The sequence below is a fragment of the Geotrypetes seraphini genome, chromosome 1 (genome assembly GCF_902459505.1).
Source record: "Geotrypetes seraphini chromosome 1, aGeoSer1.1, whole genome shotgun sequence".
Taxonomy (NCBI): domain Eukaryota; kingdom Metazoa; phylum Chordata; class Amphibia; order Gymnophiona; family Dermophiidae; genus Geotrypetes; species Geotrypetes seraphini.
The window spans coordinates 66,201,975-66,691,422 of NC_047084.1; the positions used below are offsets into that span (position 1 = coordinate 66,201,975).

At 42.4% G+C, this 489,448-nt stretch overlaps 2 protein-coding genes across 7 annotated transcripts; one reads left to right on the plus strand and one right to left on the minus strand.

Moving 5' to 3' along the window:
* Positions 1 to 50,331: 50,331 nt before the first annotated feature.
* Positions 50,332 to 81,212, plus strand: GDNF (glial cell derived neurotrophic factor). Of its 2 annotated transcripts, none has more exons than XM_033932650.1 (3): positions 50,332 to 51,114; positions 64,970 to 65,182; positions 78,764 to 81,212. In XM_033932650.1, the coding sequence occupies exons 2-3, from the start codon at positions 64,996 to 64,998 to the stop codon at positions 79,249 to 79,251; spliced, it is 675 nt and encodes a 224-aa protein (XP_033788541.1). In that variant the 5' UTR covers positions 50,332 to 51,114; positions 64,970 to 64,995; the 3' UTR covers positions 79,252 to 81,212. The 2 variants fall into 2 exon arrangements, with proteins under 2 accessions (XP_033788541.1, XP_033788548.1); XM_033932657.1 differs by lacking the exon at positions 50,332 to 51,114 and adding an exon at positions 53,156 to 53,429.
* Positions 81,213 to 181,191: 99,979 nt separating this feature from the next.
* WDR70 (WD repeat domain 70) lies at positions 181,192 to 486,426 on the minus strand. Of its 5 annotated transcripts, none has more exons than XM_033932685.1 (18): positions 486,305 to 486,426; positions 485,433 to 485,495; positions 479,476 to 479,559; positions 476,571 to 476,694; positions 475,106 to 475,271; positions 436,667 to 436,726; positions 429,990 to 430,123; positions 401,970 to 402,123; positions 391,869 to 391,945; positions 355,894 to 356,068; positions 291,958 to 292,057; positions 288,592 to 288,676; positions 275,238 to 275,376; positions 224,995 to 225,095; positions 218,996 to 219,075; positions 211,395 to 211,511; positions 200,907 to 201,069; positions 181,192 to 182,258 (listed from the first exon to the last, which is right to left on the minus strand). In XM_033932685.1, the coding sequence occupies exons 2-18, from the start codon at positions 485,485 to 485,487 to the stop codon at positions 182,171 to 182,173; spliced, it is 1,902 nt and encodes a 633-aa protein (XP_033788576.1). In that variant the 5' UTR covers positions 485,488 to 485,495; positions 486,305 to 486,426; the 3' UTR covers positions 181,192 to 182,170. The 5 variants fall into 5 exon arrangements, with proteins under 5 accessions (XP_033788576.1, XP_033788569.1, XP_033788561.1 ...); XM_033932678.1 differs by having other exon boundaries at positions 486,191 to 486,327; XM_033932670.1 differs by having other exon boundaries at positions 486,177 to 486,313.
* Positions 486,427 to 489,448: the final 3,022 nt, after the last annotated feature.

The window sequence follows — 489,448 nt, forward strand, 5'->3', positions numbered from 1 at the left end:
GAAACATTTTCCATCTTCATAATTCAGATGGCGTGTAGTTTGCCACATTTTCATGGTGAACGTGATATACACTTCAAGGATATTATCCAAAAATTTGTGATGGTACCAAAAGCTTTCTTACAGTCAATCTATGAGATATTTATTTTTCTTAAATTAACTGATTTTGACTCTCCTCCTCTTATGTGGCAATTCTTTTAAGTGGATGCTAACATTTATGCAGTGATTATGCATAGATATATTTATTTAGAATGCTGGCATACAATCATAAATGGTACACCGTCAAAAGCGCGGAGGACAACATTTGAGCGCAGGACAAATGTGCGCTGCTGCTTCCGCCACTTTGAAGCCTTCTGTTTTACACTCTGAGAGGGGGTAGGGTGGGGGACCCCCCGACTACACTTAGAACTCCTCGCGTCCTGCTGGAGTGGGGGTTTAGGGGAGAACCTCCCCCAGTACACTGAAAACTCTCATTCTCCTTCCCGCTTTCACTCTTCAGGAGTTTTCAGTGTAGAGGGGGGTCCATACCCCTCCCCAACAAAGAGCGGGGATATTAAAATCTCCGCCCATAAGAACATAAGTAATGCCTCTGCTGGTTCAGACCAGAGGTCGATCGTGCCCAGCAGTCTGCTCAAGCGGCGGCCCATCAGGTCCAGGACCTGTATAGTAATCCTCTATCTATACCCTTCTATCCTCTTTTCCTTCAGGAAATCATCCAATCCCTTCTTGAACCCCAAAACCGTACTCTGTCCTATCACGCCCTCTGGAAGCGCATTCCAGGTGTCCACCACCCTCTGGGTGAAGAAGAACTTCCTAGCATTGGTTCTGAATCTGTCCCCTTTTAATTTTTCCGAATGCCCTCTCGTTCTTGTAATTTTCGAAAGTTTGAAGAATCTGTCCCTCTCCACTTTCTCTATGCCCTTCATGATCTTGTAAGTCTCTATCATATACCCTCTAAGTCTCCGCTTCTCCAGGGAAAAGAGCCCCAGTTTCTCCAATCTTTCAGCATAGGAAAGGTTTTCCATACCTTTTATCAAGCGTGTCGTTCTCTTCTGAACCCTCTCGAGTATCGCTATATCCTTCTTTAGGTACGGCAACCAATATTGGACGCAGTACTCCAGATGCGGGTGCACCATCGCATGATACAATGGCAGGATAACTTCTTTCATTCTGATTGTCATACCCTTCTTGATTATACCTAGCATTCTATTCGCTTTCTTAGCGGCCGCTGCGCACTGTGCCGACGGCTTCATTATCTTGTCCACTATTACCCCCAAGTCCCTTTCTTGGGTACTCACAATCAATGACAGCCTTCCCATCGTGTAGCTGTACCTCAGGTTTCTGTGTCCTATGTGCAAGACTTTACATTTCTCTACATTAAGCTTAATTTGCCATCTCGTCGCCCACTCCCCTAGTTTGTTCAGGTCCCTTTGTAAATCTTCGCACTCCTCTATAGTCCTAGCCCCATTAAATAGTTTGGTGTCGTCTGAGAATCTTATTACTTCGCACTTCATCCCTGTTTCTAGATCATTTCTAAATACATTGAATAGCAGCGGTCCAAGCACCGACCCCTGCGGAACACCACTCGTGACCCTCCTCCAGTCAGAGTAGTGGCCCTTCACTCCTACCCTCTGCTTCCTACCTGCCAATCAATTCTTGATCCATCTGTGTACGTCTCCTCCCACCCCATGGTTTTTCAGTTTCCAAAGTAGGCATTCATGGGGTACCTTGTCAAAGACTTTTTGGAAGTCTAAGCATACGATGTCTATGGGGGTCCCCTCTGTCCATCCATTTGTTAATTCCTTCGAAGAAGTGCAATAAGTTTGTCAGGCATGATCTTCCCTTGCAGAAGCCATGTTGGCTTGTTATCATAAGTTTATTCCTTTCTAGATGCTCCTCGATGCTATCCTTTATCAGTGTTTCTGCCATTTTCCCCAGAACCAAGGTCAGACTTACCGGTCTGTAGTTCCCCGGGTCACCTCTTGATCCCTTTTTAAAGATGGGCGTAACATTGGCTATCTTCCAATCCTCCGGGATCACGCCTGTTTTCAGGGATAGATTACAGACTTGCTGTAGTAGTTCCGCTATTTCCTCCTTTAGTTCTTTCAGTACCCTAGGGTGGATTCCGTCTGGGCCCGGTGATTTGTCAGTTTTTAATTTTTCTATCTGCCTGTGTACGTCTTCAAGGCTTGTTTCCATGGATGTTAATTTTTCTGCTTGGTCTCCTTTGAAGATTTGTTCAGGTTCTGATATATTAGATGTGTCCTCTTTTGTAAATACTGACAAAAAGAACATGTTTAGTCTTTCCAACACTTCTTTCTCCTCCTTCACCACTCCTTTCCTAGCTCCGTCATCCAGCGGTCCCACCTCCTTCCTAGCCGGCTGCTTCCCTTTAACATATCTGAAGAACGGTTTGAAATTTCGTGCTTCCCTAGCTAGCCTCTCTTCATATTCTCTTTTTGCTTTTCTAACCACGAGGTGACATTCTTTTTGATACTTCCTTTGTTCTTTCCATTATTCCATAATTAGTTTATACTCAGGGTTAGTGCTGCCTGATTCATGATTCGAATCGATTCACCGATTTATTTTGGGTGATTCGATTCGAATTGATTTACCGCGCCAAAAAATCGGCCTCCCAATTCATTGACTGACCCTCCCCACTCGCCCTCTAAAGCAGGAGTGGCAGCGCTGCCTTTTGCTGGCCTGCCGCTCCTGCTTTAGAGGGCGAGTGGGGAGGGTCAGTTGGGAAGTGGCTTACCCGCTGGCCTCCCGTTGCTGTGCTCTCCGTCTTCCCCACTGGCCTCCCGAATCAATCTTCTTAACTTCAGCAGCCTGCAATAAGATCGCTGGCGCTAGCGATCTTTGCAAGCTGCTGAACGTCTTCGGAGCGTCTTCTCTCTGTGCGGTCCCGCCCCTTCTCTGACCAGGGGAGGGGGCCAAATTCCAGGATGTTTTCAGTGGCAAATGTAGGAAAAATTTGAACATCACCTGCAGCTTCTGGTTAAAGCATAATTGTCAGCAGATCCTGCAGTAATGTCAGCAGGGACTAAGCTGATGAGAACTCAATGGCATGCACAGAAAATAGGATTCTTCATTGAAAAACAGACTGGAAAATAGACCGTTTCTTATTTAGCAATGATTTCCTTCAATTTCACCTCTCCTTACCGGCACTGTAAAGTGACAGCATATATGCAAAGCATTTTTCTTTAATGTATGGAAGCTTTTGAATTTTCAAATTTTGTTCAAGGTATTTAAGAAACCTAAATTATACATGGTACAAAACTTTTAGGAGCTAATATTATAGCAAGTTATCTTTGGCCACCTTTTATCAAGCCACATATACTTTGATTAACATAAACTAATAGGAATTTTATAAGCGTCTGAGCTTTTACTGCAGTGGCCGGCAATAAAAAACCCTAACGCGGCTTGATGAAAGGGAACCTATATGTGAAAGCCAAAATCAGCACCTATTTGAAGCTTATTTTATGAAGACCCAGAGTTGCTTTTGTATCTTTATAAAATACGAAACAAAGTGTCAAAAATCATACCTAGATTTTACATGTAAAGTACATTTGTATTTTATACAGAAAAAAACATAACTTGTGACTCCACCCATGCTTCACCCACATTTTGGCCCTGAACATGCTTACATGTGTTGGCGGATAAAAGTACATGCCTTCTTGGCACCGTGTGTACATTTACACACATAAGTCCTGGGGGTTACCTTATAACTGCCTAAAAGGGGAGTAAGTTTGCCATATTGCATTATGGGATCAAGGAGGGTTTGGAGCCGTAATCAGGGCATGTCAGGTAGTTCAGCTTTGTTATTATGGGGTTATAGGAGGTTGACTGATTGGATGTGAAGAGAGATGGGGATCAGATGTAAAGGGAAGTGGGGGTGGGCAATGCCAGAACAGTGGATATGACCACCATTATTTATTTATATCTACATTATTGTTATTTGTTTTGTGTTTGTCTGTTTGTTGTCGGTCGTATGTTGTTTGTTGTATTGTTAAATGTCTATTGTATGGAAAACAAGCAAGACCTTGACCCTTAGTCCCACAGAAAATGCAAATCCAGTGAAAACAAAAAACTCTGTGGAGATGGTGATGTTCAAGATGTAGGCTTTATTTAAAAATATACAATATACACTTCTCCCTCTGTATTCGCGGTTTCAGCATTCGCGGTTTTGATTATTCACGGTTTTTAGCTTGCTGGTTCTTCCCCCAAATTACATCAGCTTGCATAGAGAAATCGCTGATTCCAAGCGTTTATAGAGAAAATTGCTGATTCCCAGCACTTTGTGCACCGTGTTTTGCCTCTGCTTCAGAAATAGGCCAGGTCTCCCACCATGTTATTCACAGTTTCACCATATTCACAATGGTTTTTAATAGAAAACAGCAAATAACATATAAAAAAGTTATTTGTGGTTTTTCAGTATTTGCGGTTCTGTTAATCCCCTTTCACAGCGAATACGGAGGGAGAAGTGTAAAATATATGTAGGACCCAAACTGTTGGGAAATATGGACCCAACATGGTCTGTGTTTCGACAATGGTGTCTTCCTCAGGGGTCCCTAAAAGCCCTGATATAAAAACATGTGGATTAAAAACGATTCACTACTGTTTTCAATTTTTAATCCATGTATTTTTATATCAGGGCTTTTAGGGACCCCTGAGGAAGATACCATTGTCGAAACATGGACCTTGTTGGGTCCATATTTTCCAACATCACCATCTCCACAGAATATGTCCATTGTATTACATTGTTCTGTTGTTTTATGGAAATTAGTGTTGCATGAGAAGGCTGTGATTTGTTTTGTATGTGGATGTTTTATTGTACTCCGTATAGAATTGCAGGGTAAGCAGAATATCCATTTTTTAAAATAAATAAATAAATACTTGGGACTGCACTGTGGGCAGCCACCTTTTAGACAGGTCATAGAAGTGGGAACCGATATGTGCAAGTACGTGCATCTCAAGTTTCACGAGCATTTTAGAACAGAGTCTGCTGACCTGGGGGGCCGCCGCGGAAGCGGACTGCCGGGCACGATGGACCCCTGGTCTGACCCGGCAGGGGCAATGCTTATGTTCTTATGTTCTAAGAAGGCAAGGGGTGTGCGCACACGGCATGGAGAGGAGCAGGGGGCAGAGAGGAGGAGGGGTGCCATGCCCTTAGGAAGACCACTCCCGTAGGAAGACCACATCTGGGGCAGACCGCATCCCCCTTGCTGCACTACTAATCATGTACATTGATTAAAATAAAGTAATAACTTTAGTTAGAGATAGATTAAAGCCATTATCACCAATAACAACCAAGTTGAACGATATGGGAACTAGTGTAGGTAATTTTAACATTGATCTGATGTCCGCCCAAACTGTGCTCCAAAAGGTCTGTATGCTGCACTTACTAATCCTCATAGCCATTAAACATATTCTTTCCAATTGGAAAACGTTAGAGAATGTGAATTATCAAACGTGGTGGAACACTGTATGTTTAACTGCTAAATTTGAACGTATATACGCTGAAAGAACTGGATCTCTGATTCGTTTTGAACAGATGTGGGCTCCTCTCATTGATTCCACCAGCCTATCACTTGGCATAACCCTATGAGTTTCTTGCATACACAATGTCCATGTAGTATTATATGATTCTTTGCATATTATAGCTGTCAGGCTGCGCTCTCTGTTATTGGCTGGCATATTTGTACACATCTATAATGTCGTATTACATAGCATACAGATGTTTTTGATCATTTCTCCATATTTCTTTATCCCACTGACCTTTTGATTGTTGTATCACTGCGCAACAAATTTGTACTGAATATTTCATTTTTGTGTTTTGTAAAAAATTTTCAATAAAAAACTTTTTGAACTGAAAAAAAAAGTAATAACTTTATCAGAGCAAATAGTTCCAGAGGTTCCTAAACCTTGCCAAATTTTCTAGATTTCTCACTTATTTTTGACTCAAAAAAGCATCTGTTTTAGTAAAATAAATGCATATAATATCCATGGGTTCAAAACAGCACAGAATAGGTTATGGGGCTCATAATCAAAAGAGAAAAATGTCCAAAAACCGGCCTAAGTTGGCACTTGGACGAACATTTCTCAAAAACGTCCAAGTGCCGATAATAAAAACGGGTTTTGGACGTATTTCTAAACGACCTAGGCCTTCATAGTGCCGCTGAACGACCAAAGCTAAACGGGGTGTTTCGGGAGGCGTGTCGAGGGCGGGAGTTGGGCGGGATGTGGGCTGGCTTAGACTTAGTCATACAGCATGTATAACCGAAAGTTTTACAACAGAGCGTAGACAGAACTTGGACGTTGTGACTTAGACCATGTAAAACAGTCACAAAAACCCACCTAAAGTCATCAGATAAACACTGCAAACACATAAAACAGACCCCCCCCCACATACTACCTCAGTAATCACCAAGCCCCCCCCCCATAAAAATTTTAATCATAACTTTAAAATTCAGCCTCCAGACCATCATCACCTGGCCGCCTGGCATAGGAAAGCCTAGTCGTCCAGCACAGAAGCAGCTTAAGTCGTCTTGGGGGTGGGTTAGGGATAGAAAGGAGGACCCATGCCCATAAGCCCCTGTAATCATTGCATTGATAAGGAAACATGTGCACTCCCCTATACACCCCCAAAACCCTTTTGTACTGGCATATAAGTGGCTCCTGCAGCCATAAGGGCTATTGGGGTGGTATATAAGTGGGTCTAGGGAATTTGGGGGGGCTCACTGTAACCTATAAGGGAGCTGTAGGGAGGAGAAGCCATGGCACCCTTTTTGTGAAGTTCATAGCAGTGCTCTGTAAGGTACCCCACTGTTTAGGTGGCATGTCTGGGTGTGCAGTCCATCACTTTGCAAACCCCTTCCACATCCAACAGGGCTTGTTCTAGGCGTTTTGGACTTGAACGGAAAGTTGGACGAAAATGTGGTATAAAGATGGACGATTTAGTGGCTTGGACGATCAGATCGGCAGGACGTATAATTAGACGATTTTCGAAACGAAAAAAAAGTTGGACGTATGTTTCGAAAATGTGTCTTAAGCTCTTTTTAACTTTGGATGACTTGCAAGATGGACATAAACGGACTTAGACGTCCCTTTCGATTATGCCCCTCCATGTGTCTGCACATACCCACTTTTTATTGTAGAATGGCAGCATACAACCTAATGAGAAAAGCTGAAAACAATTTCAAAAAAGTCTCTTTTTTTTTTTCAGTTCAAAGATTTTATTGATTTTAATATACAGCAAGAACAGGAAATGTTAACATGGCAAGATACAAAATAAGCTGCACAAAATAAGAAATCTCAAAATGTTGACAAACAATACGATACAGCAGACTGAACTAGGCCTATCCAACAGGAGAGAGTCAGCACAATCTGCAGCCAACATTGTGCGCAGTATTCGAAGCACAAAGGGCTCCTTTTACTAAGCTGCGGTAGCGGTTTTAGAGCACGCTTAGCACGTGCTAGACGCTAACGCCTCCATTGAGATGGCGTTAGTTTTTCTGTGTAGCGCGAGGGTTAGCGCACGCTAAAAATGCTACTGCAGTTTAGGAAAAGGAGCCCAAAGAGACACCGGAGCCATACCCCATAAAATATGAAAGATGAGCCATAATATGATATATACGTTCTAATATTGGTAACTATAGTCTAGCACAGTAACCGAATGACAATAAGAGTTGACCGGACTCCATAATTTGAGGTAGGAGCTTATAGACTTATGCATTTTTCAAAAAAGTCTCTTACTCAAACAGTTATTCAAAATGTCCCAAGGAAGGCCCTGTTCATTAGTGGCTATGGGAATCAACTATTCATAGGAGGAGAAAAAAGCCTCAAATCTCATGTGGCAGCAATTTACATACAGTAAAATAAGGCTACCTTGCTCATATCATAGGCAAAAAAAAAAACCCTCCACTGTTGATTTCACCAACATAGTCCACCCCATGTAACGGACACCATGTGCACATGCAGGTCATTTATCTGAAGTTGTTGGGAAGAAGCGCTTCAAAACACTATCATCCTCTGGCACCAACAACCATAATATCTCCCAGATGGCTCCCACTTAATAGTTGATTCTCATAGCAACTAATGAACGGGCCTTCCATAGGACATATTGAATATATTTTTTGAGTAAAACTGTTTTGAGAATGGCAACATAACCATGTAAGTGCCGGCACTTAACAAATTATCTTTGCAAACTTAGAAACTTTTTTCTCTAACTTTAAAGTTTTATATGAAACAAAGAAATTAATAATGCAATAAAAATAAGGATTTATGTCCAAAGAAAATAAAACTTAGCAAAAATAAAGGAATAAAAAGTGCAAAAAGCACCAAACATAACAACAAAAAAGCACAATAGGCCCTGAGAACTGGAATGTAGGACACTAATTGAAACGACCCAACACAGTCCATGTTTTGGTTGGAAGCTTGTATCAGAGGGGTGGCACTTATTTGGACCCTCTAACATATAACCCCCTCCCCTGAACAAATTTGGCTTTTGCCCTCTGTCCCAGGCTATGTGTGCAGCATTGCATAACATGTTATATCAAATTAAGGTATGTGACACCAAGAAGTCCCATCACCTAAACCCAGTGTCCACCACAAGGCTCGCCTCTGTCCCCCTCCCTATTTAATATATATCTCAGCACCCTATGTAGGACACTCTTAAATCCTCAAATCCACATTTTCCTACACAGATGACATCTTCCTACTGAGCCCAACCAAAGACACTTTTGAAGACACCGCTGCACACACAGGAGGATTGATCAGTGACCTCTGTGCATGGCCAACAACAAATTTTCTCAAACTCAACAAACTAAAGACTAAGATCTTATGCTTCGGAAACTACAATGCACTACATTACACAGACCTGGTGCTACCAACCAGAGAAAAACTCAAACTAGAGAAGTCCTCAAAGGTACTGGGGGTAATCCTAAACTCTGATCTTTCTTACATGGACCAAATTAACACACTAGTCAGGAAATTCTTCATTCAACTCAGGCAACTAAGAGCAATAAGATCGGTGCTGAGCCAGTCGAACTTCAGAACAATCACGCAAACAGTCCTCCTTCCCTACCTTGACTACTGCAATTCCTTATACAGTCACAAAATAAATGCTACCAGCAGATATTCTTCCCTTGAATATTTTACACAGCATGTAATAAATATTATATTATAAAAGTGCTCAGAGAAGATGATGGTTATTTGAGACCATGATATGGATCAAGCCCACTACTAGTCAATGTCTCATATTCTCAACCATTGCACCTTTAGTTCTTTTTCATCCATACAATTGTTCAAAAAAATGTTTTACTTACCTTAAGAAGATGTTTAACACTCCTCTCAGGGTTCTATATTTAACACTCCTGAGAGGAGTGTTAAACATCTTAAGAGAAGTAAAATATTTTTTGAACAATTGCATGGATGAGAAAGAACTAAAGGTGCAATGATTGAGAATATGAGACATTAACAACAATTCTTTGACGTAATCCCCCATCCGAACAAAGTTTAGATCTTCAAGTCTTCACTCAATGTGTAGTTAAACTCTGGAATTTGTTGCCAAAGAATGTGGTGAAAGCAGCTAGCTTAGCAGGTTTAAAAAAAGATTTGGCTACTTTCCTAAAACAAAAGCCCATCATTAACATGGCTTGGGGAAAAGGGAGGTAGGGGAATAAGTTAGAATTTGATGGTAAATGAAGTGATGTTAAAGGATATAATGATTGTATCTTATGTTACACTTGTTGAAAGTTTTAAAAATGAATAAAGATTTATTTTAAAAAAAGACCACACAAGTATTTTAATAGATTTCTGATGCACCATTTGATAAATATATTTACTATTCTTACAACCCTGAAGTAATACAGTTCTTCCATTTGGTATGTGATCTTCAACTTAATGACTTCATCAAAATTAATTAGCCATCAATAATGACCAGGAGCACATCAAAGCTACTTCCTGGTATGGAGACAAGCATGATGTGCCAAGTTTTTACAATATATCAAAATAGATCAGCAAAAAGAGTAAAGTGCACCCACTAGTTATTAAATACACCAATAAAAGCACATATTTAATGAAATAGGTTTGATTGTGACCGATTCTATGACTGTCTTTGCTGATGAATTTTAGCTGCTTACTCATTAAGGTCAATCAAAGGTTAGGTTCAAGTGGGAGGTCTGATTATAAGTAAACAAGAATGTCTTAATCATATGAGCAGAGTATATTTGTGGTCCTGCTTCTCTCAATTTCCTTGCAGTGTGTGGCTTTGCAAAAACAACTGGCAAGAAAAAAGGCCACACCCACAAACCCACAAATCACTGGTTTATTGGTCTGAATGTCAACATAAATGTTCAGAAGAGTCAATAAGGAAATTATGTAATTTAACATGTAAATAGCTAATCTGGAAGTGTTAGTCCACATTTTTCTGAACACTGTTTTCTTTTTAAGATGCTCACCCCTGCTCTGTGCTTAGGGTTACCATATAACTCCAGAATAAGGAGGATGGATTGAGACATCTGGGTTTTACTTCCATTGCATTCAATGGAAGTAAAACCCAGATGTCTCAATCCGTCCTCTTTTTTCTGGAGCCATATAATATAACATAAAACTTACTTCTATATCGCAAATACTGCTAAGTTCTATGCGGATTATGAATACAAAAGAGGAGAAGAAAGACAAGGTATGCCTAATTTTCAAAGTATTCAGTTAAAAGATGCATTTTTAAGAAACATCGAAATTGTAGATAAGAATCAGTTGACATAATTAAGAAATTATTATCCCATAATGCCACTTGAAAGGACAGCAGACATTATTGAAATCTTTTAGATTTCAGATGGAAAAGAAAATAGTGCATGTGATTTCCTGTAATGTTTGGAGTTATTGAATGTAAATGATTCTAAGAGATATTCTGGAATTAAGCCTGCCAATACCTTAAAACAGAAACAACAAAACTTGAACTTAATCTGCACTTCAATCCATAGCCAATATAATTGACGATAGTAAGGTGTAATATGATCATACTTCTTCAGATTATAAATTTGATTTGATTTCTTATATACCGCTATACCTTGAGGTTCAAAGCGGTTTACAATGAAGATAGATTAAAGATACATTAAAATAAAATAAATAAAAATGGTATAAATCAAGCGAACCACTGCATTCTGAATAATGCGCAGTCTCTGCAGATTTTTTGGGGTTCCAGCGAGATGCAGTCAAGTTGACTCAAGACTCGAGCTTGCACTAACAGTCAAAATGAATTTATGTCAAAATAAGATCTTATGGTTCTCAGTTTCTACAGTGTGTGGAAACCCTTACATAAATGTCTTATAAAAAATTATTCATTCTTGAAAACCAAGCACTGGGTCATAGAGCCAGGAAAACAGCATGCAGAAATCAGCCTGATGACATTCTCATAATCGTGTCTTGATTTCCATTTACAAATGATCTGTAAAAGTAAGTTACTAATGCTGGATGGTTTATATGCTGGAATTTCTTTCTCAATAAAATTACATTTCTAAGTAAAAAGTTAAAAACAGAAACAGAACTGTGTATCTGTGTTATGCGGGAGAGGGGGTGGTTTATTTGGTCAATTCTTTTAAAGGTAACTTGGAACCAATTTGGAGCACAAAGACATAACGTAACATAAAAATTAATTTCTGTAGCAAAATATTGTTAAGTTCTATGCAGTTTACAAAAATAGAGTGAGCAGACAATTGAGTAAAATGCATTAGTTACTTAAAAATCTCGTACACAGATATGCTTTCAAGTGTTTCCTAAAATGCTGACAAGAATTAGAGGTCAATATCATAGACTTAAGATCCTTATCTGCATGATAAGAAAAAAAGACGTTGAGGGTACTTTTTATGACTAAAACTTGTCACACAACTTCTCATATTGATTTTTTTATCTTTATGCCATAGAATTTGTTAGCATACCATAGCCCGATACTAAAATAAACCCTAACCAGTCAATATTTAAATTCTGTGGTAGGCAATGTTTTAAAAAAGACCAGCCTCAATATTTAAATAAAATATGGATAGTCAGAACCAGAATATGGGTAGCAGCTGGCATGGAATCCATGTAAAATACAAAAGCATGTGGAGAGTCAAGGACTCGACACGGACCGTGTTTTGGCTACAGTGCCTGCATCAGGAGTCCTGCCTATGGGTAGAGGCTCAAAGAACAAAAAATAAACCCTACAAATGGAGGTGGAAAAATCACAAAATAGAAAAAAAAACCTCCCAAACCCCAAGACTAGAAAATGATTAGGGGAAAGAGACAAAGATCAACTAAAACTTGAACGAATAAAAATAAGCAAGATTAATAAATATTAATGAAAGCAGGAGAGCCCTCAGTCACACAGCCACCGCTGGAAAATCCAGCGTGTAGCTGTCGCGGGGTTACACCCAAAAGAGTGTTAACTGCGGAACATCCCTGGGCTCTCTCCGCGTGAGAAGTGATTAACTAGTGCAACAAAAAAGTGCAATGCGTGTGAAAAATAATCATAAAAAACACACACCTTCTTAAAGTTAAGTTGAAATTTGTCTCTGTCCCCCAAACATGGGGCCAAAAGGAAAAAAGAGTGTCCAGATCACACCAAGCCAAACACAAACTGGAAGAACTTAGCTTCTCCGTGTGTGAGCAGTCCGCGAATGGTAACTTCGTCCTTCGTCCTACGGGACTCCGTTTCGGGGGTGCACACCCCCTTCTTCAGGAACTTGACTGCGCTGGGTCTCTCAGATTGTCCGACACAGCTTGAAAAGCGAGGTAGAAAATTTTATGGGTAGAGGCTGGCATGGAATGTTTGGATACAGCTTTGACTGGGCCACTATCTGGATAGCTTTCATCAGCTTTTGATATTGATCACTCCTATTTGCTCAATTGTCTTAATCAAATAGGATTAAAGAGATACCTCTTTTGAATGTTTCAATAGATCTTTTGAATCGCTCAAATAGATCATATACAATCTTCTCCTCAAGAACTAACTCCACCCCATTTATTCTTTGATTCAGGAGTACCACAGGGTTCTATTCTTTCTCCTCTTCAATCGTATTCTTTCCCTACTGTTAACACTAGGACATCATTTGGGTTTAATATGTTTCTTTATGCTGATGACATTGAGATCTTATATACATTTGAATTGTTTAGTCACAAAGAAATTGCTAAGCTTAATCAAAATCTAATTCCAATTACTGACTGGCTCTTCCGCCACAGACTTAAATGGAACTCTGATAAATCTAAGACCATTATTTTTTCCTCACAGGGCAACTCTGAATTACCTGCTTCAATTTTGCTACAGGGCATGCCTGTTCCTGTTGCCGAATCAATCCAGATGCTTGGGGTTAGTCTGGACTCTAAACTAAACTTTTAGTCTGGACTCTAAACTAAACTTTAATAAACAAATGTCAGGTTGTAAGATGCACTTTTTACAATTTACACATGATAGGTCCATACGTTCTCTTTTTTTTCCCTCTACTTTGAACAACCTCGTCATTCGCTGATAATTCAACAAATAGATTATTGCAATTCCCTTTATGCAGGCTTATATCAAAAAGATCTACATAGATTACAGCTAATTCAAAATACTGCAATCCAGTTGATCCGCAATGTTTCTAAATTTGACTATATCGCTCCATTGTTGGAAAAAGAACACTGGCTTCCACTACCTCATCAAGTCACTTACAAAATACTTTTGTTTGTTTTCAAAGTTCTTTCATCTGGGGAAACCAACATATCTTGCCAGACATCTTATCCCCTACATTCCCCACCAGAACTCTTATATCTATAAATCAAAATCAACTTTAAGGAAGAAACACAACCTGGATTACAGCTAAGTAATCTATGGTATTGTAGTTTGGAATTTATGCCTGCTGGATGTAAAAGCTTCAATTGTACAAGAATGGACTGTTAAACTGAACTTTGTTCCTGCTAAATGAAAGAAGCTTTAAAATTCTGTTCAGGAGTTTCAAATTTGAAGTATAAAACTATAGACTGTTATCAATTGGATTTTGAGTCTGCTGAATGACAGAATCCTAAAAGACCCTGTTCTGGACATGTTTTTGGACATTGATTATATGTGAACTGTTTAATGCTTTGAACAGACATTGAAAAGTGATCTGCAAGCGAAATTGAATAATACAGGGTTCAGGGCAGAACATTGTAATATGGAAATATGATTGAAGTCTGCAAAATCCTGAGTGAAGTAGAATGGGTATAAGTGGATCGATTATTTTTTACTCCGTCAAAAATTGCAAAGACTAGGAGACACTCGATGAAGTTACAGGGAAATACTTTTAAAACCAATAGGAAGAAATATTTTTCATTCAGAGAATAGTAAAGTTCTGGAACAAGTTGCCAGAGGTTGTTGTAACAGTGGTTAATACAGCTGGTTTAAGAAAGGTTTGGACAATTTCCTGGAGGAAAAGTCCATAGAGCTCCTTTTACTAAGCTGCAATAGCGTTTTTAGTGCACGCAGGATTTTAGTGCACGCTACACGGCTAGAACTAGCGCCAGTTCAATGCTAGCATTAAGATCTAGCGTGCACGGCAATTCAGCGCACGCTAAGCGCGTGCTAAAACTGCTATCACAGCTTAGTAAAAGGAGCCCATAGTTTGTTATTGAGACAGACATGGGGAAGCCACTGCTTGCCCTGGGTCGGAAGAATAGAATGTTGCTTATATTTGGGGTTTTGTCCTGGATTGGCCGTCGTGAAGACAGGCTACTGGGCTAGATGGACCATTGGTCTGACTCAGTGGGGTTATTCTTATGGTCTTATGAGAGGTGGAGATATGGACATGGTCTTACACAATCAATTGCATCTAAAGAGCTACATTTAGAAATAGATTATACCTCCGTTTTTATATAAACTATGCATGTATTTTTGTTTTGCAGATATAAAATGGACATTTAGGGATGCTTATTATTTAATTGCCAAATGCCTATGTCCAATTTATTCATGTGACATTACTCCATTTATGATTCTTCTCATATTTATTTTTTTATTAGTTCATTTTGGATCTTTTTATAAGTTATTAACCATTAATATATTTGTGCAAACTACATGGTTCTTGATCTTGTGGCTTATAATTGATTGATTTATTTAAAAATAACTTATCTTCTACTTTCCATTTCATTTTACATTCTAGAATCATTTTTATTCACAAACGGTTTTTGTTTTTTTTAGTCTAGTTTATAATATTCAGTAACTTATCAGGTTCTCAGATCTTTATACATTGCTTGGTGCATTCAAGGATATAGCACATTACTATAAGAGCAGTGCACTACGCACCAAAATGTTCAAGTGCTGATTTTCGAAGCCAACTTTCTAGACATATTGCTAGGCTTCTTAGCCACTGTGCTTCCAAAGTTCAAGGGGGCATGTTGGAGGCATGTTATGGGCTTGGCACTTGGACATCTTGTGGTGTTAATCAAACTTTTCCCAAGATGTCTAGGACAGAACTTAGATGTCCGGACCTAGACCTATTTTAAAAGCATCTAAGTGCCAAAAAGGTATCCAAACTGACCAGATGACCACTAGAGGGATTATGTAATGACCCATACACACTCCCCCAGTGGTCACTAACCCCCTCCCACTCCACAAAGATCTGAATGAAACAATATATGCCTGTCTAGAACAGCAGCACCTGGTCTATAAAAGTCTAGTAGATCTGCACATAGTTGTATAATATGGTGGGTGGACTAGTGAACCATAGAGAGGAGGATCCAGGCCCATAAGCCACTCTAAGCACTATATTGATAGTGGAAAGTGTGAGCCCATGAAAAACCCTACTATACTGCCATATAGGTGCCACCTGCAGCCATAAGACTAATCAGACCATACTTTCACCAACACCACTTTGCCTTAGTTGTACAGCTGATGATACTTCTACAACTTGACTACTGCAATTCCATCTACATGGGAATCAGCACCACTCTGATTCACAAAATGCAACTCATCCAAAACACCGCTGTCAGACTAATCTTCAACCTGAGAAAATATGACTCGATTACAGCCTTCATCAGGCAACTGCACTGGCTATCCATCCCGTCACAAATAACCTTCAAAACTTCATGCATCATTCACCGTATACTTTACGGAAACTCCGCGGCTCCTCTCATCCAGCTCTTCTCCAAGACATGGTCTACTTCCCACAGAACCCTCAACAGAATACTTCTAAATCTCCCTTCTACAAAAAATCTGCAATACAAACATGTTTTCCACTCCATGCTCACTTTTCTAGGCGTAAAAACTTGGAATGCCCTTACTGATATGACCAGGACGGAACCTAACCACACCAAATTCTGGAAGAAACTGAAAACTCATCTATTTGACACCTAATCACTTGTATCCTCTTCTCCTCCTCTTGTCTTCCTGCCCTCCATTGTCCTCCCTACCCTCTTCTAACTCCTTCCTCTGTAATGTCGCCAAGACCTTGTATAGGTATGTGCAACGCACAAATGGAATAAATAAATAAGGGCTATTGAGGTAGTAGACAGGTGGGTATGGTAGGTTTTGGGAGAGTTTTGAAGGGCTCAGCATAAATTATAAGGGGGTTATGGTAAGATGTACATCTGGCACCCTTTATATGAAGTTCACAGCAGTGCTCTCTAAGGTGTCCCACTGCTCAGTTAGCATGTATGTGTGGCCAGTACATTACAGTGCTGGCCCCTCCCATGTACAAATGGTCTGGACCAAAAAAGTTAAATGGGGCATCCTGATGGCCAAGACATCTAAATAGAAGATTGTTTGGTTGTTTTTTTTAATGTAGATGTCTAGCAGTTTTGCCAGTTTCAAAAATGGCCATTTCTCTACCCCACCCCCACCCCTACTTTGGTTATGCCTTGCAGGAAACTTCCAAAGTTGGACTTAGACATCCTATCGAAAATGTCTCTCACACCCACGGCCAACATTATCAATATGTGTTTGGAAATTATTTTTAATTAGGCCGGTAGTGCCCAATACAATTAGGTTAATTTATGTATCTTTATGGGCTCTGATTGCATTTTTTGGTACTTGGGTTATTTTCATTTTATCCACAAGTGGTACAAGTGATACTGGCACTTCTATTAGTAATGCTATTCTTGTGGTTTTCTCTTTTATCATAATATCTGACCATGTTTTTTTATCTATAGGAAAAGGAATGACGTCTTTCTTTTTGAAAATGACCAATTTTTATTTTTTTTTGTAAGTTCTTGTTGTAATACATCTTGGATAATTCTTTTGTAATCTGCCTTGAACTGCAAGGTAATGGCGGAATAGAAATCCCTAATGTAATGTCTTCTTTTTTATTCTGCCTAGGTTGTGATCCCTGTGTTTTTAAGGCACAGCAATGTTGCAGTGTTCACATTATTTCCCGGTGAATGAAACCTTTAGTACGCCTTTCTGTATATAGATTTTTTTACATCAACACTTTATACCCCACTGATTGTGGTGGAAGTGGTGCTTCTCTCTCTATCAAATAAGAACATAATTATTTCAAATCAAAAATGAGGAACCTGCATTATAAGACAGAAGAAGTGAAGGCTTTGGAAACTTTTGTTACGCACTGCAAGAAAGGCTGAATAATGCTTATATTGTAAAGTAATAGTCATCCAGACAGGCTGTCTGCATCATAGGTTTTCTAACAAAGAGCAGCTGTGAAACTGACCAGTGAATAAGCATTCTGTTGTCTTGAGGCATTATAAAAGGTATGTAGTCACTTGAACTCTTAACGCTCTTATGGTACAAAAAAATGGACCAGAGAATCAATGAAGTTTTCTAAATATTATGATAAAGATTACATTACATTAGTGATTTCTATTCCGCCGTTACCTTACGGTTCAAGGCAGATTACACAAGAATTGTCATGATGATACGAAATACATTCAGTGGATTACAAGAGAATTGTCAAGACACTAGTAAGTGTCTAATGAATGGTTTGAATATAAATATATATGTTTATGTATTGATAAATGAATATGCACATATGAGGTCTCTTCAAAAAGTTCCAGGACTGATTTTATAAAAATCTATTAAACAATCTTACAACGTATTCCATTGAGTCCCCTTCAAAGTACTCTCCTTCCCTATATATATACATTTTTTCCAACATCGTTTCCACTTCTGGAAACAGTCCTTAAATGCATCTTCAGGAATCGCCAAAAGTTGCTGCATTTAATTTTTTCTTTATGTCTTCAATGGTGTCAAATCGCATTCCTTTCAGCGTGGATTTAAGTTTAAGAAATAAGAAATCAACAGGGGCCAAGTCAGAAGAGTAAATCGCGTTTTTTGCGCAAAATTCACAAATTTTGACAGTGGCGTGAGCAGGCGTGTTGTCATGATGCAGGAAGCATGAAAGCTCCCTCCAAAGTTCAGGGCGCTTCCTCCTGATTCTCTCACAGAGTCGTTTCAACCAGGAGCAAAAAACCTTTTACATTACTCAAAGGGTCCCAATGCAGACCACACTTCATTAACTTCATCAAAGAACCCTATGGGGTAATTGTTCATCTCATTTTTGATGGTGCAATTACTTCCATGCTGTCTCTCAATGTGTCGATACAGGGAATTCACCACTCTTAATATCACTGTGTCAGTTGTTGGCTTCTAGAGGTACTTCTTTTCCACCTCTGGGGTTGGGAGATGTCAGATACCTAAAGCCTTAGGGATCTGGCCAATTGGAGTCTTAGGCCACTCCTACTGCATCCCAGAATGCACTGGGAAGGAAGCCTAAAACTCCAGTTGGCCCAGGCGCCTAAATCCCCTCCTATGAGAGGGGCTTGAGGCGCCTGGGCCAGTAAGGGCCATAGGCTCCTCCACGGTGGATCCTAGGATGCATTGGGAAGGGATAGGTCTACCATTCTGAAGAGCCGGACCTGCCGGCCAGAGGGAGTAGTTATCCCTCCGGCCAGCCTTGCAGATAAAGGTAAGGTGGGGAGGTTCGGGAGGGTTTTGTGGGGGGAGGGGTTATTCAAAGGGTTATGTGTTGGAGGGGTGCTGGCAGGAAGGAGAGGACATCCCTCCTGTAGGAGAAGTTGTGGGGGGTACCAGCAGGAGGGATTGGGCATCCCTCCTGCTATGGACAATGTAGGGAGGTTCAGGGGTGGTGGTGGGAGGGAGTGGGCATTCTTCTTGCCAGCCAACGTGCAGTGAGGTTCGGGGGATCCCTGCCATGGCCGCTCAGCTGATCACAGGAGGGAGATTTCCTTGCTGTGATCAGTTTAGCAGCTGCGTCTATTTGAAATGTAGGCATTTTGCTGGTCTACATTTCAGGTGCCTATCATGACCCTAGGAAGATGCCTAGGGCTACTTAAGCTCACCTTCCAGGCGAAACCATGCCCACACCCAGCCTTGGGCGAGTTTAAGCATCCCTGCACCTGCAACAGACGCCTACAGTGTAGGTGGCCTGTCTCAGGTTTTTTTGTTTTTTTTAGAAAACGTGCATCCCGATTGGCTGGTTAGATAGTGGTAGGACACCTTCCATCGCCTACAATTGAGACGCCGTTTATAGAATATGTCCCTTTAAGTGTTAGTTACTCTAGGAAGTTCTTTGAAAATGCCTTGAAAATCATTTATATGAGACAAAAGTCTCCATACAATCGGTAAATTACTCAGCATTGCCCCCATTGTGTTCAATGTGTAATTTTAGTTGACCAGGTGCTTTTTATTTACAATCACGGATGTTATTTTATAGGAGTTGGTTCAGTGAGCCATAGCCTTCAGTGTTCATTAAAAAACATAAATCTTGATGGACCGTTCTATCCTCCCATGTAATCAAGAAAAGTGTTCCCACCGTGCCCTGACAAAAAGTTCAAAAGTCCACATCGGGAAGACCTACCATATAGCAATTAAGCATTTTATTTATAAGCTACTATATTTGAAATTCTGTAACCAGCCCTCCTTAGTACTTTTGAAGCCCAGGTGGCTACAGGGTTCAGACCAGTGTCACAAATAACATGACATAGCACTGTATCCAGTTACTAAATGTTTGGATGTGTGATACCATTAATTGTGTTCATTAACAATCCCCAATATACAAGTATTTGCTGATATTAATTCCTTGACTGGAGGACTCAAAAGATCTAAGTGGCAACTTCAACTCCAGCAAGGTTTTAGCCAATGATAGATACCCTCTCCAGAAGGAATATCACTATCAATTGATTGCTTTTAGTTTTTTCAAGGATCTTGTTTATGGCTCTTTTAGAGGGGAAGCGGGAGATACAAACATTCTGAACAGTAATGTTTTAAAAATGTAAGTAGAGAACCATATTGTTAAGAATCAAACTGTTCATACAATCAAACATACTGTAAAATTCAAGTTCAGAATTTAAGTCGCTCTCAAAATCTAATACACTTGTTCTTGTTTCCTAGAGGCTGACTGAATTTCCGTTTCGGTGCCGAAACTAACACAAAATCTCTTTTCTGCCTAGTTTCAGTTGTGGCCAAAAATCTACAGCCATTGTTTCAATTTCAGCCAAAAAACTGACAGTGTGTTTTCTTTGTCTTGTCTCCCTCCCTCCCCATCCCTTCTGAACAGGAGTTGCCTTCTCCCCTGCCTACCTGTAGATGCTCCCCTCAGACATTTTACAATCCCTGGCAATCTAGGGGTGTAGACAAGGCAGTCGTGATCCCCAGATATTTGTGCTCATGCTGGTTCTGCTCTCAAAGTGGCTGCCATGACCTCTAGTGGCAATCTTGCAAGACTGCTGAAAGAGGTCACGGCAGCCATTTGAGAGTAGAACTGACATGGGCACGAGTGACTGGGGATCACTCCTACCCTGAATACAACACTAGACCACAAGGATTGTAAAGTCATGTAAATGTGTTGGGGGGAGGGAAGGTCTACTCTGCATTCATTTTTTTTTTCTGAGTGAAATGCAATTGTAAGTAATGCAGTTATGATCAAGTTTCAAGTTTATTTAAAATTTCTTATACCACCTAATCAGACTTCTAGGTGGTGTACAATAAAAGTGCTATAAAATCAAGCTAAAAATTAGTAATACTAAACAATACCAGGATATATTAGTTCAACAAAGACATGATCGTATGTAGGGCCCCTTTCATTAAGTTGCGCTAGAGGTTTTTAACATGGGCCAGTGAGGTAAGTGCTCCGACACTCATAGGAATTCTATGAGCATCAAAACATTTACCACACCGACTCGTGCTATAAATCTCTAGCACAGCTTGATAAAAGGGGCCCATAGTACGAGCCAGTGAGGTAAGTGCTCAGACACTCAGGAATTCTATGAGCATCAGAGCATTTACTGTGCTGACTTGCAATAAAAGGGGCCCTTTGAGTGACAGATGATCTCATATTTCCACAGAGAGGCTAATTCCTATGGAGTTTATCATCCCATAAACTAGTCTTTAAGCCCGTTACATTAACGGGTGCTAGAATAGATGTGTCTGTCTGTCTTTCTCTCTCTTTCTCTCTCTCTCTCTCCTTGGCTGCTTTCTGTCTGTCTTTCTTTCTTTCTTTCTGTCTCTTTTTCCTCCGCTGTCCACCACCACCCCTTGCTAGCTCCCCCTGTCCAGCAGTAGCCCTTCTCCCTTCCTTTTATGTCCCCTGTGTCCAGCAGCACCTCTTCTGTGCTCCCCCTGTCCCTCTTCCCTGTTCCCCAGTCCATCAGCACCTCTTTTGTGCTCCCCCTGTCCCTCTTCCCTTCCCCCCGGTCCATCAGTACCTCTTCCGTGCTCCCCCTGTCCCTCTTCCCTGCTCCCCGGTCCATCAGCACCTCTTTCGTGCTCCCCCTGTCCCTCTTTCCCATTCCCCCATCCATCAGCACCTCTCCCGTGCTCCCCCTGTCCCTCTTCCCTGCTCCCCAGTCCATCAGCACCTCTTTTGTGCTCCCCATGTCCCTCTTCCCTCCTCCCCCGTCCATCAGCACCTCTTTTGTGCTCCCCGTGTCCCTCTTCCCTTCCCCCCGATCCATCAGTACCTCTTCCGTGCTCTCCCTGTCCCTCTTTCCTGCTCCCCGGTCCATCAGCACCTCTTCCGTGCTCCCCCTGTCCCTCTTCCCTGCTCTCCGGCCCATCAGCGCCCCTTACCTGCTCTCACTGTCCAGCATGTTTGTTTGCAGCCTGGTGAGGATAGCGGCCAGCTGTAGCGAACCTCGCAGGCCGCTATGCACCTCAGTAGCAAGTTCCCTCTGACGCGATCGAGTACGTCAGAGGAAATGTGCTACTGAGGTGCTGAGCGGCCTGCGAAGTTTGCTACAGGCAGCCGCTATCCTCACCAGGCTCCTTTGAAGAGCGGCGTCGGCAGCTGTACTGGGCAGTTTCACAGCAGCGGCAGCCACCACGGCCGGCAATCAGGCGGTGATGATGCGGCTCTGGCACCGCTGGGAGAGAGCTTGCCTGCGCTTTCTCCAGCAGCAGTGGTTGGTGATTGAGGGCGGGAGGAGGGGAGTGGCCAGAGTGTTCCCTGCCGCTGGGTTCTAAAATGGAACACGGCCACGGATCACACACCACGGCGGCAGGGAACACGAAACCCTAAGTGCGCATGCGCTCTTAGGGTTTTATTATATAGGATAAAGTGCTCTAAATAAATGCGTTTAATACAAAAGTTAGGAAGGATTTAAGTCTATAAGGTTTCCTTTTATATAGCAGTGTTAGTAAATAAGATAAAGCCCTTAGGAATTGAATGGGCCTAAACATGGGATGATAAACTCCATAGGAATTAGCCTCTCTGTGGAAATATGAGATCATCTGTCACTCAAAGGGCCCCTTTTATTGCAAGTCAGCACAGTAAATGCTCTGATGCTCATAGAATTCCTGAGTGTCTGAGCACTTACCTCACTGGCTCGTACTAAAAACCTCTTGATAAAAGGGGGAGTAAATGAGGAGCACAGTCAAAATTAAAAAAAATAACCAACTAACCACATTTAGGAAACTATAAGCTCCATTTTGCATAAGGGTTGTATGTGGGAAATGGGATACATCTATTTTGGTATATCCAAGCTTCTTATTTGATAGTACCTTATTCTACATCACAACAGAATCAACTCGTTATTCCCTCCTTCCAACCTGTATTTGTAGACTCTACGCTATACATGACTTGGTCTTCAGTTTAGTGGGCCAAAGCCTTTGAAACTCTTTACCTTTTCATGTAAGACTGGAAAGTTCCTTCCAGCCTTACATGAGGCTCAAAATGTGTCAGAAGCTTTTGGGGACTAAAATAAAATAAATTAAAAACAATTCACTAAATATGGAGAGATGAAGGATGGAGACATCTTGGAGCGTGGAACCTAAGGTATATCACTTTCTTATTACGTCCCCTATAAATTTTAAACCCTATTTCTTTCTCTTGTTCTGACTTAACCTATCTAGATTTAATTGTAAACCACTGTGATGGTGTCACACTAGGCAGTATATCAAAAATAAGTAAGCTTGGCCATCCAGGTTAGGATATTCACATTTCTCAAGTATTTTACAAAAGGCTCTGTACTGGCTATCTGACAATAAGAACATTTTGAGGCTTTTCTTAAATTCTGGAAGGAATTTTCCAGCCTTAAATGAGAAGGTAATGAGTTCTAAAGGGTTCAGACCACTAAACTGAAGACCAAGTCATGTATTAAAATAGGTTATTTTACCACTAACTCATGCTATTTTAGTATTGGTCTCATTTTATGCAATGCCTAGTTAATAACAACTGGGGTGCAGTGATTAAAGCTACAGCCTTAGCACCCTGAGGTTGTGGGTTCAAACCCACGCTGCTCCTTGTGACCCTGGGCAAGTCACTTAATTCCCCCCATTGCCTCAGGTACATTAAATAGATTGTGAGCCCACCAGGACAGACAGGGGAAAATGCTTGACTACTGAATAAATTCAGGTAAACCAACTTGAGCTCCCCTCATTAATAACTCCCCTTTAATTGATCAAAAGACTCAGGTGAAAAGGGGCCTTTGCATGCCCTTACATGGATCATTCTCATATACTAAGGCTATTTTGCTCCAGTCATGGTACATGGGCTTGTCTTGGCACTGGGGCTTATGCACATCTGAGAAGCTGAAAGCTATGCCATCAGTAGTTTCACTACCAGCAGGTCCTCCCAGGGTGAACAGGTTTCAGTAGAGATGTCAAACTAATGATGTATCACCCAGCAGATGGGAAGTTGGAAGTAGAGGATCGTGTCTGATGCGACAATGGCGACAACATCGAATATATACTGCACAGAAGAAAGGTCCAGCAATCTATTATATTCTGCCACAAAAACTTGATGATGGGATCGGGGGCGTGACAAGATGGTGGCGGTGTGAGAATCACTACGAAGCGGTGTGGAAGAACTGACGATTGCAGGCGCTTTCCATTGGAACATTTTACCTGTCTGGCCACTTTCGCTGCCGTCCTGATGCCGCATTCAAAGAGGAAAGGGGTCGTTGCCGGCCCTTTCTTCAACACCCATCCAGCAAACCGTTGACCGCTTCTTCACGGTTCTGCCGACAGCTATTCAAGCATCCGGAGGAAGTGACCCGGCTTTGGGGAAAGGCAGTGGAGAGCCTTTTCCCCTTTCGGGGATCGAAATATCTTTATCCCCTCCGGCTCCAACTACCCCCGTGTGTCCAGCTTCTGTCGGGGCTCAGCTGCGGGAGATCCACGACCCCGGAAGGGAATCAACGGGGCTTCCTGGCGAGGGCGCTGAGCCAGTAATCGCAGGACAGCTGAAGAAACTAACAACAACAGAGAGAGAGGGAACTAATCCTTCTCCCACGGAGGCGTCCTTAGGAGACATTTGGTTGCTACTACAACGGCTGGAGACCACTATGGTCAAAACTACTGAGGAGGTAACAGACATTAACTTTATGATTTCTCAAACCAAACAGATGCAGGATGATATACAGCAGATGCAATTTTTTAAAGTAGCAACAATTAAAGATAATTCCTCTATACATAAAAAATTAGAACAAATTGAAAATTATAATAGGAGATTAAATCTTCGCATCTTGAATTTCCCAATTTTACCTGGAACTCTGCCAATAGATTTTTTCAAATGATACCTAATTGAGAATTTGGGAATTTCCCCCGACAATATTCCTCCTTTAAACAAGATTTTTTATCTGCCGAATAAAAAGATGAAAAAAAAATAATGTTCGAGAGAAACAGACTGACTTTGGTAATATTACTGCTCTTTTGGAACAAACTTTGAACTCAGATACTGAAAGTGCTACGCTTCTAACATCTTTTGTTTTTGAGCAAGATTTAAATATGGTCTTAAGATTATATTTTAAGAATTCTCAAAAACTATTTGGAGAACAATGGATCTGGATTTATCCAGACGTTTCAAAAGTTACAAAAGCGCGAAGGAAAGATTTCCTTTCCCTACGTCAAGAAACTCTTAAATTGGGGGCTACGTTCTTATTAGCTTACCCCTATAAATGTCTGGTGAGGTATTTGGGAATTAAGTATGTATTTTTTTCTCCAGACCATTTAAAGGAGTTCCTAAAAGTCAAAAAGATCATTAAGGACTGATTTAGAATGTATTATAATTAGATAGTAGCCGTGTCACACTAAGCTTTTTTCTTTAAACTTATTTTTAATTTAATGTCTCCAATATTATCTGATTATCACACCCCCTATATTGTGGCCTAAGGAGGGGATAACTTTGTATTTGAATAAGTTTTATATAATTGGTAAAAAATTGTTTCTTTCTTTGTGTTGCATGGAATAAGATTATTCTTGTGAATTGAAGTGAAAATTCAATAAAGAAATAAAGTTAAATAAAAACTTGATGATGGTCATCAAATCACTAGGACTTGAACACGAGTCAATGGCACCTAACAACAAGGCCATTTTTACCGCTGGGGTAAAATTGCTGAAATTCCTATTTTTGGTATTAATTGCCAAACAATAATTTTGCCACTAGCATGTGACCATTAAAACAGATCAATGTGTGAGCCCCTTTACATCACACACTTTAATTTTTAGTGCTTGGGTAGTGTACGTACATAGCAAAATTACCATGGGATGCCTTAGCATCTTGCTGCAATAAGTATGCATTGATTAGTGCTTACTGAAGCTTTGTAAAAGGGTCCCATAATAATCTAAAAAGTAGATCAGAAAGACTCACCAAACATTAAAGATATCTCTGATGTAGTTTTAAAAATAAGATTGTAGTATCATCAAAATATATAATTTACCACATATAAAATAGATGATAGTAGAGTATGAACAGAGTCATAACAACCAATAAAAATATAGCATGCTAAATGGTCATGTGGTAGTCACTTAAAAACAAATTCTGGAGATTGCACCTTCATAAAGATATAAACAGGATGGAGTCAGTCCAGAGGAAGGCTACTAAAATGATCAGTTGTCTACGTCATAAGGCGTACAGGGACAGACTCAAAGATCTCAATATGTATACTTTGGAGGAAAAGCAGTAGAGGGGGGAGATATGATATGAAATGTTTAAATACCTACATGGCATAAATATGCATGAGCCGAGTCTCTTTCAACTGAAAAGAAACTTCAGAGTGAGAAGACATGGGATGAAGTTAAAGAGGTGATATGTTCAGGAGTAATCTACAGATATTCTTTTTTACAGAAAGAGTGGTAGATGTGTAGTATAGTCTCCTGGTAGAGGTGGTGGAGACAAAGAATGTGTGAATTCAAGAAAGTTTTGGAAAGGCACATGGAATCTTTTAGGAAGGAGATAGTGGATGCTGCAGATGGGCAGATTGGATGGGCCATTTGGTCTTTATCTGCCATCATGTTTTTAAGTTTCTATGTTTCTAAATTAGGGTACAGGAAAAAGGAGCAAATGTGCCCCTATGAGTAAAATATGTCAAGTAGAAGAAAGTAAGGGAAGACCAATTTGATTCCAACTTGAAATTTTTTTTCCATGAAATTTTATAGATTTTTTAAAGAATATACAATATAGTAACCATAACATGAATAAAGTATCAATGAGATTCCAACTTGAAAATTTAATGCAATATAAAATCATCAACAGTAATCTAGTAAATTAGTAAATCTAGACTCAAGCAGTACGCCATAAAAATATGTTTAATAGAAATCTTAGTCTGTAGATCCAGATGTTAGGAGCTTAGCACTGATTTTCAGCATTAGGTTCATAAATCTAGGCCAGGGATTCCCAAATCTGTTCTGGGGAAATCCCAGTCAATCAGGTTTTTAGCATATTCACAATGAATATGCATGAGATAGATTTCAATACAAAGGAAACAGTATATGCAAATTGAGCTCATGCATATTCATTGTAGATATCCTGAAAACCTGATTGACTAGGGTTCCCCCAGGTCAGGTTTGGGAATCATTGAATTAGGCAAATGAATAGCAGGCCTAAATTTATGAGCATAACTGTTAAACTCCTAAATTAAGACAAATTTTCAGCTGAGAAGTTATATTCCTAAATTTGGCTGAAAACAGGGCATAAATTTAGGATTTAGGAATATTGAATTTTCTAAATATTGGTCCTTACAAAACAGGGCTATTCAATTCCAGTCCTCAAGGTCCACAGCAGGTCTTCAGGATACTCACAATGAATATGCGCGAGAGAGATTTGCATGCACTGCATATTCATTATAGATATCCTGAAAACCTGACTTGTCTGTGGACCTCAAGGAATGGAATTAAATAGCCCTCTTCTATAGAATGAGAGGGGAAGGGGGGAAATTCTGTAACTGGGTGCCTCCATTTAGGTTCCTCAAGGACACATGGTGAGAGCCTATTCTATAATAGCATTTGGGCCCCCATATTCTGTTGTAGAATATTAGCATAATCTCCTATATAATGAACCTACAATCCTGGGCCCACACTGTGCAAATGAAATTGATCTTGCAGATCACTATATCACCTACACAGCCAGTGTTGCCATACAAGCAGCGAAGGCCTGGGGCAGTAGGAATATGCATTCATTTGGTTTATAAGAGTGCCTTAAAAAAATTGTGTGGTCACTAAATCAATTTAATGCATGTTCACCTAAGCATTAACTTGCACTACTAGTGTCCACTGAAAGCAAGTCTAACATGTATTAGAAATTTTACACCTCTCTCCCCACCCTCCGGAACAGAAAGGATAAAGGGGATGGGACTTGGCTCCAGAAAAAGGAGGGCAGAGTGAGACATCTAGATTCAAGTAATGGAATGGCCAAATAGACATCCCAATTAAAATAGTGCTTATACTTAAATAAACAAAAATATATTATTATAGTGATAAGTGTGCTCAGTACCTCCTCACACATCAGTCACTTTGGAAAAAAAAGACCAATGAATTAGAGAACCATCATGGCAGCACTCCATTCTCCTTAAAGCCTACCCTTTTGATAAACACAACTGTGGTGTAAGTAAGATGTTATAACATTAGCCTATAATATGTCCATTCTTGATAATGAAACGTTAAACAATTGAGAAACCAAAAGGTACTTATCTTGTTGTTGATATCTTGAACAAGGAGCCTCAGCGCCAATAATATCACTGTTGCCACAATTGAAATAATAGATAAGGTTCTTTGGTACCGTCCAATAGCAAATATCCCTCTCCTCACCAAACTGCTCGAGTCTATCATATCTACCCAGCTCTCTTCCTACTTAGAAAGATTCTCCATCCTCTTACCTTACCAATATGGCTTCAGACCCAACTTCTGCACTGAATCCCTATTGGCCTCTCTAATCTCAAAGGTTCAGCAACTTCATTCTCGTAACAAGTTTGCTGTCCTTCTACAATTCGACCTCTCCGCAGCTTTTGACGTTGTCCACCACGACATTCTAATTTTCCAACTCTCCAAGATAGGCATTAGCTCCATAGTTCTTGATTGGTTCTCCAAATTCTTGCGCTCCCGTTCTTACATGGTTAACATGAGCGGCACCTCATCCTCCCCCTGGACCCCGACTTGTGGTGTCCCACAAGGCTCACCCCTCTCCCCAATCCTCTTTAACATTTACATGTCCTCCCTGAAACTACTCCAACTATCCCCCCTTGAAACTCTTTACACTTACGCTGATGACATCCTCGTCCTCCTTGAGACCGACTCGAACCTCACTAACCTCTCCACGAACATATCCTCATGCATAAAGAACCTCCAATCCTGGGCATTCACAATGCAGATGAAACTAAACGAGTCCAAAACAAAACTCCTTTGGCTCGGCCAAAAATTAGACCATCTACCTTCCTCCATCCCATTGTCCACCGGCCCCCCATTATAGCTCGAGTTCTCAAGCAAAGTTCTGGGTGTCACCTTAGACTCTTCTCTATCCTTCAACGAACATCTCCAATCCCTGGTGAAGAAATGCTTCTTCAGCCTTCACATGCTAAGGAAAGTCAGACCCTATTTTCACCAAAAACACTTCGCAGTCCTAGTACAATCCATCATCCTCTCCAGATTGGATTATTGCAATTCTATCTACCTCAGCCTAACCAAGAAAAGCCTCCACAGACTTCATCGGATTCAGAACGCCGCAGCTAAGCTTGTTTTCGCGAAAAGCAAATTTGATCACGTCTCACCACTCCTGTCTAAGCTCCATTGGCTCCCAGTAATCCCCAGGATCCACTTCAAATGTGCGTGTCTGGCCTACAAGATCCTACATGGCATCCTTCCTGCCGTTATCCCTCTATCCTGGAACTCCCCAACCCCTACTTCCTCCAGATCCTCCCAAATTTTTAAACTATCCTTCCCTTCCATAAAAGGTATTTCCCATGTAGGCAAACTTGGGTCATCCCTCCCCTTTAGAATCACTGAGATCTGGAATAACCTCACCTCCCCTCTCCGAACCTCAAGCTCCCTCCAACTCTTCCGCAAACACCTAAAAACCTGGCTATTCTCAAAACTGTAACACTTCCCCCCTCTTAGGCCTCTCACCTTTCCCCTTTACACCTAACTCTTTAATCTCTCCACTGTAGTTCCTCTCTCATCTTTCTTCCTGTAAACCGTGCCGAGCTCCGCATTCGTGGAGATGGTGCGGTATATAAACCCAAGGTTTAGTTTAGTTTAGTTTAGGTAATCTGAAACTCAATATAATAATGTACCAACTCACTTTTTGTCTCTTTAAATATAAATTGTAAACTTGTACCATGTGTTACATTTCAGCAAGGAGGAGAAAAATCTCAGATCCCCATCCTCAGCTAGAACAAATCTTGCTGACAGACTAGATAGGGTAAGAACCTCACTGGCTTAAAAAACAAAAAACCTCCTTGCACACAGTTACTCTTAAATCTCAATTAGGATCGTAGTTGAACTCAGACATAAACTGAGACACAGTTCTATGCTTTAACATGTCAATCCATTCATATGTATAGAGTTATTAGAACAGGCAGCGATAACTTGTCATGTTAAGTAGACACCATTGCTGATCTCGTTTCAAAAAATCAAACTGCCTGTGGGAGCTGTGAGAGGCGTCCTAAGTGCCTTCCTCCTCAGAGTAGTAGGACATGTTCTTTGCTAGACACGCAATTGGCAGCCCCTTTTTAGACAGCCACCAATATCGGCGCCATTTAGAGAATCTGGGCCAAAATATGCATAACTGTTACTATTCTGTAGTGTAAAATATGCAAGGGTCATTTAAATGCAAGTGCACAATTATAGAATTGCCCTTCACAAGTCGATAATTCATTCAAAAACAGAGCTTGATAGCATGATATTTCTCCATACTACGTAAATTGCAAGAGAATGAGACCACTTTCTGTTACCAATATTTTCATATGGCAGCAAACACCATAGATTCGGATAGAAATATGAGAGTGAAGATCAGATTTACAGAGAATTTAGATCTGCCAGTGACACCAGGGTAAAAGAAAATCAGGTTCTAATTTCCATATGGCTGCAGTTCCTGCTGGGTTCCTGTCATTAATTTTACTGTATTAAAAATACACATAACATCCTCTCTCTCTTAAAGCTTTCTGCCCCTCCTCTGCACTTCATGATCCTCATCATAGTAAGAGATCGTCAATGAAGTAGTTCTTGGAGTCTCTATGTTTTGTGTTTCCCTTTTAAGTATTACTGGTCCTCAGGACAGTTCTTGTAGTCAGTGGCATACCTAGCATGTGTGACACCCGGGGCCCATCATTTTTTGCCACCCCCCCCCCCCCATCTGTACGAAAAACATGATTTTTAATAATAAGCCACACGTCACACATGAGTACCTAGGAAAAGGTAGCATCTTACATACTGCAGTGAGAAGTACAACAGCAATACACCCATTGTAAAACTAAACAAGCCAGACTAGTACAGATCAATTCTGCAGTCAATCCTAACAGAAAACCATGTCTTTCGAACACACAGAACACAGAAAACACCTTCGCCTAGTATGGAATGTCATCACAAACTTACCCCTCCCCCTTTTACAAAACTGTAGTGTGTATTTTAGCCAAGGTGGTAACAGCTCTGACGCTCAAAGAATTCTGAGCATCAGAGCAGCTACCACCACGGCTGGCGCTAAAAAACGCTCCACAGTTTTGTAAAAGGGGGATAAAATAGAAATACATAGACAAAGGTTAAATTGAACCAGCAAGAAGCTGGACTCTGCATACAATGCAATACCACAGAAACAGTGACACATGTCTCCTAAAGCAATAAATAAATAAAAAATTTTTGTTCTACCTTTGTCTTCTCTGGTTTCTGCTTTCCTCATCTTCTTGTTACTCTCTTCCTTCCATCCACTGTCTGCCATCTCTCTGCCCCTATATGGCATCTTCTCTCCTTCTATGCCCCTTCCAGAAACTGTATGCCTCCCCCTTCCATCTCTCCTTTCACCCCCATTGGTTTGGTATCTGTCTCCTCTCCTTCCCCCCTGCTCTGGCATCTCTCTCTCCGCTCCCTTCCTCCTGTTCTTCCCTGGTCTTCCTTCTCAATTTATTTTCTGCCTCTGTCTAAATTCTTTTTTACTATTCAGTCCTCAATGTCCCTCTTTCACTGTGTCTACCTATAGCTTGCCACCTCTTTCCCTCACCCCTTCCAGTAACTAACTCTATCCTCAATCCTGCATGTGGCCTTTTTTTTTTTCTCCTCCCCATTTCCTTCCAGCATCTGCTCCCCCTTTCCCTCACACTTCCATTCAGCAGCTGTCCTTCCTCTCCCCCACACTTCCATTCAGGGTCTGTTTCCCTCTCTCTACCCCTTCCATCTACTGTTCACCCTCTATCTCGCCCTTTCCATTCACTGCCCTCTGTGCTCTTTCTATCCAGTGTGTACCCTCTCTCTCTCTCTCTTCCATATGGTATCTTCCCTCTTTCTATGCTCCTTCCATAAACTATCTATCCCGTGCCCCTTCTCTTCTTTGTATCTGATTGATTTCAACTCTGTCACCTCTCCGTTTTTCTCTCTCTGTCACCACCCCCTCCCCTATGCTCTGGCATCTCTCTCTTCTCCTTTCTTTCCTTCCTACCTCACAGTCTGGCATCATCCCTTCCCTGATTCCTGGCATCTCTCTCCTTTCCTCCATCTCGTCCTCCCACTCTATGCTCTGACATCTCCTTCTTCCTTTCCCCCTTCCTTTTCCCTTGATCTGGCATAACTTCCTCCTTCCCTCCTAGCCCTGGCGTCTCTTCTTCTCTCCAAGCCCTGGCATCTCCTTTCATTCCCTCCAGTTGGGTACAGCAACACTCTCCCCAATTATCTTCCCCTCTGCTCCCTTTCCTCCTTCTGTCACCCAAGGCCTGGTGTCCTGAACTTCATCGGGCAGCAGCAGCATTCACAATTCACTGCTGTTGCCCGCTTCAGGCCTTCCTCTCTGTCCGGTCCTGTCTTCATGAAAACAGGAAGTAGGCAGGACCCGGCAGAGAGGAAGGCCTGAAGCCGGCAACAGCAGCGAATTGTAAAAGCTGCTGCTGCCCGAAGAAGGTAATGGCGCCAGGCATTGGAGCACCGAGGTAGCCGCTTCTCCCCCCTCCCAGCCGAACCCCTGCTGACCCTCCTATCTCTCCCCCCCCAAGTGAACCTTTCCGACCCTCCCAGCGAGAGCAGCAAACCTCCTTCCAGTAGCGTCGGCTGCTTCGCGGCTTTCTCCTGCCGGTGAAGCATCACTGATGATGTCATCAATGACGTGGCAGAGGGAGGAGAAAGCCGCGAAGCAGCCAACGCTATTGGAGGGAGGTTTGCTGGTCTCGCTGGGAGGGTGGGAGCATAATAGGGACCGTGCCGGCTATACACCCCCCTAAGGCTGCACCCGGGGTGGACTGCCCCCCCCCCCCGCTCCTCCCTTGGTACGCCACTGCTTGTAGTTCATCAGGAACTAAGGGAAGCAGTTGGCGAAGGAACTTCATGACTATTCTGCCAGAACGATGGCTACTTCTTGGACTCGGTCCAGAGTTTTTTCCTTGGAGGAGTTTTGTCTCGTGGTTACTTGGTCTTCCGAGAGTGTTTTCTCTCAGCATTACTGGTTGGATGTGAGGGCGCATGCGGTAGATGCATTTAGTGCTTCGGTTGTTGCGGAGGCAGCGTTTGCTTCCCACCCAGATTGAGGATTGCTTTGCTACATCCCATTGGTCTCTGGATTCATCTGCTGCTGTTGCTAAGGAAGGAAAAATTATGTTCTTACCTGTTAATTTTCTTTCCTTTAGACGCAGTAGATGAATCCAGAGCCCCACCCTTTCTGGATATTGTCTGTCGGTGTTTTCTTTTCCAACTTTCGAAGTTTGTTATTATTGATGGTTGTATTCTGTATTATTGCCTTTTGAGATTTGTTATGGGAAAGAAGGTTTTTTTACATGCTATGCCTATTGATGGTTATAGATGCTTGGGCAAGGAGCTATACTGGAGATACAGGAGGAGTGCCAGCCAATAGGACCACCTATTAATCAGTTTCTCTATCTCCACCTGCTGGTAGATGTGTGAACAACTTGAAAAGCAAAGCTGGAACGTGATCAAGACTTCTTGCATTGTGTATGGCCTCTGCTAGAGGACAGGGGGTTTGACAGAGTTGCCAAGTTACCCAGTCCCAAGATGGAGCTTTTAGGCTACTTATGGATTTCTGACAATCATATCCTAAAGTAATATGGGATCTGCAACATTGATTTCAGTGGATTGAATTAGAGACTGGAAATATCACATTGCTTTGGGATGCAAGCTTAAAGCCAGGAGTGGCCAAAAATTCTCTCTCCTGTTTCAGAATAGCTTGACAGCTCTGGGGTGAGTGTTAGAATCAATTATTTTGTTTCATGCCTCACTTTATCTCACTTCAGTGCTTTTGCAGTGGTTTGGTACCATGCAAAAAGAGCTGAGGACTTTACTCCCTGGGTCAATCAAACCTAAAAATGTACTCCTCAAATGTAGGTAGGGGATTCTCTTCTGATGTGTTTTTGGTTTTGTTTTTTTCTTAGCTTCCATTTCTGGGCTTTACCATTCATGCATTACTGTCCTTTCTGTGAGGAAAGCTCTGTGAAATTTTGATAGCACACTTTTTGACCCTTTATTGACATCAGACATTAATACAGAATCCTTTACCATAACAAAACATATATGTTAGTTGAATTTACTATCACCTCTAAGGATTCAACCAAGTGCTCATGACCTTGCATGTGAAATTACTAAGTTTAATTGAACATATTGTTTTTTGAATGTGAGTCTACTATATATTGTTAATACTAGCCTAATTAAAGACATACAGAGATCTGTATCCAGAAGCCCGTATTCAGTCAGCTTATGTGCTGGACATATGGAGGGGCTTAATCAAATGAAACATCTAAGTCCAATTTGGACATGGGGTGCTAGTCACCCAAAGTCAGCAGCGGCAAAATGTCCATTCTTGAAAAGTACGTCTAAAATATTTTTTTTCAAAAATTGTCTATCTATAGTAACGTCCAGGCATTTGATCATCCAAACCACCTCTACGTCTATATTTATACCACATTCTCAACCAAAAATTAATTCAAGTCTGAAACATCCAGAACAATTCCATTTGGATGTGGCAGGGGCCAGAATTGTGATGGACTGGCCATCCAGACATGACAACAGTGTAGAGGGGCACCTTAGAGGGCAGTGCTGTGAACTTCACAAAAAGGGTGCCACATAAGCATCTCACCAGAACTCCCTTATAGGTTATGGCACATCTATTGCAAAGTCTAGAAGTAATGTTTTACATTTATGCAGACGACATCTCTATATTGCTGCCTTGTAAGAACATCTCAAATGAATTGATTACTCGAATTTCTATAATCTTAGAAAAGGTAGAATTATGGATGCTACAGGTTAGGTTGAAGCTTAATCCTGATAAAACAAAGTTTTTTTGGCAAGCCCTAATGAGAAAATTCAAGAAAAAAGTATTGAAATTAAGGGCCAAAATTTCAAGATAGCATCTAATTTGAAAATTCTGGGGGTTACTTTGGATCGCACATTAACTTTTAGAAAACACACAGATTTATTAATTTAAAAAAGTTATGCGCTTTTATGGAAATTAAGAACCATTAAAAAGTTTTTTGACAGAGAATCTTTTTGATTGCTGGTTCAATCTATTGTATTATCAACTTTAGACTATTGTTATATAATTTATTTGGGGTTACCTAAAAAAATTATATTAAGACTTTGGTTGGTGCAAAATGCTGCAGTTCGCCTGATTTTTAATCTTAAAAAGTATGATCATGTTAGTCCTTTTTATACCAAGTTGCATTGGTTGCCTTTTGGAGCCACAGTGCTTTTTAAGTTTGGATGCATTTGTTATAAAGTGCTTTTTGGATTATTTCCCTCATATTTGTCCCCCTATCTTACTCAACAAAAGGAACTAGAAATTCTGGAAAGTTCATCTTCCCTACTCCAAAGGCCTGTCGTTCTAAGACCTTTTTAGACAGGACTTTGGAGTATCAAGCTGGGAAGATGAACTCCTGGCTAAGTCCAATGATTGTTCAATCTAATTCTTACTTTACATTCAGGAAATCATTAAGGACCTATTTATTTGATAAAGAAGAATATTAATTTTGATATATTTAAATGAGGTCTTATGTTTTTATTCTTATTGTCACAGTGTGGAAGTAAAGGACTTTGGTTTTGGAGGCATTTAGCTTTAGTTTTTGAGTTGTTGCCCAGCTTTGGATTTTTTCTATGTTATCTGAGATTTTCTTGGTAGTATCAGCTTGGTTTCCAGCCACTGGTAAGAGGAATAGGAGGTCGTCAGCATTTACATGCCTAGAGGGCTCATAAAAAAAAAAAAGTCTACAAAGTGGCCTAAATGGGTACTTGGACAATCAAAAAGCTTGATCATTGAGGGTGTCGAGGGCAGGAGGGCCTGGGATCCCTCCTGCCCGTATCTTAGTGGGGGTGGGGTGTAGGGAGTTTCGGCAGAGCAGGAGGGCCTGGGCTCCCTCCTGCCTCGATCATGTCGGGGGGGTCTCGGGTCGCTGGGGCAGGAAGGGTTGGGCTCCCTCCTGCCCGATTTGATCGGGGGGGGGGGTGGATTGTGGCAGGAGAGATTGGCTATCTCTCCTGCCACGATCGTTGCTGGGGGGGGGTGGATTCTGTAACCGGTGTTCTTTTTGACAGACACCGGTTATAGAATCCAGCTTTTAGGCGAAAGTCTGGCCCCTCTTTCGCCTAAAAGCTCTTGTATTGGGCGTTTGGGACTTAGGCTTTTTTTGGTTGATTATATGTTGTTAGTATAGACGTAGTGGTGGTCTTGGCGTGGTCTATACTTTGCTTCAATTCTTCACATACCTTCTGCTCAATCAGTGTTGAGACACCAGTCCTCAGTTTTAGCTCCAGTTTCCTTCCTTAGTATTATTTCAGGTGTTTCAGTTGGAGAAAAGCAACTTGCACATTAGGAGTAAGGGCCTTCTCTTATCTTGTGATCTGAGCTGGATCTGTACCTAACTCCCTCCTTGACAACAAAAGAAAGTATATCTAGTGACCTGCATCAACTGGACCATCCAAGGATGTCACATCCAGAAAATGCAGAATGACAAAAATATGTGAAGATTCTAATATACTAGTTAAACCAAGAATTCCTTGACATTTTCTGCACTAAACTTACAGAGGAAATTCACGCACAAATGTGAAAGCTTTTGATCTTGCAGGCCTGGTTTGATTTATAACACAGAATGATCTTTGTCCTCACATACCTGTGATTCTTGTGGTGGCCCCAGGGAAAATGTGATTAATAGTACCCAACCCACTGACATGTTACTGATCCACAGAGATTTTTTAGGCCTGTAGTGCCCCATAGTGGAAATTGCTTAAGTAGTATCCTACACCAAGAAACATCATCATGAACGTGCTGTGGCCCAGTAAACCAAGAGGCTTCAGGGATCCCATGGTGTGTGAATATGGAACCTATAATCCCCATTAACCAAAGAGGATACAAAGGTGGAATAGGTCAAAAACCTGCTTAACAGTATGCAAACAAACACCTCAAAACTATACCCAAGCTACCCCCAGATTGTCCTGTGGAACCACAGACATGGTGAACATCAGATCAGCTATTAAGAAATCCCCAATGAACAATGACATCATCTGTGAACAGTATCCAGATATTTTAGCAATAACTGAAACCTGGCTAGTTGAAATGAGGAGATTATCGTTGCCTGAACTAAGCCCAACAGGTTTCAACATCCAACATCAACCAAGACCATGGAGATAGGGGCCCATCATTTTTTGACACCCCCCCCCCATCTATATGAAAAATATGATTTTTAGTAACAATCCACATATCGCACAAGAGTGTACCTTAAACACTGCAGTGAGCACTAGAACACCAACACATACATTGTAAAATTAAACAAGCCAGATCCTGCACAGTCAATTGATCCTGTACAGTCGATGCTATCAGAAAGCCATGTCCCTTTCATATACACAGACAGATACACCCTCGCCCAATATGGAATAATAGACAAAAGTTAAACTGAACTGCCAAGAAACCAGACTCTGCATACAATGCAACACCACACCACAAAAACAGTAATACATGTCCTCTAATACTGTGCAAAATATAAAGACAGTAGATGTAAATTTGAAAAAACTGATATATAACAATCACCACTTTAAAAATTAGCAAATAAAAATAAAACATATAATGAGAAATAAGAAAATACCATTTTATTGGACTAATCCCCGTAAGCTCGGTCCTCATCCCCACAAATCACCTGATTCCATCCACACAAGCCTTGAATTGATTTATATTGAACTTATTATATTAAAGTATAAAAAGAAATAATATTCTGTACAATTATCAATTTATAAATCAGTGTCTTCTCCCCACTCTCTCTTCCCAATTTCCCTTCAGCGTCCTCAGCCCACTCTCTCTTCACTTTCCTTCAGCGCACGCACATAAAAACAAGCAAGTAATTTTATATCATTTTCATTCTATTCATTCATAGAAATTAAAGTCTAAATAATGCCAGTCACATAACAAAACACGATTTTACAAAAAATAATTCCCTGCACAGTCAAGCCTGCAAGGATTACTAGATGTCTTTCAGCAGCTCCCCTCCCTCCCTTCCCCTTACCTTTGGGGCCAAATCAAAATGATCTACCAACAATAAAATTTTAAAAACACAAAGCACACTGTACACAGAGAAAATGTTAATTATCATTTATATTCTGCGGGTTTTCAAAGAGGTCAAGGCAGATGACTTTATGCAATGTCACCTCAGTAACAACTATACAAAAATAGACAAATATACCCCTCCCTTTTACTAAACCGCGATAGCGTTTTTTAGCACAGGGAGCTGCACTGAATGCCCCATGCTGCTCTCGACGCTCATAGGCTCCCTGCGCTAAAAACTGCTATTGCGGTTTAGTAAAAGGGGGCCATAGTACAAAATATAGACAGCATATATAAATTCTCAAAACGGACACATTTTGATCACTAAATTGAAAATAAAATCATTTTTCCTACCTTTGTTTGGTAATTTCATCAGTCTCTGGTTGCACTTTACTCTTCTGACTGTGCATCCAATATTTCTTCCCTTCTTTCAGCCTCCTGTATGCTTCCTCTCCTCCAGACCTCATTCCCTCCCCCAACTTTTTCTTTGTTTAATCCTGTCCCCTTCTTTCTTTCTCGCTCCATGTCCCCTTTCTTTCTGTATGTCTGTCTTTCTCTCTCTCTCTCTCTCCGTGCCCCATTTCTTTCTTTCTTTCACCCTGCCCCCTTCTTTTTTCTCTATCCCCATGCCCCCTTTCTTTCTCTATGTTTGTTTTTCTCTCTCTCTCTCCGTGCCCCATTTCTTTCTTTCACCCTGCCCCCTTCTTTCTCTCTCCATGCCCCCTTTCTTTCTCTGTCTGTCTTTCTCTTTCTCTCTCCGTGCCCCATTTCTTTCTTTCTTTCACCCTGCCCCCTTCTTTCTTTCCCTCTCCATGCCCCCTTTCTTTCTCTATGTCTCTCTTTCTCTCTCTCTCCCCATGCCCCATTTTTTTTCTTTCTTTCTTTGTTTCACCCTGCCCCCTTTCTTTCTTTCTGGATCCCTGTCTCCCCCCCCTTTCTTTCTTTCTCCCTGCCCTCCTCCATGCCACCACCATTGGGAAACATGCTGCTGCCACCGCCGCCGGGGAAAGGCTGCCACTGGCCATCGGAAACAGGCCAGCACTGAATTCGCCTTGCTTCTCTTCCCCGCGGGCCGACCAACTCTCGCTGCCCGACGTCAATTCTAATGTCGGAGAGGACATTCCGGGCCAGCCAGGCAGCGATTGGCTGGCCCAGAACGTCCTCTCCGAAGTCAGAATTGACATCGGATGGCTAGAGTTGGTCGGCCCGCGGGGAAGAGAAGCAGGGAGGGAGAACTCAGCGCCGGCTTGTTCCTGATGACAGCAGTGGCAGCTTTTCCCCGGCGTCAGCCTATTCCCCGGTGAGTGGCCAGCTGTGCACCCCTTTGGGCCGTGCACCCGGGGTGGACCTCCCCCCCCTCACTGCCCCCCCTTGGTACGCCACTGCTCCTGGTTGGCTTGCACATCTTTTTGAAGAGAAGGACTAAATTGTCTGTGATGCATATGGACTGCTAATGTGCTAAGTCCAGTACAAGGAAGAATTCTGCAGTTCATTATTCATAGAAACATGACGGCAAATAAAGGCCAAATAGCCCATCTAGTCTGCCCATCCGCAGTAACCATTATCTCTTTCTCTCTCAGAGATATCACATGTGCCTATCCCAGGCCCTATCCCAGACACAGTCTCTGTTTCCACCACCTCTTCCGGGAGACTGTTGCACGCATCTACCACCTTTTCCGTAAAAAAGTATTTCCTCAGATTACTCTAGAGCTTATCACCTCTTAACTTCATCTTATGCCCTCTCATTGCAGAGTTTCCTTTCAAATGAAAGAGACTTGACTCATGCATTCATTCCATAGGTATTTAAACATTTCTATCATATCTCCCCTCTCCCGCCTTTCCTCCGAAGTATACAGATTGAGATCTTGAAGTCTGTCCCCATACGCCTTATCACGAAGACCACACACCATTCTAGTAGCCTTCCTCTGGACCGACTCCATCCTTTTTATATCTTTTTGAAGGTGCGGACCCCAGAATTATACACAATATTCTAAATGAGGTCTCACCAGAGTCTTATGCAGAGGCATCCATACCTCCTTTTTCCTACTGGCAACCTCTCCCTATGCAACCTAGCATCTTTCTAGCTTTCGCTGTCACCTTTTCAACCTGTTTGACCACCTTAAGATCATCACATACAATCACACCCAAGTCCCGCTCTTCCGTCATGCACATAAGTTCTTCACCCCTAAACTGTACTATTCCCTCGGGTTTTTGCGGCCCAAATGCATGATCTTGCATTTCTTAGCATTAAATTTTAGCTGCCAAATTTCAGACCATTCTTCAAGCTTCGCAGATTTTGGTATCATTCACAAAGAGGCAAACCCCGTTCTGTTCCTTGTGACCCTGGGCAAGTCACTTAATCCTCCACTGCCCCAGGTACGTTAGATAGATTGTGAGCCCACCGAGACAGATAGGGAAAATGCTTGAGTGCCTGATTGTAAAACCACTTAGATAACCTTGATAGGCGGTATATAAAAACTTGAAACTTGAAATCTTACTTGAAAACTCTTCAGCAATATCATTTATAAAAATATTAAAAAGAACAGGCCCAAGAACAGAACCTTGAGGCACACGACTGGTAACATCCCTTTCCTCAGAGCAATCTCCATTGATCACTACCCTCCGTCGCCTTCCACTCAACCAGTTCCTGACCCAGCCCGTCACTTTGTGACCCATCCCAAGGGCACTCAGTTTATTTATTAGACGTCTATGTGGAACACTGTCAAAGGCTTTGCTAAAATCTAAATACACCATATCTAGTGTACATCCTCTATCCAATTCTTTGGTCACCCAGTCATAGAAATTGATCAGATTTGTCTGACAAGTGAATCCATGTTGTCCCCAGTCCTGTAATCCATAGAGTTCTAGAAACTTGACCATTTTCTGTTTTAAAAGCGTTTCCGTTAATTTGCTTACCACCGAAGTCAGACTTACCGGTCTGTAATTCCTTACTTCTTCCTTACTTCTACTTTTGTGGAGAAGGACCACATCCACCCTTCTCCAGTCTTTGGTCACCCAATCATAGAAATTGATCAGATTTGTCTGACAAGTGAATCCATGTTGTCCCCAGTCCTGTAATCCATAGGGTTCTAGAAACTTGACCATTTTCTGTTTTAAAAGCGTTTCCGTTAATTTGCTTACCACCGAAGTCAGACTTACCGGTCTGTAATTCCTTACTTCTTCCTTACTTCTACTTTTGTGGAGAAGGACCACATCCACCCTTCTCCAGTCCTCTGGTACCACTCCCAACTCTAGAGACTCATTGAAAAGGTCAGTCAGCGGAGTTACCAGAATTTCCCTAAGTTCCTTCAGCACCCTCGGATGTACACCATCCGGCCACATCGCTTTGTCTACTTTTATTTTAGCTAGCTCCTCACAAACACAACCCTCTGAAAATCGATCAAGGTCTATTACTCCTCCATCCCTATTCACGTTTGTCTTCTATGGTCCCACTCTCGGCGCTTCAGCCGTGAACACAGAACAGAAATATTTTTAAGCAATTCAGCCTTTTTTTTATCAGCTTCTACATATTCCTCCCCTTCACCTTTGAGTCTCACAATGCCACTTTTGCACTTCTTCCTATCACTAATATATTTTTTACCATGTCAGCTATTTTTTCTTCTATTTGCATCTTTGTTTTCCTGACTACTCAACCAACCTCTCTTAACTTTTCCAGATATTTTTGCTTGTCTTCTTCTTTCTGCGATCTTTTGTAGTTTATGAAAGCTAACCTCTTATTCCTTATCTTCTCAGCTACTACTTTTGATAACCGAAGCAGCCTTCTTTTCTCTTACTTTTACTTACTTGCATAACAAAAAGGTTTGTCGCCCTTACAAGCGCCTTTCAGTTTTGTCCACCGCATTGCCACTCCTTCCAGACGTTCCCATTCAGACAATTCCTTGACGTAAACCCCCATCTGAACAAAGTTATTTTTTTTTTAAATCTAGAGCCTTTACTTTTGAATGAGTCCTATCTATACTTGTCTTAATATTAAACCATACCATGCAGTGATCACTGGATGCCAGATGATCACCCACTGTAACATCAGAAACACTTTCCCCGTTTATAAGCACTAAGGGGTTCATAATCAAAAATCAAACATGTCTAAAAAACCGCATAAGTCAGAGTTTGGACGTTTTACCCGGCAAAACGTACAAGCGACCATAATCAAAAGTCGGCCAGCTGCACATCCTATGCTGCAAAATGTCCAACGTAAGTCGTACAAATGGAGGTGTTCCGGGGGCGTTCCGAGGGTGGGTTTAGGCCCCAAACGTACAAATACGATAACCAAAACTAAATCAGTTTGCTCTGTGCGTTCTAAGTAGCGTTTCCACTTAGACCTACTTCCACAACATCTAAGCTGTTCCTGAGTGTGTGCCGTCCTCTGTACAGGTAATGGAAGGGTGTGTAATTTCGTGTGTGTACCCCCTCACTCTGACCATCTCTATCTGAACCTCCCTACTTATTTTCTCACTGCCGTTTGTCTCCCCACGTTTCATTGACCTCTGCAAAAACCCCTCTCTCATCCCACTTACCTCCTTTCAGCATCACCAGCTCTTTCTCTTCCATCTATTTCATCTTACTTATTCACTGTGGTCTCTATCGTGTGGCAGGAGCTGCACAGGAGTGAGTGCTCTGTTTCACCACCTGGCTTAATTCCTGGGGGGAGGGGGAGTGTCGGGTGACTGCCTGGCTGGGGCCTCTTTAGACTCTAATGAGCTCTGCTTTCTTTGGCAGGTGGTAGTGGCCTGCACCTCTGTGGGCAATGGAAGGGCTCAATGTGTTGGTTGCAGCGGAAATCCTTCTGCAGGAAGAGGAGCGGGAGCATGAGAGGCACCATCACCGAGCCCACCGCAGGAGGGTCTTTAGACCTCGCTCCTGCTTCCTTGAGCTGACAGACCAGCAGTGCCTGGAGTGATACCGCTTCAACAAGGCCACCATACAGGATCTCTGCCTCCAATTGCACCCCCTGATACTGGCCCGCACTCAGCGCAATTACCCAATTCAAGTGCATTTAAAAATAACAGCAGCCCTCACTTTCCTGGCAACTGGGAGCTTCCAGTCTGTTCTGGCAGCCAAAACTGGGCTCACTCAGCTGGCCATTTCAAACTGCCTCACCCAATTTCTTCATGCCTTCCTAACCCACACCCATGACTACATCTCCCTCCCCACCACTCCCCAGGCCCTACAGGGCAGTATGAGGCAGTTCTACAATGTGGCACAATTCCCCTCCATCATCGGGGTGGTAGACTGCACCCATATTGCCCTCAGACCCCCTCGGGCAGATGAGGCCAGTTACAGGAATAGAAAGGCGTGCCACTCAATGAACATGCAGGTGGTGTGCAATGCACAAGGAGAGATTCTGGATGTGTGTGCCAGATACCCTGGCTCAACACACGACGCCTATATCCTCCAGAATTCTGGCCTCCACAGGAGAGCAATCCAGGGGCAATTCAATGGCGCTTGGCTTCTTGGTAAGCACCTCAGGGACACAGCTACCCTGTTCCCTCCCCATCCCAACACTCTCTTCCTGCACTTGCAAATCACTGCCACTCATCATTGTTCCCTCTCTCTCTCTCTCTCTGTTTCTCTATCTCTCATAGGTATCCTCAGCGAGTGTGGCTCATGACCCCAATTGTCCACCCTCACACTGCAGCTGAAGAGGAATACAATCACCATCACAGAGTCACCAGGAGCATCATCGAGCGAACATTTGGCCAGTTAAAAAAACGATTTCGATGCCTGGATTGATCGGGGGGCCAGCTGCTGTACAAGCCTGAGAAGGTGGCTCAGATCTTCGTGGCATGCTGCATGTTGCATAACCTTGCAGTACACAAATGCCAGCCACTGCCAGATCCCCCACAGCAACACCTTCAGCAGCCACCTGATGCCGATGATGAGGAGCCTCCCCCACCCCCACAGCACAGAGCCAAGCAGAGTGCCTTCCAGGAAGGGGTCAACACCAGGCACCGTTTAATACAGACCCACTTCCTGTGAAATGGACGCTGTACCCTAGCCACCTGACAGCTGAGGCTTTAAAACCCCACTAACCCTTCCATCAGTCCAGTGCCACTTAACTGGACTGCAAAAACACCCCATGCTATTGTCAGCTTCAGTGCCATATAACATGCTCCCTGCTCCACAACCACATGCTCATAGTCCACCTCCGCCACCACCTGTGCCTCCACCTCCGCCACCACCTGTGCCGCATCCTCCACCTCTACCACCTGGGCTTTGTCCTCCACATCAGACACCTCTACAACATCCTCAGGTGGCAGACTTTCCTCCGATGCAGAATACCCTTCCACCTCCTGTTCAGCCTCTGCCTCTGCCACTGCCTCCCTGGCTGCCTGTAGGCACATTTCATGGACCACCTCCTGGGCTAGGCCCTCAGCAGCATGCTGTGTGCAACCTGTGTGCAGTAAGAATATGAAGTTAGGGTTACCATAGCGTGCATTGGTTGCATACTACATACACAATTACGTATCAACCCCCTACCCAACCCATTGAGACTAAGTGGGCGTAGGGACACAGGTCAGGCCACTGTGTGAACAAAAATTAATTTCTAGGTACAGTTACACCGGTATACATCTAAACAAAAGGTGGCAGGCATATGCAGGTGACACTGAATGGGCTTGATGTATTTGTTGACACAGTGGACTGACCAGTGTCTCATCACCCACATTTTGGGTGGCAATAGGTTGCATACTAGAACAGCTGCCAAGGAAGAGCACATTCACAAGGAGGTGAGCTTTGAGAGGTGCCAGACATGACATGACATAGGATAGAACTTGGCAGGTGCAACTATGAATCACAGATTATGCTTTGAATCGGATAGTATCTCTCTGAACCCCTTATCTGCAATCAACTGCATTTTCAAGGAGGCATACCTGAACAAGGAAAATATGCCTCAGAAACAGCAGGCCTGACATTGATCTGAAGCTATGAAGGTGAGCTCCAGACCAACATCTGCCCGGCAGCTTCTGAGGCATATTTCCCTTGTTCAGTTATGCCTCCTTGAAAATGCAGTTGATTGCAGATAAGGGGTTCAGAGAATGAGCACTCGGTATGCTACCAGTGCCGATGTCAACTGGAGAGATATTCATTGATCTGAAGATTACCTCCCATTACTCCATTATAGCTTTTTTAGCATCTGATAGTCACCTACATGTTTCAGGGTTTCTGGTATGTCTTACAAGGTAGCTGCTATACCTGTGCTACTGACTGTGTTGGGGGGGGGGGGCTGCCACGTCCAGCTCTGAGGCGGTGTCTGGTGCACCGGATGAGGCCTGGATTGTCCCGGTTGACCCTGCGCCACCTGCGCCTCAGGGACTCAAGGTCACGGTACACACCATAACGCCTGCAAGAAGAACATGGTAGAGAATGGGGTCAGGTGACAGTCCTTTGCATCTCCCTTTTCAAACATGTACAGGGTTATGAGGGCACTGAGCACATCACATCTGTCATGTATATTCTGATGAGGTAGGGACATATCCAGAGATGAAACATCTGCCTGCCAAGATATTGTTATCCTTCTTTATCTATCTATCTATGTTTCCTTTATATCTGTGAGATATATATATATATATATGTATTTATAGAACACACAATAAGCATTAAGTTCCTTGAAAGATGGGGTGGGAGCAATAGGTGACAAGTTTAGAGACTATGATACACTGGCTACATAGTGATAGGTACTGGGTGATTCTCACCTATGCAGGGTGTCACGTATTCTTGACCAGGCCCTCATCGCAACGTTGCGGGGTTGTCTTCTGCCATTGTGGCCAAACACCCTGGCCTCATACTGGAGGCACAGCTCCACAAGGGACTCCATCTCCCCTAGGGAGTAGTTTGGTTCCCTTCTTTCCACTATCAAACCCCACCCACTCACACAAGCTCTCACACACACACTCACACACCCTCTCACACACTCACCCTGGTGGCCACACACTCTTCCTAGCACACCCTTCCTCACTACACAATCTCTCACTCCCACAATCACTCACACTGTCTTTCCTGTCTGTCACCCTTACACTCTCACACTTGCTCTCACACACACAATCACAGAATCACTCTCCAATCACTCAATCCCACTCAGAAATCAAAATAACTAAACTCTCTACCAACTAACTCCTACAACCCTCCTAACTCCTCACACAACGCCTACTATACCCACAAGGGTCGCACTTCCACGTGGAGGTTTATATATGGGCATGCAGGACGTTATTGGGGACAGTGTGACATCAGTAGGACATGTACCAGGACAACTAATAGATAAGGAGCACTATACGACTAGCAAGTCGTCCAGCGGATAGCAGTGAAAATATTTGTACGTCTTGTTTGGATGATCGTCATTTTAGTCGGTAATTTTAGGCGCTTCTGTATACCGTTTGTGGACATGTTTACATTGGACGTCTTTCGTGCCAATAATCGAACGACTTAGACATCTTTCCATTATCGGCACATTTACCTGGATGTCTTACGCCACCAACGCACAGATCTTTTATACGACCTATTGATTATGCCCCTCCACATCTAGTATGACCCCTTCCCGCAAGGGTTCCATTACCAACTGCTGGAACAGTTCTCCTTGTAGAGAATCCAGGATCTCCCTACTTCTAGAAGACCATGCAATAAGGATACCCCAATCAACATGCGGCATGTTTAAAAAATCACCTATTAGTAAAACTTCCCCTTTTTTAGATATACAGTGGAACCTTGGTTTACGAGCATAATTTGTTCCAGAAGCATGCTCATAAACCAAAATACTTGTATATCAAAGCAAGTTTCCCCATAGGAAATAATGGAAACTCGCTTTGATACATTCCCCCCTCCTCCCCCCCGAGGCCAGCGGCGCTGCTCCTCCCCCCCACCCCGCTCGCAAAGGCCCCCCCCCCCCCCCGCACGAACCGGCAACCCCCGCCCGAACAACTTGAACTTACCCCCCACCCACCCCCGTCTGGCTCAAGGCCTTCTAATTCTCCCTCTCGGGGTGCTCGCAAATCGAGTCAACACTTGGTTTGCGAGACTAGTTTTGCGAGAATGTTTTGCTCGGTCTTGCAAAACACTCGCAAACCGAGGTTTGACTGTATTCTGAATGTCTACTATTAAATCTCTGTCCACTTCCGTCTGTGAAGGAGGTCTGTATATTACACCAATAAGAATATAATAGCCTTACTGGGTCAGACCACTGGTCCATCAAGCCCAGTAGCCCGTTCTCACTGTGCCCAATCCAGGTCACTAGTACTTAGCCAAAACCCAAGGTGTATATCACACCAATGTAAATATATTCACCATTCCCTCTTTCGAAATTAATCCACAGTGCCTCTTCCTTGCCCTGCAAATGAGGCACTTGTGTGGCTTTAATATGATCTTTAACATATAACGCTACTCCCTCTCTTCTTCCTACCCTGTCTTTCCTGGGAATGGTGCCGGTGAATTCATATTCCTGGACATCTTGTGGCAGACATCCGACCTACAGGGCATGAGGTCATAGGGCATGAGCCAAAAGTACAAGCATTTCTTCAAGATCAAGTGAATAATTGGGTCAGTTGACCTGGAGTCAAGCGCATGGAGGACCATGCCTTTTTTGCTTAGACCTAACTGGCAAGGCAGGACTGGTGGGGGCTAGGGCTGCTTAGCTGTCACGGTGAGCAGTCTGGTGTTTAAAAAGTTTTCTATTATACAGCTGGGGTGAAGTTATTGTTATGTTGAATTGTTAAAGCTGTGGCCTAATTTATTACCAAAACAGTCAAAAAATGTCTTTATTATTCATTTATGCCATAATTCACAAAACCAGGGAAAGGGAGAGGAAGGGAGGGATACGGTGTGAGGTGGGGCAATTAAGGAAGCCAAGGAGAGTCAGCCCCATCTTCAAAGGTTAATGACGAGGTGCATCAACTCTTTGGGCCAATCTCCTCACAAGGCTTCTTTAGAAATGATCTTACAGCTTGGGAATCGGAACTTTGCATAGGTTGTTAAACTGCACACCAAAGTGGGATGTTATATTACGTTACAGCAGCAATTAAACTGCAGGCTAGGACTGCAGAGAGACAGCCAACCTCAGAAGCCCCTCGTCCTGAAATGCATTGGTATTAGTGCCTGACTTCACCAAAGAGACATTTCAAAACTCTCTCAGATCTAGCATTTGGAGAGCTCACGTGTGTGTGTCTGTGTGTTCAGCCGCGAAAGCGAATCAGATTTGCAGCCTGGCAGAGCGTCAGCAGGGAAGGTACCTATAAATCCACCTCCTGGGCCGCTTCATTTGGTGAAGGCGTTGTTCTTCACATGGGCTGAAACGTGTTGAGCATAGCTCGTATTTCCAAGTATCCGATCCCTGGGACAAGGGTGCAGGAATAAAGAGGCTCTTCTCAGGTTGTAAGGAGTTGGCTGCCCCGACCCAAGTTTCGATTGCAAAAATCATCTATCTTCCTCCACGCATTCCACTTGGATCTAATCTTGCTGCGTGAAGAAATCCTTTTTTTCTGGAGGAAGTCTTTGCTTTGCACCGAGAAAAGTGTCCGTCCCCCCGCCCGATCGCTCTGATCTCAGCCTTGTTTTCGCTTCTCAGCTGTTTTGTCCCCCTATCCTCGTCCTATCTGGACCAGCTGCCGTTCCAGAAGCCCCGATGTCTTCATTTGACCCCTCGCAGTTGTCAATGCCGTGTATTGCTCAGATTTCGAGGAAGAGTCTCCACATCCCGGCTGCTGAGCTGAGCTAGGAGGGAGGGGGAAGAGAGTGCAACGTGAGAGCCCAGGCTCTGCCTTCCCGGGGTAGCTGCCTCTCCCTGGCCACCAGGGGTTTCAGAAGCAACACCCCCCAAAAAAATCCTCTCAGACTCTGCGAAAGCACCGACCTTCGTGCTGCTGCCTTCACCTTTTATTATTATTATTTTCCTTTTTTTTCCCTCTCTCTCTCTTGTTGCTATTGTGTTAACGTACGATCCATGATTGTGAACTTTGAGACGTTGCTACGGAGCAAAGGATACCTGAGCTCGACCCAATTCATACATTTCTCGCCTAGTGGACTGAATCTGGGGATTTCATGTCAATCTTAGGTCTGAAGAGACCAGATAAAAGGTAAGATACTTCTGCAGTTTAGGATTATTTCCCTGCTGGGCACAGCCTCTGAATAGCTTGGGAGATGCACTGGAAAAGGTAAATTCTGTAACTTGTATACAGATGGTTTTGGGGGGGGTATATTGTTTTGGGTAGGGAGGGAGAAGCGCAAGGGGCGCATACTCGGGCATAGTTTTTTTTTCTCTCTCCTGTGTAAAAGTATATTACTTGGAAATATCACAATGAAACTGCAAAGATAATTGTGATTTGTAAGAAATATGGAGGTTTCTCTGTTTTAAAACGGGCCCATTAATTAGAAATCAGTATGATTTTTCTTTGCATGCTTTATTTCAGCAGTGAAAAATGATCCGAGCTCTATGCGCAACTTGGATCGTACCCTGGCAACTTTTGCAAAGTTGACTACCCTGTGGGTCACATTCGCATATTTTATTTTTGCTAAAAAAAAAAAAAAAAAAAAGCTTACAATTTTACTTAAGCGCAGGTACGTTAGCTACAACGATAATGGGTTTAATTCTGCTCAGATTACTGTATAGCAAAACAAAAACAACCCAAAAACAAAAAAAAGTGAGAGGGTATTTAGATCTGCCAGATTCATTAGGAAGCAAGACAGACAAGCAGAGAGACAGCCAACCTCAGAAACCCCTCGCCCTGAAATGCATTGGTATTAGTGCCTGACTTCACCAAAGAGACATTTCAAAACTCTCTCAGATCTAGCATTTGGAGAGCTCACGTGTGTGTGTGTTCAGCCGCGAAAGCGAATCAGATTTGCAGCCTGGCAGAGCGTCAGCAGGGAAGGTGCCTATAAATCCACCTCCTGGGTCGCTTCATTTGGCGAAGGCGTCACTCTTCACATGGGCTGAAGCGCGTTGAGCATAGCTCTTATTTCCAAGTATCCGATCCCCGGGACAAGGGCGCAGGATTAAAGAGGCTCTTCTCAGGTTGTAAGGAGTTGGCTTCCCCGACCCAAGTTTCGATTGCAAAAGTAATCTATCTTCCTCCATGCATTCCACTTGGATCTAATCTTGCTGTGTGACGAGATCCTTTTTTTCTGGAGGAAGTCTTTGCTTTGCACCGAGAAAAGTGCCCCCCCCCAGCCCGAGCGCTCTGATCTCAGCCTTGTTTTCGCTTCTCAGCTGTTTTGCCCCCCTACCCTCGTCCTATCTGGACCAGCTGCTGTTCCAGAAGCCCCGATGTCTTCATTTGACCCCTCGCAGTTGTCGATGCCGTGTATTGCTCAGATTTCGAGGAAGAGTCTCCGCATCCCGGCTGCTGAGCTGAGCTAGGAGGGAGGGAGGGGGAAGAGAGTGCAACGTGAGAGCCCAGGCTCTGCCTTCCCGGGGTCGCTCCCTCTCCCTGGCTGCCAGGGGCTTCAGAAGCTACACCCCCCCAAAAAATCTTCTCAGACTCTGCGAAAGCATCGAGCTTCGTGCTGCTGCCTTCACCTTTTATTATTATTTTCCTTTTTTTTCCTCTCTCTCTCTTGTTGCTATTGTGTTAACGTACGATCCATGATTGTGAACTTTTCGAGACGTTGCTACAGAGCAAAGGATACCTGAGCCCGACCCAATTCATACATTTCTCGCCTGGTGGACTGAATCTGGGGATTTCATGTCAATCTTAGGTCTGAAGAGACCAGATAAAAGGTAAGATACTGCTGCAGTTTAGGATTATTTCCCTGCTGGGCGCAGCCCCTGAAAAGCTTGGGAAGTGCACTGGAAAAGGCAAATTCTGCAACTTATATACAGATGGTTTGGGGGGGATGGGTTATTTTGTTTTGGGTAGGGAGGGGGAAGTACAAAGGATGCATACTCGGGCATAGTTTTTTTCTCTCTCCTGGGTAAAAGTATATTACTTGGAAATACCACAATGAAATTGCAAAGATAATTGTGATTTGTAAGAAATATGAAGGTTTCTCTGTTTTAAAACAGGCCCGTTAATTAGAAATCAGTATGATTTTTCTTTGCATGCTTTATTTCAGCAGTGAAAAATGATCCGAGCTCTATGCGCAACTTGGATCGTACCCTGGCAACTTTTGCAAAGTTGACTACCCTGTGGGTCGCATTCGCATATTTTATTTTTGCTAAAAAAAAAAGCTTACAATTTTACTTAAGCGCAGGTACACTAGCTACAACGATAATGGGTTTAATTCTGCTCAGATTACTGTATAGCAAAACAAAAACAACCCAAAAACAAAAAAAAGTGAGAGGGTATTTAGATCTGTCAGCTTCATTAGGAAGCAAGACAGTTAAGACGGCTTTTGTGACCCAATCCCCACTCTCACGAAAGAAGCTAAACTAGCCTTTAGTTTTGGGTGCCAGCAGTTCGAGTTTAGCTGCCTGGAAACGCACTTTACATAATTCCAAGCACAAAATTATCCCGTAACTTAGCAGAACCGGGCTTAAAAGTTGGCCCCAGGAAAGTGCTTTTTCTTTGGAATGCCATAGTTGGAGAGGCTCTTTTTCATCCTCTACCTTGCTGCTCAAGAAACCGCAGTTGATCCTTTGATCTCTCGCTTCCCCCAAGGCTCTGGTGCCCTTTTGATACGGGTCCCAGAAAGTGTCTCCCTTGCCAGCTGGCAGATTCATTTCTGTCATCACGCAACTTTCTGTCTGTCATGGGCCGACGTCCATTAAAGTTTAAACCGAATCTTGCCTGGGCAATTGGATTCTCTGCGGAACTGAACTGGTCTGTAACCAGTCGGACCAGCGGACTTCTCTGGGGAGCTGAACTAGAGGGTTTGCCAGCAGCCTTGTCATTAATAAGTGCTTACTTGTGACAGGTTCCCTAAAAGTGTGGACAACGGCTACGACAGACTTTTGTGGAGCATTCACAGAATTAAACTTGACCCACTTCCCTCCTATGTCAAAGGATGTTGGGCACAAGGGTTTAGCTAATAAAAGGAAATAGCCAATGCGTGAGAGCCAAAGAACCTCAAATATGACACGGTAATACTTAACATTTTTTTTTTTCTGAAAGATGTCTACAATAAAATTGTGAACAGGAGAGATATTTCCTGTACAGTGGTTGTAAATAGCTGACATTTCTCGGTCCAAAAAAATATTCCATATTAGGACAGTCTATAGGTAATAAAACAGCCTGATCGGGCATCTCTGGACGTCAGAAACTGCTGCATTTCTTTTTTTTAATTCTTTATTGATTTTCTAAACTTCAAAAGGGCAATACACAAATATATATCAAATAATAAGTTAATAAAAACACATTCAACTTACAAATATGCATTAACCAACCATTTTCTCTCCCCCCCCCACCCCACCCAATGATTATTCAATAAAATACAGAAACATAGACTATCCCAAACTGCTGCATTTCAAGAAAAATCAGTCACTGAAGGATTTTTCGTGCAAGAGAAAGGTGTTTCTCTGAAATGTTTCCATTGTGTTGCTATAATGACCAGTTTCCTTAGGCAAACAATGCATTCCATTGCTGTACTATTTTCAAGGGCCTCCAATTTCAAATGAAACCTTTAAGAGAGACATTACTGTTTTTAGAGCCTACACAACGTTCTGGGGAACCAACAACATTTACTGCTTCAAAGTTTTGTTTTGCGGTAGGTTTAAAGGTTTGCCATGCATTGCACGCTGTTTTGTGCCCCCCCGGATGTTAACTGTTTCCTAATTATATTATCTTCAGCCTTTGACAACAGAAAACTCGGGAAGTTCCCGACCCCTTTAGTGTAACAGATGAACTCCTGGCATTTTAGTATTAAAAATGACTAGGCGACACTGCCCTCTAGTGGTTGGAGCAAAAAAAACAGCAGTCAGTGGACAGAAATCTAACGCCAAGAGCTTTCTGTCCGGCATAATCGAACCGGAGATGTCTGGGATTTCCAATGCACTAGTTTCTTATTCGTAATATTTATCCACTTGAATTCGATTAGTGGAAAAACAATCGGCAGTTAACATTTTCCAAACATGTGCCCCACCATATAAAATACAAGGTACTTAGGAGAAGTGTTATCTGTTTAATACCGTCAGCTCGAGCAAAAGTCTTCTGATCGGATGTGTATGGAAGAGGTGGGATTTGTGAGAATGAGGGAATGGGGGGGATCTCTTCGTTCCTTCCACTTCTTCAGTGAGTTTAAAAACCACGCCGGAGGGAAAATAAAAAACATATATCACGTTCGATTAATAACATGCTCGGTGATCGATTAATAACATGCTCGGTGATTTTAGTGTCGGTACGAAACTGGACAGATCATGTCTTTTGGTTTCTACGTGCAAACTGTCAATCCTAGAAACTCCAGCTGGTGGTGGTGGGGGTTAAAAATTCCGAACTGCTGCTGTTTCCATGCCTTTTTCACGTGCGAATATGAGAATAGTTAACACTTCTCACCCGTCACAAAAGGGAGTTATCTGATCAAAATAAAATTATATAGAAACAAAGCCAGCACATCTGCTGGAGATTTTTCGTACCAGGAAAAAAAAAAATACAGTTCAACTTGATTAATGAACAGACGGTATTTTTTCAATATATTACATATGGATGGTGACGGTCCACAGTTAAGTATTCAGTTTAAGTTTGTAGATAAAATGTCTTCTAATCTAATTGAATCCATTATGACTGATTAGGCATTTCTAGAAATATTGTCAATTATGCAGTGGCTTAAATAAGTTATTCTAAAAAAATCTTTTTGCTACTTCAATTGCTGCTTTGTAGAGAATAAGTTCTGAAGGCCTGGTGCATGGTTTGGAAACCTTCTCTGAATTTATTGCCCTTCACAGTTCAATCTGAAACATTGATTTACCAATTGCTAAACTTTCTTGGAGTAAATTAATCCAATTACACTAAATTGCCTGTCTTATTGCTTCTGATTTCCTTTATTTTATTTTCCTTTATTTATTTTCATTTATTCTTTCTGATTTCCTTTATTTTATTTTCAATAGTTCTACTTATTTTAGTAAGAGATGAGCATTTCTATAATGCTGGTCTTTGAAAGAAAATCTTTTCCCCTTCCAAACCTTCATCTTGGTATTCCACAATAAATAAACAAATTAATAACTAAATAGGTGATGCCTGCATTTTTTTCTCCTCAGAGTACATTGGTACTCCCATTCAGATTTAGATTAATATGAGGGACTGCTGAAAAGTTCTCCGCCCAACCAAGAAGAGAATGATGTGGAGTCATGAAATTTACAAATTATTCCACGCTTTTCTTGACATTTTTTTTTGTTTCATTTCATATCATTGGAAGGAATAATGTCAACAAAAAACATGGAATAACTTGTAAATTTCATGAGTCCACATCATTCTCTTTTTGGCTGGGCGGAGAACTTTTCAGTGGCCCCTTGTAAGCCCAAGATAATGAGTTTTGACATTCTAAGGGCTCCCTTTACAAAGCTGCGCTAGTGGTTTTAGCGTGTGCCAAATTGCCTTGCTCGCTAGACACTAACACCAGCATTGAGCTGGCGTTAGTTCTAGCCGCGTAGCGCGGGTTTAGCGTGCGCTAAAAATGCTATCGCAGCTTTGTAGAAGGAGCCCTAAGTAATACGGGTATCGAAATGCTCGAAGGACCTGTATGTAAGCCGCTTTGAGTGTGGTTGAAAAACTACAAAAAGGCGGTATACAAGTCACAATCCTTTTCCCTCATTTTCATGGTATTGTAACCAGCAACATAACATAACAGTTTATTTATATACCGCAGGGCCGTGAAGTTCTATGCGGTTTACAATGATTAAAAAATGCTACAAATTGAATAGAACTAGCAAAGTTAGAGACTGGTGATTAACAGTTCTAGAGATCAATTGTTGTGGGAGATTGTGCAGTTCAGCTATCAAAGTACTTCCGGAACAGATATGTTTTTAAGTGTTTCCTAAATTCCCCATAGTTATTAGCATGCATAAGTAATTTTTCCAGATCTTTTCCCCATAATGCAGCTTGATAAGAGAAAAGATATTGATGATGTTTTTTATGATTAAATCTGTTTATTAGTTTTAAGTGCATAATAATAACAACCAAACATAGTCAGTAAGCACCAACAAAGCCTCCCCCCCAACTCCCCCCCCCCATGGGAACAGTTACACTATAATCCAGCAAGCCAGTATGTCAGTTCAAAAGTCTGCTGCGCACCATTGGCGTTAAAGTAAAGCAAAAGGGTAACCAACACTTGAGGTACAATGCACCACGTCTGGAGTTCATGTCCGTAATGTCCAATCGTTCACACCCTGCAAGTTGGATCATCTGAGTCCGCCAATGCGAAACAGTAGGTGTATGAGGTGAGAGCCAGCGCTGAAGAATAGTTTTGATGCCCATCAAAATGGCCTTTCGAACAAACTCAGCTGCTCCAGGTCGAATCGGTTGCAAAGACAACTTCAAAGTGAAGAGAAAAGTATTCGTAGGCATCCATGTACAGTTCCAGAAAGCTGCAATAGATAGGCAAAGACGTTTCCAAAAGGCCCGAATACCGGGACACAACCAAAACATATGTCCCAAGGACGCTCTAGGAGTCGCACACTTAGAGCAAGCATCAGAAGTACAAATGTGGGCATGAAATGCTCTAACAGGAGCAAAATAAGCCCGAACTACAAATTTATAATAACGTTCCCGTTCAGTCACAGCAACCAAGGATTTTGTCCCTTGTAGAATACTTCTCTTTATCATATCTGCAGAAATGGAAAACTGTAAGTCTGCTGACCACTTGTCAGCCAGGGTTGTATAATCCAACTCTCCAGCCAGCTCCTGCAAAGAACGATGATGAAAGCGCAAGGGAATGCACACCTGAGCAGTAAGACTTAAGGTTTCAGACAATTTTTCCTGGACATCCTCACGTAAAGCTAAACCAGGAAGCGAATGAACATAGTGTTGCAATTGTCCATAAGAAAACCAATCCCCAGCTGCCAAGGCAGAGGAATCACATAGCGTTTGAAAAGGCTGAAGAGTACCATCAGGTTGGAGGACATGAAATAAATAGTGCATGCCCCTCCCCGGCCACCTGGGATAAGCGTCTAGGCCCATACCAGGGAGAAAATTTCCATTGCCAGTAATTGGTAAGCATGGTGTCACATCAAACCGAAGAGATAATTGAGAGCAGATCTGTTTCCAAATTTTTCGTAGGGGAAGGAGAAATAAATCCCCATGTAATTGTTTCCGGCGGGGCATGCACTTCACATGGAGCAAGTAACTAAAATGATAAGGAGAAAAAGAGCTGCATTCCACCCCTGTAGCAGAGAAATAAGATGTAGCACAGAACCAATCATTCAAGTGCCTAAGCTGACAAGCCACATTAAATCTACCTATGTGTAACAGTCCAAGACCCCCCTGAGTTATAGGTAAAAATAATGAGTGTAAGGAAATACGAGACCTCCCACCACCCCATAAAAAAGAACGGAGAGAACGATGATGCCGTCGCAAATGACATCTCTGTAAAAGAATAGGTAAAGTTTGTAAAAGATAAAGCCACTGTGGGACCATCATCATATTATATAAGGCAATTTTCCCCAGAAGAGATAGCGGATAGGAATGCCAAGCTCGCAGTCGGCGTTCTGCGCCTGTCAACATAGGAAGGACATTGATAGAGTAAAGCGTAGTCAGGTCCCTAGGTATAAGAACACCTAAATATCGAATCGAAGAATCAGCCCACACCAAGGGAAAAGGACCCCTCCAAGTTTCGCGGACAGAAAGTTGTAAAGGGAGCACTAAAGACTTCTGCTTATTTAAAGTCAACCCTGAAAACAAATGAAATTCGTCAAAGAGATCCATAGCTCTTGATAAAGAACGATGTGGATGAGCTAGGGTAAGCAATAAATCATCTGCAAAGGCCAGAACACGTAATTGTGAAGAGCCCTCAGGTAATCCAACTAGTTCATCATCCCGTTGGATCGTACGCAACAGGGGTTCTAAATAGAGAAGGAAAAGCAACGGGGAGAGAGGGCAACCCTGACGAGTTCCTCGGCCCACAGCAAAAGAATCAGTCAGAATCCCATTAACCAAGACTGAGGCTGTCGGTGCGGCATATAATGCATGTAAAGCAGAACCAAACCAACCCCCCAAACCTACATAATCTAAAACCTGGAAAAGATACGGCCAACGTACTTGATCAAAAGCCTTGGCTGCATCCAGACTCGCCAAGAGACCAAACGTAGAAGTCGCCTGTGCTCTGGATACAGCCAATAGCACCCTACGTACGTTGACCACAGAGTGTCGGCCCTGTACAAATCCCACCTGCGCCGGGGATATAACATGAGGCAACAGAGGGGTCAGCCGATCCGCCAGCAAACGAGCTAATATTTTCAAATCAACATTGATAAGTGAAATGGGACGATAAGAATCAATTTCGTCTCGCGATTTGCTCGGTTTCGGCAAGAGAGTGATGGTGGCAGAATTAGCATGTAAAGGAAACTCTCCCCGTTCCAGCGCTCTAGTAAAATATCCTAATAAGGGTCCACACACCTGCAAAGAGAGCATCTTATAAAATTCTGAGGAAAACCCGTCGGGGCCCGGAGCTGTACACGAGCGCAAATGTTTAATCGCTTTCTGAAGTTCCGTGCCCCGAAAGGGTCCACCCAAAACAGATCGCTGCAGATCCGTGAACTTAGGCATACCTGCGTCCTCTAGATAATCAAGAATATCAGGACCACAATGAGGTCCTGGACTAGCATAAAAAGTGGAGAAATGTTGATAAAAGGCATCTGCTATATCTGCTGTCTTGGTAGTATAAGCGCCATTTGATAACCGAATTTTTGAAATATAACGATCATCTTGCCAGTTCTTAGTCAAGGTAGCTAACATTTTTCCCGTTCGATTACCATACCGATAGAATCGATATTTTCTGTAAAAAAGTGATCGTTTGGTACGGTCATGCAATAAAGCGTTAAGGGCTACCTGAGCCGCATGAAGTTCCTCCCGCAATATACGAGTAGGATGACGAAGATACTGAGCTTTCAAGTGTGAGTATTGTTTTTCTAGCCGAAGAATACCAGAGTAAATACGTTTACGACGAGCGGCAACGTACGAAATAATGTCCCCCCGAAGTACTGCCTTGGCCGTCTCCCAAAAAAGGTCAGGAGTAGATTGATGTTGACCATTAGTAATCAGTAAGTCATCCCAGCGAGTACTAAGATAGGTTATAAAATCAGGGTCATCTTGCAAGTAAGAAGGAAAGCGCCACCGAAAAGATCCGAAGGGAGGAACACCCCAGGCCACATCAATCCACACCGGACAATGATCAGATACTTCTAGGGGCCCAATGGTAGCCTCAGAGACACGAGAGAAAAGATGCTCTGAGACCAAAAGATAATCTAAGCGAGAAAAGGACCCATGCGCTCTGGACTGGTGAGTATAGTCTCTCTCAAAAGGATGGAGAAGACGCCATGGATCAACCAAACCCAGAGACTTACACAGAAACGACACTCCCTTAGTGGAAACAGTGGCCAGTGAGGGCGAAACAGTAGAGCGATCCAGAGATGGATCCAACACTTGATTGAGGTCCCCAGCTACAATAAGAGGAAAGGAAGAGTCCAAGAGGCCCAACGAAATTAGAGTAGCAAAATAGGTAGAAGAATAGAAGTTAGGCCCATAAGTAATCAGTAATCGAAAGTCCATACCCTGTAAGGATACATGCAACAATAAATTTCTACCCTGAGAATCCTGATGACAGACTGAGACAGCACATTTCAGACCCTTACGAATCAGCAAACAAACCCCAGCCCTTTTACCAGAAGAGGATGCATAAAGCACAGAGCCAACCCAGCCCCTCTGCAGTTTTTTATGTTCCTCAATAGTCAACTTAGTTTCCTGCAAGCACGCTAAATCAGCGCGATGATGTTTCAACTGTTTAAGCAGCTTAGAACGTTTCACCGGGGATGTAATCCCAGACACGTTCCAGGACACAATACGGAGTGTGCTATCACCCAGGATCCATTAACCTAGTCAATATACAGCAAGCAGTAATCAAAATGTACACCCAGGTGCCCAGCCTCACCCAAGTGTTATCCATATGGTACCCTAGAGTACGCCCAGCTAATAACAGTGAAACTAACAGTAGTAACATAAGACAAAGAACCGATAGTGGCAAGAAAATAGCAGTAGCCAGTAAAGAAGTCTTGTAGACTGTTCCCATCCAAACAGCAACCCCTCCCCCCCATTCCCCAAATAACCCACACAGCATATTCCAAGGAATATGCTCAAGGACCGTGAAGACACCTCACGGTGCCCCGATCCACCCAAGCCCAAGAAACAGTGAAATGTAAACTGAACCTCAACACAATAAACAGTAACTAGAAAGGGTCAGCAGAGAGCACCCTGGCCCTAAATGGCCAGAAAGTACTTATAGAGTCAAGGTGGGTCCGCAGGAGAGCCAAGATGTTGATTGATGTAATCTGCTGCTTCTGTGGACACAGAGAAGGAGTGCCACGCTCCATCATGCTGGATCTTTAGTAGAGCAGGGTACACAAAAAGAAATCGCTGTTTAAGTTCCACCAATTTCGTACAGAGCGGATAGAAGGCCTTGCGCCGCTCAGTAAGGGCCGATGAGTAGTCTTGACTGAGACGTATGACAGAGCCCCTTAGTTTAAGAGAGTCCTTCCTGGCCCGGGATTGCCTCAATACGCCCATCTTGTGCCGATAGTTAAGAAATTTTGCAATGACCACACGTGGTCTAGATTCACGAGTAGGTCGCACACCCAAACGATGAGCCCGCTCCAGGCAGAGAGATCCAGGTACCACAGCATCAGGGAACTCCATCTCAAGCCAACCCTCCAACTCAGCCAACAGGCGGGCATCAGGGATTGTCTCGGGTACGCCCAGAAATCGTAAGTTATTTCGACGTGACCGATTCTCCAGATCAATTGATGATGTTTTTTAAATTTACATCCTCTAACTGGTGGTCATTTATGGCCTCAAGAAATCAGACCATGTAAGCCCATATTACAGAAAACTACACTGGCTGCCTGTGGAAGCAAGGGTCATTTTTAAGTTTGCTTGCCTTTGCATCAAAACCATGACAGGTTCATCCCCAACCTATCTGTCTCACCAATTCGAATTCCCAGGCACAACTAATATATGCGGTACCTACTTATTTGCTTTTCCATCCCTAAAGGGCTGCACCTACAAGAGATACCTCGATAGAACACTATCATTCCAAGCAGGCAAATGGAGCAAACATTTAACCAACTTCATCTCAAACGCACTTTTGTACCAAACGTTTAGGAAGTCAATAAAAACTTATCTCTTTGACAAATTTCTCTGACCCCACTTCAACCTGATGTACTTCCAAAACACTTCCAGATAAACCTGACTAAACTTAACACGCCAATGTAATTTCGAAAGTTCGCTGTAATGTCGCTGTCTGTATACAGTCTCTTCCCTTGTAAACCGCTTAGAACTGTTTGTGGTATGGCGGTATATAAAAATAAAGTTGTTATTATTATTATTGATCAAAAAAAGAATAATCTTAATAATGCATGGGGTTCTTTTAATAAGGCGCACTAACTGATTTAGCCCATTCGCGTGCTAATCGTTAGCGTGCGCTAAATCGGTTAGCACGCCTTAGTAAAAGGACCCCATGTTTCTTCAAAATATTTCCAACTTTGATTTTAAGAAGTGAGTTAAAACTGTCTGAGGCAGGCAAAGGGGTGAACATCATGTGGTCCGACTGTTAAAGCAGCTGATATAAAAAGCAGGTTCTCTTTCCAACGTGTCTGCAGATGTAGGCAGCAAGGATCCGGTTCTTTCTTGAAAGAGTCTGTGATCAAGGTCCAGGTTTAAACCCTCCGAGATACTACAGATTATTATATTTCACGAAGGGCAAATTTTGCAGGCCAGCTGTCCTTGAAACATCCGAATGCTATGAATAAACTCCCTTGCATAACAGTTTTACATTCTGAATAAAATATGGCTCACCAGATCCTGGGGCTGCCTCTGTTCCAGGCTAACCCATTGCACTCCAACTTAATGTTTCCTTTCCTTTCTTCGAGAAAAAATATGACACATCCACAGAAGCCGTCTAATTATCGGAAGCCTTTTATGGAAAAAATAAAAAATGTTGTCAAATAAACCTATGTTGTCAAATTGTGATTTTCGAACTGTGGGATCAAAGTAAAATAAAAGCCAACAAGCCATTTAAATAAGCAATGGCTCCAGTTCAACAGCGATTGGTGGTTTATATGAAACGCTCAAAGAAATAATATAGCGTTTTCAAGCTAAGTACCGCTCTATTAAATTGATACCAGAAGCTTTGACGTATATTTTGCACTTAAAGCGTCTGCCGATTTCACATTGAAATAATCTATGTGGTGCATGAAGATTTCTAATGAATAATTAAATGGTGTGTCATTCAGGTGTCCAATATATACAACTGGGAAAAGTTTCAAAAAAAGATTTGTTCCCAAAATATCTGAATAGACAAACAACTAGTAAAGGAACAGGCTACTTTAAATACCTTTTTAAACGAGTAAAGGTGCTCAGAATTAGAGAATGACACGGGGAGCGATCCCCGCAGCGAACCGCTGCGTGGCTGCGGTTTGGCTGCGGGTTATGGTGACCTCATTAGCAAATCGCCGCAGACGCGGGGACAAATCCTTTCACCGCCCGCAAAAACGGTGAATAGATTTGTCCCCGCAGGCCAATGTCCCCCCTTCTAGGAACCGCTATTTACCTGTGTTTCACCGTGCTCCTCATTTGTCAGATCAACCCTTCCTGCCAATAGAACCCGCCCCCCCCCCCCGACGATCGCCCTCAGCCCTTCATGCCGACAGAACTAGCCCTCCCCAACGATCGCGGTAGGAGGGTACCCATCCCCTCCTGCCTACCCCAACAGCCCCCCCCCCCCCCGACGATCGCAGCAGGAGGATATCCAACCCCTCCTGCCAGCTCCCCAACAGCTCCCCTATGATCACTGGTAGGAGGGTACCCATCCCCTCCTGCCTACCCCAACAGCCCCCCCGACGATCGCAGCAGGAGGATATCCAACCCCTCCTGCCAGCTCCCCAACAGCCCCCCTATGATCACTGGTAGGAGGGTGCCCATCCCCTCCTGCCGGCACCCCCAACGGCTCATTATTATATTTTTTGAACTCAAACTCATAGAATTCATATAGTAGTTGGAGAATATTCACTTTATTGGACATTTAAGGACATTTAACTCGAGTGTATCTCAACAAGCACTCTCTATTACCTTTTTACTCAAAATGGTGCAATGATTGATTCTACAAAAAACGCCTTTTAGGGGTTTGTACCCCAAATTGAAGTTTTTTTTCCATCTTGGATTCTGAGCACCTTTACTCGTTTAAAAAGGTATTTAAAGTAGCCTGTTCCTTTACTAGTTGTTTGTCGTGTCATTCAGGTGTACATAGGCAGTAATGAGAGATAGGAGACCCTGCCTTTTTTTTTGTTTGTTTTTTAGAAAAAAACTGTTTTTGAAAGTATTTATTGAATAAAAGGAAAATAATAACATAAAATAAAGTAGTTAGAAGGGTGTTGGAAGCCTTTGACGTGAGCAGGTGAAATATTTTCATGATAAAACTCCAAATTGGGTACAAGGCTCCATTTTCTGAGGCAAACCACCCCGCTTTAGAGTACACCTTCAAAGCTTACCTACACAGCTTTATTTCATTTATTTTTTTAAATTTTTTATACCATTCTCCCAGGGGAGCTCATCAGTTTACATGAATTTATTCAGGTACTCAAGCATTTTTCCCTGCCTGTCCCGGCAGGCTCACAATCTGTCTAATGTACCTGGGGCAATGGGGAGATTAAGTGACTTGCCCAGGGTCACAAAGAGCAGTGGGGATATGAACCCACAACCCCAGGGTGCTGAGGCTGCAGCTTTAACCACTGCGCCACACTCTTCATGTGTTAGTGGGTTTTATGATATGCATGTATTTTAACTTTTTGAACCAGAAGAATTTTCTTTGTTAATGTCATATAAAACATAAAATCAATTTCTAGACCGCATAACCTCACCGTTCTATGCGGTTTACAAAAGATTAGAAAATATAACAATTGGGAATGAGAATGAAATTAATTACCTAAGAACCTAGAAAACAAATAGGTTTTCAAGTGTCTCCTAAATTCCAGATAGAAAAACGAGATAGTGAGCAATTGCTTGAAATCTTTATCCCAAATGGCAGCCTGATAAGAGAGCATGCGTTCATGATTTTGAGCAGGGTAGACTATTGCAATGCATTGTATTTGGGAGTTGCGAAAGTGAAGACAAGGTTGCTGCCGATTCCAATTAACTCTGTAGCAAGGTTGATCACAGGGACCCCCCCCCCCCAGGATGGCACACAACCCCAGTGTTAAAACTGGTTGCCAATCCAACAAAGAGTGCAGTTTAAAATGTTGTCGATAGTACATCAGATATTGTACCACGCACCTCCCACTGTTCTGCAAGGATTTCTTGAGATCTATTAACCCAGAAGGAAAACAGTATGAAATTGTTTGGGTGGCAGGATGACAATTTCTCACTCCGGGATTGGTGATGCTATGATGTCATTGCAGGGGGGGGTAAAGCTTTGGAATGCCTTGCCAGGGGTTCTGCGCTTATGCGCAGTTAGGTTGGATTTCAAGAAAATGTTGAAAACGCAATTGTTTGTAAATGCTTTCTTATGATGCAATATTGTGTACTGTAATTACCTGAAAATGCCTTTTGGATAACTATTCTAGATCTTATAGCAACGTTTTTTATGTATTGAGCCCACTTTTCGTAAAAAGTACTGAAGTCATATTTATTTCAGAAATTTACTAATGATCCTTCTCTTTCAAATAATCTATCATAATAGATAAAATTATGGTCTAAAAGATATAGGGCTCCTTTTACTAAGCTGTGATAGCGTTTTTAGCGCACACAGAATGTTAGTGTGCGCTAAGCGGCTATGCTAGCATTAGGGTCTAGTGTGCGGCAATTCAGCGCTCGCTAAAACCGCTATCACAGCTTAGTAAAATGAGCCCATATATAATTTTAGTAATATTTTGTTAACCGAGTTGAGCCCTCCTGTTGGGATGAATCGGTATAAAAAAATCAAAGATTAGATTGGAAAATAAATAAATAAAAATGTTTAGGGGATGGGAAAGGGAGACTGGTTGTTACCTCTGGTGTCCTCCTTCTGTTCTAGGCTTTGAAGTTTGAGAGGCAGTAGAACACCTTCCTCCCAACTCGGTGCCTTCAAGAGCCAGGGCGCAACGGCGTCCAGAGGCAAGAAAAGTATCACAGCACAGTGGCCCTAGACTAGAGTGATAGCACTGCTTAACTGCCCCACAGAAGAAGGGACAGAGAGCCCACAGCACAGACTATAAAGAGACAGAGCCAGAGCATCCCCTAGTCTTCTTTACAGCATGAGATGTAAGGGATTTATCCATAACTCAGCAGGAGAAAAACAGGCCCAGCTACTACCTATTCTTTAATCGGATTCAGTAGCACTTTGAGAAGTGAAACAGGAAGGAGCCAGGGTAAAGTGAGCTGCCCTGAACTTTCGGTTCTCAGGAACTTAAGGAAGCTATTCGTTGTAATCTGGCATTTTATTCCTTCTCTTTTTGGAATGGACAGGTCCCTCTTCTGGAAGTCCATCTAAGATGATGTTATGGGCTGTTGTGGCTATCTTTGTGTTGCTGCTGAGCTCCATGTCCAGCACTCCGTTGCCCGCAAGCTGGCAGGCTGGTAAGAAGCGCTTCCATGTGCCAGCATCCCTGGAGGAGGAGGAACAGTCCTTGCCAGTGCCTCAGGACCCCGGAGAAGTCATCCCCCATCCGTACCTTCACTGTAAGCAACCGTGCTATATTCTGCTTTGCTGCCACTCACTGGATCCATAATTCCAAGGGCTTAATTCATAGTCATAAAAGAAGGGGAACTGTGAAGTCAAGGCAGAGGGCAGGAACAGGGCTGGCCCAAGGGTACCTACGTCCTAGATGAGCTTTCAATTATGCATCCTTTCCGAGCCAGCTCAAAGTTCTACTCCCGCCCCATAATCCAGCATCTCTTCTCTTCCCTGCCACCATATATGGCCTGCATTTTCCCTTCCCTTTCCTATCTCCCAAAATGGCCAGCATCTCGCATCTCTTCTTCCCCTCATCCAATGCGCAAACCTTTCTACTTCCCTTCCCTACCCACCCTCTAATGTGACCATCTCCCCTTCTCTGCCTTCCATATGTATTTAGCATCTCCCCTTCCTTACTTCTTCACCTCCATCACAATGTCCAACATCTCTTCTTCCATACTGCCTCGCACCAAGGTGTTCAGCATTTTCCCTCCCCCTCTTTTCTTTCCAGCTCCTCTCTACCTCAACCACAGCGAAGTCAGCAAAAATGAAAATAGCATGGCAGCAGAAGTTTGAGCACTGTATGTACTTATGGTCTGCAGGGTTCCATCCCCTCTAATGCAAGCTTCCTGTCAGAAGGGGCAGGATGTGGCAGGTCCTGCCAGTCCAAGCATCCTGCTTTCACACATACTCTTCCCTCCAAAGCCTGCTACCATAGGCAGACAGTCTACCTAGCCTTGGGAGGACTGTCCGGTGTTAGGAGCTACAGGAAAAGACAGGCTGAATTAGCGAGTATAGTGACTGTTCTCTGCTCTTTTCCAGGCTCACTCCCTCCCTCCACTTCCACTACCTGGAAGGAGTGGAAGCAAGGGCTGGAAGAGAACACCCCTGCTGCACTAGAGTCTGAAAACTTTGTTCCATGCCATTCCCCCAGAAATTAAGCCCTCTTTCCTTATAATTTTGTAAGGAACTTTGAGACTTTGGTGCATGTGTTGGAGTCAACTAAGTGTTTTTGATATTTACTATATATATATTTTTCTAGTGATATAGCAGTAGTGTGTATATATATATATATATATATGTATATATATATATATATATATGTGTGTGTGTGTGTGTGTGTGTGTGTATATAATGTGTATATATATATATATATACTACTACTATTAATTATTTCTATAGCACTATCAGACATACACAGTGCTATATAGTCACAAAGAGTATGAATACAGTTAAGGAGAACTATTAGCTGGCTGGGTTGGAGGGCAGAAGAGTAAGGTTAAGGATTGAAAGCTATATCAAAAAGGTGGGTTTTCAGTCTGCTTTTAAACAAGGGAAGGGAAGGGGCTTGACGGACAAACTCGGGTAATTTATTCCAGGCATAGGGGGCAGCTAGTTGAAAGGAACAAAGTCTGAAATTGGCAGTGGAGGAGAAGGGTAACTTTAAGAGTGAGGAACAGAGTTCTCTGGTGTATAAGAAGAGAGAAATGAGGAGAGATATTGAGTGATAGCAGAATGAACACGCTTGTAGGTCATCAATAAGATTTTGAACTGTATGCGATGGTAGATAGGGAGCCAGTGAAGTGACTTAAGGAGAGAGGTGACATGAGCATAGCGAGGTTGGTAGAAGATGATTCATGCAGCAGAGTTTTGCACAGATTGCAAGGGGGGAGAGGTGACACTGAGGAATATCAGTTAGGAGTAGATTGCAGTAATCTAAGCGTGAGGTTACGAGAGCTTGAACAAGGGTCCGGGTAGTGTGCTCAGAGATGAAGGGGTGAATTTTGATGATATTGAAGAGATAGAAGCGACAGGTCTTAGCAGCTTGTTGGATATACATAGAAAATGAGAGGTCAGAATCGAAGACGACTCCAAGATTGTGAGCAGAGGAGACTGGAACAATGACAGTATTATTTACAGAGATGGAGAAAGGAGGAGTAGAGGGTTTAGGAGGAAAGAGCAGCAGCTCAGTCTTGGACATATTTAGTTTCAGATTATGGCAAGACATCCAGGCAGCAATGTCAGCCAAACAAGCAGAGACTTTTTCTTGGACTTTAGGTGAAATTTCAGGTGTAGAGAGGTAGAGTTGGGAGTCATCAGCATAAAGGTGATACTGGAAGCCATGGGAGGCGATCAGGGCACCAAGGGAAGATGTATATAGAGAGAAGAGTTCCTAAGACAGAACCCTGGGGTACTCCAACCGCTAATGCTATATATATATATAAAATAACTAACCACTATACATATTATATATATAATATGCTTTTGTGAAGCTTTGGATCATCTCTGAAAATGGCATCAGTCTGTAAGTGTCAATTCTAGTAGCCTTATTGTGTCGACAACATCTTTCATTAGGCCACCCTAAAAATGATCCAGAGACACTGCAACACTGAATATTTTGAAAGTACAGCTCATGTAATAATTTTCATGATAGCAGTAACAGATAATACAAATTCTTCCTTTTAACAATAGCAAACATGGGTGACCCTCAAACTGCTTATTCTCTCCCAGAACTTTGACTCTATGTCTTAACCATTAGGACTTTTTTTGAAAATGATTTTGAAAAAACATGAAATGAAGGGTCAATGAGAGTTGTGCTGTATGCTTATAGAGTCATATAGATCCATATAAATTTCATGTATGTTCTATGAAGTGGTTATGAATTGGAATCAAATGTATTAAAAGCGAGTGCACTCTCTAAAGTTGAAAGGTGATAGATTCCATAAGGAATGTAAGGAAGTTCTTCTTCACCCAGAGAGTGGTGGAGAGCTGGAACGCTCTTCCAGACTCTGTTGTAGGGGAAAACACCCTCCAGGGTTTCAAGATTAAGCTGGACAAGTTCCTGCTAAACTGGAACGTACGCAGGTGAGGCTGGACTCATTTAGAGCACTGGTCTTTGACCTGGAGGCCACCGCGTGAGTAGACTGCTGGGCAGGATGGACCACTGGTCTGACCCAGCAGCGGCAATTCTTATGTTCTTATGTTCATATATTCTTATGATTAGTATCTCTATATTGATATTGGAATTTACATCAATTAATAGAAGCCTGGCTATATATATATTTTTTCAGTTTTTCAAATTATAAAACCACATAGAGATAGATCATGTCAAGAGAAAACACTTTGATGTAAAAACAAACTACCCATGTTTTCCCTTTTAATAAGACATAAGAATAGCCATACTAGGTCACTCTGATGGTCCATCTAGCCCAGTATCCTGCTTCCAACAGTAGCCAATCCAGGTTATTGTACCCTGCCAGAATTTGAGGCACAGGATTCCAGGGATACTGATCCCAGGGATAAGTAGTGGCTATCCCCAGGTTTATCTTAATAGCAGATTATGGACTTTTCCACCAGGAACTTCTCCAAACCTTTTCTAAACTCAGATACACTGCATTCTACTGTGACCAGACAGGGGACACATTCTTTGTTTTGGTTCTGCAGTCATAGTAGTGCAGACAATATGGGCTCCTTTTACTAAGCTGTGCTAGCAGTTTTAGCGCGCGCTACATTGCCACGCACGCTACACGCTAATGCCTCCATGGAGCTTGCGTTGGTATTTTTTGTGTAGCACGGAGTTAGTGCGTGCTAAAAACGCTAGCGCAGCTTAGTAAAAGGAGCCCTATGTCTTTTCGGAAATCATCAGGGGTCATTAACTCCACATTTCCTTTGCATTCGAAAAGCCCTCTTTCCATCACCAAAGATTAGAAACAATCCCTGTTATTAATCATAACTTTGAGGATTATTCTTTTTACTTGTATGCAAATGATGAAGCAAAAAGATCCATCAGGCTACTTAACACTTCTCCTTGATAAGGGGGCAGGTGATACTCGAACCACTAGCAGTGTGAGCTTCTGTGGGGCTTCTAAGCCAAAGAAACAAATATATATATTTTTTTTCCTCCTCTGGCATGTCAGTGAATAAGGAAATGAACCAGAACAATATTAACCCTTTATTTGGCATTGTTTCTGAGAAGCAACATGTGTTTCTATGGCTCAATATGGGAGAGCTGCATCTCCAAATGCCTATTATCTTGCTCTCGTTCAACATTGTTACATAAAGCAGCCGTTTCACCATCTGCCAATTAAAGGGTTAATCATTAAAAAGATAGCTGACCCTGGCATCATTAATGTCATAATTCTTATTGAATACAGCTGGCAGGTTTCTATATTGTTCTGTTTTTACATCTAGCATCACACATTTTGGTGGAAAATATGAAAGCAAAGCCAGTTCTAAGACAGGTGCACAGTTTATTTCACATTATTGGAAATTCTGTACATAATTTTATCAAGCGTTTTATCGCGGACCGACAAGGTGGATGCTCTGATGCTCATTCAGTTCCTATGAGCGTTGCAGCATTTACCTCGCCGGCCCGGGGTAAAATGCTCAACTGATTCTCAATAAAAGGAGCTCTCAGTTTCTGAGCTACAGATGTGGGGAGTCTCTCCAGCAGAAGGGCATTTTTTTTTTAAAATCAAAACTGAATACAATTGGCAGTAACTTAATAATTGAACATAAAAAAATTCTCCTCAGTCCATCTCTTCCTCTTCCTACTTGCCTAGCACTACATGTCCTGTAACAATTCTAGAGGCTGATCTAACAAAAAAAGTGCCTGCGGATTTGCAAACCCAGAATTGCCTGCAAAATAAATGGCCCAAAACTTGCATAATCGTACATGAATATGTAAGTACAATATTTGTCATTTTTCATACTTAATTTTACATTTGCAAAGGTTGTCACGAAAATTATACAAAATAACTAATGGCTGAATAATCGCGCCCGTCAACTCAACAATGATTTCACCATCACTATGGGCCCCTTTTCCAAAGCCATAGTAGTGATCCCCGTGTGGCAAATGTAATGCAGCCCATTCAGTTCCTATGAGCTGCATCACATTTGCTGCACCAGGACTCACTATTGTGGCTTTGGAAAAGGGGCCCTACATTAAGCATGGAAGAACAGGCAATGTGGTAATTTTCCTTATAATTTATTACACCTCAAGGAAGTGTAGTTTTAAATATTTTCTGATACAATCTGCAATTTCAGGCAAGCTACTGCAAATAAAATTTCTGCAAGTCAATTTGTATAACATTTCAATGAGCTGACTATGGGGTAATTCTATAAAGGTACGCTCAGCGTCCTAACGTTTTAGCGCCACCATATATATTTCTTCACCTAGAGCTGGGCATCAATATTGAAGCCTAATGGCACATAATTCACGAAGAGGCAGAAACAAAACAGAAATAAAACTCAAGAAAATATCTAACTAATTAATGCAGATTTTAAGATTTTTAGTTTCTCTTATTTTATGAATGTTTTTATTAATGTAAACCGTTTAGTTTTTTTGTAAACAGTATAAAAAAGTTTTACATAAATAGCTCAAACATGCCTATGATCTGCCTCCTAACCACGCCCGCTTTTAGCGTAGGCATTATGGGCTTGGCACCTACTTTTGATAGTATTGCGTTTTTTCAGTTACGCGCCTAACTTTCTTTTAAAAAAAAAAAAATTCTTTATTCATTTTCAGGCATACAATAAGTGTGACAATATGTCCAAAAAAATTAACAATAAATATATCACTTAATAATCATCAATGGTACAAATAATATGCTCTTATCTCCTACCCTTCCCACCCTTTCCTATCATATAATCAAATACCTTGTACAATATGTAATAATAAAATTAACCCCCCTCCCCCCTCACAATTGAACTTGTAAATTTAAGGAAAACAATGTCATCTAATCAGTACAATACTTTGTTAATGGCACCCACACATCTTGAAATGTAGAGATTTATTGCAATACAGCGGGAATGTTTTATGCGCTTAACTTTCAATTAAGTCCAATTAAAGCTGATTTCAAGATGCTGAGTGCCAATATTGGCACTGATTAAGCCTGTTGCTCAATTAACCCCCCCTTTTACTAAACCGCAATAGCGGTTATTAGCACAGGGAGCCACGCTGCTGTCGACACTCATAGGAACTCTGAGCGTCAGGAGCAGTGCGGAGCATTCAGTGTGGCTCCCTGTGCTAATAACCGCTATCGCAGTTTAGTAAAATTGGGGGGGGGGGGTTAATGCCTATCCTTTGGCAGACTTTCAATAGAGAAGTAGGTACAGTGGTACCTTGGATTACGAGCATAATCCGTTCCAGGAGCATGCTCGTAATCCAAAATGCTCGTTTATCAAAGCAAAGTTCCCCATAGAAAATAGATGCAACACCAAAGATTCGTTCCAGAACCCGGGGTCTGTACCTGTCGGGTGCCGGGTGCTGCAGCGCTGTCTCCTCCATCTGCCTCCTCTGTCCGTCATACGAAGAAGAACCCCGCAGTGCCGCTTCGGGGGGGGTGCCTCTAATTTCCACCAGCCGCCGGAGAACCCCGCAGTGCTGCTTCAAAGGGATGCCTCCTTCATCCGCCGGCCAGCCCTCCACGTCGGATGCACACCCCCCCCCCCCGCATGCTGGAGAGCCCCTACCCGAGCCCATGCAGCCGAGCTCCACCCCACCCACATGCCGCGCATGACACGCACAATGCCGAAGATTGACGCTGTGCGCGTCACACGCAATGCGCAGGAGGGACTGCACCCGGCCGCACAGACCCAGACAGAGGTCCTCCAACCTGCGGAAGGCACCCGACGTGGAAGGCTGGACGGAAAAGGAATCCCCCGAAGCGGCGCTTCCTGGACTGTAAGTGCTCGTTTATCAGGTCAAAAGTTTGCTGAGTGTTTTGTTCGTCTTGCAAAACACTCACAAACTGGGTTACTCGCAAACCGAGGTTCTACTGTATCTATTTCCTTTTATAGAGCACTAGTATAACGGGTTAGATAAGCTCCTATAATTTTGGTGTGGGCACATATGCCAGCCACAGAGTTGGGGTGAGTCACATGCCTAAATGCTGGAGATACATGCATACACCACAGCAAAGCCTCCCCCGATAAATGATATGATTTAAATATTTTTAATCTCTCAGAAAACTTTCACCAGAGCAAAGGGTTTTTTTTTGTGTGCGCATGAATTGGGGAAGGTGTCAGCACCATATGGTGTCATAGAAACATAGAAGATGACGGCAGAAAAGGGCTACAGCCCATCAAATCTGCCCACTCTACTTACCCACCCCCCTGTCTATGCCCTAATGACCCAATTTCCTTATCTTGACCCTCGTAGGGATCCCACATGGGTATCCCATTTATTCTTAAAGTCTGGCACGCTGTCTGCCTCGATCACCTGCACTGGAAACTTGTTCCAATGATCAACCACTCTCTCTGTGAAGAAATACTTTCTGGTGTCGCCATGAAATTTTCCGCCCCTGAGTTTGAGCGGGTGCCCTCTTGTGGCCGAGGGTCCCTTGAGAAAGAAAATATCATCTTCCTCTTCGACACGTCCCGTGAGGTACTTAAATGTTTCGATCATGTCTCCCCTCTCCCTACGTTCCTCGAGAGTGTAGAGCTGCAATTTGTTCAGTCTCTCTTCATACGCGGCTTCGTAAAAGGAGCCCATAGTCTATGGACGCATTAGCGTTTAGCGCGCACTAAAACAGCTAGCACGCCTTAGTAAGAGAGGGGGATTATTTACATGTGTCAAATGGTAATTATAAAACTGTATGGGTATACATTTAAAAAGTGTAGTAAATGCTCAGCAAAATGTAGTCATCTGCATTTAAGCATTCCCAGGACAGAACTGTCGTAGAGTTGGATTTTCCATACATATACACACATATTTTATAAAATATGCCCAGAAATCCCAATGCCTTCAAAATACAGCCACCAGATTAATTGTTAGATTGAAAACATTTGATCAGGTCTCTCCAGTGTTTAAGAATCTACATTGGTTGCCAATAACTGCACAAATGATATTGCTTTATTTCTAAAATTATTAATGGAGAGGTCTTAATTGAACTTAATTTCCATGTATGAAGTCATTTTGCTCTGAGGTACATTTTATGTTTAGTTTTCGTTCATACAAGAGTTCACTTCAAGAGAATGCTTGAAAGATATTTTTTCTATCAGGCTGCCCAATACTGGAATATGATTCCATTCTGTTAAACAATTCCCTTCATATGCATTGTTTCATACACATCTGAAATCATTCCTTTTTTCAGAAATATTTAAAGTAGGTATTAGGGAGACTTTACTGTCTGCAATATAAGCATGTATTTGACATTTTTATTCTATTACTGTACATTTTTGTCTGATTTATCTTGTATTTTAATCCCTTACTTTTGTTAGCCATATTGAACCAGATTTTCAGGATTAGGCAGTTTTAAGTGCTATGATTACCGTACCTGTCCTCATCAGTTTATGATTTTATAGTGTTCAAAGCTTGTGTAGCTGGGGCAGGGGCAGGAACAGGATGGGGATGGCTGGAGATCCCGCAGGGAAGGGGACAAGTTTGTCCCCGGGCCATTCTCTAATTGTGAGTGCATGCACACATGCGTGCCTTCAGAGTAGATACATTTATGGGAGAGTATTTGTGTGCTACTGGAAGTCACTCTACTTGTATATTTATAAAATTATGTAGGCACCTATTTTGCCTTTATAATATAGGTAATATTAAGAGATGCCTTAATATTTTGCATAAGCTTCCAGTTATGGAATTAATCCTATATTGTGCATGTGTTTCTATCATGTTTCCCTGAAAATAATACTTACCCCAAAAATAAACCCTAGTTCCAGGATTTGCCGGCAGTTCCCATTCCCTCCCTTCCATCCCTTGTGCAGCAGAACCCTTGTGAGAAGAACCCCCCTCCCCCCTCCCACCCTGTTTTACAAAACTGTAGCTCAGTTTTTAGTTCTGGCCGTGGCAGTAACAGCTTCAATGCTCATAGAATTCCTATGAGCATTGGAGGTGTTTACTGCTGTTGAATAATATGATATATCATTTAATTTCTGATACATGAATAACCAGGTACCTGGAGCTCTATAAATCAAAATTAATCCAAGTTACAAATTCTGTGTAAGTTGACATATCTTTATCTCCAACTTTAAATTGTTTCTAAAAAAATATTTCCTCCTATTGGTTATTAAAGTATTTTCCTATAACTCCATTGAGTGTGTCCCCTAGTCTTTGTAATTTTTGACGGAGTGAAAAATCGATCCACTTGAACCCGTTCTACTCCACTCAGGATTTTGTAACTTCAATCATATCGCCCCTGAGCTGTCTGTTTTCCAATTTGAAGGGCCCTAACCTTGTTAGTCTTTCCTCATACGAGAGGAGTTTCATCATTTTGATTGCTCTTCTTTGAACCTTTTCTAGTGCTGCTAAATCTTTCTTGGGATAAGGAGACCAGAATTTAATGCAATACTCCAGGTGAGGTCACACAATGGAGCGATACAGAGGCATTATAACATTCTTAGTCTTGTTAAAATAATTCCTAGCATCTTGTTTGCTTTTTTGGCCTCCACCACACATAAAAATCCTTAAAGATTAAAGTCAAACCACCTCCCCTCCTATCTTTTCTAGGACTATGTAGCATTATATACCCTAAAGGATAAATTTCCAACACTGTTAGGAATCCTGAACTGTAATCCATGTCAAAACTATAAACGTAAAACTTACTTCCAAATCACCAATCAAATCCTTAAGCAGTAATGTTTTGTTACATTTATATATGATCTGGAAACTGGAACGACGAGTGAGGTGATAAAATTTGCAGGTGTCGCTAAACTGTTCAAAGTTGTTAAAACACATGCAGATTGTGAAAAATTGCAGGCAGATCTTTGGAAATTGGAAGACTGGGCATCCAAATGGCAGATGAAATTTAATGTGGACAAATGCAAAGTGATGCACATTGGGAAGAATAACCCAAATCAGTTACTGGATGCTAGGGTCCACCTTGGGGATTAGTGTCCAAGAAAAAGATCCGTGTGTCATTGTAGACAATATGATGAAACCTTCCACCCAATGTGTGGTGGAGGCCAAAAAAGCAAACAAGATGCTAGGAATTATTTTAAAAAGGGATGGCTAATAAGACTAAGAATGTTATAATGCCTCTGTATCGCTCCATTGTGTGACCTCACCTGGAGTATTGCATTCAATTCTGGTCTCCTTATCCCAAGAAAGATTTAGCAGCACTAGAAAAGGTTCAAAGAAGAGCAATCAAAATGATGAAACTCCTCTCGTATGAGGAAAGACTAACAAGGTTAGGGCCCTTCAAATTGGAAAACAGACAGCTCAGGGGCGATATGATTGAAGTTACAAAATCCTGAGTGGAGTAGAACGGGTTCAAGTGGATCGATTTTTCACTCCGTCAAAAATTACAAAGACTAGGGGACACACTCAATGGAGTTACAGGGAAATAATTTTAAAACCAATAGGAGGAAATATTTTTTTCACTCGGAGAATAGTTAAGCTCTGGAATGTGTTGTCAGAGGTTTTGGTAAGAGCGGATAGTGTAGCTGGGTTTAAGAATGGTTTGGACAATTTCCTGGAAACAGACATGGGAGATGCCACTGCATGGAATATTACTACTCCTTAGGTTTTTGCCAGGTACTAGTGACCTAGATTGGCCACCGTGAAAAATAAGGGGCTAGATTAACCATTGGTTTAACCCAGTAAGGTTATATTCTTAACAATGTGCAGTAGTACGCTTTCCTTGGGAAGTGGGAGTGAAACCTGTGGAAATTCACCTTCGGATATTGACTCAGTATGGAAATAGCACCATGAATCACCAAAAGGTTTATGAGTAGATAAAAAGGTTTAAAGCAGGAAGAACAGGTGTAATTGACAAAGGTCGTTCTGGTCACCCAGCAACATCGCGTACACAAGAGCACATTGACAGGGTGGATGCCTTGATTAGAGAAGACCAAAGGATAGTGGTGTCTCAGTTGTCTATGAATTTGGATATCAGCTATGGATCTGCATTTGCCATAATGCATAAAGGACTTGGGATACTGGAAAGTCTGCGCATGATGGGTTCCCAAATAGCTTACTGATCTGCACAAGTAACAGCATGTGGAGGTTGCGACCCAGTTCCTGAGATAGTATGAAGAAGATCTGAGTATTCTGGAGAGAATTGTCACCTGCGATGTGACCTGGAAAACAAAAGACAAAGCATGATGACGTAAAGGAAGCGGTGCTCACCTGGCTTTGGGAGCAACTGAAAAACTTCTCTGCAGGAATGCAGAAGTTAGTTGAATGATACAACAAATGTGTCATCTTGCATGGGGACTATATGGAAAAGTGATAGGTTCAATTACTCACAGTTACTTCTATTAAAGCCGTTAAATGTATTTTGCCTTTACTTTGATTTACCCTCGTATATACAGAATGTAGGTTTGTATAACCACTAATATACTCACACCATAAAATACACTATTAAAACATCCAAAATGTCTTATAGTCGCTGTTCAAGTTGCTTCACAAAGGTGACATGCCAAACAGTGGTTGCCACTAGGCACTCTGTATTTAAAAGTCCTGCATCTGCGGTCAGGAGGTGGGTGGAGCAAGATCCCAAACCATAGCTAGATGAACAGCTGCACTTGGTCAGAGGTCCGACCCAAACCCCAGCACAAATAGCAAGATGGTAAAGTTTCAAATGATATCAAACCAAAAAACTAACAGAATGAGGAAAATACTACTAAAGGATCAGTTTGAAATATTTATTGTATCACTCTATACCAGTGTTTCTCAACTCGGTCCTGGAGTACCCCCTTGCCAGTCAGGTTTTCAGGATACCCACATTAAATTTGCATAAACTTGATTAGCATACACTACCTCCGTTATATGCAAATGTCTTTCGTGCATATTCATTGTGGATATCTTGAAAACCTGACTGGCAAGGGGGTACTCCAGGACCGAGTTGAGAAACACTGCTCTATAATATATAAATATTGGTGTTAATGACACTAGACAATATTTTATTTGGTGTCTAATAATATTTTAAGATAAGAGATTTCAGTACTCAGGCACTGGCAGCTGTTTTGTTTTTTGTTCTTAAAGTTTCACATGAAACAGCACTTCTTCTCAGGTGTTATGACACAGTTTCTGATGCCAAAAAGGGTGGCACAAGCTCCCACACCCTAGCAAGATGAACAACTGTACTTAGAGGCAGGACACAAACCCCAGGACAGATAACAGGATTGGGTTATTTTACCACAAGTCATGCTATGTTAGCACAAGGTTTTTACTGAATGAGACCCTGCACTAAAATAGCACAACGTGTGGTAATATAACCCATCTTAAACACACATTGATAACTCCTCCCCCCCACCCCACAAAGCTCATAATTAAAATTAATTATAAAGTCCCACTGGTCATAACTACCTCCTGATTATATCTACTAATCACTAATAACCCAATCCCCAGATGATCATTTTAATGATTAACCTAGATGGGTTTAAAAAAGGTTTGGACAAGTTCCTGGAGGAAAAGTCAATAGGCTGCTATTGAGACAGACATGGGGGAAGCCACTACATGCCCTGGGATCGATAGCATGGAATGTTGGTACTCCAAGGGTTCTGCCAGATACTTGTGACCTGGTTTGGCCAGTGTGGAAACAGGATACTGGGCCAGATGGACTATTACTATCCAAATCATAGCTACCAGATGCTAGGGGTCAGTGCCCAAGAAAAAGATATAGGTGTCATTGTAGACAATACGCTAAAACGTTCAACCCAATGTGCAGTGGTGGCCAAAAAAACAAAACAGATGCTACGGATTATAAGAAAAGGGATGATAAAAAAAACCAAACTAAGAATGTTATAATACTTCTGTATCACTCCATGGTGCAACCTTAATTTAAGTATTACGTTCAGTTCTGGTTGCCATATCTAAAAAAAAAAAGATATAGCAGAATTAGAAAAGTTTCAAAGAGTGACCAAGATGAAATTCCTCTCGTGTGAGGAAAGACTAAAGAGGTTAGGGATCTTCAGCTTGGAAAAGAGACAGCTGAGGGGAGATATGATTGAAGTACAAATGGATCGATTTTTTTTTTTTTTTTACTCCATCAAAAATTACAAAGATTAGGGGACACTCAATGAAGTTGCAGGGAAATACTTTTAAACCCAATAGGAGGAAACATTTTATCACTCAGAGAATGTGCATTGCCAGAGGATGTGGTAACAATGGTTAACACAGATGGGTTTAAAAAAGATTTGGACAAGTTCCTGAAGGAAAAGTCCATAGTCTGCTATTGAGGCAGACGTAGGGGAAGCTATTGCTTGCCCTGGGATCAGTAGCATGGAATGTTGCTACTATTTGGGTTTATGCCAGGTACTTATGAATTGGATTGGCCTGTGTGAAAACAAGATACTAGACTAAATGGACCATTGTTCTTATAGATTATTATTGGTCCAACCTAGTATGGCTATTCTTATGTTCTAGCTGCTATTAAATACATCGGTGATTCTCAACCCAGTCCTCAAGGATCACCTGGCTAGTTGGGTTTTTCAGGATATCCACAATTAATATGCCTGAGAGAGATTTGCAGGCAACTGATATCCTAGAAATCCTTTTGGCAAGGCAGTGTTTCTGGTCAGGTTTATGAGCACCTGATATACATCTTTCTTATTAAACAGAATTGCTTAAAGTGACTATCATTGAAGTAAAGCTTTGGCATGACCTACTGTCTTTCTTTCTCTGTTTTGAACAGCTAATACACCAGACCGCTATTTAGATCAGTCGGATGATGTTATGGCGTTTATCCAGTCCACCGTGAAACGAATAAGGAGGTCGTCGGACAGACAAACTCCAATTCTTCCTAAACGACAGAGGAATCGACAAATTTCAGCAGCAGCAAGCACACAGAATTCCAGCAGAAAGATGGGTAAGGACAGGAGGCGCAAGAACCGGAATTGTGTCTTAAAAGAAATACACTTAAACGTGACTGATTTGGATCTGGGATACGAAACCAAAGAGGAGCTCATCTTTCGGTACTGTAGTGGCTCCTGTAATACACCAGAGACCAATTATGACCAAATTCTTAAAAACCTAGTCAGGAGCAAAAAGTTGGTCAACGACAAAGTGAAACAGGCTTGCTGCAGACCCATTGCCTTTGACGATGACCTTTCGTTTTTGGATGATAGGTTAGTTTATCATACCCTGAAACAACATTCCGCTAAGAAATGTGGATGCATCTGACCTGTTATTTCTACAGTGTGTTTGCATTCCTGTGGTAATGCAAATGGAGGGAGCAAAGATTCCCAAAAAGGGTTTGCGGAAAATGGAGAAGAGGACCAAGGATGATGGAATCTATAGTGAATACGGAAGCCTGCAGGGGCAATAGGTCAGCCCACAGACCTACGTGGGAGCCACTCAAAGAGCTGAGGCTTCCGAATAAGGTTGGAGCTCCTTCATGGATGGATGAATGGATGTGCTATCGCCACTTCATTGGGCATGATTCACCAGAAAAGATGGCTGGATCTGTGAAAGAATGGGCTTAAAAGCACAACCAGCTTTGTCTCATTCACTGATATTTATTTCTTCAGTTTTTACATGACTAACAGTGAGAGGAAGCAGGCTCTGTAGTTAACTGGGCTTTAGTGATAGATATCTACTGACTTTTCCCTATTAAACAGGTTCCTCCAAAATATACCAAAGGTGCAGCTTTTTGGTTTCACATACACACCCTTATTGGAGAATGAATTTAAAAAGAATTGCCTTTTTACCTGTATATTTCATATTTATATCCTCGTTCTTCTCTAATAAGACTCAGAGCGGCTATTAAGTTTAAAGATTCATTCAACATGGGAAACAAAAAGCAAAACCTGTAGCTGTTTCATCCCATAGATCGGAAGCTTGGAGGAAATTCTGTACAACCATTAAGGGACATTACTTCCCTGCTACCCCCAGCAGCGTGTTTTTAAGCATTCATTAATGGTCGAGTGATGGGATATCAAGCCCGACGACACAACAGGTGTTTCTCTTGGTTTACAAAGAACTCATTTCTCTTACCTAGCAGTACATAGATGATTGGTCCCCCCAGACCAAAACAGACTTGCTCGATGCCATGCATCCATTCAGATATCTAAATATATAAGAGATATTTATTGAGAATTAAGTTATTGTTATTTATTGCAGTCCAGTTATGAAAGTCTCTTTATTTATTAAAAGTTTCTTTTCAAAAGGTGCCAAAGTGGAACATGCTTGCAAGACATGGTTAAAATGGGAACAAATATCCGAGTATCAACCTTTACGGCAGCACAACAAAAATCACTTACTTTACCTTTTTAACAGAACCCTGGTTCAGTTTTCATACTTTGGCTCCAGCTCTGAGCCTTGTTCATGCAGCATTTGTACCTGTTTTGCACATGGCAAAACACCCTGATGTGTCAGAAAATCTGCCATTCATTCTAATTATATTTACTTTTGCAAACCATTGTCTTTATCACAGACCTCTTATTACTGCCATAGCCGGAGCATGGACAAATTTCAGTCCTGTACCTTACCCATTGCCAGAAAAACACTGGGATTAAACGGTGTTTTCCATGGCTGTCATTTTTAACCCTGCACAAGTACTCAGGAAAAGTAATTGTATCTTGCACATTCTATGTGCACAATGAACAGGGTTCAAAAAATATCCAACTCCTGGATTTAATTTAGTCCTGGGATAATACGTATGTTAAAATTATGGGAAATGGCCAAAGATTCCATTGAATTCATCAAAGTATTTCATGATCCACTTGGCACTAGTCCATTAAGATAAAGTCTGAATTTCTGATTTGGCTGGTGTTTCCTTAGGAAGAATATTTCCCCCCAGAAAAAAACTAGCCACTATCACATAAAAATGCTAATTTACTCTCTGATGCTGGCAACTTACTTATTAAGCAATAGTGGGAGTATGCAAAAATGAAATATGTTCAGCTTAAGGGAAGCATTAAATTCCATCTGAGTTTTGTCATGCTACAAATTATTTAGGAATAAGAGGTTTCTAAAGTTAATAATGTTTCTGGCTGTGTATAGTACTGTGTACCCACTATGCACACTAGTGCAGTGGTATTCAACCCAGTCCTCAGGGACCATCGGGCCAGTTGGGTTTAAAGGATAGCCACAATGAATATGGATGACAGAGACTTTAAAAACCCAATTGGCCAGGTGTTCCCTGAGGAACATAAGATTTGCCGTTGCTGGGTTAGACCAGTGGTCCATCGTGCTCTCATGGTGTCCCTTAGGTCAAAGACCAGTGCCCCATTTGAAGTCTAGCCTTACCTGTGTGTGTTCTGTTCCAGAAGGAACTTATACAACCTTGTCTTGAATCACTGAAGGGTGCTTTCCCGTATAACAGCCTCTGGAAGAGCGTTCCAGATTTCTAACACTCTCTGGGTGAAGAAGAACTTCCTTATGTTTGTACGGAATTTATTCCCTTCTAACTTTAGCGAGTGAATACCACTGCAGTAGGGGACATAGAGGTCTTTCTCCTGCCTCTGATATAGAGGGTAGAATATTACTGAGCTTGAAAAGGAATGGCGTGCATTTAAGTTCTGGGAGGCATCAGTCATAATCAAAAGAACTTTGAATTTCATTCTTAGTTGTAAAACTTATAAAGAATAAAACAGCAATAAAGCAAATAAAAAAGACAAAAGAGAGGCAGATCATTTACTTGGCCATTAAAGCAAGCAAACACATTCAATTCCCCTGTACTCCTTCTGATTTGGAAATATTAGAGTTTCAAATTTTTGAAAGCTTCATTCTCTCCACCCCCTTGTCCCCTCCTCCAACAACACAATTATGAATTTAAGCAATCAAAAGTTATGGCTGATGCTTCCCCAACCTGTGTATCACTCAGATATATATACAGGGCAATTATATAATCTAGGCACCCACATTTTCACATGTGTTATGTGCATAAATGTTTAGAATAATTGCATATATGTGTGCAAATACCAAAATTATTCTTATGTGCTATTCTACAAATATGAAACTATTGAAAACCATTTGCACAATATCAAAAATGGACACTACTTCTATAATCCAACTTATAAGTTACTTGCATGCCTTGCTGTATTTAGGTGCTCACACTCAGTGGCGTAGCAAGGGTGGGAGGCACCCTGGACAGTGGTGCACCCCCCCATGCCAACCCCTCACTCCCTCCTTTCAGCCCTCCCCCTCCTTCTGCGCCCCCATGCCACACTCACGCCGTCCCATCCCTGTACCTCTAAATCTTTGCCTGCGTGAGCAACTTCTCCACCTGCTGCTCGTGCTGGCTTTCTCTCTGATGTCACTTCCTGGTCCCATGACCCGGAACTATTTCAGAGGGAGCCAGGCCTGCATGAACAACAGGCAAGAGTAGTTGATCGCGCTGGGGAAGATTTTAAAAAGGTCCGGGGACGGCAAAGGGAGGGCGTGAATATGGTATGGGTTGGCAGAGAGGTATTGATGCCCCCAAGATGGCACCGTGGACGGTCTGCCCCCCTGCCCCCTTTACTATGTCACTGCTCACACTTATACCACACAAATATTGGGTTACATTAGTATTCTGTTACAGAATCTGGGCATTCAGGTGCCATTATAAAATAGGTTTCTATGCATGCTCCTGTTGGAACACCTAATAGAGGTGCCTGGTTATAGAATTGCCCCCATAAAGCCTGACAATGATTAAAGAGTTTAAACAAAGAGACATAGGTGGAAGAGAAGGTGCTTATATGTGTTCTAAAAAGTGTGGTAAAAAAGAAAGGAATTGAATATACCAAGGCACTCGAATCTTCAGTCAATCTAACTTTCTGAGAAACCACAGCCAATAAGCAACTGTTTATAAATTAAAACAGTGACCAGCATGTTTCTCAATACCAATTACTAACAGTCCTCAACGACACCACCAGGGACTCAATACTTTCAGAGTCCGTGGCTTTAAGGGGCAAATTCTATAAGAAGCGCCCAAAAGTTAGGCGCCGACATAGGCACTGTTCAGCGCGATTTAAGTAAAATTGGGTGCTGTGTAATGAATCACGTTGAGCGGCACCTATTTTGGAGGCGCCCAATAAACAGGCCAGCTCTAGGCACAACTAAACGTTAGGCGCCCATGCGAGCGCTTAAGCACGCTTAAGAGCAGCTATTCTGCAACAAGGTGCCTAACACGTAGCCACGCCCACGCCCAACATGCCTAGCACCTAATTTTTTGAAGACCGCCTAAATTTTTAGAGGCGCCTTATTGCAGAATCGCTTTATTTTGATAGACGCCTAAGTTTCAATTAGTGCTGATTAAGAAGCTTAATTGGGCTTGTTAATCAAATTAGATGGGCGCCTCCAAAATAGGTGCCTATCATTGGGCGCCGGTTACAGAATTTGGGCCTAAATGTCAAGTTTCAAGTTTAATAGTTCTCTTGATTAATCGCTTAATCATATTTCAAAGCGATGAACAATTTAAAATACATTCATTATTTTTAAAAAAGAGAGAAAAAAACAACAATACAATACATACTTTAAATAATAACATTGGGTTAGGAACTAAAACATCATTTTGGGAACATAAGGTAAGAAGGGATTGAGAAATACAATTCGAAATAGTAAAGCAAAACAAAGGAAAAGTACAATAGGAAGACAGGTAAAAACATGGTTTAATACAGTATAATCTATAGCTTAGGGATTTGTGTGTTAAGCACTAAAGGCATCTTTAAAAAGAAATGTTTTTAGATTACTTTTAAATTTTCCTAGATCCTGCTCCTTTCGCAAATAAATTGGGAGGGAATTCCAAGTCTGTGGGGCATCTGACTCTTAAACTTTATTTTTGTACTTTTTAAATTTTGGATGATGGCTGTGGTCTTAAATAGTCGTCTTAAGCAGGAAGGGATTACTGCCTTGAGAAAACCGTAATAGGTGAAACGTGTTGGCTTGATATCCCTGAACTCCGACCACTAAGTTAAGTACTTCTATACTTGAACAACTAAAATTAAAATAAATTTAAAAAATACAAAAATGAAGTTTCAAAGAGTCCGATAAAGAGAGGACACTTAAAGCCACGGACTATGAAAGTATTGAGTCCCTGGTGGTGTCGCTGAGGACTGTTAGTAATCGGTATTGAGAAACATAATGGTCGCTGTTTTAATTTATAAACAGTTGCTTATTGGAGGCTAAAAAACAGAAAGGAAACATAAGAATAATACCAATAGAGAATGCAACACAGCCAATAAATACTCAGTGTGATATTTTGAAGCTAGTACTGCTGCTTTAATGACGTGCTGCTTTGCTGTTTGTCTGTTCAGCCCATTTCTCCTACACCACAGTAGGTTTTTTTGGTTACGGCAAAGTACTCTTTTATGTTTTATCTACAAAAGGGTAAAGTTTGTGATTTTTCCTAATAGCATCAAGTAGAGGGGGTGTACTTCTCTGGAGCATTTTACTTCATGTATGATTTTGTCTCAGTCATTTGTGTTATTCAACCAAAGTTCTCTACAGACTTTATTTTTGTACAATATTCATTTTATAACTTTTTATGAAATAAAACTCATTTCTACCATTACCTGCAGTTTACTAGCGTGTCTTTAAGCAGTTGGAGGACTGAGAGGGATTGTGCATGCTGATTACCACTCAGTGCAAGAGAAGGTAGAGGGACGAGGTACTATGAATGATTATGACCTGTCCAACTGTCAGAACATTGAAGATTTGTGAAAGGATGAGATTCCTGGGTGGAGTTAAAAACATAATGGAAATAGAGTAATACCTTTTGTATTGGGCTAACTTAATACATTTTCCCCCTCTTTTACTAAGGCGCACTAGCCATTTTAGTAGGCGCGAAACGTTAACACGTCCATAGATTATAATGGATGCGTTAGCATTTAGGGCTCCTTTTACAAAGGCGCGTTAGGGCCTTAACGTGCGGAATAGCGTGCGCCAAAATGCTGCGCGCGCTAGCCGCTGCCGCCTCCTCTTGAGCAGGCGGTAGTTTTTCAGCTAGCGCACGCTAATCCAGTGCATGCACTAAAAACGCTAGCGCACCTTTGGAAAAGGAGCCCTTAGCGCGCTAAAACGGCTAGCAGGCCTTAGTAAAAGGACCCCTCTAAGATTACTTTTTGAGTGTAACCCCTTCATCAGATCAGAAATAAGCAAATATTGACAAATATCAGTATAAATAACGGAACTATGAAAGCATTTCAGTGATAGTTTCACAGGAAGAGGGATGGATGCATGGGTAGTTAGCTAAGTAGGAGACAGAGAGGAGACAAAGCAGTTTCAATTTCTTTGTAGTGTGAAAGGAAGCCAAGGTCTTTGTTAAGTTCTCTCCAGTAGGTATCAAAATATTTCATTGTTTTAATTTCAGAGGACTTTTTTTTTTTATATAAGTTCTTTATTCATTTTTAAACTTTCAACAAGTGATTAGTAATACATTCATATGCACTTTAATATCACTTATTAATCAAACATATATTATATCATAAAATAATTCCACCCTCCCTCCTTCCCTTCTCCCAAATAAACATTCTAGTTTCATATATTCTAAAAATTAAACCCACCCTCCCCCCACCCATACTTCAATAATTAAAAGGGGTAGAAATAAATTATTAGTTATAATCAATCTTTTCAATAAATTGTTAATGGCTCCCAAACATCATTAAACTTTTTATAACGTCCCTGTTGAATGGCTAATATTCTTTCCATTTTAAAGCTATGGCACAATGAATTCCACCAGAAATTATAACTTAATCTATCACAATTTTTCATAATTTGTTGAATGGCAGCTCCTGTCATTATGAGATCTTATGTTCTTGGATTTTTAAAAAAATTTCCTTATAGTATTCTCACCATAAAATCATTTGTGCAGTGGTCAGTTTTTCCAAAGTGTTGTCCGACAGAGATGACTAAACTAAACTAAACTAAACCTTGGGTTTGTATACCGCACCATCTCCATAGTCGTGGAGCTCGGCACGGTTTACAGGAATTGTAATGGGAAAGGAACTCCAAGGAAGGGCTAGATGAAGATTGGAGGAATGAAGAATGTTAGAGGGCTAGGATGTCAGAAGAGGAGGGAGTGTTAGGTTTTTGAGAAAAACCAGGTTTTCAGATGTTTACGGAAGGGTTGACATCTTGGTGGGTCCCTCTTCTTGTGAAACTATCACTGGAATGCTTTCATGTTTTGTCAACATTTACTTATTTCTAATCTGAAGAGGAAGAGGTTACCTTCGAAAGCTAATCATAACTCCCTCCCCCAGTTTTTAGCACCGGTCAAGGTAGTAACAGCTCCGATACTCATAGGGCTCCTTTTACGAAGGTGCGCTAGCAGTTTTAGCGCGCGCTACAATGCCGCGCATGCAAGACGATAACGCCTCCATAGAGCTGGCGTTAGTATTTTCCATATAGTGTGGGGTTAGAGCATGCGGCATTGTAGCGTACGCTAAAAACGCTAGCACACCTTCGTAAAAGGAGCCCATAGTTTCAGAGATGTTACTGCCATGACTGATGCTAAAAACCACGCTATGGTTTTGTAAAAGGGGGGTAAATCCATTAAGGTATTACTCTATTTTCTTTGGTTTTGTTTTATTTCTATATATTACCTTGAAAAGTGGACTAACAGAACCATCACACCAATTCATTGTGTGGAGTTATACTGAAAATAGATAAAAGATATGAAAGGATAGGATACATTTAAAAAGAGAACTTGATTTTTTTTTTTTAAAGTAATTAATATATATGCCTGATGAAAACTATGAACTGGCAAAAGATAAGCAGCCTTAACAGCTCTGTAAAGCCAACTACTATCTCACTACCTATCAAAATCATAAACATCTCTGTAACGCAGAGAGTCCACTGGAAGTGTAGCAGATTCATTAGCCTACAGGCAGCTGCAAGAAATCCTCAGTAAACATCACAGAGTTTTTACCATGTATGTTCTTAAGAATAGCTCCCTCTTAAAAGTACAGGAACACACACAACAGGTCAGAAGCAAGGAGTGTGTGTGTAAGTCGAGAGGAATCTGCTGTAATGCTGGTAAGGGTAGAGAAATCTTTGGTGCTTTCTTAGTGAGGGACAGGCCCATGCAGAGAATTAAAAAAAGATGAGAACCTTCTGCATGAAAGTAAAATTGAGACTTCCTGAAGACATAGCCATAGGAGATGGTTTTCTCTGGTACTGTCAGTTCGCTTTAATGGGCAATACAAGTTGATATTCATAGACACCGGCAGCAGTCCCAGCACTCATCTCTGAACCTACAGCTCTAGGGACATTCTCTCCTTCTCCATGATACTTACTGATTTATTAACTACCTTTATGAAGTGCTAGTGATTCACCCAAGGTGGTGTACAGCAAGTTTTTAAAATCAGATACTCTAAGTATTTCCCTATCTGTCCCAGCAGGCTCAGAATCAAACTTTGGTACCTGGGGCAATGGAGGCTTAGGTGACTTGCCCAGAGTCACAAGAAGCAGCACTGGGAGCGAACCTACAACCTCAGGATGCTGAGGTAACAGCTCTAACCATTCCCAAACTTTCCCAAATTAATTTTAAATGAATCATTTGTTTGAAAAATCTTTACCCATTTATAGGTAAGTGAAATACCAAATGATCAACAAATCATACATCCATATGCTATATAGATATTTGACGGTAATGCATAATTTATTAGCAATATTAAATGTTATCTTTCAGTCACTTGAAATTTTATTTGGAGGGGTGGGGAGATCAAGTATGATTTGTCATTCTTAGTGACGCTCAGTTCTTTATATCATCACAATGATCTCTTATCTTCAATTAACTGTATCCTCAGAAATGAACACTGAGCAAATGGTACATGGCCATTTCCAGAACACTTTATAAATATGGTATCAGTTCCAAGGTGTGATGGTTGTTAATACACTTTCCAGGTGTCAATGCAATAGTCATTTCTCATCCATGTATTTATGTTTCTGGACTATTATGAGGTTCACCAATAGTTGAAAATTGAATTGGGGGTCCCGTGATTCTACAACAATATAAGCATAATATGGTGCCCATAGTCATTGTAACTGTTTGTTACAGAGATTCCAAAGAATGTGATAAGCAAATAATAGTATGGTAGGGTGAGTAGTCTGAAAGACATATATAAATTGTATGGCTACGTTTGACCTTGTGTCAGCAGCACGTTCGAACAACTGCACACTTTTATCTTCATGTGAACTGTTCAATAGAAATATTTTGGCAAGTATACTAAACATTTTAGTAAAACAGAGCACAAACTTTCTATATATAATCTTGTAAAAAGCATTAATATGAAACAGAACCATAATTAGGAAAATGCGAATCATTCAGTACACAGCTGTGCGTTTGATCTTTTAATTTGAAAAAGTCAGATCACGGGATGCCAAACTGTAGGGAATTGCATTGGCTCCCTGTGGAAGCAAGAGTGATGTTCACGTTTGCCTGCATTTGTTATAAAACACTGCATGGTCCGTCTGTCAGATCACTTTAAATTAGCAGAAAGTAGGCGTCCTTTATGCAGTCTTTATTTCCATTTCCTTCAGCAAAAGGCTGAGATTTTTTCATAGAATCTTATCCTTTCAGACAGGTATATGGGATAAAAGTTTTAGTAGCTTGATTTTAAATTCTACTTCTTACCAGGATTTTAGAAAATTGTTAAAAACTTATCCATTTGATAAATTTTTGTCCTCTCTTTTACTAAACCGTGATAGCGGTTATTAGCATAGGAACTCTATGAGTGTCGGGAGCAGCACGGAGCATTCAGCGCAGCTCCCTGTGCTAATAAACACTATCGCGGTTTAGTAAAAGGGGGGAGGAGGGTTGGTTTGTAATTTGCTGTGTATGTACAGTATCTCATTTTTGTTAACCGCTTTGAATTGAGAGGTACTGTGGTCTATAAATACATTTTTGCTATGTTATGTAAATGCATTTTTAAATATTATTTACATTTTCATTAATTTTCTCATGATTACTACAAAATGTTTTATTTTTAATTTAGTATTTTAGAGCCCCTTTTACAAAACTGCGGTAGAGAGTCGCATTGCGGCAACCGTGGCTTTGTAAATGGGGCCCTTGAGAAGGTATGTACTAGTTTCTTATCGGGGAACAGGACGGTATTGTAACTGACTAAAAAAACAGCAAACATCTGTGCTATTCGTCACAGGATTAAAATCACTGAAACTATCAGTGATTGTTCTCTGAACTTGTTTTGTATACATACATCTAACATCATTGCTATAAATTTCAGCTTTCCAGATATAACATATTTGTGTGACAGATATCATTTAAAAATAATTTGTGAAGTACAAATATACCTCAAAATGGAAGTTCCATTCACTTGGTACTAGAAGCTTTCAGAAAACCCTTAAAAGCACCAAAGTTGTCAAAAGCTGAAAAACAATGAAGATGTGCAAAAAAAATAGATTTTTTAAAAAGTGGTGTGTTTTATCTGTCAAGCACGTAAGTGTACTGTAAAAGATGACCACCAAGGGTTTCTCAATGATATTTTTATAATATTGAGTGACATCTGCTATGAACAATACTTTTTATATTCCTGAATGAGAAACATGTTAAGACTATAGTAGATTTGAACTGTTTGGACTTAATACTTCTACTACATATTTCCATAGTGCCATTAGATACATAGGGCCAGATTCTGTATAGGTAGCTCAGTCTCAGAAGCCGCCTAAATGGCTTTTGAGAATCGCACACGGGCATCCTATATAGAATCGCATCTGTCCTCACGGGCAGACGCCTAAGCCCGCATACCACAATTCTCTAACCAGTATCCATGTCACAGGTTACGGTTACAGAATTGGGTTGCCGCTGAACTGATCGCAGCAAGGGAATCTTCCTGCTGCTAACAGTTTAGCGGCAGCAGCAAGGACCCATCCCCCTCTCCTGCAAAGACTACCGGCAGAATTGTGGTGTTAGACAGGCTTAGGCATCTGTCCGTGAGGACAGACTTGATTTTATATAGGATGCCCGTGTGCGATTCTCAAAAGCCACTTAAGCGGCTTCTGACACTGGGCATCCAATACATTTCAGGCGCCTATCTCAGCCCTAGGGAGATGCCTAGGTCCACCTAAGCTTGCCAAAAGCCACTTCTGAGTGAAACCACAGTCGCACCTAGCCTTCGGCAAGCTTAGGTGGCCCTATGTGCTTCCCTAAGGTTCATGAAGACGTCTACAATATAGGCAGCCTGCCTCGGGATGTTTTTTTTTTGTGTGGTTTTTTTTTAAAACATGCGTCCCAATTGGCTAGTTAGATAGCGGTAGGACACCTTCAGCCACCTACAATCGGGATGCTGTTTATAGAATTTGCCCCACAGGTCCTGATTCTCAGCAGCTTCCTAAGAAGTGTCAATCACGCGTTGGCATCTTTTAGAGAATCAAGTTGGGGGTTTTTTCCTAACAGACTTCTTAAATGTAGGCCAGCATTTTACAGGCGTACATTAAAGGCGTCTGTCTTACGCCTATGGAGACACATAGGGACACTTATGGACGCCCAAAGGCCACCTCCAGTGGAAACCATGCACACGCCGGCCTTGGGTGTTGGTGGGCTTGCCTAGACGCCTCCATAGGCGTGTGTCTGATGCCTATATTGTAGGCATCCTTTGCAGCATGGTTTGTTTTTGTTTTTTTTTTAATAGATGTGTCCCAATTGGCTGGCAAGATTCTACAATCGGGACCTACAATTGGGTCGCCATTTGTAGAATCAGCTCCATACAGCGCTGTACAGTTGCATAAAATGGAGCTCTATTAAGTCTATAATCAACTAAGCAATTTCTACTGTAGTAATTACTTATTACAGTAAAAACATGTTTACCATGAGTAGGCAATATTAGGAAAGTCAGGGGTTTTGAATTTACTGTTTTTTAAAGAGGGACTTGCACACAGCCAAAGAGAGATTGCAGGGCCACAGCCTATCCAACCTTTTTGGGATGAAAATGAGGCCTGAACTAACCCATTATAGATCCCCGATACAAGGCACTCTGGACTTCTGACCACAGCCAAAATTATGCCAAGAATGAATAATGATATTGGGGCCAATATTCAGTGCAATTTAAGCAGGCCAGAGAGAATCTGGCCCACTTAAATTGCCAATTGCCAGCCAACTGTCAGTATTCAGCAGCACTAAGCTGGTCCGCAAAAAGAGATGTCCGCAAAAAGAGATTCATTCATGAAGGCCTCAGCTGAATATTTATTTATTTATTCCATTTGTGCTTTGCACATACCTATACAAGCTCTTGGTCAGGGCCCACATAAGTCGTTTTTTTCTTTAAAAAAAAAAAATTCCTACGCCATCTCCTGCCTTCCCCACCATGCCTCTCAATGTGTAAGTACTTTGTGCAGTACAGCGAGCTGCCATGAGAGGTTGTGTCAACCATTTTGAATGGTCGCAAGGGGGCTGCATATCTGCTCCCAAATACCCCCACTGGACCACCAGGTATACAGGTAAGCCTGGGGGTGGGGGGTGGGCAGGCTGGGGGACTTTGCCATGGGCAGGGAGAAGGAGGTACATGAGATTGAGGGGGGAATAAAAAACTTACTTATGCAGGCCCTGGCCAGATATCAGCCAGGCCTGCATAAGCTCTGGACGGTCAAGCCTCCTGGAATTATGCCCCCCCATACTCAGCATTGGTGCAATTGAATATCAGGGCATAATTTAGCCAGCAATGATCAGCATTAAAAAAAAAAAAAAAAACCGCTGACCACCACTGGATGAATATTGGAGGGATTTACATTGTTCCCTCTGCTAATGTAATACTAAAGGCTTCCTCAGTTTCAAATTTAGCTTAGAAGACCTTGAGCAGCAACAAGGCAGCCTGAGGACCTGTTCTGACTGGTCAAATTTTAGGAAAATATTAAAGACCAAGCTATATGTTGAGGCCTTTTTCTGATTTTGCTCTGCCAGTTAGTCTGGATATTTTGAATTGTGATTGAGATGATTTAATGTAGCATTGTTTGCTAATACTTCTTACCTAGTTTTTGAGGGATACTGTTAATATGATTGTGCTGTAATTGAAGATGTTTATGTATTTTGTATGGAACTATTGTGAATGTTTTTACTGTTAACCACTTAGGAATAGACAGTCTATAACTTTTAGAAATAAATAAATAATGTTGCTGTCAATTTCAACAAACCCTGGTACTACTGGTACCGCTACTAGTCTGTCCCTTATCACTGAAGATAAGGATCATATAACTACCATGTGCTACCATGCATCTGGTTGGGTCTCCCATTGTTGGTGTACTCTGACTCCTCCAATGGGAAAGGCTAATGCTAGTGCTTGGAGATGTTTACTAGAGAATGACACAGGAATGGGTACCTGCGGTTAACTATAGGGCGAAGTTGGGGACAGCCCATGGGGGCGGGGATGGAGACAGCCTGCAGGGATGGGGTAAGGATGAGGACAGAGCCCGTGGGCACGTGGCAGATATGGGAACAGAGGCAGACCCCGCAGGCACAGGGACAAACTTTGTCCCTGTGTCATTCTCTAATGTGTACAGCACTGATAATACTCAGTGAGAACCTAATAAAGGTAAGCTGAGACAAAGAACTGTGCATTTTGCTAACTTTCCTCCCACAGATGCCTAATACCATAAGGGTGAACTATCATTGCACTGCCCTCTGAGGCAACAATCAGAAGACTGCTGGATTTTGGAACGCTCTCTCTCTGAACCTTTGTTCACCTCAATAGCCTCAGATGCTGATACATGGCTTGCTGACAGAGGAAGATCAACTGCAGCCTGTGTGAAGAGAAAGCATTTCATCCCATCATAGAACAGAAGACTGCCTAGATCCTGAGTCTGCCTTGTCTGACACGAAAAAGGTTGGATGGTTGTTTATTACTGTAGAGGTCAGAAGTTAGATCATGTTTTTGTTCTAGGAGGGCAAATCAGACCAAGCTGGGACTCTGGGTTCATTTTTATTCAGGAAACTTTATTTTATTAGGAAAGAATTATTAGCTGCTACATATTATTTTGTAACAAAACTATTGCTAAGAGAAACTGCCATATATTTCTTTCTTCACCATACCTATCACGCTCCAATAAATCATTATATGTATTCAGAATAGTGGTGTATATTGTTCGTAGATTATGACGTTTCCCAGTACATAAGACCATAAAAGCATAAGCAATGCCTCCACTGGGTCAGACCTGAGGTCCATCGTGCCCAGCAGTCCGCTCACGCAGCAGCCCAACAGGTTCAGGACCTGAGCAGTAATCTTCTATCTATACCCCTCTATCCCCTTTTCCAGCAGTAGTTGTCTTTCTATGTAAATATTCTATTTTATTGTAAACCACTCAGACTTTTTTCTGATGAGTGGTATATCAAGAATTAAATAAACTTGAAACGTATAGCCACAAGGAGGTTGCAAGGGTCTGAGTTTCTCCCGCCTTCTCCCACTCCACCCAAGTCCCACCAGTTGAAGAGATTTGCTACCAGAACCCCCTTCCATACTGCCTGAGCCGCAAGGAAGTCAGTGGTGTGCTCCATCTGCTGACACCAGCAACATGTGGACGTGCCAGCTCGTTGGCTAGAACAGCCCACCAACTTCCTAACTGCTCAACCACCATGGGTGGGGGCTTTTGTAGGACATTTCTTTAGCTGGTGGAACTTTAATATCCCCAGCAGCAAAGGTATAATGTGTAACAGTGGGGGGAGGGGGGTGGAGTAAGAGCTGAGAAGAAATTCATGTAGTAGTGATAATGCTGAGAACTCACAGGGATTTCTCCTCAGGAAATAACCAAAGTTGCATAAAAAATTTCCTTCATTCAAATATTTTTTAAAAAATTAGATAAAATTAAATGAAGAAATATAGATTTTGTCAATTGAAATTTTAAATAAAACAAGTATAATATGCATTTAAATAAGTAACTCTATGTTTGCATATGAAAATACACAATTTCAAGTATCTCATAACTTCTTCTCTAACAAAATGCAAACTATTTATTATCTGAACAAATTCTATTTTTTAGTTGAGTTTTAGAAAATGTTGCAAAGAATTTATTCTTTCTGTTTGAATTTCTATTACAGTTTCCAGAGTTTTTCCATCTCTCTCTTGGTAAAGTGTATATTCTTTTTGTTCTTTCTGCGATGGGTACGTAGGCGCGCAGTTGACTGAAGATATTTTCTTGATTGAAGATCCGATGACAAGACTACTACTCTGACTGTACAAACTCCAAAATAAAATTCTATAACCCTAATAAGTTGATATACAGTATACTCCCGCAAATTCGCGGTTCATGAATCATGGACTCAGTCTTTCACGGTATTTTCCAACTGCCTCTTCCTGGTACTAAAGTCAGGCTACACCAAAGCAGCTCCTGATTGGTGTAGCCTGACTTTAGTTCCTGGAAGAGGCGGTTGGAAAATACTAAGTATGATTCCGCACCCAATTTCCAGCACCCGCCGGCACCCCAGCTGCCCTCTCCTGCCTCCGATCCACTCCTAAACTGCATTTGCATTTTTTTTTTTATTTGCGGGTGTTCCAGGAACGGAACCCCTGTGAATTTCGGGGGAGTATTGTACTCGTATATACACTTGCTAACTATGTTAAAACAAAGGATAATTACAATACCCTAATCTAATCCCTCCCACAAGTATGTATAAAAAAAATGTAATAATTCTATTCTATTCTATTTTTAATTATTTTAAATAACAAAGAGCCAGGTGTATATCACCAAGGTTAATATTTTCCTAACAGATAATTTAAACAGACAGTACTCAGACAATTATTGCTTATAGCAAATATTAGCAGTAGAAAATCCTCTACAATTTTAATTCAAAATTCTTTAGAATCAAAACAATCCAGGGGGATCACAGATTGCCAAATATAAGTTTGACAAACTTACTTAAAACATCAACACTCCTCAAGAGTTTCCTTCAGAACTCTTAATACCTCCAAATACTTAAATGCCCAATATTATATCAATACAGACAAAATCAAGCCAAGAAGAAAACTCTGTTTTAACCAAAACAGAACTATTTCTTTTCTCAAAAATACCTGAATTTCACCTCAGTCAACAAGACAGCTTCAAAAACCCAGCTATCTTCTTTAACGCACCACCACAAACTCAACTGACTAACTTGGCAGTTTTAGAACACTAGCACTACTGCTGACTTCCTGGAGAGAGAACTGTGCTGTCCAGAACTCTAGAAGTGACCCGTACAGCTCAGAATTCTTAAAGCTACAGGAATACTTTTTAAAAAAAATTTATTTATAACCTTGGTTACTTTAACTTTAAAATGGATGGCAAGGGAAGTGGTCTCTCTCTAAGATGGCTGATAGGCATTTGCTTGGCATAAATTGGCTGTTTTCTAGACTAGCAGATGCTCTTTGGCCTCCTATCTGATAATAGGCATGACCACTTGTTTAAATTGGACCCAATGGAGCTGATTCATGCGAGAAGAGCCAGGGCTGATGACATGATTATCTGAATGAATGCTAGGAAAACCCAAAATGGGGAAAACTGCAATAAGCAAACACAAAAAAGTCTCCCCTAACCCAAGAGTAGGAAGAAGGGCAGAGGCATCCGAACCAAGAAAGCACCTAAACCAAATAATTTGTGATGTGAATGGAAAACCCTCAGTCTCACAGCTTGCTATGGGAACAAGTCCCTACAGCACCAGCTGCCACAATCAAGAACGGGTGTTACTTGTGAAACATCCCTGGGTTTCCAACTAAATTTACTAGTGCACAAAATGCACTGGTGAAAAATAAAGTGAAATAATAACTGAAAAAATCACTAAACAGTAAAATGGTTCGGGTATCTCTGCCCCTCTTCCAAGGGCAAGGAGCGTCCAAAATCACCCGGGCCGGCTCAAATGCTAACAAAGTCAAAAAAGCAAAACTACTTAGCTTCTTCCAATAAAGTCTAGAAGGCAGAACAACCAGCTGAGAAAGAAACAGTCCAACGGAGTTCCGTTTCGAGGGGAACCACCCCTCTTCCTCAGGAACTAGCTGAGTGGTCCGATTGTGCTCTCAATGCCAGCCGACGAGTAGAAAGTCCGAAATGAAAATGGCGCTGAAGTGATGTGAGGTGCATGGTGACCCGGGCCTGAAAGAGGTTCTGGGAAAGGAGCGTGGCATGTTCAAACCTATCGGCTGCTGGAGAAGGGAGGTAAAGCACAAAACAGCCAATGAAGAGTGGCTGGTATTGTGTATTCTCTCTCCCTCCTCAGAGACTACTCAGTGATGATTGTGCCCTAGGACACGTGTGCATGAAACTTTGGGACTGTCCATGTGGTCACCTGGTATGAACTTTATGGATAAAAGAATATTCAGAGGTGATTAGGGGCGGCTTGGTTTTGTTCCCTTCCTCTGGGAGCACTTTGCTGTGTAGAGAAAGACACTTGAGTAATATATTTTCTTTGACTTAATGTATAGTCTTTAGTTATAGATAAAACATTGAGGAACTGGTGTGCTTTTAAGTTAGAAGAACATAGAATAATAAGATTGAAGAGCTAGTGGGCATAGAAGGGTTTTGATATGTGATCGGGCTTTGCAAATATATCTGTTTGCCTCCAGTTATGTATTAACCAGCTGCACTCATTTCTTTTTCTTTGTAATTTACTGAATTCATTCTTATAATAAACTAATTATTCCAAGTTCACTTCTGGTTTCCTTTGTCATACAGTATAATCTCGTTATAACGGACTCACTTATAACTGAACCTCATCTATAGCGGACGAAGTCTGCTGGTCCCGGCCGAGCGCTTTTATAAATATGCAGAAAATCATCGCATATAGCGGACTTTCAGATATAACGGACAACCAATTTGGTCCCCAGAGCCGCTTTTAGCTGTGGTTTTGTTAGGCTATAACGGACATGTTGGCTCCGCATACAAGGTGTGTGGCGTGCCGGTGATATAGTATCAAAATGCAGCCCAGAAGAAAATAACAGAGCATTTTTCTTTCCAGTACAGTACAACATAATGCTTTAGAACAGTGTTCTTCAACCTTTTTGCACCCGTGGACCGGCAGAAATAAAATAATTATTTTGTAGACCGGCAAACTACTAGGACTAAAATTTAAAAACCCCATTTACGCCCTATCTCAGCGAGCTCGGTCCCCGCAAACCATCTACTCTGATCCCATCTGCACAAGCCGCAATTATGATTTTATATTGAACGTATTTTATTAAAGTATAAAAAGAAACAATATTCTGAACAATTGTAATTTTATAAATACAAATATACAGAGCACGGACCAACAAAACCCCTGTCTCCTCTCCCCTTCACATATATCCCCTCTACTATCAAGAAAACTGAACAAGCCAAGTTATTATAGAATGCTACATAGAAATATCATGCTAACAGAATACTGCAGTCCCCACTTATGTCTCTAGCAGGATATATAATTCAAATCTGATATATTCTAATGACAAAATAGAAATAAAATTATTTTTTTCTACCTTTTGTTGTCTCTGGTTTCTGCTTTCATCTTCTTTTCACTCTTTTCCTTCCACCATCTGCCCGTTCCATCCAATGTCTGCCCTCTCCCCCTTCCATATGTATCTGACTTCTTTCTATGCATCTCTTCCTTGTCCATCCTCCTCTCTCCTTTTTACATCATTCATTCCAGCTTCACTGCCTTCTTCATTTTTATCTCTCTTCACCAGATCTAGCATCTTTATCCCTCTCTCATTTCTCTGCTGACCCCCTTTCCAGCATCAATGTCTCTCTACTTTCTCATTCCTCTCTCCCCTTTCTCTCATCTGATCTCTCCATTCCACCTTGACCCCCTTCCCCTCCTGTAATCTCCCTGCCAGCTTTTTCCTTCCTTTTTTCTTTCTCCCTACCCTCCTTCCTTTTTTTCTTTCTCCTTTCCCTCCTCCCTCTATCCAACATTAACTCTCTTCCCATCCCTTTCCCTCCTCCCCTCCCAGCAGCATCTCTCCTTCTCCCTTCCCTCCTCCCTCTATCCAACATTAACTCTCTTCCCATCCCTTTCCCTCCTCCCCTTCCAGCAGCATCTCTCCTTCTTCTCCCTTCCCTCCTCCCTCTATCCAACATTAACTTTCTTCCCATCCCTTTCCCTCCTCCCCTCCCAGCAGCATCTCTCCTTCTAACTTCCTTCAAGTCCAGTAACAGCTCTCCCTTTTCCAGCACCTTCCCAGCCTCCTACAGTGGCTTCCTCCCCTTCCAGCAGCTCTCGGTACTTGCCTGCAGGAAGTTGCTGGTAAATCACTGCCCTGGCAAATAGGAGAGCTGGTGGGAGGGGAGGAAGTCACTATGAAGGCTCCCCAGGATCTTGTTCGCACATGCTGACCATCTCCCTCCACCTGCACCTGAATCTAAAGCTCTCTCCGGTCTAATCGCAACTTCCCCGCGGCCCTCTTCAGCAACTCGGCAGGGGTGGCGATCAAGACACGCTGCCGACGTCGGGACCTTCACTCTCTGAGTCCCGCCTATTTTGTTTCCGAACTTCCTGTTTCCGAACAGGCGAGACTCACAGAGGGAAGGCCCCGACGTTGGCAGCCTATCTTGATCGCCTGAGGCTGGGAGGAACATTAGTCAGCAGGAACCGCAGTCAGGAGGAACCGCAGTCGGCAGGAAATTTAACTGCCGACTTGATCTCGCCGGCCCTGTGTGGGCCGGCAGAAATTTTCTGCGGACCGACACCGGTCCGCGGACCGGCGGTTGAAGAACTGTGCTTTAGAACATCTTTTAGTGTTCTGGTTTTGCAATCATTTTGTGCCATACCAATGTTTGCTGAGTTTTGTTCTTGATGTTGCTGATATGATTGTGCAGTGACTGTTGTTCATTGATTATACATTGTTTCAAGTTGACCTAAATAAAGTTTTTTTTAAAACGCAACTCTGGATATAACGGACTCTGGATATAACGGACCGTTTCTCAAGGTACTTTGAAGTCCGTTATAACGAGATTATACTGTGTTTGGGGGAGTATTGTTTATGAAGGGTGATTTATGGGACCTAGAAACAGCTTCCTAATAATAACTTTGAAATAAACACAGACCTCTGAGGAAAGCATAGCTAAAGATAACTGTCCACATAGAAAAATAGCCCAGTGCTATGTTACCGTAACAAGGCTATTTCCAACTAAACAGGAAGTCCAAAAGAAGGAAAAGAAAACATCATGGCCAAAAAAGCAGGATGCACACTAAAGCAGGGGTGTCAAAGTCACTCCTCGAGGGCCGCAATCCAATCAAGTTTTTAGGATTTCCCCAATAAATATGTATAAGATCTATTTGCATGCACTGCTTTCATTGTATGCTAATAGATCTCATGCGTATTCATTGAGGAAATCCTGAAAACCCGACTGGATTGCGGCCCTCGAGGAGTGACTTTGACATCCCTGCACTAAAGGATAAAAATTATGAGAAAGCCTGAATAAAGCCAGAGATCCAGGGGTGTAGTAAGGGGAGTGTAGGGGGGGTGATCAACCCGTGCGCGGTCTTCCTCAGGATGTTGGCACCCCTCCTCCTCTCCACCCCCTTCCCTGCACATGCCCCTTCCCTTCCCCTGTACCTTTTTAACTTTGGCCTGAGCAGCCACGAACTTACTGCCCCCGTTGACTTCCGCACTCTCTCTGTCCCATACCTAGGAAGTGATGTCAGAGAGAACGCTGAAGCCGACACGGGCAGCAAGTTCCTGGCTACTTGCGCTGAAGTTAAAAAGGTACGTGGGGGGTGCGGGAGAGAGGCCCCACCGCTCCAGCCACCGCTCACCCTTGCTATGCCATTGCAGAGATCAATTAGAATCTATATGATTGCAATAGATAGGCCATCAATTGTTACACTGCTACAAAGTCTAATATTAAGGGGTCCTTTTACGAAGGTGCGCTAGCATTTTTAACTCATGCACTGGATTAGCACGCTAAAAACTACCTGCCTGCTCAAGAGGAGTTAGTAGCAGCTAGCGCGCGTGGCATTATAGCGCGCGCAATTCCACGCGTTAAGGCCCTAACACGCCTTCGTAAAAGGAGCCTTAAATGTATATGATGACATGCATGAAAGTTGCCTAACAGCGTCGCTAGGTTTTCTACTAGATTGGCTTTATATCTAGAGCTGAGACAGCATCTGGCAGAGTGAGCTCTTATGAGCTGGGCTCCCATAAGGAAATGTAAACTCCCTTAGATATTCCCTTTTTTCTAGTCTACTTTCAGAAGGGTTCTTCGATCATATAGAAACAGAAGATAAAGAACACAAGGCCCATTCAGTCTGCCTATCTACACCATCCACTATCTCTTCCTCTACCTTACAGATACTGTGAGTTGGATTTTCCCCATGCTTTCTTGAATTCAGATATAGGCTCGGTCTCTACTACCTTCACAGCGAGGCAGTTCCATGCATCTCCCACTCTTTCTTTGGAGAAGGGTAAAGGGTCATGGATTTTTTTGTGTGTGTATGTGTGTTTGAAAATGTTTATTGAGAAAGCAAACAGACAGAATAAATGTATACACACAGAGGGGCATAATCGAAAGGGATGTCTAAGTCCGTTTTCGTCTAAGTCGCAAGTCGTCCAAAGTAAAAAACAGCCTAGGATACATTTTCAAAAAATACATCCAAATTTTTTTGGGTTTCAAAAATCGTCTAATTATACGTCCTGCAGATCTGATCGTCCAAGTCGCTAAATCATCCATCTTTATACCACATTTTCGTCCAACTTTTCATCCAAGTCAAGCCCTGTTGGACATGGGAGGGGTCTGCAAAGTGATGGACTGAACACCCCAGACATGGCACCTAAATAGTGGGGTACCTTACAGGGCACTGCTGTGAACTTCACAAAAAGGGTGCCATGTCTTCTTCTCACTACAGCTCTCTTATAGGTCATGGTGAGCCCACCCCCCCAACCACCTCCAGAATCCCCTACACCAGGGATCTCAAAGTCCCTCCTTGAGGGCTGCAATCCATTCGGGTTTTCAGGATTTCCCCAATGAATATGCATTGAAAACAGTGCATGCACATAGATCTCATACATATTCATTGGGGAAATACTGAAAACCCGACTGGATTCCGGCCCTTGAGAAGGGACTTTGAGACCCCTGCCCTAGACCCACTTATCTACCACCCTAATAGCCTTTATGGCTGCAGGAGCCACTTATATACCAGTAAAAAAGGGTTTGGGGGATGTATAGGGGAGTGCACATGTTTCAGTAACAATGCAGTGATTGCAGGGGTTTAGGGGCATGGGGCCTCCTCTCCATGGGTACCTAACCCACCCCCAAGACGGCTTAAGCTGCCTCTGTGCTGGACGACTAGGCTTTCCTATGCCAGGCTGCCAGGTGATGATGGTCTGGAGGCTGAATTTTAAAGGTGTGATTACGATTTTTATGGGGTTGGAGGGGAGTCAGTGATCACTGGGGTAGTGTGTGGGGGTCTGTATTATGTGTTTGCAGTGCTTATCTGGTGACTTTAGGTGGGTTTTTGTGATTTAGACCATGTTTTAAATGGTCTAAGTCACAACGTCCAAATTCCGTCTAGGCTCTGTTGTAAAACTTTTGGTTATACATGGTGTACGACTAAGTCTAAGCCTGCCCACATCCCGCCCAAATCCCGCTCTCGACACTCCTCCTGAAATGCCCCGTTTAGCTATGGTCATTCAGCAGCACTATGAAGGCCTAGGTCATTTAGAAATACGTCCAAAACTCGGTTTGATTATCGGCACTTGGACGTCTTTCGATTATGATTGTCCAAGTGCCGACTTAGGCTAGTTTTTGGACATTTTTCTCTTTCAATTATGAGCCCCACAGCATATAGGAAATGAACAGTGCTGAATAAAGTATACAATGCAACCCAAGAACCTGGACAAAAAGAGTCAGCAAGAGACAGACATTAAGACTAACCCCCCAGTCCAATATATAAAACCAAGAACAAGCAGTGTCCGATTGGAAATTCACTTTTTCATGTTTGTTAAATGCACACATTATGAATTCCTATGATGGTGTGACTCTAACCCCATGGGAATGTTCCCCTTGTTGGATATTATTGGGGTTGTGTATTGCACTGAAGTTGTTCCGTGATGGGATTTTTTTCTCCTGTTCACATCATATCTCATACTGAGGATTCACTCTATAATATAATTTATATGAATGTAAAACCACTTTGAGTGTGGTTGTATAACTACAAAATGGCGGGATACAAGTGACAATCCTTTTCCCTGTCCCTTTCTGTAATGTCTTGAATTATCGAATGACACGGGGACAAAGTTTTCCCTGTCTCCGCGGGAACTACTTTTCCCGTCCCATCCCGGAGAGTTCTTTTCCTGTCCCTGCCCATTCCTGCAAGCTCTGTCCTCATCTGCACAAGCCTCAAATACTTTAAAATCATAAGGTTCGAGGCTTGTGCAGTTAAAGGCAGAGCTTACAGGAATGGGGCAGGGACAGCGACAAAACTCGTGTGGACAGGGAAAAATTTGTTCCCGTGTCATTCTCTATCTTGAAGCTTGGCAACATACAAACAGCATACTACATGGGACATCATGTCTGGTCAACAGATGGGGGCCTCTGTACCCAATAATATATGTGCTGGCTGAAAAAGTGAAAGTATGTGTAGATAAAAGACCTCAGAAAGAGGACTGAGTGCTTTTAAAAACAAAGCCACTTTGTGCCATCACAGATCTTAAAAAAAAAATAGCTCCATATCAAAATACAAACCAAATACTTCTTAATCATCAAAAATATCTATTTTAAGTCAACACATTTCCATGCTCATAACCCTGAACAGAGGGAGAATTCGGTGATACCAATAATTGTAATAGCCACAATCACTTCTCTGTTGAATTAATACTTCGATGCTCCCAAACTGTTTACCGTGTTTGATGTGAAGCCAATCTCTAATCCTGTGGGGGGTTTTAAAGAGTTGTTTCTTTTATATGGGTACGCAAGTCAAAACAGAGAACTTATATAAGTACCGTATTTGCCGGCGTATAAGACGACTTTTCAGTACCTTAAAATCCTCCCCAAAGTCGGGGGTCGTCTTATACGCCAGGTACTGTTTACATGCCCTTACTTTACATGCCCTAACATCTCCTTCCTTACCTCCTTACGGTGCTTACGGTACTAGTAAACCTGCCGGGACATCAGCGGGGCCATGGCGGGACATCAGTGTGACAAGGGTGCCAGCTCCTTCATCCTGCGCAGCGGGAAGCAGCGGCGCTCTGGCCCCACCCCTTTTCTCTTTACTACGTCTCTCGCACATGCGGCCGTGTGTGGAGTCTAGCCCTTAAGGAAGTTGCGGGGGCGAACAGGAGGCTTTTGAAGGCTTTTAAAGGGAAACTGTCATGCCAGCAAACTTGCTAGGGACTTGCCCGGCACTTGCTCTCTCCTTCTATGTGTTATCTTCCTTCTATCATTGACAGTTTCAGTTTGGTTAGCAGTTTAGAAAACAAATAGCATGGCAGCTCCCATGGGTTTATTGTTCTATTCAGCTTTAGTGAATTAATTAAAATTGTTGAAATAAATTCTGATGTTCTTTTAAGTTTTATTTGTTGTGCAGAAGGTGTGCGGAAGAAGGGGTAGTCTTATATGGCGAGTATATAACAAACTCTATATTTTAACTGTAAAAGTTGGGGGGTCGTCTTATACGCCAGCAAATACGGTAGTTGGAAAGCATGGAGTCATGGACTCTGCTTTTATTCCCAGATCCCCCTCCGCCGTGAAAGAAATCTGCTGAAAAAAAAAGGCCCCAGGTACACAGGAGACAAGTATCACAAGTATCGCTCTTTTTACGAAGCTGCGGTAGCGGTTTAACGTGTGTAATAGTGCGCGTTAAACTGCCGGCTGCATTAGCCGCTACCGCCTCCTCTTGAGCAGGTGGTAGTTTTTCGGCTAACGCGGGGGTTAACGCGTGATTAAAAGTCATGCGCGATAAAGCCGCTATTGCGGATCTGTAAAAGGAGCCCTAAATAGCATTGCAGGGCTCATAAGTATCAAATGCTTCAGTTTCAAAGACCTGAACACAGCCCTAGTTATAAGCACTGACTGAGGCTACACAGTCTGGGTTTATTCGAGGTAAGTGCTTTATCACAAAGAACATTATTGTACATTGAATAAGTAGCAGCACTTATAACAATTTATTTTGTGTTTTTTGAGCACATTAAAACATTGTTTTGGGAAAGCTACAACCTCGGGTTGTGGCTTGAATCCCGCACTGCTTCTTGTGACCCTGGGCAAGTCACTTAATCCCCATTGCCCCAGGTACATTAGATAAAGTGGGAGCCCACCAGGACAGTTAGGAAATGATGCTTGAGTACCTGAATAATTTGTAATCCATAAAGAATTGTAGAATATGCGGAATATAAATTATTTTTTTAAAAAAAAATATATATATATACACACGTTAAAATTAAAAAAAGTGCACTGAATTTGCAGCGTTAGTCCTTTTCCATCAATACCAACCAAGTGCAGGTCAAAATGCTTTATTTAAAACTTTTGGGGGATGATATTCAGAGTGATTTAAGTGGGCCAGAGAGGATCTGGCCCACTTATAATGCCACCCAAATGCTGATATTCAGCAACACAAAGCTGGACAATGTCACTGATTATTGGCTCTGACCAGCCCCCTAAAAAGAGGGCTAGTCAGGGGCGGGCCAGGGGGTGGTGCTGTGGAGGAGCCAGTGCTTATGTGGGTGCCAACAATATTCAGCTGTGGCCTGCATAAAAAATCCCCCCTTCGGCACCCCCCCCCTCTAAATATGCCCTCCCTGCTTGCCCCCCTTAGGACATGGGAAGCCTCCTGAAGATTTACTCCATCCCCCCCCATGTAGCTAGACCCTTCAGGCCTACCTAAGTAGCTGGTGGTCCAGCAGGGGGGGTCAATGTTGGCAGGAGTCCAGCTAGAGGTTACAGTAGCCATTTTGCTGAGCTGTGGGAAGGGGCAGAAGCAAGTGGGCTGTGCTCCTGCCCCCACCAACCTCCCACTGGACCAGCAGGTACTTGAGTAGGACTGGAAGGGGTTTACCTAGACAGTACGATGTGAGGGGGGATCTTCTGGAGGCTTCCCAAGGGGGGCAGGTGGGGGGCGCATGTTTAATTTTTTTTTTTAAAGTTTAGTTTACAAAATAAAATCCAACCTTATGCAACAGCCTGATATTCCATCAGGGCTGCATAACTCTTATATATATAGCCCAGCTGACTATTGGCTGGGCTATATAAGCTCCGGGTGGCCAGGCCATCAAAATAATCCAGTAATATTGAGTGCCATTACCGGGATATGGTCCAGCACTGAATATCACCAGATAGTTTAGCCGGCGGCAATCAGCATTTACAAACACACTGACTATCACCAGCTGAATATCAGGTGTGGGGAGGGGGTGGGGAGGGTGCACACATACATGTGTTCGCCACAATAACGTCTGATATCGATATGTAGCAGTCAATTAATTTAACGGGAAAAATTATCCCATTAACTTTAACCAGACATCCAAATGGCTTATTAGGTTACGTCGCCTTGCTGAGTAAACTTAAATTTACCAGACAGCATATCTGGTTAATTTTTAGGACAGCTATTTCAGCAGTATACCTTAAATTTTAATGATATGTTAACCCACCATAGGGCCACTCAACCTGTGTTTAAACTCTGCAGAAAAAACCTAGAGCAAGCCTTGCTCCCAAGGGAACGGCCCCAAGCTCCCTGTCTGTTAATGCAGGTTGGCCAAACAGGCTGCCTCTTGACTACAGAATACTGTCCTCACAGTCTATGTTCTCTGCAGCCAGAGACGTCCAAAAACTGGGATCCTCTACAGCAGTGTTCTTTAACCACCGGTCCAAGGACCAGTGCCGGTCCACAGAAATTTCCTGCCGATCCACAGGGCCAGCACGTGCATCAGGCCCAAAACAGTGTTCTTCAACCGCCGATCCACAGTGCGATCGACGTGGCGTTATCTTCGAGCCAGCTCCCTCTTCCTAACTGATTCGGTGCACAAAGCCACGGGCAGTGGCCCCTACTGGCATACTGCGCCTGAACCGGAAGCCTTCTCTCTGACTTTGCAACGTCAGAGAGAAGGTTTCCAGATGAGGCACGGGACGTGCAAGGTTCAATTAGTACTATTATGGGGGCGGGGTCTGGGGTGGAGATTGAGTAGAGATGGGTGGGGTCTGGCCCACGACTTAGCCCCGTGTTCTTCAACCGCCGGTCCACAGATAATTCTTTTATTTCTGCCGGTCCATAGGTGTAAAAAGGTTAAAAAACACTGCTCTACAGCACCAAAATCCTTTACAACCGGATAAAATCCCACAACTAAATGAAAAATAAACAGGAGCAGAGCAGACAGGCTCCTACCATCTTGCAAGTAGAGAGTAAAACTGAGGATTTACAGGACAGGCCAGAGTGACGGGAGGCAAATCAGAGATATGTAAATGAGGCTTTTTACACCAGATCTCGCAACCTGAGAGTAACAACCCACAGGTTCCACAATGATGTGCATATTGCTCTAGAAGTAAACACAAATCCAGTCATTTCAACCTGTCGTGCTCAGTGGGGTGTTTTTTTTAAACATCTACCACCACATGTAGAATTAGCCTTAGATTTTCAGTGCCAGGCTAATTCGGCATGTGTTAGCTGCCAAGTCTTATGTGGGTCCCAATAGGGTTATCAGATTTTCCAAATGGAAATTCCAGATCCATGGCCCCACCCCCAGGACCGCTCCATTCTGGCCTGCCTTGCCATTCCACCCCCAGACCCGCCCCCTTGACCTGCACAAGCAACGAGCGACGTCGGATGCATGTGACATCGCCACATTGCATCCATACATGCGTGAATGCGGTCCCGACATCATTCGTTGCCAGAAGTTTTTCAAAACCCAGACAAAGTGCCGGGTTTTGAAAAGCTGTCCAGATCCCCGGACATGTTCTCAAAAGGAGGATATGTCCAGGGAAATCTGGACGTCTTGTAGCCCCCCCTCGCCCCCCCCCCTGAAGATCACAAAATTCCCCCATCTCTCCCAAACTTCTAGAACATAATGAAACCCCTTTTTTCAATCCCCACCCCACCCTTCTTCCCACCCTTCTTCCCATCCTTCTGCAATTAGTATTATGGGGGCGGGGTCTGGGGTGGAGATTGGGTAGAGATGGGCGGAGTCTGGCCCACAACTTAGCCCCGTGTTCTTCAACCGCCGGTCCACAGATAATTCTTTTATTTCTGCCAGTCCATAGGTGTAAAAAGGTTGAAAAACACTGATCTAGTTAAGACAGACAAACTGGACAAGAAGATGCATCAATACACAGTGCTCAGGTGGGGGGATGATAAGACAGATATTGGTGCTTAGTAGGTGGGTTGGATTTGTTAGGTGATCCTCCAAAAATAAATATATGCAGTCTAGCAGAGGGGGGTAGGGGCAAAAAATTGAAAGAAGAGGCTTCTTGCTGTTCCTTAAGGAAGGAAAGGAGGGCTTGGGGGATTGGAAGGAGGATTTTCTTGGTGTTCCGGAAGGATGGGAGGAAAGGAAGGTGGCGGGATTGAAAAGAAGGGTTATCAAGAAACCCTTCTTTTCAATCCCGCCACCTTCCTTTCCTCCCATCCTTCCGGAACACCAAGAAAATCCTCCTTCCAATCCCCCAAGCCCTCCTTTCCTTCCTTAAGGAACAGCAAGAAGCCTCTTCTTTCAATTTTTTGCCCCTACCCCCCTCTGCTAGACTGCATATATTTATTTTTGGAGGATCACCTAACAAATCCAACCCACCTACTAAGCACCAATATCTGTCTTATCATCCCCCCACCTGAGCACTGTGTATTGATGCATCTTCTTGTCCAGTTTGTCTGTCTTAACTAGATCAGTGTTTTTCAACCTTTTTACACCTATGGACTGGCAGAAATAAAAGAATTATCTGTGGACCGGCGGTTGAAGAACACGGGGCTAAGTTGTGGGCCAGACTCCGCCCATCTCTACCCAATCTCCACCCCAGACCCCGCCCCCATAATACTAATTGCACCTTGCACGTCCCGTGCCTCATCTGGAAGCCTTCCCTCTGACGTTGCAACGTCAGAGAGAAGGCTTCCGGTTCAGGTGCAGGACGCCCGTAGGAGCCACTGCCCGTGGCTTTGTGCACTGAATCAGTTAGGAAGCGGGAGTTGGCTCAAAGATAACGCCGCATCGATCGCACTGTGGACCGGCGGTTGAAGAACACTGTTTGGGCCTGATGCACGTGCTGGCCCTGTGGACCGGCAGGAAATTTCTGTGGACCGGCACTGGTCCATGGACCGGTGGTTGAAGAACACTGAACTAGATTGTAAGCTCTTTTGAGCAGGGACAGTCTCTTCTATGTTTTGATATGCAGCACTGTGTATGTCTAGTAGCACATAGAAATGATTAGTAACAGTAGTAGTAGTAGTAGTAGTAGTAGTAGTAGTAACAGTGCTTTTACTGAAAAATAAAAGTAAAACTTTGGTCCTTCTTTGCCTATTTACATATTGCATTGTGTTTATATTATATGTAACAATATTGTACTCAGGTAAACAGAGCTAAACCTGAATTTAGCTTATTATAAAAGACAGATTTGTTTCTTAACTTTCACAACTTTAAGTATTTGGATTTGGGATATAAATCTCTCACTTTTCTGAACTCATGCTCAATGCAGTTTACATTTCAGGTACAATAAGTAAGAATCCAGCAGAAGTACGAAAATCTACCAGTTTAACCAGTAGGTCAGGAGTAGTCAGTGTCTAGCACTGTTTTACCTATAGTCTTTTCCAATAGTTAGCACGAGCAACTGGTAAATAAAAGGCCCGTCCTGCTGCTATAATATCTTCTCTGTTCCTAATGAAGATCTCCTCCCTGCATTCAGACTCTGGAGACTAAGCCCTTTTGTAGCCTTGCTCATGTTTTAATTGAAAGGCGGTATATCAAGTTTTTGTTAAACATAAACACTTCTGAGAATGTTGATCTGGAGATTTAGAATTTAATCTAGAAGCTTACATTTGACCTCCAGAACCTCCATTCCATATCTTCCTATGTCATCAGTATTTACATAGAAACATAGAAACACGATGGCAGATAAAGGCCAAATGGCCCATTCAGTCTGCCCATCCGCAGTAACCATTATCTCATCCCCTCTCTAAGAGATTCCACATGACTATCCCCCGCTTTCTGGAATTCAGACACAGTCTCTGTCTCTACCACCTATTCTGGGAGACTGTTCCACACATCTACCCAGGGCAGGATTAATTAATCGAGGGGCCCCTAGGCACACAAGTCCACTAGGCTCCTTGCCCCGCCCCCATTTATTTACCCTTATTTTTTACTTCTTTATTTCCACTTTATTTTTATTTTTCTTTTAAAATTCAAAACAACAAAGATTACCATACCTGTGCCAGTGTATAGTTTTTTTTTTCTATGCAGCCTTCAAATATCTCTGAACAAATCCCCCCTTCCTTTCTAGAGGAAGAGATCTTCAGCTGACAGGGCTTTGGGAAGCCCACCAATTTATATTTTGCATTTGGGTAGGAGGAATGGGGCATGGCAGGAAGAAAATTTAGTGCCTGCCATTTTATTGGACTAATACATTTCTCAATTAGCTTTCAGAGGTTAAAGCCTCTTTCTTCAGGTCAGTAAACTATACTGCTGTTACAGTATCCCTGTCCTAACCTGAGGAAGGGAGTTTTGGTCTCTGAATTAGTAAAAAAAAAAAATGTATTGAAATTAGTCCAATAAAAAGGATCACTTTATTTCCATGTTCTATTAATAAATGATTATCAACACAACTACAATAATACTTTATCCTAAAGCAAAAGGAAATTAATAAAACAAATGGAATTTTTTTTTTTCTACCTTTGTTGTCTGGTTTCTGCTTTCCTCATCTTCTCATTATAATCTTCCTTCCATCCACTGTATGCCCTCTCTCTGCCTCTTCCATATGGCATCTGCTCTCTTTCTATGCCTCTTCCAGAAACTGTCTGCTTCTCCCTTCCATCTATCCCTCCCTCCCCCCCCCCCCCCCCATTAGTCTGGTATCCATCTACTTCTCTCCGCTTTCCCAATGGTGTGGCATCTGTCTTCTTCCCTTCCATCTCTCCCTCCCAGCAGATTTTAGCATTTCTCTCTCTCCTCCTTTCCTCCCCTAAGATCTGATATCTGACCCTTGCTCCTTTCCTCCTCCCAGATCTGGTATCTGTCTCCTCCCACTCTCTTTTATCCCTTCCTCCATTTCTTCCTTCTCAATTTATTTTCTGCCTCTGTCTAAATTCTCTCTTACTATTCAGTCCTCAATTTCCCTCTTTCATTGTGGCTACCTACAGCTTGCCACCTCTTTCCCTCACCCCATCCAGTATCTAACTCTATCCTTTTCCCCCAATCTACCATGTGCCTTTTTTCTTTCTCCTCCCCACTTCCTTCCAGTGTCTGTTCCCCTCTCATCCCCCCTTCCATTCAATGTCTGTCTCCTTCTCATCCCCCCTTCCATTCAATGTCTGTCCCCTCCACACACTTCCATTCAGTGTCTGTCCCCCCTCTCACCCCCCACACTTTCATTCAGCCTCTGTCCCCCTCTCTCACCCCTCTTCCATTCAGTGTCTGTCCCTCCTCTCTCACCCCCCCTCCCCATTTCCATTCAACATCTATCCTCCTAAACTTAAAGCACCGCTCAACCTCTTCCTATTATTGGGCCATCTCCTTCCCTTCCCCTCACCTTTGCGGACGCTTTATAAAAGCAAAGTTCTCTCTCTCAGATGGGCCTTGAAGGGGAAGCTGTTGTCACAAGTTGCACGCAAACAGCTCCCCCAAAGCTTTTCCTCTGATGCAACTTCCGGTTTCTACATGATCACATCAGAGGAGAAGCTTTGTGGCAGTCATGTGCATGCAACTAGTAAGGTCCCCTCTGAGAGAGAGCTTGGAAAAGTGCCACAAAGGTGAAGGGAAGGGGAAGAGATGCCGGACAGCTGTCCTGTTTGCCTTCCTCTAACGCAGGTGGGCCCCCCTGATGTTTTCGGGCCCGAGGCACGTGCCTACAGGGCCTACTCTTTAATCTGGCCCTGCATCTGCCACCCTTTCTATAAAACAGTATTTCTTTAGATTAATCCTGAACCTATCACCTCTTAACTTCATTTTATGCCCTCTCATTGCAAAATTTCCTTTCAAATGAAAGAGACTCGACTCATGGGTATTTAAACCATGTAGGTATTTAAATGTCTCTATCATATCTCCCCTCTCCTGCCTTTCCTCCAAAGTATACAGATTGAGATCTTTTTTTTTTTTTTTAAATTAGAATTTTAATAAAATATATCCAACAAATGTAAAAGATATGGGAATCCAAGAAAAAGAATATACATAAACTTACAATGTCCATAATTTGGGCGCACAACAAAAATCCCATCCATAGCATTTGGAAGGAAAGTACATTAATATTAACAAAGAATATAAGAAATAAATCCTAATATAATAGGCATAATCTTAATTTAATTCCTCCACAAAAAAATCCTCAAAAAAGAAACAGAAATAATTTCCCATGTGATTTAAGGAATTGATCTAATTGAATTGGATCCCCAAAAATATAATCTTTATTTTGAAAAGTAATCATACATTTGCAAGGGAATTTCAGAAAAAAAGTGGCTCCAGAGCCCACAATTCTAGATTTCAGAGCTAAAAAAGCCTCTCTTCTGATCTGCGTAGCTCGGGCTGTATTGCAATCTTTAAGTCTTTCCCTATGTGCCTTATGATGAAGACCATGCACCATTTTACTAGCCTTCCTTTGGACTGATGCCATCCTTTTTATTTCTAAATACACCATATCTAGCGCACGCCTTCTATCCAATTCTCTGATCACCCAAAGAAATTGATCAGATTTGTTTGACAAGACCTACCTCTAGTGAATCCATGTTGCCTCCGCTCCTGTAATCCACCGGATTCCAGAAACTTCATTCTCTGTTTTAAAAGCGTTTCCATTTATTCGCTTACCATGACGCAGTGGGGCAGCAAGGGAGAGAGGTGCCAGTGGCGGTGGCACCCTCCCCTGCCCTCATTTCTGCCTGCCTCCCGCTCCTTCCCCACTCCCCCCTGCCATGCCCTTCCCTTCCACCATGCCTCTAGTTATTCACCGCTGCGAGCAACAACTTCAACGTGCTCCTCGCGACCCCCATCAGCTCTCCCTCTGACATCACTTCCTATGCGTGGCACCCAGAAGTGACATCAGCAGGAGAACCGAAGCACGTTGATTTTGTTGCTCGTGGCAGTGAAAAATTAGAGGTACGGGGAAGGGAGACATGCGAGAGGGGAGTGGGAAGATGTGGGCGAGTATCAGTGCCCCCCCCTGATCCCACCCCCTTACTACGCCACTGCTGTGACATAACACTCTGAAATGATATCTGGATGACTTTGAGGCAAGCAAAGTACAATGCAATCATCAAACTAGCTATTTGCATTCCTAAAGGCTGAATCAATAATCACAACTGTCCTATTCCCATCTTCCTGAGCATCCACCATGGAAGACAGCTGCAAAGCAGGATCAATTCCTGTCATTCTATGTCCATGATCTCCTTCCTAGAAATCTTGTTTCTCCAAAGCTGCCCTGGGACTTGAAAGCAGAGAGGAAATGATCTATTTCCCTTCAGTCCTTCTCTGTAAACCGCTCTGACTCTCTCAGCAAAACAAGATTTGCTATTAGGCCATGCTAGCCTCCAAAGACGGTTTTTGCATTGGTTGTACATATACGACCTCTTTCCAAGAAGGTGCTTCAACACATATGTAGCACGCACTGTTATCTAAGGACTGGTAGGTAAGCAGTATAACATCTGTTTTTATTAAAAAGTTCCAAGAGTGATCCTGGAAGCTACAGATCAGTAGGTTGATACAAGTGCCAAGCAAAATGCTGGAAACCATTTGTTACAAATAGAAATACAGTGGTACCTCAGAATCTGAACTTAATCCGTTCCAGAACCCCGTTCAAGTTCCAAAACGTTCACGTTCCAAGACAATTTTTCCCATTGAAAATAACAGAAACTGGATTAATCCATTCCTTGGTCCCACAAACTCAGATTTTCAAATAAATAAATTTAACAGTAAACACACTGGATTTGTTTTGTAATTCTTTATTCATAACACTGTCACATATTAACCAATGATAATGCAGTTCAGTAAAGTAACGTTCAGTACTGTAATGTAAAGTAACCAATGTTAACGGATCATGATGTGGAACCTGGTAGAGACAGCAAGATCGGGTCCCCCTAGCAGAGACAGCAAGATCGGGCCTCCACCTTCATAGACAGCAAGATCGGCAACAGCAACTGCAAGTGGTGCTAAACCCACAGCTTCCCTCTGACACAAACTGCCCAGGCGGAAACAGGAAGCTGCGTCAGAGGGGAAGCTTTGGGCTGAGCAACGCTTGCAGTTCCCATACGTTTGGATTCCAAAGCAGCGTTCGGATTCCGGGGCATAATTTAATTTTAAAAACAGTTCAGATTCCAAGTTGTTCGAGTTCTGGGGTGTTCAGATTCCAAGATACCACTGTACTAAATAAATGGATACAAGTAGCTTTTTGAGGAAAAGCCAATATGGGGATTAGCAGAAAAAAAAGTCTTGTCTTACTAGTCTATTCGAAAACTTTGAAGGTGTAAATGAGCATTTGAACCAGAGGAAGCCAATCAATGCGCAAGAGCATTTTTGAAAGAACGTCCCAGTCAAAATTAGGACATCCTGCTCATAAAATCCCCCCCCCAAAAAAAAAAAAAAGTTCACCTCACAGCCATTTTCACTCAGGAAAAATGTTGAGATTTGCTGTTCAAAAATATGTGAGAAGGATATTCTTGCACAGAAAATGTCCAAAATGAACATCCATTTTCCAAAATGAAATGTCCAAAACATGAATGCCAAAATAGCATGCACAAAAACATTTGTCTGGCATCATTTATACAAAAATGGTGACACAGATATCCTTGCAGAGCAGAGGGGCAAACTAGTGGTTAGTGCTGTGGACTTTAAACAACGGAATCAGGGTACAAGTCCCATCTAAATGCCATTAGATATTATTTTGAGCCCTCCAGGTACAGATATATACCTACCTTACCTAAAGGTACACCATAACAATAGCTATCATAAGAACATAAGAATTACCGCTGCTGGGTCAGACCAGTGGTCCATCGTGTTCAGCAGTCCGCTCACACAGCGGCCCTTAGGTCAAAGACCAGTGCCCTATCTGAGTCTAGCCTTACCTGCGTATGTTCTGGTCCAGCAGGAACTTATCAAACCTTTTCTTGAATCCCTATAACCTCTGGAAGAGCATTCCAGATTTCTACCACGCTCTGGGTACAGAAGAACTTCATGCAGGCAGGTGTCTTATAAATTCAGGGGGAGAGTGTGGCGCAGTGGTTAAAGCTACAGCCTCAGCACCCTGAGGTTGCGGATTCAAACCCACACTGCTCCTTGTGACCCTGGGCAAGTCACTTAATTCCCCCATTGCCCCAGGATTGTGAGCCCACCAGGACAGACAGGGAAAAATGCTTGAGTACCTGAATAAATTCATGTAAACCATTCTGAGCTCCCCTGGGAGAACAGTATAGAAAATTGAATAAATAAAAGGTACAATAAGTATTTTATGTTACATAGAAACATGACATTATAAGAATGAGGGGTAGTAAAAATCTTTTTTTTTTACCTTTAGCAGAGACTTTCTGCACACTTCACTACAGTGTCTGTATACAAAATCTTCAAAAAAATTTTCACTACTTACTCTGTGTCAGTCTGAAAGGATGAAAAAAAAAAACTCCTTAATAAATTGGCACAAATGATTTTTACATTTTCAAATATTAATCAAGGAAAGGAGAAACATCAGACTTGTAACTGGTAAAGGATCATAGGGCCTCCTATAGCACATAGCTATTCCAGTGCCCATTCCAACAATCCAAGGGCTCATAGTAACATAGTAGATGACGGCAGATAAAGACCCGAATGGTCCATCCAGTCTGCCCAACCTGATTCAATTTAAATTTTTTCTTCTTAGCTATTTCTGGGCAAGAATCCAAAGCTCTACCCGGTACTGTGCTTGGGTTCCAACTGCCGAAATCTCCGTCAAAACTTACTCCAGCCCATCTACACCCTCCCAGCCATTGAAGCCCTCTCCAGCCCATCCTCCCCCAAACAAAGCCGCGCTAGGGCCATAACGCGTGGAATAGCGTGCACTAAATTGCCCCATTTGCTAGCCACTACCGCCTCCTTTTGAGCAGGCAGTAGATTTTCGGCTAGCGTGCGCTAATCCGGTGTGTGCACTAAAACCGCTAGCGCGGATTTGTAAACGGAGCCCCAAGTCTTTTAATCATTTGTTTCTCCCCTCCCCCTCTCTTTCTTTCTTTGTAGGACTCCTAATGGACAGTTAAGTACTGTGCACCACACATTTTGGGATTTCTTGAGGCATTTTATAATGATTGCAGTGCTATATTTATTATATATATATTTATTGTTATGTGCTTATCTTTTTACAAAGAGAGAAAGGGGGGGGGGGAGGAAGAAATGATTAAAAGACTTGGATCGTTGGAGCGGGCCCTATGATCCTTTACCAGTTACAAGTCTGATGTTTCTCCTTTCCTTGATTAATATTTGAAGATGTAAAAATTGTTTGTGCCAATTTATTAAAGAGTTTTTTTTCATCCTTTCAGACTGACACACAGAGTAAGAAGTGAAAAATTATTTGAAGATTTTGTATATACTGTAGTGAAGTGTGCAGAGAGTCTCTGATATAGGTAGAAAGAGATTTTTACTACCTCTCATTCTTATAATGTACTTAGATCTCTATTGAGGTAGCTATAATATTATGAAGCGCTTTTATACTACGTAGAAACATGACAGCAGATAAAGGCCAAATGGCCCATCTAGTCTGCCCATTTGCAGCATCCACTATCTCCTCTCCCTAAGAAATTCCACACGTCTTTCCCATGCTTTCTTAGATTCAGACACAGTCTTTGTCTCTACCACATCTACTGGGAAACTATTCCAAGCATCTACCACCCTTTCTGTAAAAAAGTATTTCCTTAGATTACTCCTGAGCCTATCACCTCTTAACCTCATTCTAATCCCTCTCACTCTGAAGTTTCCTTTCAATTGAGAGACTCGCCCCATGTATAATTATGCCACATAGGTATTTAAATGTCTCTATCATATCTCCCCTCTCCCACCTTTCCTCCAAAGTATACAAATTGAGATCTTTATGTCTGCCCCTGTACGCCTTATGACGTAGACCATCAACCATTTTAGTTGCTGTCCGCTGGATCGACTCCATCCTGTTTTTATCTTTATGAAAGTGCAGTCTCCAGAATTCTCACCAGAGTATACAGAGTATTTCCTACTGGCCATTCCTCTCCCTATGTACCCAAGCATCCTTCTAGCTTTCGCAGTTGCAAGGAGAGCTCACATATTTGTACCAAAATAAAAGCAGAAGTTTAAAACCAATAGGAGGACATATTTTTTCACTCAGAGAATAGTTAAGCTCTGGAACGCATTGCCAGAGGTTATGGTAAGAGTGGATAGCGTAGTTGGTTTTAAGAAAGGTTTAGACAGTTTCCTGGAGGAAAAGTCCATAGTCTGTTATTAAGACATAGGGGAAGCCACTGCTTGCCCTGGATCGATATCATGGAATGTTTCTACTCTCTGGGGTTCCAGAATCTTTTGTTACTCTTTGGGATTCCGGAATCTTGCTATTCTTTAGGATTCTGAATGGAACGTTGCTACTCTTTGGGTTTTGGCCAGGTACTAGGGACCTGGATTGGTCACCGAGAGAACGGGCTACTGGGCTTGATGGACCATTGGTCTGACCCAGTAAGGCTATTCTTATGTTATGTTATGTTAAGTTACAGTTGTTTCGCTATTCAAAGTCAATAGGCTACTTCTTACACTTGCTTGCTGCTCTATTAGGAATGGCCATAATGCCTGAAGCTGTCATAGAGCTGGTATCAGGGCTGGTATTAGAGAGAAGAGGCAAACAGTATAGCGTTCCTGGTCCCCACAGCTCAAGGGGGCCTCCAAGAGCCAGGATATCCTTCCCATTTTCCCACCCCATTACAAAGCCCCCCTCACCTTTTAAAATGCAAAGGGGCTGCCAGCACAGCAGCGATTCTCTAGCACTGCTCATGGCTTCCTTGCTGCAGTTCCTCTGCCACAGCCTGCCTCTCTCTGCCACCACTTCATTTCCGCTTGGGAGGACCGTGGCAGAGGAATAGTGCCGAGGAAGCCACAAGCAGCACTGGAGAACCGCTGCTATGCCGGCAATCCCTTTGCATTTTAAAAAGGTGAGGGGGAAATAGAACGACTGGCTGGGTAACATTATCATGCATTCCTCATCCTACTTCAGTTTTAGAAAATCAGTAAAAATGAATTTGTTTAATCGATTTGTAGCCTAAGAATCTTATAGTTTTTCACTACTTCCATTCTGTAAGCTTGTATTCGCTGACTTTGAATTGTGACCATTTCGCTGATTGTCCAGAACCTTTTGTTGTAAACCGCCTTGAACTATCATGGCTTTGGCGATATATACAAAGTAAAATTATTATTATTATTATTATTATTATGGAGACAAGCAGATGTGCCCACTATTACTATGTGGCGGAATGAGCTGTTTACTTTGTTAAAATTTGAATATCTGTATGTTTAAAAAAATGTGGTTCTGGTTAGTAGAGAAGATTGAAGGTAGTCCGGGCTCCTGTTTGGGAGGGTTTGTCCCATAGAGCTAGAAGTACTATATTGAACTTTTGACACTGGAGTGCTTGGGAGGGGTTTGTCTTCTATGTTGGTATTGCTTGGTGCATTTAAGTCTCTGTGAAGGACCACGCGGATGACTTTCTATTGTCTGTTTTGTTTTGCCTGGTTGTACTGTTGTGTTTTGTATTTAAAAATACACAAATAAAAATTGGGAAAAAAAGGTGAGGGGGCTTTGGAATGAGGTGAGGAGAAGGGAAGGACATCCTTGTCCGTAGGGGTCCCCTGGAGCTATGCCCCCTCCCCCCATGCCAGCTCTGGTACTTTTAACAGGACAATTTTTAGGTTCTCAATTTACTTATGTAAATGGCTTTGAAATCTGTCCTCAATTATTTTCTCCCAGTTCTCCATTCACAGGAAACAATGGTAAACTGGCCATATTAGGAAAACTACAGGACAGAATAATCTATGTGCTGTAGAATTCATAACATTTGTCTTAAATACAGTCCACTATCAAATACTGTGGAATGGAAAATTATTAACATAACCAGTATTTGGCACATTGGGGTGTTTTAGCATATAATAACGGAATATACTATCAACACAGGAAACATAAAATTCAGTATGCAGTAGAGTAGCATAACAAGCATAAATATTAAACTGGTGAACACATGTATTTTAGACAGAGCATTTAAAACTACAAATGTGAGCAGTAAAACCGCAAGCGCTGTTCAGCATTAAGTTAGTCCAATAAAAATGTTTACTTCACAGAGAAGCTGGTCCGCATTAGATCAAAACATTGTTAATAAACGATATATTTTGCAAGTGTAAATACCCTGTTGGAACATGTTGGAAAGTATAGGAGTGCTGGAGTATGTTAACGTGATGTTTATAGCAGTGTTACAGCTCATCCCACTTATATATTTTATGCAATCATTTTCTCTTTGTCACCTTGTACATTAAGCTGTCAAATGCCGTTCCTTAAGGTATCTTGACCTACACATGCACCATTGTAACTGAGAATTATTTTTAATAACCGTAGAGATGATTTTTGTTCATGCTGTCCCTGACATTTATAGCTGCTTTTCTCTAAGACAGTGTTTTTCAATCTTTTTACACCTTGGGACCGGCAGAAATAAAAGAATTATTCTGTGGACCGGCATCGGTCCATGGACCGGCGGTTGAAGAACACGGGGCTAAGTCGTGGGCCAGACCCCACCCATCTCTACCCAATCTCCACCCCAGACCCCGCCCCCATAATAGTACTAATTGCACCTTGCACATCCCATGCCTCATCTGGAAGCCTTCCCTCTGACGTTACATCAGAGAGAAGGCTTCGGTTCAGGCGCAGGATGCCCGTAGGAGCCGCTGCCCGTGGCTTTGTGCACTGAATCAGTTAGGAAGAGGGAGCTGGCTCGAAGATAACACTGCATCGAACGCACCATGGACCGGCAATTGAAGAACACAGTTTTGGGCCCGATGCACGTGCTGGCCCTGTGGACCGGCAGGAAATTTCTGTGGACCGGCACTGGTCCATGGACCGGTGGTTGAAGAACACTGCTCTAAGACAGGAAATATTGTATTGATTGTGTATAGCATCTTTTTCTACTTCTTATTCTTTTCTCAGTGGATCCCCAGGGTTCATTTCTGTATCACAAGTCTGCGTATATTTTGTTGACAGCAAGACAAATCAACTCAGATTTTTGCAGTGGATGTTACTCGGTCAACATTTTCCTTGCAGGTTAGTGCGGTGTGCTGGTAGCCATGTTATCTGGAAGTAGGGACTCATCTGTCATCATTATCTTTCTGAAATCTTTCATCTTGGACCACATTCTTGCGGTCATTGGTTTGCTCATTTCAAAATAACCTAATAAGATTTCACCCATTTGGGCATGCTTGTTGCCCCTCGTTGAAAATATCTGTACAAACTTGATTATCTTTCAATACTTAAGTAAACTCTTAAGTATTAGCACAATCTGTATCTGCCCTGGACGGACAAGATCCGATAAATAACAAACTTGGAAAGATCCACAGCAGTATTTCTGAAGGATTTCTTTGCATTGAGCTCAAACATCCATAGTGAGAGAGAGAGTGAGAGAGAGTGGGTGAGTGAGAGTGTGTGTGAGAGAATGAGAGAGTGTGAGTGAGCGAGAGTGAGAGAAAGAGTGTGTGTGTACAAAAGTGAGTGTGAGAGAGAGAGCTGAACATAGGCAATAGACAGTTATTCTGTTTCTCTTTGTCTGATCAGTCTTTCTATGTTTCTTATAATGCCTCCTTTTCAAGCAAATTTATACTATCATGGTGTTTCCGGGGCCTTTTCTATCTCCTCTTCTTAGCTTTTATAATCCAGTCTCTTGGAGTCGGTGTACATTTCTTCACAGACAATACACAGCTGATATTTTATGCTAACCTCACTAGCTCATATCTTACAAGTTTATTCGCTTATCAAATTTCTAAGCGACATACATTAAAATTAAAATCAAGGGAATACATATTTTTAGACAATAACAGACGTACTATAAGATACAAGGGGTTAAGAGCAGACTATAAAAATGTATAGGATAGAGAGATATGTAGGGGAGAAAACAGAGATGGATTTGAATGGAATAAATCTAATATTACCTAATTTTAATGGGTTAAAGATAAAGATCATAGGCATCTTTAAATGAGAATGTTTTAAGACTCAACTTGAATCGATCTAATGATGTATCTTATCTCTTGTAATGCCTGTTTTATCACATATTTCTTTTGACTTGAACTTCATTACTTAACATAAAATTTTAATAAATCTAAGCCCACATGGATCACTGAACAGTCTTTAATCCTGAGTGATCCCCTGTATTTTCAGATCACATACTTCTTCTTGAATCTTCACTTCAAATACTAGGCTGATTTCTTGATCCCCAGCTTTCTTTCTTGATGCAAACGTCAATAGTATTTAAGTTCTGCTTTATGGTTTTATGGTCCAATGGCCCATTTAAGCCACCCAAGCTTATGAAAAAGATCTGGGTGTCACAGTGGATAATACACTGAAACCTTCCTCCCAATATGCGGCAGTGGTCTAGAAAGCAAGATGCTAAGAATTATTAGAAAAAGGATGGTAAACAAGACTAAGAATGTTATAATGCCTCTGTATTGTTCAATGGTGCAACCTCACCTTGAGTATTGCATTCAGTTCTGGTCTCCTTATCTCAAAAAAGAAGTGACCAAGATGATAAAGAGGATGGAACTCTTCTCATATGGGGAAAGACTAAAGAGGTTAGGGCTCTTCAGCTTGGAAAAGAGACGACTGAGGGGAAATATGATTGAATTCTACAAAATCATGAGTGGTGTAGAATTAGTACAAGTGGATCAATTTTTTACTGCATCAAGATTTACAAAGACTAGGGGACAATCGATTAAATTACAGAGTAATACTTTTAAAACTAATAAGAGGAAATATTTTTTCACTCAGAGAATAGTTAAGCTCTGGAATGCATTGCCAGAGGATGTGGTAGGATCAGTTAAAGTAGCTGGTTTTAAAAAAGGTTTGGACAAGTTCCTGGAGGAAAAGTCCATAGTCTGCTGTTGAGACAGACATGGGAGAAGCCATGGATTGCCCAGGATTGGTGGCATGAAATGCTGCTACTATTTGGGTTTTTGTCATGGACTTGTGACTTGGATTGGCCTCTGTGAAGACGGGATATTGAGCTATGTGGACCATTGGTCTGCCCCAGGAAAGCTATTCTTATGTACGTGGAGGGGCATAATAAAAAAAAAGTCTAAGTCCCCTTTTGGCCTAAGGCCTTAAACGTTGAAAGTAGAAGCAGGGAAAATGTCCATTATCAAAAAAAACATCCAAAAGGAGGTGTTTTATTAATAATGGCCTGCCTCTACGATCAGCTGTTTAAACGCCCAGACCACCACTACGTCTAAACTTATACCATATAATCAACCTAAAAAAAGCCTAAGCCCCAAAACAAGGGCTTTTAGGCGAAGGAGGAGCCAGTCCTTTGCCTAAAAGCTGGATTCTGTAACCGGTGTCTGTCAAAAACAGCACCGGTTACAGAATCCACCATCCCCCCCGACTCGATGGGGCAAGAGGGAGCCCAAGCCCTCTTGCCCCACAATCCCCAACCCCCACCAATGACATCGGGGCAAGAGGGAGCGCAAGCCCTCTTGCCCTGCGATCCCCAACCCCCACCGACGACATCGGGACAAGAGGAAGCCCAAGCCCTCTTGCCCTGCGGCACCCCGACCTTCTCCGACTCGATGGGGCAAGCCCTCTTGGCCTGCGATCCCCAAACCCCCCCCCCCGGCCAAATACATTGGGGCCAGGAGGGAGCCCAAGCCCTCCTGGCCCGGTGAACTCCCCCCCTCCCCCACCACACGATCCGGCCAAGAGGGAGCCCAAGCCCCCTGGCCCACGACCCCCTCTAACCCACACCCCCCACTAAAATACGGGCAGGAGGGATCCCAGGCCCTCCTGCCCTCGCCGCAACCCCCCCATGACCGCCCCCGAACCCCTAACTCTGCCCATGTGCTTAAGGCCCCACCCACAGGAGGAGCCTAAGGCTCCTGGGCCTATTCTGGTTGGCCCAGGCACCTCAGGCCCCACCTGTGGGCGGGGTTTGAGCCGCCTGGGCCAATTCGGCCCCATTCCTACGCTGATTGGCCTACCGGACGGACAGGCTTGGCACCCGTCTGTCCATCCAACATTTTTTGAGGTATGAGGAAGGGGGGATCATGGAGTCGGTGGGGGGGGGTCGTGGGTCGGCAGGGGGAGCCAGTCAGGGGTTCAGGGGGGCGATCATTGAGGGGGGTTGCGTCGAGGGCAGGAGGGCCTGGTATCCCTCCTGCCCGTATTTTAGTGGGGGGTGGGGGTTAGAGGGGGTCGTGGGCCAGGAGGGCATGGGCTCCCTCCTGGCCAGATCGTGTGGTGGGGGGAAGGGGGGGGAGATCGCCGGGCCAGGAGGGCTTGGGCTCCCTCCTGGCCCCAACAGATTCGGCCCAGAGGGGGGGGTTGGGGATCGCGGGCAAGAGGGCTTGGGCTCTCTCCTGGCCCGATTTGAGGGGTAGATCGCTGCAGGAGAGATGGGTCATCTCTCCTGCCGTTTTAGCGATCCCAAGTGCCGCATTTGGCGGCACTTGGTGGTATTGCTATTGCGGCAGGGGAGATGGCCCACCTCTCCTGCCCCAATGGTTTTGGTGGGGGGTGGGTAGGTTGCTGGGCTGCTGAGCTGATCACGCCAGCCGCCATCAGCTCAGCAGCCCCTTTTTTGGCACTTATACCTGTTTTGACTTGGTCTAAGTCAAAACGTATAAGTGCCGACTAGGCAACCTGTCAAAATCTTTGGTTATACGTGTTGTGTGCCTAGGTGTAGGTCAGCCCACCTCCCGCCCACCACCCGCCCTTTCCCCTCCTCTAAAATCGTCTCTTTTCTCTCTGTGTATTTAGAGGCAGGGGAAAGGCCTAAGCTGGTTTTAGATACGTCTAAAACCAGCTTTGATTATGGGTACTTGGACAATCAGGCTTTTTGATCGTCCAAGTAGCCATTTAGGCCACTTTTTAGACTTTATTTTTTTTTTATTATGAGCCCCTGAGAAGAAAGTGAGGCCTAAGTCATTTGCAGATATCAGTTCATTTAGTAATATTAGTTTGTTGTTTACAGATCTGGCATTGATGTAAATCAGGGGTGTCAAACTCAATCATATAAGGGGACAAAATCTAAAATAGTCTAAGTTGCGGGCCGAATTTTTAATTAAGATACTTAGGGGTCCTTTTATTAAGGTACGCTAAATGCATACCTTAGTCTTAGAAGTGACTACCAACGGGAGCTGCCCCACCGCCTCAACAGTCTCCTCGTTCCTGGACTCCTGCTCGGGACAGTGTGGGAGTTGGACTCCGCCTCCCGACAGCCCTAGCAGCGCCTAACTTTAAAAAATCCATCTTCAGAGCAGCTCCACTACCAACAGGAGCTGCCCCAGCGCCTCAACACTCTCCTCGCTGCTGGACTCCTGCTCGGGATGGTGTGGGAGTCAGACTCCGCCTCCTGACAGCCCTAGCTGCACATAACCCTTAAAAAAAAAAAATCCCCCGCTCAGGACGGTGTGGGAGCTGAACTCCGCCTCCGACAGCCCTAGCTGCGCAAACCTCCCCCCCAAAAAAAAAAAAAAAACTTCCCCTGCTCGGGAACGCATGGGAGTCTAACTCTGACTCCCGTCAGTCCCAGCTGCACAAAATCCTAAAAATAAAAAAAAAAGGCTTCCCATTTCTCACCATGAAGCCACCCTCGTGGTTTCCTCTCCTCCTAATCTGCTTCTCTCTCAACACCACCCTCTGCGTAATACCTCCCTCTCCCAATCTTCTCGACTCTGCGAGTCCCAACAATATCTGCCCGGGCCTCAAAATCCCCACGCTGATCCGCACCAGATCACATCCCCCCCATTAAAAACCCTGAAGAATCAACCATGCTTCTTTAAAGTTTGTTTCCCCGGCCAATCTTTCCAACCTTGCCTCTGACTCGCTCACCCCAGTCCCAACACTTTATTGCAACGCAAGATCCGCTTGCAACAAGATTCAAATTCTGAAGGACCTACTCGAGGATTCTGACCCTGGTTTCTTATGCATCACAGAATCATTCATTACAGAAGATGACCTATTTACACAAAATGAACTCTGCTCCCATGGCTACCAAGGCCTCTTCTCACCCAGATCTAGCCGTAAAGGAGGTGGCTTGGCAATTCTCTTCAAATCTTTCTTCGATGTTCAGCTCCTCAAAAGGGGTTGCCACACCTCACTAGAATATATGCTAACCTCTGTCAGCGATGAACTTCACCCTCACCCAGTAGGCATCCTGCTTCTATATCGCCCACCTACCCCTTGGAACAATTCCTCCGAACTCGTCCTCGAAACTATAACAAATGCCTTCCTCAAGTTTCAAAGATTATTGATCATTGAGGACATCAATCTCCACCTAGACGACACCACCAGCAAGGATACGACTGAATTTATTAGCTTCCTCACCTCCCTGGGCCTCCCTTCCCCTGCACCATCCCCAACCCATGAAAAGGGGCACACCCTAGACCTCATTAGCTTCCTCGATCTCACCTCTCACAAAACATCAGTTGTTGACACTCGCTGGGAACATGTCCCCTGGTCTGACCACTTCTTAGGTGCTTTCTGTCTCCCCATCTTCATGTCGAATCTTGGGGCTCCACCCCGCATCTCCTACCCCATTACCTTCTGAAAAAAAATTACAAGCGATCTGTTCTGGTCTAAATTTCTTAACCTATCCTCCTCTGCTCCTAAGCCTGCAGACTCAGGTACTAACTGGCATAACTGGGTCACTCTCTCCGAATCTACCCACCACTCCCTTGCCCCTCTCTCCAATAAATCCATCTCCTATCCCCACAAGGCCCCTTGGTACCTCCCAAACCACAGAGAACTAAAACAAAAATGTCGAGCTCTGGAACGCATTTGGAAAAAATCAAAATGTCCCATAGACAGACAATCCTGGAGAGTCAATATTAAGCTGTACAATACAGTGCTAAAAAAAGCAAGGAAGAACTACGGTGACAAAATCTCCAGATCCAACAATCAGAGTAGTACTCTATTCAACATCTGGCGCTCCCTAACCTCCAAAAGAGACCCCACCCTACTCCCCTCTTCTTCCTCAGCCGACGCTCTAGCAAAATTCTTTAACGATAAGGTCTCTACCTTGAAATGCTCTTTCCCTCCCTCGGTCTCCTACAATTCCCTGGTGCCCACCGACTCCATTCCCACCCTAACGGTCTCCAACCCTATCCCAGCTGATAGATCCTGGACTACCTTTGAGCACGTATCAGAATCCCTGGTCCTCAAACTGAAATCCTGTAACTGTTCCTTGGACCCATTCCCCTCCTATCTATACGAGAATATTCCCGCACAGGCCATCTCTTCTATCACCAACCTCATAAATTCCGCCCTTCATTCGGGCCTTTTCTCCCCAGAAATGGGTCATATTGCCTTGACCCCATTACTGAAAAAATCTGACCTTGACCCCTCCATACCATCCAGCTATCGCCCAATTGCAAATATCCTTCTCCTAACCAAGATGCTAGAGTCCATCATTTCTACCCAACTCTCTTCATACTTAGAGAGATGCTCTATTCTCCAACCCTATCAATATGGCTTTCGTCCCAACTTCAGCACTGAATGCCTACTGTCCTCCCTGATCTCAAAGGTTCATCAGTTTCACTCTCGAAACAAGTTTGCCGTCCTCCTACAATTTGACCTTTCCGCTGCCTTCGACGTTGATACCAACTCTCTGAGATAGGCATTAACTCCACAGTCCTAGACTGGTCCTCAAAATTCCTCCGCTCTCGTTCTTATACTGTCAACATAAATGGCACCTCATCCTCCCCCTGGAAACCGAATTGTGGAGTCCCGCAAGGCTCTCCCCTATCTCCTATCCTTTTCAACATCTACATGACCTCCCTCAAACTCCTCCATCCCCTTGATACAATTTACACTTATGCTGATGACATCCTCGTCCTCCTCGAGACCGATTCGAACCTCACCAACCTGTCTAAAAACATATCCTCTTGTATAATGAACCTACAATCTTGGGCCCACACTGTGCAAATGAAACTAAACGAGTCCAAAACAAGACTTCTTTGGCTCGGCCCAAAACTAGACCAACTACCCACCTCCATCCCACTACCCTCTGGCTCCACTCTGCAGCTTGAGTTCTCGAGCAATGTTCTGGGCATCATCATTGATTCCACATTGTCCTTCAACGACCACCTCCAATCCTTGGTTAAAAAAAATGCTTTTTCAGCCTTCATATGCTGAGGAAAGTTAGATCCTGCTTCCATCAAAACCATTTTACCCTCCTTGTCCAATCCATCATTCTTTCCAGATTAGACTACTGAAACTCTATCTACTTAAGCCTAACTAAGAAAAACCTTCATAGACTTCAGCAGATTCAGAATGCCGCAGCCAAGCTCATCTTCGCTAAAAGTAAATTTGATCGTGTCTCTCCGCTCCTGTCCAAACTTCACTGGCTTCCGATAATTGCCAGGGTCCACTTTAAATGCGCCTGTCTAGCTTTCAAGATCCTACACGGTATCATCCCTCCCTTTATCCCTCTTTCTTGGAATTCTTCAAACCCTAATACCACCATAACCTCCCACAAATTAAATCTATCCTTCCCCTTGCTAAAAGGCATTTCCCATACAGGAAAGCTAGGGACCTCCCTTCCCTTCAAAATCACTGAGCTCTGGAACAACCTTACCTCCCCTCTTCGGAACTTGAGCTCTCTCCAAGTTTTCAGCATACATCTAAAAACCTGGCTTTTCTCAAAAATGTAAGTCTCTCTCCAACTTTGATATCCCAAGTCCTCAAAAATTCTTCTTATCTGGCATCCCAAATCCTCTAATTATTCTTCATGCTTCGACCCCTAACCCGTTATTGTAGTTCCTTCCTATTTCATCTCCTGTAAACCGTGCCGAGCTCTACGAACATGGAGAAGATGCGTTATACAAACCTAAGGATTAGATTAGATTAGAAGTATAGGGTTACAACCTCTCCAACACCACGCTGGCTCTGTGATGTATACAAAATTTTTTAAAAAGACTTTTCCTCTCTCTTTTAGGTCCTAGTTCATGCTTGTTGTCTAACACCAGCTTTGGCAGGACACACATTTCTAATCTGACATACTGTAATCACAAAACAGAAAATAAAATTATTTTTTCTACCTTTTGTTATCTGGTCATTATTCAAATCATGTTGGTCCCGGGCTCTGGTTGTCTTCTGATCACTGGCTTGCCAGGGTCTCCTGCCCATTTGTCGTTTTCTTCTTTCTCTGTGCTAACCATACATCTTCCATCTCTGTCCTCCCCTTCTGTTTCCCTTCCCTCCCCTGGAGGTCTGGCATCTTTCCTTTTTTGTCTGCATCCCCGGAGCTGAAGTGATGGACCCCACCATCCCCAGATCCACCATCTCGCCTTTTCTCAACTAGCGTTTCATCCAGCATCTCTCCCTCCTTCACCACTACTCCAGGGTCCACATCTCTCCCTTTCTCTTCCCAACTACCCTCCTATCCAATATCTTTATTCTCCCCACACCATCCCTTGTGTCCAACTTCTCTCCCTTTCTGTTCCTTCCTTCCCTCCATCCCATTGTCTACCATATCTCTCCATCTCCTCTGTTTTTAGACCCATTATTTCTTCCCCTCCACCCCCCCTCTCAGTCCGGCATATGCACGTCTGTTTGGACCCCTCCTTCCCCTCCTCTGTGTACTTCTACACCAAGGTCCGCCCCCCATTCTGAAGGCCTGCATGCTTTCCCCCTTCTTCTTCTCGGTCTCACCTTTGAGATTTGGTCTGCCGTTCCTTCCCTCCCTCCATCCCAGCTTCCTGGTCTCATCTTCAAAGCAGCCTGCAAGAGGATCGCCGGTCGTCTATAGCGAACCTAGCAAGCTGCCTTGGCCTCCGCAGCACATTCCCTCTGCTGCGGTCCCGCCCCTCCTCTGACGTATGGGATTACATCAGAGGGAACATGCTGCGGAGGTTGATGGCAGTCTGCAAAGTTCGCTACAGCTGACCGGTGATCCTCTTGCAGGCTGCTTTGAAGATGAGACTGGGAAGCATGGAATGCGGGGAGGGATGGAACAGTAGGCCAAATCTCCAGCCAAATTGCGTGCCAAATTTAATTACCCTGTGGGCCTGAGTTTGACACACCTGATATAAATGCAAGGCACAGGGGAGGTCGCTTTTTCTTTTAAGTGTTGGCGAGTGAGGTTAGAGTAAGTTCTAGCAGGAGGGGGCCTGGGTTTCTTTTTCTTTGTAGGCCGGTTGCTGGAGATTTGTAGGGATCAGATTTCAGAACGAGAGGAGTAGTTTTTAAAGTATAGGTTTGTTTATGAGGAGACTTTTGGAGCTATGATTTGTTGGGTGCCAAGTTTGAATAGGTTTACTTATTGTTTGGCAGTCTTCTGTTTGGTTTAAAAGATTAGGAATAGTGCATGGTACCACTTCATGACTGAGGTTTATTCTGCAATGTCGGTTGGAGGTCTGGAGAATGGGAGGATTTAAAATTATCTGACTGGAGATTACCTTAGTAGATAAGGATAAGTTGTTCACCCTTTCCAAGGTAAAGAGAACGAGAGGGCACTCTCTAAAGTTAAAAGGAGATAGATTCCGTATAAACATAAGAAAGTTCTTCTTCACCCAGAGAGTGGTAAAAAACTGGACGCTCTTTCGGAGTCTGTCATAGATGAAAACATCCTCCAGGGAATCAAGACAAAGTTAGACAAGTTCCTGCTAAATAAGGACGTACACTGGTAGGGCTAGTCTCAGTTAAGGCGCTGGTCTTTGACCAGAGGGCCGCCACGTGAGCAGACTGCTGGGCATGACAGACCACTGGTCTGACCCAGCAACGGCAAATTCTTATGTTCTTATGTTCTTGATATGGTATGATGATCTTCACTGGTTGTTAAGTGGAACATTCATGGGTCCCAGATGGTTGATTGTCCTCTGGTGTATGGTGTATTGTGGATGTGAAGGTAATACAGCTCTTTTTCTCAGTTTGGATTTCAGTTGCTTTTGTGAACTGTGCAAAGAAGTGTGCTAAGAAACACACCTTTGGCTTGCACCTTAGGCATGTAGCAAGAGTGTTGTAGGGATGGAGTGACTCTCCCAAGCTGGCCTGACTCGCTCCTCTCCTCTGGCAATGGGTCAGTCTTCGGGCTCCTGTTAATGGCAGCATATAGTGTGTGTGTGGTGGTGGGGGGGGGATCAGAGCTGATGCTGAATCCCAGTGGGGCAGCTCTTGGTGGCAATGAAGCTGACTTTTGTTAAATTTGGTGCCTTTGGGCTCCCCTTGACAGCAGCACATAGCAGGAGATGTGTGTGTGTGTGGGGGGGGGGGAGGAACAGAGTGACTCTCCCATGCCAGCCCAACTCACTCCCCTTCTCTGCCAATGCTGAATCTTACTGACATTGTTATAACTAAATCACTTTCAAAGCAAAGGTGGATAGTGTTCCTTCTATTATCTTGTGAGATTGTAGTTCAGTGATTTTCAGTAAAGATATTTAAACATAAAGAGCTCACACATGGAATTTTCCACCTACTTCCTATTTACTTTGGTTGCAAGCAGTGTCTCACTAACGGCTCTCCACACATTAGCTTTTCTATGTATTCACCATTATAGAACCCTTAGGGACCCCTGAGAAAGACTTTTTGTCGAAACATGGACCGTGTTGGGTCCTGTGTCCTTAGCGGACAAGGTCCTTTAGGATTTATGTGGATTACCTTATCTTTATGTGGATGATCTTAATTTATGTGGATGATTTTATTGTACCTTTGGAACTTTGACATTTTTAATAAAGTCCATTTAAGGAACATCGTCATTCCACAGTGTTTCTTTGGTTTCCCCTACTTCACAAAACATTAACTTTAGGACTGCACTTCTGAAGTAGGCTCTGAAAAAATTTTTTTTTTTAATTTATTTATTTATGAATTTTTTAAAAAATTTTAACAAGCATTACAATCTTGTACAGAAAAGTACAATCAAGAAAACATATCATTGATTATTCTCAAACTTGAAAATAAATCAAAATTACATCAAGATTACATAAAAGGCAATGAATCCAACTTAATCGTACACTAGTCCTCAACAATGGATCCAAGATTAAGGAATTAGGAGTAAATATAGTACAATAATAAATTTAACCAAAACACGTTATCTGATGCTGAAAGAGAGCTTAATTAATTAAGACACAGATGTTTCTCCTTTTTCAAGGCGCTTCATAGAGAGGAAAGCAGTCAGATGAGACGGTTCAAAGAAAATATATTTAAGGGAATTATATCTAATTACACACTTACAAGGATATCTAAGAAAAAATAATCCCCCCATCTGGGTCACACCAGATTTTAACAATAAAAATTCCCTCCTTCTTTTCTGAGTTTCTCTTGAAACATCAGGAAAAACTTGAATATGGAAGCCAAGGAAATCCCTGGATCTATTTTTGAAGAAAAGTTTAAGAATCCAATCTCTGTCTGGAGCCAAAGCTACAGTCAGTAAGAGAGTGGCTGGACTAGCCACCTCTCTATCAGATTGTTCCAATAAAGCAGTAACATCCAAAGGATGTTCCTGTGGTCTGCCATCACCATCTTTTTTTTGAGAGTCCTGATTTTTTCTATTGGGCAAATAGTACACTCTTGACAATGGTGGAAATGAACTCTCTGGAATTTTTAAATTTTCCAGAAAATAACGTTTTATCATTTCTCCTGGAGGAATTGACGCAACCTTCGGAAAATTAATCAGACGCAAATTATTAAACCGACTATTGTTTTCAAGTACTTCCAATTTTCTTCTCATATTAAGGTTATCTTTCACAATCAAATCTTGGTTGCTCTTTAACATTTTTAAGTCCTTCTTTTCTTCTTGAATCTCAGTTTTTATAACTACAATGTCCTGTTTCACAATTTTAATTTCTTCTTTCTGAACTTGTAATTCTTTATCCAAATTCTTTATCTGAGGACTGAGAGAATTACCCAGACTAGAAACCAAATCCCATAAGGATTCCAATGTAACCTCAGGGGGTCGGATAGGAGCAAAGGAAAGTACCTGTGCAATGTTAATTGGTTCATCCAAGTGCTTTACCTCCCTTGAGCCTTGTTGACCCTCAGACATAGTTGTCCCGGTCGCTGGTTCTCTTACAAGGAGAAAATCCCCTTGTGCTGTTCCCTGTAGCAAGCCCTCCGCTTCGCTGGCCTCTCGAGAGGAAAACTCTGCCTCTTCAGACATGCTCTCCTCCCTCGGAGAGCTAGCTCCCAGCGGCAACGGCTGTAGGGGAGGCGTCCTGACGTCGGGGCTTAGCTTGACATCCAGCCCGGGGGTATCCGCCGAAGCACTCCTCTCAGCCGGCGCTCCCATCGGGCGATTCCCCAAACGACTCGGCTCGCTTTGAAGACGTCGGAAAATGTCATTGACGGTAAGAACTGTGGGGCTCGAGCGCTGGGAGGCTCCAACGACGCTTCTACCACTTCTCTTCGGCATTATTTCAGTAAGTAAAAAAAAGACACCCTCCAGCGTCTTTTCAGCAACAGATAGCGGCGACCATCTTGGATCCCTCGGCTCTGAAAATTTTAAGGCTATTTATAGCTATTCTGTTTGCTGTTTTAGACTTTTTAATTTATAATGTTTCAATTTGTATCTTGTATTCCTGTTTATTCCTTTTTATTCTTTAATTTTTTTTAAGGGCTGCATTTTGATTAACATTTGAAATTGTGATTAATCGTGTGATTAAAGGTGTTATTTTTTTTCCTCCCACTGCAGCACCATGATTCTGAGCAATGGAGGATTAAGTGACATGTCCAGGGTCATAAAGAGCTTCAGTGGGGGGAGGGAGGGAATGAATAAATAGCATGCCTTTAATTACACAATTAATCACAATTACAAGAAGTGTAAGGCATTGTTGAAAACACATTTCTTCAAGTGCTCTTTTTATTTGTGATTAACAGGGAACATGTCCCCTGGTCGGATCACCTCCTAGGCTCTTTCTGCCTCCCTGTCTTCATGTCAGCCCTTGATACCCCAACCCGTGCCACAAACTCCATCACCTACCGCAAAAAGATCTCAAATTAACTATTCTGGTCCAAGTTTCTCAACAAACTCCCTCCCCTTCCCACTCACACGAACCCTGACTCAATCTGGCACAACTGGGTGACTCTTTCCGAATCCACGTACCGTGCCCTTGCCCCTCTAACCACTAAACCCATCTCCTATTCTCACAAGGCTCCCTGGTACCTCCCTTACCACAGAGAATTAAAACAGAAATGTCGGGCCCTGGAACGGAGATGGAAAAAATCAAAATCCCCCCTAGATAAGCATTCCTGGAGAGAAAACATCAAATCCTACAACTCCGTACTAAAAAAAGCTAGGAAGAATTACTATGGAGACAAAATCTCCAGGTTAAAAAACCAAAACAGTACACTGTTCCACATCTGGCGGAACCTAACTTCGAAAAATGACTCCGCCCCCTCCCCTCTCCAAATGACCTAGCCAAATTTTTCAAAGAGAAGATCACTACCATAAAGAGCTCGTTTCCCTCAGCTATCTCCTACAACTCTCTCCCCCCAAAAGACTCCGACGCTATCCCTGCCGACAGATCATGGACTACATTCGAACTTGTATCCGAGACCCAGATCTCTAAACTTTGCCTCAAACTTAAATCCTGCAAGTGCATCCTAGATCCCTTCCCATCCTACCTTTACGAAAAAATCCCTACACAGGCCATCTCTTCCCTTACTAACCTCATAAACAAAGTCTTACTATCGGGCCTGTTCTCCTCCGAAATGGGAAACATTGCCTTATCCCCTCTTCTGAAAAAACCCGATCTTGACCCTTCCTCACCATCGAACTATCGCCCCATAGCAAACATCCCTCTTTTAATAAAACTTCTAGAGACCATAGTCGCCACTCAGCTCTCCTCTTACCTAGAGAGATTCTCCATTCTCCAACACTACCAATACGGATTTAGGCCCAATTTCAGCACCGAGTCCCTCCTAGTTTCCCTAATCTCAAAGGTGCAACAACTACACGCCCGAAACAAATTTGCTGTTCTCCTACAGTTTGATCTCTCCGCGGCTTTTCGACGTCGTGCATCACGACATACTAATCTACCAACTTTCCGAGATTGGGATAGACTCTTCTGTCCTAAAGTGGTTCTCAAACTTCCTTCGCAATCGTTCCTACATTGTCAACACAAACGGCTCCAAATCCGCTTCATGGACACCATCCTGTGGTGTTCCACAGGGCTTTCCCCTATCCCCTATTCTCTTCAACATGTATATGACCTCCCTGAAGCTCCTTAAACTATTCCCCCTTGAAACAATTTACACATATGCAGACGATATCCTCATCCTCCTCGAAACAGATCCAAACCTTACTAACCTCCAAGAGAACATCACATCATGCATAATGAGACTTCACGCCTGGTCCCTCTCAGTACAGATGAAATTGAATGAATCAAAAACAAAATTACTCTGGCTCAGCCCAAAATTAGCTCACCTGCCCGCCCTCTTCACCCTACCCACAGGCCCTGCTCTACACCTTGAATTCTCAAGCAAGGTCCTTGGCATCACTATCGACTCCTCCCTTTCCCTCAACGATCACCTGAATTCCCTGGCAAAATCTTGTTTTTTCAGCCTCCACATGCTGAGGAAAGTTAGATCCTATTTTCACCAAAAGCATTTCACCGTCCTTGTACAATCCATCATCCTATCCAAACTCGATTATTGTAACGCCATCTACTTAGGCCTAACGAAAAAAAGTCTTCGCAGACTCCAGTTAATCCAGAACACTGCGGCTAAGCTGATTTTTGCTAAACGCAAATATGACCACGTCTCCCCTCTACTTACTAATCTTCACTGGCTCCCAGTACTTTCCAGAATTCATTTCAAATGCTTCTGCCTGGCTTTCAAGATCATTCACGGCATCCTTCCGCCCCTAATCCCTCTATCCTTCCTCGCCCCACACCAACTACCACCAGATCTGCCCACAGACATAAACTATCCTTCCCCTCTCTACACGGCATCCTCCACGCAGGTAAACTAGGTAGATCCCTCCTCTCCAAAATCACCGGCCTCTGGAACGACCTCACTGTCCCGCTGCGGAACCTGGGCTCCCTCCAACTATTCCGAAAACAACTGAAAACTTGGCTTTTCTCTAGCATATAATAATCTCTTCTCCTGATTACATCCCCTCTTTTTATGCTTTGTAAACTCTTTCTCTTCTCTCTTCCCATATTTTTTAAACTTTGTAAACCGTGTCGAGCTCCACTTCAGTGGAGAAGATGCGGCATATAAACCTAAGGCTTAGTTTAGTTTAGTATACAGAGGCGAGCAGGATTAATTCTTCGAGGGCCCCTAGGCACACAAGTACACTGGACCCCCTAGCCCTGCCCCGCCCACACCCCACCCACTGAGGCTGGGAGCTGACTGCGGCTGTGCAGGACCAAGCAGGAAGCAGGTAGGAATCCTCATTGGTGCATGATGTCATAGCACCACATCGGTGGGGGGCCCCTGATGTTTTCAGGCAGGTGCCTACTGGGCCTACCCTTTAATCCGGATGGGTAGGTTTTGCCTATTTTTGGATAGAATTGTTTTCTGTTTTAAGAATTATTGGATATTTTTAGAATTGTAAACTGCTCTGGTTTTATAAAGGTGAGTGGAATATCAAGTTTTAAGGAAAACATAAAACATTTAAGGGTGGAACTGAATGGACTTCAATGCATTTGCCACAGGGGAATCATTACTGAGGCTTTATAAAAGGAGCCCTAAAATTTTGATCAAAATGCAGTCCTAATTAACCCCCTTCTCCCCCCTTTTTATGAAGCCACATTAGCATTTTTTTATCACCGGTCTTGGTAAAAGCTCTGATGCTCATAGAATTCCTAGGAGTGTCGGAACTTTTACTGCCACGGCTGGTGAAAAAAAAGCGTTAATGTGGTGGCTTCATAAAAGGTGGGGTAATTTTTTAGCACCACATAAAGATTGAAGTTTTGATCTAAAAATAGCAGTTAAAATTTCTGAGCAAGATAAAGCCACTATTGATATCCACTGATGTTCAGAATGCATGAGCTGTTTGTCAGTAACTTCTTGTCCAACAATTTGTGGTTTTCAGGGCAGCGTGAAGGCCAAAGGTATTGAAAACTGCTGAGCAAATCCTGTTGGCAAGTTTGATTCACTAGGTTCACTGAGATCATCATCATGAGAAATAATAAGTGGAAAGTGCAGTTCTTGGTACATGACTCTTATTCATTGCTTTATAACACTGTGCATTATTGTACTATGTTCACTCAGTGTCTAAAATTAGGCTATTATGTAAGGAAGAAGCAGCATATGTTGAATAGTTGCTGTATTAAGCCAATAATGTCACTCATCTTTACTGAGCCCACAGTTACTATACTGCCTTAGCTGTGGGCCAGTCTGGATTCATTAGCTATGAAATCATGGCTTTAATAAAGTCTTGAGTGAGGTAAACAGAAGCTGAAAATGTTGCCCTAGTATCTCCTGTATGTAACTTGACTGTGAAATCCCTCTGAAAGCATCTTCTTATTTTAAATACCTAAAATTTGGCAAATTAATTAGCAAAAAAAACTAATAAAGAACCAAGTTGTGTTTTCAGTGGAAGCTGAAAATGTGTGCTTTGTCCTGTTTTTCTCTTTCCCCCCCCCCCCTGCTCACCTATTGGTGCCCCTCCCAGGCCTATCTTACAATCCTTGGTGGTCGAGTATAGTTAGGGCAGGAGTGATACTTAGTTGCTCCTGCCCCTTCCTGGTACATTGTGGGCTGTACCGGGGAGGGGCCTAAAGCCCTGATTAGCCCAGGCACTTAAGGCCCCTCTTTTCTTGTTGGATCTCTGGGCAGGGATAGAGCCTGTTACTACACTGTCTTTTCTTGGTAAAACAATTCCATTGGTGAAAAATTCAAATATCTCGGAGTTATTGTAGACTCCAATCATTTGATGATCAAATCTCTGAAGTAGTGAGAAAAGGTTCACTTCCAAAATTGATTATTTTAACATTATATATGCAGTCATTTCAAAATTTAACTTCAGATGACTTCAAACACGACAAAACACAGCCTTGAAGTTATTGGGACACAAAGGGAAATTTGATCATGTTATGCCCCTTTTCATTCAATACCAGTATCATAAAGAATTCAATTGAAAGTATTAATGTTAGCTCGTAAATCAGTACATACAGGGTGACAACAGAAACACTCCTTGATTTTAAATGGTTACAAAATCAAAACTTATTGGAATATGTTTATAAATAAGATGACAGCAAATACAAGTCCCAAAAAGTACGTTTAGCAAGATCTTACACAATCGCTTGCACTCTCACCCTTATAAGCTTTAATTGGTGCAGAAGTTACAACCTTCAGACAATGCAATGCGACAAAATGACCAGGTGTTCCTCAAGTGGCCCCCGAGATCACCAGACGTTATTGTTTATGACTTTTTCCTTTGGGGTACTTGAAAGACAGAGTGTATGTACCTCCACTACCCACAACTATGGATGATCTGCAGGAACGCATCACTGAAGCTATAAACGCGATCACGCCGGATATGCTTCGGAGAGTCTGGTCCGAACTTGATTATCGCATCGATGTTTGACGCACATTGATGTGCGATGTGCGTGATAGGGCGTACATCGAGTGTATGTAATCAACAGATACCATATGAAACTTTATGAGTTGATGATAATAATCTAATATAATAAAATGCTAGGCCGCGCATGCGCACTAAAAAAAACGTGTTCCCTGATCTGTCGGGTTTTTTTTAGTGCGCATGCGCGGGTTGTACGTCACCAAACTCGGCAACGCAAGCCATGTCCGCCGTCGGCCTCGAGCTCCTGGGGGCCGGTGGCTCGAGTCGCCCAGCCGGTGCTGAGTCCCCCCCACTCCCACTTCAGCTGGCACGGACGGTTTGAGAATGAGGGAGAAAACAACGCAGCCAGACGGACCGCGGGAAGGGAAAGGGGGGGAGGGTTTCGAGGGAGCTGGCTGGCCGCATAAATTATTTTAATTTGAAATCTGCCGCCGTCGCCGCGGCTCCTCTCTCATCTTCCGACATAATATAAGTGCAGCTCATGAGAGGAGCCGCGGCGGCGGCTTTGAAAACGGCTCCCTTAGTTCGCTGCATTTTTTTTTAAAGTTTAAAACTGCCGCCGTGGCTCCTCTCACGATCCCGGCCTGTGTCAGAGAAGGCTTCCGACGCAGGCCGGATCGTGAGAGGAGCCGCGTAGGCATCTTTAAACTTAAAAAAAAATCCAGCAAAGAACTAAGGGAGCCGTTTTATCTCCATGCTGCTACGAAGGAACAGGTGAGGGGGAGGGAAATGCTGATGCTGATGCACAGGGAGCAGGCAGGCATGGCAGGCAAGCAGGGGAAGAGGGATAGGGGCTGCTTTGGGGGTAGGGGTGTGCTGGGGGCACATAGCAGTCATGGGCAGGGGATCACAGAACAGGCAGGCATGGCTCAACAAGGGGAGAGGGAAAGGGGGCTACTTTGGGGTGAGGGGTTTCCTGGGCCAGACAGCAATCATAGGGGGGAAACAGAAAGGGGCCACGGAGCAGGCAGGCATGGCACAAAAGGGGGCAGGGGCATTGGGAAACGGGGCTGCTTTGGGGGGAAGGGTGTTCTGGGGGCACACACCAATCATGCCGGGGAAGAGAAGGGGGCCACAGAGAGATAGGCAGGCATGGCGCAAGACAGAGACACAGACAGAAAGAATGACAGACAGACAGACAGCATCCAAGCACAGAGAGAGAAAGGAAAAAAAAAACCAGTCGTCTACTCTAGCACCTGTTGCACAGGGGGAGAACGAAAGAGATGCTGATGGACAGGGGGTTGAAGAAAAGGAACGGAGGACAAATGTTGGACAGGGGGAGAAGGAAAGAGGTGCTGCTGGACAGGGGGGAGGTAAAACAAAGGGAGAAGGGCTGCTGCTGCATAAGGAGAGCAGTGAAGGGGTGGTGGTGGACACAGGGGAGGTAAAAGGAAGGGAAAATGGACAGGGGGAGCAGGCAAGGGGTGGTGATGGACAGCCAAGGAAAAAGAAAGGCAGAAAGAAAAAAAGCGGCTAAGGAGAGAGAGAGAAAGAAATAAAGACAGACACACACACATATGTTCTAGCACCCGTTAATGTAACGGGCTTAAAGACTAGTAATAATAATAATAGCAGTTTATATACCGCAGAACCGTGAAGTTCTATGCGGTTTACAATGATTAAAAAGAATGCTACAATTGAGTAGAACTTACATAGTTGGAGATTAGTGACTAACAGAATACGAAAGTAGTTGTTGTGGGAGAGATTATGCGGATCAGCTGCCTAGGTAATTCAGGAACAGATATGTTTTTTAGGTGTTTCCTAAATTCACCATAGTTGTTTGTATGCCTAAGTAATTTTTCCAGTCTTTGCCCCATAATGCTGCTTGATAAGAGAGAAGATGTTGATGGTGTCTTTTAAATTTACATCCTCTGACCGGTGGGGAGACGAACTTCGGGTGTGAGCTTCTCTTATGTTTGTTGGTTGAGAAGGAGAAGAGGTCAGTTATATATTTAGGGGCTAAACCATATAGTGCCTTAAAGCAGAAACATCCCAGCTTAAACTTTGCACGTGCCTCCATTGGCAACCAGTGCAGGAGTCGGTAGGAAGGGGTTATGTGATCGGACTTCTTCAACCCCAAAATCAGCCTAACCAGTTGAAAGGTGAAAGATGAAAGAATATTCCAATAAATTTTGGTTTTATAACTATTTAAAATCAAGGAGTGTTTCTGTGGTCATCCTATACTTTGCAACCCAGTTACCCGAATTCATTAACAATTACAAGATAATAGACTGATTATTCCATCTGTTTAGGTCTGCCAGATTTTCCAATAGGAAAACCTGGATCCCCTAGACCCGCCCCAGGCCCACCCAGTTCCGCCCATCCCCATCCTGTAATGCCCTAATCCTACCCCCAGTCCCACCCTAGCCCCGTTCCCCACTGCCTGCTCTTGCCGGGCAGGGAGGAAGTCCACACATGCACAGATTTTCTCTTTGCCCAATGCGATTTGAGGAGTCTTTTCAAAATCCGGACAAAGTGCCGGGTTTTGAAAAGCGTCCTCAAAAGGAGGACATGTCTGGGGAAATCTGAACGTCTGGTAACCCTACATCTGTTAAAAGGTGGGAATCTACACAATCGAAGGCAGTGGTTCTCAACCCTGTCCTGGAGGACCACCAGGCCAGTCGGGTTTTTGGGATAGCCCTAATGAATATGCATGAGAGAGATTTGCATATAATGGAGGTGAGAGTCATGCAAATCTGCCCCATGCATATTCATTTGGGCTATCCCTAAAACCCGACTGGCCTGGTGGTCCTCCAGGACAGGGCTGAGAACCACTGATCTAAGGCCTTTTTTTAATGTAGCGCTTAGCCTTTGGAATCAACTTCCACATCATATATGCTTAGAAACCAACTTTAAAGCTTTTAAAACATTATTAAAAACACAGGTTTTTTTCCGTTAGCTTTTGGGGAGGAAATACCACAAAACAATCATATTTATTAGTCTTCACTTGTGTCTACAGAGGGTTGTTTCCCCTGAGCACACCAACTCCCTCTTCTACAAAGCCGCGTGGCAACGGCCCCCAAACCCTTTAAATCTCTAAGGACTTCGGGGCCGTTACCGCGTGGCTTAGTAGAAGAAGGGGTAAATCTTCTTGTTCAATTTTTTGCTTTGTTTTATGTGTATGAGTGATTTAGATCTGTTCTATATTTTATGGAGTTCTTTTCCTTTTTAACTATGCTTACATTGCTAACTGCTGAGAACTGTCATAAGATTCAGCGGTATATCAAGTTTTAATAAACATAAAAGCCATCAACAGCAAGCAAACTGCTCACTGCCTCTGACTGAATATAGGACCCTTTTCTTCCTATCTGAACTGGTTCATGCCATCCAACAAACTCCAGCAGAAGAACATCAAACATTAAGGCCCAGATTCTATAAATGGCGCCGTTGGCAGCTGCTGCCTTTAAAACAGCTGCCAACCGTGTGCTAATCACGTGATAGGTGCTATTTATAGGATCGTGGCTTCAGGAAAGGTAGGCGCTGGAAATGTAGGCCTGGGTTTTCAAGTCCTATATTTACAGTGCCTACTTTTCACGTGAATTGTGCCTATGGAGGTGCTTTATGATGCCTAATGGCACTGCTGGCATTAGCCGTGTATATAGTGGCTTTAAGTGTCGTAAAGTGCCTCCATAGGTGCGACGCAGGTGCTGTTTGTTTAGGTGCCGATAGGCATCTTGAATTTTAAATGACATTTTGGCACCTAAATTAAGACATCATTTATAGAATATGGGCCTAAGAGTCCCTTTTACAAAGCCACAGTAGCGATGCTGCTGTGGTAAATGTACCGAAGCTCATAGGAATTGAATGGACGTCAGTGCACTTACCACAGCAGCAGTGCTACCACAGTTAGTTAAAAGGGGCCCCAAAGTATACATCAAATGCTAAGGATGTGATTTGTAAGACTAAAGAAATAAAATAACCAAAAACAGTTCCTGACTTACAATATGCAGTAGAATATTTAATAGAAGAGAAAATAAATACAATATAAAACTTATATTCCAACCAAACATAAACAATGTACTTTATGCTACATTTTTCACAGGCTATGCACTGGAAGAACAGTAAAATTTAGAATTTTACTTCATATGTTTTTAGTTTAGCAGATGTAGAAACAAGTTTCTTCAGGTCAGTGTTTTGTGTGATATCTTGTTCTATAAAAGTAGCCAAGCAGACAAGTCTTTTTTTGTATCACTGAGGAACAAATGAATGTTTTCATCGACTTTAGTTTGGAAAAGCTTTGCTCATTACTGGCCACAGTGAGGGTCAAGAGAACTCCGAGGGCAACAAATAGGTTGGAACATTTCTGTCAGCTTGTTCTCCCATATTTAGTATGTCTTGGGTCAATGCGCACATTGGCATTCATCTAGTAATGCATATAGTTCACTGCACCCATCTGTAGCATCAATACAGTACCTTTGGATTCTCCATTTTGTAAATTTAGCTTCCAACAATATGTCAGAATTTATTTCAATGTTCTATTCTCCAAATTATGACCATAACTGAGGAAACCAAATGCAGAACTAATCTGATGTATTTGTATAAACCAACTGATTTGTAGTGCTGCATCACGGACTGCAAAAATGCCACTCATTTTGATTTTCACCTTGGCACTCTGAATAAGTTCATGGTTTGCTTCATATATGTACAACCCAAAAAATGGAGGATGGGGACTATTCTGATTCCAATACAAAGACTCGACGCAGAACAGCATTTTGGCATATAGCACCTGCTTCGGGAGTCAGAGTCTGTGTAAAGTTGTCAAATTTTCTATTTTTACCCTCAAAATTTTAGATTGGAGATTAAAAGGAAAAGAATAACCACCAAAAAACATACACATCCGGGGAGGAGGGAGGGGGGTATGTTTTGGCAATGATTAGGAGGTATGGTTAGGTTATATACTGGTCTGATTTATTGTTCAAATGGATAAATGTGTGGGGTAAAATAATTCTTGTCATTATTTTGAATAAGTTTATTGCGCTGTAATGCTAATTTTCAGTGTAAATGCATCATTTATTGTGCACGATTGTAGTTTTAATAATGAATAAAGAAGTTAAATAAATATATATATATATATTTTTTTTGTTTTTTCTCAATGTATCTTGAATCTGTAGATGGACCAAGCCATAAAAACTTGGTTTGCTCTTTGAGTTTAAGACAATGTGTAAAGAGACACTTCTCAATAGTACTAACACCATTTTGAATACTAGATAATGTTGCAGAACAGTCCGGTAATACTGGAAGGACAACAGTAATGTCATCCATATATATACATAATGCTTAATCTCAATTTGGTTCAGAACATTACCTAAGGATTGCATAAAAAGGTTAAAAAGAAAAGGGGAGGGGGGAACTCTGTATGGCCTCCATTCTTCTGAGACATTTCCCTCCTGCTTCACCATATATCTTAATCAACTGGAGTGGAGAAGTGGTTTGAGCTACTGCCTCAGCGCCCTTAAGTTGTGAGCTCAATCCCAGCCTGCTTCTTGTGACTCTGGGCAAGTCACTTAACACTCCATAGCCCAAGATGCCACTGTTAGATGGTGAGTCTGCCAGGACATACCACACTTAAGAGAACCTGATTACTATTCAATGTACTGTAAATCGCTTTGGGTGAATCTCTTCATGAAAAAAAGGTGATTAATAAATCCAAATACAGTGGTACCTCAAAATCCGAACACCCCAGAACTCGAACGCTTTGGAATCTGAACTTTTTTTGTAGTAAATTTTGCCTCAGAATCCGAACTCTGCTTTGGAATCCGAACACCCTGCACATTGTATGTGTGTGTTTCTTTCTCAGAATCTGAATGCTGCTTTGCAATATTTGTTAATATTTTACCTTAAAATCCCGTGTATTTACTGTTAAAATTTGAGTTTGTGGGACCTAGGAATGGATTAATCCAATTTCTACTATTTTCAATGGGGAAAAATTGTCTTGGAACTCAAACGGGGTTCTGGAATAGATTAAGTTTGGATTCCAAGGTTTCACTGTAATAGTAAATAAATAAAATCAAGAAAGCTTTAAACCAAGACAGTAGCTGTCCCTGGATTCCAAAGTGATCAAGAATATCTATCATAACCTTTATCATAGCAGTTCTTTACCATAAGCTCACAAGGCAGAAACTACAATCTCTGAGCCAAGATACTAGAGTGTGAGGCATAATCATAAGAAAAAGGAAAGTGTAAGGTCGATGATGAGGCCTCCCTTGGAATACTGTGTTCAGTTCTGGAAGTCATATCTCAGAAAAAATATAAATAAGCCAGAGAAAGGCAACCAAACTGATATGGGGTCTGCACCAAAACAAGAGGACAATGAAAGACCTACTATGTGCTCCCAGGGGAAATGGCGGAAATATTTAAATACATAAAAGTTGTTAACAGTACACAAGAGGCAAACCTTTTTCACCAGAAGGGTACTTGGAGAACTAGGATCATGATGAGAAATTCAAAGGGAATTAACTAGGGAATGATGCTTTTAATTATTTCTTGATATCATGTAATGTTGTTTACTCTTATATCTTTTACCTTTTATAATATAATTTAGAGTATTATTTTACACATGGTTCACCTAGTTGATTTAAAAAATCTGAAAAGTGCCCATACACAATTACATCTGCTCTGACTCTTGTGCACGTCTCCCAGTCAAATCAGAGGAAAGGCCCTGCCAGGGCTGGCCGCGAGCAGCCTGTTTTGAGGCTTGCCTCCTGATGACCGGCTGTGCTTGGGTAAGGAAGGGAAAGGAGGGAGTTTGTGGCTCAGGACCACTACCTGCTTCTGCCACTTCGGGGCTTGAGTAATGGATGGAGGACAGCTTTGCGGCTCAACACCATAGCTACTCTGGTGCTTTGGTGCGGGAATTTGTAGCTGTTTTGGGGCTTAGAGAAAGGGAGGATTTGTGGCTCAGGATGCTGCCGCTGGTGCTTCGGGGTATATTTTATTTTTTCCACCAGCAATTCTTTTGCCAGTGTGAGAGTCCCAGTTAACTGTGACCCAGTTAACCGAGACTCTACTGTATTATTCTTAACATATAGGCCCTGATTCTATAATCAGCACCTAAATTTAGGCATCGATAGGTGCCCTGCCAATGGTCAGAAACAGCAGGCTTGAAGCGCCTAAGGATGCCTAAATAAAAGGTGACTAAAATGGCCATTGGAATCATGGCTAGGTTGGCGCTTTAGATTGCCTAATGCCAAAGTAGGTTTGGCCAATGCCAGAAGTGGCGATAGGTGATCAAAGCGGCTACCCAGTCGTGAATCATACCAAGATAGGCGGCTGAAATGTAGTCCCGGGTAACCCAGGCCTACATTTTAGCCACTTATATTTGCCTAGACCACAGCAGCCAATCGTGGAAGGAGAATTCCCCCCTCTCCCATCAGCAGAGTAGTAGGGATTCCACAAAGCTGTGATTCTTGGGCGCCAGTAACAGAATCGCAGCTATAAGGAGTCCTTGCCCCTCAGCTAATTTTGGAGGGGGAAATTCCCCTGCTGTAATTGGCTGAGAGTGGTCGCAGCAGGGAACCCCGTACCCAAACTCAAATCAGCCAGCAGGAGAGATTCCACTCCCTCCTGTCAGCGCCCCCACCCCAACAGCCCCGGCAGGAGGGAATGGGCATCCCTCCTGTTGGGGATGTTCGGAGAGGCTGCCAGCAGGAAGGACTGGGCATTCCTCCTGTCAGTGATGTTAGCAGGGGGGGTGGGGGTGCTGACAGGAGAGAGTGGGCATCTCTCCTGCCTGCCGATTTAAGGTCAGGTACGGGGGTTCCTTGCCTCGACCGATCTCAGCAGATCGCGGTGGGGGAATTTCCCCCTCCAATATCAGCTGAGCGGCAGGGACTCCCTAAAGCCGCAAATCTGTAACCAGCACCCAGGACTTGGGCAGAATCAAGGCTTTGGGGAATCCCTGCCGTTCAGCTGATAGAGGAGGGGGGAATCCCCCTGCCACGATCAGCTGCTGCAGTCTAGCGGCAAAGATAAGTGGCTGAAATGTAGCCCTGGCCTACATTTCAGCCACCTATCTTGAAGCAAATCTGTAACCGGCACCCTGGACTGATTGACAGGCAATCGGCGGCAGCTTTTTAGGCAGCCATTGACTTGGGCGCCGGTTAAAGAATATGGGACATGACTCTCCTCCACCATTTTTACCTACCCTGTCCCACCTGAATAGATTACAGCAGGTATAACTACATATATCCTATTCATCGTTCTTGTGACCACCACTAAATCCCAAATCAGCTTCTACCATTAGAGCCTCTAGATCTGGACATTTATTTCCCATACTAAAGGCATTGGTATACAAAACTTTCCAGATATCACCCTTTTATCTCATTTCCATAATAATAATTTATGTCTTACATTCCTGAGAGTTGTTAATGACCTTGGGGCATTTTTCACCCATTCCCAGCAAATTTAGTTTAAAGCTCTCTTCAGTACATTAGCCAGTCTACTACAAAAGACACTTTGTCCCTTTCTTTGATAGATGGACATCATCTGGCAACTAAAATTCAATGCAAAGAAATGCAGAGTAATGCATTTGGGGATTAATAATTGGAAGGAACCATATATGCTGGGAGGAGAGAAGCTGATATGCACGGACGGGGAGAAGGACCTTGGGGTGATGGTGTCCGAAGATCTAACGGTGAAAAAACAGTGTGATAAGGCAGTGGCTGCTGCCAGACGGATGCTGGGCTGTATAAAGAGAGGCGTAGTCAGTAGAAGGAAGAAGGTGTTGATGCCCCTGTACAGGTCATTGGTAAGGCCCCACTTGGAGTATTGTGTTCAATTTTGGAGACCGTATCTGGCGAAGGACGTAAGAAGACTTGAGGCGACGAAAATGATAGGAGGCTTGCGCCAGAAGACGTATGAGGAGAGACTGGAAGCCCTGAATATGTATACCCTAGAGGAAAGGAGAGACAGGGGAGATATGATTCAGACGTTCAAATACTTGAAGGGTATTAACGTAAAACAAAATCTTTTTCAGAGAAAGGAAAATGGTAAAACCAGAGGACATAATTTGAGGTTGAGGGGTGGTAGATTCAAAGGCAATGTTAGGAAATTCTACTTTACGGAGAGGGTAGTGGATGCCTGGAATGCGTTCCCGAGAGAGGTGGTGGAGAGTAAAACTGTGACTGAGTTCAAAGAAGTGTGGGATGAACACAGAGGATTTAGAATCAGGAAATAATATTAAATATTGAACTAAGGCCAGTACTGGGCAGACTTGCACGGTCTGTGTCTGTTTGGTGGAGGATGGTCTGGGGAGGGCTTCAATGGCTGGGAGGGTGTAGATGGGCTGGAGTAAGTCTTAACAGAGATCTCTGCTCAGTAGCTCTTGGAAAATCATCCCGTTGTCTTGGAAACTGAAGCACTCATGTTGATGCCATCCATACAGCAACAGGAGGCAAATTTCTCTCATTTGTCCTTTACCTATGACTAGAAGGATTGATGAGAACACTGCCTATGTACCTAACTGCTTGACCCAGAGCCAAAAAGTCACTTTTGGTACGTACATAAGAACATAAGACTTGCCTCTGCTGAGTCAGACCAGTGGTCCATCATGCCCAGCAGTCCACTCACATGGTAGCCCTCTGGTCTAAGACCAGCACCCTAACTGAGACTAGCCCTACCAGCGCACGTTCTTGTTCAGCAGAAACTTGTCTAACTTTGTCTTGAATCCTTGGAGGGTGTTTCCCCCTATAACAGCCTCTGGAAGAGCGTTCCAGCTTTCTACCACTCTCTGGGTGAAGAAGAACTTCCTTACGTTTGTACGGAATCTATCCCCTTTCAACTTTAGAGAGTGCCCTCTTGTTCTCCCTACTTTGGAGAGGGTGAACAACCTGTCCTTATCTACTAAGTCTATCCCCTTCAGTACCTTGAATGTTTCGATCATGTCCCCTCTCAATCTCCTCTGTTTGAGGGAGAAGAGGCCCAGTTTCTCTAATCTTTCGCTGTACGGCAGCTCCTCCAGCCCCTTAACCATCTTAGCCACTCTTCTCTGGACCCTTTCGAGTAGTGCCGTGTCCTTCTTCATGTACAGCGACCCTTGCTGGACGCAGTACTCCAGGTGAGGGTGTACCATGGCCCAACTGGTTGCATTATGAACAATATATTATATAAATAAATAAACTTAGTAGGTTTTTGTAATCAAAATCTGATCTGTTAGCTGGTCTATATGGAGTTTTTAGAACTGTTTGTGAATAAATGACTTTATACGAACTTTAGATTGACAACATAGATGCCTTAGTCCCCGCTGCATCTATGATTTGATTGTAAGGAACAATGTAATTGTTAATATCCTCGTTTTTGATTTATTTGTGATTGTAAGTGATACGTTAACTGTAAAATATTCTTGATTTATTTAATTTATACATTTATTGTGTAATACTGGATATAGACTCCACTCTTAGTTGAGAGCACTATCCCCACGGAAGAAAAAGCCTCAGGTTTATTTTAGGTAGAGCTTGAATGCTCAAACCTCCTCCACCCACATCATTAGCAAAAAAACTTCCGCAGGGGATATGCAAGTGCCACGAACTATATTAGTGCAGGACTGAAACAGCTATTGCCTCTAAGTCGTAAGGAACTAAGTGATATTTAAATAGAAGCCGACGTTTCACGGTAAAAATTGTTTCTTCAGGGCATGTAAACTTTCACTCTCAAATACGTTTTGAGTTGCTTGCTACGCTGGTGAGAAAAAGCAAGCAACCCAGTAGCCCATTCTCACGGTGGCCAATCCAAGTCGCTAGTACCTGACCAAAACCCAAGGAGTAGCAATATTCCATGCTATCGATCCAGTAAATGTCAGCATCCAGTCTGCCCAACAAGGTGATTACAGTTATACAGTTATTTTATTTGATATACCACCATTTTTAACAAAAAAAAAGTCAAATCAAAGCAGTGCACAATAAATAAAAACAATAGGCAATATTTAAAATTAAAAAAAAAAACATAACAAGGGGAATGTACACAAACAAATTAACCAAACTAGACACAAGAGGACAAAAAGGGCAGGAAACAAGAAGGTAGGATACAGAAAGAACAAAAAAAAGTAAAGTAAAGATAAGCCTAAGATAGTGATTATAAGGAAATTAACTACCTAGTCAGATTTATGAGAAAATATTGCAGAGATAAAGACTCCCTGGTCACAAGTCATGGCAAAAGTTGCGAAGTGACAAACTATTAAGAACTAGGTTCAAATGCCATCCTATATAATAAAACCCTAAGCGCGCATGCGCATTTAGGGTTTCGTGATCCCTGCCACTGTGTTTTCTGATCCGTGGCTGGATTCTATTTTAGAATGCGGTGGCAGGGAACACTCTGGAGCTTCCCCCCTCCCGCCCTCACTCACCAAATGCTGCCGACGCCACTTGAAAGGAGCCTGGTGAGGATCGCGGCTGTGTCTCTGGAGCTTCCCCCCTCCCCCACCCACTCACCAACCGCTGCCGATGCTGCGAGTCCAGAGCCATTGGCGATCACCATGGCGGCCATTCACGCTCTCTCTGTCTGCTGAAAAAAACGAAAAGAAAAAAAAAAAAAAAAAATCGCTGGCACGTAGGGGAAAGAGGCACTTCCAGTTGCGGCAGGGAAGGGCAGGGCTTCTCTCTCCCCTCCAAGCAGCAACAAAAACTCCCGATGTCCACGGCTGTGACCCCCCCCCCCCCAAAGTGGTAACCCATAGAAGAAAATCACAAAGGTCTTTGCAGACTTAGTAACAGAATACCAAGTTTAGTCTGCTGAATCATGAAGACGTGATTATTAAGCGAAAAGCATCTGGAGGCTGTGGTGTTGGATATTTAAAAGGGGTCCAAACAATGTGGCCAGTTTTTGTCTTCAACCTTCCACCAATACTAACATCATCTACCACCATGTCCCATCCTTAGAAATAAAAGGCAGATTGATTGCATGAGACTGCCACAGCACTTCCCCCTAACAAGGAGGAGAATGATATTTGGGTGGGGGAGTTGGGATTGGAGTTGGGGCCTGGGTTGGTGAGGAGAAGAAAAACATGGGAAAGCCACTAGAGAGAGAGGCTTTGGGTGGGTGAGAGAAGCAGGCATTTGGAGGGTAGGTAGGAGAGAGAATACATGGATGGGGTGGGCCACCAGCACCTCAGCAAGCGAGGGCTAAAGGAGCTCTCCCCCCACTGCCCTGGAGAAAGTGAAAGCGTGGAGGAGTGCAGAAGCATGCACTGGGGCTCGGTTTGGCTCACCATAGCCCAGCAGTTTGTGAGCTTCCTGTGGAGCAGCATCAGGCGGCGATCCAGCACCAAGGGTGAGCAAACAGGGTCCAAAAGGGAGATGGGACGCATTTGCCCATTCTGTAGCTAAGCAGGTGTGTGCGGGCAACTAGCCAGAGCTGGATTGAGGAAAGGTCAAGGGATCCCTTAGCTGGCACAGCTGGAAGGCGGCTTCAGTGAGGGTCTGGGCAGGGAGAGAGACAGAAAAAAAAGATAGAAAGAAGGAAATAAAGAAAGATAGACAGTTGGAGAGAAAGAAAGATAGACAGCGGGAAGGAGAGAGACAGAAAGAAAGGAAGAAAGAGACAGGGAACAGGAAGAGAGACAGAAAGAAAAAAAGATAGACGGGGCAGGGAGAGAGACAGAAATAAAGGAAGAAAGTGACAGGGGGCAGGTAAAGAGACAGAAAGAAAGACAGACATCTATTCTAGCACCCGTTAATGTAACGGGCCTAAACACTAGTTTTGAAATAATAAGCCTTCAAGTGAGACTTAAATGACTTCAGAGATTTTTCTGTTTGCAGATATAATGGGAGAGAGTTCCAGAGAGTTGGAGAGAAACTAGAGTCTGTAAATATCCAGAAACTGATGCCTAAAGGATGGAATAGACAGTAAGGATTGATTTGAAGAACGCAGCTCTCTCCTGGGTGAATAGGGAATCAAATAAGAAAATAAGAATAGAGGAAGACCAGAGTCCAGAATCTGAAAAGTGAGGTTATATTTGAAAAGTATCCTGAAAGAGATCGGAAACATGTGCTCAAGTCTGAGAAGCAGAGTGATATGGTTGAATTTTGAGTGATTATAAAGAAACCTAAGTGGTCAGAGTTTATGTGCAGTATGTGCGGGTTCCACTTCTTCATAAGTACGGTATTTACTTTGAGTAACTGAAATACAGTTGTCATGCAGTTGAGCTATGAATTTATGATGTCATAATGTACAATTCTCTTCTCCTTCTTTTCCTCTTACAGAATTGTTGCTCTCTCACTGCCCCTTTCTCAATTGTTTCTCCCATTCAGCATCTTTCCTCCAGATGGGAAGGCTGGCGGGCATTTCCACTCTCCTGTGTAATGAAATCCAGTACCTCAGCTCAGAGATATGCTCATACTCAGCTGGCCATGGCTCAGACTTCAGATCTCCCAGTCAGCTGAGCTACAGGTTGCAACCAGATCACTGTCTTGCAAAACTAAAGACTAGAGGTGAAAAATATGACTTCTTACTTCCAAGTAAGCTGCAGGAATGACACCAAGCAATCAGTTTTAGTAACGCGATACAGAAAATCTGGGGGGGGAAAATCCAGTCTGCGTTTACCAATATCTCTGATGCTGGCTGCCGTAAAAACTGAAATAAAATCAGATGCAATAAAAATAAAGTAGTTTTCTAGATTTGGCAATATTAAAGATAAATCTGTTTTCATTTAGAGGTAATTCTATAACTGTGTGCCAATATATGACTACCCAGAAAGTGCCTGTATTGGTTGATTTTCTATACAGGCTAGTAAGTGCATACTCTCCTTTATAGAATACTCGTCTGACCATGTATATACTTGCATATGCACTTAGGCTTGAGCACTTATATCAGCCATAGATCCAGTGTAAATGTGTGTGCCCATATTCCTGCGATGTGTGTAACTTATAGCATTCCATAAGTTACGTGGATAAATGTGTGCTCCCCCGAGACACTTCCCATGTAAACTACGTGCAACTGGAGATATGTGTAACTATAGAATCCTTTTAGGCAGTTTTTGCCATTTGTGCATGTATGTGCATATGTGCCAACACTGTAATGATTCATCCTACTCTGAAGATAATCCTTTTAGATCACCCCTTAATACTCTCACTAAAACCAGTAGTGCGGAAAGGCCCTCAGAGATGCCACCAATATACTCAAAATTTTCATAGTATTTGGCTTTATGCATCAAATCCTCATCGGGTCCATTATTAAATAGCTTTTATAATTAGTTTAATAAACCATTGCTATTTTTAAGATGTTTAAGTACTTAACTGGTCAAGTCACAGGACTAACCAGTCAACATGTTTCACCCTAGGGGAGGTTTTTTTCCCGAGTGGTCGACATATGGGCAAAAAGCTGCATTAAGTGATAATAACCTTGAAGAACCCCCCCTTCCCCCCTCCAGGGTGAAACATGTTGGCTGGTTAGTCCCTGTGAACTTGACCACGAACTTTAAGTACTTGAACATCTTAAAAATAGCACTGGTTTATTAAACTAATTATAAGAGCCATTTAATAATGGACCCGATGAGGATTTGATGCATAAAGCCAAATACTATGAAAATTTTGAGTATATTGGTGGCATCTCTGAGGGCCTTTCCACACTACTGGTTTTAGTGAGAGTATTAAGGGGTGATCTAAAAGGATTATCTTCAGAGTAGGATGAACTATTGATTCATTCTCCTATCAATATTATTTATTAAGTACGCTGTAGTTGATAAACACTGTAATGATTAATATGTGGACAAATGCAAAATGATGCACATTGGGAAGAATAACCCAACTCACAGTTACTAGATGCTAGGGTCCACATTGGGGGTTATCACCCATGAAAAAGATCTGGGTGTCACAGTAGACAATACAATGAAAACTTCTGCCCACAGCCAAAAAAGCAAACAATATGCTTGGAATTATTAAAAAAGGGATGGTTAACAAGACTAAGAATGTTGTATTGAATTCAATTCTGGTTTCCTTATCTCAAGAAAGATATAGTGGCATTAGAAAAGATTCAAAGAAAAGTGACCAAAATGATAAAGGGGATGGAACTCCTCTCGTACGAGGAAAGACTAAAAAGGTTAGGGTTCTTCAGCTTGGAAAAGAGATGGCTGAGGGGAGATATGATTGAAGTCTACAAAATCCTGAGTGGAGTAGAATGGGTACAAGTGGATACATTTTTCACTCTGTCAAAATTTACAAAATTAGGGGATACTCAAAGTTACAGGGAAATACTTTTAAAACCAATAGGAGGAAATATTTTTTCACTCAGAGAATAGTTAAGCTCTGGACTGCATTGCCAGAGGTTGTGGTAAGAGCAGATAGCATAGTTGTTTTTAAGAAATGTTTGGACAATTTCTTGGAGAAAAGTCTGTTAATGAAAGAGACATGGGGGAAGCCACTGATTGCCCTGGATTGGTAGCATGGAATGTTGCTACTCTTTCGAATTTTGCTAGATACCAGTGACCTGGATTGGCCACCGTGAGGACGGGCTACTGGGCATGATGGACCATTGGTCTGACCCAGTAAGGTTATTCTTATGTTCTTAGATACTGAAATAACTTCTTTGTTTAATAAACAGCCCAGGAGACTGAAATTCTTTACAATTTCTATTCCAAGGCAGATCGCTATCAAAGAAGCAACTAGCAGGGAAGAAATACTCTTCAAAATAGCACTTGGTTAAGAACATAAGTGCCATCTCCGGAACAGACCCTAGGTCCATCAAGTCCGGCGATCCGCACACGCGGAGGCCCCGCCAGGTGTACCTTGGCATAGTATTAGTCCCCATACTCTAAGCTTCTCATAAGAGAGGTGCATCTAGCTTAACCTTACCTATGTTACCTTAAGCCACTCATAAGGAGGAGATGTACATCTAACTTACCCTTAAACCCTGGAATGGTGGATTCTGCAATTATCTCCTCCGGGAGAGCATTCCAGGTGTCCACCACTCGTTGCTCTTCAAAGATGGCTCTCGACAAAGTGTACAAAAGAAAGAAAATAACACTCCAAATGAAGATCAAACTTGTTCATGCACTCATTTTCTCAGTGGTTAATTATGGATGTGAAAACTGGACACTATGAGGCTCATAATCAAAAATTTGAAACATCGAAAAGCCAGCTCAAGTCAGCATTTGGACATCCTAATAGCCGGGACGTCCAAGTGCCGATAATCAAAACTGACTTTCTAGATGTCCAGCAGCACCTCTAGGCTGCTGTGCATCCAGAACTCAATGGGGCATGTTGGGAGATGTGTTATGGGTGGACATCGGGCGGGCTTAGACCTGGACATCCTGCAGTGATAATCAAAGCTTTCCCAGGACATCCTTGACAGAACTTAGACACTGGCAGTTAGACCTGTTTTAGTTGCGTCTAAGAGCTTCATAGTCATCCAAACTGATCAGATGACCATTGGAGGGATTAAGGCATGATTTCCCCCTTTACTCCCCCAGTGGTCACCGACCCCCTCCCACCACCCAAAGATGGGGGGGGGGGTATAAACAGTACATTGTAGCTCATGAGAAGAACACTTGAAGATCTTGCAAGCTATATACAGAATACATGAAGTGTGGGTGGTATGATATTGCATATTTGAGTAACCTATTGATATTGGCATTATCATTAAGAATTGATTGGTGATACAATTGTTATTTTGATTTCATGGCACAATCTGTCTTGTGAGGAGGAAGTTGGGCTCTTAAAGTTTTAATTTTCTCACTATAAAAATCTGGCTAAATGACTTGCTAGTAGAGTTAGTACAAATCAGGCAATCCATTCAACATACAGATTCCACAATCTTGAATAGTTTTATCAAATCAAGGCCATTATTACTGACCATTTCTGAATAATAAGCCTTTCTAGTCTCCACTATCAGGAGATTGTAGCTTTTAAAATGCAATCTTCATTGTTGCTTCAGGGAAGACCATTATTTCTACAGCGTTCTTTTTCTAAATTCCTACAATTTTTTTTTTTTTAATCTAATAGGCTACCATTAAACCAAAGATTAATATGTTTTCTTGAGATAGGTCAAATCATTAAAAGTGCAATCTGTTTTAAAAATTAATTTGTAATTTTTGTCACACAAATAGAATTAAATTAGGATCTGAGATGAATGGATCTAAATAAAGGAGCAATTGAGGCTATAATTTGTCAGCATTAATCCTCTCCCTACAAAAATGACTCTGTCTTTTCTGTTGCTGTTTAGCAGATAGAGATTTCCAATTTAAAGTAAACTGCAGATGAAGATGATCTAAAGACATGCTATGAAGGCACAAATATCTAATTGGTGACCTTGAATATGAGTATTTGGGGTGTCAGAGTTTAAAGTTTAATGGGGCAGATAGACTGCGGGAGGCAACCTGAATAAGTCCCACCATCCATGGTGAGCCCAGAGATATTTAATGCTGGGCCTTTTCCATTGACCAGCATTGAATATCTGGGGGGGGGGGGGGGGGGGGGGTGAGGTGTTTGGCTGCTACTGACTTAACAAGCTGGCCAGTTAAATAGTGACCAAAGATAGGCCTGTTATTTGCATTGCCTGATTTGGCCATTAAACTCAGCTGGTCAGCGCTTGAATATTCATGGCTAGCCAGCTAAGTCATGTGCAACAGACAGCTATCTCCTGCTGAATATAAGTGGTTAGCCAGCCAAACTTATTTAACCAGCCAGGAGCTGTTCCCAGCCAGTTAAATAGCGCTAAATATTGGACAGAATGAGTCTAAAATGCTTCAAAAATCGAAAACCATGGGAAAGCCTATTAATTTCAAGGGCAGATTTAAGTTCCCCAACAAAATGAAGGTTTCTATGGTAGTTTGTGTGTCTAAGTGCTTTGAAAATGAACCCCTATGTAAACAACTTAGTCAGAAAAGTTTTTTGCTAACCTACAGAAGTTAAGAATCAGACTCTATTTATTTCACCAACATTACAGGATAATAGTTCAATCCTCATGCAAAATTGTCATTTCTTTAATAAGACATTAACTATTTTTTCTGCGGCCCTCCAAGTACCTACAAATCCAAAATGTGGCCCTGCAAAGGGTTTGAGTTTGAGACCACTGCTGTATAGCATATAAAGCTCTATTTGGAGATACTCCAGATAGTTTTCCAAGATTCACAGTAATGCTAGTCAAACCAGAAGGCTATCACAAGTCCAACCTTCTGTCTTTCCCAAGTATGAAGGGTATAAAGTACAAAAGACCTCATTGTAAGTCCCTCACCTATCAGATAACAAAAGCTGGAACTCACTCCCCATACAGGTCAGAGCCATGACCAAATATGCCATGTTCTGCAAATATCTAAAAATATGGCTGTTCCAAAAATCTACAGGAAAAAGTAATGCAACCAGAGCTATACAGACTTAATAAACCCACTCAGGGCAAGGACACCAGAAATTACAACAAAATACTATAGGAACCTAACATGTAAGACAACCATCCTCAAAAATATTAATAAGAATGTAATTAAATATTCACCTCTGTCAGATATGTAGCTAAAGGTTTATGTAATGTCTGTCAGCTATGTATCAAGTCTATATGTATTAAGACTGTGCTTCTAGTACAACTTTTGTAATCCGCCTAGAACTTCACTAAGGAGGATTTGGCAGGATATAAGTCCTCAAACAATACAAAGGAAAAAAGCAACCTCATGGGTAAACTATAGAAACAAAAAAAGGAAGTGGGGAAGGGACACTGGTCAGACCACTGTGTGAACAAATACGTTTATTTAAAATATAGAATTTCAGTTAAAATTTGCACAGGTATACATATAAATAAAACAAAACGTGGCAGGCATATAAAAAAGTCCTTTGTAATAGAGCATATACTGGACCCCAAACACGGTCCGTGTTTCGGCCACAGGGGCCTTCCTCAGGGGTGTAAAAGTAGCCTCTTTCTGAATAAAGCTCTGGAGTCCACAGCTGACAACTTCTGCTGCATTTTGCAAGGTAAAGAACCCAGGAATTGGCAATTTTGATAAGGCTCTGGAACCAGCATAGATATTACCCACAAAGAGAACAGATGCAGGGAGCCATGAAAGAACTTGGGACCTTGAACTACAGTACTACTGATCTCTACCCAGCCCAGTTTCCAGGAGATATGAAGCAAAAGACCCCCCTACCAGTGTCTGCCACCCTTCAAAGTGTGTAGGATAGGTAAATTTCAGGATAGACAGAACATATTTTTTGGTGAAATAATCAGTTAAGTGAAATAAACAGAATCAATATACAAGTCCTAACATAATTGTGAATATCCCGAAAACTCAAATGGCTGTGGGATCAGCGAGATAGGATTGGGAGGCAATGACATACTGAAAGCATGAGTAAGAATCCTATAACAGACAGGGATCCTGGTCTACCATAATGCCTCAGTTTCATCAAGAGCGCAATATTTCTGCCCTTGCCATGGAATAGGCCAGTCCCTGTGGAATCACAAAGGCTTGTGTCTGCAGAAATTGTTGTGTAGACCAGTGACTCAGATGAAGTGTGTCAGTAGATAAGATAGCTGCATCAGGCAGGCCACCTTCTGTCTCACACTCTCTTCCCCCACCATTCTCTTGTGCCACCTAAGGGCCTGAAAGAGAACAGAGGCAGTATAAAGTAGGCTGGTGCATCCTCTTTTCCTGTCCAATGCCTGAGTGTCACACTTCTTAAAGACAACAACATTGTCCCTATGTATTGCACTACTACTGTCCTCCTCCAAGCCCCAAATCATGAGAGGAGTGCAGTGATGGCATTGGGAAGGGGTCATAGTAGTGGTGGCAGCAGTAGAGGTGGAATAAGAAAAAAGTGACTAGAATAATATGGGGTGGAGATAGTCTTGGTGGGTTGCAGGGGGATATCTGTTAAGTAGAAGATGGTTGACTGTAAGGAGATGAGCAGATGAGAGTGTAAAAGGGAAAGGTACAAAAGAGGAAGCTGTATATGGTGGAAAGGCTTGAAGGCAAAGTATGCCAAAAGAGTAATGAGAGGATAAAAGGGAGGGTGGTCTGTGTGGATCAGTGGTTCCCAAACTCTGTCCTCGGAGATCCCCAGCCAGTTGGGTTTTCAAGATATCCCTAATGAATATGCATGAGAGAGGTTTGCATACCTGTCGCTTCCATTATATGCAAATCTCTCTCATGCATATTCATTAGGGATATCTTGAAAACCCGACTGGCTGTGGGTCCCCCAGGACAGGGTTTGGGAACCACTGGTGTGGATGGACAGAGAAAAGGGAGAGAGGGGATTAGAGGATAGGATGCAGGAACAAGTAATGAGACCCAAGATGGTGGGGGGGATCAGAAGGGGTACAGCAAGGTGGATAGAGTGAGGGTATTCAAGAGGGGGAATGGAAAGAGAGAAAATCAGAGGTAGTACAGTGAAGTATTAATATGGTGTGAAAGGTGAGGTAGTGTAGAGATGTCCGATTCAGGAAAAAACGTTTTGAATCAATTTTTCAATTCAATTTGATTTCTATGATATAGCTTTAAAATTAGTTAGTGGGTTTATTTTGCAGTTTCTTCACCCACCTCCTTTTGCCCTCTCCAACTCCACGCCAGCACTGTCAAGTGTAAACAAAACTAACACAGTTAAGTCCTAGCTCGCGCTCACTAACACCAGTTCTGGCAGAACACATATTTCAAATCTGACATACGAGTCTTACATACATACGAGTATTATAATCACAAAATAGAAAATAAAATTATATTTTTACTTTGTTCGGTCATTTATAATTAAAGTCAAGTTGGTCCCAGGCTCTGGTTTCTGTTTCTCTTCTGTTAACTCACTTGCCAGGGATGTTTTGGCCAAGTACTTGTGACCTGGATTGGCCACCGTGAGAACAGGCAACTGGGCATGATGGACCATTGGTCTGACCCAGTCAGGCTATTCTTATGGTCTTCTTTCTCCGTGCTCACCATCCATCTTTCATCTCTTACATCAAAAGAAAGGACTCCAGCAGGGAGGGAAGTCCAAGAGCAGGCCTGAATCAGTGAATCCAATTTTTTTTTTTTTCAAAACAAATCGATTCAAATCAATTCAGCCAAACTGAATCAGTGAATTGATTTGAATTGTGAATCTGGCAGCCCTAATGTAGAATTATATAAGGGAGAGAATGAATAGATGAGAAGGGGTCTTTTACTGAGGGGATGATTCCTTTCCACTAAAGGATCCCCTTCCTCCTCCATCCCTCCATGATACCCCTCTATCCCTTTTTTCTTTTCTCCTTCCTCTGGTTCATATTTTCCCTATCCTCTCATCTCCTTGTAACCCCATCAATCCAGTCTATCTATGCTGCCTGAGATCACTTCATTTCCTTCCTCTGAGATCCCCTCTCCCTCTTCATTCCTTAGATCCCTTCCTTGCACCAATCACTAAGATTCTTCATCCTGAAAAAATACCAGAGAAATAAACTGGACAAATAAGAAATGCCAAAACTGTTTTAAAATTACATAATTTAATATGCAACTTTGGCACATAATTAACACACAAACTTGCAAACTATTGTTCAAGAATCTTGAAAAATCTGCTGCAGTAAATTGAAGAAAGACAATGAAGAATAGCAATGTAGCAAATGCTAGCTTATACTGTATTCTAGAACAGTAATAGTCTGTGGAAAGTGATTGTTTCCAGTGAGAATGTCTGAGAGTAACATTTGGTGAGAGAGGGCCAAGGGCAGAATTCCCAGTATATCAAAAATATTACACCAGACAGTTTTTCTAACAGTGGAAATTTTGATTATTTCTAAATAATGTTATTGAATTTAACATTGGATACATAAATGGATTTTGACCTATAAAACAAACTCTGGGGGATGTATAAATTATTTATTGAAGATGAATTAGACTGATGAGATTTCTTAACAAATGAGTAGCAACTAAAGTCTAGCCCAAATTTGATAGCTGATTTTTTTTTTTTTTTTTTTTGGGGGGGGGCAGTGTGTGTGTGTGTACAGTTTCCTTTTGTTCTTTTTTTAGGGGGGGGACTTCCATTTAACTGGACCCATGATTAGAATCCAGTGCCATAGCCTTCACTCACAACTATTAAGAATCTCTCCCTTTTTTAAACATTCTCTGCCAAGTCACTCAGTTCATTTATTAAAAAGGTCATGTACAGGAATCCTGTAATAATGGGCTCTTAATCCAACTTGAGTTTTGGTGCTGGAGAACGATTTTATGGATACATGCTAATAGCAACATTAGCACATGGCCATTAACAGGAAAAATAGAAAAATCAGCCATTTTATGGCTATGATAAAAATAGTCTTTAACACAGAAAAGACCTTTGTAAGGCTACATTAAGACTACTTTTTGACTTAACTTAGTAAAAGGATCCCAGAATTTGTTCGAGCCCTATCTGATGCAGCAACTTTATACGTTGGAAACAGAAGCTAAGATTATGTATAAGCACAGCCTTACTGGGTCAGACCAATGGTCCATCAAGCCCAGTAGCCCGTTATCACAGTGGCCAACCCTAGTCTCTAGTACCTGGTCAAAATCCAAGGAGTAGTAACATTCCATGCTACCAATCCAGGGTATGCAATGGCTTCCCCCATGTCTTTTGGAAAAAACAGGCAACTGGTTATCAAGGGGAATGGGACTTGTATACTACCTTTTTGTGGTTACACATTCAAAGAAGTTTACTTATATATAGGTACTTATTTTGTACCAAGGGGAATGGAGGATTAAGTGACTTACCCAGGGTCACAAGGAGCAGTGCTTGGATTCAATCCCATAACCTCAAGGTGCTGAGGCAGCAACTCTACCACTAGGCCATGCCTCGCCTCACCTTACCAACTAAAGGTCAGTCTCCTTCACTAACAAAGACTGCAAGATATATGCAAAGTGTTGGTCAACAGACTGGGTAAGATGCTTGAGATCTTTATTCATAAGGATCAGAATGGATTTACGGGTGGCACGAGAACTTAAAATAATAGCACTTAAAATAATAATATGAAACAGTCCTCAAGTAATTCCAAACAGGAATAGGGAAAAAGATAAATACTCCACAATACTTCAATATTTCAAAAATGCCATAGCAATCTTGCTCCTACTGGTTTTGCCCTCCATGGGCTTCTTCATCACGTATCATAGATGTCACAAGGCAGCACCACTCTGCCATTTTGCCCTAGTACATGGGATAAGTCTAAAGATGTGACCATTTGTGTTAGGGACCCATAGCAGCTCAGTTTTACTTGGGTTCAGGCAGTTTGTTGTTTATAGCTCATTCCTGAATTGATGTTAGACAGGTAGTCAGTTTATTCAGGGCTGTCGGTAAGACAGGTTCAATGGGTATGAGTAGCTGCATGCCACCCTGATAGATGCAGAACTGACAGCAGTCAGTTCTGGAGATGAAAATGGTGATGGAATTCAAAAAAGTGTGGGATAAATACAGAGGATCTCTATCTAGAAAATGAATGGTATAAATTGAAAATTAAGGCCGGTACTGGGCAGACTTACATGGTCTGTGTCTTGTATACCACAATTCAGTTTAGGATGAGTTGGGGAGGGCTTTGATGGGAACTCCAGTAATTTGGAAAATGAGAACAGTTCTAGGCAGACTTTTTTTTGCCACAAATAACAAGATGGTTTGGATAGGCTAACATGAGCTTCAACAGCAACTCCAGTAGTTGGAACCTAAGGTGGACTTCAATGGTCTATGGCCCAGAAATATCAAATAAAAAAAGACTATTTAATTTGATCATGCATTTATAATGCACGTAACTTTTGGGTAGACTGGATGGACCATTCAGGTCTTTATCTACTGTCAGTTAGTATGAGTGTCCATCAACCCAATCAGCTTGGCTAGTGTCTTGAGATAGATATGAACATAATAGGTGACAGTATCAAACCTTGTAGTACCCCACAGGTCAATGCCCATGGTGGTGATGAGATGCTGCTGAACAGCATAGACTGTTGCCTCTCTGATAGAATCTGAACCAAGTACTGTTCCATTGATACCTGTTTCTATCAGTTATAAGTACATAAGTACATAAGTACATAAGTAGTCGCCTCCGCCGGGGCAGACCAGAGGTCCATCCAGCCCAGCGGTCCGCTCACGCGGCGGCCCATCAGGCATATTGCCTGGTCAGCGGTCCCTGACTAATTTTATTGCCTACCTCTACAGTTATCTCTAAACCTTCCACTGCTCTTATCTGTACCCCTCAATCCCTTTGTCTTCCAGGAACCTATCCAGGTCATCCTTGAAACCCTGTACTGTGCTATTTCTTATCACGGCCTCCGGAAGGGTGTTCCATGTGTCCACCACCCTCTGTGTGAAAAAGTACTTCCTTGCGTTTGTTTTAAACCTGTCCCCCTTCAATTTCATCGAGTGACCCCTTGTTCTTGTGGTTTCTTTCAAATTGAAAAATCTGTCTTTGTCAACCTTTTCGATGCCCCTCAGGATCTTGAAGGTCTCTATCATATCTCCTCTGAGTCTCCGCTTTTCCAGGGAGAACAGCCCCAGCTTCTTCAGTCTGTCAGTGTATGTAAGGTTTTCCATACCCTTAATCAGTTTAGTTGCTCTTCTCTGGACTCCCTCAAGCATTGCCATGTCCTTTTTGAGGTACGGTGACCAGTACTGTACACAGTATTCCAGATGCGGGCGCACCATAGCCCGGTACAGTGGCAGGATGACTTCCTTCGTTCTGGTCGAGATACCCTTCTTAATGATACCTAACATTTGGTTTGCTTTCCTCGAGGCTGTGGCGCATTGTGCCGACGCCTTCAATGTCGTGTCTACCATCACTCCCAAGTCTCTTTCCAGATTACTGACCCCTAGCATTGATCCCCCCATTTTGTAAGTGAACATCGGGTTCCTTCTCCCTATATGCATGACCTTGCATTTCCCTACATTGAAGCTCATTTGCCACTTTTTCGCCCATTCTTCCAATGTCGTAAGATCCCTTTGGAGATTCTCGCAGTCAACCGTGGTTTCAACCTTGCTGAATAGTTTGGTGTCATCTGCAAATTTGATGACCTCGCATTTTGTTCCCGCCTCCAGGTCGTCAATGAATATGTTAAACAGGAGCGGTCCCAGCACCGATCCTTGAGGAACCCCGCTCGTGACCCCTTGCCAGTCCGAGTAATGGCCCTTTACACCAACCCTCTGCTTCCTGTCTGCCAGCCAGTTTTTGATCCATCGGTGGACCTCCCCGTGCACCCCATGGTTCCATAGCTTCCTGAGCAACCGCTCATGTGGTACCTTATCGAAGGCTTTCTGGAAGTCTAGGTAAATTATGTCTATGGGTTCTCCTTTGTCCACCTGGTTGTTTACCCCCTCAAAGAAGTACAACAAGTTTGTGAGGCACGACCTACCCTTGCAGAACCCATGCTGGCTCGACCTTAGCTGTCCATTTTTTTCGATATGGTCACAGATGCTGTCCTTAATCAGTGCCTCCATCATCTTTCCCGGGACCGATGTGAGGCTTACCGGCCTATAGTTTCCCGGGTCGCCCCTCGAACCCTTCTTGAAGATGGGCGTGACATTAGCTATTTTCCAGTCCTCCGGGATCTCTCCAGTTTTTAGGGATAGGTTGCATATTTGCTGAAGTGTCTCTGCTATTTCATTCCTTAATTCCTTGAGCACCCTTGGGTGAATGCTATCCGGACCTGGCGACTTGTCGCTCTTTAGCTTGTCTATCTGCCTGAGGACATCCTCCTGGCTCACCTCTAATTTGACCAGCTTGTTATCTTGATCTCCATTTTCTATTTCCTCTGGTTCCGGAATGCTGGATGTGTCCTCCCTCGTGAAGACCGACGTAAAGAAGTCATTTAACTTGTCAGCTATTTCTTTTTCCTCCCTCACTACTCCCTTTCTATCCCCATCATCCAAGGGCCCCACTTCCTCCCTCGCTGGTTGCTTCCCCTTTACGTACCTGAAGAATGATTTGAAATTTTTTGCCTCTCCCGCTAGTCTCTCTTCATATTCCCTCTTTGCTCTCCTAACCACTCGGTGGCACTCCTTCTGGCTTTCCTTGTGTTCCTTTTGGTTGGCCTGCGTTTGATCCTGTTTCCATTTTTTGAACGATGCTTTCTTGTTACTGATCGCCTTTTTTACAACTGCCGTTATCCATGCTGGGTTCTTTATTCGATTTTTCTTGCACTCTTTTCTGAACCTGGGGACGTACAGGTTCTGTGCTTCGTGCACCGTACGCTTGAGCAGGGTCCAGGCGCTTTCTACGGACTCTACCTTCCTTGTGCTGCCGTTGAGTTTCTTCCCCACCATTTTCCTCATTGCATCATAATTCCCTTTTCTGAAGTTGAGCGCTGTTGTTGTGGTTCTTTTCACCCTGGATGATCCCAGTTCTAGTCTGCACTGGATCATGTTGTGATCGCTGTTTCCCAGTGGGTCTAATACCGCTACTTCCTTTGCAGGTCCCCCCAGTCCACTGAAGATTAGATCAAGAGTAGCTTCTCCTCGTGTAGGTTCCATGACCAGCTGTTCCAGGAAGCAGTCCCTCGTGGCTTCCAGGAATTTGGTCTCTCTCTCGCAACTTGAGTGCCCGATACTCCAGTCTATCCCAGGGTAGTTGAAGTCTCCCATCACCACCACACTTCCATTCTTGCATACCTGCCGCAGTTCCGTCTCCAGGTCCCGGTCGATTTCTTCCGATTGGCCAGGCGGACGATAGTATAGACCCAATTTGATGTCTGCTCCAGATCTTCCTGGTAGCTTAACCCATATTGATTCCAAGCCTTCCGACCTTACTGCTGTTTCCATTTTGGTTGAGGGTATGGAGTCTTTTATGTATAGCGCTATTCCTCCACCCTTCTTGTGTGTCCTGTCTCTCCTGTAAAGTTTGTACCCTGGTATGACCACATCCCATTTATTATCATCAGCCCACCACGTTTCTGTGATTCCAATTATGTCCAGGGCTTTTTGACTGGCTATAATTTCCAGCTCTCCCATTTTGGCCCTGAGGCTCCTCGCATTTGTGTAGAGGCAATATAGGTCCTGATTTGTCGCCCGCCCTGCTGTTTTCTTTCCATGGCTCGGCGCTCCCACCTGGCTTGCCTTTACTCGGTCATCCACCTCCCGTGGCGTGTCCGTTTTGCCCCCATCCAGTATCTCCTTTTTTGGATGGTCCTCTTGCTCCCATTGTTCTCTTTCAACCATGCCTGTTAGGCTCGTTTGTGCACTGGGCCCCTGCATTGCATCTGTGGGCCTTTTTTGTGAAGATTTCCACTCAACCCTTTTGTTTAAAAGTTCCCTCCCAGTCCCTTTGTCCAAAAAGTTGTGCTAGCATGATATGAAGATCCATAGTGTCAAAAGCTGATGAGAAATCTTACGGTATTAACACCAATGCAAATCCCTGTCTGTCTCAGTTTCTATAAAGATGATCTAGTAGGGATATAAGGACCGTTTATGTTCCATAATCCCAGATCTGAATCCAGATTGACATGGATCTAGTTAGTTTCTTTCTTCTAGCCAGTCAAATTAATTGAACACAGACTGTTTTGTTCTTTAAGTTTTCCTAGAAATGGAAAGTTAAATACTGGCTGGTAACTTTCAAGTTTGTCCTGGTCAAGGTTGCTCTTTAGTAAAGATGACTGCCCTTTTTAATGCTATTGGTAGTTATTCATTAGAAAGAGAGGTGTTCATGATTTTTGTGACACCTTCTTTGAGGCCCCTGCTTGCCTGCTGCACTGTTTTTGATGGGCAGGGCTTGAGGGAGCAGGTAGTTGGTCAAGGTCTCTTAAGATTTTGTCAAGGCCCTCTTCTGTTATTGGGTTAAAAGAGTGCCATATATCTATGTCAGGAGGGTGTGAGTTTGTGCACTCCTAGTTAGCTGATTGGATACAGGTTGGGAACTCCCTGTAAATCCTGGTGGAGACATAATTTTGTTGGCAAAGTATGCAGCAAAATCATTGCAGTTCAGTTTTAACTGGGGAAGCTGGTTCTGTGGTGGGGGTTTACTATATTGAACAGGTGCTTGGTTGAATTGGAAGCCTGCTCAATGTATTGAGAGAAATACTGTCTTTTGGTTGCTGTTTAGGGATTGGCAGTAGTTTCTCATGTGTTTCCTACAGTTTAGCCTGTCCTCATCCAAGTGAGATTTATACTATCTACTTTCCACTCTTTGCACATAAGGTTTATTTATTTATTTATTCAATTTTCTATACTGTTCTCCCAGGAGAGAGCTCAGAACGGTTTATATGAATTTATTCAGGTACTCAAGCATTTTTTCCTGTCTGTCCCGGTGGGCTCACAATCTCTCTAATGTACCTGGGGTCCAAAGTTCTGGAAAAAGCCAAGGTCAGAGTTTGGGAGTGGGGGCATAAGACCTTTCCTAGTGGTGCCATTTTCTCTAGGGACTTAACTAAATGAGTATTTCAAATATCCACCTGTTCTGACATTTTAGTATCAACATGTGGATGGTCGAAGGCCTCTAGGAAATTCTCAGTAGTCAGCTTTTTCTTGTCTTTCATCTTCCAAATTCTGGGAGGAGCCATTTTTTTTCAGGTGGTCATGTAGGGAAAACGTAATTAGAAAACGGTGTGCCCAAGATAGAGGTGTTATTTCAATACAGTATATGGGATGAGGCATGCTCCCTGTGATATCTATGATGCCCCCTGAAGAAGCCTGTAGAGGGCAAATCTGGTAGAAGCAGGATTGCTATGGCACTTCAGACAATGCCAAATTATTTTGTAATGTAATTTAGGGAACAAGATATCAGGATGCTTGACTGATTTGTCTCGCCCTTAATGCTCAGGCAGCCTTCAATAAGATTACCGTATTTTCACGCATATAACGCATATAATGCCCAACCCGACCATGTGCCTCAGGCCGCGCCCCCAGGTGGGACCTAAGGCTCCAGGGCCTATTCTGATTGGCCCATGCGCCTTAGGCCCCACCAGTAGGCGGAGCTTTGGGACGGATGGGCCAATCCGGCCTCATTCCGTCGTTGGCTGCCTGCCGGACAGGCGGGTTTGGCTCCCGTCTGTCCCAACTACACAAAGGTACGAGGAAGGCGGGTGGGGGTGTCGTGGGGGTCGGCCAGGGGGGTCGCGGGTCGGCTGGGGGGGCGGTCGGAGGTTCTTGGGGGGGGGACGGTCGTTGGAGGGAGGGGGGTTTGCGTCGAGGGCAGGAGGGCCTGGGATCCCTCCTGCCCGTAATGTAGTGCGGGGTGGGGGTCGCCGTGGCCAGGAGGGTTTGGGCTCCCTTCTGGCCCGATATTGTCGGGGAGTCGGCGGTCCTTCGGGGTGGGGGTGCGAGTGGTCCTGCCGGGGGGGGGGGATGTATCGGACGTCGGGGGGGGCATCAGGCTTTCAGGATGGGGACAGACCTTCAAGGGGGACAGGCAGACCTTCAAGGGGGGACAGGACTTCAAGGGGGACAGGCAGACCGAAGGGAGTGAAAAAGCTATAAAATAAACCCACTAGCGTGTCAATGTGTTGAGAGGAAGAGGTGGTCTGGGAAATTCAGCGCACGGAGAGTCGGGGAGGGCGAAAGGAGAGTCGGGGTGGCCAGAGGAGAGTCGGGGCGGGCGAAAGGACAGTCGGGCAGCATGCGCGGTATACCCGTGAGCGCGGTATACAAAAGTTTTTGTACATAAAATCGTGGTTTCTGCGCGCTATACCCGTGTGCGCGTTTTACACGGGTGCGCGTTATCTGCGTGAAAATACGGTAAATGGCAGTTCTTATTTTCTGTTATAGAATAGTTTGGGCCAAATTTTATTTCCATGGTTAGTTTTATACTCTGCATTCTGGGCTAGGCTTCATATCAGTGATATTCAATTGTAAGTTCCACCTCTGTTTTGAGGAACTAGGCAAGGGTGTGCACTTTTTCTCTTATTGTTTAATCTTGCACTTGGATCACTCATCTTTGCTATTTGGCTAGAAGTTAGAATTATAGGTTCCAGGTCAAATACAATCACTCTCTTTTTTTCTCTTTATTTATTTAAATTTTCAAGATTATATGTCACAAAATAGTTTACAAACTCTCACCTTATGAAAAAAGAAGCTGCATGGAAATACAATGAATGAATCATAACTGCAAAAAATAAAAATAAAACAATTTATACATTTGGGAACAGCATCACAAAACCAACACCATTCGCCCCCTTGGTTGCCAATTTGTATATGGGGAAATTCGAGACGGAATGGATATCAAATTCCCCATTCACTAAAGCTATATACCTATAGAAAAGGTATATTGACGATGTCATCATGTTGTGGAAAGGAGATGAGACTCAATTATCGTCGTTCATTAAGTGGATCAATACATGCAATGAATGTCTTGAGTTTTCAATGAACTATTTTGATAAAGAATTGGACTTTATAGATTTGAAAATTAAACAGACAAACTGGTTTGAAACGTCAACATTCATCAAATCTACTGATAGAAACACTTTATTACAATATAAAAGTTGTCATCCATTTAGGTTAAAAAATAGTCTCCCATTTTCTCAATTTTTAAGAATATGACGCAATTGTTCATCTATTCAATCTTTTAAATTACAAGCTAAAGATCTACAAGAAAAGTTTGTTTTAAGAGGTTATCCACTAAGGGCTCCTTTTACAAAGCCACGCTAGGGCCTTAACGCGCAGAATAGTGTGCGCTAAATTGCCGCAAGCGCTAGCCGCTACCGCCTCCTTTGGAGCAGGCAGTAGATTTCCAGCTAGCGCGCGCTAATCCGGTGTGTGCATTAAAACTGCTAGCACGGCTTTGTAAAAGGAGCCCTAAATGTTGTTAAGCAGGCTTTTAAGAGGGCATTATACTACAATAGGGATTTTTTGTTAGTCCCCAATAAGAAAAAATCAGATGATGTCTTTCAGATCTGCATATTATAATTCAGACCCAAGGGCACAGAAATATCAAATATCATCAGAAAATACTGGCCAGTGGTCTGTTCTAACAATGTTTTCCAGAATTGTGACTTGAGAATTGCGTTTTCAAGACAACAAAATTTAAAAGAGTTATTAATTCCAGCAAGTCCAAGAACGAAAATCAGGCAAAGTGACATACTAGGACATTATAAATGTCAATCTTGTTCTATATGTGATCTTACTTTACAGACAAAATCGTTTATCAACCCTATGGACAAGAAAGAATATGTTCTTCACTAGTTTACAAATTGTAAGACCATTTGCCCATGCCTGAAAATTTATGTGGGCAAATCCATCAGATCTCTACGTGCAAGATTGACTGAAGATAAGTCTAATATAAAATTAGGCAAAATATCTGAACCCTTGATGTCACATTTTCTTTATCTTAACCATAAATTCACAGATCTGAAATGTTTGTGCATTGATGTTGAATCTACCAGAGAAAGTGGTGGACACAGAGAAAGACTTTTACTCCAAAGAGAAGCTAAATGGATATTTAGATTAGGTTCCCTCTCTCCTGCAGGACTAAACAATGCACTCAATCGGAGTGTTTTCTTTTAGTTCTGTACAATGACATTATTTCATAGTGAATTGTCTTGCAATGTTTCTGGCTAGCTGCTCCTCATGTTGGTCTTTTGTACGCATGTGCGGTTGCTATAAATTAATGGTTGAATTTTCCTGTGCTAGTGTTGCTAATTAAATAGAGCATGTGCTGGCGTTCTTTTCCCTAATTGATCTCCATTGAGAGAAAGATATGCTGGCGTTGAGCAGTAGATTTTCCACTGACAGTAGGTCATAGATTTGTTTTTGAATTAACATTCCAATTATGTGGGTATAATGATGATTCTAATGACTGTCTCTCCTTGTGTTTAGAAATCCCCTTAATATTCCAGACCCTTGATAAAGCCATATAAACATGGGTCCTGTCGGGGATGGGGATTGACTGAACAGTCATTTTGCTCTGTGAGATTTTGACGCTGGCAGGTGCAGATTAAGATAAGTCCCACTCTGCTGTTTTGCAATTATCGGATTAAGGTTTTTGCATAAAAAACATAAGATAAAAAAGTTATTTATTTAAAAAAGAATAATTTATGAAAAAAATTCTGTGTTAACAATAATGAACTATTAGGAGGTTTTGATTGACAACAGAACCCCTCATACATGCGAATGAAAATTATCCCTTGTGGATGGTTCGCGGGGTTACTGAGACCTTTTTCCTCTGACATGTTCATTTAATTATCAATCTTTGGCTTACACAAGAGATTCTATACTATTGGTTATGAGTACAAAGGAATGGTGTAGAACCATGAAACTTACAAGTTATCCCACATATTCATCCCTAAGTTCAACATACTTAGAATATTGTTTCTGAAGTTGTTGCAACCTTTCCAAAAATACACTGATGTCTGGTCACTGAGATACTGCTCTGCTGCTGCAATCATCTCCAAATGACTTGAAAATTGTCACCCTTTCAAACTCTTTATAAGGTTTGGAAACAGAAAATAGATGGAGTAAGATCTGGTGAGTAGATGGATGGTTATGCACTGAACCCCAACTGCGTCAAAACTTTTATCGTTTTGCCAGCCTTGTGAGCAAATGCATTGTCATGCATAAAGAGAACTCCTTTCAGCAGCTTCCCTCTCCTTTTTCTTTCAATACTTCCTTTAATCGGCACAGCAAGTTACAGTAGCATTCTGCATTAACTGTTTGGCCCCTTGAAAGATAGTCGGTCATCACAACACCTTCCTGATCCCAAAACACTGTGACCATGACCTTTCCTGCTGACATTAGGGTCTTGAATTTCCATGGCCCTGGAGAGGAGAACATGAGTGTTGCCATCACATGGACTGTAATTTTGTCTCAGGATCATAGTGGTGTAACCATATTTCATCAACAGTAACTAGTCATTCCAAAAAGTTGGCACCAGCTTGCTGAAAATGCTGCAACATTAACTTGGAAGTGGTATTCACTTTTTATCAGCATTCAAACATTTGGGCACCCACTTGGCTGACAGCTCCTGCATACCCAGCAGGTCATGGATTATACACCCAGCATATTCTCTGGATATCTGTAGTGTCTCAACAAATGTCTTAGCAGATATTCACCAATCTTCCAAAATTGGGTCATGGACATGGTCAACAATTTCAGGAGTTGACACCGTTTGAGGCCTCCCAGACTTTGTTGCATCTTTAGTCTTGAAATCTCCACGCTGAAAGTTTGCACACCACTTCTTCACTGTGGAGTATGATGAGCATTTGTCACTCAATGTTTACATCATACATTCATGGATTTCCTTTGGAGTTTTCTTCTGCAGGAATAGGAACTTCATGAAAGCTCGGAGTTCCACACTTGAAAATTTCAGACTTTTCATTGACATGGTTCAATCAATGATCTGAAACAATGTCAAAACATAGCATTATGATTCTGTAAATTGGTACTTTGCAAAATAAAATAACACACTTCAGCTACAGTGGCAAAATAGCACTCAGAATTTAGGAAGTTGGTTGGGCTGAGAACTTTTCAGCACCCCTCATGTAAGTTTTGCTAGGAATGGAATGTTAAGGTACTAGCTGGCAACTTTGTCCTAGTTAAGATTGTTAGCATAGGATCTACTCACTACCCATTTTAATACTCTTGGTAGTTGCCCATTAGAAAGAGAGACGATTGTTATTTTTGTGACCCCTTTTATGAGATGCTGTTTGCTTGCTGCACTCTCTCTAATGGGCAGAGGTCCAGGAAAAAGGTAGTTGGTCAAAGGCCTCTCAGAATGTTATCAAAGGCTCTCTGCTATTGGGTTGTAAATGGTTTAAGACTGTTAATGAAGGGAACCAGCCTGGCTGGCTTCAAATGGAGGAAGATTTTAGTCTAATAAAAAGTTATCACCTTTATTCCCTTTGTTTTGTTTTATTTCTACATATTACCTTGCTACTCTTTGAAAATCTGCCAAGTACTTGTAACCTGGACTGGTCACTGTTATTCAAAGGATATTGGGCTAGATAGACCTTTGGTCTGACCCAGTATAATAATTCCTATGTTCTTATATTCTTATTTTTGTGTCTATTAGCCTGACTGCAGCTCTGTCCACCCTGCTAATAAAAGCAATCCTGTTTTACTCCAATTATAAAAAAAATTAAACCCTGACATGGCATTTTCTTGGTTTTTTAATATCATTTTTATTATGAAATTGACAACCAAATAACAATACAACCAAGTAAAGCTCAGTGCGTGTTTGTTCTTTACAAACAGCAGTTGAGTGATAGAAACAGTGAACATCAGCATATGCTACCTCACAAACTCTTTCTCACCCTCCCAATACAGTAATATTCAGTACAAGGAAGATCTACCCTATCAGCAGTATGAAAGCTATGAAACCAAGAGATAGGGTTTGTTAAATAAACATTCCCTTATTTAAGCAAACTCCACTGGGCTCCAGATCTCTAGCAATGCAAATTCTATGCTGAGATAATGGAGATGCAAAACATCTAATTACCTATGAGCACAGCAAAAAAAATAAAATAAAATAAATTATGTGTGTTAAACCGGACAAAATATAAACCAACCACATTATCGCAATAACACATCTCCACCTCTACAAGGTATAGTTAAGTCTTTGCCTTACTATCCATATTAACATACGTTTTCATAGTCTGCAATAATGTGTGCCTTACCTGCATCTCCTTAACACTGACTATTCATATGCAAGTTAGTGGACAATGTTTACATATTTGGAACACTGGCCCTTTAATGGCCACATATTTTGAAAGCTGCATAAATTAGTAACATATAGTTTTGAATTTAGGTCCTCAACTAGGCTTAACCATTGAAAGATTAGGTTCTTACCTGGATAATCTTCTTTCTGTTAATATACACAGGAGTCCATGCTCATGAACCTATTGCAAACGGATGTCAATCACATCTTTCGGCTCTTCCTCTTTCACCAGTGGAGTATAGTGCCCTCTTCAGTTTGTACCAAAGCAATCAATCTCCACTGTAACAGAAGAAGAGAGAAGGAGGGACATAGGGAACTTCCCTAGAAATATCACATACATTTCCGTTTTGCTCTGTAACTCATGAAAAAGGACAATAATTATCATGAACTTGCAGCATAGATGTATCAATGAACCAACCTGCTGTGTGCAACTAGCAATAGCACTTAAGGAGCAGCCAAATGAAAGAACCACCCCAGTTCTGGACTATAGAGTTGGCAGAGGCAGAGAGCAGGCGAGTTGCAAAACCCACAGGGCAGCCATACAGATTCTTGTGTATATTAACAGAAAGAGGAGTATCTAGGTAAGAACCTAATCTTTCATTCTGTTACATAAACACAGGAACCTGTACGTTAGGTGACATACCAAAACAGTGTCAGATGTCTAGGGTGGGACAGATAAGACTGCCCGCAAAACCGAAGACCCAAAAGTGGTGTCCTCTTGAGCACACACATCCATTCTGTAGAACCTTGTAAAGGCATGGAACTGCCCGGGACGCCGCCCTTTAAGGCGCCACACTTTTGGTTGAATGAGCTTTGAGAGAAATAGGTGGCTGTTTGCCATAGCCAATGTATGTCAATGGAATTGCCTTACGAATCCATTTGGCGATAGAAACCTTGGAGGCTGGTCTGCCTCGTCTTGACTGACTGGTTAGAACAAAAAGATAGTTGGAAAGTCAAGAATCATTGGTTTTTTCTAGGTAGTGGAGTAAAACTCTTTGCATATCCAGTCTTTGCAATATTTTATCTTGTTTAGTCGAACCCATAGGAAGGAAAGCTGGCAAACAAGCCTCTTGGTTGATGTGAAAGGCTGACACAACCTTCGGTAGAAAGGAAGATACCGTACACACTAAAACCCCAGACTCTGTGATCCTGAGGAAGGGCTCTCTGTAGGAAAGAGCCTGCAATTCTGAGATCATTCTCACTGACATTATTGCCACCTGAAATCCCTTCATCATGAAATCCAAAAGGGATGCCTCTTGGAGAGGCTTATATGGAGGCTTATAAAGGCCCTTCAAGATATTAAAATTCCAGGACAGAAAAGGCTGGCGCAACAGATGCAGCAACCTGAGCGCCACCTTCAAAAATAAGTCACAACTGGATAACGATAGCTTTCCTCCTTGAGCATGAAAGCACGAGAGGCGTGCCACCTGAACTAAGTCTTTTCTAGTATGGCTTGCAGAAACACCAGGATCACAGGAATTGGCACCTCAAAAGCTCTACCTGATCTTTAGTACACCAGACCTGGACAGCCTTCCAGGCCTCAGTGTAAGCTGCAAATGTTAATGGATTTTTTTTTGCTTGAAGAAGAGTTGAAATGACTACCTCTAAATACCCTTACAGGTTAAGGCCATGCTGTAGGACCAAAGCACTCAGGGTTCTCCATGTGAATTGGTCCCTGACAGAGGAACCCCATGTGAACTGGCAGTTTAATGCATCTGTCATGTTGGAGAGGCACTAGATTCTCATACCATAGTCAGTGAGGCCAGTCTGTGGCTACAAGTCCCAGGTGCTTCACGGTTCTGTGGATGACCCGGCACACCATGGGCAACAGTAGAAACAAAGAGAAGCCTCTCTTCTGGCCAGGGCTTAACCAACACGTCCAACCCTGCGCTTCCCAGTTCATCTTTTCAGCTGTAGAAGCAATTCACCTTTGTGTTCTTGGCTGAAGCCATCAAGTCCATCACCAGTCTTCTCCAATGCTGGACAATGTGGTTGAATGTTCTTTGGAACAGTGACCACTCCCCTGGGTCTAGAGTCTGCCGGCTGAGAAAGTCAGCCTGTACAATTTCTACTCCCACTACAAGAGCTGTGGAGAGTGCCCTAAGATGAGCCTCTGCCTACTAAAACAACATCTGGGCCTCCAGATGTAATGAAGCACTTCTGGTGCCTGCATCCCTGTCTTTTCCCATAAGCTACCATAGTGGCATTGTTGGAGAATGCTGGCTGCCTTTCCTTCCAGGTACTTCTCCAATGACCTCAAAGCTAGATGAATGCCTTGAGCTCAAGACAATTTATGGCTACTTTCTCTGTGAGAGGTCCATTGGCCCTGAACTGGATGACCATTGCAATGGTTCCCCCAGCCAAACAGGCTGTCATTGGTCATTAGAGTTACCCATGAGATTTGAAGGGGAATGTCTTTTGATAAGGAATCCCCCTGGAGCCACCAGTACAAGCTGTTCCTTGCTTCTCCTGTCTAGGGAAGCTGAAAGTGGAGAGAATGGTGTTATGCCACCTGGAGAGCAGGAATCCTGGAGGGGGCACAAATGCACCCTTGCCCAGGGAACTACTTCCAAGGTAGCCACCATCGAGCTCAGCACCTGGAGGTAATGCCAGGCCATGTGATTCAGCATCACTATAAGCTCTGAAATTTGCTTCCTGTCAGCTTTGCTTCAGTCTGACTGAATGGAAAAGACTTTCCTCCTCAAATCCATGTTGGAATTAATTCACAACTGTAGATTTTCAGGCTGCCAGTCGGAGAGACACCAACTGAGGACTCCACCCTCACAAATCCTTGTGATGCAATGGGGGAGATTAAAACACAGCTGGCTCCCTAAAACCCAAGGAGAATCACACAGGGGCCCCACAGCCTGTGCTCAAGCCTCTAATAATTCAGGCGAGCTAGCTCCCAGGGGAAAAGACCTCCGAGCCTCGAAGAAACCCAAAGTAGGCTGGCTCATCAGGTACACCTGGGGTTGTCCAGTGAGCTGCAGTATAGGCACCTGGGGTTGCCCAGTGAGTTGCATCTACAACCTTCTGAACCCTTGCAGAGTCTGTCTTCTCTCATGAAACTGAAGAAAAATAATCAAAATCAAACAGAGCAGATCAGAACACACCTTCTGTTTCTTGCAGAAGGAAAAACTAAAGACGGCTCTATACTCCATTGGTGAAGGAGGAGGATAGATGTGATTGCCATCTTTCAGCAGTTTGCGAACACATATTGATCACCTAACATACAGACTCCTGTATTTATGTAACAGAATGAGCAATTCATTAACAGTTTTGCAATATATAGAAACATAGAAATATGATGGCAGATAAAGACCAAGGGGGTAATAATAAAAAAAAAAAAAAAATCTAAAAAGTGTCCTAAGTGGCTACTTGGACGATCAAAATGCCTAATCTTCTAAGTACCCATAACCAAAGCTGGTTTTTAGACGTATCTAAAACCAACTTAGGCCTTTCCCCTGCCTCTAAACGCACAGAGAGAAAAGAGGTGTGTTTAGAGGAGGGGAAAGGGCGGGCAGTGGGCTGACCTACACCTAGGCGTACAACAGGTATAACCAATACAGTTTAATCGGCACTTAGACCTTTTTCACTTAGATGAAATAAAACCAGGTCTAAGTGCCGAAAAATGGGCCACTGAGCTGATGGCCGTTGGCGCCATCAGTTCAGCGGCCTGGCAACCTAACCATTGCGGCAGGAGAGATGCCTCATCTCCCCTACCGCGATGCCATCACTTTTCTATCCGAACTGCTGCGACCCGCTGCAGATCGGGTAGAGGAGTGATGGCATCGCGGTAGGGGAGATGAGGCATCTCTCCTGCCGTGATGCATCACTCCCCCCCCACACACACAACATTGGGTCAAGAGGGAGCTCAAGCCCTCTTGCCCCAGCCAACCGCGGCACCCCAACCAACTCCAGCCAACCCGGGCCATGTGCCTAAGGCCCCGCCCACAGGCGGGACCTAAGGCTCCCGGGCCTATTCTGATTGGCCCAGGCGCCTTAGGCTCCACCAGTAGGCGGGGCTTTGGTTAGGCTGGGCCAATCCGGCCACATTCGTCGGAGGACTGCCTGCCGGACGGACGAGTTTGGCACCCATCTGTCCGGCCAACTTACCTAAAGGTATGGGGAAGGGGGGTGGGGGGGGTCGTGGGGTCGGCCGGGGGGTCGCGGGTCGGCTGGGAGGGGGGCTGATTAGGGGTTCTGGGGGGGCGGACATTGGGGGGAGGGAGGTTCGTCGAGGGCAGGAAGGCCTGGGATCTCTCCTGCCCGTAATGTAGTGGGGGGTGGGGGTAGAGGATCGGCTGGACCAGGAGGACTTGGGCTCCCTCCTGGTCCGAACGGGGGGGGGGGCACGATCGGCGGGGCAAGAGGGCTTGGGCTCTCTCTTGCCCCGATGGAGTCAGGGAGTCGGCGGGGCAAGAGGGCTTGGGCTCCCTCTTGCCCCGATGGAGTCGGTGAGTCGGGGGGGGGGGGCAAGAGGGCTTGGGCTCCCTCTTGCCCGATGTTGTTGGGAGGGGGGGGGTCGCGGTTTGACATGGCAGGAGGGCTTGGGCACCCTCCTGCCTGGATCGTTCTGGGGGGGGGATTCTGTAGCCGGTGTTGTTTTTGACAGACACTGGTTACAGAATCCAGCTTTTAGGCGAAGGACTGGCTCCTCCTTTGTCTAAAAGCCCTTCTGTTGGACGTTTGTGGCTTAGGCGTTTGTTTGTTTCATTATGGCTAAAAAGTGTAGACGTGCTGTGGGGGTACTTTTAGACGTAGTGGAGATTGGGCGTTTAGGCAGAGGAAGGCCATAATCAAAACATGGACGTTTGTTTTGGTTATAGACACTTTCCCTGCTTCTGGGTTGAACGTTTAGGGACTTAGGCCAAAAGGGGACTTAGACGTTTTTTTTGATTTTGCCCCTCCAAATGTCCCATTCACTATGCCCATTCACAGCATCCACTATTTCCTCTCCCTAAAAGATCCCATGTGTCTGTCCCACAATTTCTTGAATTCTTTGTTTCCACCACCTCTACATCTACCACTCATGCATCTACCACCCTTTCTGTTAAAAAAAAATTCTTAGATTACTCCTGAGCCTATCACCTTTTTTTTTTTTTTAAGGGTCACCCCTATCACCTATTAACTTCATCCTATGCCTTCTCATTCCAGAGCTTCCTTTCAAATGAGATTAACCTCATGCGTATTTATGCCATGTAAATATTTAAACATCTCTAACATATCTCCCCTCTCCCGCCTTTCCTTCAAAGTATACATATTGAGAATCTTTAAGTCTGTCCCCATATGTTTTTTGACGAAGACCACTTACCATTTTAGTAGGTTTTCTTTGGACAGACTCCATCCTCTTTATATCTTTTTGAAGGTGCGGTCTTCAGAATTGTACACAATATTCTAAATGAGGTCTCATCAGAGTCTTAGTACATTTCCATTAATTTACTTACCACAGAAATCAGACATACCAAGCTGTAGTTCCCTATTTCTTCTGTACTTCCACTTTTGTGGAAAAGAATTACATCTGCCCTTCTCCAATCTTCCGGTATTATTCCCTATTCTAGAGAAGCCTTGAAAGGTCAGCCAGCGAAGCCACCAGAATTTCCCCAAGTTCCTTCAGTACTCTCGGATATACACCATCTGGCTCCATTGCTTTGTCCACCTTCAGTTTAGCTAGCTCATGAACACAATCCTCTGAAAATCCTTAATCCTCCTCACTTAGCACATGGAGAAGAACATAACAGTAATGTGCCTTTTTTTGACCCAATGTTGTTAAGTTGTCCATCATCCACAAATAACCCAAAATCCTGAAACTAGACAGTAAAAGCCTTTTATTCCAAAATCTGAAAGGCTACTTCATACAATCAACATATCTTTTGTGCTATAGTGATGGTGACATTACAAAGCAGAAAGAGGCCTTTTGATATGAATATCACGATTTTGAAAAGAAAAGAAAGATTTGAGTTACTTTTAATTAATACATTTATAACACAGCAAAATAAATATTATCACTAAACAATTATCAAAACAAAACTACCAAGAATACCAATTAACAAGATTCTGAAAGGTGTGAGATCATGGGAAAAACTCTTAATATGAAAACAGTGAACTGAAAATTAAATTTTACAAAAATGTATGTATATCTTTGTTGTAAATCAATTTTAGCAAAATGTTGATTGATAAGTCTGAATGACATTTATTTTATTTATGGTTGTTATAAATTTTTTTTTTTTTTACTATAATAATAAACAAAAAAAGAGGAATTACACAAACACATTTTGAATTATCACTGTGAGTCCACATAATTAACATGTATGGAAAAAAAAGATACAGAAGGCATAAATCTTCACAGCAGAAAGCTCAGTAGCTTTTATGCTGGGCCAATCATCACCATGAGAAAAAATTCTGTGATTTTAATATTTCCTGATAATCAGGAGAATAGCTATATTAAGGTGTGTTACAGAAAAACCATAATTATTTGCCCTTAACACATATTGAAAAGGTGCCATCCTAAAGGGGCTGCCACAGGTAAAAACGTAAGTACTGAGTCCCCCGCCTCTCCCACTGGAGATAATTTCAAATCCACCAGCAGCCAAGCTCTACTCTTCCATCTCTCAAAACCCTACCCAGCCCCCCTCACAAAGACTCCTACCAGGGTCTACTGGAAGATATCCGTGGCCTAGTTCTTTTGTGCTATCTTTAAATATAACAGTCAGTACATGAAATCATTAAACAAAAAAAAAAAAGGAGGGGGGTCACTGCTTTTTACCTATGACAACCCCTTTAAGATATGCTCCCTAGGAGCATTTACATTACATTGATGTCTTCTATCTTATGGACATAAACCCAAAGATGCAGCACAGGGACCTGAGAGGCAATTAGAGCTAAAGAGCAAGACAAGGAGGAAACAGCCGGAACCAGAGGGCTATCAAAGAACAAAGAAGCGGGCAGAGGACGGGATACACATACCACAGGAGGCAGCACGTGAGGAGACCAGCAGGAGCAACAAATTAAGAGAAGATCCAAAAGAAAAGGTAACAAACTGGGACTTAAATTGCCTATATACAAATGCTAGAAGCCTAAGGACTAAAATGGGGGAGCTAGAAGTTATAGCCGGAAATAAGGACCTAGACATAATAGGAATCACAGAGACATGGTGGTCAGAGGACAACAAATGGGATGTGGCCCTACCAGGGTACAAACTCTACAGGAGGGACAGGGCACACAAGAAGGGGGGAGGAATAGCACTGTATATAAAGGACTCCATTCCTTCATCCAGAACAGAAACAACAATAAGGGCAGACAGTCTGGAGTCACTATGGGTTAAGCTGACAGGAGGGGAAGGAGCTGACATCAAATTGAGACAGCCAGAAGCAAACGACCTGGACCTGGAGGCCGAACTGAGGCAGGTGTGCAAAAATGGAAGGGTGGTGGTTATGGGGGATTTCAATTATCCGGGAATAGACTGGAACATTGGGCACTCTAATTGCACGAGAGAAACTAAATTCCTAGAGGCGATAAGGGACTGTTTCATGGAGCAGCTGGTCACGGAACCAACGCGAGGGGATGCCACTCTAGACCTAATCCTCAACGGGCTAGAGGGACCCGCAAAGGAAGTGATGGTACTAGCACCATTAGGGAACAGCGATCACAACATGATCCAGTACAAATTAAACATGGGAACATCAAAGGTGAAAAGAACCACAACGACAGCACTCAACTTCAGAAAAGGAAACTACAAGGACATGAGGAAAATGGTAGGAAAAAAGCTCAGCAGCAGCTCAGGGATGGTGAAGACCATAAAGGAAGCCTGGACACTACTTAAAGGCACAGTGCTCGAGGCACAAGACCTGTGCGTCCCAAGGTTTAGGAAAGGGTGCAAAAAAAATCGAACTAGAAACCCAGAATGGATAACAACTGCAGTTAAAAAGGCGATAAGCGACAAGAAATCATCCTTCAAGAAATGGAAAAAGGAACCAACAAAGGAAAACCAGGAAGAGCACAAAAGACACCAGAAAGAATGTCATCGAGAGGTCAGGAAAGCAAAGAGAGAATATGAGGAAAGACTGGCAGAAGCAAGAAACTTCAAACCCTTCTTCAGGTATGTGAAAGGGAAACAACCAGCCAGAGAAGAAGTGGGACCACTGGACGACGGAGACAGGACAGGAGCGATAAAGGAGGAAAAAGAGATAGCTGACAGGTTAAACAAATTCTTCTCGTCAGTCTTCACCAGAGAGGACACATCCAATATCCCAGAACCCGAGGTGATTATAAACGGAGAACACGACGAAAGGCTGGTACAACTAGAGGTAAGCAAAGAGGATGTCCTCAGACAGATAGACAGACTAAAGAGCGACAAATCACCAGGCCCGGACGGCATCCACCCAAGGGTACTAAAAGAACTGAGAAACGAAATAGCAGAGACACTTCGCCAAATATGTAACCTCTCCATAAAAACTGGGGAGATCCCAGAGGACTGGAAAATAGCTAATGTCACGCCCATCTTTAAGAAGGGATCAAGAGGTGACCCGGGAAACTACAGGCCTGTGAGCTTGACCTCGGTTCCAGGAAAGATGATGGAAGCAATGGTAAAGGACACAATCTGCGAACACATAGAAAACAATGGACAACTGAAGGCGAGCCAGCATGGCTTCTGCAAGGGAAGGTCATGCCTCACGAACTTGCTGTACTTCTTTGAGGGAATAAACAGCCAGATGGATAAGGGGGAATCCATAGACATCATTTACCTTGACTTCCAAAAAGCCTTCGACAATGTACCTCACGAACGGCTACTTAAAAAGCTGTGGAACCACGGGGTGCAAGGGGATATCTACCGATGGATCAAACACTGGTTGGCAGGCAGGAAGGAGAGGGTTGGAGTAAAGGGCCAATACTCAGATTGGCAATGGGTCACGAGCGGAGTTCCACAGGGGTCGGTGCTGAGACCTCTACTGTTCAATATATTTATTAACGATCTGGAGACAGGGACAAAATGTGAGATTATCAAATTTGCTGATGACACCAAACTCTGCAGCAGGGTTAGAAATACGGAAGACTGCGAAGACCTGCAAAGGGACCTAACGAGACTGGAAGACTGGGCAAAAAAGTGGCAAATGAGTTTTAACGTAGAGAAATGCAAGGTCATGCATGTAGGGAAAAAGAACCCGATGTTCAGCTACAAAATGGGGGGAACACTGCTAGGGGTGAGTAACCTGGAAAGGGACCTGGGGGTGATGGTCGACACATCACTGAAACCATCGGCGCAATGTGCGACAGCCTCAAAGAAAGCAAACAGAATGCTGGGCATCATCAAAAAGGGTATCACAATCAGGACGAAGGAAGTTTTCATGCCGCTGTATCGCACAATGGTGTGCGAGCACCTGGAGTACTGTGTTCAATACTGGTCGCCGTACCTCAAGAAGGACATGGCGGTACTCGAGGGAGTGCAGAGGAGGGCGATTAAACTGATAAAAGGTATGGAAAATTTTTCATACGCTGACAGGTTAAAAATGCTGGGGCTTTTCTCCCTGGAGAAGAGGAGACTTAGAGGGGACATGATAGAAACCTTCAAAATCCTTAAGGGCATAGAGAAAGTGAACAAGGACAGATTCTTCAAACTGTGGGGAGCCACAAGCACTAGGGGTCACTCGGAGAAATTGAAAGGGGACAGGTTTAGAACAAATGCTAGGAAGTTCTTTTTTACCCAGAGGGTGGTGGACACATGGAACGCGCTTCCGGAGGATGTGATAGGCCAGAACTCTGTACAGGGGTTCAACGAGGGTTTGGATAGGTTCCTGGAGGATAAGGGGATAGAGGGGTACAGATAGAACTTGAGGTAGGTTATAGAATTGGTCGGAAACCACTTCACAGGTCGCGGACCTGATGGGCCGCCGCGGGAGCGGACTGCTGGGCAAGATGGACCTTGGTCTGACCCAGTGGAGGCAACTTCTTATGTTCTTATCTCAATAGCTTTCAGTTCTAGGCGGTTTACAACAAGAAATTAGCCTGGGTATTCCCAGGGAGATTACAAAGTTGATAGCTATAGTATGCGTCGGGATCTGGGAATGGTCGATATGGTTTGGTTAGATCATTTGACAAATTTCTTGAATAGTATGTTTTTCAGTTCTTTCCTGAATGTTTTGTAATTGGGAAAGTTAAGTCAGTGCTCCAAGGCAGCTTGCAAGGTTGACTGAAAGCTGCATTATTCATGTACAGTGGGAGCTACTAACCTGAGTACTGAATATTCTATATATGGTGCCGAAAAATGACCATGTTGAGTCCTGTTTTTATGTTTGCATTAAAGGTTCATAGCACTAAAAGGTCATCTCCCATTGTGTTTGGTGGACGAAAAATCATCGCCAATAAAATGTTGCAATAAGTACTATTCTATAACCAGTACTCAAAACTGAACAGTGTTTACATAAGTGTTTGGCACCAGAATCTGCGCCCAGTTTTAAATGCAAGGACTTACACCAAATAAAACTTGGTGCAAATTCTCATGCCTAAATTATGCACAGGTCTTCTGTATTTCATAAAACTGAACAGAATTCCAAGTGCACTCAATTATTGGTGCTAATTGGCTTGTTATTCAATCATATTGTGCTTGGAAATTGGGCCATAATTGTTTATTTTTGTTTGATAAACCACAAATCATAAGAATATATATCTAAGCCCAACATTTACCACACCTTAATAATTACCCCCTCAGTCTACAGCTTGCACCAAAAATAAAATGAATCTTGCTTTCTATTAACCTTAAGTTATACAATAGATGATCCATAACTGTTTTCTGTGTTGTGGGAGTTGATACAATTGTTATTATATATAAAAGCTCAATAAAGCTTTCAGTTAAAACACTGCTAATTAACAACAGGATAAACCAAAATTTAATTTTACTACAGAAATATTAAGTAGAAAATAAGTGTGTAATATTGAATTGCAACAAACAATCTTTTCATTTGATAAAATACAAGTACCAAATACTTAGAATTTTTATTTCTTTATTTAAATTTTACGTTTTTTCCAATCTGGTTCATTGTCTTGTTCATCCTCATCTGATTCCTCCTCTGCAAAAACTGTATGTGGCTGAGTACTAAAAAGTATTAAAAAAAGCAAAGGAAAATGATCGATAGGGACTCATTATAGACTTAATCTTAAAAGGAAAGGGAAAATGATCAGTTGTTCCATTACAATAGTGATTGCAAAAACACTTAAAGCATTCTTAATGAGTTAGAGAAGCCCATAACCACTTAATTATTGTAGAATATTTTTTTAATTTTAGGTGATTTGAAAATACATGTGGATGATTTACAGGCACCAATTCTTGTAGGCCAGTGTTTCCCAAGTTGGTCCTAGAGTACCCCCTTGCCAGTCAGGTTTTCTGTATATTCTCAATACGCATGAAGAGATATGCATGCAATGGAAGTAGTGTATGCAAATCAATCTCATGCATATTCATTGTGAATATCCTGAAAACCTGACTGACAAGGGGATACTCCAGGATCAACTTAGGAAATGCTGCTTGCTGTAGACTAACTGGAAAATTAAAATTTGTTTGTATTTTGTACATCTTATATTCACCAAGGAGGTCATCAGTTGGATGTTAACTTTGTAATAACCTCAAATAAAGAAATTAATGTGCCTGTAATGTAAGCCAGGATTTTGTGAATTGTGTGGTTACTCCGTTGATATGGTCTTATTATAGATTGTTGGATTTACAATATTCATGAAACACAGAATAGGAACTAAGAAAACTGCTGTTCAGGTTGTATTAAAGGGAAAGACTGATGCCGAATTGCTATGGTCTGCTATACTGTTTAAATTTTCAGAAGGGTAAGATAAGTTTGCAGTGTAAATTCTAGTGCATGGAATCAATCAGTTGCATGTACACTAGAGATAGTTACCCTACTTAAAATTATTCATTTACAACTGCTTGATTTACCACCTAATACTCCAATGGCACTGCTGCACGGTTTATGAATTTAAATAAAAGAAGGAAGAAAGGAAGGTATAATATCATTATGGAGATATAAGAAACAAAGAAAAGTTTATTTCCTATCAGGATAAAAAGTATATATTTTATGATACCTTTCGATTAGAAATGTATCTATTAGATAAAGAATCTACTAGTAGGTAGATTAGTTAGGCCCTGATTTGTTTATGGAGCTGGAAAGTGGATAGTTTTTTCTCTCTTTCAGTTTCTTTAATATTGTTATTATCTTTGAAGGAGTGTTTTTCTGTTTTCCCTACTGATGTGGATTGGTGTTTTTTTTTTCTTGTTCTTTTGTATTTGATGCAATTGAAAAGAAAGGCCTCTTTTACAAAGCCACAGTAATGATTCTCCCACAGCAAATGCACCAAAGTCCATAACAATTGATTGGGCTTCGTAGCATTTGCCATGGGGAAATCGCTACCATGGCTTTGTAAACGGAGACCAAAATATGTAAAGAAAAAAAAAAAGAAAAGAGGGAGAAATGAAAAGGAACAAGATTAAAAGATAGGGAAAACAAAGCAAGGAATGCATGGATAAAGGAACATGCAGAGACAGAAAGGGGAGGCATAAAAACCCTTCATATGCATCAAGTTTAAGCATATTTGAAATTAATGTGTAGGTTTTTTTTAGATGTGGGTGAAGGGCAACCTTAGAAGAAGCGGCAAAAAAAATCACTGAAAATGTATAAGCAGAAATTTATGAAGATGAAAAGGATTATACATATAATGTTGCTACGCAACAATAGCAGTCTGTTCAAACAGAGTTAGTGGATTATTTTATAAACAAATTTAGAGGACCTAAAGGTCTTCTCCCAAAGGTCTTAGAACTATGGCATGATAATGTTTTCATGGTGTCAGGGACTCAATCTGCCTTTAAGGCCGATTGTTTCTGGAATAACTCTTTTGCCTGTCTTGTTTATAGATATTTAGTGATTGCTAAAGAAGTTGGCTTAAATTAGTTGGGTTTTGGATTTATGCCCTACATATTTGTTAAAAGATATGTTCATGGGAAACATGAAGTGGTTAGCCTTATTTATGATATGAATTTTGAATGAAGGCATTTTTCTTGAGGAAATTCAACAAATTATGTTAATTCCCAAAGCTGGCAAAAAATGATTTTAATAATTGTGCAAAGCAAGTCTCCTTCTCCTGATCAAACTGTTTAAAGCTACAGGGGCACCCCAATTAAGGTCTCCTTTTACGAAGGTGCACTAGTGGTTTTAGTGTGTACTTAAAACGCTAGCGAACCTTAGTAAAAGGAGTCCTAAAAGTTTATTTGGACTTACAAGAGTTTTTGGATCCAATTCTTTCAGGCTTTGAAGTATGCTTAATACCGAGATTCATTGGGCCAGATTCTAAAAATGGCTTCTACTGCACATCAATCAAATCTATGCATCATTTAAAGAATCGCACCTAAATTTGAGTTAGGTGCCTGTAATGTAAACCAGTGTTTTTCTCACCTATAATACAGGCACTTAACTCAAACCATACCTATACTCCGCTCTTAATCACGTCTACTTTTCAGTTAAGACGCCTGGGATTATGAGTCACCAAGCACCTAGTGATGCCTAACTAGAACTTTAATTAATGTTTTTTGTTTGTTTGTTTTTAGTTTTAATGGTGTTTATAATTTAAAAAATAATGAGCTTTTTGAAGATTTGATTATTAAATAAAAAATTTATAATAGTTATGGGATAGGGTGGGGGAGGGATATAGATTGATTTGTTTCTTGAAAAAGTATTAAGTGATGTCAAATATAAAATGTATTTAATTTGTATTGCACTTATTGAAAATATTGAAAATGAATAAAGAATTTAACCCCCCCCCACAAAAAACACCAGTAAAACTCAATTAAAAAAATTAACTTTCATGCGAATTTCAGTTAGGCACTGCTGATCTCTGCACCCTTTAGAGAATCTGGGCCATTGTGCCAGGAAATAGAGATGGCACTTCATAAAGGAAGTCAGGCAATTGTGATGCAAATTGATTTGTTTCCCACCTTTGATTTGGTTGAGCATGACCTTCTGAAATTAAGAGATTTAAGTGTTACAGGTAACATTTATGACTGATTCACGGGTTTAAAAAAAAAAAAAAAAGGAGGCAATCAATTAACTTTGGACAATGAAACGTGAAGTACCTCAAGAATCACCATTATTTCTGGTTTTATTTAATGATTTTTTTAAAATACATTTGATTCTGACATTCAACAGTTAGGGATGTCTTAATACTGCTATTCAGATGACGTCTAATTGTTTCCATTCAACAATTATTGGATCTTATTTATGAGATATTAAACAAGGGGCTCATAATCAAAACTTAAACATGTCTAAAATCCACCCAGGTCAGCACTTGGACGACCTAAAAGGCAGGTTCTCCAAGTGCCGATAATCAAACAGATTTTCTGGACATATCATGGGTCTTTTTATGCCTCTGAATGCTCCTGTGCATCCAGAGCTGAAAGGGGCATATCTGGAGGAGTGGTTAGGGCAGTATGTGGGCAGAATGGGGGTCGACTTAGACTTAGGGCTCCTTTTACTAAGGTGCGCTAGGGCTTTAATGTGCGGAATAGCCCGCGCTACATTGCCGCGCATGCTAGACCTTAACGCCAGCACTGAGCTGGCGTTAGTTCTAGAAGCATAGCACGCAGTGTGGCATGCGGTAATTTCCTGCGTGCGCTAAAAACGCTAACGCACCTTAGTAAAAGGAGCCCTTAGTTGTCCTGCAGGGATAATCAAATGTTTTACTAGACATCCTGGACGAAACTTAAATGTTATGAGTTAGATGATGTAAAAACAGGTATTAGTGCCAAAAAGATATCCAACGTGACCAGATAACCACTTCAGAGGTATAGTAAAGACCTACACACACTCCTCCAGTGTTCACTGGCCCTTCTCACACCCCCCAAAGATCAGAAAATCAGCACCTGGTATAGGAAAGCCTAGTAGAGCCGCTCACAGGTGTCTTAAATAGCCTGAAGGGTAGGCTAGTGAACCATAGAGAGGAGGACCCAGGCCCATAAGCCACTCTAACCACTACATTTATGGTGGAACATGTGTGCCCATCAAAACCCCTCCAAATCCTACTCTACTGCCATATAGGTGCTACCTGCAGCCATAAGGGCTATTGGGGTTGCAGACAGGTTTTATTTATTTATCTCCCACCCTTATCCAGGGCGAGTTACACATTTACATACAAAATGTAAAATTACATATGACAAACAAGTCGCATCAATGACAAGCATCACTATAACATCACTACAAGGTGGGTACAGTGGACTTTAGGGGGCTCACCATAACCTATAAGAAAGTTCAAGTGAGATGCTTATCTGGTACCCTTTTTGTGAAGTTCACATCAGTGCCCTACAAGGTGCCCCACTGCTCTGTTGCCATGTCTGGGTGGCCAATCCATTACAAGATTAGCCCCTCTCATGTCAAAATGGTCTTGTTTGGGGCATTTCTGCACACAAACACTGTTTTACCTGAAGAAATGTTTTTTTCAATTATCCTTACAGAATATGTAAGTTGAAGAAGTAATAATAATGGAAGTTTACTTGGCAAGACAAAGCAATGGACTATTGTTCAACCTCTCTCTTCCTCATACACACATCCCTCTGTAATGTGTAAGCTAATACCATCTTGGACCAGCTGCCATACCATTTTACAATCAGCTCACTTTTCCCCTCCAGCTACATCTGTTAACATGAAACCGTAACCAAATCTGTCCATGTGTGGGCCTGTGAGCCTTCTGGAATACGTCTTCCTTTTAAAACTTTCATGACTAGTACACCACAGGTGTCAGAGATGCAACCTAATATACAAATGATGAGATTAATGGACACAGCACACTAAATTACCTGTGCATCTGGGAAACAATATTTTTTTTACTATGTTACCTTATTTTGTTATTTCAAAGAGAAACTGAAAACTCAAAGCACAGTGTATATTCCCTTCTGAAGCCTAACAAAAATACAAAAATTAAGCTATTCATAATTCTCATGCCTCCATAAAACCTTCTTTCAAATAATTTTCATTTCTGACGACACATGGAAGAAAACAGTATAATAATAACAAACAATCAATTGCTAGATTAGTGAATATGTACTTTCCACAATAGAAATACAATTTGTTTTTAGAGATAGGGTGTTCTGTCTAACTTTTTACTTACATACCTACAAACTACCTTTGTTAAGACTTAGCAAAATAATTGATTAATATTGTGCTCAGTAATCATCCTCAACACAAATATGTCAGTGAAACACATTTATTGAGCCACAAAGCTCCTTATTATTCTATTTCAACTGTCCTACTACTACTAATCATTTCTACTTGTATAGCGCTGCCAGATGTGCTTCCCGCATTCCTTGTTCATAGTAGTTACAATGAACAATTAGTTTATTATTTATATTGCACAGAATGCAATTTTTGAAACTTTCACTGATTTAAGCATAGAAATAAGGGTCAATAAACAAGATGTGTGTAACACCTTTTAATTGAACTTATATAAGAGACTTCTAATGAACTTTTGAGAGTTTGGGTTCCTTCATCAGTATATAAAAAGCTAGGCTTGGTGATGACATAATACATATGCAAATTATAGGTTTTATTACAATGATGTTAGTTTGCATAGCTGTAAAAAAAACCAAAAACCCTGTAAAATAGAAAGATTGAGATAAAGAGAGAGACAGGATAATGCATTTTTACAGGTAAGACAAATAGCATAGTTACTTACTGTAACAGGTGTTATCCAGGGACAGCAGGCAGATATTCTCACATGAGTGATGTCATCCACAGAGCCTTGGTACAGTCACTTTAAAAATGCATCGCCACTTTAAGATCTTAGAAAGTTCACGATAGCACGCACCGTGCATGCGCGAGTGCCTTCCTGCCCGACAATCGGCGCGCGTTCCCTCAGTTCAGTAACCAGCTAAGAAGCCAACCAGGGGAGGTGGATGGGTTGTGAGAATATCTGCCTGCTGTCCCTGGATAACACCTGTTATGGTAAGTAACTGTGCTTTATCCCAGCACAAGCAGGCAGCATATGGGTGACCTCCAAGCTAACCAGAATGGGATGGTGGGAGTGTTGGCCTTTAGGAAAATAAATTTTGTAATACTGACTGGCTGATGTGCCAATCCTGCCTGGAAAAAGATTCCAGACAGTAATGTGAGGTGAATGTATGAACTGAGGACCAAGTAGCAGCTTTGCAGATTTTGTTAATAGGGATAGATCTAAGGAAAGCTACTGAAGCTGCCATAGCTCTAACTTTATGGGCTGTGACTCGACTCTCCAGTTGCAGTCCAGCTTGAGCATAACAGAACAGTATACGGAAGCCAACCAGTTGGAAATTGTTCTCTTGGAAACAGGATGCCCCACCTTGTTAGGATCATAGGACATGAAAAGTTGAGGAGATGGTCTATGCAGCTTTGTTCTGTTGAGATAGGCCAAAGCTCGCTTGCAATCCAGAGTATGAAGAGCTGTTTCTCCTGAGTGAGAATGAGGCTTAGGGAAAAACACTGGAAGCACACTTGATTGATGAGATGAAATTCAGTGACGACTTTTAGCAGAAACTTCGGATAATAAATCGCTCTGAGTTCCAGAAGATTGATATGGAACTTCTGCTCTCTGGTGGACCAATGACCTTGAGTCTGAAGATCATCCAGATGTGCCCCCCAGGCATAAGTGGACGCATCCGTTGTCAAAACCTTTTGATGAGGAGGCTTGTGAAACAGAAGACCTCTGGAGAGATTGGATGAGATCATCTACCACTGAAGCGACTGTCGACGATACAGTCACAGAAGTGTGTTGCAAGACCTGAGGCTAGAGTCCATTGAGGTGTTCTGAGATAGAGCCTTCGCAGAGGACTTACGTGAACTGTGGAAGCCATGTGACCCAGAAGAACCATCATTTGTCTGGCTGAAATGGACTGGAGCTGTTCCATCTTTTGACAGATTTGAAGTAAAGTGCTCTGACGATCCAGTGGAAGGAACGCTCTCATCTGAGTAGTGTTGAGAAGAGCCCCGATGAACTGAAGCCTTTGAGATAGACGAAGCTGTGACTTGGGAAGTTGATCTCGAAACCCAAGTTCTGAAGAAACAAGACGGTTCGATTGGTCAAAAGAACTACCTCTTGACTTGAAGGGTCTTTTATGAGCCAATCATCCAGATAGGAGAAAACTTGAAGACCGTGAGACCTTAAGGCTGCTGCCACCACAACCAGGCACTTGGTGGAGACTCTGGGCAACGATGCCAGGCTGAATGGTAGGACCTTGTATTGGTAGTGGTGATGTGCCACTCGAAATCTGAGGAATTTTCTAGAAGCTGGGTGAATTGCAATATGAGTATAGGCTTCCTTGAGATCCAGAGAGCATAGACAATTGTTTCGAGCCAGGAGAGGATATAGGGTGGCTAAACAGAGCATGTGAAACTTTTCTCTGATCAAAAACTTGTTGAAGGCTTTGAGATCTAAAATCAGGCGGGGACCTCCTGTCTTCTTCACAACTAGAAAATAGCAGGAGTAAAACCCCTGGTTCTTCTGATCTACAGGGCCTTCTTCGATGACATTGAGGAGAAGAAGGGAGTGAACCTCCTGAAGAAGAGAGGAATGGTGAGGGTTGGAAGCAGACTCTCTTGGAGGATGATCTGGAGGGATGGTGATGAAATGTAGAGAGTAACCCTCCCGAATGATTTTCAGAACCCAGAGATCAGAGGAGATGAGCTCCCAACGATGGAAATAGAGTTGAAGGCGACCTCCAATTGGCTGAGGAAGAGGCTGAGTTAGAGGGACTGAAACTATGCTTTCTATCAGCAGGTCAAAAAGACTGAGAAAACATGGCAGGAGCAGCTGGTTGGGTCTTGGGAGGATGCTGCTGCTTTTGCTTCTTCTGCCGAGGCCTCACTGGAGCAGAGGCTTTGGCTGAAAAATGCCTCTGATAAGAAGAAGCAGGCCTGAAAGATCTCGATGATGAGGGTTTGGACTTGGGTTTAACCAAGATGTTCCATCGAGTCGCATAAGCTGAGAGTTTTGGGTTGCTGTATCCGCCGAATCCTCAAAAAGTTTGTCCCCTAAGCAAGAAACGTTGGCTAGTCTGTCCTGCAGGTTAACGTCCAAATCAGAGTCTCTAAGCCATGCTAGTCTCCTCATGGCTACAGACATAGAAGAGGTTCTGGACATGAGCTCAAAGATGTCATAAGCTGAACGCACAAGATACTTCCTCAATTGCAGAACAGTGCTCATGAGATGTTGAAAACCCTTCAACTTACAAGATGGAATATTTGTGATATGCAGAAAACTGTTTCATGAGATGCTTCAAGTAGCATGAGGAGAAGAAATTGTAGTTGACAGCTCTATTAGCCAACATGGAATTTTGGTAGTCTTCGACCAAATCTCGCCATAGTACGCCCTCCCTACCAGAAGGAACCGACGCATAAACTTTGGACAGTATATATTTTTTCAGAGTATACTCCACGACAAGGGATTGATAAAGGAGTTGAAGTTTATTAAATTCCGGGAGAGATATTATCTTGTAGAGAGAATCCAATTTCCTAAGAGCCAACAGTACTGAGAGGGATGATTCCAGATTCTTGTAAAAAGTCTCTCTTAAAATCCCAAGCAAAGGGAGCTTGATCATGTCCTTAGGAGGATGATCGTAATCTAAGGTTTCGAGAAACTCTTCACTGTACTTAGAATCAGCCTCCAACTTCACCGAATAATCCTTTTCCATTTGTCATATAAATCTAGTGAAAGAAAGCTTTTTGGTAGGAAAAGCAGCTCTAGCTGGAGAATGTCTTGGAGATTTTGATGCAGGAGAATGAATCATCAGCATTCAGCATCATCTTGCAAATCAGAGTCCTGTAGCAGAGAAGAACAGTGCTTCGATCAGTGCTGGTCTGGTGTTGGGGGTCTCAGAATGTTTTCTCTTTTGAGACACCATCCCATACTTCATGGAGCTCCTGTCAGAGTGCCTGGAAGAAGACGTATGACGTTGATCAGATGAGGACTGGGGTTTGGAACACCGATGCTTCAATGCCAGAGTGGCAATGCACTTTTAAAGTGTCCGTACCGGGGCTCCATGGATGATGTGACCCATATGTGAGAATATGCTGCCTGCTTGTCTTGGGATAAAACATTTTACAACAAAAGGATCAAAGAAGATAGTTCTCCCAGGGATTCAAGATGGCAACTGCATGCTGATATTGGCCAGCTGAGCTTCTAATGTTACTACTATTTATCATTTCTAAAGTACTGAAAGGTGTACGCAGAGCTGCATATGTACATTTAACACATAATAGATTATCCCTGCTCAGAAGAGCTTACAATCTAATTTAGACTAACAGGACATATAGGGATTGGGGGCAGTGGCATACCTAGGGAGGGGGGCGGGGGGGGCGCTCCGCCCCGGGTGCAAGCCCCAAAGGGTGCACAGGAGAGAGCTGAACGGGGACGACGGGGGACCCGCGGGGTTAAATATAACTCGAGCCGCGAGGCTCGTCTTCTGCTCCTACCTGCCCTGCCACGCACACATAGCTGACCGGAAGTCTTCCCTGATGTCAGCGCTGATGTCGGAGGGCAGGCTTTGCTTAAGCCCTCCCTCCGACGTCAGCGCTGACATCGGGAAAGACTTACGGTCGGCTATGTGTGCGCGGCAGGGCAGGTAGGAGCAGAAGATGAGCCTCGCGGCTCGAGTTGTATTTTGCTGAGAAAGTTGCTAAGATGAGGGCTAGGAGGCAAACCCGGAACACAAAAGGGGGGAGGGAGTGCATTTTGGACACAAGGCATGAACTTGGGAGAGAGGATGGAGGAAGGGAGGGAAAGAGGTGGGGGAGGGAGTGCGTTTTTGGACACAGAAGGCATGGACTTGGGAGAGAGGAAGGGAGGGAAAGAGATTGTTGTGTACACAGGAATGGAAGAAAGGAACATTTTTGGTCATAGGGAGGGAGTGAGGTACAGACAGTGGCATACCAAGGTGGGGGTGGGGGGGCGGTCCACCCCGTGTTTACGCCCCAAGGGGGTGCACAGCTGGCCACCCTCCAGTGTTCTCCCTAGGCCGGTAAACTGCGGCTCTTTAGCCACTTGAGTGTCACCGCCGCCATCGGGAACAGGCCAGCGCCGAGTTCTCTCTGCTTTTCCCTAAGGGGCCGACCAACTCTCGCCGCCCGCGTCAATTCTGACGTCGGAGAGGACATTCTGAGCCAGCCAATCGCTGCCTGGCTGTCCCAGAACATCCTCTCTGACGTTAGAATTGACGTTGGGCGGCGAGAGTTGGTCGGCCCCGTGAGGAAGAGAAGCAGGGTGAACTCGGCGCCGGCCTGTTCCCGATGGCGGAAGTGGCAGCCTATTCCCCAGCGGCGGTGGCAGCATTTTCCCAATGATGGTGGCATGGGGGAGGGGAGGGCAGGGATAAAGAAAAAAAGGGGGGGACAGGGAGCCAGAAAGAAAAAAAGGGGGCAGGGTGAAACAAAGAAAAAGTTTGGGGAGGGAATGAGGTCTGGCGAAGAAGCATACAGGAGGCTGAAAGAAGGGAAGAAATATTGGATGCACAGTCAGAAGAATAAAGTGCAACCAGAGACTGATGAAATTACCAAAGGTAGGAAAAATGATTTTACAATATTTTCAATTTAGTGATCAAAATGTGTCCGTTTTGAGAATTTATATATGCTGTCTATATTTTGCACTATGGCCCCCTTTTACTAAACTGCAATAGCATTTTTTAGCGCAGGGAGCCTATGAGCGTCAAGAGCAGCGTGGGGCATTCAGCACAGTTCCCTGCGCTAAAAACCCTGCGCGGTTTAGTAAAAAGGGAGGGGGTATATTTGTCTATTTTTGTATAGTTGTTACTGAGGTGACATTGCATAAAGTCATCTGCCTTGACCTCTTTGAAAACCAGCAGAATATAAATGAATATAAATTTTCTCTGTGTGCTTTGTGTTTTTAAAATTTTATTGTTGGTAGATCATTTTGACTTGGCCACAAAGGTAAGGGGGAGGGAGGTGAGCTGCTGAAAGACATCTAGTTATTGTTTCGAATGTGTCTGACCCTTGATCTGAAGGGACATCTAGTAATCCTTTCAGGCTTGTCTGTGCAGGGAATTATTTTTGTAAAATCATGTTTTGTTATGTGACTGGCATTATTTAGACTTTAATTTCTATGAATGAATAGAATGAAAATGATATAAAATTACTTGCTTGTTTTTATGTGCGTGCGCTGAAGGAAAGTGGAGAGAGTGGGCTGAGGACGCTGAAGGGAAATGGGGAAGAGACGCTGATTTATAAATTGACAATTGTACAGAATATTGTTTCTTTTTATACTTTAATATAAACAATTCAAGGCTTGTGTGGATGGAATCAGGTTGTTTGTGGGGATGGGGACAGATCTTATGGGGATTAGTCCAATAAAATGGTATTTTTTTATTTCTCATTTGTTTTATTTTTATTTGTTAATTTGTAAAGTGGTGATTGTTATATATCAGTTTTTTCAAATTTACATCTACTGTCTTTATATTTTGCACTGTATTAGAGGACATGTGTTACTGTTTTTATGGTGTTGCATTGTATCCAGGGTCTGGTTTCTTGGCGGTTCAGTTTAACTTTTGTCTACATATTTCTATTTTTAGTTTGTGATTATTCCATATTGGGCGAGGGTGTATCTCTGTGTGTATGAAAAGAACATAGTTTTCAGTTGGCATTGACTACAGGATCAATTGACTGTGCGGGATCTGGCTTTTTTAGTCTTACAATGTATGTGTTGGTGTTCTAGTGCTCACTGCAGTGTTTAAGATGCTGCCTTTTCCTAGGTATACTCTTGTTATGTGATATGTGAATTGTTACTAAAAATCATATTTTTCATATAGATGGGGGGGGTGTCAAAAATGATGGGCCCCGGGTGCCACATATCCTAGGTACGCCACTGGTTGGGGGAGTTTCTTACAGAGAGAATGGTAAGATGGACATAGGTATCTTATGGCGAGTGAGAGTTAGGAGTTAAAAGTAGCCTCAAAAAGTGAGCTTTTAGCTTGGATTTGAATACTGCTAGAGTTAGAGCTTGACATAATGACTCACGCAGTCTGTTCCAGGCGCAAGATAGAAGGGATGGAGTCTAGAGTTGGCAGTGGGGAAGAAGGGTACAAATAGGAGGGACTTACCTAATTTTGGATTGGACTAACTTCAATCATGCCACAAGGTTAGCAATTCACAATATTCAATTGAGAACTCTCCTTTATTGGCTAATCCTCAGGTTCCTTGTCCAAAAGTGGAGGAGGGAAGAGAGGAATTTGAGAAGGCACATGAAGGAAGAGGAAGGAGATAGTGCACATGGATGGAGGAGAGGGGAATGTAAAAGAAAGGGAGGAGGTGGTGGTGCACATGGATGGAGGGAAGTGGAAGAGAAGAGAGGGGAGATAGTGCATATGAATGAAAACGAGAGGGATAGAAGAGAAGGAAAAGATGGTACACATTGATGGAGGAGGGAAGCAGAAGAGAAGAGAGGGTAGAGATGGTGCACATTGATGGAGGAGAGGGGAAGAAATGGAAAGGTAACTGGATTTGGGATGGAGGCAGAAAAATGGGAGAAAGCTGAATATGAAAATTCAGAGCCAAAGATGGATGTTGTGCAAAAAGAGAAGAGGAAAGAAACAGCAAATGCATAAGAAGACCTTGGAAATAGAGATAAGAGAGCGCAGGCACGGGGAACAAGATGATCCGAAAAATAAAATCACCAGATAACAAAGGTAGGAAAATGTTTTTATTTTCAATTGAAATATATCAATCTTGAAAATTTATATCTGTTGTCTTTATATTCTGGACTGTTCAGGAAGAAATGCATTTCCTTCTATTTCTCTTGTGTTGTACTATGTGCAGAGTCTGGTATCTTAGGGTTTTATTTGTATACTTTAGTACTTTTAGTTTGTGGGTCTGTATTTGAAAAGGATCTTTCTCTGTTTTCTGCATGTGTGACTGAGGCCAGGTGTTCTGGTGAGGATGGAAGTTGAGAAACTTGTTTGGCATCATGGCCCTAAGTAGGAAGATATTTGTTGGCTTTCCTTCAGCTCTATTGGTTTCAAAATGGCCCCAACTTAATTAGTGAAGAATGTTTTGTCAATGAGTGTGCTTGGCTAGTCACATGTAGCACCTAAAACTACAAAAATCTTATATGAACTCTGGCATGTATTAGCTATCCATTCCATCTTCAGGTCTTTGCATAGCATTTCCTGTCCTGAACAGCTGAGTGGCAGGAGGCACCCCATGCCTCTCAGCTGTTCGGGCTTCCCCTGCCGGCTCTGCACATGTGTGAGAGTTGCTCTCATAGCAGTTAATCAGACGGGAGAGATGGGGATTATGATGAACCTCCGTGCGAATCATTTGCATGCAAAATTTTGTGCATCAATAGCTCTTTTAGAATCGGCCAAAAATCGGATCAGAGCGGACCCACCCATCTTACCGATCCTGTTTAGTGCATCTAGTTCTAGATGTGAATTGAGAATGGATGAGGCTGGGTGTGTAATTGAGTGAATGTCTTTAGGGTAGATGTGTAACACAATATGTGAGTGACAGCAGGGGAAGTATTTGACCGGGTGCAGTGGGTTTCAATGGGTGTAAAGTATAAGCCACACCTTTCCTCCACCACCTTTATCTGACTACCTCTACAAACATTGACCTTTTCCTTATGTTTTTAATCACCCTCTCCTTTCCTTCATTCCCTATCTCACCCCCTTCTCATCTCTGTCCTCTCTACAATTTCCCCTTCCTTTACTTTATTTATTTATTGGGATTTACTAACTGCCTTTTCCATGAAGAGATTCATCTAAAGCAGTTTATAATACACTGCATTTTATAATGTTTGTTTGTGTTTGAAACTGTGGATGTAAATGTTTTTATACATCACTTAGATTTAATCGATTCATAAATTCAAAAAAAACAAACAAACAAACAAAAAAAATCAGGTATTCTTAAGTATTTTCCTGGCAGGCTCACAATCTAACTGTTGTACCTGGGGTAATGGAGGGATTAAGTGACTTGCCAGAGTCAAGGAGCAGGCTGAGATTGAACTCACAACCTCAGGGTGCTGAGGCAGCAGTTCTAACCACTAGGCAACACCTCCACTCCACTTTCCCTTTTATTCCTTTGAAATCATCCTCCCTCTTAACCTTTAATTGAAATCTGAGATTCTCCCATATTCAAGCATTGCTCTTCCTCCCAGGCTCAGTCTTTTTTTCTCACATCCCTCAATCTACTGTTTTCTCCCTAGGCTCATCTTCCCAGATTCATTCTTTTTTTTTTTTTATCAGTGACCCTCCTACAGTCTCATTCCCGTCTCTCACACCTTTTTGCCTTCCTAAGACTTAACCATTCCACCCCTAGCTCATCCCTTCTCCCTCATGCTCCAGATTCAAACAACTCTCCCCTGCCCCCCCCCCCCTTTTTTTTAAATCATCCCTTTTATCTTCCTGGTAAGGTTTACACATCCATTAGCCCAAATCACTCCTTCTCTTTCATACCCTCATTCTTCTCTCCCTGCAGGCTCATCCTCTCACTCTCTTATCCCTGTTCTTTCCCCATAGACAATTACTATTAATCTTCAATATTATCCTCCAGACTTGCTGCATCACTCCCCAAAGCTTTAATCATTTATCCATTCCTCATGACTAGCTCAAAGGCTGACATCCTCTCTACTCAAGGTTCACCCCCTTCCCCGCCCTGTCTTTTTCAATCCCCTTCTCTGCTAGTCCCCTTTTCAGCATTGCCATTCAGAGCAGGCCTGAAGGAGAAAACATCAGGGATGCCTTAGAAGATTTCCTTCTCCTGTTGGCTTAATAGTGATCATTAGAGGGAGGGAAGGAGGAAGGGAAAGATGACAACAGCTAATGCTGGTAGCTACTGTATATACAGAGGAGATCCAAGACAGAAGCATATCTACTGCAGGAGTGGCCCAGGACAGTGGCGTGATCAGCATTAGGGAAGTCCTGAGACTGCAGCATGATTGGCTGCTTGGATCAAGGGGCACAACATAATCAGCAGCAGGGGAGGCTGCTGAATAAGTGGTGACAAGGGAGGCCTGTGACTGTAGAATAATTAGTGGCAGGGGATGTCCAGGACAACAGCATGATCAGCTGGTGAAAGGAGTGAAAGTAGATGTAGGCTAGCTGCTAATTAGGAACAGACAGTAGAGCAAGGGTTCTCCACTGTCCTCCTTGTGACACACCTAGCCAGGAAGGTTTTCAAAATACCCATAATGAATATGAATGAGCTATTTTGCATTATAATGGAGGTAAAGCATGCAAATTTATCGTGGATATTCTTAACACCAGACTGGTTAAATGTGTCCCAAGGAATGAGTTGAGAACCCCTACACTGGAGAGACAGCATGCTCTTTTTTTAACTTCATTTGTGAATGTACTCGCAACCCCAAATAAGAATTTTAAGACCCAATTTGGGATCACAACCCACAGTTTGGAAACTGTTGCCATAGGGTCTTTATCTACCATAATTTTCTCTATTTCAGTCATAATTATAAACCCTAACAGCAGTAATATAGATGCATTAGACTTCCAAGAAACATGGGGCAATCTGCATACAGCAACCACTGTTAAACCCTAAACATCAATGAGAATAGGAAGGACGGATATATTTGAACAACAATTTTACACATTTTGGTGGCTGTGTGGACTGTTGCAGCACTAGGTAATAAGGAACGGATGTGGGAATAAGAATTATAGTGGAACCTTGTTTTACGAGCATAATTCGTTCCAGAAGCATGCTCGTAAATCAAAATACTCGTATATCAAAGCGAGTTTCCCCATAGGAACTAAGGGAATCTCACTAGATATGTTCCCCGCCCCCCCCCCCCCGAGGCCAGCGGCGCTGCTCTACCCCCCCACCCCCCGAGAATCGGCATTGCTCCCCCGCATGATCTGCCATCTCCCCCCCACCCCCCCCGGTGCCCGAAGATCTGCCATCTTCTTTTTGCTGGGCCTTGAGCATCTGCACATGCTCAAGGCCTTCGAGTTCTCGCTCTCTCCGAGATTCTCGGACAGACTGATGGACCAACTGGCCTTTATCTACCATCATTTACTACATTCAACAATAACTGTTCTCTATGATACTGTGTGTGTTCTAGGCTTTTGAGCTAACTGAACTATAGCTTAGCCCACTGAACCATGACTGGTGCTCAATGAGTAAGTATGACTTTTAATAACAATGATGATACAAAAAAGCATTAAAAATAAAAACTTTCAAATATTCATAGCTTTTAATTAAATACCTTATGTTACAACCTTTCCTCATTTAGCTCAAATAGTGCAATATATGGTAAAGCTAATCAATCGATGTCCATATCAAAGCTTTACCTCAAATCACTCAGCTCTTAAAACTTTCAGGTGATATAAAGATTCATGAATCAGTTCAAATAACTGAACAAAGACCTCAGCGGTTATACTCAACTTAGTTTTGAGATCAATGTAGCCAGCCTCCTCATCTGTCTTAAGTGAATTCATGTAGAAGCCCCGCGTAGACCACAGTTCTTCAACCGCCGGTCCGCGGACCGGTGTCGGTCCGCAGAAAATTTCTGCCGGTCAGCGCAGGGCCGGCGAGATCAAGTCGGCAGTTAAATTTCCTGCCGACTGTGGTTCCTCCAGATTAATGTTCCTCCCAGCCTCAGGCGATTAAGATAGGCTGCCAACGTCGGGGCCTTCCCTCTCCGAGTCTCACCTGTTCGGAAACAGGAAGTTGAAACAAAATAGGCGGGACTCAGAGAGTGAAGGTCCCGATGTCGGCAGCGTGTCTTGATCGCCACCCCTGCCGAGTTGCTGAAGAGGGCCACGGGGAAGTTGCGATTAGACCGGAGAGAGCTGCAGATTCAGGTGCAGGTGGACGGAGATGGTCAGCGTGTGCGAACAAGATCCTGGGGAGCCTTCACAGTGGCTGTCTCCCCTCCCACCAGCTCTCCAATTTGCCAGGGCAGTGATTTACCGGCAACTTCCTGCAGGCAAGTACCGAGAGCTGCTGGAAGGGGAGGAAGCCACTGTAGGAGGCTGGGAAGGTGCTGGATAAAGGGAGAGCTGTTACTGGACTTGAAGGGAGTTAGAAGGAGAGATGCTGCTGGGAGGGGAGGAGGGAAAGGGATGGGAAGAAAGTTAATGTTGGATAGAGGGAGGAGGGAAGGGAGAAGGAAAAAAAGGAAGGAGGGTAGGGAAAAAGAAAAAAGGAAGGAAACAGCTGGCAGGGAGATTACAGGAGCGGAAGGGGGGTCAGGGTGGAATGGAGAGATCAGATGAGAGAAAGGGGAGAGAGAGGAATGAGAAAGTAGAGAGACATTGATGCTGGAAAGGGGGTCAGCAGAGAAATGAGAGAGGGATAAAGATGCTAGATCTGGTGTAGGAGAGATAAAAATGAAGAAGGCAGTGAAGCTGGAATGAATTATGTAAAAAGGAGAGAGGAGGATGGACAAGGAAGAGGGGCATAGAAAGAAGTCAGATACATATGGAAGAGGGAGAGGGCAAACATTGGATGGAACGAGCAGATGCTGGAAGGAAAAGAGTGAAAAGAAGATGAAAGCAGAAACCAGAGCCAACAAAAGGTAGGAAAAAATAATTTTATTTCTATTTTATCATTAGAATATATCAGATTTGAATTATATATCCTGCTAGAGACATAACTGGGGACTGCAGTATTCTGTTAGCATGATATTTCTATGTAGCATTCTATAATAACTTGGCTTGTTCAGTTTTCTTGATAGTAGAGGGGATATATGTGAAGGGGAGGGGAGACAGGGGTTTTGTTGGTCCGTGCTCTGTATATTTGTATTTATAAAATCACAATTGTTCAGAATATTGTTTCTTTTTATACTTTAATAAAATACTTTCAATATAAAATCATAATTGTGGCTTGCGCAGATGGGATCAGATGGTTTGCGGGGACCGAGCTCGCAGAGATGGGGCGTAAACGGGATTTTTAAATTTTAGTCCTAGTAGTTTGCTGGTCCACAAAATAATTCTTTTATTTCTGCCGGTCCACGGGTGTAAAAAGGTTGAAGAACACTGGCGTAGACTATATGAGATGAGTAAAAATCTCTTGCTACTTTATATTTATGAATCTAAAATTATTGTGAAATGTTGGATTATGATTATTACTTAAGATCGATGAGGAGGCTGGTTACGTTGGTCTCAAAACTAAGTTGTTGTTTTTGAGTGTAGCTGCTGAGGTCATAGTTCAATTATTTGAACTGATTTATGAATCTTTATATCACCTGAAAGTTTTAAGAGCTGAGTAATTTGAGGTAAAGCTTTTAAATGGACATTATATTACAACCTATCATTTTATAAAAAGTTTCTCAGCGTTTCAAAATTTGTCAAACTTGATTAATAAAGTGAACTTATGGATATCAGCAAATCTACTGGAAAATTTTCAGGTTTTAATAACTTCTACTTACAAAATCATCTTTCAATGTCCCAAAACTATGGGGTTCTTTTATCAAGGCGCGGTAGGGGGTTTAACGTGCGGAATACCGCGCGTTAAACTGCCTGCCGCGCTAGTCGCTAATGCCTCCATTGACGAGGCGTTAGTATTTTGGCTTGCCGTGGGGGTTAGCGCGTGATGAAATGTCTGACGCCCTAACCCCCGTAGCGCACCTTGATAAAAGGAGCCCTATAATAGTAATTCCTACTAAAGAATGTTTTCTTTTAAAACAGTTTTACTGCTTATTTTACAAGAAAACACTGTTCTTGCATAAGGAAATGGTCATTTTAATGACATCCTGTTTTTACCTGAAATATGCTGGAGCAACCCAGTATGGATTAGCCTCAGCATCCTTTGCATGACGTAAAATGGCCTCTCGAGGGTTGCTATCATCAGTTTTATCCAGTGCAATATTCTTAACAATAAAGGAAGACAAGGTGCCTCCATGAGTTCCAACACGGCCACCGCGACCTATGACACACAAAGGAAAGATCATCACACAAACCTGCTTCATTATATTTAGTAATTTATACATCAAATCTTTGGGTTATTTTTCTTTCAATTCATTTTATTATTAATCCTCAAGCAATGCAGTAAAATACTCTCTCTGTAAGAGGGCCCTCTCAGGGCTTTTAAAAGAACAGAAAAAGAGAATCCTCCCCTGGCTTAAACTCCAGAAAATCTACAGATCTGCAATTCAAAGAACCCATTTTAAGGAAAAATATTCCCTATTTACAGCAAAATTCAAACGGAATCCTCAGATTTCTATTGCAGATCTTCAGAAAATCCAGAGTAAATGCCAACTGTTAAATCATCTTGGGATTTTCCACAAAACCAGTGGAAAACAAACAACTTGACAAATTTTCCCAGCAGATTTGAAGAGAAAATCTGCATTTCCTGCCAAACTCAAACCAGGTTGCAATCTGCCAGGTTATACTTTAACAGCAAATTGTTCATACAGACCTAGTTCCTAGGAAGCAAGAGAATGGGATTCATTGTTTGTGGGGTGGGGTAATTTATTTGGATAGAAGGAATATCAGAAAAGTGCTCGCCTTAACCCATCTAAAAGCATGCATGAGATTCTATAACATTAGTAGCTTTAGCTGCATTAGGAAGAAGTGCTCCAGGAAGTATGCTTAGGTCATGGGAGGAAAGTAACACAGGTAGATTGCATTTCAGATTTTCAAAGAAAAAGTAGATGCACATGTTGAAGATATACTGTTTTCTCGCTAATTTTCAAAATGAAAGTATAGTTTACATGTCTTTTGAAACATGGAGTAGAGTCCACAGATAAAAAAGTATCCATGGAACTTCAAGCAATATCAACAGTTTGAAAGCTCTCTTATATCTCTGTGTTGACAGGACTGGAAGAGCTACAACATGCAAAGTAAACAGCCTATTAATTTAATGAATCTCTTTAAAAGAGGTTTATTGAATTAACTGATCTACAGATTTATTTTCAGTCATATGGGCCTTTATGATTTTAGATTACTCCTGCTTTCATAGACAGGCTCCTGATTCCATATAGTTCCTCCAGAGTTCTCAGATCAGCTTCACAATCTACTTTAAATGTTCCCTCTTTAAAAATTATCGGAACCCGCCGTGCTTCAATTTTCTCTGTTACTGCACCATTGTTATGGAACTCTCTCCCTTTGTACTTAAGATTAGAACAAGATTTGCAAATATTTAAAAAGAACTTAAAGTGTCTTCTTTTTAAAGAAGCCTTTAACTGACAGTTCACTTTTATAATAATATCAGTTAATTTCTTTTCCCTTAAATATAGACTATTATTACTCATTCTTATGACCTTTTTTTTGATCTCTCAATTTTTCCCCTTATTTCCCTAATTTGTCTCCCTTTTATGTACTCTTTTAACAAATATTGTATTTCTTCCCCGCTTTCCTGTTGTTTCCAGTTTTTTTTTTCTTGTCCAAAGATGTATCCCCTGTTCGTTTAGTAGAATGTCATGTATAAGTGAGTGTATTTTAAATTCTGTTTTATTTTATGTAAAACGCTTTGAAATTGGAAAAGCGTTTAATCAAACAATTTAATAAACTTGAAACTTGATTTAAACCTTTTAGATTATGCGTTGTTGAATACTACTTTATTGTTTTATACAAGTTTGAATCTTGTTTGATGTTTTCTGCCCAAAAAGGATGATGCTTAAATTGTTCAGAATATGGCCCATGTTCACTATACCTAATGAGCGATCTTGAGGGCCTGGGACTAACCTACCTCACAGATATTTTAAACAAATGATTACAGTCTGGAGAAGTTCCACTTAAATGGAAATCAGAGGTCATCAAACTCGTTTTAAAAAATAAAAGGAAAAGACCTTACTTGGGTTATATATTAAGTGACTTGGGCGTGAAACTGTTTAGCTACGCAGACGATATCACAATTATCATCCCATGCAGCACAATTTTATCCAACAGTACTCAAATTATTGAGTCCATGCTGAATCTAATGGTTTCTTGGATGCAGGAATTCAAATTCAAATTGAATCAAGACAAGACCAAATTCTTTTTTGCATCCTCACAAAAGAACTGCACTGAACCATCAATTAAGATAAATTTATCATCTTATACCATATGTTAAACAATTAAAATATTAGGCATAGTTTTTGATCGACATCTGATCATGAAGAATCAGACTGATGCTATGATTCGTAAGGGATATTACACTCTTTGGAAATTACGTGTTATCAGACCATACTTTGAAATTTCTGTCTTTACAATTCTTGTTCAGTCTTTAATGTTAAGCCTTCTTGACTATTGCAATATCATCTACTTGTCAAGTACCAAGAAAAATATGGCCAGACTCAAACTGACAAAAACGAAAAAGGGAACAAAAAACAAAATGAAAATGCCTTTAAATGCCTTTAAACCTTAAAGAGTCTATCATTGCACCATCCTCAAACGGTAGAAAGGTATTTAAATTTTGGTGAATGTCTTCTTGTACTATTTTTCTTCTTTTTTCTATTAAATGTCCATTTAAAATGTCCAAAGCTTAAGTGAAAACTATGATCCTCAAAATAGGCAAAACTTAACTGTGAGTGTTTAGGAAGCCAACTTGCTACAGCAGGTACAGGTGGGTCCTAACGTGTTTCGCCAACAGGCTTCTTCAGAGAACCCCCATGCTGGATGGAACATCAAGTTCAACAACTTCCAGAATCTTCACTTCTAAACCGATTGCAGGAAGGTATGAGCAACTGTTCACAGTCCTTTGGGAACTTTCTCTGTTTGAATTTCACCCAGTTGTTATATTGGGGATCCAGACTCAAACTGATACAGAATACCTCGGTCAGACTAATTTATGGTCTGAAGAAATACGACCATGTGACTCCACTTTATCGTGAGCTGCATTGGCTCCCAGTGGAGGCATGAGTTGTTTTCAAGTTAGGATGTCTGAGTTATAAAGTTGCTTTTGGATTAGCTCTATCATCTCTAGTTGATATATTTCTTATAGCATCTTATAAGAATAGCAGAAAGTCACACGCTCTGTTCATTTTTCCACCAGTTAAAGGATGCAAAAGTAAGAAATATCTTGACCATACGCTGGCATATCAAGCAGCACATCATGATAAAGATTTTTGGCATTTAATACGTACATCTTCTTCTTATGAACCATTTAGAAAACAACTGAAAACTTTTCTTTTGCCAAAATTTTTGATCTAATACTTTTCATTGTACCTTTTTGATAAAGTTTTTGTAAACCGCATAGAACTTTTTGGTTATGCAGTCTAGAAATCTGGAGTTATGTTATGTTATAACCTAGAGGCCAATAGCTAACTAGCCATAGATAGTGAAACAAAATGGCCTGCCAACAAATATCAGACCTCATAGAAAACATGTCAAAGCTAGACCAGGCCCAATCAGAGTTCAGAAGACACCTGAGTACAGAGACAGTATTAGTAGCAGTATAGGACTCAGTTCTTAAACACCAGGCTAAAGGAGAAGCTGTTTTATTAAGGCTCCTAGACCTCTCAGCAGCCTATGACCTAATCCAACATGAACAGCTAAGATCAAGATGCATTGAATTGGGCCTTAAAGGAAAAGTCTTGACATGGATAGAGGTGTTTCTTTCCAAAAGACTAACAAGAGTTGAATGGCAGGAAGGTATGAGCAACTGGAAAGTAATAGACATAGAAGTACTACAGGGATCAGCTATGTCTCCAACGCTGTTCAACATATTCCTCCAACCATTGGGAAAATTCATTAGAGAACTAGGTTTGGAATGTTACATCTACATGGATGATGTCCAATTAATCGTCCCACTAAAGAAACAGGATGTGAAGACTAAACTGAGGATTATGTTGGGCTTGGAGAAGATCTTCGGTTGGTTCCATACAAATGGTCTAGCAGCCAACAAGGAAATAACTGAGCTACTTCTGATTAGCTAACGGGGAGGGAACTGTCCAAGATATCAACTAACACTGAATGGAAATATCATAAAGTCATCCATGGAGAGTGTGAGAAACCTAGGGGCGTAGCTGAACCCAAACTAAGACAAATTAAATGCATTGTGAAAAATGGCAAACTCTACTGGGTCAGAGGACTAAAACCATATCTGAACTATCAAGCAATGTCCAATGTAATAATATCCCCGGTACTCTCTATTTGGGACTACTGCAATGCAATCTTTCTAGTTATTCTTAAGTACATGATCAAACAGATATAGATAATACAGAATGCAGTAGCAAAATTTCTGCTGGGAAAAATCGAATCATACAAGTGCCACTCTGATTCTGAAAGAATTACACTGGTTCCCCTATTGAAAGTAGAGTGAAATTCAAGATCATGTTGCTCACTTTTGTTGATACAAAAATCATTCATCTTTCAAAACTGCATTACCTTATTTAATTTGTTTTCTATCCCATTTCCCCCAAAGAGTTCAGAATGGGTTACAGGTTAAACTTGCATAATGTACAGTTACAGTTAACAGGTTACGATGTGACATAGATTCAGTACTGATTTATGATACAGTACAAGTTTTTATCCTAACTTGACACTTACTAGGGGTCTAATACCAATATACATAATATACAGTTTCAAAGTGAGATAGACAAGATAATTAAAACCACAACTGGGAACCTAAGTCGTGGGAGGCTGTCTGTCACATGGTGGAGTTGAGGTTAGCCCGTATTTTGTTCACTTTATCAGCAAAGTTGTATGAGAGCGTTTCACCGTCGAGTTCAATATTAAAGCATTGATTGTCTCCTTGTGATGTTAAATGCTTTTAATTTAACAGGTTTTTTGATCTATTGGAGGACTTTAATAGTTGTTGGGAATAGCATATCTTTTTAGCTTCTAGGGTGGCTTTTTTAAATTCTTCATGCAGTTTCTTCCATTTGGACCTGTCACTGATTAGCCTAGATTTGTACCATTTCCTTTTTGCTTTCCTTAATTCTCAAGTTGTCAGTAAACCAGGTGAAGGAGTATTTGCAGGAATAGTATTTGATCTCTTTTACTAGCACTAGCCCTTCGTATAAGGTTTTTCCTCAGTGTGCCAGGCCACAGTGGCTTCGTCAATAGATTCAGAACTGGATTTGATGTTCCCACTAGGCTGGAAGAGAGATCCTCTAAGTTGACAGCGTTGTTGTCATATATCTCTTTATGTAGGCTTTGCTTCATGGTTGACAGTTGATTCGTTGTGCAGGTGTAGTCGAATTTGATCAGATGGTGATCAGACCAGGGCACTGGTTTGGTGGTGTAGCCAAGAGTTCCTGTAGTGGGTGGAGTATCCTTTTGAATAACAATTAAGTCCAGGATGTGGCCCGCAGAGTGAATCGGTGAGGGGACACATTTGTTGAAGGCTTAGGTCTGAGAGTGAAGTGATGAAATCCAGTCTCATTTGGGTAGTTTGAGAGGTTAAAGCCTCCAAGTATAATGGCCTGATTGTATGTGATGACCAGTTTGATAAGGATGGATAGTAGGTCATCTACGATGGCCATTGGAAAGTGTGGTGCTCTGTATATCAAGGCAAATGTTAGGTCTCTGTTGTGACCTACTGAGAATGTGAGGCACTCTAGTGCCTCTAGTGTGATGGCGTCTATCAGTCTTGGGTTTAGGATGGACTTAATGATGGCAGCTACACCTCTACCTCTAGTGTTGCTACATGAGCAAGCTATTGAAAACTAATGGCAACAGTGTTCTCCCCAGAAATTTTTTCCAGCCATGAAAAACATTTGCTGCATTTAGTGTGCCACAAAAAACATTTGCTCCGTTTAGTGTGCCGGAATTAAAAAAGTTTGAGAGACACTGCTCTATACCATTTGAAAGAGGGCAAATATCTAATTATTCACTTCTAGGATTGGATACTTCTTAAATTTAATATAAATATTATGGAACAAGTGTCAAACTTTAAGAAAGACAAGTCATATTGAGCATTGGAAAATAACTAATAATAATTAACTAATACAAATAGTATACATTTAGGGCTCCTTTTACTAAGCTGCGATAGCGGTTTTACTGCGCGCTTAGCTCGCGCAGAATTGCCGCATGTGTTAGATGCTAACGCCAATAAATCTGCATGCGCTAAAAACGCTATTGCAGCTTAGTAAAAGGAGCCCTTAATTTTCCCCACCACCAAATTTCCCCGTCCTGCCCCACCCGGCTATTTTTTCATGCCACCCGGCTGGAAAAAATTTCTGGGGAGAACACTGGTTACCCAAATATAACTCTCAATATTCAATTCCCTCCCTCCAACTCCCCTCTCCCCCTGGATGTGTAAAGGTAGAAAAGAAAAGATAAATAAACATTACTATAATATCACAAATTTAGTCAATGGGCTCCAAACTTTATTAAATACACTACTAAATCCCCTACATTCCGCGTTAATTCTTTCACGTAGTACACATATTCACCCACCAAAAAGTACCAAAAAATTCAAGAAAGAAATGAAGACCTTCCTTGTCTCAGACTATTTTAATTAATATAAGAATCATCTGGGGGAAGGGTAATTAATATGGTGGAATTAGCTCACTACACAGTTCATACATGATAGGATGAAGCAGGATATACAAAGGAAGTTTAAATTATGATACATTTAAATGGCAACTAAAAGAATATCCTTCCCCCTCTATTATCCTCTCATCTCAGCCTCTCTTTTTCCTCCATACCCTCTTGTAATCATCCCTCTTCATTTTCATCTATCCTTTTGTCTTTCTTCCTTATTTCCATTTTCCCTTCCCTGAAGTCTTTTATTCTGTCTTCAGACTTAAAACTCATGGAGACCATATTCAGCCATCACTATAACATAGTAGATGACGGCAGATAACTAGATATAAATCACCATTGCTAAATATTCTTGCCTAATATTAACAGAATAAAGTTATCTGGCTAATTTTTTAGAACCAACTACCAGCCTATTTTCGATCAGAGTCAAATTGTTTTTCTTTTCAAACATTACGTATTATTTTCTGAAATGAATGTACAATTTCTATAGTTTTATTACTTACTATTAATTTTTAATTTAATATGAATTGGTTATGCTTCTATTATGTATGGAAGAAGGTTTTTTAAATATTATATTTTTCTTCTTCATATGATCTACCTTGAACCTAATTATGGAGCAAAGCAGAATATAAGTACCACACAAATACAAGGCCTTAAATAATAGCAACATTTTGGAAACACATCAAGACTTGACTGGTAACCAATACAGAGATTTTGAATGTGGAAGACAGATTTATAAGTTGCTTTCAATGATTTCTCAGGATAGTAGTATATAAATATCTATAAACAAACAATTGACTCTTTTACCATTCCTAATTTTACTAAGTAGCGGTAGAGGTTTCTATCATGGCCCAGAGCGCTAAATGCTCTAAAGCTGCTCCAATGCGCATAGATTTCCTATGAGCATTGAAGCAATTAGCGCCTCAGGCCGCGGTAAAAACCTCTACTGTGGCTTAGTAAAAGTGGGGGGAGGGTTAATAATTTACACAATTTTTGCATTGGCAAAATCCAAATGAACAAATAAATAGAGGTTCACAGCACCTGAGCTGAAAGCTCAAAGAAGCAAGAGAAGACTACTCAACCAATCATTCCTCTAGTCTCTCTCCTTCCTCTTTCCAATAACGAAAGCAAAACAAATGTACTTAGCCAACACAGATGATTGTATTCAGGTGGTTGTTTTATTATCTGAATTTCTATGAAGAACAAGCAGTTCTTCAAGGTGGAAGCAAAATAAAAGTGAAAATTGTTCTCTCCAGGGATTAAAAAGATCAAGCAAAACTGAGATTATCAGTTTGATGAATTTTAATGCAGTGACATCACTACATATGACATTTAAAGAAGGAAAAGTAGTTATTTTCAGTATATAGTTTCAAGTTTATTAATATTTTGATATACCGACCATCACAAGTATCTGGTCAGTTTACAATAATAAAAGATAAAAATTATTAAAAAGTTGTATATAAAAAAACAAAATAAAAATAGGGGGGGATAAGGTTGATACAAAGACTTGATTACGAAGGGTATGAGACAAAAGGGGAGAAAAGGGAAGGGAAGATTTTTAAATTACATTATATAAATAAAAATAAAATGGGGAGAGGAGAGGAGGGGAGGATAAAACGAGAGGAAAAAGTGGGATATCGCTTCCTGGAAGCGTTTTTGTTGTCCCATTTTTATTTGGGACCTCAGTTGGAATTTTGATAAGCATCTTTAAAGAGAAATGTCTTAAGGAGTGTTTTAAACTTGTTTAAGGAATTTTCAGAACGAAGATTCGATGGCATTGCATATACAGGTGGGCATCTTTAGCTTCTGAAGCAAAGTACCAGATTCAGATAAATAACTAACGTGACCATTTATTTTTTTCATCAAAAGGGGACATCTATTAATTGTCAGTCCCGCCCCCAATCCCACCCTAGCCCCACCCCAATCCTGCCATAGCCACGCCCCCCATCCTGCCCCCAATTTCTTCCATTCATTTTTCATGTACACATAATATCTTATTAATTCATAATGGTAACCATAAAATTTTAAAAAAGTATAAAGCACACTATATACAGAGAAAATGTTAATTATCATTTATATTTGGGGGGTTTTCAAAGATGTCAAGGCAGATGACTTTAAATATGCAATATAGCCACACCAAATTGATATTCAAATAGTTATACTGTCAGAAATCAAGTGCAATACACTTTTTCACTTTATATATACGGTAAAAGACCTCAGTGTTTCTCAGAACTGAGAAACTAACTATGCCAGTAAAGATACTGTCATAGAGAAATACATCCTTGGTCTTATATTCTACCGTTTATTTTTCTAATTTTACTATACTTTTTAACTATTTATTATCATTTTTTAAGGTTTTATAAATTTTCTAAAAAAGTGAGCACTTATCTTGTTTCTTTCCAACAGTGCAAAACCACCGCAGTTGTCATTCAAAAGTTATAGTGCGGTATTAATACATCGATCGTGAATAATTCCACTTCAAACTAATTCACAAACAGGCCCTGTTTCGCCTTACGGCTGCATCAGGGAATTATTTTCAATTGCGAGCCACTGCTTCAATGATTTTCTCTCAGCAATGTCACCTCAGTAAATATAGAAAAATAGACACATATAGTGCAAAATATAGACAGCAGATATAAATTCTCAAAACTGACACATTTTGATCACTAAATTGAAAATAAAATCAGTTTTCCTACCTTTGCTGTCTGGTGATTTTATGAGACTCTGGTTGCATTTCCTTCTGACCGTGTATCCTTTCTTTCATTTCTTTCTTTCTGCACTCAGGCCCAACAATTGTCCCTTTCTATTTTCTTCCTTCCCATGTCCATAGTGCCCCCAGCTTCTCTGTCCTGTGTCCTTAGTGCCCCCAGTGCCTCCTCCCATGTCCTTAGTGCCCCCAGTGCCTCTGTCCTGTGTCCTTAGTGCCCCCAGTGCCTCTGTCCTGTGTCCTTAGTGCCCCCAGTGCCTCCTTCCCATGTCCATAGTGCCCCCAGTGCCTCTGTCCTGTGTCCTTAGTGCCCCCAGTGTCTCCTTCCCATGTCCATAGTGCCCCCAGTGCCTCTGTCCTGTGTCCTTAGTGCCCCCAGTGTCTCCTTCCCATGTCCATAGTGCCCCCAGTGCCTCTGTCCTGTGTCCTTAATGCCCCCAGTGCCTCCTCCCATGTCCTTAGTGCCTCCTTCCTATGTCTTGCCTTCCAGCCTTTGTCCCACCCCTTCCCCCAAAGCCAGCCTGCCTACCTCCTTCCCTCCCTCCAGTGCCTGATTCAAACACTTCCCCGCCGTGTACCGCCGCTGCCTGCCAGCCTCCTTCCTTCCCTCCAGTGCCTGATACAACCCCCCCCCACCCGTGTACCGCCGCTGCCTGCCAGCCTCCCTCCTTCCCACGCCGATTCAAGGCCCAGGCCACCGCCGCTGCTTCTTGCCTTCTTCCCGACATCAATTCTGACGTCGGAGAGGAAGTTCCGGGTCAGCCAGGCAGCGATTGGCTGGCCTGGTACTTCCTCTCCAACATCAAAATTGACGTCGGGAAGAAGGCAAGAAGCAGCGGCGGCGGACTGGGCTTTGAATCGGCGTGGCAGGGAGGGAAAGCAATCGCCCGTTCCGGTGTCCCCGCACACAGCTTCGAGATGCTGTCCCTGAAAACGGGACATTTCAGTGTCCTGAAGCAGTGGGTTGGGACAACGGAACGGTCGGTCCAAAAACGGGATGTATGGTCATCTTATAAATAGCTGACATATCTGCTTGTCTAATTTATCTAATGTATAAGGGACTAAGCAGCATTCACAATAAGTAATTAAATTACTGCAAAACCTTGAAATGATTTAGTAAAGTGCACATATACCTGGCCCTGCAACTGGAGGCTCGGGCTTATGAGATTTCACAGGATCCAGTCGATCTTTTTCTAGTTGTTTTCTTGTACTTCGCTGACGTGGTTCACGGAACATTGGAAGTGCATGAGCTTTAAAAAAAATAAAGAAAATCAATATTACAGTCCAAATATTACTTTAGCAAATCAAGTACCACATGGGAAAACTCAATTCAACACACTTAGCCTTAAAAGTCAATGCAGACTGACAAGTTGAATAAAGGTCTCCTTTGTTTTTCTTTCTTCTTAGATTTTTAATTTATTCTATATAAACTACATAGCTGCTTACAGTATTTTTAAACCACTGCAATATATGAAGTACAGTAAATAATTTAGTTTATTTCTTGAATTGGATTAATACAGAATTGAATTAAGGGGATGGGAGAAAGTGATGTCATTGAGTATGATGGAAGCCTAATCAGATGCTCCATCCAGAGCCCAAGCATATTCCCTATGAGAGATTAGCAAACAGCAATTCTTATCCTCCCACCCCCCCCCCCCATTTTTTTCCAGCAGTGTGCTAGAGACATGGTACTGATCTGTATGGTGGTTAAGAAGAGGTCAGATGATGGGAAAACAGCTTCACATGTAGGAGACCATTTGCTAAGAAGAGGTCCATGTGGCATGAATATGTTGGCGGAGGAAAATGACGGATCCCTGATTATGGAGAGGATCCTGGCATCTGGCTGTCCTAGGACTCCAGTGGACACAAAAAGGGATTACAAAATCAGATTTGCAAGCTTAGATGGATGAAATGAAAGTGGAAATAGTTTCATTGAAGAGTAAGATTAAAGATGCAGTCCAGAAGCTCCAGTCTGATTTAGCAGATATGGAATAAAGCATCGAGGGTGCTGAGACACCTATGGACAAGTGTGAAGATATAGTGGTGGAAATACAAAAGGAAGTGGACACACAACTGGAGGAATATCAAGAACTTTTGAAAAAAAATGAAGGATATTGAAAATCAGACCATGTGCGATAATTGTATATGGGGGAACACCAAAGACAGTGACAGTGATGCAGAAATTTGTGACCTGGCTTTTGCAAGACAAGACTTTGACTTTTCCACTGGAGAGAGTGCATAGGTGCCTGAGGGGGCCTCAAGTTGTGAACAGACCATGGGATATAATTGTATGCTTTCACTGCTTAACTGATAAAGAGCGGTTGATGTGTAAAGCCCATGAATTGGGACCATTTCAATGGAATGGGAACAAGGAAGAGCTTTTTCAGGACTTGGCCTAGAGCTTGCAGCAAAAATGGAAGGCCTTTAAGGAGGTGACTCAGGATATGATTCAAGCCTAGTGGAAGTATAAATGAGCATTTCTCTTTGGTCTTCTTTTTACTATTAATAGAGTTCACAAGAAGATTGCTTCTGGAGCACAGGCATGGGCCCTTCCAAAAAAGGAAGATGTTGTTATCTCTGCCAGGGTGAACAATGTTTTGGAGCTCTTGGATGTTTGTCGAAGCTGGCAGGTTTCCACTGGCAAAAGGTTAAAAGAAGTGCCAGACAGATGACTCAGGCTGGCAGCTCTGGGGCCATTTCAGGTCCCACTTGGGTGAGACTAAAAAGTGCTTGGAACATTTTAAGCACATTGATCTTCTTGACTCTCTTTCTCTACAACTGGTGCTTTATGATGTATGAGTGGGGGGAGGTCTTAAAGGGGAAAATTGTGTGTGTTAAGTTTGCGAACAAATGACTTCTGACCCAAGATTTCTGAGAGCTATTTGGTCCTCCACTTTTGGAGCAAATAACAAGGGTTGCATGGGTATCTCCTTAACCCTGAGATGTCCTGTCTATCCAAATTAGATTGTACGCTCTTTCGAGCAGGGAACGTCTATTGAAAGTTAAAAGTACAGCACTGTGTACACCTTTCATCGCTACAGAAATTATAGTAGTAGTTGTAGAGGTGATGCAGGTGAAGTGGGATACCTAAGGGTGTTTTCTTTTGGTAGTGATGTGAATGGTTATTAAATATACTCTGGTTAATCTCTATGTGCCAGGGAACATCAGGGAGGAATTTTGATGCAACATCTTGATATTACTCTATACCATCAAGAGAGTAAATTGGTAATAGGAGGAGATTTGAACCTGACCTCTACTGCAAACTTAGATAATACTAGAGGTTCCGCTGTTTATAGTAGAAGGGAGAAGAAACAGATGAAGAACTTTGTGGAAACCCTTGGAGTTGTGAGTGGTTGGAGGAGAATGCATCCTACTGGAAGGGACTATACTTTTTATTCCCCTGTTCACCACTTGTATTCTTGTATTGAACCAATTTTTTTTTTATAAAGGATTATTAGTATCAGCTGCAGACTCTGGCACTGAGTCAACTACATAGTTGGATCATGCTCTAGTGTGGTTGAACTTAAGTGCATATTCTAAGAGCCAAGGTCTCCTCTTTGGAGAATAAATGATGGTCTGTTGGATAACCCCATCATTGTGAAGCAAATATGACAGCACCTGGAGGAGTATCTTACTTTTAATGCATTTTATTTTCCCTCTATCTATTTCTTGTGTAATATGTTGTTCTCTCATTTTCCACATTCTGCAACTCGTTGATTGTCCAGCTTCTATTCCCTGAGTTGCATACATGAGATCCATATTTCTTACTTAAGTTTCATATTTTCCTTTTATCTATTTCTTGTGTAATAAGTTGTACCCTCACTTCTTGCATTCTGTAATTCGCTGATTGTCCAGCCCTCTTCGATGTGAACTGCCTAGAAGTCATTTGACTATGGCGGTATAGAAGAATAAAGTTATTATTATTATAAGACAAAGAGGGTGACAGAAAGGGTGGTCTTTAATCAAATATCAGATTTCATCGAAAAAACAAAAACTCTTCATCTCATCCAGACTGGTTTTCGAAAACATCATTCAACTGAACATTCTGCACTGGGACTTACAACCATCATTTTGTACTACCTAGATCACCACCAATCCATTCTCCTGATTTCCCTTGACTTGTCGACTGCGTTTGACACAATAGATCACCAGCTCCTAATAAACAGATTATCCTCAGTCGGCATTAATGATCAAGTGCTCAGTTGGTTCAGGTCCTACTTTGCAAATCGAACTTCTAAAGTAGAATTTAACCAATCATCCTCTGACACCTACATAAACAATCATGGAATCCCTCAGGGTTCTATTCTCTCCCCGCTTCTATTTAACATCTACCTTGCTCCCCATCTGACATTGTGCCAATCGATTGGCTTTTCTATATTTGCTTACATTGATGAAATTCAGCTTCTTCACCCATTAGATCCATCAAACATTTCTGAAATTGATAATATCAACCAAAAACTTAAAGCTGTAAGTGCATGGTAAAAACGACAACATGTTGGCCCTAAGCGTGCCTAAAACAAAAACTCTCCTCTTTCTGTGGAAAGAGGGAATTTCACTATGTTCACCAATATGCATCGACGATATCCCACTCAAAATGGTCCCAGCTATAAAACTTTTAGGAGTCATAATCAATCAAATTGAACTTTCACAATCAAATAAGTGCCGTGGTTAAAAATTGTTTTTTCAAATTACGAATGATCCGGCTCCTTAGCCACCTGCCTCAACCAAACATCGCTTAACATTTTGGTCCACTCTCTTATAATATCAAAGTTAGACTCATTTAACTCCCTTTATAAGGGAATTACACAAAAATAAATTCACTGCTTACAAATAATTCAAAATACCGCCATTAAGATCATTATTAACTCCAGAAAATTGGACCATGTCACCCCCCCCTTCTGCTAAAGGCCCACTGGTTACCTATCTCACATAGAATTACATATAAAATAGCACTTTTAACATTTAAAACCCTAACGACAAACGTTCCCAGTTTCAATGATAAACTCCTCATACCTCACACTTCATCTCGCGTTCTACGCTCTGCGTCTCAAAATTTATTGACAGTAATTAACACATGCCAAAATACATCGTTCTCCGACACAGCATCTGCTACATGGAATGCGCCCCCTGCCTTTTTAAGAGAGGGAAAAAAGATTAGATAAATTCAAGGGAGCTCTAAAATGTTTTCTTTTTAAAGATGCATTCGAACCCTAAGTCATAACATTGCTTCACTTATCCTCTCCATTCTTTTAAATATGTTTCCCCTCCCATTCATGTTCCCTTTATTTGTTCCTCCTCTTTTCTTTTAAAATTTAGTTCACTCTTTTCCTTGTGTTCGTTTATTTGTGCCCATGTCTTTTGTCTTGTTTTTAATAGATTATTTGTTCCCCAATTTTATTGTAAATCACTTAGAATTTCATGTAAAGCGATCAAACTAATTTTAATAAACTTGAAGGAATCGCAGAATTTATATCATACTATTCAGAGACTATCCATTATCTAGAAACCTAGATTGGTAGCCCTAGTACTTGTCTGCATGACCTTAATTATGGTCCTCTCTTGAAGCAGGTTAGGGCTGATCTGAAGAACTGGGTTATGTATTGTCTTTCTTGGCTGGGGCATATTGCAAGTGAAAATGATGGTGCTGCCCCAAATTTTACATCTCTTTTATAAAAACTCTGCGAGTTTTGCAGAACCTGCAGAGTTTAGTGCCCCAGTTTATTTGGGCTTGCTGAAGCCCAAGATTGGCATAGCCAATTTATGAACAGGTTGGGTGATAGAAAAGGGAAAGTGATCAAAAACAATTCCATCAGAGAAGAGAAAGATGATTAGAGGAGTACTTCATGGAGCAGACCTGGAACAAATTTCAACAGCTTGAAAATGATGCCACTGAGGGGTTAGAAAGAAAAGTTTTACTCTGTGCAGATGAGACAAAAATCTGCAACAGAATGTATACGAGTATACGTCTGGGAGTTGATTTATAGAAGCTTGAAAAGTGATCAATTGCTTGGCAGAAATAGAAGGAAGAACCACATGATTGGAAGTGAGATTCTGATATGCACTGACCAAGAGGCTTTGGGAAGATAGTCTCTAGTAACCTCAAAGTTGGAAAAAAAAAAGGTGTGATAGGATGGTCGAGTGAGATTATGCTGAAGATAGGTAGACAAAGCCCATAGTAAATAAAATATTAAAACAACATATAAAGAAATGAGAAAAAGATTATCTAGTGGAAAATAAAGTCACTGATGTAGAGATTGTAAGAAAAGAGGCAAGCTTGGATTTGGTGGCAGTCACAGAGATAAGGTATACAGAGAACAGTGACTGGTATATAGCAAAACTAGGCTATAATCTATTCAAGGACAGTGAAGAAAAAAGTGGGGGAGGTGTGGCATTACTCATATATGAATATTAGAGCAACCAAACTGTAGGGTTTATAAGGGAAGAAGGTTGCATAGTGGGTTAATCTGGAAAGAGGGAATGGAACATATATTGATGTGATATGCATAACGCCTATGAAGGATGAAAATTTAATTTAAGACATCCACAAAATTGCTATGAAAGAGGTAGTGCTTGCTGAATATAAACTGCAACATCCCAGCTACAGTGTTATCTAGAATTGAGGAGATCCTGGATTCTCTGGAGAACTGTTCCAGAAACTGGCAATAGAACCCACATGGAAGGGATTGATACTGGACCTGGTACTTAACAAAAACATTCTTCTTAATGTAGTGGGAGATGATGTAGCTCATTCTAAAGAGCAGATCCTAGATTTTCAGAAAAATTAATAATATAAAAATGGTGAGTATCTCAAGGAGTTATTACTATAGATAAATTTGAACATGTAGGGGAAGTAAAAAAAAAAAAAAAAAGGAGTGGGCAAAATTGAAAGAAGACCTTATAATGAGTAACAAACCTCTTTGGCCCAGATACACTAAAGCCAGTGATCATCGCTAAACCAACAGCTTTAGCAATCATCGCATTTGCCGACCCAATGCAGAAAACGGCTCCCTGCATAGTTTTCTGCATGATCGCTCATTCCCCAATCCAACCATACAAATAAGCTCATTAATATTAAAATAGCATGTAAACTAGTAGAGCGACTGATGCTTTATTATGGCTTACTGAAGCACTAAAAAAAGTGATCGCTTTTAGCGATCCAATAAAAGCAACTGGTCAAGACTGGTCGCTTAATTGTCTAACCTTTTTTTTTTAATTGGGCACAGATGCTGTGCATGTTACACATGCACAATATCTGCCCCATTAAAAAAGAACCCCCCCACCCCCGTCAATGATGGCCCTCTCTGATGAACTGGCACAGTGGACCGACCCCCCCCCCCAATCGCAGCAGCAAAAACTGCATGAGGAATGGCCACTTCTTCCTGCCATGTCAACCCCAATCCCCCCCCCCGCAAAAGAAAATTGGCAGGAGGGATGCCCACTCCCTCCTGCCATGGTGAAATCCCCCCTCCCCCTGCAGCAGTGAAACTGACAGGACAATATCTGAAACAAAGAAAGTAAGTGACAAGCAGAAGAGATCTCTGAGGGGGAGAGAAAGGGATTGCAGAACTGAGCAACAGGTATGCATGGGCATACCTGATAGCCATCTGGATTTTTTCTGGATTTCTATATAACTCATAAAAAAGAGGTAATAATGCCTACATGTGGATTATTGGTGAGGCCTAGAGAACGTTCAAAGAAAAGCAAAAAACAGCAAGAGATCTCCACCAAAAGCCACAGATGTTGTGACTGAAAGACTTAGGGCTCCTTTTACAAAGGTGCGCTAGCGTTTTTAGCGCATGCACCGGATTAGCGCACTATCCCCAAAACTATCGCCTGCTCAAGAGGAGGCGGTAGCAGCTAGCGCGCGTGGCATTTTAGCGCTTGCTATTCCGCACGTTAAGGCCCTAATGCACCCTGGGCTCCCTCTTGTCCAGATCGTAATCGGCAGGGAGGGGGGTTGCGGATCGGCTGGGCCAGGAGGCTTGGGCTCTCTCCTGGCCCGAAGTTGTCAGGGGGGGATGCGGGTCTCCGGGGCAGGAAACCTTGGGCTTCCTCCTGCCCCGATGTTGGGGGGGGGGAGGGGTGCATTCTGTAACCGGTGTTGTTTTTGACAGACATCAGTTACAGAATCCAGCTTTTAGGTGAAGGACTGGCTCCTCCTTCACCTAAAAGCTCTAGTGTTGGGCATTTGGGACTTAGGCTGTTTTTGGTTGATTATATGTTGTTAGTGTAGATGTAGTGGTGGTCTGGGCATTTAAACAGCTGAACGCAGAGGCAGGCCATTATAAAAAAAAACCTCCCTTTGGACTTTTTTTTGATAATGCACATTTTCCCTGCTTCTACTTTCAACGTTTAAAACCTTAGGCCAATAGGGGACTTAGACTTTTTTTTTATTATGTCCCTCCACATAACGAATTGTCACCCCTCCAGTATATTTTTAGATGACAGATGCTTGAGAGAGTATCTCTGGGTAGACTAGAAGGTCCATCTATGGGAGTCCTCCTCTAGCATATTCCTTTTTTTTTTCAGGCCATGATGAGTACATCTTATTTCAAAAACTACCTTCTTTTATGACAATTGCTAATTAGGTTTCTTCATATCTATCATCTAAAAGTCAAATTGATTTGGGTGAATCAGACTCAAGGGATCTGGTGAAAAAAACAAATTCTAAAGCAACAGTTGAAAGTTCTGACAAATAATTTCAGTTACTTGAAGCACCAATGCAGTTACTTACGTGTTATAATATAATTCTGAGTAAGAGCCTCTGCCTGTTTTGCTTTCCGTTTTGTTTTAACAACACACAGTTTTGCTCCCCTGTTAGAAAAAAAATTCAAATTATCATTTTTTTAAACAGGAAATAATTTAGGATAACAAGAATTCACTAGAAAGAAAGGTGAGTAGTGGAGAGCATCAGGAATCCTTCCTGGGGCTGATTCTGTTCAACATATTTGTAAGCGATATTGCTAAAGGGTGAGGAAAGTATGCCATTTGCGGATGACACAAAGAATGGACCCCCCTGGAGGATGTGGAAAGCAAGAGAAGCAATCTACAAAAATCAGAAGCTTAGGCTAATGCTTAGGGTGCAGAAATCCAAAGGAGCTGTATGTACTAAAGCTATTGTGCACTGACCAAGAAAGGGACCTCAGTGTGACAGCATCTGAGGATCTCAAGATGGGAAACAATGAGATAGATTCACTAAACTTACCGATCCTGTAACGATGGTCGCAAAACCGGTTTTACTGGTTTTGTGATCGTTCGTGTTCCACAACCTAATTCACTAAGCTGCTGTCTGATGAATCTCCTATCCGATCCGATCCACTCAAGCAAATTCAAAATAACCAAGTGATTGATTCACTAATAATTGCTTGGCTATTTTGCATCCAACCCGACTGCTATAGACCTTTTGGTAACTGTGTTACCAGAAAAGCACACACAGATAACTTCACAAAGTATCCAACCCACAATGATCATCAATCAAAAAAGGGGGTATTTCGGATAATGCACAAAAAAATTTTTTGAAAATTTCTTACACACTAGTGCAGGGGTGCTTGTGAGCTACTTTTAAAATGACCAAGTCAAAATTATCTACCAACAATAAAATTAAAAAAAAACATAAAGCATACTGTACACAGAGAAAATGTTAATTATCATTTGTATTCGAGGTTTTTTTCAGAGGTCATGGCAGATGACCAGCCAGGCAGCGATTGGCTGGCCCAGAACTTCCTCTCCGATGTCAGAATTGATGTCGGAGGTGAAGTCTTGTGAGTCTGGCGCTTGTATGCGCCAGGCCTGGCTCGGGGATGCAGCAGGGAGAAAAAGATCAAAAAGGCAAAGCGATCGACTCGCGTTGCCTTTGTGATCTACTGGTCGATCACGATTGACCATTTGGGTACCCCTGCACTAGTGTATTTTTCACCTGGGAGAGTTTGTTGATGAAATGGGGTACCGTATGAACGGTCTCAATTGAAATAGGAGTCATATGGTACATTTAGGGCTCCTTTTACTAAGCTGTGATAGCGTTTTTAGCATGCGCAGAATTGCCGCGTGCGTTAAACCCGTGTTACACGGCTAGAACTAACACCAGCTCAATGATGGCATTAGCGTCCAGCACGTGCAGAAATTAGCGCGCGCTAAAACCGCTATCGCAGCTTAATAAAAGGAGCCCTTAGTTACAGATAAATTGCGACACTAGTGTGTAAGAAATTTTCAAAAAAAATTTTTTGTGTATTATCCGAAATATCCCCTTTTTTGATTGATGGTAACTGTTACCAACAGGTCTGCCTGTTTTTCTTTCTTTTCTTTTAAAGGCACGGATATTTTGCGTACCTTTAAAAGTTGGAAGCAGGAAGGGTGCTCAGTTCTTCCTGCTCCGGAGGCCTCCATGGGGAGGGGCCTAAGGCTCTAATTGGCTCAGGCGCCTTGGGCTCCTCCCTTGGGAGGCACTTGAGGCCCCTGAGCCAATCAGGGACTTCCTTAGGGATGAGCCTAAGGAAGTCCCTGATTGGCCATTGTTTTGCCTCAAGAAACCTAGACTGCCTGTTTCTGGAGGAGAGTGTGGCATAGTGGTTTAAGCTAAAGTCTCAGCACCCTGAGGTTGTGTGTTCAAATCCCCCATTGCTCCCTGTGACCCTGGCAAGTCACTTAAACCTCCACTGCCCCAGGTACGTTAGATAAACTGTGAGCCCACTGGGACAGATAGAAAAAATGCCTGAAGTACTTGTATATAAACTGCTTTGAGTGTGGCTATATAATTACAAAACGGCAGTATACAAGTCCCAATCCCTTTCTGACTGCTTCTTGGGCCCAACGTACCTGGCAGACACCTCCACCCCCCCTGGAATCCATGCACACTAATGGATGGAGAACGCAGTCATCCCTGATCCTAGCTAAACTACCATGGAGACACTCAGCTCAAACCCACTAAGCTCAAATCCACTAGCAAACCTGGGGTGAACTATGCTCCCAAGGTAACAGTCTCCAAACCCCCATACTGTGAATACAGGCTGTCCAGGTGGGTGCACTGCAAAGCAGCCAACCCCCTGGAAGTGGACTCTGCACCTCAGAGTCTGCGATCTCCCACAGCCAGAGGTGTCCCCCCAAGGGGTTCCTCTGCATCACAAAAAAGAAATCACACCAAGAAGTGATAAATACTTAAGTTAAAGAAAAATAAACACAAGCAGAAAAACCTAGCTCCTACTGTCTCACTTGTAGGAAGACAACTGGAAGTTGGAGGGTAGTCCAAAGGTAAGAGAGGAGGAGCAAATGAAGCTTCCTACAAAAGATCTTGTGAGATGGGATTGACTATCCGAGAGTTTAGGAATAAAGTGGGGTTGTACAAGAAAATATGAATGCCACATAAACATATACGTTACTTTTCCTTTCTCAGTTCAGCTTTGTGCTGACTTGCCAAACAGAAACTCAGACTAATAAGACAGACATACTATCCTAGAGAGAGGGGGAAGAGGCACAGGAGTCAAAGGCCCATACAACAGTCCTGTGACCCAAGAATTCTGTTTTGGCACTGTAAAACTGGACATCCTAGGACAAGTAACAGGCCTGTCCAGCAATAAATCTGAACAGGTACAAAAATCTCTTGAAAAGGAATTGCATGGAATGGTTAAGGGGATGCCCCTAAGGCATATTATTTTTTTAAGAAGAAAATATTATTTGTTTTTTTATGTTTAGGTCTATCTTGGAATAATATAAGACTGCCTCTGATGTGCAAGTGTGGTTTACCAAATAACAAATGGAAAACACCAGCAACTTAATGATCATCTTTATGAAGCAGCTTACCCAATTACAGAAGCTATTCACACTAAGTGATAATGTCTATTATTTGCCAGGCCATATGTTATTTCCAAGCACAATCCATGCAACCAATATAAAACAGTAGCACGGACTGAATATTTTTCTAAGTTACTAAGGGGTCCTTTTACTAAGGCACGCTAGCTGATTTAACGTGCGTTAGCATTTAGCGCCTTAATAAAATCGGCTAGTGCGCCTTAATAAAAGATGGGGTATATTTGGGCTGCATAAGGCAAAGATCTCATTGATTGTTTGAACAATATGGGCCAGCAGTTTTCCTTCCTTCCATCAAAAAAGTCTTCACATTTAATACATTTTGGTGGTAATTTTCAAATGTCTGTGGGTAGTTACAAAGTTTACCAGTACTGCTCCTCTGGATTTTGTATCATACTTTTCCTTTGAAAATTAAATGGGAAATAGTAGCCACAGAAATCTGCACCCACTTTTTTTCTCAAATACTTTTTCCCTTCAAAACAATAAGTTTAGTCTGAAAATACAAAACTACACGCATTGTTGTATTCCCCATGCAATCCCTGTCTCTAAGAATATATCCATTAAATGCATATCAAAGGAAGCATATTGTGCAAAAAAGTATGCACCTTTAATCATAGAGATGTGTCAAAATATCCATTTACCTACCATAAGTATATGGGTTTTGAAAATTGACCTCTTAAAATTAAAGTCAATACCTGCTATAAATATGGTAGTAGTTTCTAGATGGCCGGGTAGCAAATCTACTCCTGAGCTAAGTACTATTACGATAATGACATAAGGAGATGATCAAAGTAGAATAACTTTAGTGAATGGCATAAAAAGAAAAAGACAAGAAAAACTTCCATATACATTACATTACATTACATTAGGGATTTCTATTCCGCCTGTGCCTTGCGGTTCTAGGCGGATTACAATAAAGAAGATTTCTGGGCATTTCCAGTAAATTGAACATTATAATAAAGAGTTTTAAAGGACTGATGATAGCTCGCTAGATAGTTGTATGCCGTGATCTGTTCAAGTAGCAGTACAACTGCGAGCACTTGAGATCCATAAAAAAATCTTTCAATTCAATTTAATGAATGTTATATGGATTTGTGGCTCTGGCAGTAGCCTATATATATTTTGGTGGTAAAAGTGCGTAGCACAAGCTTTTTGAAGGAGTTATCAGTAGTTTATTTAAGGACACATTAAATAGAGTATGAAAAGATAAATCACTCAAGTCATAAGAATGTTAAAATGTAGCCTCTGCAAAAATATTTATAAAATTCGGTGGTTGGATCCATTTACCAAAATATGCCAACAGCTGAAGAGAGGAAAAACCTTCACTGTGCAAGTAAGAAACATTTTTATCATAAACAATAAAGCAAAGTCACTTAATTACAACAGATGTTCTCTGAACATGGCATTTCACAAGACACATGACCATACGACCCCAAGTGGAATTATATTGCAGAGTTCTCTGAAAAATACTAAAGGGACTATTTACTAAGATGTGTTAAGCTGTTTAATGTGGAAATTATTGGGTGTTAACAGTTAATGCAGCATCTTAACAGTTAAGACAAAGATATTTCCCACATTTAACAGGTAATGTGGAAGGAGGAATGGAATAGACACAGACTTTAAGATTTCATTTTCTGTGATAATACCCTTTCCATTTGAGGATTCACTTTTAGGAAATGAGTAGCCTCTACTTTTTCTACTAGCCAAGGAAGAGGAAGCTACAGGCCTGAGGCCTACTGAATCTGCTACTTTTACCTCTCTTTCATTTATTCATTCTTGAAGCTGGGGGGTACAATTGACCAAGATGAACACAGGACATCCATCTTATAGACCCTGAAATAGTGAGCTCTAGTTAACTTTCAAGCACAAAGACAGTGCAGATCAACATAACCTGGCAACCTTTTTCAAAGCAAAAGGAGAACGTCAGAACTGACACTAATAAAGGAAAAACAGCAAACTGCATAGAAGTACTAGGAAAGAAACAGTGCAAATCAAAAGAGAGAGAAGACCCTCCACAAACAAAATGCCTAGCAGATAGGTACTGGGAGGAATTCTCCTCAATCACAGAAACAGAGCTAATAAGATTACTACCCAAATACACTGCACAATTTTCCTACAAAAAAATCCATCAAAAATATACAATTATTTATTAGACTGGCAGAATGACTCAGTAGAAAGGAAGATTAGGTTCAACTATACAGTTGTTATCCACTTTGGGGATTGGATCCTTAGTACCAGCTCATAAAATTGCTGTGATATATTTAGTCATTTAAACCCAGATTCTATAAATGGCACCAACTGGTAGGCAACCTAGTTTGGACGCCTACCAATGTAGGCGCCTGACTTACTTCCCCTTTTATGAAGCTGCATTAGGGTTTTTTTTATCGCAGGCTACGGTGGTAAAAGCTACTATGCTCATAGGAATTCTACAAGAATTTACTGCCACAGCCGGTGATAAAAAGCCCTAACGCAGCTTCATAAAAGGGAGGAGGAGGGTTTAATAATTATTTTTCATTCAAAGCTGATGCAGAAAATCAAGAAATGGTGCATGTTTGCATATGTAAATTAGCTCTGGCAAAATAATTTGAATAAATTTGCATGGCTTTTCAGCTCATTAACAATTATGCATAATTTCTACAATTACATTACTAATCATATACACAGAAAGTCATAAATATAATTACATGGCTGTTTGGTGTTTGTTCACACTTTATCCAATTTGAGAACCACTTTGTAATTTAGCACATCATCTTTGCAACACAAATTGGTCATTGGCCTTCAAATTCTAGTTCCAAATATGTACATTTAATTTAACATTGGAGAACTCAAAATTGCTATTTTAGTATTATCATATTTTTAACATGGATCAAAGATAAGCATTCATCACTGTTTGAAAATGTATCACGTTAATTTTGTCTATTTTCTATACACTACCTCTGGCTCCTGTTAGGATCATAATACACTTTAGCCAATCCATTTCCTGTGCCGATCATAATCTGATTCAGCTTAGGGTGCCATAAACAACGCACAACACTCTGAAAAAAGCAAAAGCAAAATTCATGCCATTATTAACTGTTTTTATGTGGTATTTTTCTTGTGTACAATTCTTAAGCAAGCTCTTACTTTCAAATTAACTTATTTCAGCTGGAAGATCATAAAAGCCTCAGTAAATGTTAGATTTAGGTATCATAATTGAACAAGAATTTTATGTGTTCATTTCTTTTTTGTGTGTTTTCAAACATATTACTTGTGTGGAGGTTAGGGGCAGAGTCAGCCCACGAATATTGAAAATTCACGAATAACTTTTGGGCCGACTCTGATTTACCCCGCCTCCCTCCCGCCTTCCCCCCGGCATCCCGGACCTTACCTGGTGGTCTAGCGGTCTTTTGGGGCAGGAGCGATCTTCCTACACTCCTGCCCTGTGCAGATCACTCATCCAAAATGGCTGCCGTGAGTTCCCATAGTCTCTTGACGGGAGCTCACGGCAGCTATTTTGGATGAGTGATCTGCATGGGGCAGGAGCGTAGGAAGATCGCTCCTGCCCTGAAAGACCGCTAGACCACCATGTAAGGTCCGGGGAGGTCCGGCAGGCGGGAGGGAGGTGGGGATGATTCCGGTTTTAGGACATCACAAATAATCGAAATCGCGAGTCCTAAAACTGGGAGGGGGAGTGTAGTTGAAAAAGAATGTAAATACACGCAGTTTATGGATCTGTTAAGACTCCTCCAGCTAGTGCATGCCAGTTATTTAAAAATTATTGTTATTCCAATTAATGGAGTGACTTTGGCATTAAAGTCTTCCAAACACAACAAGAAAACAAACAATCCAACCAATCTGCAGTAGACAATCTAAAAGAAGAATATTGCAGAACTGGTTTACAAGGGTATAAAAGTCTTATCTTTATTTAAAAAGATGCAATGTAGCTTTCCAAGCAAATGGTCCTCTTGTGTGAGTACAGGCTGGCATTTTAAAAAGATAATTTTTTAAATCTGAGATTCCTCTTTAAATTAATTATTGGTTCGTCAAATGTTTTTTATTAGTGAATATAATTGACAGATATCATTTTTCGAAAACCATATGAAGTAACATAATAGACGACAAAACTAGGTATTCAATGCATTTATAGGCTAGCAGATAAAATTTGCACTTAAATGAGGGTAACCCCTAGAGGTAGTACTGCAAAAAGGGTCATTGCTACTATTTTTGAAACTAAAGCCAGAGAAGGTGGGAGCGGAGGGGGACTGCTCCTGTCCCATTCCACTGGACCACCAGGGATCACTTTCTGGTAACTTCCGGAAGTGGCAAAGGTCTTTCCATGGAGGAGGGACTTGGAATGTGACTCAGGCAGGAGTGGGGATCAGAACTGAGTGAGCAGAAATATCGGGGTAATACAATTGCAGGGGGTAGGCCAAATTAATTAAATTCCTTATTCAGGCCCACCAATATTTAGCTAGGACCTGCATATACCTGCCAGAACCTAGATACGTACTAGCAGCTAGCTCCTGGCTGGTCATACCCAGATATTTAATGTCACTGTCTGGACATGGCCTGGCATTGAATATCCGGTCTAATTTAGCCAGTGACAAATTACAATCAATGCTTAAAAAACACTGTCTGATGCCAGCTGAATATCAGAGGGATAGTAGATAAAGATTTAAAAGGGCAAGTCTACAAAGGGGTGACTACTTTCCTTTATAGAATACTAGTGTAAATGCATGAGTAAATATGCCAGCCATGAAGCTGATGTAAATGTTCACACCTAGATTCTAGAGTTATGTGCATAACTTATAGTATTCAACAGTATAACTAATTTAAGTGTGCATTCTACCCAGACTCTGCCTATGTGTATGCAGTACATGCTATTGAAGATATGTGCATACTTACAGAATACTAGCATTTACATGCAAACTTACTAAGTAACTTTAAACAGCTCCGTACAAAATGACTTCATCTCTTATCTAGTCTGTCCAGGGTTGTAACTAAGGCTCTGTATAAGTTACCACATAGCCCAGTCTCTCTCTCCCGCCATGTCTTATTAATAAGTGAAAAATCATTTCACTATTATTTTGAAGTAAAGCTCTAAATCCTCAGCTTCTATTCTCATTTTGTATCTATCTATGATTTGACTTTTTAGTTTTAATTTCTTCACCATGCTTATATCTACTACTTCTCTGCGAAGGCTATTCCAGGCATCCATCACTCCTGAGAAAAAATGCTTTCTGATATTGCTCCTTAGTCTTTCTTCTTGCGTCTTCCTATCCTATCCTTAGCTCTACTTTTCCTGTGGAAGAAACATTTTTTTGTGCATTAATAAGTTTCAGGTATTTAATATAGTATATTGCTATCTCATTCTTCGCCTCTAGAGTATACATGTTCTTATGAGGGAAGCTTTATCATATCTAGTTGAGTATCTGATGCTGGCATCGTGGAGTCAATTATTTTCATTGTGCATTTAAAGGAACTCTGTATATACCTGAAGAAACGGAGTGTTCCAGTTCATAGAAATCCAGCAAGCACTTGGTGAATAAGGGATGTTATGGTAGTGGGTAGTAAGATGTAATTACACCCTGCCCTGGGTTCATTCATAACCAGCAAATGGAGAGGAATTTCTTTGGCAACCACTGGTTGAAAAACAAAAAGCAGAAGAGCTGCAGGCTCAAAGAGAGTCTCTAGTTAAAAGGGGATCGATTCCGTACAAATGTAAGGAAGTTCTTCTTCACCTAGAGAGTGATAGAAATCTGGAACGCTCTTCCAGGGGCTGTTATAGGGGAAAACACCCTCCAGGGATTCAAGACAAAGTTAGACAAGTTCCTGCTGAACCAGAACGTATGCAGGTAAGGCTAGACTCAGTTAGGGCACTGGACTGCTGGACATGATGGACCACTGGTCTGACCAAGCAATGGCAATTCTTATGTTCTTATGTTTAGGTCTTTTAGTGTCTTCTGGTACAGATCCTTACTGAGATATAACTTCTGAAACTATATGTAGCATATGGAGGGCTAGTTATACCCTCCCTATGCATCCTATTATCCCTTTAGGTATGGCTACCACCATATCACATTGTTTCACTACCTTGAGATCATATAACACAATTTCACTCCAAGGTCTCTTTCCTAGTCTGTACACATCAGACCCCATATGTGCTTTAGACTACATTCTCCCATGAGGAATGTTGGCTCAATTTAAGCCAGTTTAAGATGAGGGCTCATTTGGGAGTTTCCCAGTTTAGCTGCTGACAGCGTGGGAAACATAGGTTGAACTAGATTTGCTGAGAAGCCCAATTGAAGAAAAGTACCTAAAATCAAGAGAGTCCCCTTAAATGCTGGTACAGCTTCATCAATTTAATGAAGCTGCATCAGAATATACATATTCTTTGAAGTGTGACAAACTAAATAGCTGAACCAATAAGCTTCTTCTAAGTTATACTGTACTAGTTTGCAAACCAACAACAAAAAACGTTCATACATCTTAACTGATCAATGGGCATTATTGGATACACCGTGATCAATTCAAACTGAAGCAAAATTCAAAGTGAAAGTAGAGGTGGCTGTTTTGTTTATTAGTTTAACCAGTCTTTTTGAACTTCATACTGTAACTAATGTGGTTCACCACTTTTCAGTGTCAAGTAAATGTATCTTACAGCAGGGCACTGGACAGCAGCCAACAATAACAAATCCTGAGTCGGCCTGGCTCACAGACCGATGTGAACTGCTATACTGCTAACTTGTCAAACATGCATTCTGCACTTAAAAACAATATGGCACGTGCTTCAAAACAGACACAAGGAACGGTCATAAATCACAAACCATCAATCTTCAAAACTAGTAAAGCCTACTCCTGAAGTATCTTGCTTAAAACTAGGGAAAATGTAGTCTCAGAAATTAAATAACTGATACATACATACATACAGATGGGAAAAAGTTACTGTAAACATGAAAAGAGCTAAAACTCTTACAATTATATATTTCCAATCCAATTAAAACTGACAAAAAATGTGTTCAGTGAATCAGTATCAATGTTTCTCTCTTTATCTGCATTTATATACAACAGTATGATCACATGTATTTGTTAAGAAGTATGCATATGGAAAAGTATGTGTCTACTTTTGTATGATTTGTGTAGGCATTCCTTGGGGTATAGTCTGGATGAGGCAGAGTTGTGATATAACATATCCATTTTATAAAATTATTTATTTAAGTATTTATATGCCACTTATAGCCTAAGTCAGTGTTTTTCAACCTTTTTTGGGCAAAGGCACACTTGTTTCATGAAAAAAATCACGAGGCACACCACCATTAGAAAATGTTAAAAAATTTAACTTTCTGCCTATATTGACTATATATAAAGTAATTCTCTTGAATAGGAATCAAATAAACACAAAGAAAGTATTTTATAATTACTTTATTACGAAATAAAAATTATAAAATACTTTATTCAGTGCGAAACCTGGGCCTGTTTGGCTGAACACAAAGCTGATATTCTGGCTGGAATCGAAGAAAGACACACACGTAGCTCTTCGTCAACAGCTCTCAGTCTCTCTCTGTATTTGGTTTTTATAGCATACAAAAATAGACAAATATACCCTCCATCCTTTTTATTAAACCACAATAGCAGTTTTTAGCGCAGGGAGCTGCGCTGAATGCCCAGCGCTGCTCTTGACGCTCATAGGCTCCCTGCGCTAAAAACCACTATTGCGGTTTAGTAAAAGGTGACCATATTGTAAAATATAGACAGCAGATATAAATTCAGAACTGTGCATAGTAAGTGAAGGGAAGTTTTCATCTCTGGGAATTTACCCAGTTAACTATTAAGTTATTTGGGCAAATTCCTTTGAAAACTGTGGTAATACTGCCTCCACTTTGCTAAATTTAAAATAAAATCATTTTTCCTACTTTGTCTGGTGATTTCTGGTTGCACTTTCTTCTTCTGACTGTGCATCCAATCTTTCTTCCCTTCTATCAGCCTGTATGCTTTCTCTCCTCCACACCTCATTCCCTCCCCCAACTTTTTCTTCCTCTCTCCATGACCTTTCTTTCTTTTTTTCTGTTTCTCTTCTTTCCTTCTGTTTCCCTGCCTGCCCCCTTTCTTTCTTTCTCCCTGCCGTTCCCCAAGCCACTGCCACTGCCGCTGCCATCGGGGAACAGGACCCACCAATGGATAACAGGCCCCAAAGCCGACGCATGCTCTCCCTGACGTCAATTCTACAATCGGAAAGGAAGTTCCGCCCAGCCAGGCAGCGATTGGCTGGCCCGAACTTCCTCTCCGACTGTAGAATTGACGTCGGGGAGAAGAAGACTTATCAGCTCGATAGATTAGATCGCCAAGACAAAGTGAGTCCTGGGTGATCGACTCACTTTGCCTTGGCGAGCTACTGGCGCCCCTGCCTCGGGCCCCCTGTCAGCTCCGGGCCCGGCGGCCCTGCGGCACACCAGGCAACATCTCGCGGCACACTAGTGTGCCGCGGAACAGCGGTTGAAAAACACTGGCCTAAGTGGTTTACATTCAGGTACTCAAGCATTTTTCACTATCTGTCCTGGTAGGCTCACACTCTGTCTAATGTACCTGGGCAATGGGGGGATTAATTGACTTGCCTAGGATCACAAGGATCAGCTTGGGATTTTAACCTGTAGATTTAGGGTGCTGAGGCTGTAGCGCTAACCACTGCCAAGACAAAAACTAGGAGAAAAGCCTCCACAAACAAGTCAAGAACCTCCTTCCATAAGCCCAAAAAAGCCTAAGCCATCTTTGGAACCTGGTATTCGCTCAAGTCCTTTTGGAAGGTCACTTTCTTGCTCAAGGTGAAAAGTTTGTAATCCAAATCAAACTAATATTAGTTCATCTGGTGTATCTTTAGCAAAATGGAGGGATCCCATGCTTAGGGCACCCCCCCTTTTCCTTTCCAGAAACTTCTTTAGTCTCTTTATAGAATTCAGTCTTACATGCAAATTCTTATGCAAATCACTTCTTCCCCAGGATTCATCTCGCATGAAACAGTCATTTGGCAGTTCTTAAAATGAGATTAGGTAATCTACTAAACTCCCTTTACCCCCATTTCCTGGGCATTTGACACCACCTCCCCTTGTGACATGACTTTCTTTCTGACGGGTCTGTCATAATCCCAAGTAGAAAGGGATAATGGGGAACCTTCCTTCTCTCATGTCTATTCCATCTCTTGGATCTCTTCTGATGGCTCTGTTACCTGGGGCAGAGCCACATCCATGGGAATCTCCTTCCTCACCCATGGTCTCCCATTTAAAGGGCCAACCCCCTCCATCACTTGAGAGGGAACCACATATTGGCGATGAACCCAGGGAGGCTCCTCTCCACCCGAGTGGTTTTATCTCTAACCAAGGCCCTTGCAATAGGTCCTGGAAAAGGGCCCCATGTTTCTCCCTTTTCCTGCTCAAGACAATGCGTACAATCCATGGAAAAAAGTAAACCTCTCTTAGAGCAGGTGTAAATTTATTCTATGTGTCATCATTTGTGTGCTATTGAGGTAGGATTCAGGAGCCCATTTTACAAAGACACATACTTATGATGTTTTTATAAAACACAATTCAGACAAACTTTCGTCATAGAAAATCAGATCATCAAAAGATGGGCATCATACTGTGGGGCTCTTTGACTAAGCTTTAAGCTTATCCTATCCTTCAATGACCACCTCCTCTCCTTGGTAAAAAAAAATGCTTCTTTAGCCTTCATATGCTGAGGAAAGTGAGATCCTGTTTCTATCAAAAACACTTTGCTGTCCTTGTACAATCCATCATCCTCTCCAGATTAGACTACTGCAACTCTATCTACTTAAGCCTAACTAAGAAAAGCCTCTTCAGACTCCAGCAGATTCAGAATGCTGCGGCTAAGCTTATTTTCGCAAAAAGTAAATTTGATCACGTCTCACCACTTCTGTCCAAGCTTCACTGGCTTCCAATACTCTCCAGGGTCCACTTCAAATGTGCCTGCCTAACTTTCAAGATCCTTCACGGCATTCTTCCTCCCATTATTCCACTATCTTGGAATTCCTCTAACCCCAATTCCACCAGATCCCCCCCAAAATTAAAACTATCCTTCCCGTCTATAAAAGGTATATCTCATGCTGGAAAACTAGGGACATCCCTCCCCTTTAGAATCATCGAGCTCTGGAACAACCTTACATCCCCTCTCCGAAATTCGAGCTCCCTCCAACTCTTCCGAAAACATCTGAAAACTTGGCTTTTCTCAAAAATATAACACCTCCCCCCTCTCTGGTACCCTAAAACCCTCTATTCCTCCTTTACTCTTAATCCACAACCACCCTTGGAGTTCCATTCTATCTTAGTCCTGTAAACAGTGCTGAGCTCTACGATTGTGGAGAAGATGCGGTATACAAACCTAAGGTTTAGTTTAGTTTAAGCAGCTTTTATTGCATGGTAGACATTATCACAGGCCCGCCTTAGTTGCTTTTACATTATAGAAGCAGCTAATATAGTAAAACTGGGCGGAGGAGTGGTCAGCTATGAATGCTAGCAAATGGGTCAGTACAATGCACTAGCTGTCATGTTCGTTGATAGCACAGCTGCAGTTACTGCCACCTGAAGAGGAGGCAGTAAGTGCTGCCGTGCTATTGCCGTGCCTTTTTATCTAGGTGCACCCTTAAAATTCTGTATCTTACTAGTTTTGTTTAACAAATCTCCTATCTCTAAACAAGTACAAACGTGTCTAAGAAATGAAAATTAAATATTGTGAAAAGAGAGGCCCTCAGAATAATATTATCTTTCTTCCCTAAATACAAATGTTAAAGAAGGCACTTTAGCCTATAAGCATTTTGGGGGGGGGGGAATGGTTCAAATCTCTTTCATCAGATAACCTCTATCCCAGGACAAGCAGGCAGGTATTTTCACATATGGGTGACGCCATCTACAGAGCCTGGATGCGGACGCCTCACAAGCTTGAAGAAACTCGAAGTTTCGAGTCACCCGCACTGCGCATACGCGAGTGCCTTCCCGCCCAGCACAGGGCGCGTCTCCTCAGTTCTCAGTTTTTCATGGAGCTGAGAAGTCCCTCTTTGACTCTCTGCGTTCAACTTTGTTCATTTTTTGCCTTCTCTCAACTGCGGTTGGTGTTTTTTCTTCATGAATCGCTGTTTTATTTTATTTCTTTTCTTTTAGTTAAAAAAAATAAATAAAATTTTGTCTTCTTCCGTTCGTTTTCCGGGACGGGCTGCTCGGCCGCAGCCTGCGAGCTTTGACTTTGCAGCGGCTATTTTTCTACCTATGTCCCGGCCTGCTACAGGCTTTAAGAGGTGTAGCAAGTGTCAGTGCGCGATCTCTCTCACGGACCCTCATAGACGCTGCCTCAAGTGCCTTGGGTCGAAACATCATCCTAGGTTGTGCCTGCCTTGCCAAACACTTCAGCCTCATGCCTTCAAGCGTTGTTGTATTCTGGTGGACAAGCTTTTCGAGATGGAGTCTCCGACTGATCCCTCGACTTCGAAGGCGTCTTCGGCCTCGACTTCCACCGAGGCTCCTTCAGCGCCTACTGCTTCCACCTCGAGCGTCATCAGACCTTCATCGTTTGCAGCGGCTCTTGCTTCAACGTCATCTGCTGTATCTTCCCATGTTTCCTCAGGTCAGATAGCTCAGCAGTCGGTTCCACCGGTGGTGATTAAAGTGTCCAAGACTACTAAGTTGAAGCACACTCACACTACCTCAAAGGAACCTCCAGCCAAGGAAGGTGGTCTGGTTTCAGACGCGGATCCATCCTTGCCGGCTTCTTTCCAGACCATGTTAGAGAAGCAGTTAATTCAGTTCTTTACTAACATGGGACCTAAACTGCTTCCTCTTATCCAGCCTGGGTATTCAGCAGACTCCCGCGAGGTCGAGCCGCCTCCTATGCCCCAGTTGGAGCTTCCACACTCTTTGCAGGGAGCAGAGTCTCTGCGAGTCTGGTCTGCCATCCAAGCAAGAAAAGCAAGGAGCAGATTCTTTGAGAGTGCATCGACGAGAATACTCACACTCTAAACAAGCAGAGTCTTTGAGAGTGCATTGAGGTTCCTCCACCAAGCCTCTGGAGCTTCGATCTACAGCCTCTAGCCCTATTCATACATCGGCATCGGCTGCTTACATCTCCGAGGCGAAATCTCATCGATCCTCGAGATCTGATTCCAGACACAGTTCTCACCGTTCGAGGCCTTCATTGAGGCATTCTTCCAGGCATCGTTCCTCGCAGGATAAACCATCTTCTTCGAAGCCTCACTCTACTCCAACCTCGACCAGACCACCGACTCCTCATTCGAGGTCTCCAATGCCGGACATCGAGAATATTCCGGTCTCGATTGCCTCGTCCAAGTCACCAGGTTCCTTTGATGCTTTTTTCCATGCCGAAGCTTCTTCTTCGACACAAGCTGCCTTGATGTCCTCAAGTCCTTCTCGAGGCAAAGCATTGCCAGATCAGCTATCTTTCTCATCTTTCCTGCAACAGATGGCTGTAGACTTGGATGTACAATTGGATACTGGCTCTAAATATTCTAAGGAATATCTAGAAGTCATGCATCTTCCTTAACCTCCGGCAGAGTGTCTCAAGCTCCCACTTCATAAGCTTTTGAACCAGACTTTTGCTCGATGCATGGAGACTCCCTTTTCCATACCAGCATTTCCAGGAAAATTGGACTCGAGGTATAAAACTGTGCATCGCAAAGGGTTTGACAACTCACAGTTATCTCATCAATCCCTGCTTGTTGAATCTTCCTTGAAGAGATCCCATCCTTCCAAGGTTTATGTCACAGTTCCTCCTGGAAGGGAGGGGAAAACTATGGACAAATTTGGACGTTGCATCTACCAGAATGCTATGATGTCCTCTAAAGTCCTCAATTTTAATTTTTATTTCATCACTTATTTTGAATTTCTTCTTTCTCTTCTACCGAAGTTTTTGGCTTATATGGATAACCACATGCATTTTGAGTTTCAAGAAGTCATTGCTTCTTTCTCTCAATTACGTCTCCATCTCCTGCAATCATCTTATGATGCCTTTGAGTTATCTGCCCGAGCAGCTGCTTGCTCTGTGGCTATGCGTCGTCTTGCATGGCTTCGTACCATTGACATGGACTCTAACCTTCAAGACCGCTTAGCTAACCTTCCTTGTCAAGGCAACGACCTCTTTGACGAGTCCATCGAGGCAGCCACTAAAAAATTATCTGACCATGAAAAATCATTTGCTTCAATCGTCAGATCTAAACCAACGCCAGCTCCTGCCAAGCCTACATGCCCTGCTGTTATCTATCAAAGGCGTTTTGCTCCAAAGCCGGCTCCTTACACTCGCTCTCCTCTGAAAAAACAGCAACCTCAAAAAGCAAAAGAAATCCCAACCTTCTGCTTCACCTAAGGCTTCTCAGCCTTTTTGACTGTTTAAAACAGAGCATAACCTCCACCGTTCTGTCTCTGTCTTTTTCCCCCCCTATAGGAGGTCATTTCCATCATTTTTACAACCGATGGTCATTAATTACATCCGACCTCTGGGTGCTTACCATCATCAGGGAAGGATACTCTCTCCATTTCACTCAGGTTCCACCAGAGCTTCTTCCAAGAGAGTATCCTTCCAATCCATCCCAGACCGCCCTTCTTCTTCAGGAAGCTCAAGCTTTGCTTCATCTCCATGCCATCGAACCAGTTCCCTTGGAACAGCAGAACAGGGGTTTTTACTCCCGTTACTTCCTTGTTCCGAAGAAGACGGGTGATCTGCGACCCATTCTGGATCTCAGGACTCTCAACAAATTTCTAGTTAAAGAAAAATTTTGAATGTTGTCCCTGGCATCTCTTTATCCCCTTCTCGAGCAGAACGACTGGTTATGCTCTCTGGATCTCAAGGAGGCCTACACTCATATTCCCATTCATCCGGCCTTCCGTCAATACCTCAGATTTCGGGTGGGGAATCTGCATTATCAATACAGAGTTCTACCCTTCGGCCTGGCCTCGTCTCCCAGAGTGTTCACCAAGTGCCTGGTAGTGGTAGCAGCAGCTCTAAGAAATCATGGTCTTCAGGTATTTCCTTACCTCGACGACTGGCTCATCAAAGATTCCACATCTCAAGGGGTTATTGTAGACTACCTGGTTCCTACAAAGTTTGGGATTCGAAATCAACTTTCCCAAATCTCAACTTCAGCACTCACAGAATCTACAATTTATTGGAGCTGTTCTGGACACTGTCCAACTCAGAGCATTTCTTCCTCAACAACATCTGGAAGCTCTTCTTCAACTCTGTCACACAGTGTCTTCCCACTCTCAGCCAGACACATGATGGTACTTCTGAGTCACATGGCCTCCACAGTACACGTGACTCCTTTTGCCAGACTTCACCCTCTCAATGGACGCAGGTTTGTGATCCTCTTTCTCGACACATCACAGTCACTCCTTCCTTGAAGCAGTCTCTACGTTGGTGGATGCTCTCTTCCAATCTTTCCAGGGGCTTGCTTTTTTAAATGCCCCCTCATTAGAAGGTCCTCACGACAGACTCTTTGACCTACGCTTGGGGCGCTCATCTCGATGGTCTCTGTACTCAAGGCCTCTGGACCAGTACGGATTGTCAGTGTCATATCAATCTGTTGGAACTCAGAGCTATCCTCAAAGCTCTCCATGCTTTTCAACATCTCCTTCACGACACAGTAGTCCTCATTCGCACGGACAATCAAGTCGCCATGTATTATGTGACAGGGTCTGCCTCCCTTTGTCAAGAAGCTCTGGAGGTTTGGGAGTGGGCAATTCGCCACAAACCTGCCTCAAAGCTGTCAACATTCAAGGGGCAAAGAATTGCTTGGTGGACAACTTGAGTCGTCTCCTGCAACCTCACGAATGGACTCTCCATTCCTCACCTCTTCATCACATTTTTTCATAGTGGGGAACGCCGCAGATAGACCTCTTTGCAGCTCCCCACAACTACAAACTGCCTCAGTTCTGCTCCAGGATATACTCTCCTCTCCGCCTCGAGGCAGATGCTTTTCTTCTGGAATGGACGAATCTTTTCCTTTACGCATTTCCTCCATTCCCTCTCATTCTCAAGACTCTGGTCAAGTTAAAGAACGATCATGCCACCATGATTCTAATCGCTCCTCAGTGGCCGAGACAGCCCTGGTACTCCCTTCTACTTCAACTCAGCAGCAGGGAGCCATACCTTCTACCAGTTTTTCCTTCTCTGCTTACACAGAGTCAGGGATCTGTACTTCATCCCAAATTGCAGTCTCTACACCTGACAGCCTGGTACCTCTCAACATAACCCCTCTTCAGTTTTCTCAATCTGTAAGAGACATTTTAGAAGCTTCTAGAAAACTTACCACTAGACAATGCTATCACCAAAAATGGACTAGATTTTCTACATGGTGTTTTTCTCATCATAAGGAGCCTCAGCATTCCTCCGTATCTTCTGTTTTGGACTATCTTTTACACTTATCCAATTCTGGCCTCAAGTCTACATCTATACGAGTCCATCTCAGTGCAATTGCGGCTTTCCATCAGCCTATTGAAGGGAAACCCCTCTCTGCTCGTCCGGTAGTTTCCAGATTCATGAAAGGACTTTTCAACGTCAAACCTCCTCTCAAACTACCTCCTGTGGTTTGGGACCTCAATGTTGTCCTTACTCAACTCATGAAGCCTCCATTTGAACCAATTGATAAGGCTCATCTGAAGTATCTCACTTGGAAAGTGGTGTTTCTTATTGCCCTCACTTCCGCTCGACGAGTCAGTGAGCTGCAAGCTTTAATTACTGGCCCACCATTCATGGTGTTTCATCATGACAAAGTTGTTCTTCGTATTCATCCAAAATTCTTACCTAAAGTGGTCTCAGAATTTCATCTCAACCAAACCATTGTACTTCCAGTGTTTTTTCCAAAGCCTCATTCTCACCCTGGAGAATCTGCTCTTCATACTCTGGACTGTAAATGTGCTTTGGCCTTCTACTTGGAACGCACCAAACCACAGAACTGCTCCTCAACTTTTTGTTTCCTTCGATCCAAATAAGATGGGACATCCTATTTCTAAGCGTACCATCTCCAACTGGATGGCGGCTTGTATCTCTTTCTGCTATGCCCAGGCTGGATTACCTCTTCACAATAAAGTCACAGCCCATAAAGTCAGAGCCATGGCAGCTTCAGTAGCTTTCCTCAGATCTACACCTATTGAGGAAATTTGTAGAGCTGCTACTTGGTCCTTGGTTCATACCTTTACTTCGCACTATTGTCTGGATACTTTCTTCAGACGGGATGGACAGTTTGGACAAACAGTATTACAAAATTTATTATCCTAAATTGCCAACACTCCCACCATCCCATTCTGGTTAGCTTGGAGGTCACCCATATGTGAGAATACCTGCCTGCTTGTCCTGGAATAAAGCACAGTTACTTACCGTAACAGGTATTATCCAGGGACAGCAGGCAGCTATTCTCACAACCCACCCACCTCCCCTGGTTGGCTTCTCTGCTAGCTATCTGAACTGAGGAGACGCGCCCTGTGCTGGGCGGGAAGGCACTCGTGCGTGCACATTGCGGGCGACTCAAAACTTCGAGTTTCTTCAAGCAAGTCTGCTTGTGAGGCGTCCGCATTCGGGCTCCGTAGATGACGTCACCCATATGTGAGAATAGCTGCCTGCTTTCCCTGGATAACACTGTTACAGTAAGTAACTGTGCTATATGTGTTCTCTTTGGCTTGTTTAACAAATCTCTTACCTCCAAACCAGTACAACATAAGAAAAGTCATACAGGGTCAGACCAATGATCCATTTAGCTTAGTATCCTGATTCCAGCAGTAGCTAATCCAGGTCACAAGTACCTGGCAGAACCATTGAAGTACTAACATTCCATGCTACTGATCTCAGGGCAAGCAGTGACTTCCCCTATGTCTGTCTCAAAAGCAGACTATGAACTTTTCCTCCAGGAACTTGTCCAAACCTTTTTTAAAACCAGCTACAATTAACCATGTCAAAGAAATAAAAATTAAATATTGTGAAAGCAGGGGTCCTCAGAATAATATTATCTTTCTCTCCTAAATACAATTGCTAAAAAAAGGCATTAACTTTAGACTATAAGCATTTGGGGGAAATCGTTCAAATCTCTTTTAATTGGGCAATCTCTATATATGTGCACCAAAATTAATTGTGTTCCCAATCAGTACAACACAAAAATAATAATAGTGCAGGATGAAATTGTCTCAAAGGAATATAAATAGAAATGTAGTTTTGTCTTAGAATCAAAATATCTCAAAAACTTCATCCTGGCCTCCCCATCACCACCCAAATCAACTTTCCAGTCCTCCAATCACATGCTCCAAGACTCTCCAATCCAATCTCTTTACACATTTAATCTCCCTTAACACACCCATATATATATATCCGATCCTCACAAAGACCCCTCCAACACACACACGCATCGATCCCCCCATTCCAAGGCCCCTCCCTTAAGGCGGGATCTCCTCATGCACAAACCCTGCCCATGACAGTAAAATCCCATCCCCTATATTCTTATGTTAGAATGCTCCTTGAAAATATTTTAACAAGACTACCATTAGGTGTCATCAGGACCATTTTGGAACCCAATACTGAACCAGGTGGCTATAGAGGATTGCTTTTACTGAGGACCACTGGACCACCAATGCTAACTACTAGGTATGTCCCAGAGGGAGTCAGGGTTGGGAAAGGGTAGGGCTCAGGCTGGGCAAAGTTTTGCTATTAGGCACAGGATTTTTGCTTGGGGGAGACTGAACCTTCAAGGAGCAAGCTTTAGGAGGGAAATTGTGTGTTAGGGGCATCAGAAGCCCATGAAGAGATGTGTGCAGGATCTTCAGTGGTGAACAGATTTGGGGGGCTGTATTAGGAGGTGGGAGTTGAGATTGGGGGGGAAGGGGAGCACTGTTACACCTAGAATAACCTACCTCTAAAACAGTACAAATATGTCAAAGAAATTAAAATTAAATATTGTGAAAAGAGAAGCCCTCAGAATATTATCTTTGTCCTCTAAATATAAATGCTAAAAAGCCATTAACTTTAGTTTTGAGGGGGAATGGTTCAAACCATTTCATTGGGCAACCTTCATATATGTGCACCAAAATAAATTGTGTTTTCAATCTGTACAACATAAAAATAATAGTGTAGGAAGAAATACTCTCAAATGAATATAAATATAATTGTAATTTGTCTTTAGAATCAAAAGAAATCTCAAAAATTTCACACTTATCTAAAATGAGGAAGACCAACATTGATAGTCTTATATCATGGTCCAACTACCCTAATAAGCCCAATGCCATAGTTTTCGTCTCACATGACTGCTTCAGGGACTCAGATGAGTGTCACAAATGTTAGTCCTGGCTTTAAACTGCTCTCATAGCATTATCTCAGACATCATTTGGAGCTCGAGCTCTCTCTCTCTCAGGGATCTCTACTCAAGCCTTTATTCCCACACCTTAAAATCTGCCCTGCCAGGGCCTTCCCGCTGCCATGTCATGTATCTACAGGAAGTGATGCAGCAGAGGGAAGGCCCTAGTGGGCTCAGATGCAAGCAGCCAGTTCACAGCTCTGCCTCTGCGGGCTGGCTGTCATCACTGCTGCTTCCTTAGGAGCCTTGCAGATATGTCTGATCTCACAGGAGGGAGGGAGGGAGAGAGAGGTCAGGCCTGCATGGGGGAGAAGGAGAGGACGGTGACAGTGGCAGGGGCAGAACAGGTTTGCACAGAATTCTGCACAACAAGTGCAGTTTCTGTGTGGATGGGGAATTCTGCTCAAATTCTGCGGTGCGCAGTTGTGCAGAATTGCACCAGGAGTAATCCCACCCAGATACCTCATATGTACCAACCTGTCCTACATACAAAACCCTTAGACCCATGCACATTTCTAACACTAATATCCACTCCGGTACACTCTATCCAATAACCCTCAAATTCAAAATGCTCTCTTACTGGCTGGAGCTCTGAAGAAACCATCCCCTAGCCTCCCCATTACCTTGGGAAATATGGTGTATAAGGGGCCCAACTTAATTTTACCACCCAGGGCTTATTCAATCCTAGCTAAATTACTGTTGTGCAGTAAACACACAGTTATGATTGTTATTCGTGATCAATAATGCAGAATTGTAGTTTGCTACACCTCTAAAGGTATAGCTAACTGTAGGGATGTACATTCGGTTGAAACAACATTTCCCATATAACTTTTACCCCAAACAACAGGAAACACCCCAAAATTGAGTTTCTGTCATCAATAATGCATACCATTGCATCCTATTTATCAACAGATACACTATTTCACAATAAGACAATTTTTGAGCAACAGTGTGTGCTATGATACTGCCCCTAAAATGAAACTTTTTTAAAAAAAAAAAGTCTTTAAAAGAACAGAGAAAACTAAACAAAAAAAAAATCTCTCCTCGTACTTCTTGCACTATCATCTGCTATGTAATCAGTTAGCACTTGGTAATAACCTCTCTGTTAACTGCAAGACCCAATCTATGTCTCTACCATGCCCTGTAACAAAAATGTCTATGTTAGGTGTTTAGCATGACAATTACTGTGCTGCATTAACTGTTAACATAGCACTACACTACACTGTTAGTGCACATTAAAAGCCACATTGAACATCTAAACCAGCTTGATAAACAGCCTCACAGTGTATCTACTAAAATAAGCAATCTCTCAGAAGCCTTACAACACACTACAGAGAACTATGTAGATGCATGGCCTTGAAGCTATTTTTAGCTCTTAAATTAAGCTAGATTTATGGACTGGGCAAAACTTCTTCCAGGAACTGGATAACTTAGAAGATGTGTAATTTCTATATCAATAGAAATTTTAAAAATTCAAATTCCTTCAGCAGTTTCCTCAGAAAAAAAAATTGCAGTGGGAGGGCTGTCACTGACTGAAGCAGAGTCCACTCTCTACAATTAATGCTCCCAAGGAATCCTGTATTAACTTGAAGTGTGACCATTCTGCCCTCTCCCTTCATGCCCTTCAATAGTTGTGTGACTCAGTCCACTAAAATACCCTAGTGATATAGTAAGTATTAATTCAAGTTCTGGTGGCCTAAAATGTTATTGTATTACACTGGCAACTGCTTTCCCTGGTAGCTGTATGATGCAATAAATTGTGACTGAATATTTAAATAGCTTTCCCCACTGGGAATGGCTATAGAAGATTAAATGGTGTAAAGATGATTCTATCATGGCCCTCACTCAACTGTGTCAACAGATCTGGAGGGAAAAAACATGACCAACCAATTGGAGAAGATCTCTGTTCATACCTTTACCGAAGAAAGGTGACGCCAAGGACTGTAACAACTACAGAACGATTGCATTAATTCTACACGCCAGCAAAATATTGTTGAAAATAATACCACGAAGGCTCCAATCATATGTTGAGCAAGAACTACCCCAAGTTCAGGCTGATTTCAGAAAAGGTTGAGGAACAAGAGACATTATTGGCAATGTTAGATGGATATTGGAGAAGAGCAAAAAACACAAAAAACACCTAAATCTTTGCTTCATCGACTACAGCAAAGCTTTTGACTGTGTGGATCACAATAAAATATGGAGAACTCTAGTGCAAAAGGGAGTACCCAAACACATAATTCAGCTGATAAAGAGCTTATAAGAAAATCAAGAAGCTGCAATGAGAACTGAATATGGCAACACTGATTGATTTCTTATAAAACTTGGTTTCAGGCAAGGATGCATCTTGTCACTTTACCTGTTCAACCTGTACGGTGAAACTATCTTCAGAAAAGCAAATTTGGAAGAAGAATGTGTCAGTTTCAAAGTTGGTAGCCAAAATATAAATAACCTATGCTATGTAGATGATACAATGCTCATCACCAGCAGCAGAGAAGACATGCTGTATCTACTGAGAAGAGTCAAAGCTGAAAGTCATACCATGGGATTAGAGCTGAACATAAACAAAATGAAGATCATGAATACAGCAAATGATGAAGATTTTGAGCTTGAAGGCAATAGAATAGAAGTTGTAAAGAATTTTAATCTCCTGGGATCTTTTGTAAAAAATAAGCAATTAGCAGGGAGGAAATACTCCACAGCAAAGCACTTGGTCGCTCTTCAATGAAGGCTCTCAACAAAGTATTCAAACGCAAGGAGGTAACATTTCAAACTAAGATCAGACTTGTCCATGCACTCATTTTCTCAATGGTCAGTTATGGATGCGAAAGCTGGACACTGTTGAAACAGGAAAGAAAGATGATTGACTCATTTGAGCTTTGGTGCTGGAGAAGCATTTTAGGCGTGCCATGGACCGCCAGAAGAACGAACAAATCAATAATGGAAGAGATCAAACCAGCTATGTTACTCGAAGCCCAATGATGAAGTTACGGCTATCTTATTTTGGTCACCCCATCAAAAGAGAGAGATCACTGAAGAAATACATCATATTTAGGAAGATCAAAGGAATCAGGCCAGGCGAAGAGGGCAACCTGCAATCAGATAGCTGGACAAAACCAATTTCTTTTTAGATCCGCAATTCATCAAGTCATTAGGACTCGAACATAAGTCGATGGCACCTAACAACAACAAAAGAGCACAGAGCTTCTGAAAGGTTGGATCTAGATTCTGGCCTAATCCCTTGAGAAAGAAAAATGCTGAGGGGTTACCTCATTCCTGCCACTGTAAAAACAGATAGTGAGGTCAAAGAAGCCTGAACTCCAAACCTAGAGGGATTGGACCCTGGAAACCAACCTGATTGGGGTACAGGGAAAGGAGATCAGAATACCCTCATATGTGATGGTGAGGCCAAGAGGAAAGAAGTCCCAAGTTTGGGGAGATAAGCATTGCTAGTTCTTAAAGTCTGCCTGAGTAGGGTCACCACTCAGGGAGTAGAGTGGCTGAGTTATTCTATGTAAGGTTCCAACAGTATGTGTTCTTTAAGAAAACTACATTAACAGACCCATAGGTGTTATAGCCCTGGGGTCCCAGGAGGAATGAAGAGTCACAGCTAGGAGAGGAGTGGGCAGATTACTGTTTGGGTTCAATGGATGCTAGAAATAAGAGTTAGTAGATGATTTGAAGGGTCTTACAGGCCAGGTGGTGGAATTCTTGGATGTAATAGGAGAAAGTATGCCTTGCAACTCATTCCTGACTGTGAGCCTAGAGAAAGGAAGACTTCTGACCATGAGAGCAAGGAAGACCTTGGAGTAGAAGTAGAGAAGAGGAGCCTCAGATGGAGAGAGTGGAAAAAAACATTTCCAATTGTCCACCTATTTTTGTTTGTTATCCTGTTTTGTGTAAAAAGATATTCTGCTTTTAATCACTCAGTAAAGACTCAGAATTATGTGTATTTATTTCTTAATATACACCTTTCAATGGGTACAAGCAAAGCAGTTCACAACACTAGATACAAGTAGGAAAAAAGCTACAATAAATTGTCAAAAGTCAGGAAAGGAGCAAAATAAGTAAAAAAGTTAAAATAAAAGATAAAAAGTACTGTTGCCAACCCAGTCAACCTGGTGCTTCTGCCTGACCCAAAAAAGCTTGTGTAATAAAGTGAGTTTTCAAAGCAGCTTTTAAATGATACACTAGCTCTGATCTTGAAACTGGAAAGAAGTTCAACAAAGAAGAAACTACAGAAAATAAGGCATAGACTGGGACCTGGGAACCTTCAACTGTGGCAAGGAGGCAAAGTTCCTGGAAGTGCTAGGGGACTGCTTCCTGGAACAGACGGTAGGAGAGCCGACAAGACGAAATGTTACTTTGGACTTGGTCCTAAATGGCCTCGGGTCCGGCAAAGGAAGTAGAAGTCACAGTCCCGCTGGGGACGAGCAATCACAACATGATCAACTTCAAACTTGATGTCGGGAAAGGGAAAGGTACCAAAACCTCAACCACAACTTTAAACTTTAAAAAGGGAAGATACGACAGCATGAGAGCCATGGTGAAAAAACAGATCAAGAAAAAGTTGGGCAAAGTCATAACAGTGGAACAGACATGGTCCCTATTGAAAAGTACTATCATGGAAGCACAAAGCCTCTACATTCCGCGGATGTCCAAAGTAAAGAAAACCAAAGGCAAAAGAGAGCCGGCGTGGCTTACCAAAGAGGTGAAGGAAGCCATAAATGAAAAGAAGGACTCCTTTAAGATGTGGAAACACATGAAAACATCCGAAGCTTGGAACAAGCATAGAGAAGATCAGAAAAAATGTTACAAGGCAGTGAGGGTTGCCAAAAAGGTCTACGAGGAGAAAATAGCATGAGGCCAAAAATTTCAAGCCCTTTTTTAGATACGTAAAAGGGAAAAAGCCCACATGGGAGGCGGTGGGACCGCTGGACGACCTGGGAGGAAAAGATGCATCAAGGATGACAAACAAATTGCAGACAGACTGAATTCCTTTTTTGCGTCTGTCTTTACAAAGGAAGACACCGCAACAATACCTGACACAGTGAAAGTGTTCAAGGGAGTCGTACAGGACAGCCTCACCACAGTAGAAGTGGACTTGGACCAGATTTGCCACCAGATCGACAAATTTAAAAGTGATAAATCTCCTGGACCAGACGGAATTCATCCGAGAGTCCTAAAAGAACTGAAATTTGAAATCGGAGAACTATTGCAAAAACTTGCCAACCTGTCAAATCAAAACAGGACAGATACCGGACGACTGGAAGATAGCGAATGTCACGCCAATATTAAAAAAGGATCGAGAGGAGTGCCAGGCAACTACAGACTTGTAAGTCTCACGTATGTCCCTGGAAAGATGGTTGAGGCGCTGATCAAAGATAGCATAGTCCGGCACCTAGACACACACGACCTGATTAGAGCCAGTCAACATGGGTTCAGGAAAGGGAAATCATGTTTGATGAACCTACTACAATTTTTTGAGACAGTGGACAGACAATTTGATAGTGGAGAACCGTTGGATATTGTATACTTGGACTTTCAGAAAGCGTTTGACAAGGTCCCACATGTAAGACTTCTCAGGAAATTACAAGGCCATGGAATAGAGGGAGATATACTAAGATGGATAGGCAAATGGCTAGAGAACAGAAAACAGAGAGTGGGCATAAATGGAAAGTTCTCAGAATGGAAAAAAGTGACTAGCGGTGTACCTCAGGGCTCGGTGCTTGGACCTATCTTATTTAATATTTTCATAAATGACCTGGAAGAAGGAATAGCCAGTTAAAAGTTTGCAGATGACACAAAGCTATGCTGGGTAATCAGATCGCAGAAGGACAGCTAGGAACTCCAGAGCGACTTGAATCAATTGGAGAAGTGGGCAGATAAATGGCAGATGAATTTTAATGTGGAAAAATGCAAAGTGATGTATTTAGGCAGAAAAAATAAAGATCACAAGTATAGTATGGGAAAGACCGAACAAGCAAAGTACCTGGGTGTACTGATAGATAGGTCTCTGAAACCATTGGCGCAATGTGTGGCGGCGGCAAAGAAAGCAAATAGAATGCTAGGCATGATAAAGAAGGGAATTACAAGTAGATCAGAGAAAGTTATAATACTGCTCTACAGAGCCATGGTCAGACCGCACCTGGTCGCCAAACCTAAAGAAGGATATAAAACTGCTAGAGAGGGTGCAGAGATGAGCAATGAAGCTAGTGAAAGGTATGGAGAATCTGGACTATGAGGAACGACTTAGGAGACTGGGGTTATTCTCCCTTGAGAAGAGGAGACTGCAAGGGGATCTGATCGAGACTTTCAAAATACTGAAAGGATTCGACAAAATGGAGCAGGAAAAGCAGTTATTTACAATGTCCAATGTGACACGGACAAGAAGACATAGACTGAAGCTGAGGGGGGACAGGTCCAGGACGAATATCAGGAAGTTCTGTTTCACGCAGCGAGTGGTGGACACCTGGAATGCTCTCCCAGATGAAGTAATAGCAGAATCCACTGTTCTAGAATTTAAGGGTAAACTAGATGCACATCTCCTTAAAGAGTGGCATAGAGTGATACGGGTAAGGGTAAATTAGATGCACATCTCCCTTGAGAAGCATACAGTGATATGGGGACTAAAACTATGCCAGGGTACACCTGGCGGGGCCTCCGCGTGTGCAGATCACCGGACTTGATGGACCCAGGGTCTGATCCGGAGATGGCAATTCTTATGTTCTTATGTTCACTCTTTTAAGTAGAATCAAAATAAGCACTGAAAAATGATGATTTTAAGATGGAATGTAGAAGTAGAATCAAAATGAACGAGAAAACATGAAGATTTCAAGATGGCATGTAGAGTGTGATTAGAGATGAAAGGTATACAGGTGAGCCTCTATGAAGAACCTTATGGTTGGACACTGTTATTCTATAAATTTAAAACAGCATTCAACTTACAAATAAACCATAGACAAGTGGTATGTTTCAAAATGTCAAATTACCTCAGAAAAAAATCCTTTGTTCTGTACTTGTATCCACAGAAAGAGAAGATTTACTGAAGCTGCCATTACAGTGACATTTGTCTTATAAAACAGCAATCACTAGACAGATCCATAATTAAAAAAAAGACAGATCAGGAGCAAGTATGCATATTTTATCATCTGAGGATAGGTCTTGCCTATTAGAGAATGACACGGTGGCGGTTTACCCGCGGCCACCGCATTTAAGCCGCGGGTCACCGCCGAAAACGGGGAAGAAAACTAGCAGTCGCTGCGGCGACGGGGACAAGGCCATTCACCGCCCGCGGAAACGGTGAATAGATTTGTCCCCGCAGGCCAATGTCCCCCCTTCTAAGAACCGCTATTTATCCGTGTTTCACCGTGTTCATGAACGGGTGTTAGATTTCTCCGCCGAGTACACATTTTCCCCAGAGACGCCAAGTCCCGACACATTCGGTTGCCCTCACGCTCCGAGCACCCCCCCCCCCAAGGACCCGGGACTCCCTTTCCCTTTCTTTCTCTCGCTCTTCCTCCCCCCCCCCATAGCACCACATCCCCCCCTCCATCTCAACCCCCACCAGCCCTACCTCCGAACTTGTTTTCGAGATCGCCGGCAGCAAACAGCAATTTATACAGGTACCTGCGACGGCCCCGGAGCTTTCCCTCTGCCGCGCCCGCCCTCCCGGAAACAGGAAGTTCCGTCAGAGGGGGGGGGAGGGCGGGAGGCGAAGCTGCGTCAGAGGAGGGCGGGACGTCGGTGCGGGACGTCTTCGAGGTTGGGTTTTAGGCGAGGTGTAGGAGTTGTCGGTGACAGCGAAGAGTACGAAGGTAGGATGTGGGGAGTTTGATAACGAGGGAGAGATACCGGGCTGCAAACGGGGGGCAAGGAGAGACATGGTGGACCGAGTAGCATGGAATGAGGGAGGGAGAGATGCTAGACCTAGGGGGAGGGAGGATCTGGATTGAAGAGGGGTGATTAGTATGGAAACGTGTAGAGGCTGGGGATTAAGAGGGTGAGAGAAAGTTAATTTCCGGACTGTCCAGCGCCGTAGTTCATACTAGGCCTTGCTCCTGTTCAAATAAAGAATGTAAACTTGAGAAGCGTCTCCTGTCTATTCAGATGCACCCAAGTTTACGTGCGCATGCATGAATGCATTTGCCCATATATCACTGTATGGTTCCCACACTTATTGTGGCTAAATCTGTACGTGCAAGACTTTTCTATGTCCCGTAGCTTTATTTTACGGTTTGGGGGTTGGTTTGTTTTTGCAATTTAGAATACACAATTATTTGTTTTTGTATAGTTTTTAAGTAATATTAAACAAAGTTTTAAAGTTTTACAGAATGTTTCCTTTAAACGTAAATAAAGAAAATTATATAAAATCGTACCCGTTTGAGGCTTTTATGTATGCGATGGTGACGGTGACGGGGCGGTGAATGGAATGGCGGTGACGGGGCGGTGCAGAGGATGGTGAGACGGTGACGGGGCAGTGACGGGGACCAATTTTTTCACCGTGTCATTCTCTATTGCCTATCTTGAGGAGGGGGAGGGAAAGACATTTTATAGTAGGACTTGGCAATAAAATTAATTATTACTAGATTGTTGATTCAACCTTGCCTTGAAAATGTGACTGCTGGGCAGACTGGATGGTCCATGCAAGTTATCTGCCATCGTTTACAATGTGACTATGTTAAGGGAGCACTTAGTTACTTAGACATGGTTTTGCGACTGTTGGAAACAAAATACAGTGGAACCTTGGTTTATGAGCATACTTCGTTACAGAAGCATGCTCGTAAACCAATTTACTCGTATATCAAAGTGAGTTTCCCCATAGAAAGTAAGGGAAACTCACTTGATTTGTTCCACCTCCCATCCCCCCGGCGCTGCTCCACCCCACCACATCCCCAAAAGACCCCCCCCCCAAGGCCACTGGTGTGCTTCTACATCTCCCCCTTCCCCCCCGCGAACTAGTATGGACCCCCCCACCTACAAACACTGCCTCCCTGCGAACCAGCATCGCCTCCCCTCGCGAATGCTCCCCTTCCCCCCCACACGAACTGGCATCCCCCACCGCCCAAACAGCAAGCTTGTCCCTCAATGTGGCACCGGCACACAACATTAAGCCACAGGAGGTGCTGGTGCCCGAAGATCGTGCCTCTCCTCTGACTGGGCCTTGAGCATCTGCGCATGCTCAATGGCTTCTGGCTCCCGCCTCTCTCTGAGATTCTCAGAGAGAACGAGAGCCAGAAGGCCTTGAGCATGCGCAGATGCTCAAGGCCCAGTCGGAGGAGAGGCACGATCTTCAGGTGCCACATTGGGGGGGATGCCAGTTTGCGGGGGGGGGGGGGGGCGGGCGTTCGCGAGGTGGGACGATGCCGGTTCGCGGGGTTCAGCGTTTGTGGGCACTGTTGTGAACACTGAAGAAGAAAAACTGAGTATGAGTCATATGGAAAATGTATCTTTATGATAATCAACTTATATGCAATTTTTATTTGTATTTTTAACTTCAGTAAATTTTATAACTAGTGTTTAAGCCCGTTACACTAACGGGTGCTAGAGTAGATGTCTGTATGTCTGGGTTTTTTTAAAATTTTTTATTTTATTTGTCTCTCTCTCTCCCTGGATGCTGTCATTCTTTGTGTCTGTGTCTCTCCCTGGTCCCCTGTCTGTGCGTCCTTCTTTCTGTCTGTCTCCCTGGCCCCCTGCTTGTCAAAGCAGCCCCCTTTCCCTCTCCCCCTGTTGTGCAATGCCTGCCTGCTTCGTGGCCCCCCTTCTGTTTCTCCCTCCCCCCGATTGCTGTCTGCCCCCCAGCACACCCCTCCCCCCAAAGCAGCCCCATTTCCCTCTCCCCCTGGCACCCGGTTGTGCCATTCCTGCCTGCTCCGTGGCACCCTTCTGTTCCCCCCCATGATTGCTGTCTGTCCCCAGCACAACTCTCCCCCAAAGCAGCCCCCTTTCCCCCTGTTGTGCAATGCCTGCCTGCTCCTTGGCCCCCTTCTATTCCTCTCCCCCATGATTGCTGTCTGCCCCCAGCACAACCATGCCCCCAAAGCAATCCCCTTTCCCTCTCCCCCTGTTGTGCAATACCTGCCTGCTTCGTGGTCCCCCCTTCTGTTCCTCCCCCCCGATTGCTGTCTGCCCCCGCACACCCCTCCCCCCAAAGCAGCCCCCTTTCCCTCTCCCTCTGGCCCCCTGTTGTGCCATGCCTGCCTGCTCTGTGGCCCCCTTCTGTTTCCCCCACCCCCCATGATTGCTGTCTGCACTCAGCACAACCCTCCCACCACAACAGCCCCCTTTCCTGCCTGCTCCATAGCCCTTCTTTTTTCGCTTCCCCTCCCGTTCTTATCCTCCCTCCATCCATCCATGGTTCCTGCCGCCGCTGCCGCTCCTGTTCTTGTTCAAAGCGGCCTGCTTAGGTTCACGGCTGGCTGTAACGAACCTCTCAGGCCGCTCTCAAAATGATAGCATATTCCCTATGGTAGCATGACCTAGCCCAACTCCTCTATGCCTATGTCCTCTCCAGTATGGATTACTGCAACTCCCTATTTAATAGAGTAGCCAAAAAAGATCTCAAGCGCCTGCAGCGGGTACAAAATACAACAATCCGCCTCCTACACAACCTCAACTACCACAATCCCATCTCCCCAGCCCTCCGCGCTGAACACTGGCTTACAATTAACCAACGCTGCGCATTTAAGGCCCACCTGTCAGAAACCGCCCGCAAACGCACCTACAGCTACTTCATCCCCCAACTCTGGAACCAACTCCTCCAAGTCAGACTACAGAACTCATTGATGACCTTCCGGAAAGCGGTAAAGACCCTCCTCTTCAACTAAAATTCAACCACAGTTTACGCCTCACCCCCCTTAAACCCCCTCCCCTCTACCCTTTCTTCTTCATTCTAAACTTCTATTTAAATTATATAGTTCTTGTATTTAAACTACTGTACTTAAATTACTGTATAGTCCTTGTATTTAAACTACTGTATAGTCTTGTATTGTCCAAATGTACTCCACTGTGAATGTTTGCTTGTAGACCGTTCTGAGCTACTAGGACGGGATAAAAATCTTTTTAAAAAAATTTTTTTATACCGCATCATCTCCACGATTGTAGAGCTTGGCACGGTTTACAGGAGTTGAGAGACAAAGTAACTCCAATGAAGGTTAAAGGGTATAGAGAAAGGATGATTGGGGGGCTTACGATGCCAAAGATGGGGTAAGTATTACATTTTTGAAAACAGCCAGGTTTTCAGATGTTTGCGGAAGAGTTGGAGAGAGCTCAGGGTCCGGAGGGGGAAGGTAAGGTTGTTCCAGAGCTCAGTGAGTCTGAAGGGGAGGGAGGTCCCTAGTTTTCCTGTGCGGGAAATGCCTTTTAATGAAGGAAAGGATAATTTAAGTTTGTGAGTGGGTCTGGTGGTATTAAGATTTAAGGAGTTCCAGGAGAGTGGGATGAAGGGAGGGAGGATGCCGTGGAGGATTTTGAAAGTTAGACAGGCGCATTTAAAGTGGACCCTGGCGATAATCAGAAGCCAGTGGAGCTTGGACCGGAGCGTTGAGACATGGTCGAATTTACTTTTTGCGAAGATGAGCTTGGCCGCGGCATTCTGGATCCGCTGAAGTCTATGAAGGCTTTTCTTGGTAAGGCTTAGGTAGATTGAGTTGCAGTAGTCCAATCTGGACAGGATGATAGATTGGACGAGAACAGTAAAGTGATTTTGATGGAAATAGGATCTTACTTTCCTCAGCATGTGAAAGCTGAAATAGCATTTTTTTGCCAAGGAATTGAGGTGGTCGTTGAAAGACAAAGTGGAGTCGATGATGATGCCCAGAACATTGCTTGAGGACTCCAGCTGCAGAGTGGAGCCAGAGGACATGGGGATGGAAGTGGGGAGTTGGTCAAGTTTAGGGCCGAGCCAAAGTAGTTTAGTTTTGGACTCGTTCAGTTTCATTTTGACAGTATGGGCCCAGGACTGGAGGTTCGTTATACAGGAGGATATGTTCTCCGAGAGGTTGGTAAGGTTTGGGTCGGTCTCGAGGAGGACTAGGATATCGTCAGCATAAGTGTAAATTGTTTTTTAGGGGTGATAGGTGGAGGAGTTTAAGGGAGGACATATAGATGTTAAACAGGATAGGAGAAAGAGGTGAGCATTGCGGGACTCCACACGTTGGTTGCCAGGGGGGCGGATGAGGTGCCATTCATGTTGATGGTGTAAGAGCGAGAACGTAAGAATTTAGAGAACCAGTCTAAGACTGTAGAGTTGATGCCTATCTCGGAGTGTTGGTAGACTAGGATGTCATGGTGAACAATGTCAAAAGCAGCGGAAAGGTCGAATTGAAGGAGGACGGCAAACTTATTTCGAGAGTGAAGTAATTGGACCTTAGAGATTAAGGAGGTCAGTAGGGATTCGGTGCTGAAATTGGGACGAAATCCATATTGGTAAGGTAAGAGGATAGAGAATCTCTCTAAATAAGATGCGAGTTGGGTGGCAATGATAGACTCGAGCAACTTGGTTAATAGAGGGATATTTGCTATTGGGCGATAGCTGGATGGTGTGGAGGGGTCTAGGTCAGATTTTTTCAGTAGAGGGGTCAGGGCAATATGGCCCATTTCTGGGGAGAAAATCTAAATAAATAAATAAAAGGTTTTAGCTGAAGGATTTTTAGATAGGGTTATATGCGTTCAATTTGCTCCTAGTCAGTCTTATCAGTCATGGGGATGAAAAGGAATTTGATAGAATTGTGTATATTTGAACTTTTGTGGAGAAACATCTCTGGGAAAATAAAAATCTAAACGCATTTCTCATGGTGAATTAAATGAAAAAGATATATAATGAGATTAATAGGTTTCTTTAATTTCATCAATTCAGAATATGTTCATATAACATACTCTTCAAGAGAACTGTGTTCAGAGCATGGCCTAAAATATAAAAAGAGAAACAATTTAAAATTTAATATAAAAGCACAAGAAAAAGACACCACAGGTAATGGAAGTGAGCTGTATATCCTCTGCAGGTGTAAACATTTTGACTAGTGGGTACTGACATAACTGCTTTTTTCCCAAAGCCGTAATAATCCGTATTGCAAGACTTGTTGGCTTAGAGACAGCAGAAGTGGATTTTGTATCGCAGCAGACCATGATGAAAATTAAACAATACTAAAAACGGACAGTGTTTGGTTTACAATGAGAGTTTGCAGCTGTAAGGGATCAGGAAATGTGGTTTCTTCTTAGTAATGTTCTTGGAATATTACTTGTATATTGAAGAATCTAAGGCCTTAGTTCACTGTATAGGATGCAGCACATTCCTAGTATATCCCAGGTACGTGTGTTCTTTTCCAAACAACATTGTAACACATTAAAGGACCCTTTTACTAAAGTATGTTAGGCTGTTAACATACAGTTTAGTGTGCAGTAACTGCTTTTGTGATGTTTTTGTCATAATTGTGCATTAAATTGCATGTTAATAGCATTTTTTGCTAAGCAGCATAACTAGGCACTAGGGTATAGAGCGGTTTCAGCAGTTAATATACTATATTTACTGTAAGCTATTCACAGCTGGTGCAGGACCAAGGTTTTTTACTAGCCTATTACAACAGGTAATATTTTTAACCTTTGATTTTTCTTTACCACCATTTTGTTCTGTTTTACATTTGTCCATATCTTAATTCTTCATTCAGTGCTTAAGAACATAAGACCATAAGCGTTGCCATACTTGGACAGATCAAAGGTCTATCACACCTAATTCAGTCAAACCTCGGTTTACGACTGCACCGGTTTGTGAGTGTTTTGCAAGACGAGCAAAACATTCTCACAAATCATGACTCGCAAACCGAGCAGACGATATCACCATTCGCCTGCCTTTCGACCAAATCACCCCCAACACAACGAACAAACTATACATTGCACTAGAAACAGTGTCAAAATGGATGAAAGACCACAAATTAAAAGTGAATCAAGACAAAACCAAATTCTTACTTCTAGAAAGAAACATAACCCCAACCATAACAAACCTAGAAATAAACTCCATCACATATCTCTTAAAACCCAACCTAAAACTGCTGGGAATAATGATAGACAAACTCCACACCATGCAACTTCAAATCAGCAACATGGTTCAGAAGGCATTCGCAACCATGCGCAACTTAAGACAAATCCGAAAATATTTCAACAATTCAAACTCATAGTACAAGCGCTAATCCTAGGACTCCTGGACAACTGTAATATACTTTACCTGTCATGCCCCGCCAACATGCTAAAACAATTACAAACAGTGCAAAATACAGCCCTAAGATGAATATACTTGCTGAAAAAATACGACCACATTACCTCAGCTTTCCAAGACTCACACTGGCTCCCAGTACAAGCACGCATACAACACAAAATCTACTGCACCCTATTCAAAGCCAGAAATGGAAATGGACCAAGCTATCTAAACAACCGCCTAATCAGGAAAAACACATCCAGACCAAGGAGAACTCAAGCACACTTTACCCATCTTCCAATCAAACGCATGCGGTGGCGTACCTAGGATATGTGGCTTCCGGGGCCTATCATTTTTTGACGCCCCCCCATGTAAAAAAATATTTTTTGTAATAACCATGAAACAGAATAAATGGTCATAATAGAAACAGGCAGTGAAAATTTTCTTGTATTGAACCTCATATATGTAACCATTATTCCAAACATATCATAACATAACATAAATTATGTCTGAATTGTCATGACATCAGAAGTACATATGGAATAGTTGCAGGTGATGCTTGGGACAGTTCTGATTGTGTTAGTTCGGTTTTTTGTGTTTTTTGAATAGAAGGGTTTTTATTTCTTTTTTGAAGGTTTTTTAGTCTGTGGTCGAGGTCAATAGATTGTAGTGTTGCAGCTCAAATGGCTAGGAGGTTGTCGAACTGTTTCTTTCTTTTGACATTTTTGGTTGGAGGGTGCGTGAATGGTGCGCGAGTTCTCCTATGTCTGGTTGAGGTAGATTGAATTATTTCGCTGAAGAAATTAGTTACCCCCCCCATTCCACACACATTAATTCTCTTCCATTTTTGTTCCCATTATAAAAAACACTGATAAGTTCCCAGAAAAAAAATACATTAAAATAAGAAGTGAAAACAAAGGCCCCTACAGATGAGAACATACCATAAGAATAGCCTAACTGGGTCAGACCAATGGTCCATCATGCACAGTAACCCATTCTCATGGTAGCCAATCCAGATCACTAGTACCTGGTCAAAACCCAAAGAGTAGCAACATTCCATGCTACCGATCCAGGGCAAGCAGATGCTTCCCCCATGTCTTAATAACAGACTATGGACTTTTCCTCTAGGAATTTGTCCAAACCTTTCTTAAAACCAGCTACGCTATCTGCTTTTACCATAACTTCTGGCCACTTCATTTTTAAGTTTAGATCTTTCCTTCCACACAGAGACCTTGCTAGATGTCAAATACAGCACAAGGTAACTTCACACGGACTTAGCTGTGCAGGAAATGTGAATCTCCTCATACACCCACCATATAGTGCAAAAATGTGCAGCGGTCTGGTTTTTTCTTTCGATCACTACATAGCCTAATCCCACACAAGCAGCGCTGTTACAAACATATTCTGAAGGTCAATGCTAAGGTTAACAAAGTTTCCTTCCTTCAACCACAAGGAGATACTGACAAACCACTGGAAGAGATCCCAAAACAACTACCCAGGCACAACACCCAAAGACCCACTCAGTGCATGAACCAGTTGAGTGGAGTGGACTAACTGGGGGGTGGAAATGGGCCCGGAGTTTGCTCAGCAGAATTTCCCAGACCACCTCTTCCTCTCAACACATTGACACGCTGCCACCACCACTAGGAACACCTCACCGGGTAAGCCAGCAATACTTACAAACTTTATAAAACACATTATTATATTTTCTTATGAAGCACATATTTTAACTGAACTCTCTGTCATCCTCAGCCTTGCCATTCACAAAAACAGAAGGAAGAAAAGTTCCCATTTCCTGCTATCTCATGTCCCCGGCCTATACAATATTTTTCTTCTGCAGACCCTTCAAAAGTCTGACTAAATCCTCGTACTGAGGATGCCATCTCTCCCCATTCCCAGATCCTAAAGTCTAAGACAGTAGTGCAAACTAGTGCTGCCCGATTCAGGAAAAAAATTTGATTCGATTCAGCCTATTGAATTGGTTTTTCGATTCGATTTTCCTGCCCAATTGGGTGCTTTTCTCAAACATCCTGGTGGGTTTATTTTATAGCTTTTTCACCCTCTTTGGCTTCTCCTAACCACACTGGTGCTGTGGTGTAAACAAATAAAAAAACAAAAAGGACTTTTCCTCTCTCTGTTAAATCCTAGCTCACGTTTGCGGTTTAACACCAGCTCTGGCAGGATACACTTTTCAAATCTGACATATTGTAATCACAAAACAGAAAATAAATTTATTTTTTCTACCTTTTGTTGTCTGGTCAATATTCAAATCTTGTTGGCTCTTGTTGTCTTACTTGCCATGGTCTCGTTTTTTCTTCTTTCTCTGTGCTAACCATCAATCTGCCATCTCTGTCCTCCACTTCCATTTACCTTCCCTCCCCGGAGGTCTGGCATCTTTCCTTTTTTTAATCTTCATCCACAGATTCACCTTTTCTCAACTACCCTTTCATCCAAGATCTCTCCCTCCTTCCCCACCATCCCAGGGTCCACCATCTCTCCCTTTCTCTTCCCAACTATCCTCCTCTCCAGTATCTCTATCCCCCCTCCACACAATCCCTTGTGTCCAGCTTCTCTCTCTTTCTGTTCCTTCCCTCCCTAAATCCCATTACCCACTCCTCTGTTTTTAGACCCATTATTTCTTCCCCCAAAGTCCGGCATATGCACGTATTTTTGAACCCCCCTTCCCTCCCTCCCTCCGTGTACTTCTAGACCTCCCCTGGAGGTCTGTCCCCCCCCCCCAAAGGACTGCACTTCCCCCCGAAGGTCTGTCCCCCCTGAAGGCCTGCACCCACCCTGAAGGCCTACACCCCACTCCTGAAGGCCTGCACCCCCCACGAAGGACTGCACCTCCCCCCCTGAAGGTCCTGAACCCCTGAAGGCCTGCACCCCACCTGAAGGCCTGTCCCCCCAAAGGACTGCACTTCCCCCCCGAAGGTCTGCCCCCCTGAAGGCCTGCACCCACCCTGAAGGCCTACACCCCATTCCTGAAGGCCTGCACCCCCCCTGAACGTCTGTCCCCCCTGAAGGCCTGTTCACCCCTGAAGGCCTGCACCCCCTGAAGGCCTGTCCCCCCTGAACCCTTGAAGGCCTGCAACCCCCCGAAGGCCGGTCCTCTTGAACCCCTGAATGCTTGCACCCCCAACTGAAGGCCTGCCCCCCCGAAGGTCTGTCCCCCCTGAAGGCCTGTCCCCTCCTTGAACCTCTGAAGGCCTGCACCCCTGAAAGTCTGTCCCCCCTGAAGGCCTGTACCTCCCCCCCTACACCTGAAGGACTGTCCCCCCTCCTCCCGGGAAGACCTGTGTGTTCCCCTCTGGCCTCCCTTTATCCGATTCCTCTTCAAAGCAACCTGCAGAAAGGATCGCGGATACTTCAGCGATCCTTGCAGGTTGCCATAGGCCTCCCGAGTTGTCCCTCTGACCGCGGTCCCTCTGACGTCAGAGGAGGGGCGGGACCATGGCAGAGGGATCAAGACTTTGTTACCAGCTAAATGATACTGATGCATTGCTGAACAAATGGTTCATTTGGATCATCTTATCTTTACAAATTTTCATCTCTGACAGAAATTAAATTAAAAAAAGAGAATGACTGTAGATGATGGATGATGAAATGCAAATGCATGTATGCTTGTCGACTATTGAGCCACGTTTTGAGCTCATTTGCACTCAAAAACAAGCACATCCATCCCATTGATTAGCAATTCTAATCTATCTACTTTATTCTCACTATTGTTCCAATTACCCCTATATAGCTTAAAGAAATATAAATAAATAACTCTCAGATTTTATTTTTTGTTGGTTTTGCAATTTTATAATTTCAGTTATAATGTGCCGCGAAAAACATTTGCTCCATTTAGTGTGCCAGAGCTAAAAAAGTTTGAGAGACACTTGTCTATATAAAAAAAGAAGAAATATGTGAACAATAAATACTGTAAAAATCATATAGAAAATGATACAGAAATAGTACAAAAATGGAAGGGTGACCACAATCAATGTGAATACATGGAGTGGAAATACATAATAACCAAAGTGAACAAAAATACTGGGAACTTAAAAGTAACATCATGAATGAATAAATGTGAGCTGTGTTAAATAACAGTATTAATGCCAGCATATTTGAGAACTAGTCTTATAGCCCATTACATTAACGAGGTGCTAGAATATATGTGTGTGTGTCTGTCTTTATTTCTTCCTCTCTCTCTCCTTAGCCACTTTCTGTATTTCTGTCTTTCTTTTTCCTTGGCTGTCCACCACCACCCCTTGCTTGCTCCACCTGTCCATTCTCCCTTCCTTTTACCTCCCCTGTGTCCACCACCACCCCTTCACTGCTCTCTTTATCTAGCAGCAGCCCTTCTCCCTTTGTTTTACCTCCCCCCTGCTAGAATATATGTCTGTCTGTCTTCCTTTCTGTCTTCCTCCCTCCCACTATCTGTCTTTCTCCCTGCCCCCTATGCAGCAGCATTTCTCTCCCACCCCCTGCAGATTTAAAAAGGTCTTACTTCACCACCCTGGCACGAAGGGAGGGAACCGGGCAGCCTCACCTCCATGGTAGAAACGGTGCTAGGGCAAGGGCAGAGTTTAAAGGTTGTCAGCTTTTTTTGGCTTTAGCCGGGCTCTTCGCCACTTTCGCCTTTTGGGGGCTCTTGGCTGCTTTCTTGATGGCGGTTGCCAACGGCTTCTTGGCCCTCTTCGGACTCTTTTTCACTCCGTCCCCTGCCGCCTTTTTCGCTTTCTTCATTGCTGCTTTCTTGCTTTTCGGAGGGCTCTTCTTCTTCACCTCCGGCTGCTTCTAGAGCCTTCTTCAGGGCAGCCAAGGACATGCCGATCAGCTCGGAGACGCTGGGGCCCGATGCCTTGCGCACTTTCGCCGCTTCCGCTGGCTTCTTAGCCATTTTCGGTATCTGCCCTCCGCCAATAGCCCTCCTCCTGGCAGCCGCCACTCCGCGTGTCCTGGAGTTCTGGTGTCGTAGTAAGCGCGCATGTGCACTCTTGCCGGCATAGCACAACAGATCATGGAAGCACGGGATAAGACTGCGCATACGCGCTTAGCGTTTTATTATATTAGATATGGAAAAGAAGAAGTTCCCCTTACCAACAAGATTCAATCTGAGTTCAAATAAAAGGTAAATATGCTGCAATAAAGTACCTTAAAATACATTTTAAAAACCATGTTAGATAGCTCAATATAATTGAAAAGCAGCTAAATGATACTATTGATGCATTGCTGAACAAATGCTCATATTAAATGAAAAAAAATTACCAGTGATATTCTTAATACACTACTACAAGAATATTAAAACTAAATTGTACAGAGAGTACTGCGGATCTCTTCCAGGGAGCTGGACAGACAGCTGACAACTCTTTAGAAATAAACAACTGATGAATTTTAAATTATATAACCAAATAAAAGTTACTGTATAAATGAATGTTGCAGAAGTAAGAATACCATTTTTAAAAATGAGGCACTCTGTATTAAGAAACAACATCTTTATAATGTGCTTGTTAAATCTTCTAATTAGATGATAGTTTCAATAATCTGCAAAAAATTGTGCATACTTTTGGATTGAATGAATGGCAATGACAATCTCGAGCCCAAAACACATATCATATTACTTAACCTCAATTCTAGAGAACACAGAATATAAAAATGTATGATGAATAATCATCTAAACTTACCAAATAATGCTTGTTCAGCGTTTCCAAAAAATGGCACCAAAGAAAAATTCTCACTCATGTGCATTGCAATATAAATAAAACTGCCAAGAAAATAGGTGGTAACTAAGAGCTCCTTTTACTAAGCTGCGATAGCGGTTTTAGCGTGAGCTTAACGTGCGCTGAATTGCCCCGCGCGCTAGACCTTAACACCAGCATTGAGCTGGCATTAGTTCTAGCCACTTAGAGTGGGTTTAGTGCGCACTAAAATCTTGTGTGCTCTAAAAATGCTATCACAGCTTAGTAAAAGGAGCCCTATGCCTCACGTCTACATAATAGAATCTACATTTTTAAAAATTTCAAAAATCTGGACTGAACTGTGTTGGATCTAGGGATCTAAACAAGATAAACAATATTTTAAAATATAAGCTAAACGATTTTAAAAATCAAGAAAACTAAACACCTTAAAAATATATACAAAGAAAGGTCCTCTTGACATCATATATCACATTATTAATTAGTCTGATAAGAATTCATGTATGAAAGTAAAAATTGGGTGTGTAATCGCCAAATGTCTTAAGGATTTCCAACAGCTGTCTTTCTCAATTTATAAAGGATCATCCCCATTGAGAAATTTAGACTCTACAACTAAACACAATTAAACCAGATGGTCTGAACAGTATGTATACAGTAGAAAACAAAGCAGTTTTATGCCGAGTGTAGAAAAAAATGTTTCAATAGCAGCTCCAAAACTTCACAAAAATACTGACAGATCTAATTCTCCATTTAAGCCTGCTGGCATATCAGTGTCCAGTTCAAAGATGTAACACGGCTCGTGTTATGAAAACATTTCATCAATGTTGCCATCATGCCAAGGTATGTTAACTATCTTGAGTACTAAAAATCTCAAATCAGAGAAGGAATGTAAAAAATCAAGGCAAAGCTGCACAGGTGGGGGGAGGTGGAGGGGGGGAAGGACAGTGGTATTTCCCCTTCTGATATTACTTCTATTTTCTCTTATCCTTAACTTGACTTTACATTTAGGTTTTCCAGTGTAATTTAAAGAACAAGGACAAACAATAACAGTTATAGCTTTATCAGTTAGTTTTATATTTTAAAGGATATATTTTAACTGTGCATGGGTGTGCTAAGGCTGCAGGAAACTAGACTGGCATTCCAGGGGTGAGTGACAGGAGATGATCACAGGGGGAGGGGCTGGAGTTTGGTTTTGAGTTCCCTGCAGTTCAAGGCTGAAAGAGATACATAACCCTATCGTGAAGATTCCAGAGGTTATTGTACAAGAATTTGTATTTACATGGTAGATTATTTTGATTCCTTGGGAGTGAATTATTGCTTACATGAGAATAAGAACATAAGAATTGCCGCTGCTGGGTCAGACCAGTGATCCTTCGTGCTCAGCAGTCCGCTCACACGGCGGCCCTCTGGTCAAAGACCAGCGCCCTAACTGAGACTAGCCCTACCTGTGTACGTTCTGGTTCAGCAGGAACTTGTCTAACTTTGTCTTGAATCCCTGGAGTGTGTTTCCCCCTATGACAGACTCCGGAAGAGCGTTCCAGTTTTCTACTACTCTTTGGGTAAAGAAGAACTTCCTTATGTTCGTACGGAATCTATCCCCTTTCAATTTTAGAGAGTGCCCTCTCGTTCTCCCTACCTTGGAGAGGGTGAACAACCTGTCCTTATCTACTAAGTCTATTCCCTTCAGTACTGTTCGAGGGAGAAGAGGCCCAGTGCAATTATTCTGTCCAATAATTGGGCTGTCTACTTGTTTAACAGAAAGTATGAGAGAAATTGATAAATGGATGCCTTTAAATAGACTTGTATTGAATATAGAAAAAACAGAGATTAGGAGTGTGGGGAGGACATTTAGCAGGAGTTTGTATTGGGAAGGAGTAGTTACCTATGGAAAAAAAGATGAAGTTGTTGGGGGTGGTTCTTGATTCTTGGCTTACTATGAAAGATCAAACTGTGAGAGATAATCACTTTCTTTTCAGCAATTACGCATGTTGCATAGATTAAAGCCAATTTTGGCCTTGAGGGATTTTAAGAGTAACATACAAGCATGATGGCAGATAAAGGTCAAATAGCCCATCCAATCTGCTTATCCACAGTAACCATTATCTCTTTCTCTAAAACAGACATGTCAAACTCTGGCCTGCGGTGTATTAAAAATTTTAGATTTTATAATAAATCTGGCCCACTGGCACAAACCGCTGCCGCTCCACTTCACTTGTGTCTGCCTTCACTTGGTCTCCTCTTCAAAGCAGCCTGCTGAAGATCGCCGGCTGGCTGTAGCAAACCTCGCAGACCGCTGTCCACATCGGTAGCACGTTCCCTCTGACGCGATCCCGCCCCTCCTCTAACATACGGGATCGCGTCAGAGAGAACGTGCTACCGAGGTGGACAGCGGCCTGTGAGGTTCGCTACAGCCAGCCGGCGAGCCTCAGCAGGTGCTTTGAAGAGGAGACCAGGTGAAGGCAGACGTGAGTGAAGAGCAGCAGCAGCAGCAGCAGTTCGTGCCGGTGGGCCAGAGGAAACCAGAAAGCTGGGATGAAGGGAGGGTAGGACAGCGGGCCATATCTGAAGGTGAGACTGGGAAGAAGAAGGGGGAGAAACATACAGGCCCTCGGGACAGTGGCGGGCTCTGGTGTAGAAGTACCAGAGGGAGAGTGGAGGGTGGTGTAGGGAAGAAATAAAACAGAGAAGAGGGAGGGAGAGAGGGATTACAATATTTATTTTGTTTACACCACAGAGCTGGTAAGGGGTTGGAGATGTTGTAACCCTATACTTCTACTAAGACTAAGCCTTAGTCACTTAGGGGTCCTTTAATTAAGGTGTGCATTTAGCACGCGCTAAATCGGTTAGCGTACCTTAATTAAAGGACCCCAAATTATCTTAATTAAAAATTCAGCCTGCGGCTTATCCTTTTTTTAAATTTCGGTCCCTTATGTGATTGAGTTTGACACCCCTGCTCTAAGAGATTCCACGTGCCTATCCCATGCTTTCTTGAATTCAGATACAGTCTTTGTCTCCACCACTTCTTCAGGGAGATTGTTCCAAGCATCTATCACCCTTTCTATAAAAAAGTATTTCCTTAGGAGTGTTGTACAGAGTATGGTTTTATTTATTACAATTGTCTTTATTTGGGAATTACTAGCTATCAAAGTAAATCTTTACAAATTGTGCAGAAAGCAACTACAAGGCTGATTTTGAGAGTCTCTACAGTAAGTTTGCTCATATTTGGATTTTTTGTTTGTTTGTTTTTTATTATTATTTATTTAATTTTTCAATTAAGTACAGAACTGTGCTCAACAGGTAATAAACGATATTAGTACATCCAATCATCTATTGGGTTAAACAGGAATAAACCAAAAAGCAATATTTAACTTAAACATAGTCCTCAAATTAAGGAGGAGGAGGAGAGAAACAAAAAAGAAACACTTCCAAGAAAGCAAACATATTATCATAATAAAAGGAAATTAAAGTGAGACTGTTGGCATCAATAACGGACTTGAATTATTCTAGAAATCACTGGGGTGCAAACGAAACTCCTTTCCCTTCTAAAAAGAAATGTAATTGATCTGAATCATAAAAAATATACTTATTGTTTTGAAATACAACAAAACATTTGCAGGGAAATCTTAGCTGAAAGGAGGCACCTAATGAAACAACTTTGTCCCGATATGTAAGAAATTCTTTCCTTCCTGACTGAGTCCATTTAGAAACATCCAGATATATATATATTTTTTTTTTCTCCCAAAAAATAAACTTGTTTCAAATTGTAGTAAAGTTTCTAGATCATTTCTTTATCCTGATGAAATACTAAGGAAACTATTAATGTAGCTCGTCCAGACAGTTCAAGATTTGATGATTCCAAAAGTGCTGATAATTCTTGTTCAGTTGTTGTATTGGTTTCTTTTATTGTTCTTTTAAAATAATAAATCTTTTGCAAAGGTGGTATATTCACTTCTGTAATTTTTAATATAGAAATTTAAAAGTCCTTGAAAATCTCTCTAGGAGTTTTAAATTTAGACATTGGAAAGTTTAAAATCCTTAAATTTAAACTCTGATTTTGATTTTCCAAATTTTCAATTCTGCGAAGCAGAAAAGCTTTATCCATTGCTTGCTGTTTATTTACAGTTTTAATCTCTTTTATAGATTTTTGAATATCCCCAACTTGCTTTGTTTGATCTTGAAAGTCTATTTCTAATTTTTTAACTTTTGTTGAAACATCAGCCATGAGAGATATGAAGCCCGAACATACTGTCTGAAGATTTTCTATAGCTCCCCATAGTGAGTCCAGAGCCTGCTGGTTTCACGAGCGGCTTGAGCTGAGGTAGCCAGGGATCCCGTTCTCCTTCCCGGATCTCACTTTCTCCAAACTCATCACTGCTCGACTGCAGTGCTTCTCCTCCATCTGCAATCCTTTCTGGGATCACAGGCAACGATGTCTCTTCCCCTCTCGGCTGCTCCCGAGGTCCCTCCAAGCGAAGGCCGACTTCAGTTGCTTCTCCTGGAGGAGGGGGAAGGTCAGGTCCCAAAGGGCTCAGCGAAATCTCGCTTTCCATGCTGGGCTGCTCCTGGGGCCCAGCTGCGGACACACCCAACGCTGTCGGGACTGCAAAAACTGTAATTGCAGTCTGATGTGGTGTCGAAGTCACTGACAGAGGAAGAGGGATATTCCTCTGCCTTCCCCTTCTCTTAGGCATCGAAACGGTATGTAAATAAAGAGTTTTTAAGGTAAAGTTAAGCCTCTAGAGTGGGAGCTTAGACACACATGTCCACTCAGATCGCCATCTTGTTTTTCTTCCCAGTTTGCTCATATTTGTTGAGGCAACTTCAACGGCTGCCTATAAGAACATAAGAATTGCCATACTGGTTCAAACTGAAGGTTCTTCAAAACTAGTATCCTGTTCCCAACAGTGGCCAACTCAGGTCCCAAATACCTAGCTAGATCCCAAGTAGTAAAACAGATTTTATGCTCTTATCCTAGAAATAAGCAGTGGATTTCCCCACGCCATCTCAATAATGGCCTATGGACTTCTCTTTTAGGAAATTATCCAAACCAACTCTGCTATGCTAACTGATTTCACCATATTCTCAGGCAATGAATTCCAGAGTTTAATTACATATTTTCTCCAGTTTGTTTTAAATATACTACTTAGTAGCTTCATCGCATGCCTCTTAGTCCTAGTATTTTTGGAAAGAGTAAACAAGTGATTTACATCTACCCTTTCTACTCCACTCAGTATTTTATAGACCATCTCTTCTCTAAGTTGAAGAGCCCTAGCTGCTTCATCCTTTACTCATAGGGAAGTCGTCCCATCCCTTTTATCATTTTTGTCACCCTTCTCTGTACCTTTTCTAATTCTGCTATATCTTTTTTGAGATACAGTGACTAAAATTGAACACAGTATTTCAGGTATGGCCATACCATAGAGCAATACAAGGGCATTATAACATTTTCATCTTTGTTTTTCATTCCTTTCCTGATAATTATTCATCAACTCTATATGCTAGGGTTCAATGGTATTTTTAAAATGTTGTTGATATTTATCATTCCAAGCAGGGTTTTGAGGTCTGACTTAACAATGCAAATGTTAATGGATTTGGTGACAGCTATACACTATGCTGTGACAAGAGCCTCAGTGTTTTCAGTGGCAGGGCTCTGATGTGCAACCTTTTGCCTAGTCAGTTACATCTGTGTGCAAATGTTTTGCCGGTTTAAGAAATTATTAAAAACACTGATTTTTGTTCAGGCACTTGTTGATGGATAATTATAGCAGGGAAAGAGGTAGAACAGTTAAGATAGTGTGTCAGTGGTATTACTTGATGCATTGATCAATGTTTTGTTTTTAATATGTATGTCTTTATTGGTATATAATGAAAAACAATCCTAAATACTGCAACTAACTAGCAGTGCACTTTAGTGTTAATAGCCCTGAAGATTAAAGGGGCTATCGGAGCCTACGCATCGCAATAGCAGTCACAGGCTAAGAATAGTCTGCGTAGTATACTCGCTCCTGCTCCAATCATCGGCCAACACCAATGCAAAATTTTTTTAAAGAATTTTCAAAAGCATATAAATCTACCACCCCATATGTTTATATGAAGTAAGTGCAAGCCATAATGTAAAGAAACAAAGACCAAAAAAGCAACTTAGCTTTATAGCTGATTTGTCTTTACAGGAAGTAACGGTCACTAGTGTTCGTATGCCGACGCGGCCAGCGTTTCGCGGAGTTTTATTGTTTTAAGTCATCCGCTGCGTCAGGGCCACTAGGACATTCAAAAAGTCAAGGCTTCAATTACTGCACTTGGTCGCAAAGTTTCAAAGCCAAGTGCAGTAATTGAAGCCTTGACTTTTTGAATGTCCTAGTGGCCCTGACGCAGCGGATGACTTAAAACAATAAAACTCCGCGAAACGCTGGCCGCGTCGGCATACGAACACTAGTGACCGTTACTTCCTGTAAAGACAAATCAGCTATAAAGCTAAGTTGCTTTTTTGGTCTTTGTTTCTTTACATTATGGCTTGCACTTACTTCATATAAACATATGGGGTGGTAGATTTATATGCTTTTGAAAATTCTTTAAAAAAATTTTGCATTGGTGTTGGCCGATGATTGGAGCAGGAGCGAGTATACTACACAGACTATTCTTAGCCTGTGACTGCTATTGCGATGCGTAGGCTCCGATTCTGAGGCCATAGCCCCTTTAATCTTCAGGGCTATTAACACTAAAGTGCACTGCTAGTTAGTTGCAGTATTTAGGATTGTTTTTCATTATATATTTATATACTGCTGGGTAATTAGTTTTAGGTGTCTTTATTGGTAGCCAATTAGGATGCGAGTAGGGTATATTTTAAATCTAACTAACCAACCACCCAAGTCAGTCACATTAGGGGCCATTAAGTTTATTTATAAGTTGTCTTTGTGGAACTGTACAAAGACTTTGCTATAATCTAAGTACACCACGTCTAGAACTTCTCCTTCAACCAACATTCTGGTCACCCAGTCAAAGAAATTAATCAGATTTTTATGACAAGACCTGCCTCTTATCAAATCATACTGTCCCAGTACCTGCAATCTATTGGATTCCAGAAATCTCACAATTCTGTATTTTAGTAGCATGCCCATTAATTTACTAACCAAAGAGATTAGCCTGTAGTTTCCAATCTGTACTACTTTTGTGGTGAGGGAACACATCTACCTTCATAAACTACAAGCAATCACAGAAGGATGAAGACAAACAATACATAGAAAAGCTAAGAGAAGTTGGGAAAGTAGTCAAGAAAACAAAGGCAAATGGAAGAAAAAGCAGTACATAGTAAAATGGGGGGAGGGATAAGACTTCTTTTCAAAGATTATCACAGGCTTTTACAAAGCTGCAGTAGAAGTTTCTACCACAGGCCGGCAAGGTAATTGCTCCGACGCTCACAGAATTCCTATGAGCATCAGAGCATTTACCTCGCTGGCTCGCAGTAAAAACCTTTACTGCAGCTTTGTAAAAGGAGCCATGTTAGTGACAAGAGATGTGCAAAAGTGGCATTGTGAGATTCAATGGTTAGGGGGAGGAATTTGTAGAGGGTGATGAAGATAAAGCAGAATGAGAGGGCACTCGCTAAAGTTAAAAGGGAAAAGATTCGGTACAAACGTAAGAAAGTTATTCTTCACCCAGAGAGTGGTGAAGGTCTGGAACGCTCTCCCGGAGGCTGTTATAGGGGAAAGCACCCTTCAGGGATTCAAAAAAAAGTTGGATAAGTTCCTACTGGAACAGAACATACGCAAGTAAGGCTAGACTCAAACAGGGCACTGGTCTTTACTATTGGATTTACAGTGTGAAGAAGGAAGTGCAACCAGAGACTCATGAAATCACCAGACAGCAAAGGTAGGAAAAATGATTTTATTTTAAATTTAGTGATCAAAATGTGTCTGAATTTGTATCTGCTGTCTATATTTTGCACTATGATTCCCTTTTACTAAACCGTGATAGCCTATGAGCGTCGGGAGCAGCGCGGGGCATTCAGTGCAGCTCCCTGTACTAAAAACCGCTATCGCGATTTAGTATAAGGGGAGGGGGTATATTTGTCTATTTTTGTATAGTTGTTACTGAGGTGACATTGCATATTTTAAAGTCATCTGCCTTGACCTCTTTGAAAAAATACTCGAATATAAATGATAATTAACATTTTCTCTGCGTACAGTGTGCTTTATGGTTTTTTTAAATTTTAATGTTGGTAGATCATTTTGACTTGTTCATTTTAAAAGCAGCTCGCAAGCCAAAAATGTGTGGTCACCTCTGATGTATAGGAAACAAACATGTCCATCTTCAACACCATTCGCTGGTTGAAGAATCTGACCTCAAGAGTTCACATAGTTCCTACTCTTACACTTCTGCTCTCCCTGGAAGAGAGACCAGAACATTGGATTCCTTTGGTAAACACATATTCCAGTCTTCAATGCTGTTTAACAGGATATTGAACTACCAATTCTACATGTCCACTTATCTCAAATCTCTGCTAAAACAATTGTCAATCTTCAATCAATATCTTCCATCAGAACATCTAAAATAATTCCAACAGCTTTCCAAAAACTTTTTTACTACTAGAAAATTCATGGCATGAGTGGCTTTTGATGTCTCCTCCATCTGCTATAGTTATTGCTTACTGGCATTGAGTCTCTGGTCTGGAAACTTCAGCTTAAGAGCGTAAACGTATTTTGAGAAAATATTGAAGAAGCTGAGGATAAAATCAAAAAGCATAATGATACAACTGCTCTTTCTAAAGCTCAAACATTTCAGCCTTCATCGCCTCACAATACTCTACCGATTTCAGACGTTCCTCATAATACAATCCCAGCCAACTACAATCAGCCATCTTTCTCCTCTTCTAGATCAATGAACCAAATATCTTGGTCTAGACCTTTTGACTCCCTTTTGGAGATCATAGCCAACGTTTCCCTGACTCTCCCTCCAAATCTTCCCATAGGAGGCAGACTAATTTACTTTCATCAACACTGGACTTTGATAACATCAGAACAGTGGGTACTTCAGGTGGTGGCTCAGGGTTATGCCCTATGCTTACTAAGAAAACCTCCAAAAACCCATCAAAAGGGTCTCTTTTCAGCTCCCTCCAGAACTCTTGGTCCTTCTCCAGCTAAATGCAATAGAACCAGTTTCTCTGCTGGAGAGAGGGTGAGGGGTTCTACTCCTGATATCAAAAAAGACCAGAGGCTTCTGCCCAATTCTAGACCTCTATGCCCTCAGAAAATATTTTGTAAAGAAGTTTTGCATGGTCTCTCAGGGAACCCTACTGCCTCTATTGGAGGAGGACAATTGGCTTTGCTCTCTAGACCTCAATGATTACACTCACATATCCATACTACCTGTTCACAGGAAATATCTTGTTTTCAAGTTGGATCTTGTCACTTCCAGTACAAAGTCTTACCTTTCGGCCTAGCATCAGCTCCAAAGGTGTTTATGAAATGCCTTGTGGTAGTGGCTGCAGCTCTTCACTCATGGGAGTTTCCACATCCTTCCCTAATCTGGATGACTGGTTGATCAAGGCTTCATCACTACTAAGAACATAAGAGTAACCTTACTGAATCAGACCAATGATCTTGGAGACCAATCCAAGTACCTGGCAAAAACCAAAATAGTAGCAGCATTCCATCAAATCAATAATTTATCTGCAGGAACTGCTAGGATTTATTGTATCACCTGAATTCTTTTTGTTTCATTTCTTTTTATTTCTGCATATTATCTTTAAATGGACTAAAATGGATGCCACATCATTTTTCTTAAGATGAAAGATACCACATACAGCCGCATGAGAAAGCAAATGAACAAACTTAAAGAAAAAGAAACTAAACTGAATAGTCGCTTTTATTTTTTGACATCATTCCCAAAGGACTCAAGATCAAAAATCCTTTGGCCATCACTTACAATACTGACTAAGCAGAAAATGCATTAATCAGAAATAGAGCAATGAACTTATATCAACTCTACAAGAAGAAAGAAATAATAAAGACCCAGAAAGAAGAAATCATAAGGAATATACAGGAGTAAAAATCCTATCCTCAGGAGCCAACTACGTAAATACTTGAAAGAAATTCAAGCAAAGAAACATCACAAACCACAAAAAAGACAAAAAAACTGACTTTTCTCCTACAGAGACACATAAAGAACAGTACCTCATCCCAGATCATCTGTGATGCAACACCTTGTTGGAACAGACACACTTTCCAACCCATATGAGGAACATGAAAACTAGTATTTAAACAAACAAGGTGATCAGGTAAGCCAGCTAATTCCCTGTGTTCAAGCTCTCACTGACCACATTGATAGAAGTACAAATCAAATGGGGATAGTAAACCCCTCTGGCTACCAATTATAACAGCAGGAGATCTCTATGCTGTCAAAAGGTCTCTCATTTGATGAAATTCAACTCTACTCAGACATAGAAGAATTCTTTAGGAAACTCCGCTTGAAAGTACATTTCCACAACAAAGAGACTCCCAGCAAATTAGAATACAATTTTAAACAAAAGAACACATATTTTATACCACAATAGACAAAACTAGACAACTACATAGAAAATTTCATACACAGGGTAAAATCACAACTTTCTAGTAAACAAAAGAAAATTCTGTATAACCTTTCCCCACAAGAACAAGCTGTCATAAAAATCTTACAAAATAATCAAAACATTGTTATCAAACCTGCAGAAAAAGGAGGCTCTGTAGTGACTATGGATACACAGAGATATACTGAAGAAGGACACAGACAAAACCTACTTAGATCACCTACTAATTCCTTATCATCCAGGTAGAAATCTTCATTCCTAGCACAAAAATCTACTTACAATTCTAACTTATAGAAACATGGGAATGGGTGGACTCTTATACCACCTTTTTGTATCTTTGGCATTTCACTTACAAAAGAATCTGCAACAGCATTTTTTCAGTAATAGGTCCTATATTCTGGAACACACTTCCAACACATATTAGACAAGAAACTTCCACTGATAAATTCAAGACTGCCTTAAAAACCTCTCTCATTAGAGACGCATTCGCTTAGTCAAAAACCTCTACTTCCATTGACCAACTGGGATGCTTCGCGGCCTTCTCACTGGGGAATTCCCTCTGCCATGTCACTGATGTCATCAGTAGCACAGCACACAGAAGGCCCCAGCGAGAAAGCCACGAAGCAGCATGTTTAGAGTACTGCTGGCCCGACGCTGCTCTGCTGAAGGTATTTATGGTTCGCGGAGAGCAGAGTTCGGATAGGAGGAAAGGATGGAGGGTCGGCGGGGGTTCAGCTGTGCGGTGGGGGCGGGGCGGGTGCTTAAGGGTTCGGCTGCACAAGGGAAGGGAGGGAGAGAAGGATGGAAGCTGGGCAAGGGTTCTGATGCACAAGGGATGGGAGAGCGGAAGGGAGGGAGGGAAGGATAGAAGCTGGGCAAGGGTTCTGCTGCACAGGGGGATGGGAGGGATAGAAAGATGATGCAGAGGGAAGGCACAAGGGGATAGGTGAGAGGGGATGAAAGATGCTACACATGTGGGGGAGACAAAGGAAATAGGAAGAATTGGGGTGAAGGAGAGGAAAGGAGAGATGATCATGTACATGAAAAAAATAAGCCCTACCTGAAAATAAGACCTAGTGCATTTTTTTGGGCCCCAAATGATTATAAGACACTGTCTTATTTTCGGGGAAACATGGATTACACCAAACAGCTGGAAAAAAAACTTAGCAAAACGCTCCCAAAGCAAGTATAACTATATTTAAAGAAACTCATACCTAATCACATTCTACATGATACCCAAATCTACAAACTGGGCAACCCTGGCAGACCAATCAAATGTGGTATTGGAACACTCACAGAAGAAATATCTGGCATTCTTAAACCCTTAGTACACAAGACAAACAGCTTCATACAAGACACTACGGACTTTATGAACAAATTAAACAGCATCAGATTCCATTAGATGCGCTTTTGGACACAATGGATGTAGAATCACTAAACAACAATGTTCTTCATGCATTGCTACATGTGAAAATTCACCAGAAGTTATTACCATAGAAACATGATGGCAGATAAAAGCCAAATGGCCTATCCTAGAGCCACAAAGTCACTTTTAATACCTTTGATAGTGCCAACACTGATGAGCAGCATTGGATAATAATCATTAGGCTTGACAAGTCTCAGTAAGCTCTCTGTAACATCTTGAATTTGGCACCAGGAAGAAAGCACACCTTCCGGGACATCATGCCTGGTCTGAAGTTGGATGCCTCTGTACCCCTTAGAAGGAAATCACCAACCATCACTCCTTTACACCTTCTAGTGGTCATGGATCCAGCAACTTTGGGGATTTCAAGCTTTGGTCTTGCTTCTCCCTGGGATGCTCTCATCTCCTCCACTTCTAGAGCTGCATACCAGTTCTTCAGTTCAAGTTCAGGTGGAGTTACAGTATCGATCCTGGATGGTCCCGTAACTTGAGTCCAGCTGTCCGCCCTCAGCATAGCCTCTTCTTCTCTACTGCTGGAAACTTTTGATGCACTCTCTAAAATTGAAAGGGGATAGATTCCGTACGAGCATAAGGAAGTTCTTCTTCACCCAGAGAGTGGTAGAAAACTGGAACGCTCTTCCGGAGTTTGTCATAAGGGAAAACACCCTCCAGGGATTCAAGACAAAGTAAGACAAGTTCCTGCTGAACCGGAACGTACGCAGGTAGGGCTAGTCTCAGTTAGGGCGCTGGTCTTTGACCAGAGGGCCGCCGCGTGAGCGGACTGCTGGGCACGATGGACCACTAGTCTGACCCAGCAGCGGCAATTCTTATGTTCTCACTTTTAGGTATCCAATTATAAAATTATCCCCCCCCCAAATAGGGCAAAAATCTTTGTGAATCTAGTTCTTACTTGAAAGATCTTAGGAAAGTTGTAGAATAGTCTCTCTAAGCCACAACTTGTTAATTGCATTACATCAATTTTTTTTTTCATTGTATATTAATGGTACATATCAGTACTTGTGAAGTGAATTTGCTGCACGTGCACTTCCTTAAGAGTGGTGACATCTATAAAAATTACAATTTAGAAAAATACCTAACTAGTAATCATTTTGTCAGAGCACCACTTGTGCTGTTCTAGTACTGGCCTGTAATTACTGAACCCGACCATTGCTGTCAAAATGTCCTTTGCGCATTCAGTATCTCTTCAGCTGACAGGCTGCTTATCTCACTGCATGGGCAGCCAAGTGCAGCAAATTGGAATGATGCTGCTATTCAAGTAGACCACTGCATACCATCATGACTACTCAGGCAAAAAGCAGAGTAGCCAATTTGTGCAAGTAAACACAGCATTTGTAGTCAAGTAGGAAATCGGTGTCTAGCTACAGTTTCTGCTGCACTCTCTTATATAGTTTGACACACAAGATAGTTTGTCTCTCAAGCAAAATTTATAGAATTTGAAACACATACAGTATTCAGTCATTGAAAATATTCAAACCCATTCCTTTAAGAACACGCTCATTCATGTCAAATTTTAACAAAATTGTGCAATCTGTAATGTATGTGCTGGAATGTTCTTAACCTTAAGCTAATAAGACATAGGGTTAGATTTACTAACACTCAATTCCGTGTCCGATCTATACTCGATTGCATGCAGGCCGATGAATTCACAAAAGGCCTGCATGCAAATGAGGATGATTGTTGAAATGCCCCTCCCCCCACAGATCGCTAGAGAGCAATCCCGATGCATGCGCAGACCATCTGTAGACAGTATGTGCATGCGTTTAAGAGCAGTAACTTTTTTTTCTTTTTACTTTTTTAAGCAGCCCAGCGAGCCTGTGGTTTTAACCCGCTTTAAACCCGCAGGTTAAAACCACGGACTCTCAGTGCGGGGAAGGGCAGGAGATCAGGCCTGAGTCAGAGCGGCAGGTATCCCATGCAAACTCCCCATGTAAGACAGAACAGGAGAAAGGTCAACCACCAAATGCTGGATGGTTGGTTCCTGCCAGTGATTACTTTTGATTAGGAGTCAAGGAGATCCACGGTATGGATTGTGTGGGGTTTTTGGTGTGTAGAGGAAGAGGTAAGGTTGAAGTTCCTTTGTGTTGTTGCAAGCAGTTCTTAGTTATGGTACTGATGCCTGGTGAAATATACGGCCTTGTGAATGGAAGAATGGTGACAGAATTCCATCCCCTCTGGCAGAAGGGACATCAAGGGCAGAGCAAATCTCCTAGGCCAGCCCAACTCACTGATCTTGCCAGCGTCTGTATAGTGAGTCGGGGCAGCTCCTGGTGGTAGTAGAGCTGCCCTCATTGTAATTTTAAAAATGGCGTTTCTCCATATATAATGAGTTGAACTTTTATCAAGTTAGAATGTTCATTCCATTATTTTAGATATATTTACTTTTTGCTGTAATCTTAAGCAAATATGTGGACCCTCTCATAGTGCACAGCAGTGTGATAATTAGACACTGCTTTTTGAAGGAAAATGGTGTTTTCGTTCAACTAAATTTAAACAAGTAAAATCTTAGTTTATGATTACTTTTTATATGCAAAATCAGTAAAATGTACATAAATCCATTTAATCATCATTACATGGAGACTACTATGTCTCCACAATATTGAAATGTTAATGTTAGAAGTAAATTAATACTCATTTCAAAAATATGTTATCTACTGTAATAAACTGTAGAAAGCAAAGTCATACAAAAAAAGCAAACAAAATCTTAAGAACATACATATATCCCATTGGAAGGCTTTTACTAAAAGTTAGCACATATTATCTGCAGCAGGGCCCATAGGAATGAGTCTTGTGGAAGACAGCATGCACTGATCTTTAGCATTCAAAACAGTGACTCAATGAGAATCTCAACTTCTCCATCACGTTTTTCAAACTTATTCTCTAGTAATGCAAGCTTTGTTTTTAATACTGAATTATATAGCAGGTAACTGATTATGTTTCATATTTTAGATCAACTTTATGAGGAGCAAAATACTCACAGAATCCGTAACTTCTATTTCATATATCTTCTGGAATGTTTCTCGTTCAAAGAAAAGAAGTTTCCCACTGCCATCTCCTTTTTTAACAGAGGTTCCAGTAATGAGAAGCTTGTCATCTGGGCTAAAACAACAGTCTGTCCTACAAAAACACAAGTTGAAATAAAGTTAAATGATCAAACTCAAATTGCAAGCAACTTGCTTTGTACAGTAAAATTGAAATACAATAAGGTAATATAGAAAAACAAAGAAAAAATATAACTATCATACACAATTCAAGTCAACAAAAAAGTAAGAATCCAATTTCAATAGAGAATAGAAAGAAAAAATAAAAATACAAGGAAAATAAGACTAGCTACATGTTAAACAAGAAGAAAATATCCAAACAATTTAACCCTCAAATTCTGTGTTTCCTGAATGAGAGACCCACCATCAGTCTTAGCTGCCAAAACAAAAAATCAGTCAACTGTGTAGGATCTCAAAATATAAATTTAGAGGACTAATGTACAATAATAAATTTGCAAAAATATTTAAAATTAATATAGCACCTATCTATTGGACTGCTAGTCATAACGGAAAGAACTGCTTCTGAGTATCTCATGAGAAATCTAGAATAATGAGTACTTTAAACAACACTGATCTTTTCTTAAAACATCTATGAAGAAACCAATCCCTATCAGTAATACTAACCAGGATAAAAAATAATGTTACATAAGAGACTTTTGAATACATTGCATTTTGAAAATTTTCCAAGGAATCAGTGGTTAATTTACTAATTGAAACTCAGGTTCCCCACTGTTCAGATGGTAAATAGTACACTTTCAAAACTTTAGGCATTTGATCTTCAGAATTTTAGAGCCGCCCTGTTGTTGATGTTGAGCCATTTTTCTAGAATAAAAATTTGCATCCCTGGGAAAGTTCAACAAACGTAAGTTTACACTCTATGAAGAATCTTTAGAATTTCCAACTTAGCTCCTATCTCAATAATATCTTTAATGTCTGTACTTGGGACACAATTTGTTCAACCTCCCATAAGTTTCTCAGAGACAGAATTAACATTCTTCAAATCATTTTCATTATGTATTACCCCTTCTTCTCAAGCCCTTTCATTTGTATTACCAAATTACTGAACTGCTGGGAGAATTGAAAAAATAGGGGAGTGTGTGGCATAGTGGTTAGAGCTACAGCCTCAGCACCCTGAGGTTCTGGGTTCAAATACCATGCTGCTCCTTGTGACCCTGGGCAAATCACCTAATCCCCCATTGCCCCAGATACATTAGATAGATTGTGAGCCTGCTAGGACAGAGAGGGAAAATGCTTGAGTACCTGAATGTAAAGCACTTAGACTATAAGTGGTATATAAATACTACAAATAAAATAAATAAATAGTTTTAGTCTCACTAACCAATTGCAAATCTTCCCCGGCAGCACCAAGTTGTTCCACAGAATCTTCTGGCAAGCAAATATTTTGCTGAGGGATACTGTTTCCAATCAACTACTCAGGTACCACCTTGTTCCAGCACTGAACTCTGTCTTGCTGGATCCAGGGAGCTTGCTGCATGCAGCAGTGGTGGTGGGGGTCTTGGGTCTCAACTTAAGAGTTGGTTTGCTTCCAAGAAAACAACATTCCCCTCCTCCACCAGGCATAAGTCTCAATGGAAAACTCCCTGGACCTCCTTGAGACTCTCCCCTGTGAATCACAAATGAGTCCAAATACAGTCCTGAAGAGGTATTGAGTGAGGATCTGCTAAGGGAAAGTAAAACTCCATTGGAATATCTTAAGCTGCTGGCATTCAAACATGGGAAAAGTCCCAGCATTCCATGCAATGGCTTCCCATTCACAATACACTGTGACAAGACAGCTATTTCTTCAAAAGATCCACAAGTTTGATCAATTCGCTACTTGTATTGGTTTTTTAATGAATGAACTCTTATGCAGAGTGTACGAGCATATGTGGCTCCTGAGGCAAGCGTGTTGTATGCCGAAACACGGTGCTGTGTCAGGTCTAAACCTTTGTGGACTTCACATAATAAACTGATTTTATTTATTCTCCTGACTTTTCATTGGAGGTCCATTGTCCACTCCCACTTTTTTCAGTTCAGTGCTTTTTCGTGGGTTATTATTGCATTGGATATCTTCTGTTTTGGTCCAAATACAGTTCCACTCAGGTTTGCCTTCAGCCTGGACACACAATATAGAAGTATGCAAGGTATTTACAGACTCGCATTCAGGGCTTTGGAAAAATTCTTTCTCTCACATAATATTCCTCCTGGACTACTACCTACTAATTCTTATCTTTTCTATAGTGCTGCTAGATGTACACAGCACTGTATATTAAACACATAAGAGACTCTACCAGCCCTTGAACTGAAGAACTGGTATGCTACTCTGGAATTGGAGGAGCTGAGAGCATCCCAGGGAAGACCAAGGCTTGAAATCCCCAAAATTGCTGGATCCATTATCACTAGGAGGCGTAAGATAGTGGTGGTTGGCAATTCCCTTCCGAGGGTTTACAGGTGTCCATCTGCAGACCAGACATAATGTCCCGGGAGGCATGCTGTCTGGCTGGTGCCAAAATCCAAGATGTTACAGAGAGATTGCCAAGACTCATCAAGCCTGATGACTATTATCTCATGCTGCTCATCCACATTGGCACTAATGATACTGCCAGATATCCCTGCAAACATATCAAAAGTGACTTTGTGGATCTGGGAAAGAAAGTGAAGCAGTGAGGTACGCAGATGTTATTTTTGTCCATCCTCACTGTTGAGGGTAAGGGCTAGGTCAGAGAAGCCCGCATCCTGGAGATGAATGCGTGGCTACGTGCTTGGTGTCGTCAAGAGCGTTTTGGCTTCCTGGACCATGGGATGATTTTCCAAGGACTGCTGAGCAGGGATGGTATACATCTATCAAAGAAGGGAAGCAGTGTCTTCAGCGGCAGGCTGGCTAATCTACTTAAGAGGGCTTTAAACTAGAAGTGATGGGAAAGAGGGAATGGTAAATATATTTATATTGGTGTGATATCCAGATTTAATAGAAGACTTCAGAATATATCTAAAGAAGGGGACATTTTACTAATAAGTGATTTAAGCATGCTGGATGTTGACTGGTGCGTCCTTATCGCGGGGTCTTCTCGAAGTAGGTCTTCTAGAAGAAATCCTGGATTCTCTACAAGAACTGTTCCAGCAGTTGGTAATGGAAAACATGCAGGATGGGAGTCATACTGGACTTAGTGCTTACAAACAGGGAAAGTGTTTCTGATGTTACAGTGGATGATCATCTGGCATCCAGTGATCACTGCATGGTATGGTTTAATATTAAGACAGGTATAGAGAGGACTCATTCAAAAGTAAAGGTTCTAGACTTTTTTAAAAACTAACTTTGTTCGGATGGGAGATTACATCAAGGAATTGTTGTCTGGAAGGAGTAGAAATGCAGTGGGTAAAACTGAAAGGAGTTATTGTAAGGGTGAGAAGACATTTTTAGATATATCAGTGATAGGAAGAAGAGCAAAAGTGGCATTGTGAGACTCAAAAGTGAAGGGGAGGAATATGTAGAAGCTGATAAAGCAAAGGCTGATTTGCTTAACAAATATTTCTGTTCTGTGTTCATGGCTGAAGCACCGGAAGCGGTGCACATGGATGAAGAGGTGGGGAAGGACATAGAGAGGGAGAAGATGGTGCACATGGATGGAGAGGAGGGAAAGGGAAGATATTGTGGCACATGAATCGAGAGGAGGGAAACACATCGAAACGTGGACAGATTGAGAAGGAAGCAGAAAAATGGAAGAAAGTTGAATGTTAAAAGTTAATGCCAAAGATGGATGTAGGGCATAAGGTGAAAGAGAGAAAAACAGCAAATGGATAAGGTGGTCCTAGAAACAGTTAAGAGCACAAACAAATGATTAGAAAAATATAATGACCAGCCAACAAAGGCTGCCCTGTGAACTTCTAAAGGACATTGCTGTGCAAGGCTGCCCTGTGAACTTCTAAAAGCTAAGTTACTCAGCATTTCATATTCTGCTCTTTTGACTGGTTTTCAGCATTATATCTGTTAGGACCCAAAGTGGTGAACTGGGTCAGAAACTGGCTGTCGGACAGACGCCAGAGGATGGTGGTTAATGGAAGTCGCTCGAAGGAAGGAAAGGTGACTAGTGGAGTCCCTCAGGGTTCGGTGCTGGGGCCAATCCTGTTCAATATGTATGTAAGTGACATTGCTGAAGGGTTAGAAGGAAAAGTGTGCCTTTTTGCAGATGATACCAAGATTTGTAACAGAGTAGACACCGAAGAGGGAGTGGAGAATATGAAAAAGGATCTGCAAAAATTAGAGGAATGGTCTAATGCCTGGCAACTAAAATTCAATGCAAAGAAATGCAGAGTAATGCATTTGGGGATTAATAATAGGAAGGAACCGTATATGCTGGGAGGAGAGAAGCTGATATGCACGGATGGGGAGAGGGACCTTGGGGTGATAGTGTCCGAAGATCTAAAGGCGAAAAAACAGTGTGACAAGGCAGTGGCTGCTGCCAGAAGGATTCTGGGCTGTATAAAGAGAGGCGTAGTCAGTAGAAGGAAGAAGGTGTTGATGCCCCTGTACAGGTCATTGGTGAGGCCCCCACTTGGAGTATTGTGTTCAGTTTTGGAGACCGTATCTGACGAAAGACGTAAGAAGACTTGAGGAGGTCCAGAGGAGGTCAGAGGAGGGCGACGAAAATGATAGGAGGCTTGCACCAGAAGACGTATGAGGAGAGACTGGAAGCCCTGAATATGTATACCCTAGAGGAAAGGAGAGACAGGGGAGATATGATTCAAACGTTCAAATACTTAAAGGGTATCAACGTAGAACAAAATCTTTTCCAGAGAAAGGAAAATGGTAAAACCAGAGGACATAATTTGAGGTTGAGGGGTGGTAGATTCAGGGGCAATGTTAGGAAATTCTACTTTACGGAGAGGGTGGTGGATGCCTGGAATGCGCTCCTGAGAGAGGTGGTGGAGAGTAAAACTGTGACTGAGTTCAAAGTAGCGTGGGATGAACACAGAAGATTTAGAATCAGAAAATAATATTAAATATTGAACTAGGCCAGTTACTGGGCAGACTTGCACGGTCTGTGTCTGTGTATGGCCGTTTGGTGGAGGATGGGCAGGGGAGGGCTTCAATGGCTTGGAGGGTGTAGATGGGCTGGAGTAAGTCTTAACAGAGATTTCGGCAGTTGGAACCCAAGCATAGTACCGGGTAAAGCTTTGGATTCTTGCCCAGAAATAGCTGAGAAGAAAAAAAAAATAAATAAAAATTTTTAAATTGAATCAGGTTGGGCAGACTGGATGGACCATTCGGGTCTTTATCTGCCGTCATCTACTATGTTACTATGTTACTATGATTTTATTTTCAATTCAGTGATTAAAATATGTCAGTTTTGAGAATTTACATCTGCTGTCTCTATTTTGTACTGTTCAGGAATAAATGCATTTCTCTCTATTTCTCTGGTGGTGTACTGCATTCAGAGTCTGGCATCATGGGTTTCAGCTATGTATATTAGGACTTTTAGTTTGTGGTCCTGTATTTACATAGGGTTCATTGTGTGACCAAAGCCAGGTGTTCTGGTAGGAATGAATGTTGAAAAGCACTATCGGCATCATGGCCCCAAGTAGGAAGATATTTGTTGGCTTTCCTTCAACCCATTTGGACTCAAAATGGCTTTCACTTAAAATTAGCAAAGACTACTGTTCTAGAGTATTAACTTTTTCTGATCTGAGGTAGAAGGGGTTACCTTCGAAAGCTAATCATAAACTACATTAAATTAGTCCAATAAAAAAGGTATTATATTATATTAACTTTTAATATAAACCCTAGACTAGACAACAACCAGATGAGAATAAATAGTTTTTATAGTTTTATCTTCCATTCTGTTGTGATTCTATTAATGTAACATAAGAGTAAAAAAAAAATATATAGAAAAAAAAGTTTCCAGGCTTGAAATGAACTTTGCCAACTACTATAAAATGAAGTGTGAGTTGAACTGTTGGAATCCTTACTATAGATTCAACAGCTCCTGTCAACAGAAATAAACTATAATAAAGTTATCTATAGCCTACTATAAATGGTATCCAATGAAAGCAGGCAGGCTGCATTACATTTAAAATGTTTAAGAAAATAAGAGGAAAGAGCTCAACAACCTAGTGCTAAGAACAGTGATTAAATCTTTTCTTCCATCTGTGCAACTCTGGAAAGGTCTGATAAAATCATGGGTCTTTATGTCCAAGAACTACTCCCTTCCAAATTTACATTTGTAGTTGCCTTATCTCACAAATATCTGCTAACACTATTTCAAAATTAAATTAGCCCTATATGCCAATGGCTCTCTTTTCCCACTATTGCATTATTTTGCAACCCTTTTGCAAAATCTTCATGATCCATTTTTGCCTTCTAATTTGGAAGATGAGAATCAATCAGAATGAGTGGGGGTAGAAGCCAGGAAAAAGAGAAGCAGAAGTTTAACGTGGTAGCTACAACATAAAACTGAAACTTTGGTTTAATTCCCCTACATTCTACTCAGTATACATTACTGGCACTTTGACTATGTGAACATAGTAATATGGAGGGACATTTATAGAGGGCATCTAAATCTGTGTTTGGACATTTTGGGAAAGACGTCCAAAAATCCAGAAGAGAAAATGTTCATTTTCAAAACTGCAAGATGTCTATCTTTTTTTTGTTTTTTTAAAATAACTTATTTAGATATTTTGGCCCTTAGTATGTCTATCTTTTGGGGCTATTCCCAAATATAAAGATGTTCATAAGAAAAACACAGAAAGACAAGCTTTCCTGACATCCAGCAGCCTACATTCTTAGCAAACTGTTCAGACAGCTGAGCACAGTAGAAGAGCACTTCTAAGAAGTACTGTAGTGAATGCTGCCCTCAAAACTGGGGTCCCAAAAGTGGCAGCAGAGCAACCCGCCACATCCACCCAGTAAAACTGGGTAAAGGCAAGAAGAGAGGACCAAGTAGCCACCCTGTCAATTTCATCTGGATGAATCATTTGAGCCTCCGCCCACAAATGTAGCAACTAGAACACTTCTAGTTGAGTGGGCCTTAAGAGAAACCAGCAGCTGCTTGCTGCAGGAGATGTAAATCATGGAAATGGTTATACGAAGTCAATGGGCAACTGAGGCCATAGAAGCTGGCTTATCATACCGAGACAGGACAGTCAGGACAAAGATGACCAGAGAGCTGAAAAACATTAGTCTGCTCTAAAAGTAGAGCCAGACTCACCTGATGTCCAATGTGTGTAAGATCTGATCTTTTTTCTTCGCACCCACGGAGAGAAATGCAGGCATAAAAACCTTCTGGGTGACATGGAAATCTGAACACACTTGGTAGAAAGAAAGGAATCATACGGAGAACCTGCTCCTGATCAAATTCAAAGGATTCTACTCCATCCTCAACTTCCTTGATTTATCTGCGGCATTTGACACCACATATTACCACCTACTCATTGATATGTTGTCTTCGCTTGGGTTTCAGGGTTATGTTATTTCATGGTTTTCTTCCTATCTTTCCTGTCACATCTTTAGCGTAAGCTCTGGAGGATCCTCCTCTGCTGCTGTTCTGCTTTAGGTCGGCGTACTTCAGGGATCTGTCCTGGGACCTCTTCTTTTCTCCATCTACACTTCTAGTCTCAGTGCTCTAATTTTAGACCATGAGTTCCAGTACTACCTCTATGCCAATGACTCGCAAATCTACCTCTACACCTCTGAAATTTCTATGGGAATCCAGGCCCGAGTCTGGGCCTGCCTCTCTGACATTGCCTACCTGGATGTTGTGCCACCTTCTAAAATTAAACATGGCCAAGACTGAACTCTTTTTATCTTTCCTCCTAAACCTGCCTCTCCCTTTCCCCTGTTCTCCATAGCTGTGGATAGCACTCTCATCCTCCCTGTCTCGTTGGCTTGCAATCTCAAGGTCATCTTTGATTCATCGCTCTCCTTCTCCTCACATATCCAACAGAATGCCAAAATTTGTTGTTTCTTTCTCTATAATACTGCTAAAATCCAGCCGTTCCTTTCTGAACACGCTGCCAAGACCCTCATCCATGCTCTTGTCACCTCTTGCGTGGATTACTGCAATGTGAACTAAGCCATATTGCTTCCCTTCAATCTGTTCAAAACACTGCTGTGCGCCTCATTTTCCACCAGGGTCGTTATATGCACATTACTCCTCTCCTAAGGACGCTTCACTGGCTCCGTCTATATCTGCATATGATTCAAACTCCTCTAACTAATGTTCAAGTGTACTTCTCTGCAGCTCCTCAGTATCTCTCACTTTTATTACTCCCTATACTCTCCCTGGGTGCTCCGTTCAGCAGACAAGTCCTTCCGGTTGGTACCCTTCTCCTCTACTGCCATCTCCTATCTCCATCCCTTCTATCTTGCTGCACCGCATGCCTGGAACAACCTACCAGGCTCGTTACATCAGACTCCGTCTCTGGCGGTATTCAAATCCAGACTGAAAGCACACTTATATGAAGCTGTGTTTAAATCTTAATCCCACCAACATATCTGTCTGTCATCCCCTCAATGGTACCCTACCACCTCTTCAACCCCCTCCTATTCCCTTCTTCAGCACTTAGTTCAGACTCCCTATGTGATTCCATCTCATCAGCCCTCCCTCTAATTCCCTACATGAGCCCTCTTCAGCCCCCTCTTATTCCCTTCTAGAGCACTAAGGCCAGGATTCTCAAAAATTCGCGTTAAAAAGTGACGGTCTGCTAATGCAGCCGTTTTGATACCGAATCTAAAAACCTGAGCCATTCTTAAAAAATTTTGCATACAAATAAGGTCGGCGGCCAGCAATGAAGATTTGCTAAATTTGCATGTGCCCATCACTGGTGATAGCAATGGCCACATGCGCAGAAAAAAACGCCGTCAACGCCGTCAAGAAAACAAAAACACAACAGCGGGAGAGATACCCATACTCTCCCGTTGCCCTAAAATCCCTGCCGCGACCCGCCCTGCAGCAGGACAGATGCCCTCTCTCTCCTGATATACTAAAATCCCTGATGCGACTGCCACGACCTGGCTGTGAACCTCCCTGCAGCAGGAGTGATGCCCACTCTCTCCTACTGCACTAAACCCTGCCGTGACACGACCTGACCCCCCCCCCCGCCCTCCACAGCAGGAGGGATGCCCACTCTCTCTTGCTGCACTAAACTACCTGCTGTGACCCAGCCAAACCGCTCCCCCACTTAGTAGTGAACCCATCCCCCATCTCCACCACCCCCTCCCCCTTACCTCAACAGATGAGCCGGAGGGATGTGGACATCCTCCTCCCAGCTGCTGCTGCATCATCTAAAGTGGGAATTCCCCTCCCCGGTGCATCTTAGGATGCACTGGGGAGGGACCTGAGGCTCTGATTGGCTCAGATTGTTTAAGGCCCCTCCCATGTACCAGGGCGCTTTGCCTCTTCTAACATTTTAAAAGCCCTGGTGGCACTTCGAGAGGGCAGGAGTAGGGGTGGGGATAATATCCTGGCCAGCCTGGACACTGAGAAAGCTTTCGACAAAGTGACCTGGGACTATCTGTTTTGGATTGTGTAAAAGTTTGGTATTGTTGGTCCTTTCCATCAGTGGATAGTTCATCTTTATACTGCCCCAACGGCTCAACTGCTTATCAATAAAAGGCGGACTCTTTTCTGCTTCAACGGGGAATGTGCCAGGGGAGCCTTACCCCAGATGCCGTTTTTTGCTTAACTCCAGCACTATTGTATGGCACTGTCCCCTTTTGTTTATTTTGTCCCTAGAACCTCTGGCCATAAAGATTAGAGCATCTCCAGATATATCTGGCATATGGGTGGGACCCACAATTAATAAGATCACTATGATCGCGGATGACATGTTGCTATTTATCAGCAGAGCTAGAGAGTCGATACCGATTTCGACTTCTCTCATCGATCAATATAGGGCTTTTTCTGGTCTTTGTATCAACTTCCATAAATCAGAGGCCATGCCGGTGATGACCCCCTGTGCATATCTTCATGCCCCAGGTTTCATTTTTAAATGGGTGACAGATGAACTTAAGTATTTGGGGATTTTCCTTAGCACAGACTGGGCGCAGGTTTATTGCCGTAATATCCTAGATAAACTAGCACAACTGCATGACTACTGTGCTTGCTGGGGGAATCTCCCTCTCTCTTTGGTCAAATAGCCCTAGTAAAAATAGTGTTACTTTCTAAAATCCTTTACTCACTACAGATGATTCCTTTATGGATTAAAGGTACAGAGAAGAGACTTTATCAGTCCTTCATCGGCTCTTTCATTTGGCGAGCACATAGGGCACACATAGGTTTTTGGAAGCTTACCCAAAGCAGAGATAAGGGGGGTTTGGCACTCCTAGACCTCAGGCTATATAACATGGCAGCGTTGATGAGATGGGTAAATGGATTTTTTTACCAACCTGAATTGCTTGGCCCCAGAAAGATTATTTAATTCCTGGGTGTCCCCATAAGGGGCTCTGGCTTGTTTGATAGCCTCATCTTGGCAGAGACTTGGTATGGGCTTACACAGGGTCTAGTTGGCTCCTTTGTGGTGGGCTCTGGCCTGATGGAGACATTGCATTGGTAAGGGGCCAGGAAATTGGGCATTTCAAGTGATACATAACAATCCTGAGTTTTCCCAAGGGGTAGGGAGGGACAGGTTTGGAGATCATTATTGTTTGGGCTATGTTAATTCTTCAGACACTAATATGTCTGTTCTCCTTGTATGACGATTTGTGTCAACAATAGGCCTTACCTCGTATGTCGTTCTTTGCTTATCTCCAGCTGCGGCACTATTGTATGGAGAAAGTCTGGCACAACCCGAGGGGCAGTCAATTCCTGAAGATTGACCATTTTTTCCTATTTCTCCCCTCGTCTTTAAATTCCTTGTTGATGTGGTACGGGGTAGCTCATGCAAAAAAGGGAGGATTCTCAGTTGCTGACTTTGGCATCTAAGTGGTCATTGGAGCTGGGAGAGGATATTAGTTCTACCATTATGGGAACCTGTTTTCAAAATATATTACAGGAAGCCCGAAATGCACAAGTGCAATACAATTTAAGATTTTACACCGCACCTACTTCACTAGAATACAGGGTGTTCAGGCGGGGCTGTGGGACTAGATGAGTGTGTGAGCTGTAAATGAATGAGAGGATCCTTAAGAACATAAGTAGTGCCTCTGCCGGGTCAGACCAGAGGTCCATCCCGCCCAGCAGTCCGCCCCCACGGCGGCCCAACAGGTCATGACCTGCCTTAATCACCAGAAGGGGCCCCCTTGCCCCCTAGGTTTCTCATCGAAGTCCTATCTTCCCATCAATGTCCTAACCCTCCGGCCTTGCACCTGCACGACCTGGTGAGCTGTCTATACTTATGCAACACCCCAGCACCTCCCTCAGTACCACACGATCCCCTTTTCCCTCAGGAATCTGTCCAATCCCTGTTTGAATCCCTGTACTGTACTCTGCCGGATCACTTCCTCCGGGAGCGCATTCCATTTGTCCACGACCCTTTGGGTGAAGAAAAACTTCCTTGCATTTGATTTGAACCTATCTCCCTTCAGTTTCTCTGAGTGCCCCCTTGTACCTGTCGTCCCTTTTAGTCTGAAGAACCTGTCCCTGTCCACCCTCTCTATGCCCCTAAGTATTTTGAAGGTCTCTATCATATCCCCCCTGAGCCTCCTTTTTTCCAGAGAGAAGAGCCCCAGTTTATCCAGCCTCTCAGCATATGGGAAGTTTTCCAGCCCTCTTACCAGTTTCGTTGCCCTCCTTTGGACTCTCTCAAGAACTGCCATGTCCTTCTTGAGGTGCGGCGACCAATATTGAACGCAGTATTCCAGATGTGGGCGCACCATCGCTCGATACAGCGGCATGATGACTTCCCGCGTCCTGGTTGATATGCCCCTCTTGATGATGCCCAGCATCCTGTTGGCTTTCTTCGAGGCTGCTGCACACTGTGCGGATGGTTTCATGGATGGATCCACTAGCACACCCAAGTCTCTCTCAAGTCCGGTGTCTTCCAGCAATCTCCCCCCCATTTTATACTCGAACAACGGGTTCTTTTTCCCTATGTGCATGACCTTGCATTTATCTACGTTAAAGCGCATTTGCCATTTGTTTGCCCAGTCTTCCAGCTTATCGAGGTCCCTTTGCAGTTCCTCACACTCCTCCCTGGTCCTAACTCTGGCGCAGAGCTTGGTATCGTCTGCAAATTTTATAACCTCACACTTTGCCTCCATTTCCAGGTCATTGATAAATATGTTGAAGAGTAGCGGCCCCAGCACCGATCCCTGCGGCACACCGCTCGTGACTCCCCGCCAGTCAGAATATTGGCCCTTTACTCCGACCCTCTGTAGTCTACCTGACAGCCAGTGCTTGATCCATCTGTGTACATCCCCGCCCACCCCGTGGTTCCACAGCTTCCTAAGAAGCCTTTCATGTGGCACCTTGTCACACATGCTTATTGAATGTCCTGCACTGAGTGCTTATTGGAATGGAATCCTTATTTTCCTGACTAGAATTTTGGGTGTTATCTGTTCAATGGTCCTACTTGATCCTAATCCTGGGTTATGATGCTGAATTGACTACACAGGGGTTGTCTACTGAACATTGGCAATTTCTCTATGTGTCCCTGGCTTGTGGCTAAAATGGGGGTGCTTCATATGTGGATGCATTAATGCCCCCCAGAGATGAATTGGCACATTGGGAGCTCAGAGGCCTTTGGAACGGTGCCAGAGGTCACCACAGGACCTATCAATCACTCTGGGAATCAGTCGTGGCAACGGTAGCTGTTGGGTGAATCTCTTGATGGACTCCTGTAGTCACTGAAGTGTGTATGTGTGTGGCGGGGAGGGTTTTTTTTAAGAGGGGTGTCTACTTTGTTATACATAAAACACTAAACAATTGTTAGTTTGGATGTATTTGACTTCACAGCCACTTCCTGGGATGTTTGAGGATACTTCCTTCTTTTTTTATATACTTTTCTCGAATGTAAGGCTTGTACGGGTATTTTGTTCAAGCTTCTGTAAGCATACTATTGTGTTATTTGCCTTGATGCTATGTTCCACTATGGGCGATGTAGTGTGCAGCTGTGCTGTTATATTTGTTTGTCTGTTTCAATAAAAATTATTTCAAACAACCCCCTCCCCCACAAAAAAAAATATGTGGCTTATTTTCAAAAAAGATAGACGTCCAAAAGGCAGCATAAACCAACACTTGGACGTCTTACTAGTCAAAATGTCCAAGTGGGCATTCTCAAAACAGACTTTCTAGCCTGTATTAAGAGGGGATAGCAAAATACAATTCTAATGAAAAAGTAATAGTACATTACTTACATTGGAAAAAAGCTAGGCAGACCTGTAACAGTATTCAGAGCTTTCTTGAAATTTCTCATGTCCCAAGTTTTTAGAGAATCATCACCTGTTGAAAACAAAATATTAAGACTTAGCACACAAAGCAGAAATTTTACTCTGTAGTACAAAGGTTTTTAGTACTTTCATATGATCTACAACTATTACAGCCTGGATATTCTGGAAGTAAAAATTATTGCAGTAGATGTTTAAAAATTTCTGAAAAATATACCACTCTACAAAAGAAACTATTTATACTGTTCATTCTTTATCCATAAAGACACACTTGGATGTCCATCAGATGCCACCTTACTTTACAAGTACATTTGCTAATAACTCCATCTTTAAGCAAGCCAAACAACCAAATGTTTATGATGAAAAATGTTTGATACTGCTTATCAGATTTTGTTGTTTTTCACAATAGGTGATAGTACTTATTGTTAAGGCTCAGCCCATCTCATGCCTAAGGAGATGTAAGTAGCAACAGAACAGCTGCTGGCAGTCACAGTTTAAAAACTACTGAAGGTTCCTTTCCCCCCTCTCCAACTAGCTGCAGAAGTCAAAACAAGCCAAGTCAAAACAAAACTGGGGAAACCAAAGCTTCTTGGTCAAATATCACTGGGAGTGATAAAAGGAAAATAACAAAAAATCACTCTCCTGTACAATATTCAAACTTCTTAGAATGGTACATATATGTTCATGCTTTAGTCACATAATATGCTCAGACCTTCAGTAAAGATAAGTTTTTCCACTATCTTTAAATTATCAACCATTTAGACTGCTTATGCAGCGAAGAAAGTGTATTTTTTCAAGTGAGTCCAACTATATGCAATGATTGGGTGGTGAGGCTTGGGCCAATCACATCTTAGGGTTAGTGGGGATTGGCGAATCTGCTATACCTAAGGCCTGATTGATCCAGGCTCCTATATCCTGGGCCAATCAGGCCTTAGACTTAGCGGGGATGGGCCGAGAAGGGGCGGGCCCATCTCATTTCGACGAGGCGGGCCTGTCGGCTGGACGGCAGCAAAACCCATCCAGCCAACCAACATTTAAAAGTTAGTTGGGGGGGAGGTTAGTTGGGGGGAAGGTTAGGGGAGTCATGGGGGGAGGTCGTTAGCATGGGGGGTCCAGAGGGGGTCCAGCTTTCCGGCAGGAGGGGTTGGGCACCCTCCTGCCGGCGATTGTGAGTTTGGAGAGTCGGCGTTCTGGCAGGAGGGGTTCCTGCTGGGGATCGGACAGGCGGCCGCGGCCACGGCCACTATACTTATTGCGATAGGGAGATCCCTTGCCGCGATAAGTATAGCGGCCGCGTCTAATTACAATGTAGGCCAGCATTTTGCTGGCCTACATTTTAAGCGTCTCTTCCTCTACTAGGGAGATGCCGTAGGGCCGCCTATGTTCGCTTAAGGCCCTTAGACGAGCTTAGGCATCTTGCGGGCCTTCCTAGGCTCCTGGAGGCGCCTTCAATATAGCTGGCATGCCTGGGGAGCATTTTTTTAAAAAATGTGCATCCCGATTGGTAGATTAGACAGCTGTAGGATGCCTACAGCTGCCTAAAATCAGGACGGCACTTTTCAGAATCAGGGCCTTTATGTAATTGGAAAAATCTTCAGTTATTAAACTTCCAGTTTTGGTGGCAAACAGTTTGTTATTATTTATAGATATGAAGCCAATATACATCTCAAAATCAGCATAAAATTATCGTTTGTTTGTTTTTTAAACTTATGTTTATTGAAAGTGAAAAAGAGCACAACTGAACAGTATGTAGAAAATCTGGACTACAGTCAAAAATTTTGTTAATGTCTGATCACTAGCGTATCCTAACATAGGATTCATTTCTTCTTTTTTATATGTGAGAGAATGGGAAGGGGGGAGGATCATAATATATTGTAGTGTTTTGTTCATGTATACTAAATTATTTTATTTATTTATTTTCTTCTCCTATAAAATGAGAATTGTATTTTCAATAATACTTTATACAATTGTAAACTTGTTCTTATGTTTCTTAAAATTCAATAAAAAAATGCTGAACTTAAAAAAAAAAAAAGCAAGTCCCATAAAGTAATGAAAAAGTACAGAAAATCTTCAATACTCAGCTTAACACCAAAGACTCAGCTGCATTCTTCACACCGCAACTCCAAAGATCGCCTGACAGTGGCCCTGTTTTGCATACTGATTTATCAAGGGCAGTGACAGCAGCTATTTAGCTTGCATATCCAAACATGCTGGGAAACTGCTTTAAAGGGTTCAGAATTAACATCTAGGGCTCCTTTTACTAAGCTGCGGTAGCGTTTTTAACACGCGCTGCAGATTACCGCGTGCTACATGAAAAAACTAATGCCAGTTCAATGGAGGCGTTGGCATTGTAGCATGCACTAAAACCGCTAGTGCAGCTTAGTAAAAGGAGCCCCTAGTCTTTTTGTACCATCTCCATTGTTGGCTTCAAAATACCACTTTGATAGACCTCTGGGAGCTTGCTGGGAAAAACTGAATGATTGTCCTAACCCTTCAAGATTCCAGAGGACAAAGGTACATCAGTAGAGCACAATTTCCTAAAACCAAATATGAAAAGCATTGACGTCCATTGACGTCTTTTGTAGATTTGCTATAGTTGTCCTTTATCTTCCATTGTTTTTCACCCACACATCCGGGAGGGGGAAGGGAGCGGGAGGGGGGTATATCTTTTGTTTTGGTATTATTCCTGATGGTAATGATGGATGGGGGAGAGAATTTTTATCTTTTGTATAGATACTGATTGATTATAAGTGCTTGGTTGATTATCATTATTTGTATATAAATTGTATTGCACTTTTTGTTGGCATTAAAAACTAAATAAAGTTCAAAAAAAAAAAAAAAAAGAAAATCTGAAAAGCAGTTCAGAAAAAAAAATTCAGTCAAAAAAGATTAATTTTCCTTCCATGCAAAAGTTTCAAGTTTATTAGGATTTTATATACCGCCTATCAAGGTTATCTAAGCGGTTTTTACAATCAGGTACTCAAGCATTTTCCCTATCTGTCCTGGTGGGCTCACAATCTATCTAACGTACCTGGGGCTATGGAGGATTAAGTGACTTGCCCAGGGTCACAAGGAGCAGCGTGGGGTTTGAACCCACAACCCCAGGGTGCTGAGGCTGTAGATCCAACCACTGCGCCACACACTCCTCAAATATTTTCTCCCATTCTCTACCATTTTTCATTCAGGATATTTCCATTTGAAAATGAATATGTAGGCCCACAGGTACAAAATAGCAGAAAATCTGCAAAACTCCATGAGTTATTTGAAAAAGTGGCCCTTATTATAATCTCATTTGCAGTAGCATGTACTAGAGAAGAACACAAGACAGCCACCTACCTCCTCGAGTTGCAATGGCCGTGCCATCATAGGAAAATGTCAAGCATGATGTGTCACTACCTGGAGCATGTGCTTGCCTGCAGTGGAACTTAGTATGGACCTGTTCAGTAAGCCAGAAAGACACAAAAAAGGCATTGCTTTACAATATACTTGTTTCTCATTAAACACAGTTTTCATTAAACATTGTAAAGTCGTTTTGCAAATAATGCATTTATTTTGGACCAGATTCTATAAACAGTGCTGGTGGTAATAGCTACCTTAAAAATGGCCATCGATCACATGTCAATCACGCAATGGCACCATTTATAGAATCATGGTTTTGGGAAAGGTAGGTGCTGGAAATGTAAACCAGGGTTTTCAAGATCTACATTTCTATCATTCATGTGGATCGTGCCTATGGAGATACCTGCCTATCTTTCACATGAATTGCGCCTATGGAGGTGCTTTATGATGCCTAATGCCACTTCCAGCATTAGCCACGCCTAAGGTGGCATTAGGCATCGTAAAGCGCCTTCATAGGCATGATGCGGGCGCCAGGTCTTTTTTTTAGGTGCTGGTAGGCACCTTGGATTTTTTTTATAACTGCTTTTAAATGGTGTTTTTGTAAAGCTTCCCCAATATTGTGGGATATAAAATTTTTTTATTAATGTTATTATTATTATACAGTGGCATGCAGAGCTGAATGTGACTGGAGAAGACTAGGATTCTGCTAAGATATAATACAAAGGTACTTTGTTGTCCACCTTTCCTAAACCAGAACCTGGGTCAACTTTTAAATTTTCTAGTAAATGTATAGTGATTATCAATCTGCTAATTGTAATCTTTTATCTTTTTCATTTGGCTACCTTTCAGGCCTCCAAGTGACTGTCTATCCCTCTTACTTTCTGCTCGATAATGCTTACCTTTGATGAAATATCTTACAACCCTAAATGCTCTGCAGGTTTATTTCTATGACTAAGTGGGCCCTTGGCAACATTCTTAGCTTTTAACAGTTTTCTTTGTCAGAAATTGACCCAATAGACGCAGTTTTCCAGACCATCTTTCAGGTTCATAATCCCATTCTAGGTTGCACATCTCACAAGTCCCATTTCTTTAAACATAATAAAAATGTTAATCTCCTAAAAGTACTTTTTATTTGTTAATTACACAATGTAACAACTTTTATTTTTGTTCCTGGGTAATAAGTGTTCTTTTTTATTATCTATGCCACAAAAGTATAAAAAATGGCTATCATTTCCCTCAAACTTTGCTTTTATGACCAGGACATTGGTATTTTGAAATTTACCATTTTTTGCAGAACATTCCAGATTGATTCCAAGCTCAGTAAACTTAGGGGCTTTTTTTTTTTTACTAAGGTGCAGTAGGGTATTGTGGGTGGAGATGGGTGAATGAAGGGACATGTTATGGGCATGTGTACCCATAATGCACTAGTGTGCTGCAGTAAAACTGTGCAGCACTTCTTATCACTGGGTTAACGCAAGAGCCTTTATTGCTTGCATAGTGGACCCTTCCAAACATCAAACTGGCAAGTATGCATTTGCAATCACATAGTTGGACATTCATTCATCCATCCCCCAAGTGCCACATTGCCTTGAGCTCTCCATTCCCACTCACCCAGAGAGGGAGCAGCTGTCTTCAGAAGACAGCAGCAAGTCATAGAGTGAGAAAGATGTTGTAGATCCAGTTTACAATATCAGTGGTGCAGCTGATGACCCCTACTATCCAAACAAAAACAAAAAAAGACCTCAATAACTTGATAAGAGATCTTGGTCTCACCAAGTCCAATGCCGAGCTTTTGAAGTCTAGGTCTCAAGCAGTGGAATCTGGATGAAAGTGTGAAAGTCACAGATCAGAGGAAGCATCACCAAGCCTTTTTCACCTTCTTCATCCATCAAGATGGGCTCTGCTTCTACCACAATGTGACTAGTCTGATTGAGGCAATTGGAATAATAATAACTGTATTTTTCTATACTGACATAGTCAGTCGACTTCTAGGCGGTTCACATCGAAAGAAGGCTGGACATTCAGCGAATTACAAATGCATGAGGGGAATGTTACAGAAGTAAAGGGTTGTAGGGGAGGGAATGTAAGAGGGGTTGAAAGGGGGAGGGAAAGTGAGAGGGTTAGAAATTGCCTAAAGATTGCTTAGGGTTTGTGGGGGGGGGAAAAGCGTAGAGAGCGCGGATTGGTCTGTTTAGATGATGAATTTATCAGAGTGGTTTTGATAGATTTTCGGAATGCATTGTAGATCTGTCTGGTTTTATTTATGTAGTTTCCCAGCCAGGATTGTTGTCTATTAGCTTGGAACATGAAGGTTCTGTCAAGGTAAGATTTGTATTTGCAGCCAGTAATTTTAGGATAGGCGAAGATGTTTTTGTTTTTGGTTGTTCGTGTGGGGTTGTGTAGAGTGAAGTGTGTAACCTGAAAGAGTGTCGTCTCTTCACTTCACAGCTCATCCAGGAGCAACAAAGCTGTGCTGCTCTATAATGGGAACAAGTACCTGTCTCTTCCACTAGTTTACTCAGTGTACCTCAAAGAGGATTACAACAGCATCAAGACCTTACTAGGCACCTTGAAGTATGATGAGTACAGCTGCAAGGTATCAGACACTTCAAATAGGTAGCATTCAAAATGGATCCCCAAGGCGGATTTTACCAAGTTTCTCTGATAACTCTGTCTTTACGACAGCAGGGACAAAAAAGTGCACTATCAAAGGTGGGACTGGTCACAGCAGATCAAATTCTTTGTGGGGAGAAACAAAGTCAAATGGGAACCACTGGTGGACCCACGAAAGGTGCTGATGCCACCACTGCACATCAAATTGGGCCTAATGAAACAATTTGTCAGAGCTCTAGACAGCAGATATAAATTCACAAAACTGACACATTTTGATCACTAAATTAAAAATAAAATTATTTTTCCTACCTTTGTTGTCAGGTGATTTCATGAATCTCTGGTTGCATTTCCTTCTGACTGTGCACGCTTCCTCTCCTCCTGACCCCATTTCTTTCCCCAACCAACATCTTTCTCTGTCCCTCCATGAGTACAACTTTTTTTCCTCTCTCCTTCAAACTTATTGGCAATTTGTCTCCCTCTCTCTCCCACAGTCCATCTAACTTGAGAAATCCAGATATCTCTCCCACCTCCTCTACTTCCACATACAACATTTCTCCCTCTCTCATCCCCTGGATCATGTGCAGCATTTTTTTTTTTTTACCAATGCCCACCAGCACCATGCCCATTTCTCCTTCTATCACCCCTCTCCATCACAATGCCACATTTCTCCCTCCATCACTATGTCCATCATTCCTTCCCCTTGCATCCCCTTAAATCTGCCCTCTCCACCACATATCCAACATTTCTCCCTCTCATCCTTCTACTCCCCAAGCATCTCTACCTCACTCCTCTCTATGCCCAATTTTCCTTTCTTCCTTTCCTCATGTGCACCATCTTTCACTCACACACTCATGCCCATCAATTCTCCCTTTCACTTCCTTCCCTTCTGTGTCCCATATTCATGCCCCTTCCCTTCTTTCTGTGTCGAGTTTGTGCCCCCTTCCCCTACCTGCCGCTTTATCGCTATGGTTTGGGGCTTCCAGGGCAATCACAAGGCCAAAAACTATGTGGAGTTGGTTGAGAATCTGGTGAAGAATTACAGTAAAATGGACTGTAAGATGTCTCTCAAAGTTCATGTCCTTGATGTTTATCTTGAGTCATTCAAGGACAACATGGGGAATATACTCAGAGGAGTCAGGTGAGCACTTCCACCAGGATATACTAGACTTTGAACACTTACCAAGGACAATTTAATGAGAACATGATGGGAGACTACATTTGGGGGCTGATTCATTAAAGTGACTTACAATATAATTGCAAATCTTGAAAAACTACTCACTTCTAAATCTTTTGTGATCATCTTTGTAGAATTTTGATATAAATACATGCTAATTGTGATTCATATGTTGCTTTTTATGACTTTATAAGAATGAAAAGGAGAAAATTCGATGTTTTCACATTTTAAATAGGTAAATTGCAAAATTTCATTAACCTGGTCACAGACATTTTCTATACTTTTTAGCCATGAGCAATTAGAAAATTACACTTACTTCCCAGGAACAATACTCATATTACATAGGGCTCTTTTTACAAAGCTGCGCTAGGGCCTTAACGTGCGGAATAGCGCATGATAAATTGCCACGCGTGCTATCCGCTACCGCCTCCTTTTGAGCATGCGGTAGATTTTCGGCTAACGCACGCTAATCTGGTGCGTGCGCTAAAATGCTTAGTGCACCTTTGTAAAAGGAGCCCATAGTTTTACACATACATATTTGGATGCATCAAAGAAGGAAGGTCTTTAAGTACATAATCTTCTTGAAATACAACAAAATCAGAAATAAAGTTATAATATGAAAATGTTTTTGTTTATTCAGATGTCCATGCACTCTGGATTAAGCAATATCAGGATTCCAAGAAAGAGTTTGTCTTAGTTTCTGTATAGAACCTCCTACTTCTAAGTCCCTCCTCTTGTTTCTCCATGTCCCCTTCCCCTACTACTTTCCCCTTCCTCTTTGATCTGTCCCCTTGAGCCTGTATAGGTATGTGCGACTCACAAATGGAAGATTAGATTAGATTAGTTTGACTTGTATGATGTTAAAGAACCTAGGACTTGAAAAGTGGCTAAAAAGACAAGTAAAATGCAAGTTTCTAACTACTAAATCTAAAAATTGCCATTATAAAACAAAATACCTTATGCCACTTTTTATGAATAGGGTGTATTCTACAGTCAATCAGATCTGCAGAATATTCTCAACAGATATAGATGAGAGACCTAGTATATACATATTTTATCTCACGCATATTCACTGTGAATATACAGATAATAAGACTAGCTGTAAGAACTGAGCATCCTGATTTGAAAAAACTATTCAAACTTGCACATCAATTGCTTCTTGTTCTACTTTTTCTGCAACTGAGGTTCATTTATCTGCTGATGCACTTGTCACTTTCTTTTCTGAAAAAGTAGATAAAATTTATCAATCTCTTACTATGCCAGAAGATTCTGACTGTAGTGAGTATCTTATGCTCCAGATATACCAGTAGATAGATAGTGGTCTGCTTTTAAACTACTATTAAAGAAATAAAACCTCTGGTTAAAAGGCTTTCAAAAAACTTCATGTCCTTTGGATGGTTGTCCATCCACCTTTCTGAAGACTGCTCCATCTAGTTCCTTAAATGTGACTTGTTTACCGGATAAATAAGATTTTGGTTCAGGGCTGGTTTCCACCATCTCTGGGATTTATTATTTTGACTTCCATCCCAAAGGTTCTTGGTTCAGATTAGAGAATGACACGGTGACAAAATTCATCACCGTTCCCGTCCCCACGGATAACCGCGGGAAATAATCCCATGTCATTTTCTAGTGTCTATCTCAACCTCAGTCCTTCTACACCAGCATTCTTCAAAACAAAGCTTGCGGGTCAGTGGTTGTGGCCATTCATACTCTGATTCTTCCCTCTCTCCTTAAAGAATGACATGAAGATGGTTTCCCGCGGTTATCCGCGGGGACGGGAACGGTGATGAATTTTGTCACCGTGTCATTCTCTAGTTCAGATCTTTCCCAGGTGACAAAACTTTAGGCCTATAGTATACCTTTCTTCTCAAAACTTGTAGAGTTTGTGGTGATTTCTTAACTATCTGTCTATATACAAAGATTTAATTTACTCTATGATTCTCGATATGGATTTAAAAATTATTGTAGCACTTATGCTAGCTTTAACATCTGAAATCTAAGGTTAAAGAGATGGGCTTGCTTCAGTTTGACACATTGGCTACTTTTGATACGGTCAATCATAATATTACTCACTAAATTATCTGAACTTGGTTTTAATGCTACAGTGTTTAACTGGTTTGAATCTTTTCTGAAAAACAGGCCTTTTTGATGTTCAAAGATGGGAGTATTTTCCTTTTCTTGGAAACTGCCCACAGGGTTCTCCAGTATCTCTACTACTCTACAACATTAATATGGGTTCACTTGGGGCTATTTGCCCAGAAACAGATGAAAGAATGTATTCCTATACAAATTATATCTATATACTTATTCTGGCTAGTAATGTTAGAGATCTTACATTTCTGAAGATTAATCACTGCATAAACAAAAATTAGTTCCTGGTTTAGGGTTACCAGATATCCGGATTTCCCCGGATATATTCTCCTTTTTGAGGACTTGTCTGGGGGTCTTGACACGTCTGGGTTTTGAAAAGCTTCCTCCACATCGCATCGGGCAGGAGGAGGAGGGGCTGGGACGGCCCCATAGGAGGGTTCTTTGGTGTCCAGGTCAATCAGAGCCTTAGGCCCCTTCCCGGTGCATCCAGGTTGTATATGGACCATCTTGGAGAATGGCTCAGCGATTTTAAAGAATCCACTGGAATGCTCATTTTAATACTGAAGAGCCCATTTGCATGTCAGTGACTGCTAGAAACCTCGCTAAAAACAGAGATAAGCCATTTTGATAATCCGCCACTAAAAGGCATGCAGGCTAAACTGTCAGAAAACAGTTTAGCGATAGTGTTAAACTTTTGAGAATCTGGGCCCTAGTCCCTATTTCTCTTTCCCAGCACCTCAAACATGGTTCCTTTTGTATGGGACATGGACTAGGGCTAGGAAGATAGAAAGAGCTTGGCAAAACCTGAAGACACTGTCTGAGCAGAATTACCCTATATTTTTTAAATTCATTCTCAGACTACAGCAATCTTCATACATCTGTATCTAATGGCATTTTGGCAAGCTTCACCTTTGCAGAATGATAAAGAGTAATTTTTGCATGCTTTTTGTGCCATTGCTCTCCTAGCTTTGAATGACGGCCTTCAAACTAAAACTGAACACAGAAAAAACTAAATTTTTCCTGGCATCTCCCAATGAAAAGATAAAAGACAACACGATTCACGTGAATGGCCGTGATTACGAAATTGGCCAAACTATAAAAATACTAGGAGTCACCCTTGACAAATACCTAGCCCTGGAAAAGCATACAGATTTAACGTTCAAAAAAGTATATCAGTCCTATGGAAGCTCCGCACCATTAAAAAATACTTTGATGATTCATCCTTTCGATTACTTGTATAATCATCCATCTCGAGTACGCTGGATTACTGCAACATTATATATCTGGGAGCTCATAAGAAGACACTTAACAAGCTGAGATTAATGCAGAACACTGCAGTCCGGCTCATCTTTGGTTTAAAAAAAATGGGAACATATCACCCCATACTTCCAGATATTCCACTGGTTGCCGGTGGAATCCAGAATACTCTTCAAGTTTGCCTGCATCAGCTACAAAGCTATCTTTGGAATGCTACCAACTTACCTCGCCTCTCAATTGATCCTCAACAGCTCTAATAAGAGCTCTCGCAGAATAAATCTCTTTAATTACCCATCCCTGAAATCATGTCTTTACAAGAAGTTCCTAGACAGAATGTTATCATTCCAGGCAGCCAAACTGAACACATGGCTCGTAAAACCCATTCTCGAGGCCACTTCTTACGCTGACTTCAGAAAATCACTGAAGACCCGTCTCTTTAACAAATTCTAATTCCCAATTCTTGCCCAATCCCCCTCAGCTATCCTCATCCCATTCCCCAATTCTCTTGATTTTAGATTAACTCATCCTTCTTTCCATTTGTAAAGGTGTTCCACCCAAATTGTTTTCCCCTGCACCCCAATCTCTGACTAGATACTTCCTTTTGATTCAAATCATCTTGGTTCTCTTCCATTTGCAATTTGTATCCCAGAAAGTACTTTTTCTGTTCCCCTTACATCTCATACACTATTGTATCTTGTTGTAAACATCTCTTACTTCTTGTTGTAAACATCTCTTACTCTTATTGTATGTAACTTGTTGTAAACCGCTTTGAACTTATGGAATAGCGGTATATAAGAAATAAAATTATTATTATTATTAGCTTGTGTTAAGGGGATGCCTCTGCATTACCTACTGAGATTTGGTGCTGTACAGGTTCAGCTGTGATGAAGCCCCCACAGACTTTCATCTATAAGAGGGAAAGAACCTTACATACTTGGCTTATGTATTTTGCAATGCTGGGTCAAGTACTTTACAGTAGTTAATCCAAAAAGTTTAACTACTTAAAAATAGTTGTTACTTGCCCAGTAGTTAATTACTAAGTAGTTAAACTACATTTCAAGTAGTTAAAAACAAAACAAAAAAAATCTTGAGATTGCTTAATTTTCCTGTTTCCATTATAAAAGCACCCAAGGAGTTATTTTATAACATTTTTGAAGAAGTATTTAAATATAAGAACATAAGAAGATAAGAATAGCCTTACTGGGTCAGACCAATGGTCTATCCAACCCAGTATCCCATCTTCATGGAGGCCAATCCAAATTGCAAGTACCTTGCAAAAACCCAAATAGTAGCAGCATGTTTTCCTTCATTAAATAAAGTTTATTATATTCCACTAGTCTTTAAGCCCGTTACATTAACGGGTGCTAGAATATATGTCTGTCTGTCTGTCTTTCTTTCTTTCTGTCTCTCTCTCTCTCCCGCTGTCTCTCTCTCTCCTTGGCTCCCTTTTTCTGTCTGTCTTTCTTTCTGTCCCTCTCCCTAATAAACTAAACAACTTCAATGGTAAGAACAACAAAGTTAAATTGGCAGGAGAGGTAAACAACATTGCCAATGCAAAATTAAACTACCCAAATATGGTATCACATACTATTGTTATTTTGTTTACTCCCTGGAGAATTCTGCAAATTCTGCATTATTTGTAGTTTTCTATAAGGCCTGAAATTCTCTCCTTCCTTTTTCCTCCTCAGGCTCCAGCCTCCCAGTTCTCTCTACAAACCCAGAAAGAACTCTAATTCTGTCTGTCCCAAAATCTTCTCCAGCATGCAGTACTCAAACCGCTCATTCTTTCTTCCCTCTAGACATACCCTGACCTCTAATTCTTCCTTCCCCCCCCAGACATACACTCCCACTTCTTATTCTTTCTCCTCCTGTTCCCAGGTATCATGATATAATTTCCCATGGCACAGTCACGCTTGATCTCCTCCCCCTCCCAAAACACACCAGTAGAATACTTTCACCTTTTGCTGCCGCCTCTCCCATCCATATGATGAATATTATGCTTTCTCTGCTCACCTCTCATTCTTCTGGTGCACCCTCCAAAATCCCCAATGACACACATTCAGCGTAGTTGCAGCATTTCCCCCACCCCTTCCCTTCTCTTACCGCGATCTTGTCTGCTCCGTTCGGCCCCTCCCCCGCGTTCTGGCCTGCTGCGATCTGGCTGCTCCATTCGGCAGGAGTCCTCTTATTTGTCGGCCCCCTCTTCCCTTCCCTTCCCGCGGTCTTGAGCTTCGGTCTGGTCGCTCGCCTTGCCGGTTTTTTTTTTTTTAGTTGAAAGACACGGCGGTGGCTCCTCTCATGATCCGCATCTGCGTCGGAAGTCCAACGCAGGCGGGGATCATGATAGGAGCCACCGCTGCGTCTTTCAACTAAAAAATGCAATATGGAGGAGAGAGGACTTCAGGCAAGGAGCAGGGCAGAGCAAAAAACAGCACGGGCCGACAGCCGCCGCGTCCGACATCCGCCTCGGGGGAGGGGAGAGGACTTCAGGCAAGGAGCAGGGCAGAGCAAAAAACAGCACGGACCGACAGCCGCACGGAAAACGGACGCATGCGATGTGAGTGCGCATGCGTGGCATAGCGTTTTATTATATTAGATTATCTACTAAGAAATGTTCTATTTCATTGGCAAAAGGGGAACAAGATGATATTTCTTCAAAAAGTTTGAACCTTACCACGTGGATACAGAACTGAGTATCCATCAACTAAATCAGCTTGACTAGTGGTTTGAAATCAACATTAAACAGAATAGATGCCAATATCGATCCCTGTGGTACCCTGCAGATCGGTGCCCATGGAAGCCATGAGGTATCACCAAACAGTTGCTAATCTGATACATCCGAACTAAGCAAGTACTGTGCCATTGAAAACTGTTTCTGCCAGTTGTGATAGCATAATATTGTGATCAACAATATCAAAAGCTGCTAAGAAATCTAGCAGTACTAATTCGAAGGAAAATCCTCTAGCTCAGTTTCTGTGAAAATCATCTTCTTTCGGTTCCAGATTGACATGGATCTAGCCAGTTTCTCTCTTTCAGCCAATCCCCGAGTTAAACACAGATTGTTTGCTCTATGTTTTATAACACATATATTTGGTGAGATGATATCATGAAGATGATATCTATGTGGAAAGTTTTCTTTCCACTGCTTGCCCTGGGATCGGTAGCATGGAATGTTGCAACTATTTAGGTTTCTGCCAGGTACTGGCCACTGTGGAAATGGGATACTAGGCTAGATGAACCATTGGTCTGACTCAGTATGGCTATTCTTATACTCTTATGACTTTGCTATCATATCTTTGATCTACTTTCTTCCTTGTAGGTTCCCCTGAGCTGATTGATCAGTGCTGTCCTTCTGAGTCTCAATAATCTGAGAGTAAAACTTTCCACATTGTTCTCCTTGTGTCGAGTAAGGTCTGTGCTGTTTCCTGCTCGGTACTAACTGGCTGTTTTTGCCTATGAACAGCCAATCCTCTACACCTTTTTAGAACATGGTGCCTGAACCTTGGGAGAGACTTGATCTTCCAGCTTTACCCTGAGCTCCATAGGCTGTGTGGAGAATACATCTCACTTCTCAGGTCCTACTCTTGACCATCAAAATAGAAGAATTATTAGCTAGTCTGTTAGTTGTAAATCCTACAGTAAACTGTGAAAAAGTCTGCAATTCCCTCACCTCGAGTTCTCACACTTAATAAACATTTGTTATAAACTTGAATAAGGCACATTAAAAATCTATTAGTAGGACAGCACATTACACATTAACAACACAGATTTTTTTCAAAACATGGAAAACTTGCACTGTAAGGATAACTATGGCAAATTGTAACCTGTAAACTGTATATTATGTATATTAGTATTAGACCCCTAGTATGTGTCAAATTAGGATAAAAAATTTTATCATAAACTTGTACTGTAATTATGGCAAATCTAGTGCAAATCATAGCCTGTTAATTGTATATTATGGGGCTCATAATCAAAACTTAAAACACGTCTAAAAACCTGCCCAAGTTGGAACTTGGATGACCTGAAAGACAGGTTGTCCAAGTGCCGATAATTAATCAAATCAAATTTTTGGACGTATCCAAGGACTTTTTAGGCCTCTGAATACTGCTGTGCGCCCAAAACTGAAAGGGGCATATTTGGAGGAGTGGTTAGGGCGGTATGTGGGCCAACATAGACTTAAGTCGTCCTGCAGGGATAATCAAATGTTTCATGAGATTTCCTAGATGAAACTTATACGTTGTGACTTAGATGATGTAAAAGCAGGTATAAGTGGTAAAAAGGTATCCAAAGTGACCAGATAACCACTGCAGAGACAACGTAAAGACCCCCAAACACTCCCTCCAGTGATCACGGAACCCCCCCCCCCCCCAATACACATACACTGCCACAAATATCAGAATAAAAAAGTGCATACCTGTCTCCAAACATCAGCATCTGCTATAGAAAAGCCTATTAGAGCTGCACACAGGTGTCTTAAGTAGCCTGGGGGGTGGGCTAGTGAACAGCAGAGAGGAGGACCCAGGCCTTCATGGTGGAAAATGTGAGCCCACCAAAACCCTACTCTACTGCCATATAGGTACCACCTGCTATATATATATAATAAGGGCTATTGGGGTTATAGACAGGTGGGTATGGTGCATTTTGGGGGGGCTCACCATAACCTATAAGGGAGTTCTGGTGAGATGTTTATCTGACACCCATTTTGTGAAGTTCACAGCAGTGCCCTGTAAGGTACCCCACTGCTCTGTTGCCCATATCTGGGTGGCCAGTCCATCACGATGCTGGCTCCTCCCATGTCCAAATGGTCTTGTTCTGGGCATTTGGGACATGTACGAATTTTTGGTTGAAAATGTGGAATAAAGAAAATGTGGTCTGTACGATCAAAGGCCTGGATGTCCATATATATATATATATATATATATTCTAGATATATTTCTTGAAAATGGAAATTTTCCCCCTGCTGACTTTGGGCATCTAGCGCCATATGTCCAAATCGGACTTAGACATATCTTTTGATTATGCCCCTCCATCTGTAACCCGCCCTGAACTCTTTGAGGAAAATGGAATAGAAAACAAATTAAATAAATAAATATAAATATAGAATTTTTCAACATATAATGAATGTTTCAGAAATATGTCTGTCCATATTAAAGGACCTTGGATGAGAAGAATATATTAATTGTATTTTACAGAGTACTAGGACATCTCTGACATCAGTAGAATAACATTTTCCTTTTTAAAGGGTTTTTTTTTAAACCAAATGGTTTATTGCAAGATGGATTACGCAAAATAAAAGGCATAAATGATTCAGAATTTGACCTTATCTTCAATAGGACAAGGTAAACTTTAAAGCACAGTGCAATCTAGTTAAATTCATGTCCTATATTCACTTAATCTTCATTTTCAAGATTATTTATTAGCAAAATCAAATAAAAATGTTTTGTTCCAAATTCAGTTTTAGGATTAACTGAATGAGCAGCGACTGCTGTTCCTACTGATCAGATATACCATTACATCTTAATTATATAGTGTGCCTATAAACATACTTCAGGGACAAGTGAGCTCTCAAAATATTGAAAACTCTGGGAATGTGAACTAGTATATTATAGACAAATGTTTAACGTATATTGTTCTACTGTTTGAAAATATGTTTGGGAATGGAAGAATGCTGCTTCCTTATTTATTGTAGTCTCCGTGGTGTTTGTTATCACCACCACTACCCAATCCTTCTTCAAATATTGAAACTTGTTAACTGTATATTATGTATGTTAGCCTGTAACCTATTCTGAGCTCTTTGGGGAGGACGGAATAGAAAACAAAATAAATAAATAAAAGGTGGCTAAGGAAAAATTATGTTCTCACCTGTTAATTTTCTTTCCCTTAGACGCAGCAGATGAATCCAGAGACCAATGGGATAGCTCACATCTACCAGCAGGCGGAGATAGAGAAACTGATTAACAGGTGGTCCTATTGGCTGGCACTCCTCCTGTCTCATCAGTATAGCTCCTTGCCCAAGCACATTTAACCATTAATAGGCATAGCATGTAAAAAACTTCTTTCCCAGAACAAATCGCAAAAGGCAACGATACAGAATACAACCAATCACGAAAGTCGCACACGAAAAAACCGACAACCAAATACCAGAAAGGGTGGGGCTCTGGATTCATCTGCTGCGTCTAAGGGAAAGAAAATTAACAGGTAAGAACATAATTTTTCCTTCCCTAGCAACAGCAGCAGATGAATCCAGAGACCAATGGGAAGTAGCAAAGCAATCCTCAATCTGGGTGGGAAGCAAACGCCGCCTCCGCAACAACCGAAGCACCAAAACGCCCCTATCGCATGTGCCCGCACATCCATGCAGAAACGCGGAGAGAAGGCACTCTCGGAAGACCAATTAGCCGCGAGACAAATCTCCTCCAAGGAAAAAACCTCTGGGCCGAGCCCAAGAAGTAGCCATCGCTCCAGCGGAATGGTCATGAAGTTCAATCGCCACCCGCTTCCCTGCCAGCAGGCAAGCATAAAGAATGTCCTCCTGGACCCATTGAGCGAGGTAGGCATCGGACGCCGCCATACGCATGAGGCGTCCCTTGAAGAATACAAAAAGGAGATATAAACAACTAAAAGTTGTTAGAAACCGAGCTCGCGGAGAACGCTACATACGTATCAAAAAATGCAGTGAATAAAAGCACTGCTCCCAATTTCTCCTCCCAGGAAGAAGGAAGGAAAAGCGAGCATGACGTAAAAGAAAGGATGACACCCCTCTAGAAAGAAATAGTGGTACCACCCGAACTGATACCCCATATGATGGAAATCAGAAATAGGAATCCCCGTTGAACAAGGCCTGCAACATAGCAACTGCAGAGCTGAAGCCATGGCCACAAGGAACCCCATGTTCAACGGCACAGCTCTTTAGAGTCCCAAAAGACAAGGCTAAAATGAAGCCTTCGGTAAACTTAGAAGAAGTACGTGAAGATTGTACTCCAAACCGGGCTTTCTAAGAGGCGCATGAATATACCGCACTCTGTTTAGGAACTGAACTACAGGAAGCTGAGAAGTCAGCGAAGAGCCATATACCTAGCCCTTGTAACAAGCCAAGAATGGCACCAGAAGCTGAAGGGAATTGAACGCTAAGCCCTCGGCAATACACTTGTGCCAAAAAGGAACTCTGGAGTGGTTCAATCGTGAAGAAGCACCCAAGAAAGGAAAACCCTCCAAAAGGAAGCAGAAGCCACAGGAGAAGATGTCCGTAGCACCTGGATAAGAGAAGAAACAACCTTCTTCGCATAACCCGTACACATCAGTCAAGATTATCCAAAAAAAAACTAGGTCGTAATACTAAAGTAGTACAAATATCCATGTGGATCGGACCCTAGGCGGGCAAAGCCGGAGACGCCAGGAAACTTCTTAGTCCAGCTGTCGAAAGACTCATCAAATCCGCATAGGAAGGAAGGCGCCGTCAATCCAGGGATTCTACACACACTGTGCCCGGAAGGCGAGCTCGAGATGGCAAATCCAAGCCATCATCAGCCAGCGGAAAACACTGAAAAGGAAAAGGCAGAGGCGAGAAAGGAGCCATGCAGCAACCCCCTCTAACTCCCACTCCCTGGGCCCGCCGAAGAAGCTAGGAAGAGTAGAATTGAGAGACGGGGCCATGAGGTCCAGGTCAAGGAGATCTCGCTTTCCTAAAAGGAGCTAGAACGCCTGAGCCACAAATCACAATACCCAGGATGCAGAAGATTATACTAGTACTAACATGCACACTTTCAAGAGCGTACACAGCGCTGTACACAGTAACATCCAAGAAATGGGCCATGCTCAGATTCCGCGGAGAGAAAGTCTATCCACACTTTTATCCTGATCCAAAAAAGGATCTGCCAACAGAAGACGAAGACGAGAGTCCACCCAATGAAGCAGACCAACTTCACCTGCCAACTGAGTACAACACCTACTGCCCAAGCTGTAGAGAAAGACCCCCATCCTAATACTGACCAAAAGGACCCTCAGCGGCAATCCGGAAGAATGATCTGAAGCTCCAGAAAGGTAGCCTGACCCTGCTCAAGAGTAGAAGAATGAACAGGTACTGAGTCGCCTCCGAAGACCAGACTCCTGGAGCTGAGGATGGAAGCCACCAAGCCCCCCAACCCGACAGCCCTGGATGGTCGTTGGTCATGAGCTAGACCAGCAAAGACCGAGGCATACCGTGAAAAGAGAACCGTGCTGAGCCACCAAATCATACAGAGCGATGCATGAGGAGCATACCAAATAATTGGAGCCCTGAGATACCGGGAACCACCGGAACAAAAGTGACTGCTGAAGCATAAGAAGGGGAAAGCAAGCCGAAGGTCCCAGTGGAGTCAGCAATATGGATCCCAGAAACCATACAGAATCCTATACTCTTAGTCATGGTAAGCGAAGAAGAATACCAATCTGAGACCGAGACCCCATGCCTAAGTCTCCGGAAAGAAACACATGTCTCTCCTATATGAAGAAAAACATTACCCCGATATACCAATAAATAGTACAGGAGAAAAGAGCGCTGTGCAAATTCGAAGATGCACGTATAAAGAACCGAGGAAAAGATACCACCCTTTTCTCGTCAGTCAAATGGTCCGACTGGAAGTCGTCCGAATCAAGCAGGCAGCCAAGAAGAAATGAGATGAATCGCCCGGTAGCGCCAAAACGGTACCACCGCCCACATCACCTAAAATGTTCATGAAGCCTTGGGTAGGCGAAATGGCATGTGCCAAAACCGGAAGCGCCGCTCCAAGAGAGGCAGGCAAACCAAGTGCCAATTCGGAGTCCCTAGAGAAAATGTAAATATACTCCCAGGTTGTCTGCAGAAATGTGCAACCCCGAGAAACTAATTCAGCAGAATGGGATCCAGCCTGCCCAATGCCCCCGTCTCGGGCACTATGCAGGAAGTGGAACAACGTCCCTTAGTTCCCAAAGAACTACAAGAACTGTCCTGAGGACCAGTAACACTGAAAAGGGAAACACAAAACATAGAGACTCCAAGAACGAACTGGAAACCGGAGGAGGATGCAAAGATGCAAGCATCCGGAAAAATCCTTACAGCCCACTGACCTGACATTAGAGTCTTCCCCCTCATGAGAAAGCCTGAAGAGTCATTGGAAGAAGTCAAGATCCCCTCAGAATGAAGTGCAGAAGGTCAGGGAATGGCAGGAGGAGACGGTAGGATCTGCAAGAAGATTCTCCTAGGAAAAATCAAGTTTCCCAATGTAAAGAGGAATATACTGTAACCATGAAAACAGTACCAACTCCATGCCACGGGGGCGAAATACGTAAGGCTTAGAAAGGGAATACGCACTAGCTGCAAGCAAGAAGCTATACTTACCGCCCTTTGACAACCACAGCAACTTAACAGGTATCAGACAACAGCGTCGTGACCTGCCCATATGACTGCTCCCTGTCCATGAGAAAGCCGAAAGAGCTGACAGCGTGTGTGCAGTTCCATGTGGCCCAGGGAAGGCAAATGATGGGACACCCTGGCCGTAGACTCTGGAACGCTATACAGAAAAGATTGTTATGCCCGATGGAACTCGGAAATAGCCAATATGTCCCTAAAAAGCTTGAAAGGGTAGGAAGCAGTACAACAGTGCCACCAGATACCGTCCGCGCAGCAACAATGGCACCAATAATAAGGAACTGCCAAACGTACATAGTGTCACCCAGGTGAGACCTCGAGAGAGATGAAGAGATCCCCAAAAGAAAAAAACTGGGAACTCTCCTGCGACTGGCTCAAGTTGTACCATGAGACACGGCTTCTACCAACCCAGGATGGAGGGAAGCCGAAACTGGGTGGTGAAGAACAGAGCCAAACCGCACTCTAATGGGCCTGCAGCGAACCCACAGGAGATAACGCCAGCGCGGCAAATTAATGAACTCGGGAGACCTCCACACACCGGGCCCCAATATCTCATGAAAGCAGGAGAAAACTGCAAGCAACTTCCTTCGCATTTGACCAAGAGGCCTAGAAGCCACGGAAGAGCCCATAGAAGCCAGCTACTAGGGAAACCGCTGAACACCGCCCCCCCCCCCCAAGTGCAGGAGTGCTTTTTTTTTTTTTTTAAGACCATTGTTCACTGAAAGACCGCGGCTCTCAGCCGGGGAAGCAAACACAGCCGCCGCAAGCAGGAAACTCAAGCCACACTGTGACGCGCTCAGCCGAGCAAGAGAACAAGCCTGAGCCTGTTTCGCCAGCTCTATGCAACTGGGAGGGAAAAACAGGGAGACCGGAAGGCGCAGAGAGAAGGAAGCTGCTGAAACAGACCACAAGAACGCCGCAGCGCGTCTGTCAGCGTCGAAGCACCAGTGCGATCCACCAGCCTGCGGAAAGGCACGGGCTCCATAAACAGCGTGCACCCAGTAGCGTCCGACCACAGCCGCAGTACAAGCCGAGCGAAGGGCAGCCTCAGCGAAACCCGCTGTAAATGTAAGTACTCACCCCTGCCCCCACAGTAAAACACCATGCGTCTCCCGCGTGCGGAAAAGCAACGGCTCCTCATAATCGAGCCCAAACTATAATGCAGGGGCTCTCTTCACGCAAACATATGCAAAAAAGAAAATGAGCCTCCACTAACTGTAAAATATGTACCGCTCACCAAAACTTAGCCGATGACAAACAAAGTAAACATCAGGCAAACCACTCGACCGCACAGCCACCGTGTCCCCCGAAGAACTGAACACAACACTAACCACCAGAAAATAGAACTTGCAACTGCAAGGCAAAAAAGGCATACTCACAACCCAGCTCATAGGGCTGTTAGACGCCGGCAGGAAGAAGTTGAGCACCACTGAGAGTACCCAATCAGGGAAAGCAGATGCAGTCTCTCTCTCTTTTTTTTTTTTTTTTTTTCAGGGAAAGAAGAAAAAATAGAGATCTAAATAGACCCTCTATCATAGGAGGGAGGGTGAGGCAGGGACCTGGGGGGGCCCAGGTGTAACCCCTAAAGCCGGCACCGTTCAGCTGGACACCCCTGTCTCACTGAAGAGAAAAATCTCAACAGGAGAAATAGAATTAATTGTAAGCTCACTGAAGAGAAAATCTCAACAGGAGGGATAGAATCGTAAGCTCACTGAAGAGAAAATCTCAACAGGAGAAAATAAGTTTCCAGCCAGAGCCAGAATCCAGGAGCTAGGTGAATAGCGACCTTGTCCTGCTGGGAGATAGAGAATACTGATGAGACAGGAGGAGTGCCAGCCAATAGGACCACCTGTTAATCAGTTTCTCTATCTCCGCCTGCTGGTAGATGTGAGCTATCCCATTGGTCTCTGGATTCATCTGCTGCTGTTGCTAGGGAAAGGGGGAATTGTTCACAATAGAAGTCAATTATTGCTTTGTATAAAAAAGTGCAATATTAGCTATTTGCTGCAATGTTGATAGATTGTAGGTAAATAGTAGAACTCTGTTCTGTTTGCCTGTCTTAAATAGATTGCAAGCTCTGTTCATCAGGGATTCTCTCATATTACTCCTGGAGGAATTTTGCGCAATAGTGCAACGCAGCATTTGTACAGAATTCCCCCTCCTGCAGAAAACCAAGAATATAAAATCAACAGGGCATTACCAGTTCAGTTTTTGTTTTTTTTTGTGCAAGGAACGGCTCAGATTTAGGCACAGCACGGTTCTCCGTTTGAGCTTCACAGTGCTTGCGGTCTCCTGCTGTTCTCCTGAGAATGAAAAGAAAGCTCAGCTGGAGAAATTACAGGCACCGCGTGGATATAACAGTGAGAGGGACCTTCGGAGCCTGAATCTGAGCCATTCTGTGCACTAGAGGACATCCTGCAGAGATAGGAAATCAGATGAACTGATGAGCAGTCCTGGGGTTTTTACACTCTGATTCTGGCAGCTGGCTGGGATGCTCTTTTATGACTGCCTCCTGCTGTCTTTCAGTGGGGAATCCTTATACTCTTTCACCCTTCTCTGTAAAGTCCCGCCCTCCTATGATGCAGTACTTTTCTTCTGTGGGTGGTATTGGCAGAGAAAGACCAATGATGTCAGCAAAAGGGAAGGGGACTTCCTGCAGAATGACAGTTAGAAGGGTAGTCAAAACAGTTGCTGCAGCTGGTAGAGCTAAAGGGTAGGCCAGATAGTAGAAGCTGCTGCAGAAAGTGATTGTGGTGAACTGAAAGAGGCATAAAATAAAATCAATATGTTCTAGAAAGGAGCAAAATAAATAGTAGACAAAATGAAGTGAGGAGTGGGGTGGGGGTGGGGACAGTGGCAGGAAACATCCATATCCTGTACTCCTTCTCCATCAAAAGCACTGGATCTGCTAGTATCCAGAAGGATCTCGCAGAATCCTGCAATTCTAACCTCAAGAAGAGCTGTTTCACCCTGGATTTAGCATCCTTCACCACCAATAAGACAGGAAACATCCATATCCTGCATATATTCCCCATCAAAATCACAGGATATGCCAAGAACGGCAGGATTTGCCAGAATCATGAAATTCAAACCCCAGGAAGGACTGTATCCTCCTGGATCCAGTACCCTTCACCACCTATAAGGCAGGAGACATCCATATCCTGCTCGCCTTTCCCATCAAAAGCACAGGATCTGCCAAGATCCTGCAGGATGTGCCTGAATATGCCAGGATCCTGCACTTCTGACCCCAGGAAAGGCTGTATCCCCCTCCTAGATTCTGCAGCCTTCATCACCTATAAGGAAGGAACCATTCATATCCTGTATGCCTTCCCCATTAAAAGCACAGGATCCTGCAGTTCTGACCCCAGGAAGTGCTGTATCCATCTGGATTCAGCACCCTTCACCACCTATAAGGCAGAAAACATCAATTCCTTGCACTCCTTCCCTATCAAAATCATAGGACCTGCCAGGATTCTGCAATTCTGACCCCAGGAAGGGATGTATTTCCTTGGATTCAGCACCCTTCACCACCTATAAGGCAGAAAACATCCATTCCCTGCACAAGAACTGTACATATACTGAAACCTGCAGCAGCCAGCAGGGGAAAAAAAAGAAGACTGGTTTTACACTTGTCTGGAAAATCTCTCCTTTACTCTGTCCCAGCCATAATATTGAGGATGGTAGCTGAGTCCAGATGGATACAACCCTCCCTGGGTTCAGAATTGCAGGATCCTGGCAGCTCCTATGCTTTTGATGGGGAAGGAGTGCAGCGAATGGATGTTTCCTGCCTTATAGGTGATGAAAGGATGCTGAATCCAGGAGGATATAGCCTTTCCTGTGGTCAGAATTGCAGTATCCTGGCAGCTACTGTAGATCCTGGCATATCCTATGCCCATTTTCTAACTTTAAAAAACCCCAAAACTCTCTTAAACTGTTTTAACCCGAGTGACATCGGAGCCACAACCACCTGAGCTGATAGGGGAGAAAAGCCGCTATCAGCTAAGCTGGCACAGTGCCACAATCAGCTGATTGTGGCTACGGTGTCAGCTCAGCCGATTGTGGTTCCATACAAGCTCAGCTGATAGAGATTCTTCTTTTCTCCCCTGCCGGTTTAGCTGATCATGGCACAGGTGATTGCCAGCTGATTGCAGGGAGTGGAAAAGAGAGGAGTTTTTTTAGTGGGCAGAGAAGGGGATAGTGCTGTGCTTATCTTTGCTCTTCTGAGCAACTGCCAGGCACAGTTCTTCCCCCTTTAACCAGAGCTGCTCTGCACAAATAGTATGCATATAATTTGCATGCTATTGTGCTGAGCATCACCCTATAAATTTAAAATCACTCACAACACGGTATTTATTACTGTGCTGTTGGAGCATTGTGCTCCCTGCCCTAGCTCTCTACGTTTAGGAGGCCAGTCTGCTCTTACTCCCAGGGAGTTCTGTCAATCGATTCTTGATCCTATAAAAAGGAGGGCAGGTGGCATTGCTAGAGCCAGAAAGAGGGGGGGAGGGGCAGGGTGAACTCAGGTATCCTGAAAAGCCACCCGAAAAGCAAAACCGTGCTGCAGTTGGTGTGACTGCAGACAGAATGGAATTGCACTTCTTTTACAGGATGCCTGAAGTTAATTCACACTCTGGGTTAGGCTTTTCTGTTAAAGCTAAAAAAACTCACGTCCAAGAAACATGGGGAGAGGGCAATAATCTATATTGAACCTTGGAGTCCGGTAACTTTTGAACACAAGCATTTTCTGGCAGAAGACAGATTCCACCTTTTCAAAAGTCTCACACATTACTCCATCCAGAAGGTGCTGATCTCTTGCTGCAAGTTTAGAAACAGTAATGGAAGGAGCAGCTACATCCTGCTGCACTGTTTAAAAGACAGTAACATTAACTTGCTTAGTAATTAGTCTTAATAAGTTTGACTAGTTTACTAAAATTCACCTTTTAAATCCAAAGTATCGATGGGTTGGTTTTTTTTTTTTCTTCCTCTGTCTGGATAAGCTATAGCCTATTTTGATTGCCCCTCTGGCTGTCATTCTTCAGGGAGTCCCCACGCTGACATCTTCTCTTTCTCTGCCGGTCCGCCCACCCAGGAAGAGAAGAACATGTCATAAGGGGCAGACGGCAGAGAAGAAAAGACGTGCAAATGCATAACAGCAGCTGTGGCAATAAAAAAAGAGGAGGTCTGCTGTTAAGGTAGTTCAGGATCCTTAGAATCCAGAAAAATCCTGCAAATCCTGCTTTTTTTTTTTTTTTTTTTTTAACCAGGATCTCAATACCATTCCATGAGGATCCTGGAGATCCTAATTTTACCTTGTTCCAGAAAACACTGGCTATCTGCAGTGTCAGAAGGTTGGGGGAAGGGAGCTTGTTTGGCTGACTGGTTAAATGAAGACAAATTGAATTCTTACATGGAGTAAGCAGGGAGGCTATTTGATTGAGGAAGGGGAGGCAGGGCTGTCTGTCTGATTGGTTTGAGGACTACAGATTAGTGCTGCCCACTTTAGCAAAAAAATTTTGATTTGATATGGCCTAAATCAATTTTTCAATTTGATGTAATTCAATTTGCTTTTCCTGCCCAATTGGGCATTTTTTTCAAATGTTCTGGAACATTTATTTTGTAGTCTCTTCACCCACCCATCCCCCTTTGCCTTCTCTAACCCCTTGCCTGCTGCGATATAAACAAAACAAAAAACAAAAAGACTTGTCCTCTTTCTTTTAGGTCCTAGCTCACACTTGCTGTCTAACACCAGCTCTGGCAGGATACACATTTCAAATCTGACATATTGTAATCACAAAATAGAAAATAAAATTATTTTTTCTACCTTTTGTTATCTCATCATTTTATTATTCAAATCATGTTGGTTTCAGGATCTGGTTTCTGTTTGTCTTCTGTTAACTCGCTCGGCAGATTCTTCTGCCTATTTGATGTTTTCTTCTTTCTCCGTGCTCACCATCCATCTTCCATATTTGCACCTTCCCTTCCACTACCATATCCAACATTTCTATTTCTTTCCCACTGTCTACCACCATCTCTCTCTCCATGCCTTGTGTCCCGGGATAAACCTCTCTATTTCCCTCCAAGCAGCATCTCTTCCTTCCTCCTCTTCATTATCACATGCAACATTTCTTTCTCTCTCCACATTCACCATCACTCTCTGCCCTCCAACCTATGTCCAACATTTATCCTTCTCTCTTCTCCATGCATGTTTCCCTCCCCTCCACCATATGCAGGATTTCCACCTCTCACCCCTTTCCACCTCTTTGTTACATCTCTCCTTCCTCTCCTCCACCCCATGTGCAGCACTTCCCAACCTCAACCCCCCCACCCCCCAAGAGACTTGACCCTACCCTGCCATAGCTTGTCTCTGCCGCACCATCAGTGATGCAGCAGAGGGAAGGCCTTGGCAGGGCAGGCCACAAGCAGGCTGTTCAGAGCGCTGCCTTTGCTGGCTGGCCACAGCCACTGCTGCTTTAGAAGGCCCAGAGGTATGTCAGGTCCCAGTCAGTCAGTGAATTGATTCGAATTGCAGATTAGTTGAGAGAGAGCTGGCTTCATGACTGGTAAGAATTTGGGGAGAATACACTTGTGTCTTCATCAGTTTATTCCAGTTTGACCATGTCTCTCCACTTTTGTCCAAACTCCACTGGCTCCCAATAATCACCAGGATTCATTTTAAATGCTCCTGCCTAGCTTTTAAAATCCTACACGGCATCCTCCCTCCTCTAATCCCTCTATCTTGGAACTCCCCGAGTCCCAACAATACCAGGCCCACCCAAAAACTTAAACTTTCCTTCCCCTCACTAAAAGGTATCCTCTATGCGGGAAAATCTCTCTTTTTCAGAATTACAGGGCTTTGGAATAACCTTACTACCCCACTGCGGACTCAGGTCTCCTTCCAACTATTCCGTAAGCATCTGAAAACCAGTCTTTTCACAAAAACTTAACGCTCTCCTCCCCTCCTATTCTCAATCCACCAAACTCAATGTGCTATTCTCTTCCTTTATTAAACTTTTGTAAACCGTGCCGAGCTCTATATTCATGGAGAGGATGCGGTATATAAACTTAAGGTTTCGTTTAGTTTATTCCTCGTCACCACTTACAAGTTGAGTATGAACATAAGAATAGACTTACTGGGTCAGATAATGGTCCATCAAGCCCAGTAGCCCGCCTCATGGTGGCCAATCTGGTCCCTAATACCTGGCCAAAAACTAAAGAGAAGCAAAATTCCTTGCTACTAATCCAGTGGCTTCCCCCATGTCTTTCTCAATAACAGACTATGGACTTTTCCTCCAGGAATTTGTCCAAACCTTTCTTATAACCAGCTATGCTATCTGCTCTTACCACAACCTCTGGCAATGCATTCCAGAGTTTAACTATTCTCTGAGTGAAAAAAATATTTCCTCATTTTGATTTTAAAAATATTTCCCTGTAACTTCATCGAGTGTCCCCTACTCTTTGTAATTTTTGACAGAGTGAAAAATCGATCCACTCAGGATTTTGTAGGCTTCAATCTTATCTCCCCTCAGCTGGCTCTTTTCCAAATTGAAGAGCCCTAACCTTTTTAGTCTTTCCTCATATGAGGAGTTCCATCCCCTTTATCATCTTTGTCGCTCTTCTTTGAACCTTTTCTAGTGCCACTATATCTTTCTTGAGATAAGGAGACCAGAATTGAACGCAATACTCCAGGTGAGGTTGCATCATAGAGCAAAACAGAGGTATTATAATATCTTTAGTATTGTTAACCATCCCTTTTTTAATAATTCCTAGCATCTTGTTTGCTTTTATTGGCTGTAGCTACACATTGGCCCGAAGGTTTCTTTGTATTTTTGACACCCAGATCATTTTCTTGGGTGCTAACTTTCAAGGTGAACCCTAGCATCTGGTAACTGTGATTCGGCTTAATCTTCTCAATGTGAATCACTTTGCATTTGTCCACATTAAATTTAATCTGCTACTTGGACGACCAGTCTTCAAATTTCCTAAGATCTGCCTGCAATTTTTCACAATCTGCATGCGTTTTGACAACTTTGAACAGTTTAGTGTCATCTGCAAATTTAATCACCTGACTCGTTGCTCCAATTTCCATATCTTTTATAAATAAGTTAAATAGCACTGATCCCAGTACAGATCCCTGCGGCACTCCACTGTTTACTTTCTCTTCCACTGAGAAAAATGACCATTTAACCCTACTCTGTTTTCTGTCCAATAACCAGTTCCTAATCCACAACTGAACATTGCCATCTATCCCATGACTCTTTAATTTTCCGGAAATAGAGGGAGAGGAGGTGCACATGGATGAAGAGGAGGGGAGGTTAGAGAAGAGAGGGAGGAGTGATACATATGGATGGAGGGGGAGAAAAGAGATGGAAAGGTAGATAGACCTGAGATGGAGACAGAAAAATAGAAGAAAGTTGAATATGAAAATATCTGTGTCAAAGATAGATAAGGGTAAAAAGTGAAGGAGAGAAAAGAAACTGCAAGAGCATAGACACACAGAAATGCAACCAGAGACTGGGAACAAGAAAATGAGAAAAATAAAATCACCAAACAAAAGTAGGAATAATGATTTTATTTTTAATTTGGTGATTAAAATCTATCAGATTTGAGAATTTACATCTCTTATCTTTATATTTATACTTTTCAGGAGGAAATCCATTTCCATTTCTCATAAGAACATAAGAATTGCCGCTGCTGGGTCAGACCAGTGGTCCATCCTGCCTGGCAGTCTGCTCACACGGCGGCCCCCAGGTCAAAGACCAGTACTCTAAATGAGTCCAGCCTCACCTGTGTACGTCCCAGTTTAGCAGGAACTTGTCCAGCTTAGTCTTGAAACCCTGGAGGGTGTTTTCCCCTACAACAGACTCCGGAAAAATGTTCTAGCTCTCCACCACTCTCTGGGTGAAGAAGAACTTCCTTACGGAATCTATCTCCTTTCAACTTTAGAGAGTGCCCTCTTGTTCTCCCTACCTTGGAGAGTGTGAACAGTCTGTCTTTATCTACTTTGGGCTCCTTGTACAAAGCCATGCTAGGGCCTTATCGCGCGGAATAGCGCACGCTAAATTGCCGCATGTGCTAGCTGCTACCGCCTCCTTTTGTGCAGACGGTAGATTTCCAGCTAGCGCGCGCTAATCCGGTGCTTGCGATAAAACCTCTAGTGCGGCTTTGTAAAAGGACCCTGAAGTCCATTCCCTTCAGTGTTTTGAATGTTTCGATCATGTCTCCTCTCAGTCTCCTCTTTTCAAGGGACGAGAGGTCCAGTTTCTCCAATCTCTCACTGTACGGCAACTCCTCCAGCCCCTTAACCATTTTAGTCGCTCTTCTCTGGACCCTTTCGAGTAGTACTGTGTCCTTCTTTATGTACAGCGACCAGAGCTGGTGTTATAACACATGCCGAGTCTGGCATTTTAGCGTTTCATTTGTGTATATTAGGACTTTTAGTTTATGAGCCTGTATTTGAAGAGGATTTATCTGTTTTCTGCATGTATGACCGAGGTGAAGTGTGTTAATGGGGGTAGAAGTCGAGAAGCACTGGTTGATGTCATGGTCCCAAGTAGAAAGATATTTATCGGCTCTCCTTTAGCTCTTTTGGACGCAAAACATTCCCAGCTTAAAATCTAGCAAAGACCAATGGGCTAGAATTAACTGTTCATCAAGCAGCGTTTTGAAACTAACCCAAGAAATGCTAAAATTTTTGTATGAAATTTAATCCACGATTACAGAGTTTATATAAGGGGAGTGTGTGGCGCAGTGGTTAAAGCTACAGCCTCAGCACTCTGGGGTTGTGGGTTCAAACCCACGCTGTTCCTTGTGACCCTGGGCAAGTCACTTAATCCCCCCATTGCCCCAGGTACATTAGGTAGATTGTGAGCCCACCGGGACAGACAAGGAAAAATGCTTGAGTACCTGAATAAATTAATGTAAACCGTTCTGAGCTCCCCTGGGAGAACAGTATAGAAAATTGAACGAATGAATGAATAAATAAATAAATAAATAAATATATGGTACTTTAGATGAAAGCTGTACCACAACATCAATAAAAAAAAGCAGGTATGAATACCATCCCTTTGAAAGCAGATCACAGTATTTTCTCTCAAATATGAATAGTTCTAGTTACAAATGTTAGGTTTTTTGCAATCTATATGATGCTAAACCATATAAAGGACTAATACTGGTGTAGGATAAACACATTTTTCTTAGCTGCACCATGATTCAGAAAAAGATCATATCAGTTGCTATTTTAATCCTAGATGACAGGCTTTGAGATTTAGAACCGTCTCTCATCTGTATACAATAGTCAGCAATCAGAATTAGCTATGGCAGGAAAAGGCAAGTAGGTTAGCCTTTTACTATAAATTGTTTATCGTCTAAGGGAGACACACATTTAGAAATATTGCAGGGAACACTTTCCTACAAGAAGGAAAATATATCTGAAAATTATGCTGGTTTGGTGGTCAGAGCTTGGAACCAGAAATTGAAAAAAATATACTGTTGAAAATCCAATGTTTTGAGAAATCTCTGTATTTGACATTCAAGAGGAAAACCTGAGTTTGAATCCCTAGATAGTAAGCAGAAGAAATATTAGAGCAGTGTCCGTTTTGAGAATTTATATCTGTCTATATTTTGCACTATATTTTTCTGTTTTTGTATAGTTGTTACTGAGATGACATTGCATATTTTAAAGTCTTTGAAAAACCCCGTGAATAAAAATGATAATTTCTCTGCATACAGTGTACTTTGTGGTTTTTTAAAAATTTTGTAGTAAGACCATTATGTATTAATAAGATTTTATTGTGTGTATATGAAAAATGGATGGAAGAAATTGCATTACAATTAATACTATTATTAGGGGGTGGGGCCAGGGGTGGAGTCTGGCATGTCTGGGGTAGAGTTTGGGTGGGGTACTCGGATGATATTTGTTAGACTTAGGGCAGGGGTGGGCAACTCCGGTCCTTGAGGGCCGGAATCCAGTCGGGTTTTCAGGATTTCCCCAATGAATATGCATGAGATCTATTTGCATGCACTGCTTTCAATGCATATTCATTGGGAAAATCCTGAAAACCCGGCTGCATTCCGGCCCTCGAGGACCGGAGGTGCCCACCCCTGACTTAGGGCATACTTGGCTTGATGAAGTTGAGAAACACTAGCAACAAAAATAAGGAGTGTGTGGCGCGGTGGTTGAAGCTACAACCTCAGCACCCTGAGGTTGTGGGTTCAAATCCCGTGCTGCTCCTTGTGACCCTGGGCAAGTCACTTAATCCTCCAGAGCCCCAGGTACGTTAGATAGATTGTGAGCCCGCCGGGACAGATAGGGAAAATGCTTGAGTACCTGATTGTAAAACCGCTTAGATAACCTTGATAGGCGGTATATAAAAATCCTAATAAACTTGAATGAAATTATTATGAGGTATAAATGATTTGGTCTCAATTGGGAAGGATGGGTGAGATGAGAGTTACTCAATTTGGTTCAAGTACCGGTAAGTTATTTCTGGGATGATGTAAATACTGCAACACAGTTACAAGGTTGTTAGCAAAAATATTATATGAATTTGAGAGTATGCAAAGAAAAGGTGAGTAGGGAAAAAGGATATTTTAGATGCAGACTTAGATGTGTAAACCAGAAATACTTACTGTACCTGATAGTAATTCACCTTGAACTACTACCGAAAAGACATGAGCTGAATCAATAAATATGGTAGTATAATGAAAATTCATGGTACATTCAAAGTTAGGAAACATTAGGCTAAATTTTCAAATGTGTCTTGCTGCATCTTACAGTTTCTAAGTAAAGTACTTTTAAGAGGCTAATTTCCAAAACATGTGGATTGCTTGCAGAGACCCACATTAGGAATCAAGCTGCTAAATAAGAGCAGCTTGTGAAATGAGAATATGAAATATAGTGCTTATGAACTTTTGCAAGTGGTAGGAATAGGGAAGACCCTGGTAACTAAGGGTTCAATATTCCAAAAATGCTGGACTACTAAATTTTTGTCTTATTTTCAGCGAAAATTAGTCTCTATTTAGGAGCTCAAAGGTTATGCTTATAAATGTAAGTTTACCATGCATCTAGACCAGTGGTCTTCAATGCAAGGCCCACAAGCCAATGATGGCCCGTAAAGACCTTCTGGACAGCACAAGTCCCCCTCCCTCCAGCGAGATCCAGTGCTTGCTCACTATTCTCATTCCCAGCAGCGCTGCTCTTACTCTTCGGGCCATCGGCAGCATGAGTGAACTAACGCTGCCTTCGGCGACCTGAAAGCTTTCTCTGGCTACTGCTTCCTGTCCCTGTACAGGTGGGAAGCAGTAGCAGAAAGAAAGCTACCAGGCCACTGAAGGCAGCCTGTAGCCATTAGCCTGAAGAATAAGAGCAGCGCTGTTGGGAACGAGAACAGTGAGCAAGCACTGGTTTCTGTGTGGGGGATGGGTCCAATGGGAGGGTAACAGAGAGATGATGTACTGTGGGGAAAGGGAAGAAAGGGAAGGAAAGATGCCAGACCTTCAGGGGAAGAAAGGGAAAGAAAGATAGCTATGCAAGACCACGGGAGGAGGGAAGGAAGGAGAGAGAGGTGCCAGACAAGGGGATGCAAGCATAGGAGACAACTTTTGAAAATGATTGGGGGTGCTCAACTTATAACTCACAACAAAGTCGTCCCCCCCCAATTCAGAAAAGAAAAAAAAAGGAGAAATAAATTACATCTGGTAGTAACCAGCCTGTATCTAAATGTCAAAGAGCAGAGCAGATAATGTGGACATATCAAAAGTTAGGGTCCTGCCACTCTTGCCCACCACTCGCAACTTTTCAGCATGAGAATTTCTCTCTCCATTCATAGCACATTTCTTCACCAGCTACTCTCTTCCCTCAGCCCATATACCCAACACTATGTTACCCCTATTTTTTTTTCATTTCCCCTAATTTCTTCTTCCCCCCCTCCATAATCCTCCTCCATAGGTATAATTTTATGTTTTATGTTTGGGGACAGGGAGTTTAAATAGCCTTCTTCCTGCTCCACTCCCTACATCTTTTAGCCTATTCTGTTTCTCATTTTTCCTTGACGCAGCCTTCTGTTTCCCTCCACTCCCTAAAAAAGTTCCAATTAACTTTTCCCTAGCCAGCTGTTGTTCAATACAGGTTTGGTTCACCCATCCTTTTACTGATTCCCTCTTCTCACTCTCTTCTACATATAAGACTTTCTAATGTTTGTAGATTTAATTAATCTTCAATTTGCGATTCCCCTACTCTGCTCTCCCTGGCTCTAGACATATTTCTGGTTTCTGGGACTGGTACCCCATTCCCTTTTGCAGCAATTCCTCTGGCACTCATATATTCCAGGCCAATGGCCACCTTCTGCCTGCAGAGTCCACATCAGACTCTTTGCTACATGTTCACCTTGAGCTCTGGAAGTCCAACAAGAATAGGGTTACCAGATTTTCCAGAACGAAAATCTGGACCCATGGCCCTGCCCCCCAGCCCCCTCAACCTGTTCATTTGTCATGAGAGCACCTGCGCATATGCTGGTGTGACGTGATGACATAACACGCATGCGAGTGACATCACCGCGTTGCATCCGCACAAGTGCAGATGCCAGCCCAACGTCACTGCTAGATGGAAGTTTTCAAAACCCGGACAAAGGGCCATGTTTTGAAAAGCTGTCCAGACCCCCAGACTTGTCTTCGAAAAGGAAGATAGGTTCAGGGAAATCCAGACATCTGGTAACCCTAAGCAAGGATCACAGTTTGAAACCTCAAAGATTACATGCTGAGTAGAACATATTCTAGCAGTCTAGGGCATAGGAGAATTCTATCATACTAAGCAACTGTGTTCTGGGTTGCCTGCAGGATATTTATTTATTTATATACCACTTATAGCCTAAGTGGTTTACATTCAGGTACTCAAGCATTTTTCTCTATCTGTCCTATATTGCTCCCTCAAGTGGTCAAGGAACAAGCATCTAGCTCTGGGAAGTAGTTGTAGAGTTTGTGCCCCCTCCCTGCCTTCACAGCCTTTGTGCCAAAATTAAGTTGTACGCTGGGGATCCCTGCTTGCCCGCCCCCACTGAAACCGCTGCCAGGGATCCCTCCCTTCCTTCCTCCCCCCCCCAAAGCCAACCCAGTTACCTGTTGGAGCTGCACTTGCTCCCTCCGTCCCCAGCGAACTCCGTGCAGGGATGGAATGAGCAGCGATTCACATAATGCAACTCTGACGTCTGAGTTGAGGTTGGGTCAGCTACTTACATGCAGCATGTGAGTCGCTGCCTGCGCCATCCCTGTACAGAGATCACTGGGGGTGAAGGGAGCGAATGCAGCTCCAACAAGTAACTGGGTCTGCTTTTGGGGGGGGGGGTTTGAGGGTACAGGCAGGCAGGTATCCCCGAAGGCAGCAGCTTCTACTGACACAGGGAATATCTTCCACGGTGGCCAGGCCACGTATCCTCAACAAGTTGCCCGCATGTTAAGAAACACTGCTCTAAGAGATCCCACAATAGAAACATAGTAACATGATGGCAGATAAAGGGCAAATGGCCCATCCAGCCAACATCTGACAAATATCTATAACAAGTTAAAACAGCAACTCTGTCTAAGAAAGCAGAGTATAATATGAAAGTATGAAATAGATTTGAAAAAAAATCTCCATTACTTTTAAGACCAGCATAACAGATAATACTAATTTTGTTTACAGCTTCTGTTTACAGATTGGAACAAGCTACTTCTCATTATCCCTATCAATTCTACAGCCTCTATACAGTTCCAAAAATGAACTGTGATAACTTCCAGTTGAGAATGAAAATATTTATACTGAACAGCTCAGATCTTTCTTTGAACCTTTTTATGCATCATCTGGCAGTAACAGTATCACAAAGGATAGTAGATTATGAAAACTATTAAATATTAATCCTTTCCTGGGTAATGTCACAGGCCAGTATTTTCCCCAGGACCTTTTCAATAGGGGTGCCACCAGACTGATTTTACTGACCATTTGACTAAGTAAAGAGCAAATTTTACAATTCTGTACAGTTTCACCCACAACTAACCTGGCTACTCTTTTATGCCACTCATCTGGCAAAATTTATGGAGAAAACACTACAGGTAAAGGTTGCCTTATTGCAGTCTGTGTTCACTTTTGTCACCTTGTAAACCCTCTTGTCAACTGTACTATAGTTTCTGAAAAACTAAGTATTTTTATATGAGTTCATTACAGCGTTTGTACTTTCCACATCAAGTTTAATGACTCAAGGTATAAAAAGCCTCTAAATCCAAACACAAGAATTTAAATGCTAAATATAGGAAAATTTATTTATTTTCCTACTACAAAAAATGTAGACTTGGAAACATTCTTATAAACTTAGCAGTTGCAAATTTGCTACGTGAATAGGTGGTAGATCTTCATTAACTAAAGGTTCATGAACAAAGGAGGTGCTCTGAAATGAAAGCTGTGATGAAAAGTAGCATATTAATATAATGAGGAATATAATATAAATAGATGTAAGTTTGGGGAAGGTACTATCTACTTATAACTTAGCTCTCTGCAATATTTAAGAACATACAGTCATGTGAAAAAATTAGGACACCCCATGAAATATTCAGTTCTTTCTTAAGAAATATTCACATATCAATGTCAATTTTTTTTTTTTTTATTTATCTCTGGAAAAGAAAGTGATGTAATCGCAGGTAAACAACAAAACGTTTCCTTGATTTATTCATGAAGTAAAAGATATCCACAAAAATGTGTATTCTAACTGAGGAATAAATTAGGACACCCCCACATATCCTCCCACTTAAAATGGTTCAAATCACACACAGATGTATCACAACAGGTGCACATGATTAGAACATCGTTACTCAGCATTTTGAAGGGGGTTTGCCCTACTTAAACCTCAGACATTTAGTTTGGTGTGCTCATGACTACTGTGGTGAGAGTGAACACCATGGTGAGATCAAAAGAGCTGTCCGAGGCCTTCAGAAAGAAGATTGTAGCAGCATAAAAGTCTGGTAAGGGATTTAAAAAGATCTCGAAAGAATTTGACATTAGTCATTCCACGCGCTGGAAAATAATGGACAAATGGACAACTTTCCAAATAACTGCCAACATGCCCAGGTCTGGCCGTCCAAGCAAGTTGACCCCCAGAGCAGTCAACAAGATGCTAAAAGAAGTCTCCAAAATCCCTAAAATGTCATCAAGGGACCTATAGCAGGCTCTTGCTATTGTTGATGTGAAAGTGCATGCCCCTACAATCAGAAAAAGACTGCACAAATTTAACTTGCATGGAAGGTGTGCAAGGAGGAAACCTTTGCTCTCTATGAGAAACATCAAGGCCAGACTGAAGTTTGCCAGAGAGAACATAGACAAACACCTGGACTTCTGGAATAGTGTTCTATGGACAGATGAGTCTAAAATTGAATTATTTGGATACCAGAAAAGAGGACATGTCTGACGTACACCAAATACAGCATTCCAGGAAAAGAACCTCATACCAACTGTGAAGCATGGAGGTGGAAGTGTCATGGTTTGGGGATGCTTTGCTGCAACAGGACCTGGTCAGCTCACCATCATAGAATCCACCATGAATTCTCCCGTGTATCAGAGGGTGCTTGAGGAACATGAGACCATCTGAAGAAAATTAAAACTGAAGCGGAACTGGACCCTACAACATGACAATGACCAAAAGCATACCACTAAATCCACCAAGGACTAACTGAAAACTAAGAAATAGAGAGTCCTGGAGTGGCCGAGTCAAAGCCCTGATCTTAATCCCATTGAGATGCTGTGGGGTGATTTGAAACAGACTGTACATGCAAGAAACCCCTCAAACATCTCACAGCTGAAAGAATTATGCACTGAGGAGTGGGTCAAACTTTCCTCAAACCGATGTCAGACTGGTAGATGGCTACAAGATGCAGCTCACTGCAGTTATTTCAGCCAAAGGGGGTAACACTAGCTATTAGGGTATCCTAATTTATTCCTCAGTTAGAATACACATTTTTGTGGATATCTTTTGTTTCATGAGTAAATCAAGGAAACTTTTTGTTGTTTACCTGCGATTACATCACTTTCTTTTCCAGAGATAGATTAAAAAAAAAGATTTGACATCGATATGTGAACATTTCTTAAGAAAGAACTGAATATTTCATGGGGGTGTCCTAATTTTTTCACATGCCTGTATATTTAGAATATAAAAGAAGAACTAGGATCTGATTTTAGAAAGTAAATTTATTTATAATATTATGTAGACAATGCAATAAATTTAGCTCTGGAAATTTGGGGATCTTTACACATGGGGAATGTGCCACAAGATAATATATTGCTTGAAAAGCTGAATGATATGAATGATAAATTATGATGGAAGAAAGTAACTCACTTTGGTAATGGAGGTCTTGTGTCTGCAGAGGACAGCTTGAAGAGATGATGGTCCCTTTCTGGAAGAAAAGTTATTCAGTTGCAGAATGGCTGGGAGTGGAACAAGGAGACTTAAATGCAGAGGAGATTCCAAGTAAGGTGTGTTGCAGGTCCAATAGTGATCCCAAGAGGAAGAAGCTTAGGTGAATCTTCCCTTTTTAAGGGCTACAGGAGCTGGGGTCAAGTGGTACATTTAGAAGTCCAATCAAAATTCAGGGATAGTTCAAAATTGGATTTTTGCAAGATCTGAAGATGACATCTGTTTTGGCTTGTCACATGCTTCCTAGCTAGTCCTGATAGGATTAAAGAGAGTCCCTGTCTGGCTTTTGTCTCATTCCAACCTCTGATTGCTAGGTATTGTTTATGGAGATTGGAGATAGTTAACACTTCTTTACCTTTGATTGTTGTGCATATCTTGCAGATTGAAGGTCTGTTGCAGTGGCTAATGTCTTTTGTTGTGCATACCTTGGAGGGTAGAATTCTGTTTAATACTGGCACACCACCCTACTTCTCTTTTGTAATCCACTGAATGGGCACTTTTGTTTCAGGTTTTTCAATATCCTGAAGGCAGATGGCCTAGGTCCATTCAGAGTATAGTTTAAGGAATACATTTAACAATCCTTATATCCATAGTTCAAGCCATACTTTTCTAATTCTTAGATCCAGCAGAATTAATTATATATTGTTATAAAAAGCCAGATTCAGACTGGAGATTAAAGAACTAATCCTTATATCCAGATATCTAGCAAAATAAATATCATGCTACATTAAGAATTACTTTACAGCATGATATGTTTCCAGAAAGAAAGATACATTTCTCAACAATAACTGTTAATAAGGAAGTCCTATTCATATTATTAATGCATTCTAATGAAATAAGACAGGTAAATGGTAACATTACCCATCTTAATGGTGGAACATGTTGATAACTTACGTTTATTTTAAACTTGGTATACCAACTTAGCTTAAAAAAGATCAAAGCAGTGTGCAATAAAATAAAATATCATCATATCAGTGTTTGTTGTACTCCTAGACTTTCCAGTTGTTGGACTATTTGTTGGGCTTTTTGGCATGCAGGGTCATCTAGATTAAAGTCACTGCATACCCAGAATGAGGAGAATTTTAGGTTGACTTCTACGATTAAGTTCACTATGTTTTGCCAGTTTTCTGTGTCTAGGTCAGGGATGACATATAACACCATTATGCCCATTGTGTTTGTATTTCCTACTCTAAGAAGTAGACATTCTGCTCCTGTTGGCTAGGTAGTTTTCATTTATTGGAATCCCAGGTTGGATCTGTGTATTACTGCTCCCCCTCCTCTCTTACCTATTCTATTTTAGAGCATGATGTGGTAGTCTGGTGGGCATGTTTCGCTTATGACGACCCCACAGCTGTCTGTGAGTCAGGATTCTGTTACCACTAGGAAGACCAGTTTGTTCCTCTATTTAGTCTGCAATCTGAGTTTCCTTCTTATTCATGGATCTCATGTTTAGTAGGCCTTCTCTCCATGGTGTCTTTTGTTTTTGTGCTTGTTGATTGGTGTGTGTTGGTTGTCTGGTTTTTCTTTTTGAGTATTTCTTTGTCACCAGCCCTCTCCCTGTTGATTTTATAGAGCCCATTCCAAAGCACATTATTTGAATGAGGGATGATTCTATGTACCCTTCTTATGCTTATAAACTTTAGGTGTATTTAGTTTTTATACTTGCTGGTTGGTATGTGTTGGTTGGTTGTCTGTTTTGTTTGTTTTATTATGTATTTCATTGTTGCCAGTCCTCTCTCTGTTGGTGTAGATCTTAAAGAGTGAGTCTATGATAGTGGGTGAGGTAATGTGATGATAATGAATTAGTGAATCATTTAATTGCTAGAAAGTAAATATTGAGAAAACTGCTGAAACAAATGGATTTTTTCAATGCCTTTCTTGCTATGTGGGTAGGTTAGTTTCTATGCATAGGGTAAGAGTGAGCTTGTGATAGTAGGTGTGATGTTGAGAGGAGACAATTAGTGAAGTTTCTTTAGTTAGGATCAGTTGGAGGCTTGAGAGTAATGAGTAATAGTATAAATATAATATGAGCCTAGGGGTGGGTGGGATGAGGGGCAGGGTGGGTGGGCCTAGTCCATGGTATAGATGTGTGCAATAGAGAATGACAAGGGGAAAAATTTGTCCCCATCTCCGCCCCATCCCTGTGAGCTTGGTCCACATCAACCATCTGATTCCACCCACATAAGCCTCGTATAATTATGATTTTATATTGAACTTATTTTATTAAAGTATAAAAGAAACAATATTTTGTAAAATTGTCATTTTATAAACACAAATAATTCAGAGCAAGGATCAACAAAACCTCTGCCTCTCCACCCCTTCACAAATATTCCTTCCACTATCCCAAATTTGTGCCCCTCCCATGTCCCAATGCACACTTCCCTTTCTCCCAAGTTGATATCCTCTCTCTTCCTTCCTTGTTCCCTTCAAGGCCACACTCGCTCCCTTCAGGGCCGTTCAGCTGGACATGCCCCCCTCCACTGAAGCCAACCCGGATGGCTTCCCTCCGATATCAGGGACACGCTGCGGGCAGCAGCTCTTGCACGTTGTACATGGCTGACCCAGAAGTGATGGGCTTCCGGGTCTGCCACATTAGGTGCAAGGGTGGGGGACTGTTTAACTTGCAATAGGAAGGGTGGCTGCTGGACTTGCGAGGGGGGGGGGTGCAGCTGACCCGGAAGGGTAGGAAGGGAGGCAACTCGTGGCAGATCCTTTACTGTGGGGACAAGGCCACTCATCGCTTCACAGGGCGGTGAATGGACTTATCCCCATACCTGCTGCAAACAGTTGATATTTTCCCCGTTCCAGCAGGTTACCTGCGACTAGACACAGATAACAGTCACCATGTCATTCTCTAGTGTGCAACTGAATCTGCGGGAACTATCTACAAAGTTAGTTCAAACAGAAGATTTGAAGTTTGTGTCAGTTGCCTGAAGAAAGAGAGGCAGAAGAAATAGGTGTGGTCAGTGGATTTTTTTTACTTAAGAGGAGACAGTTAATTTGTGCAGGCTTTTCCATTGTTTCCCAATCTGCAAAGATAATTAAAAGGTGGAACATGCTACATTTAAAATTTAAAACAGGCATAAGAGCTATACTGCAGTAAATTTGACAAAGAAAGCAAAATATTTCCTACATAGATAACAGACAAGCAACATATAAATTTACCAGGTGTACAGCAGGAATGAGGGCCTGGTTACAGCATAGACATGTGCAGTTGAATCTGTAGGAACTATCTGCAAAGTCAGTTCGAACAGAAGATTTGGAGTTTGTGTCAGTTGCTTGAAGAGAGGTGGGAGAAATAGATGTGGTCCATGGGCTTTTGGCTTTAGAGGAGACAGGCAATTTATGCTGGCTTTTCCACTGTTTCCCAATCAGGTGTAGAGCAGGAATGAGGGCCTGATTGCAGCATATATGCATACAACTGAATCTGTGGGAACTAAGTAAGTGTGTGGCGCAGTGGTTGGATCTACAGCCTCAGCACCCTGGGGTTGTGGGTTCAAACCCCGCGCTGCTCCTTGTGACCCTGGGCAAGTCACTTAATCCTCCATAGCCCCAGGTACGTTAGATAGATTGTGAGCCCACCGGGACAGAGAGGGAAAATGCTTGAGTACCTGATTGTAAAAACCGCTTAGATAACCTTGATAGGCGGTATATAAAATCCTAATAAACTTGAAACTTGAACTATCTGCAAAGTCAGTTCAAACAGTCAGTTGCTTGAAGAAAGAGTTGGAAGAAATAGGTGTGGTCAGTGGGCTTTTGGCTTTAGAGAACTCAACATGTATGAGGAAAGACTAAAGAGGTTACGGCTCTTTAGCTTGGAAAAGAGACAGCTGAGGTGGGTTTTGATTGAGGTTTACAAAATCTTGAGTGGTGCAGAATGGGTAAAAGTGAATCAATTTTTTATAATTCAAATTTGTGACCAATGGACTTTCCTGCCTCAATCACCTGAAGATCTAGTCAATCAAATTTGAGTACCCAATGTATATCTAAATACAAACTGCAGACCTCACAGCATACCCTGAAGAAAGCCACAACATGATGGCTGAAACATCAGTTCCACTTACTCAGTTGTGGCAAGACCTGGAAAAGTGCAACTATCTTATCTAGAAAGTGCTGAATTTCACCACTATCTAGATAAATATTTGGCCCTCCCTTACTCCTTCCATAACCTGGCCCATGAAAGTATGGATAATGCTTGACCCTTTAGCGCCACACAGATAGGAAAGTGATTCACATTCATTAGCTGCTAGTGATGGTATTACAGATTTAAATATTGGGACCTTTTAACTTTAAATTGAAAATGTTTTAAATGATGGACTTTTAATAAAAACTTGTTCTGCACACAATTGTTCACAATTATGTGTTAATTTATAGAAATGTGCCACAAAATCTTATCCTATGCTGCTTATCTGCTCATAATTTACCTGTAATGTGTTGCCAGAAAAACAGAAATTTTGGTTAAAATTCTCTTTTTTTATTACAATGTATTACAAGATTTGCTCAAATTACAGAAAGGGAATACCATGCACACTTCAGAAATGTCTTACATTTCCAGCTTAGTTTTTGCTTTCTGTATACACAAAGGATAATTACACTGGATCTATCTTGGTAACATTAAACATTTACTATTTTGTTTATATTGCATTAAATACTATGTTTGGCCTTAAAAACCTACAAAATAAATCAAATATCCTAAAACAGAAACATGATTCAGGTAGCACAGCTAGTACACAAAGAAGTCATTAATGTAAGCTTTGCGGGCCATTCTGATGATTTCCAGATGGTCAGTTATTTGCTCTAAGCAAAAGCAAGCAATATACCACTAGGAAGAACCAGTGTTTGTAAGAGATTGTATGATCAAATCTGTTACTCTTCAGGGCAGGTCAATTCTTGAGAATTTACAGTAAATTCAACTTGCACTTCTATCCAGTCATGTTTCCTTTCTATCACCCATCTTCTGCTATGTCTGTAACTAATCTCCCACTACCCCAGTCTCCCTAGCATACACCATGAAGTTGTTGAAAGATACCACGCTGTGAGGGTTAGCGAATGTAGATTGGGATGAAGAAGAGAGCCCTCGTTCTATTTTAGAAGCATCGGAAGGGCCTTAGGCGCCTGGACCAATCAGGTCCTAGGATCTTGTGGGTTGGGCAGTGGAAAGGTGGGCCCACCTCATTTGGACAGAGGCGGGCCTGCTGGTCGGACGGTGCGCGGAGCCGTCCAGCCAACTGCGAGGTAAGCCCAAGAGGGGTTCTGGGGTGGGGGGTTTCATTAGGGGGTGTCCGGCAGGAGGGGTTGAGCACCCTCCTGCCGGCGATTTTAGGGAGGTCATTGGCAGGTCCGGCAGGAGGGGTTGGGTACCCTCCTGCCGCGATCATCGGGGGGGGGGGGTTGGGGAGGGGAGACTGGCGGCCGTAGCCATGGCCGCTATGCCTGGGTTTTTTTTTTTTTTTTTTTTTTAGAAAAAGTGCCTCCCGATTGGCTTATTAGACAGCTGTAAAACGCCTACAGCGGCCTACAATCGGGAGCACTTTGCAGAATCAGGGCCACAATGTGCAGAGCCATTCAGATTCCAAAGTAGAGTTAGGATTCAAAGACAAAATTTACTACAAAAAAAAGTTCGGATTCCAAAACATTCGAGTTCTAAGGCGTTCGGATTCCAAGGTACCACTGTATATTAATTTCATTCCTGAGATGAAAGAAGCATGAAACAACCTTTCCTCAGCTAAGCCATCGAACTGCAGTATAATATGTCAAGTAAACATACTCAAAATCACATTCCTCGAGAAAAGACCAAAACTGGCGATGATTAAGTGCATAAGAGTGAATGAAATTTACCATAGAAATAACAGGTTTCAAGGCACAGCTCATATAAACATATTTTTCCACAAAGTGATTATTGGTGGATAACACAATGAAGAAACATTGGTTTTGATATCCTGCATACTCACAAGCTTTGTGATTTGTCCAAACAAACCCTTCTTTATACCAGACATGTTTTTTCCTCCATCAACTATCATGCACTGCAGACAATTCCAGTCCAAATTAAATTCTGTTAGTGTTTTTTGAATTTCTTTGAAGATATCAAGTTCACATTTATTTGATTAATCGCCTATATAAGAAATTCTAAGCGATGTACAGTTAAAACGAATTAAGGGAAGACTAACTGTCTAATTATTAAAAAGTTAAAAAGCGTAGAACAAAATTGTTAACAGCTTATATAAAAAAGAAACAAGTTTAAATAAAAAACATATATCTCATTAAAAGCAAATAAAACAATAGTAACCTGCAATTTAGGGAAAACACTGTACATTTAGTTTTATGACAGACATGACTGAGAGGAAAGGAGGGAAAAGTTACAAATTTTGCTCAAATAGAAGTGAAAAACATGTAATGGAAAAAACAAAAGGATGGGGATAAGAAGAAAGAAAAATCAAGAGACTAACTAATTAGTCGGTAAATGCGTCGTTGAATAAAAAAGTCTTTAATTGTTTTTTAAAAGAGATAAGATCTTTGTCCTTTCTAATAAATAGAGGCAGAGTGTTCCAGAGTTGGGGGGCTAAAACAGAGAACATATCGTTTCTCCTTGTTCCCACTATTTTTAGAGAGGGGATCGATAATAAATCTTGTTGTGAAGATCGAAGGGGTCGAGTTGAATGATATGGAGTAATCATTCTTGATATGAATTGGGGCGTGTTAAATAACAATACCTTGAAGACTAAAAGAGCTATTTTGAAGGTTATTCGGTGATTAATAGGTAACCAGTGTGACTTAATGAGTAGTGGTGTTACGTGATCGTATTTTTTTGCTTTGTATATAAGTTTTATGGCAGTGTTTTGGATTATTTGTAGTCTTTTCTTTTCTTTTTGCGGTATATTATAGAGCAAAGAATTACAGTAATCTATTTTGGTAATAATCATGGAATGAACAAGGATATTAACCGATTTTGGTTCTAGGTAAGAAGAAATGGATCTTATCAAACGAAGTTTATAGAAGCAGGATTTAACAGTTTGATTTATGTGGTCATGAAAAGATAAATTCGAGTCAATAATTACGCCTAAAATTTTCACGGTTGATACAGATTCAATTGGGTTATTGTTAAGGACAAATGGAGATATTAGAGTAATATCTTTTCTCCAAGTAAATAGCATGGTTTGTGTTTTCTGGGTATTTAATGAGAGTTTATTATGGGAAAGCCAGTTTTTTATTGTGTCCAATTTAGTATTAATAGCTTTAATTTCATCGATGTTTTCGGGATCAAGTGGGTGAAGGAGTTGTATATCATCAGCGTAGGAAAATGATGTAAAGCCCAGTGATTGACAAATAGTAAGTAAAGGTGAGAGAAAGATATTGAATAAAAGAGGAGACAGAATAGAACCCTGGGGTATACCAAAAGGTGAAGAGTAAGAGGCAGAGTAATCATCTCTAACTGTAACAGTAGAAGATCGGTTGGAGAGAAAAGATGTAAACCATTTTAGAACCTGTCCACCAATTCCAAAAGATTCCAAGCGATTGAGTAGAAGAACGTGATCTATAGTGTCAAAGGCCGCTGAAAGGTCTAAGGAAAAAAGAGCAACTGATTTGTGGTGGTCTAGATAGTAATGAATATTGGTTACAAGGCCTAACATTGAATATTCAGTGTTATGGTGTTTTCGGAAGCCTGTTTGGTTAGGGTGCAATGCGTTAGATGACTCGATAAAATCTGACAGTTGTTCAAAGACCAGTTTTTCGGTTAGTTTTGCTAGGAAAGGTAAGTTTGAAATTGGGCAATAGTTGGAAACATCGTTGCGGTTAGCATTATAATTTTTCAGTACTGGAGTAACGGTCGCTTTTTTCCAGTTCAAAGGGACAGTAGCTGTAAGAAAACTATTTTTAATAAGTGAATGGATAAAAGGACCGAAGCAAGAGAAAAATTTTTTCAGGTAAATTGGAGGGATTGGTTCGGATCGAGAATTGTTTAGTTTAATTCTTTGGAAGGCTCCTTCTATTTCTTTTAATGATGGAATTTTAAAGTTTATGCATTTGGATGTTGGTAAGGTGAGATCAGTGTTATTGTGTAATGGGTCATCTATTATGTTTGTTACAAGGGTTTTTCATATTTGAGCGATTTTGTCGCAAAAATAATCAGCCAGATCTTGAGCTTTAGGAGTAAATTCAAAGTTCTTTTTATTCCTCTCATGTTGTAGTGCCATGCATGCTGTGAAGTGACACTAATTCCTGTGTGACATTAAGTTTGTCGTCAACGTCCCAAAAAAATACTATGAGTTGCGAGGTATTACAAACATCAGTTGATTCATCCAGTGCAAGAGAATATTGACTAAAACATTGTGCTTTACCTACAACTTGCTGGATAGTGCTATTTCCCATATTTTTGACCTGATGTAAGACTTATTTTAAAAAGATTAAAGCCCTGTTTTACTAAGGTGCGCTAACCGATTAGTGTGCGCTAATCAATTTACCATGTGCTAAATGCTTAACACGTGCATGTTAGTCTATGGACACGTTAGCATTTAGCGTGCGCTAATTCGATTAGCGCGTGCTAATCGGTTAGCGCACCTTAGTAAAACAGTGGGTAAGTTTTTCTGGGCATAAGTCAGCCACTGCTTATATCATACATTCTTTGATGATATTGCCATCGATGAATGGTTTTCCTCTTTTAGCCAACACATGAGCAACCTTGTAGCTTACCAAGGTTAAAGCTTCATTTTCTGAGTTTGCTTTCATCAATAAGTCTTGCTGAGAATGCAGACAACGACATAATGATTCAAATTTATCTGAACGCTCCTTTTCTTTAAATTGTGAAAACATTGAAGTATGTTTTGTTTCATAGTGGTAGCGCATATTATATTCTTTCAACACAGCAACAGTGTCTTTACAAATGAGACATACGGCTTTATCCTTTGACTTCGATTGTATGAAGAAGTAATTTACGCCCATTCTTCATTAAACATATGACATTCACGATCAACTTTTCTTTTTCCCATGCATGTTAAAATTGTAACAGAGAATAAATTTATAAATAATTATGAAATTATTAATCATGAGAACTCCGTACAAGCAAATTTGTGAATAAGCAAATACACAACTTTAAATATAAATTTATGCAATGACAAATTGAGTATTACACTGCACTACTACAAGTATTCTTTTTTTTTATTTTTTTATTTATTTATTATATTTTGAAATACAGAGCAAGCAAAAACGCTTGTTTAAGTAAAATGAAAGGAAACAAAATATAAGGAAATACATTTTTACAAATTAAACATCAATAATAACTTCTTCTTAGACCCCAACATAAATTTTACAGTGAAATGGCCCCAAACAAAAAGGACTTATACCAAACAGGAAAATCATTGTAACTATTGGGCATTAACGGGAATACTCCTCTATATCAACTTAATGACCAATTTAACCCTTGGTGATCTTCTTTAAGTCCAGAAATGTCCGTAAATGGTCTGGAACGAAGAAAGTGTACTTCAATCCAACATATTTAATGAGGCATTTGCATGGGTACGCTAGCTGAAAATTTACTCCCAAATCTTTCACTTCTTGCCTCATATTAAGGAAAAGTTTTCTCCTCTCTTGGGTTTCTTTGTTAACATCAGGAAAAATCCAAACCCGTTGTCCCATGAAAGGAGTCTGTGCATTCCTAAAGTACATTTTCATTATTGCATTTAGATCTTGTTGAAAAACAAACGAGGCAAGCAGAATTGCCCTCTCCTCAATTTGCACCATCGATGATTCCAATATCTCTGATATATTGCCTAGGTCCATTTGAGCCTGAATCTGAGGCTCCGTTGTAATTGCTTCAACATCTTTTTTTTTAGGAAGTTGGAAGATAATAAATTTTATTTAACGGAGGAAAACATTTCAGGTGTGAAGTTTAAATTCTGTGATAGGTAATTTCTAAACATTTCAACCGGAGACATATCAACTGTTTTTGGGAAATTCAATATCCTTAAGTTTAATTTCCTGTTATAATTTTCCAATTGTTCTATTTTCTTGTGTATCATTAATTTATCTTTTATTAAAGTTTCATTTACTTATTTTAAAGATGTAATGTCCTCATTGGCGTTTGAAAACTTTAATTCTGTGTCTTTTTTAATTTCATCTACTGTTTTTACTAAAGAGTCAACTTTGCCTACCAAATTTGCTGTTTCTTCCGTGGATTTTCGAATCGTTCCTTCCATTTTCTGGAGCAGTCTCCAAACGTCCACAAGGGAAACCTCCGAGTGAGTTGTGGTGGTATCCTCAACTCCTTGCTGTTTTCTTTTCACCGCGGCTCCATATCTGGCTTCCCTCATGAAGGAATGCTCCTGCAACCACTTCGGTATCAGGGCTTCCTTTAAGCTCAGGCATCTCCATCGCGGGACACGGAGGAATAGAGAGGTCGGGAGGCGAGAAAGAAACTTCTGGCTCCGGCGTGCCTTCTAAATCCCGGGAGGGCAACGCCAAGGCACCACGCACTCCTACATCAAGAGGAGGTCTAACAGTGAAGTCAAGCAACGTCTGGCGCATCGGCATAGAAGAATCCGAAGGTAAGGGCCCCGTTCGGATTGTGCCTTTGCGCTTAGTGTGAGGCATTTTAGGAAAGAAATTCACAAATCACAGAGCTCGATCTCAACACGCATAGCTCACCGCCGCCATCTTGACCACTCCCCCGGACTCTACTACAAGTATTCTTATGGACAATTAACCGTAATGACTAGTAACGAACTTCCAGATTCAATTTAAAGATTAGTCACAGCGCCAGAGCTACCTACAATGTTGCGAATTGATAGTGTCAATCGAGGCTGAACAAGTATGAAGAAATACAGCGAAGTATACAATTATGATTCAGTAGTTGTAAATAATATTAATATTAACTTAATATGGAATATCAATATATTTTGAACACAATTTTAATTAATGCATTTGAAATCTATCAACACGCCATGTTTGTTGGGTTTTTTTGCGGATTCTCACTGGAAAATTAGTCCAATTGGCGCATTTCTGTACAATTCTTCCGTGGGCTGGATAAAATCATATCGCAGGCCAGATGTGCCCCATGGGCTGTACTTTGGAAACACCTGAGGTTCTAGTGCATCAAAGAGTTCTGCCCTAGGCTTAGACTCTGACTTCATTTTTATTAGTAGAGCCTGCCCCACCTCTCTGATGAATTTTGTGAAACATAGACTCTCAGGTGGTGACCTTCTGCATGGTGGAAGTGGAGGTAGACTTATTGGAATTCTATACAATTCCTCATCAGAAAGGTCTGGATAGTCAGAGGTAGAATAGGGTGATACATCTGAGTCATAATCTACGATGTCATGTCTCAATGAGGAAGAATGTTGAGGAAGTGGTCACGAGATCATCGAGGAGAGTAGTCATGAAGATGTTGAGGAAAGCAGGCATGAGAGCGTTGAAGAGAATGGTTGTAAGAGTGCCAAAGAGTGGTCATGAGCACGTCGAGCCTGATGTCAAGGAGAGCCGTTGCATAAGTGTCACGGAGAGCAGTCGCAAGAGAGTCGAGCCTGATGTCGAGGAGAGCAATCACGAGTGTGTCTAGCATGATGTCGAGGAGAGCGGTCATGAGCACGTCGAGTCTGATGTCGAAGAGAGCGATCACAAGAGCATCGAGCCTGACGTCAAGGAGAGTGGTCATGAGCGCGTCAAGCCTGACGTCGAGTACAGTCACAAGAGCGTCGAGCCTGAAGTTGAGGAGACCAGTCACTAGCGTGTCAAGCCCAACATCAAGGAGAGCGCTTTTGAGAATGCCAAGTATGATGTCAAGATCAAGAGACACTACTGAGTGCCTCGATCTAATGAAGAGCTCTGAAGCTTTGATGATTCAGTTCTCTTTGAAGTCATAGAAACTGAGATGGTGAAACAGAGTGTTGCTCGAACTGGGCTGGTACCGGGTGTGTTGAAGCAGGCACCTGTGAGGCTTGAGTTGCAAGACACCAGCTAATTTTCTCAGAACTAACTCCTATATTATACAGGCGGCACCAGTACCATAGAGATCAGCACAGATGGTGCAGGGAGTGTCGAGATGTTTGAGATCTCGATGACTAGGTACGCCCCAAAGGTGACACAATTTGAAGAGAAGGCAACCTCATCTTGGTGCATCAACGTTTAAGATGTATCGATGGAATAGATGTTTGGGAAGAGATCAAAGTATGCTTGGATGGGGAGGAATGCTTTCTAGCTTTTTAAGCTGACTCCTCCAATGGAGATGACACCAATGATACCGATGTAGCATATGGTGTCGAAGGATGTACTGGTACCCATGCTGAAGCAGGATGAATGGTATCGGTGTCCAAAGTCATTGGCATCCTCGATGTGCTTGAAGACTCCCCAAAGAGTCTCTCAAACAGGTTTTGACAAGCCTTCAGTAACATCTTCTGAAGCTTAGAGAAACACAGGCAGGAATCCGGTTGGTGTTCAGGCACTGGACACACCAGTTGTGTGGGTCGAGCAAAAGTTAATCCGAAAATTGATTTCCCCAGCTGGGAACAGGCAGAAGTGAGCCCAAGGCCCAAAAATGAAAAATCTGTACAATAAAAAATAAATTACAGGCAGTTCCCAGGTTATAAGAACATAAGAATAACCTTACTGTGTCAGACCAATGATCCATCAAGTCCAGTGGCCCGCTGGCCAACTCAGGTCACTAGTACCTGGCCAAAACCTAAGGAGTAGCAATATTCCATGCAGTGACTTCCCCCATGTCTTTCTCAATGGGTTCCATTTTTAAACCATTCTTAAGTTGAATTTGTATGTAACTCGGATCCTGTACAGTACAGAGTCTATAAAAAAACATTAAAGAAACAGTCCTTAAACTAAAGTACAGTAGTTTAAATAGAAGAAAAGATAGGTTTACACTTACTTTTCGTTCATCCATCCCACGGTTCCCTCTCCACCACCATATCCAACATTTCTCCCTCTCATCTCTCTTCCCCATGCATCTGTACCTCACGCCTCTCCCACAACCATGTTCAATATTTCTCTCTCCCCCCTATGCCTAACAATTAATTTCCTTCTTCATTTCCCCATGTGAACCATTTCTCTTTCCCTCTCACTCTTGACACCCAATTCTCCCTTTCTATTCCCTTCCCCACCTCAGCATCTCTTTCCCTCGATCCCTACATTCTTCCATCCTATGTCCCAAGTTCATGCTCCCTCCTTTCTTTGTCCAGTTTCTGCTCTCTCTCTTCCTTCTGTGACACTCTTTCTCTCTTCTGTTCCCAACACGCCCCTGGTCATCCTTCCCTTCCCTGTGTGCTGTGTCACAAATTTGTACCTCCTTCCCATGGGTGTTTACCTCCTTGGCTGGCTCCCTCCTCCCAGCCGCACTTGTCTTCACAAAGCCACAGTTCCTGCAGCTGACAAAGAAACCTTCCCTCTGATGTCAGAGGGAAAGCTTCCAGGTCAGTTGTGGGCCATGTGTAGGAACCACAGCTTGTGGCTGGGAGAAGGGAGCCAGCCAGATGAGGTAAACACCCACGGGAGGGAGGCATGAATCTGGGACACAGCACAGCGGGAGGTAAGGACGATGAGGGGTATGTTGGAACACAGATGGGAGGAAAAGGGGCATGTTGACACAGGAAGGGAGAAGCAGACCCTGGTTTATAAGTACGAGTCCAACGTTCTTAACTCGGGGACTGCCTGTACCAGAACACAGAAAATAAAAATAAAATGAAAATAATTAAGAAAATAAGCAAAAAGGACTGGGAAGTCACCACAAAACTTAGTTTGACGTGCTGAATCAAAAGATACAGCTTCTCAGCTTTGCAAAAAACTGAGAACCGATGGTCCTGTGAGCTGACATCAGGCGGGAAGGCACCGGTATGTGTGTGGTGCAGACAGTCTCGAGACTTTTCAGTTTTTTTTAAAGTGACAGTACACTTTTGCACTGTCCATACCGGGCCCCATGGATGATGTCACCTATATGTGGGAATATGCTGACCTCTTATCCAAGGATAATGTTTTATATGGAAAACAAGTGTTCCTTAGTTTTTCTGGCTAAAGATAACAGTAAATACAATTTTATTGACTGAAAGCCTAAGGACCATCAAAGTGATTTATAATTTAAATACAGAGGATAACAGGAAAGGAAAATTTAGGGGTCCTTTCATCAAGCTGCGCTAACGGGGTTAGCGCATTGGACATTTCATCACGCACTAACCCCCGCGGCCAGCTAAAAAACTAACGCCTGCTCAATGCAGGCGTTAGTGGCTAGCGCAGCAAGCGGTTTAACACATGGTATTACAAGCATTAAACCCCTACCGCAGCTTGATAAAAGGACCCCTTAATGTTACATACAATTTCACATTCACAGATCAAACTCTTACCTGAAAAAGGATTGATCTTTGAGTATGGAGCTCAGTACATTTCTAACTTTTATTTTCTAGTTATCTTCTGTGCTTGTTTTACATTGTTATTATTATATTTTGATGGGTCTTAGGCTTCAGGGTATTCAAGAAAATTATTATATACCATTTTATCTCTACCCTTGTTTTCCTTTTAAAGATATATTTTACTTCCATTTCGAGGATATAAACTAGTAAATATTGATTTTATTTAAATACAAGTTAAAAGGCACAAAACCATAAGCTTCCTTGGAAAAATCTACCCCCTAAGCATATGGTTTACAAATCAAATAAACCTCCTGTCTTTTTAGTAAGTCCTGCACTAAAAGGGTCAGATAAGTACCAAGCACATGTTTCAAGTCCATTTTGTTTTACCTGTTTGAAACTGAACAGAGCTAACAATAGGAGCCATGATGGAATCATGCTATTCAAAGAATGTAGAGCACTGCCTGCTACCTCATGTGAAACCTTCAGCTGCAGGTGCTATTTGTGTTCTGAAGATTTATCTGAATAGGTTATGCTATATTGACTATCTAAAGATAAAAATTATGAAGTGAAAACAAGAGTGACAGAAGTATGATGAAGAAAAACTATTTTGTTTCAAAGAAAATACAGCTGAAATTGAAGGATGATTCTGGTGCCACATAAAACGTAACTGGATACAAACTCCTAAAGCTGCTATGGCCATTATCTAAGGATCACTGGACAGGGAAAAGGAAATAAAGGAATGGATCACTGAATTATATATATAAATCAACAAAGTGAAGTTCATTCCAATTGTAATATGCTATCTAAATAAAGAGTGGCAAAAAAGGTTCAAAAAGCAAGGGCACTGCTGCTGAAGCCACTCAGGAAAGCTTAATATTTCAGTACTGTATATATTTAAATGAACAGCCTACTAAGAAGATGAAAGCCAGTCCCTGAAAAATGTATTATTGTTTGAGCAAGTTTACACTTCAAATGCATTCCAAAAACATCAAGTTTCACACGGTTAACAGAGGAAACAGAAACAGATGATGAAGGGGAATTTTCAAAATGTAATTTATTATCAATTTGTATATAGTTACATCTGAATACTTTTCTTGTCCACAATGAAATTACACTGCCTTAAGATACCCCAGAATGCCCTAGCTTGCCTGCATTTGTTTTCCAAATAAAAGCTTTTGACACCTGAAATAGGCAAAAATTACAATGATAAATAATACAGGCTCAAAATAGATTTCTGCAATACTAAAGTGTCATCATACATCAGTCAAATTTTAGCTCTAGATACTCTAATTTACAAACAAAATATTTTTAAAGCATGCTATTTCATCTTCTCAGTCTAATATGCCAAGTTTTATTTGTTTCAATATACTGCTATTGGTTTTCACCCCAATTAAAACAATAAAGCAAACAGCATTTTTGCTCACTTGTAACAAGTTATTCCATAGACAGTATGATTGATCAGACACACAAATGAGTATCATCACACATCACAAGGACGAATAAGACTCCTAGAACTCAGAAAATAATATACAGTGGTACCTTGGTTTACGAGCATAATTTGTTCCAGAAGCATGCTCGTAAACCAAAATACTTGTATATCAAAGCGAGTTTCCCCATAGGGAAACTCGGATCATGGGGGGCGCCGGATCATGGGGGGGCCGGATCATGGGGGGCCGGATCATGGGGGGCGCCGCTCGCAAATCGGTTTCCAAGGTGCCGATTTTGCGAATGTTTTGTTCGTCTTGCAAAACACTCGCAAACCGGTGCACTTGTAAACTGAGGTACCATTGTAATTTCTAAGTATGTGTGGTCCTGCATGCAGGTTTCCTCAGCAAGTCTGTTACATAGCTCAAGATTGAATACAGCTTTTAGGGAGATTGGGAGGGATTGTGTGTCTAATAAATCCTCTTTAACTGTAGAAAACACTCATTACAGGCGAGCAAAAATGCTTTTCCCATTGACAAGCAGGACTCCCAAACTCATAGAAACATGATGGCAGATAAAGGCCAAATGGCCCATCTAGTCTTTTCACCACTATCTTATCACATGATAGCAACAGAGACTTAAATAATGTACTCTTTGTAACCGGCAGCCTCAGGGCAAGGTGTCTTGGGCCACCGGTACAAGAAAAATCTCTTGTGAGCCGCTGCGGGCAGCACAAGGAAAATAATATAGCGTTTAGATAAGGACACCACCACACCAGGTAAGTTCTTTTCAAAATAAACTTGAGCTTTAATTCTTAAAGTAAAAATAAATATCAAGCTTTTGTCAGGATGATTCTGTTCATAACTCAGACGCAATGTCCATAAGGCAAAACTAACTAAGTTGCCAAAGTTCACAAACTCATAGTCCATCAGCATGTATCCAAAAGAAAAGAAAAACTCAAAATACACAATCTTCAGAGTTGTATCAATTCCAAATAAGTCAGTGTAATTACACTGGCTTCCTCAGCATCAGAGTGCTGGCCAGACAGAGTGCTCCGTGTGGTGTTAATCTGCCATAAAAATTGGCCCTCTATCCCACCACTATGAACACGGGGCTAACCCCTCTGACTGGGACTGGGAACAGTTCACTTCTCCCAAAGAAAAAAAAAAGGAAAACAAGTTCCAACAATTCAGTCCTTTACCAAGTTCAAAAGATAATTTCTTTTGTTCTTCAGCTGACTAAAATAGTCAGCACAGGCAAGCAATTAACAAAACAAACTTTCAAAAACATTCAATAGTCAGTCACTGCCTCTCACAGCATATCTCCATCTCTTCACTAGGCAATTCAATAATGGACTCAGCATTGGCTTCCAGTTCCATATCCTGTGTCTCTTCCAGCAGATTAAGAGATATGCCTTCACCAGCCTCTGTTAGCTCCATAGCTTCTGGAGTTTGGCTGACATTCAGAGCTCTCAGCCCTGAGCGCTGGAACCTGTCCTCTACAAGTCCCTGCTGCTTCTGATTCTCCAGTAACTGGGATTTCAGGTTAAGGAGTCTGCAGCCCCGCCCCAAGCCCTCAGGAGGAAGTGATTTCCTGTTAATCAGCCTAGGCTTGTGTGGGGGATGGGAATCCTGCAGTTCTTCCCTCCTACTCCCTCTACAGGACACAGAAGGAAACTCATTCACTGACTGAAATTGGGTTTTAAAAGTAGGTAATTGTGTGGAGCCTAAACCTGACTTGTGCACTGCTCTTGGGACATTCCTAGTAGGCATAGTCTGCTTACCACAGTATGTATGTATGTGTTTCATTTTCTATCCCGTCCTCCCCAAAGTGCTCAGAACGGGTTACAGACTAACATACATAATATACAGTTAACAGGTAACAATTTGTCATTGTAATAGTATAATAATAATAACAGTTTATATACCGCAGTACGGTTTACAATGATTAGAAAGATGATACACATTGAATGGAACATACATAGTTAGAGATTAGTGGCTAACAGTTTACGGAATCAGATTTAGGGGAGAGATTGTGATGGGAGCGATTGTATACTCTTACAGCACCCCACTTTTGCACTTTTAATAAAGCATTTCACAGCTTTGTGATGTTTGTGCACTCCAGGAACTTTATGGTGGTCAAGAGTGCAGTTATATTTGGAACTGATTGATTTAGATCATAGGTTATGTTGGTAAAAGTGGGGAAGGGAGGGCGGAGGGTGTTCTGTTCTTTGGCCTACATTCACTAAACCTTCCGATCCTGTCTTGTTTTACTGGTTTTGCGATTGTTCCCCGACCCGAGTCACTAAACTGCTGCTGATCAAATCTCCTACCCGATCCGATCCACCCATGCAAATGAGGGCAAATGGCATGCAAAAGTAGAAAGCCATCAATTCACTAAGCAGAAGAAGAAACACTGATTGGGTTCGCCGATCTGAAATGAAGCGACCGCTGAGGACCAGTCACTTTACTATCCTTGCTGACTCTCCTGCCCTCTTCTACCCCGAAATCTCATGTATCGAGGTTACAACTCCATATAAAACAACCATCAAAATAAAAAATAAAATTGTAAAATATCTTTATGCGTAAGAATTTCTTTTTTATAGATTCTGCAACTACAAATTTGGTACACATTTCCCCTCTCAGTGGCGGGACGTGTGGCCTTGTATAATATGGTGATTTTTCCCAAATGGTTGTACTGATTCCAGGTACTCCCTTTGTTACTATCCCATACTCACAATGCTCAACTTACTAAGGGTTTACAACGTTTTATATGGGGGTAGATGCCCTCACTTGACACTTCCTCGGATGTGCCTGCCTAGGGAAAAGGGAGGATATGGCTTGTTGAATGTTCGCTGGTATGCCCTGGAATGGCAGATGAGACACATTAATGACTGGTTCAGAGGCACATCTTATTTTACAGCTATCCCAATGGAATTATCTTTGTTGGCTCCTTACCATTTAAGTCATATGTTACATGTTACAGAGCCGACACTCCACCCGATGGTGGCACACTACCCTATTTTTGCCCCTGCTCGGCGGAAGTGGCAGTGGCTTTGTAAAAATGCCAAGATGTCATCTGTGGTTTTTATGTATCTGCCTATTCAGGGCAATGGTGACTTTTTGCCTGGACTACAAACTGCTTCATTTCAACGATAGGCAGTTCAAGGATTACAATATTTATTTCAACTGTTCTCGGAGGATGGAAAGCTGGCGTCCTTTGAAACTTTATGTCGTACGTTTGACTTACCAGTTGCAGATATTTTCGCTTACTACCAGATACGACATTATGTCCATTTTCTGCCAGCTGAACACTTAACTGAGGACAGCCGTGAAGCACTCTCTGAGCTCTTTAGTCTCTCAGCTCAACAGAAGGTCCTGCTTCGATTCCATCTAATGGGCCTCCGGGATTGTCAAGAGGGACCTAATCTGGATATTTTGGCAGCGTCCTGGGCGGAAGACCTGCAGTACTTTTTAACAGCCCAACAAGTGCAACAGGTACTGAAAAATATTAGGAGGGTGTCCTCTAATGTTCTTCATTGGGAATTACAATTGAAGATTGTACTGCGGCTCTACATCTCACCTAAACGGGCATCTCGGATGGGAATCACCCCTACCCATAATTGTCCTAAGTGTGCTCAGGCCCATGCTTCTTTGGACTTGTCCACGCATTCTTCAATTCTGGCACAGCCTGGGCAACTATATTACATCTCTCTGGGTCCCCTACGCCCAGAGCTCTATTTGGCTATTACAATATTGCAATGCCAAAACCGAAAGGGATAACAGCTTTTGTGACACGGGCGGTGCTTCTGGGAAAGAAAGCCATTTTGACCAACTGGTTGTCCCAGGATCCGCCATCTTATAGTCAATGGAGATCTTCGATGATTGTGCATGTTTCTTTGGAACGAAGACAAGCTGGTGATCTTGACCTGGGCCCGGGTCGCCGCTTTTGTCAGATCTGGGAGCATTTCTGGATGGACCTTACTCCTCAGACTCGTGGCAGATTACTAAATTTGTGAAGGGGGCCACATGCTACATGGTGGACTGCTGGACCTTGCCTTTATTGATGCAGGGGGGGAAGGAGGGGTGGATGGTGTTTGGTTTGTGCATATGTTAGAGTATTCGGTTTGCATTGCTGTGTGAGTTTCTTTGCAATTTATTGAAAATCTTAATAAACATATTCAAACATACATATTCTGAAAAAAGCACAGTGCAAGCCCGTGGTTTTAACTGTGTTGGGTCCGCTGGGAAACAGTGATCATAATGTGATCAAATTTGAGCTGATACCGGGAATAATGTCTCAAATGAAATCTACTGTAGGGGTGTTTAATTTTTGAAAGGGCGACTATGATAAAATGAGGAAAATAGTTAAAAAGAAGATAAAAGGATCAGTTGCAAAGGTTAGGACTGTAAACCAGGCGTTGATGTTATTTAAACATACCATTGTGGAAGCCAGACCAAATATATTCCAATTATCAACAAAGGTGGAAAGAAGAGGAAATGAGAGCTGGCGTGGTTAAAAGATGAAGTGAAAGAGGCCAAAAAAAAACATTCTTTAAAGAATGAAAAAGTGATTTGAATGAAGAAAATAAGAAGAAACACAAGCACTAGAAAGTTAGATAAAAAGCATTGATAAAGACAGTTAGGAAAGAATATGAAGAGAAACTTGCCAAAGAAGCAAAAACTCATAGCAATTTTTTTAGGTACATCAGAAGCAGAAAACCTGTGAGGGAATCTGTGGAATTGTTGGATGATCAAGGAGCAAAAGAGGAGCTCAGGGAGGATAAGGCCATAGCAGAAAGACTGAATGAATTCTTTGCTTCGGTCTTTACGGAAGAAAATGTAAGAGATCTACCTGAACCGGAAATGGTTTTCAAAGGTGATGATGTGGAGGAACTGAAAAAAATCTCAGTGAATCTGGAAGATGTTCTAAGCCAAATTGACAAGTTAAAAAGTGATAAATCACCAGGACCAGATGGTATACATCCCAGAGTACTAAAAGAACTCAAACATGACCTGACCTGCTGTTAGTGATCTATAACCTGTCGCTAAAATTGTCTGTAGTACCTGAAGATTGGAGGGTGGCCAATGTTACGCTGATTTTTAAAAAGGGCTCCAGGTTACAGACTGTTAAGCCTCACTTCAGTGCCGGGCAAAATGGTAGAAACAATTATAAAAAATAAAATTGTGGAACACGTAGACAAACATGATTTAATGAGACTGAGTCAACATGGGTTCAGCTGAGGAAGATCTTGCCTCACCAATTTGCTTGACTTCTTTGAAGGTATGAATAAACATGTGGATAAAGGTGAGCCAGTTGATATAGTGTATCTAGATTTTCAGAAAGCTTTTGATAAAGTTCCTCACGAGAAGCTCCTGAGAAAATTAAAGTGTCATGAGATAGGTGACAAAGTTCAGTTGTGGATTAGGAATTGGTTATCGGATAGAAAACAGAGGGTAGGGTTAAATGGTCATTTATCTCTAAGGAGGAGAGTATACAGTGGAGTGCCACAGGAGTCTGTACTGGGACTGGTGCTATTTAACTTATTTATAAATGATCTGGAAACTGGAACGACGAGTGAGGTGATTAAATTTGCAGATGACACTAAATTGTTGAAAGTTGTTAAAACGCATGCGGATTGTAAAAAATTGCAGGCGGACCTTAGGAAATTGGAAGACTGGGCATCCAAATGGCAGATGAAATTTAATGTGGACAAATGCAAAGTTATACTAATAAATTATAAATTGGTGGAAGTGGGTAAATAAATTACATACTGTGACAAACCCAGCACCAGCACTAGTTCTGCCCTAATAGGATCCGGTGCAGAAGAGCTGACCAGATTGATTCTGGCGGTCAACTTGAGGCTGACCTCCCTTGCCCCTATGATCAGAGCAGTAGTGATCTGGAGCAGAGGCAGGCAGACTGGCAACAACAGCCTCCAGTCTATAATGTAGCTAGAAAAGCCACAGAGAAACTGGCTGCACCTAGAAAACCCAGGCAGGGAAAAGCTGCTTTGGAACCAAAGCCCATCCCCCTTTACAGGCTGAAGGGGATTGGCTCTGAGCTGTTTAAAAGCAGGCTGAGACAAGCAGGAAGGGGAGGAGCGAGTGACCAGGGTGAGTCACTCCCACAGCCCAAGGCAGGTGAGGAGCCGTGGAGCCAAGCAGCAGAGCCAACAGTTCCAGATTGGCCCATGCAGGAGGTGGAAGAAATCCTCCTCACCTCAAACTTCCAGATTCCGGATTATGTGGAAAGCATGGAGGTACAAGTTGCTGGTCCTATGTTAGAGAGCCAGACAGAATATATGGGCATTGAATGAAGGAAGTGAGTAACTGTGAAACATTTAGTGTTTTTGGGTTTTTTTTTCCTTTTTCGTGGGCTTGCCTTCTGTGCAAGACAAGCCTGAAGAATGTGCTATGTGTTTGGGCTTTATGATGATTTTTGGTTTAAGGATTATACTTACCTGAATTCTAACTATTGGATTCACCTAAAGCCAAGTTGGAGAAAAAGAAACTAAAAGGTGGAATATTTAAGTTTATGTTTGAACTTTGGAAATCCTGCTGTGGCTCCCGTTCCTGAGAAGCTAATTAGCTTATCTCTCTCAGCTGTTTGTGTTTGCCTTCACGAGGTAGCTGAAGAAAAGCTGAGCTGTTTGCAAGGCTGTGCTGTAGCTTATTGCCTAAGGAGGTATTCAATATTGTTTATAGCAAGGGTTTATTCTAAACTTTACATGACTGCTGAAATCTTCTGTTGCATGCCTCTAACCATTATTGCTGGGAGAAAATTTGAATTGGGTGTGAACACCATTATAAGGCATTCCTGAATCAGAGTACAAGATCTCATGAAAAACCAACTACATGAGATTGCTATTTTTTTGTATATCTTTATTTTTGCAATTGACTTTATTTGGAATGAAATGCAAAAGTGACTTTGTTTTATGTTTCATCTTTTTGACCACTGTGTCAGAATAAACATCCTATTCTTACTTGAAGAACGTGGTTTGACTAGTGGTATTTTGGAAACCCTTACTTACCTTGTCTCTCCCAGGCCTAGGCAGTTGCCTAGGGCCAAATGAAAAGTCCTGAAGATACCCTGGTTAGAGGGAACACGCCAGAATCCCGGTGTTTGTCACACGATAGCTCTGTGCTGAAGAGTGTTTGTGACAATACATACAAAATACTCTCCTTATTAGGCTGAGAGTTTTGTTCTAATGGAAGAAAAAGCCTCAGGTCTATTCCGGTAGAGCATAAATGCTCAAACCGCCACCACCCACATCATTAAATGGGCTTAAAAAAACTTCCGTATAGAATGACCAATTGCCACTATGCTATCTTTAGTGAGGGACTATAAACAAGACACTACTTGAATTTTAACAGTTATCAGTTTTGCTGTTCAATGAAAAAAATTATATCTTCTGATGATCAATTCACACCTATGGCCTCTTTTACAAATGCGTACTAGCGGCTGCGCTAATGGCACCGAAGCCCATAGAGATTTAAAGGGACGCACTTTTTTTTTCACCCAAAATTGAGTGAAAATGTTAGTGCGTCTTCTGCAGCAAAGATACAAAATTTTACCTCTGGTACAGTTTTAAAACAACCTCCTGCCGAACCTTTTTAAAACATCCTGGTAGTCCAGCATGTATCCCTCCCTCGCTAGATGGCTGTCTCGTCCTATTTTCTGGCCAGTGGTCAGGTCAGGAGGAAGCTTTCTGCGTTCGTGCCTAGGCCCGCGCTGCTACCTGAATGGCTGCCATCAGTTCACGCGGGACTCATGAAGGTATGGGTGGAGGAGCGGAAAGCTGATAGCAGGAGGGAGTGGGAATATGCTTTTTCACTCCAACATCCTTAGTGCAAATACCAAACATAAAGCCTCCAGCCTAAAATATATCAGCGCTGGGTAAAGAGGAGTGCTATAAGTTTGCCTTTCCAAAAGCACAGAAACAGCTTTCAAAAACTCCTTCTCGGATGTAAGCAAACTTCTCCCCCCACTCACTCTTAGCTTTACTCACAACTGCACAGTTCAGAAAGTCCTTGCAAAATGACTGGGAGCAGGAAAAAGAACCCAGCCACAAAAATAGGACCAAACACTCACAGTCTTTGCTCGGTCTGAGCTGATCGCCACTCCCACATCATATGGTTCTGGAAACACACACAGTTCCTCAGCAGGCAGCTCTTTTAATTCCATGGGAGTTTCTGCATCAGCTACTGGTAATTCCGGAGGGGTTCCAGCTTCCTTCACCTCCATGGGCACACAGCTATTACCCTGCTTGAGCCAGGCAGGTCGTCGTGGGAGAGAGCCCTCAGCTTCTTCCCTATCCTGCCTAACAGTTTGTTGAGGACTGCTGGCCTTTCCAGGAGAGGGGCATGCCCTGATCTACCTGAGTCAGCAGGGATTTGCTCCTCTCTCTGGCTTCCCCAGTGGTGACCTGGATAATAGGACCTTGGCTTGCATTCAGGTCCTGCTTTTCTCTTGCTGCCCTGGTGGACAATAAGTAAACCACAGGGACAAAGTTAGGCACGGAGCCTGACTGGTCACAACGGCAACTCCTCCAGTCCCTTAACCATTTTAGTCGCTCTTCTCTGGACTCTTTCGAGTAGTACTATGTCCTTTTTCATGTACGGCGACCAGTGTTGGACGCAGTATTCCAGGTGGGGGCGCACCATGGCCTGGTACAGCGGTATGATAACCTTCTCCGATCTATTTGTGATCCCCCTTCTTTATCATTCCTAGCATTCTGTTCGCCCTTTTCGCCACCGCTGCACATTGCATGGACGGCTTCACTGACTTGTCTATAAGTACTCCCAAGTCTCTTTTCTTGGGGCTCTCTCCGAGTACTGCACTGGACATCCTGTATTCATGCATATGATTTTTGTTACCGACATGCATCACCTTGCACTTATCCATGTTGAACCTCATTTGCCATTTTGCAGCCCATTCCTTGAGCGTGTTTATGTCTCGTTGTAGGTCTTCGCAATCTTTCTGTGTCCTCACTACTCTGAATAACTTTGTATCATCTTAAGCATTCAACAAAGAGTATACACTATATGAGAGGGTGCACATTTCTTTTTTAAAATTTATTTATTTATAACATTTTGAAATGAAATACAAGATAAACTCTTGTTAAGGAACTACAAAATCGAAAATGGTAAGAAAACAAATAAATCTTCCTTAGACCCCAATAATGAAGTAGAGGGGGGAGGACCTAGGTAATCTTAATAAGGAGATAATCAAATTGTAAGATAATTCTAATATAGAAATGGCTTAACAGACAAATCCCGCCAACATATTTTACTATTCCCAAACACTAAACATTTCCAATTGCCAGCCTCTTCATCTCTATAAATGCTCTTAACTGTTCTGGGGCAAAGAAAACATATTTTAATCCTAAATATTTTATCAAACACTTGCAAGGATAGGACAACAAGAACAAGGTGCCCAAAGAAATCACAACTGGTCTCATTGGAAGAAATAATTTCCTACGATCCTGAGTTTGTTTAGTCACATCTGGAAATATCCAGATTTTTTTTTACAGTAGAACAATTTCTGAGAATTACGGAAAAACAACCTAATAATACTATTAACATCCTGTTCAAAAACAAAGGACACCAACAGAGTCGCTCTTTCAGAATCTTCTGTAATAGTTGATTCTAGTATATCTGTTATAATCAAAGGTGGTTCTTCTAAATTCTTTTGTATGTTCTCTGAAGTGGCTCCGATTTCTTTTATCCCAGGAAGGTAGTAAATACGGTTAATTAGGGGAATATTTTCAGAGGAAAAACCTAGAACGTCAATCAAATATTTTCTAAGCAATTCAATAGCTGTCACAATAGTTGGATGGGAAGTCACTGAGTGCAGAAGCACTTAAAATGAATGCAACTCTCCTAATCTTTGTCTACCACCCTGGTATTTTTATGAAGATTACCACAAATATAGGAGTCATAAAAGAAGGATCAGCATAAAACTAAACTTTTATTTTTTACCTGGATGAGGAGGTGCTAGAAGACTCAACTGGATCCAGTCTCTGTGGGGGAGTAAGGGGGGCGCAATGGGGCTGGATGAGAGGCTCTGAGCAGCAGCAAACAAGGCAACGAGAAGGGTGGTTGATGCTGCTGTTTGCTGCTGGTGAAGCACTATTAGAAAAACAAACCCTGCCAAAATAACAAATTTTTTAAAAAATCAAAAAACAGAGCTGCACCAAGTCCTGAACTCACAAGTGTCTCACATGGCTGAATTGGTACAGTACATAAAGAAAAGGCATCTGATTGGCAATTACACTGAGCCCACCTTTAGCTATGCACTGAATCAGCCCAAGTAATTGCTATCCCCTTCCTTGCTCAGTACAGTACTACCTCCCCACCCGAAATTCACAGGGGGTTGTGTTCCAGGAACACCCACAAATTTTAAACAACAACAACGCAAATGCGGTTTTGCACCTATCAAAAGGCAGGAGAGGATAGCTGGGGAGCCAGCAAGTGCAAAAAATCATTCACGGTATGTTCCGACTGCCTCTTCCTGTTACTAAAGTCAGGCTACACCAATCAGGAGTTGCTTTGACACGCAGCCTGACTTTAGTACAGGAAGAGACGTTCGGAGCATACCGCAAATTTGTGAATCCGCGATTCCACGATTTGCAGGGGAACACTGTAATCTCAACAAATCAGAATTCTGCTGACAATGATGAGCAGAGTGCTGATTTGCTGAGATTACTGAAGCCAGGAAGAGGCAGGGCTTGCTGATAGAGGAGTGGAAAGCTAAGTGCTGATTTGCTGATTACTGGAGGAGGTGGCAGGGTTTGACGATGGAGGAGCAAACAGCTGAGTGCCATAAGAACATAAGAATAGCCTTACTTGGTCAGACCAATGGTTCATCAAGCCCAGTAGCCCATTCTCACGGTGGCCAATCCAGTTCACTAGTACCTGGCCAAAACTCAAGGAGTAGCAATATTCCATGCTACTGATACAGGGCAAGCAGTGGCTTCCCCCATGTCTTTCTCAATAACAGACTATGGACTTTTCCTCCAGGAAATTGTCCAAACCTTTCTTAAAACCAGCTATGCTATCTGCTCTTACCACTACCTCTGGCAATGCGTTCCAGAGCTTAACTATTTTCTGAGTAAAAAAATATTTCCTCTTATTGGTTTTAAAAGTATTTCCCTGTAATTTCATCAAATATCCCCCTAGTCTTTGTAATTTATGATGGAGTGAAAAATCAATCCACTTGTACCCATTCTACTCCACTCCACAATTGACAGATTCTTGTGTATTCGACGTACATGTCATCTATTCTAGTATATACATATGAAAGAAATTTTTTAAAAATAAAGTAAAATTCTGGAATCTCTAGTGGCACATCCGGAATTTCTTCAGCGCACACTACTGTGCCTTGGCACACAGTTTGAGAGACACTGAGACAAGGAGACCAGAATTGAACGCAATACTCCATGGAGCAATACAGAGGCATTATAATATCTTTAGTCCCTTTTTTAATAATTACTAGCAACTTGTTTGCTTTTTTGCTGCCGCCACACATTGGGCTGAAGGTTTCACATATTGTCTACAATGACACCCAGATCCTTTTCTGGGTTGCTAACCCCCAAGGTGGACCCTAGCATCTGGTAACTGTGATTCGGGTTATCCTTCCAATATGCATCACTTTGCATTTGTCCACATTAAATTTAATCTGCCACTTGGACGCGCAGTCTTCCAGAGACGTAGCAGGAGTGCAGGCAAAGGCTGTTAGGAGGTTGCCAAATTATGGGAGGCAAAGAGAGAGATGTGGGATGAGGAGCAGTTAATTGCGTTTAAAATTTTAACCCGAGTTAAATTGTTAACATGTTAATCGCGTTAATAACACACTAAAAATGTATATAAAGAGATACGGTTCTTACATTGCTAATAACTTTTCTAGTAAAGAGGTGTGTTATCCTGGATGGACAGGTAATGTACTCATGCTCATGAGCCATGCAGAAGAAATCCACTCCAGGAGTCCATCCAGACCTATTTTGAGCCAAATCGATGTGTTTTGACAAGCTTTTATTCAAAAATTGGGAAATCCAAGATGGCTGCCACAGCAGCTATTTTAGCACCAAAAACAGCCCATGGGAGCTAAACAAGGGATCAAAAATTCATGAAAAAGGAATTTAGAGGTTGAGGACCCTGTTCCTAGCTCCAGAAACCTTTAAAAATCACTTTTAGAAACCCTCCTGATTTCTCTCATATAGGCTATCAAAGCCTGTACTCACTGTGCCATGCAGGTGTTGTGAGCTGATGGGCTGAAACTGCAGCCAGAGAATTTCTGCCTCAGACAAGCTTGGAAACCCATAAAGCTTGCTTCTTCAGAATGCTCCTCAGCTCTATTGGCTGAACTGAAAATTTCAATCCCCACCGGAACCCAAGCATGAAGTCAGGGGGAGGTAATGCAGTCAGCACCTGATCCTGGTGGAAAAACAGCCACAGGACCACTCAGCCTGTGCTCAAGCTCTCTATGGACAAAACCTGGAGTGAACCATGCTCCCAAGGGAACAGTCTCTGGGTTCCCAAACTGATAATGCAGGCTTGCCAAGCAGGCTGCCTCTTGGCTACAGACTTCTACCCTCAGAGTCTGTGTTCTCTTGCAGCCAGAGCAATCCTGTAACTGGGTTCCTCTGCTGCACCAGATCAAAAACTCAAGATTAAAAGAAAAATAAACACGAGCAAAACAGAAAGACTCCTACCATCTTGCGGATAGAGAGTAAAACTGAGGAGTTACAGGACATCCCAGATAAAGGAAGGCGGAGTAGAAAAATGTAAATGAGATTCTCTACACCAGATCTTGCAATCAGAGATATAAAACCTACAAGTTCAAGAATGATGTGCCTATTGCAGAAACCCACTTCCATTAGTTCTGTGGTGGAAAAGAACAGGAACCTTTTCATTTTATTTCTTATTTCTCCTACCACCAACCACAGACCAGAGTAACCTCTCTTTTCTTCTCTCTCCATCAGCAACTGTTAGCTGACTTCTGCCAACATTAGTGCTGCCTGATTCAGGGAAAAAAATTTCAATTTAAATTGATTTTTTGATTCAATTCACTTTTCCGGCCCAGTCAGGCATTTTTTTCAAACATCCTGGTGGATTTATTTTGTAGCCTCTTCACCCACCACACTCCCCTTTGCCCTCTACAACTCCATGCCAGCGCTGTGATGTAAACAAAATAAACAAGACTTTTCCTCTCTCTGTTAAGTCCTAGCCCATGCTCACTAAGTTCTGGCAGGACACATATTTCAAATCTGACATATTGTAATCACACAATAGAACATACAACTATTTTTCTACCTTTTCCTGTATGGTCATTTTATTATTCAAATTAAGTTGGTCCCAAGCTCTGATTTCTGTTTGTCTTTGGTTAACTAGCTCAGGATCTCCTGCCCACTTAACAAATTCTTCTTTTTCCATGCTCACTATCCATCTTCCATCTCTGTACCTTCCTTTCCATTGCCATATCCAATATTTCTGTTTCTTTCCCACTGTCTATCATCTCTCTCTCTCTCCCTGCCTTGTTCCCTGGGTCAAACCTCTCTATTCCCCTCCATGCAGCATCTCTCTCTTCTGCCCCTCCATTATCATGTGCAACATTTATTTCTCTACCCATGCACCATTTCTCCCTGCCCTCCACCCTATGTTCAACCGCATCTTCCTTTTACTAAAGTCACCATAAGATCCATGAGCTCCCCTTGAATCAAAGTCATAAAACAAATCATCATCATATTAAATCATCTATTTTGTTTTTCTTAAAAGAAAAGACTTGCAGAACAATTTTTGATTGTAGCATTAAAACACATAGTGAGCTTGATGGTTCTTAAAAGCTCATACACTACAAAAAAGTTTAGTTGGTCCTTTAAATGTACTCACAACCTATTAAAATTCTGTTTTTCTTAGAACTTCCAGTTAAAATAACTATACTGCAACAAGTAGACAAAATGACCCATAACCATGTTATCAACAATAAATATTCAGTGAAAGCTCACTGCTGAAGTTTGAGCTTATTATCTTGAGAATTCTATTGGTATTAACAACATGAAGTGTTTTCACTATCAGCCTCTTTTACGAAGCCATTTGGCATGGGCCGCTGTGGTAACTGCCCCAAAGCCCATAGGGAATTAAAGAGTTTCAGGGCCTTTGCTGCAGGGCTTATATATAAAGGGGGGGATATATCATATAATTTTTCTGCAAAAGTACTTACATTTAGATTTCTGTCCCAGATTTGGATGGTTCCATCTTGGCAGCCAGCCGCAATAAGTTTACCATCTCTGCTGTATGCACAGCAAGTAGGAATTACTCGTTTACCTTGCATTGACCGTGGTTTAAAGATATTTTTATGCTTCTTTTCATTGTTAACATCCCAAGTTCTCACAGTCCTACCAAGAGAAACAGATATATTTTTAAAATATTAGAGAATTTCTTCAATTTTTGAGTGTGGATGCTTTTCTTTAACAGAGTAAAAGATCTATGGAGTATTGAAAAGCATTATAAAAAAAGGAATTTGCTTCACATGTGATGCCTGTAGAAGAGCTAGAAAGCAAACAAAAGCACATAAATTAACTAGAAAAATAACATATTACATAAGCAGTATCATCCAGTCTCAGATTAATGGTCCTCAAACCCAATATCCTGACTCCAAAAATGGTCAATATGGGCCATTTTGAAGTATCCAGAAAATCTTAATAGGAACTTGGGTCACTTCTCTGGTAATCACTCTCAGACCTAGGCACTGACAATCTCCATCTCTGCTTAACTGCTCCAGAAATTTGTCAAATCATTTTTAAACCCATAGCTACTTCCTCCAATTTAACTGTGCACTGATGGAAAAAAATACTTTCTTAAATTAGTTTTAAATTTGTTATTGGTTTTTATTAAGGTTGCAAGTTAATTATAGTTAGCTCTGCAATTAATGCATTAATTATTTTGATTAAAATAATCACACTGCATTGTCTCCTCCAAACATCTCTTCTACTCTCTTCCACTCCCAATCCTTACCCGCAGCATCTTTTCCCCCAACTTGTGATTCAACATCACCTCTCTCTCCCCCCCCCCCATGCCAGTCTATATTAAAGTGGTCTTCTGTTGGTTCCTGGCAGCAACAGCATTGCTAATATGCTACCTTCAGCCTGATCCAAAACTTTCCCTCTGACCCATCCCACCCAAGCAGAAACAGGAAGTAATGTCAGAGGAAGCAGAATAAGGCACAGGGTTAGCTTCAGATCAGACCACAGGCAGCGTAAGTGCTATGTTGCCATTGTCGGAGACCAACAGAAGACAACTTTTAAGGTAGATTGGTTGGGAGGGAGGGGAGAGAGCTGCAGACCTGTGAACATGCCATTCCTGAACATGTGGATAGTCAATCAATTTTTATAAGAATTCTTGTAGGGAGCTTCATTAGCATTCTTTTCCTCCACCTCCCATCCTTGCTGGTGAATTGGAATGGGGGGGAGGGGGTTTGGATTACCAGATATGCGAATCTATAATTATGCTTGTCTGCTTCACCATTTGGGAGATTGGGTGAATATGACCAGAATTTACACCCCTCTTCAGATGGAACGGGAGTTTTTTGCTCCTTATGATGTGTTTGCGTTACTTCATAGTTACCGAAAGGCATTGCCCTCTTCTATTCGTCCAAGTTTATTATTTAATACATTATAAGTGGCATGGCGTTGGCTTGTGCATGCCTTTGGAGGTGATCCGGTCACTGATCTTTTGCCTTTGCAGGGTAATCCAGCCTTTCCTCCGGGAAGGGACTCTAGAGAGTACCGGTTATGGGGAGCAAGGGGAGTTTTTAAGTTTAGAACATATATTGGGGGATGAAGGGGAGCTGTTGACCTGTGCAGAATTGTTAGCTAAGGTGGGGGAGACCTGGGGTGCGCAATTTGCGTGTTTTCAAGTGGAGCACTATGTGGGATCCCTCGACAAAGCACAATTGCGCTTGCATTTGGGGGCTAGATTACGAGAGTTGTTTACTTGGGAGGAAGGGGTGTCTCTTTCGGTGTCTTGTATACATGCTAGCTTGCAAAAGTTGCAACCTGGCAAGGACTACAGGAACATTCGGGGTAAATGGGAAAGAGAATTACAGCTTAATTTGGGACATTGGGATATAGCTCGTACGACACCTGGGGTGACTCTGTGTGCATAGTTAAGAGAAACGTATTATAGGATGATCTTACGTGCTTATTACACTCGTACACAGTTATATTATAGTGGATGTCTCCCTACACCACTGTGTCATAAATGTGGGATGGGGGTCATACTTTGGGACATGCATTTTGGTCTTGTCCCATTATTCAAAATTTTTGGAAATGAATAATATCTTATATGTCAAAGATAATTGGGAGATCATTGCATAGTTTTAAGACCCATTTTGTTTTGGATTTGCCAGAGGCTTTTAGTCATTTGCCTAGGGAGCATCGGGTGCTGTGTAGGAAGATGAGTTTATTGGCCAAGAAATGTATTCTTCAATATTGGACGGTCCCTGACCCTCCGAAGTTTTGGCATTGGCGGAACCAGTTACATCAGTTGGCCATCTGGTAGGCGAGAGATGCTGGAAGACCTAAGAAGCCAAAGATGTTGTTTATGCATATACGGGAGCCTTATCTGCAAGCCTTACATCCCAATGGTCGTAGTGTGGTCTTAAGATGGGTGTCCTAGATTGTATTGGTGTGCCCTAGTGATGTGGAGTAGAGAGTACCATTGGGAAGGGGAGGTGGGGGGTTTTGAAAGGTTCGAACATATTATCATGTATAGAATAAGTGGGATTTGGTGGGGAGGGAGGGTTGAATGACTTTTTTAAAAAAATTAATAAGAGTCTGAGTTAATTTGCTGTTACGTTTTAGTTATAAATGCTTCTTATATTATTTTATTTGATGCATTATTGTTGTACTATGCACCTTGGGGTGCTCTTATGTTGTATTTGATGTTGTTTGCATCAATAAAAATTGTTTGAACCTAAATTGTTGGTACAATCTTTGGTCTTGAGTCATTTGGACTACTACAATATTGTTTATTTTGCTGGTATTCAAAAAAAAATTTTTTAATCGATTATACATCATCCAGAATGCTGCCATTCAAACTTTTTCAGATTGAAAATTAATCGATCATGTTACCCTTCTTTTTTTTAATCACAAATTACATTGGTTGCCTGTTGAGACGCAAGTGAAATTTAAGTTTGAATGTATCTGTTTCAGGGTGTTATCATGTCATACCACACTATCTTGTAGACTCATTTACTTTTACAAACTACGCATTCTTGAAGCGCACACGCTTTATTTGCTTTTCCATCAACTAAGGGTTGCAAATACAATAAATATTAAAAGAGTTTTTATTCATATCAAGCAGCATTATGGGATAAGGTTCTCAAATCTATGATACTGGCCTCTAATTCATCAACATTTCAGGAAATAATTAAAAACTTATTTGTTTACTAGATTTTTGGGCAACTAATGGCCTCTTTTACAAAGCCGCGCAGCAACAGCCCCGAAACCCTTTAAATCTCTATGGGCTTCAGGGCCATTAGTGCAGCGCAGCCGCTAGTGTGGCTTTGTAAAAGAGGCCATAAGGCATTTTATCTGATTATACATCCACTCTTCTTTTTTTTTTTTGTAATTTTCAATTTCAATCAAGCAAAATACATACAGCTTGAATAGATCAATATAACATAATAATAAATCAATCAGGAAAAACAATTACAGTGGTACCTTAGATTATGAGCATAATCCGTTCCAGGAGCATGCTTGTAATCCAAAATGCTCGTTTATCAAAGCGAGTTTCCCCATAGGAAATAATGGAAACTCGCTTTGATACGTTCCCACCCCCATTCCCTCCCCCCACGAGAACCGGCATTGCTCCCCCCGAAGGCTCCCCCTGCGATCCAGCACCCTCCCCCCCCACTTCTTACTGTCATCTGGGCACCGGCATGTCCTGTGCTTTGGTGCCGGTGCCTGAAGATCGGCCTCCTCTTCTTGCTGGACCTTGAGCATCTGCGCATGCTCAAAGCCTGCGAGTTCACGTTCTCTCTGAGATCTACGAGAATCTCGGAGAGAACGTGAACTCACAGGCCTTGAGCATGCGCAGATGCTCAAGGCCCAGCAAGAAGAGGAGGCCGATCTTTGGGTGCCGAATCGCGGCGGGGGGTGCTAGATCGTGGGGGGGGGGGAGGGTGCCAGATCGCGGAGGGCACTGCTCGCAAATCGAGGCACGCTCGTTTTCCGAGGCACCGATTTTGCGAATGTTTTGCTTGTCTTGCAAAACACTCGCAAACCGGTGCACTCATAAACTGAGGTACCACTGTATTAGATATTTAGTCCACAATATTAGAGGAGATTAACAGGAAATAACTTAAATAGATTAAAACAAAATACTGAGAATGTGGCATAACTCTGGGTTACCTACAGCTGGTATAGCAAGCTAAACATTATCGGCCACAATTAATTCTGCAGTTCCCAAGGAAATAATGAACATTAATAATAAGCTAAAACAAATCAGTCAATGGTTAAAAGACAATATGTTAGCCCTCAATCCATCTAAATCTACAATAATGTTCTTGCCATGGAAAAAGGACATCACATTTGCAGCACAAATCTATTTGGATAATTTTCCACTACAAAAAGTAACAACGACTAAAATATTAGGAATATTACTGGACCACGAGCTATCTTACCATGATCAGATTAGTTCCGTAGTCAAAACTTGTTTTTATAAACTACGTCTCATTAGATCTTTAGCCAAAGTTCTAGAATCCAAAGCCCTAAACGTGTTAATTCACTCTTTGATAATTTCTAGGTTGGACTACTGCAATGCACTGTACCAAGGCATAACACAGAAAGAAATACGAAGGTTACAAATAATACAAAACACAGCAATAAAAATTATTACCAATTCCAAAAAATATGATCATCGGTAACCTCTTTTGCAAGAAGCACACTGGTTACCGATTTCACACAGAATAACATATAAAATTGCGTTATTTGATACCTTATTCCCCAGCTCGATCTCTCAGATCAGCTGATCAGTATTTGCTGACCATTCCATCATTGACATAATTGGCACTAGAAGAACCACTATCTTTTCTATCTTGGGTCCCCAGCTTTGGAACAAACTTCCCATTTTTTTGCGAGCTGAAACTTCCTTAGAAAAATTTAAAAGCAAATTAAAAAGCTATCTTTATAAAGATGCATATGAAACCTAGATCTGATAATCTCGTCAATCTTCTATCATCATTTTAGATCAAGTCTCTCATATGGAAAAAAAAACAAAAAAACCCCAATAACAAATCAGTTAATTTCAGACCAAGTTTCTGTAAAACCTTTTAATATCCCTCCTGAAGTTGTGCCTTCCCAAATGTCTTTCTTTTTGGTTATTTTATTTTTAACAAATGTAATTTATCCCTCTATTCCTTATGTATCACCATAGATAAGAGTGTATGTTTTTATTGTTTAAATGATTGTTATCTGTCACCCCAAAGTTATTATTTTTAAACGCATTGAATGTTTTGATATTGCGTTCAAATCAAAAGTTTAATAAACTTGAAACTTGGGTTCAAAAAATAAGTAACTCTTGTTTTGATAGGTAATAAAACATTTTACAGGAAATTTTAACAAGAATATTCCACCCAAAGTCAGGATTCTTGGCCTTAATGCCAAGAACTCCTTCCTCTGCTTCTGGGACTTTTGAGCCATATCAGGAAATATACAAATTTTGGCCCCAAAAAACTGATCATTCAAATGACGGAAATACAAACACATAACATAATCACGGTCATTTTCCAATGCTAAAGTAACTAATAGAGTTCTTCTCTCAGTTACAACATCCAGTGAACTCTCTAGGAAGGTTGTCAAATCTAATTCCTCCCTTTTATCTCCTTGAATCTCATTAGGAGTAGAAGCCTCCACAGAACCTTTTAACTGCAAGTAATTAACTCTTATTGGAGGTAAATTATCCGGTGGGATACACAATATTTCCCTGAAATATTTTCTAACTATCTCCATAGGAGAGATGACTGGAGATTTAAGAAAGTTCAAAAGTCTCAAATTATTCTTTCTCAGCTGATTTTCAAAAAACTCTCCATTTTCCTAGCCATATAAATTCTTTCTTTTAATAATCCAAAATTTGTTTGTTCTATTTTGGAGAGTTTTGTCTCCTGTTTCCCTAAATTCTCTTTCATTTGAGCAATATCTACTCCTTGTTGCTCAACCTTGGAAAAGACTGTTCATAGTAGTGGATAAAGTAGTAATAGATAATTTAAGGTTAGCATTTATCACCAATATAGCTTGCCATAGTGCCTCCAAATCTATCTTTGCGGGTTTTTCCAACGCTCCAAACTGCAAGCTGACTCCTCTCGAAGCACCTCTCACCTCCAACCCGGTGTGGGGTAAAAGATCTTCTCCAGACTTGTCCTCCTCCTCCAGAGCCCGAGCTGGGCTCCCTCCCAAGCCAGGAAGTGACGACTCCATCCTCAGGAATGATGCTTCCAACTCTCCCACCACCGGTGTGCTTCCAGGTTGAAGCAGCACCATAACTGTTGTTCAGGGCTTAAAGATGCCCCTTCTGCCTGCACAGGGTCACCCGAGGTCTCCAGGCTTCCCCCCAAAGTAGTAGCCACAGACACGCCTGAGCAGGAGAAAGCCTCTGCTAAAGTCGCCTGGACCATCTGCTGTTGGATTACTGGCCCCGCCTGAGGGACTATGCAGGTCGCTCCCTTTCTCTTCCCCATTCCAAAGTAGGGGAAGATCACACAGCAGACTCGTAGCAGCTCGATAGCAGAGCCTCCTCTCAGGCGTCCACTTTCGATGCCATCTTTAATTGATCTTGTAAACCACAATGACCTTAACGGCATTTTGGTATAGAAATGGATTTTATGTTATATTATTCACATTCAAGTTATCAAATTTCCATCAGTCTCAAATTGATTTCTTCCAATTAAGTAATAGACTGGGTGGAGTGATTAAACTCCGGGAGAATAATCTTTTGGTCTACTGGGATTTAGCCTGGCCCCGGCCTACACCCAGCTTAAACTCAGGCTTTTTCTTTTTGTATGCACCGGACACGGGTACCTGACCCAAAGACCTAGCTTGTGCCCAAAAGAATGTGTGTGAGACCAGGGTTACACATACTTACATAAATAGCTCATGGTTTAGCACAAAGAATAAAGTGTGCAGGGTAATCATAATGGTGAGCAACAAGGACAATCATCCTATGTACCAAGCCAAGGGAAGCACCATGCCATCCTTTTGTATCAGTTTGCAAGTATGCAAGCACATGAGCCTGACATGGTGGAGGAAGGGACTATAAAAGCAGCCTTTGCCTAGGGTGCCATTTTCTCCAGTGACTGCCCTACTAGTATGAGCCTAATGCTTTAATAGGAATTAAACATACAGTACTTTCTATCACTAGCGATGACCAATTTTTAGTTAAATAACATTCTTTATTTTGTTAAGTAGTCTATATTCGATCACTATTTCACACTGATTCACGATTGTGAAGTCTATTCAATATAACATAGCAAAATGGTTTTTGAAATTGTAAATATTCACATATTACACAATTTTATCTTGATTGTTTTGGACCTGCATCAAACATGCTATAAAAACATGAAGTTGAACTCTGAAATTTTCAAGAGAAATTTTCTCACCGTGTTCCCTCCACTCCCCCCCCCAAAAAAAAACCCAACACCCCACTACATACAATTGACAGTACAAACAAATACAAGTGAACAATAAATTCAGGTTTAACTTACCTTGATTTGTAGCCATCAAACCAACAGACTGTACATACAAGAATGGCTACAACTTAGCTTGTCAAGATCAAAGGAAATGTCTTTTAAAGGGGGAAAAAGCAAATCAAAGACATTTTCACCAGTGCAATTGAGAATGATTCAAAAGCAGTTTTCATGAGCACTGCTGAGAAAACAGGAAGGTTCCCAAGAGAGACAGATTCTAAGTCCTGATTAGCCAATGTTGTAAACAGTTAAATAACTCTCTTGGGCTCTGAGTAATCTTCAGATAAAGATCTTGGAACGTAGCTAACATTTAACAACACTGTCCACTGTGAGACTTTTCCTAATTTAGAGCTCTTTTAAAGAAACCTGTCAACTGATACTGTACACATTCTAGTAATCTGTGCTTACAAACACACTTCTGCCACCTCATCCAGTTTAATACTATTATGTAAATACTCAAGCACAGACTCTATGAGGCAGAGTTCATAATATTAAAGATTCTGAGAGTCAACAAAAGTTGTAGCTGATAAATTAGACTAACAAGAATTCCATACAACTTGTATGCTAGCCCTCAATTCTATATACAATATACAGTACAAGATTTGCATGGCAATACAATTTTACTTGCATATCTACTAGATGTGCTTATACAAAGATGACAACATCTAAATCAACTGGTTCCAGAAAAATATTTTTAGAATACTAAATGTTAGGCAAAATGTATTTTTCTAAATACAAACTAACCTTTACTGTTCCATCAAAACAATATTCTGAACAGTAGCTTAGACTTGTTGATTAATAATAAGACTTATGCTGCTGGTTCACTCAATACATCTGGCTGCTTTTAGCGCAAACCCTGCTCCAGCTGTAATGACAGGCTCTGTGATCAGGAAATGAAAAATAAAGTGATATCTTTTTATTAGATTAATACATTTTTAGACTCACTTTCAGAAGCAAAATCTCTTTTCTCCCATCAGGGCAGTATGGGAAAAGATAGCAGTGTTAGAATATATGAGTGAAATATAAAAGCATTCTTGTAAGTCTCTAAGGGAAAGAAAGGGAGGGATGGGGAGGGAGAGAAAACAGAGGGAGAGATGAATGAGAGATCAGAAGGTGACAAAGCAGTAGAATTTTATGGTTTATAATATGGTAGGAAAACCAGATCTTTGTAAACTCCTTTTGTAAATTGCAAAGGGTCTTATTTAAACTTCAAACATCTTATGTTCCTGAATTGTTTTAAAATTGCTATATTACATATTTCAAGGGGTTAGGAAAGAGTTAAAATATACTCCAAAAGATTTTCTCTTCTCTGTATTTCAAATGAGAGAGTTTATTTATGAATGTGTGCTACAGAAATTCTTGGTTTAGGACACAGTTAATATTTCTGCTTTCAGCATTTATAAATCTTGACATTTTCATGGTAAGTTGGCTGTTCCCTTTTTTCCTTTCTATAAAGTACCTTCTAAAAATCTTCATTCCGTTCATTCAAAAAAAAAAAACAACCAACCAACCAAAACCCCACAATTCAGAATGCATTCAAGTATGAACTTGTTTCATTGGTCTACTCTACACAACAAAAATCTATGCTTTCACTGTGAAAAAAATAATTGAGAAATCTTCAAAAAGCAATTAAGAATAAGAAACCAAGAAGTCATGACTGCACGTATCTTGACACACTGACCCCAATATTTCATAGAAAAACTTTTTGTTTCTTTGTTTTTTTAATCAAAAACAGTCACGGGTCATTTTGCAAAGATAAACTGTAGAGCAGCACACGCTAAATGCTGAGCCACCCATTCTGGGCAGCTCAGCATTTAGCATGTTCTACTCACAACAGTGCTGCCCGATTCAAATCGATTCACTTCGGGTGAATCGATTCAAATCGATTTCTTTTTGCAAAAAAAAAAAATCAAACTCACCAATTCGTTGGCCCCCCTTACGAAACCGGAAGTTACATCAGAAGCAAGGACTCCGGTGGCGGAGGGAAAACCAAGCAGACCTCTGCATGCAGATCGGCAGTCGCAAGGTAATTTTTAATTGGTTGGCTAGCAGCAGATGCCTGCACCTCATCTTTCCGCATGCATGCTCATGCTTCCCCCTGGAGCCCCAGCAAACACCCCCGATCTGCCACCTGCATGCACAGCTCTTGCTGCTGGTGCTCAGTGGTGTGCGCCTGCTCTCCCGGGCCCTGCCAATGGCTGTCCTTTCATAGGCCACCACGTGAGGGCCAGAACCCTGTGCACCTGCGAGCGCCAGGCGACGTGGTGGCGTGGGAGCTCGCAAGGAGCAGTGTGAGCACATTGGAAGTGCTGCGGAGATGCTTCTCGCTCGGCTTTTGCAAGGCCGCTTCTTCTGCAGCTCACGGGAAAAGCATTTGTCCATTGTGCGAAGCGCCCGGAGCTCTTGGTAGCTGCCAATATGCACGAGTGTTGGGAGTCAGAGATGGGGGGAGAGGAACTTGTTGGAGTTGGTGGACTGGAGAAGGAGAAATGGGGAGAAGATGGATGGGAGAGAGGAACTTACAAATGAAGACACATACCGGAACCTGAGCAAATCTTCAATGGAGATCAAGCAGAAAAATAACATCCATGGAAGTGAGCCTTGAGGACGTACGCAGGCAGATAGAAAAATAAAAAACTGACAAATCCCCGGGTCCGGACGGAATCCACCTAAGGGTTCTGAAGGAACTAAAGGAGGAAATAGCGGAACTACTTCAGCAAATTTGCAATCTATCCCTCAAAACAGGCGAGATCCCGGAGGATTGGAAGTTAGCCAATGTTACGCCCATCTTTAAAAAGGGATCAAGAGGTGACCCGGGAAACTACAGACCGGTGAGACTGACCTCGGTTCCGGGGAAAATGGCGGAAGCGCTGATAAAAGACAACATCGATGAACATTTTGAAAGAAACAAACTTCTGATAACCAGCCAACATGGATTCTGCAAGGGGAGATCGTGCCTAACGAACTTATTGCACTTCTTCGAATGAGTTGACAGACGGATGGACAGAGGAGACCCCATAGACATCATATATCTAGATTTCCAAAAGGCCTTTGACAAGGTACCTCATGAACACCTATTTCGGAAACTGAAGAACCATGGGGTGGAAGGAGACATACATAGATGGATCAGGAATTGGTTGGCGGGTAGGAAACAGAGGGTAGGAGTGAAGGGCCACTACTCAGACTGGAGGAGGGTCACGAGTGGTGTTCCGCAGGGCTCGGTGCTCGGACCTCTGCTATTTAATATATTTATAAATGATCTAGAAACAGGGACGAAGTGCGAGATAATAAAATTCGCGGACGACACCAAACTATTTAGTAGAGCTCGGACTAAAGAGGACTGCGAAGAAATACAAAGGGACTTGAACAAACTGGGGGAATGGGCAACGAGATGGCAGATGAAGTTCAACGTTGAGAAATGTAAAGTACTACATGTGGGAAGCAGAAACCTGCGGTACAGCTATACGATGGGAGGGATGTTATTGAATGAGAGTACCCAAGAAAGGGACTTGGGGGTAATGGTGGACATGACAATGAAACCGACGGCACAGTGCGCAGCGGCCGCTAAGAGAGCGAATAGAATGCTAGGTATAATCAAGAAGGGTATTACAACCAGAACAAAAGAAGTTATCCTGCCTTTGTATCGGGCGATGGTGCGTCTGCATCTGGAGTACTGCGTCCAATATTGATCGCCGTACCTTAAGAAGGATATTGGAGGCGAGGAGGATGGCAGTTTGAGTGCAGAGCTCCTCTCCCTGGACAATCTGCCTGCTTTTAAATATCAGCAGCAGTGGGAGATCAATTGCTTTTACACCTAAGCAGCAACGGGACCAACCCACCAACCTCTGCAGTCCATTGGAGAGATCAATCTACCTGCTTTTAAATATCAGCAACAGTAGGAAATCAACTGCTTTTACACCTAAGCAGCAGCAGGACCAGCCACCACTACCAAGAGCCCTTTGCCCCGATCCAGCCAAGCATGTGAGCTCCTCCCTCCGCAGTCCATTGGAGAGATCAATCTACCTGCTTTTAAATATCAGCAACAGTGGGAAATCAACTGCTTTTACACCTCAGCAGCAGCGGAACTATCCGCAACTACCAAGAGCACACAGACCCGATCCAGCCAAGAGTGTGAGCTCCACCTCCCCCTGCAGTCCACTAGGAAGATCAACTGTTTTTTACACCTAAGCAGCAACAGGACCAGCCACCACTACCGAGAGCCCTTTGCCCTGATCCATCCAAACAAGTAAGCTCTTCCCCCAGCATTCCGTTGGAAAAATCAATATGCTTGCTTTTAAATATTATCAGAAGTAGGAGATCAACTGCTTTTACACCTAAGCAGCTTATAATAGGAGCCCTTACCCCGATCCAACCAGGCATGTGAGCTCCTCCCCCTATATCCCGTTTAAGAGATCAATCTACCTGCTTTAAATATCAGCAGCAGTAGAAAAACAACTGCTTTTACATACAAGCAGCAGCGAGACCTACCGCAACCACCAAGAGCCCACAGACCCGATCCTGCCAGGAGTGTGAACTCCTCCCCCTGCAGTCCATTGGAGAGATCAATCTGCCTGCTTTTAAATATCAGCAGCAGTGGAGATCAACTGCTTTTACACCTAAGCAGCAACGGGACCAACCACAACCACCGAGAGCACACAGACCAGATCCTACCAAGAGTGTGAACTCTTCCCCCCATGCAATCCGCTAAGAAGATCGACTGTCGGCTCCAGGCGGCTTTCCCGCAGAGGAGAGAATCCTGCATTCACCATGGGCCTCATCTGGGGCAGCCTCCTTGGAGCGGCTGGGGCACGGGCAGTGTGTCTGGGAGGGAATGCATGGATGGGAGAACATAGCAGGGGAGGAGACATAGGCATCCTGGGACTGTCTGCCAAGTCTCTTCCCTGAAGAAGCCCTTTCTGGAAACGTCAATCGCTCCTCCTAAACTTACTTGCTCCACTTCATCACTGTCGCTGAAACCGTGGATTGAAGACAAAGTTTTATTTTATTTTTCTTTCCAGCTTATGATTTATCTTTAATCTTATCTATTGTTTTGCCTTTTGTCTTTGTTTTGTTCTATTTCTATCATTTAAATTTCTCCAGAATTCTACTGTTCAACGGCTCCCCCTTCTGCTTCTATTCCTTTCTCTCCTCTCTTCTACCTTCCAAAGTATTTAGATCAATGCTGTCTTGTTAAAATGTTTATTTTATTTTTATTTTTCCTCTATCTCTACTTTTCACTTCTCTATTACCCTCCAGGTACTTTAGTTAGATTGTGAGCCTTCGGGACAGTAAGGGAATTTTTCAAGTACCTTTCTTATTTCTAATCTTAGTGTATATTTTCTGTAAACCGCTTAGAACCTAACGGATGTAGCGGTATATAAGAAATAAATTACATTACATTACATTACATATGGCGATACTCGAGAGGGTTCAGAGGAGAGCGACACGTTTGCTAAAAGGTATGGAAAACCTTTCATACACTGAGAGATTGGAGATACTGGGTCTCTTTTCCCTGGAGAAGAGGAGACTTAGAGGGGATATGATAGAGACTTACAAGATCATGAAGGGCATAGAGAGAGTAGAGAGGGACAGATTCTTCAAACTTTCAGAAAATAAAAGAACAAGAGGGCATTCAGAAAAGTTGAAAGGGGACAGATTCAAAACGAATGCTAGGAAGTTTTTCTTCACTCAACGTGTGGTGGACACCTGCAACGCGCTTCCAGAGGGTGTAATAGGGCAGAGTACGGCACTGGGGTTCAAGAAAGGATTGGACAATTTCCTGTTGGAAAAGGGAATAGAGGGGTATAGATAGAGGATTACGGCACAGGTCCTGAACCTGTTGGGCCCCCGCATGAGCAAACTGCTGGGCATGATGGACCTCAGGTCTGACCCAGCGGAGGCATTGCTTATGTTCTTATGTAGGGGGAAGATGGATGGTGGCGGGGGAGATGGACTTGGGGGAGTTGGTGGACTGGAGAGGAAGAGATGGGGAGAAGATGGATGGGAGAGATGAACTTGGTGGAGGGGGAAGATGGATAGTGGAGGGGGATGGGCTTGGGGGGAGGGAGAGATGAACTTGGGGAGATCATGGAGAGGTGTCATGGAGAGGTGAGATGGGGGTAGGGATAGAAGAAATAATGGATCTAAAAACAAGCGAGGGCGAGAGATGGTGGACAATGGGATTTAGCGAGGGAAGGAACAGAAAGGGAGAGAAGCTGTACACAAGGGATGGTGTAGCGGGGGGGAGGGGGGATAGAGATACTGAAAAAGAAGGGTAGGTGGGAAGAGAAAGGGAGAGCTGGTGGAACCTGGGATGATGGGGAAGGAGGGAGAGATGCTGGATGAAAGGGTAGTTGAGAAAAGGAGAGATGGTGGATCTGGGGATGGTGGGGTCCATTGCTGCAGCTATGGGAATAGAGACGAAAGAAAGGAAAGATGCCAGACCTCCAGGAGAGGGAAGGGAAATGGAAGGGGAGGACAGAGATTGAAGATGGATGATTACCATGAAGAAAGAAGAAAACGACAAATGGGCAAGAGACCCTGGCAAGCGAGTTATCAGAAGACGTTTGTCGCAGAGCCTGGACCAACATGATTTGAATAATAACCAGACAACAAAAGGTAGAAAAAATAATTTTATTTTCCGTTTTGTGATTACAATGTGTCAGATTTGAAATTTGTATCCTGCCAGAGCTGGTATTACACCGCGAACGTGAGCTAGGATTTAACAGAGAGAGGAAAAGTGTGGGTAGGAGACGGCAAAGGGGGTGGAGTGGGTGAAGAGGCTATAAAATAAACCCAACAGGATGTCTGGGAAAAAACACCTAATTGGGCAGGAAAATCGAATCAAAAAATCGATTCAATAGGCTGAATCGAATCAAAATATTTTTCCTGAATCGGGCAGCACTACTCAGCAGCACTCTTCTATAAGAGCCCACCTTAGGGTAAATGTCTACCAAATTTGCACAACAGGATGGTGCAATTTTTGTCCATCTTTCAATTGACTATGACTTGCAGTCTTCAATAGACTTTCCTCAAATTTTCTTTTGAAATTCAGTCTGGGTTTTGACTGAACCACCCGAGGACATTCACTTTCTTCTTGCCACTACATTGTTGTTTTTGCTTTATTCATAGCATCATCTTCCTAGTGAAAGTTAGCTTCTCTCTAGTGCCAAATCTATGGAGGACTGGAATAGATTTTCCTCAGTTAAGAACAAAAGCTTCCTTTTCCAGCTGCTACAAAGCATCTCACACTATAATGCTTCCACTACTATGTTTTGTTATAGGAAGACCGAAAAGCTACAAATTTGGTTTCATTAGATCTTCTATATGCATGCTGAGTCCCAAAAGTATTTCAAAATGAAACATAGAAACATAGAAATAGACGGCAGATAAGGGCCCACGGCCCATCTAGTCTGCCCACCTTAATGTCCCTCCCCTACCTTTGCCCTGTGAATAGATCCCATGTGCCGATCCCATTTGGCCTTAAAATCAGGCACGCTGCTGGCCTCAATCACCTGTAGTGGAAGACTATTCCAGCGATCATCATCATCATCATCATCGGCATCATCGGCAGTCCTTTACTTAGTTTATGTTTTTTTATGCTTTTATAAATTTGTGAGTCTTAAGTGTTCAAAATATTCTTCAACCAAAATTCTTTTGGTGCCAATATTAAACTTGATAAAAGTATAAATATTCACTTATCTCAGCCACCTTGGGAGCCAGACCCGACATGTTTCGCACTGCACGAGTGCTGTTTCAAGGGTCTCCCGGGGCTCCCGGGACAGCGGCAGCCCCAGGAGACCCTTGAAACAGCACTCGTGCAGTGCGAAACATGTCGGGTCTGGCTCCCAAGGTGGCTGAGATAAGTGAATATTTATACTTTTATCAAGTTTAATATTGGCACCAAAAGAATTTTGGTTGAAGAATATTTTGAACACTTAAGACTCACAAATTTATAAAAGCATAAAAAAACATAAACTAAGTAAAGGACTGCCGATGATGAGGCACCACACAGCCTTCCCGTTACAATAAAATTATTATAGCGGTGGAGTGGTGGGGCTGAGGCGTCCTAAGTAAAGTATATAGGGATTTAAAAAGTTTAAAAAGCTGGGATCCAGTGGTTATTTTTTAGAGAAATATATTGACTCACACTGGAGAAAAGGTTTTTTGTAACATTGTAGCCAGTGACAAATACACTGTTATGCCTAGCATGTTTATGGAATAAACTTTAAATTGTTTAAGACATCATTTCACCCAGAGATCTAGGAAGCACATTTTAGGAGGAGACCTATACCTGGATTCAGTAAATGACACCCAAAGACATTGGTGCCAAACATGATTTTTATAAAAGGTGTGTACACTTTATAGAATCACATTTAATGTCATTTCCACACTGAAATTTAGGTGTTGGACTCTCACCTGAAAATCAGGTGTAAATGCTGGCGCTGAAATTAAGTATGTTCAAATTCTGTAAATCTAAGCGTAACCTTTTAGAATGTAAGCGTAACCCATGGCCACATCTCCTTTCACATAAATGCTACAAAAAAAGTTAGGTGTCGATTCTTAGGCCTTGATTCTCATAAACTGCATTAAAAAAGATGGGATGCTATCGCAGGCCTTCTGGTAGTGAATTTTAAAAAGTGAGTCATTCTCCAAAAAACGTTCACAAAAATGAGGTTGGCGGAGAGTAGAAAAGACTCGCTAAATTTGCATGTGCCCATTGCTGGTGATAGCAATGGGCACATGCGTAGGAAAACCCACAAAAACTAAAAAACACAATAGCGGGAAAGATGTTCAATCTCTCTCCCTACCAACCAACACCCCCCCCCCCTCGCAGCAGTGGGAGAGATGTCCACTTTCTTCCGCTACCAAGCAAAACATCCGGGCCAATCAGAGCCTTAGGCTCCTACCCAGTGCATCCGGGGATGGACCTGAGGCTCTGATTGGCTCAGGTTGTTTAAGGCAACCTCCTATGGGCAGGAATACCTATTACCTTCTCCACCTACATTGCTTGTTCACCTTGAGCCTGAAATACTATGAGGGAACCTCGCAGGAAGTTTTCCATTTGCATTCAGTACACATCCACCAGTCTATGATAGAATACCCACATCACTTTTAAGATGACAATTCTGTAATATGTGAAAGACACAAAGCCTTTAGCTCATCATTTTTCTTCTCCTGAATTAATCTTGGTTTACTAATCCTTGGCTTCTCTCCTTCCCCTTAAAAAAAAAATTAAAAAAATACAATCATATAAGAGCCTCTTCCATTTATTGAGTGATGACAGATATAAACACAGGATTCTCTGAGGATAAGCAGGTATAATATTCTCACAGATTGGTGATGTCATCCATGGAACCCATTACAGACAGATACCAAGTGTACTGTCACTTTAAATTTTAAAGGCACTGCCCGTACTATACGCGCACCTTCCTGCCTGATGTTGGCTCATGGGACATGCAGTTCTTTGTTTTCTGAATAGCTGAAAAACTGCGTCTTAAGTGTTCTTAGCATGTCATAGGTTTTTCCATTTTTAGTGCCTTTTTCTTTCAGTTTTTGTAATTTTTTTTTTTTTAGTCCTTCCCTTTTGTCGAGTTTAGTTAATTTTTCTCAACTTTTCATTTTTGCTCCTTCAGGTCATTTTGAGACCTCTTTCCCTGCCAGGAGCATTGATTCTTTTTTGGTTGCCGTGTCAGCCATTTTCCTCGCCATGTCCAAAGCAGCAAGCAGCTTCAAAAAATGCTCTCGGTGCAATAGGACTATTTCTGGCACAGACCCAGACAACTGGTGTATTCAGTGCCTCGATCCTGAGCATTGGGACATTGATTGTGCTCTCTGTTCTCACATGCAAATGCGGTAACTGAAAGCCCGTAAGCTTCAGTTTCAAAAATTTTTCAGTACTGTTTGCGAAATCGAATATGGCTGGGGACACGGAGCCTGATGCCCAACTTATAGTCACCCCTGTGTTACCATCTGCATTGCTCACGTTGAAATCGCATTGGGAGCATTGTGCATCAAGACTGACATCGCAGAGATTCTACTTTCTCCTCATTGGTTCCATGTGCATTGGGGAGCTTCCACATAAGAAAGCTAAGAAGCATAATCATTCCTCCCCTGTAAGGCATGCCACCGTGTCCTCCCAGGCATCTTCTTCCTTGGCATAGGCCAAGTGTCAATGTGCAGATGACAGATCACCTTCCATCCAGCTGGTGTCTCCACACAGGTGTGCCTCGACATTGAGGTCTCCCATGCCTCAATAACCAGTACAGCAGACTGCTTCAACACCTCTGCCTCTATTGGTATCGGAACCTATGCTAAGGGAAGAAATCAGGGTAATGCTCAGACAGGAGCTATCAGAGCTACTCCAGTCACAGCCTTTACAGGCTTCTAAGGCTACCATGCCTGCCTTAGCCCAGCCCGAGGATGCATCAATCTAGAGCATGCTCCAGGACACCAGCTTGATACCAACCATCGACATTGGTCAGGACTCACTTGATGCATGCTTCATCCTCGAGGGAGCACATTTGACTTGTTTCACTTTGACATATTCTCGATGTTCTCAATACTCTCTTTCATATACATCTAGAAGAGAGTATTTGAAGAATCTGACTCTGACCTCTCCCTACACTCCAGTGAGGACCTTTCAGAATACCATATTTTTTGGACCATAAGACGTACCCACCTGTAGAGGATGAAAAAATGAGAAAAAAACATTTGGTTCAGAATTTTTTTCTTCTTGGTATTTCCTCTACACATAGGTGAGTCTGGTGGTCTGGTGCTGGGAAGCCTGCAGCCCGAAGAAGCAGCCTGAAGTCACCCGCAGCCCGAAGAAGCAGCCTGCAGCCTAAAGCACCCCCCCCCCCTCCCAACCTGGTACCTTTTTTAAGTAGCAGTGGTCCAGCGCGGTCTACTGGATGGCTGATTTCTCTGCAGAGCAGGTCTCTTGCTGGACCGCTGCCTCTTTGCAGAGCGATGCACAACGCAGGAGCACGACCCTTGCGCTTCCTGTCTGGTCCCACACCACTCTGTGATTGGCTGCAGTCAGTAACTGAGTGTAGTCAATCACAGAGCCGCGTGGGACCAGGTAGGAAGTGCAAAGGTCACGCTCCTGCGTTGTGCATCGCTCTGCAAAGAGCAAGAGACCATGCTGGACCACTGCCACTTAAAAAAGGTACCGGGGGGCACAGTGTATTTGGTCCATAAGACGCACCCCCTTTTCCACCTCCTTTTACAGTACTTTGCTAAAGAATCATATGGTATATTTTCTGATCCTTCCCCGCCTCCTCCATGCCAGACCTCCCCACCTGAAAGTCTGTCTTTCATAAGCTTTGTTCGACAGATGGGGCAGGCTGTTCTATTAAGACTGAGACAGAGGACAAACCTCGTTCAGAACTCTTCGAATTCCTGGACTATGAATCACTACCTAGAGTATATAAAAGTGCCATTACACAAAGTCGTGAAACACAAATTAGGCATCTCCCTTGTCAGTGCAGGTAGCTTCTTGAAAAATAGAAACCATGTACAGGATATAAACATATCCATGCTTTGATAGACTTCAACTCCAACTTCAGTCTCTAGTTGTTGAATCTGACATCAAGCGTGCATGCAACTCACACTCTTACGCTTCAACTCTACCTGGTAGAGGCAAGAACTTTAGACTCCTTTGGCAAACCCATATTCCAGTCCACCATGCTTATAAACAGAATAATGGCCTCCCAATTCTACTTATCCATTTACTTAAATTTTTAATAAAACTACCAGATGTTGAATAGCATCTCCATTCAAATCAACTTAAGTCCTGTCAGCACCTAATCAAAAACTTGTTAGCCACTAGAAAGTTCATGCTAAAAGCCTTTGATTTCTCCTCTAGATCAGTGTTCTTCAACCTTTTTACACCTATGGACCGGCAGAAATAAAATAATTATTTTCTGGACCGGCAAACAACTAAGATTGAAAAAAAAAAAAAACCATCTCCATCCCGTTCTTGTGAGCTCGGTCCCACAAACCATCTGATTCCATCCACACAAGCCTCAAATAGTTATGATTTTATATTGAACGTATTTTATTAAAGTATAAAAAGAAAGAATATTCTGTACAATTGTTATTGTATAAATACAAATAATACAGGGCAAGGATCAACAAAATCCCCTGTCTCCCCTTCACATATATCCCCTCTACTATCAAGAAAACTGAATAAGCCAAATTATTATAGAATGATACACAGAAATATCATGCTAACAGAATACTGCAGTCACACATGACAGGAACAGTATTAGGGGAGTGCCCCCTGTTCAGAGAGAGCCCTAAGCCAGCTGGAAGCTAAAGAAGCACTGCCTGGGCTTTGCAGTCCCCAGTTATGTCTTCAGCAGGATATATATTTCAAATCTGATATATTCTAATGACAAAATAGAAATAATTATTTTTTTCTACTTTTTGTTGCCTCTGGTTTCTGCTTTCATCTTCTTTTCACTCTCTTCCTTCTAGTGTCTGCCCTATCCCCCTTCCATATGGTATCTGCCTTCTTTCTATGCTCCTTTCCCCTGTCCATCCAGGCTGTGCCCCCTCTCTCCTTTTTACATGATTCATTCCAACTTCACTGCTCTCCATTTTATCTCTCCTACACCAGATCTAGCATCTTTGTCCCTCTCTCATTTCTCTGCTGACCCCCTTTCCAGCATCAATCTCTCTCTACTTTCTCATTCTTCTGTATCTCCCCTTTCCCCTCATCTGATCTCTCCATTCCACCCTGACCCCTTCCCCTCCTCTAATCTCCCTGCCAGCTGTTTCCTTACCTTTTTTCCTTCTCCCTTCCCTCCTCCCCCTATCCAACAGTAATTCTCTTCCCATACCTTTCCCTCCTCCCCTCCCAGCAGCATCTCTCCCTTTTACCTCCCTCCAGGTCCAATAGCAGCTCTCCCTTTATCCAGCAGCTTCCCAGCCTCCAATAGTGGCTTCCTCCCCTTCCCTCCCTCCAGCTCTCAGTACTTGCCTGCAGCACCAATTCACTTAGGCAGCCTTGAGTCCTTTGCCGCCTCTGAGGAAAGAGGAAGTTGCCGAAGTGAATCACTGCACTGGGAGTGGAGACAGCTACTGTCGAAGGCTCTCCATAATCTCGCTCACTCCTGCTCCCAAACTCCCGTGCACTCTGCACATTCACAGCCCCACCCAAGCTGGCACATACAGCGTTGCACTGCAGGCCCTGCTGCCCAAGACGAGCTGGAAGCCCCTACCCGTCGCCCTACCATCGAGTCACCACGAGTGAGCGGCCCGCCAACAGGAAAATTCAGGGTCAGCACCGCACCACTCGTTCACCCGTGGACGCTGTTAACAACCCGGCGGTAGCCAACGAACATGGCATGACCCCGCAGCCGCATGGGCTCAACCCGCTGCACCCAGACGCACCCTCTCAATCACCGGGTGCCTGCACACATTCCGCACGTGAGCGGACTCACCACACAAGCGAGCCATCGCAGAGGGAAGGCCCAGACTGCTGCCGATGGCCCCAATCCACAAGCTGGCCCCGCGCACCACCTGGAGTCCGAGGCTGGGTGGAATAGCAGTCTGCTGCCAACATCACCGCATTCGGGAAGCCAAAGACTGGTGCCACATTGCTATACACCCGGCATGAAATTTAAGCGCTGTCGCAACCCGGGCTCCTGATAAGCGCAGAACGATTTTAGGATTTTAGGGATGGGGGAACTAGGGTTAACTCCCAAACTGCCCAAAAACTATTTTTAAGACCCTCAAAATCACTGTGACAGACTGTCAACCTTGTACTCACTGTCCCATGTCGTGCTGGGAGCTGCAGTAAAGAAAGTTGAAACAGCTTACCGGGAAATCCCCTGTCTCAACAAGCCTTGAAAGTAGACTGATTGTCTTCCGATTGCCCCTCTGGCCCAAGTTAAACACCAGTGGCCAGTGACTTCTGCTATGAATGGAACACACTGAGCAAGCAACTTGACGGAGTAACGCAGCTGGCTCCGATCCCGGGCACACCTGCATGAAGCCACACAGCCTGTGCTCAAAGATAACTGGATTTCTGGAAAAGTCTGAATCAGAAGTTGTGAGTCATGCTACTCAGCTAGTGGCTTTTGTGTTTCCCCAAGGCTGAGATCATATTTTGACACTTGTTTTTTTTCACCACAGGAAACAAAAGCTTGTTTTTTTTCACCACAGGATTCAAAAACTTTGGTCAAATTCTTGCTACGACTCCCTTGTAAATACAATATGATTTATTCCTCTATTAAATATGTATTTTTTGACCCAGAGCAACTAATTTTTTTTTTTTAAAGAGGCTAAGGGATTAGAGCTCCCTTCATCATCAAGTGGGGTAGTATGAATGCAGGAGCGTAGCTAGGATGTTTGGAATATGTAAGGTTCTTTGAGCTTTGACATTTCCTTCTTATGTTCCCTTAGCTCCAGGGAATATTTCCTGATCTTGACCATTTCCCCCATTTGTGAACTAGGTAGCACTAATGTTTTCCTTGAATTTAATTCCCCAGTGAGAGGTTGTAAACTGAAAAAACATCATGAACATCTTCTCTCGCACCAAGCAGCATCAAGGGGTAAAGACCTAGAACAATTGCTTTCGCCCACTACTTATGAGGAATTTAGGAAACGTCTGAAAACACACCTGTTCCTAAAGTATCTAGACAACTGATCCTCTCTTCTCTCTCCCCTCTATAGCGATTAACTTGTTCTATTGATCACTCTCTCCTCAAAAATGGATTTCCTGTCCTATTAACCCTCTTTCTTCCTCCCCTCTTAAAGTCAATCAATTTGTACCTTTGCTTAATCTTTGTAAACCGCATAGAACTTCACGGTATTGCGGTATATAAGCTGTTATTATTATTATTATTATTGTATGATTTTCTTTATTCTTTTTTTGAATATGAGTTGCTGTTAGAGTTTAAATGCTTGGATATATGTTTCAAAAAATGCAATAAATATAAAATATAAATAAATAAATAAAATGACCTGCTTCAAATGCTTTACCACTGCATGATAAAAAGGAGCCCTAAATGTAGGAGGACACAGAGGCCCAAATTCTGTAACTAGTGCCTAAAGTTAGGCACCTATTTCGGAGGCGCCCATCTAGATAGGCACCTATCTAAATTGAACAATAAGCTCAATTAAGCTTTTTAATCAGCACTGATTGAAACATAGGCACCTATCAAGAAAGTGTGATTCTGTAACAAGGTGCCTCAAAAAATTTAGGCAGCCTTCAAAAAAATAGGCGCTATGTATGTTAGGCGTGGGCGTGTAACTATTTTCCAGTCTGCTTTAATTCACAAAGTGTGTCAGAATACTACTATACAAATAAATAGTCCATTATTTAAAATTATGTTTCTATACCATCTTTTCCTAAGACTACGTTTTTTTGAAGAAATAAACCTCGGCTCTGCAAAACCAACAGTTTTTCTTTGCTACCCATTTACAGCCACAAGTAGTCACAAGAAAGAAGATACAAATGTCTACAAGTATGGTGTTTATTTTGAAAAGAAGGAATGTGCATGGTCTAGCAGGTTTATGGTGACATGAAAGAAGATCTGCATCTTATCTGACTAGAGCTTAAGCAGAGAAAGAGCAAAGGTTTGCCAACATATATTAAATCACATTGGCACCAATAAACGTACAGTACATCTCAATTAGAGTAATAATCTGACAGCAAAATCCATCAGCCTAAAAGAGAGCCACTAGAATTCAAGTTTCTCATCACATTTTTCCTCTTATGGCAAATAGCACAAATACGAAATTGAAAGACTGGAAAAATCAAGAACAAGCAGCTCTGCTACCATCTAGCCAACTCCTCTGAAAAGAAATCTGCTAAGTGTAAAATTTTACTTAGAAAATATCTGGAATACAACACTGGAGCTAAAGCAATTAGAAGGAAATTCTATAACCAGTGCCTAAACTTAGGTGTTGGTAGGCGCCCTTCCGATGTCTAAGTTAATTGAACAATGCCATCAGAAACGCAAAAAATGGCAGTGTTGAAGCGCCTACCGATACCAAAATAAAAGGCAGCAGAAATTGCAACTAGGTAGCAATTTAAGCTGTGGAATGCCAAAGTAGGCATGGCCAATGCTGGAAGTGGCATTAGGCAGGCTAAAGGGCTACCTAGCCGCAATTCACACCAAGATAGGCGGCTGAAATGATAGATGTTGTAAAGAATTTCAATCTCCTGGGCTGTTTCATAAACAAAGAAGCAACTAGCAGGGAAGAAGTACTCCACAGAATAGCACTTGGTCACTCTTCAGTGAAGGCTCTCAACAAAGTACTAAAAGGCAAGGAAATAACACTCCACACGAAGATCAGACTTGTTCACACAATCATTTTCCCAGTGGTCAATTACAGATGTAAAAGCTGGACACTACAGAAACAAGATAGAAAGAAGATCAACTCATTTGGGCTTTAGTGCTGAAGAAGGATTTTATGCATGCCATAGACCGCCAGAAGAACTAACAAATCAATTCTGGAAGAGATCAAACCGGCTATGCCACTCAAAGCCCAAATGATGAAGTTCTGACTGTCTTATTTTGATCAAAATGTCAGAAGAGAAAGATCATTGGAGAAGGACATTATTTTGGGAAGATTAAAGGAACCAGGCAAAGAGGGTGACCTGTAATCAGATGGCTGGACATGTTGGAAAACATCCATGGGCATGACGCTGGAGGACCTTTCTAGACTAGCAATAAAATGATCTCCTGTGATTCAATCAAGTCATTCGAACACAAGTCATGGCAACAAACTAACCAGCAGCAAGAACTCATTGTAAAGAAGGAATAATACAAAACACATTAAATGTACCTCATCAGTTAAAATACTATAAGAACTTTAAAAGTAGCCAATGATGGGTGAAAATTGTTTTGTTTTACAAATGACATTTTCAAAGCTCTTAGACACACAAGTACCATAGATTGCTTTGAAAATGAGCACTTAGACATACAAAGCAACCTATGGTACTTTGTGTGTCTAAATGTTTTGAAAATGAACACCAATATCAATCTCCTACCTGTGTGAAATTGACCTCTTTTTTTTTTTTTTTTTTTTTTTAATTTTTGAGTTGTTTTGTGATCCAGTTACACTAATTTATTATAGAAAATAAAAAAAAATTGTACATGAATTGTCAATGAGGGCTTGGAATGGCTAATAAAATAGAAACCCTCTTGAGAATGCCAGGGAAAGGGAATGGGATTTGATAATACTACCTTTCTGTAGTTATAATGGGAAGCCTGAGAACAAAGCCAGCTCAGAAGATCCTGGTGTCATCAGTCAGCTTGCATTGGCACATGTACCCTCCCCCCTCATCCAGTCCAGCATCTATCCCGTACTCTCTCTAGCCCCCCTACTTCCCCAGGTTGCTCCTTCTTCTGTCTTTCCTACTTCCCCGCCTCGGGCCTATAAACTGTGTGAAAGTTGCCAGCAGCAGCAGCCTGAATACAGATTGCCTCCTCTGCCTCGGGTACAAACTTAAGACAATCTATAACTGTGCATATGCAGTTATATATGCCTTGTAGGTGTAGGTGCAATGAAAAATGCCACTTATCCACAAAAGTGTCCTAAGTGTTGATTTATAAGGGTGTGTGTTAGTGGCATAGCATGCAATTGCAAGGGGGCATATGTACATGTGGGCAGAGAATGGGCAGAACACAGGCATGTCTCTCACTAAAATACATGCCAAAAAGGTTAAATGAACAACTTGAGAAAGTACCAAAAAAGAACTGTAAAAAACTTACCAAATCTCTCGAAACAGATTAAAAAAGCTGAAAAGCTAAAAAAATGGTAGGAACACCAGACCCGTATTTAAAAGAAGGTAATGTAAGCATCAGCATGTGCTATTTAGTGCGACCCCCCTCAAAATAATTAATATGATGCATAGAATGCAATAATGAAGGTGTATAAAGTATTCAAAAAGTAAAAAGATAGCTAAAAAGCTGCAAGATTGTGATGCCAGGAAAAGGAAAAATTACACTGGAAAACAAGACACAAACATGAAGTGAGATATAATGAAGTGCGATAGTGAACATGGTGCTGAATAAAAATATACACAAACCAAAATAAAATAAGAATATTCTCAATGATATAAAAACATAAAATGGGACAAACAAATCTGTAATATAAATGATACAGACATAGCATAATTATTGACAAATCAGATGAGATAAAAGACTTAGGGCCCCTTTTACAAAGCCACGGTGGTTATACTGCCACGGTAAATACACCGAAGTCAATCCAATTCCTGTGGGCTTCAGTGCATTTACTGCAGCAGCATCGCTATTGCAGCTTTGTAAAAGGATCTCTAATTGAAAAGTATTATAAAACAACTAAAGAAAAAATAGTACAAATAGTAAGAAGGAGGGAAAAAGGAGAGAGAAATAAAAAAGAAACGGAAAGGGAAATGGGGACATGGAACAGGGGAATTTAACAAAGAGAGGGGGAGGGAAGGAAAGAAGAGGAGAAATAAGGGAGCGAAAAAAGGGAAGAAGGGGAAGAAAAAAGGAGACAAAAGGATGGGAGGGAGGGAGAAGGTAAAGAAAAAGGAGTAAGCGAAAAACAGAGAAGCAGAAGGCAGAGTTATAGTGTTAATCAATATGCTTGAAAATTCTAAGTCTGAAGACCTAGGAGAGTAAATATGTGACACTTTGCAAGAAAGAGATGGAATAAAAAACAGAAAAGTGAAAAGCAGGGCATATTCGAAAGTATGGGCTCCTTTTACTAACTGCGATAGCGTTTTTAGAGCACGCATTTTAACACGTGCTAAACGGCTAGAACCAACGCCAGTTCAATGCTGGCGTTAGCATCTAGTGTGCGTGGCAATTCAGCGTGCGCTAAGCGCATGCTAAAACCATTATCGCAGCTTTGTAAAAGGTGCCCTATGTATAAATTCTAATGTACATAAAGGGCCATTTATTTATTTAAAACATTTATAATTTGCATATCCAGCATCTATGCGGGTAACGATGCATGCATAATTTAAAAAAAAAACCCTCAATAAACCACATAAAATACAGCATACAACTTAACAACCTGAAACCAGTGCCCTAAAAATAAGGCCAAATAACTGCCAAATTACACATTGCCCAGTCTTAAATAGGGTGTTTTTTTTTCTGGAATTCCAAACCAGCTACTCAAAGAAAGATCCAATTCCGAGTTCAGCCTATTATGAGTAACTGTAACCAGTTCAAAAATAAAACATTGTTCCTCTCTAAAAAGCATAGAATCAGTATCACCTCTGCACCTTCTCTTCTTAATAAAAAAAATTTTTAAGCAATTGATGAATCACTGTTACAGTACCAGTGTTGTACAACTGGCACTGATTGAACATTCCTAACAATATAACTTCTAGAAACAGAGAAAAATGAAGGTAGATAAACCATATGGCCTATCCAGTCTGCCTAACCATGCCATCTCCAAGGTATGGAGAACGAGAGGGCACTCTCTAAAGCTGAAAGGGGATAGATTCCGTACGAACTTAAGGAAGTTCTTCTTCACCCAGAGAGTGGTAGAAAACAATATGCTTTCACTTCCAATAGAGAATTTCAAATTACCCTGCAAAGGCCCTGTTTCGCCTTATAGCTGCTTCAAAGGATTCACTCTCCTTTCAGTTTAGACATTCAAAAGTCAGAAAGCAAAACTGTCACATCTCCGAGAAGACTATCTTAAAATGACTATAGCCATAACCATTAAAAAAATATCAAAGATTAAACCTCAAATCTCTCTCTAAAAGCTATTTACATGCTCAGATGCACACTGCAAAATATGTTACATCCAACTGTGCCTACTTGGGTTTTTTATCCCCAGGACCCCTGAGGAAGGCCCTTTCAGGCCGAAACACGGACCACGTCAGGTCCAGTATTCATGTTGTATTCATGCTTGTGATGGACTATTTTATACATTGTGAAGATTTGGAATTGCACTTAAGACATCTAATAAAGATCTCTTCATCTGGATCAACTGTTCCACTCCTTTGTTGTTGCTGACCCATCTTCACTGTGGAATGGAGTGGGTTCTGTTTTGTTTTAGCTCAACATTTATGTTAGAAATTAATTCCTGCTACAGGTGTCCTGGCTACCTGCTCTGCTCATATTATGGTCCAAGAGTATCCCTTGTCACCAGATCGTCTGCCCTGTTGGTTTTGTTGTGGGCTTTTTTTTATTGTAACTTATCTACATACTGCCTTACAAGTAGGTAGACCTTTATAAAGTTACTCTATCATCTACTTTGCTCAAACTGTTATCAACATTGGTGTACCTGTCAGAAACTGAGGATTATGAGTAAAGCAGTCAATAAATTATTATATATAAATAATAAATAAAATAATCCCAAGGTAATCATTGATATGCTACGTCTTGGATGGAAGACCACAAACTGAAACTCAACCCAGACAAAACTAAATTCATCCTCCTAGAAAATAACAAAATCCCAACCATAACCAACTTAGAAATCAACTCTATCAAATTACCCTTTGCAATCCACCCTAAAACTACTAGGTATGACTATTGACAGAGGCTGCACCATGCAACCACAAATAAACAAAACAATATAGAAATCTTTCGCAGTTATGAGAAACCTTAGACAAATTCAAAAATTCTTTGAAAAAACACAATTTCAGCTCCTAGTACAATCTCTAATCCTAAGTATCCTAGACTACTGCAACATCTTCTACCACCCCTGCCCTGCAATAATGATTAAACAACTACAAACAATTCAAAATACAGCGCCGAGACTCATCTACTCATTGAAGAAACATGACCACATTTCTGAGGCATACATCGACTCACATTGGCTTCCAATCCAGGAAAGAATACAATTTAAATTCTACTGTATACTATTTAAAACCATAAATGGAGACAGCCCAATCTACCTAAACAACCGCCTCATCCAAACTACCTCTACCAGGCATAGAAAAACACACACCCCATTCACCTACCCTCCAATCAAAGTAAAATGGAAAAAACTATGCGATGGCCTACTAGCCACTCAAGCAGCAAAAATAGATAACCAAATCTCCAACCTATTGATAACAACCCCAGACTACAAGATGTTCAGAAAGGAAATAAAAACTATACTCTTCAAGAAATCCCTTAACAAAGCTTAATACCACAAATACCCCCTTCTTACCATCCCCTCCCTTACCCCTGATCCTACTTATCCCTCTCTTAGAAACGACCTTTGATCTAACTTTGTAACCCTTCTTCCATAACTCTTTTGTAATCCGGTTTGAACCGAAAGGTAATGGCGGAATAAAAATCTGTAATGTAATGTAATAAAAGCTAACCTAATGCAATTAATAAACAAAATTCTCTGAGGCTGACAGCATGCTTTAAAAATGTTTTTATACCCAATGATTTTAAGCATTCAGCATATCATTAAGACACTGCAAGACCAAATATCTGGTTCTTTTCCAGTTCTTATATGCAGCATTTCCTAAGAATCATCTTGTGTTCACTTTAGAGATATTTCTTTATGCCTATTATTGTGAAAATATATTCTATCACCCTGTCTAAAAGGAAACTCACTACCTGTTCCCTCTGATTCAATTCCCACCCATCTGCTGATTACCATTTCCCCTTCTGTCAGCCCTCCTCAAGCTATCGCTCTCCACTGCAACTGTACTTGATACTTTCTCCACTCTTGAAAAAGCCATCATTGAACCCTACCTGCCCCTCTAATTATTACCCTACCTCCCTTCTCCCCTTTTTATCCAAACTACTAGAATGAGCTGTCCACTGCCATTGTCTTGACTTCCTTTTGGCTCAAAATATCCTCGACACCCTTCAATCCGGCTTCCGCCCCTTCACTCCACAGAAATTACCCTTGCTAAAGTCTCCAGTGACCTGCTCCTGGCCAAACCCAAAGCACTCTACTCCATCCTCATCCTCCATGATCTATCTGCAGCATTTGACACCGTATATCATCGTCTACTCACTGAAACACTGTCCTCACTTGGGTTTCAGGGCTGTTATTTCATGGTTTTCCTCCTATCTTTTCCATCACACCTTTAGCATTGCCAGTACCACCTCTTTGCTGATGACTTGCAAATTTATCTTTCCACACCTGAAATTGCTATGGGACTCCAGGCCCGAGTCTCGGCCTGCCTCTCTGACATTGCTACCTGGATGTGTCGCTGCCATCTAAAATTAAACATGGCCTAAACCTGCCTCTCCTCTTCCCCCATTCTCTATAGCAGTGGATGACACCCTCATCCTCCCTGTCTCATCAGCTCGCAACCTCGGTGTCATATTCGATTCGTCACTCTCCTTCTCCTTTCCTATCCAACAGACTGCCAAAACTTGTCATTTCTTTTTCTATAATAATGCTAAAATCCATCCTTTCCTTTCTGAGCATACTGCCAAAACCCTCATTTACCTTGTCACCTCCCATCTGGATTACTGCAATGTGCTTCTCACCGGTCTACCGCTATGCCATATCTCATCACTTCAATTTGTTCAGAACGCAGCTGCGCACCTCATATTCCACCAGGATCATTATACCCACTGTACTCTCCTCAGGTCGCTTCACTGGCTCCCAGTCTGTCTCCACATACAATTTAAACTCCTTTTACTGACGTTCAAGTGTACTCACTCTGCAGCTCCTCAGTATCTCTCCTCTCTTGTTAGCCTCTATACTCCTCTCCGGGAACTCCGCTTGTCAGACAAGTCCTTCCTCTCTCTCTACCCTTCTCCTCTACTGCCAACTCCCATCTCCATCCCTTCTACCTTGCTGTGCCGCATTCTTGGAACAAACTGCCTGGCTTGCTACGTCAGACTCCATCTCTGGCAGTATTCAAAACCAGACTAAAAACCTACTTATTTGAATCTGCATTTAAACACTGACCCAGCCAACACATTTGCCTGTCATTCCCTTAATAGTCCCCTACCATAATTAGAATGTAAGCTCTTCTATGAAGGGACTGTCTCTTGCATGTACAGTGCTGCATGCGCCTGGTAGTGCTATAGAAATAACAAATTGTTGTTGTTGAAGTAGGGTAATAAATGCCGTTTTAGCACAACTGCAGATAGGGTATCAACTTTTTATTTTCAAAGGTGCACATACTCATAAACACATACACCGAATAACCTGCTATTGATATGAAAGGGAATGGAAAAGTGTGCTGAATGGTTTCAAATACTTTTCTTGTAATGTAAGCTACTTCATGTCTCCAAGATTATAATTGTACATCCATTTATAGTTTTGTCTGAATTTCTTTACTTGACCAGACCTTTCAATTCAAAGCAAATCAAGCATGAGAAACCCACTGAATCCCAATATGGCATAATGACATGGGTTATATTTATGCAGACTAAATCAGTCATGAGAGTATATGATTTCTGAAACATTCTTAACCTATAAACCATTCAAATAATTATGAAAAATAAACTTTAAAACATTGCACAGTAGCTTAGCGGGGGTGAGCGGTGCCCCTCTCCCGTCCTCTTCTCTGAACCCCATTCGCATGCACTCACCCCTTCCCGATACCTTTTTGTCTTCGGTGCAAGCAGCCAAGAACTGGCTGCTCACTTTGGCTTCAGTACTCTCTCTGACGTCACTTCCTAGGCGCGGGTCCCAGAAGTGACGTCAGAGAGAGCACCATGGCTGCTCGTGCCAAAGGTATTGGGGGGAAGGGACATGTGCGCGGCAGGGGGAGGAGTAGGAAAGGGGGCGGAGAGTAAGAGGGGGCTAGCACCTCCGAGGAAGACCATGCCCGGGGCAAAGCGTCCCCCCTTGCTCCCCTTACTATGCCACTGGCTACGGTCATGTGTTTGTAACAATAAGTATATTTTATTCACTTAAAATAGACAATGCTGTTCACAAAATTATTACAAGTTCCAAACTCTTATTTAATACTTTCAATGAGTTATGCAGCAGATGTGTATGTGTGTAAATACATTTCTCAGTAAAAAGGCTATGCCACATGCAGTGGAGTAGTGAGGGTGAGAGGCCCCCCCCGATCCCTCATCCGCTCCTTCCTTGCCCCACACGCGCCCCTTCCCTTACCCCGCATCTGGTTAACATTCCCGGCGCAAGCCGCAACTCCAATTTGCTGCTCGTGCCAGTGTCGGCTCTTCCTCCGACAGAAGAGCCAGTGCTGGTGCGAGCAGCAGGTTGGGGGGTTGCTGCTCATGCTGGGAATGTTAAAGAGGTACGAGGGAAGGGAAGGGGCATGCGTGTACGATAGTGGGAGGGGCAGAGAGGAGGATGGGTGCCGGCACCCCCATCTAGACGGTGCCCAGGGTGGACTGCCTCCCCTCCTCTTACTATGCTACTAGCCACATGTAAAATTGAAATGGTTTTGTACTAACCCGAATGTTAGGGCCAAAGGGGTTTGAAGTTAAGAGACTCATCTGTGGTGTATCTTTACAATAGAATCCTCTGTATCACAGATATCACTATCTCTGTTCTAAATCAACTGACAGTACCTCACACCTGTGCACTATATATCTAATAACGATTTTGTACTTCTCAGTATTGTTACCCAACTTCCACAAAGCATATGCTCTCCCTTCTCCTTTGATTCCTTTTCCAGCTGTGATTCTCTAAATTGTAAGTCACCTTGAACCTAGTTAAGGCATAGAGCGACTCAGAAATTGCAGATTAGATTAGACAAAGTATTTATCTGAATTTTATAAGAGTTATCTTTTAAAAGTGATCAATACAGTAAACAATTAATTGGCATTAAACATAAGAACATAAGATACTGGGATAGACCAAAGTTCCATCAAGCCCAGTATCCAGTTTTTAACAGTGACCAAACTAGGTCACAAGTACCAGGCAAGAACCCAAAAGAGTAAAACAGATTTTACACTGCTTATTCAAGAAATAAGCAGTGGGTTTTCCCAAGTTCTTCTTATTATGCCAGGTATACACCTGGGAGGGCCTCCGCGTGTGCGGATCGCCGGACTTGATGGACCGAAGGTCTGATCCGGAGATGTAATGTAATTTATTTCTTATATACCGCTAAATCCGTTAGGTTCAAAGCGGTTTACAGAGAAATATATATTAAAGAATACAATAAAATAAGATAAAATAAAGAATAGGTACTTGGAATTTCCTTACTGTCCCGAAGGCTCACAATCTAACTAAAGTACCTAGAAGACAGTTATTGAGCAGTAGGAATAAAATAAAGATAGAGATATTGAACAAGATACAGTGGTGCCTCGCATAACGGCCGCCTCGCACAGCGGACGCTGCGCACAACGAACTTTATGTCGTGATCCGTATAACGTACTTCGTTTCACACAACGAAGTCGCCCGAGCTGCATCCTTCCGGGGTTCCTGCGGGGTTGGATCGCAGCGGGGTTGGTCGAGGGTAGTCTCCTTCTCCTTACCTGCCCTGTCGCAGCACACAGCCGAACGGAAATCTTCCCGATGTCAGCGCTGACGTCGGAGGGAGGGCTTAAGCAAAGCCCTCCCTTCCTCCGACGTCAGCGCTGACATCAGGAAGACTTCCGGTCGGCTGTGTGCGGCTGCGGCAGGGCAGGTAGGAAGAAGGCAATGGCGAACGAAAGAGGGGGGAGGGGGCGGTCCGCCCCGAAGAATGTGCACAGCTGGTCAGGTCCCCCGATCGACCGACAACAGGCCCGGCCGACAAACCTCCCTGCCCTGTAGCCGCGAATCTAAATTACCTCTTACAGCAGCTTCAATAATCCAGCTGCTGTAAGAAGGTAATTTAGATTCGCGGCTACAGGACAGGGAGATTTGTCCGACCGGGCCTGTTCTGTTGTCGGTCGGGTGCAAAAGCGCCACAAAGGTGGAGGCAGGGAGGGAGGAAAGGTGGAGTGGAGAAGAAAAGACGCTTAAGGGGGGAGAAGGCCGCTGAAAGCACATGTTGGAGCAGGGGATGAGAGGGAGGGAGAGAAGGGGAAATATTGGACAAGGGCAGAAGGGATGCTAAATCATAGGGTGACAGGCAGAGAGAAGAACAGGAAAAAGAGTGGAAGCAATCTTGAACCCTGAGGGTGAGGGCAGAGAGAGGTGGTGAGATGATTGATCATGGGGAGAGGGACAAAAGGGAATAGAGATGGGATAGGAAGATAGTGGAAGTAAAAGGACAGGGAGATGTATGTTTTTAGATGTATCTAAATAAAAATAATAACAAAAAATTTATCTTTTTTATGTCATCTTAGCATATTTTATGCTGCAGAACGAATTATTTTTTTTTACATGTATTCCTATGGGAAAACGCGTTTCACATAACGAACGTTTCACATAACAAACTTGCTCCTGGAACCAATTAAGTTCGTTGTGTGAGGCACCACTGTATTAAACATTCTAACAAGATCTCTCTAAGGCCATAGTACTTTTTAAAGTAAAGTATACATCTCAGTAATAATTAAATAGATAAACTAAATAAATTAAATTTGTTTGAATTAAAACTAAATATGGAAAATTTTTAAAAGAACATATATGGACAAAATAAATGTGAAAAAGAATGAACAACAAAGGAATGTGAGTGGAAAAAAAACAAACAAACCGTTGAGCAATGGAATTCTGAGGAATAATTTAAAAATAAAGATATAAAGCAAATAAATAAAAAATTAGGATATAATAAACATGATGATATAAGAGTCAAAAGGGACAAGCATCACTTCAGTCAGACCAACAAATCTCTGTCCCAAGCACTTCAGCCGTTAATCCGATCAGCCGATGGCACATCTTATGTTCTTAATATTGGTGCATAGGAAATTATCCGAAACTTAAAACCCTGCTAAGATTACTGCATTTTCTGGCAATGCTGAACTTATTCAGCCTGAGAAAATAATAGTATTCAAAATATATTTTACAAGGATCAGACGTTTAATATATGGAACTATAAAGAGAGCAAGGACTACTCGACTTTTCAGTAAAAAGGCCCAATATGTTAAAAAAATACATCTAGGTGGCTAGCAATATTTAAAAATCATACATCAAAGTTTTCAGCAAATTTACAATAAATAAATTAAAATAATGTTTTTAAAATTTTTCAAAAGATACATATTCAAAAGATTTACTCTTCAAAGACTTCAAGAAGGAAATGATTTTCCTCCAAGGATAAATATGAAAGTCAAGTTTTGCGAGTATGCCGATGACTAATAAATTCAATCCTGGAACCACAAAATCTGTTTATAATGTCTTACTAAAGTGCATTATTTTCTTCATTCCTGTTTATCAGTTTCATACCAGCAAGAGAGTCCAAGCCTGAAGCACCATAAGCCCTTAGACATGGCTCCATTTATAATCCCTTTCTTTTCTAGAAGAATCAGCAACCCATTCCAACAGGCAAAGACACAGACTCCTTTCAACACTGGTCACTATGAACAATGCCCATCCAATATCCCCAACCCCTGATAGATAGCACCCAAAAATCAAATCTGCTATACAGCATCACATATTAAGTCAGTCTATGGCATTCTGGAAGAACAGTTCAATGCAAGACCATAGCAGATGAGGACAAGTTCAATTATTCAAATTCTGTGTACTTGAAGGCAGAAGGCTCTTTTTGTCAGACCTTATGCTTCCTAGATTAGCTGGGACCTGGGATGATTCTCCAAAAAACACTCATACAAATTAGGTTGGTGGAGAGTAGCGAAGACTTGCTAAATTTGCATGTGCCCATTGCTGGTAATAGCGATGGGTACATGCGCAGAATAAACGCAAAAAGAAAAAAAACACAACAACAGCAGGAGAGATATTTTCTCTTCTTTTGCACATCTGCTACTCGTTTACAATGCATGCTCTTCATTCTATGCTGTAGTATGCTTATTAAAATTCAATAAAAATTTGTCCATTTTTAGGATTCTGAGACAACAAATTTTATAAATTATGTTGATCAGAACTTGACATTTGCACAAAAAGACACTTAACGATAATATACGAGTAAAATACTTACGTTAGTATTATTATTTTACCAGTAAAGTTTGATAAATACGAGTATAACAGCTGAGTTTACTCCAACAATCCACTGATTACTTACATTCAAATAGAGATCACTAGCCACGCGCAAAGTGTCTCCCCACGGTGATTACATTCACACGATAACAGAAAACAAACTGTTTTACCAGTCATAAGCATCAAAACAGTAACTAACGAATAACCTGAAGATTCAGTTGTAGTATTTTTATTTCTATATACTTTTTAATTTCATAAGGTTGTAAAAGATGTCTAAAATAAGCTTAATTTGCAGCTCCCCTGTATGTCAGACATGGCTCCCTAGGAAGCTGTGGCTCAGTTTAGGAACCACTGATTTACACCCTTTTACAAAACCGTAGAATTCCTATGAGCATTGGCGCTGTTACCGCTGCGGCAGGTACCTAAAAACCACACAACAGTTTTGTAAAATGAGGGGTTAGTTCATTCTCAAAATCTGCACCAACGAATATAAAATCAACTTTGAACCATTAAAATTTTTTTTTAATAAAAATATCAACTGCACAAACAAAATGCAAAGATAAAATACAGTAATAATGGATACTCACCCATCATTTGAGCAAGTCATAAATTCTTCTTTTATTTTTGGATGCCAGCATCCCTCATTAAGCATTGCTACATGGCCCTACAAATATAAACATAAACATTGATATTTGATAAGTACAGGAAGTAAATTCATATTGTTATTTATCATATTATTCAGACAAATAAGCTCATAAAAGATAAAGAGATTATGTACTTACCCTGATAAGCTCTTTTCCAGTAGATAGGTGAGACATTCTAGACCAGGGGTGTCAAAGTCCCTCCTCGAGGGCCGTAATCCAGTCGGGTTTTCAGGATTTCCCCAATGAATATGCATTGAAAGCAGTGCATGCACATAGATCTCATGCATATTCATTGGGGAAATCCTGAAAACCCGACTGGATTCCGGCCCTCGAGGACCGACTTTGACACCTGTGTTCTAGACAGATGGGTAATATCCCTATAGCCATGTGCATCTGCAGAAGGAATCCACTCCGGACTTTTCCTCTTGTCTCTGTTGTACTTCACTGAGCTCCTTAGCTCCACCTACAGTTAGTACCCAAGCACTGAGAGTCACCCAATCCACATGAAGTAGAGGCACCTGTAGCAACAGGCTTAAAAAACAAACTGTTCTGCTCAAAAATTAAATCATCCACACACATGAGTTGTGAGGCAAAGATGACATCAACCAGAAAGGATTTCAACTGATAGTGCTTTATTGGATATGGACATGACATTGCCAGTGCTTCGGCATCACTTGCCTTTCTCAAGAGTCATACTCTTTCGGAGAGAATCTTCAGGTATCATCAATTGTCAAACATAAAACAGCAAGAATCAACCATCAGATTTAAAAGTTTCAAAATAAAGTAAAACCAGCCAAACAATAGCATATGTGCTCAGTGGTTAGGCAGGAAAAATTAAGGGCTCCTTTTACTAAGGTGCGCTAGCGTTTTTAGCGCACGTTGCAGATTAGTGCACGCTGTCCCCCGCACTAAGTGTAAAAACTAATGCCAGCTCAATGGTGGCATTAGCGTCTAGCGCACACAGCAATGCAGCACACACTAAAACCGCTAGCGCAGCTTAGTAAAAGGAGCCCTAAATCAAACAGTTAACTGCCAACATAGGCTTCAAAGGAGCTCAGAAAATACTCCCATATAGAACAGAAACATATATACAAATTCTTCCCAGCCTCCAAGGGCTGACAGGCATCCAAGAATCAGTTTGGAGAAGCATAAACAGACTGAAACAGTAGGCAGGCGCAGGAAGGACTGGGCAGGAGCAGTGGCGTAGCGAGGGTGAGTGGCGCCCCTTTCCTGCCCTCTTCCCAATCTCCTGCCGCACACCTCTTCCCTGTACCTTTTTAACTTCGTCAAAAGCAGCCACCAACTTGCTGCCCATGTCAGATTTGGCACTCTCTCTGATGTCACTTCCTAGGTGTGGGTCCTGGAAGGTATAGGATGTGTGTGCGGCAGGGGAGGATTGGGATGGGTGGGGAGGATTGGGATGGGTGGGGATGGAGAGGAGGAGGGGTGCCGATGCACTGAGCAAGACCGCGCCTGGGGTGGACCTTCCCACTCACCCCCGCCCCCCCCCTTTACTACACCACTGGGTTGGAGTCTAGAATGTCTCACCTATCTACTGGAAAAGAACTTACCAGGGTAAGTACATAATCTTTTTTTCCAGTGCAATAGGCGACACATTCTAGACAGATGGGATGTACAAAAGCAGTCCCCAAAAAGCTAGGGCACGCTTGCTATGTCAACCCTTAAGTTCGAGGTCCAAAAGGACAAGAGAAAAGCACACTACACCAGCCTGATAGGCACAGAAACCCAGGACACCAAAAAATTATTTCAAATACTAAAAAGACCTAACAGACACCAAACCCTACCTAACCACAATCAATACCCCCCCACCCTCAGCCACCCTATTAGCAGAACACTTCTAGAACAAAATTAAAAATGCCAGAGCTACCCTTAATGTCGCCCCAACCCACATTATGGAATTCACAATATATCCCATAGATAAAGACTCAACTGCAGCAGACAGAACATAGTCCCAATTCCCCAACATACAATGGTCCGAATTCAACATACTCTACAAAAAGTACAGCCATGCTTCACGTGATCTCAATCACTGTCCTCCCTATCTCTTAAAATCCTCCAGCACTAAATACCGAGCTCTTCTCCTATATTGGATACAAACCACGCTCACAAACGGCATCTTCCCAAATGAACTCAGCGAAATCATCATCACCCCGATCCTAAAAGACCCTAAAGGACCAATGGACCAACCATCCAACTACAGACCCATTGCCCTCATACCGCTATATGTCAAAATAATAGAAAGGCTAGTAGCCACAGTCCTCTCCAATTATCTAGAAGATCACAACATACTCCACCCCATGCAATCCGGTTTCAGAACCAACTTCAGCACAGAGGAGCTACTAGGATCCCTCATGGACACTGCTAGACAACACCTCAGTACAGGGAAAAAAATGATGCTCATACAACTGGACCTGACTGCTGCATTCAACCTGGTGGACTATAACACTCTACTACAAATTTTGGACATAATAGGTATCACAGATAAAGTATACTCATGGTTCGAAGGATTCCTAAAATCCAGAACTTACAGATAAAGAAAAATCAGAAACTTGGTCAAACCCCTGCAGCGTACCCCAAGGATCGCCACTATCTTTTCAACCTCTACACTGCCTCCCTCAGTGCCCACCTGGACAAACTAGGCCTATTTTCCTACAGCTATGCAGATGACATCACCATTCTCATACCTTTTAATCAACCACAGCCCTCCATGACAGACGCACTACACCAAACACTTGAAACAGTAGCGACTTGGATGAAACATCACAAACTGAAACTGAACCTAGACAAATCAAAATTCATCATCCTCAAAAATAACAAAATCCCAACCATAACCAACATAGAAATCAACGCAATTAACTACCCCATACAACCCACCCTAAAACTACTAGGAATAACAATAGACAGATGCTGCACCATGCAATCGCAAATCAATAAAACAATACAGAAATCACTCACAGTTATGAGAAACTTAAGACAAGTCAGAAATTCTTTGAGAAAACACAATTTCAGCTCATAGTACAATCACTAATACTAGGACTACTAGACTATTGCAACATCCTCTATCTCCCATGCCCTACTACAATAACAAAACAACTACAAAGAATTCAAAATACAGCTCTAAGACTCATCTACTCATTGAGGAAACACGACCACATCACAGAGGCATACCTCAACTCTCACTGGCTTCCAATTCCAGCAAGAATACTATTCAAATTCTACTGTCTACTATTTAAAACTTTAAAAGGAGATAGCCCAACCTACTTGAACAGCCGCCTCATCCAAACCACCTCAACCAGATACAGGAAAACACACACCCCATTCACATCCCCACCAATCAAAGAAGTTAAACGGAAAAAAACTATATGATGGCCTCCTAGCCACTCAAGCATCAAAAATAGACAACCAAATCGCCAACCTTCTGATAACGACCCCAGATTACAAAACTTTCAGAAAAGAAATAAAGACTTTACTTTTCAAAAAATCCCTGAAAAAATCCTAACCTATCAAGCTTCCTTCTTTCATAACCCCCTGAACCTCCAAATCAACCTGCTCTACTCTTTTTTTCCCCAAAAAGGACCAGAAATCTTTTTGTAAAACATCCTCTTTAACTCTTTTGTAATCCGCTTTGAACCCCAAGGTAATGGCGGAATAGAAATCCCTAATGTAATGTAAAAATGGTCTTGCGTGTCAAGTCCAATAGGGAAGCATCTTAAAGGGGCTCAAAAGGAGCCTTGGTTAGGCTAGACAGCACCAGGTTAAGGTCCCAGGAAGGGAAAGGGTGCTTAACTGGCGGTCTGAGACAAACAGCCCCCATCAGAAATCTAGCAACATCAGGATGAGACGCCAACAAGAACCAACACTCCCAGGATCTTAAGCAAGAGAGCCTGGCCACCTGAACCTGAAGAGACACCACAGTGAGGCCTTTATTCAGGCCAGCCTGAAGAAAAGAAAGAATCTGTGAGATCGGAGCTGAATAAGGGTCCACCTGGGCCTGGACACACCAATGCTGGAAGGCTTTCCATGCCTTAGTATAAGCAGAGACTGTGGATGACTTCTTAGACTTGAGAAGAGTATCAATAACTATAGCAGAATACCCTTTGTGCTCTAAGGCTGCGTGCTCAAGAGCCATGCCATAACAGCAAAGTGACCATGGATACTGAACCTTGCATGAGGATATCTGGATGGACGCTCAGCCGAAGGCTGCAACCCCTGCGCAGAGGCGTCAGATCTGCATACCATGGTGAGCAAGGCCAATCTGGCCCAGACCCAGAAGTCTGTCTGCTGAGGAATTCTGCTTGAACACTGTCTACTCTCGCCACATGTGCTACCGTCAGCGCTAGGAGGTGACATTCCGCCCAAAGAAAAAGAAGGCAGGCATCCTGAGCCAGAGGAGTGCTTTTGGTTCCTCCCTGGCGATTGACATAGGCTACTGCCATCACATTGTCAGAGAAGATCCTGACCACTTGGCCCTCCAGTCTTCTGCAATCGCATCAGAGCTAGCCGAATGGCTCTGAGCTTCAACCGATTGATTGACCATTTCCCCTGAATAGGACGATTGCAGTGGCTCTCCCTTATTTGGGTTCTAGCCTCCTCCCCCCCCCCCCCCCGGTTCATGTTACAACAGGGGCCTGAGTTAACATTTTTCTCTGTGTTAATTGCATGTAAAAATGCTAGGAACACTCTCAACAGTTAACACAGAGGTTTGTAAATTACCATGCATTAATTTGGGCAGTTACCAAACTGCAAAACCTTAGCTCAATTTAGTAAATGAAGCCCTTAAAAGAGGATGGAGGGAATTCCGTAATAGCATCCAAATTTAGGTTCCAGAAAAATCCACAATAAACTAGTATTTTATAAAGGGAGATCCATGCTGATCACCCATCATAGAACACTAACTCAGTGTGGAAGTAGCACCTAACCTATGAAACCTGGTATAAATGCTGGCGCCTAATTTTTCGCAGTTGGGCATGCAAGTGACAGTATTATATAACATTGTGTCAACTTTCCAACCTGTTTGGCCACCTTAAGATCATCACATACAACAGGGGTAGGGAACTCCGGTCCTCGAGAGCTGTATTCCAGTCAGGTTTTCAGGATTTCCCCAATGAATATGCATTGAAAGCAGTGCATGAAACTAGATCTCATACATACTCATTGGGGAAATCCTGAAATCCCGTCTAGAATACAGCTCTCGAGGACCGGAGTTCCCTCCCCTGACATACAATCACATCCAAGTCCCACTCTTCTATCATGCACATAAGCTCTTCGCCCCTAAACTGTATCTTTCCTTCATTTATTTTTTGTGCAGCCCGAATGCATAACCTTGCATTTCTTAGCATTAAATTTTAGCTGCCAAATTTCAGACCATTCTTCTAGCTTCTCTTGGTATTTCTTCATGTTATTCAAACCATCTGGGGTGTCAACTCTATTGCAGATTTTGGTTTCATCCGCAAAGAGGCAAATCTTACCAGAGAGCCCTTCAGCAATAACGCTTATAAAAATGTTAAAAAGAATAGGCCCAAGAACAGAACCTTGAGGCACATCACTGGTAGCATTCCTTTCCTCAGAGTGATCTCCATTGACCTCTACCCCTCTGTAATCATCCACTCAACCAGTTTCTGACCCAACCTGTCACTTTGGGGCACTCAATTTATTTATTAGACATCTGTGTAAAACACTGTCGAAGGCTTTGCTAAAATCTAAATGCACCACATCTAGCGCACTCCCTCTATCCAATTCTCTGGTCACCCAGTCAAAGAAATTGATCAGATTTGTCTGACAAGATCTACTTCTAGTGAATCCATGTTGCTTCCAGTCCTATAATCCACCGGATTCCAGAAACTTCACCATTCTCCGTTTTAAAAATATTTCCATTAATTTGCTTACCACAGAAGTTAGACTTGCCTGTAATTCCCTACTTTTCCCTTCCACTTTTGTGTAGAGAACTATAATTCTGCATACCATCCACCAAGTTTTTACACTGACTATCCCTGTCCTACAATGCCACTTCCCATAGCTTTGGCCTGACTGATCACTATTGGTAATAAATAGCCCTACTATATTTAACTACATTGGCTGCTCATAACCACAAGGATCAAATTTAAATTAAGCATCACTGCCTTTAAGATCCTGAGAGTGAATGCCCCTGACTACCTAACAGAATTGACCATCCTACTCCAGGGTGCCTGCAACAGATATTCCACCGGAAGCCTTTTTCACTTAAAATTCCCAGCATGCAGCACTATAAAGTCTACCAGGCAAATTACATTATCAATCCAATATCAATTAGTAAAATAATGGAACCAACTACCACTTACACTATGATCTTGTGACCACTATCTCAGGTTCAGAAAACTTTTAAAAGCATTTCTGTACCAAGATAGGGAGCCAGCCCTGAAGTAAATGAAATTGTAATTGTAAAAGCCCGTTTCTAAACTGTCTAATGCAACTCCTGGGGCATAACGATGAGCCAACGATGACCTACTTGAACTTGTAACTATGTCTACCTGTACCAGCAACTCTATTGAATGTCCATGTCAAACTGTCCATTGTAACCTCCTGGGTAACTGACCCAACCTTTTGTAATATAATCTGACCTTGAATTGAATAAGTAAAGGCAGAATAGAAAACCTGATTAACATAACAGATAGCACAATTGGCTAAAAAAATGGTTCTAACAAACTTCTGCCAACCTAATATCTTACTGGTATGACAAGTGAAGAAGCTACGGGAAGGATGAGAACTGCAGCAACACTTGAAAAAATAAAGAATAAAGCATTATTTAAAGCAAAGCAATGAAACTTGATTGCAACAAATAAAAAGGCAAGCTGGAATCACCAGAAATGTCTAAGTTTCCTTTTGTGAATCATATGTTTGTTAAGATAAAGGCAAAGACAAGGAATTTTAAGTGTTTCAGTCTGTTAAAACAGTGACTTCAAATTAGTCATAACAAATAACAAGTTCAAAGAGGATTTCCTAAAGAGATCTGACCATATACACTGTCTATGTCTAATATTGTTTTAAATTATTCAAGACATTTGTTGACAAGCAACAATTGTGAAATTTAACTGACACCTGTTATTATGCTGATGATATAGATAGTTCCTAGCATGTCATTATGTTTCCATGCTAAAAATATTGAATACAATTTTCTCTTCCATCCTAACCCCAATCCTCCTTCCAGATTCAATCGACAGTTGGTTTTCTGCTATAATTTGAGCGATTGATAAAAATATTCACACATGTCAGAGTGCAAAAACCTTTGGCACCATAATTCATTCATGTTTGCTCATTTTGCTTCAACACTTTGACCTCTTATGTCAAAGTTGAAATTCTCAAATGCTATTAACAATGTTTATAATACCATTCCCCAATCATGAACCAAAAACTAGTATATAGCTGTTTTATAATTAATGACAATGTTCACAGAAAATGAGAATTTTTAGCCTGTACATTTATTGCTGAACAGATTGATCATATTACCTTGGTATTTTCTTTTTATCAATCAGTTTTCATCTTGAAATCCCACATTTCAGCTTTCTACCAGTACGATACTTCAATTTTAGTTATTAATGAGCATAAAAGATATACACAGATACAAATAAACAGGTTCCAGTATCTTTATACTCTCATAATTAGATATTTTCTAATTGCTTCCTGTGGTTATATCTGGCAAATCAGTTCAGTTAGCTCATCCTTCTTCGTGTACTGATATTAAGTCAAAGTGGTTTACATTAATAATTAAAATCTATACAGATATAAAACAAACGAGCATAAAATCCATGAACCAAAATGAAACATAAAAAATGTAAAAAATTCCAAAACATATGGACGGACTCTAAGAGAAGTAGTGGAGGTGAACTACTGCAGAGCTGAGTTCTTGATTCCTAAGTCAGCGAGAATGTCTAGTAGGAGTTGATGATTGATAGTGCTGAAAGCGACACAAAGGTCAATCAGGATCAATAAGGCATTGTTTCCTTTATCAAGTATTGACCAACTGTTGTCAGTGATGTCCAGGAGGGCCGATTCTGTGCTATGGCCTGCTCGGAAGCCAGACTGAAATGGGGATAGGGATTCTTGCTGTTCTATGAATTGTTGCAGTAGGCTGAGCACTATCTTCTCCAATAGTTTGGAGATGAAAGGAAGGTTGGAAACAGGACGGTAGTTGCTTGGGTCATTTGGGTCGAGAGTGGACTTGATAATGGCAGATTTCCAATTGAGAGGTACTTTTCCAGTTAATAGGAAGGTGTTTAGGATGAGGAGGATTGATTCTGCAAAGGCGTCTTTGGTGGACAGGGAGGCTGGATGGGCATGGGTCAAGGATAGTGTTAGAGGGGTGAAGCTCTTTTGGTATTTCTAGGAGCTCGTCATGTGTGACCAGGTGTAGTTGGGTTAGGGATCCACAGGATGAGGTCTAGATATAGTTGGGTTAGGGATCCACAGGACGAGGTCTAGGGCGTGTAAGGGGAGTGTGTCTGTGTATGTGTGTGTGTAAGGGGGTGTTCTGCTGGGAGTGGAGTCGCGATTGCTACAAATTGTTATCAATTTTTGTTTGGAAAAAGTTGGAGAGAGCCTCACTGTCAAGGTCGGTGGGGTCATTGTGATTGTATCTATGGGCAGCAGAGAAGAGATGGTTTGTCAGGGTGAACAAGTACCTGGAACGGTTAGGAACTTTCTACAGGAGTTGTGAATAGTGGGCTTTCTTTGCTTCCAGAATGGCAGCTTTGTAGAAGTCTGATAATTTTTTCCAGTGTGCCGACTCCTCATTTGGGTGTTTGACCCATTTCCTCTCCGCTTTCCTCAGAGCTCTCTTTAGGGATCGAAGGTTGCTGGTAAACCAGAGGGCAGGGGTTTTGTTGGAGACTAGTTGCGTTCTTTGATCTGTGCACAGTTGTCATAGAGTGACTGGATCCCTGTGTGCCAAGCAGAGGCGGCCAGATCGATGGAGTGGAGATTTTGGTTGCAAGTTTTACTGAGGTCCCAGATTCTGGTGGACATGGCTAGAGGAATGACTGTGTTTGGATTCCAAGTTTGCTTGGCTAGGGTGGGGCCTTTTAGTTTGGTAGGGATGGCCATGCTTGGAAGGTAGAGTTCTCCAAGCCACACACTTGGTAGAGTAAATCATATAGGTCTGGAAAAGAAAATGAAAGTGTTTCCTAGGCGCATGAAACAGGACACTGAAATGAAAGGGATATAGCAAAGATGTCTCCAACGAAATAAATCTAAAAAATATGAATAAAACTAAAAAAAGGAAATAAAAACTTTGGGCTCCTTTTACAAAGGTGCGCTAGCGTTTTTAGCACACGCACCGGATTAGCGCGTGCTATAGTGTGCGCTAGCCGAAAAACTACCGCCTGCTCAAGAGGAGGCGATAGCGGCTAGTACGTGGGGCATTTTAGCGAACGCTATTCTGTGTGTTAAGGCCCTAACGCGCCTTCTTAAAAAGAGCCCTTAGTTTACCGTTGATGCATAAACCGCTGATGCATAAACCGTTGATGCAATCAAACGGAACGCGGCAAGATGGTACCATATATGCTAATATAATTTAGGCACAGCCTGACAGGGCTAAATGCAACTATAGACCTTGTATTAACATGTGAGTTTCAAGAGCAATATATTTCTGGTTATAGTATTCAACCTTATCTTTAAATAAGAGGAACAAAGCTTAGTGTATGACCTCATGAAAGTATGGTGAACAGAAAAAATGAAAACTGTGAATAGATGAGATAAAAAGATGCCAAACAGAGAGAAAAAAAAGGTAAAGAAATGCCATATTTAGGTTGCTTAGAGTAATGAGAACTAAAATATGAGACATGTAAAAAAGATAAATACATAAACCACTGATGACACCATCTGAGGAACGCTAATAAATATAATTAAATCCGATGAATACATAATTGTATAATAAAAACATGCAAAAATATAATATATATGCAAATTAAAACCTTAGAACGTGAATACTTATGTTTTAGAGCATCCAATGATGTGTATGATAACACACTGAAAAACATTCAGATTTACTACCTTGGTGTTGGCCATATCCACGATATACTGATCTCCTTTAACACATTCCATCACCTGGAAGCCATCTCTGTCAAGTACCTTAGCCTGAGAATTTCCAGCCACAACTAGAATAACATCTCCAGTGCTGCTGTATTGCAAAGACTTTATCTGATGACTGTAAGAAGAAAAAAAAAAAGTAATTCCATGTTTATAAATTGTGAAATATTAAACACGAGCTACTTGAGCCACCAGTTTTTAAAAGAAGAGCTTTTTTAAGATAAAATCTCTACTTGGGTCACAAATAATCCTCTGTATATACAGTACCTGAATATAAACCAAGATTTTTGGGCCAAAAAAAATGGCCCAAAAATGGGGGTCTCGGTTTATATTTGAAGAATGTCGCTTTTGTCCTCCCCACCCAATCTAATCATCGGTGATGCTGCTGTCCCGCCCGCTCGATGCCGAGTTTCTGTTTTCCACAATCCCCCCCCCACCCCCACCCAATGACCAACACTGCCATCTTCCACAAACACAACCCTCCCTTGATGAAAACTGCTACTTTCCCTCACAAATCCTCTTCCCCGATGACTGGCACTACCGTCCTCCCCCCGCCCACCTAGCATTACAAACCCAACCCTCCCGCCATGGGACAGGACAATTTGCACCCACGAGTGCTCAGAGAGCTATGCGATGTTCTAGCGAAACCAATGGCCATGCTCTTCAATCTCTCCCTAAGTACGGGGACAGTCCCCCTGGAACTGGAAAACAGCTAACGTCGTTCCTCTGCACAAAAAGGGATGCAGAGCAGACACTGCGAATTACCGACCAGTGAGTCTCACATCAATAGTGTGTAAACTCGGAAACTCTACTTAAAGGTAAATTAGACACGATAATGGATGAAGGGAATCTAAGGGATCCCTGTCAACATGGATTCACCAGAGGCAGGTCATGCCAATCCAATCTTATAAGCTTCTTTGATTGGGTGACAGGAAAGCTGGACTCGGGAGAGTCTTTGGACATAGTGTACTTGGATTTCAGCAAAGCGTTTGACAGTGTCCCACACCGTAGACTATTAAACAAGATGAAATCGATGGGTTTAGGCGAGAAGCTAACTGCATGAGTCAGTGATTGGCTGAGTGGAAGACTTCAGAGGGTGGTGGTCAACGGCACCCTCTCTGAGACATCGGAGATGACTAGCGGAGTACCGCAGGGCTCAGTCCTGGGACCATCCCTTTTCAACATATTCATAAGGGACTTGACCCGAGGGCTTCAGGGTAAAGTAACACTGTTTGCCGACGACGCCAAACTGTGTAATATAGTAAGTGAAAGCAATCTCAAGGATAGTATGACGCAGGATCTGATCACGTTGTAAAACTGGTCCTCGACATGGCAGCTGGGCTTCAACGCTAAGAAATGTAAGGTCATGCATCTCGGCTGCGGAAATCCATGCAAAACTTACACCTTAAATGGAGAAACACTAACTAGGACTTCAGAAGAACGGGACTTGGGAGTAATCATCAGTGCAGACATGAAGGCTGCCAAACAAGTGAAGCAGGCCTCATCCAAGGCAAGGCAAATGTTGGGATGTATCAATAGAGGCTTCATCAGCCGCAAACCTGAAGTCATAATGCTGCTTTACAGAACCATGGTGAGACCTCACCTGGAATAATGTGTGCAATTTTGGAGACCACACTACCAAAAGGATGTGCTTCGAGCTGAATCGGTTCAGCGAATGGCCACTAGAATGGTCTCCGGACTCAAGAGTCTCTCATACGAAGAAAGACTGGGCAAACTACAGCTATACTCTCTTGAGGAGCGTAGAGAAAGGGGAAACATGAATGAGACATTTAAGTACATCACAGGTCGTGTCGAGGCGGAAAGCGATATATTCTTCCCCAGGGGACCCTCGGTCACAAGGGGGCACCCGCTCAAACTCAGAGGAGGGAAATTTAATGGTGACACCAGGAAGTATTTCTTCACAGAAAGGGTTGTAGATCACTGGAACAAACTTCCGGTGCAGGTGGTCAAGGCCACCAGCGTGCTCGACTTTAAGAATAAATGGGACATCCACGTGGGATCCCTACGGGGGTCGAGCTAAGGATCTGGGTCATTAGCACTCAGACTTGATGGGGTGGGTCAGAAGAGTGGGCAGACTTGATGGGCTGTGGCCCTTTTCTGCCGTCATCTTTCTATGTTTCTAATGAAAACTGCTACTTTCCTCCACAAACCCCTCTTTCTTGATGACCGGCGCTACTGTCATCCCCTTGCTCAGCTAGCTTTAAGCTTACCACTACTGCAATCAAAGAAGCTGACACTGATGTTCTGTGCCACGCCAGAGTACAGCCTTAAGTTTCTGCGCCTACTCAAGGCCTGCCAAGGGCAGGAGCCAGGAAGCCTTGAGCATATGTGATCACATGTACAGGTATAATGAAACTCCAGTCTTAAGCCCTTACTGTACAAACGAAGCTGAATGAATTCAAAACAAAATTACTTTGGCTTGGTCCAAAATTAGAGCAGCTACCTTCGTCCATTCTATTGCCTTCAAGATCCTCACTGCAGACTGAATTCTCAAGTAAAGTTTTGGGGGTGTCATTATAGATTCAACACTTTCATTCAAAGACCATCTTAATTCTCTGGTTAAAAAAATGTTTTTTCAGTCTCCATATGTTGAGAAAAGTGAGATCCTGTTTCCATCAACAACATTTTGCTGTTCTTGTACAATCAATTATTCTTTTGAGGCTGGATTATTGTAATTCGGTCTATTTAAGCTTGACCAAGAAAAGCTTACAAAGACTTCAATTGATCCAGAATACTGCAGCTAGGCTGATCTTTTCAAAAAGTAAATTTGATCATGTCTCTCCACTTTTGTAAAAAACTTAATTGGCTTCCATTAATTTCCAGGGTTTATTTTAAATGCGCCTGCTTAACATTTAAGATCTTGCATGGCATCTTCCCTCCTTTAATTCCCCTGTCTTGGAATTCTGCAAGATCTGATACTATCAAATCTACTCAAATTCAAATTGTCTTTTCCTATGCCAAAAGGCGTTATCTACATTGGCATATTAGGGAAGTCTCTACTTTTCAAAATTACTGAGTTTTGGAATAATCTTCCTGTTCAACTGTGCAATCTGGGCTCTTTCCAACTATTTTGAAAACATCTGAAAACTTGGCTATTTTCAAAGTTGTAAATTCTGTTTCTCCCCTTACTATTCCAGAATCATATTGTATTTGTTCTCTTTCCTAATTTCTGTAAACCATACCGAGCTCTATTGTTTATAGAGAAGATGCGGTATATAAGCCTAAGGTCTAGTTAAGTTGAGTTTACTCAATCACTGATGTTCCCTCTCCATAAGAACATAAGAACATAAGAACTGCCATCTCCGGATCAGACCCATGGTCCATCGAGTCCGGCGATCCGCACACGCGGAGGCCCAGTCAGGTATACACCTGATGTAGTTTTAGTCACCCATATCCCTCTATGCCTCTCATAAGGAGATGTGTATCTAATTTGCCTTTGAATCCCAGCACAGTGGATTCCTTAATAACCTCCTTTGGGAGAGCATTCCAGGCGTCTACCACTCGCTGCGTAAAACAGTACTTCCTGACATTTGTCCTGGACTTGTCCCCCCTTAGCTTCAAACCATGTCCTCTTGTCCGTGTCGCGTTGGACAATGTAAATAATTTATTTTCCTGCTCTATTTTATCGATGCCTTTCAGCATTTTGAACGTCTCGATCATGTCCCCTCGCAGCCTCCTCTTCTCAAGGGAGAACAGTCCCAGTTTCTTGAGTCGTTCCTCATATTCCAAGTTCTCCATACCTCTTATTAACTTCGTTGCTCGTCTCTGCACCCTCTCCAACAGTTTTATATCCTTCTTTAGGTTGGGAGACCAATGTTGGACACAGTATTCCAAGTGTGGTCTGACCATTGCTCTATAAAGCGGCATTATGACTTTCTCCGATCTACTCGTGATTCCTTTCTTTATCATGCCTAACATTCTGTTTGCTTTCTTTGCCGCTGCCGCGCATTGTGCCGACGGCTTCAGGGTCCTATCTATCAGTACACCCAGGTCCTTTTCTTGTTCGCTCTTACCCAGAGTTGCGCCTGACATTCTATACTCGTATTCCTTATTCTTACTACCTAAATGCATTACTTTGCATTTCTCCACGTTGAACTTCATCTGCCATTGCTCTGCCCATTTCTCTAACTGATACAAGTCGCTTTGGAGTTCCTCGCTATCCTCCTGCGATCTGATTGCCCGGCATAGCTTTGTGTCGTCTGCAAACTTAATGATCTCACTGGATATTCCGTCTTCCAGGTCATTGATATAAATATTAAATAGGATTGGCCCAAGCACTGAGCCCTGGGGCACACCACTAGTCACTTTCTCCCAGTCTGAGAACTTCCCATTTATGCCCACTCTCTGCTTTCTGTTTTCCAACCATTTGCCTATCCACCTTTGTATATCTCCCTCTATTCCATGGCTTTGTAGTTTCCTGAGAAGCCTTTCATGTGGAACTTTGTCGAATGCTTTCTGGAAGTCCAAATATATTATGTCCACCGGCATTCCACTATCAATTTGCTTGTTCACGGTCTCGAAAAATTGAAGTAAATTCGTTAAACATGATTTCCCTTTCCTGAACCCATGTTGGCTGGGTTTCATCAAGTCGTGTGTATCTAGGTGCCGGACTATGCTATCCTTGATCAGTGCTTCAATCATCTTTCCAGGGACAGACGTAAGACTCACAGGTCTGTAGTTGCCCGGTTCCCCTCTCGATCCTTTTTTGAAAATTGGCGTGACATTCGCTATCTTCCAGTCCTCTGGTATCTGTCCACCTTTTATATCTTCCCCAAAACCTTGGTCTCATATACTCACCCCCTTTCCTTTCCATACCAGTACTCTTCTTCCTCCCAACCCCAATGGCAGCCCAGTATCAGAAACTGCTCATGCTATGCAGGAGCCAAAAGCAGGGCAGGTTTGTCTTCCGCTGGCAAGACACTGAGGCCACACCAATTATGACCCAAATTTCTAATCTCAATTTATATTTGAGCCTACCATTTGCCTCTCCCTTTGGGGTAGGGGGAGGGGAAACAGCCATTTCAGTTTATATTCAGATCAATTTATATTCGCGTATATATGGTAAATACAAACTGAGTTCTGTTCAAAAAGTTCCAGAACTGATTTTATAAAAATGTATTAAACAATCTTACAACTTATTCCATTGGGTCCCCTTCAAAGTACTTCCCTTCCCTAGGTATACATTTTTCCTAACGTCATTTCCACTTCTGTAAACAATCCTTAAACACGTCTTCAGGAATCACCAAAAGTTGCTGCATTAAATTTTGCTTTATGTCTTCAATGGTGTCAAATCGCTTTCCTTTCAGCGTGGATTTAAGTTTAGGAAACAAGAAGTCAGCAGGGGCCAAGTCAGGAGAGTAAGGTGGCTGGGGATGTCATCGTGTTTTTGTACAAAATTTGTGAATTTTGACACATTCAATTTCCATGACTCACATGTTCCTCATAAGCCACTTTCAACATTTCATAAATTTCTGTAGCGGTATTACCCAATTTAAAATAGAACTTCACGCTGTAGCACTGCTCATTGAGATCGCACATGATGAAAAATAGCCATTCACGAAAACATACTTTCACAAAACCTACTGTAAATTGGAAGCAAAAACAAATATCAACAAACGGAAAAAAAGAGGTTACTCGTGAGGTTTCAAGCTAATTAACCTAGCGTGTCTCATAAGAACTTCCTATTGGCGTGCTATTCAAACTGTCCTGGAACTTTTTGAACATATTTTGTATTTGGTAGTTGTTCTTTATCATAAATGCAGTTACATACTTACACACACAGGTTCGTCATATATACTTGCTCAGGAATCAAACATTTCATAAGTGCATGATATGCATCTGATGAAGTGTACCTTTGCTCTACAAAGTCAATGTCTCAAAACTGTGAATATACTAATATTATAACTGTCAAGATTATGTCAGCTGACATACAAGTTTTACTCATCTGCTGAGCATATTTATATCTTATCTAATTTAACCTATTACTGGTCAATTTCCATCTTCTCTACAAAATACCACTGTAAATCCCAGTGACAATCAAATTACTACTACTACTGTTTATCATTTCTATAGCGCTAAAAGGCATATGCAGCGCTGTACATTTAACATTCAATAGTCAGTCCCTTCTCAGAAGAGCTTACAATCTAACTTGGACAGACAGAAAAACATGACATCTCAGGGTTGGGGAGTTACTAGCAGAAGAAATGATATGATGGGTAAAAGTATCTGAAGGCAAGTGGGAGTTAAGATTTGAAAGGAAATTCAAAAAAGTGGGCTTTAACTTGGATTTGAATATTGCTAGAGATGGAACATGACTTATTGACTCTGACAGCCTATTTCAGGCATATGGTGTAGCAAGAAAAATAGTAACGGAGTTTGAAGTTGGCAGTGGAGAAGAAGAGTGCAGATAAGAGGGACTTACCTCATAAACAGAGTTCATGGGGGGAAGCATAGGGGGAGATAAGTGAGGAGAAATATTAAGAGGCTACAGAGCAAATGCATTTGTAAGTCAGGAGTTTGAACTGTATTTGAAATGGATAGGGAGCCAAAAAAGTGACTTGAAGAAAGGGGTAATGTGAGCATGGCGGCTCTCACAAAATTTTATAGAGGAGGAAGAAAAATGTTTAAGCAGTTTATTGATCTGAACGGAGAACGAGAGAGAGGCGTCAAAGATTACCCCAAGGTTGCGAGCTGACAAGTCAGGAAGGAGGAGAGTGTTATCTACAGAATAGAGATCAGCGGGAGGGGGAAGGTGAGTTTAGGCAGAAAGATAAGGAGTTTGGTTTTAGCCATATTTAGTTTTGGATGGCGATGACACATCCAAGTGGCAACGTTGGACAGGCAAGCTGAGACTCTGGCTTGAATTCCTGTAGAGATATCCGGTGTGGAGAGGTACATCTGGAAGTCATCAGCATAGAGGCGATATTGAAAAACCATGGGAGGAGATCAGTGCACTGAACAAGTGGGTACTTATGGAGAAGAGCCTTGAGGTACACTGATAAAGACAGTGGAGGAGGATCCACCATTACATACACTGAAAGTACAATAGAAGAGACAGGAAGAAAACTAGGAGAAAATAGAACCCTGGAATTCCAGCGAGGACAATATATCAAGGAGTAGGTGGTGATCAACAGTATCAAAAGCAGCAGACGGTTCGAGAAGGATGAGGATAGAGTAGAGGCCAGGTCATTAGAGATTTTAGCAAGGGCAGTTTACATAGAATGGAGAGAGCAAAAGCCCAATTGAAGCGGGTCAAGAATATCTTGAGAAGAAAGAAAGTCCAGGCAGTGGAGGTGAAGAGCACATTCGAATAGCTTGGATAGGAAAAGGAGGAGGGAGATGGGGCAATAGTTGGAGGGGGATATGGGATCTAGTGAAGGTTTTTTGAGGAGAAATGCAACTACAGCATGTATGAAGATATCAGGAACTATTGTAGTGGAGAGTGATAGGTTGAGGATGTGACAGATGGGAGGGGTGACAGTGGGAGTGATAGCTCCAAGTAGGCGGGTGAGAATTGGATCAGAGAAACAGGTGGTGGGTTTAGTGGAGGAGAGAAGGTGAGCAGTTTCCTCTTCAGTGACTTAGGAAAAGGAGGAAAAGGTGGCAGAGGCTGAAGGGAAGTTGGCAGAGTGAACAGCTGGAAGGGGTGGTAGGGGAGGTGACTTGGTTGAGAATTCAGGGTGGACCTTGTGAATCTTGTCATAGAAGAACTCTGCCATTGTGTGAGGAGATGTGAGGAAGGGATAGGAGGTGGGGGTACTTTGAGTAGAGAGTTGAGTGTGGCAAAGAGATGGCGAGAGTTGGTACTAAGAGTTAGTTAAATGGTTGTAGAATTCTTGACAAGCAAGAGGGTTAATTGGGAGAACGTTGGCATGAATTTGAAGTGTATGAAGTTGGCATGTGTGTGGGATTTAAACCAAATATGTTCAGAAGCTCAGGCACAGGAGCGCAGATAACTGATGTTGGGGGTCATTCAGGGCTGGTGTTTGGCACATCTTACAGGATCTTACAGGAAATGGGAGGGGCGATGGTATCAGTAAGACTGGTTACATTGCGATGTGATCCCCATGAGGAGGCTGAGGGCTGATTGGGAGGACCAGGATTAGGATTGATTTCCCCTGCAGAGAGCAAGAGAAGGAGTAGGAGAATACAAGTGAGTGTGGAAGAGCATGGGGGCTGCAAGGTAGTTGAGAGGCATACAGGTAGAGTGGGGACACTGAATGAGAGTGTGAAAGTGTAGAAGCTGTAGGGCTGAGAAAACGGTGGGAGACAAGAGGGAGGGTGAAATGCTGATGACAAAATTAAGCCATCAAAGAAGACTTGAGGGCTGATCAAATGCTGAGGAGCTAAAATGTAATGAATTTAAGTGTAGAGGTATAAGGGAGAAATACACAATTGTAGGGGTGAAATAGTGATCCATACGAAATAAAAGACTAAAGGGTTATCATAGTTGATGATCTCATTGTTGCAAATCTGTGGGATAAAGAAGTGGCAGAGATAAGCTAGGATGCAGAGGGACTGATATCAGTAGAAAAAATTATGGGCTAATGCCCCTATACACACCACTGACAAGAGTTCTTCTGGAGTGTAATTTTCCATTTTAGATACTAATCTCCAAAAGAACATAGTTTTATTAGTAGTCTAGAAAGAGTCACCAAAATGGTTCTGGATCTATATCACAGATCTATGAAATAAGACTTCATGATCTTTATCTGAATGCCTTAAAGAAGCTGGGAGATAATCATATATATGACACTGAGTGCAAAAGCTCGACAGCCCCTTTCTTGCTGATGGACTATAACTATCTTAATATTGCTGATTTGTTATTTAAAGTTACTAAGGAGTAAGGATGCTTAAGTTAATGTAAATTATAGGAATTTTTTGTTTCAGTGACCCACAAAGAAAGTACATTAATCAATTGCTAATTTCAGGTTTACTCACTATTATGACAATGCCTAATTAATGCTAGTGGTGAAAAAATTCTCTATTATCTTCTTAATTTGAGTAGTAGCCTATAAATTGAAGAATGAACCTGATGAGGATGGTAATCAAACACAAACTTTTGAAACTAGCCTGCTTAACAGCTTTTAAACAAAACCTTGCTTTTTGTTAACAGCCAAAGATAAATAGAATTGTCTTCCTTTCTATTCTGTGTCTGAACAAACATTTCCTCTGTAACAGACTCTGGTCATAAGGTTTATATTGCAAGCCGCCAGAAATAAAGGTAATAGACTACCGTATTTTCAAGCATATAACGCGCGCGTTATACACGATTTTACAAACCGTGCATAACCTTGCGCGTTATACGCGTGAGCGCGTTGTACAAAATTTTTTTTACATAGTTCCCCCCCGACATCCGATTCACCCCCTCCCCCCACAGGACCGCTCGCACCCCCACCCCGAAGGACCGCACGCACGCACCCGCACCTCCACCCCGAAGGATCGCTCGCACGCACTCCCACCCGCACCCCCACCCTGAAGGACCGCTCGCACCCCCACAGCCTCCCGACCCCCCCTCCAATCATGTAGAAGCTCCTACCGGTGTCCTGCTGCTTCCTCTTGGCGGTCCCGGCCCTTCTATGAGCCCTGCGCCTGCGCTGCTTCCTCTTCCGGCGGTCCCGCCCTTTCTCTGACGTCAAGCCCTCTTGCCCCGCCGACTCCCCGACACGATCGGGGCAAGAGGGAGCTCAAGCCCTCTTGCCCCAGCCAACCGCGGCACCCCCACACGATTGGGGCAAGAGGGAGCTCAAGTCCCCTTGCTCCGCCGACTCCCCGACATGATCGGGGCAAAAGAGAGCCCAAGCCCTCTTGCCCCAGCCAACCGCGGCACCCCCGACACGATCGGGGCAAGAGGGAGCTCAAGCCCTCTTGCCCCCCCGACTCCCCGACACGATCGGGGCAAGAGGGAGCTCAAGCCCTCTTGCCCCAGCCAACCGCGGCACCCCCGACACGATCGGGGCAAGAGGGAGCTCAAGCCCTCTTGCTCCCCCGACTCCCCGACACGATCAGGGCAAAAGGGAGCTCAAGTCCTCTTGCCCCAGCCAACCGCGGCACCCCCGACACGATCGGGGCAAGAGGGAGCTCAAGCCCTCTTGCCCCCCCGACTCCCCGACACGATCGGGGCAAAAGGGAGCCCAAGCCCTCTTGCCCCGCCGACTCCCCGACACGATCGGGGCAAAAGGGAGCCCAAGCCCTCTTGCCCCGCCGACTCCCCAACTCCCCGACAATATCGGGCCAGGAGGGAGCCCAAGCCCTCTTGGCTCTGGTGACCCCCCCCCCCGCTAGTTGTTCGGGCCAGGAGGGAGCCCAAGCCCTCCTGGCTCTGGCGACCCCCCCGCTAGTTGTTTGGGCCAGGAGGGAGCCCAAACCCTCCTGGCCACGGTGACCCCCTACCCCCACCCCGCACTACATTACGGGCAGAAGGGATCCCAGGCCCTCCTGCCCTCGACACAAACCCCCATCCCCCCAACGACCGCCCCCCCCAAGAACCTCCGTCCGCCCCCCCAGCCGACCCGCGACCCCCCTGGTCGACCCCCACGACACCCCACCCCCCTTCCCCGTACCTTTGTGTAGTTGGCCGGACAGACGGGAGCCAAACCCGCCTGTCCGGCAGGCAGCCAACGACGGAATGAGGCTGGATTGGCCCATCCGTCCCAAAGCTCCGCCTACTGGTGGGGCCTAAGGCGCCTGGGCCAATCAGAATAGGCCCGGGAGCCTTAGGTCCCTCCTGGGAGCGGGGCCTGAGGCACATGTGCCCAACCCGACCATGTGCCCAAGGCCCCACCCCCAGGAGGGGCCTAAGGCTCCCGGGCCTATTCTGGGACCGCCGGAAGAGGAAGCAGCGCAGGCGCAGGGCTCAAAGAAGGGCCGAGACCGCCAAGTGGAAGCAGCAGGACACCGGTAGGAGCTTCTACATGATGGGGGGGGTTCAGGAGGATGTGGGGATGCGAGCGGTCCTTCAGGGTGGGGGTGCGGGTGAGAGTGCGTGCGAGCGGTCCTTCAGGGTGGGGGTGCAGGTGCGTGCGAGCGGTCCTTCGGGGTGGGGGTGCGAGCGGTCCTGCGGGGGGGTGAATCGGACGTCAGGGGGGGCATCAGGCTTTCAGGGTGGGGACAGGACTTCAAGGGGGAGAGGAGAGTCGGGGCGGGCAAAAGGAGAGTCAGGGTGGCCAGAGGAGAGTCGGGGCGGGCGAAAGGAAAGTCAGGCGGCGACGGGAGTCGGGCAGCATGCGCGGTATACAAATTTTTTTTTACATATATTTCGGTTTCCCGCACGCTATACCCGTGTGCGCGTTTTACACGGGTGCGCGTTATCTATGTGAAAATACGGTAATGTCAAACAATGACAAATAAAAATACCGAGATTCTAATGCCTGATGTAGAAAATATAATGTGGTTATGTCATCCTATTTTACTGGAATAGCTTAACTGTTACTAGTTATAAATACCTTTCTTTGTTATAAATATTCACTTTCTAGAACTTTATTATTGAGCACCTGTAAAGTTGTAACACTACACCATTTCAAAAGTATGTCAGTTTCCTTGAAAGCAGTTTACAGTACATTGTAGTTTAATTTAAACACATTAAACTCCAGTACTTCAAATGTTAATTGCTGGCCTGCCACTGATGAGATTCCATTTCTTTAAATACGGTAAGTATAGTCTTTTTGCCTGTGCAGTTTGGTGTCTCCCTCTCAACTGTGAATGCATGAGTGTTGAATCAATGTTTGAGCTTTTATTTTCAGCCAAATCTCATGCAGTGTTCAAATAACTTTGCAATACCATAGCAGATTAAAAAAGGGTTGTACATACTTCAAATATTACTTCACTAGTCTTTAAGCCCGTTACATTAACGGGTGCTAGAATATATGTCTGCCTTTCTTTCTGTCTCTCTCCCTACCCCTGTCTGTTTCTTTCTGTCTCTCTCCCTGGTCCCCTTTGTCTGTCTTTCTGTCTCTCTCCCTGCCCCTGTGTCTTTCTTCCTTTCTTTCTGTCTCACCCCCCTCCACTTCCTTGTGCAGAAGCCAAAGCAGCATCCCTCCCCCTCCATTTCTCTCCATGTCCTTGCGCAGCAGCATTTTTTCCCTCCCCCCACTTCCCTGTGCAACAGCCGAAGCAGCATTCCCTCCCCCCCCCCACACTTCCCTGTGCAGCAGCCACAGCATTCCCTCTCCCTCCATTTCCCTGTGCAGCAGCAGGATTTCTCCATCCCCCTACACTTCCTCCGGTCTGGCCGGGTCCTTTGCCAGAGTTATTTTTAAGTTTAAAGGTGCCTCGGCGGATCCTCTAACGATCCCCTGCATTGGAAGTGTTCTCTGACCCAGGTGTGGCTCGTGAGAGGAGCCGCGGCGGCACCTGTAAACTGAAAAATAACTACGGCAAGGGAGCTGGCCAACTGGCAGTTCAATGAGAGCCACAGCTTCAAAACGGAGCCCTCTGTCGGACACTCTCCTGCCACCGCAGCCGCCACTCTCCTGCCGGTCCTCTAAGCCGATCGCCATTGACAGAGCTGCACGCCAACTCGCCTCCAGCTAGCGCAAGCGCCATGAGGACTGGCACAGAAGCACACCTCACGGTGCCAGGAATCACGAACCTTCAACAGCGCATGCGCGCTCTAGGGTTTTATTATTATAGATGTTCTGACTGCATAAATTGCAAACAGGGCACCTTCCAAACTTCAGATACCACATATGTAACCTAACAGTAGAACTTTAATTTCATTTTTGACTTCTTTCAGTACTCTGGGGTGTATTTCTTCAGTCTAGGTGATTACCTTCCGCAAAAAAATCACAAGCGACCTGTTCTGGTCTAAATTTCTCAATCTATTCTCCTCTGCCCCTAAGCCTGCAGATTCAGGTACTAATTGGCATAACTGGGTCGCTCTCTCCAAATCCACCTATCTTTCCCTCGCCCCCCTTTCCACTAAATCCATCTCCTATCCCCGCAAGGCACCTTGGTTCCTCCCATATCACAGAGAGCTAAAACAGAAATGTCGAGCTCTGGAGCGCATATGGAAAAAATCAAAATGTCCTATAGATAGACAGTCCTGGAGAGTCAATATCAAGCTGTACAATACAGCACTAAAAAAAGCAAGAAAGAACTTCTATGGTGACAAAATCTCCAGGACCAACAATCAAAGCAGTACTCTATTCAACATCTGGCGCTCCTTAACCTCCAAAAGAGACCCACCTTGCTCCCCTCCTCTCCCTCAGACAATGTTCTAGCAAAATTCTTCAACGATAAGGTTTCTTCCTTGAGATGCTCTTTCCCTCCTTCAGTCTCTTACAACTCCCTAGTGCCCACCGATTCCACTCCCACCCTAATGGTCTCCAACCCTATCCCAGCTGACAGATCCTGGACCAGCTTTGAGCGCGTATCTGAATCCCTGGTCCTCAATCTCTACCTCAAACTGAAATCCTGTAATTGCTCCTTGGACCCATTCCCCTCCTACCTATACGAGAACATTCCCGCTCAGGCTATTTCTTCTATCACCATTCTCATAAACTCCGCCCTTCAGTCGGGCCATTTCTCCCCAGAAATGGGTCATATCGCCTTGACCCCACTACTGAAAAAATCTGACCTTGACCCTTCCATACCATCTAGCTATCACCCAATTGCAAATATCCCTCTCCTAACCAAGATGCTAGAGTCCATCATTTCTTCCCAACTCTCATCATACTTAGAGAGATTCTCTATTCTTTTACCCTATCAATATGGCTTTCGTCCTAACTTCAGCACCGAATCCCTACTGTCTTCCCTGATTTCAAGGGTTCAACAACTTCACTCTCAAAACAAGTTCGCTATCCTCCTACAATTTGACCTTTCCGCTGCTTTCGACGTTGTTCACCATGATATTCTTGTTTACCAACTCTCTGAGATAGGTATCAACTCCACAGTCCTAGGTTGGTTTTCTTTTTTTTTTTAGTTCATTAATTTTATTGAATATTATAAGTAATATACAGAAAGCAGTTCAAATACATAAAAATTGAATAAGAAATAGTGATGTAGAAACAAAAGAAACCATAATTGCTGTTATTTGCATATAGTAGATTAGTAAGAAGAATTCAGAGTATTTGAAACTGCTAAGAAAAGAAATAGAAAGGATAGAAAAGCAGAGAAGATGAATTGAAATAAAAAAGAAAAAAGAGAGATAAAGAAAGAGAGAGAGAAAGAGAGAGAGGCAGAAGTGTCTACAAGGCAGAATGAACATATGAATCTAAGAATGACCAAGGTGATTTATTTCGCACCAAATTTGTAGATAAACGAGATATCGTGTTCTTTTCATATGCATATGATTCGAATTTGTGGTACATGCTTAAGGAGTTCCACCAAAAGGTGTAGTCTAGTAGTGTGGGTGACTTCCAATTTTTCAAAATGTGCATAAGAGCTGTCACAATCATGGTGTCAATAAGTTTAGGAGGACAGTTTGATAGTGCGAAACAAGGGTGTTGAGAACGAAGGATTATAATGTCTATGGAAATAGCTTCTGAACATTTGGTAATAGATTTTATGGTGTCCCAGATACGAGTCCAAAAGGAATGAACCATAGTGCAGTGAAGAAGCATGTGATCAAGAGTTCCAGGCTCTTTCAAACAGTTCCAACAGGTAGGGTCTTGTTTCAGTTTCGCTTTCCACATTCGAAATGGAGTCCATACTGCATTCCACATAACAAAGAACATTGATTGCGAAACTCTTGAGGATAATAGAGGGCGATTTGGAGATGACCAGAAGAGTTCCCAATCTATTTCAGAAAGCGTGGTCTTTAGGATAGAGCCCCAATGGTTCATGGATTGAGGTGTAAAGGTGAAGGTGTGATCTCTTAAGATGCTATAAAAAAGAGATATCGCCCTACCTTTCAGTAAAGCCAAAGTACCGTATTTTCGCGGATATAACGCGCACCCGTGTAAAACGCGCACACGGGTATAGCGTGCAGAAATCACGATGATATGTACAAAAACTTTTGTATACCGCGCTCACGGGTATACCGCGCATGATGCCCGACGCTCCTTTCGCCCGCCCTGACTTTCCGTGCGCTGTCCCGACTCTCCCTTCACCCCCCCTGACTTCCGTGCACTGCCCTGACTTTCCGTGCGCTGTCCCGACTCTCCGTTCACCCCCCCTGACTTTCCGTGCACTGTCCCCCCTTGAAGTCCTGTCCCCCCTTGAAGGTCTGTCCCCCCTTGAAGTTCTGTCCCCATCCTGAAAGCCTGATGCCCCCCCCGACGTCCGATACATCCCCCCCCCCGGCAGGACCACTCGCACCCCCACCCCGAAGGACCGCCGACTCCCCAACAATATCGGGCCAGGAGGGAGCCCAAACCCTCCTGGCCACGGCGACCCCCTAACCCCACCCCGCACTACATTACGGGCAGGAGGGATCCCAGGCCCTCCTGCCCTCGACGCAAACCCCCTCCCCCCCAACGACCGCCCCCCCAAGAACCTCCAACCGCCCCCCCAGCCGACCCGCGACCCCCCTGGCCGACCCCCCCACCCCCCTTCCCCGTACCTTTGGTAGTTGGCCGGACAGACGGGAGCCAAACCCGCCTGTCCGGCAGGCAGCCAACGAAGGAATGAGGCCGGATTGGCCCATCCGTCCTAAAGCTCCGCCTACTGGTGGGGCCTAAGGCGCGTGGGCCAATCAGAATAGGCCCTGGAGCCTTAGGTCCCACCTGGGGGCGCGGCCTGAGGCACATGGTCGGGTTGGGCCTATTCTGATTGGCCCACGCGCCTTAGGCCCCACCAGTAGGCGGAGCTTTAGGACGGATGGGCCAATCCGGCCTCATTCCTTCGTTGGCTGCCTGCCGGACAGGCGGGTTTGGCTCCCGTCTGTCCGGCCAACTACCAAAGGTACGGGGAAGGGGGGTGGGGGGGTCGTGGGGGTCGGCCAGGGGGGTCGCGGGTCGGCTGGGGGGGCGGTCGGAGGTTCTTGGGGGGGGCGGTCGTTGGGGGGGGAGGGGGGTTTGCGTCGAGGGCAGGAGGGCCTGGGATCCCTCCTGCCCGTAATGTAGTGCGGGGTGGGGTTAGGGGGTCGCCGTGGCCAGGAGGGTTTGGGCTCCCTTCTGGCCCAACTACACAAAGGTACAGGGAAGGCGGGTGGGGGTGTCGTGGGGGTCGGCCAGGGGGGTCGCGGGTCGGCTGGGGGACGGGCGGAGGTTCTTGGGGGGGGGCGGTCATTGGGGGGAGGGGGTTTGCGTCGAGGGCAGGAGGGCCTGGGATCCCTCCTGCCCGTAATGTAGTGCGGGGTGGGGTTAGGGGGTCGCCGTGGCCAGGAGGGTTTGGGCTCCCTCCTGGCCCGATATTGTCGGGAAGTCGGCGGTCCTTCGGGGTGGGGGTGCGAGTGGTCCTGCCGGTGGGGGATGTATCGGACGTCGGGGAGTCGGCCGGGCAACAGGGCTTGGGCTCCCTCTTGCTCCGATCGTGCATGCGGGTGCGGATGGGAACGCTTGCGAGCGGTCGTTCTGGGTGGGGGTGCGAGCGGTCCTGCTGGGGGGGTGAATCGGGCATCGGGCGGGGTGGGAACTATGTTTAAAAACTTTTGTATACCGCGCTCAGGCATATAACGCGCGAGGGGTATGCGCGGTAGGTAAAAACGCGTATAACGCACGCGTTATATCCGCGAAAATACGGTAGACCAGTGACAAATAGTTTGTTGAGAGGTCATAAAGTCAGGGCGCATTTGTACATTAGCTAGTATTTCAGTAAGCGTAAGCCATTGGGGATATATAGAGGATGGGAGTGAGTTTACAGAACAAAAAGTATCAAATGGGATAAATGAAGTGGAGGAGATCAATTGATGAACAAACCACACCCCTGCCCGTTGCCACCTCTTCCATGAAAGGGATCTACCCTTATTTTGAATTTTAGAATTATTCCAAAGGGACATAAGTGGGCCTTCAGCAACAGAGATCTCAGCCGCTGCATCTAATAGTTGAAAAGCATGTTGCGTTGCACTCAATAAAGAATATTTTCTCAAGTGTCTAGGTATCGACACTGTAAGGAAGCAAGAGATGTGTAGTGGTGCACATAAAAAGCATTCCATTTCAAACCATGCTGGTTTATCCTGTGGATATGAGTCAACAATCCAGTGAGCTCCGTATTTGGCTAAGGAGGCGATGTAGTAATAATAAAAATCAGGTAAATTTAAGCCACCATTAATCTTAGAGGCCTTCAGCTTGGCGAGAGCAATACGAGGTTTTTTCTTGTTCCAAATAAATTCAGTAATTTTCATATTAAGCCAATGAAAGAATGATTTATGGCAGAGAAGGGGAAGCATAGATAGAGTATAATTAATTTGTGGGGCTAAGGTCATTTTAATAGAGGCTATTCTACCCCACCAGGACAAATAAAGCGGGGACCAACGAGATGTAGTACTTGAAACTAAGTTTTTGATTTTAGATATATTGAGATCCTGAGCAAGTAATGGGTCTTTATGTATTAAAATCCCTAAATATTTTACAGCTCCCTGTGACCATGGAAAAGGAAAATGAGCTAGATCTGAGGAGGAAATGTGAACATTTAGCGGAAAAATCTCTGATTTCTCCCAATTAACAGAATATCCAGATATTTGAGAGTATTGAGATACGATGTGGATAAAATGAGGTAAAGAGATAAGAGGATTTTTTAGAAAGAGAAGAATATCGTCAGCGTAAGCTGCTAGTTTAATCTCTCGATTGGACGACGGAATACCTTTAATTAAGGAACATTGTCTGATAGCTGTCAATAGAGGTTCCAATGCTAAATCAAATAATAATGGTGAAAGAGGACAGCCTTGACGGGTACCTCTATGGAGGGAAAATCTATTAGAGAGAGAGTTGTTAATCAAGATACGAGCCGTGGGTTGTCTGTATAATGTTTCTATCCAGTCTGTAAAGAAAGAACCAAAGTTGTACCATTTCAGAACTCGGAATAAGAAAGGCCACTCCACTCGGTCAAAGGCCTTCTCGGCATCAATGGCTAGACCAATCACTGGATCCGACATTGATTTGGCGTGAGCATTGATATGATGAAATAAACGAAGATTATCCCCAATGTATCTATATTTGATGAATCCAGTTTGATCTCCATGTACGAGAGATGGGATCACTGTGGTGAGTCTTAGTGCAAGTAATTTAGCCATAATTTTGTAATCCAAATTAAGAAGAGAGATAGGACGAAAATTTTTAACCAGAGTAGCATCTTTGTCTGGCTTGGGAATAACTACAATCGTGGCCTCAGCGAAATTAAATTGTTTGTCCGGAGTGGAGTGAAGGAAATCATAATATGCAAGGAGTTGAGGAGTCAATAGGGTTCGAAAGCATTTGAAAAACTCATTTGTAAAGCCATCCGGGCCCGGAGCTTTCCCGGTGGGTAGAGAGGTTATAGCATTTTCAATCTCAGATATAGTTATAGGAGCATCCAGTTTTGCTTTAATAGATTCCGATATAGTTGGATGAGCTAGTGAGGATAGAAATGAGTCTAAATCCATTTCAGAGGCTGAAAAATCAGATTGATATAAGGTAGTATAAAATTTTTCAAATTGGGAAGAAATCAGAGATCTGGTTCTGGCTAATTGTCCTGATGAATCTTGAACAGCTGAGATGTGCAAGCGTTTTGATTTAGTTTTGAGATATCTAGCCAAAGGGCGACCCATAAGATTATCTCCCATATAGTGACCAGAGTTGGAAATGAAAATGTCACGACGGGCCGTACATGAGATTAGAGTATTGTATTCATATTTTAAGTTTTGAATACGTTGGAGCATGGATTGATCTTGTAGATGGTTGGACATATGTTGTAGTTCTAAATTTTTAATAGAGGTTTCCAGTTCTTTTTCTTTTTGGATGGATTGTTTTTTTTTCCAGGAAGCAAGTTTGATCAATTCACCTCTGAGAGAAGCTTTGTAAGCTTCCCAAATAATAGAAGGACAAATTTCTGGATCTTTGGTGTTGATTTCAAAAAATTCCGTAGTAAAAGATTTGATTTTTTCTACTATTACCTCATCTAAAAGCAGAGTATTGTTAAGTCGCCAAGAGGGAGATTCTTTATGTGGGGCAGAAATAGATAAATGTAATGAAATAGCTGCATGATCTGTAAGAGTTATTGGGTGTATGAAAGTATTTGTCACGTCTTGAATGAGAGAGGAGGAGAGAAGGAAGAAATCAATTCTCGAGTAGGTATTATGTGGTGGTGAAAAGTGTGAATATTCTCTACCTTTGGGATACAGTAAACGCCATGGATCTACAAGAGAAAAGGCTTCTTTTAAAGCATGTAGAGCTGCAAAAGATTTAGATTTTGAGGGTTTGCAAGAGGATGATCGATCTATATAGATATCTTGAATTTGATTAAAATCTCCGCCCAATATTCGAGAACAAGAGTCATATTCAACTAACGCCAGCTGAAGGTCTTTGAAAAAATCCGGATGATCCAAAACAGGAGCGTAAATATTAAGGAACACAAAATCCACGGAGTGCAACGCAGCATGTACCAGACACCACCTTCCATCAGAGTCTGTTTTAACAGAGTGAATGATAGGGGATAGTTTATCACTGAAAAGTATTGATATTCCATTTTTCTTTCTCTGAGTCGCAGGGGAATACAAATGAGTGGAATATCCCTTCAAATCAAATTTAGAAGCGGCAGCAGGTGGGAGATGGGTTTCCTGTAAATAGATCACATCGGGATGTTTATTTAACATATAATTAGTTATCTTCTTCCTTTTAATAGGATGATTCAAACCATTCACATTAAAAGAGATGATATGTAAATCAGCCATAGTCTATTGTATACGATGGTAAGACATAGTAATCATCACCTTTATAATGAAACAACAAATGGTAAAACCAGGATACCAGGTAGACACTACTGCCAGAAGGAATAAAAAGAAAGAAAGAAAGCATAAGAATAAGAGCAAGTATACTATTAGTGACAGCATATTGTAAGGTCAGAAAATAGAGAGACCTTACTATTATGTATAAGATAGTACAGTTTAAGGGTGCTCCTGTGAGCATGGAGAAACAACTCATATAGAACAACTTACTTAACTCCACACCCGTTCAATTTAAGGAAATTTAAAAGTGGTGTGCTTATTCACAAAAACAATGAATTATATATTCATACAGGTTATAACAAGAGAGAACACAAAGGCAAATCGTGATATCAAGAGTTCAGCGTATCAGTGCATTTTCAAAGAGTCTAGGAATGCAGCCAGCTCCTCAGGATCAGTGTATGATGTAGTGCGATTATTGTAGGTTACTTTCATCCTGGCTGGGTACATAAGACCATATTTGGCTCCGATGTCTTTAAGTTCCTGCCGGTGGGAGAGAAATGCTTTTCTCTTTAAGGCTGTAGTTTTAGCTAGATCAGGAACAATGAAGAACTTTCTGCCTTGGTGTAGCATTTGAGATTTAGATTTAGCTGCTGTTAGAATTTGGAGCGCTTGCTGAAATCTGAGTAGTTTAGCCACTATGGGCCTGGGAGAGGAGGCATGTGAAGAAAGATGAGACGGCACGCGGTGAGCACGCTCTATTTCCAGAGGAGGTGAAAAGACAAGTCCCAGGGTGGCAGGCAAGAAAGTAGAAAGAAAGGAAACCATATCAGATCCCTCCGATGATTCAGGGAGCCCAATGATCCTTAAATTGGATCTTCTGCTGCGGTTAGAAAGGTCTTCAAAGTTTCTTTGTAAAGTAGTGATGAGTTTGTCCCTAGGTTGGTTTTCTAAATTCTTCCGCTCTCGTTCTTACATTGTTAACATGAATGGCACCTCATCCTCCCCCTGGAAACCAAATTGTGGAGTCCCGCAGGGCTCTCCACTCTCCCCTATCCTTTTCAACATCTATATGTCCTCCCTAAAACTCCTCCACCTATCCCCCCTTGAAACAATTTACACTTATGCAGACGACATCCTCGTCCTCCTCGAGACCGATTCGAACCTGACCGACCTGTCTAAGAACATATCCTCTTGTATAATGAACCTACAATCCTGGGCCCACACTGTGCAAATGAAATTGAATGAGTCCATAACAAGACTTCTTTGGCTTGGTCCAAAACTAGATCACCTACCCACCTCCATCCCACTACCCTCTGGCTCCTCTCTGCAGCTTGAGTTCTCGAGCAAGGTCTTGGGCATCATCATTGATTCCACATTGTCCTTCAATGACTACCTCCAATCCTTGGTAAAAAAATGTTTTTTCAGCCTTCACATGCTGAGGAAAGTTAGATCCTGCTTCCATCAAAAACATTTTACCCTCCTTGTCCAATCCATAACCCACTCCAGATTGGACTATTGCAACTCTATCTACTTAAGCCTAACTAAGAAAAACCTCCACAGACTCCAACGGATTCAGAATGCCGTGGCCAAGCTCATCTTCACTAAAAGTAAATTTGACCATGTCTCCCCGCTCCTGGCCAAGCTCCACTGGCTTCCGATAATCGCCAGGGTCCACTATAAATGCGCCTGTTTAACTTTCTAAATCCTATATGGTATCCTCCCTCCCTTTATCCCTCTTTCTTGGAATTCCTCAAACCCTAATACCACCAGATCCTCCCACAAATTAAAACTATCCTTCCCCTCACTAAAAGGCATTTCCCACACAGGAAAGCTAGGGACCTCCTTCCACTTCAAAATCACTAAGCTCTGGAACAACCTTACCTCCCCTCTTCGGAACTTGAACTCTCTCCAAGTTTTCCACAAACATCTGAAAACCTGGCTTTTCTCAAAAAATGTAAGTCTCCCTCCAACTTAGGAATCAAGGAAACTCTTATATCTTGGCATCCCAAGTCCTCTAAATTTTCTTCACACTTCTACCTCTAACCCTCTGTTGTAGTTCCTTCCTATTTCTCCTACTGTAAACCGCGTCGAGCTCTACGAACGTGGAGATGATGCGGTATACAAACCTAAGGATTAGATTAGATTAGATTTTTGACTTCTTTCAGTACTCTGGGGTGTATTCCTTCAGTCTAGGTGATTTGCTACTTTTTAGTTTGCTGACTTGGGTCATTTCATCTTCCACTGAACTAATCAGTAAGCTACTCTTCCACTCCCACATATAATTAGTAGTAGTTAACTGTATCCAGTTATTGGCCTGTATCTAAATTTGCCATTTGTGAATAAACTTATTCAACAGATGGCATATTTGCAGTTAGTATTATTTTGCTGATGAACATAATCTCCTGATTTACTTCACTATGGATTCCAGCCATTGCAAAGCCCAGAAACACCGTTGCTCTCATTGTTTGATTCAGTCTTGTGGGCATTCAATTCTGGCATTTCCGCTTAGTTGCTGGGGGTTTTAGATATTACAGCTGTATTAGATGGAGTCAGCTATACCATTTTGCTTCAATGTCTTTTTGAATGTGATTTAGGCTCTGTTTTACAGGAGTTTGAATGGTTTCCACTGATTGTAAGCAGCAGGTTCAGGTCAATACTGAGGTCTCTGCATAGCCCAATTAAGTTTGGGGTGCATCCCTTTTCATTATTGCTTTTTAATATGAGTCCATTCTCTGCCATTTTTAGTCACCAAGGGATAGAATATAGACTACATGATAACATTATGTTATTTTCTTTATGTTAAGGATTTTCATTGCCCAGGAGGGGTTATAAAGGAAAAGGAAGATTACAGTAGTAGGTATGTTCTGTTGGCTGCCAAAATGACAGTAACAAAGTGCTGGAAAAGAAAAGAGGGTTCCTCTCTGGGTGAATGGTTAATGAAGGTGCTATGATCAACTATGCTTAAGAAGAAAGCAGACATTTTTGACAATTTGGGCCTCTTTCTGTCACCACGTAATTTAAGTTCAGATTGCAGATTGAGGAGTGAATGAGAAGTGACCATGCACATGTATGCATCTGCAGTTAAACTGAATGATTTGGTTAATAAGTTTAATAATTGCTGCTGTTGACAGCTGTTTAACTTTTATTATGGATCGAGTGTTTTTGAAAGGGAAGTGCATAATTTGGGTTATTTTAAGATTTGTCTTGACAGTTTTTACGATGAATTGCAACAATTTGATTAGATGTATGCATTCTTTTGGCTAATATAAAATAAAGTTGCAGCAAAAAAAAAAAAGGTTGCTAAAGCCAAAATTTCAGTCTAAGAGCTAAACAAAAAAGTGCTGAAATAAATCTAAGTTTTCCCTATTATTTTAGAACAGTGGTCTTCATTGCAAGGCCCGTGAGCCAAAGGTGGCCCACATATACCTTCTGGGCAGCCCGAACAGCTGTCCGGGGTTCCATCCCCCCTCCACGGGATCTAACACGTCTTTCTCCCTGCAGCTGCTCTTTCACACTTCAAGCCGCTAGCAGCATGAGTGAAGTAAACATGCTGCCTTCAGTGGCCTAGAAGCTTTCCCTCTGCTATTGCATGTTTACCTCATTCACGCTGCTGGCAGCCTGAAGACTAAAAAGATTGACTACCGGGAAGAAGGGTGAGTAACTGCTGAATCCTGTGGAGGATGAGAACACTGGGGAAGGGTTACTACAGAGATGCTGACCGTGGGGGATGGGGAGAAAAAAAAGAAAGAGTTGCCAGATCTCTGGGGGAAGGAAGGGGAGGACAAAGATGCCAGACCATGGTAAGATGAAAGATATTGGCCTACTTGAGGGGGAGGGAAGGAGAGAGAGAGAAGCCAGATCAGGTGAAAGGAAGGAGGAGAGAGAGAGATTCCACACTAAGGTAGGGGAGAATGTGAAGGGAAGGACAGAGAGATACCAGACCACAAAGGGGAGGAGGGAAGGGAAGGAAGAGAGAGAGATGCCAGACTGTGGGAAGGAGAAAAGAAAGATGTCAGACCACCAGAGGGGAAGAGAGAGGGAGGAGATACTATACAGGGATGGGAGGGGTGGAAAAAGTTAGAGAGATGGAAATTAAAAAACACTGTTTAAGAAAAGATGGGAATAGAGAAGAAGAAAGAGGGAGGAGATGAGGTGAAAAACAGAGAGGGGGGAGGAGATGGTTTATGTGGACAGATGGGAAGAGAAAAGAAGGGAAAATATAGAAAAATAGAAGTAGATAGATTTGAGAAGGAAGCAGAAAATTTGAAGAAAGTTGAATATTAAAAAAGTTAATACAAAGATGTAGGTTTATTCCAAAATAAACAATGGGTATAGCGGAGTACATATTTAGGGGGTAATATGATAAAAATTCATTCCAAAACCCACTTCAAATCACTTTATAAGTTCCAACTTTAGAACTTCTCTGTGCTCATAAATCAATGATTCATAAGTGCTGTAAAAGAAAAAACTTTCACCAGTGGTGCAATTCACAGCTTAATCATAGCACACAAACTTATAACACATATAAATGGCAACAATGTCACACAGACTTGAATCTTTCAAAAGTAACTAAGTTTCAAAAAAAATTAAATTGAAAACATTTAGGGCCTGTTTTACAAAGCTGTAATGGCCCCGAAGCCCATACAGATTTAAAGGGCTTCGGGGCTGTTGCCACGCGGTAGTCGCTAGCGCAACTTTATAAAACAGGCCCTTAGTTTTGCTGGTCTGAAAAGCAGCTTTGACACGAACTGTGTTTTGCAATAGCTGTTTCAAAAATCCCAGCATAAAACTTTATAAGCCAAAGAACCTATGAATAAGTAATAATGGCGCTTGTGAGGCATTGGTTTATGAGCACAGCGAAGTTCTAAAGTTGGAACTTCTAAAGTGATTCGAAGTGATTCTCTGTTCCTGGTAGGTTTTGGAGTAAAAGATGGATGTAGGGCAGAAAGTGAAGGAGAGAAATATAGCAAATGCATAAGGCGGCCCTGGAAACAAAAGTTAAGAGCATAGACATAAGGAAGTGCAACAAAAGACTGGGACAAGACAATAGAAAAATAAATTCACCAGACAACAAAGGTAGGGAAAATGATTTTATTTTCAGTTTAGTAATTGAAATATGTCCATTTTAAGAATTTATCTCTGCTGTCTATATTTTGCATTGTTCAGAAAGAAATGCATTTGTTTCTATTTCTCTGATGTTGTAATGCATGCAGTCTGGCATCTTAGGATTTTATTTGCACATAGTAGGACTTTTAGGCCTGGATGCACTAAAGATAGACAGTAATATTGACTGGATTGCTGTTGGCCGATTCTGAACTAGCGATCAAAGCACTACCAAGTTTGCATGCAAATGATTTAATGGAGGTGCAAATCATTTACATGCAAAATTGAGAGATTGTTCAGTGAGTAACTGACACATGCACAGAGCCCTAACAGCAGTGACAGGGGAAGCAGCCTCCTGTCACTGCTGGTAGGGCACCATGATCCTCCCACAGTAGCGAAAATGGCAGGTGGAATGCCTATTCCCTCCTGCCAATGCAACTCCCTCCTGCCAATGGAACTCCCCCTGTGGCAGCGATAAGATAGGAGGGATGCCCACTCCCTCTTGCCACCAGAGGACCCCTGCTGTCCACCTGAACCCACCCCCCCTAGTATCTTCTCTGAGATGTTAGAGCAGGACGGAAGCTTAGTCTATCCTGCTCGTAGGCTCGCTGCTTCCAAATGGCAGGGCTTTCTCCTCCATGGTGCATTTTGTAATACACGAGGAGGGGCCCAAGGACCTGATTGGCTCAGACTCCTAAAGTCCTGCCCCTTGGGTGGGGCCTTAGGCTTCTGAGCCAATCAGAGCCTTAGGTTCCTCCCTCTGTATCATGGGATATAAGGGAGAGGAATCTAAGCCAATCAGTTACCGACAGGTCTAACCTGTCGGTTTTTTCGACAGCAAAAACCCCTGAGGTTTTTTTTTTTCATAGCCAAGTGATGTTAGTACATCAATTGCTTGGCAACTTTGCATAGGGTTTTAGTTAATTTGCATGGCCAGATCGGAAAATGGGCGATCGAGGGAAAAAACATGCGGTGAGCAGTTTTGTGAATCAGGTCGGTAACAGCGATCGTTGCTAAAGGTGTGAAAACAGTTTTAGCGGCAATCGCTGACTTTAGTGCATCTAGTCCTTAGTTTGTGGTTCTGTATTTGCATAAAGTTTATCTGTGTTTTGCATGTGTGACCAAGGCCAGGTGCTCTCGTAGGAATGAATGTCGAGAAGTGGCATTTGTCGGCTCTCCTTCAGCCCATTTGGACACAAAAAGGCCCTCGCTTAAAAATTAGCGAAGACCACTGTTTTAAAGGGTAGTTTTATTAGTTTGCACAAGTTGAAAATATGCATGTAGTTTCATTTTGAAAACTATCCCATAATAAATACCCAGACACATTGGGCTAGATTCACTAAGCAAACCGATCGTGTACTAATCGGTTTGCGACCTCTTTGCGACCCAATTTACCTCCGACCCTGATTCACTAACCTCTGTGCCAATCCAATTCTGATCCGTGCATGCAAATGAGGGGAAATAGCATGCAACGTAGGCAGTCAGCGATTCACTAAACAAATCTGGGACACCAACTGGGCTGGCCGATCAACAGAAGAAGCGACTGCTGGGGACCAGTCGCTCACGTCCTTTCCAACTGTCCTCACCCTGAAATCCCAGCCCTGCAGCCCATCAAACCATCAAAAAAGTCCCCTGCATCTCTGCCACTCTGCCCTGAAAGGTGTGACCTGCTCTCTGCCTCCCCGGCTTTCCTGCTCTCTGCCTCCCTTACTCTCCTGCCCTTCCCCCGCAGTGCGAGCCCATGGTTTTAACCCACGGGTTTAAAGCGGGTTAAAACCACGGGCTTGCAAAGTATAAAAAAGTTTTAAAAAATCTGAAAAGCAGCTCTCAGCTCTGTAAGCATGCGCAGACCATCTACAGACAAAGAAGATGCTCTGCGCATGCTTCAGGATCGCTCACTAGCGATACATGTGGTCAGTGGGAGGCATTCCTCTGATCGCCCCCATTAGCATGTTGACCCTCTGTGAATTCGTCGACCTACTGCAGATCAGCCACGATCGGGCAGGTTAGTGAATCTAGCCCATTAATACTTGCTAACTTGTGTACCCAGGGTTTTTTTTACTAAGGTGCGCTAGCCAATTTAGCACGTGCTAAATGCTAACACGCTCATAGAATATAAGGGGCGTGTTAGCATTTAGCATGCACTAAATCAGCTGGTGCACCTTAGTGAAAGACCCCCATAGTTCTAAACCATGGCACAATCTGCCACCAGAAACACCTCCTGACATGGCAAGTAAAAGTCAGTTTGAAATGTATTATATGAGTACACATTCCTTTACCTGCGCCAGGTAATTTTATAAAAGTCATTTCTACTGTTTTAGCCACAAGCTAATTCTAACACTGTTAGCTTGTAAAGTGTATGCGCCGACATCTCAGTATTATAAATTTTAACCCCTCATATGGATGAAAAAACTCAAAATAATTCAATTTCCATGCTGCGAAACTAATAGAACAAATATATAAGGCTACAGAGGATTTGTTTAACAGATTACTGTACTTCCCTGAGGCATAGAAGCAAAGGGATAGAGTTAATACTTCAAGGCATCCATTTTGATAAATACCATTTAGGATATTAGTCTACTTTGTAGTCACATCAAATTTCATATAGCTTTTCACCTTAGTTATCACTTATTCCTCAATTTCAACTTCACAGCAGCTATCAAGAGTGTATTTAATTTCCAAACTAGAAAAGTAATCTGCTTTAGCTTCTCTATATGTATTAGCAATGGGTCAACATCAATGTGTATTACTAGCTTAAATTAGACTAGTTTTATAACCAGGTAATTTAAATTTATTACCTCACTGAATTAAAAATCTAAATTATTTTCAGATGAATATCTCTCACACAAATTTAAAACGTAATGAAGACTCTCAATATAATAAACTTCAAATTACAATTACTTTACCAACTATTTTTCTTTCTTTATTTTAAAAATGTATATTCCGCATATACTTATATGGAGTATAATAAACTATATACATAATCTAGCAGACAATAAACAACTTCATCAAAACTAGTTTAAATAGCCACTTCTATATATAAAGAGGTTAGAACCCACTGTGCAAAGTTTTTGAAGTTGTCAGCGCTATCTCTCAATTCAAAAATATTTATTACATACCATTCGCAAGGTTGAAGTGATCGAAATGCTTGAAGGGATGCATCCATTCCAGCGAAATCCCAAAATTTAACATCATAGTCATAGCCTCCAGTAACCAAACGGGCACCTGAAGGATCCAGCCCCAAAGCAGAAACCTGTATGATAGGGGAAAAAAACCCCCAGCAATTTAATTGCTGCACAATCTAAATATTCCTATGCCACCATTTTGTACAAAAAAGCCTCAATGCACCAAAAGCAATAAAAAAGCAACACATTTATTTTTCTGCTAAAATACACACACACTCTAGATAAAATGCTATTTGAATATACATGATAGGAAGCAAGTCTTTAACATTGGATTTCAGTCTGTCATTAAAGCAGCCTGGAAGATGGTAGTTGTCAGGGGTAGGTTTTAACACTCTTGCTACGGTATCACAAAAGTATATTCAGGGTGCCTAGGAACAAATATATTAAGGATGGGTTTGTTACAAACCAGAGAAGGACACGATGACAAATTTTTCCCTGTCCCCACAGGAACTCAAATTTTCCTGTCCCGTGAGTTTTGTCACTGTCGCTGTCCCATTCCTGTAAGCTTTGCCTTAACCACACAAGATTTATGATTTAAAAGCATTTGAGACTTGTGCAGATGAAGAAAGAGCTTGCAGGAATGAGGCAGGGACAGGAAAACGAGTTCCCACAGGAACAGTGAAAACTTTGTCCCTGTGTCATTTTCTATTAAAAACCAGCTCCTATCTGCTTCTACTTCTGCAAAAAATCTATAGGTCTAATCATAGGTGTAGTTTGCCTGCTTTGTTTGATGGGGAGCTAGAAGTAAGGAGCTCAGATTAGTGGACTGTGGGGTGAACATTCTCCCCCTCACCTCAGATGGACATTGATTAGCTTTCTTTCTCCATCACTGACACACACACATACTTTATCAATGTCTTAGCCTCAACCTCCTCCTAAGATTTGCCACCACCTACCTCTCATTTCCCACTTGTTAAACTGTAAATGCAACAGGCTGGCACAATAACATTTTTTCAAACATTTGCATTTCTTTATGGTTTTTAAAATTGATTGTTTAGTTCAAAGGTTTTTTTTTTTATTACAATGAGAGACATATTCACTGTTTCCCACATTTTTGTTACAGTTACCCACATAGGTGCTGTTTACAGAATCTGTCCCTAACTCCTAAGCACCATTCGGCACAGTTGTCAATCATACCACTAGGCGTCATTTACAGAGTCACAAAATAAGCCAACTTACCAATTTTGAGTTCTGCAAGGAACTCAGATAGGCACCGTCAATCAAGGAGCCTACCATAGTCACCATTTATAGAATCAGGCCCATAATGTTTAAGCTTCTCAGTTGCTATATGCTCATATTTAGTTATTATTCCACAAAATATTGTACACAGTTTGTATAGCCTCTTTCCAATGTAGCAATATGACTTTAATTGCCAATATTAATAAATGAAAAAAATATTGTTGATACTTAGTTATTCTGTCTGCTAGACAAGGGATCTACCTATAAGCATGTAATGTTAATGGTTCTGTAAATTTCAGTATCTGTCCAGACAGATAATGGACCATGGAGCCTCTGTACTGAAATTTCAGCTAGGCTCTGCTGGTCCCACTCCCTTAAACACATTTCCTGTTGCTAAAGGGAGTAAGACTGGTAGAGCCTTGCAGCCACAATGATAAAGAACATTTGAAGGGAGAAGCAAGTGGGGGGCAATGCTGTATGGTAGGAAACAAGGGAGGGAGAAATGCTGGATCAGATGAGGGGGGAAGGAAATAGTCCTTTCTTCCTCTATATTCAATAGCATGGGGGGGACAATGCCCCACTAATATAAATACACTCAGGAAAGGGTCAGTTAAACTCCAGTTATTACTCTAAATCAGAACCCCATAAGGACACAAACACCCCCTCTGCAACACTACCAGGCCTTAATCACACACACCCAAGCCAATCACACAGCATGTAGTAGCTTGCCAATGGTAATAGAGATAAATGTTCTGCTGCTATGCTGCTGGTGGATTAGATGAAGATTAATTTTAAGATAATATATGAAATTGCCAGAAAAAATGAAATGAAAAGTAAAAATAATAATATATAAAAAAGAAAATATACGATTGGGTGAGCCAGAGAAGATTGCTGCCACACTGTACTAAATCAGACAGGGTAGCATTCTGAGATTCCCCATGTGTGTTATATAAATAATTATTTGGTGGATGCAGCATGATATAGATTGATGAATTGAGTATTTGATTAATTTTTATCATGAAAGTTTGCCAATCCTAAGGTGGATTAGTTGGCCATTTATTTTGTTCATAAGATTAGTGATACATGTTCTTGGAATAAGCAACAGGAGGAAGAGCTAGGCAGGGATCAGATGGCTAGCCCTCTGCTTTCCATCCCTGTGATCTCAAATGAGCCTGGGGTTGCACAATAGAAAGTATTCCAGGTCCTCTTCTGGATCAGCTTTTACGAGGGGCATTCAATAACTTATCTATGAATGTAGCAAGCGTGTTAAACTAAACTAAACCTTAAGTTTGTATACCGCATCATCTCCACAATTGTAGAGCTCGGCACGGTTTACAGGAAATGGTGTAGAGAAGGAATTCCAATGAGGGTTACAGGACAGTATAGAGAAAGTTTAGAGAGACTTAGTATAACAAAGAGGAGAACATATTATATTTTTGAGAAGAGCCAAGTTTTCTGATGTTTTCGGAAAAGTTGGAGGGCGCCCAAATTCCGAAGTGGGGGAGAAAGGTTGTTCCAGAGCTCTGTGATTCTGAAGGAGAGGGATGTCCCTAGTTTTCCTGGATGGGATATGCCTTTTAATGAGGGGAAGGATAGTTTGAATTTTGGGTGGATCTGGTGATGTTAGGATTCGAAGAATTCCAAGATAGTGGGATAAGGGGAGGAAGGATGCCTTGTAGGATCATGAAAGTTAGGCAAGCGCATTTAAAGTGGACCCTAGAGACTACTGGAAGCCAGTGAAGTTTGGACAGGAGTGAGAAGACATAATCAAATTTACTTTTTGTGAAGATTAGTTTAGCCGCGGTATTCTGAATCCGCTGAAGTCTTTGAAGGCTTTTCTTTGTTAGGCTTAAGTAGATGAGAGTTACAATAGTCCAATCTGGAAAGTGTTGTTGATGGAAGCAGGATCTCGCTTTCCTCAGCATGTGAAGGCTGAAAAAGCATTTTTTTACCAAGGAGTTGAGGTGGTTGTTGAAAGATAGTATAGAGTCAATGATGATGCCCAGAACTTTGCTGGAGTACTCAAGCTGCAGTGTGGTGCCAGAGGACAGTGGGATGAGGGTGGGTAGCTGATCTAATTTTGGGCCGAGTCAAAGTAGTTTTGTTTTGGACTCGTTTAGTTTCATTTGTACGGTGAGGGCCCAGGTTTGGAGGTTTGTTATACATGTTTGTGATGTGACATGCCTCAAGGTTACTCATGCAAAGTTGCGGCTCAGTGCAAGTCTAACATTCCAAGAGGCAGGATGTCAGGAGAGTCCTCGTGCAAATCAAGTAAGAAACTGCTAGATTTGGAGCACCATTCAGTAATATGTGGTGAGTCTGCCCTATCATCCTATAAAGTAAAATTTTGGAGCAAACAGTTTAACCCTTCTGTACACACCTGGGGTAATTTTGACCCCAGCCTGACAAATTAGTTTAGTTGCTTACTTATAAATTGTAATTTTGATTTCAAATTCCAGGTACCTTTTTGATAGTAACAGACAATGTGTTTCCTGTCGTCTGTGATAAATACAGCTTTTGAATTGTTTTGATTTAACCTAGTTTAACGTGAGTATACTGATTATACACACCTGGGGTCAAATCGACCCCACAGGTTTATGAAGGCAACATTGTCAGAAGTGGAATACAACACTGAAAAAGTCATAATGTATCTCCAAATCTACAAAGTAATGCCCATTGTAAGCACTAAGTCCAGTATGACCCCCATCCCGTGTGGGTTCCATTACCAACTGTTGGAACAATTCTCCCTGTAGAGAATTCAGAATCTCCCTACTTCTAGATCCCGCAATCTCTGCTCAATCTTTAATAGCAGTTTATCAATAGCTCCACCTCGCCAGGGAGTCATGGGACCACCAATACACAAAATGTATAGTCTTCAAATGTATGTGCTTCTTTAATTGAATGATCAACTAATGGTTTCTCTTTAGCTGATCTTTAATAGCACTTTTGTGTTCTAAAATATGTTATGTTAAACTTCCTTTTGGTTTACCCAATATATAGTAGTCTACAAGGGCATACTGTGACATAAGCCACACCTTCAGTCTTACAACTGGACAAATGTCTCAATTCAAACCTATCACCCTGTGGTTGGAAGTATAAATGTCTTGATGTTCATATTTACAATACAGACTGAGAATGTTCCACATTTGAAATGGCCTTTCGGTAAATTACATTTTGAATTGGTAGTCACTTGTAAAGCAGATGGCACGAGCATATTTTTCAAATTCCTTTCTCTTTTACATGCAACCATTAGATATTTATGTGCAAAATAGTCTGCACTCTGTATTATATGCCAATGTTTTTTCAATATCTTCACAATGTCATTTGAGAAATGTGTCAGTTAAAGTGAGGACATTATTTTATCTGTTATTGCCTTTTCTTTCAGTTTTAATAATTCTTTTCTTGGCATGCTTCCTGCAGTTATCGATCACTTTAGTAGGATATGCTTTTTCCTTTAATCTATATTTCATCTTCTTTGATAAGTTTGTGAATCAGTACAAAGTCGTTTTGAAGGGGTCAGCGACCTCTATTATGATTGAAATGAAGGGGTCAGCGACCCTCATTATGATTATAACTGAATTACTTTGCTTGAAGGAATGTGGGCCTTGCTCATTATTTTAGGATAAGTTTCATTTCCTTAATTTGCTCATTATTTTAGAAAACTTGTTGTGCATAAGTTTCATCTCCTTAGTAGGATGACTTTTCTGGGAAATCACATGTTGCATTCCTGTTTTTACTGTAAGAAAGTGATAATGTACCTCTCCCTCCTGGACATGCAACAATCGAAACTGCAATGCATAGATAAGTTGTGTACTATAAGCTCATAAGGACACCCAGGTGAACCAATGGTATGCTTTGTATTAGGACCAATCATGAGTTGTAAAACTTTCAATAGTTAACCTATAGAAACCCCCTTGTAGCATCCAATATGTATATGAGAATGGTATAAAGGAACCTGTTTTTCCTCATTTGGACACTTCTGAGGCAGAACCTTTATTGCACAGGAGTCCTGTATATGCTTAATAAAGATACTTTTGTACTTTCTTCACGTCTCTGGTTTTGTGTCTGACCAAGTGACCTTTCAGTTAGAGAATGACACGGTGCTGGTTACCCACGGCTAGCCACGTTTAGCTGCGGGTAACCCGCCAAAACGGTGACCAAAATAAATGGTCACCGCGAGTTCGGGGACGAGTCCATTCACCGCCCCGTGGAGCGGTGAATGGTAGCACGGGGTGGTGAACAAGGAGTGAACGCGCGGTGAATGAGCGTTTGACAGCCCACTCTCTCCTGCCGGCCATCCATGCATCTCCCTCCCTCCTTTTCTCTTACCTTTTCTTCTTAAAACTGGCGATTTCTATAAGGCTACGAGCTGTATTACAGCCGGAGCCTTGAAGTCACGTCGCATTGCCTGCTGGTAAAAGTCTCCTCTGACGCAACTTCCTGTTTCCGGATGCATCGGAGGAGACTTCTAGCAGGCAATCTGACGCGACTTCAAGGCTCCGGCTGTAATACAGCTCATAGCCTTATAGAAATCGCCAGTTTTAAGAAGAAAAGGAGGGAGGGAGGGAGGGAAATTCACGGCTGGCCGGCGGGAGGGAGCTGCTGGACCGCGTGAAGGGTGCTGGGGGTGGGGGGATGGAGAGGAGAAGACACTGAAGACGGGAACAGGGCATGGGCAGTGAAAAAGACAGCGGGGCGGTGATGGGGACAGCAGAGGCGGGGACGGGGTGGTGAAAGGGATAGCGGGGACGGGCGGTGCAGTGCAGAGGATGGTAGTCCGGGGACGGGGACAGAATTTTTCCCCGTGTCATTCTCTACTTTCAGTTTCAATCTCAAAAATTGACTATAAGAATGATTCTTCTTCAGTGATTTGCTATGACAGCCACAATAGTCAAGTAATTTGTTAACAACTGTGGGTTTTCTATAGATGTCTGTTATGAATACCCCTTCCTCAATAGAGATCTGAATATCCAAAAATGGAATCATTTTGATATCACACTGCATTTGGAATTTCAAACTAATATCCAACTGATTGAGCCAAACCGTAAATTGTTGAAACTCATCCATTGCTCCTCTCCATATCACAAAGATATTGTCTGTGTATCATTTCCATAACAAGATTTTATCTTTATACTGATTATCTGTTAAATGCACTTTCTCAAATTTGTTATAAGTTCGCTATTGAAGGGCCATGGTTGCCCCCATAGCAGTTCCCATTAAATTTCACACATTTTGTTTAAAAAAAAAAAAAATTAAAAAGGGGGTGATGTTGGTGGAGAATTTAGATTGTTTTATTAGAAAAATTATATTAAATAAAGAAATATGCTTACATTTGCTTTAAAATTTGCAAAAATACATAATTCCAACAACTAATACATAAAATATCCTACACATATCACTTTCTACATGTACTTTTGCAACATATTACTTACCGTTTTTGTCCCATGTTGGAGTGTAATTTCATGTGAGTCAGGAATTCTTTTGACAGGGTTCTAAAAGACAGAGAAATATTCTGTATCAAAACAAAACACAATCAAAAAAATGATGCCTCTTCCCTGTAAGCCCAAAGGAATCTCTGCAATGTCAGGAAACTCACCCCCTCTTTTACAAAACTGCAATAGCAGTTTCTAGTGCGGGGAGCTGCGCTGAATGGCCCGCGCTGCTCCCGATGCTCATAGGAACTCAATGAGCGTTGGGAGCAGCTCGGGCCATTCAGCGCAGCTTCCCGCACTAGAAACTGCTATCATTGTTTCGAAAAAGGAGGCCTAAGATCAAGGATAGTGAATTGACACAAGGGACTGCAAATATTACACCCAAAACCTAGAACCTTGCAGGGAAAGAAAATTCCTTTAATAAGTAACCCACAAACAACGTTTTCAACCTCCAAGACCTGTTTATCTTTTCCAAAGCAGTTAGCTTGGGAAAATCCCAGCAGAACATGGACTGGTAACACCAAAAACCAGGGCTGGAGCCATACCTGCTACCAGCCAACCTGATTCTGGTTCAAACCAGTTTAGAAGGCTCCAGAGTGTAGGAACTGCAAAGCCTAGGAGCACAGCTGCAGCTAAGGTTAATCAGGCTAAAGCAGGCAGAGAAAAGGGTGTGCCTCTCATTCACAAGCAGCAGCCCCGGATTCCCAGAGCTACACAGAGGTCTGAGGAAAGCAGCCAACTGCAGCAGAGAGCAGGAAAGCAGCAGTCTCCATTTTGGCACCAAGAGCAGGAGCTTTCAATTAGAGAATGACACGGGGAAAAAATCTGTCCCCGTCACTGCACCGTCCCCGGCCCACCATCCTCTGCACCGCCCCGTCACCGTCATCCCTTTCACCGCCCCGTCACTGCCATCCCATTCACCGCCCCGTCCCCGTCCCCGCAGCATCCATATAAGCCTCAGTACTGCGAAACACCATGAAGACAGAAGAGAGTTCTGCCACTACTACTGCACTGAGAATCTGTTTCAGTGCCTCTGCTCTGTAGTAAAAACCGAACATAAAATAAATCAATTAACTTGTCCTCCCTTTCAATGACGTGTCCCCCATGTTCACCTATAGCTCGAATCAGGTCAATTGTGCACACTAAAAATGCAGGAGGATCTGGAACGTGAGCGCAGGCAGGCAGTGATACAAAAACAGCAGACACCCGACCGACTGCAGTGTTCCGCCATCTCCCTCCCTCCACCTCACCTTAGATGTAGAGTATGCCGGCTTTCTTTTTTGCCCAGCCGCATGTGCGGGTGCTCATTTGTTCAATATTCTCTTCTGACGCAACCGGAAACAGGAAGTTGCAAGAGAGGAGAAGATTGATCAACGCGAGTGCGGCTTTTTGAGTGCATGCGGCTGTGCGAAAAAGAAAGCCGGCATACTCTACATCAGTGTTTTACAACCTTTTTACATCCGTGGACCAGCAGAAATAAAAGAATTATTTTGTGGACCGGCAAACTACTAGGACTAAAATTTTAAAACCCTGTTTCCGCCCCATCTCCGCAAGCTCAGTCACCTCAGTAACTATAGAAAAATAGACAAATATAGTGTAAAATATAGACAGCAGATATAAATTCTCAAAACTGACACATTTTGATCACTAAATTGAAAATAAAATCATTTTTCCTACCTTTGCTGTCTGGTGATTGATTTCATGAGTCTTTGGTTGCGTTTCCTTCTGTCTGTGTATCCTTTCTTTCATTTCTTTCTTTCTGCACTCAGGCCCAAGAATTGTCCCTTTCTATTCTCTCCCTCTTTCCTTCCTATGTCCTTAGTGCCCCCGGTGCCTCCTTCCCATGTCCTTAGTGCCCCTTCCTGTCTTTAGTGCCCCCAGTGCCTCCTTCCTATGTCTTTGGTGCCCCAGTGCCTCCTTCCCATGTCTTTAGTGCCCCCGGTGCCTCCTTCCCATGTCTTTAGTGCCCCTAGTGCCTCCTTCCTATATCCCTCTCACTGCCTTCCACACTTTGTCCTACCCCCACCCCCGAAGCCTGCCTGCCTGTGCCTGTCTACCGTTCTCCCTCCCTAGCCAAAGCCAGCCTCTGCTGCCTCCCTGCCGCTAAAAAAAAAAAAAAAAATCCTCCCTTCTTTTCCTCTTCTCTTACCGCCATGCTGCAGCTGCTAAAGCCGGAAGTCTTCTTTCCGACTCAATTCTGAAGTCGGAGAGGACGTTCTGGGCCAGCCAGGCAGCGATTGGCTGGCCCAGAACATCCTCTCCGACGTCAGAATTGACGTCGGAAAGACTTCCTGTCGGCTTTAGTAGCTGCAGCATGGCAATAAGAGCAGGAGAAAAGGAGAGGCTTTTTTTTTTTTTTCTTTGCGCGGACCGGCAGAAATTCAACCGGCGGTTGCTCTTCAGTTCAAAGGTGAGGTGGAGGGAGGGAGATGGCGGGGACCGCGCAATCTTGATTGTCTCACTGCGGGAACAAGTCCATTCACCGCTCCAGGGGGCGGTGAATGGCCTTGTCCCCGTCCCGCAGAGGCCACTATTTTTTGTTCCCCATTTCGGCGGGTTACCCGCGGGTAACCGCCACCGTGTCATTCTCTACTTTCAATAGAGAGGCTTCTGAGAACTTGGATAATACAAGTATACCTGAGACTGAGGTGGAATGAAGTCAGAGTTTACTGAATTGCCAAGTATATAGGACATGGAGATGGGCTACAACCTGCTAGGAATATGTGGCTGTTTTAAGGCAAGTGTTGTTTGCATACAATCTAATGAGGAACTGAAACAGAGTTAAACTGTAAATGCTAGATGTGGTATGGCAGCTAAGTGGGAAGCCGCCATACAGAAGCACACAGGCTAAGGGACATTTTGTGTTTAATTTTTGTATGTTGCTGCTGTGAAGTAGGTACTTTCTAAGCAGAGCCAGCAGATAACTTAGGCAGTTGACAAAGAAAGTCATTTTAAAGGCACAACAGCTTGAGGGAATCTGATATTCTGATCAGGAATGGATTCCATGCCTTAGGGTGTTTACTCTGGAGATTAAACCGCCAAGGAATTGCCTCAGTAGTAGTGTTTTTTTGTGTGACAGTGATATTTTTTCCATTTTTGTATGATTTGTTCTGAAGTTGGGAACTTGTGGACTACATTATAACTAGAAGCCAATTTGTTTTGCATGCCTGCAATTGTGCATTAGACTAAGTCTTATGATTTTTGTGTTTGTGCAATTGTCTTAATAAGAAGCTGACTAAAAATACAAGTTGGACTACGCATTTTTGGTCACAAACATTTCCATTGTTGCTTACCCAAGCTACCAAACATACCTTGCATACGCTCAGCCGAGGTTTATGTGACTTGGGCCTGGTCATTAGTTGCATCCAATCACAATATACACACATGCAGTTATGTATTTAAAATACATATTTTCAAATAGAGAATTGAATAGTGTGAACAACTAAGTCAATGAATCATGTACACACACAGACTCCTCATTTTAGCAACTTCCAAGTATATAAGTACCAACAATTCCACATGTACATAGCTGCCACATTTTACAAACTTACATGAATAAATGCCATTAATTAAATAGTGAGGCCATCATTTTAACTTTGTTTCATTTCAGAGATGAACAATCTATATGGATTAAAGAGAATGACTCCCTTAATCCCCTGTGCAAAAGCCCTGGCCAAAATAAACACTTTTTAAAGCTTATACTTGCCCTTGAGTAGGTGACATGGAGCTTTTATCCCCATATACAAATATTCTTCTTGTAAAATGGGGAATTCACATGTGAATTTTAGTTTCACCTGATATGGATAACCTGGACATACAGATGATTCAACTGGACATACTGACCTCACTTGTGTATGCTGGACACTACAGACCTATATTTTCCCATAGCCAGGCCCAGCCTGTACCTTGCTGTCTGTGAATACATGCAGCCTTTGCAATGCTAACCCAGCTGACCTCTACAACGTTTTTGTCTTCATTCCCTGCTGGGAGGATATTTCTCCAAGGTTCTGCTGAACTGTTATCAGTGCTGTATGACTTCATATGCCAGGCACCCTGGAAAGCCATAAAACTTTTATAATGAGCAAGGATCCCTGCAGGACGATGTGGGTGTAGCGAGATGAGAGAACTTGGTACCAAAACATTTGCTCCCTGTCTCTGAACCAAGTAATGGTAACCAAGCAGCTGGATTGTTGAAACTTTGCCAACTTTCAGCATACAAGGACACCATCCCGAAGATGCACAGAATTGTAAAACCACTAATTAGCATCTACAAAGTGATAAAGATCTTCTTAGCGCTGGAGAAATAAAGTTCACCAAGAGTTCTCTGTTTCTGCAAGCCCCCCCCCCTACTGGGGAGGGGGGTAGAGGTGAGAGAGGCGTGGACTGAGAGGAGGAGTTAGGTATACATTATTTTATGTACCAATAGGGAATTACATAACCAGAATTCGGGGATGTACTTTTTGGAACAAAAGAAGAATTTCTCTGTATAAAAAACACGTGCATTCTAGGTAAAGCCAGAGAGATTCACTTACTTATGCTACGGGGATCTGCTAGCCCCCTGCTAAGCATATGGGTGCAAGTTCTTCTCTCCATTGCATATTCTGAACTGACAATATATTTTTCTGATATGTCTCTGCTGCTGTAATACTGTAAGTTTTTATACTAACAATAAATGAATATTGTCTGTTTTGGAAGATACAATGCCGTCTTGTAGTTATTCTAATGAGGTAAACAAAGCAGCCTTTACTTCACACCCAAACCACACCCCTTGAAATCTCTATAATGTGGACCTCCAACTGTAAATCTTTCTGAAATCAGTTTTTACATCTGTATATGATAAAGTGCAGTGCTAGTTAGTATTTTCACGCAGAAATCATGAATAAGACTTCTAAAATAAAATTCTGCACAGCTTCTCTATCACAATCTTCTTTAGTCGAGTCTGAGAATATTGGTCTCAGAGGAACTGTTCTCTAGTAGTTTCACTCATTCCGTGCAGATCAGTATTTTTAATGTTTTGCATTATTTTGGGATTAAAAAAAAGAAAGGCCCGACTTGATTGGTAAGGCCCGACTTTAGTGCAGGAAGAGGCGGTCGGAGCATACATCGAGTGATTTCCTTTACTCGCCGGTGCTACAGCTGCTCTCTCCTGCCTCTCCAGCTGTCCTCTTCTGGTCGGCGGTCGTGGTCGGAAAATACCGCAAATGACTAGTACCACGAATTGCCGACCGCAAATGACCGGGGGAACAGTGTAATACATACTAATACTTATGCGACATCTAATAAGCAAGCACAAATCAAAACATAGAAACATAGAAAGATGATGGCAGAAAAGGGCTATAGCCCATCAAGTCTGCCCACTCTACTGACCCACCCCATTAAGTCTGAGTACTAATGACCTATTTCCTAAACTCGACCCTCGTAAGGATCCCACTAGGGCATCCCATTTATTCTTAAAATCAAGCACGCTGGTGGCCTTGATCACCTGCTCTGGAAGCTTGTTCCAGTGATCTACAACCCTTTCTGTGAAGAAATACTTCTTTACGTCACTATCGAATTTCCCTCCTCTGAGTTTGAGCGGATGTCCCCCTTGTGACCGAGGGTCCTTTGAGAAAGAAGATGTCTTCTTCCACTTCGACACGTCCCGTGATGTATTTAAATGTCTCAATCATGTCCCCCCTCTCCCTGCGTTCCTCCAGAGTGTAGAGCTGCAATATGTTTAGTCTTTCTTCGTACGAGAGACCCTTGAGCCCCGAGATCATCCTAGTGGCCATCCGCTGAACCCACTCAACTCTAAACACGTCTTTACGGTAATGTGGCCTCCAGAATTGCACACAGTACTCCAGATGAGGTCTCACCATGGTTCTGTACAGTGGCATTATGACTTCAGATTTGCAGCTAACGAAGCTTCTATTGATACATCCCATAAGTTGCCTTGCTTTGGATGAGGCCTTCTCCACTTGTTTGGCGGCCTTCATGTCTGCACTGATGATTACTCCCAAGTCTCTTTCTTCTAAAGTCCTAGCTAGTGTTTCTCCATTTACGGTGTAAGGTTTGCATGGATTTCTGCTACCGAGATGCATAACCTTACATTTCTTAGCATTGAAGCCCAGCTGCCATGTCGAGGACCAGTTTTCCAACGTAAGCAGATCCTGCGTCATACTATCCTGTAGATTGCTTTCACTTACTATATTACATTGTTTGGCGTCATCAGCGAATAGAGTTACTTTACCCTGAAGCCCTCGGGTCAAGTCCCTTATGAATATGTTAAAAAGGAGTGGACCCAGGACCGAGCCCTGTGGCACTCCGCTGGTCACCTCCGATGTCTCAGAGAGGGTGCCGTTGACCACCATCCTCTGACGTCTTCCACTCAGCCAATCATTGACCCATGCAATTAGTGTCTCACCTAACCCCATCGATTTCATCTTGTTTAATAGTCTACAGTGTGGGACGCTGTCGAAAGCCTTACTGAAATCCAAGTACAATATGTCCAGACTCTCCCGAGTCTAGCTTTCCTGTTACCCAATCAAAGAAGCTGATAAAATTGGATTGGCATGGCCTACCCCTAGTGAATCCATGTTGACTAGGATCCCTTAGATTCCCCTCATCCAAAATCATGTCTAATTTACATTTAAGTAGTGTTTCCATGAGTTTACACACTATTGATGTGAGACTCACTGGTCTGTAATTCGCAGCCTCCGCTCTGCAGCCCTTTTTGTGTAGAGCAGGGGTGTCCAATGTCGGTCCTCGAGGGCCGCAATCCAGTCGGGTTTTCAGGATTTCCCCAATGAATATGCATGAGATCTATTAGCATACAATGAAAGCAGTGCATGCAAATAGACCTCATGTATATTCATTGGGGAAATCCTGAAAATCCGACTGGACTGCGGCCCTCAAGGACCGACACTGGACACCCCTGGTGTAGAGGAACGACGTTAGCTGTTTTCCAGTCCAGGGGGACTCGTTTTCCAGTCCAGGGGGACTCTCCCCGTACTTAGGGAGAGATTGAAGAGCATGGCTAACGGTTCCGCCAGGACATCGCATAGCTCTCTGAGCACTCTTGGGTGCAATTTGTCTGGTCCCATGGCTTTGCTCACCTTGAGTCTTGACAGTTCGCTGTAAACATCAGCTGGTGAGAACCCAAAATTCTGAAATGGGTCTTCCTTGCTTGGCTTTGCTTCCAGCTGTGGCCCGTGTCCAGGTGCCTCGCAGGTAAAGACTGAGCAGAAGTAATCGTTCAGTAGTTTGGCTTTTTCGGAATCTGTTTCCACATAATTCCCGTCTGCTGTTCTAAGGTGTACTATCCCGTTTGTGTTCTTCTGCCTGTCACTAATATACCTGAAGAAGGATTTGTCCCCTTTCTTAATGTTCTTTGCTAGAGTTTCTTCCACTCGAAGTTTGGCCTCCCTGACTGCTGTTTTGACCGCTGCAGACCTTGTCTTGTATTCAATGTTAGCTTCTTTCTCCCCGGTGCGTTTGTATGAAAGAAATGCTCTTTTCTTGTCCTTGACTAGGTGTGAGACCTCATTCAAATAACAGAAATGGCACGAATGCTTTTCTATAATACAATGCATTGTATAGAAGGAAATGTGAGGGGAACGCTTTAAGCAATTAATGTACGATTGAATTTTTTTATAACAATGTGCAGCCCCAATTGAAATACTTGCATTTCAATAGAGTAAAATGAAGGAGAGAGAGATTTTTAAAAAGACAGTTACAATAAAACAAAAAACATTTCCTAATCTTATATTCACCAGCCCAAAACACTGACGAAAGAAAGAGCAAATTAAGGGACTTCACACACAGGAAACCTAAAAGAAAATTCAATCTTGTATAGAGGGTTAAAACATAAAAAACAAATTTCCCTACATAAAATATTAATCACGCCACCTTTTTCTTCAACCATTTCTAAAGATGGGAATGGTTGTAACATGTAAACTTATTATCCCAGTAAGCTATTAAAAGCATACAGGGAAATTATAGAAAAAAAACTAATCTAATCTTTCCTCTTATATATCATCCCCATTAACTATGGAGCTCGACATGGTTTACAATAAGATTTATATCAGTTATTTAGAACTAATCTAATTATATATTGAATCTAAAGGTCTTTAACTGTTTTCAAAAAGCTAAATAAGGTACAAAGAGAAGGAAATGAGAGACTGCATAGTTTAAAGGTGAAGTGAAAGAGGCTATTAGAGCCAAAAGAAAATCCTTTAACGAATGGAAAAAGGATCCAAATGAAGAAAATATGAAGACATAAGCACTGGCAAAATAGATGCAAAGCACTGATAAGGAAAGCTAAGAAAGAATATGATGAGAAACTTGCCAAACAGGCAAAAACTAAATAAGGTGGAAAGAAGATGAAACGAGAACTGGCAAGGTTAAAAGGTGACGTGAAAGAGGCTAATAGAGCCAAAAAAATCCTTTAAAGAATGGAAAAAGGATCCAGATGAAGAAAATATGAAGACATAAGCACTGGTAAGTTAAATACAAAGCACTGATAAAGAAAGCTAAGAAAGAATATGAAGAGAAACTTGTCATAGAGGCAAAGACTTATAGTAACAATTTTTTTGGGGTACATTAGAAGCAGAAAACATGTGAGAGAATTTGTGGGACCACTGGATGATCAAGGAGCAAATGGAGCGCTCAGGAAGGATAAGGCAGAGAGACTGAATGAATTATTTGCTTCGGTCTTTGTGGAAGAAGACCTAAGAGATCTACCTGAACTGGAAATGATTTTCAAAGGTGATGATGCGGAGGATCTGAAAGAAATCTCAGTGAATATGGAAAACTAGTGTTTAAGCCTGTTACATTAACGGGTGCTAGAATATATGCCTGTCTGTCTTTCTTTAATTATGTCTCTCTCCCTGCTCCTGTCTCTTTCTTCCTTTCTTTCTGTCTCTCTCCCTCCTGCTATTTTTCTCTCTCTCTCCCTGGCACCCTTTGTCTGTCTGTCTTTCTTTCTGTCTGTCTCTCTGGTCCCCTGTCTGTCTTTATTTCTGTCTGTCTCTCTCCCTGGCCTCCTTTGTCTGTCTGTCTCTCTCCCTGGCCTCCTTTGTCTGTCTGTATTTCTTTCTGTCTCTCTCCCCCCCCCCCACTTTCCTTTGCAGAAGCAGCAGTGATATTTCCCTTCCCCTCCAGGTCCCTGTGAAGTAGTAGCAGCATTTTCCCCCACCCCCCATTCCCTTCTCTCCCCTCCCCCCCCCACTTTCCTTTGCAGAAGCAGCAGCGGTATTTCCCTTCCCCTCCAGGTCTCTGTGAAGTAGTAGCAGCATTTTCCCCACCCCCCATTCCCTTCTCTCCCTTCCCCCCCACTTTCCTTTGCAGAAGCGGTATTTCCCTTCCTCTCCAGGTCCCTGTGAAGTAGTAGCAGCATTTCCCCCACACCCCCTTCCCTTCTCTCCCCCCCCCACTTTCCTTTGCAGAAGCAGCAGTGATATTTCCCTTCCCCTCCAGGTCCCTGTGAAGCAATTCCCTTCTCTTACATGAGCTGTCCTGCTCCGTTCGGCCCCTCCCTGCGATCTGACTTGCTCCGTTCGGTCCCTCCCCTTTCCCTTCCCGCGGGCTGGCCTGCTGCGGCCGAAGGTTTTTGTTTTAAGCTTTAAAAGTGCCGGTGGCGGCTCCTCTCACGCTGCTGATCCTCCTTTAAAGAGCAGCCTGCGATGGTGGCCGGCTTTAGCGAACCTCGCAGGCCGCTCTCCAGCCTTGGTAGCATGTTCCCTCTGACGCACGGGATCGCGCCAGAGGGAACGTGCTACCGAGTTGGAGAGCGGCCTGCGAGGTTCGCTAAAGCCGGCCACCATCGCAGGCTGCTCTTTACAGGAGGATCAGCAGCGGCGGCGGCGAGTGAGGGCCGAGGTGTGTTCCCTGCCGAGGACGCGAGCAGGGAGAGAGCTTGCCTGGCTTCCAGGGTGAGTGAGGACGGGAGGAGGGGAGTGGCCAGAATGTTCCCTGCCGCTGGGTTGGCTGCCACGGAACACACACCACAGCGGCAGGCAACACGAAATCCTAAGTGCGCATGTGCGCTTAGTCTTTTATTATAGGATGTATTCAGCCAAATCAACAAGTTAAAAAGTGATAAATCACCTAGACTGGATGGTATACATCCCAGGGTAATAAAAGAATTCAAACAAAAACAAAGCTGTGGAAACAAACAATGTTCAAAAAATCTTCATCTTATTTCTTTAAAAAGCTAAAAACATTATCCACATTGGTATGAAAACACCTTCCTCAGGGGCCCTAAAGCATTAACATAAAGAGAATATGGAGACAGTCCCCACAGGCAAATTCTCAAACAAAACAGTCAAAAAGAAAACCAGGCAATTAGTCATAAACACAATGTGCGTTTTACCCTTGTTAGAATATTGTCCAGGGTTCTTTATTCCTCAATAGTAAAAAAAACAAACAAACCCAGAATTGCAAACAAGAAACAATAAGAAAACTCCAGGTGAAAATCCTGGACAGCAAATCAGAATATACAAAAGTTCTTGTGCCTCAGCAGTTACAGCACAGCCTTCTGAAGCTAGGCCTCACCTGGGCCTAGGCCTTATTCTGACCCTGGAGTTGGGCCTTATTCAAAAAGGAGCTTAAGTCCAACTATCACAGTGCATTAACCTTCACTGCATTATTTCCACAAAACATAAATGCAAAAGAAAATCTTCAGGAATGTCTCAGCTCTGCTCCTGAGCTGGGGCAGGAGAACTGCCAAGTTTGTTTTCAAGCTAGATACAGCATTCATATTAACCCACTCAAGATCTTGACAAACCTCTCCAAAATAATTCAGTTCTCAGTTCCTGTGCACTACTGCATTCAAACAAGAAAAATATAGTTCCATAAGGCAGAAAACATTTCCCATGCAAAACAAACTGGGAGAGCACCAGCAATAGTCCTTTGTGAAACCAGAAAGAGCCCTGCCCCCACCTGGGGCCTTGGACTAGGCCTCAGTAGTACTGTGAGTTCATGTAAGAAAAAGCAACAAAACTTTCATACTAGGCCACAGGCCATAACATAAGTCCTATCAATTGTCCACACAAAAAAATCCAAAATAGCATCCAAAAACAGTTCAGAGCAGAGCAGTAGATAGCTTTAGAAACTTCCCACAAAACAAACACAGTTTTATTAAGTTAGTGGGCCTTACAGGCAATAACTATTTCCATGGCTTCTGGCTCTGGAAATACCTGGTCAAAAACCTCCATTACTTCCACTTGAGGTAAGGCCTCAGCTTCCTGGTATAAAGCTAAATCATCCATTTCCATTGGGTTGCTCTGCTCTGGCTGGCTGCTGAGCACTGGAGAGAGAACCATTCCCCTTCCTTGTCCTCTCTAACTGTGGAGAGAATGCAACTGGCTTTTCAGTGTGAGAGCTCTGTGTGCCTGCACTGCTCTGAGGCTCTCTTGGGATCCCCCTGTGGCTATTTGGGTAAATGAAAGGTTTTCTCACTGGGGCATTTTGCCTAAACCTAATGTTCACAGGTTTGGAAACCAACCTTGCAGAGCTGGGCTCAGTCTCCATCTCCTCAACTTCTGAGTGGTCAGAAAGAAACTCCTCTTCAGTGAAATTCTCCCTAGCATAACCAGGGAACATGGGCTGCTGGTCTCTATGGGACATGGGAACAACTTTCCTAGCCCTATTCCTGCCTCTCCTGGGGTTTTTTCCTGTGAACATATCAGGCACGGTGCCTGACTGGTCACAAGCATAGATTATTCTTCATACCCTTAAGGTTTGACTGACTTCCAAGATTTCAATTTGGACTTGAACAGTCTAATTGAGACAGTAGGCAGGCATAGGACTTAACTGACATGGTGGGGTTCCAGAATGACACATCTATCTACTAGAAAAGATATTAGCAAAGTAAGAACCTAATCTCTCTTTCTAATGCAATAGGTGTTCATCCAGGCTCATGTGAAAAGATGAGAGCATCAAGTACATTTTTTTCCATTGATTACAGGTTTTGGAAGGATGATAGAACTTCAATTTTGACTCTATAATTAAAAGGGCTTTGTTGTGTTAAGGCATTATAAATCAACAGAAGAAACTTAAATTGAATCATTTAGTGGATATAGCAGCCTGCAGATATATGGGCTAGAGAATGACATGGGGCCAAATTTGTCCCCGTGCCCACAGGTACTCAATTTCCCCATCCCCACGAGTTTTGTTGCTGTCCCTGTTCCTGCCTCATTCTTTAAGCTCAGCCTTAACCATACAAATCTCGAACACTTGTGATTTTAAAGTGTTTGAGGCTTATGCAGATGAGGATGGAGCTTGTAGGAATGGGGGAGGAACAGGAAAAGAACTCGTGTGGATGGGGAAATGAGTTCCCGCGGAGATGGAGAAAAATGTGTCCCCATGTCATTCTCTAATGTAGGCCTCAACTGAGCGCAGTCTTGTGATCAGATTATCACATCAGTCTCATGAGGGAGGAGAAAGAACACCTAGAACACAAGCCAAGGAAATGTGATTTATTTATGGTAGAAGTGTTGGGGGTTATCCCTGGAGAAGAGATAGTGTGAGAGATTGCAAGTGAGAAAGTTGATGTGTACCACCCACAATTGATAATCAAGATCACAAGTTTCCAGACTATCACATGATTATATCAAGTGTGTTATTTCTGCATACAGTACTTGAAAAAGGATAATGAGCCTGAAAATGATCATGTATTAATTCAGAGAAAAAGGCTAATCTAAAATCCAGTGTAAATGGAATTTAAATCTGTTTTCCTGAAATGTGTGCGCCCTGGAGTCACCTTTCAACACAGAATAGACTAAACTAAACCTTAAGTTTGTATACCATATCATCTCCATAAAGATAGAGGTCGGCACGGTTTACAGGTAAATTCAATAAATGAGGGAAGGACATAATAAGAAATTAGAGGTTATGAAGAGGATAGCTAGCTACACTTTAAATAGATAGCTTTACGTTTTGGAGAAAAGCCAGGTTCTTAATTTGTGACACAATTTAGAGACCTGGGCTTCGGATACATGCTCAAAGACTGTCCAGGATCTGTCTACTGGGATAGGGTTAGTGTCGCTGGGCGCCCAGAGAATTGTAAGTGACTGTTGATGGAAAAGAACTTCTTATAGTAGCAACCTTTTCGTTGAAGAATTTTGTTAGGTCTTCCGCTGGAGAGAGGAGGGAAGAATAGAGGAGTCATTTTTAGAGGTTAAGGAGCGTCAGATGTTAAAATAATGTGCTGCTCTGGTTATTGGATCTGGTGATTTTGTCACCGTAAAAATTCTTCCTTGCTTTTTTTTAGTACTGTATTGTAGAACTTGATATTAACCCTCCAGGACTGTTTCTGCGGGGGATTTTAATTTTTTCCATTTACACTCTAGTACACGGCATTTCCGCTTTAGTTCTCTGTGGTACGGAAGATATCACGGACCCTTATGGGAGTAGGAGACCGTTTTAAGTAGATAGAGGGGCAAGAGAGAAATGTAGACTCAGAGAGGTTTACCCAGTTGTGCCAGTTGGTTTCTGGGGTCTCAGGTTTGGGACAAAAGGAAAACTGGTTGAGAAATTGGGTCCAGAACTGTTCGCTTGCAATTTTTTTATGGAAGGTAATAGAATTTGTGGCACGGGGTTGAACCCCAAGGTGAGACATGAAAATGGGGAGATATAAGAACATAAGAAACGCCTTCAACGGATCAGACCTTAGGTCCATCTAGTCCGGCGACCCCCACACGCGGAGGCCAAGCTAGGTATTCCCTGATGGAGACCTTGTTAACCAGTATCCCTCAATGTGCTTTGCAAGAAGGTGTGCATCCAACTTGCCCTTGAATCCCAGAATGGTAGTCTCCGTCACAACCTCCTCCGGGAGAGCATTGCAAGCGTCCACCACTCGCTGTGCGAAACAGAACTTCCTGACATTTGTCCTGGGCCTGCTGCCCCTCAGTTTCAGTCCATGATCTCTTGTCCGTGTCACATTTGACAATGTGAACAACGATGTTTCTTGCTCTATTTTGTCGAATCCTTTTAGTATTTTAAAAGTCTCTATCATATCCTCTCGCAGTCTCCTCTTTTTGAGGGTGAACTCCAGTTTTCCGAGGCGTTCTTTGTAGCTCAAATTTTCCATTCCTTTTACTAGTTTTGTGCACCCTCTCCAGCAGGGTTATATCCTTCTTTAGGTATGGAGACCAGTGTTGGATACAATATTCCAAGTGTGGTCTGACCATTGCTCTGTAGAGCGGCATTATGACGCCCGCTGATCTACTCGTGATCCCCTTCTTTATCATGCCCAACATCCTGTTTGCTTTCTTTGACGCCGCTGCGCATTTAGCCGACGGCTTCAGGTTCCTGTCTATCAGCACCCCAGGTCCCTTTCTTGTTCGCTCTTGCCCAATGTTACACCTAACATTTTAGATTCATGTTCCTTGTTTTCCTACCCAGGTGCATCACTTTGCATTTTTCTATGTTAAACTTCATCTGCCAATTTTCTGCCCATTTCTCCAGCTGGTTCAGATCCTTCTGGAGATCCTCGCTGTCCTTTTGTGACCCAACTGCCCGACATAGTTTTGTGTCATCTGCAAACTTGATTATATTACTTGTTGTTTCCTCTTCCAGGTCATTTATGAAGATATTGAATAAGATGGGCCCAAGAACCGAAAATGGTCGGACCAAGGGACATGTTCCCAGTGAACACCTTCGGCTAGAGTTTTGTAGTCCGTAAGGTCAAGGAAACTAATGATATCTAGTGTATGCCCCTTTTCATGGGTTGGAGAGGGTTCAGGAGAGGGAAAGCCTAGAGAGGTGAGAAATTTGTTGAATTCCTTCGCATCCTTGCTGGTGTTATTGTCAAGGTGGAGACTGATATCACCAATAATCAGTAATCTTTGAAATTTTAGGAAAGTGCTTGTTATGGTCTCAAACGAGTTCGGAGGATTTATTCCAAGGGATTGGTGGATATAGTAGCAAAATGCCCAGTGGGTGGATAATGGAGCTCATCATTGACTGAGGCTAGCATATATTCTAGTGGTGTGTCACTACCCTTTTCGAGGAGCTGAATGTCAAAGACTGATTTGTAGAGAAATGCCAGGCCTCCTCCTTTCCGGCTATTTCTGGACGAGAAGAGGTCTTGATAGCCGTGGGAACAGAGTTTGTTTTGTGTAAATAAATCGTCTTTTTCGATCTATGATTCCGTAATGCACAGGAATCCAGGATCAGAATCTCCTAGTAAATCATTTAATATTTGAGTCTTGTTGCATGCTGATCTGGCATTGCAGTACATTGTCAGGACTGGAGTGAGGGAGTCAGAGGTAAGGTTGGACAAAATGGCAGTAGGTACAGGCTTTAGAGAAGCATAGTTGACGCCTCGAGGGATTTTTTTAAAGGGGTAATTTCTGGTGCACATCTGCACAGGGATTCTGAGGCCAGAGCAGATCTCACTAACATTAGTGGAATCGGGTGTATTGGGGAGGGAGAGAGGTTTTGTGCAGTGAGTGGTATTGAGAAGTGAGCAGAGTAAAAGAAGAAAGAACCAAGGAGGTGACTTCATGATGAATAATTTTACTCAAACTCCACAATTAACTTGTGGTCTACATGTTTTTATGTCCCAAATATGAATGAATTGAACCAATTATGTTCTTTGAATCGAGATCTTCTCAACTTTTCTCCCTCTACTTACAAATGCCATAAACTTATAATTCACTATATCAAAACCAATGAAAATAAAAAAGTGACAAATAAATGAGTGTATCCTATATATATAGTAAACATTCACAAGTAGTTATTTTTTGTACATCTGACTCAAAGCAGGACAAAACTCCTTATTCCAACTGAATGAATTTCCTGGTGTCATGAATGAAAAATAATATAAAAGGGTTCCATTGTACCGACATCTCAAAATACAAAATTATTCACCAGTCAGCCTTGGCACTAAAAATAAGTGTCTGAAACATGAACAATTCTGTTGTTTTCATGTTTGTGAAAAGCAAATGAATCATTCTCCAAATAAAGACAACCCACGGCGACAAGTCTACATGATAGTTCACAGGACACCACTGAAATCATCCACTTTGAAGGGTTGCATGAAATATTTTAATATGTAATTAACAAAGGGCAAAAAGAAAAAAAAAGAAGAAAAAACAGCCCTCCACACCACAGGCTAAGTTTGGGCAAGTATGAAACTACTCGCTTAATGCCCATGGATGGCACAAAAATCAAGAGAATGCCTATCATGTGGAAAAAAAAAAAAACACTACATAGAAACATTATGGCAGATAAAGGCCAAATGGCCCATCCAGTCTGCCCATCCACAGTAACCATTATCTCTTCCTCTCTAAGAGATCCCATGTGCCTATCCCATGCCTTCTTTAACACAGACACAGACTCTTTTCCCCACCACTTCTTCCAGGAGACTGTTCCACACATCTACCACCCTTTCTGTAAAAAAGTATTTTCTTAGTTTAGTCCTGAGCCTATCACCTCTTAACTTCATCCTATGCCCTCTTATTCCAGAGCTTCCTTTCAAATGTAAGAAACTTGACTCAAGCGCATTTACGCCACATAGGTATTTAAACGTCTCTTATCATATCTCCCCTCTCCACCTTTCCTCTAAAGTATACATATTGAGATCTTTAAGTCTGTCCACATAGACCTTATGACAAAGACTACGCACCATTTAGTAGTCTTCCTCTGGACCGATTCCATCCTTTTTATATCTTTTTGAAGGTGCCGTCTCCAGAATTGTACACAATATTCTAAATGAGGTTTCACCAGAGTCTTATACAGAGGCATCAATACCTCCTTTTTCCTACTGGTCATACCTCTTCCTAAGTATCCTAGCATCCTTCTAGCTTTCGCTGTCACCTTTCCAGCCTGTTTGGCCACCTTAAGGATCATCACATACAATCACACCCAAGTCCATCTCTTCTATCGTGCACATAAGTTCTTCACCCCCTAAACTGTACCATTCCCTCGAGTTTTTGCAGCCCAAATGCATGACCTTGCATTTCTTAGCATTAAATTTTAGCTGACAAATTTCAGACCATGCTTCAAGCTTCACTAGGTCTTTCTTTATGTTAATCACACCATCTGGAGTTTATTGTATTGCAGATTTTGGTATCATCCACAAAGAAGCAAATCTTACCTGACAGTCCTTCAGCAATATCGCTATAAAAATGTTAAAAAGAGGAAGGGCGTCATTGAGTCCAGAGCAGCAGATAACACCACCCCAACCCGGAAGCAAGCTGGTGGAAGAAGAGCAGGGGCAGATGAGTTCCAGGGTAGAATCCTCTTAGGAGGGAGCCCAGCACTTGCCTCGTCAGAAGAAGGAGTGCAGGGAGAAGTTCAACAATGACCCAGCACCAGTGTAGAGGTGAGAGGTGCTTCGGGAGAGTCCAACTTACAATTTGGGGTGTTGGAAAAGCCTGCAAAGATAGACTTGGAGGCGCTATGGCAAGCCATATCAGTTATGGATGCTAATCTAAAGTTATCTTTTTCTACATTATCGACTGACTATGGGACTATCTTTTCCCAAAGTGGAACAACAGGGATTGATTATCACTCAAATAAAAGAAAAAGTAGAGAAACAGGAGACAAAACTCTCTGAAATGAAACAGACAGAGTTTGAATTGGTAAAGGAAAGATCTTACATTTCTAGGAAAATGGAGAGTTTTGAAAACCAACTGAGAAAAAATAACCTGAGACTTTTAAATTTTCTCAAATCCCCTGTGATCTCTCCTATAGAGATGGTTAGGAAATACCTCAAAGAAGTACTATGTATTCCACCAGAAAATTTACCTCCTATTGTTAGAGTTAATTACCTTCAGATGAAAAATCCTGTAGAAGTTTCAACTCCTAATGAGAATCAAGGAGATAAAGGGGTGGGTATGGACTTAACAACTTTTTTGGAGAGCTCGCTGGAGGTTGTAATAGAAAGGAGAACCCTGTTAGTTACCTTAGCTTTGGAAAGTGATAGGGAATATATACTACGATTTTATTTCTGCCATTTAAATGATCAATTTTTGGGTTCTAAAATTCGTATATTTCTAGACATGTCTCAAAAGTCCCAGAGGCGGAGAAAGGAATTCTTGGCATTGAGGCCAAGAATCCTGTCCTTGGGAGGAATATTTTTGTTAAAATTTATGGTAAAATGTTATGTTACTTATCAAACTAAGAATTTCCTTTTTTTAACCCAAACAGCTGATAGAATTTATTGAATCAAAGGAGAGAGAAGTATCCGTAACAAATGATGTGTAACTTGCTTTACTGGCTTTAGGTAATGAAGAGTATTACCGCTTCCTTATAATGTAAGCTAATTTTCATTAAGGGTTAATTATCTGTTGATTTTCTTTTATACTAATATTGTGGACTAAATAATCAAATACTACTGTTTCCTTATTATGATTTCTAATGTGAACCATTTGATCCTTTTTCAAGTTTTATTATGCTTGATTGTAAAACTAAGAAGTTATAAATAAAAAATAATTTAAAAAAAAAAAAAGTTAAAAAGAACAGGCCCAAGAACAGAACCTTGAGGCACACCTATGCTAACCTCTCTTTCCTCAGAGCGATCTCCATTAACCACTACCCTCTGTCATCTTCCATACAACCAGTTCTTGACCCAGCTTGTCACTTTGGAGCACTCAGTTTATTTATTAGATGTCTGTGTGGAACACTGTCAAAGGCTTTGCTAAAATCTAAATAAAACCACATCTAGCGCACTCACTCTATCCAATTCTCTGGTCACCCAGTCAAAGAAATTGATCAGATTTGTCTGACAAGACCTACCTCTAGTGAATCCATGTTGCCTCTGGTCCTGTAATCCACCGGATTCCAGAAATGTCACCATTCTCTGTTTTAAAAGTGTGTCCATGAATTTGCTTATTGCAGAAGTCAGACTTACAGGCCTTTAATTCCCTATTTCTTCCTTACTTCCACTTTTGTGTAATGGGACCACATTCTCCAGTCCTACCTAAAACAAAATGCAATAGAACTGAAGGGAATAAGTAAGAAGAGATCACTAGCACACTAAGGGCCTCCTTTAATGAAGCTGCATTAGCGAGTGACATGTGGCAAATGCACCAAAGTCCTTTACATCCCTATGGGCTTTGGTGCATTTACATTGCCGGCCCATATTACTCAGCTTGATAAAAGAGACCCTAAGAATGTCTGAGTGACAAAATACTATGAAACACAAAATATTACCAGCAAAATCTCTTTTGCTATGTTCTCTCAACTGCTTTTTATTTTAACAAGATTAAATACTATGTGCTTTTGTACAAGTTAAAATACCATGAACTATTATTTACCCCAGTACTTACGATATGCTGGTACATGACTAAGAAGTTTTGCAGGCATGTCAGAGAAATGCCTGAAAAGATATAACCGGAAGTCTTCACACTGAGTTGACTTTTTAGGAATGTACCCTTCATTCAGGAAAATACCTAATGTTCTTGCCAAATCTCCTTAGGCATACTCTAGAAAAAAAGATTTAGATCTTCCCTACTTAATGTTATACAACTATATCCACAGAATATGCCCCTAATATGCCTGCAAGAGAAGCAGGGACTGTAGAGATGACACCTGTATACACCCAAGGCCTGACTTAGACCTACAAACCACACTATGAACCCTACTATCATGTCTCCTGATGCACTGAGTTCTGGATCAGGTGCATCTTGCTAACGACAAGATACTGAAATGTGAAGGGATAGGAGGTAATGTCCTATTATGGATTAAGAACTGGTTTAAAGAAAACAGAGAGTAGTGGGGTTTCCCAAGGGTCTGTGCTGGGACTGTTGCTGTTTAACATATTTATCAATGATCTACAGATGGGAATAACTAATGAGATAATTAAATTTGCAGATGGCACGAAGTTGTTAAATCGCAAGAGGTTTGTGAAAAATTGCAAAAGGACCTTGTGAAAGGAGGAAGACATAAAATGGAATTACAAGACTGAAAGAAGGTATGAACCGCCATGTGGAGAGTGATGAGGAAAAAACAAACGTGCTAAACACTTCTGTTCAGTGTTCACAGAAGAAAAACATGGAGAAGGATCGCGATTGTTAGCAAAGTTACACCTGAAAATGGAGTGGATACCACACCATTCACGGAAGAAAGTGTTTATGAACAACTTGAATAATTGAAGGTGGACAAAACTATTGGAACAGATGGGATCCATCCCAGGATATTGAGGGAGCTCCAAGAGGTTCTGGTGGGTTCTCTTAAAGATTTGTTCAATAAATCTTTAAAGACAAGAGAGGTTCCACGAGACTGGAGAAGCGCGGATGTGGTCCCTCTTCAGAAAAGTGGTTGCAGAGATGAAGCGGGAAACTCACTTCAGTTATTGGAAAAATAATGGAAACGCTGCTGAAGGAAAGGATAGTGAAATTCTTAGAATCTAATGGATTACAAGATCTGAGGCAACATGATTGAGTTCTTTGACCAGATGACCAGAGAACTGAATCAAGGACATCCGCTAGATATAATTTACTTAGATTTCAGCAAAGTCTTTGACACGGTTCCTCATAGGAGGCTCTTAAATAAACTCCATGGGCTGAAGTTATGGTCCAAAGTAGTGAACTGGATTAGAAACTAGTTGACAGATGCCAGAGGGTTAATGGAATTCTCTCAGAGGAGGGACACGTGAGTAGTGGAGTGCCTCAAGGATTGGTGCTGTGACCAATTCTGTTCAATATGTTTGTGAGTGACATTGCTGAAGGGTTAAAAAGGTTAGTCTTTTTGCAGATAATACCAAGATTTGTTAGAGTGGACACCCTGGAGGGGGTGGAAAACATGAAAAAGTATCTGCAAAAGTTAAAAGAATGGTATAGTGTCTGACAACTAAAATTCAATGTTAAGAAGTGCAAAGTGATGCATTTAGGGGGTAGAAATCCGAGGGAATCATATGTGCTGAGAGGTGAAAGGCTGATTAGCACAGATGGAGAGGGGGACCTTGAGGGTGCTTGTGTCTAATCTAATCTTCCATTTGTGAGTTGCACATACCTATACAGGCTCAAGCTGACAGATCAAAGAGAAAGGGGATCTAAAGGCATCTAAACAGTGTGATAAGGTGGTGACTGTAGCCAGAAGGATTCTAGGCTGCATAGAAAGATGAGTAACCAGCAGAAAAAAGGAGGTGTTGATGCCCCTATTTAGGTCATTGGTGAGGCCACATGTGGAGTACTGTGTTCAGTTTTGGAGGCCTTATCTGGTGAAGAATATAAAAAGACTTGAAGTGGTCCAGAGGAAGGCGATGAAAATGGTAAGTGATTGAAAGACCTAAATATGTATACTTTGGAGGAGAGGAGGGATGGGGGAGATACAATACAGACATTTAAATAATTGAAAGGTATTAACATAGAACCAAATTTATTCCAGAGAAGAGAAAATTGTAAACTGGAGGGAATAATTTGAGATTACAGGGAGGAAAACTTAGAAGCAATGTTAGGACATTCTTCTTTGCGGAGAGGGTAGTAGATGACTGGAATGCCCTCCCAAGGGAAGTGGTGGAGAGGAAAACGGTGATGAAATTCAAAAAAGCATGGGATAAACATAGAGGATCTCTAATTAGAAAACAAAGGATATAAATTAAAAAAATAAGGCTGGTATTGGACAGGCTTGCACGGGCTGTGTCCCATATAAGGTGATTGTAAGGGATGGGCTAGGGTGGGCATCAATGGGAACTCCACTAACTTGGAACATGAGGATGTTACTGGCCAGACTTTATGGTAGATATTCTACAAACAAAAGGATGGTTAGATAAACTGGAGTGAGCTTGGACGGCAACTTCAGCATTTAGAATCTAGGACAATACCAGGTGGACTTTATGGTCTATGGCCCAGAAATATGAAAGAAGAGACAAGTTAATTTAGTCATGTATTTCTCACTGCCATATTAAACATGGCCAAGACTGAGCTCCTTATCTTTCCACCTAAACCCATTTCTCCTCTTCCCCAATTCTCTATTTCTGTGACCACCCTCATCTTCCCTGTCTCATCGGCTCGCAACCTTGGGGTAATCATACACTCATCTCTCTTCTCTTCACATAGCCAACATTCTGCCAAAACCTGCTATTTCTTCCTCTACAATATCACTGCAGACTTTTTTTTACTGATTGCACTGCCAATACCCTCATCACCTCTCGCCTAGACTATTGCATGGTTAATCTGTGCTAACAAACCAAAAGCAAGAGGAAAAACTCTTGCGGGCTCGAGGTTGAAGGGTAGCACAGCGAGTACACGACTCCAGACAATGGTCAAGTCCCAAACACTGAATACACCACTTATGTGGGTCAGTGAGGGAGATCGCGCGCTGGCAACAGCTACACTTCTTGAAGCCTGTGGCCGGCTTGGACATAAGATGGAAAAATGGCTTCAGCAAAGTTGAAACCCACCAGCAGAGGCTGCAAAGCAGGCCCAGCCATGACAGAAAAAGAAATTCAAAGTCTTAAAAAATTTTTTTTTTTTTTTTTAAAACACGCAAAAACATAGCAACCCTGAAAAATAACAAAACACGAGCCACGGTGAGAGAAGGCACAAAGTTTAGAACTGAGTCTAGCGCAGAGTGTTGAAAAACAAGACTTCTCGGCTCCGCAGAAAACTGAGACCTGAGGAGAGATGCGCCCAATGCTGGGCGGTAAGGCACTCGCGCATGCACGATGCGGCAGTCGCAAACTTTTTAAGTTCTGCAAGCAAATCAGCTTGCGAAGCTGTCCGCATTGGGGCTCCGTGGATGATGTCATCCACATGTGAGAATATGCTGCCTGCTTGTCCTGGGATAAATTAATTTATGACATTACAGGCAAAACTGGAAAAGTGCTCCAAAAGTATGTCTATTGGCTAAATCAGAGCTTCTCAAACCTGTCCTAAGGAGTAAGGATCTCACAGCTAGACAAGTTTACAAACTACCCACAAGGAATAGGCATGAGATAAATTTGTATAAAAAGTAAAAGAGTACATGGAAATCTCTCTCATTCACATTCATTGTGCATAGCCTGACAGGCTGTAGGTTCATCAGGACAAGTTTGGGAAAGCTGGACTAGATACCATGGGGGCAAAAAAACACAACATCAAATAATTTACTTTAAAAAGGCAGATAAAAAGTAATTAAACAAAATCTACAATCTTGATGCCTCGAAAAATGTACAGTGGCGGCAGCTTGTGTTAGAGCGCCATCTAGTGCAATAACGTGGAACATCTCAGCAGAAAAACAATTCAGCTAGAAAACATTTTAGTCCATTGGATCAACATTTTTAATCACAAAAGATAATTATAGAAATGTAGCTTTCACATATACTATTTAGTAAATGATCAATTAGTTTTTTGATTTGTTGTTTTTATTTATTGTTATCTTAGGCTATGGAATAGGGTTAAATCTCCTACGAACTTAACAAGCACAGTTTTTAATCAATGAATAGTAACATGACTGTCTATTATCGTCTAGTACACTGGCTACCATTAGAAGCAAGAGTTCTTTTTAAGGTCGCTTGTATCTGCTTTAAGATGATATCTGGTCTGTCTCCCACTTATCTTTCCCCTCATTTTGAGCTATATAAACCATTGAAGAAGACCAGAAGCTCTCATATATTCGCTTACCCCAAGATAAATGATTGTCAATACAAGACTTTTTTGGATAGATCTTTTGCGTTTCAGGCCAGTAAATTACAATCGTGGTTAGGTGAATATATTCATCAAGCACTGAATTATTGTTCTTTCCGTAAATTAGTTAAGACCACTCTGTTTGACAAATTTATTACTTAACACTGGGATTCTCTTACTGACTGTATTTTATATTCTATTTTACTATTTGTATTTCTATGATATGATTGTACTTCGCGGATTGTCCAGCTCCTTTTGTTGTAAACCACCTAGAACTCCTGATAATGGCGGTATAAAAGAATAAAGTTGTTATTATTATTATTATATTGACAGTAATGATGGCACAGTCCATCCAGTCTGCCCAACAGTCACTCTGATTATCAATTCATGAGCAAATCAACAATCCCAACAGTATTGCTAACAACATTTTACACACTAAATTTGATGCAAAATTATTTAGCTAAATAATAGCAAGAGAGATAATTTTATAATATAACCGAAGCACTACTAATCAGATATTGCCTCTGAAATGTGCCGGCAATGAGCAGTTTTTGCTGCTGAAGTTACTGAAATATTCTCTCTTGCAATATAAAACATTTTTCTACATATGTCATTAAATTGATTTTTTTTCTCCTCTCAGTTAAAGCCCTCACATGATAGTGTACATCAGTGCAGTATTTGTTTGCATTACTCCTGAAGGGATTTTTTGATTCTGAAATTATAACAAATGTTAAACACGAAACAATCAAAACAATCATGCCAAGCAGAAACATTTATGGAGATCAAATAATACCCCAATGTTTTATCAATAGACCAGGGGTAGGCAATTCCGGTCCTCGAGAACCACAGGCAGGTCAGGTTTTCAGGATATCCACAATGAATATATACAATCAATATATATGAGATGGATATGCATGCACTGCCTTCTTGAGATGCAAATCTATCTCATGCATATTTACTGTGGATATCCTGAAAACCTGACCTGCCTGTGGCTCTCCAGGACTGGAATTTTCCTGTCTCTCTCTGGAGGTTTCTAGATCCCATTCCAGACACAAATTGTCGAATGGTCACTCCAGTTACTTCCGGTTAACACCAGTCTACTACTACTACTTATCACTTATATAGTGCTGAAAGGCGTACACAGCACTATACATTTTGACATTTATAGACATCCCTGCTTGGAAGAGAATACAATCTAACTTGGACAGACAGACACAACACATAAAGGTTGGTGAAGCAGAACCCAAGATGAAAGTTATCTCAATCACTTGGGTCTCCCAGTACCTTGGTCCCCACGGACCCTCTGGTCACCGGTCAAATCTGCTTTGAGCTTATTGGGGATAAGCAGATGCCAGCAGTCATCCTCCCAAGGATCACTCTTAAGAAGAACTCCATTTGCTTGTTTTTCTGAGCTCTTGTCTACAAGCTCCCGTCTCTCTCGAGGTATTTTCTCCAAAAATGCAAATGAGCTTGCTTCACTTGTCCTTCTGGGAAGAGCCTATACCCTGCAGTTTTTAGCATAGGGATTCTCCATAAAGCTTTCTCTCAGAGGTGATTGGGATGATAGTGACTCTACCCCAACACATCATTGTAAGCCTTTTGGCTCTGAGCAGAGTAGCAATGAATACCTCTAAGTATCCTTTACGCACTAACGCTGCACGCTCAAGAGCCATGCCATAAGAGCATGCTCCTCTGAAGACACAATAGGTCTGCATACCATGGTCAGCAGAGCCAATATGGAGCAACAAGAATGATTGTTCCCCAATGGATTGCAATCCTGTGAAGTATCCAGCCTATCAAGGGCCATGGAAAAAACTAGACCAGAAAATCTAGACCTATCCTTTTGGGCTTGGATTCGGCTGAAGAATCGGTTCACCTTCTTGTTTCTTGCTGTCACCATCAGATTGAATGTTGGGCAACCCTAACACTGAACAATGGATTGGAAGGTTGCTGCAGACATTTCTATTTTTCTGGATCTGGAGTCTGCCTGCTGAGGAAGTCAGCCTGGAGATTGTCCATTCCCCCTTCAAGCGCCGCTGAAAGAGCCTGAAGGTGAGACTCCACCCACCTGAGTAAAATGTTGGCCTCCAGATTCAACTGTGCATTCTTGATGCTCCCTGGTGATTGACATATGCCAACACAGTAGCATTGTCTGAGAAGACACAGACAGCCTGTCCCTCCAGACTCTTCTCCAGCCTCTGCAGTGCCAAACGAATGGCACGAAGTTCCAATCTGTTGATCAACCATTTCCTCTGAGAGGATGACCAACACTTCTGGATTGGGCATCCACTGCAGCGAGCCCCCTCCCTGTCAAACTGGCTGGCATCTGTTGGCACAATTACCCATGAGGCAATTCAGAGGGGCATGCCCCTTGACAACAACTATGGATGGAGCCACTACCTCTTACTGGCCCTGGTTTCCAGAGTCCATGGCACAGACATCTGCAGGGGGTACAATTGAGGAGACCACCTCAATAGCAATGCGCTCTGAAGAGGATGTATGTGAGCTTTCGCCCACAGGACCAATTCTATTGTGGCTGCAATGGAGTGTAGCATTTGGAGGTAGTGTCGTGTGAATGGAGCTGGTTTGGCCAACAAACCCGTTATCTATGTGCAAAGTTTCTGATTGCATACCTCTGGAAGGTAGACATGACCTTCTGCTATGTTGAAGACTCCTAGGTATTGCAGAAATTGGGACAAACTAGCTGGCTTTTTCAAAAACTCACTATCCAATCTAGGTGCTGCAGGACCTGGACTACATGGGCCACCACTTGTTCTCCTTCCAGGAATGACGGAGCTTTGATCAGCCAGTCATCTAGGTATGGTTGAACCTGCAAGCCCAACTTTCGTAGATGGATAGCTACCACCACCATCACTTTTGGTAAAGTGTGAGGAGCTGTAACTAGCCCAAAGGAAAGAGCCAAGAACAGTTAATGGTTTTCCAGGACATGAAATCTCAGGAACTTTCTGTGTTCTGGAAAGATGGGAATGTGCAGGCCTCTGTCAGATCCAGCGAGGTCAGAAATTCCCCCAGTGCCACAGCCACTATGACTGAACGAATAGTCTCCATGTGAAAGGGTGGTATTTTCAACATCACATTCACATGTGTAAGATCCAGAATGGGTCTCCAATTGTCTGAGCCTTTCTTGGGCAAGACAAAGTTCATGGAGTATCTGCCTGAGCTCGAATCTTAAGCAGGACAAACTCTATGGCCTGAATGTCTAACAGCAGCGGAACTATACCTGAGACCTTTCTTGCTTTCTCTAGATGCCCCGCAGGTCCACAAACCAGTCCGTTAGAGGTTGGACGAATTTAGCTTGTAACTGCTCTGAATGTTCTCCAGCACCCAACAGTCTGATGACATCTGCACCCAGGCATCTGCATACTCTGAGAGCCGTCCCCCTATCTTCAGGAAAACTGCTTGGGACCTGGCATCATTGTGCTTTCTTGGAGGTGGAGCGAGACAAAAGCTGGAGGCTTGGCTCTGCCTGGGACCTGAGAATCTCTGTCTGGTTCCCTGGAAGGATCTCCGAGAGGAGACTCCACCAGAGTACTGTTGAAAGTGCCTGGAACCATGAAAAGTAGACCTCCCAGGGCCTCTAGAGGCTCATGGTCTACTGTCAGGTAGAGATTTCAGCCGATGATCTGTCATGCTGATCATGAGATCATCCAGACCCTTTCTAAACAACATTTATCCCTTGAAAGGAAGGCTGCTGAGGGTAGCCTTAGAGGAGGAATCTCCAGCCATTTAATTGCCTGATCCAGACCATTCTGTGGGATGAGATCGAATAAGCCGACTCTGATGACTTCACAGAGAACATCGGCTATGTAGTCCACCCCTGCTAATAGGAGCTGAGGTAAAGGCTCATCATCAGCCAGCTCAAGCCCTCACAACGTGGTATGATGGGCGCATGTGACAAAGGAAGCTTCTGCAGCTGCCTTGATTCCCAAGGCTAGTGCTTAAAATTGTCTTAAGAAACACATTCACTCTGAAATCCTGCATATCTCTTAACACTATGCCTCCTTCACTTGGCAGAGACATGCACTTGATTACCTGTGCTACCAAGGAATCTATCTTGAGCTGAGCAAACAGCTGCTGACACTCCTGTGTTATCAGATACAGCCGAGCCATAGTCTTGGCTACTTTAAGGTACCCTTCAGGAGCATCCCAATGCTCCGTGACTAATACACTGATGTCAGAATGCCAGGGAAACGAGGAAGACTGGGCTTTCACTCTGCTCATTATAGAACATGGAGCAGAGAAGACCTGCTGGGAGTCCAAGTTTGACTCCCACAAAGAGTCCATAATAATCTCAATCACAGCTGTAGGTCTGGATAGACGGTAGACAATGAGGTCATCCCTTTAATCAAGGACCACCATGGTATCTTGTACACCCTCACTAGCCTGTGATCCTGCATCTCCCGACAGGGAGGGCTTGCTCTGTGACAGTAAAGGCATATGATTAGACCCCCTCATTGTCTGAGTCTACCTCTGAAAGGTCCACTGGATTCTGGTCAGGCTCAGAGACTAGATGCACCCTGGGAGCCCAAGACCCGTCGTGCATCTCCTGGTGCACTGTCCCCTGGGGATCGTGATGATCCAGATAAGCTCTCCACATCAGATAAACAAATTCTGAAGAAAATGCCTTATTAGACGGAGCATAGTCTCCTTTAGATGACTCCAGCTTGTGTCTCTTGGGCTTCTCGGCTACCACACTGTTACATTGGAAGGACCACAATTCTGGGGCCCTGAAAGGGATTTACTCCCTACCAATAGGCCTCCATGACCTTTCTTCACCCTAGAAAACAAAGGGGAGGCTAAGTCAACCACTCCCGTCCCCCTTCACGTGCTGTGCAGAACATGGCGCATGGGCGCTCTTTGGGTGCCCATCCAGCATAATCCTGGCATGAATTAAGGATAAAGGAGCCTGAGGACTCCATCCCTGCCAGTTTTAAGGCAAAACAAGGTGATTTGAAAGTTCTGGAGAAATTTGAAAAAAATAAAAAACAGGAAATCCAAAATGGCCACCGCAGTGACATTTTGGCACCAAACTATGGCTCCAAAACGCTTTAATTAAAATTTAAAACCTGCAAATTCAGGATTTTAGAGGTGGGAAACCTAAGGGACGGGGCAGAAACCTAAAAAACAAAACAGGTTTTAAAGAGCCCCCGATTTTCCTACAAAGTTAGCTGGACCTGGAAGAAAATATCACTGCCTCAAATGGACCGCTCCTCAAATGCTTAATCTTCGGGCTGACGGTCGGACTGAGTCTCATACACCTGTGGACCCACAGACACAAAAGCAGAGAGGAGCAACGCAGCCAGCATCCTGCAGAATCCCAGAGCCCTCTGTGGGTGCCTGACAGCATGCGCTCAAGCCCTTGTGATGCAGTAAGCAAGCAATGGTACAAGAGGAACATAACCTAGCTCCAAAAAGTCTCTGCAAGCTGGCCAGATACCAGAGAGAGATAGGCCTTTCAGCTGCAGACCTCAGCCTGTTTCTCTTCCACACTGAACCCTTGATGAGGGGAGCTCTAAGCATTGAAAGCTGTCTTGAAATATACAGAGTAGATCACAAAGACGGACGCTCTCTAGTAAAGGAGGAGGAATTCAAAAGCTGGAGTGGATGGATGCCTTCTGCATGGCTCATAAGCATGGGGATATTATCCATTTGTCCAGAATGACATACCTATTGCCACTAGAATATACAATACAGTTCTAGTTACGATAAGCTAGCTTAAATTTAATGTTATCTGTAAAAGTATATATGATATGATAGTTTAAGTATGAAATTGCTCTTAGCTTGCATTAAGAATTTCTTACAAATTCAAAAAAAGATTATTTCTACCCAATCCAAGGGAGAGAAGAGTCTAAAATGTAATTACACATTCAACTCAGTATTGCAATAATCAAGTTTAAAAGCGCATGCACCGATAAGGTTTTATTATATAGGAGAATATCTAATATAATAAAACGGTAAGCCGCGCATGCGCACTTCCTATGCGTGCGGCCGTTTTCCGTGAGCTGTAGCACACATAGGAAGTGCGCATGCGTGCCTTACGGTATGGCCTCACGCGAGGCAAGACAAGTGGCATGCACGCCCTTCCCTGCTCTCCACCGCTGCCAGCCGCTAGCACCCCCTGCCCTCTCTTTCGCCTCCCGGCTCCAGCGGCGTAGGCAGCACTATAAACACGCTGCTTCGCGCCCTTCTCTGCCGATTTCCTCTGCCGCGTCTCTGATGACATCATCAGAGACAGACGCGGCAGAGGAAATCGCCAGTAGAAGGCTGCGAAGCAGCGTGTTTAAAGTGCTGCCTATGCGGCTGGAGTCCCGAGGTTTGTCGGCGGTGGGAGGGTCAGGAGCAGGCCGGATCAACAACGGCAGTAAAATAAGGGGGAGGGGCTGAACGGAGCAGGGAAGATAAGGTAAGAAAAGGGAAAGGGGGAGTGGGGGAAAATGCTGCTACTGCTTCTACACAAGAAAGGGGGGATAGGAGGGAAATGCTGTTGCTGCTGCATAGGGAAGTGGGATGGAAATGCTGCTGCACAGGGAAATGGGGAAAAATGACAGACAGACAGCGGGAGGGAGGGAGACAGAAAGAAAGAAAGACACAGGGCCAGGGAGAGGAACAGAAAGACAGACAGAGAAAGGGGGCCAGAGAGAGAGTCAGCGGGAGAGGGAAAGGGGGCTGCTTTGGGGGGAAGGGTGTGCTTGGGGCAAACAGCTTTGTTCTGGGGGGGAAGACAGAAGGGGCCATGGAGAGACAGGGAGAAGGATAGGGGGCTGCTTTGGGGGGAGGGGTGTGCTGGGGGGAGACAGAAGGGGCCATGGAGAGATAGGGAAAGGGGACAGACAGCTTTGCTCTGGGGGGAAGATAGAAGAGGGCCATGGAGAGACATTTGGGGGGGAGGTGGGTGCTGGGGGCAGACAGCTTTGCTCGGGGGAGGGGGAGACAGAAGGATACAGACAGCGGCCAAGGAGAGAGAGATAAAGAAACACAGACAGACAGACACATCTATTCTAGCACCCGTTAATGTAACGGGCTTAAAGACTAGTGTATATATATATATATATATATATATATATATATATATATATATATATATATATATATATATATATATACACTAGTCTTTAAGCCCGTTACATTAATAATATATATATATAATATATAATAATAATATATAATAAAATATATATATATATAATAATAATATATAATAAAACCTTATATATATCCTATATAGTAAAATGCTGCTTGCTTCTGGCATGGTCCCTTTAGAATTAAAATATCCTTTCAACGCCTAACCTAGCTTATTCCCAAGGACTTTAAAGAATACACTGTCATCAGAATGGCCTTGGTACAAAACATAAGCTTTATTTGGCCCGTGGCTGAAGGATCATAGTGCAACCAGGTTTCCCTGGTATCATGAAAACAATACAAAAAGGAAAAGGTTCATTCCATTCACCTGAACTCAATTACCAGCTCTGGGTTTGCTAGATAGCACAGTTACTTACCGTAACAGTTGTTATCCAGGGACAGCAGGCAGATATTCTCAACAGGTGGGTGACGTCACCAACGGAGCCCCACAGCGGACAGCCTCGCAAGCCGACTTGCTTGAAGATCTTTTTAAGAGCTTACGAGTGCTGCATCGCGCATGCACGAGTGCCTTCCCGCCCTAGTTAGGGCGCGCATCTCCTGAGAGGTACCTCAGTTCAAATAGCTAGCTAAGAAGCCAACCAGGGGAGGTGGGTGGGTTGTGAGAATATCTGCCTGCTGTTCCTGGATAACAACTGTTACGGTAAGTAACTGTGCTTTATTCCAGGACAAGCAGGCAGCATATTCTCAACAGGTGGGTGACCTCCAAGCTAAGCATAATGGGATGGAGGGAGTTTTGGCAATCTAGGAAAATAAATTTTGCAAAACTGATTGGTCAAAATGGTCATCCCTTCTGGAGAAAGTATCCAGACAATAATGAGAGGTGAATGTATGAACCAAGGACCAAGAGGCAGCCTTGCAGATTTCCTCAATAGGAGTTGATCTGAGGAAAGCTACAGACGCTGCCATTGCTCTAACCCTGTGGCCCGTGATTCGACCTGCAGAGGGACACCACCCTGAGTGTAGCAGAAAGAGATGCAACAGCCATCCAGTTGGAGATGGTTCGCTTCGAGACAGGATGCCCCAATTTATTTGGATCGAAGGAGATGAAAAGTTGTGGGGCTGTTCTGTGAGGTTGAGTGTGTTGCAAGTAGAAAGCCAAGGCACGTTTACAGTCCAAAGTATGAAGCACTATTTCTCCAGGGTGAGAATGAGGCTTTGGAAAAAATACTGGAAGAACAATAGATTGATTAATATGAAATTCTGAAACAACTTTAGGTAAGAATTTAGGATGAGTACGGAGGACCACCTTGTCATGGTGGAAAACTGTGAAGGGTGGATCCACAACTAAAGCTTGTAACTCACTCTTTGAACAGAGGTGAGGGCAATGAGGAACACCACTTTCCAAGTGAGATACTTTAGATGAGCCTTATCAATTGTTTCAAATGGAGGCTTCATCAATTGAGCCAGGACGACATTAAGATCCCAGACCACTGGAGGCGGTTTAAGTGGTGGGTTAACATTGAAAAGTCCTTTCATGAAGCGGGAAACCACAGGATGTGCAGACAGGGGTTTCCCATCAAGAGGCTGATGGAAAGCAGCAATTGCACTAAGATGGACTCTGATAGATGTTGACTTGAGGCCAGAGTGCGATAAGTGAAGTAAATAATCCAAAACTGAAGACAAGTAGGTAGATCTTGGCTCCATGTAGCGAATAGTACACCAAGCAGAAAATCTAGTCCATTTCTAATCGTAACATTGCCTAGTGGACGACTTTCTGGAAGCCTCCAAAATGTCCTGCACAGACTGAGAAAACTGTAGAGAGGCAGTTAGATTGAAAGGTACCAAGCTGTTAAGTGTAGAGACTGCAGGTTGGGATGAAGTAAAGACCCTTGAATCTGAGTAAGCAGAGAGGGAAAAACTGGTAGAAGCAGAGGCTCCCTGGTGCTGACTTGAAGTAGAAGGGAGTACCACGGTTGTCTGGGCCACCGAGGAGCTATCAGAATCATGGTGGCATGCTCAGACTTGAGCTTGACAAGAATCTTGAGAATCAGAGGGAATGGAGGGAAAGCATAGAGAAACTGACCCATCCAGTCCAGGAGGAAAGCATCTGCCTCGAGGCGGTGAGGCGTGTATATCCGGGAGCAGAACTGAGGCAGCTTGTTGTTGAGGGGAGACGCAAAGAGGTCTATCTGAGGGGTTCCCCTTGAGCAAACACCAGATGTAGAGGGGAGAAATTGAGTGTTCATTCGTGAGGTTGCAGAAGATGACTCAATTTGTTTGCCAGACAGTTGTGCTGACCTTGAATGTATACAGCTCTGAGAAAGATGTTGTGATAAACTGCCCAATCCCACAGCTTCTTGACAAAGGGAGTGAGATCCCGTGCCTCCCTGTTTGTTGACATAGTACATGGCAACTTGGTTGTCTGTCTGGACAAGAACTACTTTGTCGTGAAGATGTTGAAAAGCTTTGAGAGCACTGAAAATCGCTCCGAGTTCCAACAGATTGATGTGACAGAGACGGTCTGCGGGGGACCAATAGCCTTGAGTACGGAGACCGTCGTGATGGGCTCCCCATGCATAAGTTGACAAATCTGTCGTGAGAACCTTCTGATGAGGAAGAGTATAGAAAAGCAAACCTCTGGAAAGATTGGAAAAGAGCATCCACCAGCAGAGATTGTTGAGAGATTGGGTCGTTAGCTTGCTGCTACTGAGATGCCAGGGTCCACTGAGGTATGCGAAGGTGAAGTCAGGCAAAGGGAGTCACATGAACTGTAGAGGCCATGTGACTGAGTAGAATCATCATTTGTCTCGCTGAAATTGATGCAAGAGTAGACAATTGATGGCAAAGGCAAATGAGAGCATCTTGGCGTGGTTGAAGGAGGAACGCTCTGAGCCAGACAGTATCCAGAACGGTCCCAATGAACTGAAGAGTTTGAGGGGTGCAACTGGGATTTTGGAAAAACTTGAACACCTTGGGTAAAGAGGGCTGCAGCCACCACCACCAGACACTTCGTGAAGACTGGGGGATGAGGCGAGTCCAAAAGGAAGAACTCTGTATTGGAGATGAAGATTCCCCACCTGAAATCTTAAGTATCTGCGAGAGGCTGGATGAACTGGGATATGAGTGTAAGCCTCTTTGAGATCCAGAGAGCATAACTAATCCCCTTGATCCATCAGGGGATACAAAGTTGGTAAAGCAAGCATCTGAAACTTCTCTTTGACTAGAAATTTGTTGAGGGCTCTGAGGTCCAGAATGGGTCGCAAATCCCCCGTCTTCTTTGGGACTAGAAAATAACGGGACTAAAACCCCGTGTCCCGTTGAGTCAAGGGAACCTCGACAGCTCAAAGGCGAAGAAGAGCCTGAGCTTCCTGAAGGAGAAGGGGAAGTTGCGACAAACTGGAAGGAAACTCTCTTGGAGGGAGATCTGGAGGTACTTGAAGAAAGTGAAGCGAGTATCCCTCCCGAAGGATGTTGAGAACCCAGAGGTCTGAGGTGATCAGCTCCCACTGGTGATAAAAATGGTGAAGTCGACCTCCGATGGGCAGAAGATAAGTCTGAAGGAAGGAGGTTGATATGCTCAGACTGAGAACGTCAAAAAGACTGAGCTGGTTTAGCCGCAGCAGGAGTCTGAGCCGGTGACAGAGCCGGTACCTGTGGTTTCCGGAGGTCCGGTCTCTGCTCACTTTAGCGCAACTCCGGCGTGCTTCCTGTAAAGGAAGGAAGTCCTGCTGGCTCACATTCACATTCCAGGCATGCAATCAAAAAACAAAAAAGAGTCAATTTTACTGTTCATACAATATCCACTTTATTCAGTGGTATGTTGGTGGGAGTTACTCCCCACTTAGTCCAAACTTTAAGCAACCAAAAATCAATCTCTTCAAAGTAAATGGAGAAGAAAAAAAAAAAAAAAGTAAAAAAAAAAAACTGGAGTTGGTCCCACAGGATTGGGTTCCAACTCCTACCTTCAGTCAGGCAATTTAGGTAAGTAAAAATAAACACCAAACAGAACTAAAGTGCCACTGCCTTTACCTTTAACTAGGTAAAGAAACCTATTAGCACTCTCACTAGTTCTGGGCACAAGCCCTGCAGTTATTATAGCTTGGCTCCAACCAACTCAGAAGTTGTTGGTGGGGGGAGGGGAGTAAACGAATCCACTATTTAATTTTCTGATTCTCAGAATGCCACTAATGGCCCCACTAACCCAACCTGGATGGTCAGTGAATTCTCCCCCTTTCTGTACTCTGTTTCGGAGGGGAACAATTTCTTGAAACATGGCGTAGACATCATAGATTGATCCGCTCCTGTGTCTACCAGGGCGGCGACTACCCTCCCAGCAACTGAGACTGCAGCCATGTAAGCTTCCGGGACCTGGGTATTTATTCCCTGAGTCACCATCAACCCTCTTTTAGATCTGCAGAACTTCTGGGTATGCCCTATTTTGCCACAGTGATAACACTTAAGGGCTTTTTCCGGGACAGGCTCCTTAGACCTGGGATGCCCTGAGGTCTTGCCAGGTTGATCCTGACCTCGGCTGGCCTTACCCTTTCCCAGACCCTGTAGGGAGGTTGTCCTCTCCTCCTCATAGGCGCCCTGAGTCTGCTGTCTTTGCTGCTGTGGCGGAGAAAGCTGGCATCGTTTTTTGAGGATAACAACGTGGTGGAGACTTGTAAGGCGGAGCAGGAGGATTCTTAGCCTTCGGCCGATTCAAGAAGGCAAAAGAGCGCTCATGTTCAGAGAGATGCTTTGTAGCAGCCTCGATGGAATCATCAAAACGTTCATTTCCTTGGCAAGGTAAGTTCGCTAGACGGTCCTGCAAATTAGGGTCCATGTCCACAATGCGGAGCCAAGCAAGGCGACACATAGCTACCACAAAGACAAACTCTGGAGAGCTCAAAAGTATCATACGTGGCGTGCAGCACTACTATCTTCTAATCTCTCTCAATCTCAATCTCTATCTCTCTCACTCTCACTACAGCACTACTATCTTCTAATCTCTCTCTCTCTCACTCTCACTACAGCACTACTATCTTCTAATCTCTCTCTCTCTCACTCTCACTACAGCACTACAGAAGGGGTGCCCCTTCTGATCTTCAGGCTGTGTCTACGATCCATAAATTTCCTATGTTTTGCAGTTTTATAATGTTTACATTATGTATTTGATTACAGTTGGACTTTTTTGGCTGTAGTTTTTAGTGTAATAATTTATTGAGCAGAATTGACTGGTAGCAGGAGTTCCTGCACCCTCTCTTTCTTTTCTTCCATTTCCTATTGTCATAGATTAGAGAATGACACGGGGAAAAAATCTGTCCCCGTCACCGCCCCGTCACCGGCCCACCATCCTCTGCACCGCCCCGTCACCGCCGTTCCCTTCATCGCCCCGTCACCGTCACCGCCATCCCTTTCACCGCCCCATCACCGCCACTGCCATCCCATTCACCGCCCCGTCACCGTCCCCGCTGCATCCATATAAGCCTTAGTACTGTAATATTTAGCTTATTCCTTTCTTATAAATCAAAGTTCCTGCTGCTGAACTAGAGAAAGAGATGTTCAGCTGGCAGGGCTTTGTTTATAAATTTTTATCAACACAACTAATATACTATTTTATCCTAAAGCAAAATATAAATAAATAAATATAATTTTTTTTTCTACCTTTGTTGTCTGGTTTCTGCTTTCCACATCTTCTCATTGAATTCCTTCCTTCCACTGTGTGTCTTCTCTCTGCGTCTTCCATTTGCTGTTACTGTGCCTCTCCCTTAACCCCCCCCCCCAATTGGTCTAGCACCCATCTTCTTCCCTCCGCTCCCGCATAGTCTGGCATCTGTCTTCTTCCCACTCTGTCTTCCACATTTCCCTTGAGGGTCTGTTCCTCTCCACCCTCCTTCAATGTCTGTTCTATTCCTTTCCACCACCACCCTTCCCTCCCTCCTTTACCATCTGTTCCTTTCTACTACCCTTCAGCTCCTCTCGCGTGGCCTATCTACCTTCCTTCCTCTTATTTTCATGGCACGTTACAATGTAATTTGTGCAAGCCACTGGAGCCTGCAAGCTCGGTCCCTGTCCCATCCCCACAAACCATCTCGCTTCTGTGCTCCTATTTTCTCCATTTCTAATATCTCCCCTATGTATCTGTCATTGCCCCCCCTGTGTCCATATACCATCCCCATGGCATGTCCCCTTTATGTCTCTGTCCCTATGCCCCATGCACATAATTTCCCCTCTTTCTGTTACCTTCCTGTGTCCAGATTTCCCCTATCTTCCTCTTCCATACCAGTGTGTCTCTTCTTTTCAACCCCATCTAGCTTTTTTCCCTCTTTCTTCCCCCCCCCCTGCTTCTAGCATCTGGCTCACCTGCCAGTCCTTCCCTTTCTTTCCTGCTGTGGGTTTTTCTTTCCGACTTCATCCCCTTGGCCCAGAATCCTTTTCCCTTTCACTCCCTCCTTCCAATTTGAGCCGGGAACACTAGCGATCGCACGGTCCCCGCAGCCACTACCTGCCTGCCCAATCGATCCTAGTGTTTAGCCAGCTCTCTCCCTTCTCCTCACCTTAGTTTATAGGTTTTCTTTTTCGGCGACCTGCACGCTTTCCCAAAGAGCCGCGCACGCGCGGCTGCTCAGTGTTCAATCTTCTGCTCTGCTGCAACTTCCTGTTTCCGGTTGCGTCAGAGCAGAAGATCGAAACTGAGCAGCAGCGGGTGCGCGGCTCTCTGATAGCGTGCGGGTCGCCGAAAAAGAAAATCTACAAACTAAGGTGAGGAGAAGGGAGAGAGCTGGCTAAACACTAGAATCGATTGGGCAGGCGGGTGTGAGCTGCGGGGACCGCGCGATCCTTCATGCCTCACTGCGGGGACAAGACCATTCACCGCCCCGCGGGCGGTGAATGGCCTTGTCCCCGTCGCCGCAGCGACTGCTAGTTTTCTTCCCCGTTTTCGGCGGGTGACCCGCGGCTAAAATGCGGTGGCCGCGGGTAAACCGCCACCGTGTCATTCTCTATCATAGATCTACCTGGCTTTTCTACTAACTGAGCATGACAGGACACTCCCGGGCAGGTAGCCCAAAGGGGGGGATCAAGTTTTAGTAGCCCTGCAACAGAAGCTACCAGGCATACAAGAATACAGGGTGGGATTTTTGAGGGACTATTCTTTCCAACCTTATTGCAGACTCAGCAACTCTTTCCCAGTGCTTTGCACTGGGGCGTAGCCAGGAACAAAGGCTAAAGGATACTGTGGGATATCATATCAGCAGCATTCTGCAGTAAAGCAAAAGAACTGTTTTCAAATACTTCTTAAAAGTATATCTCACAGTAGACAATTGTAAAATTCCACAGTATTCCATAATACTGGAGCTGTATATGAAAATGCTGTTTGCCTTGTCTGTTGATAATGTGCTGCAGTTCAGATGTCTGTATCCAACTTCATAGCTAATTCCGATCTTAAAATGCATCTAGGGTGGTACACATGCACTAATTGTTTCAAACCCCAGGACATATCTAGTTTCAAAATCTGGTGCACCAAATGTAATACCTTAAATTCTGTTCTAAAACTTACTGGTAGCTAGCATAAATTTTTCAACACAGGGATCATATGCTCTCTTTTACCAATCCCCATAATCATTCTTGCTGTCAAGTTCTGTACCACCAGCAAAGTCCTGCACTGTGAAGATATAATTCCAAGGTACAGGGCATTGCAGTAGTTCAGTCTCATAATGGCCATAGCTTGCAGCACATTCCTAAAGTCTGTAACAGGCAATACCTAGACACAGATATCAATATTTTAGGGGTACTTGCTTATGTGCAAGTTACTTACTTCATCTTCAGGTTCATCTTCTTCATCACTACTACTATCTTTGTAGCCAGGAGGAAGAGGTGGCCCAATAAGTTCATTATCTGAATCTTCATCAGGACCTTGAACAGATACTTCAGATGATAGAGGTGGACCAATTGGCTCCTCATCAGAACTATTACCACTTTCACTGTTGTAAATACAAAAATGAGTGAGAGGTAACAATTATTAATATATCCAATTACTTTCTCTGCTTTCCATAGATCATCCTATTCTATCTGATATGAATCTTAAGCAAGCTAGCTTGATTCTCCTACTCTCATTCAAAAAGCCCTCATGTTTTCAGCAAATATTTTTATTCTTATAAATTTGCAACTAAAATTAGCTGAAATGTGGGAAGGGGACAAATTTACATCTTTGAAGATTATCTGCATAAACCCTGCCAAAACATTTAGCTTCATTTACCTAAAATACTAGGCAAATGGACAATTATGAAGAAAATAGCTTTTAAACTGGAGGACTCATGAGAAGCAGATACTTACCTATAGCAGATGTTCTCATAGGACTGCAGGCATATATTCTTGTGGATGACATCATTCACGGAGCCCAGTATGAACAACATCACATGTACTGTCACTTTAAATCTTTAGACAATGCCCATACCATGCACATGCTGGTTCCTTCTTGCCCATCATTGGCTCATGAGACCAACAGTGGTCAGGCTGTGAGAATATATGACTGCTGTCCTCGGAGAACACCTGCTCCAGCTAAGTATCTTTGCTTTCTCTGATGACAAGCAGGCATAATATTCTCAAAACTGCCAAGCTGCCCATATCATGTCTCTAGAAGAGGTTGAACGCTGAATATACAGGAGACTGGTGAAACCCTATAGGGTTGGAAAGCTGATAAGTAGAGAATAGATTTTGCAGAACTGCTTTCCCAAACTGTCTCTTCTGGAATTTTGTTCTAAAACAGTAGTGAGAAGTAAACATGGACTGAGAACCAAGTAGCCACTTTGAAGCTCTGGAATGCGTTGCCAGAGGTTATGTTAAAAGCATATAGTGTAGCTGGTTTTAAGAAAGGTTTGGACAAATTCCTGGAGGAAAAGTCCATAGTCTGTCATTAAGACATGGGGGAAGCCTGTGCTTGCCCTGGATCGGTAGCATGGAATGTTGCTACTCTTTGGATTTTGGCCAGGTACTGGTGACCTGGATTGGCCACCGTGAGAACGGGCTACTGGGCTTGATGGACCATTGGTCTGACCCAGTAAGGCTATTCTTATGTTCTTAACATTTAGGCACATTAAGAGCAAAATCTCAATGCACTGCAGTAAATGGAGGCTACTGGTTTTAGCACCAATTGACAGTACAGCAGATTTTTAGTATCTACAAAACAATGAACACAGAACTATAAATTGCCTCTAAACAAAGGATTATCCAGTGCCAACTTCCAAGCTCAAATCTAAATGAATAGTTTCAGTGAACAATACCTGGATTCTGATGAAGAGGAAGAAGTCTTCATACTAGAGCTTGAAGCAGCTGATCTCAAATCTTCATGCTGAAGATATTCCAGGCTTTCTTCATTTCCTTCCGGTTGCTCTCTTTCTCTTGCTTCTAGAATTGCAAATATCACAACTATTTTTATTTTACTAAAAAAGATCCAGCAATAACTCCCTCCTTTACTAACGCATAGCATGGGTTTTAGCAGCAGCAGCAGCAGTAACTGCTCCACCACTCATAGGAATTCTATGAGCATCGGAGCAGTTCCCGCCGCTGCCAGCGCTAAAACCCATGCTACGCATTAGTAAAGGAGGGGGAAAGTTAACTACAGTCAAAAGCTCAACTACAAGTAACTGATCTCAATGCTAACTCAGTGCTGAAGTTCCTTCCAGTCCCATTACTATTAAGTATTATAAAACCCTTCTCCTCTACCCAACCAAATCTATTTTCACATCTCATTTTAACACCTCATTCCACATCTCATTTAAGTTGATATTTATTCTATGACGAAGAAACCGAAAAATGCACCAAACCATGAAATAGAGGGAAGAATCACAGTCTAAAATAGCACAAATTCATCACAGATTTCAATGAAAACTCTGTTACAAATTAGAATAAAGTAATAAAATAGTTGGACCAATACCTCCTTAATAGTTATAATATTATGATTTGACTCTCCCTGTGACCCTGGGGCAAGTCACTTGGCAGATTTTCAGAACTAAAATCTGCCTTTAATGTGCTCGCTAAACCAGTTCCAAATAGTTTAGCATGCATGTATTTTACCGGCGGATTATCAAAATGGCTTACCGAGGTCTTTTCTGAGTTTTCTAGCAGTCTCCGATACTGGCATGCAAATATAGTACAAGGTCATTAATATTAAAATGATCACTCTGAGCGATTCTCTATAATCACCAAGTGATTTCCACATTCCGTAGCTGGTTTTAAGAAAGGTTTGGACAAATTCATGGAGGAAAAGTCCATAGTCTGTTAAGACATAGGGGAAGCCTCTGCTTGCTATGGATTGGTAGCATGGAATATAGCTACTCTTTGGGTTTTGGCCAGGTACTAGTGACCTGGATTGGCCACTGTGAGAATGGGCTACTGGGCTTGATGGACTATTGGTCTGACCCAGTAAGGCTATTCTTATGTTCTTATGATTCTCTAACCTCGTTGAGCCACATTTGCAGCCAAAATTTGCCAGCAGGTCTGAGCTGTTGTTGCCTTACTTCCTGATCAGTGCCTGAGTGCTGATTGACTCAGGCACTGACAGAAAAGTAAGGTTTGAGAGCTCAGACCCCCCCCATGCAAATTAAAATAATTTTAAAAATCCCAAATTGAAGATCAGCAGGAGAGATGCCCACTCTCTCCTGCCGCATTGCACAATCACCCAACACTGTTAACACCCTCCCTCCCACTTTAAACAATCTGGGCCAAACAGATGCTCAGGCCCCTCCCCAGTGCATCCCAGGATGCACTGGGAAAGTGAAGGCCTACCATTTTGAAGAGGTGGGCCTGCTGGCCGGGGGGAGTAGGCATCCCTCTGGCCAGCCATCATAAGTAAGATGAGGGGGCAGGGGTTGTCGGAGGCACAGGAGGTGTGAGATGGGGGGTTGCTTCACTTTGACAGCTCGATTTATTGTTTGAAGTTGGGGTTTTTTTGCGCTTATTCTGCACATGCCCACTGCTATCACCAGTGATGGACACATAAAATTTAGCGAACCTTAGCTACTCTTCCTAACCTCATTTGCATGAGCGTTTTTTGGAGAATGACTCGCTTTTTTTAAAATCGCTACAATAACGGCTGCAACAGCGACCCATCGGTTTTTAATGTGAATTTTTGAGAATCTAGCCCTTAATCCTTCATTGCCCCAGATTCATTAAATAGATTGTGAGCCCACCAGAATAGATAGGGAAAATGCTTGAAGTTACCTGTATGTAAACCACTGAGTGTGGTTGTATAACTACAATAGAGTGACATAAATTCCAATCCTTTTCCCTTCAGAAGTTCTACAGTCATGAATTTCCTCTAGTCAATAGCAAAGATGACTATAGTCCACATTTGGACAAACTCCACTATTTCTTTCTCCTCAATGTTCTAAAACTGTTAGTTATTTCATGCCCAGCCTCCAAAAAAGATCTTTGTCCAGGAAAAATGGAGAGTACTGAGTGCCATATTTAATTAGAATAAGGTTGATTTTTTTAAAACAGGAGGCATTACATTTAAAAAAAGGCACAGGACAGCTTCAGATGAGATACTCCATTGGCATTCTCAAAGAATGCAAGCAAGTATAAGACAAAACCTTCACTAAAACTAGATACACTTCTCCCTCCGTATCCGCGGTTTCCGTATCTGCAGATTCGCTTTTTGCGATTTTTCGGCTGCTGACTCTGCCCCCAAATTTTCATCACTGAACCTGGCGTTTCACATTGGAAATTGCTGCTCCCAGCAGGTCAGGTTATTCACAGTTTATTATCTTTTTCAGGTCTATTTTACCAAAAAACCGCGAATAACATGCAAAAAGTTATTCGCGGTTTTTCGGTATTCACGCGAATACGGAGGGAGAAGTGTACATCAAAATGTAAAGACCTGCTAACAATAATGGAATGGAGTAGCTGCCCAAAGGTTAGTACAGTTAGTAAGAACTTGGAAAATTTGGTTCAATTTCCACTGCAGCTCCTTGCGATTCTGGACAAGTCACTTAGGAGGAAATTCATCAAAGGGTGCTAAGCATGTTTGCACATGCAACTGCATTTGCGCACACTAACTGCTAAAGACGTCCACAGGAATATTATGCTCAGAACATACTCTGCTTAGTGATGATTTTAAGTTTGGTCTACAAAGGCTATGTTAAATATATGACTTTGTTTGAATCTGTTGAAAAATATAGCACTTACTTAGAGTTTTTCTACTTCTTTCTACAGCACTTCTGCGTGTTTGTTCAAATATTGCTTCCAAATCAAATGTTCGTGCTTTCTTTCCTAAAAGAATTACCAAAAAACAGATGAAAACAAACCTTGTGAAGCTGTTAAATGTTTAATCCACTGACAGCTATTAATATAGAATATACATCTGCAAAATCACCACTTTGGTCGGAGGAAATTTTCTAGTAATTAAAACCCTTGAGAAGGAAATTTAATAACAGCATACGTACACTAATGTGTAGGGGCAAAACTCTTGTATATAGCTTCAATTGGAAGATTAGGTTCTTACCTTTGGTAATCTTCTTTCTGTTAATTCCAACAAAAGATTAAGTTACTTTACCTCTGCTAATCTTCTTTATAGTTTCCAAGTTTATTTAAAATTTCTTATACCGCTCACTCAAACTTCTGGGCGGTGTACAATAAAAACACAGCTTTCAACAGATAAAACAAAATTAGAACTTGATAATTAAAAAAAAGAAAAAACCAACATGGGAGTTTAGAAGGACAAAAAACTCAGACAAAAACGAACGGGAACAGGTGGAAAAAGGGGAAGAACTACAATATTTTGAGAAAAGAGAACAAATAAGCCTCTGGAATCTACACCAGTGGGTCATTTACCTTTTCCAGCCTAAAAACTGTAGGGAACTTGAAACCAATTTTTAGCCCCTCCCTCTGTAAGCATCTGCTGTTACTTACCCCTGGCCATTCTGTCAGTACAAAAGCCAGAGATCTACAGCAGAAAACAGAAAACAAAAGAAGAGAAGGGGCACAGGGAACTCCCCGCTACACATATTAAATCCACTCATGAACAACAATTGCAAGCAAATAGGGCCCAAGGCCAAAGATTGCATAACACAAACTTGAATATTAAACAATATAAAAACAGCATAAATTCAGAGAAAGGAGAGATAGCCTGTGGCTCAGAAGGGGGAAACCACCTGGGGACCCCCTAACCTTACATAACGGAACATGAATAGAATTCTTAGTGAGGCTGGTCAAGGACAGAAATCTAGCTTACCAGTTACTGGGCAGGCAACCTGCGAAACGGACAGACAAGTCTGGGCGGGTGTGTAGATTCCAGAGGCTATTTACAAGAAATAAGATTCGCAGAGGTAAGTAATCTAATCTTCCGTTCTTGTACAATAACCTCTGGAATCTACACCAGTGGGACATATCAAAGCAGTCCCAGCTCATCAGAGAAGGCCCAATGAGCTAGCTGCCTTGCCCAAGGAACCACATTCAGTGTGGCAACCATGGATCCTACAACTTGAAGACAGTCCTATTTTGAAGGAGCTGGCTGCCCTAAAAGGGAATAAATTTGGGCACTTAGTTTCTGCCTGTGGGCTTCTGGGAGATAGACGCAGCCCACAGCCATGTTGAAGAGAACCTCCAGATATTTCAGCAACTGCACAGGCATCAGATTGCTCTTTCTGGAGTTGGCAATCCAGCCCAGGTCCTCCAGCACTGGACCACCCACCCCACCATGTGTTGTCACTCAGACAACTAGGGAACTCTGATCAGCCAGTCGTCTAAGTAAGGGTGAACCTCGAGACTCATTTTCCGCAGGTAAGCCACCACGACCACCATCACCTTTGTGAAGATCCAGAGCGCTGGTGCCAGCCCAAAAGGCAAAGCTAAGAATTGATAACGCTGTTCCAGAACATGAAACCACAAAAATCTGTGGTGGGCTGGAAATATAGTAATGTGCAAATATGCCTCTATGAGATCCAGAGGCAAGAAACTCTCCTATGGGCCAGTGCTGCAATGATCGAACACACCATCTCCATGCGAATGTAAACCTTGAGAGCCACATTCATGTACTGAAGATCCAGAATAGGCCTCCAATCTTCAGACCCTTTCTTTGGCACAATAAAGTATACAGAGTATCTGCCGGAGCCCGAATGTTCAGGCGACACTGGCTCTATAGCTTGAATATCCAGCAAATACTGAACAGTGGCTTGAATCTTGAGTGCTTTGTCCGGGCGACCTGTAGGAATCCACAAACCAATCTGTCAGAAGCCGGACAAATTCCAGCTTGTAGCCCACCCAAATAATGTTCAAGACCCACTGGTCAGATGTAATGCGAGTCCAGGTGGGAAGAAATGTGGAGAGCCTGCCTATCTGTAGAAGTCTGAACAATACTATGAGTCGGATGACTAGCGCGTACTCGGGAGACCCTTGATACAGCGCCGTTTGGCGTGAAACATGTCGGGTTAGACTCCCAGACGTTGGCTGATAAAGCTAAGTATTTGCATCACTTTTACATAGAGGATAACATTTTAAGAATGCACGAAGGATTTTCACGGTTCTATATATATAAAAAATATGAGCAGCCGATGATGAAGTGCCACATAAATCTCCACGCAGTCACAAGATAGCACAGCGGAGGAGTGGTGGGGCTGAGGCATACTCATGAAATAGCAAAAAGCAAAGTTATTATGTGAAACTGTTTGCACTAGTCCAGCTTTGTGATATTATCATCTATTCTACATTTTGGGACTGGTATAAGTATTTACTATCATAGCCATATTTGTGGAGTCCTATCTGTAGAAGGGCATCCCTCAACCTGGCGTCATTGTGCCTTTTTGGCAGAGTATGCAGAACGAAAGGTAGAAGGCTGTGATGTGGTACTTGCATACAGACGGGATTGCTGGGAGCCACGAAAATTAGAGTGATCAGAACCTCAAAAGGTCCTGAGTCTGCTATCAGGCAGAGTCTTAGGGTAACGGTCCATCACAGAATCCATCAGGTCGTCCAGACCTTTGCCAAACAATAACTGCCCCTTAAAGGGCAGTCTAACCAAAGTAGCCTTAAAATTGGAATCATTGTCTGATCCACAGCATTCTGAGTGCAGAGATGGAGTACGCTGACACCTTTGCCAAAACTCACGTCAGTTATATAATCTGTAGCACAAAAACTCAAGTATTGTGAATGACTAATATATCAAATAAATATATTGAAAATGCGTTTGTGAAATTCAGTTATAAGCAGGGATTCATCCAGACCAAATATACATAGAAATAGCTGACATACTAAAAATCAAAAAAGATGAAAAGGAGAAAAATAAACCTCAATTGAGGGCAGTTGGGACAACACAAGTACCCAACCCTCCACTCATCATCACTATCTTGAGAGGAGTCGGCTTTACCACCAGCAGATAATAAGAAGCAGAGAGATATTGGAGTTGGCACTTTTCCCCTGAAGTAGCCCTTGCTGGGCGAAACAGAAAGTCTTTTCTGTCGGGATTTTGAATTGGAAGCCTTTGGTGAAAACCCTCGATTTTAGATGAGTGTATTTGTTCACAATTCCATATGTATGCTTTATATCTCTAAAAACTGCTTACACTTATTGCATTCAGCTGTAGTCCTCGCCAAGTAATATGGTTAAGTTTGGGATTCGGGCCTTCTACTGCTTGACATTCACATTGAATTTATAAAAAAGACTTTGAGAAAATAACAAAAAGAAGATTTTGTATGAATGAAAAACGTGAGAATTGATTATTTATACATGTTTTGGAGTTTTTTATAAACCCGTGATGATGAGTGGAGGGTTGGGTACTTGTGTAGTCCCAACTGCCCTCAATTGAGGTTTATTTTTCTCCTTTTCATCTTTTTTGATTTTTAGTATGTCAGCTATTTCTATGTATATTTGGTCTGGATGAATCCCTGCTTATAACTGAATTTCACAAACGCATTTTCAATATATTTATTATTAGTTTCACGTTTGTGCCTCAAACAAATTATTAGTAATATATCAAATAAACACTTTCACAAAAATGAAAGAGGACATCTGTTAGATGTATGTGGTACCTTGCAAGCTAAATCATAAACAACACACAAACAGAGGAAAAAGCCTCTGGTGGTTTACAGGTGGTTAGGCGATAACCTACTGGCAAAAAACCTCTGTAATGTTGTAAATAGATAAAAGCATTGCTTAGTGCTGTTGATATGTTTATAAAGATAGAGGAAAAAGCTTCCACTTATCTGTAGTTGATCGGTACACCGACGGTGGCCAGCGTTTCACAATTCTGCTGCCTCAGGGTGTAACAGATCCGATCAAACTTAACGAGGGACGCTGAACAGCATCTCAGCCTCAAATCAGATTTAATGGGGACAAGTCTCAGACTTAGGAGTACAGGTAATATGGTAAGTATCAAATTGCCTACAATTTATAAGGATAATAGTATCTTATTTGCTACATGGAACACCTTAAAATTTCTTAGTAACTTAACAGATATTCCAGTAGGAAAATCCACGTGTCAATCCTTGTGGTTGAACTCCAAGATTCAAATTGGCGAGTCTAAGATCCTCTGGAAGCATTGGATGCAGGCGGGCATACGTACACTAGATGATGTGTTATCCAATGGGAAAATGCTTGATTTTTCACAACTGCAACAATCATTCGGTATTTCAAAGTCTCAAGTATATAAGTGGTTGCAGTTAAAGCAGGCCATTCAGAAGGGGTTCCCTGATTGGTGAAATTTAAATAATCAGTATAGCTTGCCGAGCCTATGCTTCCAGACAGATTTGCTAGGGCATCAGGCAGCCAAGAGGTATAAATTAATATCTGATTATATGAATAAGAAACCCAAAACAGGCTTGAGAGATATTTGGAGCATTAAGATTAAGTGGCTTCACATCAGCTGATCATGGCAGAAGGAATTCCCATCAGCTGAGCTGGTTTCGGGGATTCCTGGCAGCTCAGCTGATGGGGATTCCCCCTGCAAAGATTAGCTGAGTTGCAGAGCCCTACACCCCTCCCCCCTGACAGCACCCTGATATCCCCCACATCCCCCATGACATCACCCCATACACACAATTTTGAGCCAATCAGAGCCTTTGGCCCCTCCCACTGCATCTCAAGATACATTGGGAGGGAGAAGCCCCATCATTTGCAACACACGGTCCTGTAGGCAGGACAGAGTGAGCTTCCCTCCTGCTGCTGCTGCTTGCTCTTCTGAAGATATGGGGAGGGGGATGTCGGGAGAGGTATGGGATATCAGGGGGATGTCAAAATGTCAGGGGGCGGGGTGTAGTGCTCTGTGGCTCAGCTGATCCTTGCAGGGGGAATCCCTATCAGTGAGCCACCAGGAATCCCTGAAACCAGCTCAGCTAATGGGGATTCCTTCTGCCACGATCAGACAAGGTAGTTGGTTTTTGTACGTTTTTATTTTTGAAAATGGGCAAAAAAGGTAAACGTCCTGAAGACCAAAACTTAAACCTAGCTCATTTTCAAAAATAAAGAGATGGGCATTTGGCTGCTTTGAAAATGGACATTTTTCCTGCTAGGTTTATGAACGTCTTGCATAAAATGTCCAAACTCAGACTTGGTAGTTAAAAAAGTCTATAAAGATGGGAAAGTAGAAATCAACACATAATGCAAGGGCTGGTCACTGCTAAGACCCCCTGGTAATTTTCCCAGCGTAATATTGAATGCAATTGACCCTCAGAAATGCCACCAGCCACTCAAATATGTTTCATAGTGGTTGGATTTATACATTATATCCTCACCGGGCCATTTTTGTTTTGTTTTTAAATTTGTGTTTAGAAACAAAACAAAAATGGCCCAATGAGGATATAATGTATAAATCCAACCACTATGAAACATATTTGAGTGGAGGGTGGCATTTCTGAGGGTCAATTGCATTCAATATTACGCTGGGAAAATTATCAGGGGGTCTTAGCAGTGACCAGCCTTTGTATTATGTGTCAAACTCAGACTTGGCCACGGCACAAACTTAGACTTGGGCACATTTTTGATTATGCCCCTCTATGTTTTCTTGTTATCTACTATAGATATGTTCAGTGAATCAAAGATATATAAATTCACTATATAAATATATCTTATAGAAACAAATAGCAGAGCAGATATCTTTCAGAAGTACTATTTGCAATTATTGTACAAAAAAACCAAAACACCATAAAACATACCAAATCCAGAGAAACCCATGGTGGCAGCTACATTAGACTCTTCATTCTCACCCATTTCGAGATCTAGCAGCAAAGTAACAAAAACAAAATAAAAATTGTCAATTACATGTTCAGCCTGCACGTGAACAGAAAATGTTAACTTTTATTACATTATGACCTGAAATGAAGACGAAGTTGACTTCTTCAGCACATATACGTCTACTACCACCCAGCCCCACGCCCCGTTCTGCCCCTTCAACCTCTTCTCATGCTCAGAGCCGTGTTGGGAGGGCATCAGAACATGCATGGATGCAACGCAATTACATCACAAGCATGTGCACATGCTCTCCAGATATGGTCCCAAGCTGGAAGCTTTTCAAAACCCAGAAAAAGTGCTCTAAAATAGGCCATGTCCAGGTAAATCGGGAGGTCTGGTAACCCTAATGCTACCAGACATACGCAGTGCTGTACAGAGTCACAAAGAAGACAGTCCCTGCTCGAAAGAGCTTACAATCTAAACAGACAAGACAGACAAACAGGATGTCATGGATACAGTTAAGGGGAACAGTTAATCTGCTGGCTAGGTTAGTGGGCAGTGGAGAGTAGGGTTATGGATTGAAGGCTATATAAAAATGTGGGTTTTCAGTTTGCTCTTAAACAAGGTAAGAGAAGGGGCTTGTTGGGCAAACTCAGATAATTTATTCCAGGCATAGGGGTAGCGAAATGAAAAAAGTCCTGAATTGGCAGTGGAGAAGGGTAACGCACATGCATTTAACTACCCTCACACGCGACCGGCGATCTCTCCTCTTCAGTCTACCACTTCTTCTCTCCTCTCCATTTACAATCCAACACCAGCCTATCCTTCTCAAACTTAGTCACAAACCCCTTCCTACCTCGCTTAAAATCTCGCGCAGCTTTCCTCTCCAGCGTCCCACCCCCCTCTGACGCACCGACTTCCCCTCGGCCGCGTCCAGCCCTTTCTGTCGAGCCTTCCTGTTTCCGGTAGGGCGGGACAGGATGCGGCCGAGGGGAAGACGGTGCGTTGGATGGGTGCGAGTTTAAGTACGCATTGGAAGGTACGGAATGATGGTGGAGGTTGTTAAAGTAAGGAAAAGTTGTTGGATAGAAGTTGGAGATTTGGGTTTAAGTTTGAGAGAGAGGGGAAGATATTAGGTGTGTGGGGCGTCTGTTGACGCTTTCCTTCTCGCCATACTCATACATGGATATGTAGATATGTTGGGGTGGCTTCGACCTTGTTGGCGGGTTGTCTGGGAGTTGTTTGAAGGAATGACGCAGGACCCCCGTTTTTGGAAATGCCCGAGACAAATGTAGTTCGCGATGGGCCTTGCGTATCCAGTAAGGGGAATCACGAGCTCGCTTCAATTATACTTAGGTTTAGCTAGCACATATACATGGAATGCACCTGCACTATAGGTCACCACGCTTACTGTCTGATTCTGTAAATGAGAGACTTTTGTATACTCTTTAGCTTTATTTTACTGTTGCAATTTTAAAGAAGGCTGTTCCATTTTAATCACTTTGAATATAATTAACTAAAGCATGTTGTACGTGTGCAAATTACTTTTGGGTCATTCCATACCACGAGGTCAAAAAAAAATACCGTTATATCTCAGATATTGTTCAAAATGTGTATGCAGAACTAAAATAGCATTGAAAAGTACCCCAAAATATCAGATCCTTAGTTGCAATAGTCACTGAGCTAGACTCCCTTGTTTTACTGGGTGCTGGTTAGCATAGTACATACAAAACGAATAGTGAAAGATGTGTATCAACAATCGAAAACCAAGTACCACCATAAGTTGATACTATATAGTATCAACTTGTAGTGGTACTTAGCATAGTGCATACACAGTAGTGAATAAAATGTAATTTTTAGCTGCTCCTGAAGGGGACAATAATTGTTGAAAAATACTAATTTCTTGCATTCCAGCACAACTTTTTAATGCTAGTTTCAGCAATGCTAGTATGAGCATCAAGGATGCAAAAGCCCGCTTAAAAGATTTGGCTCAAAAGTGTGCTTGAAAACTTGTTGCACTTTGCAACATATTTTGACCAGTTTATCAGCTGTTATGGTTCCAGAGCAAAAGTAGATATACTTCAGATTTTTATTATAGATTATCCTTGCACTGGACAATAACTACACTGTCAAGTTTGCAGTGATTCAGTATGAATAGCTGCATCAGAACATTCCTTCAAATTTTGCACCATTGATACGGGCTGAAATTTGTTTATTTTCAGGGACAATTATAAGACAAGGTCTACCTGAATCATTTTCTAACTAGTACCATCTGAAAGAGGAAATATTACTGTGCAAGATTTATATTTATTTGTTTTGCAATGTAACCCTTATTAAAATATAAATTTGTTTAAAAGTGTGGGATATTTTGTGTGCATGGCCCATGATAAACACATATAGCAAGGCTAGAAAATGTATATGAAATAGGTGTTGCATTGGTCCATGATAGCTTTGCCACTACTGGTTTCCAAATGAGCAAACCAGTATCCTCTTCACCAGAGGAGGATGGGCTGGAGAGGGCTTCAATGGCTGGGAGGGTATAGATGGGCTGGAGTAGGTTTTGACAGAGATTTGGCAGTTGGAACCCAAGCACAGTACCAGGAAGAGCTTTGGATTCTTGCCCAGAAATATCTAAGAAGAAAAAAATTTAAATTGACTCAAATTGGGCAGACTGGATGGACTATTCGGGTCTTTATCTGCCGTCATCTACTATGTTACTGTATACTTGGTATGGTATCAAACAAAGACTTATATCTCCACAAGTATTCCACTGACAGATCTTAAACTTTACCAGAGTTTTGTTTAGGTTATGTTAGATTCAGCATACAAAGTTTCATCAAAACCCATGATGGTGAGGTGGGGAACCCTAGACCACTTGACATGGAATATGTTATGTTATTACCTTGGTATTCTCTTCATGCACTTCTAAATGTCTTTTCATCTTAGATACATTTGCAGCATTGTTAGTGACTAAACTGCGTACTAGGCATTTGAATTTTTGTTCACATTTTATAGCTTTTGCTGCTATTTCCTATAAATATTCTGCTGTATGTGCATTTCCTGAGGTATCAGCTATTTCTGCATTGTTCATACAGCCTCATGCTACATAATAAAAATGATTCCTTATTTCAAGATGAATAACTTTTGGACTATAATGTATCTCAAATAGAAAACTATCTTTAGATTTTTTTTCCCCTCAAAAACATTTTAATTTTAAAAAATCCAAGCATTTTATTTAAAAAAAAATCCAATTTTTAAATTAAAAATATTGATTTTTATCCTTCCTGACTGTCCCTTTACCAGTGTGCCAAATTTATACCCCAAATGAACACAGATGAAAACTTACTCATTGACTCTCAATCTCCACTGTTTGGGTTGGGCCACTCTTGGCAATCATGATTTCTGCAATCTAGTCCAGCAACTTCCCTCCCCTCCCTTCAGCTCCACAACTTATCCTACAATGTCTAACCGTTATTTCACTATCTTTACCCAGGGAGCCAAACTCTGGAAAGGTTTGTCTTCTTTCTTTCTTTAGAAAGAGTCAAGCATTTTCTATAGTAGCTACTCTCATTTGGCAAAGGTAATTAAATTTAAAATCCAACGATGAGGCTATAAAGTATCTATACCCTAATCCAATCCATTCTGGTAGTTTGTATTGCAAGGTTTTGGTCGGGAGGGTGTGTGGTGTGTTTTAGTTTACCTTAATCACACTCTCTATCTTTTTTCCTAGGTTTTTCCTAGCCATGGATAAGAAAGCATTACAAAATCTCATTCTAAGAAAAAGCCATCGATTGTCTTATGTCAAAAATGATGGAACTAGTTCAGTGTGGAAGTCATTTGATGTCATTCATGTGGATGGTAAGACCAGTGGTTTTGCCATGTGCAAGACTTGTACCAAGGCACTGAAATGGAGCTCACGTGATGGTACCAGTGGATTGAAAGCGCATTTAGCAAGCTGTGAGAAAAAGCATACCCTTAAGAGAAACAGTGGGGACTCCTT

Bases quoted from the DNA above. Each gene is read 5' to 3' on its own strand.
- GDNF (XM_033932650.1), top strand. From the start codon at position 64,996: ATGATGTTATGGGCTGTTGTGGCTATCTTTGTGTTGCTGCTGAGCTCC. The intron at 65,183-78,763 runs GTAAGCAACCGT...TGTTTTGAACAG, and splicing joins CCCCCATCCGTACCTTCACT to CTAATACACCAGACCGCTAT.
- WDR70 (XM_033932685.1), bottom strand. From the start codon at position 485,487: ATGGGTGAGAATGAAGAGTCTAATGTAGCTGCCACCATGGGTTTCTCT. The intron at 201,070-211,394 runs GTATATGTGCAC...TGTGTGTCATAG, and splicing joins GCCTCCAGTTGCAGGGCCAG to GTCGCGGTGGCCGTGTTGGA. The intron at 182,259-200,906 runs GTAAAAACAGGA...AATACTTTTTAG, and splicing joins GTTGCTCCAGCATATTTCAG to TACTCAGCCACATACAGTTT.